We start from the raw sequence: 576716 nt of genomic DNA, 5'->3' as shown, positions 1-576716 counted from the left end.
AAGGTCACAGGGTCTGATGGCACACTGCCTAGGTTTGGATCCAACCCTCACCAATGACCAGTTGAATGACTTTCCTGGATTCTCTAGGTCTCCATTGCCACATCTGTGAAATGGGGATAACAACAAAACTTGCCTTCTAGAGTAGTTGGGAAACACAGTGGGTGCCAGGTTGCTGGCACTGCATCACATTTGCCTGATTACACTGCCCTTTCAACAGAGCCCCAGGCTAATAAAACTAACCAAAGGGATCACTTGTTTTACATGGTAGACATTTGGCACTAGGTAGAAGAAATGTTGGTTATTGGGATGAGAGAAGACAGAGAGAAGTCAGGACATTTGTTCTGCTCATGGGCAAGACAGAGCCTGGCATAAGGGGGAGTGCTAAGAACGGCAAAAATCTGGTCTACCGAACAAACACAGGGTGAGCAAACAGTTGGCAAGAGGGAAGAGATAGATAAGGGAGAAATTATGCATGATGAACCAACAGATAGTGTAATGGATGGCAGTACCAATTCTCATGCCTGATTGTCTGACATAAGCCCTGACTCCATCACATCTGAATGGTATGTGTTTGGCAGATTGTATAATGTCTTTTTGATTCAGTTTGCCCACCTATAAAATGAAAGTAAGAATATTGCTGACCACCAACCGTTATTGTGAGAATTAAGTAAGAATACAAAAATACTCAGATAAGTGTCTGGTTTGATCGCTATCATTATAATATATTGTATCCTATTGCTGCTGTGATGAGTTATCATAAACACAGTGGCTGAAAACAATACCAATTCATTCTCTTACAAGTTCTAGAAGTCAGAAGTCTGAAACCAGTCTCACTAGGCTAAAGTTAAGGTATTTCCAGGGCTGGTTTCTTCTTTAAGCTCTGAAGGGAAGGAATTGGTTTCCTTGCCTTTTCCTAGCTTCTAGTGGCCACCTGTATATCTTGGCTTGTGGCGCCTTCCTCTGCCTTCAAAATGCATCACTCCAATCTCTGCTTCCAAATTACATCACCTTCTCTTCTTCTGCTAATCTCCCACTGCACCCCTCTCATAAGGACACCATCATTCTATTTAGGGTCCATTCAGGTAATCCAAGATGATCTGTCCATTTCAAGATCTTTAACCCAATTATATCTGCAAAGGCTCGTTGCTATCTATATAAGTAACATTCACAGCTGATAGGGTTAAAATATGAACATTTTGGGGGAGGGGCATCATTCAGCTGACCATACAGATTAATAATTCTAGTGGGTGGATAACAGAGATGGGGAATCTGAGGTGCATGATAGAGGAGAAATTGGTATGTATTGAGAGTGCTGTTAATAGTTACATTCATGATCCCGGGTGTTGGGGAAGATTAAGCAAGATATTATCTGCCTGACACAGAGTCAGTTCTCAAAAACCATCAACTGTGAGTGTTATCACGGTAGTTCCTTAGTCTTCAAAATCCCACTCTGAGTAGTGTGGTAGTTGTCTTCCCAACATTATTTCATCTCTCATCTCTCTCTCACTGCATAGCCCATGATTTGAGTAGCACTGACGCCAGCTGCTTGCTGGGCTGAAAATGATCTGGATGCCAGCACTGATCCTGTCAGCTAAGATGGTCCAATCCTAGCTGAGAAAGCTGCTACATGTAGGTATCTTGACATATAAAGGAAGCCGGCCTAAAGATGAAGCCAACACAGAAGATAGGATGGGAATAAAATTGTGCAGAGGAGTGGAGCCAGACCCCTGATCAAACTATATCTGAAGTCTTACCTCTAGACTTTGTAGTTATCAAATACAATGTTTCTTTTATTATGAAGCCATTTGGAACTGGATTTTCCCTTCCTTGTCACATAAAGTATCATGGAGAAAAGTAGATATTGCCAACCTCAGTTTATAGCTGAGAAAACTGAGGCTTGGAGGGATGGGTGACTTGTCAAGCTTAGATAACTAGTACAGGACATCATGAGGCTTCAACCCAGGCCTGAGTGACTCCATAGCCAGTATAGTCTCCCCCACCAAGTACTGTGCAGTGGCAGCTTCATAATCATCTTCCTCTCTGGTTGACAGTACACTAGGGGTTGTCTGAAGGATACCAACAGGAGGTCAGATGGTCCCACCTGTGGAGGGAGCCACACAGAGGCTGAAACCATGTAGCACCAAACAAAGATCCCATCTGCAACACCTCAACCCAGCACCACAGACACAGGAGGAATGAAGGACCCCAGAGGCTGTGTTGCCTGGTATATATCTGACATGCTCCTTCCCACATTGATTCTCCTTCAATGATAATTACTTGAGAAATATTGCCCCTTGGCTCCTCATGAAAGCAATCTCAGCTGCATTTTAATTATCTCCAAACAAGATGTTGTAATAAAAGCTCAAGGGAAGTGGAAAGTAAATGGGCTATTTTTGAGTGATCTAGCAAGTGCCATGAATTGCTCTAAGCAACTGCTTCTGTTGTGTCATTTAATCACCATAACCCTGTGAGTAGTATAATAATGCTCACTGGGCTCATGGGGAAGCTGAGGCACTATAGGTTTAGGTCACTCTCCCAGCTGGTAAATGGACAAGGCAGAGTTTGTGTCCCATGCCTGGATCACTGAACACTGCATGCTATTTCCATGACATCACATGGACTCCTCTAAAAATACTGCTATGATCATTGTTTCTGGGACATTGCCTAATTCAATGACCTCAACACCATCAGGCAGGACATCCTAGCCCAGGAGATAATGAGAGAGAGGGAAAAGACCAAAGACACAATGGAGGGGAAGGAGCAAACAGTCTATGGAATGCTCGGTGAATTCACAAGGTGATCAAAAAAGCCTGCAAGTAGAAAGGTACCTTGGGAACATCTTAGGGACCAGATGCCTTGAGTGAACACCCCAAGGACAGCCATGATCTCAGATTCAGTCATTACCATGTTCCCAAAAGAGATCCAGAGGACAGACATAAAAGGATCAATGAGTCATGCTTGAAAAGGCATAGATAAGTTTTTGTCCCGCCCCACAGATACAGCCAGGCTTAGATGTCAAGGCAGGAGCTATTGCTAGGAAAAGGATGGAAAAGGCACCTGGGCTTTGAGTCCTGTCTTTGCCTCAGCAATGAGCTAGCAGCCTGTATTTGAAAACTGTTCTTTAAATCAGCTACAGAGTCACCTTCTACCCACTGACCCAAGTGAGTTATGATTTATAATACAGGAACTGAATGGAATGCTTGGTCATCTCATTGTTTGCCTGCCTCCTGGGACAGAGAATGGGCTGGCATGTTTTCAAATGTAATTTTCAAAGGTGGTATTAACTTTGAATCCAACCAGAGGGAGCGTTGCTAGGGAAAAAAAAATAATGTCAACAATCCCCAGGATATAGGGAGGAGTAGAAGGTAGAAAAAAAGTTGCAGCTAGAAAATACCTGAGGTTTACATATAAATACATAGACAACTGTTGGAATCTTAGAAAAGGTTGTGTTTTGTTTTGGTTTGGTTTGTTTTGGTTTGGTTTTGAGACAGGGTATTGCTCTGTCACCAGGCTGGAGTGCAATGATGGTCATAGATCACTGCAGCCTCAAATTCCTGGGTTCAAGGGATCCTCCGGCCTCAGCCTTCAGAGTAGCTGGGACTACAAATGCACACCACCATGCCTGGCTAATTTCTTATTATTTTTTGTAAAGACAATGCCTCGCTTTTTTGCCTAGGCTGGTCTCAAACTCCTGGGCTCAAGTGATCATCACACCTTGGCCTCCCAAAGTGGGCATGAGCCACCGCACTCAGCCTGAGGAATGAGTTTTCTTTAGTTTGGTTTAATACTGTGATTTTCTGAGAAAGAAACAATCAGAGTCAAATGCTTATTTCTCCAGTTATATTGTTCTACCTTTTGTCCTCATCATTTTTACCCATCAGCGAGGCCCTAGGTTGGTCCAGCAGGACTGACCTTTTAAGAGGCAAAGGATTTCCATTATTAAAAAGTTGAATAATAGATGTTGGCCTGGATGTGGTGAAAAAGGAATGCTTATACACTGCTAGTAGGAACATAAATTAGTACAACGTCTATGAAAAACAATATGGAGATTTTTTAAAGAACTAAAAGCAGATCTCCCATTCAATCTAGCAGTCTCACTACTGGGTATCTACCCAAAAGAAAAGAAGTGTTTATATCAAAAAGACACCTGCACACACGTTTACTGCAGCACAATTCACAATTGCAAAGACATGAAACAAACCTAAGTGCCCATCAACCAATGAGTGAATAAAGAAAATATGGTATATATGCACCATGGAATATAACTCAGCCATAAAAAAGAACAGAATAATGTCTTCTGCCGCAACTTGGATGGAGCTGGAGGCCATTATTCTAAGTGAGGCAACTCAGAAATGGAAGACCAAATAACACATGTTCTCACTTATAAGTGGGAGCTAAGCTATGGGTATGCAAAGGCATACAGAGTGGTAAAATGGACATTGGAGACTCGGAATGGGGGAGAGAAAGAGGAGGGTAAGGGATAAAAAACTACATATTGTGCACAGTGTATACTACTTGGGTGATGGGTGCACTAAAATCTCAGAATTCACCACTGTACAATTCATCCGTATAAACAAAAACCACTTGTATCCCAGAAGCTATTGAAATTTTTTAAAAAAAAAAGAGGTGAAGGATCTAAGACACAGAAAAAAATTGGCCACTGAAACATCTACAGAAGGTTTACAAGGGGTGGAAACTCTTGCTTCCTGGCAGTTCTGATTACATAATTTGTGGCATTCATTTATCCTTTCATTCATTTTGCCAAAATTTCCTGAGAACCTACTTTGGGTCAGGCATTGTACTGGGGCTGGAATGAACCTTGTAGTGTATTGTTATCATGGTTAGGTGATATGGTGGTGTTGGTGATGGTGATGGTGGTAATATAGCAATGGTGATATGATGGAGGCAGAGATGATAATGAAGGTGAGAGAACAAACAATTCAGATGCATGTGTCTATAGTAGCGGTAGCAGAGGGGTGGGGTAGTGATGGGAATAGAGGTGTTGCTACTGTTGACACTGACTGTGCTGGGCCATTGCTGGTCATCGTGGCAATGGAGCAGCAGTGGTGGGGTCGCAGTGGGGGAACATGAGTGATGGTGATTTGCTGATGGTGACGTTTGAATTGGACTTGGCTACATTTCTGTCATTTTGTCTGACCCCTTACTCACTGAGAAGGTCTCCTAATCACTTTATCTGACTAAACCAGTGTTTAAATCATGTCTTAAATGCTTATTGTGTACAAGAGATTTTCAACCCTATTATCCAACAATAGCACTGTGAGGAAGACAGAATTGTCCTCATTTTACAGATGAGGAAACTGAGGCACAGAAGGAACAGAGGAATTTCCTAAGATCTCATAGTGAGTGGCAGAGACAACACAGCAATCAGATTTCTCTGATTCTGGGTCCAGAATCACTTGTCTCCTCCAGGTGCTTTTTGATCCACAGACCTCAGGAAGTCACTGAGGAAAATGGAAGGGGATGTCTCCATTGCCTGGAGCCTGGTTAGATGGACCAAGGAAGGAATGAGCAGGACTCATGGTATTCATTGGTATTCATGTGCCGAAAGGTGCCTTTAATGAAATGACCTCAGGGCCCTTCACAATTCCCTGGACTCTCTAAGCCCATCCCCCAGGCACCATAGCCCAATTTAGTCTTGGGACAAGCTGGCTCAGCATAGGCACAGGGACAAGCTAAGTTCTACCAGGGAAAGCAAGTCTATGCAGAAGAAAGAGTACAGACTCACAGCACACAGTCTTGGGTTCAAATCCCATCCATTGTACTTCCTAGCTGTGGCCGCTAGGCAAGTTATTGACCCTTTGGGAAACAGGAGTGGTGTTAGAATTAAAGGTGATAACAAATGCAGAACACCTGGCTCATGGGTTCCGCAGTGGTCACAGAAACCAGAGGCAATGAGGCAAATCCTCAAAATGGAGACTCAGCTCAGATGCTGCTACCCATGGGAAACTGGTGTGGGAGAAGTGGGTGGGTGTATTAGTCCATTTTCATGCTGCTGATAAAGACATATCCAAGGCCGGGCAATTTACAAAAGAAAGAGGTTTATTGGACTTACAGTTCCACTTGGCTGGGGAGGCCTCACAATCATGGCAGAAGGCAAGGAGAAGCAAGTTACATCTTACATGGATGGCAGCAGGCAAAGAGAGAGCTTGTGCAGGGAAACTCCCATTTTTAAAACCATCAGATCTCATGAGACCCATTCACTGTCACTAGAACAGCACAGGAAAGACCCACACCCATGATTCAATCATCTCCCACCAGGTCCCTCCCACAGCACATGGGAATTATGGGAGCTACAAGATGAGATTTGGGTGGGTACACAGAAGCAAACCATATCAGCGGGGCCTGGAACCTCCCTGGTGTGGTCTCTTTGAGTTCTCTGAGTTAAATGCCTTGTCTCTAAATCAAGCCTCAAACCATTCATTCTTGACTCACTGTGGCAGAAAAGGAGTTGGCTTTTTGACAGTGGGTACTGTTGGTCACTGCAAAACCTGTGTTTTGGGGGTCCTTGATAAAAGTCTCCCATAGCCCAGGCCAAATACATGGACTGGTTTGCCCTGGTAGTCCCTGTGGGGCTCTACCTGGCCCCACACCATAGGAAGATGCTTTCTCTGAGTCAGGATGGGAGCTCCAATCTCCCAGGAGCAGCCAGGAACAGCATTGACTTCTTTTAAAAGCCTCATCAATAGCTACGGCCAGAAAGGGTCTCAGGAGAACCAAGGACCAACGTCAGGCAGCATGGAATGAGGTTTGGATTTACAGCCCAGCTCTGCCATTTCCTAGTGATGTGACCTTGGCATGTCACTTCTCTCTAAATTTCAGATTCATCATCCAAAAATGGCAACAACGACGCCTATTTCCTAGGATGGGTTCAAAGACAAATGGGACAATGACACACAAAAGCTTTTAGGTCCTTCAGCAAGTAATTTAAATTCCTTTCAACTATTTTGAGGTACATATCAGAAATTGATCCAGTAATCTTTTTAATGATTTTGCATTGATATTCTTCTTAGCTATTATTCCACCAGTTCTTTGGATAGTGTGAAAATACAAATAATTGGCACCAAAATGATGCCATGCTGGCTCAATAAATATAGATTTTGTGATAATTCTGTGCCTCACACTGGCCTTGGGTACTAGGAATAACCAATTTTAGTGTACATAAGAATTTTCTAGACACAATGTAGATTCCAAGGCCACACCTACTAGTGATTCAAGTCCAGTGGGTCTGGGTTAATGTCCAAATAGCTTCATTTTTTAAACTATTGTGGTTATGATACTTAACATGAGATCTACCTTCTTAAAGTTTTAAATGTACAGTACATTTTTGTTGACTATAGGTAGATAAAGAAAATGTGCTATATACTGGCCAGACATGGTGGCTCATGCCTGTAATCCCAACACTTTGGGATACTGAGGCAGGTGGATCGCTTGAACCCAGGAGTTCAAGACAAGCCTGGGAAACATGGCGAAACCTCCTCTCTACTAAAAAACACAAAAATTATCCAGGCTTGGTGGCACGTGCCTGTAATCCCAGCTACTCGAAGCTGAGGCAAGGGAATCACTTGAACCCAGGAGGCAGAGGTTGCAGCGAGCCAAGATCATGCCACTGCACTCCAGCCTGGGTGACAGAGCAAGACTCAACCTCAAAAAGAGAAAAAATATTCAACAATATGGATGAACCTTGAAAACAGTATGCTAAGTGAAATAATCCAGTCACAGAAGGACAAATACTGCATGATTCCCCTTACACGAGGTAACTTAAATAGTCAAATTCATAGAATTAGAGTAAATGGTGATTGCCAGGGGTTGGGGGAGGGGAACATGGGGAGTTGTTAATCAATGGGCATAAAGTTGTAGTCCAGCAAGAAAAAAAAAATCTGTGTTTTTAACAAGTACCTTCGACTCAATGTTTTTCAACTTTCTCCACAATATTTTTTAAAAGATTACATGGTGACCTAGTGTACACAACTAAAACAGAAGTTTTATAAAACAATCACTACCCAATAATTTGCCTTACGACCTGCAAGCCACGCAGATGTGCCTATTGTGTGCTCTTTTTAATCTGATTCACATTTTTGTAATGCTAGTTGTGACTCACTATGCTAATTTTGTGACCAAAACTACAGTTTAAAAAACACAGATTCTGGTGCAAGAGGTCTGAGACGTGCTTTGAGAAACAATGAATTCTGGATTTCAAAACATTAAAAAATAATAATAATAAAACACAGACCCTGCCTTCAAGGGCCTCCAAGGGCTCCCCACCTCGAGGTGGAGACTCACAGGAACCATGTGTGGGGAGGGTCTGTGTTGGCTGGCGAAGGGGCGCTGCCTTAACAAAGTACCAAGACTGAGTGCCTTAAACAACAGACATTATTTTCTCACAGTGCTGGAGGCCAGAAGTTCAAGACTAGGTATCAGCAGTGTTGGTTCCTTCTGGGGTCTATACTGGAAGAATCTGTTCCAGGCCTCTCTCCTTGGTTTGTAGATGGCATCTTCTCTGTCTCTTCACATCATCTTGCCTCTGTACATGTTTGTATCTAAACTCCCTCTTCTCATAAGGACGCCAATCTGTGTCCAAACTTGCTCTTCTATTCAGGACCCCAGTCAGACTGGACTAAGAAGCACTATAATGACCTCATTTATCTTAATTTCCCCTTACAGGCCCTATCTCCAAATACAGTCACATTCTGGGACCGCAGATTATGAACACAGGAACGTTTTGACACTGGAGACTGTGGAGGGAACTCAGCCCAGGGTCTGACTGGTGTCAGGCTCTGTACATGGACATTGTGGTGGAGGTAATTACCTGCAGCTCTAGGAGCACCCAGAGAACAAAGTCATTAACTCATTAGGCCAGAAGGAGACTAGGAAGACTCCACAGAGAAGGTAAGATGGGAAATGGGCTTTAAATGAAAAGATTTCATCAGGTAGAGAAGATTTTAAAATAGAAATTTTAAGTAGATGAATCTACTTAAAATGCCAGAGCTTAAAAGTATGAAACAATGAGCCACATTGAAGAGAACTAGGTGAAATAAGAGAGGAGAACAGAGAGATGGTTGGAAATGAAGGTGAAAGAACCACTGGAGACCAAATTACAAGAGGACTCCAATGTCAGTCAAAGATATTAACAGACTTGATCCTTTGAGTTGGTTTCATGAACACCTTTTTTCAGAAAATCATTGAGTCCTAGAATGAGAACCACCAGCTACAACTTCTGTTACAGATGAGAAAAATTGTGGCTTAGAAAATACAAGTGAGTTAGTGGCAGAGAACCTCACCAGCACCTGAGGGGGTCATTCCTATATGCTCTCTACATCATCACGCATGGTCCCCGGGACTGTGAAAGTACAAAGATTTATATATCCTGGAGATTAGAACAGGAGAAAAAAAAATCCCTTTTCCATCATCCTTCCAATCATAATAACATTATACTGGGTCACAAGTGAGGCCAGGAAAAATAGTTACCTTCAGTGATTTATGATCCAAGAACGGAGACCACCTACCATGCTCGGGCCTGAAGCAGATTTCACTTCAGTTTGAAAATAACATTCTGAGTGCAGCCGGCCTGCTAGCCATATGCCTGCCTGGGCCCCTGCCTCCGCATCAGGACCCGGGAGCCTCAACAGCCCTGTATTCACTTGGTCTTGCTGCTTATGAGGAACAAGATGTGCAGACTGATTGGGGAGCAGGGCATGATTTATTTTTATCTCTGTCCCTGAAAGGAAATTAGTCCCAGATCATCATGCCAGGCTGGAGGGCGGGTAGCTGAGATCTTTCCTGGGAAACTAAGGGCAGCTACCGACCCTGGAGAGGATTATATAATAGGTAGGCTAGGGAACCAACCAAGACCATCCCTCAGGTGGGAACTCTGCTTACAGATGGTGTTAATCCAATGAGTCTGGGTCTTCTAGAGAGTCACACTCAGAACTTTAGAGGACATCTTGGTCACTCCCTTTTTAAGCTTCAGTGAATCTGAGGCAAAGAGGAGTAGCTTGCCCAAAGTCATAGAAAGTTGGCAGAACCAAGTTGCTCGGTTCTCAAGCTCAGTGCTTTTTCCATGATAGTCTGTCAACTCCTTCAAGCAAGAATGAATATCAAGGGTTGGGAACCCATCCCCTTGTTACTTGAAGGGCAATGCAAGGTCCCATCTCTCCTGTACACTGTCCACCCCTATCCTCCAACTAAGCCATCCTCTCTTTTGCCTGGGATGCAGATTTTAGCTAAATTTCCGGTTTGGACAATGGGTAAATGCTAGTACTGGGTTTCCTCGATATAAATAAGGTGGCTGAATTAACATGTGAGAAACTTAGACCGTGGGAAGCCCAGCAAGTTGGAGGCTGGGGAGCCAGTGGGAACTAGAGGAGATAGAGTGGTGGTAGTAAGTAATAGCAGAAGACTGCAGGTTAGGTAAGGCTGGGGATGGTTCTTCAGAGTGGCCTTAGGGAAAGGAAGGGACCGGAAAGTGGGAGAAGAGCTGGTGCAGGTGGCATTGTCAGCCTTCAAAGTTGGTGGAGTCAGCCCCTACCTGAAGAACTTGGGGAGGACACTAGGTAAGCATGGATCTGGGAATCATGAGAGGCAGCTAGCTGGGTGGGGCAGAGGGGCCTGAGGTGCTAAGCACTCAACCTCACCATGCCCCCATTTACTCAACTATCAAAGTAGAATTCTAACAATTCCTCTGTCTTCCACCAGGCAGTTGTGGGCGGGAAGCTGGGAACTATGAGCCACAGTATTTGTTTTCCCCCAGATTTGATTCCCCAGGCTATAAGGAAACATTGCACAGGAGCGGCGGGGCAGGAAGCGTGCTTTATGAAGATTTACCCGGCAGCAGGTGTGAAATTGGCAGAAGAGACAGGAGGATGACGCTGAGAAGTGAAGGGCTTGAGGCATAAAACAGTTAACAAACTGTTGAAGCTGTCTTGGGGAGAGGTAATTAATTCTGTTCAGCTGTTAGTTGGTGTTCTGACTGTACACATTTAGAATGATGGGCTTTGACAGGCCCAATGTTGTTTTGCAGTATAAATGGTAAGATAGTCATTTCATAGAAAAATCAACACGGAATCTTTTTGCCTAATTGATCCCTAAGCTCCTGACTTTTGCCTCTGCCCCCAACACTGCTCCCCTTGAATCACGCCCCCTCCACATCCTCTCCTCACCCCTTGTTTCACTGCCCAGGCTTCTCCCTCTTAGGGCAAATACCATGAACAGGTAGTTGTTATTAGTTGACATTGTGTGGCTGAAGGCCAGTGAATAATTACATCCATCTCATCTCACCTGTCTCCCATGGCACCGACCGGAGACATCAGGCACAGGCAACCATCTCCAGAGTACATCAGCCCCTCAGGGACCTGCTCAGGTTGGCTGAATCTCTGCCTCAGTGACACATTTTGTGCTGAGCTGTGAGAATTGCTTGGGAACCAAGAGCTGCTGGCGGAAGGGCTAACTCTAAACAGCAGGAAACTTCCCATGGCAGAGGGCCCCCGCAATGGGGACCCCATGCCTTCTGAGCTGGAGATGCCTCGCTGCCTGACCACATGGCACCATGAGTCTCTAGCTCCCACCACCACCCCAAATCCTCACCCTCAGGGCTCGGGGCCAGGTGCACAGGCCTGAGAGCTGGCAGAAAGAGAGTTGTCTACAGCCAGAAGGGGATTTTCTTCACCATCCCACCCAAACGTTGTTTGGCTGCCGCTGCCTCTGAGCTTTTCAGAAATGAAAAAGAGAGATAGGGAAGTGGGAGCCCTGGTGGCCTCTGGAACCCTTCTGTTTTCTCAAGGGCATGGCAGTAGGTCCAAAATGTCCTCTGGGTCTGAAAATGAAATGCCGGCACAGAGCAGATTCCTGACGAATGTGGCCCAGATGTTTCTGAGTGATTTATTTTTGCTAATGGAAAATGGCTGAGCTAATAACCCTCAGAAACATTTCTGTAGGGAGAGTTGAAGCCTATTTTGCCTCTGTGCTTGTTTTTTGCTTGTGGTTTTCTTTTATGGAAGAAATTGGATGTAGGAAAAAGCCCAAATAACAACTCTGTCTGTAACAGCTGATGCCAAAATCCCATGTATAGATTGTGTGACCTGATTTCTACCAATTATTGACAATTCAGTGAGGCCCAAGTTCTTCTCATCAATTACCTCATTTAATCCCTATGACAAGGAGGAGACCAAGGCTCAGATCAATGACATTTCCTACCCAGCCAGAGCCACACAGCCTATGACAGCATGGCTGAGAATCGAACCCCAAGCTTTGACTCTAGATCAAAACTCTTTCCACCACTATACTCTTATAGGGAAATGACAAGGAAAATACAAGGGTTAAAAGAGACTCTGAGAGGCTGGATGCAGTGGCTCACACATGTATTCCCAGTACTTTGGGAGGCCAAGGTGGGTGGATTACTTGAGGCCAGGAGTTCGAGACCAGCCTGGCCAATATGACAAAACCCTGCCTCTACAAAAAAAAAAAAAAATTAGCCAGGCATGAGGGTGCATGCTTGTAATCCCAGCTACTCAGGAGGCTGAGGCAGCAGCAGCAGAATCACTTGAACCCTGGAGGCAGAGGTTGCAGTGAGCCGAGATCACACCACCACACTCCAGTCTAGGAGACAGAGCAAGACTGTGTCTCAAAAAAAAAAAAAGAGAGAGAGACTGTTAGCAGTCTTCTAATTGATCCATGGGCTTTTTGTCAGCACCTCAATTTTATACCCTAAACTTGGTCAGAGAGTCTAGTGAGTTTCCTTTTCTTTAAGGGAAAGGCACTGCTTTCTGGGCAGCAAGAAAAGGACTGTCTTTGATGTCCCCACTCCCCAACATCTTTTGGCAATGAGTGACTGGGCTATCTAATGCTATATTCATAGTGAAATGAAATGGCTTTGAAGCAGACAGAACCAGGTCCAAATCTAAGCTTCACCACTAACAAGCTAGGTGACTTTAAGCAAGTCAGTTATTAAAGTTCTCTGTGTTTAGTTTCCTAATTACCAGCCAGGAAGCTCTCTCTAGCTCTGTCTCTGTCGCTGTAGCTGCAGCCTATGGAAGGACTGTTGTGAAGATAGCTTCAGCATAGCCCTTAACACAGAGTCGGCTCTCTGTAAATGGTGGTATTATTAACTATTCCATAACTATGGAAATGAGTGAGCAAGTGAGCAGTGAATGTGCTTCTCCTCCTCTGTGAGACTAAGAGAGACTCCATGATTGTCAAGTTTAGCCATGAGAAAAGGCACATAACCCTTCTCCTTGGTGCATTTGCCCCAAGTGGCTACTTTGTGCTTACAGAAATTTGCAAACGACATTACAAGAGCAGCATAATGGGCTGAGAGGAAACAAGCTTGCCATGACCTTCACCTCCTCTTGCTTCCACCTATTGGGATTCCAGGACTATATGGGATTCAGCAGGACTGCCTTGTTCAGAACCTACTTCCAAGCAAGATGAGACTTAAACCATCTCTAGTGATCAATTATTGCATATCTGCCATGTGTCAGGCACTATGCTGGCATAGATAGGTAAGTCAGTAGGTAGATAGAATAGAATAGCTAGATAGATGGTAGATAGATAGATAGATAGATAGATAGATAGATAGATAGATAGATAGATAGATAGATAGACAGATAGATAGATAGATAGATAATCTCAGATCATCTTATCCTTCCATAGAGGCAGGACAGGAGGATAGTGAAAAGAGCATAAACTATGGACTCAGGTAAGATGATTTGAAATCCTGGCTCAATCCTTTTCTCTCTGTGTGATTTTGGGCAAGTTGTTCTTCTCAGAATCTCTGTAAAAGGGGGAAATTACATCTACTGAAATGAATTGTTTTTAATCAGATAAAAATCCTGCAACACACGGGACACTCTCTGGCACAGAGGAGAGTCACGGGGGAGCTGACTCTCATTTGTATTTACTCTGCAGAGTCGTTGCCATCATAGTGTACCGGTGAGAATGTTGAATTCCAGGACAGAAGGAGACTTGCCCAAAATCACAGAGTTAAGGGGCAGACATGGAAAACTGGTTCTCATGCATCCAAATCTATTTCTGTTCAAAGCTGCAAAAAATATTCACTGAGCACTTCATTAGGCCCCCATGCAATGGGAGAAGGGCTAGGCATTTCTAGGAAATCCAGGATCCCAAGAAGCTCACATCCTAGTGGGAGTAACATTTACTTGGCAAATATTCATTGTATTAGTCCATTCTCACGTTGCTATAAGGACATATCCAAGACTGGGTAATTTATAAAGAAAAAGAGGTTTAAGGGAATCACAGTTCCACATGGCTAGGGAGATTTCACAATCATGGCAGGTGAAGAAGGAGCTAAGGCACGTCTTACATGGCAGCAGGCAAGAGAACATGTGGAGGGCAACTGCCCTTTATAAAATCATCAGATCTCCTGAGACTTACTCACTATCACAAGAATAGCACAGGGGAAAAATCCACAATCATGATTCAATTACCTCCCACCAGGTCCCTCCCACAGCATGTAGGGATTATGGGAGCTACAGTTCAAGAAGAGATCTGGATGGGGAAACAGCCAAACCATATCATCTATTTCTTTACACATTCTGTATCTTTGGCAGCATGGAAGATGGTAGAAATGCAAAGGTATAACCTGTGGCTGTGTCCCACACAGCATATTGTTTTGAAGGCAGATGTACGTGTATAAAATGAAATATGTTAAGCACTCCCATGGGAGAATCCTACAGCATGGGGACTCACCAAGGAAGCAGCACTTGAGTAATTTTGAGGCACCAGGAATGGAGAGGTTAGGACTTAGTTGGAGCAGCGTTGGTCAGGGAGGGAGCAGAAGGTCCCAGGAGTGGTCTGGAGAGGAGAGACTGTGTAGTCCTTGAAGAAATGTGGAAGGTCAGTGCAGCTGGAATTGAGTATAAGAGGGAATAGCAGGCTTAGGTAAGGCTGGAGGAGGGCTGGGGCACGGAGAGCCTTGAAACATATGTTAAGAAACCTGGAGGCTTTAATGAGGCCAGTGCAAAACCTTCAAAGTATTTTAAGCAAAGGAGCAGTATGATTTACATATTAGAAGGATTACTCTGGTTACAGTCTGGAAAAAGGACTGGGGATGTGGGAGACACAGAAATAAACAATTACCATTAAGGCAGGGGATTAACAATTACCAGGAGGCAAGGGAGTATTACAAATATTGAACAATCAGTATCAAATGGACATCAACCAAATAGAATGTAAGGCTGCTGGAGAAAGTCCTCCTGCTCATCCCTACCAGTCCCAGCAAAGGGATCAAGTGGCAGGGAGGGGGCATTCATGGGAGGGGCATTGATGGTGAAGGCAGTGGCTCTTTCCCAGTTAGCATGAACTCATTTGAATATCTTAGCCACTAATAAGGCCACCCAGACGCACTTGATTGTCAATGTCAGCCAGGGTAGGAGTAAAAGCCAAGTGTTTGGAGAGCCTGGAAAAGACCCAACAGGTTTCATGCATCTCACCTGTGAGCCAGGAACCAAGGAAAGGCCTTTTCTGTGCTCATAGTGTAAATACCCTGAATCCTGAAACTCCTGGTGAAACAACTCTGACTTTGGAGAAGGATATGTCACATGGAAGAATAAGGACATGGCTGCTTTAAAAGGGATGCAGTCTCACTGCAAACTGACTCCTGGTCACAGCCGCAGCAGAAGAGCATGTCCAAAGCCACCTGCTGTGGTCGAGCAGACTTTGTCTTGGATTCGTACCCAACAACTCCCACTCTTGAGATGCTTGACATCCTTCCTGTGTCCCGACCCTGACCAGGTCCTCAGTGAACAATTTTTCTAATTCTTCCTGATTCTTCTGTTTTGGTTTTTCCTTCTCTGCAGACACCACACCTGCCCAGCTCCTTTTTAATCTCATCTGTGTCTTGCAGTTTCTTCTACTGAATCATCCAGCTGAGCACAGGCCCCTCATTCCCTGTTGGTGCCCCAGCTTTTCTGTGGGAGAAGCAGTGCTTCAGAGAGAACTCAGGTTCAAGTGCAGTGTTTGCTGCTTTGCAAACTAAGATACTCAAAACAGTGGAGAAATTCATTCATTCATTCAAGTCCTCCTGCCGGGGCAGAGTAAATGCTTGTGGGGTTCACCACTATTTCCACAACTTTAATATTCTTCCTGGAATCTACAATGCACTCAGTAATGATTCACTGAGCATCTACCGCTACATGCACGGTCTGTGCCAGGACTGCTGAGGATACAAGGATGACATGGCCCTGCCTTTACTGAACTTTAATCAATAATTATTAATTCATTCATTGATTCATTCAGTCATTCCATCATCAGGCATTTAGAACCAGCTGACTGAATGCCCACTTTGTGTCAGGCACTATGGATAAGGAGCAGTTACTAAACTCAAAACGGATCGTGGTTAAAAAGGAGAGAGGAATACAGGAACCACTACAGGGCAAGCGGTATCTCTAACTGAAAGATTGTGTCACCCATGAAAAATGAAGACGGGAAATAAAACCAAAGTTTCTAAAGCTGTTTTAGCATTAGGTATTGACTTTGGCAAGAGGATGGAGAGTGTGTGGTCCTACTTGAATGATGAGGCCCTAAACCCTATGCAAGACTTTTCCAAATCCATCTCATTTCAAAGGTTGAAGTCTAACGGGTAAAAGAAAAAAAATGCACTTGGACTGTGAGCCAGACCTTGAGTTCATATGTGAGACTCATGCTCTGTAAACAGCTTGCTTAGACCCTCGGCAGTTCACAGGCAAAGCCTTGCACAGGTTCGTTGCATCTGCTCTCTCCTTTGGCAAGATACAAAACTTAGAACAAGAGAAGCTGTTCCTTCAACACAGTCATGGCCGCACAGATGCCAGTAAGAAGCATCAGATCTCAGTAACCGTTTATGAGATTTAAGCTTCTGCATTTGTTCTTCATTCAAAAAGTATTTATTGAGTCCCTGTGTGTACCACGTACTGTGTTAAGAACTTGATGCATGGTGTGAGGTACAGTCCCTGCTGGCATGGGCTTTAGAGACAGGTGGGGTTCTCATTATATACCAGACAGTGTTCTAAATAAACCACTTACAAATGTAGAAACTGAGGCACAGAGAAATAACTAACTCACCCAAAGATACATTGCTAGTAAAGGAAGAGCTGAGATTTGAACACAGACAGTCTGGCTCCAGAGCCCACATGTGCTATTACACATCTCTAGATGAGTGAACAATATGGCAGTCTACCAAATGCCATGAGCCACATTGAACAAAACTGGGAATTAGGGAGTAACTATGGCAGGCAAGCAGGAGAGAAGGGAAACACTGAAAGTGGCTGGGGAAGGCATCGCTGAAGAGGGGACAGTTACACTGGAACATGAAGGGTTGAAGCAGTCAACCAAACCCTGAGCTGGGAAGAGCATCCTAGGGCGAGGGCCCCAAGAATGGAGGCATGCCAATCAGGGTCCAAGAGAAAGAGAGGAGTGGCATCGGAGGACCTGTAGATGGAGGCACAGCCAGATCATGGGCCTTGGAAGTGAAATGAGGGGCTTAGAGTTTGGGCAGAGGACCCATCCAAGTCTCAGAAGGGGAGGTATGCCAGGCCCTAATTTGTGTGCCCAAGGATGAGGCTAAGATGGGAACATTGAGACTGTAGAAGCACAGGCTCTGAGGCCAGGAAGACTGGATTCAGACCCTGACTCCTCTACTTTGGGAAAGTTATTTATCTCTCTAGGTGTCAGTTTCCTTCATTTATGAGAAAGAGATGATACCTCCCCTCCGTAAGATTGCATATAAGGAGAAATTAAATATGAATTGCTTAAAACAGTGCCAGCCACATAGCTAGCAGTCTGTAAATATCAGCTTTAACATCCCCATCCCCACCTCCATTTCCTGCTGAATACAGCTGACAGCAATAGTATTTTGGCACACCCTGTAATTAAAAGTAATACATGTTCAATGCAGGAAATTTGGAAAATAGAGAAAAGCACAAAAAAATTCATATTCACACCAACAAAAGAAAACCATCATTAATATTTTGCAGTTTTGTCATCTCTTTCAATGCACCTCTCATAAAGTACAAAAATGTTATCATGTTTATGTATGGCTCTATAGACTGCTCTTCTTTTTAACTCAGCAACTACTGCAGGCTGAATTCTCCAGAGGTAAACATTGAGACCGTTTTGGAGGTGTGCAAGACATTTATCTGAGATCAACACATGAGGAAGAGAGGGGGAGGAAGACAGGTAGGGCAGAGGGAGAAGTCAAACTTTAATGCAGGTGTTAAGTTACTTATATATCATATACATGCACAAATACATACATACGCACATATACATGCACACACCCATATATATGCATACATATGCATCGATCTATCTATTATATAGAGAATGAGGAGATGGAGGGAGAGAGAGAAAGTTTGATTAAGACAGGAAACATGAAATCTCTGGTTCAGAGAAGAGACCTTTTTCACTCACAGAGCATATTCACGCCAGTTCTTCACACCCCAGTCCCCACAGGATGATGCAGTAAGGGCCAGGTGCATTCAGCAGGGGTGCAACATAGGTTGCAACCCAAAAACTCATGGAATTCAGAGCTTATATAGGGTGGCTAGTACATCTGCCCATCCTCCCCTCTGAAGAGAGATTTTGAGTCTGAAATATAAATATATGTTTCTGCAGGAGAGAGGAAGGCATCTCTGGACTTATTTCCCTAAATGTGAGCAAATATCTCCAGGAAAGATAAGTCTCTAAATCTCTCTGGAGCCATACACAATCTCTAAGTTGCAAGACATGTTAGTAATTCAGTCATCTTTTAACCAAGTTTGCTCGTGTTCTTTGCTCAGAAATCCCAGGACCTATAGGATATAAAAAAAAAAAATTCATGGAGAATTGTTTTCCTGTGGAGGACTTGACATAAGCCAGGCCAACCTGGTGGGGAGCTCTGGAGCATAAATGGTGTACCAGAATGGTCTGCACCAGGTAGAAATGGCTGGGCTTTTATGCCCCTACCTCAATCACTGGATGTGTGAAAGCCAAGAAGGATGTGTCCATGGCTTGTCTCTCTCTGCAGTTGAGACAAACCCTGATGGAACTAACACTCATGGTAGCAAGTCCTTCCTTGAAGGAGGATCTGAGCAGCACATCTCCATGTGTACCACAGAAACATACTATGAATATTTTCTCACATCAGTGATTTCTAAGGTTTGCATGTGATATGGTTTGGCTGTGTCCCCACTCAAATCTCATCTTGCATTGTAACTCCCACAATTCCCACATGTCATGGGAGGGATCCAGTGGGAGGTGATTGAATCATGGGGATGGGTCTTTTTCATGCTATTCTTGTGATAGCGGACAAGTCTCATGAGATCTGATGGTTCTATATAGAGGAGTTCCCCTGCACGAGCTCTCTTTCTTTGCCTGCTGCCATCCATGTAAGCCGTGACTTGCTCCTCCTTGCCTTCTGACATGATTGTAAGGCCTCCCCAGCCACGTGGAACTGTAAGTCTATTAAACCTCTTCCTTTTGTAAATTGCCCAGTCTCAGGTATGTCTTTATCAGCAGCATGAAAACGGACTAATATACCATGGTATTTCATTGTTCTAATTATCCTAATTAGTGAATTCCCCATTATTGAGCATTAGATTGTTACTTTTTGCTGTTCTAAATAATCCTGCCACGAATTCCCTACTGTGTTATATCTTCATATCCTTCTCTAGTTTCTCCTTAGGACAAACTCCTCAAAGTGGAATTCTAGGTCAAGGTGTTTGGATATTTTTAAGGCTATTGATATGCATTACAGAACTGGCCCCCATTAAGGTTATGCAAGTTGATACTGTCTTACAGTGGTTGAGCCTGTCCGCTTCTCCTGCATCCTGTGAACCTTGATTCTCGTTACTCTTTTAAGTCATCGTTAATCAGATAGGGAAACAAATGTATTCCACTGTTGTTTTTATTTGCATTTTTATAATACCACGGATAAACCTTTTTCATGTGCTGTTTGACCATTTTGATTTCTCATCTTCTGAACTGTTTGTTTACATTCGTTCCTCATTTTTTCTGGTGGAGTATTTTTCTTTTCCTTATTGATTTGAAAGACCTCTTAAACATATCAACCCACTCTCGCTATCATATGTGTTGCCATTATTTTTCTCAATTTATAGTTTGCCTTTTCATCTTGTTTATAGTGTTTTTGACATCCATGTTTTATAGTTTATTAGAGCCAAATCAATCAATCTTTTCCATTTTTGACTCACTCCTTGTCATTATGTTTACAAAGCTTGGTTCATTTTATAATCCAGGTGCAGGATCTTAGTTCTTTTTCCTCTATTAAATTTGACTCAATTCATTTCAATTCATTGTTACAACCAGCCTAGATCTTTTAGAGTCTTGATGATGTCAGCCAGCATTTCACTTCTTCCTCCCAGCCTTGAGTCAAAAGCAAATGTGATCTGCACTCTTTGTGTGACTTCATCCAAGTCATCCATCACCCCTCATCCATTTCTCTAATGATGTTCATTCAACTTGTCTGAAATGGAGCCAAATGGAGCCTTTTGTATCACCAAGACAGCAGCCGACTGGCCCTAGGGACTGACATTAAGGAGGAAAGTCACTGCCAATGGGATGCCTGGCCTGTCTGGATCAGTGTTTTCACAGAGCCTGTCACCCTTAAAACCTTCACATTAGGGTCATAATAGTTTATTTACATTTTCTTCTCCCTTAGGTGTATCTGTCTTTTTCCCTTTTGGAATTATAAGGGAAGAAATACATAGAAATAATGATGTGTTTGATGAGGCATGGAATGGCAGTGCAAACTGCCCAGAGTCACATTTGATATTCAGTTCTTTTCCTTGGAATATTGGGCAAGACGTTAAAGATTATTTGGTCCCTACCTTCCTCTCTCACCCACCTGATGAAAAGATCCTTTTTATAGTGTGTGGGTTGACTATAGATGTCATGATGGAGACCACCTAGGAACCAGACAGTTTACTGCTTTAAAGGAAGTAAAACACTTAGAATTCAAGACATTAAGCCAAGATCACACAGTCTGAAAGTGCTGGAAACTAGATCTGAACTCACATCTATCTGCATCCAACTCCCATACCAAGTTGCCTCTGCAGCTGGGGGCAAGCCACCCCACATTCTTTGATGACCATCAGGGATGGGAACTTACTTCTGAAGATGATTCCTGGAGCACTCCAGGAAATTCTGGATGTTGGCCTAAATTTCCCTTTCTGTCTCTTCTCCCCCTTAAAAACATACAAACCTCATCTTCCCACCCTTCCTCAAGATAAGTCTTTTTAAGATTCTATTTACCCTTTCTCCTCTCCCTCTGATCTGTTGACAGGACAGAGCTAGAAGGCCCTTCATCCTCCTGCCCACTCCCATCCGATCTTGCTCTGAGTTATGCCTGTCATCCACATTGTGCACCACTGAATGCCATGCTCCAGGCGGGCTCTGATTGCAGGTGGACTCACATCTCCCAGAACAAACAGGCCAGGTTCTTTTCCTTCTATTCCAGGAAGTTATGGGAAGGGGAACAGCCTCCTTTCCTCACCTCCTACTCCCAACTTTCTGTTACTCCATCCTCAGATGGGAGAGATTGGGAGCAGATGTTTTTTTTTATTTATATTCATGCAAGCCTGGCCTTTGAACCCTGGTGGATACCAGGAGTGGTCACACAATCTCCTTTTCATGGCAAGGTTTTTTTCTTACCTGCTTGTGAAGCAAGATCCTGTCCTGGCTTGACTGTTCTTTTCTTACCTCCCAGCCTTACTCTGGAATTCCTGACTGCCTTCATCAAACATTTATGTTTGGAGATGCTGTTCTTACTTCCTGATGCTCACAGAATGAGGGAGAAACAGGCTAGCAGATAAGAAAGCTCAGAGTTTCTGATCAGGACTTCTAAGGTGGGGAACCATCCAGCATAGAACCAGTGAGGGCCTCTTCAAAAGTGGCTGGTCACATGGCTGACCTCACTGCTATTGCTGCATCTTGGAAGGAATCAGGAATGGGGACCAGGGAAGGTGGTCCCCAAATGCAAGGAAGTAGGAGTAGAGAAGAGCACATCACAGTCATTCCATGATCTGCCTCATTTCCTAGTTACTGTGTGCTATGTCTTCTCTTCCTACATGCTCATTTATCACATTTCTAACCTGGGGATAATAATATGACTTTCTTCATGGGTTTCTTGTGAGAATTAAATGATATAATGAATGTAAAGTGCTTAGGACAATAAGTGTTCCACAAATGGTGACTAATGGTATATTCACTCTAGCCCTAGATCTATTTATTTCAATTAACAAAGCACCAGGCTATGTTTGAGAAAAACGTCCTTGCTTTTTTACCTCTTGCATTGGAGCTTTCTCACACACCATGTCATCTGAGGCTCACTACAACCCTGGAGGAGGAAGCGCAGCAGACCTTATTGACCTCACACAATGAGGATACAATGAAGATTTGGATGAATGAAAGGGTGGTGCCAGAATTTGTCCATGACTCTCAATCGCCACTTTGTTTTTAATGAAGATTACTGACCGGCAACAAGGCTTGACTGAGTTGAGTCTTGCCTCCTGTCTGACAGGTCCTGCCTCCATTTTATCCTTCTTTTGTCTCCCTCAATCCCCATAGGAGGACTCAGCAACAGCTCCCTGTTTGAGGTTGAGGCTTATCCCACTGCCCGAGTTGATCATGAAAATGGCAAAAAATTTCTCCGTCCTGAATGTTGCTTCAGAGTTTTGATCTTCACCATCAATTCTGGATTCAGCCCAGACCTCACTTCTGGACTCTCATGTTGCATTAAGAACTGTAAAGTGTTATACTCTGGTTTCTCTTCATATCACATAAATCTTTTGCCTTTTACTAAAGAACTGTAAAGCGTCTGCATCTTACCCTACCTGAAATCTAATAAGTTATTCTACCACAATTCCTGGGTACTGGCAGAAGATACAAGACTCCTGGGTCAGAGGTGGACAACTTATTACTCAGCAATAGCAGTAGAGCAGTAGCCAGAATATCATCATTGGTGGTTCCCTGACTCCCATTTCCAACATGGCAATGTGTAGAGAGCCAGGTAACTCCTGCACATTCAGTGGGTTGCATTACAGGAAGGGAATCCCCAGTTTAGGTAATCCTTATCTTTTAAAGGGATTGTAAGCAAACATCCCAAATTTTGCCCTAGAGAGAGACATTGCCGGTCAACAAACAAATATGCCCTCTGCCCCAGAAGAAAACACTCTATGTTAAAGTGCTATTATACACACATGCTTGAAAAGGTAGTTGGAAACAAGAGCTCTCAGTGCCTCTGCCCGTGAGATGTGCAGAAACTTGAAAGATTTATGGATAACTGAGTCCCAGTACCTTGTTCCCCCACCTCTGGGATCTGCCTGTCTACTCTGGCCATAGATTCTGGGACAATATCAATAGCCATGGCCTTATTGGGATCATGATAGTAACACTACGAAGTCATAGGAGATTTTTGGAAGGTGCTCTGGTTTGAATATTTATCCCCTCCATACCTCCTGTTGAAATTTGATCCATAGTTTTGAAGGGGGCCTATTGGGAGGTGTTTCGGTTATAAAAGTAGATCCCTCATGAATAGATTAATGCTTCCCTTGGAGGTGGGGAGTTCTTACTCTATTAGTTCTCACTAGAGCTGTTTGTTAAAAAGAGCCTGACACCTACCCTCCGCCCCCACCAAACCCGCCACTTTTCTCTGGCTTCCTCTCTCGCCATGTGATCTTTGTATACAACAGCTCCCTTCGCCTTCCCACATGAGTGGAAGCAGCCTGTGGCCCTCACCAAACGCTGAGCAGATGCTGGCACCATGCTCCTTGTACAACCTGCAGAACCACGAGGCTAACAAACCTCTTTTCTTTATCAACTACCTAGTCTTAGGTATTCCTTTACAGCAATACAAAAAAGACTGAGACAGAGGGCTAATGTGTCTTGTGCTGCATGCTGACAATGGTTACGGGCAATGTGTGCCTGGCTTCTTGAGGAAAGATCAAGTGTGACCCAGGGTTTTGAAGCCAGAATGGGTAGGAGTATGAAGTCTGATTAGAAGAGACATTAGCATGAATTGTATAATAATGGCCAAACCCATTTATCTGACGATAGAAGTTCATGAGTCCAACACTGAAGGTTAGTTAACTTCAAGGTGTGAGCAGTTAACCAATGTGGATTCTCTTGAGGTTTGTGTCCTTTACTCGAAGAGTATGAACACAGGTGGACAAACACAGCTGGCTCAAATCCAGGAAAGTTCACATCAAACGAGCTCACCATTCCCCTCCATGGTTCGTCTAAACATTCCCTCATCCTTTCACCCAGTGGATAAAGATTTATTATAGTGCTTCCTATAAGCCAGGTTCTTAACCTTACATAATGTACAGCATGGTGCAGACTGTATAGCACTGTCACCTGACTGCACTGAAGCGACCTGGCAAAAAGTTCCCATTGCTCTTCAAGGGCTTTGCAAATACACATCCTTTTCTCTAGCAATTCCACAACCAGGGATGTATCCTAAGGAAAGAATCAGAGACAAACAAAATGGCTTTTCTGAGGAATAAATAAACTAACACAAACAAAGTGCTAAGAGCAATCTACAGCTCAATATATTTTGTTTTTTGTTGTTGTTGGTTTTGTTTCGTTTTATTTTGTTTTTGAAATGGAGTCTCACTCTATCGCTCAGGCTGGACTGCAGTGGAGCAATCTTGGCTCACTGCAACCTTCGCCTCCTGGGTTCAAGCAATTCTCCTGCCTCAGCCTCCTGAGTAGCTGGGATTACAGGCTCGCACCACCAAGCCCAGCTAATTTTTGTGTTTTTAGTAGAGACGAGGTTTCACCATGCTGGTCAGGCTGGTCTCAAACTCCTGACCTCATGATCTGCCCACCTCGGCCTCCCAAAGTGCTGGGATTATAGGCATGAGCTACCGCACCCGGCCAATATATTTTGTTTAAATGCTCAGCTCGGCTTCACTTATAAGTGAGTAGAATAAACTAAATCTTTAAATAAATCTCCAACAGTAAAGAATTCAAGTAAATTATAAAATGCACCTAAAGTGAATTTTAATGCAGGTATTAAAACCTGCATATTGTACCTAGGTTCTCCGCATGTTCAGGATGTAGAAGGCAATGAAAGACATTGAGTGCATTGGTCACTGTAACAATAAGAAAGCACTTTGTCTTAGGCAGTTTTCTGTTACTATAACAGAATGCCTGCGATGGGGTGATTTATTTTTTTAAAATGCATTTCTTACAGTTCCTGACTGTAGGAAGTCCAAGGCTTAGGGGCCACATCTGGTGAGGGCCTTCTTGCTGGTGGGAACTCTCTGCAAGCATCACATGGCAAGGGGGTTCATGAGAAAATCAAACTGGCAAACTGGCCTTTATAACAGACCCACTGTCAGGATAACTAACTTGCTCCTGTGATAACCGATTAATCCACTAACCCATTAATCCATGAATGGATTAAACCATTCATGAGGGCAGAGCCCTCATGATTGAATCACCTCTTAAAGGCCCCACCTCTTAATATTGTTAGCTTGCGGATTAAGTTTCAACACGAGTTTCAGAGGGAACAGACATAGCACATTGACAAGCTAAAGAAAATCGCAAATAGGCCAGGCACAGTGGCTCATGCCTGTAATCCCAGCACTTTGGGAGGCTGAGGTGGGCAGATTACTTGAGGTCAGGAGTTCAAGACCAGCCTGGCCAATATGGTGAAACCCCATCTCTACTAAAAACACAAAAATTAGCCTGGCATGGTGGCATGCGCCTGTAATCCCAGAACTGTGAGAGGCCAAGGCAGACAGATCGCTTGAGGTCAAGGGTTCAAGACCAGCCTGACCAACATGGTAAAACCCCATCTTTACTAAAAATACAAAAATTACCCAGGCATGGTGGCATGTGCTTGTAATCCCAGCTACTGGGGAGGCTGAGGCAGAAGAATTGTTTGAACCCAGGAGGCGGAGGTTGCAATGAGCTGAGATTGCACCACTGCACTCCAGCCTGGGTGACAGAGCTGAACTCCATCTCAAAAAAAATAAAAAATCACAAATATATAGGAATAAATTAACAAACAATATGAAGACCTTTTCACTTAAAACTACAAAATATTACTAAGAGAAATTAAAGACTTTAAAAAACAAAAACCATACCATGTTAACATACTCAAAAACTTAATTTTGTTAAGCTATAAATTCTCCCCAAGTTGATCTATAGAGTCAGGAAAATTTCAATCAAAATCTCAAAAGGCTTTTTTTGTAAATGTTAATAAGCTGATTCTAAAATATATATGGAAATGGCAAGAACCTAGAACAGCCAAGATAATCTTAAGAAGAACAAAGTTGGAAGACTTGTATTATTATATTTCAAGACTTACTATAGAGTTACAGTACTTAGGATAATGGTTAATTTTCAGTAGACAAATAAATCAACAGAAATGAATAGAGAGTCCAGGAATAGACCAACATAGATCTAATCATTTGTTTTTTGACAAAGATAGCAGTGAAAATCAAGGGGGAAAGGAAGCCTTGTTCAATAAGTGGTATTAGAACAACCTAATATGTGCACGAAAAAAAAAAGACCTTGATCTGTGTCTCACACCATAAAGAAACATTAAATCAAAATGAATCATAGACCTATATGTAAAAGCTAAACTATAAAGCTTTTTGGAGAAAACATTGTAAAAAATCTTAAACTTGAAATAGGCAAAGATGTCTTAGGCTATAAAAGTAAATAACCATAAATAAAAACGTGATAAATGAGATTTTATCACAATTAAAACTTCTATTTACTCAAAGACATTGTTAAGAAAGTAAAGAGGCAAGACACAGATTAGGAGAAAATGCTCATAATACATACATCTAGCAAAGGAGTTGTATCTAGGATATGTAAAAACTGCCGCAAATATCATAATAAAATACAAATGTCCCAATTTTTAAAATGTGCAAAGAACTTCAACAGACACTTGATGAAAGAAGATATTGGAACAGCCAGAAAACATATGAAAAGATGATTAATTTCACTGATTGTTTGAGAAATAAAAATTTAAAACCATACCCAAAAAATGCCCCCAAAATGGCTAAAATTATAAAGACTGACCATGTTGGTGAGAATGTGAAAGACTATGGAAACCCTAATACCTATGGGAGTATAAATTGGTACAACCACTTTGGAAAAATGTTTCTCAGTGTCTAATAAAGCTAAACATTCACCCTCCCAGCAAATGCTATGACCTAGCAATTCTACTCCTGAATATATATGCGAGAGTATATGTGAGTACATATGTCCACAAAAATCTTTGCATGAGAATATTCATAGCCCCTTTATTCATAGTTGCCCAAAACTAGAAACAACTCAAATATCTGTTAATAGGAGAATTGGCAATCAATTTGTGGAATATTTGTACAAGTTATTAGTTTTTTTATGAGCTCTGAATACATTCAATAACAGGATGAATCTCAAAAACATTATGTTGAGTGAAATAAGGGAGACACAAGAGTATACACTACATGTTTCCATTTAAGTGAAGTGGAGGAATAGGCAAAATTCATGTACAGTGATAGAAGCTGAAACAATACTTAAGGTGGGGGCAGCAATCAGGGAGTGGATTAACCAGAGCGGGGCATGAGGAAAGAGAAACTTCTCTGGGGTGATACAAATATTTATATCTTGATATGGTTTGTGGCCACGTGTGTGTGTGTGTATGTGCGTGTGTGTGTGTGTGTGTGTGTAAAATATGTGTCATAAATCATTGAACTGTATGCTAAAAACTTGTGCATTTTACTGTATAAGAATCATACCTCAATAAAGTACTGAAAAAAACATATTGTAGATAAGGGTATGGGGAAATTTTTGTGACATATTATTAAATACCAAAAAATGCAGCTATATGTAATAGTCCACAATGTGATTTCAATCTTGTTAAACACCCAAAGACAGACTTATCTATTATCAGTGTCTATGTAACAGGATGAAGGCTTCTCTTATCCTCTTCCAGGTATTTTTCTTCCCTTCTCCATCACCTGAGGGTTCTCTAGTAACTCATCAAGGAGACTGAATATTTTCTTAGCAGAATAATATCTCAAAGTACTGTTTTGAGAAGGGGTTTCTATAAAAGGATATGTATACATACGTGTGTATAATATATAATACACATGACATATATGTGTGCATAATATATAATAATAATGTATATTGTTTATATGTATTAGTTCATTCTCACATTGCTATAAAGGGATACCTGAGACTTGGTAATTTATAAAGAAAGAGGTTTAGTTGGTCCATGGTTCCACAGGCTGTATAGAAAGCATGGCAGCATCTGCTTCTGGGCGGCCTCAGGAACCTTACAGTCATGGCAGAGGCGAGTCTTACATAGCAAGAGCAGGAGCAAGAGAGGAGGAAAGGTGCCACACACTTTTAAGTGACCACATCTCATGAGAACTCACGATCGTGAGGACAGTACCAAAGGGTTGGTGCTAAACCATTCATGAGAAACTGCCCCCATGATCCGGTCACCTCCCAACAGGCCCCACCACCTACACGGAAATTACAATTCAACATGGGATTTGGTGGGGACACAGATCCAAACCATTTTCTCTAGATAGATAGATAGTTGTTGCAAAAGTAATTGCGGTTTTTGCCATTTAAAAATAATGGCAAAAACCATTATATTTTACTATACGAGAATTAGAATAGATGATATAGATACATATATATAATAAAGAGAATGCTTCTCTTGCAGATGCTCCACCCTCAGAAATCTGAAAGATGAAAAAACCTCTTTACACAAGGAGGGGAAGAAGGGACAAGAAAGAGTTGAAAAGACAAGGCCGGGCGCAGTGGCTCACGCCTGTAATCCCAGCACTTTGGGAGGCTGAGGTGGGCGGATCACGAGGTCAGGAGATCGGCCATCCTGGCTGACACGGTGAAACCCCATCTCTACTAAAAAATACAAAAAATTAGCCGGGCGTGGTGGCAGGCGCTTGTAGTCCCAGCTAATCGGGAGGCTGAGGCAGGAGAATGGCATGAACCCGGGAGGCAGAGCTTGCAGTGAGCCGAGATCACACCACTGCACTCCAGCCTGGGCGAAGGAGCAAGACTCCATCCCCCCCCCAAAAAAAAGACAAGACAAAGAAGAGAAAATAGAACGGAGGATAGAAGGGGAAGAGACCACAACAATAAAAGGGGGAATTGCTGGTCCCTGGTCCCTCTGCCAAGCCAGACTCTGCATGGACTACAAAATGATTCACAGAGGGAAAATAATGAATGCCTCATCTTTTGGATTCTGTGTTTGTTTCTGATCAGTTACTGGTCAAACTCTTTTAGCTGGTAATGAGCTGTCCCTGCAGGCCTTTCCAGCAAATTTAAGTTTAACTGAAGAATAAAAAATGCATGGGGAAATGTCTGGAAATCCATGGACTAGTATCTTCCTAGTTTTCTTGTACTCCTACACTCAGGAAACACCTGCACCACGTGTGCCCTCCGGGGAAGTTGCCAAACCCCAGGGTCTGCCATCAGTAACCCCAGGTTGATCCTCCTCATTCTTTACTAGCTTCCCTTTGCTAAACCCCAGGGTCCGCCATTAGTAGTTCTTGGACTTTTGGCCCATCTTTAAAAGGTGCCATCTCCTGCCCATGCCAGATGGTGCCCTGACAAGGCCGTGGGCCACCCCAAAAACCAAAGTCCCACAAAAATTGGGATTACAGGCCGGGCGCGGTGGCTCACTCCTGTAATCCCAGCACTTTGGGAGGCCGACACAGGCGGATCACGAGGTCAGGAGATCGAGACCATCCTGGCTAACACGGTGAAACCGTGTCTCTACTAAAAATACAAAAAAAGAAATTAGCCGGGCGTGGCAGCCTGCGCCTGTAGTCCCAGCTGCTGGGGAGGCTGAGGCAGGAGAATGGCGTGAACCTGGGAGGCGGAGCTTATAGTGAGCCGAGATCGCCCCACCGCACTCCAGCCTGGGCGACAGAGTGAGACTCCGTCTCAAAAAAAAAAAAAAAAAATTGGGATTACAAACTCCTTCATCTAGAGCCACATTGACAGATCAGCCCTTTTACCTACTGAAAAGCAGAAGAACAGAGGTTGATTTGCAAGGGATTATTTTCCTTTAACTGATGTACCCTCTACTCTCCCCAGACCTCTAGGTTCCAGTTGTTTAAGAGTTCCATTTAATTCCAACTTCAAATCCCATTTCTGCCAAGATGCTGCTCTCTAATTCTGACTAGTATTGACTTTCCCCCTCTCTGGCTGCCTATGGTAATTGTGAATGCATGAGTCAGAACATTCTATCTGAACTAGCACTGCTTTTCTACCAGCTTCCTCGTCACCCTGGGCAACAGTTGTAACACCAACATAGTTTATGGAGTCACTACATATTTACATTCATTAACTCACTAATCTTCAAAACAGGCCTGAACACCAGGTAGTACTACCCCATTTTGCATACGATTGAGCTGAGGTTTAAAAATGTCAGTGCCTTGCTCAAGGTTGCCCCACTACAGAGCTGGGATTTAATGCCAGTGCTCTTCCATGCTACTTATCCATCGATCACTGTGCTTACTGCATATCCTGAAAGTATTAGGTTCCATGCTTGTCTCCCACCGGGATCTCAGCATTTGAAGGGCAAGGACTGAATCTTACTCATTTTTATATCTACAAGTTCCTAAGATAATATGGGGCATTCACAAGCTATAAACAAATCTGACCTGAAATCAGTGATTTCCTAGAAGCAGTATTTCCCAATTCTCACCCAGAAGGTGTGTTGAACATATAGCTTCTCATACCCTTGGACATTCTGACTCCCGGTTCTCAAATTCACCCCAGGATTTGCAATTCAACAACAGCCCAAGGAGATCATGATCAGCGGTTCTTCTTACAGTGTAATATGCACAAAAATTGCCTGGCAAGCTTGTTAAAATGCAGTTTCTGATTGAGTAAAGTTAGGATGAGGCCTGAGACGGCATTTTGAATAGGCCTAGCTAGAATACCAAACACAACAATTGTAAAAATGAACAAAAGACTGCTTAGGAAAGGCTCACTTACCGGTCCCGGTATGAAACAGTGACATTGACACTGTAGTCTAATGTGCAGAGAGATCCAGCTGTGCGCAGATTAGGGGAAGGATCTCCCAGACAGAGGAAACAACTAGGGCAAAGACCCTAAAGAGAGGAATGAGCTTGGTGTGTTAGCAGGTGAGAAGGGAGATGTATGAGGCAAGGTTGAAAAAGAAGGCAGGGATTTGTAGCCTGGAGTATAAGGGATTTGAACACAATCGGATTTGCATTTTTAAAAGAATAGATTTAGAAGAATTAGAAGAATTAGATTCTTTTAAAAATTAGATTTAAAAGAAAAGAAAAACTATTGCAGCAGAATAAATGAAGGGAACTAGTATTGAACCACAGTGGAGTGGACGGAAGATGATTAATTTGAACTAAGGCTGGGTGAGATATCCATGTGAAGATGTCTGGGCTAGATACAGAGTAACCAGCCATTGGACATAGTCTCATTCATTCTTTATTCCAATAAATACAAAGTTCCTTCTCTGTTCCATGCACAGGACTTGGAGGTGGTAATGCAGAGGTAAACGAGACAGTCATGGTCCTCACTCTGATGGAGTTTCCATGGGAAACAAATGATTAAGCAGTCCAAGTCAGGACCATTTGATGTTAAACAATTTATTATACAAATAATGATTTCATTTCGTTTGTGGTAAATGCTACAAAGTACACAGCCTAAAAGCATGAACAAGCGACTGATCTACTCTGGAATATCAGGGAAGTGACACTTTTTGAGCAACTGTCCTTTGAACCCAGCTAGCAGGAATTAACCAGGTGAAAAGATGGGGCAGATGTTTTCAAGCAGAAGGCCCAGTATGGACAGAGGCCCAGAAATGGGATTCAGCGTGCCTTGTTTGAGCCTCTAAGAGAAGAGCAGCCCAACTTAAAGGCAGAGAAAGAGAGGGAAAGTAGAGGTGGAGGTTAAAATCTTGAGATGGATGACATTTTCCAAGGAAGCATGTCAATTGTGAAGAGGAAAAAGTCAAGCTAGAGTTAAGAGAACCCAGATATTTCAAGGTTGCCTTGCAGTTGCCAAAGCCACAGATAAGCCCCCAAAGCCAGAGATGTGGAAAATCAAGACTACAGACACTTCAGAAAACCAATAGCTTCTTAGGTACTGAATTTGCAAACCTAAGTCTACAATTGATGGAAATGTTACTATGGGATTTAAGAGTAAATTGTGGAATTTAGGAATAAATTAGTGCAATTCAACATTTCTGGAAAAAGGAGACAAATTTCTGGTGTTAATATCATACTCTTTCCTCTTGGCTATATTGCATGCCTCATAAAAATACTCTTTATGGTGTGTTTAAATCACTGGTTTTCATGCTGCGTAAAATCAGCTCATGATGGGCCATCTGAGAGTCATGGCTATACTCTCTCAGCAGGGATGGCTGCCGATAGACACTCTCAGATGAACTCTGAAGCACTCAATCCATTAGATTCAGGAGGCTACGGATGTCATTAAACTTCTCAACCTATTCACTTTCTCCTGACTGACATGTGGCAAGCTGAAAATCTGACTATTTACTCTTTAGATGGGGACAGCACTCAGGAAGGTCTAAGAATGGAGCACCGGAGTTGCTCCGGTCACCTGTATTTATCTTTCCTGAGCAGGAGATTGTTGGCTGCAGATTTGAGCTTTGGTTATTATCTGATGTCCATGAACAAGAGGAAGAACCCACATATCCCTAGAGTAGTGGTTCCCAAAGTATGATGTGAGGACCCCCAGGGGTCCTAAGACCTTTACAGGATGTCTACAATGTTATTTGCCCTTCCAACTCTGTTCACATTTGCACTGGAGGTGCAAAATTAGCAATGGGTAGAACTGCTGAAAGTTTAGCAGGAATCCAAGCAGGGAACCTCAAACTGCACTAATAATTGTTGTATTCGTCACTGCCAACAAAATCACAGTAAATGAATGATGATGATGATGATGAATTTTTAAACATTTAAAAAGAGGTTCCATTTTAGAATGTCTTTGATGAAGCTATAAAAACTCTTAATTTTATTTCCTCTTGACCCTTGAGTACACATCCATGAGATAATACGGGAAATATGTATGAAGCACTTCTGCTGCCTTGAGGTATACAATTCTGTCTCAAGGAAAAGTAATACTCATGCCATCATCTGAGTTGCAAGCTGAGTGAGATGCATTTTTCAGGGAACACCAATTTCATTTGAATGAACACCAACAGACAAATTATGATATTCAGACTTGGGTATTTGGCAGACATTTTATTGAAAATGAAGTGAGCCAGTCATTTAAAGAAAAAAACACAATATTTTTCCCATGATAAAATTCAATTTTTCAAGGAAATATTAGAATTTCAGAGAGCTTCTCAGTGTTTAATGACTCATGATCAGACTGGTGGTGGTTGTGGTGATGAATGTGATTTTTTTTGACATTGTGTAATAAAAAATGTCAACAATTAGGAGAGCTATATAACTCAGTGAGCCAATATTTTCTAAGTGACCAATGCATTCTGTTCAAAACCAAACATGGGTACAAGATCGATTCAAAGTGCAAGATAGAGTAATAGATTATGTAATGGAGCAGAATACAAAGAGCTTTTAACTGCAAAGTAGCTGAGTTTTCTGTGTGCTTTTGAGCCCTGTTAAGGATGTGGCTTTCAACTGTTAAATCCAGGCAATGCTAAATTGACTATCCCAAATTTTTTTCCCACATTCAGGGCCAAGATGGCAATTTAGGAGGGGCTAAATTTGGATCTTTGTGGCTTGTTCACAAACTCAAGAGTCACGCTCTATGATGTGATCCCAAATGGAATTCAGACTGTTTAATTATATATGAAAGATAAATCTCCCCTAAGAGGCCATTTCCTTGGCCAAAGAAACTCTGCAACAAATTCCACTGAAACAATCACGCCAGTGGTCACCTGGTACTCACCAGGATGGCTGTACCAAACATTTATGGTTAGCATCTGTTCTGATTGGTGAGAATCTATATTAGTCAGGGTTCTCTAGAAGGACAGAACTAATAGAATAGATATGGAGATATATATATATATATATATAGAGAGAGAGAGAGAGAGAGAGAGAGAGAGATAAAGGGGAGTTTATTAAGGAGTATTAAATTACACGATCACAAGGTCCCACAACAAGCCACCTGCAAGCTGAGGAGCAAGGAAGCCAATCTGGGTCCCAAAGCCAAAGAACATGGAGTCCAATGTTTGAGGGCAGGAAGCATCCAGCACAGGAGAAAGATGCAGGCTGGGAGGCTAAGCCAGTCAAGTCTTTTCATGTTCTTCTGCCTGCTTTTTATTCTGGCTGCAGTGGCAGCTGATTAGATTGTGCCCACCTAGATTAAGGGTGGGCCTGCCTTTCCCAACCCACTGACTGAAAAGTTCATCTCCTTTCACAACACCCTCATAGACACATCCAGGAACAATACTTTGCATCCTTCGATCCAATCAAATTGACACTCGGTATTAACCATCACAGAATCTGAGTCCTACAAGTTTTATTCATTCATTCAACAAATATTTACTGAGCTCCTACTATGTGCCAGGCAAGGACAGATTTGCTATGAAGCTCATCAAGTGTAACCCTCAGGGCCTCTCACCTGCACAGCTCTCGCCTGAGGATTCATATAGTCATGGTACACAAAGTATACCAAGTAAGTTATTTTACCCACAGCTAGTTGAGATCATTGTCTCTTACCTTTCAAGCCTTCCCTCATTCACACTGTCCTTCACATTGATTGATGTGGGAGTAGTTGTGGCATTTTAGAGATTTAGCTAAAGTTGAGGGATGGATTAATTTAGTATGGGTTTAGTGTGACAGATTTATGTGCATGCAGTCACTTCCATGTATGTTACATTATTGTTACCTGTGCCAGAAAGAAATAACTTTCAGAAATACAGTTACTGACCACTATACCAATGCACCTAGAGTTATGATACAATTAATGTCCAGAGCCAAAAATTGCTTATTAAAATATGGACATCTTCTATGGTGCCTGGTATAAAAGTATGGAGAAAAAAAACACAGCGCAAAAGAAAGTCAGGGAAAAACCCCTCCTTATTTTATAGCTCACAAATGGAAGAAATCTGATAGAGATCTTCCTAACTTTGACATTATCAGTAACACACGGGGAAGCTGAAAGAAACTTTCCTGAAATGTTATCAATGAAAAAGCAAATTTCAACCAACCATGCAAGAAAAAAAGATTGAATTTTCTTTACATTTTTTGTAGAAAATATTGCAAATTATTGTCTATTTATACTATTAGTTACTGAGGAATGTGTTGAAGTTTCTCACTCTGGTAGCAAATTTGTGTATTTTCTCTGTAGCTTGGTTAAATTTAACTTTATATATATATATGAAGCTATGTTATTTAGCATACACAAATTTAGAACTGTTTTATCTTACTGGAAAATTGAACCTATTTGTATTACAAAATGTCCTTTTTTATGTTTTACATGCTCTGTAGTCTTGTTTTAGACGTGACTCTTTTTAAAGATCAGATACCTGGGGTTTGTTTTTCAAAATCCATTCCAACAATCTTTTTTTTTGTAAGGAGCATTTATTCTATTGACATTTAATTAATGTGATTACTGTTATATTTAGATTTTAACTAACCATCTTACCAAATACTTTCTACTCATCCTACCTTGTTTTTATCTTTTTTGCCTCCATCAAGATTGGTTCAAAAATTTATTTGTACTCCATATCTGCATGAGAGTTACATATAAAGATATTTCAGAGGTTATTCTCGAGATTACAATATGCATCCTTGCTTTATCTAAATCTAATAAGCACTTCCAGGTCAATGCAAAGTTTTTAGAACATTTTAACATCTTTCCAACTTACATACCATTTTCGTTGTGCACAATACATGATTGTTGACTATAGCTACAATGTTGTATAGCAGATCTCTAGAGCTTATTCATCTTGCTTGACTGAAACTTTAGACCTGTTGATTAGTAACTCCCTATTTCCCATAGCCCTCCCACAAGGTTGACTATGTTTTAAATGTGTATGTTTGTGTAATTTCAATCACATACAGAAGGGGTCATTTTCCTTCTGTCTGAAGAATGCTCCACTTTTTTTTAGTGTGCATGCTAAATCCTCTCACTTTTGTTTTTCTGGAAATGACTTTATTATTGCAAGATATTTTCAATGGATACAGTAGTTTTGGTTGACAGATCAATTTTCGCCTTTTCAGCACCTTAAAGCTATCATTCCTTCGTCTCTAGGTTCCGCTGTCTCTGTGTTTCTGTTGATAAGTCAGCTTTCAGTCATTTTTGCTCCTTTGTAGGTAACAAGATCTTTTTGTCTAGTTGCTTTTAAGACTTCGTGTTTGATTTGATCTTTAGCAGTATTGCTGTAAGATTTCCAGGTGTATTTTTCTTTGTATTTATCTTGTTTAGGCTTAGCAGGGCTTCTTGACTCACAGTTTGATGTCTTTCATAAATTTTGAAATTTTGCACTTTTGTCTTCAAATATCACACCCCGTTCCCTGCTCTGATGTGGGCTCTAATTTATTATAAATTAGGCCTTTATACAGGCTCATTTGGGGCTCTTACCTTCTGATTTTTTTCACCCTTTGCTTCCCCTTGTTTCATTCAGAATATGTTCTATCTTCCGGTTTACTCTTTCTCTCTTTAGCAGTCTAATGTGCTGCTGAACCCCATTCACTGAGTTCTTAATTTTATTTGTTGAATAAAGTTTCATTCAACAAATAAAACAGGCTGGTCATGGTGGATCACACCTGTAATCCCAGCACTTTGGGAGGCCAAGGTGGGAGGATCACTAAAATCCAGGAGTTCAAGGCCAGTCTGGGCAACATGGTGAGACCCCATCCCTAGAAATTTTTTTTAAATATAAAAAAAATTAACAAATAAAACAGCTTTAGACTTTTCATTTGGTTTCCGTATGTTTTCCAGCTTTCTGCTGATATTCTTAATTATGTCTTTTATCCTCTTGAGCATAAGTGCGGCTATTTAAACATCAACTGTGGGCCTATTACCTCTATTGTTTTTTTGATATTCATTTATGTTATCTTGTCTCTTTGCATGTCTATTTGTTTTTAATTGTGTCTCACACATGGTTCTTATAAAAATGTTTGTAAAATAAATTTGAAACCTAAGGTGACTCTATCCTCCATCAGAGACTATTCATATTAGCTATTGCCAAACACCTTAAAGCACTGGTACTCCAGGATCACCTTAATCCAATTTCAGGGATCAAAATGTTTCAAAGCTGAGCATGGGTCCCTGAGAAAGACTACTTCTGGTTCATCTTTACTCGTAGGCTACTTCCACACAGGGTCCTACTCAAAGTTAACGTTGCTCACTATGCTCCTCACCCCGTGATCCTTGAGAGTCAAAAGCGCAACGCTTCTTGACTTTTCTCTTCAGAACTGACAAACTTTCCCAGAGGAAAAAGTAGCCCCATATACTGAGATCATGTGCTGGGGCCTCTGTCCCTTCCTGGGTACTGGCATGGGAAATTTGTTACCATCTGATTAGTTCTCTAGTGCCTCAAGAAGATTTTATTAAATATTTTGTCCAGCTTTTCTAGTGGTTTTTAGCAGAAGGGTTGGTTATTGGTACCTAGTATGCCATTAGGTCAAAATTATTTTTTCTAAAAAGTACATTTTCTAGGCCTGACGCAGTGTCTCATGCCTGTAATCCCAGCACTTTGGGAGGCTGATGCAGGCAGATCACGAGGTCAGGAGATCGAGACCATCCTGGGTAACATCATGGTGACACCCCATCTCTACTAATACAAAAAAATTGGCCAGGTGTGGTAGTGCACACCTGTAGTCCCAGCTACTTAGGAGGCTGAGGCAGGGGAATCACTTGAACCCAGGAGGCAGAGTTTGCAGTGAGCTGAGATCACGCCACTACACTCCAGCTTGGTGACAGAGCAAGACTCCATCTCAAGAAAAAAAAAAAAAAAGTACATTTTCTGTCATTAAAAGAGTTTTTCCAATGGAAGGGCAAATAGATACATTTGTTTCATGTACATTTTTAATTTTGTGATCTATAATTATCTTTGTATCAACACTCAGGACTATTTCTGGTACACAGTGGGGTACAAATGAATGTGGACTGCATGAGTAATGCTGTCTGAAAGGTGCCTGCCTGACACAAAAATGTTAAATCCTTTTCTTGCTTTATAAAAGTAATTTTATGTCATAATTGCTTATTTAATAGTCATAATTTCACCAGCATGGCCCTGCCACATAAAAGATAGCATTTGGCGAAATAGGGAATTTCCAAGGGAATATTCATATTCCCTTCAAATTTCCTAGCTAGGTAAATTTATAAAGCTGCTGGGTAGCTATTCAATAATTAGGGAAGGGTTTTTGTTTTTTGGGGTTTTTTTTTTTGCCTCTTTTCTCCCTTTTGTGGCAATGCCTCAATAAGAAAAGGCTAGGTATTACCTGCAGGTAATTCCCAGACTTGAGTTTATGAGAGTCATAATTATAGTCATAATTATTTGGAAGGGAAAAATTTCTCACAAAAAAAAAAAACATAAAACTGACTAAAGCAGCAACTAGAAATCACTCCTTAAGCAAGAAAGTTACCTTCCCAAACTAGAGGGTTGATTAATGCCATTAGTGCCTAATGGGTTTATGCAGACTTTGGCGTGAAGGGTTGGAAAGTGGAAGAGGAGAGCCTCCAACCCTCATCTGCTCACTCTAAGTTCAATGAATGGAACAATCTCATCTATTGCATTTATGCTACTTTTCTGAACAGTCCATCACCAAGTGCCTTGTGCTTTTGTTGAGCTATTTCCTGCATATATATTTATTTCCCCAGCTAGGCAGTAAGCTCCCCAGCAAAGGCACAAGACTTGCACTGCTTTTGTGTCCCTTCCTAACACCTAGCACTGTGCTGGATCTGTCAATCGATCCATCCTTCCATCTAACATCCATTTATCCAGTAGTCATCCCACCATCAATTAATTCAATTTTATACTATTATTAATTATTTCAATGATGTCTACTAACTGTTAGGAACCGAAGATGGAATGTTGATAAGGTATGTCCTCACCTTTGAGGAACTCTTAGTTAAGAGTAACAGGTTTCAAGTACATTTGAGCAAGTACCTTCAATATATGTGTTTCTATTTATATTATTTACCAGTATATGTTATAAGTAATTTTCACTCATTAATGACACAAAACCCTCAATCTCACCAAAATAAAATTATTAACAACATATTTTTGTTAGAGCAATATGGTCAAATATGCTTCCTTATTTTTAAGACGTTGGTTTCAGGCCAGGCTCATGGATTATGACTGTAATCCCAGAACTTTGGGAGGCCAAGTCTCAAGGATCGCTTGAGCCCAGGAGTTTGACACCAGCTAGGCAACATAGTGAGACCCTATCGCTACAAAAATATAGAAATAAGTAAATCATTTCTTAAAATAAAAAATAAAATGTTGGTTTCACTTTGTAGCATGACTACCCATATCTTTGTGAGATAAATGTTACCCTCAGCCTCCGTTCTACTGTCCTTCTGCATTGGGGGATTATATCTCAGACTCCCTTGCAATTAGAGCTCTAGATACAAACTAGTTCTGCCAATTAGATGTACCCCCATTGCTATCTGAGAAGGAAATGGTCCTGCTCTCTTTTGGCTATTTCTTCTGACAAGCAAGAATGTGAAGATGTGAGGTTTCTCTGATGTAGCATCTTAGCATCCATTCTCCCTCGTTCTGCATCTTCAGGGACAATGGCAGCAGTGGCTGTAGGGTGGCAGGAACAGTGGGCTCTTGATTCCAGCTTAGCTCCAATGGTGGCCTTAAAAGGAATGACTCCTCTTATGTTGTCTATATAGTTCCACAGTTATTCCCAGAAGTTCAGTCTAGAACCTTTTCTCTCAGCCTACTTAATAATTTTGTTAGCACCATTTACCTATCTTTAGTCCCTTTCTAATTAGAATGACTACAGAAGTTTTATTTCTGCATCAAACCCTGATTGACATACTTCTGACAAATCCCTTTTTTGCCGACGCTTGCCAAAGGTAGTTCTGTTGCTTGCAATCAAAGAATCCTTTCTATAAGTGCCTGAAGTGACATTTGCAGAAGCTAAGCTACTCCTGAGGTCAGGAGTTTGAGACCAGCCTGGCCAATATGGTGAAACCCCGTCTCTACTAAAAATACAAAAAAAATTAGCCGGGCGTGGTGGCGTGGGCCTGTATTCCCAGCTACTCAGGAGGTTGAGGCAGGAGAATCACTTGAACCTGGGAGGCAGAGGTTGCAGTAAGCCGAGATCGCGCCAGTGCACTCCAGCCTGGGTGACAGAGTGAGACTCCGTCTCAAAAAAAAAAAAAAAAAACTTGTTTAGATTCAGGAGACCTAAGTTTGGCCACTGAGAAGCATATGGCTTGGGTGTATCATTCGTATTTCTGAGCCTCAGTTTCCTCATCCACAAAGCAAGGAAAATAACACCCATCTCGCAGGATGATTGTATGGATTAAATACGTGAAAAACTAAAAATGTGTTCACTACCTAATAGGCATTAATAAGTGTTGGTTGGAACTGCACTAGTTTATTGAACACATTAGCAATTATCTAGAAAGTTTAAGTTTTTTATCTAAGAAAACTCATGAAAAAAAAAAAGCAGACTTTTAAGGTCCCATGAGGTCTACAGAAAATATGCTTAGTTGTTTTTTTTTGAGACAGCGTCTCACTCTGTGGCTCAGGCTGGAGTGCAGTGGCACAATCACAGCTCACTGCAGCCTCAACCTCCTGGGCTCAAGTGAGCCTCCCACATCAGCCCCCTGAGTGTAGCTGGAACTAGAGGTGTATACCACCACACCCAACTAAATTTCTTATTTTTTGTAGAGATGAGATCTCACTACATTTCCCAGGATGGTCTCAAACTTTTGGGCTCAAGTGATCCTCCCATCTTGGCCTCCCAAAGTGCTGCGATTTTTCTGAGATGCTATTTCACTCTTGTCGCCCAGGCTGGAGTGCAATGGCACGATCTCGGCTCACTGCAACCTCCGCCTCCCAGGTTCAAGCGATTCTCCCACCTCAGCCTCCTGAGAAGCTGGGATTACAGGTGCCCACCACCATGCTCAGCTAATTTTGTATTTTTAGTAGAGACAGGGTTTCATCACGTTAGCCAGGCTGTTCTCGAACTCCTGACCTCAGGTGATCTGCCCACCTCGGCCTCCTAAAGTGCTGGGATTACAGGCATGAGCCACTGCACCCAGCCCATGTTTTTCTTCTTATTGGTGGCAGAATTAAAAGTTGAGCAGCATCTGGATCTTTGAAGATGCTCAGGAGCCACTGAATTAACTAACCTTGCACAACATTTTTTAACCAAGATTTTGGTTGGTGTTCTGTTATTTGAAGCTGATGCCAGCTGATAACCCTGGGAAATAGAAACTAAGATGGTGGTTGATTGAGGCGCATCCTCAGGATGGACACCGGTCAGAAAGTGACACAAACAGGACTGGGCAGAAGGAATTAAAATGCAAGTTAGCTTCAAAAGAGGTCTCAGCCAACCCATGGGGAATGCTGAGGACAGGATCGACTAATTAGAGCTGACCCAAATGGAAGCTAGAGGCTGGCCCTCTAGTCTCCTCCCTTATGACTCTTGCATCCACCAGTCTTTTGGTATGAGTTGCTCCCAGGGAACAGGCATGGCCTGGAGCAAAGCAGCAATTCCTGGGCAGGAACTCAGCTGTGAACTATCAGCAGACAACATTAGCATCAACAGGAGGAATGACTGCATTGGTCCTTAAGGGAAATGAGGCAGCCCCTCAGAGCATCCACCCCACACAGAACCTCTAATTCAAGTTGCTGTGCAAACACACTCTCATGAAACACATAGATGATGATTAGACCTACCTACTATAACTAAAAATCCTAAATATGTTGAATCACGTAATGGCATTGTCATTTCTGTTCTTAGAATCTGTGAACTAGAAGGCACTTCAGGCTCATAGTATAGTGAATTCATTTACCCAACATGACAGAGCCATTCTGCGGGCCTGATAGCGCCGAATCCAGAAGTTTGCTGTTTTGACTCATAATTCATTACATGACTCCAGCTCTGCATTTATTTAGCAGACATGTCTGGCTAGCAGAATATTATGCAAATGTTATACGATCTATATGGCTACATTTATGAAGTTTAAATCATTCTGAAAAAGTACCCTCAAGAGTCTTACTTAATTGTAAAGCTTTTTGCATATACATCCATTAGCATAACTGATTAAACCATAAGTGCCTGTGTAAAATTAAATACAGTCTTCTGTTGTCCAAGTACAATCAAGCCCCTGATGACAGATAGATCAGAAATTTATGACTCAACATGTATTCAATTCCAAGGAAGATAACTGGTTCTAATAAAGGCTTCATCTGGGTAATAAGTTCATGTTCATGCACACTATAATTTCATAGTATTGTGTCTTCTGCACATGCATTATCTAATTTAATCTTCCCAGAAACTGTGACACGGGCAGGGAGCAAATTATCAGTTTCAATTTAGAGATGAAAACACGTATCAAGAGAAGTGAAGTGACTGGCTGAAAGATACACATCTTGTAAATGGTGGGGTCAGGGCAAAATGTAGGTCATTTGTCTCATAACTCAGTGCAGCAAACACACCCCACGCTAACCCCCAATGAGTCACGACCTTGTTTAATCTCTTCCCCTTAGCACCTGTGACTTGATTAGACTATACCAATGATGATGAAATGTCACTACCTTGATTAGTGCAAAGATGTTTCAACATCACTCTTGTGGTTACATTTTGTTATGCAGGACTCTGTAACTGGAGAGAGGGGCACCCTTACCGGCCTTGAAAAATCAATCCGCCATGTGTAAACAGCTTTTCCGGAGGGAGGGAGGTCCACATGGCAGGGAACTGTGGGCAGCCTCCAAAACTGGAGATTGTTTGCCTAGCCGACAACCAACGAGACATTGGGGCCCTCACCCGAATTCTGTCAACAACCTGAATGAGCTTGAAAGTGAACTCTTCCCCATTCAGGCCTCCAGATGAGAATGCAGCCAAGCAGACGCCTTCAGTGCAGCCTTGCAAGACCTGGAGCAGAGAGCCCCTGAGTTCCTACGTATAAGTGAGACATGCTCAGATTCCTGACCAACAGAAACTGATATACTAAATGCATACTGTTTCAAGCTGCCTAGTTTGTGGTAATTTGATACATAACAATAGAAAACTATTACACCTAGCATTCCTTCCAAGACAGCTCTGTCACAATCACATGTCCCTCTACCTCATCTTACTCTCTGGGCTCTATAGCCAACCTCCTGGATTAAACCTACTTCCACCATTGAGGAGCTTTGTGAACTTAGCCAGTTTTTTTTTTTAGCCTCTTTGTGCTTCAATTTCTTCAGTAAAACTGAAATAACCATAGTGCTTTCTTCATGATGTTCTGAGGATTGAATGAGATCATCTGTGGAAAAGATCTTTTCAAGTGCATGACACAAAGGGAGTCATCAGTAAATGTTGTCTATTAATATTAGTCTTTTTTTTTTTCTGAGACATGCTCTGTCTCTATCACCCAGGCTGGAGTGCAGTGGCACCATCTCCACTCACTATAACCTCTGCCTCCCAGGCTCAAGTGAGCCTCCCACCTCAGCCCCCCAAGTAGCTGGGACCACAGAAGCATACCACCACACCCAGCTAACTTTTGTATTTTTTAATTTTTTTTTGTAGAGATGGGATTTTGCCATGTTGCCTAGGCTGGCCTCAAACTCCTGAGCTCAAGCAGTCCACCAGTCTTGGCCTCCCAAAATGCTAGGGTTAGAGGTGTGAGCCACTGCACCCAGCCTTAGTATTAGTTTTGATATTGACATGAGAGTTTGTAGCTGTTCCCCAGGTATTTGTTTTCCAATTTTTCTATAGGAATAGAAGTTTTAGCTGAACATAAAACTACCCATCTAAAAACTACATTTTCCAATCTCCCTGGCATTTAGATGTAACCACAGGACCAAGTCATGGTCAATAGAAAGTTGTGTGTGCAACCTTCAGGTTATAATAATTGTTGACTCCCTGAAATAGCCATGAAAATAACCTATTAATAAAGAAAAGTTGAGTTTATTGCTTGCCACAGTAAGAGAGAATATTACCTTAACAAAATCCTTATAGAATCATGAAGTAGAAAAGGTGGTTAACAAATGTATGAGAGGGCCGGGCGCGGTGGCTCACGCCTGTAATCCCAGCACTTTGGGAGGCCGAGGCGGGCGGATCACGAGGTCAGGAGATCGAGACCATCCTGGCTAACACGGTGAAACCCCGTCTCTACTAAAAATACAAAAAATTAGCCGGGCGTGGTAGTGGGCGCATGTAGTCCCAGCTACTCGGGAGGCTGAGGCAGGAGAATGGCGTGAACCCGGGAGGTGGAGCTTGCAGTGAGCCGAGATCGCGCCACTACACTCCAGCCTGGGCGACAAAGCAAGACTCCGTCTCAAAAAAAAAAAAACAAATGTATGAGAATCAAAAGTTTGGTTTCAGGTAGGTCTTTCAGTTAGGGGAGAAGGAATTAATTGATTGGGATTGGACAAAGTTTGTGAAATAATAGGTAGGTTTGGTAGACACCATGACAGAGTGAAACACTCATGGAAACCAAGCAAACTTCAAGTCCTTTGATAAGCCTTCTTGAGCACTCCATTGTCCTAAGAAGGGGTATTTATTCTACCTAGGACTATAGGAATAGTCTGTCTTTCTGGTGAATGACTTTTGGGGAAGTTCTTGAAACCAACTATAAAGTTATTTGTAACTCCTCCTTCATATGCCAGAGTTTTCTGGAATGATAAAGCCATGTAAATGCAGACCGCCAGTAGTAAGATTACATTAAGGTAGACAGTTTGCTATGTTCTCACTTGTTAAAATAAAATAAAATAAAATAAAATAAAATAAAATAAAATAAAATAAAATAAAATAAAAACAGGCATTACCTTTTTTTCTCTTCCTTTCCCCTGCCTGGAATGCAGAGTGAGAGTTGGAGCAGCCATCTTGAATCACATAAAGTCATCTGTGCGCAGAGGATGGCAGAGACACAAGACAGAGCAACACAGTCCCCCAAATGTCAAGCTAGCCTACCAGCCCTGGGCCACCTGGCTAGACTTTTATCTCAGAGAGAAACGTGGTTACACACAGTTTAAAAATGCAAATTCAGAATTTTCTAAAAAATAGCTTTGTCATTTATTTAAGAGAGGGATTAAGAACCAGATGAAGCCAGGGACTAGTTCACCTAAATTCTTAACACATCCATTTTATGAGTTCCCATTTATACATGAGCAGGGACCAGCGTTACCATGTTCCCAGAAATTGTTTTTGGATCTTTTAGGTGAAAGTGGTCATTGTATTGACACATTGACATTTTCAAGAGGCTGATAACATACATGTAAAAGTTGAATTATCTGCAGATTTTGCAAATGAGAGGGGAAAGGTGAAAAGGCAGGCTGGGCACAGTGCCTCATGCCTGTAATCCCAGCACTTTGGAAGGCCGAGGTGGGTGGATTACCTGAGGTCAGGAGTTCAAGACCAGCCTGGCCAACATGGTGAAACCCTGTCTCTACTAAAAAATACAAAAATTAGCCAGGTGTAGTGGTGGATGCCTGTAATCTCAACTACTCAGGAGGCAGAGGCAAGAGAATTGCTTGAACCCGGGACGCAGAGGTTACAGTGAGCCAAGATCATGCCACTGCACTCCAGCCTGGGTGACAGAGCGAGACTCCATCTCGAAAAAAAGAAAAAGTAACAAAACAAAATACACATCTAGAAGAAGATGTTAAGTAGACATGTAAACAGAAAGAAAGCCACAGGATTCCTTCACAGAGCAAAGAGGAGTGTGCCATTGAAGGAGTCAAATACTAAGACTGTTGCTTGCTGCAATTTTCATTTTTAGAATATTTGCCACAAAGTTCTCTTGATTCTGGGGGCTTCAGTGCTCTCCAACTTTGGATGTTTACATCCACACATAAGTAAAGATTGTTGTGAATTCCACAGTTGATATGAGCCCAGGGGTTTTCCAGGTCATAACAGCAGTCCAAAGAAGTCATTGCTCCTGTAGCCTGCAGCAGCTTTTCCAGACTTTGTTATAAAATTTACTGTTAGCTGCACGATGCCACAGGATCCATAGATGCCCCCCCTTACTATATACTTTAAAGCTGCCATAGAGTGGTGACAACTTAGGCTTTTGGGTGATTAAGCTTAAACATCATAATTGGCTGAGGAGTCAGACTCACATTGTTTTGGTGATGGTTTTGGTATAGTTGTGGCTTGTCGTCCACCGGTCTCTGGCTTTGTAGCACAGAGCCAACTTGTAGCAGAGAGCAGGTCTTTATTCATAATTCCTTCCTGTGGACTCGATCTCCCAGCTAGAGTGACGGGGTTGGCATGGAGTCCAGTGCTGTCCTGGCATTCACACTTCAGATGAGAAGGAATGTATTTTGGACAAAGAAAATAATATGCCCTCAGGGACTGGAGCCATCACAGGCTGTCTCCTGATAGTGTCGTCTGGTCTATGGCTCCACAGTCTTTTGAACTGCAGCCCTCACATACATCATGACAATTGGAAGAACCTCAGGCCACTTGAGGCCTGCTTATTTGTTGCAGTTGGCTTCTATAACAGAGATGTGGGATGGAGCAGGCTGCCTAGATTCTTATTTGTGAACCTATTTGTGAATATTAGTATCATTTATACCATAACTTCAAGAGGAAAGCAGTCAGCCCACTTTTTAGGGGTAATTAATTACCTATTTTTTCTTCCGTTAACAAAATTCTGAAGCTCCTACCTTAGGTGATAAGCTCCTCAATGTGTAAATGTTTTTCTCCTTCTAACCCTAGGTTTTTTAAATTAATTATATGCTAAAAAAGGTGTTTTTTAAAGCTTTGAGATCTGATGGAGTTCTGCATTCTTTATATTCTTAGGACTATAAAATTCCTACAAGATATTTATATTATATCCAATTGAATTTTGGATATTTTATGTGGCTTAGTCCAACGTGCAATCGCAGTGTATAAAGTCTTTCTTATATTCCCCTTGTGTGAAAAAAAAATGCTTTCAAATACATTATTTACCAGACACATCATAATCAAACAGCCAAAACAAAGAAACAAAAAAAAAAACCTGAAAACAGCTAGTGAAAAATGACATATTACTTACATGACTACTTTTCTCCTAAGTTCTTTAACATATGTATTATAGTTAAATCGAAAATGATTGACAGGTGAGATTTTCAATGTATATACATGAAATACATATGACAATTGCAACATAAAAGGCAGAAGCGTATATGGACCTATAAGATGCACACTAGAAATGGTAAAATATAGATTCTAAGTAGACTACTGTAATCCCTAGAGTAATCACTAAAAATAAAATACACAAAGAGGTATTGTTTAGTCAGCTCAGCCTGCCATAACAAAATGGCATAACAAAATACCATAGACTGGGTGGCTTGGACAACAGAGATTTATTTCTCACAATTCTAGAGACTAGAAGTCCAAGATCAAGGGGACAGCAGGGACGATGTCTGGTGAGGGCCCTCTCTTTGGGCTGCAGAAGGCCACCTTCTCCGTTTGTCCTCACATGGCCTTTCCTTGGTACATGAGAGTGGGGAGAAAGGAAGCAAGCTTTCTAGTGTTTCTTCTTATAAAGTGTATTAGTCTGTTCTCACACTGCTATAAAGAACTACCTGAGACTGGGTAATTTATGAAGAAAAGAGGTTTAACTGACTCACAGTTCCACAGTCTGTACAAGAAGCATGGCTGGGAGGCCTCGGGAAACTTACAATCATGGCAGAAGGGGAAGGGGAAGCAAGCATGTCTTACCACGGTGGCAGGAGAGAGAGAGGGAGAGCACAAAGAGGGGAAGTGCTACACCCTTTCAAACAACCCCATCTTGTGAGAATTCTATCACAAGAACAGCAAGGGGGAAGTTGATCCCCTGATTCAACCACATCCCACCAGGCCTCTCCTTCAACACTGGGAATTACACTTTGACATGAGATTTGGGTGAGGACACAGAGCCAAACCATATCATAAGGTCACTAATTCCATCATGTAGGCATACCCTCATGCCATCATCTAAAGCTAAATACCTCCCAAAGGCCCCATCTCCAAACACCACCACATTCAGGGTTAGGACTTCAGCATATGAATTTGGGGGACACAATTCAGTCCGCAGCAGAAATAGTCAAAAACTCCATAGATAAGTCAAAATGAAATACTGAAAAATATTCAAATAATTCCAAAGAAGACAGGAAATGGAAAACAGAAAAAATAAAAACATAGGGAATAAAAAGAATCTAAATCATAAGGTGATAGCACTAAATCCAGACATATCAATTATCATATTAAGTGAAGGTATGATCCCCCCCTTACAGATAAGGAAGCACAGGCTCAGAACAGTGCTGTAACTTAACCAAGGGTGCACTGATGTAAGTAGCAGAGCCAAAGTTCCAGTCCAGCTCTGCCCAGGCCCCCAGACCCACCCTCTTCTGATGCTTTAAGCTTGTAAAGTTCTCGTCACACCCTCCAAGTAGCCAGGAGTCCCAGGCCTGCACATAGAAGGTGTTAGTACCCTCGGTCAGAAGCCAGAGAGGTAATAGCCCTGCATGCCCCAAATACCCAAATCTCTGGGATTCTGCAACACAGCTCACCTTCTGGATCTTAATTGGGAAGGGAAATAGCAGTGTTCATACCCCTAAAGGCCAGCCTTTGGAAAATGAGCGTGGAGGAATCATCAAGGAGCACATTACAGGTAAAGCAGTCCTTAGAAGCCTCAGGTTAGAGGCGAAATGCCTTCACACCGGTGGTTGAGCCTCCTCTAACATCTGTAGTGCTTGTTACAAAGATGTGTCCATGAGGTTTCAACAGAAATTCACAAATACGGTCTCTCCCAAGTACAAAGTTCTCTTTTAAGCACTCTTACCCAGATCATCCCATGCAATTCCAAAGGCTGCCCTGGGCTGTGTTTTTTTCCCCTTCAGGTTGGCAGAAGGAAAAATCCCAAGCTACTCAACAACGGCCTCTGCAAGTGCTGTGCTGTGCTTTGTCCCAAGAAGTAAGTTGCCAGGAGAAGGTGCTACACTTTAAATGACTCCCTTTCAAAGCTCTCCCTTGGCCTGGTGCAATCCAAACTGACCACTCTTGCTCTGCCTCTAGGAAACCAGAGGAAGAATCTTCTCAGCACTGGTTCCCGCTTCTCTGAACCTCCAAAGAGCAGCTTCCTGCCAATTCAGCTCGAAGTCATTACAGTAAAACTGCAGCATTCCTTTGTAATAATAGTAATAATACAAGCTACTATCTGTCAAGCATCTAGTTGCCAGGCAAAGTAGTGTTTATTATCCTTACTGTAATACTAATAATGACTAACATTTTTGAGTACTTATTTTTGCCAGCCCCTGTACTAAGTACCTTTCATGTATTATTTCACTCACTTACTACATTGAACCTACAGGGCAGGTTATATTATTCCCATTTTTCTACTGAAGGATTTAAGGCTTAAAGAGTTTAACCAATGCAACCAGGAAGGGAGAATCGGGACTGAAAACTGGTTCTGTCTCATTCCGGGATCATGCTTATTCTGGTAGCAACATCTTACACGGGGCATAAATTTAAAAGACAGCAATAGTATGTCTCATTTTGGGTTTGTCTTGTTTTGTTTTGGAGAGATGGAATCTCACTATGTTGCCCAGGCTGGTCTCGAACTCCTGGGCTCAAGCAATCCTCCCACCTTGTCCTCCCAAAGTGCTGGGATTACAAGCATGAGCCACCACACTCAGCCTATCATTTTAATATTAGTATATAACATTGTCACCAGGATCCACCGATAAAATCAGGCCAAACCACAGTGAAGAAATGCCATCTTCTAGTAATGTTAATTTCCTGGTTAACTCATCTGTGATCATATGACACTGTGCTAGACACAATTTTCATTTATCCATTCCAATATTTAGTGAGCCTCTGTTATATTAAATAGTGGGAGATAGCACAGTGAGTAAAACAAATAAGTTCCACATCTTCGCAAAAGCTTGCAATCTAGAGGAGGAAACAGACAAATAATAAATTAGAGGACAGGAGAATAATTAATAAGATAAATGAGATCACAGAGATGCACTTCACACAGCCCTGCAGAATAGAGGTGGAGGCAGGGTGCTTTCCAGAAGGAGCAGTACCGAAGGCAAGACCTAAGACTGGTTGAAAAAGAAGCCAGAAAAATCTCTGAGGAAAATATTCTTAGCAAAGAGGAAAACTCATGTGAAGGCCCAGAGGCAAGAGAGAGTATGGTGCCTTTGAGAAGCAGAAAGGAATTCCTTGAGGATAGGGTTTAACCAGGAGAGCAGAGAGAAATGAGAAGAAAAAGAAAACAGAGGCTAGATCATTCAGACTCTTATTAAAGATTTTGTACTCTATCTCATGAGCAATGCGGCATCATCAAAGACATTTTGCCAGGAAAGCACAACGTGATCAGATTTTCATCTCAGACCTCTTTGAATGCAACAGGGGATTGAGACTAGAGGCAGAGAAACCAGCCAGGAGGCTAATGCAGTAAATCAGCAAAGAGATTATGTCAGCCTGAACTAGGGTAATGTCATGGGGATTGAGAGAACTGAATTAGACCAAGAGATGTGAAGAAAAAAGGCTGGGCAGACTTAGGAACTGAAATGTGAAGGAGAGAGAAGGAAAGAGCAAAAGATGATGGGGAGGCTCTGGCTGGGAAAGCTGTGTAGGCGATTGCTAACACTGTTCACTTAGGGCAACAAGAGTAAGAGCAGGCCAGGGTCAGGATGGTAATGGTGCAGGAGATTAGTTTTAAACATGCTGGGTTGAGGTGACTGTAAGGCATCTAAGTGGGAAGACGTTGCATAGGCCAGAAACATAAGTCTGGTACTCAGAAGGAAAAACTGGACTAGAGTTATAAATCTAGAGACATTATTCGCATACAGAAAAATCATCCTTGAAAGCACGGGCATAGGTAAGCTCACCAAGAACAAGGGTGTACACTGTGAAGAGAAACAGCCATGAGGCAGAATCCCAAAAAAAAAAAAACACAAACTAAGAGTTAAGGAAAGTTCTGAGCAGGAGTATTGATCATAGTGATGGGAGGAAAAACAAGATGAATGGAGCCAAAGGCAAAAAAAGCCTTCAAGAGTGACTGGTCAACAGTAACAAAAGACAAGAGTTGAAAGCTATTCATTGAATATGGTAGCAAAGAGGTCATTGGATACAGAAAGCCATCCAGAAGAAATGAGTGTTTCCTCCTTCACTTCAAGGAAACAACAAAATTAATTATCAGAGTAAGTTTTATGCACATACCATTAGCAGAGGCAACATAGTAAGTTGAGAAGAGCAAGAGACCTTGCCTTAATCTGTTTTGTGCGGTTATAACAGAATATCTGAGAATGGGTCATGCATAAAAAACAGAAATTTATTTCTCAGAGTTCTGGAGATTGGGAAGTTCAAGATCAAGGTGCTGGCAGGTTCTGGTACTTGGTAAGGGCCAGTCTCTGCTTCCAAGATGTTACCTTAAATATTGCACCCACCAGATGGGAGGAACACCATGTCCTTTCATGGGAGGAGGGGCAGAAGAGAGGGAACCCACTCTTGCAAGCCCTTTTTATAGTGGCAGTAATCTATTCATGATGGCAGAGCTCTCGTGACCTAAACACCTCCCATTAGGCCCCACCTCCCAACATTGTTGCATTGGAGATTATGTCTCAACATGAATTTTGGAGGAAACAAAAACATTCAAACCAGGGAACCCTGCAGCCACCTGGGATGACATTCCAACTCTGCAACTCACTAGCTGTGTGGCTGTGGTCATGTCATTTCACCTCTCAAAGCCAGTGAATCTCCATCTGTTAATGGTGTTAATAATAACTGATCTCAAAATGTTGTTGTGAAAATTCAAAAATATTATGCACAAAAGATGTCTGATGAGAGATGGCCAGCACTCATCTCCTCCACAAATGACCAAACAGCATATAGATAACTACATGTCAAATAGAACTTCTAAGAGAGAACACTGGAATTCAGCAGGGAAATGACGGTATGTCTGAGGCATGGAAGGAAAAGAAAACAAGGCAGCTGGCCCAGACAGGATCAGCTCAGAGCCAGGAGAAACTCCCCATAACAGAGAAAAAGTAGAAAGAAATCCCTAGCAGTTCACATTCCCACTGCAATCCTAGACATGGGAGAGCCTCTCAGCCCTCACTGGCTCTGAGATTAGTATAGGGAGATGCCTGGAGTCCATTTAACAGCATTATTCCATAGAGGGAGTTTGCATTGGGTCCCACACACCCTCCAAGACCCAAGCAGTTGCAGCATGGTGCCATTTTGAGAGCCCAACTCCCGACAGACTACATCCTCCCCTGGAGCTTAACAACCCCTGTGTCTCCACATCCCTGTAGCCAATGACATCCCATGCTCATGGATCAAAAGAATTAATATAGTCAAAATGACCTGCTGATATCTCCCCACATCAACCAAAAAGGGCTGCAGTGTTGAACGCCAGCTGAACCCCCCAGTGTGGCCAAATCCCCCACACTCTAGTCCAAGTAATGTCCTATAGCCCAGGGAATAGGCAGTGCTGCTCACCAGGGGGGCTGTTCCCTGGGACAAAGGGAGCCAGAGTGTGTGATTCCCAGAGCCTGACAGCTACCTACCCAGGAGCACTGTCACTGATAGTAACCCAACCTCTCCAGTGTCAGGGCCACTGCACACTTGCACATGCCTTCAGGAAACCTGGTGTCTGGCCCACCTGCATGCTATTCCAGGACCTGAGGACAGGCTCTTATACCAGATGCATAGCTATCAACATAAGAACACAAGAAACATGAAAAGGCAAGAAAACAGAAACCAAAAGCATGCAGGATTAGCTATACCTATATCAGACAAAATATACGTTAAGTCAAAAAACAAAAAGAAGCAAAAAAGGTCATTACATAATGATAAAGGAATCAATGCAGCAAGAGGATATAACAATTGTAAGCATATATGCATCCAACATTGGAGCACCCAGATAAATAAAAGAAATATTATTAGAGACAGACACAGAGATAGACCCCAATAATAGCTGGGGATTTTAACACCCTACTTTCAACATTAGACAGATCGTTTAGACAGAAAATCAACAAAGAAACATCACACTTAATCTTCACTGTAGACCAAATAGACCTAACAGACATTTACAGAATGTTCACTCCAATAGCTGCAGAGTGTACATTCTTCTCATCAGCACATGAAACATTCTCCAGAAGGCCAGGCATGGTGGCTCACCCCTGTAGTCCCAGCACTTTGGGAGACCAAGTTGGGTGGATGGTGTGAGGCCAGGAGTTCGAGAGCAGCCTGGCCAACATGGTGAAACCCCACATCTACAAAAAATACAAAAATTAGCAAGGCGTGGTGGTGCACGCCTGTAATCCCAGCTACTACTCAGGAGGCTGACGCGTGAGAATCACTTGAATCCGGGAGGCGGGGATTGCGGTGAGCCAAGATTGCACCACTGCACTCCAGCCTGAGCAACAGAGTGAGACTCTGTCTCAAAAGTAAAAAAGAAAGAAAAGAAAAAGAAAAGAAAAGGAAAGGAAAAAGAAAAACATTCTCCAGATAGACCATTTGTTGGGCCACAAAACAAGCCTTAACAAATTTTTAAAAATCAAAATCACATCGAGTATCTTCTCATACCACAGTGGAATAAAACTACAAATCAATAACAAGAAGAACTTTATAAATTGTTTAAATACATGAACATTAAACAACATGTTGCTGAACAATGATTGGGTCAACGAAGAAATTAAGAAGGAAATAAAAAGTTTTTTGAAATAAATGAAAATGAAAACACAACATACCAAAACCTATGGAATACTGCAAAAGCAGTGTTAAGAGTGAAGTTCACAGCAATGAATGCCTACATCAAAAAAAGTAGAAAGATTTCAAATAAACAACCTAATGACGCACCTCAAGAAAGTAGAAAGGTGAGAGCAAACCAAACGCAAGATTAGTAGAATGAAAGAAATAATAACAATCAGAGCAGAACTAAATGAAATCGAGATTAAAAAATACAAAGAATCAAAAAAATGAAAATTTGGTTTTTGAAGAGATAAATAAAACCAATAAACTGCTAGCAGACTAACCAAGAAAAAAGAAAGAAGACCCAAATAATAAAAATAAAAAAGTGACTTTACAATGGATAGCACAGAAATACAAAGGATCATTAGAGACCATTATCAATAACTACATAAGAGAAAATTGGAAAACAGAAGACATGGAAAACTGCCTGGATACATACAAGCTACCAAGATTGAAGCAGGCAGAAATAAAAAACCTGAACAGACCAATAATGAGTAACAAGATTGAATCAATGATAAAAAGCCTCCCAACAAAGAAAAACCCAGCACCAAATGGCTTTACTATAGGTTTCTACCAAACTTTTGAAGAACTAACATTCATTCTTCTCAAACTATTTCAAAAAATGAAAGAGGAGGGAATCCTTCCTAAATCATTCTGTGAGGTCAACATTACCCTGATACCAAAATCAGACAAGGACACAACAAAAAAGAAAACTACAGACCAATATCCCTGATGAGCACAGAAACAAAAATCCTCAACAAAATACTAACAAACCAAATCCAACAGCACTTCAAATAGATAATACAACTTTGGGAGGCCAAGACAGGAAGACAGCTTGAGCCCAGGAGTTTGAGACTAGCCTGGGCAACACAGGGAGACCCCATCTCTACAAAAAATTTAAAAATAGCAAGCTGTGGTGATATATGCCTATAGTGCTAGCTACTTGGGATGCTGGGGCAGGAGGATAGGTTGAGCCTAGGAAGTTGAGGCAACATTCAGCTGAGATCATGCCACTACCCTCCAGCCTGGGTGACAGTGAGGCCCCATCTCAAAAAAAACAAAAGTAGAAAATACATCATAATAAGTGGGATTTATGCCAGGGATACAAGGATAGTTAAATTTATGCAAATCAATAAATGTGATACATCACAACAACAGAATGAAGGACAAAAACCATATGATCATTTCAATAGAGAGAAAAAGCATTTGGTAAAATTCAACATCTCTTCATGATAAAAAAAAAACTCAACAAGTTAGGCATAGAAAAAATACACCTCAACATGATAAAGGTCATATGTGACAAATCCACAGCTAACATCATACTGAATGGGGAGAAGCTGAAAGCCTTTCCTCTAAGAACCAGCACAAGACAAGGATGCCAACTTTCACCATTCATATTCGACATAGTACCAGAAGTCCTAGCCAGAACAATCAGACAAAATAAAGAAATAAACAGCATCCAAATTGGAAAGGAGGAAATAAAATTGTCCCTCTTTGCGGATGACATGATCTTATATATGGAAAAGCCTAAAGACGCCACCAAAAAGCTCTTAAAATTGATCAGTAACATTTCTATACACCAATAATAAACTAGCTGAAAAACAAGGCAAGAAAACAATCTCATTTATAATAGCTACAAAAAATAAAATATCTAGGAATAAATTTAACCAAGAAGGTAAACAACCTCTACAACAAAAACTACAAAACATGGTTAAGAGAAATTAAATGGATAGAAACAAATGGAAAGACATCCCATGCTCATGGATCAAAAGAATTAATATAGTCAAAATGACCATACCACCCAAAGCAATCTACAGATTCAATGTAATTCCTTTCAAACTACCAGTGACATTCTTCACAGAAATAGAACAATTTTTTAAATTTGTGTTGATCCACAAAAGACCCTACAAATGCCTAAGCAAAACTGAGCAAAAAAAAACAAAGCTGTAAACATCACACTACCTGACTTCAAAATGTACTACAAAGCTATCATAACCAAAACAACACGGTATTGGTTTGAAAACAAACACATAAACCAATAAAACAGAAAAGATAACCCAGAAATAAATTCACATGTTTACAACCACTTGATTTTCAACAGAAGCGTCAAGAATGTACATTGGGAACAGGACACCCTCTTCAAAAAATGGTGCTGGAAAAACTGCATATCCACATGCAGAAGAATGGAACTAGATCCCTATCCCATCATATACAAAAGTCAACTTGAAACATATTAAGGACTTAAACATAAGATCCAAAACCATAAAATACTATGAGCAGGAAACAAAAGTGAAATGCAAGACATTGGTCTAGGCAAAGATTTTATGGCTAAGACTTCAAAAGCACAGGCAATAAAAATAAAAACAGACAAATAGCTTTTATATTAAACTAAAAGCTTCTGCATAGCCAAGAAAATAATCAACAGAGTGAAGTGACAACCTGTAGAATGGGAGAAAACATCTGCAAACTATTCATCCAGCAGGGAATTAATATCCGGAGTATACAAAGAACTCAACAGCAAAGAAATAAATAATCCCATTAAAAAGTGGGCAAAGAGTATACATAGACATTTATCAAAACAAGACATACAAATGGCCAAAAGATAGATGAAAAAATGCTCAGCTTTACTAATCATCAGGAAAATACAAATCAAAACTACATATCATCTCACCCAAGTTAGAATGGCTATTATCAAAAAACGTAACAAATGCTGATGAGGATGCAGGGAAGGGGAAACACTCATACACTGCTGGGGGGGAATGTAAGTTAGTACAGCCACTATGGAAACTTACTAACAGTAAGTTGGTAAGCCAGTAGGAAAAACAATTTTCTCAAAAAAACTAAAAATAGATTTTTCACATGATCCAGCAATTCTTCTCCTGGGTCTTTATCCAGACAAAAGAAAATTAGTATATCAAAGAGATATGTGAACTCTCATGTTTATTGCAGCACTATTCACAATAGTAAAGCTATGAAATCAACCCAAGTGTCCATTAAGGGATAAATGGATAATGATAATGTAATACGTATACACAATGGAATACTATTCAGCCATAAAAAAGAACAAAATCCTGTTATTTGCAGCAATATGGGTGGAACTGGAGGTCATTATATTAAGCAAAATGAACCCGGCAAAGAAGGACAAATATCTCACGTTCTCATTTATATATGGGAGTTTAAAAAGTTAATTTCATGGCAGTAGAGAGTAGAATGATGCTTACCAGAAGCTGGGAAGGGTACAGAGGGTGGGGATAAAAAGAGGTTGGTTAATAGGTACAAACTTACAGTTAGAAGGAATACATTCTAGTGTTTGATGGTGTGCAATCATCACCAAATTCAGTTTAAGAACACTTTTTTCATGTCCGCAATAATAAACCCCATACCCTGTAGCCATCATTTTCCATCCCAGCCTTCATCCTCCCCAGCCATAGGAAACCACTAATCTACTTTGTCTCTATGGATGATTTGCCCGTCCTGGAAACTTCATTATAAATTGAATCATATTAATACAATATGTAATCTTTTGTGACACACTTGTAGCTTGTAGCAGTGTGTCATTCCTTTTTATTGCTGTATAATATTCCCCTGTATGAATGCATCACATTTTATCCATTCACCAGTTGATGGAAAACATCAATTCTTGCCTGAACTACTGCTCCCACCTTCTATTTGACTTCCCTGCATCCAGCCCACTCTACCACACATAATATGACTGCATCACTTAAAGCCCATTATGACTCCTCGTTGCTTTGGTATTTATCCAAATGCCCAACATAGCAAGAAAGTCCTTTTGTGATTTGGATCCTGATCACCTCCTAAACCTCAAGTCCCAAGTAAGTTCCCATCCTTCTGAATTTCCAATGGTTCCTCAAAGGCACCATACTCTCACATGCCTCCAAAATGTTGCATGGGCAATTTCCTCTGAAAGATGCTTGAGAACAGTCCTGTTTTTCTGTTCTACTCATTAATGCATCCCAAGCACCTAGAAGAATGTCTGGCATAAAGTAGTTGCTCAGTAAATATTTGTGCCTACAAATGGTTTCATTTCAGTGTGCAGATGGCCTCTAAAATGGCTTCCAATGATCTCCACCTCCTGCTATTCAGGCCGTTGTGTAGTCCCCCCAACTGGAGTGTGGGCTAGATTTAATGACTCACTTCTAGATTACTGAATATGAACAAAGCCATTGAATGAAAATTCCAAGATTAGGTCATAAAGACAATGGCTTCCATCTTAGGGGCCCTCTCATTTCCTTTCTCTCTCTCTCGGATCACTTATGCTAAAATACACAAGCTGCCATGTCACAAACAGCCCTGTGAAGAGGCCTACATGATACAGCAAAGAACTGAGGCCCTCAGTCCAGCAGCCAGTGAGGAATTAACACCCTCAATCCAACAACCTGTGAGGGAATCAAGCCTGCCAATGATCAGATAAGTGAACATGCAAGTCCGTCCTTCAGTGCCAATTGAGTCTTTTCTTTTTCTCGGGATAGAGTCTTATTCTGTCACAAAGCGGTATGATCTAGGCTCACTGCAACCTCTGCCTCCTGGGTTCAAGTGATTCTCCTGCCTCAGCCTCCCGAATAGCTGGGATTATGGGCACGTGCCACCACACCCAGCTAATTTTTGTATTTTTAGTAGAGACAGGGTTTTACCATGTTGGTCAGGCTGGTCTCCAACTCCTGACCTCAGGTGATCCACCTGCCTCAGCCTCCCACAGTGCTGGGATTACAGGTGTGCACCACTACGCTTGAACTGATTTTTGTATTTTTAGTAGAGATGAGGCTTCATCATGTTGGCCAGGCTGGTCTTGAACTCCTGGCCTCAAGTGATCCACCCACCTCAGCCTCCCAAAGTACTAGGATTACAGGCGTGAGCCACTGCACCCAGCCCGTACTTGAGTCTTAAGATGAGACTGAAGTCCTGTCTGACAGTTTTACTGCAATCTCAAAAGAGACCTTGAGCCAGAAAGATCCAGCAAAGCCACTCTGGATCCCTGAGCCACTGAAACTGTGAGGTAATGCCTGCTGTTTGAAGTTATGCAAAAATAAATAAATAATACAGATTTTGGTACTAAGAGTGGGGTGCCTAGGTATAAAAAACCTAGAATGTAGGAATAACCTTAAAACCAGGCAAAGAGTTTTGAACAGTGTGCTAATGAAAGTTTAAAGTACCTTGAATACAACTGTTCATAGAATTTTGGATTTTGGGGATGCTAAGGTGAGGGCTTGCAGGACAGTGAAGAAAATCTTATTGGAAACTGAAAGAAGGGGGATATTTGTTATAAAGTACCAGAAAGCTTAGCATCACTCTCACCTGCAGTTACGTGAAAAGTTAAATATCTGTCTAACGGACTGGGTAATCTAGCTAAGAATATTTCTGGCCAGGCACGGTGGCTCATGCCTGTAATCTCAGCACTGTGAGAGGCTAAGGTGGGTGGATTACCTAAGGTCAGGAGTTTGAGACCAGCCTGGCCAACATGGCAAAACCCTGTCTCTATTAAAAATACAAAAATTAGCTGGGCGTGGTGGCACACACCCATAATTTCAGCTACTCGGGAGGCTGAGGCAGGAGAATCACTTGAACCCAGGAGGCAGAGGAGACTCCATCTCAAAAAAAAAAATTATTTATTTTATTTATTTATTTTTAGACGAAGTCTCACTCTGTTGCCCAGGCTGGAGTGCAGTGGTGTGATCTCAGCTCACTGCAACCTCCGCCTCCTGGGTTCAAGCAATTCTCCTGCCTCAACCTCCCGAGTAGCTGGGACTACAGGCACGTGCCACCATGCCCAGCTAATTTTTGTATTTTTAGTAGAGACAGGGTTTCACTATGTTGTCCAGGCTGGTCTTGAACTCCTGACCTTGTGATTCGCCTGCCTTGGCCTCCCAAAGTGTTGGGATTACAGGCGTGAGCCACCATGCCCAGCACAAAAAAAAAGAATATTTCCAAGCCAAGCTTTGAAGATGCCACCAGGTTTCTTCCTGCTGCCTGCAGTCAAATGTGAGTGAGCAATCAATTGCAGAAAGAGCTGTAAATAAAAAAGAGCTAGTACCTGATGGTTTTAAAATTTCTCAGCCTCTCTAGATGGTAAGTTATGTTACAATGTAGAAATGGCTTCTCAGCAATGAAGAAATTCAGGAAAATGCTATGCTAGGAAACCATGGTGTTTGAAAGCCAAGGGTTTGAGTAAGCTTTGAGTTGACTACTGCTCCAATTGACAGCTTGACTGCAGCCTCAGGAGACAGGTTGACCCAGACACCCCCAGCATGCAGCTCCCAGATTCCTGACCCCCAGAGGCTGTGGGATAAGAAGCATTGTTTTCAGTGCTCAGTGCTCAGTTTGGGGGTAATTTGTTACACAGCAGTGAATCACAAATACATCAAGCCTCTGGATAACATGCTGTTAGCAGGGGTGGGAGGAGGGAATAAGATTACTGACCAAAGAAAGCTAAAAAAAAATCTTAGGCAAGCCAGGCACGGTGGTTCACACCTGTAATCCCGGCACTTTGGGAGGCCAAGGCAGGTGGATCATGAGGTCAGGAAGCCAAGACCATCCTGGCCAACACAGTGAAACCCTGCCTCTACTAAAAAAAAAAAAAAAAAAAAAAATACAAAAAATTAGCCAGGCATGGTAGCACACACCTGTAGTCCCAGCTACTCAGGAGACTGAAGCAGGAAAATCGCTTGAACCCGGAAGGTGGAGCGTGCAGTGAGCCAAGATCATGCCACTGCACTCCAGCCTGAGCCACAGAGCAAGACTCCGTCTCAAAAAAAAAAAAAAAAAAAAAAAAAAATCTTAGGCAAAGCTTGAGGCCATAGCCAGGAAAGTAGGTCTTCCTCCCACTAACATATTTTAAATACATCAATTCTCTTTAGGTGGCAGTTACAGAAGAGAGAGAGAAATGGTGAGATGAATGGCTTCTGCCAGCGGGACTTACTTGCTCTTTCTGCCTGAGGGATTAAGCAATGCCTTTTCCTGGCCAGTTGGAAATAAGGGCAGACACTCCTTATTTCCTGCCCTTCCCCCTACTTATTCTCTTCTAGATGAGGTGGTAAGGATTCTGGGCTCTCCCAGGCCCAGGCAATGAATTTGAAATCTCCCTCCTCCAGCCGCCTCCCTGTCTGGCTTCATACCCCATCCCCACAAAAACTACAAGCTAACCCAGTGAACCAGCTCCGGGCAAGTTCTGTAAATGGGGATTTATCAAGTCTCAAAGTCGAAGGAAAGCTCCTCTAGCCAGTCTTCTCTTCACACTACCTTGAGGACTTGATGATCATGGGTAGACTGAGTTATTTACACCTTAAACGAACCTCACACAGATGCGTGGAGAGAGACTAGGGAAGGATCAAAAGCCAAAAGCCCTCCTATGCTAAGTTGGATCCAGTCCCACTTCTCTCTTGTGACTGATATGCCAAATTCTCTTCCTCCACATCCCCTACCTTGGCCAGTGGCAAGCCCTGCCCAACTGCTTGGATGTATCCCCCACACCCCCGAGAACCAGACTGCCTCCATTTTCCAAGCAAAGACAAAAACAACTGAAGAGCAACCAGATGTTCCAGAAAATCCTCAGGATGCCTCTAGGCTTGTAGATGAATTAGAAGATGGCATAACCTGGCACAAGATGGCAGCAGAAATTCTGGGGTCAGCGAGGCAGCCCCAGACATGTCCAGTTGCTCATCCAGCCCCAGACATGCCTAGTCACTCACCCAAGAAGCTGCTGCCGATGCCTCCATTGTCCTCTTTGCTCCTAGTGTGAGTGTCTTCAGAGCTGATGGCATCCCCTCTCCAGTTGGGGAGACCAGCACACATGCTGCTTCTCAAAGGAACAGCAGCTGGACAAGCCTCTGAACCTTGCCTAGGTGGGACCAAAACCTCCTATTTGAATCTCGGAGCTCTTCTTCATTTCTGCTAGCAGCAGAGGGGAAAAGCAGAGCTATTTGTGTGGAGCAGACAGGTATGGCCAGGGAGAGGCTGGTAGTCAGGAGATGAGGGTCATCAGGGCAGGGAACATGGAGCAGAAAGAACCAGAGATTTTTCTCCCTAATCCTCATCCATCCTAGATTTCCGGAGGGCAGTTTTTGATCACATGCTGGATTCAAATACTGGTTGTGTGATTTCACCTTTGAGTTTCTTTGGGTATAAAATAAGAATGACGGTTCCTCCTTGCTGGGTTGTCACAGAACTAAATTAGACGTTGTATATGAAGTGTCTGACACAGCAGCAGGCACATGGCAGCCAATCAAAGCATAGTAGCTATTACTGGCCATTGTTGTCTATTTTTTTTGAGTGCCCGCCAGCAGGGAAAATTACAATAATCATCTATATTGGGGTAGTGTTTTATAATTTCCAACCTGTGTCACATACATTTTCTCTCTTAGTTCTCCATCAGTCCTCTGACAGAGATTTTATTACTATATTGTTTCCTCTTTTGAAGGAGAAAACTGAGAAGAAAGAAGTAGAAACAAGAGAGTCAAGAGGGAGAAATGGGAAGCGAATTTCTAATGAGTTTACACCCACTCAGAAGTGGGCCAGGGAAAGTGAGCCACACCCCCAAATAATTCAAACTGTGCGTGCCAACTTCTTTTTTCCAATCCCAGGAAAAATAAGCAACAAAACACATACTAGAATCAGAAGCTCCAGACTCACATACCAGTTATGCCTCTTACATGCTAATGTCCCCAGAACTTAGTTTCCTCACCTGCAGAATGCAGGTAACATTAATACCTTTCAGAGAGTAGTGCTCAGAAGATCCAAAAAGACACTAGAGGTGAAAGAGCTTTCTAACCAGAGAACAGTACCTATTTTTATGGAAAGGCTACCTTGAAAACTTTTCTCCAGCCTTCATTCTCATTTTGCAAACTCTCAAATCACAGATTTTTTCCTATGCTTCCCACAATATTCTGTACCTTTATGCAAGAGCTCTTATTATCTATTCACACATCAGCTTTATTATCTGTTGCCGTCTGAGCCCTCCCCATTAGACCATGAGCTCCAGCCAGGAGCTAGCATAGAGTTGATATTCAATAAATGTTTGCTGCATAAAGATATGAACATATCTCCAGTTTCTCCAATCTAACATAAGTCCGAACAGGTGAAAGGAACTCTGAGGGCAAGCTGAAAGAAGGAATCTTCTCTTTCTTGGTCCTGTCATCTCTCCTGCACTTCACTGGGTCATCAAGATTAGAACAAGAGCAGCTGGTGAGGTTTCAACATATGGAAATGACCAGGGGCAAGAAACTGGAAAGACACCATGAGATCCAATCCCAAAACCAGAGGGCAGAGTTCTGGTGCCAAAATTGGCCTTGAGGCCTTGCCCTGCTACAGGCCTGTCATCACCAAGCCAGCTTGGACAGGTGCTTGGCTGGACAGCCAGCAGTCAGAGTCATTTCAGCTGGGATGGAAATAAATCTGAGGGTAGATTGTGGCCAGACACTGGCCAAGCTTCTTATCTAGTTAATCTGAGTGTTCTGTAAGCGTGTGAAAAACATTCTCAGAGATTAAAATGGACTCTTTAAATAAATGGCTCTAGGAAAACAGGCAGGCATTTGAAAAAAATTAGAGCTCACACCATACACAAAAATAAACTCCAAATAAGTCAGAGATCTAAATGTAAAAAAAAAAAAAAGAAGAAGAAAAAGAAACCACACAAGTACCAGAATAAAAGATGGACACACGTGTCCTCATTTCATTCTCCATCAGCCCTCTGACAGAGATTTTATTACTATATCATTTCCACTTTTGAAAGAGAAAATTGAGAGGAAAGAGAGAAGTGGAGACAAGGAAGTCAAGAAAGAGGAAAGTGAAGTGAATTTCTAATGAGTTTACACCTACCCAGAAGTGGAAGGGATTTCGGCAATATCTGACAAAAGCACATATGCATTTACCCTTGGACCCACCAATCCCAGGTCTAGGAATTTACCCTAAATTACACGTCCAACACAATCAAAATACATATGCACAAAGTTATTCATTGCAGCATCATCTGCAATTGCTAAATATTGGAAACAACCTAAATGCACATATGTAAAAAATTGGTTGAGACTATAATATGTGCACACAGTGAAGTGCTATACAGCTATAAAAGAAAAAGTGGAGTGCTTTCCAGGGAATATAGTCACATGAAAAGAGCAAATTGCAAAAGATGATCTATAGTATGCCACCTTTCATGTAAGAAAGTGTAATGGTTAATTTTAGGTGTCAACTTGACTAGATTAAGGGATACCCAGATAGCTAGTAAAACATTATTTCTGAGTATGTCTGTGAGGGTGTTTGAAAAAGGTATTGGCATTTGAATCAGTGGATTGAGTAAGAAAGATCCATTTTTATCCAATGTGGGTGGATGCCATTCAATCGACTGAGGGCACTAATGGAACAAAGAGGCAGAGGAAAGGAGAATTCTCTCTCTTTCTCTCCTGGAGCTAAGAAACCCTTCTTCTCCTGCCCTTGGACATCTGAACTCCAGGTTCTCTGGCCTTCAGACTCTTGGGGCTTGTACCACGGGCTCCCAAGTTTCTCGGAACTTCAGCCTCAGACTATAGCGGGTGTCTCATAGAACTTCTCAGCCTCCATATTCTCATGAGACAGTTCCCCTAATAAATCCCCTCTCATCTATCTATCTTTACATATTCTGTTCCTCAGGAGAACCCTGACCAATATAGAAAGAGATTTTTTTTAATGTATTTGCTAACTTGAACAAAAAGAATCACCAGAAGAAATCAGAAACTAAGAAATTAGGTACAGGGGTGGGTGGGAATAGAATGGAAAGGATGGGTGAATGGGAGTAATGTAGAGGAGAAGGGAGGATGACGCTTATCTGGATGTATTTCTTTGTGTAGTTTTGACTTTCAGAATATTATGTCTTACACACTAAAGGAAAAAATAAAAACGGTCAGGGAAGAAAAAGAAAAATGGAATACAAATAGAAATAAATGAGCCTAACTAGATTTCAAATGAATAACACAACCAAACTTAGGAGAGGCAATGAAAAGAACTCGTGTAAATCTTAATCACAGTCTAACTAAATACCTCCAGGCTAAAGACAAAAAGAATTGTAAACAATTATTGAACCTCAAATCGTGAGTTTGTTTTCCACAATGGTATAGAAGAGCAATTCCAGGATATAATGTATATTCCAGAATTAAACAAGTGAGACTCAGTTTGCACACAGCCAGAAAGGAGTTTTCAATATGAAAAAGGCTTCAATGAACTCACTGGTGTTGAACTGGAATTGAAGGTATAAGTGTGAACTCATAGTTTTGAGGAAGGAGAAGAGAGAGAGGTGCGTATGTATACACATACATATATCAGCAAAAATAAAAAGTAAAAAAAGAAGGGTGGTTTGTGTGAGAATTGCTAGATTAAACCAAGTCAAATAGGTTTCCTTACTTCAGGGCTCTTCAGAATCTTTAATTTCCTAATACAAACTCTGAATCTCCAATGGGGTAAGATAGTATTCCAGTTTCCAGTTTCCAAAGTCATTTAATGGTGGAACCCTTTCCCCATCGGATATGACACAGAACTAGAGTTTACACTAGAGTTAGAAGATGGCCAGAACCAGGTTGGAAGTGCTACCACCCCTTTCTAGCTGGTGGGCTTGGGCAAGCTCCTAATATCTACAAAAAAAAAAGATTAAATAAGATCACACTCAAGTACCTTATTATATTTTTACTTTTTCTCTGTGTTCCCCAATTCCCCTTTTCTCTCCCTCCCTCCTTTCCTACAACACTCCCATCTTATACTCTCTGGGAACCAGTTCCTGGTGCAGCCGGCTTCCAAATCTAGCCCATGTTAGGGCTGTGCAGACAGTACAAATAAGCAGGCCAGCCCGTCTGAAAGCAATTAGCTTTGTGGAATGACGTGGTTTTTTCTCTCCTCCTTTTGAAACTGGTTCTGCCTGAGCTCAGCACCTGGGTGACAAGTTGAATTTAGGAAGCCCAAAGAAAAGAAAAGAAAAAGTGAAAGGCAATTAGCATGGCTTGCAGAAAATCATACCCCTCGTTCCTAATTGTCAGGCGGTGGGTACGTGGCAATGGAAGGGCAGAAAGTAGCCAGGGAAGGCAAAAGGTGGCCCCACTACAGATGCTGTTGGCCTCATGGAGTTTAGCTTAGTCCTGGCTGACGAGATCTGAGTCATGGGTTGAATAGTGAGCAGACAGCTCTGATTGGTTGGGCAACCCCAGCCACTTTTAAGTGAATTTAAAGTGAGCCAGACCCAGAGAAGCCCCATACGTTCTCTGACAGCTGGGGACATGATTGGAGAAGGGTGTTGGAGACAGGTCACCAAGATTTCTGATCATTTTTTGTACCCCAGTGGGTAATTACTCAGCCCCACCTGCAGGTTCAACCTGAAAGCTCAGTGATTCACTACATGAGGATTTAAAAAAAAAAAAAAATCACTGGCCAGTCCCCTGCAGCAAGTCAAAGAGACAGAAGCCAGATTCCACAAAGAGGCCAGGCAGAGTGGTTTAAGGGACCAAGGCCAATTCCATCCACTCTATCCCCTGGGAATCCACAGCCCTGTTTCCCAGCCCTCTTCTCTTGCTGTTCCTCATAATTGTAATAATCAGGGAGGTCGTCTGGCACAGTCTGTGTCAGGCACTATGCTAAACACTATAATGCACATATCTATTATATTATCACATTTAATCTTCACAATGACCCTGCAAAAGCGATATTCATTTACTCAAGTATTTATGTGTTAGATGTAGTCTATGTGCCAGAAACTGTGCCATTGCGCTATTGTGCTACTGGTGCTGGCAACACCATGATGAATTTACAAATAATGGAGGAATTCATTTCCCATTCTACAGATAAGGAAACAACCTCAGAGAGGCAAAGTGAGTTTTAGCCAGATTGCTCCTATATTCTTTAAGCAGTTAATTAAGGCACCACCACATGAGGGAGGCTACGTACTGAAACAGTAGAAACATTCAATAGAAAGCAGACAAGTTCTTTTCTTTCAACAAGAAATTGAACTTCTTTTCTATTGTGAGGACAGCTTCTATTATTAAACAAGCAATCACTTGTCCATTAGTTAATCATCACTTCTAATAAAATAAGACAGTCAGCAGGAGTTTTCTAAGGAAGAGTTTCACAGAGCAAATATAACCAGTTCACCTCAGCACCTAGAGGGAGCTCAGCGGATATGGGAGAAAAGATAAACTGAGGCAAAAAAGCATTACATAATTTTCCTACTTTGATTAGAATCACAAAATGCTAGAACCAGAAAGGGAACTCATCCAATCTAAAGGGCAGCCTGTGGGTACTTCCCCAGCACACACTTGCTTCTCTTGGTCAGAAACACCAATTTTCATTCAGGTAGCCACACCTCCCTCTCACAGCCTGCTTACTTTGGAGATGGTGGTACCACTCCAGCTCCAACCAGGCACCCCACTTCCTGGTCTCAGTTACAAATTCAGAGATGCTCTATTGGCCAGTGTTGTCCGGTGAGGTGCTGGCAGAGCTTTGCTGAGGCTTCTTGGAGAGAAGCATCCTTGCTCTTCTAGAGTGTACTCACTTGGGATTTGGAAGAAGTCAAGAGCCCCTTGCCTCAAAGATGAGTGCAAAGCAACCAACCTCAAAGAGACAGAGTCTTGAGCATATCATTGACCCACTGAGTCAAAACAACCTGGAAACCCATTCTTATTTTGCTTTCTAATCTCTTCAGCAAATAAATCCCTTGTGTGATTGTAAGCCTATTTCCACTGGGTTATTTACCACAGAGGAACAGCAGCCAACATAAGGCCAAATTTTTCCTCTTACAGGCAAAGAAACTGAAGCCCAGAGAGGCTCGATGACATGTTCAAAGTCACATATCCAGAAGAGGATGGAGTCAAAGTCTTTCTGGAAGTTTCCAAAAGGAAGAATAGGATCCTGGTTTGGAATTTCTCTGAAATTGGACTTCTAATTTTCTGTAGGAATGAACATTCCCAAATTGGAGCTGTCCAGCAATAAGGTGGATTGCCTTTGAAGAAGCTGAGTTCCTTGCCATAGGAAGTATTCAAGCAGAAAGGTACAAAGACTCAACAACAGAGTGCCAGAGAGGATGTCTTATGGAGATGGTTGACATAAACCTCTCTAACTGCATGGGCTAGAAGGGATCCAGGAAGCCCCCTAGTGAGTCCCTAAGAGTTCTTTTAACATGGAGATGGTTTGCAGACCTAGAGAAAGCACCACGATACATAATGTAAAAAATTACACCCCATAACACTTAGCATCTTAGCCACTTTTAAGCGTGTGGCTCAGTAATGTTAAGTCTATTCATATTGTTAGGCAATCATTCTCCAGAACTTTTTCGTCTTGCAAAATTGAAACTCTGTACACATTAAACAACAGCTCCCCATTCTCCTTTCTCCAGCCCCTAGTAACCACCATTCTTCTTTATGTCTATGAACTTGACTACTCTAGGTACTTCATATGAATGGAATATTATAACATTTGTCCTTTTGTGTCTGTCTTATTTTTCTTACAATGGGGTCTTCAAGGTTCATCCATGTTGGAACACTATGCAGCCATAAAAAACGATGAGTTCATGTCCTTTGCGGGGACATGGATGAAGCTGGAAACCATCATTCTAAGCAAACTATCACAAGGACAGAAAACCAAACACCGCATGTTCTCACTCATAGGTAGTAATTGAACAATGAGAACACATAGACACAGGGCAGGGAACATCACACATGAGGGCCTGTCAGGGGGTTAGGGGCTGGGGGAGGGATAGCATTAGGAGAAATACCTAATGTAAATGACGAGTTGATGGGTGCAGCAAACCAACATGGCACATGTATACCTACGTAACAAACCTGAACTTTGTGCACATGTACCCTAGAACTTAAAGTATAATAATAATAATAATAATAATAATAATAATAATAAAGGTTCATCCATGTTGCAGCATATGTCAGATTTTCTTTCCTTTTTAAGGCTGAATAATATTTCACAATTCCACTGTGCAGGTTGTTTCTACCTTTTGGCTATTGTAAATATTGCCCTATAAGCATAGCTGTAAAAATATCTGTTTGAGTCCCTGCTTTCACTTCTTTTAGATGTAAACCCAGGATTGGAATCTCTGGATTGTATGGTAATTCTATTTTTAATTTTTTGAGGAACCACCATACAGTTATCCATAGCAGCTGTACAGTTTTACATTCCCATCAATGGTGCACAAAGGATCCAATTTCTCTACATCCTCAGAGGAGCTGGGTTTGCCCCTTCTGAATTTGATATGAAGGCAGGACATCTGAGTGCAACTGTCCATGAGACAGTTGGAGATACTATGACTCAGGGGACAGGATGGTGCTGCAGACAAATTTGGAATTTATCCAATAAGAAATAAGAGACGCCATGAAGATAAATGAGCACAGATGAGAGTGGAGGGTGAAGAGCAGGAGTTGAGGACTAAGCCTTGGGGAATGGCTCAGTTGGGTGGCACATTAATTCACAAATGGCAGCTGCTAATTGTTTCTAAAAAAGCTCATTCCCTAAGTTAAACCTTCCCCTGCAGTCCCTGGATTTGCTTAGCAAACCCTTTTTATATTAAAATAAATACTAACTTACTCCTGATGGAGTTATTCAAAACCAAAATTAAAGATTCCAGTGATAGTTAACATCTGTAGAGGTTTTATTTCATATATTTAATCCTTATAACAACCCTGTAGGGTAGATATTATTCTCACATAGTCCTCTAGTGGGGAGGCAGAGCAAAGCACCCCTCAAGGAGAGAGACAAGCTCTCCTGACTTTACTGCTTACTCCCACCCAGGGGGCGTTAGAAGGGAAGGGTCAGATATCAGACACTGAGAATAGTGTGTCTGCTAGTTGGCAGAAACATTGTGGATTTAAAGTGTAGGCACAAAGATCAGTGGTTGCCAGGGGTTCAGCGGGAGGGAGGGAGGAATAGGTAGAGCCCTAAAAGGCAGAGATGGATATATAGCATTAACGCAATTGTCAAAACGTATAGAATGCACAGCACCAAGAATGAACCCTAATGTAAACGATGGACTTTAGCAAAAAATAATCAATATTAGCCCATCAACTGTAACAAATGTGCCACACTAATGCAAGATGTTAATAATAGGGGAAGCTCAAGGAGTGTAGTAAAGGAGTATATGAGAACTCTTGTACTTTCGGCTCAATTTTTCTATAAACCTAAAACTGCTCAAAAAAATAAAGATTACTTTTGGCCAGGCACGGTGGCTCACACCTGTAATCCCAGCACTTTGGGAGGCCGAGGCAAGCAGATCGCCTGAGGTTGGGAGTTCAAGACCAACTTGGCCAGCATGGTGAAACCCTGTCTCTACTAAAAATACAAAAATTAGTCAGGCTTGATGGCAGGCGCCTGTAATCCCAGCTACTCAGGAAGCTGAGGCAGGAGAATCGCTTGAACCCAGGAGGCAGAGGTTGCAGTGAGCTGAGATCACGCCATCGCACTCCAGCCTGGGCAGTAGAGTGAGACTCCATCTCAAAAATAATAATAAATAAAAAATAAAGACTACTTTTTAAGTGTATGCACGTAGTGTGGCCTTCTTTTGTGGTCACCCCTCTCCCATGCTGCAGGAGTGGTAAGGAGACCCGAGGGACAGGCCCCATGCTTTGCTCTGGAAACATCTTTCCCCCTTCTTCAAGGACCCCTCTTAGAGGAAGCCCTGCCATCTTGCTCTTTTCCTCTCTGCTCTACTTCCATGTGGCAGCCAGCTAGACCCCACACCCTGCCAGCTCTTCCTTTGGCATGAAGATAAGCACATTCTATGAATCTGTCCCTCTCCAGGTACATTCTGCCTAGTTCCAATAAATGGGTTCTATTAGTTTTGGATTTGAAGCCATTTGCACCTAATTACCTTAGGGGAAAATGTGTGATTCATGAACCTGAGTCACATTCACATAGCTTGGGCCTCAATCCGGCTAAACACAAAATGGTGCTTGTTTTCTTGGCTCTCGTGCTTCATGTAACTATATCCCTTGGGAGTCTCCTGGGAAGAAGGTATGGCTAAACCAAAGCAGAATTCTGATATTCTTTGTCCCCTAGCAAAATGCCAGCTAATAACAATCCAGAATTCCTTGTAACGCCTAACAATGGAACCCATTTTATAGATGAGGAAACCAAGTATTGATCGGCATGAGTGACTTGCTCAAGAACACACCTGTAAGTGGTGGGGTTGGAAACTGAAACTCAGATCTTCTGACTCTAGAATCTATATTCTCTCTATTCTTCTACCCCACCTCTCTAGAGGAATGAGGTCTTTGATATTTTAATTTTTCTTTAAGCATGCATGGTTATGCACACTCAGTTAACACTTGAGTCTTCTTAACCCAGATCCTATGGCTTTCTACCTGTGCACATCATAATCTTAATGTGGGGCAAGACCCTCGCCTCAGGACTAGCCCCTACACAAGAGTCACGCCAAGAAAACGAAGATCAGGGTAAGGACAAGGGCATTAAATCAAATACAAATACCCAAGGCTTTGTGTCCTTAAAGAAAAAGATTTTCTGTTTCTGGAGAAATAAGATGGATTCAGTCATTCAGTAAACATTTACTGAGGCTTTGGGAAACGTGAATAACACATAGTTCCTTCCTTTAAACAACAGATCACTATCTCAAGGGTGGGGTAAGTGAAGACAAATGAACAGATATTTACACATGGGGGTAATATGCAAAATATTTTATAACTGGAAAAGCATGGAAGCTAACCAATCAGAATGGATGCTTACCCATTCAGAACACATTCCAGCCATAAATTAACCACCTGGACATACCTATGTGTATTAGTCTGCTCAGGCTGCCATAACAAAATACTATCGACTAGGTGGCTTAAACAATGGACGTGTATTTTCTCACAGGCCTGGAGGGTGGAAAGTCTAAGATCAAGTTTCTGTCAGGGTTTGGTTCCTGGTTAGGGTCCTCTTCCTGGCTTGCAGGTGGCCACTTTCTTGCTATGTCCTCACATGGTGCAGAAAGAGAGCTCTGGTATCTCTTCCTCTTCTTATAGGGGCACCAGCCCTGCTAGATTAAGGCCCCACCTTTATGACATTATTTTACCCTAATTAACTCCTAAAAACCCTGTCCCCAAATATAATTCACGTTGGTGGTTAGGGCTTCAATACATGAATTTAGGGAGACACAAGTCACTCCATAGCAGCATGTGTGCCCTTATGGCAGCATAACAGTGCAATAACTGATCCAAAGGAATTAACCATTGGGTGTCTGAGAGGAGCACTTCCCTAGTGACAGCATTTTGGGTTTTTTTTTGTCTGTTTTGTGAGATAGTCTCACTCCCAGCAGGACCCTCGAGCTGGCCACTACCCTAATTTGTTCCCTCATATCTACCTGTCACTCTGATCTTACCAAACTTTTGTCATTGTATTGTCAATTAGAATAGTAGCATCAAAGATCACTGATTACAGATCATTATAACAGATATAATAATGAAAAAGTTTGAGATACTGTAGGAATTACCAAAGTGTGACACAGAGACATAAAGTAAACACGTGTTGTTGAAAAAATGGCACTGATAGACTTTCTTGAAGCAGGGCTGCCACAAACCTTCAACGTGTAAAAAAGACACAATATCTGTGAAGTACAGTAAAGTGAAGCTCAATACGATGGAAGGATGCCTGGATTTTTGTTATGGCAGCCCTGGGAAATCAACACATTAATTTTGTATGTTGTTCATTATAAGTGATTTCTTTGAACACATAGTGGACAGTATAGATTTGCTTGGAGTCCAACAGGGGCAAAAATGTTTGCCCAAAGGGAAGCTGGGTGGGGCACCAATTTGGGTAAATGCAATATGTTTAGTGCAGCAGAGAATATGCTCATTTATTTTTTATTCATTATTATAGGAGACTTTCTCAGAGGTTTCCTCTCTCAGCTTGGAGCCCCCTCCCTCTGTCTCTACAGGGGAGCTTCTTCTTTCTTTCTTGGCTATTTAACTCTCTGCTCCTTAAAATAAAGAAAATAATAATAATAATAAAACTTTCTTGAAGGCTTGCTATGATCCAGGGTCTGTGCTAGGGAAGTACAACGCCAATAACTTCTCTACCTTATTTTTCTGAATGACAGCTCATCTGTTGACAGCATGGTTTACTGAATACTTTAAGCTGACTGTTGAGACCTGCTGCTCCAAAAAACATATTCCCTTCAAAATATCACTGTTCATTGATAATGACCCAGTCACCCAAGAGCTCAGATGGATATGTACAAAGAGATTAATGTTTTCATGGCTGCTAACACAACACCCCTTCTGCAGCACATAGACCAAGGAGTAATTTTTACTTTCAAGTCTTATTATTTAAGAAATACATTTTGTAAGGCTATGTCTTCCATAGATAGTGATTCCTCTAATGGATCTGGAAAATACAAACTGAAAACCTTCTGGAAAGGACTAACTATTCTAGGTGCCATTAAGAACTGTCATAATTCAAGGGAAGAGGTCAAAAATATCAACATTGACAGAAGTTTGGAAGACATTGATTCCAACTCTCATGGACAACTTGTTCAAGACTTCAGTGGAGGAAGTAATTGCAGCTGTGATGGAAAAAGCAGGAAAACCAAATTAGAAGTGGAGCCTGAAGACGTGACTGAATTGCTGCAATCTTATAATGAAACATGAAAGAATGAAGAGTTGCTTCTTATAGATAAGCAAAAAAAGTGGTTTCTTGAGATGGAATCTACTCCTGGTGAAGACGCTGTGAACACTGTTCTAATGATAACAAAGAATTTAGCATATTACATAAACGCAGCAGTGGAAGAGTTTAAGAGAATTGACTCTAATTTTGAGAAAATTCTACTGTGGATAAATGCTGTCTAACAGCATTTCATGTGATATGGTTTGGCTGTGTCCCCACCCAAATCTCACCTTGAATTGTAGCTCCCATAATTCTCATGGGTCATGGGAGTAACTGAATCATGGGGACAGGTCTTTTCCTTGCTGTTCTCTTGATAGTGAATAAGTCTCATGAGATCTGATGGTTTTATAAATGGAAGTTCCCCTGCACAAGCTCTCTTTGCCTGCCACCATGTAAGACATCCGTTTGCTCTTTCTTCATCTTCTGCCGCGATTGTGAGGCCTCCCCAGCCACGTGGAACTGTCAGTCCATTAAACCTCTTTTCTTTATAGATTACCCAGTCTTGACTATGCCTTTATTAGCAGCATGAGGATAAACTAATACAGCATATCACAGAGAAATATCACAGGAAGAGTCATTCAATGCAGCAAACTTTATTGTTGCATTATTTTTAAAAATTGCCACATCCACCGCAGTCTTCAGCCACTACCACCCTTGTTGGTCAGCAGCCATGAACACTGAGGCAAGACTCTCCACTAGCAAAAAGGTTATGACTCACTGAAGGCTCTGATGATCAGCATTTTTAGCAATAAAATATCTTTTAATTAACATATATACTGTTTTTAGACATAATGCTATTGCACATTTAATAGACTATACCGTAGTATAAACATAACTGTTATATGCACTGGGAAACCAAAAAAATTGCATGACTCACTTTATTGCAATATTTGCTTTAATGTGGTGGTATGGCACTGAACTTGCAAGTCTTTGAGGTATGCCTATACCACAAACTGGGTGGCTTAAAATACCAAAAATTTATTCCCTCAGTTTTGAAGGCCAAAGTTCCAAAATCAAGGTGTTTTACAGGGTTAGTTCCTTCCAGAGGCTCTGAGGGAGAACCTGTCCCAGCGTCCTAGCTTCCAGGGATGGCCAGCAATCCTTGACATTCCTTGGTTTATAGGACTCTATTTATTCCTAATCCAATCAGGATAAACTCTGCCTTCACACTTTTTCCAGTCTCTGCCTTCATCTTCACATGGCTGTATTTCTATAAGGACAACAGTCATATCAGATTAGGAGCCTACCCTATACACTAGTATAGTCTCTAGCTAATTACATCTGCAATTAGTCTATTTCCAAATAAGACCAGATTCTGAGGAGCTGTGGGTTAGGAATTCAATATATCTTTTGGAGGAGACACAATTCAACCCATAACATACAATAACTTCACAAAAAAATGTCATTTAGGAGTCTTATTTAGTAAGCACAGGTTAGAACCTTTTGTTGACAGCAGCCCTGCAGGGAGCTCCCTGGCATCTGTTAGAGTGTGGCCGATACGGTCTCCTGCAGGTGAGAAAGAACACTGGGCTGTAGACATGAACTCCAAGTGAAAGAAGAACTTACTGGTGAGGAACAGAGGCCCTGCACACAGACTGCCTGAGTTTCAATCTCAGCTCTCGCCTTCTGTGTGAATTGGGCTGAGTTCACTAGTCATGCTGTGCTTCGGTTTCCTTCTGTGTCAAATGAAGATAATAATAGTACAAACCTCATATCATTGCTGTGAGGGTTAAATGAGAAAATACCCATAAAGTATGTTAAAAATTATTGGCACATAATAAATACTACATTTCTAATTAGCAATAATAATTATTATTATTTGGCATTATAGGGATCAAGATAGTAAATGAAACGTGGGGAGTGGATGGCATGGTGGGTGAGGTAGAAAAGAAGACCTAGGACAAAGCTGTAGGAACACCAAGATTTAAGGATCAGGGAAGGGAGGAGGAAGAAGAGCTGGCAAAAGAGACAGAAAAAAAAGGTAGGGAGTTTCAAAAGAAGAGAGTGCCCTAAGAGATATCTGTGCCCACATGCTCACAGCAGCATTAGTCACAATAGCCAAAAGGAAGAAGCAACTCAAGTGCCCATCAGTGAATGAGTAGATAAGCAAAATGTGGTATATACAATAGAATATTATTCAGCCTTAAAGAGGAAGGAAAAGCTAACACAATGCTATGGTATGGATGAACCTTGAGGACATGAGGCTAAATGAAATCAGATAATCACAAAAAGACAAATACCGTACGATTCCGTTTATAAATGAGGTGGACAGAGTAGTCAAATTCATACAGACTGTATTAAGCCATTCTTGCATTGCTACAAAGCAGTACCTGAGACTGGGTAATTTATAAAGAAAATAAGTTTAATTGGCTCACAGTTCTGCAGGCTGGACACGAAGCATGGGACTGCATCTGCTCGGCTTCTAGGGAGGCCTCAGGAAGCTTCCGATCATGACAGAAGGCAAGTGGGGAGCAGGCATGGCACATGGCGAAGGCAGGAGCAAGTGAGAGAAAGAGTAGCGGGGGAGGAGCCACACACTTTTAAAAAATCAGATCTCATGTGAACTCAGAGCAAGAGCCCACTTATCACCAAAAGGATGACCCAAGCCACTCATAAAAGATCCACCCCCATGATCCTATCACCTCCTACCAGGCCCCACCTCCAGCATTTGGGGATTACAATTCAATGTGAGATTTGGGCAGGAATAAATATTCAAGCTATATCAGAGACAGAAAAAAGAATGGTGGTTTGGTGGTTGCCAGGGGCTGGGAGGAGGGAGAATGGGAAGTTGTTGTTTATTAGGGACAGAGTTTCCGTTTTGCAAGATGAAAAGAGTTCTAGAGACGGATGGTGGAGATGGTTGTATAACAATGTGAATGTACTTAACACTACAGTACTATATACTTAAAAAATTGGTAGAATGGTAAATTTTATGTTATGTGTATTTTGCCACATTTAAAATTTTAAAAATAATAAAAAAAAGAATAGAGTGGTCAACAGTATTTAATTCAGCTGAGAAGTCTGGAAAGATAACCGGAAAAGGGTGGTTGGTCTTATCAACAAAGAGGTTGGTGGTCAGGCTGCAAGGGCAGCAGAGGGGCTTAGAAACCAGGCTGCCATGGGCTTTGGGGTGAGTGAGAGATAAGACAGAAAGCCAGGAGCTTGCCTACAAAGGAGGAAGAGATGTGTGCTCATAGTTAAGGGAGGATAAAGCTATTAAAAGGGCTTATCCCCTTTCTTTATTAAATTCCTTTTTAAAACTACAAAATTAAGGCATGCTTTGTAAAACACATTGGCCTGTGGAGAAAACATTTATAATCCTCCCTACTCCTCTCTACTTCAACCCAGTTACTTGTGTTAACAGCCTAGTGTGGGCTTTGCCACTGCCTTCACACTCACAGCAACATACGTCAATGTATACAGTGTGCAAAGGCTCTGAGACCAAGGTAGACAGTGTTCAAGGAAAAGCCCTGTGTCACTGAAGAACATGAGCAAAGGAGTCAGGTGGATTGGGAAGACAGAGCTGGCGCCATGTAAGACCCTGCAAGCCTGTGTGTTATTCCAAGTGTGATAAGAAATTATCGGAAGATTTGAGTACAGGAGAGATCTGGTCTGTGTTATGTTCTACGAGATTACCTGACTGCTGGATAAAGATAGCTACAGCAAGTGTCGAAATAGAAAAACTACTTGTAAGAGGTCATAGCAAAAGTCCTGGTGAGGAATGATGGTGGCTTGGCCCAAGACAACAGTGGTGGGCATGGTGAGAAGTGGATTCAAAATATCTTTTGAAGGGAAAGATAACAGAGCTTGCCCCTGGATTGAGCAAGTTACTCAGAGTAGTTTTTAAAAGTCCCTAAGCTCTTACATCTCTTAAGAGACAGACCAGTATTCAAACCTGATTCCTCTACTCAATAAGTATTTATTGGCCAGGCACAGTCGCTTGTACCTGTGGTCCCAGCACTTTGGGAGGCCAAGGCGGGTGGATCACCTAGGGTCAGGAGTTCAAGACCAGCCTGGCCAACATGGTGAAACCCCATCTCTACTAGAAATACAAAATTAGCCAGGCGTGGTGGCACATGCATGTAATCCCAGCTACTCAGGAGGCTGAGGTGGGAGAATCGCTTGAATCTGGGAGGTGGAGGTTGCAGTGAGCCAAGGTCGTGCCATTGCACTCCAGCCTGGGCGACAAGAGTGAAACTCCATCTCTAAAATAAAATAAGTATTCATTGAGCATCTGTGTTAGACCCTGGGAATGGAACAGTGAACAGCACTCCTCCCCATCATGAAGCTCATATTCTAGCCATGGAGAGCCAGTGTACCACAGCAGTTAAGAGCACGGCCCTGACAGGCAGCCATGCTGACATCCCAGCTCTTCTGCTTAGTAGCTACGTGATCTTGAGCAAGTTACTTGATCTCTTTATGCTCCATGTCCTCATCTGTAAGATGGAAACAATAGTCATCACTCCCGCCTCACTGCTTGTTACAAAAAATAGATGGATAATATTACGCTTTAAATATCCCCTCCAAAACTCATGTTGAAATCGAATTGCTAATGTAATGGTATTTAGAGGTGGGGCCTTTAAGAGATGATTAGATCATGAGGTCTTTGCTCTCATTAAGGGATTAATGCCATCATGATGGGAGTGTGTTCCTAATAAAAGGATTCAGTTCAGCCTACATTCCCTCTCTGTCTCCTGTGCTCACTTCCACCTTTCACCCATCCACCCACCTTTTCGATGTGCCTCTCCAGATGCCTGTACCATGCTCTTTGACTTCCCAGCCTCCAGAACCATGAGCTAAACAAATCTCTGTTCTTCATAAATGACCTAGTCTGTGGGCATATCTTTTATAGCAGCAGCAAACAAACTAAGACAGCTAGTACTGTACATAGAAAGTGCTTAGAACAGAGAAAATACTTTATAAATGTTACATTTTATTACTACAGAGGTCAAGCTCTTAACCATTATGCAATTAGGTCTCGGTTTCAGCATCCCATTCTGGCAATGCAAATTGACAATGAATTTTTTCCCTCATTCTGCAAAATAGAGTATGTGATATTGAGGTTTCACCCAGTGGCAATTGCCTCTGTAAATATCAGAAGTTAGAAAAATCGCCATGTATTTATCTAGGTATATATGAACAGTGCCAATCTTATGATGGTTTGATTCATAATTTTTTGACTTTATAATGGTTCAAAACTGATATACATTCTGTAAAAACCACACTTCAAATTTGGAATTTTGCTCTTTACCTGGGCTGGTGATATGTGGTACGATGCTCTCTCAAGATGATGGGCAGTAGCTATGAGCGCAGCCCCCAGTCAGCCACACAATCACAAAGGTAAACAATGAATACTCTCCAGTGCACCATGTTGCTAGATAATTTTGCCCAACTGTAGACTAATGTATGTGTTCTGAGCATGTTTAACGTAGGCCAGGCTAAGCTTTGGTGTTCAGTAGGTTACGGGTCTTAAGTGCATTTTTTTAACTTATGATATTTCAACTTACGACGGGTTTATTGGGACAATGCCATCATAAATCAAGAAGCATCTGTAAGTCCACTGAAATAAAACGGTAAGGATAGATCTCAAAATGATGACACTGTGTGGTGGGATGATGGGATTAAGGGTAATACTTGATTTCTTCTTTATGTCAAGTTCTTTGCCATAAGACTTTGTTCATGTCCTAGTCATAAGAGCAATCATAGTTATTTTTACAAAAATATCTGAGCAAAGGATCTGTAAGCCCAGAGAAAACAGAAATGCATCTATGTCCTTTCTTCTTTGCTTTCAACTCAGGACATACCCTGAGAAATGACAAAAACACCAACTATTCACCATTGTCCCAAGGCAAGATCACAAAGGAATGACTCAGAAGTGGCTTCTGACACAAGGCAGAGGGATGACTCAGAAGTGGCTTCTGACACCAGGCGGTGCCTGAGATAGGAAAGTGCATGAGAGCCAGCAGCAGCCAGCCAATTTCTGCAGAGAACCCTCCCTCTCTAAAGGAATATGGGTGGGATGGGCTGCGGGGGTGGGGCTGGGAGAGCTGACAGCGAGTTTTGACCCTGAACCACACAAGGCTGGACTAATTAGGCATGTTAATTGCCAAGAGGGAGCTCTAAACAATCAGACCCAACACATTGTGGAATTAGAGAATAGCCAGGCTTAGAAGCACTGCCCCCCACCCCAGTCCAACTCCCTCACTGTTCCACTTGCAAAAAAAATCAAAAATCCCCAGCATCAAGATTTCTTTTACTTTAGCTCCCCACAGAGTCCTGCACTGGGCCAGGAACACAGGAAATAAAGTGCTTTGACTATTTTAATCTCTATTTCTTGTGTTCCCTGCCCAGCATCTATTGCTCCTTTCCCTGGCAACAATGCCCCAGTTTCTGTCTGGGGAGCCACCACTCCCCCACTCCTGGTGGGATTGTAAGTCAAGGTGAACTTCCTTCCCTGACCAGGTGGTGGACACTGAGCTCAGGCTAAGCCAGTCAGATGCTTTTTTTCCTTGAATCAGGCCAGAGTGGATTCCCCGCCCTCCCACTCCCCATTCACCACCCCTGCTACAAGGCTTTTTATTGGTTTTTGTCACCCAAATCCCTGGACCTGAAATGATTCCTACCCTTTTAGACATCCAATTCCTCAAATTTTCTCCATTTCTGAGAGCACCCCCAATATTCTCCCAATAAAGCCCTTTTGGATTTAAGAAAGATAGAGTCCTATTTCTGTCACCTGCTCCTAAAGAATCCAAATTTGCTATTCATCATCAAGAGAAAGCATAAATAAAATCAATGAGGATACCTAACATTGATTGGAGTGTTACCATTAATAAAAATTATTTTCACATTCAGTGTCTCCTTTGGTCTTACAGCAAACCAGCAACTCAGAGAGGTTCATTGACTTGCCGAAGGCCGAAGGCCACAAAGCTGTTAAGTGTTCAAACAGATGGCGTCAAACCAGATCTTTAGCCTCAGGGACCAGAGCTCTGCAGCCTGGAGGGGACCTTCTGCAGCATCATTGCACAGAAGACATCAATCAATCAGTCTTTCAGTGGCCTTACATTTTTCTCCACTTGCAGGTTGTGGGTCACCATTTTACAAATTCCTCCGGGACAGAAAGAAACTGTCTCTCCTGCCTGTTCTTTCCCAGCCCAGGCTGTCACCGGGGATCCAAATGTCAGGCTTTATGCAAGTTCTCGATGTTGGAACCTCTCATGAAAAGTGGAGTGAACAAGAGGGAAAGTGGGCAAACCTCAGGCCTCACAGCTTTAATGCCACCAATGCATTTGGTGAGGGACCTGATCTCTCTGCTTCCAAGACAGAGTCTTGTTGCTGTCTTCTGGAGGGGAGGAACCCTGTGTCCTCACGTGGCAGAAGAGCATAAGAGAGCAAACCCACTCCTTCAAACTCGCCTTTTAGAGATGGGGTCTCACTCTGTCACCCAGGCTAGAGCAAGCATAGTGGTATGATCCTAGCTCATTGCAGCCTCAAACTCCGGGGTACAAGCCATCCTCCTGCCTCAGCTTTCTGAGTAGCTGGGACTACAAGTATGTGCCACAGTGCCCAGCTAATTTTTTAATTATTTTTTGTAGAGACAGGGTCTTGCTTTGTTGCCCAGGCTGGTCTAGAACTCCTGGGCTCAAGCAATCCTCCCCACTTAGACTCTCAAACTGCTGGGATTACACTGTGAGCTACCACTCCTGCCCTGCAAACACTTTTTATAATGAGTGTCATTAGTGCATTTATGCGGGCAGAGCTCTCATAACCTAAATGCCTCCCATTAGGCCCCACCTTTCAACATGCTTGCACTGGGGATTCAATTCCCAATACATGAATTTTTGGAGGGGACAAAAACATTTAAACCATAGCATACCTCTAATCAAAGGCCCTTCACTGTCCACACTTCTTACTGCTGTTCACAACATACATCACCAAGCAGACTGATATTCTAGCTGTAATTACAGAAAAACTGTTCCTTCAGCTTCATCATGGTGTGATATGTTTTATTTCCCCCATTTGCCCTATATTCTCATAGCCAGCGATAAAACCAAGTGGTAAATGAGTGATTCTGACCTTCCTAACCGATAAGGATCAGAAGGCTATTGAGAGAGGGCAAGAGGAGGTACCTCAGCTAAATCAAAGAAAACAAACAAAACCAAGTGTAAGAAACAATCCCACAGTGGAGAACTGTCAAGCAAACTACTTTTTTTTTTTTTTGAGACAGAGTCTTGCTCTGTCACCCAGGTTGGAGTGCAGTGGTGCCATCTCGGCTCACTCGCCTCCCGGGTTCAAGAAATTCTCCTGCCTCAGCCTCCCAAGTAGCTGGAACTACAGGCATACGCCACCACAGCCGGCTAATTTTTTGTTTGTATTTTTAGTAGAGACGGGGTTTTGCCACATTGGGCAGGCTGGTCTTGAGCTCTTGACCTCAGGTGATCCACCCGCCTCAGTCTCCCAAAGTGCTGGGATTACACACATGAGCCACCGCACCTGGCCCACAACTACCTTTGGCTTTAAAAACATGGCATTAAAGTCTGGAGGCTGTGACTGAGCCAAAGCTAAATGTTCCCCAAATCCTATTTCATTTTCCACTTCCTGAGCACAAGGGAAGACCCCAGCTACCAGCAACCTTTCCAGTTAATCTGATGCCATGTGATCCATTCAGGCCCACAGCTATGAGCACACATGATACACATCATGCTCTTTTTTAATTTGTCACAGACATCTTGGAAGCCATAGGTTGATATAGTGGCATCACAAAATGAGGCAGCCTCGATCAGGAACGACTGCAGAGAGCACAGCTGCCCCGGAGAGTCACCAGACTCTGCATGACGCAGACACCGTGGTGCTGGGTGGATTTGTTCCTGCATCGTAGGCCAGGCCCTTCCCAAACAAAACATGAATTTCCTGTTACCTCTCAGTCTATACGCAAAGGGTGTCATAAAATGTTCAAGAAGCCTCAGCTGAATGGAGCATTTAAAAATGGTGAGGTCCAATTAAGTGGGGGAAATGAGAGAACATGGAGGATATTTCATTTGTCACATATTTATGGGCTTGACCTAAGCCGCAGTTTCCTCCTCTGGAATATAGGAATAAAAATAACACCTACCTCAGGGAGCTGTGACATTTTTAAGAAAGGATTTATTTCACAAACATTTACATAGTATTTACCATTGCCAGGCACAGTTCTAGGTTTTTTTAACCAATGTTCACATGGTCAGTCCTTGTATTAGTTTCCTGGGGCTGCTGTAGCAAATTAACCACAAACTGGGTGTCTAAGACAGTGGAAGTTTATCCTCTCACAGTTCTGGAGGCCAGAAGTCTGAAATCAAGGTGTTACTGGGGCCGTGCTCTCTCCGAAGTTCCTAATGAAGAATTCTTTCTTGCCTCTTCTAGCTTCCGAGCAGGGATAGGACATTCTATTGGCTTCCAGGAATTCCTGGCATTCCTTGGCTTGTAGCCACAAGACATTATAATCATCCTACGAAGGGGGTACTAATATTATTCCCACTTTACAGATGAGAAACCTAAGAGAAAATAAGAAACTTGCCCACTGTGGGCCACTTGACTCAAGTTTTTGTCGGGACACTGTGTTGTTTCTGAGACAATACACAGGAAGTACTTTCCACAATGCCTAATAAATGTTAGGGGTTTCATGCACCAAGCTCAGCGCCAGAGACTGGACAGACAAATATAAGCAGGGAAGAATCCCTCCTTCCCCGTGGTTACTGTATTATAAAGGGAATAAGCAGGGCACAGTGGCATGTACCTGAAATCCCAGCTACTGTAGAGGCTGAGAAAGGAGGATGGCTTGAGACCAAGAGTTCGAGACCAGTCTGGGCAACACAGTGAGACCTCATCTCTAAAAACAAATACATCAATAATAGCCAGGCATGGCAGAGCATGCCTAAAGTCCCAACTACTTGGGAGGCTGAGGTGGAAAGATCATCTGAGCCCAGGAGTTCAATGCTGCAATGAGCTATGATTGTGCCACTTCACTCCCACCTGGGCAACAGAGTGAGACCCTGTCTCTTTAAAAAAAAAAAAAAAAGGAGGGGGCTGAGGCAGAAGAATCGCTTGAACCTAGGAGGCCGAGGTTGCAGTGAGCCGAGATTGCGCCACTGCACTCCAGCCTGGGCAACAGAGTGAGACTCTGTCTCAAAAAAAGAAAGAAAGAAAGAAAAAGGAAAGAAAGAAAGAAAGGAAAGAAAGAAAGAAAGAAAGAAGAAAAAAAAAAGAGGGAATAAAAAAATGTCATCATAATTCCAAGTAGAAAGTTCTAAGAGTTACAAGACAGACTAAACAAAATGCTAAGGATTTAAAGGAAGAAATTTGAAGATAATTAGAAATACCTTATAGAAAAGGAGGATTCAACCTGGATGTCTAACAGGTGATAGTAGGAGTGGATCAGGGGTCAGATAAAACCTCATGATAGAAGACAACAGCAGTATTAAGAAAAGCCATATTTATTGAGTACTTGTTATGTGTCAGGCACTATTCTAAGCACTTCTCACAAGTTACCACATTATTATTTAATTATAAGGCTTTAATCTGCTGTTGGAATGGCTGTTTCCCTTGCTAGACCATCAGCTTCTGGAGGCAACTTGTGTATTCAGCTTGTATTAGCGTGTTCTCACACTACTGTAAAGACATACCCTAGACTGGGTAATTTATAAAGGGAAGAGGTTTAATTGACTCACAGTTCTGCATGGCTGAGGAGGCCTCAGGAAACAATGATCATGGCAGAAGGCAAGAGAGAAGGAAAGGCATGTTTTACATAGCAGCAGGTGAGAGAGCATGAATGAGCGAAGCGGGAAGAGCTCCTAATAAAACCATCAGATCTCTTGAAAACTCACTATCACAAGAACAGCATGGCAGAAACTGCCCCCATGATCCAATCACCTCCCACCAGGTTCCTCCCTCAACACGTGGGGAAAATGGGGATTACAATTCAAGATGAGATTTGGATGGGGACACAGCCAAACCATATCACAGCTCTACTACTCAATTTGGCACAGAGGAGATGCTCAAGAAGGAAGGAGGCAGGGGAAAACTTCACCCTAGATCAGTGTGGAGTCACTGAAAGCTTCTGAGCAGGGCTGGGGCATTACCACAGGTATGGAAGCTGAGCACGTGACAAGGATCCTCTCCCTGCCAAAACTGACTCAGCGCTCTCTCAACTAGGCCCCAAACTTGGGCCCTTTCCTTGGCCTACTTAGTCCAGTTTTAGCAAGAATCCTGCTGGGTCAGTTTAGTGAAAATCACCTGCCTGATATCTTATCACCCTGGCCTGCCTTCAGCAAGAATCCTGTTGAATTATTATAGCAAGAGTCTCCCTAGCTTTAATATTTCCTCATAGTAATGTTCCATCCACTGACCTCTTCCACCCTGTTGACTATAAATCTCCACTTGTCCTTGTTGTATTCTGAGTTGAGCCTGATTTCTTTCCCCTACTGAAAAACCTCCACTGCAACTGTCCCTCTTGAATAAAGTCTTCTTTCCACCTTTAACAAGTGTCATGAATAGCTTTTCTCTTCAACATATGAAAACTCAGCCCAATCACTTCTGGTTTGACCATAACCAGGCCAATATTTATTTTATTATCTTGACAACTGTGAGATAACCAGGGGTGCCTTCTTGAAGTTGTCCAATCTGAGCTAAATGTAAAAAATAATAATAATAATAAATAATAAATAAATAAATACTTTAGATGATCAGCAAAACCATGTAGGAGGACTGGTCATTACTTGTTTTAAAGACTTCTAGAGATACAGGAAGCCCACGTCTAGAACCACAGAGATACAGAAATCTAATATGCCTTCTCATCACATTATTTATATTAAAACATTGGAATTAATCTAAATATTGATTACTATGAAACAAGATAAATTGATTTTGGTACCTCTATTTTATAAAATATTAGGCAGCCAATAAAAGTATAATGTAGATCTAAAAATTTTTTTAAAAGTATAACGTAGATCTATTTGTGCTTACTCAGAAAAACATTCAAGCAAGGTGCCAAAGAGTATGCTGATGGGCACAGTGGAGCTTTTGTGGAATACTTTTCAAGTGAGTCCAGTTGGTGCCAGTCTACAAAATTTTCAAACAAAAATGCATTTTTTTTTTTTTTTTCCGAGATGGAATCTCGCTCTGTTCCCCAGGCTGGAGTGCAGTGGTTGGCTCACTGCAACCTCTGCCTCCCGGGTTCAAGCAATTCTCCTGCCTCAGCCTTCTGAGTAGTTGGGACTACAGGCACATGCCACCATGCCCAGCTAATTTTTGTATTTTTAGTAGAGATGGGGTTTCACTATTTTGGCCAAACTGGTTTTGAAATACTGACCTCGTGATCTGCCTGCCTCAGCCTCCCAGAGTGCTGGGATTACAAGCGTGAGCCACTGTGCCCTGCCAAAAATGCAAATTTTTCATCAACTGACTGGTTTCATCTATTGATAATCCTTTATTAATTGCAAAATGGCAGCTAATTGTTTCACCCTTCTTTGTCTATTTGGGCTGCTATAAGGAAATACCATAAACTGGGTGGCTTACAAACAATGGAAATTTATTTCTCACGGTTCCAGAGCCTGGGAAGTCCAAGACCAAGATGCCAGCAATTTGATGTCTGACGGGGGCACCCTTTCTGGTTCATAGATGGTGCTTTCTTGTTGTGTCCTCTCATGGTGAAAAGGGCTAACTAGCTCCCCGGGGTCTCTTTTACAGAGGCATTAATCCCTCTGTATGAGGGCAGAATGCCCATGATCTCATCAGCTCACAGGTGGGGGGTGGGGGGGTGCATCACTTGCGGCTAAACACCAACTGCATCTGGAGAAGCAGCAGCGGATTAGGCTAGAAAAGTCTCAGGAGGCCAGATGATCACAGGAGAGACTGCAATTCGCATTGTCCCCCTCCACTTCCCTCCTGTGGCTCTGGTCTGAAAGCTTCTCATGCACAGTGCAGGAGGTTCTTATGCCTGCGTGTGATTTCTTTCATAGCTAGAGTTCCGGAGCTTTTGTGTTGGCTGCAACATAGAATATGGAATTTCCCTCCCAAGCAATTCTTTAACTTTGGCAACTCACTGGAGCGTGATTTTGGCACTTGTATGACGTGGCAGGAGCTCAGCTGGTGCGAGCCCAGAATACCCTGTGGCTGTCGTGCCAGCTGCTCAGCCGAGAAAGGAGCCAAGGATTCTGCCAGAATGGCCAAACCTGCCATGGTTCCTGGTGACAACATCAGTACCATGCCCGCTTTGTTTTCCCCATTTCACTTTTGGTCTTCCATTGAGAGGAGGGAGAGAGAGGGCACAGCCATGCTTTTGTTGTTTTGGGAAACAAACTGCTTTCTACCTTGAGGGCATGAAGAAGTCACTGGCTTCAGAATCAAAACTCAGCTGGACTCCAGTCAGTCCCAGATCTCCCAGACTGACTTACTATGTGACCTTGACAACCTTAGGGAGGGAGGCATTATGACCTCTCCCAAGTGCCAGTATCCTCATCTCCAAAATGGAAATGATAGTAATTTCTACCTCAGAGGGACGTTATGGGATTCAACAAGAACCTGTGTGAAGTGCCACAGTAGCATTTGGCACGTAGTAGGTGCTCAGTAACTTCCAGATCATCCTACACATGTCTTCTCTCCATACTCCTTGAAAGCAAGAGCCATGTTCAATCTTTGTTTTCTCCCATAAAGCCAAGCAGAGTACCTTGTACAAATTAGATGCTCCATAAATACTAGTTGAAGAATTAGCGAGTGAGAGAAATGTACAAGTTGAGTGAATGAATGACAGGCAGAGAAGGTGTTCTCAACACTCCCCATGGAATCCACTGACTGAAATGGTGGAACAGCAGCTTCTCATCTCCCAAATCTTCTCAGAACACAAATATGGATCCACCAGGCAGAACAACCGATGCAAGCCCCTCCCAGCTCTCTAGATGCTCTCTGGGCACTCTCTTCTTCTACACGCTCTGGAAGTCTGGACACAGCTCCCGGACCCACGACCAACCATAAAGCTCCAAGACTCTAGGTCTACAGAAAGGGACTCCCCTCCCCAAGCCTAAACAGAGGGGCACCCACCCCAGGCATGCAGAGAGGGGACAATCCCACCCCAAGCCAAAACAGAGGGGCTGAGGTACATATTACTATGATATCCATTTTGCAGATGAGGAAACTAACACCTACCCCAGGCATGCAGAGAGGACTCCGCACCCCAAGCCCTAAACAGGGGGGCACCCACCCCAGGCATGCAGAGAGGACTCCCCCATCCCAAGCCTAAACAGAGGGACACCCACCCCAGGCATGCAGAGAGGACTCCCCACCCCAAACCCTAAACACCGCAGGCATGCAGACAGGACTCCCCCACCCCAAGCCTAAACAGAGGGGCAGCCATCTCAGGCATACACAGAGGACTCCCCTACCCCACCCCAAACCCTAAACAGGGGGCACCCCCCACAGGCATACAGAGAGGACTCCTCCATCCCAAATCCTAAACAGAGGTGCACCTACCACAGACATGCAGACAGGACTTCCCCACCCCAAGTCTAAACAGAGGGGCACCCACCACAGGCATACAGAGAGGACTCCCCCACCCCAAGTCTAAACAGAGGGGCACCCACCATAAGCATACAGAGAGGATTCCCCCACCCCACCCCAAACCCTAAACAGGGGGGCACCCCCCACAGGCATACAGAGAGGACTCCCCAACCCCAAACCTTAAAAAGAGGGGAACCCACCCCAGGCATAGAGAGGACTTCCTCACTCCAGACCCTAAACAGAGGGGTACCCAGCCCAGGCATACAGAGAGATGACCTCACTAGAAGACAGACCAGAGGGAATTGCTTAAAGAAAGCCACAAACTCAGTATATTTGTGGATTTTACTCCTTAAAAAGCCCCCGAGTACCCCAGCCCACCCCATGGCCCTGCCAGTCAGAAGACTGGCACCAAGTCATTGGCAAGATGTCTAATTTTTAAATGTTTTTGTTTCCTGGTCCCCGGATATCACCTCCTTAGCCATGTCTCCTTCACCTCCCCCTCCCCTAGTTTGCACAAAAACACCATTTGTGGACTCGAGTCTCCCAACCCTGGCACTGAGCCACGCGGTGAAGTAATTGCGCAATTAGAGCTTAATTGCTGGATTTAATTTCGGGCTTTTTTTTCTTTGCATCTCAATTGTTAAAAATGCGCAGTTCCCGCCTTTGAATGTCTGATGAGTTCCCTGGGTCTGCCCTGGGAAGGGGTGTGCTTGCTGGTGGGAAGGGAGAGGCAAAGACAGCCGGCTCGGTTTTGCATCTCAAAGGGAATTTGCGAAGTCAACCTGCCCTGTAGGTGGCTGAAAGCCAGCTAGGAGGGAGAGATTAACTCTGAGATGTGGTGGCAAAGGGTTTCTCCCTCGGGGCTCAGATTTTCAGTGACCTTCAACAAATGCCATGCCCTTGCCGGGCGCGGTGGCTCACGCCTGTAATCCCAGCACTTTGGGAGGCCGAGGCGGGCGGATCACGAGGTCAGGAGCTCGAGACCATCCTGGTTAACAAGGTGAAACCCCGTCTCTACTAAAAATACAAAAAATTAGCCGGGCGTGGTTGCAGGTGCCTGTAGTCCCAGCTGCTTGGGAGGCTGAGGCAGGAGAATGGCCTGAACCCGGGAGGCGGAGCTTGCAGTGAGCCAAGATCGCGCCATTGCACTCCAGCCTGGGTGACAGAGCAAGACTCCGTCTCAAAAAAAAAAAAAAAAAAAAAAAAATGCCATGCCCGTGCTTGGCAGATGGATGGCATATCATTGCACTCACTGAGGACATGCTATGTGCAATGCACATGAAGCCAAGTTGTGCCATTGAAATCCTCAAAACAACCCTCCCACCAGAGGGCAGCTAGCTACTTTTTTCTGTACAGGAGGAAACTGGCTCAGAGAGGTTCAGCAGCTTACCCAAGGTCACACAGCCAGTTAGTGTTAGAGCCGGAATGTGAAGGCAGGAGCTAGCTTGTTTCTTTCTTTTTCTTGTGGTTTTAACAGCTTTATTGAGGTCTAATTTCTATACCATAAAATTCAACCATTGTAAGGATACAATTCTATGACTTTTATTAAATTTATAGACTTGTGCAGCTCTCACCACAATTCAGTTTTAAAACATCTCCATCACCTCAAAAAGTTCCCTTGTTAATTCCCACTTCCGATTCCAGGCCTAAACGATTACCTTTTTTTTTTTTTTTTTTTTTGAAACAGAGTCTTGCTCTGTTGCCCAGGCTGGAATACAGTGGCATGATCTCGGCTCACTGCAACCTCTGCCTCCCGGACAAGCAATTCTCGTGCCTCAACCTCCTGAGTAGCTAGGATTACAGGCATGCACCACCATGCCTGGCTAATTTTTTGTATTTTTAGTAGAGACGGGGTTTCACCATGTTGGCCAGGCTGGTCTTGAACCCCTGACGTCAGGTGATCTGCCCACCTCAGCCACCCAAAGTAGTGGATTACAGGCGTGAGCCACCGCGCCCAGTCAGCAACTACTGGTCTGCTTTCTGACACTATAAATTTGCCATTTCTGGACATTCTGTATGAGTGGAATCAATCGTACAATAAATACGTAGTCATCTTTTGCATCTAGCATCTTTCACTTAGCGTTATATATTAGGGGTTCAGCCACGTCATAGCAGGTAACAGTAGTTCATTTACTTTTAGTGCCGAATAGTATCCCATCAAAAGAATACATCACGTTTTCTTTACCCATTTTCCAGTGAATGGATATTTGAATGGTTTTCAGTTTGGGGAGGAGCCACCTTTTTCCATCCTCCTCTCCCCAAAGGGCCTAGCACAGTAGGCACTCCGGGAAAGAAAGTGCAATGAATCAATCTGAAAAATGAGAGGATGGGCTCACTTCACACTTTTCCTGCTCAAGAGCAGTGAGGTTCCTGCAACTCCCCACCCTCCACACACCCCACTCACAAAACGCCCCACATACCTCTCTGATCTGTCCATACTTCATTCATGCAGCCCTTCTCCCAGCCTCTCAATAGGTGCTGTTGCCAGCACTCTCCTTCCATGCCCTGGAAAGGCAAGACTGGCCAGCCCCACAGCCTCCAGCTGGCTCAAGGACCTGGCCCCATCCTGCCTTCAACACACACTGCTGATGGACACCTCAGGAGGCAACAGGAACTTGAGTGCCGTTGACAGCAGAAGCTCTGGGAACGGGCATTTATCTGCACACTGGGCTCAGGGTTCCTAAGGCAGGGCCTTCATGTCTTCCCCTTTCTGTATTTATGGCACAATCCTGAATGCTAGAACTTTGGGGGGTTCATTAGTTAGAATGTGCTCTTCAGGAATCATGCTTCTCGCTCGGCCTCCTTTTGCTCTTGCTCTTGTCACTTTTTGAGTGGAAACTCTCATGCCTAACCGTATTCTCTCATATCCTTCCCATGAGCCTAAATCCTTGTGTGTCTCAGCAAACAAGCACCAGCTTGAGTCTATACCAGGGGTCTGCAAACTACAGCCCACAGTCAAATCCAGCCTGCCACCTGGTTTTGAACAGCCTCTGAGCCAAACATGGTTTTTACATGTTTTAATAATTGGGGGAAAAAATCAAAAGAAAAATGGTATTTCGTGACACATGAAAAGTATATGTAATTCAAATTTTGCTATTGATAAAGTTTTTTTGGAACACAGCCGTGCTCATTCTTTTGTGTATTGTACGTGGAGTAGTCGCAACAGAGACTATATGGCCTTTAAAAGAAAAAAGATGCTAACCTCTGATCTATACCATTGTGGCTTACCTCTCAAAACAACTTTATAATAGCCCATTTTCTTTCATAACCCTCTTTTCCAACCATCTGACAGATGCCTCTATAATGGTCAGCTCCTCTTTCCTGCCGAATGGGATTCCAGCTCTAGCCCATCCATAGTCACACCCTGCCATTCAACACGGTAGGTCCTGACAGGACATAGATTGACCCTAGCCTTTGCCTCCATCCCAGCCAGCAGTAGGAAAGGCATAGAGATGGAGTGGAAGCTTTAGATTTAGACTACATGGGTATGAATCCTGGCATCTCCATTTACCACCTCCATGAGCCTCACTCAGTTCCTGCTCTGGAAATGGGGAATACAGGTTGAGTAACCTGACCCTAGAAATCCAAACTTCAAATGTTCCGATGAGCATTCCCGTTGAGCATCATGTTGGTGCTCACACAGTTTCAAATTTTGGAGAATTTCAGATTTTCAGATTAGGGATGCTGAACCAGGAAGTATAATGCAATATTTCAAGATTTAAAAAAAAAAAACCCCAAAATATGAAATGCTTCTGGTCTCAGGCATTTTGTTTGGATAAGGGACACTTAACCTGTGATAATACCCACAACATCAGGTTGATGTGAGCATTAATTGAAAGGATACAGGTAATGGGCCTGGCACAGTCCTCATCCTATAGTACATGTTCAGTAAAGGTTGAATTGTTGGCTACAGGGCTAAGCAGACAGGAACGTGATCCCTAAACGGTGAGCATTGATTCAGGAGCATTTCTCGGAGGCCAGTCTCATTTCCCCAGTTCTGTTACCTCCTTTTCCTCCCTTCTCTCTCCTGCCATCCAGTTCCTGTCTTTTCCTTAAATATTGTTAACAGCCTCACATGTGCCCTTTGCCGCCACTTAAAATGTGTTGTATCTTAATTTCTCCAACTGCAAAACGGAGATAAAGTCTTCTCCCAATCTACTTGACAGAGCTGCTGAGCAAATGAGTCAAGGGATAGGGTGCACAGAATCAGTGTGCAAAGCACAATACTCTATGCAGGTATTACTTATGATCTTTAATACCTTTGAAGCAAAGGGTATTTGGAGTGGACTGTGGGTTAAATTGTGTCCCCTTGAAAGATATGTTCAAGTTTCATTACCTGTAAAGGTGACCTTTTTTGGAAATAGGGTCTTTGCAAATGTAATCATGTTTAGATGAAGTCATACTGGATTTGGATGGGTCTTAAACCCAATGATTGGGTTTTTTGTTTGTTTGTTTTTGAAACGGAGTTTCTCTCTTATTATCCAGGCTGGAGTGCAATGGCGCAATCTCAGCTCACTGCAATGTTCACCTCCCAGGTTCAAGTGATTCTCCTGCCTCAGCCTCCCAAGTAGCTGGAATTACAGGCACGCGCCATCTCACCCAGCTAATTTTGTATTTTTAGTAGAGACAGGGTTTTACCATGTTCCTCAGGCTGGTCTCAAACTCCTGACCTCAGGCAATCCACCTACCTTAGGTTCCCAAAGTTCTGGGATTACAGGCATGAGCCACAGAGCCCAGCCAGTGTTCTCACAAGAAAGGGGAGCTTGGAAAAAACACAGAGGGAAGTGCACCATATGACAACAAAGGCGGAAACTGGAATAATGCAGCTGTAAGCTGAGTAATGCCAATAATTGCCAGGAGCCACCAGAAGCTTGAAGGGACAAGGAAGGTCCCCTAGAGCCTTCAGAAGGAGCATGGCCCTGCCAACACCTTGACTTGGAATTTCTGGCCTCCAGAACTGTGAGAGAATCAATTTCTGTCCTTTTAAGATACCCAGTTTGTGGTTGTTGGTTACAGCAGCCCTAGAAGAGTAGCACGAAGTGCAAAGTCACTCTTACCAGCCAAGCCTCGCAGAGCTCCTACAGTGGTACTCATGCTCTTTAACCTGACAAGCCACCTCTTTGACCGGTCTCCCTCTCATACCAGCCCCCAGACCTCACTCTGCCACCAGCATAGCCCGCGCATGCTTTCTTCCACTCAATATCGCGTCTGTCACCCCCTTGCTGGCATGCAAACACAAGGCAGCATGCTCCACTCTGACCTCACCACAGCAGATGCCAGGCAGCACAGTTGCTGACATCGGCGGGCATCGTGCCAACGGTTTGTGTTTGAGCAAAGGCCCTCCTTGCTGGTGACGCCTATTCAATTGCTAAGCAGAAAAAGGAAAAAAAAAAAAAAAAAACCCCGAAACGATTCAGGATGAGCTTCTGCATGGTTCTGAGGCCTCATCAAGCCCTGATGAAAATGATGAATTACTCCTGAGGTCCCCAGAGCCCAGGCTCATCTGTTATTAATAAAACCCACCCCAAAATAGAGCTCAGAGGAGAGAGACTTGCCTTTTTTATTTTTTTTAAACAGTAGAAGAAAATATCCACCCACTTCCCCTGGCCTTTAATCAGGACTCAATGCTCCCTGGGCAGTTGTCCACCCCCTGCCTGTGCTATTCTATTCCTTTCTCTGAGAATGTCCTTTCGCAGTCCCAGATTTGAAGCAGCTCCAATGCCTCTTCCCCTATGACGCCTTCCAGAATCAACTCCAGCCAGGGTGGCTTCAGGGGCCTGTGACCTGTGCAGTCACACAGGCCTCCATACTTGGAAGGACTCCAAATTAATGCTTTAATGCTCTGCTGTCACCAAATTGAAATTTGTAACCATTTTTGAAATAGCAGTGTTGAATTTTCAATTTTTATTGGGCCCCAAAAGTCACGAATCTGGTCCTGAATCCAACCTTCTCCAACCAGTCAGTCAGAGTAATCTCTTCTACCCTGGACCCTGATAGAATGCCGTTTACCTGTACATCTCTTTATCATGCACTCGAGGAACATTTATTGAGCACCAGTTAGGGTGTAAGGCCCTGTTCTAGGCAATGGCGACTTGGCAACAAACAGGACAGTTCCGACCCTAGTCTTATGGACCTAACAATCTAGTGCGAGTGAGATGCGATAAACACATTAAATACAATAAAAGCAGATTAGAAATCCCCTTACTTTCTTGAAGTAATCATCGGTTTCTACTTGTACATTTTTTTTTTTTTTTTTTGAGACACTGTCTCTGTCGCCCATGCTGGAGTGCAGTGGCACAATCTCTGCTCACTGCAACCTGCACCTCTCAGGTTCGAGTAACTCTCCCACCTCAGCCTCCCAAGGCCGGGGCTACAGGCGCGTGCCACCACGCCCAGCTAACTTTTTTATTTTTTTCGTACAGATGGGGTTTCACTGCGTTAGCCAGGCTGGTCTCCAACTCCTGACCTCAAGTGATCTGCCTGCCTCGGCCTCCCAAAGTGCTGGGATTACAGGTGTGAGCCTCCACAGCCAGCCTTGATTGTTGATTTCTATACACTTGTTGCTCCTCCAACAAACACCAAAATCCCCAAGCTGACCTGTGGGGCCTGTGCGGTCTGGCACCCACTTTCCCTGCTCCCAGCTTTACCCGGTTTTGCCCTCTCTGAATCGCTCCAGACCTCTTTCAATCTCCTATACACTTTTGTCATAGGCCTTTGCATACAGTTCCCTCTGCCTAAAATTCTCTTCACTTTATAAACTCTTGCGCATATTTCAGGTCTCAGAGCCAATATCACTGCCTCCAGGAAGCCTTGCTGAATTGCCCTGACTCCTCTACATCCTACCCCACCCTAGCACCCCAACCATCACTTCATATGTGTGTGATTAATGGATTAACGTGCACCTCCTCCATTGGACTGGGCCCTGCTGGAGCTGAGAATTCTGCTTTGCTTCCTATTTGTATTAGTTCTCACACTGCTATAAAGACATATCCGAGACTGGGTAATTTATAAAGGAAAGAGGTTTAAATTGACTCACAGTTCCACATGGCTGGGGAGGCCTCAGGAAACTTACAGTCACGGTAAAAGGTGAAGAGGCTCGTCTTACGCGGCAGCAGGCAAGAGAGAGCAAGTGTGCTTTGGGGAAAAAAAAAATCTCAAACACTTATAAAACCATCAGATCTCGTGAGAACTCACTATCACGAGAACAGCACAGGGGAAACCACTCCCATGATCTAATCACCTCCCACCAGGTCCTGCCCTTGACACATGAGGATTACAGGGATTACAATTTAAGATGAGATTTGGGTGGGGACACAAAGCCAAACCATAGCACTATTGTATCTCCAGCTCCTAACCCTGGAACATAGAAAATGCCTGATTAACAGATATTGAGCTTAGCCAGCAAGAAAGAAGACAGGCTCCTGATGAGACCAGGACTCAACCCTCAAGGCATTTGGCAATGATTGAGTAAGTGATTAAATAAAGGATTACCCATAAAGAAAAGCACCTGCCCTGCTTTCTGCATCTCCCAGATTCCTCTGAGTCCCCCTTTTCCCCAGAAGCTTTTGCTGTCTGCCAGACCCACTCAGCTGCTCTCCCCAACCCCTATGTGGAATGTGGCGAAGGTAAAGCCCACCCCAAGGCCTGCCCAAGAGCCCCAATAAGGAGCAGGTTCCTGAAAAGACTTTGGAGCCCTGAACTTCAGACATGGCTCAGCAGACATGGCAGGGAGTTCTGCAGCCTAGTACTCACTGTTGACACAGATATGCAGGCAACACACACACACAGCTCCTCCTCAGGATTCGCTTCATCTGCTTCATCCATGCCAGCATGTTCTGAGTGGAGCTATCTGTCTAAGGGTCTACTCAGGAAAGTGTGGCCCTGAGAATCTCATTAAAGCTACAAAAATGGACAACTAGAAAAGTGCCTCTAGGTGCAATTCCAATGCCTGCAAACTGTACATGATGCAAATATGCAGTATGCATGGATGCAAACCAAATGTTCCTGAAATTGAATGAAGATGGGATGGACCTGAATCTAATAAATGGGTGCACATAAGCACACATACAAATGCATATGTGTGTGCACAAGAAGCTTTCTCTATAGATACTTGCATGTGTGCTTCCCACCTGCCCGTTGCTCCACCAAAGTCGGCACGATCCTCAAGCCCTGAGTAGACAGGGGAACATGACAGTACACACGGACAACAGACAAGATTCCCAAAGGTGAATCTACTGGAGAATCAATAATAATGTAGAACCAGATGGGGTGGCATGCACCTATAATCCTAGCTACTCGAGAGGCTGAGGCCAGAGGATCGCTTGAGCCTGGGAGTTTTAGGCTGCAGTGAACTGTGATAGAGCCGCTGCATTCCAGCCTGGGTTGTTGAACAAGATCTTATCTCTAAAAAAGGGGGGAAAAAAGAATAGTGAGACTAGAGTATTGGACTCATTTTGCTCCCCATCCCCCACCCTTAAACAAATGGAACCAAGAACTGTAGAGATAGTTTTCAGCTCAATCCAAAAGCAGGATGGAGTGGATCAACTCTGGGTAGTGAGTTTGACATCCCAGGAGGTAGCCATCCCTGGGCCAGGCAAATAAAGGGATTCTTGCAGTGGACTTTCAGGATTGTGTAGGGCATTGGATTGTAAGGTCCTACAATTTTAATAAATATAATACAAATGTACCCAGCTATTTAGAAGTTGTATTAGTTAGAAAATTTTTGCAATCTATCCATCTGACAAAGGTCTAATATCCAGAGTCTATAAGGAACATAAAAAAATTAACAAGAAAAAAACAACGCCATTAAAAAGTGGGCAAAGGACATGAACAGACACTTCTCAAAGGAAGATATATATGCGGCCAACAAACATGAAAAAAAGCTCAACATCACTGATTATTAGAGAAATGCAAATCAAAACCACAATGAGATACCATCTCACTCCAGTCAGCATGGCTATTATTAAAAAGTCAAAAACAACTGATGCTGGTGAGATTGCTGGCCAGGAACATTTTTACACTGTTAGGGGAAGTGTATATTAGTTCAACCACTGTGGAAGACAGTGTAGCAAGTCCTCAAAGGCCTAGAGGCAGAAATGCCATTTGACCCCGCAATCCCATTACTGGGTATACACTCAAAGAAATACAAATCATTCTATTACAAAAATACATGCACATCTACGTTCATTGCACCATTATTCACAACAGCAAAGACATGGAATCAACCTAAATGCCCATCAGTGACAGACTGGATAAAGAAAATGTGGTACATACACACCATGGAATAGTATGCAGCCATAAAAAGGATCATGCCTTTTGCGGGGACATGGTTGGAGCTGGAAGCCATTATGCTCAGCAAACTAACACAGGAACATAAAACCAAACATCACAGGTTCTCACTTTAAGTGGGAGCTGAATGATGAGAACACATGGACACAGGGAAGGAAACAGCACACACTGGGGCCTGTTGGGGTGGGGGAAGGGAGAGCATCAGGAAGAATAGCTAATGGATGCTGGGCTTAATATAGTAGGTGATGGGATGATCTGTGCAGCAAACCACTATGGCACACGTTTACCTATGCAACAAACCTGCACATCCTGCACACATACCCCTGAACTTAAAAGTTGGAGAAAAAAATAGAAGTTCTATTAGTTCTTCTCTAATCATAGTATTGTTACACCTTAATAGTTATCATTCACAAAGACAATCTCTATGTACCAGGAACCAACACATATGCTTTACATAAGCCATCTTATCTAAATTTTGCCATCGCTCCAATGGGGTATTTTAGCCCCATTTTAAGATGAAAGACTGAGGCTTAAAGAGAATACCAATGTGGCCAGGCATGGTGGCTCACGCCTGTAATCCCAACACACTGGGAGGACAAGGTGGGCAGATCGCTTGAGTCCAAGAGTTCAACATGGCAAAACCCCATCTCTACTAAAAATACAAAAATTAGCCTGGCATGCTAATTAGCCTGCTGGCATGCAACTGTAATCACAGCTACTTGGAAGGCTGATGCAGGAGGATCACTTGAACCTGGGAGGTCAAAGCTGCAGTGAGCCGAGATCATGTCACTGCACTCCAAATTTACAAGAATAATGTGTAATTTGAGATCCTGTCTCAAAAAAAAAAAGAGAGAGAATATCAATGAGAACTCTTTTTTGATGTACATGACAGTACAACTTGTTCAAACTGCCTTAAAAGAAAGAGGGAAGTTATCGGTTTCCATAACTGAAAAGGCAAGAGGTGGGGAGAAGGCCTTCAGGCTGTGTGTGATCCAGAGGCTCATAACATGTCAGGAGGACTCGGCTCCATCTCTCCCTGCTGTCCTAAGCCTTGGCAGTCTCTCTGTACTGGCTTCATCTCCAGCTGGCTCCCCATGCCAAGCCAAAAATGGCCAAAGTTCCTGAGCATGAATCTTCACTTCCTACCGTTTTCCCAGGAAAAAGCAAATAGTTTTTGCCAGAAGCCCCAACGATGGTGTGTCTGCATCTCCTTGGACCACACTGTTAAGGATCCTGAGATGAGAAGATTTTTCTGGGTTATCTGGTGAGCCCTGAATGCCATGACAAGTGTCCTTGTAAGAGAGAGAGACAGAAGGAAACTAGACACATCCAGAAGAGGAGGAGGCAATGGGATCCTGGAGGCAGAGACTGGAGGGATGCAGCTACAAGTCAAAGAATGTCTACAGCCACCAGAAGTGGAAGATGCAGGGATAGATTCTCCCGTAGACCCTCCAGAGGCAGGGTCGCCCTGCCAACACCTTGATTTTAGCTCAAAATGCTGATTTCAGACATCTGGCCTCCAGAACTATGAGCGCATACATTTATGTTGTCTTAAGCCACCAATATTGCGGTCATTTGTTATAGCAGCAATAGGAAACTAATAAGCCATCTAATACCCACACACTCCTGGGGCTGGGCAACATACGATGCTTTCATGTCACGGTATGACCTCAGTTGAGCACATAGGTGGTGTGAATTTTCCTGGAAGCCAGTCCTACACTAGGACAGCTAGCAATAAATTTACTATATATGGAAGTTACTGTGAATCACACATAAATATAACCCACCAAACAAATAAGAATGCAAACCCAACTCATCTGACTCTCCATCAGATTCCCAGACTTCTCCCAGGCACTCCAGTACTATCGATCAAGAGAGGAGGTGCAATGGAGGCAAATCAGAGTGGAAAGAGATCGTGGCTGGGCACAATGGCTCAGGCCTGTAATCTCAGGACTTCGGGAGGCCGAGGCCGGAGGATCACTGGTGCCCAGGAGTTCAAGGCTGCAGTGAGCTATGACTGCACCATAGCATTCCAGAGTGACATCCTACCTTTAGAAAATAAAATAAAATAAAATAAATAAGACAGTAGTCTTAACTAATTGCTGTGTATTTGGAGCGAGGGAATTCCAAGAGGTTTTTTTATTTTTAAATTGTTTTATTGATAGGTAATAGACGTACATATTTTTGTAATAACTTGATACATTTGCATAATCAATGAGGGTAATCGGGATATTCATCACCTTAAATATTTATCTTTTCTTTACACCAGGAACATTCAAATTATTCTCTTCTTGCTATTTTGAAATGTACAATCTATTGACATTAACTGTAGTCACCCTACTGTCGATCAAACACCGAGAACTGCAATTTAAAGCTCTTAATCTAGCAAATTTTACAAAAATATATCAACATACAAAGTTGTTGCTGGGGCCCCTCCCAAAACTTTGCAAGGGGCTCTGCAAGCCACTTCCCACTGATGTGCTTTTGACAGGGTCACTCCAGCCGCGTACTGAAACTAGACTCAAGGGATGAGGGTAGAAACAGGAGACCCACAAGGACATCCTTTCACAAACCCAGGTAAGGCACAATGGATGCTCAGACCAGCTTGGTGGCAGGGCGGGTGGGAGAAGTGGTCTGGTCAAGTTCTGGATGTATTCTGAAAGTGGAAACAATAGGATTTCCTGGTGGATTGGATGTGGGATGTGAGACAATGAGTCAGGAGAACTGCACATTTTTTATCTGAGCAGCTGTAAGGATGATGCTGCTATGAACTGACATAAGGAAGACCCTTTTTTTTTTTTTTTTTTGAGAGAGAGTCTCACTTTGTTGGCCAGGCTGGCATGCAGTGGCGCAATCTCAGCTCACTGTAACCTCCACATCCTGGGTTCAAGCGATTCTCCTGCCTCAGCCTCCCTAGTAACTGGGATTACAGGCACATGCCACTGCCAGGCTTATTTTTGTATTTTCAGTAAAGACGGAGTTTCACGATGTTGTCCAGGCCTGTCTTGAACTCCTGACCTCAAGAAGTGATCCACGCACCTCGGGTTCCCAAAGTGCTGGGAATACAGGCGTGAGCCAGCGCGCCTGGCCAGAAAGACTTTTTTTTTTTTTTTTTTTTTTTTTTTGAGACGGAGTCTTGCTCTGCTGCTCAGGCTAGAATGCACTGGCACCATCTTGGCTCACTGCAACCTCCACCTCCTGAGTTCAAGTGATTCTCCTGCCTCAGCCTCCCGAGTAGCTGGGATTACAGGCGCCCGCCACCGCCCCTGGCTAATTTTTGAATTTTTTTAGTAGAGACGGGGTTTCCCCATCTTGGCCAGGCTGGTCTTGAACTCCTGACCTCGTGATCCATCCACCTCAGCCTCTCAAAGTGCTGGGATTACAGGCATGAGCCACCACACCTGGCCGAATACCTTTTTTTTTTTTTTTTTTTTTTTTAAGTGCTGCACTCTGTGCTAGCACCCCCTTTAACCCAGGAAATTACTCCATATTCTGAGGCCTGGGAGAGAGTCCACGAATAAAAACACTTTGAATTGTCTCTAGGTTTTTTTGTTGTGTTTGTTGTTGTTGTTGTTTGTTGTTTGGTTTTTTGCCTTTGCTCTTTTTGTTGGCCTTTTTTCTCCCTGCTTCTTCGGTTTCCCCAAGGAAACACCTGTTTCTCCCCATTCCACAGCTGATCCTCCGACTTCATACTCGACTCCTTGCCTGTGCCCTGGCGTGGCACCTGTGCAACCTTTAAGTACGGCTGGCCGCAAACCGTTCTCCTGTCTCCCTGGGGAGTGGTGCAGGGGAACTTTGGGGGAGGTTTCCTGGGGCTCAGAGTTGACATGCTAATTAAGTGGCTTGGTCCCCACCCACTGCCTCGCCCCCCTCCTTCTGTGCCTCTGACAGCCAGCTCCTCCCACAGACTGCGTGGAAAGGGAGCTGAATTCTTGAGAGCCTTAAATGCCAAAATCTGCACTCTCTCCGTGGCAGTCTGGGAGTGAGATCCTGCAGCCACATCCAGTGTGGGAGCTGTGTGTGTGTGTATGTATTTTGTGTCACTGTCAGTTTCAGGGTCTAAGCCATATTCTCCATTGAAAATCACAGCATATAATTAAGGAATCTCAGCTGGGTTCAGTGGCTCACACCTGTAATCCCAGCACTTTGGGAGGCCGAGACGGGTGGATCACCTGAGGTCAGGACTCCGAGACCAGCCTGACCAACATGGTGAAACCCAGTCTCTACTAAAAATGCAAGAATTAGCTGGGTGTGGTGGTGGGCACCTGTAATCCCAGCTACTCGGGAGGCTGAGGTAGGAGAATCGCTTGAACCCGAGAGGCAGAGGTTGCAGTGAGCTGAGATCACGCCATTGCAATCCAGCCTGGGCAACAGAGTGAGACTCTGTCTCAAAAAAAAAAAAAAAATAAATAAATAAATAAATAAATATAAAATAATTAAGGAATCTCGCTCCCTGGACCTGCTGAAAGCATCTACCTTGTTGAAGCTACTTCTGAACAGGACAATAATCGTAATCTCAAAGATGATACTACAACCTCTGCAGTAAGTACCATTGACATCATTTTACAGATGAGAAAACTCAGGTTTCTTTCTCACGTTACCAGTGGGCTCTTCCAGCTCTGGTCCCTTGCACTTGGTTATTGCCTCTACCTGGAACTCTCCTCCCCAGGCTCTTCTGCAGCTGAGTCATTCTCATCCTCTCATTCTTCATGGCTCAGCTCAAATGTCACCTCCTCTGAGAAGCTGTCCCTGACCACCCTCTACAGCACCCTCCCCACCACTCTTAGTTTTTCTCTATCAAATCACTCCATTTCATTCTCAAAACTCAAGACAATCTGTGTTGTTGTTTGTTCATTTGTCTACCTGATTAGAGCATGTCTTTCCCCACCAGAACATATGCTCCTTGAGGGCAGAGGCCTACTCTGTTTTATTCACTTCCACATCCCAGGAACTAGATTAGCGCTCAATAAATGAAGCTTTTCACTAGCTCCTTGATTGACTTTACTAGTCCAGGCATTTCGTGCCTTCCTCTGCAGTACTGTTCACTGCATTGGTGTGAATTTCGTGCCTTCCTCTGCAGCACTGTTCACTGCATTGTTGTGATTCTCATGCACACTGTAGGCCATGCTGGGAATATTTGTATGCCCCTTGGTTAAGCTGGCCCCAGGTGCCATTGAGTGCCAGGAGTTTGAGAAGCTACAAATGAACTAAATGGTCTCTGTAGAATAGGAATGAACTAGATCCCCTAGATGACAAACTGGACACATAGTGTGTCTGCAAAGGTAAACCATTATTAGGTTGGTGCAAATGTACTTGCAGTTTTTTGCCATTGAAAGTAATGACTGAAACCGCAATTACTTTTGCACCAACCTAATATTTGGAAATTAATAATGCCAAAAATTTACAAAGCAAAAAAGGAAATACCCAGCAGAGCAAATAATGTCAAGGGGAGACATCTGCTTGGGAGCTATCTGTTTCTGCTCACCACTGAATCTCAGTATTTGGCATATTGCAATGCATCTGGCCAAACTCGTTGCCTGGGACAGGAAGTGTTCTGTACATAATCAAGACAATAAATATTAGTTTAATTGATTTAAATATATGTGTGCCTACAAATATATACGTGTGTATGTATATATGGAAGTGCATTTATGCACAGATCTCTGCCAAAACATATACCTACAGGTACATGTATGACTGTGCATACACACGTAAATGCATAGTCCTCCTTTTCACCCCACATAGATGGAATTATATTATTATGCCTTGCTTTTTTCACTTGACAATAAATCTTGGTGACTTTTCATGTGAGCATAAATAGATCCTGCTCCATTTTTTAATGATAACACCATCAGCTTTTGTGTCAATATACTGTAATTTATTTAATCAGTCATCTTTGATGTCTACCTAGCTGGTAAAATGCAACATCACATACACCAGTTGTGATGATTAGTTTCATATATCAACTTGTCCAAGCTGTAGTACCCAGCTATTGAAGCAAACACAAATCTGGGTGGGGCTGTGTAGGTATTTTGCAGATGGAATTAACATCTATAATCTGTTGACTTTAAGTAAAACAAATTGCATTCAACACTGTGGGTCAGCCTTATCCAGTCAGTTGAAGACCTTAAGAGCAAAAACTGACATTCCCCAGAGAAGGGATTCTGCTTCAAAACTGCAGCGTCTGCACTTTATGCAAATAATTAGGCCAAGTATAATAAGACTAAAACCTATTTTGCAAATAAGTTGGTCCTACTATGATTTGTTTTTCATAGAAATGGAAAACTGGAGAGGAAAAACTATGTTTCAGAAAAACTAGAGTACACCTATTATTAGATTCCAGCCTTGTCCATTGTTTTTGAGCCTCTGCTGATGACCCAATATCTGATTGATTCTTGGGATCATTAACCTGGATCCCTCAAGGGTTCAGGTCAATTCTATAAGGCATTCACTCCTTATGTTAGGGCTCTCATAATCTGCTGTTGTCTTAAATGCTGTACTAAAGCTGGGATAAGAGCACCAATGTTTTTGTTATGTAGACCTTGGTGCCCTGGAATACACAGAGACAAATGCAAAACAATTTCATTCCTCTGACCCTAGAGGCAACCCGGACCAACGACATCCCTTGAAAAGAATTAGAAGAAATTAGAGTAATCCCTCAGCCTTTTCCTATCTCGGTAGCTCACACCACATGGTTGAGGTGTGTTAAAACCTGAGGGTGGGGCATTGAAACCACCTTTCCAAAATTATAACAATAAGAGAAATCTGACATAGTTGATTCCCTCTTGCTTCTAAACTCCAAGCTGTTTTTGGTCATTCCTGGGCATAAGCCAAGCTAACTTTGACAGGAACTTAATTTATAGTTTAACATTAAAGCAGAGATGATAATAGCCCTTCTCCAAACCGAATCACCTTTGTAAAAATAAGGAGAGGCCACAAGATTAAAATTATGAGAGGGGCTTGAATTCTGCTAAGATGTAGGTGTTGTTAAAAGATAACCAACCAATGTTCCAGAGGTCACAACGTTTATGACTTCCCCAGTTACTCCTGTAGATAACATCACTATTAAAGAACCTAAGATTAGCCTTTTGGAATTTTTTTTCAGAATTTTGCATTTCTCATGACCAGCTGACTCCAGCTGGACTCATGACTCAGCAGGTCTCGTGGCCCCCACCCAGAAGCTGACTCAACACACCAGGACTGCCCTCCACACCCTGTGACTTCACCCCCAACCAACCAACATTCTCTATTCCCTAGCCCCCTGCTCACTGAACTGTCCTTGAAAAACCCTAACCTCTGTGCCTTCATAGAGGCTGATTTGAGTAATAATTCCATCTCCTGTGTGGTGAGCTTCACATAAATTAAACCCTTTCTTTACTAGGAAAAAAAAAAAAAGGCTGCAGCATCAACTCCTACCTGAGTTTCCAGCCTTCTGGCTTGCCTTGCAAAAATTTCAGACTTGCCAGTCCCACAATTATATGAACCAATTCCTTAAAATAAATCTCTTTATATATGTATATAAATGCATACATACACACATATATAATGTATTCTATATGTACCTGTAAATATAGTTAATTATATAAAATATATATTTATATAATATATAAATATATAAATATAAATATAATATATAATTATATAAGTTATATATTATATAATTAATATAAATATAAAAGTTATATATTATATAATTAATATAAATATAAATATAGGTGTAAGATATATATGCACACATATTGTGATAGTTAATTTTAGGGGTCAACTTCACTGGATCGAGGGATGCCTCACTGGCTGGTGAAGCCTTGTTCTGGGTGAGTCTATGAGGGTGTGTATTAGTCTGTTCTCATGCTGCTGATAAAGACATACCCAAGACTGGGCAATTTGCAAAGGAAAAAGGTTTAATGGAGAACTCACAGTTCCATGTGGCTGGGGAAGCCTCACAATCATGGCAGAAGTCAAGGAGAAGCAAGTTACGTCGTAAGAGGATGGCAGCAGGCAAAGAGAGAGCTTGTATAGGAAAACATTTTTTAAAGTTAAAATTCTTTTAAACTGGTTTTTACAACCATCAGATCTCATGAGACTCATTCACTATCATGAGAACAGCACAGGAAACACCCTCCCCCATAATTCAATCACCTCCCACCAGGTTCCTCCCATGAGATGTGGGAATTGTGGGAGTTACAATTCAAGATGAGATTTGGGTGGAGATACAGCCAAACCATATCAGGGTGTTTCCAGAGGAGACTGATGTGGGAGTCCGTGGACTGGGAGAGGAAGACCTGCACTCACTGGGAGTGGCCAATATCCAATGGGCTGGGGACCTGGCTAGGACAAAGCAGGCAGGAGAAGGGTGATTTTCTCTCCCTCTGCTTTCTCTCTCCCTTCTAGAGCTGGATGTTTTTTCTCCTCCTGCCCTTGGACATCAGACTCCAGGTTCTTAGGCTTCTGGACTCTGGGACTCACACCAGCAGTCTCCTGGGGGCTCTCAGGCCTGACTGGGAGCTTCACTGCTGGCTTCCCTGGTTCTGAGGCTCCTAGACTCTGACTGAGCCATGCTACCACCTTTGTGCCACACTGCTGGCTTCTCTGGTTCTCCAGCTTGCAGACACCTATTGGGGTCTTTCTCCTGAACCCTGACCAGGGCACATAGGTTATATCCTACTGATTCCATTTCTGGAGAACTCCAACTGATAAGTTAGTCCTTGGACACTCCTCACATTACCGGCTCATTTCAAAGTCCCCCCATTGTTGTCAGGATGAAGCCTTCCTGGGGCACAGAGCTTCCTGATCCAGCCTTGCCTTCCCCTCCCACCTCTCTCTCCCACCTGCCCACCCCGCCTTTCCTAATGCAGCCCCACCTAAGCACTTGGCACTCACCAAACACATGGCATTTTGCTTGCCTCACTTCACAGACTTTCCTCTACGACACTTTTCCCACTAACCCCTGCTCTTCCTCCAGTCTTCTCTGGGATTTCACTTCCTTTAAGAAACCTTGCCTGGGTCAGCCATGATGGCTCACGCCTGTAATCCCAGCACTTTGGGAGGCCAAGGTGAAAAGATCACCTGATGTCAGGAGTTCGAGACCAGCCTGGCCAACATGGTGAAACCCTGTCTCTACAAAAATACAAAAATTAGCCTGGCTTGGTGGCACATGACTGTAATCCCAGCTTCTCGGGCAGCTGAGGCAGGAGAATCACTTGAACCCAGGAGGTGGAGGTTACAGTGAGCCGAGATCATGCCACTGCACTCCAGCCTGGGTGACAGAGAAAGATTCTGCAAAAACAAACAAACAAAATACCTTGCCTAGCCCTCCAAGATTGGCTTAGGTGACCTTCCCCTGAAGCCCCGAGTCCCCAGTAATTGCCACAAGAGACTTGGCACTCTGCAACAGACATTGATACGGTGATCATGGTGATCATGAAGTACTGGACCACCAGTCTAACAATAAAATCCATTTATGGGAACAACAGGACAATATGTTTGAAACCGAGACTATTTCAGAAGATTAGGGATATTTATTTGTACTCTGTGAATAATGAGGGAAATAAATGTTGTTCAACAAACATTTATTGGACACCTACAAAGTTCCAGGGGCTGAACTGTTACTGATAAAGAGACGAGCAAGACACATTCAAGTGGAAAATTTGGATAAACACCAAGCTGCTTCTTGGATGTGGACATGGGAGCCTGACTTCAGAGAAATCTGGATCATAAGCGCTAACACTTAGTGAGCACTTACTAAGTGCTGGCTCTTCTTCTAAGCATTTCAGTGCCCTAATTCATTGACGTAATCATCTCAAAAGTTCTGCGACGTGATACCTCCAATCAGTGCTCTGGAAGCAGAGCCTGAGGCAGGGATTTGGGTCCATTTGTGTTCTCAGGACCAGGGAGGAGCAAGGCAAGCATGAGGTAGGTCTCAGCTGGAGGCAGCTCCAGTCTGGTCCCACAGGGAGCTCTGGTGCATGAACCACATCGCAAATTTAGTCTCACCATAAGGCAAAGGTAAGTCTGACTTGGAGGCCCTGTTCTTCAGCCATTGGCCTCTGGCTGCCTCTGGGATTCGAAGAGGAATGGACATAACATCTTAGGTGGGGAACCCTTATTCAAACTAAGACAATTTTCTGGAGAAGGGGCAGCAACGAGCTGCCAGGAACAGCCCTCGAAGCAGCCAGAGGATGGGTACAGAGTGACCCCAGCATCTACTACAAGGAGGGACTATTATTGTCATCTTGGTGTTACCAAAGAGGAAACTGAGGCCTTGGGAGGTAAACAAATGAACCCATGCCCACAGCTGGAAGTGAAGCCACCGAGGTCTGTTGGAGCCACTGCAGGTCTCACTGGTTCCTGAAAGTCATAGGCCTTTGCCCAGAGTTTACTCTCAAAAATATAAGAGACTCAGGAGTTCTGGTCTCTGGAGGAAAGGTAGATAGAGACTAAGCCCTCATTTAAACAGATGACCATTCTGATGTTGCCAGAGGCAGAGCTGTTAAGTGAGTCTCATTGGAAAGGGGAAGGGATGAGAAGGGATGGGGCTGCAGGCTCTTCACTCACGGAATTTAAAGCCAAGCTCCAGAGCCACATCTGGGTTCTGTGAAGTCAAAAACAGCCATGCCTGGAGACTCAGTGCCCTACATTTGTTGTGGTGCCCTATGAAGGGCTCAGCCCCTGCAGCTCACCTGGCAAGGATGGCATTCACTAGGCCACCTACGGGCTGTTTGACTTTGGGCATGTTACTGCATGTCTCTGTGCCTCCATTTCCTTATCTGTAAAATGAGATAACAATAGTCCCAATCCTCTGGGGATGTAGTGAGAGTTGAATGAGTTGGCGTTGATAAAGCATTTGGAACCATGCCTGGAACATAGTAAGCATTTCATTTGTATTTGTTAAACACACACACACACACACACACACACACACAAGGATTTGTTGAATAAATGAAAGAATGAATGCAGCCTGGCAGACCTGGGTTCAAATTCCAGCACTGCGTTGTGTATATGCTATGTGGCCTAAACCCTTGATACTACAGCATAGCCTGCAGCCCAGCAGCTGCCCTGGGAGCAGAATCTCAGGCCTCAGCCCAGACCTTCTGAATCAGGATCTGCATTCCAGCAGGATTCCGGGCGAGAGGTGAGCACATCGAAGGTGGAGATGACAGCCCTCGTGCCCAGTGCTGTGGGAGAGGAAGTCCCTCACTTCCTGTCTCTGTGCTATAGGAGAGGAAGTTAGGCCCATGGATTCCTCAGGATGGACATTTCCAGGTTTGACGCGCACAATCTAAGACCACCAGAAGTGCCACCCATCACTCTGCCTTGCTCTCCCATCCTCTCAGTAGAGGGGTTTGATGGGCTTCAGGTTGCTTGGGACCAACACAGCCCTGAGCAGGTGCATGGCTTTCTCTCTGTGGGAGTCTCTTGTGCTCCATAGAGAATCAGGCCAGAGTGAGGGGAGCCAACCCTCTGAAACATGGGCCTCCTAATTGATCCTTGAGTCTTTGGTTTTGACCCCCAATCCATGGTCCATACCGACCCCAGACTCTACTTTTGAAGCAGGTCTTATTGTCAACTCTGCTCCCCATCTCCCTTCAGTGGCTCACCATTGCCCCTGGATCAAGTTCAAACCATTTATCCTGTCCCACCAGCTCCTTCCCAGCCTGACCTTAACCTAACTCTCCAGCTCTCTCCCTCCCTGACCTCGCTGAGACCTTTCTGGCTATGCTTTTTCAGGGCTATGACCCTCCGAAGGACAGGATTTGATGAGCAAGGAGGAGGAGAGGCCAGGTGTAGTGGCTCACCCCTACATTCCCATCACTTTGGGAGGCCAAGGCAGGAGGACTGCTAGAGCCTAAGAGTTCAAGAACTGCCTGGGCAACATAGTGAGACCCCATCTCTACAAAAAAAACACAACCAGGCGTGGTGGTGTGCACCTGCAATCCCAGCTACTCAGGCAGCTGAGGTGGGAGGTTCACTTGAGCCTGAGAGGTAGAGGCTGTAATGAGCCATGATCACACCACTGCACTCCACCCTGGGCAACAGAGCAAGACTCTGTCTCAAAAAAATAAATAAATAAAAGGAGGAGGGGAGGTGTCCCGGGCTGGGCAAAGCTGTACAAGGCATGAGGTTGGAATGTGGGGAAGGTGTTCAGAGCTCCACACCTTTGGTGGTGCAGTACTTACTGCTTGGAATGCCCTTCCTACTCTACCTCCAACTCACAGGCTTGGCCCAATCCTTAAGATCCAACCCTCCTACAATCACCTCTCTTAATCTATCCAGGTGGAGGTAAATGCTCCTTTCTTTGTTGGGCAGGAGCATTTGAGAATAGGTGGCAAAGGATACAAGGCAGAGCCATTTATTTATTCATTGCTCTTTCCCCAACAAGACTATTGAGGCAAAAACTATATACTCAGGTTCTAGCCTGGCCCTTCACCTGTTGTGTGTGCTCAGTAAATGTTTGCAGATGAAATGAATGAACACATAACTTGGTTTTTGTTAGAGAAGGAATGTCACCCTGCCACCCAGGCTACATTGCAATGGCGTGATCATAGCTCACTGCATCTGAATTCCTGGGCTCAAGTGGTCCTCCAACCTCAGCCTCTCAAGTAGGTGGGACTACAGGTGTGTGCCATTACACTCAGCTAACTTTTTTTTTTTTTTAAGAGACAGGGTCTCACTATATTGCTCAGCTGGTCTCAAACTCCTGGCCTCAAGTGATCCTCCCACTTCTTGTATCTCGTAATTCTGTATACCCCAGTAGATAGGGGCTGACTCAAAGAGCAATTGGAATATCTAAGAGCCCAGGGCCAAAGGATTCATATAGGCTCACATTGTTGTATTATAGAGAATGGAAAAAGAGTCCAGAGCCGTTAAGCAACGTAGACATTGTAACACAGGTTGTTCAAATGGCAGCTGGACCCCAACTCTGCTCTCAGGTTTTTCTCTTTTCTTTTCAATGTTTTAATTATATTTTTACAAAGTGACCTATACCCATGGTTTAAAAAATCAAATATTACAAAAGTATGTATAGTATTATTAAATCCTCCTTCTCTTCTCTGATACTCAGTCCCCAATTCCTTTCCTATAAGAAGTTCATTGCTATTGTTAATATGTACACACATTTACATATACTGTATATACACATTTCTACAGGCATTCTATGAGTATCTATTCACATATATGGTATTTACCTCCTCTTACACTAACAGTAGCAAACATAGAACAGAATTTTTCAAACTGTTGATTGTGATGCACTAATAGGTTATAAAGTTCACTATAGGTGTGGTCTTGTTTGTTTGTTTTGTTTTAATGAAAAAGAATGGTATGGGATGGAATGGATTAGAGTACATCCACATAAAAGATCAAGCATTGTTTCATAAAACTTGTTTCAGATTTTTTAAATCAAGCTTATTGAGATATAATTTACATATAATAAAAATTCACCCTTTTTAATAAAGTATAAAATGTGATGAGCTTTAACAAATGTATTCAGCTGTGTAACCACAGTCACAGTTGAGACACAGGACATTTGCATGACTCCAGAAAGCTCCCTGGTGCCCTTCCCCCTCATCTTCAGCCCTGGTAGCCACTGATTTGCCTCTGTCACTAGAGTTTTGCTTGTTATATTTATATAACAAGTGAAAATAGATATATTTTATATATATGGTATATAAGATACATTATATACAATCTAATAATAATATATAATTTAAAATAATATATTACATATCATATTATATATTACATAATAATGGTTATATAATATATAATTATATATTATATATTACATAATAATGGTTATATAATATATAATTATATATTATATATTATTATATATTTTTATATTTTATATGTATAAATTTATATATAAATTTTTATATATTTTATTATATATAATATATTGTACATATTATATATAATATATTATATTATTATATATTATATAATGTGTATAATATGATTGTGTATAATATAATACAATATATAATATATTATTAATAACATATATGTTATTATATATAATATAATTATATATTATTAATTATATATAATATAATTATATATTATTAATTATATATAATATAATTATATATTATTAATTATATATAACATGATTATATTATTAATTATATATAACATAATTATATATTATTAATTATATATAACAATAATTATATATTATTAATTATATATAACATAATTATATATTATTAATTACATATAATGATATATAATATAATATAGGATATATATCATATGATATATATTATAATATACTATATATATATAACAAGTTTAAAAAGTTAAAAAATAGAATATACATATATTCCATAATGGCAGGGATTTTTTTTTTTTTTTTTTTGAGACAGAGTCTCACTCTGTCACCAGGCTGGAGTACAGTGGCTCTATCTCGGCTCACTGCAACCTCTGCCTCCCCGGTTCAAGTGATTCTCCTGCCTCAGCCTCCCGAGTAGCTGGGATTGCAGGTGTGCGCCACCACGCCCAGCTAATTTTTTTGTATTTTTACTAGAGACGGAGTTTCACCATGTTGGCCAGGATGGTCTCAATCTCTTAACCTAGTGATCCACCCCCCTTGGCCTCCCAAAGTGCTGGGATTACAGGTATGAGCCTCTGCACTGGGCCCTGGCAAAGATTTTTTAATCTATTTTTTCACTTTTGTCTCTTCAGTGCCTAATTTGTGTATAACAACGTAGTAGTTACTAAATATTTGTCCAAAAAAATGAATGAATGCACCAGTTTGTGATATGAAATATAATTCTTATGGTGGGTTAGGATCAAAAAAGTTTGAAAGCTCCAGCTGTAGATGATGCCTCAGAGTTAGTATGTTTGAGAGCTTGCTCCATGTCATTATAAAGCTACCACATTGCTTTTAAAGGCTGCAGAGCATTTCAAGGTGAGAGTGAAGCATACGTTAAGTGGCCCTCTGTCGTTATGTTATCGCCAATCTTCTTTTTACTAATAATATCCTTATACATATGTCATTAAGCACATGTGTTAATGTACATGCAGGGTAAATTCTTAGAAGTGATACTGCTCGGTCAGGGGATATGTGCATTTTTGCATTTTGAGAGACATTGCCTAATGGCCCTGTGAAAGCTTACACCAGTTTATACTCCCACAATGACAGAGAATGTTGGTTTTTCTACCCTTAACAACGTGTTATCAAATGTCTTTATTTTTGCCTGTTTAATAGATAACTATGGTATCTTACAAAAACTTTGCATTTTTTAACAGTGAGTGAGCGTGAGCACCTTTAGTGTGTTTCAAGACCACTGTCATTTATCTTCCTATGAACTTAGAACTCTCTGCTCATTTCCTTTGTTTTTCTTTTGACCAGTTAGTCTTTTTTGTTATTCCTCTGTAGAGGTATTGAAAGGAATTAGGCCTTTGTATCTCACATGTTGGAAACATTTTTCTCCAACTAAGTTTGTTGCTTATCTTTTGACTTAATTTTTGGAATGCAGAAAATTTTAATTTTATGACATCGTAATATTGATTGTTAGCAATTTTCTTTTCTTATATGGATTCTAAAGTTTGTATCACGTTTAAGAAGACAAAGTTCTTCCTCCATTTGGATATTATTTAAATAAGATCTCCCATGTTTTCTTTTAATACTTTTATGGATTTTTTAAAAAAAAATTTAAATCTTTGCTCCATCTGGAACTTATTTTGGCATAAGGAATGAAGAAGAGATCTAAACTCTGTGTTAGATGGCTACCATTTGTCTAAACATATCACCATTTATTAAATAATCTCCTTTTCTCCCACTAATTTGAAATGTCCTCTTCATCACAAACTAAACTTCTCTGCATACTTGGATTTATGTCTGGCTCTCCACACTGTTTTATCTGTCTCTCTAACTATCTATTCGTGCACCATTACCAAACTACTTAATTTCTTTTAGCTTTATAATATAATATCCTCCAGGCCTAAATTACTGTTGATTTTTCAGAATTTATATGGTTATGCTCATCTGTTTCTTTTTTCATATAAACTTTAGCATATCTAATCTTTTAAAAGCCTATTTCCTAAATGAGATTATGCTATTTTTTTTTTTTTTTGAAACGGACTCTCGCTTTGTCACCCAGGCTGGAGTGCATGGCACAATCTCAGCTCACTGCAACCTCCGCCTCCTGGGTTCAAGCAATTCTCCTGCCTCAGCCTCCCAAGTAGCTGGGACTACAGGCGCACGCCACCACACCAAACTAACTTTTGTATTTTTAGTAGAGATGGGATTTCACCATGTTGGCCAGGCTGGTCTCGAACTCCTGACCTCAGATGATCCACCCACCTTGGCCTCCCAAAGTGCTGGGATTACAGGCATGAGCCACCATGCCCAGCCAGATTATCCTAAATTTAAATATTAACGTAGGGGCAATTGGCTTATGTAGCATGGAGCTTTTTCTCTTACACATTGTCTTTCCATTTTTCCTGTATTTGTGTATATTCCTCAGTAACATCTTCAAAGCTTCTTCATATACAATACATCTTACACACAACTTGATAACTATATTTATTGCCAGGTATGGGATCTGTTTGCAGCTATTGAAATACACTTTTTCCTCGTTTTATTCTTGTCTGCTTACAATGTTGGAAGATACTGATTTGTTACCCAGATGCCCTACTGCATTCTACTGTTAGCAGTGTTTTTTAATTGAATATCCTGAGTGTTGCAAGCATAGTCATATCTACATAGAATAAGTTTGCCTCACTCTCTGTAATGTTCACATCTCATTTCTTTCTCCTTTCTAACCCCATCAGCTCTGCCTCATGACCATTATCTGGTAGTGATTGTGATCATGGACACGTCACGTTCCTGACTTTAATGGGATGACTTCTGGGCTTTCATGATTTGGCACATGGTGTGTGTGTGTCCTATTATTTTCACAGCTGGCACGGGGAAAGGGAGGAAGCAAAAGGAGACAGAACAGACCGAGACAAATGAGCAAAGCAAGTGAATTCTGTGCTTACATCCCAGACAGCCTCAAACATGCATCTTCCTCCTCCCACCTTGTCTTCCAAGCTCTAGAACAGTCTCCTTTCCCAGGATCTCCCCAGGCTTTAGCTCTCTACCTTCATTCAGTCACTGGAGCTCAGATTCTAGCCCCAGCCTTGCCACTGTGCTTCTGAGCCTCAGTTTCCTCATCTGCAAAGCAAGCTAATAATAACTACTCTGGCTACTTCCTGGGATGGGTGTGAAAACTACTTCATGTAAATGACATTGCAACCATAAGAGGTTATCATTATGGAGCAAGTTTAGGCAGCTGATGGTCCTCCAGCCACACAAATTATGCTTGTAATGATAACTTGGAGCTTTCTCGCCAAGTGAAAACAGAACGAAGTTATGCACAAGGAGAGAGATGCTACAGGATCATTTTCTTTTAAACTGCATCCAGGGGTAATGCAACAGGCTCCCAGGACCTGCATGAAACTACAGTCCTGTCGTCCCGGCTCTCAGCCCCTTAAGCGAAGCCCTGCACTTCTCAGGAAAGGAAAATAAATGGTAATGGCATTTCTGACTGACGTGCCAGGGCCTTGGAGGACAGAACTGCTTTTTTGCAGGTCAGGCTGGGTGAGAAGAACCTTGACAGCCATGGGCAAACACTCACTGCAGCCAGTGTCAAGTCAGCCCGCCACTGCCAATCAGGCAGCCCAACTCTGCAACTAGATATCTGCAGGGCAAGAAACCAGGTCATAAAATCTAGGCAGTCACTTCCAATATCGAAAACCACTTTTAAAAATGCAATAACAACAAATTAGAAAAAAATTATTGGGGGGAAAAAGATGCCTACCACAATTTTGAGTGTTTAGGACACTGATCTTAAGCAAATGAATAAGGAGGTCATCAAGATCGTCAACGAATAAATGGGCAAGGACAGGAGCAATTTCCAGAAAAGACAGCCAAGAAACATACAAGGTTTTTGCCTACCCTCTTTCTACTTATTTATAGCTTCTCAGTGTTCTGCAAAGAGCACTGATATTACCTTGGCAATCAGAAAAGGATTATTTTATTAATCTAGACAGTGATTTCAAAAAAGGCCTATGGCTTCTTCCTTGCTGTTGTGTTCTACAACAAAACAGCCCCTGCTGTGTGCTTAAATATCAGAAACCTACAGCTGCTTGTCACTTAGTCACTTAGATTAGGAGCCATCCTGGGCACAGAGGGGAGGGCAGCGAGTTGGGGCACGTGAGGAAGCAGAAGATCGAAAATAATGAAGGAAAAGGACGGCAGTGATGGGCCCAGGGTATACGGTCAGATGTCTAAGGTTTGCGCACCAGCTCAGCTACTTAACAGCTATGTGACCTTAATCAACAAACTCAGGCTCGCTCAGACTCATCCCCTTGTCTGTAAACTGGGGATAATAGTTCGTACCTTTCAGGATTGTTGTGAGAAGTAACCGAGATAATGTGCAGAAAGGGATTAGAACTGTGCCTGCCACATAGTAAACATTAAATACATGTAAGATACAAGTAGCACTTTTACCATTAGTAAAGAAGGAGTGCTCTGGAGCAGTGGAAGGACCACTCCTGGATGGGAATTTAGTCCTAGTCTACGGGACTTACTGTGTGGCCCTGGGCAAGTCATGTCACTCCTGTGTCCCAGATGAACTCTGAAGTCTCTTCCGACCGGACACTCTGAGTACCGTTCTTGACCCTCCCTGCTGGCCTGCCCTTGGCTCCCAGCTAATTCTCCTAGCCACCGCCCTCACCCAGATGGGATGCAGGTGACACGATGTTCTGTGGAAATGCCACAGCACATAGCTGAGACTCTTTGCTGATGGGTCAGCCCTCGCTTCCCCAAGAAAGCTGACTTTTTGTTTGGGCCTCAGCCATTTCCATGGAGACGGGGGACACAGCAGAAGGGTTATTGAAAGTTCTTCCTCCAGGAAAGGCTCCTCCCTTCCCCAGGGAGCCCACACTCTAGTGACGCAGTTTCCTGGATCCACTGAAACCACGGGGACTTCCCATCCCAGCTGCCTCCGGGCTGTTCTGGGGAAACAGGGCCAGGCAGCCCCTTTGAGGTGACTCCCAGCCCTCTGCCCACACCCAGGCTCGGCTTTCACCCAGGCAGCTTCCATCCGGCTGCCTGCAGATTCCTTCTCTCCTACAGGTACCTGCTTGCTCTTGGGATGCAGGAGGAACTTTCCATCATTCCTGCTCTAGGAGCCAAGCCTTCTGAAGAAAGCCTGGAGCAGACTGTCCCTTCTCTTGGCAGAGTTCAGACTTGTGCCACACACAACCCCGCCACCCCCCACAAGGCAGGACTCATGCCCTGTGACTGGGCTTCCGATACTCCCACACACAACCCCATGAGTCCCTTCCAATACTCCCACACACAGCCCCACATTGAACTTCCCACTAGTGAAACACGCAACCCCGCCACCCCTCACAAGGCAGGGCTCATGCCCTGTGACTGGGCTTCCAATACTCCCACGCACAACCCCACTAGCGCCTTCCACATTCAACTTCCCACTACTGAAACACGCAACCCCACCACCCCCACAAGGCAGGGCGCATGCCCTGTAACGGGGCTTCCAATACCCCCAATACTGCATCCTGACTCAGAAGTGACGTCCACCTAAGGCGAATCCTCAAGGCAGCAGAGTCAATCTTGTTGGACGCTTTTCTTGCTTCTCCCTTTGGCACTTCTGGGCCCACCCTCAGTGCCCAGCCCCCTCCGCTGCCCAGGCCACTGCATGACCATGGGAAACGCATGGGGATTGGAATCTTCAGTCCAAATACCAATCTGTCACTTACTATTTGGGTGATGTTAGACAAGCTACTTAATCACCTGTGCATCTGTTTTTCTCATCTGTAAAATGGGAATAATAAAAACAGCCTCACAGAGTTTTATGTATTCCACAAATGCTTACTGAGCTTACTTGAGTGCCCAGTGTTATTCTAGATGCTGGAGAAGCAACAGTGAGCAAAACATACCCGAATTCTTGCAAATTAACAGAGATGAACAGAGATTTGAAAAGCACCTTGTGGCCTTCCATCCCTAGGCATGATTATTTGTATCACATCAACACTCTTTCAGAAAATAGCTATCAAAACTGGACTAAAATGCAAACCAAAAAACTAAAACCCAGTACTTTGAAAAGCACAGAACAACAGCTTTTCAACTTTAATTTTTGTTTTGTTTTGTTTTGAGATGGAGTCTCTCTCTGTCGCCCAGGCTGGAATGCAGTGGCCCGATCTCGGCTCACTACAACCTTCGCCTCCAGGGCTCAAGCGATTCTCCTGCCTCAGCCTCCTGAATAGCTGGGATCACAGGCACATGCCACCAAGCCTGGCTAATTTTTGTATTTTTAGTAGAGACGCGGTTTCACCATGTTGGTCAGGCTGGTCTTGAATTCCTGACCTTGTGATCCACCCGCCTCGGCCTCCCAAAGTGCTGGGATTACAGGTGTAAGCCACCGTGCCCGGCCTCAATTTTAATGTACTTCAGAGAACTTGTTAAAACTGTTTCCCAGCTGGGCTCAGTGGCTCATGCCTGTAATCCCAGCATATAGGGAGGCCAAGGTGGGCGGATCGCTTGAGCCCAGGAGTTTGAGACCAGCCCGAGAAACATGGCAAAACCCCAACTCTACAAAAAATACAAAAAATACCTGTATATGGTGGCTTGTGTCTGTAGTCCCAGCTACTCAGGAGGCTGAGGTGGGAGAAATCACTTGAGCCTGGGAGGCAGGCGGAGGCTGCAGTGAGCTGAGATCGTGCCACTGCACTCCAGCTTGGGAGACAGTGAGCCTTTGTCTCAAAACAAAACAAACAAAAAAAATCCTGTTTCCTGGGCTGCATCCCCAAAGCTCCTGACTCAATTGGTCAAGTTTGGGCTCATGAATTTGCATTTCTACCAACCTCACAGATGATGCCAGTGTTCTAAGGACCACTCTTTGAATTACACTGGCAGAGGAGAAACAGCAAGGTGCCCAGAACCTGAGGGGCAAAGGTGCTGGAGAGAAGGAAGTCTCTTGTGATGAGCCTGACATTCTGAACCTCTCCTGCCTTTGAGGCATCTACTGATTTGCAAGCCCCATGAAGCCAAGAGACCAACCTAAAAACAGCTACTAAGAGTTTTCACCAGTGTTGTGGCTATGGAGATAGTCAGAGTTTGAGGAGCCAAGATCCTGGAGAAAAATTAACTGCAAAGAAGCAAGCCCAACATTCTGCTCATCCTTTTCCTGGAGATATTTTTCAATTCCAACTCCTTCCTGTCCATGCCTGGTTCTGAGAGCTCTGAGAATCCACTTGCCTGGGGTGCATGTCCACCCACACACAACCTTCAAGCGCAGGGGAGTTAATGCCACATCAGGTGAAACTTTGATTAATGGAAGACAGAAGCCGCTGGATAAATTATGCCCTTAGGTAGAGTCCTGAGACACAGCCTACATGGTTTCTTGAGGGCACAGTCCTGTGATCTGAGCAAAATGTTTCACTTAGCAGTGGCAAATATGAAATGATATCCATTGGTGTTCTTTTCATAATGCTAGTAGATTTCCAGTATGCTCCACACTACAGATTTTTCCTCACTACTCTCACCATCAAAATCTACCTGTTTCTTTTCCTTTCTTTTTGTTTTGAGACAGGGTCTAGCTCTGTTGCCCAGTCTGGAGTGCAGTGGTGCCATCATAGCTCACTGTAACCTCAAACTCCTGGACTCAAGTAATCCTCCTGCCTCAGCCTCCTGAGTAGCTGGGACTATCAGAGTGCACCACCATGTCCAGCTAATTTTTTTTTTAATTGCAGATATGGGGGTCTCACTATGTTGCCCAGGTTGGTCTTGAACTCTTGGGCTTAAGCAGTCCTCCCACCTGGGCCTCCCAAAGCACTGAGATTACAGGCGTAAGCCACCACGTGCAGCTGATTTCTTAAAATAACAATAGCAAACACTTATTGAGAGCTTACTCTATTCTAATTAATGTTCTAAGTGCTTTGCACATACTAATCCATGGAATTACCTCAATTATCCTAGGAGGTAGGCACCAGCATTACCCTCATTTTATGGATGGGAAAATAAAGGAACAAAGAGGTTTAGAAATGTGCCTGAGCTGATCAGAGTTGATCTGGGATTTGAGCCTGGGTACCCTTGCTGCGGACTCTGCCTTCTTGAACACCTACACAGCTTCGCAGAGCATCACTGCCTTAAATTACTGAAGAGAATCTGTTTAGGAAGAGTTTTCACGTGTATCCTATTACCTGTACTTAAACAGTAATCCTGTAATATAAACATGAGGACACAGTGCTATCTCATTTTACAAGTGGGAAAATTGAAGCCCAGAGGTTATTAGAAAACTTCCTGATACAGTTTGGATGTTGTCCTCTCCAAATCTCATGTGGAAATGTAATCTCCAATACTGGGGGCGGGGCCTGGTGGGAGGCGATTGGATCATGGGGGCAGATTATGAAAGGTTTAGTACCATCCCCTTGATACTGTCATCACAATAGTGAGTGGGTTCTCAAGAGATCCGGTGGTTTAAAAGTGTGAGGCACCCTCCCCTCTCTTGCTCCTGCTCTGGCCATGTAATGTGCCTGCTCCCCCTTCACCTTCCGCCGTGATTGGAAGCTTCCTGAAGCCTTCCCAGAAGCCGAGCAGATGTTGGCATCATGTTTCCTGTGAAGCCTGCAGAATCATGAGTCAATTAAACCTCTTTTTCTTGTAAATTACCCAGTCTCAGGTATTCCTTTACAGCAATGCGAGAATAGATTAACACACTTCCCAGCATTTCCAAAACTAGCTAGCAGCAGAATCAGTATCAGAAATTAAGCCTTAGAGTGAATTAAAAGAAAACGTTATTACTATGTGTCAGTCACTATGCTAAAAGCTTTATATACATCATTCATTTTAAGCCTTACAGCAATCCTATGAGGTAATTATTAGTTCCCCCATATTAGAGAGGAGAAAAATAAAAATGCAGAGAGATTTGGCAAGGTCACAACTAAGAAAAAACAGAGATGACTTTATAAGTACACTTTATTAAGACATAATTCAAATACCATATAATTCACCCATTTAAAATGTGTACTTTGGCCGAGTGCAGTGGCTCATACCTGTAATATCAGCACTCTGGGAGGCCAAGGTGGGACGACTGCTTAAGCCCAGGAATTCAAGACCAGCCTGGACAATATAGTGAGACCTCGTCTCTACAAAAAGTAAGATAAAATAAATTAGCCGGGCAGGGTGGTGTGCATCTGTATTCCCAGCTACATAGGGAGCTGTGGCAGAAATATCACTTGAGCCCTGGAGACTGAGGCTGCAGTGAGCCATGATTGCACTACTGCACTCCAGCCTGAGTAACAAAGCAAGTCCCTGTCTCAAAAATAAATAAGTAAAATAAAAGGTATAGTTTGATGGTTTCTAGTATATTGACAGGGTTTTGCAACTATACCATAATTAATTTTACAACACTTTTATCATCAGACCTGGAATTTGAACCCAGATCCACCCAGCTCCAAAGCTTATGCCCTTAATCACATTTTATTACCACCAAAATCCAGGTCAGAGCGCCATCCAGGACACAACACTGTCTTTCAGAATGTAAGCCACCTTCCAAAGCCTGGGCATGTTCCCATGAGGCCCTGCCACATGCTTTGGGATGCAGAAATCCCTGAAGATGATGAGGATGGTGTGCAAACAGCACCTGAGACCCGAGGGCTGAATTGAAAGCAGAGCCAGTCCCCCACCAACCTGTGACTGATTCAGCAGACCTCAGAGACAGGGCCCAATCCAGGTGGGGCCTAGAGGTGAAGCTGAAAATAGAACTGAGGTGAAGCTGAAAATAGAGAGAACAGGTCACAATGTGAGCAGGGGCCAAGGATGGTCCAAGCGGATGGCCCTGTCTTTAAATGTTCAGTGATGAGGAGACCGTGATCACGTAGGGAGGTGGAGGGTGGATAAAATACTGATCTCACATCTTCATTCACTCATTCAATATGCACTTACTATTGAATTAGGTATTTTATTATCGTGACAGAAATACCTGCCATCAAGGAGCTCACAGTTCATGAGATAAACCAAGAACAAATTATTATAATCCATTTAGTCATTCATTCCATAAATTTATTTATTATTATTATTATTTTTTTTTTTTTTTTTTTTTTTGAGATGGAGTCTTGCTCTCTCCCAGGCTGGAGTGCTTTTTATTTGAGGAGTCTCACTCTGTCACCCAGGCTAGAGTGCAGTGGCACAATTTCAGCTCACTGCAACCTCTGCCTCCCAGGCTCAAGCAATTCCCCTGCCTCAGCCCTCCACGTAGCTGGGATTACAGGTGCACACCCCCACACTAAAAATGGAAATGTTTATATTTTTAGTAGAGACGAGGCTTCACCATGTTGGCTAGGCTAGTCTCAAACTCCTGATCTCAGATGATCCCACCCGCCTTGGTCTCCCAAAGTGCTGGGATTTACAGGCATGAACCACCATACCCGGCCCATTCCATAAATTTATACTGAATACTAATAATGTGTCAGATACTGTCCTAGGAGCTGTGGATCCAGCGATGATCAAGACTGGCATAATTGCCAGCTACCCCCAAATGCCATCCTGCACTCCTTTCACAGTAAGCCTGCATTTTCCAATCCCCAGCACTGAGGAATGGCCAATAGGAAGCAGAATGGCCAATGGTACTGGAAGTGACACGTGGCACCTCCAGATTATGACTTTAAAGGGAAGGGCCTGGCCCTTCTTCCCCCACCTCTGTCTCCTTTCCACTGCTGGCTGTGAGTATGGCAGTAAGCTGTAATGTATCAGGCAATACCCAAAGCTGAGAGACCCGAGAGAGGAGACTGCCTCCATGCTACCATGGAATCTCCATATCAGCCTTGAACTGTGCACACCTGACTATTACATGAGGGCAAGAGGAGGCTGTCTCTTGTTCAAGCCACTGGTATACCGGTTTCTGTGGTAGAAATCAACCGTGCATTCTAAAACAATAACAAACACAACTCCTCCTCCACAGGTGGGATATGGAGGCAATAAAAGAGCCTGTGCTTGGGAAGAATGAAGGAAAACAGCAGGATTAATTAGCAGGCATGAGCCAGAATCAACTTAGTTTCCAAGAAGAAATTCCTAGAGCTTTCAGCCGGGTGCCGTGACTCATGCCTGTAATCCCAGCACTTTGGGAGGCTGAGGCAGCTGGATCACCTGAGGTCAGGAGTTTGAAATCAGCCTGGCCAACATAGTGACACCCCATCTCTACTAAAAAAAAAAATACAAAAATCAGTCAGGCATGGTGGCAGGAGCCTGTAATCCCAGCTACTCAGGAGGCTGAGGCAGGAGAATTGCTTGAACCCAGGAGGCAGAGGCTGCAATGAGCCAAGATCACACCACTGACTCCAGCCTGGGTGACAGAGGGACACTCTGTCTCAAACAAAAAGCAAAGCAAAGAAAAGAAAAGAAAAGAAACACACAGAGCTTTGAAGGGAAAGGCTAGCAGTGCAGAGCATAAGCTTGTCTTGTATTTGCCATACAGGGATCCATGACTCTTCCCAGGACTCATTGGAATACTTAGGGCCCCAGAACATGGCATACATTAGGATGTGTTCAGTTGCAAGTAGCAGAAAAACTGACTAAAAGTGGCTAAAACCTGAGCATGTTTATTGTTTACTAAAGAAATCTAGAGGCAGGTTATTCCATTGTTGGTTTAGCGGTTGACATCACTGAAGACCAGTATTTCCATTCTTACACTCTACTTAGCTCACTGTTTAGTCTTAAGCATTCCAACTCATGGTGGTAAAATGGTTGCCTAAGCTCCAGCCCTCATGTTCTCATCAGGCACAAAGGCTCAAAGTGGGAGTAGAGGAGAAACTGGGAAACAAGGCTGCAGGAGAGAGGTCTCTTATTTATCCCTTTCCGGAAGTCTTCACCCAGCAAATATTTTATTAAATAGTAGTTGTTAGAACTCAGTCTGTGGGCCACTGTTATCTGTAAAAGTAGTTGAGAAACTGAAAAATTTGACTCTGAAGTCTCTTTTGACTTCAAGTAGTGGATGAGGGAGAAAGGTGTTGTTATATCATAACACTTAAGAGAATTAGAGGAGGTTATTTAAAGCTCTGTCTGGAGACCTAGTTTCTCTCTGGGGTTGTTCTGGTTCAGGTTGAGGCCTGACACCAACCAGGAATTGTAATTTAAAAGAAAAAAAAAAGTTGTTCGGGCACAGTGGCTCATGCCTGTAATCCCAGCACTTTGGATGGCTGGAGCAGGAGGATTGCTTGAGGCCAGGAGTTCAAGACCAGCCCGGGCAGCATAGCAAGACCTCGTCTCTTTTTTAAAAAAAAATAGCCGGGTATGATGGTGCACACCTGTAGTCCCAGCTACTCTGGAGGCTGAGGTAGGAGGATCGCTTGAACCCAGCAGGTCAAGACTGCAGTGAGCCACGATTGATCATGCCACTGCACACCACCCTGGGTGACAGGGGGAGATCCTGTCTGTAAAAATATTTTGGAATTTTTTTCTAAGCCAAATGTGGTCTGAGCTAAACTAGATATGAGTCCTGCACCATCTCGGCCCTAGACTTTCAAGGCTTTTCTCTTGAGGGAAAGTCAGGAGAAGGGAGGATGCCTGCAAACCTCCTGCCAGCTCCCTTCCAAGACCCTTGCCCCGGGCCTTTTCCTGCTGGACTCCTATCTGTCAGAGGCCGAAGGGGTAGTGGGTGGTTTGGACACTGGTTTGAGGGTGAGCATTTTTTCAACCCCAGGGCATAGCCCTCCTCTCAGGATGAGCCAGGCCCAGCAGGGACCTTGAGGGTCAAAATCCCCCTCTTTGGGGTGAGAGGCCCCTCTTCTCTTTAGTTAGCATGGACTTCTACATATAGCAGGGAAACTCTCTACAGTTTGCACAGGACTGGTTTCAACGTCCTCCCCATTGCAATTGAGTGCACACAGCTGCATTTTTTTAAGCTATGTTTGTGTGAGTCTGTGTGGTTGCATGTGTGTGTGTGTGTGTGTGTGTGTGTGTGTGGTGCTGGTTGTGAGGAAAGCAAGAAGTATGTGCCCAAGCCTCCCAGGAAGGAGAGGGACTCATCCTGTCCTGTGGTCTCAGGGCTGCTGGTATAAATCAATTTCATCTCTCATTGACTTGGCAGAATATTAAAAGCTCTGGGAATGCCGAACATTCCTATAAAAGAGATGTTTGCTGAGATAAAATAACTCACAGGTGACTGTCTGCACCACAGACAGGATCTCCAGGATCTAAAGAACAAATTCCTTTATGGTTATGTTTCCCAGGGTCAAAGGCCAAACTACAGTCATTTGAAGGTCTCCTTCATCTGGCCCCAGAATGGCTCCTGATACATTTCTCTAAAATGGCTTCTTTACAAGCCCCAAATGTGATTCTGCTTCTCCTTCTGCCTGGAATGAGCCCCCTCTCATCTCCGTGTGACTGACCTGCCCCTCCCCCACAAACCATACCCAGGGTTTTCTATTATGCTTGCAGTAAAATTCAAACTCCTCCCTATAGTCTCAGGGGCCCTGCACACTCTGGCTCTACCCACCTCGCCAATCTCATCTTCTTTCACTCTGCCTTCTCTGTGCTCCGGCCTCCAACGACCCATACTCCTTCCTGCCTCAGCACCTTTGCACTTGCAGTTTCCTCTGTCTCAAACTCTGTTTTCCTAAATCCTTGCAAGGTTGACCCTTATAAATCTAAGACCCCTGCTGGGTGCGGTGGCTCACGCCTGTAATCCCAGAGCTTTGGGAGGCCAAGGCAGATGGATCACCTGAGGTCAGGAGTTCGAGACCAGCCTGGCCAACATGGTGAAACCCCTGTCTCTACCAAAAATAAAAAAAATTAGGCCAGGCACAGTGGCTCATGCCTGTAATCCTAGCACTTTGGGAGGCCAAGGCAGGCGGATCACCTGAGGTCAGGAGTTCAAGACCAGCCTGGCCAACATGGTGAAACCCCATCTCTACTAAAAATACAAAAATTAGCCAGGCACAGTGGCACATGCCTGTAATCCCAGCTACTCGGGAGGCTGAGGCAGGAGAATCACTTGAACTTAGGAGGTGGAGGTTGCAATGAGCTGAGATTGCACCATTGCACTCCAGCCAGGGTGACAAGAGCAAAAGAGCAAAACTTCATCTCTAAAAAAAAAAAAAAAAAAAAAAAAGGTAAAGTAAAATAAATACAGAACCCAATATAAAGTAGCCGTATATGCCCCAGGCACAATCTCTTGATCAATCTGTCTGATTTTTTTCAAGGCTCTTATTCCAGATTTTCCTGTTCATGATTGGTTCACTTGTGTTTTTACGTCTCCCTCCCCGCTACTAGAATAGGAGCTCCATGAGAGCAGTTTCCTTTTCTGCCTTGTTCAGCATTACCTGGGTGTTTCTGGCACTTGGCAGAATTCTTGCCCCCATAGCAAACATATACTTGCTAAGTAAATGACTGAAAGCTCAGTTTAGGTGGAACCATCAAAAGATTTTGCTTAAGGCCAGGCATGGTGGCTCACGCCTGTAATCCCAGCACTTTGGGAGGCTGAGGAAGGTGGATCGCCTGAGGTCAGGCGTTCAAGACCAACCTTGCCAACATGGTGAAACCCTGTCTCTACTGAAAATAAAAAGCTAGCCGGACGTGGTGGCATACCCCTGTAACCTCAGCTACTCGGAGGCTAAGGCAGGAGAATTGTTTGAACCCGGGAGGCAGAGGTTGCAGTGAGCCGAGATCACGCCACTGCACTCCAGCCTGGTGACAGAGCAACACTTCATCTCAAAAAATAAAATAAAATAAAATAAAATAAAATAAATTAAAATATGCCAGGCGCAGTGGCTCACGGCTGTAATCCCAGCACTTTGGGAGGCCGAGGCGGGCAGATCACGAGGTCAGGAGATCGAGACCATCCTGGCTAACACGGTGAAACCCCGTCTCTACTAAAAATACAAAAAATTAGCCAGGCATGGTGGCGGGCGCCTGTAGTCCCAGCTACTCTGGAAGCTGAGGCAGGACAATAGTGTGAACCCGGGAGGCAGAGCTTGCAGTGAGCCGAGATCGCGCCACTGCACTCCAGCCTGGGCGACAGAGCAAGACTCCATCTCAGAAAAAATAAATAAATAAAATAAAATAAAGTAAGCCTTTGCTAATTCCCTGAGCTAGAAATAATCTCCTTCCTCTGAACGGCAAAGCCACACTCTCTGCCTCTCCTAAGGTCCTCAGCACTTCTGCCTGTACTGCAGTTATTTATAGTTTTTCTCTCCCCTACCAGAGCTTGGGCTCCTTGATCTAGCTCCTCACCTAATTCATCTCTGTATCTCCCATCTCCTCCCAGCTTCTAGCAAAGTGCCTTGTGCACTGTCAGCGTTCCTTCAATGCTGAATAAGTGATGTTGACTGTCCTCACAGACCCCTAAGAACCATTTGGAATTCCACAGCTATGTATACCAAGCATCATGCTCGACACTCTGTTCAAGACGACTGCGAATATATGCAAATATGATTTCCAAAGACGAATATTGCTGGGGAGATAAAATTGAGTAAACACAGGGCTTTACTGGCAGGTTGTTCTGATGATAATTTTCTCCTCATACTCAGCATAATTGGATGGCTGCATCTAGGTTGTTTTGCACCAGCCCTCTTCAAAGGAGGGTGATTAAATGCCAAGAAGATGAAAATTGAAAGCAACAATCTTATTAGGGGAATGGAAAAATGACAAATGCCACTGAGTCTCTATAAAGATTCAAGGCAGAGAGGGACTTTTTTTCAGTGCTGGTTGGACCTTGAGGGGCCGTGAGAATCCAGACTTGGTCTGTTTCCACTCTGGTACATCTCCACCGCACGCCTTAAGGTTGCATTCACAGGTCTGCCTTTTGCTATAGCATCCCCTCATACTTTGTTGGCTTATGCAGATATTACCATTGTTTCCTAGTGGAGGATGGATTTGGGGGGGATGTTTTTGTTTTACCAGGTGTTTCAAACCAAACTCCCTCTGCCATGCACTTTGCTCTGAAATCTCCATTCCCACTCCTCCTTGGTCTCCTCAGGCATGCTCCTGTTAGGCCAAATTACAATCTCCCAAACATGCCATCTTGCTTTACAACTATTTCCACCAGTGGGCTTGTTCTACTTGGGAATGCCTTCCCCGTCAGGCCACTTTCAACATCCATCCATGGGAACTCACCCATTAAGGCCAACTCCAGCCACGCCTCCTGAGAGCCGAGGCCTTCCCTGAGTTAATTATTCTCCCTGTTCGTACCTTCACTAGATCTTGTTCTTGACCTATCACAATTGTCACCTTGAATTGTCTGTGTCTATCTCCTCCCTTACCCAACTCCGAGGTCCCGAGGGCAGGGGCTGAGTCTAGTTTATCTCTATAGCCCCTGTGCCTAGCACAGTGCCTGGCACACAGCAAGTGCTCAATAAATGTTTGTAGAACACAGGATATAGAACATGAGCCAAAGTCCTTACTACCCCACAGTATGACAGAGTTGTTAAGTACATGGGCCCTACCAAGAGATTGCTTGAGTTCAAATCCTAGATCTCGACTTGCTAGATACATGATGTCGACCAAGTTACACGGATATGGTTTGGTTATTTGTCCCCTCTAAATCACTTATGTTGAAATGTAATCTCAGGAAGAGGGGCCTGGTGGGAAGTGTCTGGGCCATGGGGGTGGATTCCTTATGAATGGCGTGGTGGTCTCTTCATGGTAATGAGTGCATTCTCCCTGTGAGATCTGATTGTTTGAAAGTGTGTGGCACCTCCCCCCTCATACTCTTGATCCTGCTGTCACCATGTGACGCGCCTGTGCCTGTTTCACCTCCGCCATGAGTGGAAGTTTCCTGAGGCCCTCACCAAAAATAGATACTGGCACCATGCTTTCTGCACAGCCTGCAGAACTGTGAGCCAATTAAATCTCTTTTCTTTATAAACTACCCAGTCTCAGGTATTTCTTTATAGTGATGCAAGAATGGACTACTACATACATGAAGTCCGCTTCCTCATCCCTAAAGCAGGGATGATGACGATCATGGTAATAACAGCCACCCGACCATCACAGGGATGTTGCAGGGGTATCAACACAGCACATGTGCGGTGCTCAGACAGTGCCTGACACATGGTACACGTGGCTGTTATCGTTGCTAATGGGGTGATCGTGGGTAAATCATTTACCCATTCTCAGTCATTTCTACTTATTTCCTCAGTAACAAAGTCACAATTGCTGGGAGGCTCAAATGATACAATACAATACGTGAAACTGCTGGGAAGAAGAAAAACACTGTATGAATAAGGTGAAATCCCATGTCATGAAAATTGTGAACTGCCTCTTCCTCTCCCACTCTTTCTGCACGCCTCCCCTTCATTTGGAAATGCATGACATTATATTGCTCCCCTCAAATAAATCAGAAAACGCGGAGATATTACCCTATTTGAGTGAAAAACAAAATTATCATTTATAATTAGGCCTCGTACACTAGGCAAAGTTGTTCATCTAACCCCTTGGGTTAAGGTCAGGATTACCTGCTTTAGTATCCCATGGGGCTGGCGCAAAAGTAATTGTGATTTTTGCCATTGAAAGTAATGGCAAAACTGCAATTACTTTTGTTTTGTCTTGTTTTGTTTTGAGATGGAGTCTCATTCTGTTGCCCAGGCTGGAGTGCAGTGGCACAAACTCAGCTCACTGTAGCTTCCACCTCCCGGGTTCAAGCAACTCTCCTGCCTCAGCCTCCCGAGTAGCTGGGATTACAGGTGCCTGCCACCAAGCCGGCCTAATTTTTTTGTGTTCTTAGTAGAGATGGGGTTTCACCATGTTGGCCAGCCTGGTCTTAAACTCTTGACCTCAAGTGATCCGCCTGCCTTGGCCTCCCAAAGTGCTGGGATTATAGACATGAGCCACTTCGCCCAGCCAAAAACCACAATTACTTTGGCACAAACCTAATAATTCTCTAATCCATTCTTCATGCCTTTTGAATCATCTATTCTAGTCACCCTCTATAACAGCACATGCAAGATAGGCAGGACTAGGGATGTGTTTCCTCAACCTTTGCTCCTTCAAATAAAACTCATACAACTTTTTCCACATCTTCTTAGTGTGTTTCTTCTTTAGACTAGCTCCCTTTTAAAATTTAAATAAATTTATTTACAAAGGGAACTAGATGTAGAAAAAATGAAAAGTGCGTGCTATAAATAAAAGGAAACAAAGAAAGGACTACAATGAAAACACAACATTATTGTTGAATTCCAGCCAAATGCCATTGCTTCTGTAAGGCTCTTAGCTTCGTTCAGGAAAAAAAAGGTTAAGAAGAGACAGAAAGGTGTTTCACTTATTGACCTCAAACTGAAACTTCCTCCATATTGTTGAAAAGAAAAGGGAGTGGGGAAGCTACTATCTCACTTTATGTTTTAAGGTTAATTCCATATTAGTGCACCACAGAAAATCAGCTCATGTGTGCCATACAGGCATATTTTACTAGTAGTACACAGGTGGCCCTGTGGAAACACTGGCTGACTTACTAGAAAATCATTATTATGGACTAAATGGCTTCAGACATCAACCATAGGTAACCCAATCTGAGCACAGTCTAGACCCTTTTTCCCCGTCACTTCATACAAATCTGCCATCAGATCCTACAGATTCTGCCCCTTCGTGGCCCTTGAATCCCTCCCTCCTCTCCATCCCCAGCACCATCTTCTGAGCTCAGCTCCTCATCAATTCCCTGTGGACTGGTGCAGTATCCTTCTCTAGCATCTGTTTCCTAAGGCCTCTCACATTCTTGCTCCATCTGCCATATGCCTGCCAAAATCAAGATCCTAACAAAAGTTTGTTGAATGAATGAGCATATATCTTTAAAGACCCAAATAAGTCACCATCCAAGGCATGATTGGTATTTCTTGGAGACAAATTGGAGTGAGGATAAGGTCTGAAAGTTCAAGAAAAAAGAAATGTGGCCGGGCGCTGTGGCTCATGCCTATAATCCCAGCACTTTGGGAGACCCAGGCGGGCGGATCGCTTGAGGCCAGGAGTGTAAGACCAGCTTGGGCAATATGGCAAAACCCCTTCTCTACAAAACATACAAAAATTAGTCAGGCTTGATGGTGCATGCCTGTAGCCTCAGCTACTCACGAGGCTGAGGCAGGCAGATTGCTTGAGCTTGGCAAGTTGAAGCTGCACTGAGCCGTGATCATGCCACTGCACTCCTGCCTGGGTGACAGAGCGAGAGAAAGAGAAGAAAGAAAGAGAAAAAGAGAAAGAGAAAGACAGAGAGGAAGGAAGGGAGGGAGGGAAGGAGGTGGGGAGGAAGGAAGGAAAGAAGGGAAAGAAAGGAGTGCAGTGATTAATTAGATTAATTAAAGAGCTTTCTGGAGCTCTGGAAGACTGTGACAAAAGATAGAATACTCCTTCCCAACCAGAGAGGTTATAACCTTATCAAGCAACCACCCCTGTCTTCTCAGCCTCACTGTTCCCCCAGGGGACCCCTGCCCCAATGTCCTTTATATGTTCTGTTCTGTAGAGCTTTGAGCTGTGTCTATATCTTTTTCCCCAATAGACTGTGAGCTCCTTGAAGGTAGAGACCATACTTTGGTCAGTCTCTACGTTCCCAACGCTTAGTACATTGAGGAGATGCCAAATAAATGCTGGCTGAACTGAACTGCTAAAGTCAAATGCCTAGTAATTCCACCTCACCTGTCCCCAGTTAGCTCTCTCTGCCAAAGCCAACAGGATCCTTGTCAGCCATCCAAGGCCTGAACACAACCTTGTGTAGTTTGCAAGCAGGATAATTTGTTTCTTCTTGGGAGATCCTGTCAGCCTCTTCTTTATGGAGGTAAAAGTTTAAAAAAAAAAAAAATTCTTGGCAGAAGACAAATCCAACTGGAAAACACCTCAGAGTGTGATTAAGAAAGAGTCTTGAAGGTGGCTCTTCCAACAATCTCTTATGTACATCTCCAAAAATTCATATAATGATAACTGTGGGTCAGCAACATCTTCCCTTGCCAACAGTATAATTAAATTACCTTTGTCAGTGACTGTGGGCCCCAGGGACTGTGCTGAGGGAAAGCCATTTGTTTAATAGGAGGTTCAGCACAGGAGCCTGTCCTTTGCCGCCTCCCTCCAGGCATTTGTTTCACTACCATTTAAAGAGTATTCTGTGCTATGAGATGGATACTTTGGCAATTTCTATTTTGCAGCTGCAGGACTGAGGCTCAGATAAGTCAACCAACATGCCCAAGATCACACAATACCCATAGCCAGTGTCACTAACCATTACACACACTGTCCCTTTTTCTCCTAGACCAAGAGCCTTTTCAATTACCTATCACTCTGTTCCTGGTAAAAAGTCTGCATAACAACTCTCAGGCCACGGTCTTCAGGGGGAGGGGTGCTCTAAAAACATGTGCGTGGAAAAACACTCCTCAAATCCATGAACATATCCATGAACCTGTAGCAGAGGAGATGTAAGGATTTTCCAACCAGACACTGCACCACTGCCAAGCCAGGCTTTTAGCCACTATTATATGTAAATATTATATGATGTATGTATATATGTGAATATATAATTTATATGTATTGAATAGTATATATTTTATATAATGTCCCATATTACATGTGAATATTAATACTTTTACATACACATACATATTTCTATTTCTTTTCAGGCAGTGAATGCCACATGAACTTGGATCCCTTTCCCTTCAAGGTCCTGCTCAAATGGCACCTCCTCTGTGAAGACATCCTTGATTCCGCTAATAGCAGTGGTCAGGCTTTTAGCCTGACTAAAACCAGGGATCCTTTAGTCAGGCACTATTTTATCATTTTCAAGAATTCAATGAGGTGGGTATTATTATCCCCTTTCTATAGGTAAGCAAACTGAAACACAGAGAGGTTAAGTACTTGTCCGAAGTCACAGAAGTGGTAAGCGGAGAAGCTAGGATTTCATTCATTGAGCACATCTTTACTGAGTGCCTTCTATCTACAGGTGCTGTTCTGGTTCTTTTTTTTTTTTTTTTTTTTTTTCTTTTTTTGAGACAAAGTCTCGCTCTGTCGCCCAGGCTGGAGTGCAATAGCACGATCTCAGCTCACTGCAACTTCCGCCTCCCAGGTTCAAGCAATTCTCCTTCCTCAGCATCCCAAGTAGCTGGGATTATAGACACTCACCACCAAGTCCATCTAATTTTTTTTTTTTGGTATTTTTAGTAGAAATGGGGTTTCACTATGTTGGCCAGGCTGGTCTCCAACTCCTGACCTCGTGATCCACCCGCCTTAGCCTCCCAAAGTGCTGGGATTACAGGCATGAGCCACCACGCCCAGCCTTGCAGGTGCTGTTCTAGAGAATGGAGAAATAGCAACAAACAAGATCATCAGAAACCTTCTATATCCATGCTCTTTATATGGGTCCACATACCTGGAATGAGGATGATGACAATGATGATGACAACTAATACTGCTATTCGCTGAGTACCTACTATGCACCAGGCTTCAGTCTGCTCAACGGTAAAATGGGGTTAGTATTGTCTGTTCCATTCCATAGAGTAGGAGCATATTGTCTCATTTAATCCCCAAACATTTAATGCCCAAACTCCATGAAATAATATGATGATGCCCAGCTTACAGTTGAGCAAAGTGAAGCTGAGTAAATTTAAGTCACTTGCTTACGAGTCCATCCTCTCCTGATCCATGCACCTAGATGCTCCCCATCCTCCAGGGCCTGGCTCAAATCACACCTCACTACAAGGTCTTCCTTGGCTGTCCCCGCCTAGTCACCTCCAGCACGTTCCTTTTTCCTTTTTTTTTTTTTTTTTTTTTATGGAGTCTGGCTCTGTCGCCCAGGCTGGAGTGCAGTGGCACAATCTCGGCTCACTGCAAGCTCCACCTCCTGGGTTCATGCCATTCTCCTGCCTCAGCCTCCCAAGTAGCTGGGACTACAGGTGCCCGCCACCACGCCCGGCTAATTTTTTTGTATTTTTAGTAGACACGGGGTTTCACTGTGTTAGCCAGGATGGTCTCGATCTCCTGACCTCGTGATCCGCCCACCTCTGCCTCCCAAAGTGCTGGGATTACAGGAGTGAGCCACTGTGCCCGGCCCCTCCACATTCTTATAATGACAATCATCTGGACAATCTGGAGAGAGACATCTGAAATCAGGGAAACATAAACATGTATAAGGCAATGTCTTTGAGGCGCTGGCACAAAGTTTAGGCCATAGCTGCAGCTCCTTCTCACAAACTCCCCCACCACCACTCCCACCATTGGAATAGGCTTTAGGGTTTCAGAGCTGCAGCTCCTCTAAACCTCAGTGGCTTCTTTCTGTGAAAGACAGTATTTCCTTTATCTGGGTGGATGCACAGAGCCAAATCCAGGTGGTTTTACTATCTTGGGAAGATATTAATATCTTCACTGTGTGACACTGTCCATCACCAGAGAGGAATTGAGTGGACTCACCACTGAGAGCACCGCTTATTATAACAAACTCTGGTCTGTTCTTATCTACCCTTGAAACACCAGAGAAACAACTATTTAGGCATGGCCAGGCCAGGTTAAAGCTTCAGAAGTGCTATCCAGCCCATCCATGGGACAAAGGGACTGAGGCCACCAGGTCTTTGCACACAATGTTCCCTCTGTCTAGACTCTGAATGACATTCTTTGCAATATTTTTACCTGGTGAACTTCTATGCATCCTTCAAGACCCAAATTAAGGGTCATCTCCCCTGTGACTCTTCCTGACTGTCAGGGGCAGGGGCAGGTTCAGCCCCTCCTTCCTCTGTGTTCTCTCTGTACCTTATTCATATGCTCATTAGACATATCCCATATCATATGTAAATATTAATATTTTTACACACACATACATATTTCTATTTCTTTTTAAGTTGTGTACTCCACAAGGATTTGGATACCTTCCCCTTTAAGGCCTGGCTCAAATGGCATCTCCTCTGTGAAGACTTCCTTGATTATACCAAGAGCACATTGTTTGATTCTCCACTATGGCCTTTAAGCCTTGGTGCCTGGGTGAGTATATGAGAGAGAGAGAGAGAGAGAATGTGTGTGTATGTGTGTGCATGCACATATGTGAAATCTGGTGCTCCTTCTGGGTTATGAGCTCCTTGGAGGCATGGCCGGGTGTTTGTTTGTTTGTTTTGAGATTCGCTCTTTCACCCAGGCTAGAGTGCTGGAGTGCAGTGGCGTGATCTCAGCTCACTGCAACCTCTGCCTCCTGGGTTCAATCGATTCTCCTGCTTCAGCCTCCAGAGTAGCTGGGATTTCAGGCGGGCCCCATCACGCCCAACTAATTTTTGTATTTTTAGCAGAGACGGGGTTTCACCATGTTGGCCAGGCTGGTCTCGAACTCCTAACCTCAAGTGATCTGCCCACCTCAGCCTCCCAAAGTGCTGGAATTACAGGCAGGCATGAGCCACTGCACCCAGCCGGCATGGCTGTTTTATGATAGATTTCTATGTCCCTGCCTCCTCACCTAGATTCTAGCATACGATATATGCTCATTATTTGTACAAAGCTTATAAACCCTGAGTACCATATCCCTTGTTTTTGGGTGCAGTTGAATTGAAAGAACCACAGTCTTGCAGCCAACATAGTGAAAAAGGAATCCCATTCTTTACCTAGACATCTCCAAGAACAGGAAAGGGGGTGCGATATATAACTGACAGTGACGCTCATCCAAAATGTCTTCTCCTCTCCAGCTCTCTTACGCTCTGAAATTGCTCTGGAGCCTCTGGCTGCCAATCCTACCTCCCTTTCCCCTGCCACATCCTCAAGCACTTTCCCTCACACAGCCCCGAGAGGCCGTGTGACTGGTTCTTCCTCTTTGACTTCCCTGCCTTCTCCCTACCTCACCTCTCTATCCCCATTCTTTGTTAGGTAAATCTGCTTCTCTTTTTGGCTTTTCTTGTGGGTCCATAGTAGTTGTATATATATTTATTGGGTACATGAGATATTTTGATACAGGCATACAATATGTAATAATCACATCAGGGTAAATGGAGTACCTGTCACCTCAAGCATTTATCCTTTGTGTTACAAACAATCCAATTGCACTCTTAGTTATTTTTAAAAGTACAATAAGTTATGGTTGACAGTAGTCACTCTGTTATGCTATCAAATACTAGCTGTTTTCATTCTATCTAACAATATTTTTGTACCCATTAATCGTCCCCATTCCCCACCAAACTACACTTCCCAGCCTCTGGTAACCATCATTCTCCATGATGTTGAGAAGTTTCCATTTTTAGCTCTCTATCTGTAGGTCTCTATCTCCATGAGTTGAGATGTTTTAATTGTTAGCTCCCACAAATGAGTGAGAACAAGTGAAGTTTTTCTTTCTGTAGCTAACTTATTTCGCTTAATATAATGTCCTGCAGTTCTACCCATGTTGTTACAAATGACAGGACCTCGGCTTTTTTATGGCTGAATGGTACTCTGTTGTGCAAATGTACCACATTTTCTTTATCCCTTTGTCTGCTTTTTTTAAATTATTATTATGAAGACAGGGTCTCACTCTTTTGCACAGGCTGGAGTGCTGTGACACAATCGTGGCTCACTGCAGACTCAAATTCAAATTCCTGGGCTCAAGTAATCCTCCCTCCTCAACCTCCTGAGTAATTAGGACTACAGGTGTGCTCCACCACACCCGGCTATTTATTTTGTTTTTTACGGAGATGAGCTCTCACTATATTGCCCAGATTGGCCTCAAACTCCTGGGTTTAAGGGGTCCTCCCACCTCAGCCTCCCAAAGTACTGGGATTACAGGCATGAGCCACCATGCCTGGTCCGATTTTTCTGTTGATGGACACTTAGGGTTGCCTCCAAATCTTGGCTACTGTGAATAGTGCTGCAATAAACACAGGAGTGCAGATATCGCTTGAACTTCCTTTCTTTTGGGATATACCTAGTCTTTTCTGCCTTTGGTTTGCTTTCCACTTTAAGGAAGTGTCCTTTCTCCCTTTCCTCCCATATCTTTGGAACTCTGCCTCTCTCTACCCATTTCCCATTTTTGTGCACTTCCTCAAGTCTAGGGAAGCAGGATGACAAAGGGCAAATCCTCCCTCAGAAGGAGAGGAAAGGGCTCAACACAAGCAGGTGGCTGGCATCCACTTGCTGAGGAATCTTGTCTTAGGCTGAGCGTGGTGACTCATGTGTGTAACCCTAGTACTTTGCGAGGCCAAGGCAGGAGGATCACTTGAGCCCAGGAGTTTGAGGCTGCAGTGAGCTATGATGATGCCACTGAATTCCAACCTGGGTGACAGAGTGAGACTCTATCCCCCTAAAAAAGAAAGAAAGAAGGAAATTTTGCCCGAGCCACATGTGTTTCTTGAATGGATAGATGGATAAACGGATCCAGAGTGTCACTGTAAGTTATATCATTTATTTATTTAACACATATCCATATAACACCTACCATAAGCCAGTTATCGACACTAAGAAGCTGGCCTTAACAGGAGGAGCAAGGTGGAAATCCTAGCTGATAAGGTACACACATCAAGCTTCCCTTTTTCTGGGAAGAGGGTCCCAGTGCGTGTCCCCAACCCTAAAGCATGTGGGTTATTCTGTTTCTAAGCAAACATACCAGTGTTGAGAGCCTCCTTCTCCATTTGTTAGGTAGGAAAATGCACTCACAGAAGTCAAGCGAGTTACTCAAGATCTTTCAGCAAGAAAATGGGAGAACGTGGCCTTTGCACTTTGCCTTAGGTTTCAATGAAGAGATTGCCTTCTTTGGAAATTCGTGATGTAGTCTTTTGGCCCATTGACTGCTGAGTGCAGCTATTTTAGGGTTTGGTTTGAACAAAAGTGCAAAAATGAGTCCTAATATGAATATATACTTCATATAATAACAATGATAGGTACTATTCACTAAGCATTTACCATGAGCTAGGCGCAATGCTATACCCTCTATGATACATGATTTCAGTTAATTCTGCTGATAGTCCTACAAGATAGATATTACAGACCAGGAGACTGATACTGTGGAGAGACTAAATAACTTGCCCAATATCACAGAGACAAGTTTCAAACAGAGGCCTGAGGGATTCAAACTACTGTGCTCTCAGCCAAGATGGTCAACTCCTCTCCCTCCCGACAGAGCCCGTTTCAGCTCAGGTGGTCTCCAGAATGCTGTGAACCAGGGCGATCTTTCTGGTCTATGTTTTGCTCTTTTCTCCATCCTTTGCGCCCACGTTCTCCACCCCTAAACACACACATGCATGTGCGCGTATGCGAGCGCACACACACACACATCTGGTAAAGGCAGCAATATGGTTTGGCTCTGTGTCCCCACCCAAATCTCATCTTGAATTGTACTCCCATAATTCCCATGTGTTGTGGGAGGGATCTGGTGGGAGATAATTGAATCACGGGGGTAGATCTTCCCATACTGTTCTCATGGTAGTAAATAAGTCTCACAAGATCTGATGGTTTTACCAGGCGTTTCTACTTTTGCATCTTCCTCATTCTCTCTTTGACTGCTGCCATGCATGTAAGACGGGACTTGCTCCTCCTTGCTTCCGCCATGATTGTGAGGCTTCCCCAGCTATGTGGAACTGTAAGTCCAATTAAACCTCTTTCTTTAGTAAATTACCCACTCTCAGGTATGTCTTTATCAGCAGCATGAAAACAAACTAATACAGACAGTGACTTAGGGAGGCAGTGGTGGCAAAAGAAAAGATAATCCAGCAGGCAATAATTAGGAAGCCCCAAAACTCACATCCTGGAATGTGGACGTGGTCCGAATAGCCTCAGCACCCTGAACAGTTCCTCCTCAGCCCACATTGGTCACCAGTGTCCTGTAACACCCCTGCAGTAGGCTGCAGAGCCTGAGGAACAGCCCCGGGCCTGCCTCCCACCTCCTCACCTCCATTCTGAATGCAGCTGCTCTGCCCTAGCGGCTCCAGAGACTGCACCCACAGCCTCTCCCCGAGCTTCCACATCCCAGCCCAGCCTCTGGGTTGACACTTATTCCTTCTGAATGCTGCTTTTCAGCCAAAGCTGCGTAGAAACAGTGGGACCTCCAGGCAGGGAAGTCTCATGCACCTTGAAATGGATATTCTTTCAATATCTACTCTGCATTTATTTAAAAGAGAGGGGCAGGGTGGGTGAAGGAGGCCTGCCTGTTAGTGGCCACCCCAGCCTGTCCTCCACCATCACAGCAATTTGGCTCTGAGCTTGCCCATCAAACTTTGCAAAACCAGAGTCCCAACAACTGACCCAACTGCAGCCTCCCTGGAAGGCAGTTAGCAGCCTGAGCAGACGTTTTGAAGATCCACGTCACCAACATCCTCAGTAGCATCTTATCGAAGTATTTCTTGCAACCTTCTTGCAAGCATGCACTGTATTTTCCTTGGAAGGAGTTCTGGGAGCAAAGATTTACTCCATGCCCTCAGAACTCCAGTGTTGGCCAGCCAGTTAGGTTTTGTGTCTGCCTAGTGGCCTCTGCCTGTTCTCAGATCTCTCTAAGCTGTAAACTGGGCCTCTCAGCTAGTCCTGCCCACTTGATGCTGAGCAGAGACTTTCTCTGAGTCCACACTCAGGTGTAGGAGATACCAGATTTTGGAGAAAGGTAGTTCAAACAGCGTATTTTCGCAATGTTAACAGTTCTGTCATTGATATGCTTACCACAGTTCATGTGGCCATTCAGTGTGGCAGCACTTCTTATTGTTTACCCAAAAGCTGTTATTAAATCAGAAAACAGCTGACAATCCATGGTATCTTGAAGACATTTGTAGCCTTCATTAATGCACAGACACCACTCCACCACACACACCCAGGCAGAATGCTCTTGCTGTCTTCATCGTCTTCCCACGGCCCTTTATGTCTGCCTCTTTTATAACCCTTGTCAGGGTGCATCATCATTGTTTGTTTGCATGTGTCTCACACACTAGACCGTGCACTCCTCAAAGGCAAAGGCTCTGTCTCATTCACTTTTATACTCCAATGACTAGCACTATGTCTAGTACCTGGTAGGCACTGAATTCAATTTGGTCGAATTGGAAAGAGACCGAGTTCAGAGGTCAGGGGAGACACATCAATCCTGGAATCTAAAGGGCTTAGGGTTCTCTTTTTATTTTTCACTCATCAGTGTAGGCAGCCATGGACCTCTTCGGGAGGGCTCCACACATTTGTTGTGGAATGAGATGACCCAAACAGATGATGGATTTGTTGACCTTTCTAGGGAAACTTCAAACCCTGAGGTGATGCTACCATGAAGCGTCCTTTCTACAGTGTCTTGGAGCTCCCTGTCTGTCCCCTGCATCAAGCTCAAGGTGAAAAAATACAATAGGTGACTCATACTGAAAATTGGAAGGAACAAGATCTTGTATTGTGGAGCCCTTATTGGCAATCGTTCTATTGATTATTTAGCATCAGATTTTTCATAAGATCTTTGGGGATTTCACTCCAGCCAGATGACCTCAGGCATACTGAGATTGATGGCCTCTTGTGTGAGAAGTAAGGCTATGAGGTAACAAGGAAGAGAGGCTACAATGATGCATGAAATTGTATCTTTCCCATGGTCCCCAGTGAATCAGGCCAAGGTTGCAGCAGTTGCCATTTTGAAAAAAGGTATGACAAAATTCACCTGCCAACTTGTCCGTTTGTAGTAATTATAATATATTCACCAACACGTGTGGGTTTATATGTGCCAGGTACAGTCAGCGGCATACAGTAGTCACTCAATAAACTTTTGTGCACAGAATAAACGAATGAATGTTCTACCTACACACACAATCTCTTTTAAAATATACAACAACTCTTTGAGGTGGGCACCATTGTAATTCAGATGGAGAAACTGAGGCTTACAGAGGCAAAGTGACTGGTCAAAGCTTACCCCCTTTACCAGAACAGAAGACACATGTCCCCATCCAGTGACCAAAACCACTTCTCCTCAGCAAACCAGGGCCTTACAATGACCTGCAAGGCTCTACATAATCTGGTCTTTGCCCTAATGTCACTTTTTCATGGAAGCCTCCCCTGACTACCCTATTTTAAATTGCAATACCTCTGTACATGCCCAACTCCATGATTTATTTTTCATCATAGCAATTACTCATCACCCATAATAACACATATCTAATTTTTTTGTTTGTTTGTTGATTGTCTGCTTCTCCCGAGGAGAATGGAAACTTATGGAGCAAGAATTGTTTGTTTTGTTCACTGTTGTATTACTTAGCATCTCAAAAAATGCTTAGCCAATGAATGATTGTGGAATGAATGAAAGAACCAAGCTAAATCTTTTTTTTTTTTTTTTTTTTTTTGAGATGGTCTTGCTCTGTTGCCCAGGCTGGAGTGCAGTGGTGTGATCTCGGCTCACTGCAACCTCTGCCTCCTGGGTTCAAGCAATTCTCTGCCTCAGCCTCCTGAGTAGCTGGGATTACAGGTGCGAACCACCACACCTGGCTAATTTTTGAATTTTTAGTAGAGACGGGGTTTCATCATCTTAGCCAGGCTAGTCTTGAACTCCTGACCTTGTTATCCACCCACCTTGGCCTCCCAAAGTGCTAGGATTACAGGCGTGAGCCACTGCGCCCGGCCTGACCAGGCTAAATCTTTGGGAGCACTGCTACCTACTAATGCAGGGCTTCATTGCATACCTGGATACTTGCAAAAGTCTCTCAGTTGGTCTCCCCATTAATCAGTGGTTCCCTCCTCTTTCCCCTGGGTCAGAATGACCAGGTCAGTTTGGACTAGATTGTGAAGCAGCTTGAATGTGAAAGTTAAGAGGTATGGCTCTTACCGGCCGGGCACAGTGGCTCGCGCCTGTAATCCCAGCACTTTGGGAGGCCGAGGTGGGCGGATCACGAGGTCAGGAGATCGAGACCATCCTGGCTAACACGGTGAAACCCCGTCTCTACTGAAAATACAACAAAGTAGCCGGGCATGGTGGCGGGCGCCTGTAGTCCCAGCTACTCGGGAGGCTGAGGCAGAAGAATGGCGTGAACCCGGGAGGCGGAGCTTGCAGTGAGCCGAGATGGCGCCACTACACTCCAGCCTGGGCGACAGAGCAAGACTCTATCAAAAAGAAAAAACAAAGAGGCATGGCTCTTACCTAGGCAATGAGGACATCTTAAAGGCTTTTAAGAAGGGCCAAGTTGTTATTTCAGGCACATGACAGGCAGGAAGAGAAAAGATGGAATTGGAATTGCGCAATAATCTAGTCAGAAAGACTAATAACGAAACTGTGGAAACTGTCGAGACAGTCCTGGTTACTCTTTCACATTGTGTTGCAGGAGCTGAAGAGCCCCATGTGCGGGTGCTCCTGGGGTCACCTGAGCCCAAGGGGGGCATTGTGTAGAAAAGAAAAGGAGGCCTGAGTTTCAAAGAGTGGCTGAGCCCATAGGTTACTTTATTTGGAAATGGTACACGTTAGTTTGAAAACAGAAATCACAAATCACTGATGTATGCAAATCACATTGCAAATCACAATGAAACACAAAGAGAGCATGAACAGGAAAAAGGAGGAAGAAGAGAAGAGGGAAGAAGGAGAGAAGGGAGAAGGAAGGGGAGACTCTTACAATGAGGCAAGCATCATGTTCTCCAGAGCTGCAGTCATTTCAAGGCATCCAGGGCAGATCTGCATCCACGTTCCCTCAAACGGTTGTTGACAGGATTCAATTCCCCGGAGGCTGTTGGGATGACAGCGAGAGCCTCTGCTCCTGGCTGACCATGAAACAGCTCACAGTGGGCCAACTTGGCTTCATCAGAGCAATCAAAACCTTGGAAGTGACATCACTTCTATGTATTAGAAGCAAATCACAAAGGTCCCGCCCATGCTCAGGTGAGGGGATTAAACAAGCGTGTGCGTACAAGGAGACAGGCATCATTGAGAGTTATTGTAGAAGAGCCAGTCACATTCGGGAATAATCCCCAATAAGACACACTTAGGCTCTACTGCCCCCTCAGTTTCTCCTCCCCTAGAGAGAATACGTGACATCTGTGACTCCTGAGTCTGGGGAACAGGAACTGAGATAAGTAGGCGAGCTCCTCCTTTTTCTCTTCCTCTTTGGGATCCACTGTCCGTGGAGAGCTAGCTTTGCCTGCTACTGCCGTGCTGACAGCTTAGCAGGAAAGGCTCTGTCTCTTCTGGCAGAGGTTTCTCCTTTTCTAGAGCCACTGGGGACAAATCTGTCATTCTGGGTTCAGAATTAGGCAGCCCAGTGTGGCCAGGCACCACATGTTACAATCCAAAATAAAACCTTGCCTTTATCCAAAAGAAAGCTGGCATTTTTTATCACTATTGGCCTGACAGTTTTGGTTTTCTCAACTGGTTTAGAACTCAGGCAAGAAAGAAAGGTACACCCTGAAAGACCAATGCCATCCTTGAAGGAGTTGGCATTTGGAATACAACCGACTGAGCAGGGCTGGCTTGATGGACATGCGATTTATGTAGGGATGCATCAGCCCCAAGCTTGGTTTCATGCTGTCAGCATCTTGAAATTCACAATAATTTTTGAACAGGAAGTTGCATGTTTTCATTTTGCACAGGGACCAAATTATCTAAGCAACGCTGAACCCCAGTTTGATCCCTTTTTTGCCACTAGCCACAAGATCTCAGGCAAGTGGTCATCTTCTGTACTTTCTCACTTGCATAAAAGGGCTGCAAAGATACTGAAAACAATGTCTAATCTTAGGGTGAACAAGTCTCAACTGAGACATTATAAGGAAGATGAGCTGTCCAGTTTATAAAAGTGTACCTGAATGTCTAATTTTCAATGAATGAATTAGTCACCTCGTATGTGACCAATGTGCCCTTGCCCCAGGCAGGTCCTGACTGAAACAGCTGAACCAAGATGGCAGGAGGAAGGGACAGGAAAGCCAGTCTGATTCCAGAATCAAATCATCAGTCTGAGATTTCAGCACCAACACCACTGGCAAACAGAGGGTCAGAAGGCAAGGAAGTCTGCAGGCAAAGGCCCTCCCTGCAATTCTGTGAACAGCTCCCATAATGCACTGCTGATGGGGCCACCTGGGAACATCCAGGCTGGGATGGTACAAGAGCTCTCCAGGGGACCCAGGCTTCAGGGAATGATGTGTGAACACAGGAGAAAGAACTGGTACCCTGAATGCTCATGTTTCAACCTAAGAGGAAATGTTTGCAGACACCAGGCTATCAACTAATCACAATTTGTTGTCTGAAAAAAAAAAAAACCCCAATGTCCATGTCACATTAATACATCTCATTGAAAACTACCAGGGAGAGATGCTCTGTTTGCTACTTGCGTAATTTACTGCATTTCATGTTTAAATTGAAGTATCTAATTATACAATTATGAATCATCCTGATTCAAATAAAGTTCACCAAAATAATCTCCTTATGTAACATTATCTTCCAATATACCTGCTATCTTCATTTCATTATGTGCTTTTATTCTGCCAGTCTAAAGATCTAATTGTATTTTGTAAGTGTCCCATTAGACCAAAATAACAATTCTGCTACAATAACCATCAGGAGATAGTTGGTCCTGACTTGTATTACATTTTGAAATGTCATGCTTTTTTATGGTTGTTTTCTCAAGACAGTTTATAGCTTTTGCAATTAGGCAGCCTTGTAAAGCATGGTTTTAAATGATTTTAATGTTTCAAACCAGCTGAGCATTTCACACACCAATTTCCTTTGCCTTTTTTAACCTAATAATAATGCCTTTCCTGTATCTTGGTTCTGTACAATATACAAAGCACAATCACGTTTGTTGTTTTATTTGATCCTACTTTCCAGAGGTTACATGCTACGAAAGGGTTGAGGTCGCCAACAGAGTGGGGTTGCCAGAGACAAAGGAAAAAAATGGAAATAATTTAATATATTTTTTAAAAGCATTAAAGTGGTCTTCTTGGGAAACATCAGCCCCCGGTTTGATTTTTTCATGTTTATATTATGGCTGAGATGGCGACCATGCAGTGACATCTTCCAATTTGAAAGCATCTTTAAGCCCGCCAGCTTTTCAGGGAGCTGCTTAGATACCGGGGGAATCCTATGTGGGTGTCACGGCCAAAGGTCAGAGCTGGGGGGCTTCCAGCAGTCATTTAGTCCTCTGTTATGTGCTAGTATGCCTGTTAGGGTACTTGACTGCAAACAGCAGAGACTGACTTGGGCTAACATGAGTATAAAAAGAATTTATTGGCAGGATAGCAAGCAGGCTGCTCAGGGATGAAGAAGTAGGCTAGAAAACCTGGCTCCCACAGCACCGGGGACCAAGCTGGGAAGCTGAGAACACAGCCAAGAGCTTGTCACAGCAATAGTCTAATTAGAGTGCAGACACCAGGGCTGCCAACTCTGGACGCTACTTCGGCTACTGGGCTTTGTTTTCTTTTTAGTTGAGATATAATTTATATAGTGCTAAGGGCACAAATCTCATGTGCGCATCTCAAATACATCTATGCCTATGTAACCACCACTCTGTTCAAAATATACAACATTTCTAACACCTCAGAGGGCTTTCTTGTGCCCTCTCCCAGCTGACAAAGGATTCCCCCTAAAAGCAGTCACTTCTTTTTGAGACAGAGTCTCGCTCTGTTGCCCAGGCTGGAGTCCAGTGGCACAATCTCAAGCGATTCTGCTGTCTCAGCCTCCCAAGTCGCTGGGACTACTGGCACACACCACCACGTCCAGGTTTTTCTGACTTCTATTATTATTGATTAGTTTTACCTGTTGTTGAACTTCACATAGATAGAGCCATACAATATCTACTCTGTGTATACTCTTTTATGCCTAGGCTTTCTCTTTTGTGCCTAGGGTTTCTCTCTCTCTTTCTCTCTCTCTCTCTCTCTCTCTCTCATTATATCTGTGAGATTTGTCCATGTGGTTACTTGCAGTATTGTTCATAGTTCTTTTTTTTTTTTTTTCCGAGACAGAGTTTCACTCTTGTTGCCCAGGCTGGAGCGCAGTGGCGCGATCTCGGCTCACCACAAGCTCCGCCTCCTGGATTCAAGCGATTCTCCTGCCTCAGCCTCCTGAGTAGCTGGGATTACAGGCAAGTGCCACCATGCCTAGCTATTTTTTCCATTTTTAGTAGAAACGGGGTTTCTCCATGTTGGTCAGCCTGGTCTCGAACTCCCGACCTCAGGCGATCCGCCCACCTTGGCCTCCCGAAATGCTGGGATTACAGGAGTGAGCCACCGCACCTGGCCTCACAGTTATTATTATTATTATTATTATTATGGTGTAGTACTCTGATGTATAATTTACCAAAATGTTTTATCCATTCTCCTTTTAATGAACCTTTGAGTTATGTTTAGTTTTTGGTTGTGGTAAGTTATGCTGCTATAAAAATGCTTAGACCTGTCTTTTGGTAGACATATTCACTAATTTTTCTTAAGTATAGCAATTCCAGTAGAATTACTGGGTCATAAGGTAGGTATATGTTTTACTGTCATAGATTTTTGTTGATGGACTTTTGAATCTCTGGCAACCACTGTAGATAATATTCCCTGTCCCTGCATCTCGCTGTACATGTGAAATCCTGGGAGCACTCAATAGGTCCAGACTAAGTCTCTCGCCCCACCTAGTAGCCATGGAGCAAAGAAAGGCTAACTTTGTCGGCTTCTATAAGATGAAGGGATGCTGCCTTCCAGGAAGACTCACTCACATCTGGAATGTTGCTCCCAATCAAGGTGAGGCTCAGATATCCAGCATCAAAAAATTAGGCAAATGCCAGCTACAGCATATTAATCTTCAAGATTCTTGTTCTATTCACATATCACAATAGTCAATTATCATAGACTATTTTCCTTTGATCCACTTTTTTAAAAATTAGATTTATAGGCCGGGCGTGGTGGCTCATGCATGTAATCCCAGCACTTTGGGAGGCCGAGGCAGGCAGATCACGAGGTCAGGAGATCAAGACCAGCCTGGCTAACACAGTGAAACCCCATCTCTACTAAAAATACAAAAAATTAGCTGGGCGTGGTGGCGGGCGCCTCTAGTCCCAGCTACTTGGGAGGCTGAGGCAGGAGAATGGTGTGAACCCAGGAGGCGGGGCTTGCAGTGAGCCGAGATTTCGCCACTGCACTCCAGCCTGGGTGACGGAGCAAGACTCTGTCTCAAAAAAAAAAAAATTAGATTTATATTTACTTTATATCAGTATCATAAACAGAATCATTTGTCATAGGTAAAAGATGATTTTACAAAATGAAAATGAAACAATGATGGCGGGTCGATCACTTGAGGCCAGGAGTTCTAGACCAGCCTGGCCAACATGGCGAAATCCCGTCTCTACCAAAAATACAAAAATTACCTTGGTGTGGTGGCGCATGCCTGTAATCCCAGCTACACGGGAGGCTAAGGCATGAAAATTGCTTGAACCCCGGAGGCAGAGGTTGCAGTGGGCCAGGATCACACCACTGTACTCCAGCCTGGGTGACAGAGTGAGACCGTCTCAAAAAAAAAAAAAAACTATTTTGTCCAAGGCCCTGAACCTGAGACCTATCCTGTTTTTTAAAAAATGGAACATTAGGCTGGGCACGGTGGCTCATGCCTATAATCCCAGCACTTTGGGAGGCCGAGGCAGGTGGATTATTGAGGACAGGAGTTTGAGACCAGCCTGACCAACGTGGTGAAACCCCACCTCTACTAAAAATACAAAAAAATTAGCAGGGTGTGGTGGCGCATGCCTGTAGTTCCAGCTACTCAGGAGGCTGAAGCAGGAGAATGGAGTGAACCTGGGAGGCAGAGCTTGCAGTGAGCCGAGATTGCGCCACTGCACTCCAGCCTGGGCGAGAGAGCAAGACTCTGTCTTAAAAAAAAAAAAAAGAAAAAAAAGAAAAAAATATACAGTAAGCTATTGTTAATTAAAGTCACCCTACCGTGGTATTGCAAACAAAAACTAATTCCTTCTCTGTATGTTTGCATCCATTAACCAAACTCTCTTCATCCTTACTCCCTCATCTCAGCCTCTGTTAACCATCATTCTACTCTCTAGTTTCTTGAGATCAACTTTTGTAGCTCCCACATATGAGAGCATGGGAGATCTGTCTTTCTGCACCTGGCTTATTTTACTTAATGACTTCCAAGTCTATCCATGTTGCTGCAAATGATAGAATTTCAATTTTATGGCAGAATAATATTCCATTGTGTATATATACCACATTTTCTTTAATCATCTGTTAATGGACACTCCTGTTGATTTCATAGCTTGGCTATTGTGACTAGTACTGCAGTAAACATGGAGATGCAGGTATTCCTTTGATATACTGATTTCTTTTTCTTTGGATAAATACAAGTGGGATTGCTGGATCGTATGGTCATTCTATTTTTAGTTTTTTGAGAAACCTCTGTACTGTTTTCCATAATGGCTCTACTAATTTACATTTCCACCAACAGTGTATAAGAATTCCCTTTTCTCTGCATCCTCACCAACATTTATTATATTTTGTCTTGTCAACAGTAGCCATTCTAACTAGAGTGAGATGCTATCTCATTATGGTTTTTATTTGCGTTTCCCTGATGATCAGTGGTGTTGAGCATTTTTTCATATACCAAGTTGGCCATCTGTATGTCTTCTTTTGAGAAATGTCCACATTCAGGTCCTTTACCCACTTTTTAACAAGATTTGGATTTTTTGCTTTGTTTTGTTTTGCTGTTGAGTTGTTTGAGTTCCTTGTATATTCTAGATATTAGTTTCTTGTCAGATGAATGGCTCGCAAATATTTCCTGCCATTCTATAGGCTATCTCTTTACTCTGTTGATTATTTCCTTTGCTGTGCAGAAGTTTTAGTTTAATAAGGTCTATAGGATAGTTTTCCTAGAGGTGGTCCACATCAGTCCACAATACTCATTACCTATTGAGCCTCTACTGAGTGCTATGCTGGTTGCTGGCAATAAATAGTGAATCCCAGAAACTCCCTCTCCACTTACATGAGGTATCCTAGTGTAGTCACATTCACAGAGACACAAGGTAGAATGGTGGTTGCCAGGGGCTGGGGTGGGAGAAGGAATGGAGAGTTGTTGTTTGATCAGTACAGAGTTTCAAATTGACATGACAAAAAGGTTCTGGGCCGGATATGGTGGCTCATGCCTGTAATCCGGGCACTTTGGGAGTCCAAGGCAGGCAGATCACCTGAGGTCAGGGATGCAAGACCAGTCTGGCCAACATGGTGAAACCCCATCTTTTAAAAAAAAAATTGTACTTTATAAAAATACAAAAACAAAAAACTTGTTTTGTAAAAATACAAAAAATTTTTTTTTGTTTTGTAAAAATACAAAAAATTTTTTTTTGTTTTGTAAAGATATAAAAAATTTTTTTTTGTTTTGTAAAGATACAAAAAAATGTTTTTTGTTTTGTAAAAATACAAAAAAATGTTTTTTGTTTTGTAAAAATACAAAAATTAGCTGGACCTGGTGGCACATGCCTCTAATCCCAGCTACTCGGGAGGCTGAGGCAGAAGAACTGTCTGAGCCCCGGAGGTGGAGGTTGCAGTGATCCAAGATCTCGCCACTGCACTCAAGCCTGGGCGACAGAGCAAGACTCCATCTCAAAAAAAAAAAAAGGTTCTGGAGACAAATGTTAGTGACAGTTGCACAACAATTTTTTTTTTTTTTTTTTTTTTTTTTTTTTTTTTTTGAGACAGAGTCTCACTCTTGTTGCCCAGGCTGGAGTGCAATGGTACGATCTCAGCTCATTGCACCTCCGCCTCCTGGGTTCACGCGATTCTCCTGCCTCAGCCTCCTGAGTAGCTGGGATTATGCACAACAGTTTGAATGCCTAATGCCACTGAAATGTACACTTAAATTTTATGTTGTGTATATTTCACTGCAATTTTCAAAAACAGCAGTCTTGGTTCTGCCCCACCCCACCCTAGTTTCTCTGACCTCCCCTTACCTGCTGTGCTGTGTTTTTCTACACTGCAGACCTCATCAGACCTCATTACCTCCAATATATTAGGTTATTTGCTTTTTTTTTTTTTTTTTTTTTTTTTGAGATGGAGTCTCGCTCTGTTGCCTAGGCTGGAGTGCAGTGGTACAATCTCGGCTCACTGCAACCTCCGCCTCTGGGGTTCAAGCAATTCTCCTGCCTCAGTCTCCAGAGTAGCTGGGATTACAGGAGCACACCATCACACCCAGCTAATTTTTGTATTTTTAGTAGAGACAAGATTTTACCACATTGGCCAGGCTGGTCTTGAACTCCTGACCTCAGGTGATCTGCCCGCCTCGGCCTCCCAAAGTGCTGGGATTACAGGTGTGAGCCACTGCGCCTAGTCGCTAATTTTTATGTTTATTGTTTCCCCACCAGAATGTAGGCTCCACACGGGCAGGGATTTTTGTCTTTTTTGTTTAATTTTGTTCACTGAGGTACTCTAAGCACCAAGAACACTGCCTGTCACATAGTTGGTACTCAGTAAATATTTATTGGATCCATAAACCTGTGATGAGTACAGGAATGGATGGAACGCTTGTCACCTGCTTGCTGGGTACCATTTTTCACTTAGCAATCATTGGAGGCACCATGAAAGTCCATTCTACATGTGAGGAAACTGAGGCACAGATACGAGTAATAATTTTTCCATGATTCAAAGAAAAGCCTGGGTCAGAGACTACATACAGAGAAAATAGCAAATCTAATAGGAAAGGAAAATCAGCTTTCAATGTCAGAAAAATAAGAGATTCACCTGCTTATCTTTTTTTAGCATTTGCCCTCAAGAACAAACTTGTTCAACTTACAGTTAAGAAAAAAAATCAACTTCATGTTTTCCAGCAATATCACTGCTGGATTTTGTCAATCTTTTCCTAACTAAAACATAGTTGGTAGGTGATGGAAAGGGATAGTAAAAGATTGGGGCAAAGGGTGAGTAACAGGTTGGATGAACTTCTTGCTAGGGGTTTATCACAAAATATAATTTCTCATTCACTTAAAAAAAGTATCTTGTGGTTTCCAGATAAATATCATGAAGGCGATTCATTTTGTTAGGAAAGAATTTTTTTCTTTGATTTCCTGGGGATCACAGGAGACTGGGATTTATTCCTGGTTTTAACGTCTTAACATGATCTTTCTGTTTAAGTAACTTCTCCTGTTGGGTCTCAGGCTTATCATCTGGACAGAATGGGGTGGGAGGAGGGCACGGGAAATGTGCTAGATGACTTCCCTGGTGTCAGAGCTATGTGTGCGTGACAATCACATCTTTTGCTTAGTTTGTGTGTTAGACATCAAAAATGGCAAAGAATTCTAAAGATGTTTCTAGTCATACTTTACATACTATGTTTTGATTTGATTTGGGGGTGACTGATAAAAATAGAGGGAAGAGGAGCCCCTTGAAGCATTCCTTGTGGCCATCCCTGCAGAAAGGGGATTGTCTGGCAGCAGCAGAGACTCTGAAAGACAAAGGTGCAAACAGAACCACTGAGGGGCCTGGGACAAGGGGGTGCTAGGTTTGGAAAAGAGCTTTAGAGGCTCTAAGGGATCCATGGCAGGGATGCCGTGTTCTCGTTCTTGTGGCAGAACCCTGCAGGTACCTGGTGGGAGGGCTTCAAGGGCAGCCGACGGTCACGAAGAAGCTGGAGTAGATGAACCTTAGGGGTTTGTTTAGAACCCACAGGAGATCCCCTTGGAGATCCCCGAAATAACTGGGTCAGATCATGCAGGGAGGGAGGTGACATCCTGCTCAGGCAAGTGAGGACAACCAGCCTGTGAAATTTGAGTCATGCCTGTAAATGGGGTGACAGCCAGAGATGCTGTGTCTTCATATGCAAATTAGTTAACTTTTCAGACAAATTAATGGAAAGATATTAAAACAATGGAAATGGCTCAGTGGCTGCCCAATGTGTACTGCAATTAGAGATCTTAGACAATCTGAAGTTTCAAGTACATCGGTTTGATTTCACTTTCAGCTGACGTATAAAGCGTGTGGTTAAACAAGCAGACTTCGAGTTTATAGTCAAGTTTAAAAACATAATGGCTATCTGGATTCATTTCAAGAGTCAGCACATTGGGGTCCATGTAGTGGAAATAATAATCCTGGCCTTCTCTGCACTGGTCAGATGCCTTCCGGAGAATTTACTGACTTCTGAGGGCCGTGTTTCAAGAGGACATGAATCAACTCTCATGGGGTCAGGCAAGGGCAACTGGGTAGGGGGAAGGATCTAGAAGTCTGTTATCTGAGAAACAAGATCTGGGAGACTTGGGGAGGATCATCAGAGCTGTGTTTGAATGCTTGAATTTTTGCAGAGATGCTGTATGGGAAAGGGATGGGACTTGTCCTGCATTACTCCAGCAGGTAGGATCTGAACCATAGAGCATTATAAGTACAGGAGCCTTGGCTCTATTTAAGAAAGCATCTTCAGGATGGGCGCGGTGGCTCATGCCTATAATCCCAGCACTTTAGGAGGCTGAGGGGGGGCGGATCACCTGAGGTCAGGAGTTGGAGACCAGCCTGGCCAACATGGTGAAACCCCATCTCTACTAAAAACACACAAAAAATAGCCGGGCATGGTGGCACGCGCCTGTTATCCCAGCTACTCAGGAGGCTGAGGGAGGAGAATCGCTTGCACCTGAGAGGTAGCGGTTCCAATGAGCTGAGATCGCGCCACTGCCCTCCAGCCTGGGTGACAGAGCGAGACTTTGATTAAAAAAAAAAAAAAGGAAGGAAGGAAGGAAAGAAAGAAAGAAAAGGAAGGAAGGAAGGAAGGAAAAAGAAAAGAAACAAACAGAACTTTTATCTGGTTTCTTCTTCCAAGGAGGCTGACATGAGCTGGGGTTGAGTCCCCTGGGTCTGGCAGGGTCAATGAGCTGTGGGAAGCTGGGAACAGAGACAGCCACCGAGGCAGAGCTACACCAAGTCTGCAAGCAAGAACAGCGCCGAGACCACAACAGGACTGGAGCAGAAAATGGGAGAGGGGCCAAGCCTCAGGAGCCAGGCAGAGACGGCCAGGAGCTAGCAGCGCTGGCCTAACCTCAGCTGACTGGCACTCATCAGTGGCTCATGGAATAAGTGCAGAGCCATTATCTTAAAGAATCCAAGTTATAATCAAACTCATGAGCTGGTCTCTGGCAAAGTCATGTGTCAGGAAATATCCCAAGCCTGGAGGCATTCAATAACTGCCTGGTGGCCATCTATACTTTCAGCAGTTCAACTTTAAAAAAAAATTTAATTGTGGGAAAATACACATAACATAAAATTGACCATCCTAACTTAAAAGTTGTGGTATTAAGGACATTCATATTGTTGTACAACCATCACCACCATCCATCTCCAGAATTATTTTCATCTTGCAAAACTGAAACTCTGTACCCATTAAACAACCTTACTCCCTTTCCTCCTAGCCCCTAGCAACCACCATTCTACTTTCTATCTCTGAATTTGACTGCTCAAAGTATCTCATATAAGTGGAATCATAGATTATTTATCTTTTTCATGACTGGCTTTTTTCACTTAGCGTAATGTTCTCAAGGGTCATTTCTATTGAGGTATGCGTTAGAGTTTCCTTCCTTTTTAAGGCTGAATAATACTGCATTTTGTGTACATACCACGTTTTGTTTATCCATTCATCCCTCCATGAACACTTGGGTTCATTGGATCAATTTTGCACTGAGACCTCCAGTAAGCACTGAAGTTAATATGATGAATACGACCCTCAAGGACCTGACAATCTACTTGGAGTGGGAAAAGGGCTGGGGCGGGGAGTGGGAGTGTGGCAAATGTGTATACCAATTTTAATAATGCATTTTGAAAAACAATATGATTTTTTAAAGTCTCTACAGGATATATTGGGTTCACAATGAAGGAAGACATCAGTTCTGGGGGTAGAGCAGAGGGAGGAGTATGAGTTTTTTTTTAAGAAGGCAAGTGTCTGAGCTGATGAGATCAATAATGCTAGAAAACCTTCTTTGCAAAACTTGAATCTGACTGCCTGGCAGCCCACTGGTACCCAAAAGCTGGATCAGTTGCTGGATCTAACTCCTTGGGACAGCTTTTAAAAATATTGATCCCAAAAATTCTGATTCAGTGAATCTAGGATGGAGGACAGGAGTCTGTATTTTTTATTTTTTTTGTAGAGACAGCGTCTTGCTATGTTGCCCAGGCTGGTCTTGAACTCCTGGCCTCAAGTGACCCTCCCAACTCAGCCTCTCAAAATGCTGGGATTACAGGCCTAAGCCACTGAGCCCGGCACAAAGTCAGTATTTAAAACAGCCTATCCTGGTGATTTTGATGACAAATAGCCTTGGCAGACACTGGGGAAACATTGAAGGTTGTAAGGTGAGGTTGACATTTTAGATACACCTCTCTGACCTCACTGTGGATGGGGGCAAGGATGTGAAATTAAAAATAAACTCAAGGTAGAGAAACCAGTTCCAGCCCATTAGCGCAATATTCCACGGGCTGGAACTGCTGAAGATGGGCGTGTGTGGTGTGTTCATCTTTCCATTCATTCAGCTATGCACCTACTGTTTGTTACCTGGACTAGAGCGCCCTGAAAAATCCCTTCCATCTCTCAGATTCTATATTCTATTGATCATTTAAAAAAAAAAAAAAGCCTCAGCCAACAGAATATGGCAGAAATGAGGTTGTGAGAGTCCTGAACCTGAGGCTATAAAAGGCCTAGCAACCTCTTTTGCTTCTCTCAGAACCCTGCTGCTGTATCAACAAACCTGGTCTAATCTGCTGGAAGATTAGCAATCACAGAAAACAGTGATACACCATTTTGACTGACCTGGGGGATGTCCGTAAGTATATAAATAAACCCAGTTTAGAGCAGGTGAAAGCTACCCAGCTGATTCCATCCAAATCACCAATCCACAGAATGAACAGCTGGGTGGTTGTTTAAGCCACTTAGTTTGGGGATAGTTTGTTATTCAGCAAAAACTAACTGATACACCTCCTTTGACACTCCATTCATTCAAAAATCAGCTATGCACCTACTGTTTGTTACCTGGACTATGGCACCCTGAAAAATCCCTTCCATTTCTAAGATTCTATATTCTAATGATGCTTTTTTAAAAAGGCCTCAGCCAATAAAATATGGCAGAAAATAGGTTGGTCATTTGGCAGAAATGATAACTTCCTTTGGTTCTAGAGACTTTACACATGCTCTTAGTTCTAGACGTGTTGGTTCTTTACACATGCTGTTGCCTGTTCATGAAACGCTCTTTTTTCTTTCTTTGCCTAGTTAACTCCTAATTATCACAGCTCAGAAAAGTTTTTCCTGATCTTGATTAAATCTCTCTATTTTAGGATCCCACTGCAATTTTTACCTCTCTGGTGGCACTGCAGTAGTTACAATTTTATATTTATTTGTATGCATGATTTGGTTAAGGTCTTTCTCACCACTTAGACTATAAGCTTCATGAGCCCAGGGACAGTGTCTATTGTGTTCACCATTACATTCCAGCACCTAGTACAGTTCCTTGCACATAGTTGGTGCTCACTGAATATTTATTGAATGAAAGACAACAATATTGCCCTGGAGGAAACAGGGCTTTGGGGATTCTTCTTTAAAATAATGACCCTCACAGCAGTCCTCTCCTCCCTACTATTACAGAAATTAAAAATGGACGCGAGTCACTGTATGAGAATGTGTTTTGTAATTTTTAAAGGACTGTACATATGTTAGTTCTTGATTGTTAGTGTTGTTATTCTGAGATAGCAACAGCTGGCTTTAGGGGAATCCTTTCCCTTCCTCATTCCCCTGAAATGGCCCCAGGCAGCTTCCTAGCAGCTATGATTATGGCTGGATAAGCAATTTACATGCTGGAAGTCTTGCCTACAGTAAAAACATGGATATGTAAATATCTCTGTAGCTGCAACCTAGCAAGCAATCTTCAGGCTGGTTAATTGCAGAACTTGGTGGTAATGATACCAATGCTGAGTTCAATTAAGGACTATTTACAAAACCACCGGGGGAGTATTTTCCACTTTTTCTGAAACCGTAGGCCCAGACTAGAGGGACCTGTTATTTTACAGTATAAATCTATGGCTCAGACACACTAAAATATCCCTTAGATTTAAAGTTGGCAAATTCCATGCCTTATTTTGGCCCCTGGAGCTCAGTTTGCAGCAAGAGAGCCTGAGGGTAATTGCCAAAGACAAATACCCTGTGTGTAACCTTTCTGAGCCTCAGTTTCCTCGTCTGTAAAATGTACATATTAGTAGCTTACCTTATAGGTTTATTTTGAGATTAAATGAGATCATCAGTAGAAAGTGCCATTAGAATCATTAGAACAGTGCCAGGCATACAGTAAGTACTCAAATTTTAGTTATTGCTCATTGTCAACATCATTACTGTTATTAACACACATAGTGCCATTAGAATCATTGGAACAATGGCAGGCATACAGTAAGTACTCAACTTTTAGTTACTGTACATTGTCAACATCATTACTGTTGTTAACACACGTGGTTGTTTCCACCCTGAACTGTTACTGAAACACCAGGGTTTTGGTGTAGGTCCTGCTGCTCGCCACATAGAAAGTCAATGACTGAGATGAGTACTGTCAAGGAAGAAGGCTTCAATCAGGTGCTGCAGTGGAGGAGATGGGAGATCAGTCTCAAATTCATCTCTCTAACTGACTAAAATTAGGGGTTTATATGGGAAGGGAGAAATGTAACTATGTATGAGAAAACAGGAACTGGGGAGGAGTAAGGAAGCAATCATGATGAATGAGGGGCCTGGCATCTCATTGTCTGGATCTGGTGAGTTTCAAGGTTTAAGACCAGAAGGGTAACTTTCAAATGTTTATCAGAAGAAACTGTCTATGAGACTATTTGGTCAGTTTCAGAACAACATACCTGCTGGAAAAGCCAGCTCTGAACTTTGCTAATTCAGGAAATGACAGGGTTCTTTTTTCCAACAGCTGGTTTGTGATGATGTTTTGTAAAGCATGTAAGTTCATTCATGAGACATGAGTTGACACACTGTGTGCCTTGTACTCTGATAGATGCTGGGGATACAGAGGCAAATAAGAGAATCTCTGCCCTCAGAAACTATAGGGGAGAGACTGTGCATGGTGGTTAAGGCTTGTCAGCATTGATCCCAAGGTTCTATGGAAACACGGAGTGGGGGACTTCACCCCAAAAGGTCAGGGAGGGCTTGCTTTGGACCTCCTGGGGTTCCCAGGTGAAGAGGGTGAGGCCCTTATTAATTCCACACACAAAAAAAGCAGACCTTACTTTCTTAAGAGATTGTTGCTGTGACCCATTTATCTGACCCTTTTATCACCAAGGTCCATTATAGCTGGAAATGAAGCTTTCAGAATTAATAACCTAAGAACGGAAAGCATTTTCCCTGATATTCAGCAACTCTAGAGGAAATGCCAGAGTGTTTATCTTACAGGGCCCCTTCAGGGTGTGTTTTAGCTGAGTGGGGCTTCATTAACAGTGTAATGGGAAAGATCTCATCATATCTCACATCCTTATGACCTGGGCACGAGGAGTGACTCCAGGATTTACACTGATTGGGTATAGTACCGTGGCCAGGTTTTCAGGGAGAAAAACTGCCCTGGCATTCAGAGACCCTGGCTTTATTCTGACCACACTGCCAGCAGCATGTGCAAACCTGATCCAATCATTCAATTGGAATGGATGAGCTCAATTTGAGGATATATATGGTATTCCCAACTCAGCGGAGACTCTGCTTACCACATGCCTCTGTTTTTCCCTCTCCACTGGACCCTTCTCTTGCTCTCCCAACTGGGAGAAAAACAAAACAAACCTTCCCTGGGATCTTCCTAAGCCTCATGTTACTATTCCATCTCTCTCACCTTCATCACTCAGCTTGAAAAATAATAAATTTTTAAATGCTGATACCATAGTTCTTAAAAAAGGAAGAAAGTGGCCAGGCATGGTGGCTCATGCCTGTAATCCCAGCAGTTTGGGAGGCTGAGGTGGGTGGATCACCCAAGGTCAGGAGTTTGAGACCAGCTTGGTCAACATGGTGAAACCCCGTCTCTATTAAAAATACAAAAAAGTAGCCGGGCATGGTGGTGGGCACCTGTAATCTTAGCTACTCAGGAGGCTGAGGCAGGAGAATTGCTTGAACCTGGGAGGCGGAGGCTGCAATGAGCCAGTATCGGGCCACTGCACTCCAGCCTAGGCAACAGAGTGAGATTTCGTCTCAAAAAATAAAATAAAATAAAATAAAATAAAATAAAATAAAATAAAATAAAATAAAATAAAAAAATAAAAAATAAAACACAAAGGAAAAAATGATGAATACTTATGCTCAGGCACTTTTACATGACTAAATTCATTTAATCCTCTCAACAACTTTATGAGATGGGTACTTTTATCCCCATTTTATAGCCAGGAAACTGAGGCTTACCCCGTTGTTACGAGGTAAAATGACACTACTAGTAGGTGTTTGAGCTAAAACTCAGCCTTCTCCACTGCAGCACAGGTTCTTTTATTTTGTTTTGCTTTTGTTTTGTTTTTGTTTTTATTTTTCCTATGACGATGTAGCACAGGTTCTTAACCACCTGGCTGTGTATGTTCCATGTGCCGACCCCACTTCCCACTCTCTCCTTTCTTCCTCTCCTCAGCACCCCTGGAATGCTTTCTTCCCGCCATCAAGGATCTTTGGATGGCCCAAAGAGGAACTTCTTGTAGTAGACAGATTGGTTAGGTTTTAGGTGCCCAGATCCATTTTCCCTTTTTGAAAGCCCTTGGTTTTCCACGGAATTACCTCTCTTCCATTGGCTCTTGTCCTGTGGGGCTGGAATCAGGATCCTTGTCTTCTCCTGGCTACGGGACAAGGGAGTGACCCAGGCTGGAATTTGCCTCGTAAGCAGCAAGGCCAAGAAGGCTAGAAGAGTTTGGCATTCTGTTCAATCCATCCAAGTGAGTGCCAACAAATTCAGTCATGATAAAGAATATTTTAGTGCAATTGTTAAAAAAGAAAAATGAATGTAAAAGTTCCAAGATGAACAAAATACTAAAATTTTAAATAAAGACAGAATCAGGGCCTGGTGTGGTGGCTCACACCTGTAATCCCAGCACTTTGGGAGGCAGAGGTGGGCGGATCACCTGAGGTCAGGAGTTCGAGACCAGCCTGGCCAACATGGAGAAACCCTGTCTCTACTAAAAAAATACAAAAAAATTAGCCAGGCATGGTGGTGTGGGCCTGTAATCCTAGCTACTCGGGAGGCTGAGGCAAGAAAATCACTTGAACCCAGGAGGTGGAGGTTGCAGTGAGCCAAGATCACGCCACTGCACTCCAGCCTGGGTGACAGAGCAGGACTCTGTCTCAAATAAATAAATAAATAAATAAATAAATACAAACAGACAGAATCAGTATGACTGACTTTCCCTTTTGCCTTGGGCTCCAATATGGCTGGACATGGCACTGCCAGGGATGCCCCTAGAGAGGAAGCCATCCATGTCTTGCCTTCCAACCCTTTGTACCTCTGTCATTCTTTGTTCCAAGGTTGTTCTGGGCCTCTGCCTTTCCTCATGTGGCCCCTTTCTGTGTGAAAGGCCCTTTCGCCTACCCTACCTTGCTGAACTCACCCTCCTTCACCATCGTACTTCTCTATGTGTCAGTTTCTTTATCTATAAAATGAGCACAATAAAGAGTGCCTAATTCATAGCCTTGTAGTGAGCATTAACATGGGCACAGCACCTGACTCCAAGGTGTGCACTCAACTAACTCCAGCATCAACGTTGTTCCCATTCCACAAGAAGACAATCAGTGACCATGCTTCCCACTGCCCAAAGGTCAGGGCTGCCACTTAATGTTGGTTAGATGAAGAACTACACCTAGTTCCCTGTCTACATGGCCTCTCTTCTTCTTCCTGTCTACTTTCTCTCCAGACCATGTATAGATATCCACAGCCTCGAGTGTGCCCTCTTGTCTGTGATACATGTGTGAGGTCTGTATCTCCAGGTCCAAATTTCCAAATGTGGTCTGGATACATCACCAGTGCCTAAATACCACTAAAATACTAATAAAGATAGCCAGCAATGATTGAACACTGACCAGGCATCCTGTACTGAGCCCGATGCTTTACATGGATTTCTTCACTCAGTCCTCTCAAAAACTCCATTTTACAGATTAAAAAAAAAAAAAAAAGAAACCAAGAGAAGGCAAAAACGTCACTCAAGGTTATGAACCAGAGAAGTGGTGGAGCCAGGATTTCGAACTGGACACAAGTGCTTTTGCTAAAAAAGGTTATCAAACGGCTTACCTTTTAATCAACAATTTTCAAGTGATGTAAGGAAAAGCTGAGAGAACAGAGGTCTCAACTGGGGGCAATTTTGCTTTCCAGGGAACATTTTGCAATGCCTGGAGATGTGTTTGGTTTTCCCAACTGGAGGGTTGCTGCTGGCATCCAGTGGGTAGAAGCCGAACCTCCCCGAGGGGAGGCTGCTGCTGAACATCTTACAAAGTGCCAGAAGCCAGCTACTCTAACAAAGCGCCAGAAGCCGGCTACTCTTACAAAGCGCCAGAAGCCGGCTACAACAAGGAATCATCCGGTCCAACATACTAATATTGCCAAGAATGAGAAACCGTGCACTAGAAAAATCCAGATGACGCAAGACTGTGAGAAGCTAGTGAAGGGTGCTATCTTTTCAGATGCTAACTCCCCCACTCATCAACTGAGCAGGTCCCTCTGCCTCCCTCCTGCCCACCCCCACTCAAGCCCAGCCCCCTCCCCAGCCTAGCAAAGCCTCACATTCTTACCCACCACCTACTCCCTTCTCTGCAGAAAGCACAAACAGGAACTCATTATCTTCCTCCTCAAAACCTTCCCATCCCTCACTCTTTGTCATGGTTAAAAATACCACCCTCCTCCTCCTTACAGGTGAGCACCATTGTCCCCTCCTTGTGTGTGCCCCACCACCAGCCAACAAGCTGTGTTTGTTGAATCTCCCAAGTCTCTCCTGCTCATCCTTGCCTTCCTACTTCACTAACTTACTTGGCCCAAAATAGCTTCTCATGCTATCTCTTTTCCAGTCATTAGGCTGAAGTCACTTTTTATTCACCTACGTTTGATCGTCCAGAGCATTTTTTTTTTTTTTTTTTTTTGAGATAGGGCCTTGCTCTGTTGCTAAGGCTGGAGTGCACTGATGCAATCATGGCTCACAGCAGGCCTTGACCTCCAGGCTCAAGCGATCCTCCCACCTCAAGCGATCCTCCCACCTCAGCTTCCCAAGTTGCTGGAACTAGAAGCACATACTATCATGTCTGGCTAATTTTAAATTTTTTTGTAGAAATGGGGTCTTGCCATTTTGCCCAGGCTGGTCTCAAACTCCAGGACTCAAATGATTCCCTTGCTTTGGGTATCCCAAAGTGTTGGGATTACAGGCATGAGCCACCTTGCCTAGCCCAGAGCATGATTTTCATAAGGAATTAAACTCAGCGGTCTAAACTCAAGATACCCACCCAGCTCCTGGTCTGTGACTTCAGGATGTTCATGGTGGAACTTTAGAGTTCTGCACCTTGCCCTTCGGCCCTCTCCTTCAGCAGACAAGGTGGCCTCTTCCAGTCCGGGGTTCGTGCCCCCAACCCACTCTAGTTCCCATCTCCTCTCATCCTCAGTACCTGTTCTATCAATGAACCATCCCTTCCTCTCAACCTCACCTACCAACCCAGATGCTTGCCTGCCCACACATCTTTAAAGAAGCCTCTACCCTTACCTCCCACTTGCTAGACAGCTACATTTCTGAAAAGAGTTGTCCACGCTTACTGTCTCCCACTCAGTCCTCAACCCACCACAATCTGGCTTCCAATCCCTCCACTCCATCGAGACAGCTCTGGTAAAAGTTATCAGCCTTCTCATTGTCAAATGAAATGAACACTTGCTTTCTGGTCCTTTCTTGATGAAATTTCCTGTGACATTTGTGAGTGTTGCTCATTCCTTCCTTGTAAAAGCAATTTCTTCCCATGCCCCCTGGCTCTCCTTCTGGTTCTCTTCTTCTCATTATTCACTCTCCCGACAGCTTGAACTGGCAAGAAAGACAGTGCAGGGTGGTGAAGAGCCTGGACTCCAATGCTCCTTGATATGGTCTGGCTGTGTCCCCACCCAAATTTCATCTTGAATTCCCATCTGCATTCCCCTGCACAAACTCTCTCTCTCTTTGCCTGCTGCCATCCACGTAAGACGTGACTTGCTCCACCTTGTCTTCTGCTGTGATTGTGAGGCTTCCCCAGCTGTGTGGAACTGTAAGTCCAATTAAATGTCTTTCTTTTGTAAATTTCCCAGTCTCAAGTATGTCTTTATCAGAAGCCTGAAAATGGACTAATACACTCCTCTACTCACTAGTGTTTGGCCTTGGGCAAGTTACTCAACACTCCTGTGCCTCAGTTTCCTCAACTGTAAGATGGTGTAAGGCTTTTTAGTCTCATTGTTTTCCATGTCTGAACATGCATCATGTTCTCAGATCATGCTGAACCTGGTAGAGTTACCCACATATATTATGTGTTCATGCTCAGTCTTTGCTCAGGCACTTGGGCGTGCCCAGCCAGTATCTGAATATATGCATGAACACTACTCTGGATTGGGTTTCCCCAGAAGTATACCTTGAGACAAGGAGATGGGTGCAGTTAATTTATTTGGGATCCCAAGAACAAATAAGGAAGTGGGAAAGTAAGGCAAGGAAGGGAGAAGAGGCAAAATCAAAGAGTGACTTAATGAGGGAGTGACTGCTGGGTGCAACTGGACTCATTCCTACTGGGGAATTCCTCTGAGGAACTGCCTTGAGAGCATTTGAGAATTGATCTTCCTTAGGGAAGGGGAGGCTGACACATTCATCCACTGTTTGGTTAAGGACTGACCCAAGGCTGTCGGAAACTTCCAGGCTAGGCAAGATCCCACAGCCCTTGAGAAAGCATCCTGGTAGAGAGGAGAAAGGGGACCTGCTTTGGATAGACAGTTTCTCTGTACAGAGGGCAGCTCATTGCAGCTGCCGGTGAGCTCAGAGGTGGGCCCAGGGGACATGGAGCTGAGCACCACTAACACTCACGCTTGTTACTCTGGTTGGCAGGCCTGTGCCCCCTTATCTAGCTACATAGGTCCCATCTCCTCCTTGAAAGTTAGTTCAAGAGTACCCACTTCTTGGAAGCATTTTCCAACTTATCTCCACCCTACTCCACCCTCAATGTTCTGAATAGCCCTGGATACCCTGGACATGACTCTATAAGAGTACTTATCTCTCTGCTTACTAGATAGAGCTTTCCTGTCTTTCTTAGCAAGAATAGTTCTTTTTCATCATTGCACATGTAGGGCCCAGATTTTTTTTAGCACATTACAGGCACTTAACTGATGCCTTAAAATGAATTCAAGTTCACCTTGCTCAGGGACCCACTCAGAGCAAGTGGTCAACAAATGTGGACTCCTTTCCTCCATCTGATTTAGGAGAGCAGTCATCTAGTGAGTATACAATATGATAAATATATTCTTTAAACAGAAATGCCAAGGAAGCACAAAGGAGTCATTAACTGGGACTATACCAATGAGACTATAGTTACCTCATCAGACAGTCTTAATTACTTAGGGTTTTTTTTTTTTTTTTTTTTTTTGAGACGGAGTCTCACTCTGTCGCCCTGCCTGGGATGCAATGGCATGATCTCAGCTCACTGCAACCTCTGCCTCCCGGGTTCAAGCGATTCTCCTGCCTCAGCCTCTGGAGAAGCTGGGATTACAGGTGCCCACCACCACGCCCGGCAATTTTTTGTATTTTTAGTAGACACGGGGTTTCACCATGTTGGCCAGACTGGTCTCAAACTCCTGACCTTAGGTGATCTACCTGCTCGGCCTCCCAAAGTGCTGGGATTACAGGCGTGAGCCACCGCGCCTGGCCTACTTATAGTTTTAGTTTTCCAGAAGCACTAATAGAGCCATCTGGTGCTCCTTCCACCGCACTGGGCGTTCCCTTTTGAATCTCTCCACCAAAGAGGAAGCCACAGGGAGCTGCGGGACGGAGTGAACCACCCTACCTCAGGCAGAGGTCCCATCTGCAACTCTAGTTTGTTTGCTTCTTTCATTTATTCAACACGTGTTTATCGATGGTCTCATATGGGCCAGCACTCTTCTAAGGAAACAGGCAAAGGTACTGCTGTAATGCAGTTTACCCATGCAGTGGGGAGAGTGGGGGGCAGATAAAAAATAAGCAACCAATCATGTAGGCTACATTAAACAGTGACAAGGGCTATGAAGCAATCAAACAGGATGCGCTATGTTTGGGAGAGGTGGAGGTGGGGTGTAGGTGCCAGAGACAAGTAGATCACATGGTTGGGGAAAACCTATCTGCGGAGTTGACTTCTGGGCTGTGAGCTGCGTGCCAAGAACAGCCATACAAGGGTTCTTCCAGGCAGAGGGGATGGCAGCTACAATGGGCCTGGAGCAGGACCCTGGGACTCCTGGTGCCCAGCTCAGAGCTTGTCCTACTGCTTCTGGCCACGGAAAGAGAATTGCAGAAAAGGAACAATGCTGGGTCTAAAACTGGTATCTGTTCCTTACTTGGAGTAAACGAGCTGGTACCCAACTTTCAGTTCCCAGCAGGTTCATTTCAGGCTTCTGTTTTCGCTCATGAGCATGTTGTTCCCTCTTCAAAGTCTGATTGGGTTTCAAAGGAATCTGAAACACTTACAGCAAAACCACCAAGCTGCATCCTCCAGGTAGACACCCCCGAAATGTGGCATTTCCGTGGGAAACCACAATGAATCACTCATTGGCTGCCCGACCTCTCTGCCCAGTCAGAGACTGATTTTGGTTTTCCCAAACTTTGTAAATCCGCTCCAGACTGTTTAACAACCCCCACTCCCCACTATACCCGGACTCTCAGATTAGGAGCAAAATCCCAAATTTTGTGAGGTTTTCTGTTTCAGATTTCACCAGAAGGGGGTCTGCCACAGCCACTAACCATTTCCTCTGCAGAGAGCCGTTTCCGAATTGCTGCAAAGAAAAACAATCACCCAATGATTAGGAGGGAAATTAAGTTCTAAAGAAAGACTACTGTCTCTGACTTTGAAAGTAGACATAGATATGCACAATATACATCCCACAAATTAAAATCCTCCTTTCTCTGATGTCTTTTAATGGTAATAATAAGGACAAGCATGGCTATCATTTATTTGGGCGTTTCCAATGTGCCAGTCCCTGTCTAAACATTCAGCTCCCAGATCAAACCTATGAGGGTGGAATTAACATCCATTTCATATTTAAGGAAACTGAGGCTCAGGAAAGTTGAGCGAGTTACTCAAGGTAACATGAGTAGAAAAAAGGCCATATTCCAACCGGACACAGAGCCTGCAGCCCACACGATTACTCTCCATACTGTTCCTATACTATCCTGACTGGGAAGGTCCTGTTCCCTTGGCACTGGGCAAAAATGAAATTATAAGAGCAGAGAAGAAGTGGTGAAAGGTGGCAGCCTGGTGAAATCATTCCTTTACTGAAAATAGGGGTAACGGCCAGGACAGTGCAGGTCCATCCTCTGCAGGTGTAAGACAGGCACGTCCTTTGCCGCTGTCCCGGCCTTAGAAAGGCACCTTCCGCGTCCAGGGTTTTCTGTGGATAAATCCCACCCCTTCCACCTCAGGCGGGGAGGAGGCCGGCCGGCCGGGGCATGGGGCGGAAGGCGAAGGACGCCCGACCCCGGCCGAGGTCTGGGGCCCCGGCCAAGGTCTGGGGCCCCTCCCGCGCCCCCCTCGTGGCTGCCGGCGGGCCAAGGGTTAAGCGAGGCGGGAGCCCCCGACGCGGAGCGGCTCGGGGCCGGGAATGCTTAGTCAGGATTCCGATTTCCTGTCGAAGTGTTTGGATTTCCTGAAACCCGCGCCCTCCGCCGCCGAGCGGGATCGTGCGAGCCGCTCGCGTCGCCGCGGCCTCCTCCCCCTCGGCACATGGTCGCCCGCCCCTTCCTGCGCCGCGCTCGGCTCCCGCGCCTCGCCTGGCCTGGCCGCCGCCGCGGGCGAGCACTCTGCGCTGGGCAGCCCCGGGCCCGCGCCTCCCGCCCAGCCGGCGCTTCCCGGTCGCAGTTCGCTTTCCCACCCGAGAGCCGCGAGCGCCCGGCCGAGCCCGCGATGGAATAATGCCCAGCGGCCCGCCAGGTCCCGGTGAGTTGCGGGGCGCTCGGGCGCGCTCGGCGGGGCCGGGCGGAGTCGCCCACAGTCGCGGGCGCCCCCTGCCCAGTCTCTCGCGCGAAGAGGGGCGCCGGGACGGGGCGCGGGGCGGGCTCCCGGCTCCTCTCGCAGCGGGGTGTCGTTCTCCGCGGGGAGGGCGCCGTCCCTGGGCTGGGGCGTGTGCGGGACGCGCGGCCAGGCTCTGCGGGGCCGGGCGAGGCCGCCCGGTGGCGGGGGGGGGGGGGGGGTCTCCTCGCCTTCAGCTCGGGAGAGGGGGCCCCTGCAGTGGGGCCGGGGCCGGGGCCCGCCCTGGGGGGTTTCGCGTCCCCCTCCGGGGGAGGGCCCGGGACGACGTGCTTGGCGGCCCGGACCCCGCCGATGGGGCGCCCTCCCGGCATTGTCTCTGGTGCAGCCGAGGAAAGTTCCCCGCGGCCCCCGGCCCCTGCCCGGACCCGGCGCTGCTTGGCAGGCCCCAGGCCACTTGCCTAAAGCAAAAGAAGAGAAACGAAAGGGAAGGGGGTAGGGGGAGTCCTACTTGGAGCTTGGGGTTGGCTCCTGGGCGGACCGTGAAGTGGCTTGTGTTTTCCGCTTGTACCATTTTGGGACCTGCTGCGTTTTCTGAGAGCGACATGAAGTTTCAAAGAAAAAAGAAACTTGCCGGTGTCCGGTTTTCTGCGGTTTGATACATCCCAAGAGTTCATCTTGGGCACTTCTAAAGCAGTTTCCTTTAATAATGTGGTTTGCCAGTAGCTCAGGGAGAAGGATGGTCAACTGCAGACCATCATCGTTAACTTGACCTCAACTTTACCTGTACTCATCAGGAAAGCAAAAGAACTTTCTCTCGCATGTTTCCCCTGTCTACTCTGTTAGGTTATCTTGGCGTGATTGATTCTGGGATGACATCAGGACCTGGATTGCTGAGTAATGTTTTGGGATTGTAAAAGCTTATCAGTTTTTAGGCCAGGGTTATCTGTATTGCAACCTTCACCCCAAAGCCTTTCTGTTTTGCAATTGTAGCGCGGCCAGATAGCTTTAAGAAAATGCGGGTCTTCTGGAAACACCCAGTGAACAGTTTCGAAAGAAAAAGATCTTTGAGAACAACTGATTCACCCCCTTCTGAGAAGGCCCAGAAAGGTGACCTGACTTGCCCAAGGTCACGTGGCCAGGAGTAGTTTCCACTTCTTCAGGCTCAGTCCCATGCCCCTTCTGTGTTAGATTTTGATCTGTTAGCCATGAAACAGATTTGGAAACATGTCTTCTTTGCGTCACAACCTTCACCACTTTAGTGCCTTCTCTTCTGTCCTGTTAATGCTGCTATTTTTGAGATATGCACTTATTTCAAACTGCATATTTTGAGATAGGGAGTTAAAAAAAACAAAAATCACCTAACGCCACTAAGTGGATTTGGAGATTCAGCTACCAAATGGATTTGAAGTATAAAATGAGTGGCTTATTATACGGGGAATTACTTTCCCTATCCCATTCTTTTGTGCAAAATAGAAACTCCCAGGTCCAAAAAAGGGCAGTATCTTAGCACATAATGTACCTTCTGATGTTCTCTAGACTTGATTTTCAGCCCTCCTGTTTCTTGTGAGCTAAGCAGCCCATCTATTTTTCTCATGAGAGCTCTGAATGGCTGATTTTTCATTTTTAGTATGTGATAATGTTGGAGAGAAAGGACTTTTCGCAAGCTTGCCATTTGGTGAGGGAAATTGAAATTCTCTACACCTCCCCAGTCCTCACCAGCCACAGCGAGCCAGATTTTCAAAATCAGTGCAAGCCTGACAGGCCCAAAGATGAATGTGTGCATTCAGATTGAGCCCTCCCTTGTGAAGACTCACGTCCCAGCTGGCATCTCCATGCTGCACCTAGGTGACTGAAGTCTAGAGGAAAGAAGGGAACCCCAGTTAGCTAGGACAGTGTTGTTCCTGCCATTTCCCCACCTAGGTCTCAGCCGTATTTGGATCCTGCTGCTCGGTTCTCATTTTTCCCTGCCGTTTTTTCACCCAACCACTGCTGTATCTGGCATGGGCTCCGGAGGGTCTTTTCTAGGAGACTGCATGAGTGATCCCCACGTGAGCAATAGTAACAGTCACCCCATTTATTAAGCACTTGCTGTATGCCCTAGACATGTTACCTCCTAAGAAGTCCTAAGGAGGAGTGGAAACTTCTTGGGGAGCCTTGCCCAGAAAGGACAGCACATCTCAGATTTATCTGGAATCGAGTTTTTCTTTCATGCATCCAGTGAAACATTTGCTAAGTGGCTTCCCTGTGGGAGGTGCCAGTCGTGCAAAGATGAATAGGACCCTGTTCTCAAGGCCTTCTATTTCCAGCCTCATCTTTCAATGTCAGCCTCACAATTTCTCTTTTAATTCATCAATTGAACAACCATGTATTGAGCACCTGCGCCATGCTAAGCCCTGTGTGGAGTCCTGATGATACAGTGGTGGACGAAATAGACCTGGCACTGCCCTTCTGGAGCTTGCATTCCTCTGGAGGAGATGAGCAACAAGGAAGAAGCAGAAGAAACAACCTCTAACAGATGAGTGATTCCTTGTTATCAAGGAAACAAACCTGGGACCAAAGTAGGGGCTGGTGGCACAAAGTTGGTCCTAGTTTTGGAAGGGAAAGCCTTTCTGAGATTGGAAAATGGAGAAGGAACTGGCCAGGCAGAGAGATTGCAGGGGAGGGCCTTCCAGGCAGAGGGATGGGAATGTGCAAAGTTGACTATGCACAAAAGAGCTTGGTGTATTCCAAGGAGTGAAGGAAGGCAGGGCTAGAGTGTAAGGGAGAGGTGGGGGGAATGGCGCAAGGTGAGGTTTGAGAGGGAAGCAGGGATGAGATCACACAGCCGATTCTAAGCCATGCTGGGGAGAGTCCCTCCACCCAGTACAAAGGGAAGCTTTGGTGAGTTTAAGCTCAGCAGTGATATCTGATTGACTCTTTTTTTTTTTTTTTGACGGAGTCTAGCTCTGTTGCCCGGTCTGGAGTGCAGTGGCATGATCTCAGCTCACTGCAACCTCTGCCTCCTGGGTTCAGGTGATTCTCCTGCCTCAGCCTCCTGAGTAGCTGGGATGATAGGCACGCACCACCACACCTGGCTAATTTTTATATTTTTAGTAGAGACGGGGTTTCGCTGTGTTGATCAGGATGGTCTCAAACTCCTGACCTCAGGTGAGCGACCATGGCCAGCCTGATTGACATTTTTGAGATTGCTTTGACTGCTTTTATGAAAAGTGGATGGATCATAGGGGGCAAAGTGTAGAAGCAGGAAGACCACTTAGGAGGAAAGAGGATGGTGGCTTAGAACTGGACAGCAGCAATGGAGGTAGAGAGAAGTGGGAGGAGCCTACTTAGATCTTGGAGATAGCATTGATGAGATCTGGTGATAGATTACATTGGAATGAGGCAAGGGAAAGGACTCAAGGGTGACTCCTGGGGTTCTGGCTTGAACAGCTGGGTGTATGGTGGCGTTGTTGTGGGAGACAGGAAGACTAGGAGGATTATGCTCATGGAGAAAATCAAGTTCTGTATCAGCCATCCTAAATTTGAGATGTCTAGGAGGCATCCTGTGGAGATTTCAGGCAGGCGGGAGGCCTGGACCTCCGAGGAGACTTACAGGCTAGAGACATTATTACCAGCCTGCTGTGGAGCTGCCAGAGTGCTTGCCGGCACATGCCCTGTGTTTCATTTCCCTGAGTGTCTGCTTACGTTCTTCCCCCTGCCGGGGATGCTCTTCCTCTCTCCCAGGCTAATTGCTACTCATCTTTAAAAAGCACCTGTGTCTTTATCTCCTCGAAGATGCTTTTAACTCCCTCCCCTACTCTTAAGTCCCTGTGTTTACCTTCATTGTGTGTTCAACTGAAGTTACCTTTTTTTTTTAATATCTTACGTGAATGAAACACTTATCTGGTAAGGTGCTGGCCTTACCAGATAATAAGTGCTCACAGTAAGGGTAAATTCGACAAATGTTAGCTATTATTATTATTATTGATGGGGGTGATAGACATATAAATAAAAATTGCATTACATTAGGATAAGCATAATGATAGTGTATTAGTTTCTTATTGCTGCGGTAACAAATTACCCCAAACTTAGTGGTTTACATCATACAAGTTTACTATCTTACAGTTCTGGAGGTCAGAAGTCTAGAATGGATCTCACTGGGCTGAAATCAAGGTGTTAGCAGAGGATGTTACTCCTGGCAGCGCTGGGAAGAATTTGTTTCCTTGTCTTTTCCAGTATCAGGAGGCCACTTGCATATCTTGGCTTGTGGTTTCCTTCTTCCACCTCCAAAGCCGGCAGTGTTGGTCTTAATCCTTCTCAAGCTTCCATCTCTCTGATTCTCCCTTCTGGCATCTTCTTCCACCTTGAAGGACCCTTAAAGTGATTCCACTGGGTCGCCTGTATAATCTAGGCTACTCTCCCTATTTTAAGGTCAACAGCTTAGCAACCTTGATTCCATCTGCAACCTTCATTTTCCACTGCCGTGTAACTCGTGGAACCTAATGTATTCACAGGTCCTGGGGATTAGGATGTGGATATCTTTGCAACCTGGGAAAGAAGGGTGTTACGGGAGCTCTGGGGAGAGGTTCCTAACCCATGGGGAAGAGAAGGTCAGGGACATCTTACCGTGGCTGTAGTGATGCACTTGTGGGAGTCAGCCTCCACTGTGTCCTCACAGTCACTCCTTCGTCAGAGCTCTTCTCTGTGCCAGGCCTCCGTGAAGAGTTGGAGTTGAGGATTTATTTCACTGTTCATTCTTCAGCTGTCGGCCCGATTGTTCACTTTCAACCCAGGGACACTAATTTCTCACCCAGCCTCTTGAAAAAAATTAAATTTACCAACCCGTGCAAACCCTCTACCAGCTCCCCGCCTCGCACCCCAAGTCCTTTCCCAGGAAGGGGTGGGCAGGGTGTGGGCTGGGTCCTCTGACTTCAGAGTCTGCCCCCAGTCCATTTCCCAGCACAGCACGCATCCCTACAGTTGTTCCTTTTGTATGGCTAAAACCTTGTTCCAAAGCTGCAGCCAGGTCCCTAACCTCAGCCAGCCCTGTTCCCAGAGCAGGCCGTTGGCCCCAAGAGAGGTCAGGAGGGAGTGTGTGGTTTGATTAGGGCAGATCCATCTGAGTCCTTAGGGGAAGAAGCAACTGGAGGGCCTGGCGCACTGGTGGCCCCATCTTCTGAGAGTAAAGGAAACACACCATGATGTGCTGTGTAGCCACGTTGCTGCGAGGGGGTAATTAAGACCAGATTTCTGAAGTCTTCTCAGTTATTTAGAGAAAATGGGCTCCTGTCCCAGATCCTCCCCAGAAACAGACGGTTTCTTGAGACCTTAAGCACTTTGGAGAGGCACATGAGCTCTCTTGGCCGCCGACGAGCTGAGTTACAAAGCGACTGAGGGCGTCTGCTGCCTGGGGTCACCCTGCCAGCCCCTTCAGCTCCCATCTCTTGGAAATGCCACAAACTAAGCTTGTCTTGTAATATTTTTGGTGTTTCCTTTTCCTTCACTGCCCTAAGTCAGGAAGTGCGAAGGTGCACAGAGTTAAGAAAACAAAAGTAAGTATGTCCCTCCAGTGGCGGGATCCTGGTTGGAGCCTGGTTTGGGATAAAGAAGAGTGCCTGTCAGTACTTCCCCAGCTGTGGTGGGAGTTACGCAGAAGCCAGCCGGGGAGGATCAGCCGTGGGCAGAACAGGAAGAAGGGCGTCAAGACAGCGCCCACCCGCGGCTTCTGGGGGATGTTGACATTTCCTCTTTCAAAGCCAATCATGAATTTTTGGTCAAGGCTTCTGCCTCTGTAAAAACTCGTCCTGTGTGTAACAACACTGTTTGCCTATTTCATTGTAGTTTTCTATCTATCTAAATAATTTCCTTTTGAGTAGAAATGTAAAAAGGGTGCCCAGGCATTCCATTATAGTTGTTCTCTCCTGAGACCTTGGGGGATGCAAGATGGCTCAGTGGAATGGTCAGTGGGTGGGAAAACCAGAAGATTCTGGGGTCTACTGTAGTCACCACCTGTCCTTCTCTTTTGCACTGACCATACTGACTTAACTGAGATAATGTAAGAAAAGCAGCCAGCACAAGGGTCCTGTAGATGGTAGCCATTATTACAGCTGTCTTGCAGGGAAATGTGTTTGCTCATATAGTTCCTCACCTGTGAGCTGGGGCATCTTGAAGGGGATTGGGAACTGGGACTGTATGTTATTCCTCTTGGCCCTTTGTGCCCAGCACAGTGCCCAGCAAATGACAGGCACTGAACGAGGAGGCTGAGTCAGGTATATTGGCTTCAGCTGCTTAGCTGTGTTACCACATTTGTTGAACTTTTTTCATCATTGAGTTTTAATTTTTAATTTTTTTTTTTTTGAGATGAAATCTTGCTCTGTCACCCAGGCTGGAGCGCAGTGGTGTGATTTTGGCTCACTGCAACTGCTCTCTCCCGGGTTCAAGTGATTCTCCTGCCTCAGCCTCCTGAGTAGCTGGGATTACAGGTATGTTCCACCACGCCTGGCTAATTTTTGTATTTTGTAGAGATGGGGTTTCACCATGTTGGCCAGGCTGGTCTTGAACTCCTGACCTTAGGTAATCCGCCTGCCTCGGCCTCCCAGAGTGCTGGGATCACAGTAAGCCACCACTCCCAGCCTAATTTTTTTATATTATTATTATTTTAAGTGATAGGATCTTGCTGTGTTGCCCCAGCTGGAGTGCAGTGGCGCAAATATAGCACACTGCAGCCTCTAATCCAGGGCTCAAGTGATCTTCCTGCCTCAGCCTCCCAAATTGCTGGGATTACCAGCATGAGCCACCTTGCCTGGTTATTCATTTTTTATATTTGGATGGTCTCAAACTTCTGGCTTCAATGGCCAGGTGCACTGGCTCATGCATGTAAGCCCAACACTTTGGGAGGCCAAGGCGGGTGGATTGCTTGAGCCTCAGGAGTTTGAGACCGGCTTCGGCAACATGGTGAAACCTCATCTCTCCAAAAATAACAAAAAACAAATAACAAAAATTAGCCAGACATGGTGGTGCACTCCTGTAGTCCCAGCTACTCGGGAGGCTGACGTGGGAGGATTGTTTGAACCCAGGGAGGTCGAGGCTGCAGTGAACCAAGATTGTGCCACTGCACTCCAGCCTGGGTGGCAGAACAAGACCCTGTCTCAAAAGAAACCAAACTCCTAGTTTCAAGCGGTCCTCCTGTCTCAGTCTTCCAAAGTACTAGGATTACAGGTGAGAGTTTATAATTTTAATGACTATACATTTTACTTTTAGAAATTCTTAGTTCTCTTTCAGTTCAGCCTGCCCTTCCATCCTTGGGTCCTGTTCTTTCCCTAGGGTTTCTGTTTCGTGTTTTATATCTTCATTTTAAATATGCTAATGTTCTCTTTCACATTGCTCTAGGTTTGTTCTAGAGGAGCCAGTTCTCCCATTTGTTGTGTCTTCTGGTTGGGGGGCATAGTGGCTCATGCCCCAGGAGAGCCCCACCTATCTTGGGTAGCAGAGATGTCTCCACAGAGCAGTATTATGCTTCAGCAAAGGCCCTAAGTGTTTCCTGGGTCCTGGAAGAGTTTCTATGGGAGCTTCTGGGCCCATATTTTGACCCCAGACCAATGGTGTATGGTGGATTCCACAGTCACACCCAGAGGCTTTAAAGTCTCCACGGAAGCCTTTTTTCCTTACTCAGATCCTGCTTTCTTGCCATTTCTCTGGGCTGATGGGAGGAATAATTCAGGCCCTCATTTTAGAGATCAAATCATTTAGATTTTGATCTCTTTGAGGGTCCTGATTTTATAAAGGGGTCTCAGTTCTCCTGTAATTCTGGGAGATACCAAGTTGCAACCAGCTAGCTTAATATTCACTCTTCTTTTTCAGACCAGGAAAAGAAAGAACATTTATAAAAATGTGAAAATTGCCTTTTTGGAGAAAGAACTGAAATCTATAACAGAACATTAGTAATGAGACAATTGGATTCATATCAGCAAGCACTTACTGAGTGCGTCCTGTGCATTCACCTGCTGCAGTGCCTGCTGGAGGTGCAAGGGCAGTGGTAGGGCCCTGATCATTTCTGTAACCCCTAGTGCCTAGCACCAAGTCTAGCACAGGGAAGACAATAAACATTTCAGAAGAAAGAAAGAAAATGCACGTGCTTGAAGAAGACGCATGCTGACGCAAAAGACGTACTAAGATGCTGAAGAATATCACTGAATTGAGACTCAGACGTCCTGAATTCTAGTTTGGAATGGATACTGACTAGTTACGTGACCTCAAATAGTAGCCATTTATCCTCTTTGGACCTCAGTTCCCCACCTGCGTAAAGGGGATGGTAGCTCCTGTCCTGAGTCACCCTCCCCGCCAGCTTACAGTGCGATAATGAGTATGGAAGTGTAGGAGCCTCAGAGGGGTAAGGGGTCAGTCTTGTCTTCAAGGCCGATGGGACAGCGTGCCTTCCAGCAGCCAACGTGCCTTCTAGCAGCCATCTTGCCTTGGGAACTCCCTTCACCTCGCCCTGTAATCGCTGTGGGCACTGGGTTTTCAGGGGATGGGCTGTAAGCATTTCAGGTCTTCAAAGCTTGTTCGAGCTAAGGGGCTATTGTTCAGTGTATGGTCAGTATTTGGGCACTGGGGAGCTGACCTGCTTCCTGTCTCATGTGATATCCTTTCCCCTAGAAGTTCCCTCAGGACCTCATCAATATGGGCCGAGCCGTCTCAGAGAGCCGTTCTGGGATGGAATTTTTGCATGTCATTGAGTTTGTGATCTTTGACCCACTGTTCTTTGCGGCTCCTCCTCTGGCCAGTGGTTCTCATGACCCCTCCAGTGGGCTGTCCTTTGGCTAGGTCATTCTTTCCTGCCTAAGGTGACTTGGCGGGTGGAGGGTAGGAGCATTTGTCATGATGCTGTGGGAAAACCACTGGACTTGGAATCAATAATGATAGCTATTATGTATTGCTTGTTAATATATGTCATTACTGTTGTAAGCAGTTTTCCTCTATGAGCTCATTTAATCCTCATAATAACCCTATGAAATAGGCGCTATTTCTAACTCCCATTTTATATATGACGAACCTGAAATACGCAGAGCCTAGCTAACTTCCCTGAGGTCATATAGTTAGTAAGTGGCAAGATTTTTTTTTCTTTTTTGAGACAAGGTCTCACTCTGTCTCCCAGGCTGTAGTACAGTGGCGCTATCGCAGCTCACTGCATCCTTGCAATCCCAGGTTCAAGTAATCCTCCCAGGTTCAAGTGATCCTCCCACCTCAGCCTCCCTAATAGCTGGGGCCACAGGTGTGCGCCACCAGGCACAGTTAATTTTTGTATTTTTAGTAGAGATGGGGTTTTGCTGTGTTGCCCAAGTTGGTCTCGAACTCCTGGACTCAAGTGATCCACCTGCCTTGGCCTTCCATAGTGCTGGAATTGCAGGTGTGAGCCACCATGCTTGGCCCTTGTAATTGGCAAGATTTTAAGCAGGGCGATCTGTGTGCAATACCCATACTCTTGACCACGATACAATATTGCCTCTACAGACTTGAATTTTAATTCCACGCCTTAATTCTTCATGTGGCCTTGGAAGAGTCTGCTTTTAGCCTTTCTCTTAGCCTGCCTAAGCTTTAGTTTTCTAGTCTGTAAATTGTGAAAACTCTCACAGTTTTTTAAGGGTGTCAAATAAAGCAATATATAAGGAAAGTGGCTAAGCGAGTGCCTGGCGCGTAACTGGTACTAAACAAAAATTAGTGGGTTTCAAAATGAGATAAGAATTCTCATTTGCATGATCAGTAGGGAGAAGAAGCATGAAAGAGTGAATTCACTTTTAAGAGGTTTCGTTGCGCAAATTTTCCTGCATATCCTGCTGTATGCCAAGCACTTAGGATATGAAGATGAAAAATCAAAGTCCACCTGCTAGAATACCTTCCAGTTGAATAGAAGAGAAAGATATGTAACTGTTAATAATTTGGCACCAGTGTCACTCAACAGCATGGGAGAGTTACCAAGGAACAGTCATAGGTGTATAGGGAAGGGAGAGAGTCCTCCCAGTGGGGTAGTCAGAGAAAGCTTTGTGAAAGAGATGTCTGGGCTTTACTCTTCCAAGATAGGCAGGATTTCCCTAAGTGAGGAGAGAAGGGAAGGGTATTCAAGGCTGAGAATAGCTGGATCAAAGGCTTTGTGGTAGGAATGTGCTGGCTATTTTTGGGGAGGTCTAAGGAAAATGTGTTCAAGGAGAAAGGTGAAACTCTTAGTTAAAATAAAATGGCATTTGGGGCTTCTCTCTGAAATGCAGTCATCCCTGCTACTTCCTGTGCCTCCACTGATACAGAACTCCTGATCTAGAAAAGCAAACTATGGTGTCGTTTATAGACCTTCCCATAATAGCTGTTAGCAAGTTTCCTCTCGTAGGACAGTTACTTCCTCAGCCCTAAAATAGAATGGCAGTAGGGTGGAGATGTGGGATATTTGCAGTCTACACTCTGTTGAGCAGCATACTGCGGGGGCAAGTGAGCGACCAGGTGTAGCAGACAGTGGTTGCTTACCCAACATCTTTTCCCCTTCTCTTTTGCTGGCAGGACATTGATCTTCAGATGTCCACCCTCCAGTGGGTGAATCACTGGGTCCTGTTCCCCTTGGCAGTGATTGGGTTAGGTGTGGGCAACTGACAGAGCTCTGGCCAGTGAAATATGAAGGGAAATCGCCTGGCAGTGGGGGTGAAGAAAGATTTTTCTGCATCTTAAAAAGAGACATGTAGGAAGAAAAAGCCCCTCTTCTTTTGTGGGACGTACTGGGGTTAGCATGTGATACCTGGAACCATGGCAGCCATCTTGGGACCATGAGGGAGCCTAGCTTAGGGAGGACGTGTTGAGGGTGTCAGAGCAGAAAAATGGAAGGAATGAGACACCAAGCACCTACCTTTAGACTATTCTGATGGGAGTTTTCTGTTATTTGTAACTAAAAACACCTTAATGAATGCACAGTGGGATGAACAACTCACATGGCATCTAGAAGATTCTGGGTTCACTACACTTTCTTCATTCACCCTAGGCTTTAGCCCACCACCCTGTTTGAATTCTCTTCCAAAATGAAGAACCTTTATACTTTCACAGTCTTGCTGTTCCCATCATCCAAAATGCCCTTTCCCTACCTTCCCCATCTGCCAAAAACCCAACTTATTACTTAAAGCATGGTTCAGGTGCACCATCTCTGAAAAGCCTTTCCCAGTCTTTACTATTGTGATTATTTTCTTCTTTGAGTACCTGTAACATTTGTCGTCCTCTTCTCAACCTCCCTTCCTCCCTCTCTCCCTTCTCCCCCTTTCCCCTCCTCCCCTCCTCCTGCCTCTCTTCCCCCATCCCTCTTCCTCCTTTCCTCCTCTTCCCTCTCCCCCTCTTCCCTTTCCTCCCCCTTCCCCCTCCCCCCCTCCTTTCCTCCTCTCTCTTCCCCCACCTCATTTTCCCCCTCCTTCTCCTCCCCATTTTCCCCTTTCTCCTCCCTCTCCTTCTTTCCTCCCCTTCCCCTTCTTCCCCCTCCTCCTCCTTCCTCCTTTCCTCCTCCTCTCCCTTCCTCTCTTCCTCCTCGCCATTTTCCCCCTCCTTATCTTCCCCCTTTCCCCCCCTACTCCTCCCTTTCCTCCTTTCCTCGTCTTCTTCCTCCTTCACCTCTCCCTACTCTTCCCCTTCTGTCTCTGTCTTTCTGTCTTAAGTGCCTACCTTGTGCCAGCTGTTGTGCTGCACACTCTGCTATCCTGGAACCTCTCATATGAATGGGGGCCAGACATGTCCAGATAATTATGAGCCAGCATGTTTAGTGTGGTCCTGCAGGAACATAACATGTAATGGGCATTTAGGAAGAGGTGCCTGACTCCACCTTGCAGGGGGGGTCAGAGAAGACTTGTTACAAGGTGTAATCCTTGAGCTGAATCTTAAATAACGAATAGGAACCAGCCAGTAAAGAATGGAAGGAAGGGAAGGAAATTCTAGGTGTAGGGAGCCTCAGCAAGGATGTGAATGGTACCAATAGCACAGTATGTGCTGGGAATTACAAGTGGTTCATTATGGTTGGAACCTAACGTTTGAGGTAGGATGTGTTGAGGTCAGAGCAGGAGGCAGGAGCCATATCCTGGAGCTTGAACTTTATCTTGAAGCCACTGAGGAACCACTGAAGGCTTAAGGCAGGGGGGTGATGTGATACTTGCCTGTTGGAAAGGTGACTCTGGCTACATTGGACTGAATAGATTAGGTGGTTGATGCCAGGGTCTGGAAGCAGGAAGACCAGCTCTGATGCTCTTACAGGAGTCTGGGAGGGAAGATGGGGAGGCAGTAGGATTGGCTGGCATGGGGATCGTTTGGAGCGGGGATGGGGAAGAGAGAGAGCCATGACACTGATTTCTGGCCAGCTGGCAAGGCTGAGCCATGTCTATGTCTCAAAACATTGTCACCTCCTCAGCCTCTTGATTCTTCTAGTGTGTGCGTCCCTTAGAGTGGTCAGTTCCTGGCTTCAGTGGGAAACGATCTGAGGGAGGCGCAAGTCTATGTCCTCCCTTCTCTCCGGTCTTCTCCTCCCACAGCTGCAGCACTTTGGCTGCTCCTTAAGTGGAACAGGAAGTGGAGCTGTGACATGGTTTTCCCGAAGTCCTTGCTTTCTAGGTCTGAGCTTGAGAAGAGAGAAGACTCCCTTCATGCCTGTCACTCATTGTCTTTCTTTCTTGCTCTTCTTCCAACCCAAACCAATTCTGAATACACCTTCCCAGTGTCTGCAGTCCAGACCCTTCTGTCCATCCCACAGTTCCTGCCTCGGGTCAGTGTTCTGGGTGGTTTCTCTGGAATCATCCAGCCCTCTCCTACCTCACTGCCCCTCAGCCCATCCTCTGAGCTGCCTCAGGGAAATCTCCTTAAAACTTCAGATTGGGTCACCTTCCTGCTTAACAAGCTTCAGTCTCCATCCCCATGCCCAGGTGGTCAGGGTCAGAGGAAAGCAGCTGGACGTTTCAACTGCTCAGACCGAGGGTCAGCCCTGGCTCTCTGCTTACCCACTGAACGCCTTTAGACAAGTCACCCAGCTTGCCAAACCTTCATTTCTTCAGCTGTGAAATGGAGATAACTTGCCTTACTGAGGGATGAGTGAGTAAAAAAATACATTAAAGTGCCATCCTAACACACACGTACGTACACACACACAGGTTTTCTTTCCTCCTTGCCATTTTATTCATCTTGGTGAGTCCTTCATATCCACTTAGCAAACTGCCCATCCTGTAGTAGACCAGATGCTTAATTCATGTTTGATGAATGAATTATTCCTTTGTTCCTTTTTAGCTGAGAGTTTGACAATCTCTCTTTCGCTAAATTTGAGAAGCTTTTTTGAGTTGTCTTTGAGGTCCAGAAGGATCGGGGCCCTGGTGCTCAGGGGAGTTCATTTGGAGGAGGAAACGGAAGCTAAGACTTAGTCTCAGGCTTCCTGACTTCAAGCCGATGATCTTTCCATTGGCCACCTTGTAACTTCCTGGGCAATCAGGAGCCATCTACTGGGGCACGTTGCCCAGGCTCTGGGATGTATCATCATGAAATGAGTGGAGGCCCTCCAGGCAGCTATTATAGAGAACAACAAATTGAGGAGTTTGCATAAGCAGGGCCACATGAATTAGTCAGCGAAGTATACACGCGTTATTCTTCAAAACTTATTTTTCCCAAAGAATCTTAATGGACAGAACGTGTGTGTGTTCGGGGGGAGTGGGGGTGTTCTCCTCCTGGAACAAGTTGAAAGTTGGTTGGGGTAAGTTAAGTTCAGTAGTGATATTTTAAACTTCCAGCCTGAAGAAAGTAATAGTGTTAAGTGTTTGCAGATGGTAATCACATGGGACCTGAAACAGAGTCTACAGAGGGTAATCATACACCAGAAACAACGCTGCTTCTGTGGTATGGATGGCTGGTAAGAGTTTGGATCCTGGACTTAGGTGTGGGTCCTAACTTGGCTTTTTACTGGCTACTTGCTGACCGTAAGCAAGTTTCAAACCTCTTTGAGCCTTAGTTTTGTTACCTGTCAAATGGAAAGAATAAGACTTTTGCCTCATAGGTTTTGTCAAGAGAACTATCTAAAGTGAGACATGGAGAACAGTGAGAGTGGTGCCTGGCACATGGAACTAGGGGGAGAGGAAATGTTAGCTATCCTGATGACAGTGGTGATGAAGATGACTGTTACGGGTTGAATTGTGTCCCTTCAAAAGATATCTTGAAGTACTAACCCCCAAAACCTCAGATTGTGTTTTTATTTACAAATAAGCTCTCCACAGAGGAAACACAAATTAAAATGAAGTCATTAGGGCGGGCCTGGATCCAAAATCACTGGTGTCCTTATAAAGGAAATTAGGACCTAGATGCAGATATGCACAGAGGGAAGACACTGTCAAGGCACACAGGGAGAAGACACCCCTGTGACTGCAGTGATGCAGCTACAATTCAGGGAACATAAAGGATTTCTGGCAACCACCACAAGCCAGGAAGAGGCAAGGAAGGATTCTCTCTGAGAAGAACCGGAGAGGGTGTGGCCCTGCTGATATATTGATTTTGGAATTCTAGCCTCCTGAATTGTGAGAGAATAAATTTCTGTTCTTTTAAGCCATCCAATTTTGGTACTTTTTAATGACAGCCCTAGAAAATTAATGCAATGATAATGATGGTGGTGGTGGTGGTGGTGATGGTGATGATGATGTGATGATGATGGTGGTAATGGGGATGATAATGGTGCTGCTGATGGTGGTGATGTTGGTAGTGATGATGATGATGGTGGTAGTGATGATGATTGTGGTAGTTCTGATGGTGATGATGATGGTGGGGGGATGATGATGATGGTGGTGATGATGACAGTGGTGGTGGTGGTGATGATGATGGTGATAGTGGTGATGATGGAGTTGATGATGATGATGGTGGTGATGATGGTGGTAGTTATATGATGGTGATGATAGTGGTGCTGCTGCCACTGCTGATGGTGGTGATGGTGATGGTGATGAAGATGGTGGTGGTGATGATGGTGGTGGTGATGATGATGATGAGGATGATGGTGGTGGTGGTGATGGTGGTGTTGGTTATGGTGATGATGGTGGTGATGGTGGTGATGGTGGTGGTGGTAATGATGATGATGGTGGTGGTGATAGTGATGACAGTGGTGATGATGACAGTGGTGGTGTGAGGATGATGGTGGTGGTGGTGATGGTGGTGTTGGTTATGGTGATGATGGTGGTGATGGTGGTGGTGGTAATGATGATGATGGTGGTGGTGATGGTGATGACAGTGGTGATGATGACAGTGGTGGTGTGAGGATGATGGTGGTGGTGGTGATGGTGGTGTTGGTTATGGTGATGATGGTGGTGATGGTGGTGATGGTGGTGATGGTGGTGGTGGTGGTGGTGGTGGTGATGGTGGTGGTGGTGGTGATGGTGATGACAGTGGTGGTGATGACAGTGGTGGTGTGATGATGGTGGTGATGGTGGTGGTGATGATGATGATGGTGATGACGATGGTGATGATGGTGGTGATGATGATGATGATGGTGATGACGATGGTGATGATGGTGGTGGTGATGATGGTGATGATGGTGGTGATGATGGTGATGATAGTGGTGGTGATGATGATGGTAATGATGGTGGTGGTGATGATGATGGTGATGATGATGGTGGTGGTGATGATGATGATGGTGTTGGTGGTGATGATGGTGATGATGGTGATGGTGAATATGATGGTGATAATGATGGTGGTGATACTGATGGTGATGATGAGGATGATGGTGGTGGTGGTTATGGTGATGGTGATGATGGTGGTGGTGATGACGATGGTGATGATGGTGGTGGTGATGATGATGGTGATGATGATGGTGGTGATGGTGGTGATGGTGATGACAGTGGTGGTGATGATGATGGTGGTGGTGATGATGATGGTGAGGGTGGTGGTGGTGGTGATGGTGATGGTGATGACGGTGGTGGTGATGATGGTGGTGATGGTGGTGGTGATGATGGTCATGATGATGATGATGGTGGTGATGGTAATGATGATAGTGGTGATGATGATGGTGGTGATGATGATGATGGTGATGGTGGTGGTGATTTGGCATTTGGCCTAAAGACTGACCCAGAAGGTGGCCACATGTGTCTGACTGTAGATAGTCCTGTGGCTTTAATTTAGCGAGCACTGGCATGAATATTCCTTCCAACTTTATATTTTAGATATGCCTCCAGTGGCATTTTTTGGGAACTTCGTTGGTATTATACTAGGAGCAGGTGATTCAGAGTAAATATTCCCAGTCTAGAGAGTGAGATGGACACTGAAGAGGGACAGTTCCTCAAGAGGTGAAGTGACTTTTGATTCACTGTGTGACTGTGTTGGAAAAGGGAATCCCCAAAGTTCTCTCAGATGGTGGCCCATGAGTCACCATGTAGACAATGGTGGGACGGGTGCTTTGTGGCCAAGTGCAGAGACTTGGAGAAGGATTGGAGAAGAGGTTGATGTGGTAGGATGTGGAAGGGATGGAAGCCAGGGGCTTAAGATACAGGGGCACAGTGAGCAGAGACTAGATTGAAATTGAGAAGAAGGTAGGTCTTAATCCTGCCACCAGGAAGATGAGATTTGTGAGTTGTGCTTTAGAAACATCCCTCTGTTGGGGCTCAGCTGTACCTCCTTCACCTCCAGGTTGTGTTGGCCTCCCTGTGCATTGCATTGAGAGGATATTCAAACTGAAGGGGAGAAGCACAGATTCTGAAGGATGAAAAAGGAACAATGTGAGTTATTCCATGTCTTAGAGATAGTGTGGTATGACAGAGAGAGTGTAAACTCTGGTATCACATAGTCCTGTGTTGGAGTCCTTTGTGGAATCTGGCTCTGTCCCTTGCTTGGTGACCTTTGGCACCTTCTTTTCTCTGAGCCTCAGTTTCCTCTCCTTTCCACTTGTGCTGCCAATACCCCCTGCAGAGTATGGTGGAGATTAAATTGGGATCTTATAGGCCAAGTATGTGGCATCTGAGAGGCCCTGAATAAAAGTCAGATGTTCTACACTGAACCCTGTCCACATGTGGGATTCTCGGCAAGGGCTTATTGGTGCTTGTGAAACCTAATTAGTCAGAGGTGGGAAGAGAGAGCTGGCCTTTGGAAGGGCTTGCATTTCATAGGAGTAAACACACTGTCAATATCAAGAGGAGCTGAGTCCCTGGGAGGAAGGGGTGAGACATGGTGGCTCCTGGGAGGCCATGATAACTCTTACTGGCAGGTATAACCATGAAGTCCCCATTGCTCTCCGGTTCTTTAAAATATCAAGAAAAGCAGGTAAAGGCTTCTCAGCTCTGGATGGCTTAAAAATAGCCACTGAACAGAGTGGCCAAGCCGTTTTCCCCATGACCTGGCACCTGAAGTCCCCCTTCCCACCCACTCCTGCTCTGCCGTCTCTGCCCAGTAATGACTCCTCATGTATCCTCATCCCAGACACTCCAGCTAGGAACCTTGATATTTATTCCATGCATATTTGTTTGCATTTACATTGCATGCCGGTGGTATTCTAGGGGCAGGACAACAGTAGCAAACATGACAGAGAAAAATCCCTATCCTCATGGACTTTACATTCCAGTGGGGCAACAGATAGCAAACAAACATGAAACGGATGGTGTGTGAGATGACAAATAGTCCTTATGGAAGAAAAATCATCTGGAGAGGAGGCTGGGGCATGCTGGGGAGGGTGTGCATTGTTAAATGGGGTGTTCAAGGAAGCTCTCCCTAAGAATGTGACACTAAGCAAAGACCCAAAGGAGCTGAGGGAGTGAGCACACGGCAGTTTGGGGAGAAACGATTCCTAGGCACAGGGCCTGCCCCATGCAGAGACCCCGATAGCTGCATGCATGGCACATTAAAGGTACCTCAAGGAAGCCAGTGTGGGTGGAGTGGAGTGAGTGACAAGAAAGTTGGTGCAGGAAAAGGTTGATGGGGTGGGGATGAGGGCTCAACCTTGCTGGGCATTTTGTGGACTTTAGCTTTTGCTCTGAATGACAAAAGCAGCTCTTGGAGGGTTGTGAGTGGAAGAATATGAGCTTGGCTGACCCTTTTTTTTTTTCCTAACCAGTGTATTAGTTTATGCTCGCACTGCTATAAAGAACTACTTGAGACTGGATAATTTATAAAGAAAAGAGGTTTAATCAGCACATGGTTCTGCAGGCTGTACAGGCTTCTGCTTTTGGGGAGGCCTCAGGAAACTTACAGTTATGGTAGAAGGCGAAGGGGAAGCAGGTACATCTTACATGGCGGAGTAGGAGAAAGAGAGAGAGAGAGGAGGAAGGTGCCACACACTTTTAAACAAGCGGATCTCGGGAGAGCTTATCATGAGACAGCACTAGGGGGATGGTGCTAAACCATTAGAAACACCTTCATGATTCAATCACCTCCCACAAGGCCCCTCCTCCGACACTGGGAATTACAGTTCTACCTGAGATTTGGGTGGGGACACAGATCCAAACCATATCAAGCAGTATTTGCTGTCTGCAAATGCTTAATGCTGGTGAGAGTGGAAGCAGTGGCAGTGGTGGGGACGGCTGAACTCTGAAAGTATGGATTTCTTCTTCCTCCCTCAACTCATCCAAACCATGGCTAAGCTGGGTCAGTTCTACCTTGGCCATTGTAGGGAGATTGGGAGGACTTTGGAGATACTATACATCAAGTTTGTTAGTCTGTCAGCCGCTTTAGAACAGGAATGTTTCTTCTTTCTTAAGTGTCCTTAAAACCTAGCCCTGTGCCTGACGTAAGTGGTAGGCATTTTAAATGCTTATGATGATTAGCCTGTCATTATCTGATCCCTAAGATTGAATTTGGAGCCATCTTCAGTGCTCCCAGGATCCCCTTATGCTTAACCTTTTCAAAACATCTGTCACTCTGATCTTTCATTGTTTGTCTGTTCCGTCAGCTGGTCCATGAGCTTCGTGAGACCCATGCTGTTTTCTGTTCTTTGTGTTTTTTGAGACAGAGTCTTGCTCTGTCGCGCAGGCTGGAGTGCAGTGGTGAGATCTCGGCTCACTGCAACCTCTGCCTCACGGGTTCAAAGGATTCTCATACCTCAGCCTCCCAAACAGTTGGGACTACGGCTGTGTGACACCATGCACGGCTTATTTTTGTATTTTTATTTACATATATATATATTTTGAGATGGAGTCTCACTCTGTCACCCAGGCTGGAGTGCAGTGGCACAATCTCACCTCACTGTAACCTCTGCCTCCCAGGTTCAAGTGATTCTCCTGCCTCAGCCTCCCAAGTAGCTGGGATTACAGGTGCCTGCTACCATGCCCAGCTAATTTTTATATTTTTAGTAGAGATGGGATTTGGCCATGTTGGCCAGGCTGGTCTTGAACTCCTGATTTCAAGTGATTCGCCCACTTTGGCCTCTCAAAGTGTTGGGATTACAGGGATAAGCCATTGCGCCCGGCCTGACCCACACTGTTTGTCCACTCTTTTTTTTTTTTTTTTTTTTTTTTTTTTTTTTATTGAGACGGAATCTCGCTCTGTCACCCAGGCTGGAGTGCAGTGGTGAGATCTCGGCTCACTGCAACCTCTGCCTCCCAGGTTCAAGCGATTCTCCTGCCTCAGCCTCCCGAGTAGCTGGGACTACAGGCGCATGCCACCACGCCTGGCTAATTTTTTGTATTTTTAGTAGAGACAGGGTTTCATCGTGTTAGCCAAGATGGTCTTCATCTCCTGACCTCGTGATCCGCCCACCTTGACCTACCAAAGTGCTGGGATTACAGGCGTGAGCCACCACGCCTGGCCTGTTTTGTCCACTCTTGTAAGTGCAGTACCTGTCTCTGGGCCTGCTACCTGGTAGATGCTCAGGAAGTGCTCTTTTAAATGAATGAATGCACCTGGTCCCTTTTATCACCTGCTGAGAAGGGCAGTGTTTTCCAGCCAGTATCTCTTCCAATCCCAGCATGTCACTGGGAAGATTAAATTGTTTAAAAAAAACAAAAACAAACCCTGAGCCTTCAAGGTAGCCTCTGGGCTTATTGAAGGGAAGAGCAAAGTCAGAGAGCTGTTACTGTTTGAATCAGCGGTGCTGAAGGGCTCTTGGAAAGTGGAGTGCTCTCCGAGGCTTGTCTACACGGCAGAGGCATGTGGATAATTGCATCAGGAGAGTGGGGTCTTGGCCGCCAGACCAATAGGCTGGGGGTGGGCCAGAGTCCTCCTGGGCTGGGAGATCTGGGACAGTGTTTTCCAGAAATTCTGGTTGACTGAGTTTGCCTGTATAGACCAGAGAATGGGCAGCCGCAGTCTCATGTGAGGACATTTTGCAACTCTCCCATTTTCAAGCTCAGCTCACATTTATTGATTTTTTTTTAACCTCAAGGCCTTTTATAGTTTCTTTTGTTATCCATTTTAAATTATATTTTTGTAATAGCTTTATTGACATATAATTCACATGCCATGCAAATCACCATTTAAATTGCAGAATTCAGTGGTTTTTAATATATTCACAGAGTTGTGCAGCCATCGCTGCAGTCAATTTTAGAACATTTTCATCACCGCCCTTCAAAAAAACTCCATCCATACTCATTAGCAGTCACCCCCCATTTTCCCAATTCTCCTCCCCCAGCCCTAGATAACCTTTAAACTACTTTCTGCACAATTCCTTTTTTTCCTCCAAATGTAAACATAGTAAATGCTCATAACAGAAAATTCAGAAAGAACAAGAAAAGATAAAGAGGCAAATAATGATCATCCATAATTATCCAGCCAATGAGAGATAACCACTTTTGTCTGTCTATGCTGATATACTCACAGACACATAGTTTTTGCGAACAGTGACATCTTACACATTCTTTCCAACTTATTCCTTCATTTAATATATAGGGACTCTCCTTCCATGTTGAATAAATATAGATTTACCTGATCATTTTTGCTGGCCATGGATAGATCATAATTTATTTGACTGGTTCTTTTTTAATGGACATTTAGGTTGTTTCTAGTTTTTGCATGTACATACTTGTCCAAATACTTACTTTTGACAAATTCCCAGAGGTGGAATTTCAGGGACAAAGGGTAGGCACATTTTCAAGTGTTGTGCATATTACCAAGCCACCCTCCAGAAAGGTTTACCAATCTGTATTTCTATGAGCAATTTTGCAAGTATACATTTCTTGCCTGCCCCAGGCATTATCAATTATGTTAATTTTTGCATAACTGATGGACTAAAGATAAATGTTCTTTATTTGCATTTTTAAATTTAATGCTAAAGTTGAACATATTTCCCAGCTACGCAGGTGGCTGATGCAGAAGAATCGCTTGAACCTGGGAGCTGGAGGTGGCAGTGAGCCGAGATTGACCCACTGCACTCCAGCCTGGGTGACAGAGCGAGACTCTGTCTCAAAAAAAAAAAAAAAAAAGTATAAATATGGATTGTAATAGTTGTTGTAAACTGACCGAAACCAATTGGCGCAATTTAGTTCTATTACTTGGTACTGTGCTTATACATAGACTTGGATTCTAGACCTGACTTTGCCGTCAACTGTGACCTCAGGCTGCTTAACCTCTGAGGGCCTCAATTTCCTATTCTTTAAAGTGTTGGAGGTGAAGCAGATGGATATATGAGGTTGTTTCCGGATTTATCATTCCATGTTAAGAGTAATAGAAGGCAGCAGTGGAGGAAACTGAGGCTTCAGCCTGCTTACTGGCTTGCTCCAAGTCCCAGAATTCACAAATGACAGTGGAGATTTGAACCCAGAACTTGCTATGAACCCAGGACCAAGCCTCTTGCTCTTCCCTGGCTCCTGTCCCCTTTATGGGAAATGAACCAAGATTTGTCAAGATGATTGTTAATCTCCAGGCCTACTTCAAGGAGTGTGAATCCCCTCCAAGAGGCTGATCCATGGGAGAGAGTTTTGGGAACACAGGGAAGGAAGGGTTTAGATTATTAGATTTCTAAGGACAATGGAATCTTGACAGAGACAGCTTAGGAGAAACTGCAGAGAAGCCCGAGGCAAGGGAGAAGGCAGGAAAGTACACTGTGTAAGAGACAAGCACAGCCCAGGGAGCAGGAGCCAGGAAGCGTGGGTGATCCGAGCCTGGGAATTTACTTTTCTATCAAGGAATTAGAAAGTCAGGCCTCATCTGGAAAGGGCTAGATTAGGTTAAATCAGTGTTTCTCTGTAGTCACAGTTTATATGCTCCTGGACCCTCACCAGGTGCCTGTGATGGTCTGTCTGGCTCCAGAGTCCTCATCGGCTTCATCTCCACGCCCCCTTCTTCCCTTTCCTCCCCTTCCTCCACCTGCAGCTGTTGTTGAAGATGTGCCCATCCCCCTCAGGCCTCCACACTGTGGCTCGGGTTGGTCTCTGAAGGCCTGTAAGGTTTGTCTACATGATGAGCTCCTTATCCTGAGCTGGAGTATTCCCCTCTTCCAGGAGGCCGTTCCTGACAAGCCTGATTCTGGGTAGAATTGACCACCTTCTTGTTTGTGCCCACCCCCTCTACCTTGTACATTTCACTGTCTGTTTTGTTCATACCTCTGTCTCCCCCACTACTTTGTGGCTTTCTGAGAGAAGATATTCTTACATTATGTTTATTTCGAACTCACAGGATTTCTCACATAGTAGGTATTCAGGTGAAGCCTTTTTTGGATGAATTAATGAAACCTTCTGTAATTCAATTCAGTAGACACATATTAAGGAGACTGGGATGGTATATTAGTTAGTAATATAGTGATAATAGCTGCAATAACAAATAGTCCCCACGATGTTTATTGGCTCAAACACAAGAAATGTTTTTCCTTCTTCATGTAAAAGCCCAAAATGTGTATTTCTAGTTCGATGGGAGTCTCTCATCCATGTGGTGGCTCATAGACCTAGGCCTCTGCTACATTCTGTGGCCCTGCTGCCCCCTGGAGCTTTGTTGCTGTCAGCTTCCACTGGCAGAAGAGGGAAGGAGCCTGGAGAAAGCACACCCACTTCTTAAAAACCTTGGCCTGAAGAATGGCATGCAACATTTCTATCTCATTCCTTAGCTAGAAGTCTGACACATGGTCACACCCAGCTGCAAGGGAGTCTGGGAAATGTAGTCTAGCCATGCACCCAGGGGGAAGAGAAAACAGAGTTTTGGTGAACTAGCAGTGCTGCCACAGATGGTGAATGGGGCTCAACATCTTGTCCTCTGAGGCTTGGTTGAAGGGATGGGGAATGTTTGGCTTGGAGAAGCAAAACTCCTGATAAAGGGATATTTGTGACTAGGGCTATAATTTGCCAACCCCTAGTCTGGAGAGATCCAAAGTCCCTCCCAATTCTAGACACTGTGATTTTTTGTTGTTGTTGTTATGCACCCAGTGTATGCAGAACACTAAGACTGTTGCTGGTGGGAGGGGAGGAGAGAGGCAGAGGACAAGCAAGCTTGAAGTAATTTGCCCAAGGTCACACAGCTAGTAAGGGATGGAGCTGAGATTCGGGTCCAACAAGCTGGTGACAGAGCCTGCCTGCTTAGTGGCTACACTGTATGTTCCTCATTTGAGCCCGATACCCATTCTACCAAGTAGGTATTATTATTGCCAGTGAGGGAAGACTCATAATTTTGTGTTAAGAGGAATGAATGAAGTAACTTTTTTTTTTTTTTTTTTTGAGTTGGAGTTTTGCTCTTTTTGCCCAGGCTGGAGTGCAGTGGCGTGATCTTGGCTCACTGCAACCTCTGCCTCCCGAGTTCAAGTGATTCTCCTGCCTCAGCCTCCCAAGTAGTGGGATTACAGGTGTGCACCACTACGCCTGGCTAATTTTTGTATTTTTAGTAGAGATGGGGTTTCTCCATGTTGGCCAGGCTAGTCTCGAACTCCTGACCTCAGGTGATCCATCTGCCTCGGCCTCCCACAGTGCTGGGATTACAGGTGTGAGCCACCACATCTGGCCTCAGTACTTCATTTATATTTATGGCTGAATAATTGCATTGTATGGCTGTACCACACTTGGTTTATCCATTCCATTCCTTGGCTGATGGATTTTGGGTTGTTTCCACCTCCTGGCCATCGTGAATAGTGCTGCTATGAACATTCATTTACAAGTATTTATTTGAATGTACATTTTCACTTCTTCTAGGTATATGGCCAGGAGTGGAGGTGCTGGGTCATCTGATAACCCATGTTTTAACTTTTCCAAAGCAGCTGAACCATTTTGCACTCCCACCAGCAATGTATGAGGGTTCCAGTTTCTCTACATCCTCGCCAAGACTTGCTATTGCTATTGTGTGTGTGTGTGTGTGTGTGTGTGTGTGTGTATTTCATTATGGCCAACCTAGTGGGTGTGAGGTTTTATCTTACTGTGGTTTTGATTTGCATTTCCGTAATGACTAATACCTTTAAGCATCTTCTCACCTGCTTTTTGGTCACATAAAGGGATCTTTAAGTAGGTGTAAGCAGGTTGGCTGGGTGCGGTGGCTCACACCTGTAATCTCAGCACTTTGCGGAGCAGAGATGGGAGGAATGCTTGAGACCAGGAGTTCGAGACCAGCCTGGTAAACATAGCAAGACCCCCATCTGTATTAAAAAAAAAAAAAAAGAAGAAGAAGGTGGTGCAGGCAGGTATAGGGAAGCTCCAGGGATAGCAAAGCCCCAAGGCTCCTGTGTGTGCCTAGTTTTGAGGAGCAAGGAGGAGGAGTTATTGGAAACCGGAGACAGCGAGGGCTGTGCGAAGGAGCCCTGGCCAGAGCTGAAACTTGGATTGAGGCCAGCAGCCATTTCACAGTGACCCCTAGAGAGGGAGCCCCAGGGAAGAGATCGGATGCCTCAGCCTCCCTCTCCCTCCCTCCTGTCTTCTGCTGGGGCTCCCTGTTGCTAAAACCACCCTGTAGCAGAGGAGGAGCAAGCCCTTGCACTAGCCCCTGAGGTCAATTTGGGGTGCAGAGTCAGACGGAAAAGGGAGGACCAGTGGAGGGGGACTGGCACAGTGGCTGCGCAGCTTCCTTTTCCCATAGTTCTTTGGGTTCGTCCTTCCTATGTTGGCATCTCCCCAAGACTGGTAGTGAGATCGGCTGCAGCCGTTTTTAGCTTCACATCTTTCTTATAACATCCAAAAGAAGGGAGAAAACACCATTTCATAAACTTCTGGGCAAAAGAGAAAGGGCTTTCTCAGAAACCTCCAGCCTCATGTCTTACTGACCCCAACTGAGTTACATATTCCTTCTAAAGTAATTAGTGGCAGACGGTGGGGATGGTTTTAAGCCAGTGAGGCCCACACCTGGGACTGTGGGCACATGTCCTTCATGGGAAGGGAGATCCCAGTTGAAATCAGCAATGAGGAGTGATGCTGGGCAGAAAACCCATAGTGCCGTGTCCTTGGGGAGTCCTTGGACCATCTGTTTGACTGAAGCCTGGGTTTTTTTCTGCTCCACCACACACCGGCTGGGGTGAGACAATGCGTGCGGGACCCCGGCCTCCAGGAAGGGTCCCTGCCCTGGCTGCAGGGCCTGATGTGCCATGTTCGGCTCAGGCCTGCTGGACAGCACCATTTCCAGCTTCTGCCTTTTCCCAGGCCTCTTAGGGAGGGTCTCCTAAGCCTCTCATTCCTGTGGCCCATGTCGCTGAAGGGATGAACTGAAGCCCCTTCCACAGCAGTGATTCCAGGGATTGAGACTTCACTCCATCAGAGCCACATGGGCAGAGTTCAACTAGGAGTTTAGAGAAGGAGATCTTTTTGTAGATTTTGCCGCAAAAGAAAGAATAATTAAAAAAAAATACTCCTATTTTTTTTGGCACCTATTGTATGATTCTATCCAAATAGGCAAAGCTATATAAACAGAGGATATATTGTTATTTTTGCCGGGGGTGTGTAGAGGGTGGAACGGGGAGTGACTGCTTATGGGTTCGGGGTTTCATTTTGAGGTGATGGTTGCACAGTTCTGTGAATTATGCTAAAAACCATTGAATTGTATACTTTATTTTATTTATTTATTTATTTATTTTGAGACAGAGGTCACCCAGGCTGGAGTGCAGTGGCGCTGTCTCGGCTCACTGCAACCTCCGCCTCCTGAGTTCAAGTGATCCTCCTGCCTCAGCCTCCTGAGTAGCTGGGATTACAGGCTCATGCCACCACGACCGGCTAATTTTTGTATTTTTAGTAGAGACGAGGTTTCACCATGTTGGTCAGGCTGGTCTCAAACTCTTGACCTCATGATCCGCCCGCCTGGCCCTCCCAAAGTGCTGGGATTACAGGCGTGTGCGACCGTGCCGGGCCTGAATTGTATACTTTAAATTGTGATTAATTGTATGTGAATTATAAGTCAAGAAAGCTGTTGGAAAAAAACATTAAAGAAAGACTTATGCTCCTATTCTCTTTGTTTTATTTAAGGCTGAAGTTGATTGCTACCTTATTCTCTGATAAAAATTATGGTTTACACCATCTCCTTTCCTCTCCTCTCTCTTCTGTCCTTGTGGCCCTGGGGCAAGTTCTCCTCCCCTCCCTTGGTCTGTGGGTCTTGTGGAGCTGACCCGCTCCCCGTGTCCATCTGGGCACATAAGCAATACCTGGCTAGTCCAGTGAGTGTTCCAGCCCCTGGCCACAGAAATTAGTTCAAGGATGGATGAACAGTCAGAGTCAATCCTGAGACTTTTATTAGAACCACCAGTACAGCGAGGCTTTCCTGCAGGGATTGCTGAATTGTGTCTGGATGTAAGCCTGAAGGCCAGTGGCCCCTTTGGTGAGATCCTGCCTGAAAATGCCATCCTTCGCCTGAACAGAAGTACAGAGCCAACAGATGAAGACTAACCTCTCCCTGACCACATCCTCTGAGCCCTTGAATCTAGCCAGGCCTGAATTTCCATCCTTCCTGGACTTGTCAGTTTTGTCAGCCCATGCATTTGCCTCTCCTTTTTTTTTTTTTCCCCCTGAAGCCAGGACTTGTGGGGTTTTCTGTCTCATGAAGCATGTCTAGGTATGGGTTCTGCAAACTCGGACCCTCCAGCCTGACCCCTTTTCACGACAATCTCTGAACCGTGAGAAGGGACTGCTCTTTCCGCCCGTATCACTTGTGTCAGAGCGAGCCAAGAAAACTGCTTCCACAGAGGAAACGGGCTGACAATGGAATGTCCCGACCCAGCACATGAAGTCCTTTGGAAGGGCCCCTGGAAGGGCATCTGGGAACCGCCCAGCATCCTTTCCATGGGCCCACAGGGAACAGCCCTGCTGCTGCGGCACATAGTCCATTGCATTTCTGTATGTGTGTATGTGTGCATGCAGTTGGACTTGGGTTGTATGTCTGTCTGTATGTGTGCAGTTGTACGTGGGTGGTTTTCTGTGTGTGTGCAGTTGTATGTGGGTTGTTTTCTGTGTGTGTGCAGTTGTATGTGGGTTGTTTTCTGTGTGTGTGCAGTTGTACGTGGGTTGTATTTCTGTGTGCAGTTGTACATGGGTTTCGCTTCTGTGTGTATGTGTGCAGTTGTACATGGGTTGCACTTTTGCATGTGTGTATGTGTGTATGCAGTTATACATGGGTTGCACTTCTGCGTGTCCATATGCGTGTATGCAAATGTACACAGATGTGTGTACTGGGAGCTATGGCCTTTATTTCTTCCATTTGGCTATGGATTATCCCACTTGGGTCATAGTCATTCAAGATTTGATGTGTTTATAACAGAAGAGGGAAGGTTGCCCCATCAGCTCAGGCTGCCGTGATACCACAATGGGAAGTCTGATGTTCTTTCCCACAGTGGTTGTGGCATGTGGGCATTTTGATTTCTGTTTTACCACTGTGGCATCAGAGTCTCCGAGGAGCCAGTGGACTTTCCATTAGGTGGCAGCCTAAGCAGGTAGCTGAGCCAAATCTCCTGCTCCTTTTGGGGCACTAATGCATTCTGCCTCAGACTAATTCCTTGTAGTTCTCTGTCATTCAGGGGAAATAGGGTTCAGAAAGGTGGGAAGCCTTGATTGATTTCTAAGAGAAATCTAGTTTACAGCAGCCCCCAGAAGATGACGGTCAGGATAACCTATTTTGGAGATAGTTGCAAAGCAAGTGACTTGCAGGACATCCATGGCTCTGATTAGATGTTGTTGACTGGTCGGCAGCTGGGAACTGACTCTGATGGGAAATGACCGCGTGTGCCCAGAAAGTCTTGGCATGAGGGTGTTTGTTTAGGCATTCATTAATTAATTCATTCAACAAACATTTACTAGGCCAGGCACTGTGCTAGCTGCAGCGTCTTGTTTCCCTGAAGTTTTCTCTGGAGAGGAGGAAGAGACGGAGTGTGGGGTTGCTTTGCTTACAATGCTCTTTTGCCTGCTTGGGGATTTTTCAAGGGCCTTCCATTCTAATGGGCACCCTGAAATCAGCGGCTTGTCCTCCGGAGTTGGCGACACTAGTGGGGCGGGGAGTGGCGTCGGGCCTGTGGTGAGTCAGCTGCATCCAGGCTTAGCATCCTGTCCAGGTGTGGCCCACTGCGTCTGGGAGACAAACAGCTGTTGAAATAGAAAATATTTAAAACCTCATTAGAAAGAGAGTCTAGACTCTGGGGAAACTTCATTTTGAAAAGGAGTCTTGTGGAAATTGGCTGATTCTTCTAAGTTTACAGGCAGTAAAATTTCTAAGAAATGGATATGGATTTTCAGAAATATGTTTGAGGACTGGAACAGTGGTGTTCCCTGGTCACCGGACTTTGTCAGGGTTGGCTGAAATGTAATTTGTTGTAGGACTTCCAGTGGAAGGGCCAGTTTTAGGTCGCATGAATATTTTCCTGTAGCCTTTTTTTTTTTTTTTGAGACGGAGTTTCACTCTTGTTGCCCAGGCTGGAGTGTGATCTTGGCTCACTGCAACCTCCGTCTCCTGGGTTCAAGCGATTCTCCTGCCTAAGCCTCCCAAGTAGGTGGGATTACAGGCACCTGCCACCATGCCTGGCTAATTTTTGTATTTTTCGTAGAAATGGGGTTTCACCATGTTGGCCAGGCTGGTCTTGAACTCCTGACCTCAGGTGATCCACCAGCCTCGGCCTCCCAAAGTGCTGGGATTACAGGCTTGAGCCACCACACCTGGCTGTTTTGTTTTGTTTTGTTTTTTTAAGAGACAGGGTCTTGCTGTCTTGCTGTGTTGCCCAGACTGGAGTGCAGTGGCACAGTCATAGGTCATTGCAGCCTCAATCTCCAGGGCTCAAGTGATCCTCCTGCTTCAGCCTCCAGAGTAGCTGGGACTATAGGTGTACACCACCACACCCCACTAGTTTTTAAATTTTTTTAGAGATGAAGTCTCACTATATTGCCTAGGCTGGTCTTGAACTCCTGGCCTCAAGCTATCCTTCTGCCTCAGCCTGAATTACCCTGTACTTTAAAAGGCATCCCCAGTTTCCCATTTTGACAATGCATATAGAAGTCTTCCTGATGCTTCCCTTATTTGTTTTTATCTAATTCTGTTAATGTATTCATCAACAGATAATTTATTGAGCACCTGCTGTGCACTAGGCATTTTAAGAGTTATGGAAGTGTGCCGGGCACGGTGGCTCACGCCTGTAATCCCAGCACTTTGGGAGGCCAAGGTGGGGGGATCACCTGAGGTCAGGAGTTCGTGACTAGCCTGACCGATATGGTGAAACCCTGTCTCTACTAAAAGTACAAAAATTAGCTGGGCTGTGGTGGCGTATGCCCATAATCCTGGCTACTTAGGAGGCTGAGGCAGGAAAATTGCTTGAACCCGGGAGGTGAGGTTGCAGTGGACCAAGATCTTGCCACTGCACTCCTATCTGGGCAACAGAGGAAGACCCTGTCTCAAAAAAAAAAAAAGAGTTATAGAAGTGAACAAACAATAGTCCCACCCTCATAAATAGGACATTCTGATGTATATCAAGAAAGAAAAAATTTCATTGTTAAATAGATCATGTACTTTGGCTGATACATTTGCAATATTTTGAGGCTAGAGGGCCAAATAATTGGCCAAGAGAAGCATCAGTTATGTGTGTATTTCTGGATGGAAATCACAAGGCCTGATTCACAGCAAGCACCTGAGTTTAATATTATTAATGCCAGTTTTACAGATGAGAAAACTGAGGTTCAGAGAGGTAAGGTGGCTTGCCCAAGGCTGGTAGAGGGAAGAGCCAGGACTCTCAAACTCTTGCCCCTTAATTCTGAAACCCTGGCTTTTTCCTTCTGCTTCTCTGCACCTTTCAGGTCAAGAACCTTGTAAATGCAAATCTGCCTGTTTGTATGGGTGGTAACAAGGTTTTAGATGGAAGCACAGACTTAATGGCTTGAAACAACACACATTTATTATCTTAAAATTCTGGAAGTATCGTCCTTGTGCCTTGGACATGGCAGATGGGTCAGCAAACATTCGTCCAATGAAAGGTCTTTCTAAGACTGTGCCTTTGAACTTACTGTTCTGTCCAATCAGAATTCCCTCTTCCTACCTTTCTGTCTGGTGTCCTCCTGTTCATCCTCAAAACCAGAAGCTGCTACTATGTCCCCCATGAAGCCACTCGCTATCCAGTCCTCTGTATTATTTTCTCTACTTTATGGCAACTTCTGTTCTTGCAGGTACCAGCAATCATCGATTCACCTGTCTGCCTTACAGCAGAGGAAAATGCCCCACTTGGGTGGGCTCCTCATAGGCAACTGTTGGAGTGTTTCATAAATGAATGAATGAATGAATGAATGAATCTGGCAAAATAGAAGATGCAGTCAAATATATATTTCATATTTTTACAACATAATCGGCACTCATTAGATGTTATCTGTGGACTGACAAGTGAGGAACTGATCTCCTTTTTTTAAATTAAAAATGCAGATATATAGGGATTCCATGAGATTTCAGAGCCACAGATAGATGGTAGTGGGCTGCTGTGTGGGGTGAAACTTTATGCAGGCACAGATATGCTTTGATGGATTTTTGGGGAGGTCTGAAGGAGATGATTCAGGCTCCTCATTTTTCAAACTTACAGTCTTCTAAGGCCTGATCTGGGCTTTATCTTGATGAGATTTGAACATTTCTTAGATATACTTTATTTCCTTTGATTCTGAGATGTCTTTGATTTCAAGATGCATTATTGATATCATAGCAATGTTGGGAGAGAAAATAGTTCTGCCACATTATATTTTATTGATAGGAGACACGTCCTGTTTCAGAAATGCTAAAATGTGAAAATGTGGTCATCATAAAATGGAGGAAATAAGGTAATTACAAAGAGTGTGGTCAAGTGGGGTTGATGTTAATTGGACCTACTCCTAAGTGTTAGGAATGAGCTGGAGCGAGGCTGGTCTTGTTAGTGTGTTAAAGATCTTTTTTTAGTTCTAAAACTAGAAGGGAAATACACGCAGCAGACACCTCTCCTGAGACTGGCCCTGCTCTGAAAGGCTGGTGAGATTTAAAGGAAAGATAAGTCTTTGTAATCAGACAGACCTAGGTTCCATTTATTAGGTGTAAAAACTCTGGCAAGATACTCATCCTGTATTTGCCTCAGTTTCCTTCTCTGTAAAATCAAACAGCAATACCTGTTGCCTGGGTTTGTTATGAAGGTTAAAGAAGTTATTGCTTGTGTAGTTAGTGTCAGATACACATAATAACTATGCAATATATGCTAGCTTTGTTATTTTTAAAAATTGTGGCCGGGCACAGTGGCTCACTCCTGTAATCCTCACACTTTGGGAGGCCGAGGTGGGTGGATCACCTAAGGTCAGGAGTTCGAGACCAGCCTGGCCAACAAGTGAAACCTCATCTCTATTAAAAATACAAAAATTAGCCGGGTGTAGTGGCATGTGCCTGTAATCCCAGCTACTCAGGAGGCTGAGGCAGGAGAATCACTTGAACCCAGGACGTGGAGGTTGCAGTGAGCCAGGATCGCACCACTGCACTCTAGTCTGGGTGACAAAGCAAGACTCCATTTCAAAAAAAAAAAAAAAAAAGAAAAGAAAAGAAATTGTTATTTATTCTCCTAGACTCGTATTAGGTCATTCTTGCATTGTTACAAAGAAATATCGGAGATAGGGTAATTTATAAAGAAAAGAGGTTTAATTGGCTCATGGCTCTGCAGGCTGTACAGGAAGCATGATGCTGGCATCTGCTCGGCTTCTGGGGGGCCTCAAAAAACTTAAAATCATGGTAGAAGGTGAAGGGGGAACAGGCACGTCACATGGCCCAAGCAGGAGCAAGAGAGAGAGCAAGGCACCACACAGTTTTAAACGACACATCTCACGGAAAGTCACTCACTCACTATGGCAAGGACAGCAACAAGGGGATGGTGCTAATCATTAATGAGAAATCTACCTCCATGATCCAGTTACCTCCCACCAGGCCCCACCTCCAATACTGGGGATTATAATTCAGTATGAAATTTGCACTGGGACACAGATCCAAACTCTATCAGACCTGTTGTTATTTATTCTATTAAAATTGTTATTTATTCTGTAAGGGCGGTTGTTTCCTCTGTAAAGTGGGGTGACATTCCTAGCTGTACCTCTCACTGCTCTGGGCTGGGTGAAGACTCAGCATGATTGAAAGGGGCTATGTGGCCGATACCCATACAGGGCCTGCGTGGTACCTGGTGAGCACTGGGCAATGGGGGCTTCCTGCGAGGGAGTAAACTCCTTTCCATGCAGACCCTTTTCCATCCTGGTTCCCTTTTCTTTGGACAGGGTGGAGGCTGGGACACTGGGGTGCTGCTCCTGGAAGGTGACTTCCAGGCCTTGGTTATATTCTCTCTGTCACTGGGACAGTGGTCAGTGGACACCAAAAGGATTTCCAGCCACATAAAACATGCCAATGGTGCTGGCCTTGCTGGGAAGCTGCTGAGTCAGGCCCCTGGGCTGCAGATGTCATTCTAGTTTTGGGCTGTCATAATACTGGCAGTTGTTCATTGTACACCTGCTTTATGCTGGCATTTCTACACTTACACAACTTCCTTTTTTTCCTCCTAACAACACTCTGTTAAAAGTATCATCATCCCTGTCTTAGGGTGGTTTCCCCAAGAAGCCAGCACTGAGAAAATATTGGAGCATGCATAGTTTCTTTGGGAGGTGATCCAAGGAAACACAGGTGGAGGAATGAGGAAGGGAGACAGAGAAGAGAAGGAGCCAACGAATAGCATGTTATCAGGCAGGGAACTAGGGTTTCATTCCTCTGGGGACCTCTCAGGTTGTCAGAACCAAGGGGCAAGGAGCTGGGATATTGTTTCCTGATTTCCACTCATCCTTGTCTGAAGGCCACAGCTAGAAGCATTCATTTCCTGGCACTCCAAGCCTGTGCCTTGGTGGCTGAGAGCAAGCTCTTGGGGCAGAGTGGCAGGTGTTGCTTGCAGTAAGATGCACCTGGCCTGTAATGACCTGTGAGAGTCAAGGCATTGTGTGTGGGCATCATCATAGTCTGCAGAAATCTCCATTTTTCAGAAGAAGACACAGGGCTGGGCTCAGTGGCTCATGCCTGTAATCCCAGCAATTTGGGGGCCCAAGGCGGATGGATCACCTGAGGTCAGGAGTTCGAGACCAGCCCGGCCAACATGGCGAAACCCCGTCTCTACTCAAAATACGAAAATTAGCTGGACATGGTGGTGGGTGCCTGTAATCCCAGCTACTTGGGAGGCTGAGGCAGGAGAATTGCTTGAACCCGGGAGACGGAGGTTGCAGTGAGCGGAGATTACGTCACTGCACTCCAGCCTGGGCGACAGAGCAAGACTCTGTCTCAAAAAACAGAAAAAGAAGATGACACAGGTTCCCAGAAGTGATTTTTCATCACTCAGGATCAGCCAGAAATTAGGTGGGAGAGCCCGTGTTGGAATGTGTCTTTCTGTCCCAAGGGCTCTCCTCTTTGCTGTGCTTGGGAAATTCCCCCAGCCCTGGGCTGCAGCATGAGGGAGCAGCTGCCCAGATGGCTCTGTGCTCAGCATACTCGCTGAGAGTGAATTCAAGATTGTTTGAAATGACCTTGAAGATATGATCACACAATGGGCAGCACAACAGACCCTAGGCTCCCTTGGATTTCACATTCCACACTTGCACTTCTTCCCAGGGGAACCCTGAAGAAAACGTATGATTTGTGGTGGCCCAGACTGGGTTGAGCCTGCTCCTGCTGGCATGAGGAGTGGATTGCGTGGCTAGTGACTGAGCCTAGCCTCCCTCTGAGTATAGAATAAACTTGAGAACTCTCAAGTTTATTTCATTGTTCTCTTCTTGGGGGTCCCGAGGCTGTTTCTCTGGCATTCACTTATTCTAAGAGTCACAAAATTCTTAGGATGTAACTTTTTAAAATGCTGAGGATTTATTAATCGCTTATAGTAGGTAGGTCCTATGGTACCAGTACGTGCCCTTTTTCTTGTTGTCGGTGAGGTTTTTTGATGAAGGTCTTATTCCTTAAGCAGAGACCACGTCTATTTTGCTAACCAATACTTCCTTGATATTTAGCTTAATATTTTTTTTTCAGTATATTAGTGGATGAATAGATGCATTTTCCCAACAGATAATTCTCACTGTGGGAAGCTGTAGCCAATGGAAAATAGCATGCAGTAGGCACTTAAGAGATGTTTGGAAGGCAGGTCGTATGACATTGTGTTCACACCCAGATGATATCACTGACAACCATTCATCCTGTCTGTTTCTATACCTGTCCCTGCCCCACCAGACTGTGAGCTCTCTATGGGCAATGACCTTGTGTTACTCAACTCACCCTCCTCACTGTCAGGCCCAGTGCCTGCAATATACTCAGAGTAGGCTATAAGACATGCAGTCACAATTGTCATGAGTGTATAATCCAGCAAGACGGTGGTTCTGTTCTTTTGGGTTTTGGGTCCTTCACAGTGACCTCTTCTTTGGAGAGGAAAGACCCAAACCATCTTTGATTGTTATCATTTGAATCAACAAATGAGGCGGGCGGTTGGGGGCAGAGCCAAAGCTAAGGTCCAGCAGCCTCGGCATTGTCAGGGAGAATACCTCAGCCCTTCTTGGCTTTCTTCTTGGGGTGGGCTTCTGCAAGGTCTCCTCTGTATCTCTCTGAACCGTAGCCTATTGGATTATCCTGGGAAGATAGAGTTATCAGAAGGGCCCATCTCAAACACATGCATGCTGGCCAGGGAGAAGAGGGATTAGGAAAAATAGCAGGAGTCCAAAGTTACCTGGCCTGAGGTTACAGATGCCTAAATCAGGGCTGATCAGGGTTGGTAGGGAGGCAGGACTTGTTGCTTGCCAGCAGATATGGAAACTGAAAGACCTAGCGATTAGTACAAAATCCCCATGACCAATTCAAATGGTCTCAGCATTTACATTCAAGAATCACCACAGGAGAGGAGGTTTTTTGTTTTTTTTTTGAGACACAGTCTCACTGTGTCACCCAGGCTGGAGTGCAGTGGCGCAATCTTGGCTCACTACAACCTCTGCCTACTGGGTTCAAGCTATTTTCCTGCCCCAGCCTCCCGAGTAGCTGGGACTACAGGCGCCTGCCACCATGCCTGGCTAATTTTTGTATTTTTAGTAGAGATGGGGTTTCACCATGTTGGCCAGGCTGGTCTCGAACTCCTGACCTCAGGTAATCCACCCGCCTTGGCCTCCCAAAGTGCCGGGATTACAAGCATGAGCCACCCCATCCAGCCAGGAGAGGAGATTTGACTTACCTCTATGAACAATCAGGAAATGATACCAAATGGGGTGTGTTTGGTCATGATCCATAGTGCCTTGCTTAGCACAGCAGATAAAGTTCTGAGCTTTGAAATCGAGTTCTTTCAAGTTTGAGTTCTGAGTCTGCCACCACTAACCAGCTGTATGACTTGGGAAATGTTATGTAACTTTGGTGAGCCTCAGTTTCCTTATCTAAAATTCAGACAATCACAATTCCTTGCAAAGTTCCTTGTAGGATTTAATGAATGTGCCTAGGATGGGGTCTGATATGTAAAAGGGTTCTTCAGAGAAACAGAATTTATAGGATATATGTAAGGGGATATTTATTATAGGGAATTGGCTCACCCTTATAATAAGTGGAATTGATTATGGAGGCTGATCTGCCATCTGGAAGCTGGACAACCAGGAAAGCCAGTGGTGTAATTCATTCCTAGCCTGAAGGTCTAAAAACCAGGGGAACTGATGGTGTAAATCCCAGTCTATGTTTGAAGTTCTGAGAACCAGGAGCGCCAGTGTCCAAAAAAGAAGATGCATGTCCCAGCTCAAGCAGAGAGCAAACTCAGCGTTCCTGCTACTTTCTGTTCTATTAATATTATGCCTTCAATGGATTGGATGATGCCCACTCACGTTGGGAAGGGTACTCTTCCTTACTCAGTCTCCTGATTCAAAGGCTAATCTCTTGCAGAAACACCCTCACAGACACAACCAGAAATGCTGTTTTACCAGCTATCTGGGCATCCTTTAGCCCAGTCAAGTTGACACATAAAACAACAATAAGGGGTTGCTATGGTTATTAGCAGTGCTGTAAGAGTTCACAAGTGGATAGATCACTGGGCTGGGAAAGTTTGAGAGAGCTTCCTGGAAGAGGTGGAATTTCAACTGGGACTAGACAAGTTGGGCTTCTGATCGCTTAAGAGGAATCGTATCACAAAAATATATTTGGTCTATTTTCTTTAGGTCCCTGATTTTCTAAGTACAGCTTCCACAGAACAGGAAAGAATTACATCAGTAAATAGGAAAAGTGCTTGGTTTGATATTATGGGGAAAAAATTGTTCAAGCTGTAACCAGCTGCAGATGACTCAAGAGTTTATAACATCCTCTATAAAAGGATACAAATCCCAGCATTCGTGGAGTCACTTCTGTTGAATAAAAAACACCTATTTGAGGAATGGCAATAAAGAAGGGTTTATGTACCAAATGATTTATGTCCCCGATTCCTGCATGGCATCAGGAATTCCTGTCCTGACTGACAAACTGTAAGTCGTAGAACAGAATTTCAGTGGAAAAGCAGAAACGTGGGTGGTAACAAATCTGATGCTTGATGGTAATGAATTCTGGTTCACTTTAGCAGGCAGGTGCTTTAAATCTTTCTGTCGCTGGTGGCAGCGGGAAATGAGAGGTTGTACAGAAGACCGTGGGGGTTGACAGACATTGTTCACTCACTCCTTCGACAGATATTTATTGAGTGTCTATGTACAGATGCTGCCACTCCCCTGCTCATATCTTTGAGTGCTCCCCGGAAGGCACTGCAGACAGGGCTCATTCACACAGAGGGCTTCCTGCATCTCAGCCTGAGACTATGCCCTGGTTGTGTCTGGGCAGTGAGGGATGGAAGGTGGCAGGTAAATGCCCCAGATTCCTTTCCCTTCGGCGGGGCAATTCTGAGATGTGCTCTCCACAGTCTCTCAGAAGGTCCCTTAGTGGGATTGAGCCTGAGGTGCCCAAGCAATAACCTTGGACACGTTCCTCAATGTCTGAGTTTCAGCTTCTTCTAGGATAGGTATGGGGATTAAACGAGGCAGTAATATCACTACCACCACAACTAGCTCCCATGCATTCATCAGTTACGGGGAGCCAACCATTTTTTGCTTAGTGCTTTAATCATGTTCTCTTATTAATTCTTGCTATGACTGCATGAGGTAGGTACTTTCCTTATGGTTACTAGCTGTGCTGTAAGAGTTCAGAAATGGACAGATTGTTGCGCTGGGAAAATTGGAGAAAGCTTCCTAGAAGAGGTGGAATTTCAGCTCGGACTAGACAAGTTGGGCTTCAGATAGCTTAAGAGGAATAGCATCATAAAAATAAGTTTGGTCTATTTTCCTTTAAGTCCCTAATTTTCTAAGTACAGCTTCCACAGAACAGGAAATCCAATTTTAAAGATGAGAGAACTAGGCCAGGCACAGTGGCTCATTCCTGTAACCCCAGCACCTTGAGAGGCCGAGGCAGGTGGATCACCTGAGGTCAGGAGTTCGAGATCATCCTGGTCAATATGATGAAACCCCATCACTACTAAAAATACAAAAAATTAGCTGGGCATGGTGGCACATGCCTGTAATCCCAGCTACTTGGGAGGCTGAGGCAGGAGAATCGCTTGAACCTGGGAGACAGAGGTTGCAGTGAGCAGAGATCGCGCCACTGCACTCCAGCACTCCAGCACTCCAGCCTGGGTGACACAGCGAGACTCTGTCTCAAAAAAAAAAAAAAAGAAAGAAAAAAGAGAGAACTAAAGTATGAAAGGATAAATAACTCATCAAAGATTCATAATCTGGATTCTAACCCAGATGTGTTTGTTCTAGGGGCCAACTTTTAATAAGTCATACTGTTAGAGTACAGGATCTGGCAAGGAAGCTGTCATCATCATCGTCATCATCATCATCCAGCGCCCAGTACTGGATGTGGGTGACCCATGTTTATGGAATTTAAGAATAATGAATGAATGAATGAATATTAGTCCTTTAAGATCATGAACTTTCTTTTCTTTTGTTCTTTGCTCTGTCTTTAGGCAGCAAGAGCAGTCCCTGGCACAGGGACTGTGCCTGCTTAGAAGCAGGGTAGTTCCCTGCTTCTAAGAAAATTATGGTAATTGAAATGTATTCTTTGTTTCACCCTTAACAACAACAACAACAAAAAACCAACAGAAAGAAAAGAGTCTCAGAAATGAAATCGCCTTAGTATAGGAACAGTATTTATCTTCAGGTATTGGGATAATAATTGATTTTAATTTTATGCCTTAATAGTTTTTCTGATGAACCTAGATTACTTTCTTGACTAGAAAGAAATAATCTCTGTTTGAATAAAAAATCATTCTCAGAGCATCAGATGGGTCTCCAAGTGCCGTGGGTGAGGTACAGACATAGACGTACCTGCTAACCTACTTCGAATTAGTTCAGAGTCAAGGCAGCAGAATGTGAACTGACTTTGGTGTCACACCTCACACAGCTCTTTCACACTCCATCTCTCTGAAGGTTCACGATGGTCTAGTGACATAGGCCGGGCTGGGATTAGTGGCCTCATTTCATAAACCTGAGGGCTAAAGAGGCTCACTGACAAGGGTGAAGCTCTCCATAGGGGTGGAGTTGGGACTGGAACTTTTGATGTTAGGCCCAGTGGCCTTCCCCCCGACCCCAGCAGCCTCTCATGAAGACCGACTGAAGGAATGGGACAAGAGTGGAGGTAGGTTGGTGCATCACAGACTCATGGGACAGCATCTGCAAGACCCTTTTATGATTTATGTAGAGGAAGCCTGGCTTGGAGTTTTTTAGACCACCCGGGTCAGGATCTTAGTTCTGCCACACACTGTCTTGGACACATTATTTCATATCTTGTGAGTTATGATTTTTTCATCTATAAATCTGGCCCAGTGTCTCCCTTGCAGGATTGTTGTGTGGGTCCAATTGGCACCAAAGAGGTGGGAATTCTGCAAGAATAGCTGTCAGTGGTCATCATACATGTGCTGTCTATGTGCATGGCTTTAATGATACTCGGTGTTCATAAATTAATATTCCCATGTGAATTAGGCAGTTTTTGCTGAGTAGCAAAAACCTCAGGATTTCAGAGGCTTGTTTGACAGCAGATATGTATCTTCATGCTCAAGGATCTATGGGTTGGTTGCGGTTTGGCTGATCTAGTTGCATGGCTGGTTCATGCCGGACTCGTGGTTGATTGAGATCTGCTCCACACGTCTTTGATCTGAGTTCAGACTAAAAGGCAGCAACAGACAGTGGCTATGGAGACATATTCCTTTTGTGGTGCATCATAAGAGGGCAAGAGGAATAGACTTGGGAACAGCACACTGTCACTTCTAGCCACATTCCATTGGCTACAGCAAGTCAGTGATCCAGTCCAGAATCCAGTGAGACAGGGAAGTAAACACCATTCACTCTAGTGGGAAGTACTACAAAGTCCCATGACAAAGGGCAGAAATGTGTAGTTCACAGTCATGTTGGAAGTGAACTGGGAAGACTCATGCAGTCTACCATACTAACTCAGCTGCTCCACTTGGTTGAAGCAAGGAAAGCAAAAGAATAATAAACTGAGGAGCAGGGTGGAGAGGCATTGACTGTGTATGCAAGTAACAGATACTTATTTTTCATACGCATCTGTTTAGTAAAGTTGGGTTCTGGAGGTCAATATTATAGGAAGATCATGATCTTTGATTCTGAAGGATAGCATATGCTTATCCTTACGCCAGTACCACACTGTCCTGATTTCTTCAGCTCTGTAGGTTTCAAAGTCAGGAAATAGAAGTCCAACATTGTTCTTCATTTTCAAGATTGTTTTGGCTATCCTGAGTCCATTGCATTTCCATATGCATTTTAAGATAAGCTTGTCAGTTCCCCATCTAATTTAAATTTGTGATTCAGTGCTCAGGAAGATTCAGTTGCTATTGGCATCTAAGTTTGAAGGAAGTGGTTTGATCGTTTATCCAACAAATATTTATTAATATTGTTGTGCCGGGCATTGTAGAGTTGGTGCTGCAACATACACCAATAAACAAATCCAAACACAATCTTTGTATCCACATGGCTTACAATTGAAGAAAATTAGCAGATATTAATCAGTCTTCACTTTGAAACATAATTAAAAACAGATAAATTCCATGATCTAATCTGAAGGTGCAGAGTTTCTCTGAGAATATAGTATTTAAGGAAGTACAGGAGTTACCTAGGCACTGAAGATGAGAGAGGAAGCCTTCCAGACAGAGAGAACAGCATGGGCAAAGGACCCATGGTGGAACAACTGCAGCATGTTCCAGGATCTAAGAAAATGTCCTATGGGCCGGGCGCAGAGGCTCACACCTGTAATCCCAGCACTTTGGGAGGCCAAGGTGGGCAGATCACCTGAGGCCAGGAGTTCGAGACCAGCCTGCTGGACATGGCGAAACCCTGTCTCTACTAAAAATGCAAAAAAGTAGCTGGGCATGGTGGCGGGCACCTGTAATCCCAGCTACTTGGGAGGCTGAGGGAGGAGAATCACTTGAACCTGGGAGGCGGAGGTTGCAATGAGCCAAGATTGTGCCACTGCACTCCAGCCTGGGCGACGAGTGAAACTGTCTCACAAAAAAGAAAAAAGAAAAAGAAAATGTCTTATGGCTACAGCATTGTGCCTGGTAGACAGGATAAGGTCAGAGAGGTGAACAAGGGTCAGAACACGTTCAGTGATTTGGATTTTATTCTAAAGCACTGAGAAGCTATTGAGGGATGTTAAGCTAGTGGTGGAGAGTTGAGGGATGACACAATCAAATTTGTGTTTTCAAAATTGTATTCTTCATATCACTCAATTGTTAAGTGTCAGTCTTATTTGGATCTGGGTTTTTTAAAAAAAAACACACACACTTGTTAAAAACACCATTTTTGACATTTATGAGACTATTAGGAATTTGAACATTGTGTGAATATTTGATGATATCAAGGAATTATTGCTATCTTTTTAAGGTATGGTAGTGGTTTTACAGTGTTATTTTTTTCCAAAGACTATCTTAGAAATCCATGCGGTAATATTTATGACTGAATGATAAGATGACTGGAAATTTCCTCAAAATAATAATGCACGGGCAGGAAGGATGAGGGTTTGGATGTGGTGGGTATGATTATGGGTTAATGTGATTAGACTGGCTGGTGGGTTCAGGGGGTATATGATCCACTTCTCTGTTTTTATGTCTGTACACAATTCCCTGTAATAAAAGATTAAAAAAAACCCCGCAAAAGATTATTCTGCTTTCAGCATGGAAGACTAGATTTCAGAGGGAGAAATGGTAATGAGGGGAGATCAGTTAGGAGGCAGCTGCAGTGGCCCAGGTAAGAATGATGGAGGCTTGGTCCAGAGCTGGACCAGTGGAGGTGGGGAGAGATAAGTGGAGAGATCTTTAGGAAGTAAAGTAGACATGAATTGGGGATGGATTGGATATGGGGGTGAGGGAGATGGTGGAACCGAGATGTCTCTCGGTTTTTCGCCCTGGATGGAGATGCCACACTGAGCTAGGAATCACTGGATAAAAACCAAGGAGGTCCCTTGGCTCAATTTATTTTTATATCCCCACCTCTGTTTCCCTCTAGTCTGCAAATATTGAAGCTGTTCCCTTATGTAACATCTTTTATCCCAGACTTCCTGTGCTCTGTGCACTCAGCAATTAATTAAGCTTTGGTATGCATGAATTAATTAAAATCCTCTCCCAGGTTCAGAGGGGCTGTCCTGAAATATGTATATTCTTCTATATCTGCCTTCTTCCTGGAACTGGTTTCCTTTGCCGGGTGAACACTTTTGGTTTCTCGTGGGCACGCAGCTGCAGGTGTCTGTCTGTCTGTCTGTTGCATCCATCAGCACACTTTAATTTTATGTTTAGGAGCCTAGGTCTAGAGAAGTTAATGACTTGTAAATTGCTCTCCAACGTAGAGCTAGAAATAGAATGCCGGAAGGATTCCTGAGCATTTACTTGCACAGAGATTCAATGATGGAGGTATCAGCCCCACTGTAGGAAGCTGAAATAGTAGTTTCCTTCATATTTCTGGACAGCCACTCTGTGGTGCAAGAACATTCCTGACAAAGGTGCAGCCTCCATATGAAATCCCCCATGTTGGTCTGAGACAATGTCTTCTGCCCAGATTCACTGGATGACTCTTGTCCCCTTTTTGTCCTGCCCCCTATCCAGGTCATTTTCTGATGTGACGGCTGAGACATGAGATCTTCAGCCTCCAGGCTCTCCAGTTTTTCGTCGAGAGATTCACTATGGAATCGGTGAGTGATCTCTAGCCCATCCTGTCCAGAAAACCCGGCCTGGGAGATAGAGCGGGATTCTTCTTGGGAGTTGAAATGCAAAATTTTATCAAACACAAGCACTGGAATCTAACAGAGACTGTGGGCACGATTGTTATTGGAGAACAGATCTCTAGCATTTGTACAGGTGTAGACTGCCTACTATGTTTTCTGTCACATTATCCATTGCCTTTATTTATAAGGAAACTTGTCTGGGTGGTGGTGCCTATAGGAAGTCAAAAGTAGCAACAACAGTGACAGCATCAACACTATAAGGTGCTATAGGAGTCCACTGTGTTTTAGGTTCTTTAAAAACATTTCAGGCTGGACATGGTGGCTCACGTCTGTAATCCCAGCACTTTGGGAGGCTGAGGTGGGTGGATCATTTGAGGTCAGGAGCTCGAAACCAGCCTGACCAACATGGTGAAACCTTGTCTCTACTAAAATACAAAAATTAGCTGAGTGTGGTAGCATGTGATTGTAATCTCAGCTACTCGGGAGGTTGAGGCAGTAGAATTGCTTGAACCCAGGAGGCGAAGGTTGCAGTGAGCCAAGATTGCACCATTGCACTCCAGCCTGGGCAACAGAGTGAGACTCCTTCTCAAAAATAAAAATTAAAAGTACAATAAAATAAAATTTCATTTACTCCACCCAACAATCCTGCCAAGTAAGAATTTCTACATTCAGTTGGGCGCAGTGGCTCATGCCTGTAATCCCAGCACTTTGGGAGGCCGAGGCGGGAGGATCACCTCAGGTTAGGAGTTCGAGACCAGCCTGGCCAACGTGGTGGAACCCCATCTCTACTAAAAATACAAAAAATTAGCCGGGCGTGGTGGCAGGCGCCTGTAATCCCAGCTACTCAGGAGGCTGAGGAGGGAGAATCACTTGAACCCCGGAAGCAGAGGTTGCAGTGGGCCAAGATCCTGCTGTTGCACTCCAGCCTGGGGGTCAAGAATGAGACTTCGTCTCAGAAAAAAAAGAATTTCTACATTCATTTTATGGGTAAAGAACTTGCCCAGCTAGATGTAAGTCAATTTTCCCTTACTGCAGGACCCTTGCCTTTTTTTTTTTTTGAGACGGAGTCTGGCTCTGTTGCCCAGGCTGGAGTGCAGTGGCGCTATCTCGGCTCACTGCAAGCTCCGCCTCCCGGGTTCACGCCATTCCCCTGCCTCAGCCTCCCGAGTAGCTGGAACTACAGGCGCCTGCCATCATGCCCAGCTAATTTTTTTATATATTTTTTAGTAGAGATGGGGTTTCACCGTGTTAGCCAGGATGGTCTTGATCTCCTGACCTCATGATCTGCCTGCCTTGGCCTCCCAAAGTGCTGGGATTACAGGCGTGAGCCACCGCGCCCACCTGGCCTTTTTTTTTTTTCCTATGCCACGTTACCTCTTGGGAGAGGTAGAGAGATGATTTATTCCATTTTGCAGCTGGGAATACTGAGGCCTGGTGTAGGGACACATGATGAAGAGTCTAAGGAGTCTGGCCTCAGTGGATGAAAGTTTGTGTTAGAGGATGGTAAAAATTAGACTGGACAGGAAGAACCATGAAAAGCTAGGCCGGGAAAACTTGTAGAGTCTGAGAATCTTAAAAAGCTGGCAGACTGACTGGCACAGGGTTGACCTGTTGGGGCCAGGGTTTCTAAGAAGTCCACGTGGTGGAAAGTGTGTGGGTGCTAGAAGGGGTGGTTGAATCCTGGCCCTGGCACTGATTTGCTGTGTGATCTCACACAAGACACCAGCTTTCGGCCAGGCGCGATGGCTCACGCCTGTAATCCCAGCACTTTGGGAGGCCGAGGTGGGCGGATCACCTGAGGTTGGGAGTTCGAGACCAGCCTAAGCAACATGGAGAAACTCTGTCTGTACTAAAAAGACAAAATTAGCTGGGCATGGTGGCGCATGCCTGTAATCCCAGCTACTTGGGAGGCTGAGGCAGGAGAATCTCTTGAACCCGCGAGGCAGAGGTTGTGGCGAGCCGAGATCGCGCCATTGTACTCCAGCCTGGGCAACAAGAGCGAAACTCTGTCTCAAAAAAAAAAAAAAAAAGACACTGACTTTCTCTGTTTCTTCTGTTTTCTTATCCATGAAAAAGGGGTAATATTTATGTTTCAGATTTTTTTTGTGTAGTTTAGAAAAAATGTAAAGTGTTTTACATAAAGTAGGCACATAGGGCATTGTAATTACTTCAATTTTTAGGTTGAAAATAGTTTTTAAAGGATGATTAGATAAGCAAATGTGTCCTGAATGGGTGGATGAAGTGAGAGGCTGGAGGCAGAGAGGCCAACCTGAGAGGTTTTTGATATGATCGAGACATGATACCGCCTTCCAGGGTAAATGAAGCTTTACTTTTATTTTCAAAATTTTTCTATTATAGGATTACCCAAAGTCATGTTTATTTTGTTTTTTTCTTTTTTTAAGTCAAGAGTCCAGCACAAAATGGTATTCATTTTGCAGGTATCTTTTTAGGTGATATTAATTATAATTGCAATAACTCAGTGCATTATTAGAATTAGGTTTTGCTGACAATGACATAAAATCTAAAAGAACATTGGCTTAGAGAAGTGTCTCTCTTACCTAAAAGTTGAGGTACAAGTAACATAGATTTTCTACAGCAATCTATGAGAGACCTGGGCTTTTTCTCTAGTTTGTTTGCCATATGAACCTCTATTCCCAAGGTCACCTCACGGCCCCATTTTAGCTGCTTCTGCTCTAGCCATCACATCTAACAGCAGGAGGAAGGAACGAGACAGAGAAAGGCACGTCCCATCCTTTAAGGATGTTTCCTGGAAGTTGCACCTCCTGCTCCTACTTATATTCTACTGGCCAGAATTTAATTCTCTGGCTACATTTTGCGGCAAAGAAGGCTGGGAAGTGTAATCTTTATTCTGCAAGACTGTGTGCTTACCAAATTGAGAGTTGTTATTATAGAAGAAGAGAGCAGATATTGGGGGACAAATCTTTTCCTCCACGCTACTCATTCTTGAAAGATTGTGCTGACAGGATAGGCTCTGCAGCCAGCCTGCTGGAGTTTGCATTCTGGATCCATGGTTTCGTAGTTCTGTGACCTTGTTGAAAAGCTACTTAACTTCTCTGTGCCTCAGCTTCTTCCTGTTCTCTCCTGTTTTATAGACTTACAAGGGTTGTTTTGAGCACTAGTTGAGTTAAGGTAAAGCACTTGGAACAGTGCCTGGTACATGGTAAGTGCTATATAAGTTCTAGCTATTATGACTACTACTATTGCTAGTAGTATCTCTCTAGTACTTCTACTACTACTGCTACTGCCACTTCTGATATGACTACTGCTACTTCTGTTACCATTATTACTATTAATACTTTTACTCTTACCATGACTGCTGCTTCTACTAATATTACCACTACTGCTTCTGCTGTCACTTCTGCTGCTGCTACTACTGTTGTGACTATTTCTACTTCTCTTCTACTATTACTACTACTATACCATTATTATTTTTAAATTGTATACTCATAGCATAGTAAGTACTATTTTTCCCAATAGAAGATAAAAGTCAGAGAGGATAGTAACTTGTCAGATGCCATTCATGGTCTACCCTTCGGTGGGTAGGGGATAGCGACTTGAAGGGAGCATAAGGCAGGTTTCTGTGGTTGTGCTAATGTGCTGTTTCCTGATCTGGGTGATGTTTCATTAGTTAAAAGTTCCTTGCATGACACACTTATAACATAGATAATTTTGTGTATGTATCTTATATGTCAATAAAAACATGTCACGTAGCTGAAAAGTGGTGGAACATGAGTGAAACCTACACTCGCCTGATTCCAAAGCCTGTGCTCTTAGCTGTAACACAAGGCCAGCACCTTTAGTCCTCTGACTGATTGATTGATTCATTCGTCTAACTTGTATTGATAACTGCTTATTACTTATGTGCCAGTAACCTGGCTAGGATGCCTGGGATACAAAGGTCCATGCTGTAGACATGACCCTGCCCTCATGGGGCTTCTTATCTAGAGGAAAAGGAAAGAGGTAAATACCATTCAGATTAGCAGCCACCAGGTTAGGTTCAGTATGGGATGCCCTGGGGCCACAGGAGGGGCATGGAAGCTAACCCAGTCCCACAGGCTCATCTGCTGAAATAACACAGATGTGCTTCTCAACCAACCCCTTTGATGGGGGAAAAGTTCCCACATCAGTGGGTAAGCTGACCACAGGAGGGCTACATCAAGAAATATAAAGCAGTTCCCCCCATCCCTTGCTTAACTGGCACTAAGAAGGGCTCAGCTTTTCTTGTCTTGTTGTCACTGTCATAGTTGTGAACCTACGTGATGTTCCATGGGGTAGGCAAGTGCTCGCCCTTGTGAGTTCAGTAGAAGACAAGGGAATCGCAGGAGCAGAGACTTCACTTATGAAGACGTGTATACAGGGACCTCTTATTTAAAATAAATATACGGGCTGGGCATGGTGGCTCATGCCTGTAATCCTAGCACTTTGGGAGGCGAAGGCTGGTGGATCACCTGAGGCCAGGAGTTTGAGACCAGCCTGGCCAACATGGCGAAACCCTGTCTCTACTAAAAATACAAAAATTAGCCAGGTATGGTGGTGGGTGCCTGTAGTCCCAGCTGCTTGGGAGGCTGAGGCATGAGAATTGCTTCAACCTGGGAGGCAGAGGTTGCAGTGAGCTGAGATCGTGCCATTGCACTCCAGCCTGGGCAACAGAACTAGACTCTTTCTTAACAACAACAACAACAACAGAATTCTCACAAATATGTGAATGAATGAATGAATGAATAAAATCACAGTCCACAGCAATGCAGTTGTCATCCCTGGGAAAACTCAAGTCCAAGGGAATAAAGAACAAGACCCGTTTCCTTTATTCACCCCAAATACCATAAGGGAGACAGGAGCTCAGCACATGGAAGTGGAATTGAATGCTGAATTCTGAGCCAGCAGTAGAAATCAGTTGGCCTTATGTTCAGGTTTTTCTCCATATGTAGAAAAGAAGTGACCTAAACTTTAGACCCTCCTCAACCAAGCCCATGAGAAACCTCTGTGACTCCTCCTCCCTCTTTTGCCTTTCCAAATGTCAAGCAGACGCCCTGTCATTATCATGCCACAGGCTGTCAGCCCAAATTGAATTTCCCTGAGCCCAGCTGATGTCCCTTTTTGGCTGCAGGGCAGGGGTCAGGAATGCATGCTGCACATGGACGGGAAACGTGTCCCTGGAGCTGAACGCAGAAGGCTGACCTCTCAACTCTGCATTGCTAGCATAGTTGGAAGGGTTAGGAAGCCTTATGATTTCTGGATGTAAAAGAAAAAGAAATGTGTTTTAGAAAAACAGTATTCAAGTTCTGCTGCGAAAATCCTTTCAAAATAATTGAGTCTATTTAAAATTCAACTGGTTGTTTCACAGCATTGACTATACTTCAGTTAGATACATAAAGGAAGGAAGGTTATGGCTAAACTGAGAGATGGGAAGTGATGATGCTGGTCTTGTCTTCCTCCCTCCCTTCATTTTTCCCTCCCTGCCTTTAAAATTTATTAAGCAGCGACTGTGTGCCAGGTCCTACACTCAAGTCTGGGGAAATACATGAATAAGACTCATGGCAAAGCCTTCTTGAGCTTATCCTTCATTTGTTTTTAGAAAACGTATTCATTCTACAAATGTTTCCTGAGCATCTAATTTGCTCAAGTCTCTTAGTAGAGATAAAAAACATGGTTCCTCCTTTTACTACATGTATACTTTATTTTTTGATCACTTTTCTGACGACCTACTATGTGCCAGGGTCTGTGCAAGCTGCCAGGATACCAAGGGAAACAAAAACAGCTTCTGCTTTGATGGAGCTAAAAGACTAGAAAATGTTCCATTAGTTTCCTAGGGCTGCTGTGACAAAGTACCACAAACTTGGTGGCTTAAAACAACAGAAATATGGCCAGGCGCAGTGGCTCACACCTGTAATCCCAGCACTTTGGGAGACGGAGGCGGGCGGATTACCTAAGATCAGGAGTTCGAGATCAGCCTAGCTAACATAGTGAAACCCCATCTCTACTAAGAATACAAAATTAGCTGGGCGTAGTGGCGGATGCCTGTAATCCCAGCCACTCGGGAGGCTGAGGCAGGAGAATCACTTGAACCTGGGAAGTGGAGGTTGCAGTGAGCCGAGGTCACGTCAGTGGACTCCAGTCTGGGTGACAGAGTGAGACTCTGTCTCAAAAAAAAAGAAATGTATTGTCTCACAGTTTGGAGGCCAGAAGTTCAAGATCAACGTGTTGGCAGTGTCATGCTCCCTCTGAAACCTGTAGGGGAGAATCCTTCCTTGCCTCTTCTTAGTGTCTGGTGTCACCAGCAGTCGTTGATGTTCCTCAGCTTGCAGCCTCATCACTCCAGTTCCTGCCTGTGCTGTCCTGTGGCATTCTGCCTGTGTGCCTCTCTTCTCTCTTACAAGGACAGCAGTCATACTGGATTGTGGGACTGCCCTTCTCCCATGTGACCTCATCTTAATCACCACCTTAATTATATCTGCAAAGACCCTATTTCCAAATAAGTCCACATTCATGGATGAGGGGGTGGCTAAGATCTCCACTTCTTGCAAGAGGACGTGTCAAATGTATGTAATGATAGAAAGCGCCCACAGTACCTGGTGCATGGTGGGCCTTGTTGTTGCCTTCCCTTTCTTTCCACTTTATCTCAGCATCTAAAGGGTGAGCACCTTGAGGGCAGGAACTCTGTGTTACTCTGAGTGAGTGCTTCCAGATTTCTTGCCAGGGAAGTGAGATGGATGTTTTTCTTGTGCTGCGGCAGGGACATTCTTGTGTGGTCCCTGGTTGATGGGAAATGCTCTTTCTTGCTACTGTCCTTAGTTTTTGCTTCTTATGCTGATGGTTGATGAGGGAGTCATGGGGACAGAATACCTTGATTGGAAAGCTGGGCCTGGTGGGTAAAGTGGTTAAACCAGGCTCTTCTCCTGGTTCTGCTGTTTGCTGGTCATGTGAGCCTGGATACATTTCCTCCTCTCTCTGCCTCCAGGCATCTCATCTGTACCCCTTAGGAGTTTGTTTGTTTGTTTTGAGACAGAGTTATCAGGGAACCTGCCCCCGATAGTCACGTAGGTTCTTTTCTGTTTTCCCTAAGTGTTGGCCGGGTTGAGAAATAAAGAGACAGAGTACAAAAGAGAGAAATTTTAAAGCTGGGTGTCCGGGGGAGACATCACATGTCGGTAGGTTCCGTGATGCCCCACAAGCCACAAAACCAGCAAGTTTTTATTAGGGATTTTCAAAAGGGGAGGGAGTGTACGAATAGGGTGTGGGTCACAGAGATCACATACTTTACAAGGTAATAGAATATCACAAGGCAAATGGAGGCAGGGTGAGATCACAGGACCACAGGACCGGCACGACATTAAAATTGCTAATAAAGTTTTGGGCACCATTGTCATTGATAACATGCTTGAGAGCAACCGGTCTGACCAAAATTTATTAGGCGGGAATTTCCTGTCCTAATAAGCCTGGGAGCGCTATGGGAGACTGGGGCTTATTTCATCCCTACAGTCTCGACCATAGAAGACGGCCACACCCAAGGGGGCCATTTCAGAGACCTACCCTCAGGGGCGCATTCTCTTTCTCAGGGATGTTCCTTGCTGAGAAAAAGAATTCAGTGATATTTCTCCCATTTGCTTTTGAAAGAAGAGAAATATGGCTCTGTTCCGCCCAGCTCACTGGTGGTCAAAGTTTAAGGTTATCTCTCTTGTTCCCTGAACATTGCTGTTATCCTGTTCTTTTTTCAAGGTGCCCAGATTTCATATTGTTCAAACACACATGCTCTGCAAACAATTTGTGCAGTTAATGCAATTATCACAGGGTCCTGAGTCGACATACATCCTCCTCAGCTTATGAAAATGACGGGATTAAGAGATTAAAGTGAAGACAGGCATAGGAAATCACAAGGGTATTGATTGGGGAAGTGATAAGTGTCCATGAAATCTTCACAATTTATGTTCAGAGATTACAGTAAAGACAGGTGTAAGAAATTATAAAAGTATTAATTTGGGGATCTAATAAATGTCCATGAAATCTTCACAATTTATGTTCTTCTGCCACGGCTTCAGCTGGTCCCTCTGTTTGGGGTCCCTGACTTCCCGCAACACAGAGTCTCGCTCTGTCACCGAGTCTGGAGTGCAGTGGTGAGATCTTGGCCCACTGCAATCTCTGCCTCCTGGGTTCAAGTGATTCTCATGCCTCAGCCTCCTGAGCAGCTGGGATTACAGGTGTGTGCCACCATGCCTGGCTAATTTTTGTATTTTTAGTGGAGATGGGGTTTCACCATGTTGGTCAGGCTGTTCTTGAACTCCTGACCTCAAGTGATCTGCCTGCCTTGGCCTCCCAAAGTGCTGGAACTACAGGCATGAGCCACTGTGCTTGGCCTTCCTAGGAGTCTTTGTGAGGGCCAGGTGGGATCAAATGTTTAAAAGAGTACCAGGCCCACAGTAAATGTTTGCTGCTTGTTTGTGGGAGTATTCCAAGACTTTTAATACCTTCCAGGGAGAAGGGCTTCCCTGACCCATTCAGCACATTCCCCTCAGTAAAGACTCATGCTCACTGTTTAGCACCGTTCACCATCAGAACATTTCCTCATGATTTTCCTAAGGCAAGTTTTTCAGGAATATGGCAAACAGCCCTTGCACAATGATATCCATTGGAGCATCATTTAAAATGGTAAACCGCTACAAACAAGATAAAATCCTGCTCTACAATGAGCAGTGGGTTAACAAATTAGGGGCAGAAGGATGAAAAACAAATTAGGGTAAAATAATGCAGCCATTAAAAAGAAGATAAGTTATGAGAACGCTCATAATAAAACTGTCATGTTAAAAAACAGAAAGGTTTATTTTTGAGGAAGTGACTTAATTTCTCTGTGCCTCGGTGCCGTGGTTTGGATATTTGACGCCTCTAAACCTCATGCTGAAATGTGATCTCCAATGTTGAAGGTGGGGCCTGATGGGAAATGTTTGTGTCATGGAGGCGGATCCCTCATGAATGAGTTCTCACTCTGTTAGTTCCTGTGACAGCTGTTTGTTTAAAAGATCCTAGCCCCTCCCCCACCTCCTTCTCTCACCGTCTGATCTCTGCACATGCTGGTTCCCCTTCCCCTTCTGCCACGAGTGGAAGCAACCTGAGGCCCTCACAGAAGCAGGTGCTGGCTTCTTGTGCAACCTGCAGAACCAAGAGCCAAATAAACCTCTTTTATTAATTACCCAGCTTCAGTTATTCCATTAGAGCAGGACAAATGGACTGAGACACTCAGCTTTCTTCTCTATAAAATGGAGATGATAACAGTACTTTCCTCATACATACGATTGTTTTGAGAATTAAATGGGATAGTACCTCTAAAACACATGAACAGTACTTGGCACATATTAGGTGCTTACTAAATGCTAATTGTTATTGTTAGTTATTTATCACGTGGTCTAAACCATGTGCAGAATATTCATAGAAAAAGATTAGAATAAGTAACACAGATGAATGCACATCCCTTTTCCCTATTAGATGTCTTATTCAAAGGGACTTCCTTTTGTCTGTCAGCAAACATTGCACAGCTTCTCTGTATCAAGCACTCTGATAGTCTCTAAGGCAGCAGGTCTCCCTTTAGGAGTATGTATGAGAGTCCCTTTTGGGGGCTTTTTAAAAAACAGATGCTTAGAGATGCTGATTCAATAGATGTGTGGTGAGTCCCAGGCATCTGCAGTCTTAAAAACTATTCCACAAATGATTTTGACTCTCAAGGTTGATATATAAGTTACAGTCTTTCCCCTCAAGAAGTTTGCAAACCAGATGAGAAGATGGGACAAGCAGTGGCATGAGGCAGAACGTAAGTGCTATAGATTAGGCGCTCCCAGGTCTGGCTGCCCCTGCACAACTCTGCAAAAATAAAGATGGTCTTTGTTGTACCACTAGATGTGGAATCAGAACCCACAGGGTGAAGCCTTTCCAGGGGTTCTGGTGATCAGCCTGGTAGGGGACCATGTGTGAGGACTGTGAGTGCTTCCTGTTTGAGAGAACCCAGGGGGTCCCTCTGGCCTGGGATTGTCACAGGAGCTGTCTCTAAAGAGGTATAATATGCTCTCTAAGAATACATTATTACATTTACTATATTGGACTGAAATGACCTGTTAGATATCTATTGCCACTGACATACTCTGAGTGCCTTGAAGGCGGGAACCATGCATGCATTGGTCAGCCCTGTGATAGTGCCTCCGTGTCTCACCTTGGCATTGACCTCTCCTGTCCCCTAGTACCTGCCTAGGTGCAGCAGGATAGATTCAGAACCAAAGTTTTTCCAAAGCTATTTTCTCAAAGCCATGAGGACTGATATATTTTCTCTGGTTGGTAGTAGTGAATGCTTTTTAAAAAATCTTTATTTTAAAATATTTTAATTGTGCTGAAGTACGCATAACATAAAAATTACTATCGTTAACTATTTTTAAGAACAATTCAGTGGCATTAAGTATGTTCACATAGTTGTGCAACCATTGCCGCGAAATCCATCTCCAGAATTCTTTTCATCTTGCAAAATTGAAATTCTGTACCCATCAAATGACAAGTCCTTCTCTTCCCTCTCCCTTCCCATCCCTGGAAATAACCATTCTACTTTCTGTCTGTATGAATTTGACTACTCTAGGTATCTTTTATAAGTGGAATCATACAATATTTGTCTTTTTGTTACTGCCTTACTTAACATAATGTCCTCAAGGTTCATCCTTATTATACCATGTATCAAAATTTCCTTCATTTTTGAGGCTAAATAACATTCCATTGTATGTACATATCATATTTTGTTTATCCAATCATCCGTGGATGAATACGTGTTTGCTTCTACCTTTTGGTTGTTATGAATTATGCTGCTATGAATATGGGTATACAAATAGCTCCAGATCCTGCTTTCAATTTTGGGGGGGATATATACCCAGAAGTGGAATTGCTGGATTATACAATAATTCCATGTTTACTTTTTTGAGGAACGGCCAGGCTGTTTTCCATTTTACATTCTGTACCAGTTTACATTCCTACCAATAGTGCACAAGAGTTCCCATGTCTCCATATCGTCACCAACACTTGTTATTTTCTGTTTTTGTGATAGTAGCCATCCTAGTAGGTATGAATGCTTTTAACTGGTGAATGCCTTTAGCGAGGACATTCCATTTTCAGCTTTGTATTTCACTTAGGTTGTGTGGCCCAATTAAACAGTCTCCAAGCATTTATTTAAGCCCTAGGCACTGAGAATACAGACCTAAATAATACATGCATGGTACCTGCCTTCACGGCACTCAGAGTATGTCAGGGGAAATAGATATCTAACAGGTAATTTCAGTCCAGTATGGTAGGTGTAATCATATATTCCTAATAGCATATTATGCCTTAAATACAGTTGAAGATTCCAGGAAATCTTGACTGAGTTTGGTGCCTTGGTATAAAACACATGAGTACATCATTCAGGCAGTCTGAGATTCCTAGATTGTTTAGGCTGGAAGGGACTTGTAGACTTTCCAGTAGAACTTTCTATGAAATGGAAATGTTCTGTGTCTGCCACATGTGGCTTTTGAGCACTTAAAATGTGCTTCATACAACTGAGAAACTTATAAAGTTCATATAATTTTAGGGAATTTATGTTTAAATTGAAGTTAACTATAGGTAGTGGCTACTGTGTGAGACAGAGAGGTAAAGCGAGGTAATAGTGAGCATTCTTTCCTGGTTCTCATGCTTGAATATGCATGTGGGTCACCTGGGGAGCTGTTAAAAAGCAGATTCTCAGGCCCTCCCTTTAGTGTTTCTAATTCTTTAAGTTGTAGTAGGGTCAAGGAACCTGCATTTTAACAACCACCACAGGTGATTCTGATGCAGACGTAGTTTGAGAAATGCCAAGTCGTGTGGTTTTCAAGCTTTTGTATCCTCAGAATATTTTCTTCAAATGAAAGCTTAAAGCCTGGGCAACATAATGGGACCCTGTCTCTACGAAAAAAAAAAAAAATTTAGCTGGGCATAGTAGCACACACCTATAGTCCCAGGTAGTTGGGAGGCTGAGGTGGAAGGATTGCTTGAGCCTGGAAAGTTGAGGCTGCAGTGAGCCGTGATTGTGCCACTGCACTCCAGCCTGGGCAACAGAAGGAGACCCTGTCTCAGGAAAAAAATAAATAAATAAAAAGAAAGCTAAAGAAAGAGCTCAGTGTATAGAACAGAGAGTAGAGTTGTTCCAGCTTAGGTAGTTCTGGCTGGTACCAGAACTTTATACACGTTAGGGGATCACACTCTACCCTCTCTGGGGAAGGAACTGGGGTTTCTTGGAGTATAATTTGTACAACTCTAACCTAGCACAACCACATCACTTTATTCATCTTAAATCCTGTGAAATGCAAAATAAGATTTGGTTTTGTAATACCTATAAACATGCCAGAACCAATTACAGACCAACAGGCACCTCTGGAAATGCAGGTTGAAGCAGAAACACAATTAGTGCTTTAGTCAGCCATTTTTTCCCTTGTCCTGGACTTTAACCAGCCATCTTGGCATCACATGGCGGAACTGCAGAGTAGTGATTAAAAACAGGCTGTCTGACCTGGCAGGAAGGCAGTCTCCACCCTAGAGCTTACTGGGTGGTGCTAGGCAAGTTTCCTTATCTGCAAAATGGGTATAACAGTAGCTTCTATCTGAGACAATACATGTAAAACCCAGCACTTGGCACTAAGTATTCATTATTGTAACAACAACAGCAACAACAATAATACTAATAGCTAATGCTCACAGAGCATTTAACGTGAGCCAGGTCCTTTCTTCTAAGCACTTGCTGTTTATTAACTCATTCAATCCTTACAACAATCCTGTGAGTAGATAGTATTGTTATTTCCATTGTAAAGACAAACTAAAGCTCACAGAGGTTTGGAAAATTATTTAAGGCCACATTGCTGGTCAGTGGCAGAAGTGGAACTCGGCTGCAGGGAATCTGGCCCTGGAGCCTGCAGTTTTCACTTTTACTCCGTGTGCTATTATATTATCCCCAGGCTCTAAGGAAAGCCTGTTAAGATGATCCTTTCATCCCCTCCCCCAAGCCCTAGCTCTAAATCTCAAAGCTTTGGAATTAATCTGTAAGTCAACTCAGCTTCCGCGAAGCATCTGACCCAGTTGATCACTCCCTTCCTCTAAAAACACAGTTTTCTTTTGGCTTCTATGACACCAAGCCAGCTTGGATTTCTTCTTGTGACTCTACCCTCTCAGTCTCTCAGTTGGGCACCCCTTGCTCCAACTTACCTCTAAATATTTTTGAAGATGTCTGCATGCAAATTATACAGACATGCAAATTATATTATATGCTTGCAAATTATATCTCCAGCTGAATCTGTCCTCTGAGTTCCAGACTTGATGATCTGAAATGCCTAATTAATATCCCCATTTGGAAGTCTAGCAGGCCTCTCAAACTTAATATGTCCAACATGGATTATTCTCCTCACTCCTCCTGCAGCTCATGCTGCACCCCTGCTTACAGCCACCGCTGATCTCCAAGACCCCTGCCCATTTTACTTAGAATGAAATTCAGATTTCTTACCGTGGCCTACAAAGACTAGCATGATCTAGCCCCTGCCTACCTCTGTATCCTCCTCTGCCTCCACCCCATTTCCCCAAGAGGCTTCAGCACATTGGCCTCCGTTCTGTTCCTCACACTCAGCAAGTGCTATCCTGTCTCAGGACCCTGCTTCATGCTCTTCTTCTGCCTCCAGGGCCTTGTCCCTGTACCTCCTGTCCCCCACTCCATGGTCGTCACATCCTGAAGTCTCAGCTTAAATGCTATGTCCTCAGACAGATCTTCCTAGCCACTCTAGCCTTTATTCTCTTTGGTTGCTCCCTGTATGTTTTCTTCCTAGCAGTTGTAACAATCTGGAATTGTTTGTTCTCTTGTGTATGTCTGCCACCCCCACCAGACTATAAGCTCCTAATGGACAAGGTCGCTGATGGCTGCTCATCTGCTAAAGTTACTCCAGTGCCAGGCACAGAGTCTGGTACATAGATGTTCAGTGAATATGTATTGTTGTTGAAATAAAATCAATGGCTGCTGCTAAGTCAACCATGAGCATAAAATACCAATTCTAGGCCTGTTATTTGTAGAATCCTTTCATGGACTAGACAATTTTGATATATGTATACAAGTGGTTAAAAAATTGGTTGGGACTTGGGCTTTTTTTTTTTTTTTTCTGAGATGGAGTCTCACTCTGTCATCCAGGCTGGAGTGTAGTGGTACACTAGACAATTTTGATATATGTATACAAGTAGTTAAAAAATTGGTTGGGACCTGTGCTTTTTTTTTTTTTTTCTTTCTTGATGGAGTCTCACTCTGTCACCCAGGCTGGAGTGCAGTGGTGTAATCTTGGCTCGTTGCAACCTCCACCTCCCGGGTCCAAGTGATTCTCCTGCCTCAGCCTCCCAAGTAAGTGGGATTACAGGCGAGCGCCACCATGCTCAGCTAATTTTTGTATTTTGAGTAGGGACGAGGTTTTGCCATGTTACCCAGCCTGGTCTCAAACTCCTGATCTCAAGTGATCTGCCCACCTCGGCCTCCCCAACTGCCAGGATTACAGGTGTGAGCCACCACGTTCGCCGGACCTGGGTTTTTTAATGGGCCTTGGTCTCCATTTTCACGTTTCTTCTTCCTGGGTCATCCAGAGTGTTAGGATTTACTGAGATTCTCTTAAGAAAAACAGCAGCCTTGGATACCCAATTCATATGAAAGTAGGTTTGATTTCGGTTTAAAATGGAAACTGTGAGCTAATGCATTTTACAGATTTGAGGAGAGAACAATTTTCTCTGTTTTTAAGAAAATAAAGAACAAAACGTGGGATAACTTTTTGTGAGTCACCATAGTGCCACAAGCTCCTGAAAGGGGTTCTCTGCAAATATTTGGGGTTTGGTGCTTATAAACAACTACAAAGGTTTTCTTGAGCATTGATAACCACGGCAACAAGGACGTCACTTCCATGGTGCAAACATGCTTGCCAAGCTGAAGTGTGGAGTGACAGTTTTTGGCTGAGCCATGAACCTAAAAGTGGAGGTTTACAAAGTTACTGCAGACAGGTCATTAGCACGACTGGCTGCAGTGAGCTCCCTAAGTCTTCTTCTCTCCTGCCTTTTCATCAGCAGCGAGATAATTGACTGTTAGACTCCCGAGCCACAGACCACGGCAGAGGTGAGTCCGCTTCTAGCTGTTTCTGCAGGGTGAGGTACAGTTGTCAGAAGTTCCCAAACAATGTGAGTTTGGTAAGAGGAGACTGGAAATGGAGTTTTCACCAGTAAAGCGACGTGTGGCGATTGTGTATCTACAGGGTGGAGAACGCAGCGCTTAGCCCTGTGTCAACAGCCCTGTGAGCCAAGGCCACAGTCTGAATTTGCTGTGCCCAGCTGTGTTTTCATCAGGACAGGGTGTGGGAGCGGGGGCAGGCAGAGCTTCAAGCTATGGACTCGGCGATGGAACGTGTTACCTCCGTGGTCAGCACAGTTTTAGTTTTGGGTGATAGAAACCCAATTCAGGTTGCCTTAAGAAGGGAATGTACTGGCTTAGGTAAGAGAGGAGTCCAGGGGTAAAACCTGGCCCCAGAAATGACTGGATTCCTAGGTTTGGTCTCTCCCTTTTCTCTGCATCACCACTGAATCTCTCGCCCCCTTCCTCTCTAGTGCTTTCTCCTCCACTGGCTGTATTCTCAGGTTCTCCAAGTATGGTTTCCAGAAGCATCGGTCCTAAAGCCACCGGTTTAAAGACCCCACCAGATAGAGAGCTTTTCTTCCCAGAAGATTTTGCAAAATCTCTGGATTGATTCCCGTTGGTCTATCTTGGGTCACGTGGTCAGCCCTGTACCAGTCACTGTGGACAAGGCCATGGACTATTCTGATTGGACAGGCCCATGTCACTGGATCATTCCCAGACTTCAGGGAGAGGTTGAAAGTGAGACCCACAGGAACCAAAGGATGTGGGGGGCCTCCCCAGTGGGAATTTGAAATGCATTCACCAGAAGGAGTACTGGGTGCTCGGGAAGTAAAACCGCAAATGCCCACCCCTCTAATCAAGTAACTGGATGTAGGGAGAGTTAGTAGCTCAAGTTCGAATCAGCTTCCTTAGAGGGCTGTTGAAGAGCCTCTGTTGGGAGAGTGATGTCAGCAACATGGCAGAAGAGAAGCTCCTGACTCTCCCTCCACCCGTGGACACACCAAATAAACATCCATTCACCAATCACTTCCCTCTGAGAGAGTCAGAGACCAGTTGAGATTCCTACCCACCTGGTAACTGAGAAAACATCCCCATGTAACGGGTCGGAAAAGCTGAGACTCTCTTGGGCACGCCCCCACCTCGGGCGCTGAGCCACAAAATTGGGAAAGGAATCTCTAGCACCCAGCATCTCCCCATGGAGAGGAGGCTTTGGGCTTCACAAGGACCGCCCTAACTCTAAGGTGCCCCACGGTTGGCTCTTAATTCACCAACTCTGGGGCTGAGGGAATTAGACACACTCAAGTCTCTGTTCTGCTTTGGCTCTATTTTATTTATTTATTTATTTTAGTAGAGAGGGGGTTTCACCATGTTGGCCAGGCTGGTCTGGAACTCCTGACCTCAAGTGATCTGCCCACCTCAGCCTCCCAAAGTGCTGGGATTACAGGCATGAGCCACCACACCCGGCCTGCCTTGGCTCTTTTAAATGAACCTCAAGCGACCACCAGCCAGCAACGTGCCTTCTGCCTCTGGGATTGCTCCAGGCCATGTCTGTGTAGTAGAAGGAGGTGATGTTTCCCATTCCCCTCTTGTAGCTCCTTGTTCAAGCTCATCCTGTTAGATCAAAGACAATATTTGGACCTCAAGCCCCGGCCTCCATAGAGCCATGGTGTGTGTATGTACGTGGGACACTGTCTCGCTTTTATTTATGTTCAGTCTCTGCCTCTCTCACTAGATTATAACTTCCAGGAGGGCGGGCGTCATCTCGGCCTTGCTCACCACAATGCATAGCTTTGAGGATGTAGTGGGCAGTCAGTAAATGTTTGTTGAAAGAACAAATTACAGGACAATGGGGAGTCATTGAGGGATGTGAAGTGTGACAGGGTAACTTGCCCAACGTTCCCCAGATAATAAAAGACACTATCAGTGGATCACTTGAGGTCAGGAGTTCGAGATCAGCCTGGACAACATGGTGAAACCCCGTCTCTACTAAAAATACAAAACATTAGCCGGGCATGGTGGCGGGCGCCTATGTAATCCCAGTTACTTGGGAGGCCAAGGCACAAGAATCACTTGAACCGGCGAGGCGGAGGTTGCAATGAGCCAAGATAGCGCCATTGCACTCCAGCCTGGGAGACAAAGTGAGACTCCGTCTGAAAAAAACACACTGTCCTCCCTGAAGCCCACGCCTTCTGACTCCCAATGTCCCACTTTCTGCCCCCTGCCCAGCAGTGGGGTTCTCTGAGTAAGAAGAGGGGGAGGGTGGCACATACTAACACAGAATGGATGCTTGTATGCAGACCAGGCTGTAAATTACATAGCAATGACAGCTTTGATGTTGCATCTGAAAAGGTGTAATAACCCCTTCTAGCAGGTCTCTCTTATGGTGGAGGGGAAAGTGTTTTGTGCTTTATTTTAATCAGCGAGGCCCTTCCCTGCTGGTAACTTGAGGTCATTCCATCTCATCTCAGAAGGTCTTGTTGTCCTTGGGTTGCCATAATCTCCTTTGGTTATAAAGAGGACCTGGAGCCATGCAAGGGTGGGATGTTGACTTGCCATCTCAGTAGCACATTTAATCCTACAGGACTCTGGCTTCCCCTGTGCAAGCATTAGAATAAGAGTTCAGGTGAGTGTGACCTGCGTCACAAAGGGCAGTCTTCACCATGAACCGTAGGAAGGGCAGGTGGCCAGTTCTGGAAAGGAGCCAGGAGACCTGGGTCCTTCTTACGGCACCCAGACTGCTGGGGAGGGAGACATGGGCAAGTCCTTTCACCTCTGTGGGAGAAATGGGCTGGTGCTCTTCTGTATCAGTTAGGTATCTTTTAGTGTCAAGTGGTAGAAAAGAAAGAAAAATCCAAGGCTAGTGCTGGCTTCAGGGCTCTCCTGGATCCAGGGATGCCACTGGTGTGGTCAGGCCTCTGTCTTCTGTTGTGATACCACATACATAAACATTAAGATAAACGAACATAAACATAATAAACATTATTATCCCCCATCTAACATCTCCCTGCTGTGTGGTCTTGGACAAGCCACGAATCCCTGTGACCCTCGTTTCCTCATCTGGGAATAATATTAGATCCCACACGCCACTGCAGTGAAGATTAGACAAGGCAGTTCATGAGAGAGCTTAGCACTCTGTACCTGGTGCATGGTATGTAGTAGGTCCTCTGCACTGTGCCTGGTTCATAGTAGATCCTCTGGGCTCTGCTGTCCTCTCAGATGACCTCATTTTCAGGCAGGCTTTCTCCCCTTGATGGTCTCTACTGGTTCTGTGCTTACAGACTCCTGGCTTGTAGTCCACTCTAAAGAATTTCTTTTCAACAAAAAGTCTGGGATGTGGACATGGCACCCACGCTCACTGGCTGCAGGCATATGCTACCAGGCAGGAAGCACTCCTCCCAGGGGCTGGAGCCTGGGGAGTCCTTTGAGGGAGAAATCTGAGAAGTGAGCAGTCTGCCTGCCTTGCAGGGAGGTTTGGCAAAAAGGGAATGGGGACCAGATTGAAGGTAAGATGTCATTTCCAGGCAGAAGATCGAATAGAGCCTTGCAAGCCCTTGTTTTGAGAGAGGGGAAACCAGGAGAGAGGGAAGACCGTCAGTGTGTATTAGCAACATATACCATGCTCTTCTGTGCCTCTGTGCCTTTGCACATGCTGTTCTCTCTGCTGGGACTTCCTTATCCACCCTGCACACTCCCATGCATCCCTGAGACCCAACTCTTCAATGAAGCTTTCTCTGGCTAAAGTGAAAGCTTTACCCCTCCCCTCCCACCCCATTTCCCTATCATTAATTGCTTTTCTTTTCTTTTTTTTTGGAGACAGTCTTGCTCTGTCACCCAGGTTGAAGTGCAGTGGTGTGCAATCTTAGCTCACTGCAACCTCCACCTCCCATGTTCAAGCAATTCTCCTGCCTCAGCCTCCTGAGTAGCTGGGATTACAGGTGTGCCGCCACGCCCAGCTAATTTTTGTATTTTTAATAGAAACGAGGTTTCACCATGTTGGCCAGGCTGGTCTCAAACTCCTGGCCTCAAGTGATCCGCCCACCTCAGTTTCCCAAAGTGCTGGGATTGATTTTCCATTTTTGAACAAGCATCTATTGGGTAGTAGCACTGTGTGCTGGGGATACAAATGAGAATACACGACAGTGCCTGTGTCAGAGTTAGTTTGGTCCTTCCTCTCTGTTCTGCTTCTCCTTTATCAGAGCAGTTACTTGTTACTTATTCAACACATCTTTATTAAGCAGCTTGTATTTTTCTGAGCATTGGTCTAGAAGCTGGAGATTCGGGGACAGTGGGAGAGACAATAAAATCAATAAATAATATTAATGAACAAGGTGATATCTTTAATTTCTTTCTTTTTTTTTTTTTTTTGAGACGGAATCTCGCTCTCTCACTCATGCTGGAGTGCAGTGGCGCAGTCTCGGCTCACTGCAAGCTCCGCCTCCCGGGTTCACACCATTCTCCTGCCTCAGCCTCCCGAGTAGCTGGGACTACAGGCGCCTGCCACCACGCCCGGCTAATTTTTTATATTTTTAGTAGAAACGGGGTTTCACCGTGTTAGCCAGGATGGTCTTGATCTCCTGACCTCGTGATCTGCCCGCCTCGGCCTCCCAAAGTGCTGGGATTACAGGCTTGAGCCACCATGCTCGGCCTGAACAAGGTAATTTCTGATGGTGTGTACCTTAAGAAAATAAACACGGGTAAAGGGAGAACAAGAGATGGGGATTAGGGTGGGAGGAGAGTGGTCAGGAAGGAGGGACCCTGTGGAATAAGACCTGGAGAGTGACAAGGAACAAGCGTGCAGAGGCCTGGGTGCAGGGCATTCCAGCTGAGGGGAACAGCACGTGCAAAGGCCCTCAGGGGGGTGTGTTCCAGAAATGACAAAAAGCAGGGCTATAGTGAGAAGAGAGGACAAAGGTTTGGAAAGTGAGGTCAGGGAGATGGACAGTGGCCTGGTCATATAAGGCCTTTAGATCAAGTCATGGGAGTAGATTTTATTCTAAGTGCCTTGAGAAGCCACCGTAGTGATTCTTTTCTAGCTTGGAGGACGCATTCTCCAAGCCAGGCGTCATCCTGTCCCTTAGGTGCACAATTCTCCATTCTCTTTGGTGCTCAAACTGTGTCGTCTAATACAGTAGCCACTTCAAGTAGCTACTAAGAACTTAAAATATGGCTAGTCTGAATGGAGATGTCCTGTAAGTCTAAAATACATGTTTTCAAAGACTTTGTATGACAAACTCTGTCTCATTAATAATTTTTCTTTCAGTGCATGTTGAAATGATAGTATTTTGAATATATTGGGTTAAATGACATATGTTATTAAAATTGGGCCAGGCAAGGTGGCTCATACCTGTAATCCCAGCCCTTTGGGAGGCCAAGGTGGAGGACTGCTTGAGACCAGGAGTTTAAGACCAACCTGCGCAACATAGTGAGACCTCCTCTCTACAAAAGATATTTAAAAAGTAGCTGGGGCTGGGCGCAGTGGCTCATGCCTGTAATCCCAACACTTTGGGAGGCTGAGGCAGGTGGATCACTTGAGGTCCGGAGTTCAAGACCAGCCTGGATGACATGGCAAAATCCCATGTCTACCAAAAAAATACAAAAATTAGCCAGGTGTGGTACTGCATACCTGTAGTCCCAGCTACCTGGGAGGCTGAAGTGGGAGAGTCACTTGAACCCGGGAGGCGAGGTTTCAGTGAGCCAGGATCACGCCACTGCACTCCAGCCTGGACAAGAGAGAGAGACCCTGTCTCAATAAATAAATAAATAAAGTAGCCAGGTGTAGTGGTGCGCACCTGTACTCCCAGCTACTCAGGAATCTGAGGCGAAAGATCACTTGAGCCCAGGTGGTTGAGGCTGCAATAAGCTCACCACTGCATGTCAGCCTGCATGACACAGTGAGACCCTGTCTCTAAAAAAATTAAATTAATTTCATATGTTCCTTTTAACTTTTTTCCTGTGGCTGCTGATGATTTGAAACTCCATGCATGGGTTGCACTGGGTTATATTTCTGTTGGCCAGCACTGCCCTTCAAGCACCTTCAGCCATTGCTTTTACCTTTATGGGTTATAGTCACCTCTTGACTTGTCTGTGCTCCTCCTTGAGGACAGTGACCCCAGCTGGTTGGTGGAGTCCTCAGGCACCACATTGGTGCTCCCCCTGGGTCCCCTTGGCGCACCCTGGTTCCCTGCACCCTGCACCCTGCAAACCCTCAGGCTGCTGCTCCTGAGGGTTTCTTTGGCATGCTCAGGCTGCATGCAGGGCAGGTCAGAAGTGCTGGGAGTTCACTCCCCAGGAGCAGCCCTCAGCCAAGGAAGGAGCAGAGTTGGAGAATACACACTCCATCATCCTGCTTCTCAGGTGCACAGCTCTGAGGTGTGTTCTCTAGCATCTCCCGAAGGTCACCTTCAGTGGTAACCTGCTCTGCAATACACCCATTGTTTGCTTCTTTTGTGCCACTGTTTTATTTCCCCATTCATCTAGTTGGGATCACTTCCCAAATAAACTCCTTGTACTCAGATCCTCCTCCCAGGCTGGGCTTCTGGGGGAACCCAACCTGAGACCTGGGGTGCCCAACAGGTAGGTGCTTAGTAGGAGGAGAGGGCCTGTCTCTCCAGCACATGTCTGGTGCAGGCTGGCTGCCCACTGTCAGGGGTGGGGAGTAGGGTGAGGTGGCAGGGGGATCCTGGCCAGTCTCCTGCAGCCTCTAGACCTTGAGCCTGAGGACAAGGAGCAGTGACATGAGTGTGCCAGGCTCAGGGCGTGGTGTCTGGCTGGTCCCTAGTGCCTCTAGCTGCCACACCCAGGGGGACAGTTGAATCAGCCACTGAGTTAGTGAGGGCAGAGCCACCCTGATGAGCGCTGGCCTCTTGTGTCACTATGGCAGTAGGGCCCGGGGAGTGTCTCAGCAGGAATGGTGCAGGCAGCGTCCAGCATCTCTGGTGAAGTAGAGTGTTTCCAGGTGCAATGTCTTCTTTCTGACACCACTTCTGACTCCAAATGTTTGGGGTTTTCTCTATACCAAGCAGTTCTCCAATTTTCCTACCCGAACTACATGTTCAACAACTGAATTTAATTCTGACCCTAACTATCTGGAATTAGGGCAACCCCCACAGTTCTGTGGGCTCAGTCCCATAGAACAGCTCCCACTTCAGATGCCAGTCACAATTCCCAGAGGCTGCGTGTGTCTGACCAACCAGCTATAAATTGAGAGGTTTCCACAATTTCCTTCTCAAGTTTGATGATTGGCTAGAACTCACAGAACTCAGGAAAATACATCTACAGCCATACCACCCTGAACACGCTTGATCTCGTCAGAACTCAGGAAAATACTTACTATTACTGGTTTATTATAAAGGATACAACTCAGGGACAGCCCAATAGAAGCGATGCTAGGGCCAGGTATGGGGGAGGGGGCGGTGGTACAGTCTCCATGCCCTCTCAGGACGTGCCACCTTCCCGGAACATGGCTGTGCTCACTCACTAGAAGCTCCTTGATCTCTGTGGTTTAGGGGTTTTTATGGAGGTTTCATTACATAGGCATGATTGATTAGATCATTGATCATTGGTGATTGAGCTCTATCTTTAGTCCTTCTTCTTCCCCCAGACATCTTTTTGGCCGTCTCATTAGCGTACAGAAGACACTCTTACCACTCAGGAGATTGCAAGAGTTCCGTGCCAGAAGTCAAGGACAAAGACCAAATCTATTTTTTATGATACCACAATGATCTCATAATATTAATGAGATCAGATGAGAAAACATGTGGAAAGGCCTGTGACTGTGAGTTGCCCAGATCATGGCATGTTATATGTGTGCACATTTATTGGAAGGAAGTAGGGAGGTGACAGATCTTGCTGTCTAGAACTGCTAATATGCATTTGACAGACATCTGCAGGGCACCTACTGTGTGCTCATGCGGTGCCCAGGGCAGGCCCAACATTGCAGCCAGACTGAACCTTCTGAGCATCAAAACTGTTCGTGTCCATTGCTGTCTTAGAAACTCTCCCTCACTTTTAAAGCAACAACCAAATTCCTTGACATGACATCCAAGGTCTTCCTCGGCCACCCTTGCCTACCCCTCTGACCTCAGCTCCAATCCCTCCCTGCACGTGTTATTTGTTTTCATTGCACTGAGCTATTTGCACCACTCCACATCTATGTGCGTGTCAAGCCTCCGTGCACTTGCACCTGCTGTACTCGTGCCTGGACCATCCTTTGCCAGCCATCCTGCTAGTTAACCTCCTTCAGGAGGCAGCTCAGTGTCACCTTCACCGTGAAGTCCTTCCTGATTTCCTCTTTACCATTGCCTTGTCCCTTCTTCTGTGTTCCAGTATCTATTTCTTTTAGTGCTTCCGTCATTCATCAGTCACTTGCTTTATTAAAGGAATTGCACCATTAACTATATAGGAATCCCTGCTAATATTTGTCAGCATTGAGGCACTCTCATTTAATCCTCATGGCCACACTATTAAGTAGGCACTACTATTAACCGCATATTTCAAAAGTGCAAACTGAGGATTAAGAGGTTAACAGAGATAGTCAGTAGTAGAGCAAGGATATACAACCCAAGCAATCAGATTCCAGAGCTCTTTTACCTCACTGGGAAACAACATTATCTTTTACTGTTCTGCATTATATTGTAACTGTCTGTTTACATGGCTGTCTCCCTATATCAGTCAGGGTCCCAGGAGGAAACAGACAGCACACTGGAAATAGGGTAATCCGAAGAGAGTTTAATAAGAGAGAAGTGTGGGTAGTGGGCAGGGGGACCATAGAGATTAGTCGGGCGCCCAGATCCTCAAAGGTCTGAAGGGGTGAGAGAGAGGAGGCCTCTGGAAAGCAGGAGCCAGAGAGACTGTGTGGAGAGCACCCTGAGACACAGCTGGGAGGGCTGGAGCCTGGAGAGCAGGGGAGCACTCCCCTCCTCTGACTTTCTGCTGGCTGCATTTTACCACGTGCCTTTGCCTGAATCCAGGTAGAAGCCAGAGGGTGGAGGAGCCCTGAGATGTGTCTGGAGCAGGTCAGCAGGAGAAGGAGGGTACAGAGTGGGCCTGGCAGGCCACCTGCATACTCTGATTGACCATAGGCTCCTTGAGAGCTGGGACCCTGTATTGCTCACGTTTACACCCCGGTACTCAGCACAGAGGCCAGCAGGCAGGAGGCGCTTGGTCAGTGCGTGTCAAGTGAATAAACAACAAGGGACTGATCTTTAGTACAAAACACCCCTTCTGCAACGTCTGCTTGTCGATCACACATGGTCTCAGGAATTCTTTTTTTTTAATTTAATTTTTGGGGAACAGGTGGTGTTTGGTTACTTGAATAAGGTATTTAGTGGTGATTTGTGAGCTTTTGGTGCACCCATCACCTTGTGTGAGCAGTATACACTGAACCCAATTTGTAGTCTTTTATTCCTCACCCCCTTCCTACCCTCTCCCCCTGAGTCCCCAAAGTTCACTGTATCCTTCCTATGCCTGTGCATCCTCATAGCTTAGCTCCCACTTATGAGTGAGAACATACGATGTTTGGTTTTCCATTCCTGGGCTCAGGAATTCTAACTGATGTATGTGTGTTTGTCTGTCCATGCTATTTGTGAGGTTTGTCATGGGGAAGATGATGGCAAAATCCATCCAACTCTGAGACGATCTGATTCTTTTCTGTGGTTCTCGGAAAACTTTTCACATCTCTTGCCCCATTTCAACTTGGATGTGAAACTGGAGAGCAAGACTTTTTTTTTTTTTTTTTTTTTTTTTTTTTTGAGATGGAGTTTTGCTCTTGTTGCTGAGGCTGGAGTGCAATGGTGCGATCTCATCTCACTGCAACCTCTGCCTCCCGGCTTCAAACGATTCTCCTGCCTCAGCCTCCCAAGTATGTGGGATTACAAGCGCCTGCCACCACACCCAGCTAATTTATTTTATTTATTTATTTATTTATTTTGAGACAGAGTCTTGCTCTGTTGCCAGGCTGGAGTGCTGTGGCGCAATCTTGGCTCACTGCAACCCCTGACTCCCTGGTTCAAGCGATTCTCCTGCCTCAGCCTCCCGAGTAGCTGGGACTACAGGCATGCGCCATCATGGCCAGCTAATTTTTGTATTTTTTAGTAGAGACGGGGTTTCACCATGTTGGCCAGGCTGGTCTGGCACTCCTGACCTCATGATCCACCCACCTCGGCCTCCCAAAGTGTTGGGATTACAGGCGTGAGCCACCGCGCCAGGCCTTTTTTTTTTTTTTTTTAAGGAAGCAAGTGTAAATGCCATGCTGTTCTTGCTCCAGCTGCATACAGCCACAATTACTGAGATGACTGGGCCTTGTCCTATAGCCTTTGCCTGAATTCCTGAGATAAAGGAAAGAAAAGCAGCCTGGATGCGGATTCCACCAGGCCCTGGCTGTGTGGACCCAGCAGGATGCTCTGGCATTCAGGGTGGAGCACCCAGCCCAGCCTTGTGACCACATCTCCACGTCTTGTGGTTAGGAGGCCCTATCTGTGCTTCCAAATGGAAAGTATCAGAATAGCTCCCAACCAGAGAGAGAGGGAGAGAAACAACCTGAATTACTGTAGTATGTGCATCTGGGAGCCCACATTTCCTGGAAGCTCTAATTCCAAATTGATTATGTCTTTTTGTTGTTGTTGTTAATTTGTGTGTGGCGTGCCAATGTGTATTTATGTCTCTGAAGAGGCAGGGGTAGAGGTAAATTAACTCCCCGCCTTCCCCCCTACTCCTCAGGACATCAGATCACATGGAAATGTATGTTTTCCTGTTTATTATTCATTTCTCAGGCACATCAGCAAAGGTACGGCTGTAGACAGCTGATGTAGAAAACAGTCCTGGCTTTGAAATCATGCTTTTTAGTATTTAACCTCTCTGTGCCTCAATTTCCTTGTGCATAAGGTGGGGAACATCTTATGCCACTCACAGGATAGTGTAAGAATTAAAGGAGATTAAAAAAAAAAAAGGAGTAGAGGTTGAGTGAAGGCAGGTGGGTAGTCATGGGAACTCCCTTCTTTGCCCTCCATTTCTTGCTGGTAGGACTTCACTTGCCTAAACTTTCTATTAACACATTTCAAAGCACTTTCTAGTGAAACCAGAGGGAGGAGACCTTTATACTGGAGAGCAGTGGCACAATCATAGCTCACTGTAACCTTGAACTCCTGGGCTCAAGCAGGCCTTCAGCCTCAGCCTCTCCAATTGCTGGGATTACAAGCATGAGCCACTATGCCCAGCTCATTTTGCTTGCATTACTTTTTTTTTTTTCCTCTGCTGTTCCCCCACCCCTAACCATAGCCAGACCCCTTGGGCCTCTCTTCCCAGCAGTTCTCCAGGGTCTCACTCTCCATGGCCCATTCCTGCAGTGGCCAATAGAACATTAACCAGGGAGGGCGCATTATCCTCCTAATGCCTGGGGGATCCAAGGGTTTAGAGCCCTGCGACTAAGCACAAGACAATAATCATAAACCATCCCTGACATTGGCCTAGGTTCTTTGCTCCTGCTGATCCCCAAGTGCCCACCAGGGAAGGCAGCTGTCTTAAGTAGCCCCAGGCTGAGAGTGGCAATATGGAGCAGTTAGGAAACCGGAGCCGTAAATGTGCGAGTGGGCGAGGTGAGGCAGCCAGTGATGAGTCCAGTTAGGCTAAGATCCCAAAGCTGACTTTGCTAAGAGGCAGATTCCTGAAGGGGGCCCACAGATGATTCTTTTTGTGGAATCCTCTTTCACATGTTACCTTGGAGGTAGTCTTGGATGTCTTGTTTTTGGGGGCTCTGTGAACAGCGACACCACTATCCTTAAGGGATAAATCATTGCAGCTCTGTTATCCTCTTTGTGTGAAAAGAAGCTGGATGCACTGGGCTCCTGACCTTTTCCAGGACTAGGAGGTTGGGCACCTCCTGTGGAAGCTGCGACCATGGTACAGGTCAGGATTCAGACACACTCGCTCAGCGCAACTTTAACATCTGTGCTGCTTCCCCATCAGGAAGCAAGTGATGATGATGCCAGTTCGCTGAGCTGGGCAAAACTTGCATTTTATTAAAGTCAACAAGTATGTAAGCTTGTTAAAAAGCAATTATACGAAATAATATAGCCACCTAGACCAAAGCTTGACCCTAACTAAATGCCTCGGCCTCCCAAAGTGCTGGGATTACAGGCATGTGCCACCGCGCCCGGCCTAGTCTTGAACTTTTGGGCTCAAGCAATCCTCCTGCCTTGGACTCCCAAGGTGCTGGAATTACAGATGTAAGCCACTGGTCCCAGCCCTATCCTTTTATTTTAATTAACATCATCAGAGCAAATAATAATTTTTAATATTAGCTTCATGGAAAACAATGAAGATTCACATACATAGTAAAATCTCAGTTCTTTGGATTGAAAGAACATTTATGGGCTACATATGTTGTACTCTCACATATCTTATTTAATGTTTATAACAGCCTCTGAAGTTGCTGTCATTAGCCTCGTTTTAGAGATGAGGAAAGTATGTCTAAGTTGATTCTTTTGCCCAATGTCATGCAATCTGTAAATAGTAGGGCAAGGATTTGATTGCAGGTCTTTTGACTTCTAAGTTCTGTGCTTAGCTTGGACATGGCTGCTTTTTTTTTTTTTTTTTTTTTTTAAAGGGAGTTACACTTTCTCCAAGGCCTTTGAGCACCAAATATTTTTTAATTTTATATTATCTTTGCTGATTTGATTGGAAACTCTTATAAAGATCTGCATCCAGCATGGTATCTTGAATATAGCATCATGCCTAAAACCTTTTTTTATTACACACGTTTATCTTTTTTTTTTTTTTTTTTTGGAGGCTCCATCTCACTCTGTCACCCAGGCTGGAGTGCAGTGGCGCAATCTCGGCTCACTGCAACCTCTGCCTCCTGGGTTCAAGCGATTCTCCTGCCTCAGCCTCCCAAGTAGCTGGATTACAGGTGCATGCCACCATGCCTGGCTGTTTTTGTATTTTTTGTAGAGACAGGGTTTCACCATGTTGGCCAGGCTGGTCTCGAACTCCCAAACTCAGGTGATCCACCCTCCTTGGCCTCCCAAAGTGCTGGGATTATAGGTGTGAGCCACTGCACCTGGCCAGGTTTATTATTTTGAATATCACTTATTTGAGGTTGGGATCGGTTGAGTAGAGTGTTTTTCACTAATTACCAGGCCCATGTATTTAGAATTTATTTTTTGTTGAATGGTGTATTAGTAAATTTCTAGTTTGTGGTGGTACATTTTCCTCCCTTCCTTGTAGCCCCTTTTCACTATTCCCAGCATAACTGCTGTGTTCAGTTTGTTGAAGGTCTAAAAACTAGCTCACCAAACTTGTTAGAATATTGAGTATGGTACGACAAAACGGGAGCAAGTGAAAGCTCAGAGGGTGCACCTGTGATTAAAATCCATAGGTTTTGTATGCAAAAAAAAGCCATTCATAATGAATGTGTCTGTCTAGAGATTTACATGGGTTTTTTTTTTTTTTTTTCTGGCTCTTGTTTTCCAGAAAAGATGAGACTCTGTGTGTGTGTGTGTGTGTATTTCTGTGTGTGTGGGGGGTGTCTGTGTGTGCTTATGTCTGTGTCTGTGTGTGGGTCTGTATGTGTGTATGTGTGTGTGTCTGTGTGTATGTGTGTCTGTGTCTGTGTGTCTGTGCGTATGTGTGTATGTCTGTGTGTGTATGTCTATGTATTTGTGTATGCGTGTTTGTCTGTGTATGTGTGTCTATATGTCTGTATATGTGTCCTTGTGTCCATATGCATGAGTGTGCTCTCTCAGAAAAGGAAAGAGTGGGGTAAAAATTCCAGCCAAGGTCTGGAGAAAGGACTGTAATACATTTCAATCTGAATTCTCTCTCAGGCAACAGCCTGTAACAGAAAATAAAACCAGAATTTTTGCCCTCATAAGGAATATTTGGGTTACCAGCTCTAGCCATCCATAGTGCATACAAAATTAGATATATCAAGCTACAGAAAAAAACTGTGGAAAAATCTTTTCTTCCTGCAAATGTTTCATCCTCACTTATGTCATTGTGGCTTGAATTCTAAAGAACCCTGATGAGAAAGAAGGAAAACCAAAGAAAAGCCACTCTTTACCCAACAGTACTGTATCAACCTGCTGTTGGGGTATAGATAATACACTGGTAGGTATCACATCTATTTTATGTAAACAAATAAACTAACAGCAAACCTGGGGTTCTGTTTCAGCTGTGGCAAGCCCATTGCTGTTTGTCTCTTTGGCAGGGAACATTATTGTGGAATTTTAAATGATTGCTCTGGAGAGATTGGGCAGAACATTGATTTTAAAGCAAAGAAGTCTTTGAGCTTTATCATCTTCCTTCCTGTGTGGAATCTGCCTTGTCTCCTCTCCCTTAGCCAAATTGTGCAAGGGTTGTGTAAATAAATTTGCTTCTTCAGAAATCCATTCTGTGAGAGCCTGTTGGCTCCTCTGTGACTGTATCTCTGTGACTGTATCTCTGAAACAATTTCTGAGATGAAATTTAAGTGCTTATAAAATGTAATGCCTGTACTTGGTGAATTGAGACCAGTCTTTTCAGTGATTCTGTAATGCCACAAAATAGGCCTGTTGCATGTCTTCAGAAGAATTCAGTAGGATCCCTAAGCCTCTTAAATATACAATCCCAAACACAGAGGACTAGTTGGGAAAATGACTCTGGTAGAATGCTTCTCATTTGACCACTTCTGAGATAAGCCGTTTTCATATATTCTTAGTTGGTTCAGCATTTTCATAGGCCCATTATATAAATTAGTAGATTTCAACTCTGTACAAACAAAAACCCAAATAACGTTAGCAATTAGGTTTGTTTGTTTGTTTTCCCTCTCTGACCAGAGAAGTCTGGAGGTAGTTCAAAGCTAGTCAGTGCCTCCATGGTTATCAGGAGCCCAAGCTTTTTCTGTTTCCCTGGTTCTACTCTCTTTATCATATTGCTTTAGGATCCCAAATGGTTGCTGGAGTGTCAGCCATCACAACCACATTACAGTAGGCAGCAGGATACAATAAGAAGGGAAGGATAACAGGAGTCCTCTTCCAGCTGTGTTAGCCCTTTTTAAGGCACTTTCCCAAAACTCCTACATAGCATTTCTGCTTACATCTCACTGGCTAGATTGAGCCATACAGCCACCTTAGCTGTAAGGGAGGCTGGAAGATGAGTCTTTTAGCTAAACACATTGCTGCCCCGAATCAAACTGGGGCTCTGTTAGTGAAGAAAGGGGGACTACATAGCAGGTACATAACTGGTAGTCCTGCCACATCAGCAGAGTACCATTTGTACAGAGAGTGCGGTTTAGTGCAAAGGGCTTGAACTTTGAAATTAGATAGACTTCTGTTTAAATCTTAACTCTACCACTTACTCATTTCAGCACCCTAGGTCTAGCACTTAACCTCTCTGAGTCTCAATTTCCTATCTATTAAACATGAGGAGAATAATAGCTACTTTGTAGGGTTGCAGTGAGGGTTAAACAAAATCATAAATAAATTGCCTTGTATATAGTAGATACTAAATCATTGTCATTCTAGTTGTTATTAACAGGTAAGGTATGCCTTTGATCTTCACCACCATAGTGGTTATTTTAAAATTGAGATAATTCATATAAAATTTGCACTTTTAAGATATACAATTCAGTGGTTTTTAGTGTATTCACAAAATGATAGAACTATCACCATTGTCTATTTCCAGAACATTTTTGTCACTCCTCACAAGAAACCCTGTACCCACTGGTAGTCATTGCACATTACCACTTCCCCCACAGCCCCTGATAACCACTAATCTGCTTTCTGTCTCTATAGATTTGCCTAGTCTGGACCTTTAAGGTATCATACAGTATGTGGTCTTTTGTATCTGACTTTTGACTTAGCATAATGTTTCCAAGTTTCATCCATGTTGTAGCATGTGCCAGTACTTTATTACTCTTTATGGCTGAATAATATTCCATTGTATGGATATACCACATTTTGTTTATCCATTTGTTTGTTCATGAACGTTTGAGCTGTTTCCATTTTTTTGAATGTTAAGAATGATGCTGCTGTGAACATTGGTGTACAAGGTTTTATGTGCACATATGTTTTCATTTCTCTTGTGTATATACCTAGGAGTGTCTTAGTCAGTTCGGGCTGCTATAACAAATTACCCTAGACTGGATGGCTTACAGACAACAAATGTATTTCTCTCAGTTCTGAAAGCTGGAAGTCTGAGATCAGGGTACCAGCATGGTTGGATTCTGGTGAGGCCCTCTTCCCTTGCAGGCTGCTGACCTCTCATTGTGTCCTTATATGGCTGAAAAATAGCTAGAGAGCTGCTCTCTGTTTTTTTTTTTGTTTGTTTGTTTGTTTTTGAGATGGGGTCTTGCTCTGTCACCCCCCAGGCTGGAATGCAACGGTGTGATCTCAGCTGACTGCAACCTCCGCCTCCTGGGTTCAAGCAATTCTCCTGCCTCAGCCTCCTGAGTAGCTAGGATTATATGTGTGCGCCACCATGCTTGGCTAATTTTTTGTATTTTTAGTAGAGACGGGGTTTTGCCATGATGGCCAGGCTGGTCTTGAACTCCTGATCTCAGGTGATCTCCCCACCTCAGCCTCCCAAAGTGCTGGGATTACAGGCGTGAGCCACTGTGCCCGGCCTGGGGTCTCTTTTATAAGGCACTGTTCCCATTCATGAGGGCTCCACCCTCATGACTTAATTACCTCTCAAAAGTGTCACGTTGTAATACCATCACATTGGGTTAGGATTTCAACATGTGAATTTGGGTGGGACACATGCATTCAGTCCACAATAGTAAGCAGTTGCTGGGTCAGATGATAACACTTGGTTTAACCTTTTGAGGAGTTGCCAAATTGTCTTTCAAAGCTACTCCACCATTTTACATTCCTACCAGCAATGTGGTGGGTTCCAGTTTCTTCACATCCTTGACAATACTTGTTAATTTCCACCTTTTTTATTACAGCCATCCTAGTGGGTGCAAAGTGGCATTTCATTATGTTTTTGATTTGCATTTTCCTAATGTTTAGTGATGTTCAGCATCTTTTCATGTGCTTATTATCCACTTGTATATCTTTGGAGAAATGTCTGTTTAACCCCTTTGTCCACTTTTAAATTAGTTATTTATCTCTTTATTGTTGGGTTGCAAAAGTTTATATATTTTGAATACTAGGCCTTTATCAAATACAAGTTGAGCATTCCCAATCTGAAAATCCCAAATGTGAAATTCTCCCAAATCCAAAACTTTTTGAATGCCAACATGAGATGCTGACACTTTTGCTTTCTGATATTTAATTGTATACAAACTTTGTTTCCTGCTCAAAATCATTAAAAATATAGTATAAGATTACCTTCAGGCTATGTGTATAAGGTTTATATGTAACATAAGTGAATTCTGTGTTTAGTCTTGGGCTCCATCCCCAAGGTGCCTCATTATGTATATGCAAACATTCCAGAAATAAAAAAAAAAAAAAATCGGAAACACTTCTGGTCCCAAGCATTTCAGATAAGGAATACTCAACATGTATACGATTTGAAACTATTTTCTCCCATTCTGTTATGTGTATTATCTAATTGATTCTGTATAACAATCCTTTGACGTAAATATCATTATCCCCATTTTATGGATGAGGAAGCTGAGGCCCTAAGGCAGTGAACAGCTTGCCTAAGATAACACATCTAGTAACTGTGAAGATGGTACTGGAACCCAGGAAAAGATTAGCCAGGGCTTTTTTAGTTTTAGTAGTAGAAACCCAACTCAGACTAGCTTACACTAAAAAAGAAGTACAGTTGCTCACATTACTAGGAAGTCCAAGGGTTGGACTAACATTAGGCATGGGATAGATTTTTGTGGATCCAGTGGTTCAAATGAGGTCACCACGACTCTCCCGCATCTCTTGCCATCTTTTGGTTATGATCATTCTTAGGCCAGCTCTCTCGTGTGGCAAAGATGGTCACCAGTAGCTGAAGGCCTACTACGTCTTAGAGAGAAAAGGCATATTCCTCTGTATCCTAGCATCTATATCAGTCCTCCATGAAGGATTCTGGTTGGCCATGCTTGAGTTAAATGCCTGTTCTAGTACCCATCATTGCTGTTATCAGGATTCTGGAATACTCTGATTGGACAGCCTGGGTCCAGCCCTTTAGTTGGGAAAGTAGAGACATGACTGACAGTCTAGAAAATTACCTGGAGTCAGGGAGGAGTAGTTCCTACAAGAAGGGGATGTAGGGCAGACAGACAATGTAGTCAGTATGCTAAAAGTCTGTCTGAACTGCTGATAATTTCAAGATGTTAAAATTAGTTGGGAGTAAGTGAAAGTTAATTCTTAAACTCAAACATAGGGAGAAAAGTAGTTTATTCACACAAAACCCCCCATGATATTGAAAATAATATTCATGAAAATAATATGATATTGAAAATAAGTTCTCTGCTGTGTATGTAAATATAGCAATTTTATAAATTTGTTTGTATAATGCCTCTCAACCTCTAAGGCCAGAGCAAAAAACCTAATTTTTTAAAAACAAAAAACCAGAAAATATTAGGGAACAGAAGCTGGATGCTGTCTCAGAAGGTTTGCTAGCAATTGTAGAGACTTGTTTTTTTTTTTTTTTTCTGAATTAGAGCCCCTAGTGTGATTGGAATGCTCACACTTGAAAAAGGATGTTAACTAAATAGCATATGTTAAGAAGAAAACTCTGCAGTGGGCGGGCAGTTTTCCTGTTTCAAGTGGAGCAATGCCCTACATTTGACATCGTTATGGAAAAATCCTGTTATGATACAGCTTATTGTTATGTGGGTTCAAATACATTGCAGGTGAAATCATATTTTTGAAAAGCAACAAGAGAATACTGTGACAGATTCATGTAATATAGGGTATCTTTAACGGGGGCCCCAACCCAGACGGAAGACCTCCAGACAGTTCTTAGTGTTTTGAAGCAGAGCTGGGGACCTCTTTGTGTTTGGAGTTGGTAGTCACACTGATGTCAAAAAAGCATTTATTGAGCTATAGGATGCCATTGCCAAGGGACCTCTGAGAGTCTGTGCCCCAAGGTGCTGATTTTAACCACAAGGAAAATGAGGCCAAGGGAGGTGAAATTATTTGGCTGAGGAAAAGGAGCCGACCTCCCTGGCATTCCATGTCACAAACATCTTGGTGCAAAAGTCACAAATAGCTACCATTTATCAAATGTTTCTTTTGGAGTAGTATTTCAGAGCCTCAGTGGCTTTGAAAAGTGCTCATAAAAATAGATCTAGCTGGGCTGTGGGCAAATCAGAGAGAGAGCGTTACATCAAATTACTTTTACTTGGACTTTACATTCATCGGTCACTTTTAAAATACACCTTTATTTTCTGTTTGAATTATTTGAATATTCCATCACTTGTGCTGAAAACCAGTATCTCTGCCTACATATGAGCTCCATGATGACAGAGGTTGTCTCTGATGTTTTAAAATTTATTTTTGGCTCTTAAAGTATCTAGCGGCCGGGTGTGGTGGCTCACGCCTGTAATCCCAGCACTTTGGGAGGCCGAGGCAGGCAGATCATGAGGTCAAGAGATCGAGACCATCCTGGCCAGCATGGTGAAACCCCGTCTCTACTAAAAATACAAAAATTAGCTGGGTGTGGTGGCGCACACCTGTAGTCTCAGCTTCTCAGGAGGCTGAGGTAGGAGAATCGCTTGAACCTGGGAGGTGGAGGTTGCAGTGAGCCGGGATTGTGCCACTGCACTCCAGCCTGGGGTGACAGAGAAAGACTCTGTCTCAAAAAAAAAAAAAAAAAAAAAAGGAATCTGGCATAGTACCTGTTTAGAATGCAAATAGTGATATTAGTAGCTAACGTTTATTGATCACTTACTGTATACCAGGCACTGTGCTAAGCATTTGCACAGATTATCTCATTTCAATCTTACCACAACCTTGAGAGAGAGGGCTTATCATCATCTTCCTTTTAACAATAAAGTAATTTAAATTAAATAACTTGCCTAAGGTAACAAATCCTGTTAAATGGCAGCGCTGAGGTTGAACCCCAGGTAATCTGAATCCAGATCGCACACTCTTAGCCACTGGAAAGGTTATAAAGCTGCTTAATAACTGTTTGTGGATTAGAACTGAACTGACTGGTTCCCTCCTAATACCTCTGTACCCAGGGGAAAATGTCCCCAGAGACTCAGGAGGCAATGCTCTCATCTCTGAAAATGACCAAGGGAGGAGGAACTGTGTCAATCACAATAGTCAACTGGACTTGGGAAAAGGAGAAATTTGACCTACACTCTGCATGTGCTGGGAAGCTTCTCTGGGTAAAGGGTGGGTGGCTTAGAAAAACAGTACAACTAGGTGAGTACTGTGGGGCACAGTCCTCTTGCCCCAAATTAGGAGTGTCAGTTAAGTGATGGTGTGCCAAACTTTATACTGTTACAATTTTTAAATAGTAGGCAATTGTGCATAGGCATTCCTTGATGCTGTGATGCAAAGACAACATAATCTGTTGGAGACGGGAGTTTCTGAAGGTCTTTAATCCTATCCTTGAAATATAACTGGGAAAGGTGAAGTGGGAAACCCTTGGGAACCAGGATACTTGGCATTTGGCTCAGTTCCCACAAATCTGTCAGGGAACACTGGGCAAGTCACCTAACTGCTTGGGAATCAGTTTCCTTATCCAAAAAATGAAAAGTTTGGAAAGCATGTTATCCTTAAAATTCTCTCTGGCTCTTATGGCTTATAATGATGTAAAATAATGACAGCGACTCTAAAAACCGGGATCACTTCTGTGGATCTTACTCTCTTCTGGATCTCTCCATTTCTCCTCTCTCAATTCCTCTCATACCCTTCCCCCATAAATGTTTGCTCATTCATTCATTCAGTCTTCCTTCTGTTCAGTAAGTATCTCTTAAACACTTGGGACTTTGGGGCCATAATAGCAAATAGAAACCCTCCCTGGTCTTAGGTAGGGCACAGTCTAGTTGGATAAATACAAATATTTGGAAAATGGTACCCTGGAAAATGGTACCATTGAAAAGGGCCATAAAAGAGGAACGTTCTCATTCTTGATATAGCACAGAAGTTGGGCATCATTAAAGGTGATGAACTCAACTTAAAACAAATTCATCAAAGAAACCTGGATGTATTGTAAGTTTTTCTCATTTTTCAGGTTAATGTGACTTTATCAGAAATAAGCAAGATTTTAAATCCCTCGTTCCTATAGATCGCAAGTTTTTAGGACTCCCATAAAACACCATGATTTTTTTCTTCATTGGAGGTTGTTTTACTTGTATTAGAAATGATGTAGCTCATAAAAGGGAGCCAGTTCAATTCAAAACACATTTATGGGGGCCCACAAGGGACCCCAACTAGGCAGTGCTTTCCTAGAGAAGAAAAAGCCTACAGGGTTTGGATTCAGACTGACTGAATAGCATTTCTCCACTTATTAACTGTTAACCTTGAGCAAATTGTGCTTATCTCTGAGTTCTCTTGCAGAAAACACACTACCTCACTAGGTTACTAGGAAGATTTCAGGAGATGGTGCTTGTAAAAGGCCAAGCCTGGGGCTCCAGGAATCTTCTGTCCTTGCTTTAGTTGCTGGGGGATGTAGGTGATACAGACATGGGTAGGATTTAGTCCCTGAATGCTGCCAGGGATTGATAGTCTGGGACTTTGCGGTATAGGATACTCACTTGGAAGATACAAGGTGTTTGTTTGTTTGGCGTTTGTTTTTTGTGTTTTATTTTATTTATTTATTTTTTGAGACTGGATTGCTCTGTTGTCCAGGCTGGAGTGTCCAGGTGCAGTGGTGCAGTCATAGCTCACGGAAGCCTCAAACTCCTGAGCCCAAGTGAGAGATGAGTCAGAGCCAAGCCCTTCTGCTAACAGAGCTATTTGTTGCTGAGGAAGTTCTCAATTTCTCCTCTGAATGGTGCCAATATCCTCCAGTTGCTTAAGGCAGAGTGAGAGAAGCTGACTGTGGATACCCACATGAAGATTAATCCCACCTGGAGGAATGGGGCAAGGAGCTGCTCTCTAGACCAGTCAAGCTTGCATTTGAATTGGGCTTGTAATGAGTTCCCCAGAAGGAAAACACACGCACATATACCCCAACAGAAAAAGCATCCTGGGGCTGTGGACTCATCCATTGTCTTTGATAAGCCAACAGAGCATGGTGGCTGATCACATGGGCTATGAAATCAGATTGCTTGAGTCCTGCTCCACTACTTGACAGGTAACCTCTAAGCTTCAGGTTTCCCATGCATATAACATGGGGAATAATACAGTACCTGCTTTATATTGTTGCTGCAAGTGTTAAGTGAGGTTGCGCCTGCAATGACTCAGGATAATACAGGGCGCATAATACTAAGCACAATTATTCTTTCATAGGACTAAACAGAAATACATCCCTGAGTTCATTCAGTTGATATTTATGCTACATTTCTTCTAGGTTCCCACCATTCTGCCTCTTTTCTTCCTACTTCCATCAGAGGAACAGGGAGGTAGAACAGAGTAGTTTTTTGTCTCCAAACAAACCATGTTCTTCTCTTTACTGAGAAAACTCTAGTGGTTTTGCTTGGAGTATTTAAATTGAATTAAGTACATTTGGGACTAGAATTGGCTTTTTTTTAATTATTATTATTACCTGAAATTGCACGAGTGCAATTGGGAAGCACTCATACAAAGAACATGAAAAAAGCAGTTTACGTAGACTATGGCAACATGAGCCTAAGTGTAAAAGATGGAATCAAGTACAGCCCCCTCCCTCCATCCTGCTCCTTAAGCGCTTTCCTTTCCTCCACCACTTCATTAAGATGGTAGAAAATGAATTCATAAGTTGTCAGGTGAAATAAGGATACTTCCTTTGGTTGTCTGGGCTGGGAAAAATACTGTATCTAACAAAGTAGCCCTATACAGAATACAGTAAAGAGACCAATTTTGCAGGCAGCAGAAAAAGCATTGGATTTAGAGCCTGCCAGGCTCAGGGACATTAACTTGCAGTGAGATTTTATTGTGTCTCAGTTTCCATTATTGTAATACTTGCAACTCAGGACTGTTATATGAATGAATTCAGACATTACATATATAACCACCAGTGCAGTACCTGACTCCAGATGGAAGCTGAGAAAGTCATATTCTATACCCCAGCAGCCTTAGGTTTCTCTGGTAAATTTGGGATAAATATACTTACTTTATAAAGTTGTCATGAGGCTTAAAGAAGGATAAATGTATTCTAAATTCTATACTTAGCAAAGTGTCTGGTACGTAGCAGGTCATGGTGAATATTTTGTTTTTGCAAGAATATCAGAATTTATTTTATTTTTTATTAAAAAAAATGAGATGCAGTCTCGCCATGTTGTCCAGACTGCTCTCAAACTCCTGGGCTCAAGCAGTCCTCCCACCTCAGCCTCCCAAGTAGTTGGGATGACAGGTGTGTGTCACTGCACCCGGCAAGAATATCATAAGTTATATCTCCAGATAAGGTTTTCAAAGTTCCCATAATATCGGAAAAATAATTGTCTACTTAGGATGTCTGAGACCCTGCTAAGCACTTTATATACCTTAGCTCGTTGAATTCTCAGAACACTGAGATAGGGGTTGTCATTGCCCCCATTTTATAGATATGAAAACTGAGACTCAGAGAGGAGAAATACTTTAACAAGGTCTAGTAGCTTCTTCATGGCAGAGACGGGAGCCTATCTTTTTTATGTGAGAATCAGCCCATAATTCATGCTCCTACAAAAGAAATGCCCCATGCTATCATCCCCTAGAAGTTGTTTTGCTCAGATTATCCTTCTTTACAGGGATTATGTTGCATGAAAATAGGCTTTTATTTTATTTTAGTGAGTTGGTCTTAACTTACTTCTCATCTTGATTGGTATGCAGCCAGTTTGACTCTAGATACTATTTATTTACTTCCAAAATCCAAGCCATCACTAATGCATCTGACCTAACAAAGGATACTTTGAGAATAAGCGAGGTCTCTGAAGACTGTTTATTCCCAAATCTGAGATCCCAGACTTTGGGAATTACTGTGCAGCCTTCCCCGCTCCCTCTTTTTTCCTCCTCCTAGTGACTAATTTAGAGATATCTGAGTCGTGGAATGAAAGCAGATGTATTTATAGTCATCTTTCACAGAAAAGGGGAGTTCAAAGGAAATTCACATTGGTTGATTATTCACTATGCATCAGCCTACTTATCCATATCTTCTCATTTTATTTCACACAATAATTTGAAACATAGTTTAGAAAACAAGGTGAATAAACAAGAAAGTAGAGATTTAAGCTCAGGTCCATGTAATAAAAAGTGTGTTCCCTTCCCACTTTAGCCATTGTCGTTGTTCCATGAGGGCATCGGGAGCCTGTGATGAATGCTGTCGCTGGCTAAAACTGTGGATCAAAGCTCCTTGTGGTTTCTTGGGCCCACAGAGCACCTCTGACTCCCCACCCGCACTCCCCCACCTCTGGTTTCTAGTCAGTCATCTTGCAAATGCATCCCCCCTTGGTTATAAGACAGATGGATGAGAGTGAGGTCTGCAACTGGAAATGTAACTGAGAGCCAATTCCCTGATGGCAGGTGGGTCGTTAGCGCCATTGCTGTTCAGAAGAATAAGCCACCACTGTTCCTGCTGCCTTTTTTTCAAGGCGACAAAGTGCATCCTGCCATAATCATGGTGTTAGAAACCTCAGTCAGCAGTGCTCAGAGTAAGAGGCAGGCATGAGGAGGACAAGGGTGCTGAACAGTCTTATTATAATGACAACAACAGAGATGATGCTTGCTTTATATAAAGCCAGGTGCACACAAATATGTGTGTGTGCACATTTTTCCTGGCTTTGGGGAGGATGGTGTATATTTCGAGGCAGCTCCACACAAAGAAATCCAGCATTTACGTTTTGCCCATGTCAGTCTCTATTTGCTTTCAGATATCCAGGAATGATTTTCAGAGTATTTGAGAAAATGAGAGGTGCAGATGGTTTTCACTGAGGCATGGTTTCAAATTTAAAGAGGATTATGGCCCAGAAATGGTGAGTAGAGGTGTGAACCTTTGAAATTCTAATTGCAGACCAGTCTGAGGAGGTATATACTTACCAGAGCACAATATCTCATTGTGAGCATATTCCTTTCTTGGCCAAAGGAGATGGGGAAGGAGCAGATACATAACATAATCTTCAAATGAAACTGAAACAGCAATTGATGGCAGCAGTTTGGAGTCTTTGGTGAGTGAATTCAGTCAAGAAAGAAATCCCCAGCTGTCTACCATTGCAGTTAGCTTAGCTTGTTGTAATAATCTTTCTTCTTTGCATCTGCAGAGCTGACTGTATACACAAGTTGGCTCCTGCTGGGAGGAATCTGTGGTCATTTTGACACACTCACTCCTTTATTTTACAAAGGATAGCACTAAGGCCCAAGATGACAGCATCAGTTACTAGGAGGGAAAACTCTGGAACCCAAGGCCTCTTGGAATTGAGGCAATTAAACACTGACTTTTGGCTTTTAATAACAGCTCATGTTTATTGAGTCTTTACTATAATGCCAGATGAAGAAGATGGAAGGAACCACCACCTCAGTGGAGGTGACAGGTGCTAGACGACTACCTGGAATAGATGGGAGAACAAAATAAATGCAAGAATCCAAGTCTGAATTTGTTTCCAGCCTAGAGGAAGGAAGGCCTTCTTGGAGTGAAGCCTAAGTGCTGTGTGTTGTCAGTGCTCCATGGGGTAACTGAGTCTCAGAGAGCTTAATTAGCTCAACTAGTATGGGCCATATTTGTTCCAAGTCACAGAATTTTCCAGATGCAGAGTGACTTGGTTAGTATGTGGGGAAGGATGGTAGGATTTTCTCCTGGGTAGCTCATACTTCAAAAGACCATGTTCTGTCAACTATGGCACATGAGCAAGTGACCTCCAGGTATGGATCTTCAGCTGTCTGCTATCATCATCTGGCTGTCTCCTCTGAACTTCAAACTTGGTGTGTCCCAAACCAAGCTTTTAAAGTGCTAATGAGGACAAAATGGGTGCCTGTTTATTTATTTACTAATTTTTTAAAGAATGTGTTTTGAAGTTGACTTCTCAACTTCCCTTTGCCAGGGAAGAATATTTATTTATGGACATTCCCCTTACAAAATTTCCCTTTAATTAGCTGGAACCCTTGCTACCTGAAGCATGGCCTCTTAGAGGACATTGATGAGCATCTCGCTGGAGGCACAGTGCAGGTTCAGTACAGCCAATAGAGGGAGGTGAACATCTCACACTTTTCTAATGGCTTTCCTGTGCACAAAGCACTTTCTCTTCCATCATCAGTGAACTCAACATAACAGCCAGGTCCTGGGGTTGGTGTCCTTATCTTTTGCTTTCATGTGAGGCAGCTGAGGGCCCAAGATGCCATAGACAACAGGATTATCTGGGTGACTTACTCTTGTCATTCTTTTCTCAAGATGTCACCTTGTCAGCAAAGCCTTCTCTGCAGATTCTTTATACTATAGCGACTCCTTCACTTTCTTACTTTATATTTACCCCACTTTATGTATTTGTGAGTTGTCTAGTTCTGTCCTAGAAGGTAAGCTTCATGAGAGCAGGGGCCTTGGCATTACTCAATCTCCAGGGCACATAGTGCTTAGTAAATATTTGAGAGTTAATGAGGTGCTGTATTTTGACAGCCACTCTGCTACTTCTGTGTAGCAGGCCCAAGGCTAAGACAAGATCCCTGCTTTGGGGCACTCCCTTGTAGTCAGGTGTAAGAACCAGAGAACGGATTTGAGGCTTAACAGTGCAAGATGGCAGAAGCCCAATCCCGGGGGTGAGGGGTAGGGCGCGGTGGGTGTGTGTCGCGGAGGACAGGCTCAGCCTTCCATCCTAAGGCTATCAAAGGCTCTCCTGGCTTGAATTACAGGTACCAATCCTGTGGCCCTTCCCAAAAGCCTAGCTTTTTTTTCTTCTTCTTCTTCTTTTAAACCAAATTCATACTCAGCGAATGGTGAGAAATTAAATGGATTCTTCGGACTAAGTAGATTGAGCTAGTTTTAAAATTAGCCATCTGTCAAGGCCGAGGAGTGAGGTGGTACTTTTTCCACCGAAATTTGGCATCTGCTTAGCATCGAACACCATTTGCAGTTCGGGCAATGCCTTTTACATTCCCTGACCCTCGGCTTTCCTGCAAGTTAAAAACAAAAGTGCAAATGAAAGATTAGAAAATTATTTTTTTTTTAAAGCCCCCAAACCCTTCATTCGTCTTCACGCTGCATTGTAGCGACCTAAGCCAACTGCACAAAACCAGCCTGTAAGCGGTGAGGAGCACCCTGCAGAGAGATGGGGCGAGCGGGCAGCTGCAAGCCCGGGCCCCGGGAGGCCGCCCCTGCGCCCAGCGCTTCCTTCGCGGGGTCGGCGGCCCTCGCAGTAGAAGGCGGCTCTCCCGGGGCCTCACTTCCTGCACCCACACGCGACTAAAAAAGAACACGTACAACTTTTTTGGGCCCCCTTCTTGCAAAACGCTCGCGCAACGAGCTCACTGAAGTAACCGCTCCGGGGGCGAACCAGGGACTCGGGCTTCCGGAGCCCCCGTGCCGCGCAGCCGGGGTCGGGAGCGGCAGCTTCGGAGCCAGGCCCCAGGGGCTGTGCACCAGTGGGGGCGGGGCGGGGGCCGGGCCGGGGGCGGGGCGCGGGCGGGGAGGGACGGGGGGGCGGGGCTGGGGCGGCGCGCGTGCGCAGAGCACTTCCTTGTTTGGCCCCGTGACTGCAGCGCGAGCGCAGCCCGCCCGCCCGCCCGCCGCGGGAGTGTGAGCTCAGTCAGTCAGGCCCGCGCCGCCGCCTGTCAGCGCGTCTGAGGAGGCAGCGCCGGGCGCCCCAGCCGCCCAGCCCGCGCACGCCCCAGCGGCCGGCCGGAGCCCAGACCCCCGCGAAGACCCCGCGCGCAGCCGCGTCCCCTCCCCCGCCGCTGAGGAGCCGCCGCCGCCGGCATGAGCAGAGGGAGGCGGGTCCCGGAGAGCCCCCTGCCTCGCGCGCGGCTTGGAGTTTGAAGGGCCCCGCGCCGAGCGCCTCCAGCGCCGCCGCCGCCTGCCTTCGCCCGCCTCCTTCCCTCCCTCTCGCCGCCGCCGGGGACGGGAGCCGCGCGCCAGGCCGGGCGGCGGGTGGCGGGCTGCGCGCCGGGGTTCATGAGCCTCCGGGCGGCCCGCGGCCCCGGGAGCCTGCGCCGTGACTCACCCCCCGCCCCGCTTGTGTCTCGTCCCCCCCGGCAGGATGCCGGACCAGATCTCTGTCTCGGAGTTCATCGCCGAGACCACCGAGGACTACAACTCGCCCACCACGTCCAGCTTCACCACGCGGCTGCACAACTGCAGGAACACCGTCACGCTGCTGGAGGAGGTAGGTCGGGCCGGGACCCCCGCCGTCCACGCTCGCCGCTGCCGCCGCGCAGCTGGAGGATCTCCTCTCGGAGCTGGGAGGAAGGGGACGCGGGGGCCGGGGGCGCCACACCCCCTCAGGGAGCCGCCGGGTGAATAAGGGACTTCGGACGGGCGGCGCCTTCCCCGTCTCCTCGCCCTTTCTGGGTCCTGCGGGTTGAAAGGCCTGGGGACTGGAGGTGGGAGAGGACTGAGCGAGCTGTGGACACTCCAGGGAGGACAGAAGATGGAAGTCCTGTCCCTGGCATGCACTGTTCGGCGCTTCCACATCTTCGTGACCCTCCTGTAACCCTCGAGGTAGGTGGCGTCAGGCCACCGAGGGCCCAGAGGCGAAGTAGTGCAGCCAAGGTCACCAGCAAGGGACTAGGAGATGGGCAGTGAACGCACCCCTCAGCGGCCCGACTGGACCAGGCAGGCGTAGCTGCGGAGACGAGGGCCGGTGGAAAAATCCCAGAGGACCCAGAGAGAACTCAGGCTGGGACTGTATCCACTCCAGGAGTCCTCCCTGTTAGTCTCTGGTGCCTGAAGCCCAGATGGAAAGAGATCTGTGCACATAGGTTTCCACCCGGCTCCCCTAACCCGGAGGGTTTGGTAGGGCTTAGGGCTGCTGCGCCAGCAGGACCTGCCCGCAGGGCACTCAGAGGCTGGACAAGGAGATCGGAGGCCGGTGCAGCCTGCTTGAGCTGACCAGACACGGAGAAGGGAGGCCCGAGGCGACAGTCAGACAGCTCCTCTTATCTGGACCCTTCAGGAAAGCGTTGCTGGTGGGGGGTGGGGGGCAGGGCCAAGGCCAAATCGATTTTCTTTAGGATTTTCAGTGAATTAATGAGAGAGTGGTATGGGCAAAGAGGAACCTGAAAGCCAAGGAGCAGCAGAAGCCTCTGGGGCCACGATAAAAATAGGACATTTGCCCAGGAACTCAGCATCATCAATAAGTGCCATAAAGCATCCCTCCCCTTCAAACAAGGCAAACGTATTTCAACTGAAAATGGCACCATTGGGTAGAAGGTAGGAAGGGAGATGGTTTTCCCTGGGTGGGTTATGCTGTGGCTGGTTTAGGTGAGGTTTGGGGAGCTCTTTCTGATGTAAGCCCCCCACCCCAAGGACGGACCTCTGTAATATGGGGAAGCTTGGGCTTCTGTGGGCCAACTCATCTTGAAATGAGCTTTGATACTCATGTTTCCACACACGTAGAACTGGGATTCAGAAGTAGAGGGGTCCCAAATTTTAGGAGGAGAGAGACTTCTGTTAGTGCTGGGTCCCATCTGGCCTGCTTGGTGCTATGACTGAATGTGTCATTCCGGCATACTTCCAGAGTTCTCTCTGGAGTCAGTATTGGGTGATGGGACTGAATTGTGAAGTGAATGGAGAAATACCACCTAACTAGGTTTGTTTGAAAACCAGAGGTAAATGGATTTTTTCTTTTCTTTCTTCTTTTTTTTGTCTTTGTGAACTGCCAGTCTGTTACACTCGTCTGGGATTAAACAGAATTGCCAGGCATTGAACCCCATCATGGGTCTGTCTTTCACTTAATTGTAGTAAATTGAAACATGTTGATATAGGAGCATTTTGCATCCTCTTTCTGTACTAATTGTATATACTTCTAAGGATGTGACATTGATTAGACTGAGTGGTTATTTTCCTTCTAGATAAGTTTTTCACTGCCTCCTAATAGAGCTGCCAGTTATTTTAACGTTCTCTTCCTGCACATTTAGATAGTGTTGCTGTATTCTGTTTGTGAAGGGTGTGATAAGATTAAGTATCGGTGATGCTGTTTGTAGAGGTATGCGAGCATATTTTCCAGCAACCCTGTAGTAGAGGGTTAATGTTAAATTACATGCAGTTGCTGTTGATGTTAGTTTAAGGTTAATAAATTTAAAAGCAAATATATTTTTTTATGAGAAATACTGTTGTAAGATTAGGTAGAAAAATAGAGTTAACTATAATGCAAGTGTAGTCACTTAGGAACTTGGAACCAGGCTAGAAGTTCAGTGTCATGTTAGAGTACCTTGATGATACCCATGTTCTCAAAAATATAACAATGTTTCAGGATGGCACAATAATTTTACAATTTTTCTTCTGAACTTGAGGAAGGTATTGGCCAGGAAAACATTGTCTCCGGTCGGCATATTTTAATTCTTGAGGTTGCACTCTCTTGAGTGGTTACTTTTTGCATAGATGTGAAAAGTATGCTTTAGGTTTTTTTACTGATGGATAGCCACCATAGTTGAATTTTAATTTTTCCCCCATGCTTACATATATGGAAGTAGTGCATTATTATAAATATCTTAGGTGGGTCACAATTCAGTTCTTTAAAAATATGGGGCTTAACATTACCACACTCAATATAAGAAAAAATTTGGGGGCATACCACAAAATCTTGTTGGCATATGCTTCACAAGTGAGATATTTGGAAACTTTAAGAATGTGGCTTGTGTTATTTTGTGGTTATTCTTAGGAAGAGAACTTTTGGGTACTTTTTGGTGATATGGAAACTCCGGAATAGGAATTAATTTGGGTAACTTGGAATTCTCATTTAAAAAAAATATTTTCCTAGTTCTAGTAAGTACCTTCCTGTTGATGACCTTTTTTTGCTCTTTGGATCACTAATGCACATACATAGAGCGCAACTGAAAAACTGTTAGATCTCCAAGATTGGAGCCCCAAATTAATCCATACTCTCTCTTTTACTATGTCTCCTTGGTAGAGATTGTGGTGTGTTATGCAGATGTTGATGATTTGAGTTAAATCTCTGTGATGAGCACTCTAGGAAGTAGACCAGAAATATATGGTAAGAAAGGCTGGGCGTGGTGGGTCATACCTGTAATAATCCCAGCACTTTGGGAGGCTGAGGGAGGTGGATCACTTGAGGTCAGGAGTTTGAGACCAGCCTGGCCAAGATAGGGAAACCCCATCTCTACTAAAAAATTAGCCAGGCACGATGGCGCGTGCCTGTAGTCGCAGCTTCTTGAGAGGCTGAGGCAGGAGAATCATATGAACCCGGGAGGCCGAGGTTACAATGAGCCAAGATCGCACCACTGCACACCAGGTTAGGCGACAGAGTGAGGCTACGTCTCAAAAATGGTAAGAAGAGGCAAAGAGGAGTTTACTTCTGGTTTGCTTCTGGGCTTTACCTTTTGGGGCGAAGGGTCGCACATGGCTCTGGGGTTCACGGTTTGGCTGGCACACAATGAGTGGCTACCTTGGGGAGGCAGGAATGGATGAGCTGGTGTTCTGCCAAGGTTTCATCCTGGCGTGTGAGTGTTTTCCAAGCAAAAAGCCAGTGTTTTACTTATTCAGCAGTGAAAGCACACTGATGTGTGCCATTTTACTCTTGACCATTTTTAAGTTATGAGTAAGTGACTAGGAGAGTATAAGCGTTTTCCCTAAGTGGGAGCAGGCAGGCATTTTAGGACTGCTGTGACCCAGACAGTAGAAGGGACCCTCTATTTAAAGACTTAGAGTGGCTAATAGTTAGTACCTTTGTCAGAGAGAGAGTCCAACATGATAAATGGAAGTCTACTTGGTTATTTTATATTGGGCCACATTTTAATTTGGTGACAATGAAGGAGGCAAGTTCTGCTCATTTATTGAGCAGCTGCTCCATACCAGGCCTGCTGTCGACATATGGCATGAATGCTTACATTTACCTCTCATATGAGCTCTCTGAAAGAGGAACATTTATCGTCTCCATTTTATAGAGAAGGAAATTGAGGCCCAGAGAGATGAAATGATTTCTCTCTAAGGTCAAGTGGCTAGTAAATAAAATGGAATTTAAAAATCTCCCTCCCGGCTGGGCGCGGTGGCTCAGGCCTGTAATCCCAGCGCTTTGGGAGGCCGAGGTGGGCAGAACACGAGGCCAGGAGATTGAGACCATCCTGGCTAACACGGTGAAACCCCATCTCTACTAAAAATACAAAAAAAAATTAGCTGGGCGTGTTGTCAGGCGCCTGTAGTCCCAGCTACTTAGGAGGCTGAGGCAGGAGAATGGCGTGAACCCGGGAGACGGAGCTTGCAGTGAGCCAGGATCACGCCACTGCACTCCAGCCTGGGTGACAGAGGAAGACTCCGTCTCAAAAAAAAAAAAAAAATCTCACTCCCTTCTCCCCGTGAAACAGGCTCTCACTCTGTCACCGAGGCTGCAGTGCAGTGGTGCGATCTCAGCTCACTGCAACCTCTGCCTCCCAGGTTCAAGCGATTCTCTCACCTCTGCCTCCTGGGCAGCTGGGACTACAGGTGCACACCGCCATGCCTGGCTAATTTTTGTATTTCTAATAGAGACGCAGTTTCATCATGTTGGCCAGGCTGGTCTCAAACTCCTGACCTCAAGTGATCTGCCTGCCTTAGCCTTCCAAAGTGCTGGGATTACAGGCATGAGCCACCACGCCTGGCCCAGAGTTTAGAAATCTTAAAACAGTTGAGACATAAAATAGGTATTCTAAATGTCTACAAAAACATATTTCAGTGGCTTTATAGGGAACATAGGAGACTTTGCTGTCATTGCACCTTCAAGTTTTGGTCTGATTAAAAAGGTGCCTAAGTTCCTTGGAGGCTTAGTGTTTCTTCATGTTTATATTTCAGAGTTCTTAATAGTGATACTTAAATATACTATTTTTTCCCTGTACTTTTGAAGATTTGGATATGAGTTTTCAGATTTAAATGTGGGAACTCATTTGAGTATAATCCGTGAACAGCATTTGTTCAACACATTTTTGGGGAGGCCCTGCTATTTACAAGTCATTTTCCAAGTCCTACTGAGGTATTGGGGTTATCCAGATTGTATTATGGAGAAGCTAGTGGTCTTTAAGAAATAAAGAAATAAGGCTAAAACTCTTAACAGGGTAGAAAGGGGCAGTTCATAGGGGAGGGAAATAGTATAGAACATTCATCCTAGGAATACAAGTGAAATCACTCAAATTACCATGTAGTCAATATACAGATTGTTCATTGCCTCTTATGTGCCCAGCAGTGTGCTAGGCCCAGGGATACAATGATGAAGAGCCCTGCCCTCAAAAAATGCAGCCTAAAAGTTTTCTTATGGGAACTGGAAATCAAGTTTGGGTCTGGCATTAGAGGCTTTTCTTAATGTATTCACCTGGTGTGTTCAGTTCTTTCTGAAGATATAGAAATGTTTGATGAAATGAATGAAGATACAGAATGTAGATTCAGTATCAAGCTGTATCTCATAACAGTAACATTCCTACTACATGCAAACCCTATACATACTATTATTTAATACCTTTTTTCACCCTACTATCATCAATGGCTCCATTTTATAGATGAAGAAATTGAGGATTACAGCAGTTAAGTATTTTGTCCAGCTAGGTCGTACAGCCAGTAAGTATTCTGCCCAGGTCATACAACCAGTATCAGATTTGTGATTAATCGCATTACTGTCAAGTCCTCATGCAGGCCAGTCAGACTTCTGTGTGTGTTCCCTCACCTTCCATTTAAGTTTCAACCTTTATCTATGTCCTTTTGGGTGTCTGCCATGCTGATGATAGAGCTCATCAGTCTTTGATAAATACTGTTAGGTCCTTAAGTGATTTTCTGTGAAATCTTACGCATAGGATTTCTGTGGTCAGGGTTTGACGTCTGATCTTGTTCATCAGCTCCCCTTGCTCAAGAATGCAAGTGCATTACCTCTTAAATTTTAAAAGCTGGTAAACTTAATAGGAAGTGCTTCTTTATATTGCAGGTGCTAAACTTAAGGAGCCCATTAATTACCCCCAAGGAGATTGTAGTCTTAAAAAAAAAAAAAAAAAAAAACCTCAGGAAGGATTTAGATAAAATCAAGATTTTTACTTTTGCTTAATGTAGAGAAAGTATGTTTGGGTCTGTCTCTGACCTCTTGAAGATAATACAACAAAAGGCAAACAAACCTTCCCATAATGTTTCTCTCCCACACACAAGTCAAGGCTCTGTGCCCAGGCTTTTGACCCAGTCTGGAGGTACTTAGGATGAGGTTTTGTCTGGATGAAACCAGCAAAGGTCAGTGAGTGAATATATCTGTCTGTAGAATCAAAGGGAGAAGGAAATTGTATGTGTTGGAACTCATGCTCTTTCTAAAACAAGGCACAAGCCTGTTAGCCAGATATTCCATGCTAATGCTTTTGGTCCTTCTGATATGGTTTGGATTTTTGTCCCCTCCAAATCTCAAGTTGAAACATAGTCCCCAGTGTCGGAGGTAGGGCTTGGTGGGATGTGATTGGATCGTGGGGGCGGATGCCTCATGAATGGTTTAGCATCATCATCCCCTTGGTGATAAGTGAGTTCTTGCTCAGTTAGTTCTCTTGAGATCCAGTGTTTTAAAAGTTTGGGTCCTCCACTTTTCTCTCTCTCTCGCCCCTGCTTTCGCCATGTGATGTGCCTGCTCCCACTTCTCCTCCTGCCATGACTAAACACTCCCTGAGGCGTCCGCAGAAGCCAAGCAGATACCAGTGCCATGCTTGTACAGCCTGCAGAATTTCCTTTCTTTATAAATTACCCAGTCTCAGATATTCCTTTATAACAACACAAGAACTGCCTAACACACCTTATATATATATCTTTGGATTTTAAAAAAACATTTTTTACACCTATCATCTAATAAAAGCTTATTCTAGTAGCATTCTTATTATTGCTTTACATATGAATACATAAAGGCTCACAGACATTAAATAACTTGTCCAAGATCACACAGTGGTAAATGGTAGACTTGGGCTCTGAATGCAGAATCTGCATTGAAAACCCATTCCGTTTCTGCTGTATTTCACTGTCTTTTATGCTTCCTGTCTGCCAGTTTGTTTTGTCTTGCAAGACCCGTGAGAAAGGCATCTATTAATTATCTTTTTACCTCTATTTGGTTTCTAGTGCTAGAGAGAAAGAGTTTGGGAGAGGGAAGAAAAATGAAAAGACAGTTGCTTTTCTCTGTTCTTCTGAGACCTCTTGCTGGACCCCTCAGTAAATCTCTGCCTTTTGTGATCAAAGACAGTGCTGCAAGCAATCCTCCTTGGACTGGGCAGATGTGAAAATGACCCTGTTGCTTCCAGCTCCACCCTGGCATGCTTAGTCTGGGACGGTTGACCCAACCTGATTTGCCTATGAGCTGCCCAGAGCCCTGGCTAAAGAACCACTACTCTCAGTTGCAGTTTCTTCAGGGCTGTCTGGCTCTCTGCTTCCAGCTTCCTGGCTGTACAAGAGCCCTGAGTTTTTGCTGGGTGTTAGTTATTCAGGGAATTGCTAAGTGTCCAAGTAAAAGCGACCTTGGAGAATATCTACTCTGGCGTTTGCCAACCTGAAAGCCTGATCTCCAAAAGGCTCATGAAAGCTGTGATGGGGGTCTGTAGCCGCTTTGTGGAAAAATTAGTGGACACTGCTTTTAACTTAGTTTGGCATAACTCTCATGCCAAATGTGTTTGATTTTGGCTGAAATGCACCAGCTCAGTGGTGTAGGACTAATCATCTTCTGCTGATCAGATGCTTGGATTGCCAGTTATAAAGTGGGAAAGCAAAGTGTTACCTCATTCAGGTGATTGGCTTCCTAGAAGGGCTTTGTATCTCCACGGGAGGAACCTCATGAATGATGGGACCCACCAGATCTAGTTTAGTCCTCATTGCTTTGAGAGGTGGAGACTGAGGCCCAAAGATTAGACAGAAACCATGCAGGGATTTGAATTCAGGGCTGCCCAACCCAGGGATTTTTGCACTCTGCTGTTTAACAGGGTTGTGGGGACTGGCAATTCACAGTGTGGGAGTCCTCCCCAGTACCACTCCATGTAACTTGCTTCTAGGTGGAAAGAGTGGAGAGTAAACCTTAAGTTTGGAACTGGATCTTGCTGGCCCAGTCTGCTGTCATTAAGTCCTGGTCTCAGAAAACACACTGTGCGAGGCTGCAGTAGCTTTCCCTGATGTTAGGCTAGCAGCCTTTCATTAGAAGCCATTTGTGGTGTTGGATGTTCAAACACTACCCAGACCTTTGCCTTCATTGTCTGTTTGTCCAGGGAGCCTCAGAGAGTTGGTTTCCATATATGTAACCTAGTCATTTGGGGACTAAAACCAGATCTGGGTCTTGGCCATTCCCACATACATTACTTAAACATGAGTAAGGTTTGGGGCTAGAGATCACTTCATGTCGAAGCCTCCGTTTCCCCATTTGATAAATAAATGACATTGCTTTTTGAGTATTAAAGGAGGCAATGCATGGGAGGCACTCATCAAATGACTTTATGTGTCAGTAAAGTATGTCCCTATGGGTGTCAAGGTCTGACTACTCAGCTCTCCTGTGAGGCAGGGAAGAAGGGGAGGCGAATGAGGCTAGAAGCATCCCTTCATGGAGAGTTAGATAGACAGGACTGCTCTCTACTGAGGACCAGTGGCAACACTTGGGTTGAGGAGGGTGAAATTCTCTTGCCAAGGTTCATTGTATCCCTATTACTTCTAGCGTGTGTTGGGCAAGTTACTGAGCCTTACTGTGTCCTACTTTCCTCATGGGGATAAGTACCTACCTCTCAGTGAGTCAGTATCTGTAAAGTGCTTACAACAGTGCCTGATGTGCTAAGTGCTCTATAAATGATTGTTCTTATTATCCTTGTTGCTATTGCCCTGTATTATTGTATTATTGCATTAGACAATTGCATGTGTAACTGAGAAGATGAGACTTGGTGGACTCATTTCTGAAGGGTCAGTGATGAGGTCAGATGACAGAGAGATGAAGTCAGATGTGTATACTTCAGGGACCCGGACTGGGGAGGCACAGATGGGACTAAGGAGAGGACTAGGGCAACACCAAACACTTTGACCATTGTGGGTCATGGTCATAGCCAATTTGATCTGAAGCAGACTGTCAACTCAGTGTAACTGTATAATCAGCCCTTAGTGGGCTCTGTACTCTCTGAAGTAAGGGAACCAGTGACCAGTGCTGCCCACTTTGACCCAGGCCAGCCTGATGGGCTCTACCAGTGCAACCTCATTGCCCATGCTTCCTTGTGTCACTGCTATAATCTTTCTGCCTGCTTCTATACCCCACTTGTCGAGTCCTCTCCATTGGTGTGTGAAAGCTGCCCCTTCTGATTCTTGCTGGGGCTTTGGGGTAATGAGCTGTTTTCTCTGTTACATAATAAATGCAGGTATTTATTATGTACCTGCATAATTGACTGTGGTCATTCGTGGGGAGGTGAAACATTTATGCCTTGGCCCTGACTGGTACAGAGCATGGCAGCTAGGTTAGGTGCTTTACTGATTACAGTTTGAAGCACTGAGACCACAAGAAATTCTATTTTGGTTAGGAGGCAGGAGCCTTAAAGCAAAAGGGATCTCTCCTTGAATTTTCATTTCTGTGTGCTTCATAGCTTGTTTTCAGTGTCAGTAAAACGAGTTTTAATTATTTGTGGGCAGGAGTTAGGTCAAGATCAGGAGGCACTTGACTCTACTTGGTCTTCACAGAATCCAGGAGTTCACAGTAGGCTCTTTCCAGCCCACAGCCCTGTCTGAACGGCCCTCTGTCATGGTGCTGTTTGTGGTCAGTTATGTAAGAACTGAATTTTAATGCCAAGCTATGGTATAATTTTCCCCCAAAGAACTGGAATATGTGTCCCCTTGATAAGACAGCACCTAATTTAGCCACTCAAAAGCTGGGAAAATAAAATCAGAACCTCATATGCCAAGGAGGTAAAGCCCAAAAGACGACTGCATTTTGGCACCAACTATTATAGAAAGCAGAGTTGGCTAAGTCAATCTAGGCCACCTCTTTCCCTGCCAGATGCGTTTTAGGTGGAGGAAAATGTAAGCTCTTCTTAGCTCTATTATTAAAACAGCCTGGATACCTTGCATTTCTGTAGCATTGTACCCAAAGGCTAGGGTCAGAATGGCCTTGTCTTCAGTGCCTGGTATAGCACCCAGCACGCAGTGGGCTGTAAGTATAGTGAGGACTATGTTATTATGACGCACATTCTGTAGAACTGGAAAAGGCCTCAGAGACCATCTAGTCCAACTCCTCTTTTTATGGATGAGGAAGCTGAGGCCTAGAAACCCCAAGTGTGTTAGGCTGTTTTATTGTAAGAGGTCCCTTCCCCTTCCCCAGCAAAATGAAATACATTGGTTAAAGCAAAATGGGGACTTATTGGAAGGATTCATGGGAGATATTTTATGGAACATGAGGGGCAAGAATGAGGGTCTTCTCTTTTGGGCAAATGGTAGATGAAGGCAACTCACACCAAATTATTCCCAGCTCCAGTGCCCTACACCACATTGGTGTCTGCCTGATTCTGGGGCAAGGATATCTGGGAAGGAGGATTGGATTGGCTCCACTTGGGTCAGGAGACCACCCTTGCTCCAGTCAGCTTTGGCCAGGATGAGGGGGCTATGTGATGGGTGGGGCTAAGTCTTCCTCTTCAGCCTGGGGGTGATGGTGGTCCTCAGAGGAGAGTAGGAGGATAGGGAAGCACACCGTTTATACCCAGATCACACAGCAAAGCTGGGACTAGATTCAGTTCTTCTGGCCTCATCTTCATTTTTCATTGACATGACAGTTAAATGTAAATGATGGTACTTCACAGCTGTTGGGAGAATCAGTAGGAATATAAGGGAGGCAGATGCCTGGCACTCAGTGACGCTTGGAAAATGTTAGTTTCTCTGCCCTTCCCTCTGCAAGTGTCACCTCCCCTTGATCCTTTCTGCTCTGTACTCATTTGGGATACTTGGAAGGACTGTGGTCAGAGCACTGTGCTGCCTAGTTTTAGCTTTGGTGATGTGGTCAGGAAAAATCAACATTCCACATAGGGTATGGCCAGAAAAGAAACATCCCATTGCCACTAAATCCAAAGTGATGGCATGGTGCTCCTTGAATAATCTTTCCATAGATATCCAGGATGGATGGAAGACCAGGCAGGGCAACTTGGCTGTCTTCGGAAAATTTCTGGTTTAATTGGTTTTTCCTCAGTGTTAAATAACAGAGCCTGCTTAAAGGTCCAGTGAGGACTAATGGCTTTACTTCCATTGAACGGCTTCTTCACTGCCCAGTTACATACGAAATAAAATTGTCTTCATTGTTTTGAAATGTGGGGAGCCTTCTTTTATGTTTCATTAATCATTTTTTATGATGCCCATTTCCTTTTCCTTGTGATGTTTATTCACATTAATAGCATTTACATAAAATTAGATACTCCTTATTTCCACAAAGTACAAATCAAAATAAGCACTCACTGCTGGCCCAGCAGCTGCTGCTGCTTTAATAATAGTAATATTTTTCATAGCAAGGCAAGTGAATATACTGCCTCCCAATAAATAAACTGGTGCCAAGTCAGTGCTGTCACATCCCAAGGCTTCTGCATTTTGTGTGTAAGAGTTTGAACAAATTCAGAATCTGCGAACATTGCTGTTAAGAACCTGCTCTATGCCCGGGACTGTGCTGATTGCCCTACCCATATCGTCTCATATAATCCTCCCAACAGCCCTGTGGGGTGGGTGCTGTTTCTTCATTTCACAGATGATGAACTAGGTTTAGAAAGGATTCAACTCAATTTATGCTCTTTCTACTCAGACTCATCCTCAAGAAAAAAAATGCAGATATGCATGCAATGCTAATGAAAAAGAACAAACAGGAAATAGGCTTCTGCTGAGACATGAGATATGTAGGTTAGACTCAAAAGAACTTCCTGACAGTGTATTAAATACCAACCGGATGGCCATGGAAGTAGGATTTTTTTCCTCCTGATTTTGGGATAATTTTGTCAATGATAGGCTGGTGAGCTAAGTTGTGTTCTTATTCATGTTCATGTATGTCTTCACTTTTAGTAGATTGTAAGTATCTCAGGGACATCCCCCCTCACTTTTTAACCCTAGGTTTTTAAATTTGTTTTGTTTTTAATGTAGTTAGCATTCAGATATTTGAGTAAAATTATGAAGATTGTAGCAAAACTACATTTGATTTATAAATCTTGAAGGCAGACCTGGTAAAAAGTTTTCCAAATACGGTTAAGTCTACCTCTCTGGGCTTTATATATATGCCTACCAATTGCATAGAGCAGTTGGAAAAACCCACAGTTACTAAATTTCCTGAAGGTTGTGCTGCAGATGCTTAGCAGACCTGAATGCTAAAGCCAGATTCCTAGTCTGTCCTTTTGGTGTCTGCAACCTGCAGTCCTCTGTTGGCCTAGTAATACTAGTCACAGAGTTGGCTGTCACTTTTTGAGTACCAGCTCTGTACTGAGTACTTTTTTGTGATGTTGCCCAGGCTAGTCTTCAACTCCTGAGCTTAAGTGATTGGCCTGCCTTGGCTTTCTTGGCCTCTCAAAAGTGGTGGGTTTATAGGCATGAGCCACCTGTGCCCAGCCTGTACTGAGTACTTTACATAGGCTGTTTCAAACTCTCACATTACCCTGCTAGTACCTGAGGGAGGTGGGAATCAAATCTGGGTTTGCCTGGCTCCATAGCCCCCACCTCCCCACTGCCACCCTGCCTTGCTTTGGTATTAGTGATTTAGCTGCAAAGTGCAAGTAAACGGAAGAGAATCTGGTTAGCATTTACTTTCTTGGTGGAAACAAACACACATACAGAGACACAAACAAGACATGCATCTGCCAGTGGAAAAGGAAAGCATTTTTCCCTCCTGACTTGTTTCTTTCAAGTTGAGGGGGAGGCATTTAAATCTAGATAATTTACATCATGCATCTGGGGCAGCCAGTCACAATATGGTATGAAAGGGATTAATGAGAGAATTGGTATTTTCAAAAAGTATTGACCTCTCAGATTTTTCTTTATGGATGGTAAGTAGTGAATCATATGATTTTATGAGCAGTTGGTACCCTGAGTTTACTCTCCAGCATTTCTGCGCTCTGTTATAATATATTCTCATTTCGTCCACACAGCACTTTGTTAGGCAACAAAGCCACTATTTTCTCATTTGACAGATGAGGAAACGGGGCTCAAAAAGTTAAAAATAGTTTCTCAAAGGTCATTTGACTGAAAAAGCATGATGAGGCTTGAGTTCAGTTCTGCCAACCAGTCTCCCCCTTCACTTTGAAAGAGACAGACCTATGCTGGAGACGTTTTGTCAAGTAATTTGTAACTAAAACAATACCTTTAGGACTAAAACATACGGGTTTTATTATTGGATAATTTCATGATACTTTGCATTATTAGATTCTCCTTCCTCCCCACCCTCCCCCATACCTTTTGTAGTCTGTTTTGCGCTAGTAGCTCAGTCCTCCAAGTGGTTTTTTACTTTGGACAGTTTTTCTTTGTTGTTTTTTGTTTGTTTGTTTGTTTGTTTTTTTAAGAGACGCAATCTCGCCCTGCTGCCCAGGCTGGAATCCAGTGACATAATCATGCTCACTGCAGGTTCTATCTCCTGGGCTCAAGTGATCTCGCCTCAGCCTCCCAAAATGTTGGGATTACAGGCATGAGCAACTGTGCCCAGCCAGTTTGCTTGCTGTTAAATTTTTGCACATGCAATAGCAGAGCGACATGTAACTATCATTCAGTTTCAACAGTTGTCTGCTTTTGGCCAATCTTTTTTTCATTTCTGCCTCCTTCCCCTGATTTTTTGAAGCAATATCAGGTATTTCATTTCATCTGTAAATACTTCAGTATGTACTTCTAAAAGATAAGGACTTGAAAAAAATAAACCTGAACCATAATATGTTTTCTCATCTGAAAAAAACACTTCCTCAGTGTCATTAAATATTCAGTCGCTGTTCAAATTTCCCTGGTTGTCTCTTTAAAAAAAAATGGTTTATTTAACGGATCCGTATGAGATCTGTATGTTGAAATTCATGGACATATTTCAAATTTCTTTTAATCTGTGGATTCCTCCCTCTTTTTTTCATTGTAATTCATTTGTCAAAGAAAGTGGTGGTTTATCCCGTAGTTTCCCATAGTATGGATAGTGTTGACTGCAACCCTGCACTGTCATTTAACGTAAGCTACGGTCTATTCTTAACAGACTTTTGTTATTAATAATTTCCTCTTACTAAAGAATAAGAAGAACCTATTCCCTTTGTAGAAAATGAGGACAAGTATAAAAGAAGAAAATTTAAAAGTCATCCATAAGCCCACTAACCAGAGGTAGCCGCTACTGTCACTTCAGGTATTTTGCTCAGATAACATCTCTGTCCTGCTTATTTTCATTTAACACATCATGAACATTTCCACTTCATTAAAAAGTCTTCAATAATATTTAAAAAGGCATGTCATTGTATTAAATGATGTTTCCCTCGCTCCCTTAAGTTGCTCCCAATTGTGTGTTTTGTACAGTTGGCTTAGCAGTTTCACCAAAGGGAGGACCTGTTGTTCACCTTGGAGTGGTGAATATTTGTGTATATCTGTCATATTCTGCTCTAGTGTTGATAGATTCCTAGAGTTGGAGTTAGAGGCTCAAAGGCCAGGCATATTAATAAATTTCTTATATATTTGTCATATTGCCAGCTTGTTTCACCAGAATGGTGGTCTTTGCCTTGTTCCAGCCCTGGGCAGCCTAGGAAAGTGCTTTTCTCCACAGAGGGACAGCTTTGAGGTCTCGATTTAAGTTTTTCCAAAAGAAAAAACTGGGCTCTGAATGTGCTGTTGCCCTTGTGTGTGTTGGTGCATTATAAGTTACATCAAGCGAGTAGGAGTAGTGAAGGGAAAAAGGAGTGAGTGTGGATGTTTTCAAACTCTGCTTAGCAGACTGAAAGCCAGTGTCATCTCAGTGTTGGGGTGATGAGTAGCTCTGCCTTATCAGCCCGTATCCGCCTTAGTGGTGACTTCTCTATCTGCCCCATACAGCCTCTTGTCTGAAATTCCTGCTTACCATGGAAATAAGTTTGTTAAGGCCTCTCTCTTGGGCTCAGAAATAAATAAATAGCATTCACTATGAAAAGGGGAAATGGTTAAAGACCAGACATGGCCAGCTTCTAGCCTGCCTGTTGCCTGACCCCAGGTAGCGCCTCCATTCTTCCTTGCCTGAACATTTTAACCTCCCATGACTAAGTCACAGGACATTTCTCCAGCTGAAAACCTTTTTGGCTTAGTAAGTATCTTTCACAGACCCAACCTGTACTGCCCCTTCATTCACACATGGTTGTGAATTAGTTTGGTTGCTTCCCACTTAACACTTGGCAGAGAAGTAGGGTGGGAAGTATCTTGGAGAGAGGGGTAGAAGTTAGATGTGCCTGGAGGGGTGTAGGGTGGGGGGCAACCAGGTTCTTGGAGCAACTTGAGGGGAAGGAGAAGAGGAGGAGGAGAAGGTGCCAAAAGCAACTTTAACTTGTCGTTTCTGAGAGTTGGCATCTTTTTTAAAAGTCAAGTTATATTTCACATTTTGTCCTTGAGCTGTCCTTTGGCTAGGGAACCCCATCACTTTGTCATGTGAGTTTGTTACGTTTTGTGTTTGTAACAGCCACTTTTGTTTTTCTTAGGATGGTGCTTTCTCAGTTCCAGAAGTTTCAGAGAGGCCCTCCTCAGTGTTTGGAAATTGCTTCTGGGTATATTGGGCCTCTGCTTCCCTAGGGGGCCAAATAGCAGCTATCTGGAGCATCTTTCCCTGTGGATTTCAGCTTAGAATGGACATCTGTTAAATCAAGGTCCACTCTTGGTAGAATGTGCTGGGTTTCGTGCTGAGTACTTTACCCACGGTATTTTACAGAAGGCCTCTGTTACTGGATGTTCTGAGGAGAAAATCTGGAAAGTAAACAATATTAACTTCGTTTTACAGATGAGAAAACTGAGGGAAGGAGTGACTTGACGAGGATGTGCAGTCAGGGGAAGATGGAGTTTGTGTCTCTGAGGTCTGTGGTCTTACATGATGAGTGCCACCCTTGCCAATTTGCCTTCTTCATCCTCCTCACCCCCTAAGACTTCTTGATTGCCCTTGGGGTCTCAGGACATTCTCTTTTCCACCTCACCGTGAATGCCCTGGCTCAGGACCGACACTTTCCTTTCCAAAGTCTGCTTTCAGCTAACTCTTGGAAGGAAATCTCTCCCATGTTTCACTCAAAGGTATAAATGCCTGATGAGGCATTACAGCAACTTATGCTGAAGTTAGTTTTAGGTGTTGGTCATGGAGATCCTGTCACACATTACAGGGTAGCTGGCTGTCTCTTCCCATCTCTCGGTCCAGTGAACCCTTAGAAAACAATGCCAAGAGTCCCCTAGTTTGACTCTCGTTTCTTGCTGCTCTTTTATCTCTTATTTGTTAATAAATAATTATATAAATAAATGCTTTTCCTGCTTCTCTTTTTGGTGCCAGGACTTCCCTAAAGCCTGTTCGTGAACCATTGGTGACTGAACCTTGGTCACTTGGTACGTGTCCTTCACTGGGCTGGGCAGTCAAGTTGAAGACACGGAATTATTTAATCTTTGCACCAGCCTCATCAGGTGATGCTCTGGTTCCCATTTTATAGATTGAGGAAACAGAGACTTAAGAGGTGCCAGGCTGTTGACACATATTTTATCCTTTGATCCTCATAACAAATCTGTAATGTTAGTAATCTTTTAATTTTCAGGTAAGGGTCCTGAGGCTTGGCAGTCAGCAATTTCCTGTCCCAGGTTTTACTGCCGAAGGGAAAGAACCGAGGTTTATTCAAAGATCTGTCTGACCCTCAAGTCTCCAAGTCTCTGCCATTAACTGCTCTGCTTGCAGTTCTTACCCAAGATCCCACAGCTGATGCTTGGTTAAGTCAACTCAAGCACTTAGACACTGTGGGTGCTTCATGGGGCTTACTGAAAACAAAGTGAGTCATGGATAGGAGTTTGACATTGTAACACTTGAGCCATACATCCATTTTTGAGAACAGGGTGGCCTTCCTGGCGCCCTGCACCCATCCAGGCAAGCTGTGGGTGGTAGGTGTGTTTCACTCTGGAGCAGTCAGTTGGAAGTTTTGTGTCGACTTTACTTTCTGCTGTAATGCATCTTGTCACTAGACTTAGTGACTTAATTTGATCTGTAAGCACCCTCACAGCCACGTGGTGTTACTGTATCACATTTAATGTCGGTTAAAAAAAACTCTAAAAAACCACCCCTCCACCACTGCCCCCCAGCGACAAAAAAAAAAAAAAAAAAAAAACCTAGTATTTTATTCCCTTGAAGACTTTGGAAAGATTTTGTCATTCATCGCAATGATTGGTCAGCCTCAAGAAGCATGCAGGAGCCATCATAAGAGTCACAAGGTATTAAGCTTCCTCTTTGGAGCCTAGTAGTGTGCTAAGTTCTTTATGTAAATTTTATCCTTAAAATAGCTTTGCAGAGTTTCTCCATTTCACAGGAAGTGAATGAATGCTTAGAGAAGATCAATAAATGCCCAAATTGCACAACTGTTATATGGTGGAGCTAAGTTTCAAACCAAGTTTCTTAACTGTTCCATGTCACACTGCTTTCTTAGACGTTATAGCCTTTTTAAAAAGGAGATGTGGAATGAACATTTTTAAATTCAAAGTTTAAGTATACACACACATTTTATGCATTGGGTACAAGAGTATAAATGCCATGAATACTTACTAATTAGATATTTAATATCTGCTTCTGCCCTTTCTCCTAGAAAGGTGATAGTATGAAGGGAGACAGAGTGATTTGTTCCACACTCAACATAAATTATTGCCCAGGGTGAGTTAATTTGTGTTTATTTCTGAAGTGGCAGTGGTTGCTTCCTGAGGGTCTAACCTTGTTTGACTCTTTTGTAGGCTAAATTTCTGCAGGCCTTCTGCAGAGCCCTGTCTTCTTCCTCTCAGAGACAACCCAGGTGTTTTTCATTCCCTAGAAAGTTCCCCTTTGCCTTGTAGACACCTTTTTCACACAGATGTGTGGGATCCTTGGTAAACAGTGACTTATTTGGGGTTATTTCTCCAGCCAGTCCTTTCAGCCTTTTCTTCACGTAGAACCCACTGTGCTGAAATGTTGGTTTTAAGCCTATTGCATTATTGTTTTGAGGACAGGACTGATTTATTCATCTGTTTATCTCCAAAGCCTGTGACCCAGTAGAATGAACCCCATTTGAATGAACAAATGTACACACACGGAAGCCTTGAAGAATTTAGGCAAGGTGAGCCTGGCTCTGTGTATGGTGGAAGTGAGGATAAGGAGAGTCCAGAAGAAGTACTGTCTGTAGGACTGACCAAGAGGGAAAGGGGAGGAATTTCAGGACTTGCAGGATTTCAAGGGAAATAGTGTAATCTTAGAGTTTTAGAGCCAGAAGGAGCCTTAGAAATCATGGAGGTCGACCATCTCATTTTCCACATCATTGAGATTTCTCATCAGTCATGAGTTTACAGCCACTGCCAACTGACCTTCAGGGCACAGAACCAGACATACCTCTTTAAGTTAGTGCTTTTATTGGTTAAAACACTTCCTGATTATAGCATTGTGTTTTATGTTTTAAGTAATTGATTTTTTTGTGTTTGAGCCCTAAGATGATTTTGTCAGGAAGGAAGCTATTTTTAAACATCTACAAACCAAGCAGATAGAGCACTGCCTTCAAGTGGAGGAGACTTACCCCATGTTGAATCTTGTGATAGCTCCTTCTTCTTGCTGACTTGCGACTCTGCTTGCTATTAATATATTCCCCTCCCTGACCGCATCGATGTACTCAAGGATACTTGTAAATTTGCTGATTCTTAAAATTTTCTCTCCATAAAGTCCTAAACTGTTTGTTCACCTCTTCCACAGCATGGTCTTTAAACAGGTGTGAAAGTTTCCAGCGTCTTAAATTTGTTCTTACCAAGAATTTTTCTTTACGTTATTTTACCTTGAGGTATTGGTGAAGAAACGATAGCCCAGATAAGACACCTTGCTTAAAACCTTAGAGAGGGTGGGTGGCTACTGGTTAAGTGTTGAGTCCAGGTGAGATGACTCGTGTCTATGGCTTCTGCCGTGACAAAGACCTTTTAAAGTCTCTCCAATGAAGAGTCGCTGTATCTGTATTTAAGTTTCCTTAGGATTCCTTGAGCTTGAGGGTTCATTCCCGCTCTCTCCTCAGGTGCTGTCTTCCTGACTGCTGCACATCTTAGGTGGGGAATAAGCTGCTCATTAGTGCCCAGGTGCTTTTGTTACTCTGCCCCCATCTTGTGATTTTGATTGTCTGCCCAGCAGCCCAATTCGGGACCAACCAGTGTGCAGAAAGAGCCCAGCAACTGCTGCTCTGGGGGAAATGCCCAGGAAACAGTTCTCAGAAGGATTGTGATCCACTGAAGCAACAAGGCAGTCAGAGCAGCAGTAGGAAGTCAGAATTTCTGCTGGCTCTCTGTGTGGAGCATTGGTGTGGCAGGGGAGATGGGATTGTCCTCAGCATTCAGCTGAGGAAACCAGGCCCACAGATGTCATGTAGTTAGAAGGTGATGGAACCGGAACCACTGTTAGCCCAGTGTGTACGTTTTCCAGCACACCCCATTGCCTGCTGTTAATGAAAGAAATGGAAAAAATTCCACACAGATGCATGACTAGCTAGAGTCATTAAAGATACTGCAGAGCGTTTGCTGGGATGACTGTGGGCAGTAAAGCTATTGGGGAGTAGTCAGGATAATGTTCTTTTCTTGGAAGGAGAGTCCTGTCTTTATTTACCTGACACGTATCTTCTGTTGTTGCTGGCTGTTCTTTGTTGAATACTTCCCCTATGCAGAATACTTTAATTGTAGCAGCTAATTTTTATTGAGTATTTGCTGTATGTCAGGTAGTTAACTACATCCACTGGTGTAAACCTCATGGCCACCATTTAGGTAGGTACTGTTAAGCCTGCTGCTGCCACTTAACTGTGCAGTTTTGGGCAAGTTACTTTACTTCTCTGTTACTTAGGCATCTGCTGCCAGCATCACCTATAAATATATACCTTTTTCTGAACTGTAATATTTGTATTGTACTATTGCATGGGTCTGTTGTGAGGGTGAGGTGAACGAATGCATGTAAAGCATCACAGGCTCCTTAGGTCATCTTATCCCCCAGTGCCCAAATATGTGATCTAGGGCAAGCCACTTCACCACTCTGAGCCTGTTCTTCCTCTGTAAAATGAGTGTAATATGTATTTCAACGATTGTTGTGAAGCAAAAATGAAGTAATGGATTAGGCATCTTACACTCCACATTGGTATGTAGTAAATGCGCAGTAGAAATGGTTGCTATAATTGCCATCCCCATGGGGAACTGGCTGTCACTATTTTATATGTAGGTTCGATTTTAGGATCAAGGGAGTTTGCTACCAAGTCTGGCCATTGCCTCTGTTCTGACTTAAGAGAATGTTTTGGTGGATGGGTGAGATTTCAAGTTGAGAGGAGAGGAAAGTAAAAGACTTATAAAAATGGAAAGAAATGCATGAAAACAGATGTATTACAGAAGGTCTTTGAGAAGTTGTGGATGAGGTTTGGCTAGCCTTTAGTACTTCAATTTTCATGGGAAGGAGAGAAACCTCTTCCTTCACCCCCATCTATACATAACCAACTTTTATTTCCTGATAGGATTATGTAACAATTTTTTTCTGTTAATTATCGTGGACATGTTAGGATTTGATTATTTGGAGAGGACTAGCATGCTTAATTAGCGTTCAGAATTTACAATTTATAACAGGGCTCTCTGCAGTGTACTCATTTTTGTTACACTGGAGACTTCTAAAAAAGCAAAAAGTTGCCTTGATTATCAATGCGGAATCAAATGCAGGTGGTTGGTGGTACAGGAAATCAACCCAATTACTGATTAAGATGAGTGATAGAGTGATTTTCCTATGATCTTATTTGAAGCATGCACCACTCAATTGGAGTTAAGATGATAGTTACAAGTAAGCAGATCCTAAATCAAACTTAAATGTAATTTAACATGGAAAACATGAACATCTTTTAAAATATTTTTGAATTGATCTCACTCTTTTACCAGCCTGTGGCATTATTTTCTTGCCGTTGATGCCCAAGCCTTTCCTTATTTCCTCATACAAACTCTGGTGTGAGTCCTGACTGGGTTAGCTATTTGTGATTGTCCCTATTGTAAAGATATGGAAAGTATGGTCTGGGGTTCCCTGTGGGAAGTCCCAGGATCCTTCCAGGGGTTCTGAGAGATCAAAACTATTTTTATACTAAGGTCAAGACATTTTTTGCCCTTTTCTCTCTTATTCTTTCATAAATTTATAGTTTATGAGACTGGAGCTGTTTGGGAGAAGTAGTTTCTTGAAATGTTCTCTGGTGGTTTCATTTGGAGTTTAATATCTTTTTAGCTTTTCTGCTAGGTCTGACATCTATCTGGCTTACCGTCTTTTAGAGACAATGCAAATAGGTACTTTTTTGTCACTGTTTGGTGACTTATGTCAAAATGAAGACTGTTAAAAAGTATTTTTCCCCCTGGTTGGCTTTACCATGCTCCTCTCAGATTGTAAGAGTATGGCATCTTTTCTGAATCTCTTTGATGCATCACATGATAGATGCTGACACCATTCATCCTGCCCTAGTAGTCTTTATTTCTTTTACCCATGTAAAGTGCCTAATACCAAAACTGGTACATAGTAGACATTCATCACATATTAGTTCCTTTGGTTTATTGCCTTGTCTTTATCCAGCTTGCTTTGAATGTGTTTCTCAAACTTCAGTGTGCATACAAATCACCTGGAGAGCTTATTATGTGCTGATTCTAATTTGGTAGGTTTGGGGTGGGACCCAATAATCTGCATTTCTTTTCAATTCTCAAGTGATGCCACTGCTGCTGGTTCACTGACCACACTAGGAATAGCAAGGATGATTGATGTACATATAACCTTAAACATGCTCCTGCACACATGCCCTTTTGTAACTTTGCCTTCTTCTCCCCCACTGTGATTATTAAGTTCGAAGCAGGAATCATTGCCTTGAGTTGATTGATCACTGATTTATTCAGCAAACATTTATCTTGGGTGATATGATTGTTTTCACAGGGCTGTTTCTGAAACTTTGTTTTGCATTATCTTAATCCCAGGTGTCTATCTCTGGTAGGCTGATGAGACAGAGTTTGGAGTTGAGTAGTCTTCATTGCATGCAGCCTGGTCTTATTCTGGGGCTCTCTTTTCCTGTCTCACTTGGAAATTTCATTTCCCAGTAATCATACTTCATAACCATTAAGTTGCTTGGAGTTCACACTTTTTTCTTTTAGTGTCCTGAAACTTATTACCGTCATTTGACTGACTCAGCAGTACTATAAAAGAAATAAGTTTCCATATCATTTTTATTAACCTCTTGTTTAGATTCAAGCCTACAGAGTAGCTACTCCTGTTGTGTTCACAGGATTTTCTCCTGAGCTACATTTTCTTAACCTCAGACTATCTCTCCCTGACCAAAGAGCCCAGTAGTCCTTAGTGGGGTGGTGTGGGAGACACAGCCTCAGCAGGGCTGCTGTACTCTTGATCAACTGTTGAAAGGGAAAGTCAGGCCCAGAATCTGCCTCCCAACTCTTTTTTTCCATCTCTTTTTCCACTAGGGTGGTTGTATGCTCTTTAGGCATTGTTGATTTCTGGCTTTGAATCATGATCTCTTCATATTTCAGTATGCATGAATAATAGGACAATTTCATGCATTCATTTTGCTATTTCTGAGTAGAAGTTAGTGTGACCAACCAAGTTTGAATCTGATGGACCTGCATCTGAATCCTGGCTATGTTGCTCACTATTTGTCAGTTTACTACACCTCTCTGTGGGTCAGTTTCTCCAAGCCTTGGTTTCTCCTCTGTAAAATAGGGGTCATAAAGTGACCTTATTGAATGACAGTGAGGATTACATGAAGGAATCTATTTAAATGCTTGGCTGAGGGTCTGTTGCATGATCGGCATCCAATTAATGGTCATCCTCATGGTGATAAAGATGATCAGTGTCATCAAATGAAAATGAAAGGGAATACAGCCTGAGATAATAGTCTGGGGAAGTAAGTGCTTGTGGTAGGGAAGGAAGTAATAGGCAAAAAGTGTGCTTTAGCTCTCTGGATCCCAGTCTGAACTCTGAAGGGAGGAGAGAATAAATCAGTGATCCCTAATCCATCTCATACCCAGTGACAGAGCAGTGTGGCCAGAGAGAATTTGGGGAAGAAGAACAGGAAGCACAGGAAGGCAATGAAGACAAAGAGGGATGCTTGATATTCTGAAAGGAGGGTTGGAGGTCTGATATGTATTTGGATAATCTAAAGGGAGGGTTTATTTATGACAAAGGTACTTTGTTAGTGGGATGATGATTTTTAGTCACATTGCTGTTTTGTATTATTAAATGGAGAGCTGTTGGTATTTGAGAGAGATGCCCAATTTTTCCAGAGTCTGAAAAGAGATTTTTGTTGATGTTGTAGTATAAAAAGTACTCTGTGACATGGCACATGGCTGCCAAAAGTGTGAAAGAAACAGGAAATCACTACACACTTGAAATATAATAGATCTTTTCATTCATCTTGTGTTTTTTTTCCTCTGAATTGTTAAATAAAAGTTTATTCTGTTACATGCTACAGCTAGAAGCAAGCTTTAAGCTATCAGAATGGTTGTGAAGAATGTAGAATAATATGAAGATAACTGTATTTGTTCATGGCATAAAGTTCTTTTCAAATTTGGTTACTCATCCTGTGGTTTAAAAGTTAAAAAGAGACCATATATATTGTCTCTGAACTCTAGCTGAATCTGTGTGAAACACAAGTAGAACTTTTGGGAGGCTGTGAGGTTTGTAGAAGACTTTAATAGAAATGAATGAAGAGCTGGCGTTTTGTAATAATATTTCATCATGTGCTTTTCTTTTTCCATTACCCAAGGAACATATTTGATGTGCTTGATATTTTTGTTGTTGTTGTTACCTGAAAATCAAAGAGTACCTCTTTATATGTGTGCCTCAGCAACTTTTTGTGGTTTATAGGATAATGTCCACTTTCCTTAACAGCTGCACCTAGAGTCCTCTGCCTTCTGCTGCTGCCAGAAGGAGCAGAAGCAAACTGGAAGCCTCTTGCATTTTCACGTCTCCTTGCCTCCTCCTGTACCAGATGAACACCTACTCATCTTTCTGGACTGAGCTCAGATGTCACCTTCTGAAGAGACCCTTCCTAACTACTGCTTTTCCCTGTTCCCCAGTCCCCATTAGAAGTTGGCAGCCCAGTCCTTGCAGCTCCAGCTGCTCTGTGCACACTGTGGCCCAACACCCATGAGGCTTCACGGGGTTCCCTGATGGCTGTGAGTCTCTTCTATAATCTCAGCTTCTGGGGGATAGGCATGGTGTTCCATTCTGCATGCTGCTCATCACATAATAGGCCCTCCAGAAATACTACTGAATGAATAAATGCATCTAATAGTCTGATAATTTTATCTGTATGATTGGTGAAAATATTAATCTTCTGGTGTTGTGACTTGTATATGAACCTTTCTGTTTCATGATGGCAATATGCCCTGCCATACTTTAAAAAAATTATTATAGCCATGCCGTTTGTTTTTTGTTTTGTTTTGTTTTGTTTTTGAGACGGAGTTTCACTCTGGTTGGCCAGGCTGGAGTGCAGTGGCACGATCTTGGCTCACCACAACCTCCGCCTCCTAGGTTCAAGCTATTCTCCAGCCTCAGCCTCCCAAGTAGCTGGGATTACAGGCATGTGCCAGCATGCCTGGCTAATTTTTTTATATTTTTAGTAGAGACAGGGTTTCACCATGTTGGTCAGGCTGGTCCCGAACTCCTGACCTCAGGTGATCCATCCACCTCAGCCTCCCAAAGTGCTGGGATGACAGGCGTGAGCCACCGCGCCCAGCCAGCCATGCCTTTTTACTATAGAAATAAAGAAAAATCTCAAGTAATCCCATCAACTAAAGATGATTAGAGTTAAAACATGTTGGTGTATAATTCTTTATAAAATAGCCTTTTAAATCCAACTGATTTGGACTAGGGTTGGGGGTGCTTAGGAAATAAGGAGTAGATAATAAGGTAGTATGGAGTAGATAATTCCCCCTTGAGTTTTGAGAGCTACTTACCCAAAATAGAGCATGACACGGTTTCGCCTCCAAACAGAATTTCCATATGAAAGATTGAACCGCTTAGTGCTTGAATCACTGTGAATGTTGTTGCTGCTAGTTCTTTCTGTAATGTGAATAGAATTTCCTTAGGTAAGTTGTCAGTGTATTATTTTCCCTTTAAAAAAAAAACTTCTTTTTTAGCTGTTATAGATTTCTTAGATTTTTATATAGAAATATTTTCTAAAATTTTTTTTACAAAAATAAAATGAAAATTGTGCCTGTTGTGCTGCATGTGCTTTCAAGTTAGAATCAGTCATTGACATATTAATGGCTTCTTCCAGGTTGGAAAATTAATAAAGATTATCCTTTTACTTGAAGAAAGTGATAAGAGAAGTAGAAAGAAAATCAGGCTGAGATTAACTAAGGAAGCAGGCTTTTTATTCTACTTTCAGCCATTCAGAAGAGGGAAAAAATCCAGAGTTTCTAATAAGAAAACGAAAAGTTGTTTTGCATTCTGGAATATTTCCAAAAGCATTGCTATTGATGTTGAATTCCACTTTGGGGTTGGAGATTAGGAAATTTTTGTAAGTGTTGAAGTAAAATTAGTTGTTCTTTGTATTTTTTTATTTGACAGTGTACAAATAATGAAACTAAACTAAAGTACAATGACATAATCACAGAAATGATCATAAAAATGGTTATTTAACTTGAAGTGGGATTGAATATTCAAAAAGTGCAGGTGGTATGGATGGGCTTCTGGGTGAAATTAGGTTTTCTCTTTCAGCAGGAAAAAAGACAGAGTTTTCATTATACTCCCTTCCATTGGTGATATGATGTAGACCTGTAATGATAACAAGCACTCAACATCTTCATTGAAAAGCACCAGAAAGATGCAGAGCAGAAGCTGTAAACTTCACAAGTGCCATCAAATCGGACTGTTTCTTCATAGTTGAATGGAAAATTTCAGATGTTGGTCATGAAATGTTTACTCTGTGACCCAAAACCAAGTTAACAGGCCTCCAAGAGAGGTGCTTGCTCTTGGATTTGAAATAGTAGCCATAGTGATAACTTCTCTTCTCTGTGTAAGCCCTGTAATTTTGTGTATTCCATCATTCTCTCTGGATTTAGTGGTTCTGAGAAAGCAAACCTAGACCTTGGGCCGAGACTTCACACAGAAATATTTGGGGATCTGCTCTATGGTTCTCTGGGTTTGGGCCTCAGTTTCCCCATTTTTCAGCTTTTGTGGATTCTGATCATTCTCCCCACTTGATGTGCATTGTGTGTTTGCATGTGTGTGTGTATGTGTTTCTAGATATGTCTGTGAATTTTGGGGTGTATTTTTTAAATGCTTTGCTTGTATTTTTAATGTTGCTAATAAAATACTAGCTACATGATTTTGAGGGCTTGGCACCTCTTGACTAGGTAACAGTACTGTGCTAAACTCTTTACATGTTTATCTAATACTTTTCTCATGATAACCTGATGTGGGTGGACGTCCTATTTTTTACAAATGAGAAAACTGAGGCTCTAAAATTAAGTAACTTCCTCCACTATAATAAGGAAGGCAGGAAGTAAGGCTGGATTTCATGCCTGCCAGATTCCATAGTCTGTGGACTAAGCAACTGTGTGACTTACTTTACTTAACATTCTGGGCCCGTTTTCTTCAGCTGATGCCCAGGGAAGTGAAGTAAACTGACCAAGTTGACACAGTTAGTAAGGAATGCTCAGAGCCAGTGTTCCTTTCTCTCTCCAGACTGCTTCCATGGAATTCTTGCTCTGGGCTTGGCAGTTCCATCATGGTTCAGAAGGATGGATCTAAGAGCAAGATGACATTGTGATGTCAACTAACCTTCCAGAGAATGGTCTAAGGGGTAATAGGGCCCTACTCGCTCTTTCCGCTCGAAATAGCCATGCCCCCTTTCCTTAACTTTGGAGCCCACAACACTTAAGATTAGCTGACATTTAATATGTGTGCCTGCTAGGTTCCAGGCTCTTTTTATATCCTATCTATTCTTTATGTCCATCTGCTTGGGAAGTAATCTTATTCCCTTTTTGCAGCTGGGGGAACTGAGCATTGGAAAGGCTGGTCTGGCCAATGGACAGCTAAGGTCTTTATGATTCCAAAGCCCATTTTTGGTACACCATATCATCTGCTACTGAGAAAAAAAGGCTAGAAGTGGAAGGAGGTTTGTTTGTACTTTCAGGAGCATCCCAGAGAATCGTAGAATTGGGTTCAGTATATTCTTCATGGCTTCACATAAAATTTTCAGCTTGGGACATTTTTATAGGTTTAAGAATGATTATATGTAAAAACAGGCAAAATTTCCAGAAGGCAACAAAAGATAAATGATAGAACCCTGTCTTCTGTCCCTTTCCCCATAGAGATACCTACACACATTTAAAATGGGAAAGGAAACAATGATCCATCGTAAAGCTTACCCATAAGACAAATTGCCTTTGGCAATATAAACCTTAAATGCTCATGAAGGCCTCACATGAGTTAAGTACAGTTTAACATGATTCTGCCATTTGAGCACCTACTATGTGCCTGGTTTTTGGTAGATGACTGAGGGAAGGGTAACAGAATGAATTAGACATGCTTTCTGTCCCAAAGGTGTTCACAGGTGAATGGGGTGGTGGTTGTGGGGTGCCAGGTTAGCTGCAATACAGCATAGACCAGTCAGAGCTGTGATAATTCAGATTGCTCTGAGAGCACACATGAGGTCATGACTGGTTCCAACTGGAGAAATCTTAACAAGGTCCTTTCGGACCTAGACCTGAGGGATAGATCGGTAGAACATTCCAGGCAGAGGACACCTTTTGAGCAAAGACCCAGGGTGAGAAAATGCAAAGTGGAATGGAGGCTCCCATTAGATGGGTAGTATGGTTTCATGCTTACTCAGTTTGGTTTGATGAAGCAATCTCTCTCTCTGTCTTTGTGGGTGTGTGGTACAGTACATGTGTGTCTTTCTCTGTTAAATGCCTTTTATGTTTTGTTGGGGACGTGTGTGGGAGTGATTCATTTCCAGCTGGGTCCAGCTGTAATGAAAATGTCCTGTTTGACAAATTGAGGAGTTAGATTACAACTGTCTCTCCCTGAAAGCTATGACACTAGCTGTAACATCAAACATCCCTCCCTTTGTGGGGCAGGACAGGAGGGAAATGGTGATTCAGGGCTGCTGGATGTGTTGACTAGAAAATTATTTGAGTGAATAAGACTGTGTTGCTCCAGTTAATTAATAAACATGGCTTCTCACTGAGCCATGTGGTTTTCCTCCAAGGAGAACTTAGAATGGTGCCATCTGAGGCTGCCCTAGTAGAGAAGTGCAACACGTCATAAGTGGTCAAAACATTTTTATTGGAAGTAATGCATCTGTGTGATTTTCTGTTTAGTCCCTATTTCAGAGCTCTTTGTTTTTTCTTAAAATGTAAAATACTCTCAACTTTAGCTTGAGAATACCTGAAGTGTTTAGTTGGACATTTATTATGAGCCAGTAACATATTTGCACAGGAGATCTGGAGGAGAGCAGTATCACTTGTGGAACTCTGAGCGAGTTGTATAGCTACCCACCCATGCCACTTTCTACGTCTGTAGGACTATAGATTTGGACCAGCTGACCTCCAAGATCCTCTTAATAGCTCTTGGGAAATGGAATGAATAAATCCAAGATCCTGGATCTTTGCTCTACCCTTTGGTAATACTTAGGATGTAGCAACTGTGCAAGTTCTCACAGTCTTAAATGAAAAGAGCTAAGCCAAAGCTGAAGCTTTGTTGTATCTTCATCAAGGGAGGTTCCCACCCCATGTCTGTTCCACAACTGGATGCCATGTTTTGAGAGGAGCAACAGAGACCAGGATGGAAACAGAACTGGAAAACTTGTTTAGTTAAGTGGCTTAGTGAACTGCTGTGTCACTCAGAGATGAGGCAGCAGCAGGGGTTGAGGGCTAAGGCTGGATTTTGAACAGTTGGAGGGCTCTCATACCCTAAGTGTTAAATCCAGTGTGAGGAAGAGCCACCCACCATCTGGTCAGGAGTAAAATGAAGTGCCTCTGGGGAACAAAGGCTTCAGTGGAACCATTCCAGCAGATATCATATTCTGACCATTAGAAATTTGATTAAGGGAAGTGTTACCCTATATTTCCTGCTAGTCTAAGAGGTCTGACCTTTAACAACCATGAAAATCTATACTGAGGCCAGATGTGATGACCCATGTCTGTAATCCCAACACTTTGGGAGGCTGAGGTAGGAGGCTTGCTTGAGGCCAGAAGTTTGAGACCAACCTGAGCAACATAGGGAGACCACCATCTCTACAAAAAATAAAAATTAGTTGAGCATGGTGGCATGTGCCTGTACTCCTAGCTACTCGGGAGGCTGTGAGGTGGGAGGATTGCTTGAGCCCAGGCGTTCAAGGCTGCAGTGAGCTATGATCACACCACTGTACTCCAGTGCACTCCAACCTGTGTGACAGAGGAGACCTTGTCTCTAAAAAAAAAAAAAAAAAAAAAAGAAAGAAAAAACTCTGCTGAGCCATATCTAATTAATTGGGTTTTTACAGCTTTTTGTCTTAAAACTGCCCACATCTCTCATGGAAATAATATGGTGCAGTATTGTGTGGCCAAGGTGTTGTGTTTGTGTGGAGGGCCTACCGCAGGGGGCAGATGATCAGAACTTAACTTCTACTCAGCAAAATTTAATTACTTTATTTTTCCTCCCTCATCCTGAAATTAATACAGGTTTATTGTAACAAAAGTAGTATAAAGGTTGTCACCTGCACTTTCACTGCTTTTAAGACTATTGACTACTGTATTATTTGTCACAGTGGTTAAGAGCATAGTCTTTGGTCTCTTGGCCCTGGTTTTGAAACTCTGTTGTGGCACTACATACTAATTATGTGAACTTGCTCAAGCCTTTTTTTTTGTCCACCAGTCGTGGTCATTTCCTCATTTAGTACCAGTTTCACAGAATTGTTATGATGATAGGCGAGAAATGCATGTAGAATACTTACGACAGTGGCCACCAGAGTTCAAGTGCTCAGTAAATGTTAGACAGCTGCAGTAGTGGTGCTAGAAGTAGAAGATAATAAAACTCAGTGTGTTTTTTTTTTTTTTTTTTTTTTTTGCAAAAGTAGGATCCTGTTAAATCACCTGTCTTAAAAACTGCCATTTCCTTTTATATTGAGCATTTCTCCATGTCATTAGTCTCCCAAACCATCATTTAAAAAATAGCTTTATTGGTGCTTAATTCACGTAACATACTTCATCCATTTGAAGTATACAATGCAGTGTTTTTTAACTATATTCAGAGTTGCACAGTCAATTTTAGAATATTTTTATCATGCAAAAGGAAGTCCTGTAACTGTCAGAGTCACTCCTCATTTTCCTCCAAATCCTTTACTAATCTACTTTCTGTTTCTGTGAATTTGCTTATTCTGGACATTTCCAAGCCATGCTTTTTAATGGCTGCGCAATATTCTGTTATGTGGATATACCTTACTTTAGCAGCTATTCCACTGCTGTTGGAAATTTAATTTATTTTCATGATTATAGGAAATATTTATATTAATCTTCTTTACCCGTCTCAGTAGAGTCACCTGAGAGTCTTAATGAAGATTCTTCCATGTTACTTAATTAAGAAGTAACATAAAATCTTCACTTGTGGTCTTACATGCCTGTTCTGTGAGATGTTCCTGAAGAGCTTCAGGCTCCTGGAGCTGCTATCACACCATAACAAGGTCCCTAACACTGGAGCCAAGCTTTGGTAACACCCTACACTGAGGTCCAGTTGGAGCTGTTCAGGGAATAACAGCAGCAGCTTGCCCAACAATTTTGGTACAACAGTTCGGTGGGAGAGGAGAGTGACTTATTTGAGTGGAGCCGTTGGAAGACAGACAGGGCCATAGTATCACCAGCTGTTCACATAGTGCCACAACACTCAAATCCAAGGACAGCTCTTAGAGGAACTGGAGTGCAGGGAGAATTATTCATTACATCTGCCCAGAAAGATAGAGTGCCCTACCAACACCTTCTTTGCAAATTGAAATTCCCTTGCTCTTGGCATGTGATCATCCTGCCAACTCTGAAAACTCCCTTAGCTACTCAGATGCTGCCTCCTGGGGGCATTCATCCAGTTATTCATATCTAAATCATGGTGCTCTGATGTGGACTGACCTGGGGAGGGGAAGGAATAACCACAGTGGGTCTGGTGTGCCAGAATCTGAAAGGCTAAATTAAGATGACTTGTGAAATAAAGGGATCCTGAAGAAATAGGCCACTGATCGTCTCTGAATATATTCTATAAGGTCATTTTCAGTTCTCAGGGCTAGGAAACACAATGTGGAGAGAAGCATTAAGTTAATGCTTTACTTTTAAATGTTGGGATTCTCATAGAAGAATCCATTTCTGCTCATTTGCTGTCTGGCTGTCTTAGTGCATTCAAAGTGTAGAACACTTGAACATTTACATTTATTTGTTGTTGCTGGTGTTTTCTCTACTCTTTGTTGGCCTCCAGATGGACACACTGTTAATATTCTTTGACTAGCGTGGAGCGAGCTGTTTAAGCTTTTTTCAGGGGAAATAAAAATGAACTGCAACAGGAGTTCAGCAGTGTTGCACCAACTACCATTCCAGCACATCCAGTCTGTTCATGGTGTGTATTGAAATCTGTATTTTATTTGGGGTGGAAATTGCTTGAGGCATTTCAACTTGTTTGTGCTTAAATTGGGGATCCTATTGCAGCACTGATGTTTTATAAAAGTAGAAAAGTGTGGCCCTTACATTGCAGGCAGGTGAATTCACAGGCTTTGCAAGTAGGTGCATGAGTACTGTAATCATGATAGTAGACTTGTAAAAGCAAACTCCTGTTCTTTTGTACGTGAGCATGCTGGGACTTCTCTCATTTGTCAGTCTCCAGCAGTAAGGATATGCGCTGGGAAGTCGGCAGTGAGGCACTGCATTGAGAGTGAGGCATATCACATGCCACCTCCTCCTTAAAGCCTTCTCTGATTTCCAGCAACCCTCTACTACTTAGAACTATAGATGGTGGTTAAGGACACATGCTGTGGAGTCAAAAAGACCTAGGTTCCTAAGCCAGCTCCGCCATGGCGGTTTACTTAAATTTTCTCCATTTTCTCATTTGTGAATTGGGGATAATGATAGTACTTAAAACATCATTGTGAAGACAATAGAAAATTTCATGTCAGGTGCATAACTTACCACCGTTTCTGGCATATTTAGTACTCCCTAAAGCTTGTGATTACTGTTACTAATCATATGTTTTGTGGTCTCTTCTCGGAGCCTCGGTTTTGTCATCCACAATATAAGAACAAAAACATCTATCCCAACAGCAGTTTATAAGAAGTAGGAGAGACAGTGCTGGAAAAGCATTTAGCCCTGCCCTAACATAGTCACTTGGCATTTCAGCATGTGGTAATTAATATAGTTATAACACTTCGTTCTGTTCTATGTATGGTAACTAGTTGTTTACCTATTAGTGTCTCACTAAACTGTAAATAGAGGCTGTGCTTTCCTCTTTGTATATCCCAAAATGCCTTCCTCAACACAATAGCTGATCTTCAACTAGTCATTCAGACAGGTGTGTTTGAACTTTTAGATCACATAGTTTAAGAACAGATGGCTCTTACTTTGCTTATAGAGTGAACAAAATATGATAAGTGCTACAGATGTCTTTTTCTTAACAAGGATACTTGTGGTGTGGTTACCAAATTCACACGAGGTACACGAGGCAAGCATAGTGCAGCACTGGTCTTTTCTCACTGTGCACTGTTTGAAGTTGGCCTCAGTGCTAGAAATCTGTATTACCTGAGCAAATGTTTAGGAATTCTCTTTGCTTTTGAATACTTTGAAAGAAAGGAATTCTTTCTCCAATTTGTTCAGCTCTCCTCCTAGTTAAAAAGAAACTACCATATTTGACCCCGAGAAAGAGTTAAATGTGAACTCATCTGAGTTTTCAGAAAAGGAAAGGTTGAAAGCTCACACATTAATTATTACTGCTGCTATTCTCTTCCGCCCCCCAGAATTTGTCAGTGGAATTTTGGTCCCTAAATGTATAGGCAAGTTTGGATTAGGGTAGGACATACACCACCTCTGGAAGGGCCTGCAAGCAGGGCTGCCGGTGAGCAGCCAGGGTTCTGGGTTTTGGGGGTTCCTTGTTCTCAGTCACCTTTGCTTGGCTTTTGCAGAGCTCGGGGTTACGAGGCAGACTGTCTAGAGCCTCTCCTGCTTCTTGCACCAGATGCTCATGCACTGTGCCACTAGCTGAGGATGCAAGGGTGTGCTTTTGCTTTTCAAAAGAGGTGCTGTAAAAAATGAGTGCGTGGTTAAGATGTGGGCCATGTGAATGTTCATTACAAGAACCTTAAGTGTCTGGGTAAAACAGATGAAGTTGTAAGTACCACTGAAATTTCCCAGCCCTATTCTTGTATCCATAGACTTGGAGGCCTCATATTTTAATGGATTTTACGAATTATGCTTCCTAAATTGTTGCATAGTTATATTAGGATATAATTAATTCCCTTGAACACATCTGAGTCATCCATTGCATGTATTGTCAGTTCTTGGTTATTTGATGTCCTTATTCTAAGTACTTCCCCAAGTCAGTTTGCCTCACTGTGCCTTAATTTCCTTTTCTGTAGAGCAAAGGGGTCAGACTTAGATCATCTTTAAACCTTTTAAAAAATTACTTCTTTGCGAGTGGATACAGCTCTCCAGTTGGTTAATGATATTCAATCTTTTCATCCCTACCTGCTTCCAAGACAGCCTTAGACAGTTTCGGCCATACTCCCAGACCTGCTGTTTCCTTACCCATGATGTTTACCTTCTCATTTCATTTTGTTAAAAGAGAAGCGAGCCTAACATTTCTGGAAGCTCAGTAAAGGTTAACAGCCAACCAGCCAGAGAAGTGGGGTTGAGTCATGATGCTTCTGGCAGGACCAGGGAGGCCCTGCCAGAACCGTCCAGATCTTCCTGATTAGAAACTCACAGGCCCTTTACAGAAAGTTGGCTTCTACTGATTTGATGATTGACTCAGAGGGTTTGGGTTAGTTGGTTTCTAACAGAGCTGGCAGGGAAGGAGAGGGGTGGCCCAATACATTTTGAGCCCCTGGAGGAATAGGGTGATAACTGAGGGAGTAGTATTGTTAGGAAGCCCTGGCAGCTCTGGGAGCCATGGGGCAAGAAAGGACAATTGCTCCTGCATCTGCATCTTTTTGTTTCTGGGTATTTATTTACAGATAAGTGGTTTTTTTAAATGCCTGGTAATCTATTAGGCAGTAGGATAAAAAGATGCCCTCAAGGATGTCTCTCAAGGCTAGAGGGGAGATGCTTATTGTTTATCAAAAATCTGCTGAGTGCCTAGCATTGTGTTATGAGCCTTACATACATAGTATACCTAATTTTAATATAGTATGATAAATTCTTTGCAAGTGATGTCTGCAAAGGACTATGGGACCATAGAGGAGTGGAGGCTGCATTCTGGCTGGAAATGGGAATTAGGGGGAACAGACAGTAGAGGGAGATAGGAGGAGTCAAAACGGTTTTTCACATGAGATAGAACTCTCAGCTCTTCTGCAGATGGCATTGGAAATGTGTTCACTTTCTTATCCAACATGACAGGGGACTGGCAAGTGGAAATCTGTGCCTTGAAATTACTTATATTTGTCTGATAGAGCTAGGTCAGTTTAATGCTGCCTTTCCCTTGTCTGATAGTGTTGGTTACAGTTTTAAAGGCTTATTTGTTCTTTTCAGAAAAGTGGCTAAAGAAAGTATGTTCCCTCTTGTTTCTTTACACTGGTGTTTAAAAACATCAAGAGTTTCTGTCCCTCCTTCTCACATCCCTAAATGAGTGTCCAGTCCGTAATGTTCAGGCTTGAATAGAACGGCAGAGCAGTCCATTTGCCTCAGCATTAGGAATCTTGTCCTCCCCAGGCACATGGTGATGATCCAGAACAGAGTCTTAGTACTACCATGCCATCAACAGGAGCCGTTGCTTTTGTTTAGGAACAAGTTTCCTTCCATTTCTGTGCAGTAGTTGTCTGTAATGACTGGAGCACTGTCTTCACTCCAGCAGATGCACTGATAATTTCATTGCATTGCCCATTCTGATCTTTTTCTCATCCAGTTTGATTCCACAAATGCCTAGTGCTTCACAAAGCCTGGATAGAACTGGTCCTATGGGTGTTTTGTTAGAAAGTTCCATCCGACACATGGACTTCCTTCTCCTCAAAGCCTTCTGCGTCTCCCTGGCCTGGAAATGATCTTTTCCCACTGCCCTCCATTGCAGGTCTTTTTATATTTCTCTTTGCACTTACCACATTCTGCCATTTGTTAGTTATACGTATGTGCATCCTGTCTCTCCTACCAGGTTGTAAACTCACTTAGGTAAGGACTGTGTTCTATACATGCTTCACAATCCCTAGCATGAGGATTTGCCATAATAAGCACTAAATGAATATTTGTTGAATCGAACTGAATCCAGATAGCATTATATTGAACTGAGTCCTCATGATTAAGTACAAAGGAATTGTTAGAAGGTCAGTAATGTTTACTTCCCCTATCTGATTCCTAGTCCCCAGTTCTGTATTTAATTACTTAAGATATATGTGCCATCTGCAGCCTGAAGGATTTGGCAGCCAGTGATTCAAATACAAGGTAAAATGAGGCAGTTTGGGATAAGATCAATGTAATACCTCTCTGTAGGAGACAGCGGGGACTCAAGACACCTGATTTCAGCAGATTGCAGTAACTCCGTAATTTATTTGCATCTAAGAGAAGGAATCATGTTTAGTTACAGCATTTTCATTTTTTTTTTTTTTACCACAGATGGCATAAAATTCATCTCCAGAGAGACTTCTAACTAAACCTGAGTATGAATTTTTATCTCTCAGTTTCTTATGCAATTTTTCACTGCATAGCTACATAGCCTTCTTTTGGAAGTTGTTTTATTGACTTTTAAATTTTGCTTTTGTGTGTTTTACTTGCTGCTTCTCTTGTCTTCTCCCCAGCTGATTTTTCTTAACAAAAAATCTCTAGAGATGAAGAACTGTGGCAGCACAGTAGCATCTTCATTACATTTATGATTTGCGTTCCCAGCTCAGCACTTTGCAATGCACATTTTGCAAAGCAAGTTTAATTTGCTAGAAGTCAGATTGAGATTTAGCATCTATCTTTTTACCATCTGTTATATACCAGGTATAATGCTGGACACTTGCACACTTATTTCATTTTATCATAGAAAATTAAAAGAGAAAATTATATGATTATTAAGAGCCTTGAATCTCATACTAGGGGAATTAGTCCTCTGGGTTTTATGTGATGGTGGGATGAGATAACTGATGTTAAAAGACAAACGTGGTATCTTTCTGGCATATTAGTTTTACTCAGAGATTTTGAGTGGGAGGAGTGGAAGAACTTAGACAATTTAAGTGACTAGTAATCATTTTATATTTAAACAACCATGGAAATATAAAGGAATGCAAACTATGCACAAGTGCACAAGTGTTGGTGATAAAACAGAGTCTTTATTAGGTTTATGTAGTTAGAGTAGTAAGTGCTTTAGGATGCACCCCCTGACTTCTAAGGGATACTTTGTGGAAAAGCTAGAGATTTCCATCTAGTAAGTACATCTCTCTGCTTTTTTGTAAATGTAGAAATTGAGGTCCCAGAGTTCACATTCCTATTGACTGAGGAGGGATTTTAACTCCCAACTCACTGATTGACCCTCACATGCCTGCTGCTTCTTGCCCTTTGGAATCTTTGGTGCTGAACCAGACCCTCATGTGTAAGCCCACATGGTCAAATGGAGCTGAATTTGAAATCAGTTGTACTTGCAGAGGTGGCAGAGTACCATAAATGAGGCTATAGAGTGGGTTGTAAATGCTAGGCCTGCTTCTTTGCAGTCACCTGTCTCTGTAGCCACTGGGGCTTATTCACTATAATGCATGTTTTTTTTTGGGCAGGAGATTGACAGCCTTTTGGAAGATTTAATTAGCTGCTCTTCCAGGAAAGATAGCTTAATATGCCAAAGATTAAACTTATTGTGTCTTGGAATCACAAAATTTCAAAATTGAAAGGATCCTTAGGTTTCCTCAGCCAGCATTCTTGATTTATATATTTGGGATGAGATAAAAAGGTTTTCTCAAATTTCTGGTTGTCTCTATTTGAAGTTAGATAGGTGGCTAGCCCGTTAGTTGTTTACTTGTTTTATTGTTCCTGATGTCTTTAACCAAAGACTGGGCATGTTGCACTCTTTGGCAAAGTAAACTAGGGCAGTGGTGTTGATGTCTACTGATCTGATCAGTGGTTTGGGATAGATAATTTTACTCTTTTCCGTTGGTAAATTCTACTTTCAGAGTAGCCTGTTAGAAAGGATGAACAGCTCTGAATTTTCTCCATTTTTTAAAATGTGATACTAGAGAGGAATGATACTTCTTCCTGGTAGTGTGGAAAGCTACATCTAGGTTGGTTATAATTTTCATTTTAACTCTTCCTCCTTCATACAGCCCTAGACTTCTCAGTGTTTAAATCTAGGTGTCAGGTCTCATTCATATGTATGTATGTATTCTTTTTCTTTTTTTTTTAGACAAGATCTGACTCTGTCACCTAGGCTGGAGTGTAGTGGTGCTCGCTGCACCCTCCACCTCCCGGGCTCAAGCCATCCTCTCACCTCAGCCTACCAAGTAGCTGGGACTACAGACAAGTACCACCACACCAGCTAATTTTTGTATTTTTTATAGAGACGGGGTTTTGTCATGTCGCTCAGGCTGGTCTCAAACCCGTGAGCTCAGGCAATCCTCCCACCTCAGCCTCCCAAAGTGCTGGGATTACAGGCAACAGCCACTGTTCCTGACCCTCTATATTTCTTATGATCTTAAATCCTGGAGGCACGTGACGTATATGCTCATTGATATTCCATTTTGGCAGTGAATTTGATAGGCATGATAAGTTTGGTTTTGCATTAAAATATAGTGACTTTTCTGATTATGAAAGTAATTTCTCTTCCTTTTTTATTTAAAGAACATTATAAGTAATTTCTCATTATAAAAATATGGAAAATACAGAAAAGTACAAAGAAGATTGTGTGCTAACTTTGTGAATACTAATAGCATTAACTAGACAGGAACATGTTAAAATGTACTTTTCTATGCATTATATAGTAATAGTGAAGACTTTATATAGAACATGTAAATAATTGTATGAAGTAGTTAGTGTACAAAATAATGTCATATATGCAGCTGCATTTTCTGCCTTTTTCACCTGGGAAGTTTTTTCGTCATGTCATTAAAAACTTTTGCCCTCTGTTTTCATGACTACATAATATTGTGTTGTGTGGGTGTACCTGTCTTACTGCTTCACCTACTTTATTCATATTCCTGTTACTGATGTTGGTTTTTCCATCCCTCTGCTATTTTAATACGTGCGTTGCTCTGCTCATCTTTTTGATGATTCCCAGGAAGGGATCTCAGTAAGTAGAGTTGCTGGGTCTAGGGCTTTTGAACATTGCCCAGTTCCTCCCAGAATGCTTCCACCAGTGGATGCCAGTGTGTCCCATCTTCACGGGTAAGGTAGGCTCTGACTCCCCATTTACAGGATTTGTAAATACTTGCTCTGTTCTGTGCCACTCAGTGTTCCCATAGCCCTGCAAGAAGGGTACCACACTACCTCATTCAGGGCCTGGAGCAATCCCCACCACCCCTTGAACTGGCTGCTTTCTTCCCATTTGGTTTTTAGTCTTCATTCACTAATACCACAGTCTGTCAGGGAAGTGCCAGGAATTTTTCTCAACATACTTTTATTCCTTTTTTTATTTTATTTTATTTTTTAAAGAACAGAAATGGCTCTCTTAAAATTAGTAGCAGCTGGGGGCTGCTTCTGGCTATGTGATCCAATGCAACAGTAACATAAATGAGGGTGCCATTCTATTTCTGGCTGCAGAAGCTTCCTTGCCATCTTAGTGTTCTTCACCAAGGTGCTCAACTAGCTCCCTTGCAATTTCTTCTCCAAATAACCACAGTAATTGCTACAGAGGAAGTGAAAATTGTAAAAACGCTTCAGAAGACTGACAGTGGTGCTGATTATAGGAGTGACTGCTTTTAAGTTCTAATAAATTGTTTTAATTTTCTTATAATTTCTACTCAGATAAAGCAGACTCCTAGCTTTTAATTCTGCTTCTAATGGGTTTTCTCCCTTCCCGCTTCTCCTGAAGTAGGGCAGTGCTGCAGTGATGAGACCATCAACTGAAGGCCCCATTGCTTTGTCCTGCTGAACTTTTTTTCCATTGGCCACTCCATTTGACATTTCCACTGACAATGTCTTATTTCTGAGATGAGGGGAAATGCTTTTTTAAGTGTCTAGTCTATATTTGAAGTTAGATGAACATGGACTGAACCCCAACTCTATCACATAGTAGTTTTAAGGCCTTGGGAAAGGGACCTAACTGTAAAAGGAGGTGATAATACCACTTCACTGGCTATGAGGGGGATTAACCAGGATGGCCTGTTAAAAATGCAGAGAGCTGGCAGAGTGAACAGTAAATGTTTTAATTCGCTGTGTCATTTGCCCTTAGCTAGGCTGTTTCACCTGCCGACTCATTGTGTTGCTATGAAAATGAAAGGAGATGTTCGTGAAAATGTCTGGTATGGTATCTGGCACATAGTAGTGCTTGCCAATAGTAGTTCTCCTCCTTGTAGCTCTGTCTAACTCCATGGCACAGCTAATGCACCTCATCATAAAAACACTGGGCTGGGTATGGTGGCTAATGCCTGTAATCCCAACACTTTGGGAGGCCAAGGCAGGAGGATCACTTGAAGCCAGGAATTTGAAACCAGCCTGGGCAACATAGTGAAACCCTGTCTCTACAAAAGAATAAAAAATTAGCTGGGTATGGTGGTATGTGCCTGTAGCCCCAGCCACTTGGGGGGCTGAGGTGGGAGGATTGCTTGAGCCTGGGCGGTCAAGGCTACAATGAGCTGTGACTGCATCACTATGTTACAGTGAGACCCTCTCTCAAGAAAGAATAAAAATAAAAAACAACATCTGGTCCATGGATTCCATCAAACAAGTGCTATTCCTTTTTATCTTGTCATAAAAACTCTCTATCAGTGGATGCTTTCTGCACGTCCATTTGCTAATAGTTTCCTGTTCCTTGTTTTAGCTATTTTGGTAAAAGTGACTAATGGTGCAGCAACCATTTCTTCACCAGCCCTTCCTCAGCTCTCCTCTCCACTCCCTCCTCCTCAGGATTATAGGGTCCTTCTTGCTGCTGTATCAGGTCTCAGCTCGTTAGTTGTTTGAGGAAAGGGCCTGCCATGCCATGTTCATCACTTCAGCCACAAAGGATGGCTTTTACTCAGCAATCATGTGCTGAACATCTGCTACATTCCACTCTTAGCACTAGTGAAACAAACAGCATAGCAACAGAGCCCCAGCCCTCAAAGCTCACAGTGGAGGTAACTGGTTTCCAGGTTAAGTGCACTAAACTGTGTGGAAGGTGTTATGATAGTACCTCTACAGGTTCTGATGGAAGCATCAATGATGGATTTGGCTTTTCCATTTGGGAGAGGAGGCTATAAAAAACCTTCCTGGAGGACGTGGGCTCATTCTGATTCACAGACAGGTCCAGCCCCTTCACTTCTTACTTTGAACTACTCCATCTGGAATGATAGAAACTCATTAGCAGCTAAGTGAGTCGTAGACCCTGTTCCTACAGTTTCAACAAACCCTGATGGTGGCATTTCGGTTTATCGTAGAGATTTGTTTTCCCCTACAAGGGTCATTCTCTCTTGCCCAATTTTGGCTGAGATGGGAGGAATATCATGGCCGTTTTGGCTGTATGGTGTTACTGTATAATGATATGGGGATTGGTGAGTGAAAAATAAAATGAACCCTCACTTGCTTAGGTACCAGTTTTATGTAAGAAGAAACTCACAGCTTTTGCACATTATTTGAGATTTGCTTCTTCTGTTTAACATATTTGTGGTACTTTCCTAAAAAGTTATGTCATAGACAACTGTAGAGATTTAAAAAAAAAAAAAAAGCATGATGTGAAACTAAAAGCAAAATAGGAATGAGTCTCAAGGTGTATAATGTACCAAATGATAGTAGAGCCTGGAACGTTCAACAGCATAGCCTGTACTGACATAAGGTTAAGAAACATTGGCCTTCAAGTCACTTTAGACTCTTGTTAATGAGTTGTCGTGTTGGAGAGCCTGCACCGCATTTTGTTATTTGCCATTAGTTGATCTTTGGCCAGTATTAATTATTTATGTTGAGCTGCATATTACAGGGGGAAAATCCCAAATAAACAGAAGCTTAAATGTGATAGTTTATTTCTCTCTCCTCTAAAAGGAACTTAGACATAGGCCTGGAATGCCAGGTTTGTGGCGTCCTTTGGGATTCAGGCCTCCTTCCTTTTGATCTCACCTTCGTCAGCACATGACTTCCATCCTCAAGGTCACCTCTCAGCTTAAGATTGCTGCCATAGCTCCAGCTGTCATTTCTGAGATGGAGAATCTAAAATGGAAGGGCAAAATTGGGCTTTCCCAGCTGAGCCAGTTCTTTTCCAGAACCCATATAAATAACACTAGTATTTATTGACCACATTTGACTGTAAGAGAGGCTAGGAAATGGAAACTTGTGTTTTCAAAATATTCTGGTGAAAACCAGGATTCTAGCACTAAGGAGATGGGGAGAATGGATGTTGGGGCAGCACATCAGCAGTGTCTGTCACAAGGCCACATCAGGAATACTTGGAGTAGAAAAGAGATAAAGCTTAGTGAAGTGAGGAGGTGGAGAAGTTGATGTTTACCAATATGGATACCAAAACTGCTGAGAGTGATGTTGCAGTGGAAAGAATTGTGGATTAGATGGAAAAGTTATTGAAGTATTAGTGTCCTGGAGCTCAGTAGAGAAAGATGGTTGGCATAGCCCTCAGAAGAGGAGACTGGTATGAAGATGGCATAATAGTGGTCACAGGTAACTTGTGGATGGGAACAGACAGTAGAAAAGGGACAGCATTCTTTGAGAATAGGTCTTGAGGAAAGGGAATACCTTTTAAGCTGAAAAGACAGAAGTGCTTTTCTCTCCTAGCCATGGAATAGATGATGAGTTGGTCCTCTGCAGAGAAGGGACCCGAAGGGCACAGGCGAAGGGAGTGGCCAATGCCAGTGGGAAGATGAGCCATGAAACCAGGTAGAGGGAGTAGATAAGTGGGATTTATATCTAGGCCTAGGCTAGTAGCTGTATTACCAAGAAAAAAGGAAGCTAGCACTTGGAAGTTAGGAGAATGGGAATGATGGATGGGCAGAAGTGTTGTGAATTGGTTTGGGTGCTCAGTGTTGCTTTTTTTCTTTTGCATTTTCCAATTTCCTCTGTACGCCATACACTGTAATAGTCATTCCATTTAAAATTGCAGCTGGGTAGACCAGATGTTGCTAGGGGGCATATCTATCATTGAACTTGGGAAGCAGGGGACCCTGCTAATGGAGGCACTCCAGACACCTCATGGGAGCACAGCTGGGAAGCAACAGGTGGTCTATTTCTTGGCTCAGCCTAATTCAGAGTGGCCTCTTCTCCTTAGAGAAAGGAAGAGGAGCCTCTTCCTTATGCTCTGCTCAATGTGTAGGGTTTTTCTTCCTACTTGTTGCAATTCTGAACATTATTAGTGGATAGTCCTGGTTTTGAGACTTACCCCTGCCTTAGACCCCCTCTTCCTAGCTCTTATTTCCTGGGACCCAGTTTCATTTTTCTCTTTCTGGATCTCAACTCTCATCCCTGACAGGGCATGATCATTATGTTATATGATCTCTCTTGGTTATATACAAAGAATGTACCAGTTTGTGGAGTATTCATAGACTTTTTTTGGTTTTGTTTCTTCTTCTTTTTGTAAATCCTAGAATGATTCCCTCCCATGCCACCACCATGATTTGGGACTGCCTACTATTTTCCTTGTGAACTCTCCCTGCCCAATTGATATGTAGTATTTTTTGTTTGTTTTTACTTTTTGATATGTATTATTATTTCTGTTGCTGTAGTGTTTTGTGGTTTAATAGAGGCTCTTGTCACATTTTCTCCACTAATTGTCATAGTAAAATTGTGACGGGAGCAGACAGTAGTTGTTACTTATTTACAAATCGGTAACCGAAACTCAGAAAGGTCACCCAGCTAACTTGTGGAAGACCTGGGGTTGGAACCCACTTTTTCTCTCTCTCTCTTAAAGTTCAGAAGTTCAGAGTAAGCAAATGAATGTTAATTATTGGCCTGAACAAGATCTAATTAAAGTGGTCAGTCTGCTGTGGCTGAAGTAGTTGTCTGCACATCCCGACCATATCTAAACCAGTCTTTGATTGTTTAATGTTTAGTATCTGTGGCTTAGCTCCCTTTCGTTTGCACCAGTTAGAGCATGTAGATGCCACAGCAGTTCCATCCTGACCCTGTGAAGCACGTTTTTGCAGGTCCCCACCTTGCAGGTGCCACTGGGAAGCGCAGCATGCTGTGGTTTGGAAAGCCTGCCCAGGCATTGGTACTGAACGGGCCTGGCAATCTGTGTTTCCTAGTGTGGGTATTAACTCTGTTATCCTTGATACAGCACTTAGTATTTCTGGGCCTTCAACTCCTCATTGTGAAATTGGGGTAGAAACAGGTAGTTTTTGGACGATTTGTTACCTCTGCAAACCTCAGTTCCCTCTCATCTGTAACATGGGCATGATGATACCCACTTTGTAATGTTTCAAGATTAAATAAACTGCTGTATAAAAGGAGCTCAGTGCCATGCCTAGCAATACAGCTGGTGCTTAACAAATGTTCCACCCTTTTCTTCCTCCTCCTCATCATTTCAATATGTTTTGAGAGCATCATAAAAAGTGGTATGAAGGTTAAAAAATAAAGTCAAGGATGTCACAGTATGAAAGTTGTTGCCCCTCCAGTAGAATTAATATGTGGGGTGTAAGTGGGGGGAGCAAGCTTACCTTTTTGACCCCAAGTGAGAGCCTTGCATGATTGTTTTCTTAAAAATGGCCTTTTCTGACCAAATTGAAGGTGACGCATTCTAGACTTTCATTTATAATGTTCATTTACATGCAGTACTTCTATATTCAGATTGACTTCCTGTCACGCTGAGTGATTGGTGGGCTGCTTGCCAGCCTAGGGGTGGACTGCAGCAAATTGTGTGTGAGGGAAGCCAGGAGTCTGCAGGGCTGAGCTGAAGTGGGGAGAGGAGAAGAGCATGGGACGTGGTGTCGAGTGCAGTGGCATTGACTGCAGACAGGCTGCTGCTTTACACTGGGGGATTCATTCCCTTTCCCCCAGTAAAGACTGTTAAAATATCAGAACTGATAGTATAAAGTCATGAGTTTTTTAGTTCATGCAGAATGTGGATCATGTTTGAGATAAAAATTCATAAGATTTTTGAATATCCTGGGGCTGATGGTTTTAGGCAGTGAAGTTAATTTAATTTTATTTTTATTTTCTGTAGCTGAAACGTCTGCTTTTCTGTGAGGACATTGATTATGTGTTCCACTGCCGAAAGAAGTTTCTCATTTTCAAACTGCAGCTCCCCCAGTTGGGCAATGTAACTGTAATTTGAGAATCCCACAAGGGTAGTCTGTTACTCCGCAGATAACCCTACAGTAAATTTGCATGAAGGCATTATTTAAAACAGTTTTCTTCTCTGACCTATTATTGCACAGCAAAATAGCAGTTTCCTTTCTAAGGTAAGAGATTTGGAAGGAGGACTCAATTTATACGTGATCTCATTGAGAGTGAGGGCTGCAAAGATGAGGAAAAGAAGTGGACCTTTTAAAAGTTTTTTTTTTTTTTAAACGGTTATATTATTTTATTTTGTTGAAGGCAGAGGATATGTTTTATTTTAGGGACCCACCAGATTTGCTTAGAAATTATCTGCAGGCTTTAGGGATTTTTGCTTATCAGTATATTTCATTTGCCCCATTGTTCAGCCCATCCACCACCTCCTTCCATTTGTTCTCAGAAACTAAACTAGGAGAACATAAGCACTTGGTTATGTGAAAATGTACTTATGATTCTTCCATGAAAACCTAAAGAATTAAAAACCCAACAGTTCACTTGTGTTCTTTCATGAACAGGTATGTGCATGCTATGATTGCTTTCATTTGCCAAGTCATTTTTTAATTTAATGAGCTGTCACTCTGCTGTAATTGGATCAATTGTAGATGAGGGAACACCTTTTGGCCTTCATTTGATGTCTTTCTCATGTGCTTATTCCCTCATCTTGTTTGGTTGAGAATCACATTGGCAAAACCAAATCCAGAATGGTAGGGTATGACTAAATGGTAGAACAAGCTAAGCAACTATTTCTAGGGGGGAAAATTTCTGTGCTAGGCTTTGTTACTACAGTGGTTGAACATGGGCTTTAGAATCAGAAAGATCAGTTCAGATCCCCACATTGGAACATAAAAGTTGTGCTATCTTGATTTAATTTCCTTTAGCCTTGTTTTCCTTACCTATAAATAGAAATTATAATAGTACCCACCTGTAATGGTTGGTTCAGTGAGATAATGCCTGTGTATGCCTTGGGCCTGGAAATGTCCCTAATGCAGAGGACATTCACTATCAAAAGGGAGAGAAGGCCCCCTGGAGTTGCTACGGGTTGCAGTATTTTTTTTAAAACCAGAATTCCTAATGGGTTTTTTTTCCCCCTCCTTTTAGTGATATTGTATTTTGCTTAAGTGTGTTAGATTTAGCTCTCGTCTGGTTTGTGTTCAAGCTCCCTTTCAAAGGTGCCATCAGTGCTCAAGGCCAGGGGTTCAGCTGCAGGGATGGTGGATGGTAGCCAGCTCTTTTAGGCATGGTACTTTTTTTTTTTTTTTTTAAGACAGGGTCCTACTCTGTCACCCAGGCTGGAGGGCAGTGGCGTGATCACAGCTCACTACAGCGTCGACCTCCCAGGCTCAAGTGATTCTCCCACCTCAGTTTCTTGATAGATGGGACTACAGGAGCACACCACCACACCAAGCTAATTCTTGTATTTTTTTTTGGAGAGACTGGGTCTTGCTGTGTTATCCAGGCTGGTTTTGAACTCCTGGGCTCAAGTGATCAACATATTTACAGTGGTCGGTGTTCATTTAGAGTTTAATGAGGTGAACAAGAGTATATTTGCACCTACATGTTCTAGGCTGAATTCGGATCTCCTCATTTAGAAGGAGTACAATTAATAAATCATTATGGATCGTGTTTAAATTACTATTTTTTTTGTTAACTAGAGTTGTTTTTGTTTACTTAAAAGTAGACTTTTAACCATCTAGCTTGACATACTATTATTATTTGGCCTAAAATCTTTGCTTTCTATAATTATAAGTAACCTATATCACTTATTTTGCCTTTTTTTTTTTTTTTTTTTTGAGACGGAGTTTTGCTCTCGTTGCCCAGGCTGGAGTGCAGTGGCGCGATCTTGGTTCACTGCAACCTCCACCTCCCTGCAACCTCCGCCTCCCGGGTTCAAGCGATTCTCTTGCCTCAGCCTCCCGAGTAGCTGGGATTACAGGCATGTGCCACCATGCCCAGCTAATTTTGTATTTTTAGTAGAGACAGGGTTTCTCCATGCTGGTCAGGCTTGTCTCGAACTTCCAACCTCAGGTGATCCTCCCGCCTTGGCCTCCCAAAGTGCTGGGATTACAGGCGTGAGCCACCACACTGGACCTTATTTTGCCCTTTTTAAGTACTGGCTTAACAAGTGAAAAAGATGCATGTGCATTGAAAAAAGACTAGGAAGAGATAGAATACAATGCCAGTAGAGATTGTCTCTATGAGACAGAATAGGCTATTGTTATTTTAGATGTAAATTTCTCTACTTTTCAAAATTACCACCTATTTGGATACCTTTTCTTAGTTTTATAAAATATGGCCATTGGGGAAAACTTGAAAATTGAGCAAAATACAGAGAAGAGAATTTTAAAATGACCCATGATTCCACCACTCAGATAACTACAGATGGCATTTTGGTGCATTGCACTTGTCACTTATAGTCAGAACAGCAAATGTGCTTCATTTTCCAGGCCTGCAATTTGTTCCTTTTGCACACATTTCTGACAACCTGCCCTGGACTGCGTTCTCATAGAATGGCTGTCCTCCCCACTGTGGGAGCCCTTGCTGAGCCTAACAAATAAAGCCTCCTTCACAATAGATCTAAAGAGGAGCTTCATCAGAGAAACGCTGCCGCCTTGGTAGATACTGGCCCAGGTTGGTCTTGAGTCCCAAACTTGTACAGTGGGTTCTCAAAGTGTAACTTAAACGTTATGTTGGCATCATGTTAAGCTTGTTTATTTATAGTAAAGCTCAAATATATAGGGAAATGGAATCGTTCCTGCATTGAGCCCATTCAGAAAATTTTCTGTCAAGTTTGGGCAGAATTTAAAGACTATTTCCTTTGGCGGGCATGAAGTAGTACTGTTTAACATGCTTGCTCAATAAAGTTTTCAGACTTTTTTTTTTTTTTAACTAGAGAATATGTGATTTGGTGATTGACTCTATAAATAGTGTGACCCATTTTTAACTAGATTGCTGATGTGTTTTTCAGCAGGACTTTGTGGTTTAGTTAATGAAATCTTTTCAGGGATGATCCTCTGAGCCTTCTGTCTAGTTACTATCACTACTGCTGCTTTTATGACTTAATTGCCTTTGTGGTTTAATTCACTTCATGACACATCTATCACCATGAAGTTTAGATTCTTCACCCCTATCTTTCTCAGTATTTGCTTGATGACTCCTGGGGTCAAGGAGAGGTTGATAGGTGGTTTTATGCTGTTAAAAATAAGTGGTCTGGGCTAACTTATCACTTAGTTAAAACAGTCCTTTTAATTTTAATTAATGCGTTGAAGCTACTTCTTCCTCATAATTTTCTACTTCATAATTCTGTCGTCTGAGCCCATAACAATAGTTATTTCTATTATTTGTAGAGAATTATAAAGCTCTTTCATATTTGTTCTACCATTTAATCCCTCTATCTTTATCTCCTCCCCTCCCCTCACCCCCCTCCCCCCCCCCCAAAAAAAACTGTATTAGCCCCATTTTGTAGATGAGGAAGCTGAGACAAAGAAATCATAGGCAAGTATGCCAGGTCGGTATGGTTAATGTATGGTAGAACTGGGAATTTCTACTATAGAAACTGGACGATTGGGATATTACGATTTAGAAAAGAGCCTCTGTTTTTTTATTGTCTGCTATTACTGAAATTACCATAGTGTTAACATCATAAAAATATGTCTAAAGGCTCATGCTGAGTTCTGGATTTTGAGAGATTTTCAACTAAACCTAGGAAATTTGCTTGGTCAGTCTTTGATTTTTGTGGACATGGTTGGGAGTTCACCTGGCAGTACAGCTTGTGATTAAAAGTCCAGTTTTAGAGGAACCAAAATCTGTTCTTCCTTTAGAGCCAATCTCTGTTTGCACTGAGTTTTCTCATTTTCCCCTAGCCATGAATGAAATATCAGGAAATTCCAAATGCATCTCAATGTCAGAACTGTCTTCTTTGCGCTACCCTCTGCATAGCACTCCTCGGTGGCTGCCCTTTGCTTCTGTGGTGAGAGCCGCATGTGGTGGCGCAGCCCACAAGGCTGGTCACGCCTCTGTCTTGCCTCACTGCTTATCTTGCCTCATCTGCAGCAGCAGTTGCATACTGTGCCTCGTCTTATGATGTGTCCATTCATGTCAGCCCAGCTATCTACTTGTTCATCTCATTGATTCTGCCCATTGTTGAGGACTTAGTCTAAGTGTCATAGCACTCAAAGTCTTCTCTGATACCTTGCCACCCATCACCTCTCTGTTAGGCTGAGTTAGTTTTTCTCCTCTGTTGTTTTATAGGAAATTGTGTACCTCTGTCTTAGTACTTATTCATTCTGTTGAAATTAATTGCTCACTTGTCTCTCTGTGTCCACCATTTGACTCCCAAGACTGAATTTCGTAAAAAGGGACTATGCCCCAGAGCAAGCATTGTGCTTTTTAAAATAGTAGGCACTCCAGATATTATCAAATGGATAATCCCCCTGCCTAGCCCACTCTTTGATGGATAGGTGCTTCAGGACATGTTTGGTGAAAGAATGACGTACTGAAAATCTAAGGCTACCCTGGTCAACTCTCACCTCTTTTATTATGCATGTAAGTCATTTGTGGTGTGGAGCATCAGGCAAATTTAAAATACCAACTGGCTCTCTTTCCTTCAACTGCCCGTGATAGTTGTAGACTCTTCATTGTCATTCTTTTTTTTGAGGCGCATACCACCGTGCCCAGCTAATTTTTGTATTTTTAGTAGAGACCAGGTTTTACCATGTTGGCCAGGCTGGTCTTGAACTCATGACCTCAAATGACCCACCTGCCTCGGCCTCCCAAAGTGGTGGGATTACAGGTGTGAGCCACCATGCCTTGCCTCTTCATCATCATTCTACAGGCCCATTTCTTATTAGTTGATATGTACTGAGGGAGTTGAAATTATGTTTTATGTCTGTCAAAAATATAGATGTTGAAAAATTAAATCTATTGTTGAAAAAACTTTAAAAATGATTTCCGGATTCTCCATGTTTGGGATTCCCTTCCTGATGCTAATGTTAATTGCTTTCTTCCTTGATGCTAATGTTAATAAATTTGACTATAAACTATTGTTTTATCAAAAGATCTTAGTTACACTTACTCAATTTTTGCTTAAGATACTACAATTGTTTTAAAAAGAACATCCGTATCTTATTCTAAAGGACTGAATTATTTTTGTATACAGACATACATACAGAATAAAAAATGTACAACTTGATTTTAGTCTGTTTGATTTAAATTTTATATGTTGAGTAGTTCACCCCTGTCTGCCTGTATTCAGGTTTCTTATTTTGATCATAACATGGGGTTGGGTTATTTTCGAGTTTGGAGTTGAGAATCTTATTTTTATAATCCAGTAGGAGAAAACACTCAAGTATATTATATTTTGAATTGGACAACTGTGAAAATCTTAGCTTATAGAATTTAAGTTTGGAGTAGACTTTTGAAGTCATGACTTATAAAATTTATCACTAAGATGGATAGTTATGTGCATTTAAAATATTTCTATAATAATTGAAGGAGCTTGTGATAGCATTATAAATTCAAGAATGTTTTGCTAGGAGCAAATTGACTATGTGTTTTAAAATGTAAGCATTTCCTAAATTAATTCTATGTCAGGAAATGGAGACAACTTTTGAGGAAGGAAGCTTCTTGCTGAGGCTGTGCAAACATTATTTCTCTCAAGTGTATTTTAACACTAAAGTTAAAAATCCATTTTATATATTAGGAAAGGCAACTTAACCATAGTAGAAGGAGTAAGAAATTTGGAGCCAGAAATTCCTGATTTCAAGCTCCGCCATCACCGGTTACTCCTTTGTGACTTTGGACTAGTGTTTTGACTTTCCTCAGGCTTTTGGTTTTCTCATTGGCAAATTAGAGCGTGGGAATTGGGAAATGGAGGCGCTTATCCCTGTTACTCCTACCTCACCAAGCTGTTAGATGATCACTTGAGAGGTGGAAGGGAAACATTTAAATTGTCCAGCACTATACAGATGATGTGTATCTTTCTCTCGTAGAAAGGTGGTTACCTGTGGGGTGTTGGGGAGAAAAAAGTAAGAGAAAAATTAGAGGCAGGTGGCAGGTAAAATTTTACCACTTTGCTCTGGATTGCTAGACCCATTTGAATCACTGGAGGAGGAACAAACATCCCTAGTCTACTTGGCGTGGCTTAGACCTAAATCTGTGGGCCCCTTGCCATAGGTTGTATATATTATAGATTTACAGTTCCCATTTTGAGTCCCTCTTTATTTTTTGTCACAGGATCAGATAAAAATCTGTGACTTATAGTTAAATATTATTTCCTGAATACTTAATTATATTCACTTATTCAAGAAATATCAAATGGAGCACTTACTATTTTATAGGAATTGTTCTAGGTGTTGGGGATTACAGCAATGGAAAAAGCACAGACAGAATTCCCTTTTTCATAGAGGGTACATTATAGAGGGAGACAGATAAAGCAAAAAAATGTAAAATTAAGTTCAGGTACTGATAACTTTTATGGAGAACACAAATAGGGTGACTTGATAGAGCGAGGGTGGAAAAAACTTAGTAAGGATTGCCCAGAGGTATCTCTTTAAGGAGATTATATTTGAGCTGCATCCTGAGATGTCAGAAGGAGCCAGAATGAGAAGAGTTGGCCAGGCACAAGTGCTCCAGACTGAGGGAGCTAGTACAGACACTCAGAGCTGGGTGGAGTGAAGGAAACATGTTTCTAGTTTGTTAGGCTCTGAGGTCTCTGGCCTGAAATACTTAAATTTTTAACTGGAGGAGAAAAGCACCATAGAGATAAGACAGAGAGATGGGGAATACAAATACATGTTAAGTTACATGGTCCGAGCATTGTGGGTCTAGCTAAAGAATTTATGTGGTCCATTGGTATTTACTTAAAGTTTACCCTAAATATATGAATGAAATGGCTTCCTAGCTCCTTTCATCCTTACATCTGCTAATTTAACCTTATGCAGAGAGCTGAGTTTGTTCCGCTTGTGCCCTAAGGTTATTAACATCTGTCCCTTAGTCTCTCCAGTAAAAAGTTTGAGAGGAAACAAAGAACCGGCTCTACTTAGACCTTTGACCAATTGATCATATGGATCCTTGGGGGCTTTATGTTAATGTCAGTGGATAAGGTATTCTCTTTGCCTTTGAATTGATTTTGTGGCTTTAAAAAAACATTTATCAAAGACTAAAGGGGTTGTCAGTGTGGGGAGAGGGACATTTAAAAAGGAGCTATTAATCCAAGTGACTGGAAAGAAGTCACTTATGTGCATTTACAGTGACTTGCTAAATAGAAGTCAGGAAATATTTGAGTGAGTGAATGACTTGCTAAATGATAATACTTGTAGTGAAAGGTAACACCTTCTAAGTGCCTACTCTGCTAGATTGCCTGTAGTATCAAGGTGTTTCTATACATAATTTTCCCTGAATCTCTCTAAGAAACCCGTGAGGTTAATATTACTATCACCATTCTTTATATGAAAAATTTATGGCTTAACTAGTTAACCTTCTTGTTGAAGGTCTCATAGTTGGTGGCTTAATAAATTTGGACTGAGGACTTTATGATCCCAGAATCCTAGTTAATCATAACAAGTCATGACTTGCCCTGATGATGTTGGAACTGTAAGCAAGGGACATTGAGTGAATATTGTCTGGGGGAAGAAGTGATGAATAGGAGTAAGGAGATCTAACCTAAGAGCTTAAATAGTGATGGGAGGGCTACTGGATGTGACGTTCTTGGCACTAATCCTTAAGATACCTCTCTTAGAGCCTTGAGGGGGTGCCAGTGAAACAGCTGATAGTAAAGTCCATTTGAGTGGTCCAGTTTTGGAGTTGCTTAAGGGTCAGATCACTTTCTATTTCTGACTTAAGGCTAGTGTAACTGATCTGGTCTTTAGTTTTCTCGCTTTATAAAATGGAGATGGTTAAGTGATGGATATAAAAATGAATGAATAGGCTGGGAGTGGTAGCTCATGCCTGTAATCTCAGCACTTTGGGAGGCCGAGGGAGGAGGATCACCTGAGATCAGGAGTTCTGACCAGAACCTGACCAGCCTGGCCAACATGGTGAAACACCCCCTCTACTAAAAATACAAAAATTAGCCAGGCATGGTGGTGGGCGCCTGTAATCCCAGCTACTTAGGAGGCTGAGGCAAGAGAATCGCTTGAACCCGGGAGGCGGAGGTTGCGGTGAGCCAAAGCTTGCGGTGAGCCGAGATCGCACCACTGGACTCCAGCCTGGGCAACAGAGCAGGAGTCCGTTCCAAAAACAGTGAACGAATCTTTCATTAATTGAGTACCTACAATGTGGCAGGAATTGTCTAAGCACTATGGATAGAGCAATGAAAAAGAGACTAGGAAGTATATGCATTGAATTTATTTTTTAGTGGGGACAGGCAGTCAAGAAATAAACAGTATGTTAGGTGTCAGTAGGTGCTATGAAGACAAAAAGAGAGAAGATACAAGAGAGAATGATTGTTGGGCAGTGTGGTAGCAGGAGGGGAGACTTCATGAGCAAACTTAAGTTGTGATGGAGTTTAGCTGTGGGGGTCTGACAGCACGAAGGTCCTCAGGTAGGTTCATGCCTGACACATTCACGAAACAACAAAAGGAGGTCATGTGGCCAAGGTGTAGAGCGTGTGAGGAAGAAGAGGTTGGAAAGGTGGCAGGAGCCAGATTATGCATGGCCTGCTGACTGCTGTCAAGACTTTGGCTTTTACTCTAAATAAATAGGGAGTCTTTGGAGTTTTGTTGTTTTGGGTTTTCCATTTGTTTGTTTTGTTTTGTAACTTTGAGAAAGACAAGCAGCACTGAATTACCATATTTACACTTAAAACGGATCCCTCTGGCTGCTCTGGAAAATAGATTGTGAGAGTATGAGGTGGAAAGAGGGTGCCCAGTTAAGAGGCTGTTGAAGTAAGTAGTTTAGGTGAGATCATCATTTAGTTGGTGATGTACTTCCTGTGTAAAATTGAAAACATCACACATTTAAACAAGGTTGAAATTAAACATGAGATTGTCACATACAACTACTGTCACTGGGGTGGGCAGATGCATAGAAGACTATTGGTTGTGTAAACGTAAATTGGACAGCGTGTTTCAGGGAGTGCAGATGTGTGAAGGTTGGCTCTGAGCCTCTGCTAGACTTGACCAGGTTCATAGGTTAAAACTGTTTTTATCTTTATTCTTTCAATATATTAGTATTACAATAGCAGACTTAGAGAACAATTGAGGGGGGAAATGATGTTCGTTTTTTTAGGGTGAATGTGTCAGACTTTCAAAGATGACTCTTTAGATATTAGGTGTTCATATCTACTTAGAACTGGAACAGAAACATAAAATATACAAGGCGTTCTTTTCCGGGCAGTGTAAAAAATTAATATATAATCAGTTCTAACATAAGATCTAGGAGCCATTTCTTTTTTTAAGCCAAAAAGGCAAAAAGACTACTCCATTAATCCGTGTTTCTCAGTGGAGATGGAATGATTCAATTTGTAGTGTTTTTTTTTAAAGAGCAGTTTTAAATTTACAGAAAAATCGAGCCAAAAGTCCGGAGTTCTTATGTACCGTCTCATTTTGCTACCATTGCCACTGTGGTTTTCCCTATTGTTAACATCTTACATTAGTTAATAATTAGGTAATAACATCTTACATTAGTTAATAATAATGTATTGATACTGATTCATTAACCGTGACAAGGGTGCCACACTAATGTAAGTTCATAGTGTAGTTCACTCTATGTTGTACATTCTAGGGATTTGACACAAGTGCGATGATATGTATGCTCTGTTACTGTATCAGAGTAGTTTTAGCAGCACTAAAAATCTCCTGTGGTCCACCTAGTCATCTCTCCTTCCCTCATCCTGAACCCCTGGCAACCACTGATCTTTTTGCTGTCTACATAGTTTTGCCTTTTTCAGAATGTCATAGAGTCATAAAGTAAAGTATGTAGCCTTTTCAGATTGACTTTTTTCACTTAGCAGTATGCATTTAAGTTTCCTCCATGTCTTTTCCCAGCTTGATAGGTCATTTCTTTTTATATAATAATATAAAAATAATATTCCATTGTCCAGAAGCACTACAGTTTGTTTATCCTTTCAGGTAATGAAGGACATCTTGATTACTTCTCTGGAAACATTTTTTGGTCACCAACTAAGTGGTAGAGGGGATACTGGCAATTAGTTGATAGAGGGCAAAGATGCTACTAAACACCCTGCAGTACACAGGAGACCCCCGCAACAAAGAGTCATCCAGTTCAGAATGTCAGTAATGCTTGAGGTTGAGAAAGCCCTAGTCTAAATATATCTTAAATAGTATAAAGAAAGTATTTTAGGCATATACTTTTAGTTTTGCTGTGCTAGAATAGTTGGAGAATCTCAGCCTTACAGCAACCCCAGGAGCAAGGTGTAATACAAATTCCATTTTGTAGCTGAAGAAACAGTCTTAAGATGTTAGCATGCTTCCTGTCATTCTGCTAGTAAATGGCCAAAGCCAGGATTCAGACCTGGAGCCTCTGTCTCCAGGCTCAGCATACACAGGCACCTCCAGGTGTTTGTGGTTTTCCCTTCTGCCTTCGGTATGGATTCTTTGGTTTTTAACCAAACAAAAACCAGAATACTCTTTTTTTTCCCGTGGTGACTTAAATTTCTTGTGATTGTTTTTATTTCAGTTCTCTTGAGTACATACCAGGTCTTACAATGTTGTAGAAACAGCAAAGAAGAAGGCAACGATCTTTCCACAGGAAGAGGAACTTTCCATCTAATTGTCTTCTGGAGTTCTTATTTCTTCATAGTTTTCTCCCCTTAGAAGTGATTGCACCAGAAGATAAAGGTACATTGGTACGTGTCCTCTGGTGATTCAGCTCCTCCTAGCCCCAGAACCAAAAGCCTCTTTTCTCCAGAGAACCATTTGTTTAATGAAGCTAATGAAACTTGAGATGTCCCCATGTGCCCCTCCCCCTCAGCTGGTGTCTCTCCAGGGCTTGGCTGCCACCTTTGGCCTTCTTTCTATGGCCATTAATCTAGTGCTCCCAGCAGATGGCAGCTGATCTGGATAAAGAACTTGGTTGTTCTTTTCAGTGCCCATTAGAGGCCTGCCCTCTCTATCTGTTCTTCCTGTTTGCCATGAAGAACAGCTGGCCATGTTGGTTTAAAAGCCAGAATTTTTATTTGTTTGGAGTTTTGCCTCTTCATTTTTAGCATTTCTCTCTCATCTCTTTCTGCCTTTGAGATAGCTGTTCACAGTGCCACATTTTCTGTGTCTGTGAAAAAACGAGCCCCTTAACCTCCAGTACACAACATAGACATACTTACCCCCTTCTAAAATATTTATTCTTTTAGCAGCCCTGGCTGGTTTCCATTGTGTTTATTTAATCTTTCAAGAATTTTCTTATAAAAGACTGGACAATCAATGCCTTTTTACTGATTAAGGTGAAAAGTTGTACATGGTTTTTCAAATATTTGTGCAAATGAGAGAATGTATGAGTCTTTGCATGCGTGCAGATATTATACGTAATGTTAGACTATAGCCATAGGCAGATTATCTATTTACCTGTCTTTCTCTCCTTTTGGAATGCTAACTCTTAAAGCACAGAGAATATTAGTAGTTGAGTACTTACCAAGTAGCAGGCTCTGGGCTCTAGATTTTGGGGACACCCCTGTCATCATGGAGGTTACAGTCTTCTCATTACAACTCTGACCCAGTCATTCTACTTCTTTGAAGATTATCATGTATGCAAGCTTTACTTAGAATTGCAGAAAGAATGAGGCATCCTTACTGGTAAACATTAATGAAATCTACAAATAGATACTCTCAACAACAATGCATATGCATATCTTTTGACATGGAAAGACAGTCGTGTTGTATTAACTGGAAAACAGCATGATATAAAACAACACAGAAAGGATGATCCCATTTTATGTACCTATAAGGAAATATTGTAGGATATATTTCTGGTTACATTAGTTATTTCTGGTTGCTAGAGTTTAAGGACAATTGGGGTTTTTTGGGTAGTGAACATGTGATTTATATTTAATCGATATATAAAGAAATAGAGCAAGAAAAAAACACCACTGCCATGATTATTCAGATAGGCAGACTTTTTTCATTCATTCAACCACTATATATGGGGTGCAGCTATATGCCAAGCACAAGGCAGTGAACACAACATGCTACAGAAGTCCATGCCTTTAGAGCATTCTAGAACACAATTTACATTAAAATGCTACTAGGTAACAGAAGGAGCAGCAGTGTATGTGGATTAGCGTCACCTCAGGATTTCCATCGTTTCTCAGAACACAGTATTTTTTTTGTGGGTGGAATAAAGGAGGCTGCCATGTTCAGTGTACATAAAGAAAGCAGGAGGTTTTCTCAAAGAGCAGGCATTGGTACAACATGTCATTTAATAGTTAAGAGGTGGGGGAAGGTAGCCTAATGGGTTATGCCAGCCACTTATCTTTAGGATAGTCTGGATAAAATATAAAGTACTATTTCTTATGTCCTCTGCTTATGCTGGGTCCCCATACACCATCTGAACTAATGGACTTTTTGGCATCATCTCCTTAAATGCATCATAGGGAATGAATTTCTCCACCAAGAAGCCCCATTATGGCTTTGTCAGGCTAGGTTTTGATTTAGCGATAGCAGTATGTGCCTTCCAGACATAGGATGGCAATGAGGGAGGGCCTCTGCTGGTCCTTAAGTGCAGGGAGCCCCCTTCTTAGAGATTAATCATCATTGTGACAGATGTGCTTTTGCTGAAACTTGGTCCAGAGAGCAGCAGATAAAGATTTGGATGATGTCTCCTTCCTTCTTTCTTGGCCAAAGGAAGCCAGCCCAGTGCTGGGCTTTCAAGAATCCAGTTGTTTAGAAAGGAGGGAGGTAATAAAGCAGAAAAAGATGTTTTATTTTTAGAAATTAATGTGAAGCTTTCTGATCTCCCAATCCAGTTTAGGTTCTTTCAACTTCATTATCTGTTGAGAACTATTAGCCTAAGAAATGATGTGACTGTGGTTCTCTACCTTGGCTGTGTGTTAGAATCATGCTGGAAACTCTTAAAAATCTAGGCCACATCCTAGACAATTAAATCAGAAACTCTGGGGGAGGGGTCTAGGCAGCAGTGTTTTAAAGCTGCCAGGTGATTCCAGTGTGCTGCTAGAACTGAGAACTTCCACAATATGGTTATACCAGCTACACAAGGCAGAGAGTTTTTACCTTGAAAAAATTAAAAAACAGCAGTAGTGTAAAAATATTATCCTCTTATTAAAAGAAGAAACATGTGACAGAGTGAATTCATTTAGATGTCTTGTTTGGTTCGATTTTAAATTACCACACTTAAGGTTGAAAGCCTTATCTGTTGTTCCCCATTCTCATGGCCTGATCACTGTGAAATTCTGGGACCTTAGAAGCCTTTTGTATTGACTGCTCGCTCGCTCGCTCGCTCACTCTCTCTCTCTCTGTGTGTGTGTGTGTGTGTGTGTGTGTGTGTGTGTGTGTATTTTTCTTTTACTTCTTGTTTGGCCAAGAAACTGTATGTGTTAATAGCTTGTTTGTTTTTCATCTTTTGTTTTGGCTAAATTGCTTTTCAAGGAACTGCCTGACTCCTTGTTTAATTAACTTCCATATCCTGCATATGTGGCTCATTTCACAGTCCCTCCATCCCTTAGTGGTTTTCCAGTCCACCACGAAGATTTGTATGAAGAAAATAGCCACCTCATCTATTTATACTGTTTTATCTTGATGTTTTTCATTGTTTCTCTGAAGCACATTATTTCTGATCTTGAAATGTAATGTTTTAAAATATATTTTTATAGGAATTTATTTTTCTCCTCTGAATTGCCTTTGTTGTTATTCCTTTGGATTTTGAACTCACTTAACTCTGTGCTGGAAAGTTTCTGCTGATTTTTGTCTTCTTGATCTCTGTTTCTTTAAATTCTAAATTATTTTGCATTTTTCCTTACTGTTGAATTGCAACACTTAGTCTCTCTATCTTGTCACAATTTATGGAGAATGATAGCAGAATCTATCTCCAATAGTATAGCAACTAAACATGTATATCATCGTTTCCTAGCTGACAGCCTGCATGGAGATGCATCCTTTAAAAAGGGGATGAGGATGAGAAAGGTACTGTGCCATATAGTGTTGGGCATACAACCAAGACGGCAGTAGACACAATTTGTTAGTGATGTCCAGTTACTAGTATTGCTGAGTTTATTTGTGACCTACTTTTTTACCTTTTCTATTCCCTGTGCATACGTGTAGCACTAAAACAGTGTTCTGTTGCCAACATCTCCAAACATTAGAAACATAAGTAACTGTTTTTTTCAGTTTCCCTGGACTCCACAGAATGTAGAGTGGGCACATCTGCACAAAGCACAGGGCACAGCTTGCCCTTGAATGCTTCACAGCCTCTGTCGTTGCCACTGTTATCCGCTTGTGTACTCATCCTAGCCTCTGGGCAGACCTGCAGAGGCACAGACACACGGGCATCCAGCTTATTCCTTCCCTTTTTTCACCTCCCCATTTAGCTTGTCGTCTTTACCCACTTTCCACAGTCCTTAGGTAAGAGGCCATTCATTTCGTTAATAAGGATGTTTGTTTATTTGTGTTTCGAAAGTACATACTATGTTCCAAGCACTTTGCTAGCTGCTAGGATGCAACTGACTACAAGACAGATGTGTTTTCTGCCGCCCTAATACCTGTAATCTGGTCGGGCAGACATATGAATAAACAGGAGTTTACAGTGGAGTGTGGTCAGTGCTGTGATGGAGTTAGTGCAGAGGTCCTGGGATACCATGGCAGGGCACCCAGCCTTGTCTCCCGAGTCAAAGAAGGATGTCCAGAGGAAGTGGCACCTCAACTGAGATCAGAGGGATAGAGGTGGGAGAGAACCTGCCACTTTTGAGAAAGTAAAAGATGTATGTTATAGCTAAAGAATAATGGGGAACAAGAATGGTAATGAGCCTGGAAAGATGGGGGGCTTATCTTGGAAAGGCATGGAAAGCCTTTAGGATTTGAAGCAAAGGATTGGCATGCTCTGACTTGCTTTTTAGAAGGACCACTGTGACTGCAGTGTGGAGAATGGATTGGAGAGGGAAAGCATAAATGAAAGGTAACGGTGTTTGTAGACATGACCCAGTGAGAGCTGTTGGTGGCCTGGCCTCGAAGAGGAGATGGGATGGAGCTAGCAAAGATAGGGATTCAGGAAATATTTAACCCATGCCTTCTGTCTCAGGGCAGGAGTGATTTTCAGCCCTTGAAAATGAGGGCTTCTCCTGCCTGTCTGCCATTTGGAGTCTTCATCTATGTTGTACATCATGTTGAAAAGATGTGTATTAGCTTCCTACTAATCAAAGCATGTTTGTGGATATGGACACCATTACAGGTTTCTCATGCTTCCCTTGGCTCCCAGACACTGGGCTAAAGCGTTGGATTGGTTATGCAGTATCCATACTTGTCAACCAGCTATTTGTCATTTATTTTGCACCCTAGAGGCCAAAAATGTTAGAGCAGAATGATTCCTTAAGTTTTATCCCATCCAACACCCATGTTTAGCAATGAAGACATGGGGATTCAAAGAAGGGAAGTGATTTGCCTGGACTCCCACAGAGAATTGGGACTGGAACCCAGATGTTTCAGCTCCCAGTTATGTGATTCTTTGGGCCAGACAATGGCCTCTCTGGCCAATTTAGCTACAAGAGCATGTCACTTTGCCAGTTTTACTTTTCCCACTCCTTTTCAGCAGCAGTGAGTTAGTCTGAAATGTGGCAGTTAAATAAATCAAGGCTGATTTTGGGTGCGCCCTTCCTTTAAGGCAATGGGGCTCTCCAGAAGGAACAGTGTGAACATTGTCTTCCGGCTCTACCTCTGCTCCCCGCCACCCGCTTTGTTTTCTTTGTCTCTGACAGCAGTGGACTCAGAACCTAAATTCCCCCTTCTTAAGCCACTTGGTGAGTGGCAGGGAGCAGTAGGATTCTGAGAGGTTCTGGGGGTTTTATTGTGATGGGAGGTAGTCCTCCTGCACTTCTGTAGATTACAGGCCAGCAGGTGGAAGCCTGGGCTGTGGAATCAGATTGGGTTTGAGTCCCAGGTCTGCTTCTTGGCCACTGGGCATGCAAGGCCTTCATTTTCTCATCAGTGAAATAGGGGCAGTCATACTTAATTAGTTGACCCTTGAACAGCCACAGGTGTGAACTGTGCTGGTCCACTTATACGTGAATTTTCTTCAGCCAAACGTGGATTGAAAATGCAGTATTTGCAGGATGCAAAACCTACTTATATGGAAGGTTGACTTTCTGTACCCTCAGGTTCTGCAGGGCCGACTACGGGACTTGAGTATACACAGATTTTGATGCATGGGGGGAGACGAACTAATCTCCCACATGCAGTGGGACAAGCACAATTAGACTTCAGATTTTAAAAGATAATATATTTTTTAAAAACCAGTGCAGCGCCTGGCCCATAGTTGATGGTAACTATGCTTAAATTAGATTATTATTTGCTGTCGTTTTACTACAGTTTCCCAAACCATAGATTTAACCCCCCACACAGCTGTCCACCATCAGTTGCCCTGGTATCAGTTTTTTAATGAAATTTCAGGAGTGTAGGATTCTTTGTCTCTGCCCTTCTAATAGGTGGGAACTCTTACCTCTCTCATCCACTTAGCCCCCCAAAAATGACAGTTAAACTTGAAAGCTACCAGACTGTGAAAAAGTAAATAAGAACCCCTGGCCAGGGAGACGGCTTCAGCCTTAGATGTTTACAAGGGCCTGAAGCAGAAAAAGAGATAGAAAATATGTAAAAGCAAATTTTACCTGCTTGGAAGGTAGCTTAATTTTTTTTTTCTCTTAAACTAATCCTGTAGTCGGCCTTGTGCTCTGTAGAGCTGGATGAATGGTTAAAAAGAAAGGGGGAAAAGCCAGAAGAAATTAATTCTGTGGCACAGAGCTGTGAATTCTTCCTTGATGCAGGATCTGAGGTTGAAGGAGGTTAAATATGTGAGGGCCAGAAGGAACTATCATGTAATGAATGATAAATCTCTAGCTGCTTCTCAGCAGGGCAAAACATGGGCTTAGCAAACGGAAAAAAAAAAAAAAAAAAAAAAAAAAGGAAAGTAGCAGGTGGAGATAATTTAAATAGCACAGGGACCCCTGCTTACCAATCCCTCCACAGAGTTTTGCCCTGCAGTAAGCATGACATCAGGGTGCTTGCTGCTTCCTCCAGTGGCCCGAGCTCTGTGTGCCTTTGTTGAGGAGCTGAGGTGACTCTCGTGAACAGAGAATACCTGTCCTTCATACAGAGAAGCACCCAAATGCAAACATCTACTTTTTCTGGTGTTCAACCAGGTAAACCTCGGTTTAGCAAGAAACATCATCCCCAGAGTGGGGAGTGTCTTGTCCTTTCAGAAGCTAGTACCCTAAGCAAGACTCATAAGGAAGGTCGGGCCTCCCTGGGTCTCTGTTTCTTCTGAACAGTGATGAGCTAGGTGCAGAGAGAGTTAAAGGTCACTATGCAGCTGACAAGTGTGACCAGTTCCCAGTAAATTCCACTTGGCTGGGGTTTCAGAGGTGAGCAAGGCAGCCTTTTTACTCATTACACAAGAATGTAGACATCCCTTTAATTGGGTGGCATTTTGGGTGCTAAAAGGAAGGGGCTTTGAGAGGCAAAGATGATGGGATATCATAAATTTTTTGTTTTCTTTTTAATATAGCGCAGCTCCTAAACTTAAGATTTAACTTTGAAATGTAGCATAGCTAAGATCTGGTCCAAAAAGATTTCTGATACCTCCATGAAGCCTAGTTAGGGATTGATAGGAAAAAAAAAATCTTGTGCCACAGCTTCATGCTATTTTTAGGAACCTTTCTGAAACCAGTGGCAGCCCAAGTTAGAGCCCAGCATTAAGTCCACCTCATGCACATCATACAGTTGCAGCTTATGGTGAAAGCTTTCTGCAAAGCTTTTCTGCTCCTGGGTTAAGGCCTTCCAGCATCAGTCACATGTAATTAACAGCTACATTGTGTGCTTACTTTTTGCTAGATGTTTCATAAACATTATCTCATATAAACCTCACAATAACTAGGTATTATTATCCCGTATCCCTGTTTTACAGCTGTGGAAAGTGAAGTGAAGGATTTTTGTCATACAGCCAATAAGTGCCAGAACTGACTTGAACCTAGCTCTCTGTCTTGATTCAGGAACTACTGCTCTTTCCATTGGTGGCTCCTGGCTAATCAATGTGATAGTCTTTGAAGAAAAAAAAAAAGAGTTACTATCTTCAGAGTTTTAAACTTATCTGGGAGAGAATTTAGGACTTTTCTTTGTGAGACAGTCTGGCTCTGTTGCCTAGGCTGGAGTGCAGTGGTGTGATCATGGCTCACTGTAGCCTTGAACTTCTGAGCTCAAGTGATTCTCCTTTCTCAGCCTCCCAAGTAGCTAGGACTCCAGGTGCATGCCACCACACCTGGCTAAATTTTTAATGTTTATTCATTTATTTATTATTTTGTAGAGACTGGGTTGCGCTATATTGCCCAGGCTGGTCTTGAACTCCTGGCCTCAAGCAATCCTCCCACCTCAGCCTCCCAAAGCACTGGGATTACAGATGTGAACCACTGCTCCCAGCCTAGGACATTTTTATTATTCCTCTCTCTGTTAATCCAACAACCCTGTCCACATTCCTGTAAATTGGCTTTGTTCATCTTTTTTACTTCCAGACGTGTTAATTTTAAAAAGAAGGCATCTTACTATCTTTTTAATGGCTTCTGTTCTCTTCCAAGTTAAACCAAAGAGTCATTTGTAATTTGCCTCAGTAATTGGACTGTGACTTTAAATGGCTGCTAGAATTGGCCTTTTGTTGACTTTACTGGAGTTAAAATAATTCTCTGTTTTCATTAGCCAAGAGAAAGACTTGTGACTCTTGATGCTTTTCCTACTGCAGGAGCAAAGCAGTAACCCCAGTAAGGGAGAAGAGAACTTAGATTTGTGGTTAAGTCCGCTGTGTGTTGGACACTTAAACATACTTTAGATGTATTATCTCATTCATCTTTCTGACTGCATGAAGGTGCTATTGCTGTCCCCATTGTGTAGGTGCAGAGAGAGTTAAAGGTCACTGTGCAGCTGACATGTAGTCGATCTGGGATTCAAACCCAGGTCTGTCCAGCCCATGTTATTTCTACTGTATCACACTTCTCACCTGTATATGTTGAATGGCCAGAGTGAAGACTGGGCTTTATGGGATACAGAGGAGGTGACTGTACACCAGGGGAAATCAGTGTCACCTTTCTGACGCTCCGTGGCATTACCCTCATTCAGAACTCATTACCAAATACTTCATGTAAGTAACCTCGAAAGTCTTATGAGTACATCGAGAACTAGTTCCAAGTCACAGAACTGTTCTTGTGGTGAGAGTGGTTGAAAGGTTATAGTTCATTTTGGTTATTGGATGGAAATGCCCTCTCTCTCTGGTTGATTAACGGAGAAGACTTACTTAGTATACCAGCCATTGTTTCTTTGTATGGAACGTTGCTTGTTTTGTCCCATTTTCTCATCTGCAAAATGTGGGTATTAATACCTATTACGTAAGATTATTGTGAGAATTGAGAAGTGTGATAATGTAGGTAAAACGTTAGCAGAGTATTTGGCTCTTACATAGAGGCTCAAATTGCATTAGTGGCGGGAGGAAAGTCTGTTTTATTCATTGTTGCTCCCTCAGCAGCCAGGCCATTGCAAGGCACATGGTGCACATTCAGTAAATGTTGGTGAGTCATTGATTTCTTTTCTCCCTTTGTACTTATTTTTTACAGATATTTGAGCACCTAGCCTTGTGCTGGACAATAGGGGACATGGGGTCCGTCACACAAGAATCATTTGTAGCCTCATGAGATAGATGGTCATTTGTGAAAATAATCTAAAGAAAATGACCCATTGTTGAGTGGTAGATGGTGACCCTTGAGGCTATGGTGTGCAAAGCTGATTTGGAAATCCCTCCAGCCAGCTCTGGGGCTGATTGTGGTGGGGGTGGGGGAGTCCTTCCTTACTACTTTTGGCCCTGCTGTCAGAATTGGACCTTGTACTGTCATTCTAAGCTGGGTTGAGCCTGAGCACGTCTTGTCACCTCTGTGACTGAAGGCTGATTTAATATGTCATGAGGCGGTTTGGTTTCCAGAAGTGGTTTGCTGGGGCATGAGCAATGGATGTTGGAAGTTAGAAAAGAGCCAGAAATTAAAATGCTGCCTCAGTTGGGTGATTGAATCCAGTCTAACCTGGTGGGGCAACGACTTATTGATTTGGAAAGTCTTGGTGAATCCATTTTTTGCTACTCACACTGGGCCATGGGGACCAGCAGCATCAGTATCACCTGGGAGCATCTTCAGAATGCTGAATCTGAGCCTTCTCGTCAGACCTGCTGAATCAGAATCTGTATTTTAAAGAGATCCCCAGATATTTATGTGCAGTGTGAAAAGCAAGCTTTGGAAAAGAAAGGGCAATTCTGTAGACTTTAAGCTTAGGAACAAGAGTATTTTTCTGGAGTCATTTGAATGTCAGTCGTTAAGCAGGGCTGCCAATTAGGGCTGATTTTCTCACTGTTTAATACTTGCCAAGTATTTTGAGCAGTGGCTTCCCAGACTGAGCTGCTAACTGAATAAAGGTGGCATGATTGCCGATGAAAATAATAGTACATTCGAGTTTTCAAATGTTTTTATATAGATCCTTTTCTCTGTTCACAGAGCAGTCTTGTGAGATCATCTCATCTCTGCTTTACAGGTAATAAAACTGAAGCACAGAGAGGTTATGTGACATGCCTAGAGTCACACAGTAAAATCAGTAGCAGTTTTGAACTGAGGTCTTAAAATTCCAAGAAGTTTGGAGCTTGCTTTTTTTCCTTTTCACCATCGAAATTTTCCACATTGAGATATGAGAGAAATCCTCCATTTCTGCCGTTGCATTTGTGTAGGTGCACAACAGGGAACGTGAGACAATTATAGTAGAGAAGAATCTGGACCAGGAATGGCATTCTGCAATAATCACCTCTTGAATAAAAAACTTGGAAAGTTTCGTGGTTGTTTCTGATTCAGAGCCTGGAAGAGCAAGCCATTTCCCTCCTCCTACCCTTGGTTTACTAATCATTCACTTCCTCTTCTGTAAAGCCCAACTCAAAGGACCCCTGCTTTGTAAAGCCTTCCCTCTGGGATGGGGTTGGGGGGCAGGCAGATAATTGGTTCCTCGTTCATATTTTATTCATACTTCTGTTAACAAAGCTGATCACACCATCTTAACTGCACATCTTATCACCCACATGCGCAGACAAGGCTGTAAGATTCCTGAGGATCTAGAAAGAGTCTTCTTCACCATTGTAGCCCCATTGTCTGGCATGTGTTGGTCCTTCATACATGTTAAGTGAATGAATGCGTGTATGCATGATTCAGACTTTGTTTTTTGCCTTTCTTTTCTTTTTCCCTATAGTCTGCTTTTTATAGATTTTTAATAGCATCCAAAAGTAGGGGCAGGAAGCTAAAGGGTAGGAAATAAAACTCAAATTCTTCAGTTTTGAGTTCAGTTCTCAGTTCAGCTCCTCTCCAACAGCTTTTAGGAAAGCATTTTAAAGAAAGGGAGGCTCACTTGGGGCTTGAGGATGGTCTGGTCCCTCACAGTGAATAGACAAGCATCAGGTGCAGCTGCAGTTGTTATGGAATACATGCACGTTACCTTTCCTCAGTGTCCCCTCGTAAGCAGTAAAATGTAATAAATGGCGTTTTAGGGAGCCGAAGAGTTGTCAAGTTTCCACAGTTTGGAGAACTTTAACATACGGCATCTTGGGATCTAATGAAATAAATAATTCATGCCTGGAAATATAAGCGAGAGTGAATCTCTCTCCTTGCTATGTGAATGGGGACTTTGGTTGCCTTTTTCAAGGTATGTATGAAACATATTCATTTATTCAGTCCACTCATTTATGTCCCTTTACTTTCTCACTCACTCGTCAAACTTATCAGCCTCCTCTTCCCCTTCCTTTTCCCGTCTTCTTTTCCCTCCTCCCCTCATCTCTCTTCTCACCGAAACCCTGAGGGAGATAGGAAGGTAATAAGTATTATTGTTTTGTCAGTGTCTCCATCACACACCTTCTGTTTTTCTTTCTTGAGGCATCTCAGAGGGAAGTGGCAGGAGATGACTTTCAGCAGACCTTTCCCCTTAGTGAGGACAGTAAGTCCCAAGGACATGTGGAGGCAAAGATGAGGGGCAGATGAACAAGCAGCTGTCTGGCCTAGGTCTTACAGAATTATTTTTCCTGGAATTAATATACTTAGAATATATACTTTAGCAAGTGTCTGTTTCTGGCTCCAGCATTTTTCTTTGGGTGTCAAACCTGGTTTTATCTCTGAGATTTTTCGACACTAGGAGAATTTGACATTCACATTCTAAGAGTGTTCTGTAATGTTTCCATTTACATACCAGTTTTCTTCATTTTTTGGCTGGAGGGGTATGTGAATATATACAAGAATCTGAGCAGATTCATTTTTAGCTGCAGCAGAGGCAAGCCTCAGGGGAAAAGTCAAGATAACTGGATTCCTGAAATGGTATAACTTGGCAACTCGTCTTTTCTGTTCCTTAGCCTGTAAAGCATTATTTGGTTTTAGAAGAGGAGTAGCTCCTACTTGTGAAGGTCTTCATTGGAATGGCACATTGAATGCATGAACCCTTAAAATCCTTACTCCCTTTAACCCAAGCCACATCTCAGTGGCTTTAAAGCATATCAAAGCAAGGAGGGGAAAGTCTGTGTGATACGGTACTAAAATTGATCCTGTAGTACCAGGCGTGAGGAGAGGAAGGAGGAGTATCATCATTATCCTGTTAAGGATTTGTCATGCCTCAGAGCATCTGCAAGGAAATAGTCCACAGATAAAGTTCAGCAAGTGATTTGCAATTGGTAGAGGTGGTTTGGCATTTTGAAAAGCTTTATAAATGTGACTGCAGCCTGAGAAGAATGACCACCACTGGAATGAGGGAAGGCTGGAAGGATTTAAGGGGTTCTTTATGAAATCAGGCACACATCCCCATGTCGACTAGGCTAGACTCAGGCACCATGATAGCCCTGGTTCAGGGTCACTCCTCTTTCCAGGAAGGTTTGGATCCTATAGTTAGAAAAGAGGAATCTTGGATCTCTAGGTGAGGGTTAGAGAAAGTATTCTGGGCATCCCAAGTTAGAATTTGGTGTCTTTGCTTAACGAGTTCTGAACATTTCATGTGAGGGAATATGGGCTACTGTTGTAGGCCTTGCTGTTTCACCTGAACCATCCCTGCCCTTGAAGGACTTAAAGTTGGAAGGAATGTGAGGAGGTGGAGTAGCACAGTTATATGACATCTAATCCAAAGTAGAATATGCGAGCCTTAAAAGAAGTGCAGAGGGCTGTGAGGAGTATGAAGTGGCTGGCAAATAGATTCGGTATTATATTTCATTTATTCGTTCTGCAGATATTTATGGACCACCCTTTTATGTTGCTATTGCTGTGCTAGTATTGGAGATACAAAGATGAATATGACACCTCTCGGGCCGTTGCCAACTGTCGAGTGCCAGGAAGAGCGCTTAGATAAATGGCCATGTACAATGGGGTACGTGCAATTATAGGTCCACTGTTATTTGCTGTTCTGAATTCCAAATGTTAAGAATTTTGACATGAAATTTTGTTTCATGAGGCTTTTAGAAGCTAAACTGAAACCTACTGGATATTTAAAAACTGTGTTACCAGAATCTGATAATGGAGTTCTACACTAGTCCCTGCAGGGTATGTTGTATAACAAACAATAAGTATGCTGTAGTTTCTTTCTGAAATCTACAAAAGTATGAATTCTAAAACAGCCAGCCCCAGCTAAAGGATTGTGGATACAAGTAAGATACTTCAGGTGATTTGAGACTTTACCTGGCTGTATGGGCTACCCTGGGAATATAACCACTCTTTATAACATCCTTTCTTCGAGAATGGTATGTGCTAAGTTATAAACAGCTGACTTAGGGCCATCATTTTAAAGTATGAAGCCTTCCAGTCTTCGCCTCCCCACTCTTTTCCATTCTTAAAGTTTGGACCAGTCTGCAAGGTAGCTGCCTCCCTAAGGATTTGGGGTATTCTCTAAAATTTGAATATATGATATTCTTGTGCCCTTTGAATACGCTGTTTAAAAATAAATTTTAAAGAATATTCTCATGTAAAAGTAACACATACTTTGGAAAATACAAAACATAGGAAGAAGGAAAAAATGGCCACATTCCTACTGTGAACACATTGATGCTTTTTCTGTGCATGTTTTTGTTTAATAGTGTTAGTCTGACGCCTTCTTATTCATTATAACATACCCATTTTCCCATGTTATTTACATAGTCTTGGTAAGTATAGTTTTTTTTGTTTGTTTTTTTTGTTTTGTTTTGTTTTTTTGTTTTGAGATGGAGTCTTGCTCTGTCGCCCAGGCTGGAGTGCCGTGGCACCAACTTGGCTCACTGTAACCTATGCCTCCCGGGTTCAAGTGATTCTCCTGCCTCAGCTTCCCGAGTAGCTGGGACTACAGGCGTGTGCCACCACGCCCAGCTAATTTTTTGTATTTTTGGTAGAGACAAGGTTTCACTGTGTTAGCCAGGGTGGTCTCGGTCTCCCGACCTTGTGATCCACCTGCCTTGGCCTCCCAAAGTGCTGGGATTACAAGCATGAGCCACCGCGCCCAGCCTTGGTAAGTATAATTTTTAATGGTTATACACAGTTTCATTCTGTGAATTTATCATAATTTACTTAACCATCTCCCATCATTGGACATTGTTATTTGTCCTTCCCTCCCTTCTTTCCTTCTATAAGTAATGCTGCTGTGAACATCTTGCATTGACCAGATTACTGGGCAGATTACCTGTGCTTCCACAGTGGTTTTACCATAGTACAGATGCCATCTTCTTCCCATAGTGCCCTTGCCTAGTACATTTTAAATTCTTGGAGGACAGAGTCTCCTTCAAATTTGTCTCTGGGTCCTCTACACTGCCCTGCTTAGGGTCTTGAAGGTGATTAACACATTTGTTTAATGGATATGCAGACCAGACTTCTGAATGCCCTTTTCCCTGTTAGAGATAATGTGTAAGAGCTGGCAGTGCTCTGTAAATGCACAACTGCAGGTAGGACACTGCGCCTCCAAATGAAACATGTCCTGATAAGCATTTGCAGGGAGGTTTATATTCTCAAAGATGTCCTCTTTATTAACAGTTGTTTCAACAAGGAATTTTTTTTTTTTTTTTTAAATATCAGCTCTTGTAAAAGAATGGAATTACCCTAAGGAGTGAGTTTTGGGGACCCAGATTGAGGAATGGTGCCCTCGAAGTCAAATACTGGAACCAGAAAGGTTAGAAATAGATTAAAAGCCTCAGCTTTATCAGAAAAAAGCCACAGATGAAAAGTCTCAAGCAGCTTCCAGCATGGCTGAGGAGATAAGCTTCCGATATTTGCATTAATTAGCAGGAGCACCCAGCACTGATTGCTTGATGCGTGTAGCTGGAGCTCCTGCCCGGGGAGAAGAGTTCCACGCAGCATGGATGCAGGAGTCGGACTAGAGCACAGTTTGAAAGCGCTTTGGGATGGCCTCACCCTGCATGGGTGCTTGGTTGACTGTGCGTGGAGGTGACTAGAAAGGACAAGCCTGGGGAAGAGATAGGCTGGGGTAGGGACCTAACAGGGCAAGAGGGTATGTGTTTGAAATGTTAAGTCAGTTTACCAAACCTTCCCAGGGTCTCTGCTATATGCTAGACTGAGTGGGAAGGGCTGGGGGTATAGAGGTGACAAAACCCAAACACAGCCCTCTGAGCGTTCCCTATGTTAAAGGGCACAAATAGTTGCTATAATAATGTTCTATTAAATATGTAATTATGGCCTTTGACATAATCTGTGTCTGATAGTTTGCACCCAAACTTGTGAGATAGGGCTTACTCATTTTGCAGAGGAGAAATTCAAATGCAGAGGGTTTGAGGCATTTGCCCACAGAACTCGCCTTCCTTGGCTGTTAGGCTTTATGGGTTAGGCTTTATGTCCCCATCATCGCATTGAACTGTGTTTCCCATGGTCTGAGAAATTTAGCCTAACTAGGCCTCCCCCCAAAAATCAGTTTACTTCTCAAAGATGGATGGATGAGGGGGTCAGTGGGTGAATGGGTGGATGGATGGGTAGAACAAAGACAATATTCATAAAGGAGGGTGTGACTGATGAGTAAGTGCATGGTGCCATCATCTATACTGCATTGTCCATTTGTTCAAGCTCTTCCTAATCTGAAGTAACCTTACCTACCCTATCTTATCTTTTATTATCCCCCAACATCCATCCATCAAGCTGTCCTGTCATCCTTCTATACTTTCATCCATCTAACTATTATTTGCTTGTTCCAGGCAGTGTGCTTTGGACAGGCAATATACAAAAATGTGTAAAGTTCAGTCCTTGAACTCTTGGTGATATGTAGTCAGCTTTGTTCAATTAGAGTCAGATAATTCTGCTTAACAGTCAATTTCCCTGTGTTCCTTCTGGCCCCATTACTAAAAATGCTCTAACTGCTCCTCTCTGAGCAGTACTCTTCAAGGTCTCCCTCCTTGGCCACCAAGAAGTCTTCCCTCAAATTGTGCTCATTCCCCTTTTCGACCCCCTACGGGCCTTCTTCATCTGAATTGCTCCCTGCTATGAGGTGTTTCCTTATACCATTAGCATATCTTACCTTGTTTATAAACTGATGTCTAGATAAATGTTCCCTGTGGGTGTGAACTTTTGCTTCTCATCATTTCATAATGATAAGCACAAAGGTGTTAAAGTTGTTTGCTCATTTGTGCATTCGTTTGGGCAGTGGCACACTTTTTAAAGCTCGGTAAACATGTCGAATGCTGTGAATCTTGATCATTTTCCCCAGTCCTGGTGTGATGAGCATGAAGATGATGATGGGTAACCCTTATTGGGTACTTCCTGTGCACCAGGCACTGTTCTTAGTGCTTTACATGGTTTAACTCATTAAACCCTCACCACAACCCTCACTGTATAGAGGAAGGAACCAGAGCATACAAGTATTAAGTAAGTTGCTCAAGCAGGATTAGAAACTCAGGAATTCTGGCCTCCAGACACCCTCTGTAACTACAACTCCATCAGTACATGAAGGAGTTCTCTAGCTGCTGTGACTCCCGATTTTGTGAAGTGTTTTTATTTTATATGAAAGTAAGTGATGGACTTAAACTGTGAATGGAAGTAGAATGTCATATATGCAGTGAGATAAACATCAGTGAAATAAATGCTAGCTTTGTTTTTAGTTAATTGAGAATAACTTTGTAAGTTCATTTTGCAGCAGGTTTTTGTTATGGCCCAGTTTTCGCCAAAGCCTATTTCTAGTGTTTTATAAGAAGCAGTGCAATTACTTCAGGTGGTCCTGGTGTCTAAAACCTACTCTGCCGTTTGATACTGTGAGAACTTGAGCAGATTACTGTGCCCTGAGCCTTGTTTTCTTCATTTGGAAAATAGCAAATAATTCTGCCTGGCAAATTTGTTGTGAGGATTGAGGGAGATAACACCTGTTATTTTCTAGTACCATACCTGGCACATAGTAGGTTTTCAGTAAGTGGCTAAAAATAATAGATATATCAGAAACTTGTTAGCAGGCAGTGATTTTGTAAGTTAAGACAGGTACCAAATTATTTATGATATCTGTTCCAGTAAAGCCTTGGCTCATTATTGTGTTTTTATTTATTTTTAATCAGTATTGGAACATTGTTGGTACTCGCTCAGCAGGAACAAAACGTGATAAAGTTACATCAGAAACCAGAGGCGGAAAACTTTCCACAGTGATATGCATAAACAGATATTTCATATTTTTTACAGAAAGTCTGGCTGTTGCCTATAGAAGACAAAAACTGGTAACAGCCTTATTCTAGCTAAATTTGAATGCCAGGTTGACACTAATCATGGATGCTTTCCCAGAGCTTTCAGAAAAACAAAACCAACCTGTTGTGTTTAACTTTCCAAAGATGTCGGAGTTACAATTGGCTGAATATTTTTGAAGCTACATATATGACGACTCTCTTCATTTCAGTAATTAAAACAAATTTTTTAAAAAGATACCTCCTGAATAGATAAATATGATTATAATTATGTTTTTCCTTGGTTTTATTTAGACCATAAAATTTTTTCTAGTGAAAAGATCATTTTGTTTTGGCCGACATACATAAAATTCTCTTCATTCATGAAATTCTGTGTTCACTAGTACCTGTAGGCTGGCACCAAGTCAGTTTTGTTTTTTGGTTTTTTTTCTTTCCAACTTGGTGGTTTATGACTCCTTGAGTATTCCATTTTTATTTGTGTATGTTTCTGAAAGTTCTGCAAGGAAGGTCAACTATTTAAAGTCATTACTGGTATATCTTAATATTTATTTTACTAATACTTTTTTTTCATGCTTGCTGTAGGAAAATGAATGTGGGTTGCCAAGCCTTCCTTTTCTCTTAGGTCTGGTGTTCTCTGAAGTAATTCACTCCAAGTTTTGCTGTCAAGGAAGACTCAAATTATAAGGAACCACTAGGACCATCTTTATTAGAGACTGGCCTTTACTTTCTTAGGTCTTAAATAGGGTGTGGATGGGAGAGGTTTTCCAGTTCCTCTTTCACAGGCATTAGGACCAATCTTTGTGGGCAGCCACCCACTCATGAGTGTATGTCTCTCTGTCTCTGTCTCTCTCTCTCTCTCTCTCTCAGTATGTGTGTGTGTGTGTGTGTGTGTGTGTGTGTGTGTGTGTGTGTGTGTGTGTGTAGAGTGTAAAAGGAATGATTGGTTTTACTACCCCATGAGGAGATCCAGTATTCTTATGGGGGGAGGGAATATTAGGAAAGATGTTTTTTTCTTCTGTGCAAAGCTGTCATGCTTTGTCAGTGATTATGGAGATAAACTTAACAGCTGCATTGCTGAATTACCTCTCCCTCCCAGTGGCTGCATCCTACATCACAGTCTGCATGTGGTCTCTGTGGTTCATTGTCACTGGTTCCCAAACCAAAGGAAGCCATTGGTCTTGTTGAGTGGTGACGCTTATCTTCATAAATCCAGGCTGTACCTGGGCGCATCCCCTTTTAGTTTATTTTCAGCCCAGCCCTCATAGCTCACTTTCCCCTGCTTAAAAATTTTCATGGGTTTTCCCTCACCTTTAGAGAAAAGTTGAGTTACTACAATTTGACTCCTGTTTTTGCCTTTATGGGGGTTCATTTGAACCTCATCCTTTGTGGCTAAATTGCACTATAGTCACTTGAATCCATTTATATATACAATTTATGGTTTTGACTACTGTCTAGAATGCTTGTTTGTCCAGTTTTCATTTTCCTACTTTTATTGCTCCAATGCTTTGAGATCTTGGATCATTATTACTAAATTTTCAGGTTTTATGGATAGAATTTTGTTTTTAAAAGGCATTTGTTTTTTAGGGCCCCCAAATTTTCAAGACGCCCTACACATTCGGCTGGCCATTTTAATCCCTTCTCAGGGATGGGTTTTGTCCATTAGAACCTCTGTCCTCCGTGCCGGTGAACTGGAAATTTAAGGCAGATGTGATGATGATGAGTCTAACAAAAAGCTGTCCTCATCACATACCCAGTCCCCCACAAGGTTTTTGTGGATACAGTCAATGAAATACCCACTCTTAGGCCATCTAGATTAGTTCCTCACAGATTCTGGGGATTTCCTACATCTGATGAGTTTCTGATTGCATGTCCTGAAATGGCACCATTTTTTTAGGCCCTTACCCTTCGTTGGACATTATCATGGCTTTTCAATTTAGACATCTACTGACAGTGATTCTACTTTGCCCATCAACCAAATCTGATTTTCTATACCTGGTTTTAAGGCATCCTATTATCTGACCCTTCCTCGTGTATCCAGTCTCAACTACAACTTTCTGTTCTTATCAAGTTAGTCTTTTTCCATTCTGAAACACTGTTCCCCACACATCCCTGCCTTTGTTTGGCCTTCTTTAGCTGTCTGCATCCTGCCTTCTTTTTTTTTTTTCTGTGATGGAGTCTTGTTCTGTCACCAGGCTGGAGTGCAGTGACGTGATCTCCTCTCACTGCAGCCTCTGCCTCCTGGGTTCAAGTGATTCTCCTGCCTCAGCCTCCTGAGTAGCTGGGACTACAGGCGCGCATGCCACCATGCCCAGCTACTTTTTGTATTTTTAGTAGAGACGAGGTTTCACCATGTTGGCCAGGATGGTCTCAATCTCTTGACCTCGTGATCCACCCGCCTCAGCCTCCCAAAGTGCTGGGATTACAGGCGTGAGCCACTGTACCCAGTGTTTTTTTGGTTTTTGTTTGTTTGTTTGTTTGTTTCCTGGCATCCTGCCTTCTTTTAAGGCTAAGTCCAGATGCCATGCTCTCTACAAAGAGGGCCTTACTTTTCCAGCTGGTGTGGATATATTTTTCCTCTCTCCAACAGTAGTTACTGCAGATCTCACAACGTAGTGGCCCACTTGCCAAATCCATCCCATGAAGGTTTTGTTTGCTCCACCAAATTTGCCTAGTTGCTGTTATTTGTATTTCAGGAAATTTCACATAAATATTGGATTTCTGGCTTGTTTGAAAAACATAGACCATTTAATAATAGTGCATCTCCTTTCCCAATTGGCAAAAGCCAGCTAAAGCTATTCAATTAGTGGCTGTTTTACTTAAATGATGAAGGTTGTTGTAACTTTGCCGCAGCGATACCCACTCCTTGTTATAATAGGCCAACCTTGCTTCTCTCATTAATATTATCTTCCTGACCCCAGTAACTATTTGAGTTTATGATCCTTTGGGTTCTTGTTCATTTAGTTGTCTACCCCCACCACACTCTATTTCAAATTATTTGTGTAATTTTTATGAGAGTAGGGATAACAGCTTTCTAAAAATATATTTTCCCCAATAATGTGGATACTTTGTTGGGTAATTGCCAAATCAGTGATTGGTTTTGATATTGTGGCTTGAATGCCATGGTTGATGTACACATGCCAGAGCTGAAAGGCCTTTCAGTTTGCCAAAAGGGGATCTTATTAAGTGCTTGCAATTACATTCACACATCATGATTAATAATGAGTATCCACGTGGAGTGCAGATGGTAACAGTTGTATTGCAATTGGTGAACCTTAAGCAGTTTCAGATGAAATTTCAAAAATATTTTGATTTGTTTTTACCAATAGACTAATAATTAAGCCATTTCTAAAAGGAGGAATTAATATACAAATGCAAAAGGGATTTATAGTTTTGACTAAAACATCTGCAAGTTTGGAGTCACAATATATTTTATGTTTCTTTATTTTTTCCTATTTGGCAAAATAAGTAGAGAAATAGTGGTTTCCCAGATATAGATTATTAGATCCCTAAAACATGGTATACTTGCAGGATTTCAGACACTTCTGCTTTGACAGTGTGATTAAATCAAATTGGATTCTGATTAAAAGATACTGCAAAATGTAGAACATATATATTTGGTTGGTGCAAGAGTAATTGCGATTTTTGCCATGCCATTCCCTTTTTTTTTCTTTTTCGAGGCAGAGTCTTGCACTGTCCCCCGGACTGAAGTGTAATGGCATGATCTCGGCTCACTGCAACCTCCACCTCCCGGGTTCAAGTTATTCTCCTGCCTCAAGTCTCCCGAGTAGCTGGGCTTACAGGCACCCGCCACCTTGCCCCGCTAACTTTTTGTATTTTTAGTAGAGATGGGGTTTCACTATGTTGGCCAGGTGGGTCTCGAACTCCTGACCTCGTGATCTGCCTGCCTTGTTTTCTCGAAGTGCTGGGATTACAGGCGTGAGCCACCGCGCCCAGCCTCTATTACTTTTAAATGGCAAAAGCCACAATTACTTTTGCACCAATGTAATATAAGATGCAGAGTTTCTTAGAGGAAAATGAGTTCACATGCCATGATTGTGTATGTTGATTCCTGGGTTCCCCACGTATCATATATAGATATGTTGCAAAACAGAATAAATTAAGTTGTTTGTTTTTTTAACCCCCCCCCCCCCCCCCAAAAACTATTTTTTACACTTTGGATAAGTTTTTTAGCCTGAAAATCTGGACCAGTACTTAGTCGTAGATTTACAGTACCTAGACTTGGAGATATAAACCCCTGTTCTTAGAAGGTAGAAAGCCCTGTCATGATTAAAAAAATCAAGGACCAAGGAGGGTATTCCCTCTCTCCCAGTAGTAAGTTTTCAAATTAGTTAATAAGCATATGTCAGTCTTTATGGAAAAAATCAAGAAATGATGTCATTGACCATAGAGAGATTTGTAAAAACTTAAAAGCAATGGAGAAAGCTATAAGTGATAGGGAAACATTATTTATGTTGATCCACGGATCTCTAATACTAGTTTTATTGAGTTGTAGGTTTATTTATTTCTCCCAGCATCGTTTGTGAGGGGGATACATATCATTTCCAGTTTTACAGATAAGGTAATTGAGTTTATCTAGATGAAATAACCTTGTTCAGTGTCATACAGCCCCAGGTTATCTGACCCCAAACCTCTGCTATCTTCTACCACACAACACAGCCAACAAGTATAATGTTTTTTGAGTACGTATACATATGTACTCTAAACCTATCTGTTATTTGGAAAAATAACATGTTGGTTGTTATATGTTATTTGGAAAAAGTGAATCTGTAAACATATTTACTCACCCATTTTTAGACAGATCAGTGACTGTTAGACATATCACTGACATGGATTCTTGGTTATGGTTAAATGAAATGGTGCTATTAATGACCAAGCAGAAGAATGAACCGATAAAATTCTCATTTCCTTGTTTATTTTTAAATTTCAATAAAAACTGAAGTGTTAAATTCTAACATAGAAAATTAAATTCACTTTTGGCACTCTTCCCAGCCCCAATAACTGATTGTTCTGAATTTTAAGTAACTGGATAATTCTGACTATTTTATTACAAATTTTCACTCTCTAATAGAATCGCTGATGAGCATGTATTGCTCTCCCTCTTTTCTATTGCCTTTTGTTGATTTGGATAATGCTACAGCTCAAAGCTGGAAGAGTCCAGTAGGATTATTAAATTATATGAATCATGCTCTAAGAAAGTTCTAGTCTGGATTCTGAAAAGGCTGACATGGTTGACTGCTCTCTACTGTGGCAGACTGTGTGTCAAGGATGCCTCCCAGGAGTTGTGCTGATTTGTGAGGACTAGTTGTCAAAAGATTCCATAACCATTATCACTAGTAGACTTTATCCACAAAATGCCCAGTTTCTTGGGACATATAATCACAATTGAATATATAACACACCACTTTTAAAAACTTGTATTCTAGGCCAGAGGTCAGCTACCATTTTATCCTGCTGGATTCTCCTGAAATCCATACTCCATATGAGAAGTAAAGGTAGAAAAGGGACAGCAAGGAATATGAGCAAGCACTGGTCTGGTAAAATCATCTTTGTTCAGTTCCAGCTGGGCTACTTACTGGCCTTGTGATGTGTTTTAAAGGCCCCTTGATCCCTCTGAACCATGGTTTCCTTGTCAGCAAAATAGTCAAGAACACTACCTCTACCTGTCTCTTCTTGATGACCAAATAAAATAAGGAACATGTAAGTGCCAGTTTGAGGTATTCTTAGAACAGTACAAAGTTGCTGAATGAGACACAGACTCAGGTTTCTAACCTGGCACATAGTTGATGTTTATAAAAGTTAGTTCCCATCTCCTCTTTTTAGTTGTAGGTTTTATATTGATTATTGGTTCAAGAGAGGCAAAAGGTTGTAAATAGCTCAGGGTCGCTTTAGTTATGGACGCCCCTAACTATTTTAGTGGACCAGTTTCCTGCTTAACGCTCTATGTTCTTTCCTCCCTGCCTTCACTTCTCTTTTTTCTCCCTTCTCTGTCAACTACTACATTGCTGACTCTTTCTCATCTGTAGTATAGAAATTATACAATATTTTTACAATAGAGAAAGATCTAGAAATTATCTAGTCAAGTCTATTTGTTTTATAGATGAAGGATCTAAAGCTGAAAGAGGTTAGTTTCTTGTTTGAGATCACACAGCTGATAAGCACCCAAGCTGGAATTTGAACCCTGTGCTTGTTTCAAAAGCAAATTTATTTTCACTGCACTATACTGCTTTTATGATTTGCATTCCCCCCACTCCATTTAAAAATATGCTTAACTATCTCTGCAGAAGTGGATTTCTAACACCTGCCATTAACATCCACTGCGGTTTGTGAGCCAGTCCTCACATTCCCTCGTTGCCATATTCAAGACTCCATGTGGGACAGCCATGGATCTGGCAGAGAAGCAGATTTCGGCAGAAGGTGTGGGTGACTTCAGAACCCCTAGTGCTGGGTGTATGATTCAGACCTTACATGAGAGAAGAGTAATTTCCTGTGCCTCCCCCGTGTACTTTTAGGCTATAGCAACCACAAAGTTCAGAGGAAGGTGTAGGATTCGTTTACTTCTGTTCATTTTTTTTCCCCTCTCTGTCTCATTGTGAATCAAGGGCTTGATTTTGGAGATTTTGCTTTTACCTGCCAAGCAGAGGGACTAGGATTTGTTCTGTCCCTTGGTAGACATCGCTTTCGATACCTTATTAGGGTATCACTTTCAATAACACTTTCTACTTCAGCTTCCTCATCTGTGAAATGGGTTTGAGGGTTCCTGCCTTGCTTGTCTGTAAGGATTGTTTTGAATGAACTAATGGATGAGGAAGGGCTTTGTAAACATTCCTAACACTCTCTAATTGTGAGGGCCTTTATGAAAAAACTTAAAAGTAAGAGGTAAAAGCCATGGATTTGAATTCTGGTTCTGCCCCCAGAGTGGTTACTGGGTACGGTGAGTAGATGTTGGGTGGCCCAGAAACAACAGCTCCCCCTCTCTTCTGTTTTACCCATGCATATTTATATTTAGAAAGGATATTTAATGCATATGGGTGAAATATCCCAGGAATTAATTAGAGTTTTTTCGTCCAGTGTCTCTCGACTCTTATCGTATGTCCCAGTCTAATATTTGCACTCTTAGCTGCAAAACTTGATGATGCATCAAGGAAAAAAAGAGAAAGGCTTATTTGCATGGAAGACTTTTGCAAAGAATGTTTTCTTATTGGCATATATTGTCTTCGTGTGTTTCTAATGAAACAGAAGCCAGTGAGTCTCTGGGTAATTTCTTTGTTTCCACCCTGACGCTGTTGATGTCAGCAAAAAGTGCAGTTCATTTTTAGATAGGGTCATATTTTCTTTTTCTTTTTTTTTTTTCATTTAGCACAGGAGTGGTGGACTTAACCTGCCACACCCTTTTAATTTAATAAAATATGTCTAGATTATGGGATGTGACTACAGCTTTCTGTGGTTGGTCGTGTCCATCCTAAAGATCTGGACTCAAGACCTTGAAATGCTCATGTTACTACAATGAAAAGCGTGTGTAACACAGCAGTAAGTGTTTACATTGCTCATTCCCTTTATGCTATCTAACATCATAGAGAGTTAAAGAACTCATGGTTTGAGGGATATTGGTACTCATTTACATAACTTTTATAAGGCCCTTTGATTTTTTTTTTTTTTTCTGGTTTTCAACACACTTATTAGGTCTCTTGTCATGGCACAGGGAAATAAATCTTCAGCCTCGCTGAGAACCAGACTACTTTGGATTTCTTCCTTTCATGGCTAAGAATTTATTTGCTCCCTTGAGCTCTACCCAGATGAGGTCCTCCCGAGAGGCTCCTGCCACTCTCTACATCTCTGAACTCCACTGGCAGTCTGAAAACTGTCCTGCTACGTCCATGTGATGGGCCCACAAACGCCTACAGCCCTTCGTCAGCAGACACAATATGAGTGGCAAAGACATTTATGTAATCTGGGGACAAATTTGTAAGCTCTTTTGAGAAATCTTACAGAAATTATTTCCCAATTGGAGCTAATGGCTGCTTGCTGGTGGTGTTTCCTAAGGCATTTGAAAGCCATTTCTATATCTGTACTTCCTTTATTCCCACTCTTTAGACTTCTTGGTGCCCTGTTAGATTTAGACTATTATGACACTTATTTTTTGTTTCTGTCATGAGAACTCTGTGTCACTTTGTGCTTGTCTTTAGGAGTTTTCAATGTTTGTTTTTGCTTGCATTTTTAAAGTTGGGATTGTCTAAACATTTTTCATGTGGTAAAAATGGAATTCATATTTTGAATTTGTATTTTTTCTACTGAACTTTCTGGTTCTTTCCTCTCAACTTCATCTGCTTCATCTTTTGTTGTCTTAAATTCACTGGATTTGAAGAACTAGTATGGCTTATAGTTATTGGTGTTTTTCTCCTGTTGCCTATAGCCGTTGTCCTCATTACCAAGTGGCTGCTACAGGAAACCATCTTTTAGGTGAATGGCCAGACTGGATGGGGCAGACTGGTTCCTCTTTCTCGCTGACGCTGTTTGGCAGCTGCTTTCTCTCCAGTCTCACTCAGGTTACCGTGGCCTGTGGTCCTCAGCTAGAGCATGCATCGTAATCAACTAGGAGATTCTGATCTGGAGAGTCTGGGATGGGGGGCCCTGGGTGCCTGCATTGAAAAGCACACACATGTGATTCTGATGTGGACGGGTGAGGGTGGGGTTACGCTGTCAAAGCCGTACCTATTGTGAGTCAGCTAGGCTGCACATGGACAAGGGACCCCAGGAACTGACCTCCCTCAGCAGCAGGCAGAGTCCTTCCATCGTCTGCCATTGAGTTCACTTAGTTTTCGGTGTCTGCCAAGACCTCTCCTGGCACTGTCAGTGCACTGCTCTCCTGGTCCCTTTATTTCTGTTCCTTCATTTCTGTTGACTCACACTTTCCACCTTCTCATAGTTTAGGGTCACTCATGCTGCCATGGAGCTTTTTTGTTAGAGAGAGAGAGAGAGAGAGAGAGAGAGAGAGAGAGAGAGAGTGTGTGTGTGTGTGTGTGTGTGTGTGTGTGTGTGTGTGTGTGTGTGTGTTTGCAGTCTTGGCTCTCAGTTCACGTTTGGCCTGCAAATCCCAATCACAAATCCATTTGGTCAGAATTCGGGCTAAGTGTTTACTCCAGATTGTCTCAGCTATGGCTGAGGTACTGTCACAGAAGACCCTGGGATCAGCCTACAGGACACAAATGCCAGCTTTTTTGTCTGAGGATACCTGTCAGTAGCATAGACCATCACATGTCTTAGCAAGCTGCTTCTTCGTAGTCCATGATTGGCTACAGTAGAAGAAAAGCCTAAATTTTGAATTCATAGTTAAGAGTTACAGTCCTTGTTAGCACTTGTTTACAGTGTGATCTGGGGTAAATCATTTATCCTTTATAAAATGGAGACTAATGTAGCTTTTGTCACAGTAGCAGAATGTATATGGAATCACTTTGTGAACTTAGAGGAAATGGAAGAGATTGTTACAGCTGGAGCAGCCCAGTGCTCCCCAGCCTTTTTTTTTAAACAAATGAGGAACGCAGCTCTAGGAGTTTGCTGTGCCCAGGAACATCATAATTTATTAGCAGTAATGCCAGACCTAGAGGTCAGGCCCCCAGGGTTCTTTTTGTGACATCTTTTGTCAGGGCAAAGCATCCATTCATGGAACTGGGCTGAATCTTTCTCATACTCTTCCCTTAAAGAGGCTTGCCTTTTTGAAACTTGGTTCTTTCCTTGATCACTCTGTCATAGAATCTGTTCTTGGAGCCGCTGATGAAGTCCGGTCATTATCAGTACCTTTACTTCTGCAAAAAAATGTGACTAGTATTATCTTCTACTTGGTTGTAACGGTTTACGTTCTCCTCCAGTTCTGTTGTTCTCCGTGAGGAATGTAGTTTTTTACATGCCTTTTCCATTGGAGAGTTATAACAAAAAAGCCAAATAAATCTATCTTTTCTCTGATATGGCCTCCTTATTTGTTTTAAAAGCATTTTTATGTTTATTTGGATAATATTTAGAAAATATAATAGATTTAAACATACATAATTTTAAAAGCGTCGAAATGCTTACGTTTCTCTAATTGTGCAAGAATCTTTATATATGTAGTTTTTTTTTTTTAACTGAAGTTGCATCCTGCTAGTAAAATTTGAACGAATTGCTTTATAAGTTGATAAGGCCCCTTTAAACCCTTTTCACTTCTTAGCTCCTGTGTGCACCTCTGTTTAGAAGGTGTTTTCTCCTTCCTAGGCTAGCCAGGAGGAGAGCTTTTGTGTGCGGGCGCTGGGATGCCTCATGGGACTGGTAATTGAGAGAGGGGTATTGACCTGGGTCATCCATCTGAAAGTACGTAAGTGCTGCTGCCCAAAGCCATTATTACTGCCTTCCAGGAATCTTTGATAAGTGAATTAGTGGCTTTCTTTAGCTCTCTTTGACCTGTGGAAAGCCCAATTACAGGCTTCTTTGTTCACCCATTTGTAACTTCTTTCTGTTAGGGCCAGGAATATAACTTCATCTGAAGACTTCTCCCAGTTGTGGGTTTCAAAGCATTTGGAAGAAGAAAAGGAGCTACCATTTGTTGAGTGCCTTCGGAGTGCTCAGAGCTTTGTATATGCTCTCATTTCATTCTTGTCTAAGATCTAGAGATGGTTAGGATTATTCATTCCTGTTTCACGGATGAAGACTCTAAAAAAGTTGGAGAAGTAGCTCAAGGTCATCCAGCTACAAAATAACACAGCTCAGAGTTGAATATGGAGCTACAGTCTCAAGAGTCTATGCTTATTATGTCTCACTAAATGGTTTCTGTTCCAAGTTAAGGGTAGTGGACTATGAGGAAAAGCGAAGAGAGGTTTATCCTCCATTTCCACCCACAGGTATACAGAAATAAGAACTACAGTAGGTGTAGCTAAGAGCCAATCCAATCCTGTACTGGTGGTATTCAGTAAGGCTTTATGTGGATCAAGATTCTATGCCAGAGAACACAGATTCCTTCAGTTCACTTCAGCATACATCTGCTCTGTGCCTGGTACTCTGCTAAGGAAAAGAAGTCCGTGCTTCCAAGGAAGTGAACTTCGGTTGATCACTCGGACTTGAATGAAATATTATGTCATCCAGTATTAATTCTCAAAGATACATCCTCAACAATGAATGCGATAGTGAGAAGAGAGGCAGAGGTTGCTATGTCAAGTTGATATTGTGTGGCATAAGTATGGGGTTAAGTATCCCCTTACCTGTTTTCCATTTAGGATTTAAGATAGATTGAGTGGTCTGGTGCAAGGGTTCAGACCATAAACCACAGCTGTTTGATTCTTCAGCCTGGTTCTTTACCAGCTATTATCTCCTTTCCACCAAAGATCATAGTAACCTCCCCATTTCTGCACCTCCTCCAAAACAAAACTTCCCCGTAATGGTAAGTGAAAACTTGGACTTACTGAAAAATGCCAGCAAGGCCCAGTTGAACCTCCATCTTTCATGCCTTATTGATATGCATGCCACTTCTTCCATCTTCATAGTATCAGTCATTTGTCATCCTCTAATAATTTCAAGGCTTGCTGTCATTTTGAGTTGGTACTTCCCCAAAGGAAAGCAGTGCAGGCAGGGAGGTATACATTAGTATGAGAAGAATGAAAAATGATTATATAAGGTATTGTGAGTCATAGACTTTTACATTCTAAAGGAATTTATTGCAAACATTACCTTTTTGGAGATGGGGAAACTGAGAATCAAGATCTCAAAGCCAGTTAGTAGCTGAGCCAAGGCTAGAACTCAGGTCTCTCTACTTTTCTCGTGGACCCCAGCTCCTCCGCCCCCCTTCATCCTATGGAGGATGCTGGGACTAATGGGATTTTGAAAAAGTCTTGGGAGTAGGAAGTGATGAGCTTTTTTAATGAGAACAGGCAAGGTTTTATCTATGTGGCAGATGTTACCAGACAGGGCAGTGTTAACCCTGGCTGCCCACTGGAATCACCTGGGGAGTGTTACATGTGGGCTAATGTCTGGGTCGCACCACAGACCAGTTGAAACTACTACTTTGTTCTCCTCGAAGTGTGACCTATCTCATCAGCTCTGTCATCTTTAGGAATGACATTATAAGCCAGGTTTTCTGGAAGTGAGGTTTGTAGACAACCTCCATCAGGATGCCCAGAGATGCCCAGAGATACCCAGAGAAGCAGATACCAAAATCCTGTGAGCTCCTCCTTAATACAAGCTCCTGGGTTCAGAAGCCTGGCCGCTGTGTTTATAGCAAGTTTCCCAAGTAATTCTGATGCACAGCCAGTGTATTGGATGTGGTTTATTTTTCGTCTAGTCCACATGTCCCCCGCAGTTACTTGCTGATGCCTCCTGCTACTTTGCTTCCTTACCTTCCTCTTCTGCAGACCTTGAGTGGAAGCAGGCGTGACCCTGCCTTGGGAGGGACCGCTGAACTTCAAGGTTTTCAATTGATTTTGATGCTTTTCTCCTTCCTCAGAAAGGAAAGAGATTTAGCATATGGGCTTTCTTCATATTAGATTTAAGATAAGAAATGATAATTACAACACTAAAACTAACCTTTAAAAAAAATCTGTTGATTTGTTTGGTAAATGAGTGATAGGATTTTATCTTTCTCCATTAGATTAGCCCCTCTGTATGTTTATGGGGTACATGTGAAATTTTCTTACATGCATAGCATGTGTAATTATGAGGTCAGGGTATTTAGGGTATCCATCACCTCGAGTATTTGTCATTTCTGTGTGTTGGGAAGATTTCTAGTCCTCTCTTCAAGCTATTTTGAAATACACGATATATTGTCGTTAACTGTAGTCACCCTACTCTGCCACTGAACAGTAGAGCTTATTCCCTCTAATTGTATGTTTGTATTCGTTAACCAGCCATTCTTTATTCTCTCTCTCTCCCACCTACATACTCTTCCCAGTCTCTAGTATCTGTCATTCCACTTTCTACCTCAACATTTTTAGCTCCCACATATGAGTGAGAACATAAGATATTGTTCTTTCTATGCCTGCTTTATTTCAGTTAACATAGTGACATCCAGTTCTATCCATGTCATTGCAAATGACTTGATTTTATTGTTTGTTATGGTCAAATAGTATTCCATTGTGTATATATACTACATCTTCTTTATCCATTTATCTGTTGATGGACACATAGGTTAACTGCATATCTTTGTTATTGGGAATAGTGCTGCAATAAACATGGGGGTGCAGGTATCCCTTTTATATACTGATTTCCTTTCGTTTGGAGAAATACCCAGTAGTGGGATAGTGGAATTGCTGGATTGTATGATGAATCTATTTTAGTTTTTTGAGAGATCTCCATACTCTTTTTCACAGCGACTGTACTAATTTAGATTCCTACCAACGATGTGTAGAGTTACCTTTTTTCCACGTCCTCGCCAACATAGGGGTTTTGTTTGTTTGTTTGTTTTGGTGTTTTTAATGGCCATTCTAACTGGGATAAGATGATATGTCATTATGGTTTTAAATTGCATTTTCCTGAAGGTTAGTGATGTTGAATTTTTTTTTATATACCTGCTGGTCATTTTTATGTCTATTCATGTCCTTTGCCCATTTTTTGTTTTTGTTTTTTGAGACAGAGTCTTGCTCTGTCCCCTAGGCTGTAGTGCAGTGGTGTGATCACACCTCACTGCAGCCTGATCTCCCAAGCTCAAGCAATCCTCCTGTCTCAGCCTCCCCAGTATTGGGGACTGGAGCTTACCGCAGCCTTTTAGTGACAGTAAGTCTTTTTTTAAATTTATTTTTATTTTTTATTTCTTCATCATTCAACTTGAGACAGCAAGTCTTGCTTCCTCCCCTTCCATTATAAAACATGACTTTTTTTATTTCCATAAAGATTTTATACATTATAAAAATAACAAAATGGGAGGAAAGCTCAGAGTGGCACACAATCTTCATAAACAGGATACTAGAGAATAGAATGATAATCTAAATTTAGTGATTTTTGAAGCAGGGATGACTATGTGAAAATGTATAGTTTCATTGGGAACCATTTCCTAATGATACGAAATCCTGGTAATGAAAGCAAGTTTAGTTCAGTGGGTGATCAACCCGTCATTTATAGTTTAACATTTAGTTTCATTTAAAAAACCTTGGGGCTTGTATCATACTCCTAAAAGATGCAAAAACAAAAGACCAAGAAATAGGGAGATACAGGTTGGTAGGTGTTGGAAGCTAATTTGCAAAGTTAGCTGAATAGCCCAGGCATCTGAGCGGTACATGTAGAAATGGAAGAAATGATTTTGACTTCTTACTCTCCTTTTCCTTGAGGGTGGTAAATAATCTTCTTATCAAAACTATGTAAAAGGTATGTATAATTTCTTGGTAAAGAAAAAGAAATTCCTTGGAACTGTGTGGCCTACAAGCAGTGCAGTGTCTTAATAGCACATCAGAATAATTTGTACTTGATTTTTTTAAAAAGGGTAGAGTGAGGTTGAAGGTACGTATAGGATAAACTGCCCCTTTAACATGGCACGTGCTGAAGCATCACCCTTTCCTCTGGGTCTAAGGCACTTGTTAGTATAGCTCTTCTGGTCGAGTTCAGTTTTAGGAGCGAGCAGCCCCTCTGCTGATCGGAAGAATAAAGACTTGGGAATGAGAAGGATTTGTTGCTTGCAGGGCAAGTGAGACCAAATCAGAGCAGCCCGGCAGCAGGCTCTCCTGATCAGTGGGCCATCCTTGGGGACCAGGAGCAGCCATTCTTGTTTCAGGACGGTGTGATCCTCAGATTGCCCCCATTGTGATTTGTTTGGCCAAGTGGATTGTTCAGCACTTGTTCTGTGTGCTGGTGACTCATCTTACACTGTAGGGTGAACTACTTCTCAGGTAATACTTACAGGAAAGATTTCTGTTTCAAAAAAGGAGGATTAACTCAATTCATTAGGAAAAATTAATTTGAGCAGATGAGGGAAATGGCTTTTAAAGGTAGAGAGAAACAGTGGACTAAAATCTGTAACTCTTTTCTAAGGACTGTTTTTTCCCAGCAGCTTCTACCTGTTGGACAAAAATTACCTTCTTTAGGTACCTCTGTTTAGGATAGATTTTGTTTGTTTTTTATTAAACTGAAATATTAGAACCAAATTGCCTTCTTGCAAAGAAACATACAGGATGAAGATCTAGCCTAGTTGGTTTAGTTTTTGTGTTCTTATGCATGTTTTAGTTGAAAGACAGTTTCTGTGCACATAGAGCAAAATATGAGCAAAGTGAAAAGCTTTGAATTTATAAGTTACTTGTCTCTACACTGGTTATCCAATTAACCTTTTAAATGAGGGAAGTTATTTCTTTATACTTTTACATACAGAGCTGATTCCTTGAGATCACACAGATCAGACAGAAAGAATGTTAGAATTAGGAACCATCAGAATTACAAGGGTCTGCAGAAATATTCAAACTGCAGGTCACAATGTATATTAATGGGTAATGAAGTGAATTTAGTGTGATCTTTAGCAAAAGAAAAAGTTTCATCTTATTGGAGGGGGAAACATGGGCCCATATAGGGGAGTGACTTAGCTTGGTACTTTATTGTAAATGTTTGATAACTTTTTATTTGATTTGGTTTGATTTTTTATTTTTTGAGACAAGAGTCTCGCTCTGTCACCCAGGCTGGAGTGCAGTGGCACGATCTCAGCTCACTACAGCATCTGCCTCCCAAGTTCAAGCGATTCTTGTGCCTCAGCCTCCAGAATAGCTGGGATTACAGATGTGGGCCACCACGCCTGGCTAATTTTTCTATTTTTAGTAGAGATGAGGTTTCACCATGTTAGCCAGGCTGGTCTTGAACTCCTGACCTCAGGTGATCTAACTGCCTTCGCCTCCCAAAGTGTGGGGATAATAGGTGTGAGCCACCATGCCTGGCCTGATATTTAACTTGGAACGAATGCCTCAAAATTTTGTGATCCTGGATGCTTGGAACACACACTTAGCACGTTAATGCAGGTACCAGAGACCAGATAAGACAAAAATTAAAAGTAATTCTACCCTTGCATGAATCCAGAGGCCTGTTCATATAACCAGAGACCCTGACCTTTATGTACCTTTCAACTTTCCCAGGACAGTGCCTCATCTAATAGTGACCCCTCATCTAATAGTGACCCCCTTAGGGGTGAAAGAGACAGTCACACATAGTTATCAAAACCTAGAAAACCTAGGTTTGCTACACTAAGCTGAGATGACCACTATGTCAGTATGAAACTTGGAGAGGGACTTTGGTAGGTGGCATGTATTACTGGGAGGCAGTTTAATCTGTTGGGACATAAGTTTAACATTCTTGTTTCTTTCCTGCTGTTGACCCTGTGAGCATGTGTAGACAGCCACTTGAACTGTCACTATCTGTATTCCCAGGACATCCTGCTAACAATTTTTTTGTTTGCTTCCTTCGAGCTAGAGGTACAGTCAGGTCACAGAATGGCTATTTTACTTGGAAACTATCACAGAAATCTGCATTGGCCTTCTCTCTCTGGGTGTGTGGGTAATTCTGCAAACCTCGGATTTTACTTTCAAATTTATCCACAGCTAAACCAGACTCTGCCTTTTTCTTAAGTCTAAAGAATGCATCCTAGACAAAAGGCCAATTTCAGTTGGCCTTAATTCTCCCACTGCAGCATTCCTTTAGTTCTATGTATTTGAAATTCAGGGCCCGTTCTGGTTTCAAGTACACTTCTTTAAAAGTCTAAAACAGAAATGTATTATTGGACTGATAATGCCTTATGGAGGCCAATAATGGTTTTATGTACAAGCCACAGTACTTTTTTTGTTAGTAGTTTAAGTGCCTTTGACTGTTCCTTCTCCACCCTCCCTCCTCCTCCTTCAGATTTCACTAATCATGTTAAGTAACTTGATATTGCTCTTGTCCTGCATAATGTAAGCTAACATTGGCAAAATTGATGGGGGAATGCTTCAAGGAAAGAATTTCGTTTAACAAACAGTAGTATAATTTTGTGGAGACTGCAAATGATTCTTAAACTGGAGTGCTATCAAGGAGCCTGAATGCCTCCCCTCTAAATGTAGTATACCATGCAACAATAGAATTTTTTAAATATTTGGAGAGAAAAGATCACCTACCATCCCACTACTCTAACCCAACTATTTTTAGTTATTATTTTTTAGTTTTTGTTGCTTGTATACATTGTTTTAACAGTTACCATCTTCAAATACATGCCATGTTGAATTTTGCATTTTTTCTTTAAAATAGTACAAATATTGCTCTATAGTTACACAGTTGTGTGTGTGTGTGTGTGTGTGTGTGTGTGTTTTAAGACAGGATCTTACTCTGTCACCCAGGCTGGAGTATAATGGCATGATCTCAGCTCACTACAAACTTCTGCCTCCTGGGCTCAAGTGATTGTCCCACCTCAGTCTCCCAAGTAGCTGGGACTACAGGTGCACACTACCACACCTGGCTAATTTTTTAATATTTTTGTAGAGGCAAAGTCTTGCTGTGTTTCCCAGGCTGGTCTCGAACTCCTGGGCTCAAGTGATCTGCCTGCCTCAGCCTCCCTAAGTGCTGGGATTACAGGCATGAGCTACCGTGCCAGGCCTATACAGTCTTATTTTGAGGGCCACATAATAATATCATCATATAGAGATGTTCCTTAGTTTACTAAATCATTTCTGTGTTACTGGATCTGCAGAGATTGTGTCTGTATTTTGGCTGATACCATCAGATCTGTAATCGACTTTGAGTTATTAGCCACTTTTCTCCTAGTGACCAGTTTCCTTGGGGTGTATGGAAGTGAGATGCTTGGACAGAGGGAATGGAGCACCACCTTTATGGAACTTGTGCTGCCATGTTGCTTTGTGTAACACCACTAGCCACAAAGAAGGGTCATGGTTTTAGGAAAGACTACTTTTTTAGCTGCTCCTACCAGTTCTGGGCTGGACACTTCCTGAGTTTCTCTCTAGAGAGAGGGCCTCACCCAACATCCCCTTGTATAGACTACTTACGGGAAGATTTTCTCAAGGAGAAAATATATCAGTCACAACTAAGTTCCCTACTCTTGTGAAGGAAAATATTCTACCCAATGGGCCAAGGGTATTCCACCCTGACCACAATGCTTTTATAAGCATAGGGTAGAGGAGTTCCTTCAACACGTAATTTATTTATTAATTACAGAGTAGATTTTTATCAAGGGAGAGGGGTTCTGCTGAGATACCAGAATGGTTAAGAGCCTAGCTGTAGAGATGACTTCCAGCCCCTCCATTTACCTGCTGTGTGACTGCAGGCAAGGTGCTTAACATTCCTTATCTGTAAAATCATCATCATATTCTTATTCCCACCTCATTGGGTTTTTGGGAGGATCTAATGTGATTCTTCATCTAAAGAGCTTACTACAGTGTTTGCACAGGCTAAGTACTCAGTAAGTCTTAGCTGTCAGTATTATATCACAACATACCATTTATTCCCCTATTCTTCAAGGTCCATGAATTGCTTGACTACTATAGCTCTTGTTACTCTCATTTTCCTTGAACTTCATTAGATCTAGGAGCTGTCGCTAGGGTTAACTGTAGGCTTGAGTTGAGCAATAGATTCTTTTTTACAAGGATTTCCCCAACTGTTGGGAGTGTATGAAAAGGGGCTGTACTAGTTTTTTTGTTTTGTTTTGTTTTTGTTTTTGTTTTTGTTTTTTGTTTTGTTTTTTTGAGACGGAGTCTCACTCTGGGCTGTACTACTTCTTTGTCCTCTTAATGACTACTTTTTTTTTGAGGGGGCGGGTGGCGGCGGTACCTGTAGGTTTAGGTTAATATTAAGCTTTCTCATTCTATCTTCTATGTCTCTTATCCTCACTTATTATCCTACTTTTTCTTTCTCTGTGCTTCATTTTAAGGATAATTTCATCAGATATATCTTCCAGTTAACTAATTCCCTCATCAGCTATTTTAATGGTTCCTTTGATACATATTTTTTATATTTTAGACGTGCTTAATGTGTATTTATATCTATCGTTCATAGTGTCTTGTTCTTTTCTCATTTTTATTCTCATTTTATTTTACTATTTAGGTCTTTATTTTTACAAATAGTGTCATGTATTCAGTAACTGTATTAAATCAAATTATTGGAGAAATTAGTTCTGTTTTTTATAACTGTTGGTTCTCTCCCATGGTAGATTGCATTCTTTCATGTTTTTATATTTTTGGAAGGTAATCTTGTTATCAGGAGGGCTTTCTCTGTGGGAAATTTATATGGCTTGATTTGAGTCATTACCTTCCAGAGTGGTTTTGCATTTGATTCTCCTGGGGTGCTTCCAGCCCCAAACTGCTTATTTAATTCATTTAAAAATATTTTTTAAAAGATCCCAAACTTTCTGAAAAATGGCAAGTACATACAGTACACAGAACCCTCCCCCCTACAACCACTTATTTGAGATTAAGTCACTGATATGATTCCCCTCATCCCTGAATGTCTAGACCCCTGTTGTATACAATCACTTTGCAGCTTGAGAGTGGATTCCACTCAGGTGGAATCACTGACCAGTAGTTATGTAATCTCAGGTCAGACTCCTCCAGCCACACCTTCACTCCTACCCCCAGCTTAGAGACAAACCAGCTTTCTTGCATCTCCCTGTGCTGGTGGGTGGATTTTTCTCTTCCCTGGTTCACCTTTCATTGAGATTGTAGTCCCTCAAGAGGTCCAACTTTGGGAGGGAATCTAAGTTTCAACCCCCCACCTGTGGGTCATTTTTTGCTATCTCTACAAGAGTGTTGAAACCTAAGCTCCCTTAGGTTACCAAAACAATGGAAAAGGGCTGTGGCAAAATCACCTCACATGCTTACTGCTTACTCACTATGGATGTTAGCCATACTTTATCCAGAACTTCTATGTGCTTTATGCTGTAACGCTGGAAGTCCTTCTTTGCTTTTTTCAGGGGAGACAGTCTCACTTTCGCCCAGGCTTGAGACTTGAGTACAGTGGCGCAGTCTTGGCTCTTCAGCCTCGACCTCCCAGGCCCAGATGATATCCCCACCTCAGTCTCCTAAGTACTTGGGACCACAGGCTTGTGCCACCTCACCTGGCTACTTTTTGTTTAGCGAGACAGGGTTTCGCCATGTTGCCCAAGCTGGTCGCTGGTCTTGAACTCCTGGGCTCTAGCAGTCTGCCCACCTCAATCTTCCAAAGTGCCGGGATTACAAGTGTGAGCCGCCAAACCTGGCCTTTTTTTTTTTTTTTTTTTTTTTTTTTTTTTTTTTTTAAGACAGGGTTTCACTCTGTTACCCAGGCTGGAGTGCAGTGGCACCATCATAGCTCACTGCAGCCTTGAACTCCTAGACTCAAACAAACCTCCTGCTTCAGCCTCATGAGTAACTGGGACTGTAGGTGTGTACCACCACACCCTGTTACTTTTTTAAAAATTTTAGTTGAGATGAGGTCTTGCTATGTTACCCAGACTGGTCTCAAGCTCCTGGGCTCAAGCAATCCTCCCATCTCAGCTTCCCAAAGTGCCAGGATTACAGGGGTGAGCCACCGCACCCGGCCCATCTTTGCTTCTTTATCTTGTTTTGGGGAAAGTATGATGGGACACCCTCCCAAATCCTGATTGCTTATTTAATCATTCACTTCTAGAAACATTTATGAGCATCTCCTGTTATTCTGCCTGCTCTAGGTGCTCTGGGGAACTGAAGGGAACAAGCTCCCCCATCACAGTTCCTATTTAAAGCTGCCAGCAGCCCTTTGTTGCCATGAGAAAAGGGCCACATCCTTGGCTCAGTTCACAATATTGTTTGAAAGATCTTTTTCTTTTTTACCACTTCCTTGTACACCAGTAATTTTAGTCTTCATAGCTTCTCCTCCCATACTTTGCCTGTGTTCCTCCCCCTTTCTTAAGATGTTTTTCTTTTCCTTTGATGCTTGGGGGTCATTTACTCTTCAAAGATGGTGAAATGCCACCTTCTCCAGGACATTCTCCCTGACTCACCCAAGTAGGGCTTCTGGAACCCCTTTGCGTACATAGTGATCATCGTGTGTTGACATTGTGGTTTACTTGTGATGCACCAGCCCTGTCACCCGGCATGCTTCTAGAAGGGAAGGATTCACCCTTTCTCATGTTCGTATTCATGGGTTGAGGATGAGGAGCAAACACATTATTTATTAGCACATAGTGAAGTGAATTGAAACAAAATGAAATATGTTGTGCGTGAATATCTGGTAACATTTCAAGAATACAGTTACAGTTCCAAAAAAAGCTTAGACATTGCTTGCTAGTATTGATCAAGAAAGGAGAGACAAAGTAGGCTTCCACAGTCAGAGGTGTTGCTCGGGCCACTTTTCCTTCCAAGCGCTATTGGTATCTAAGCAGGCAGAGGAAAGGGAGGATAAGTCCTGCTAGCCAAGTCAGCTGCCTGGCACGCACGACTGCCTTTGCTGACTGAGAGGACTTGGCTGGCCTGAGAGTCATGTCCATCTGGACAGAGTGCTGGTGACCACAGGATCCTATATAGATCCCAGCAGCGTTTTCTGACAGGTCAACCATGGAAGGACCAGGTGAAATGAAACATCAGCACTTTTCTCTCTCCATTTCCAATCCTATTTAGGAGCCTCCGTTGTTTAGCTACCATTCTTGATTTGATTTGCCTTTAGGTTAAGCCCATCTCTGATGTTCTGAAATTTCATTCTCTTCTCCTTATCTGGAGGTAGCACTCAAGAAAGACGTGTGTTGTGTCTCTCTGTTGACCTCCACACCATGTCCTTTCCATCATATTTAGGAATCCTCTGCCTTTTCCAGTTGTGGTTTTTTCCTTCTCACTAGTTTTAACAGGGGCTAGAACCTAAGTTGTCAGTGTGTGCACCACAGAGGTCTGTAGCAAGAAGAATGTGTGTGAGTCATTGGCCTGTCATTATTGCCTGTGTTACTTTAGACACACTGAACTGCTCTGAACCTCGGTTTCCTCATCTGTGAAATATGCCCACTTTTCAAGGCAAATTTGTTGTAAAACAGATGTAAAGTGTCCCTCTGTGCGTAGTTGGTAGAAGGCGCTGGTAGTTGTTATTGTGGAATGCATATAGCATGGTGAATAAGCCCTAGGGTGTAGAGCAAGACATTGCTGAGCTTGATTCCCTGATCTTGCTACTTAATAGCTCTGTGGCCTGCAGAGGTTAATAATACTCAGTTCATAGGGTTTTTAGGCTTAAATAAAATAACAGAGAGAACCATTTCAGTTAGGCTCCCTAAGTGAGCAAAGGCTCATTTAAACTTACTGAAAAGTGGTGGTTGGTGGGGGATTAATTCCAGCCACCTCCTGGTGTCTCTCAAGGATGTCTTCTTTTTTGTATTTATGTTTTGTTCTCTTCACACTCATGCTGTACCCAGACTTGCCTTTGCTTGTTGTATCTTTTTTCTACACCTAGTTGTAGTTTGTGTTCCTTCAGTAAAATTTGTGCATGGCCCATCATGGTCTCTTCTCTGTCAAATTCTCTTTTCTAGTTCAAATTCCTGAGAGGGTGGGATCTGACTGGCCCAGCTCATCTTTTTTTCCTCCAGCCACATCTTGGGTTGCTGGGAAGCCTTTGGGTCATGCTACCTTCCCTGGTTCAGTTAGCTATAGCTAGGAGAAAAGTGTGGCCCTTTGGTACAGAACCTGGCCACCTGATCTCTGAATTTGGGCATTTTGAAGGTAAGTTTTGTGATCAACACACGTAATCAGACACTATATGCCAAGTCAAAGGGAGCTATTCATATTAGTAAATTCATATTCGTATTAGTAAAAATCAGGTATTTCTGGGGATGGATCTTTTTCTGTTTCCATGTTGTACAAAAGCAGAAATATTCTCAACGCAAGGGGTTAAGGGTAACTTGATTTGAGGAGTGATTTCTCTCTTGGTCCAGGGCAGATCTTTGGTTGGAATGTTGCAGACCCTGGTGCAATGAGTCAAAACTTCCACTGGTTTGCATTTTTCATTAGCGCGTCATTCAAGGAAATCCTGTCTTTAAGGTCATGGAACAGGCTTTTGTGTTTATGCTTCTGCTGAAGTAAAAAATGTGAAGCATTTAATAATGCATCTGAAAATAAACTTGTATTTGAGGTCTGCTCTCTTAGAGCTTTTGGGGGGAATTTTCAATGGAGCCTATTTTATAAATATTTTCAAAATTCTGTTATACCCTTTATCCCAACATGGATCATGGAAAGTAAGGGGTTCTTTTAGTCTAAATATTAGTTGAAGACATTTGAGGAGCTAGGAATTCCAGTTGACATTCAAAGGCTACTTTCTTCATACTTGATAATTATTTTCTACCTCAAGCATTCACTTGAGGAGAGAGTAGTGAATAAACCTTCTGTCTAACCTATCTGAAATTCCGCAGGTACCCTCTCTCTCTCTCTCTCTCTTTTTTTTTTTGAGACAGAGTCTCACTGTTGCCCAGGCTGGAGTGCAGTGGCACAATCTCGGCTCACTGCAACCTCCATCCCCTGAGTTCAAGCTATTGTCCTGCCTCAGCCTCCCAAGTAGCTGGAATTACAGGCTCCTGCCACTGTGCCCAGCTAATTTTTGTATTTTTAGTAGAGACAGGGTTTCATGATCTTGGCCAGGCTGGTCTTGAACTCCTGACCTCGTGATCCACCCACTTTGGCCTCCCAAAGTGCTGGGATTACAGGTGTGAGCCACCGCGCCCAGCCGGTACTCCCTTTTTTAATAGCACTGGAAACATGAAGACAATATATAAAATACATTTTTTTCCTCATATGCTGGTTGTTAGCAAGTGAAAAAAGTATTCATAGTTTGTATTCTCCATATATTTATAGTTTATATTGTCTAGCAGTTAACTTTTAAGTTTTATACCTGTTTACCATATTCCTTTTGTTCATTCTGTTTATTATATATATATGATATGTAGGAATTGTGAAGTAGCTTGGGGAGAGGTTCAACTGTCAGTAGTCATAGAACTAAGAACAAAAACTAACATAGGGAGGGAGGGAGATCCCTTGACTATAATCCTAACTCCTTCAGAATCTCTCCACCCCAGGTCCCTTGCCCCCCTCCACACAGGCTTCCATGTAGGCGCTCACACTATTTGCATGAACTCTCAAGATTGTATTATGTATCAGAGTTCTTACTCTCTGTTGACTATATGATTGCCTCAGGGTACTTCCACCTGAGGAGTTATCAGCCTCTAATTTAGATGGGCCAGAGTGTGTGTTAGGTATCTCTTGTATGAGATCTTCCTGGTCATCTTTACTCATAATCAAAGATGCCCTGGGTTTCCCTAACCCTACCCCAAGCCACTTGCTAACGTGTCACCCCATTCCCGTATTTTCCGAGCCTCCCACCACCCTACATCTCCCTTCTAGTCCTTTTCAAACCTACCCCCTGGAAGTAGAGTTGGAATTTATTGGGTGGTTAAGTCATCACATTAGGTGCAAGTAGCATATAGGCAGAAATGCCCTTGAAAGTTGCTTAGGAAGATTCCATGATGGAGGCTTACATATCTGGGTGCTTTTCCCTCCAGAACACTATTTATTCGTTTGAGCACCAAAGTAACCGGCTTGTGTTTAGGGGCTATGATGTCATGTGTACACATACATGGCCATACACACATATATTTAAACTGGAATCACTTTCAGAGTAGTGGGATCCTTGGAATATGAGAGAGCATGCAGGAGCTGAGGGGCCAGCAGATTCCTTAATCATCTTTCACAGTCTCACTGGCATGGCTTCCTCACAGTGGGGTCTGTGACTAGTAATTGCCCTCTCCCCACAGACCTTTTTTGAGAATATATAATTGAATAAATGTGGACTGCATCTCTGCGTAAAGTTGATTGAGGAATGAAAGACCCTGGGAGACTTTGAAATTTCCTGGAAATACAGTGTTTTATCTTGAGGGGGGGAAAAGCAAATTTGCTTTTATGCACCACAATATAGTTTATGTCTGTTTTAATATAAAACTTCTTTCTCCCAAAAATCTTCAGTGCCTGTGTTCATCCCGTGGCTGGATGTGCCCTGGTATTCCTTTGTTTATACTGTAGTGTACTGGCTGGAGAACACAAGTGGTTCGGCACATAGAGACAGACCCTGGGGATCCCTTCAGAGGCCAAATTGATCCATGCTTTTGAGGCTCATCCACCAAGTATCTGAGCTGAGGGACTTACTTGCTAGCTTGGGCCGGTGCTCCCCACAGTCTGAAATTCCAGTTACATCTCAATAGAGGGAGAAGCCACAGGAGTGGGAGCCACACCCAGATTTAGTCCTGGTGCTAACCCGTCCAAGTTATGTGAACTTAGGCAAGTCATTGAACCTCTCAGGATTTCAGGTTTTGCTTTTTTATTATTTTTAATATGGCAATTAGAATATGTTACCTCTAAGGTCTTACCAGCTCTGTTAGTCAGTAAGATGGGATGAGCTTTTGGCTGTTAAGAGAAAAGTGGCTAAAACATTGTTAGCATGGAGACTGAACTGCAGTGAGTATAAGAGAAGAGAATGGCACAGAGCTCATTTATGGTCTAGTAGCCCAACAATCAGAGTGCACAGTGATTTGATTGGAAGAGACTGTGATGGTATAGAATACACCCCTGTTGTGAATACTCTCTCAGGTTTTACTCAGATCTCTTAGTTCATTATTTTACACCTGACGTTGTAAAGATCTTATACTGTCACAGAAATAACAAGAAACATTGGGAATAACTACTGAATGGAAAGAAAAACATAGATTCTTAATGGGCTTTTTCCCGTAACTGGACAATGTATAAATGAACAACATTGTCCTTTTTTGTTCTTTTCAAAAAGAAAAGGAAGTTAACATATTCTTTATCCATTTTCCCTAAAGTTTTTGGAAGAGAGAAGAGTCACTTGGCAAGGAATTTTAAAATAATTTTCGGTGCTGCCCATGACTGATAGATAAATGCACTTAATTTGAAAGCCTTAGTATTTCTTTATCCTCATGAGAATTATCCAAAAAGGTACAGTTTGCTTGTCTTAGAACTCTTGGCCTGTATGTGTGAAGTTCATTGAATTAAGATCTAACCTTTTATACTTTCTTTCTCAAGTGAAGACATTGTAGAATTGCACACACTGTCGCCCCTTCCTGTCCATTATAAGCAACTAAAATGTTTGGAAGTCATGTGAGGCAGTGGGGCATAGCTAATTAGTCAGCTAGCATGACAAGATAATGATGGTTCATTAGGTTGGGTTTTAAAGAACAGCATTTCTAATTTATGCCAATTTTACTTGAAATTTTTGTACAGTCATAACCAGCCCACAAAGGGCACTTGTTGGATCAGAGCCCTGCTTTTTTTGTTGTTTTGTTTTGTCCATCTACAAACTTCAAAGTCAGCAGGAGAGACCTTGCATCCAGGGTGATTTCAGTGTAGTCTCACAAAAGAGGCCTGGCAAGGGTTTAAAGTGAATTTTAAGCATTTTAGCATCCACTTTGAGGTTTTCTTTTCATAGAAGGAACTCGTGAGAAATAACTTGTTATTAGTTAAAATAAAAGGGGACAGATTTAAAAGGAGTAGAAAATGGAAGATTGTTTAAAGCTTGTTGGGAGCAAATAAAGATTTTGGGGAAAATCCCAAGGGAAATTCTCTGATATTTAGAAATCCCAAAGCACAGAGGAAGAAAATTCAGCCTATCTTAGTGAGTGAGTCATCACTTTATTTTCTGAAATAGAGGCAGATTGTTATTTCTCAAATCAGCTCAGGTCATGAATTTTGTGAACCATGCTCTGTGGGGAGATTTTTTTTTTTCTTTAAAGAGTTCTCTTCTTACCCCCAGCCATCAAAAAATTAAAATACCATAAGCAAGCAAATGGACACATGCTCCTCTGGAATTTATTTTTGGAATCGATGGGGCAAGTAGGGAAAAGGCCTTCCTACCACTTGCCCCAAAATTGGGGATGAGAGGAGTAGGGAAGGCATAAGAAACGTGGGAATCGAAACAAGGACATTTCCAGTTTTGCAGGGAAGAAATCAGCAAATCAGTCAACCACCACATATGTTATCTATTTACTGTAAGAACCCAAAACCATTCCATTTGGAGTGTAAGAGATGTGTGAGAGACAGTCATAATTTCATGGAGATACAGTCTCAGAACTGATAAGTACTATTTGTTGAGCACCTACTATGTACCAAGCACTTGCTCCATCTTTGAACCTCCCATTCACCCTGTAAAATAGTGGGATGAAGATCCTCAATCCCAAAGGGAGTAGGAGACATACCCAACTCACAGAGCCCTTCCGAGGTAGAGCCTGAATGCAGACCAAGTTATCTGGGCTCTCGTCTCTGTTGTTTCCACTACACTTACACGAAACAAGTGGAAAGTAATGAAGGATACACTCAGTGTTTTAAAACATCCGTGGGACTTAAGGGTGGAGGAAGTCAAGTGAATTATCAGGGTGGTCTGTGACAGCTTCACAGCTAGAGTGTACATTTAACTTCTTCAAAAGAGGGCAAGGGTGAAGGTGGCTGTGTTAAATATGCCAGGGCAATGGGTGTAAACAGGGACTGTCCTTGACAAACCATCCTGGGTCACGTGCAGAATTCTTGGAGGAGGTAGATGCAGGGGATGGGCTGGTTGACGACTGACTTTTCTCCTCAAGCATCTAAACGTGCCCTAACATCTTCCATTATGGAGCTGGGGCCAGGTGTCAGCAAACTGGTTCAGTGGCAGCTGGAGAACCTAAAAAGGCATTGTGGGCCTCTGTAGGCCCATTGACTGTTGTTGCTGGAAAAAGGTGAGTTCAGATCAACCAAGGCCTTCTATAGGAAAAACTGATCTTTTAAATTTTTATTTTAAATATCCCAAGTTTTGAAATGTTTGTACACTAATACACAAATTTACAAAAGATATTATACAGGTCATGTAAAACACCCATGGCAAGTTGAATTTGGATTTGGGGCCCCACATTTGCAATCTCTTCTTTAACAGATTTGCTAGAATATTGTGGTTCAAGTGTATATAACTAACATGTTACATGGAGAACTAGTTCTGAGATTAGTAGGCACTTCTAAAAAATAATGGGGGGGGGGGGGGTGCTCTTGAGTCCAAATCAGTTTAGAAAATATTGTGTTAAAGAAACATTTTTTAAAAAACAGAAATGTAATGAATTTTAGTATATTAATGCTTTTTGAATTTTCGAAAGGAGATACAGCTTGGAGTATTTCCCAAATTTACCGACTATAGATCTCTTTTTTTCGCAACAGCATTAATTGGGCTAGTTGGGCACAGATTTTGAGAAATACTGATCTCCATGAATATTACTCAAATTTAAGTATTTTCTAAATATGTCAAAATTTCTAAATCCTGTTTTTTTTAACCAGACCTATAAAACAGAAGCTTATGAAGTGAAATATTCTTTATGAAGTACTGTGCCTAATACCAGATCCTCCAGAGTAGTGCTTTGTGAAACATTAGCCAAACTATGTAAATAAATGTAGTTGGATTGTGACTGGTTTTGAACTACTTGTTTGTTCTTAGTGGACCTTGTCATTGGATATTGGGGGAAGTGCTTGCTCATTTTTGAGAAGTAGAGTAATTTGGTGAATCTCTGGGTTGTGTAGATAGTAAAATGTTGCTTGACATTCTATTAAGTAGTACCATAATGACTGGATTGAATTTTTAAAGAAAGAAAAGATTTACTTGGGGGTGTATATTATAGTTACTGCTCTGGGCCCACACAGGCTCCAAAGACATACCCTCTAAATATGTGACTTTACTGTATTATCAGCGTGGACATTTGGAAAACAGTTACATTAGTTTTTATAAAATTATGGGTTATAAGAAGGTACATTGATATAGTGTGGGAAATTTTAAAAAAGGGAAGAAATGATGCTTCTTTACCACCTTTAGTACTCCAGCTCCATTTTTTAAATGTTGGGATTGGAAATGGAAACACACTTCTTAAATCATCGATATCTCTTTAATTTTACTCCCAGCAGTATATTAAATAAAACTTTCAAAGGAAATTTGTCCCCTCCCTTTATAGTATAACTCAATCCACAAAATGTAATTTAATAAAAGCTTATATATATATAAGGATATATATATATAAGGATATATATATAAGGATATATATATATAAGGATATATATATAAGGATATATATATATAAGGATATATATATAAGGATATATATATATAAGGATATATATATATAAGGATATATATATATAAGGATATATATATATAAGGATATATATATATAAGGATATATATATATAAGGATATATATATATAAGGATATATATATATAAGGATATGTATATTCAGGAAGAAGATTTTGAATTTTCTTTATCCTTCCTGACTTCAAGCTATATTTTTCTTTAAATATGTTCTAAAATTTACTACATGCTTAGCTTCTAAGTGAATACATTTTTGCCCTGGAAATTTTATCTCCAAGGCAAAAATACTAGAGGGAAGCATTCGTGTTTTAAAATATTTTGTATCTAGCCACCTAATAAGTGGGATTGAGGTAACCTATCACAGTCCCCAAGGTCAAGATTATCTCTGTATTTCTCAACTCTTGAATATTGTGCCAAATGAATGAATTCAGAGTGGTGATGGAAGTTCCCCCATCGCCCCCCACCCCCCAGATCCTCTGCAGATGTATTCCCCGTTCAAGTAAGCTTGGTATACCAGAAGTCTGAATGTATGAGCTAGGGACAGGGGAGACTGACCATTTGCTTTACAAAAATACTCATTCTCCTAAAACAAAAAACCTGAGGAAAACATCTCTGAAGTGTTAGTGTGCATCTTCAAGGAAAAAGGTTTAATTTATAGAAAACTTCATCAACTCTTGTGAACAGGAAGATTTATGTTTACGGAAATAATACCTAGTGGAACATAATGTTCATTAGTGCTTCAGGGCAAAGGTTGGTACCTCATCCCTGTCTTCCTCAAGTTAATATTGAATCGTTAGGTCCCTGGGTCTGTGAACATTCTCTCACTCTCTTCCTAATAAGACATTCTGTCTGAATTGGCCGTCCTGAGGGAGCTTTGTTTGAAAGGGTGCATGTTAAGAACCAGCTGTTCTGTGTGTGTGGGAGGGGTGGGTGTTGGGAGCAGGGGTCCATATTAGCCATTGGACCCTTTTAAGATACCTTCACTTTGAGTTAACCATATCCTAAATTGCACTCACGTGTAATTTGCAAGAGGATTAGTTAGATTTTTGTGACATTTCTGGTATGTGACCATCTTTTTAGAAGTCAAAAACTTAAGCAAGACTTTTTGTCAGTGTTGCGACTTAGGGACGTAAATTATTAGTATCTGAAAAAATACTATTAGTGTTTGCTGATAATTCATAATCATATTTTTAAACACACACAACTTAAAATTATTTTTCATAAAAGCAACTTTTTGTTATTTGACATTCATCCTGAAAATTAGGCTTTTATAATCAATACCATTAATGAAAGTGGAAAAACTGACCATTAAGCTAATTTTTGACAGGAGTGAATAGGAGACAGATGATCTATCAGAGTGATACAATGCTATGCAACTGCTGAAGTAGCCGTGCACATGCAGGAAAAAAAATATGCAAAGGTTATTTGCAGTTTAATATTAAGTGAAAAAAGCAGAATACAGGTTGCACATAAAACATTTATTAGGTACATAGAGAAAATGTACATGAACAAAGTTAGGAAGCCAACAAAAAAGAAAATAGCGTTTTAGAGTGGTAGAGTTCTGGCTAAAGTTTAAGCTTTTTCATTTTAGTTTGCTGGGTATTGTGTTCAAAACAAAAAGGAACTTGTCTTGGAGTTTTTCTTTTTGCCAGTACCAGGTGTCCTAAGTGCCTTGTGATAAGTAGGAAACAGACTTAGGGGTGAAATATATATATTTTTATTTGCTTTTAGCAATATAAATATCTTTAAGGTTATGGGAGATCTGTGAACAGAATAATTTTTAAAAACTGAATTTTGATTTGGGAGATGACTTTCGAGACATTTATTACTTATGTGGAAAGTCACTTAGTCTCTCTAGAGAGCCTTAATTTTCCCAGAAAGGGAAGATGGGGATAATATTTTGGCAGTTGGGGAAATCAGAAGCACAGTGGTAAAAATGGCAAGATATAAGGTATTATTTTGTTTTTGAATAATGGTAATGTCATTTGATGCCATCCTGTGTTCCAAGTTTAAAGTTGTTAGATTGGTTGTTGCTACTTAAGAAAAACTCATTCAGAGAGTTAGGAAGGAAAAACCAATAGCTTGAAAACCTGTGTACCATTTTAAGAGTTACTTGATGTTTGGTAACTTCTCTTTACAAATTGAAGCCTTAGATAAAAGTACTGATAAATTTTCTGCTAAAAAGTCCTTGATTTAGCACTGTTTACATAAGGGTCATAATTTACAGACTATTTGCTGAAAGGGGACCTTTTGAGTTGAATTTTATTATTTTTATTTTGTTTAATGTCTGGTGCTTTTTATCTTCTAATCTTTTAATGTATTTGTTTGCAATTTTGGGGTAAAACTTTTTTATCAGTACTTTTTCTTTGAAGTTTTAACTATAAATTTACCTTTTTAATGAATGTGTGAAGTTATACTGTGGTTCATGCCGCAGCTATCATTTATGCAAGTCTTTCTTTGAATTAGTGCCATAACAGACCACTGTATGATTACTTCTCACCGTTTGAGTTGCCCTTCTTGTTTTATACTAGTCATATTCTTGTTTTAAGTGCCGTGAATTTTAACAATGCACTTTTTACAATGCTATTTCCTGAATTTATTTATTAAATAAAAGCATCTAAAATATATTTAAAAAGAAAAACCCACTGGAATCCTTGGCAGTGGCCTTTAAACATTAGGCAGTGTTGTTGCCGTCTCTTTGTACAGACAGTAGATAGCTCCTGCGCGGCATTTTTGTCACATTTTACTCCACCTTTCCTGTAATGCTTATAAGCATGGATGGCAGTCAGTAAATACATGTTGAATTATTCTGTATGTATAGGACCAAGACGTTTTATTGTCATAGGTTTTTTTTTAGAGATGAAGTTTCACTCTTGTTGCCCAAACTGGAGTGCAGTGGTGTGAACTCAGCTCACCGAAAGCTCCACCTCCCGGGTTCAAGCGATTCTCATGGCTCAGCCTCCTGAGTAGCTGGGATTACAGGCTCCCACCGCCATGCCTGGCTAATTTTTATATTTTTAGTAGAGACGGGGTTTCACCATGTTGGCCAGGCTCGTCATTGTCATAATTTTTTACCAGAAATATTTAAGAAAAAGTAAAATCTTAAGTTCCTTAATAGCAGTGGTGCCCAAACTTTTGTACATCTCATTTGTAAAGCTTTTTGAGCGTGCATTTCGTCTTCATCTATATACGTGTACATACATACCTATTTTCTGTTCTAATGCCATATAATTATACAAAATAAAAATGGCAGACGGAAGTTACAGTATTTTTCTTCCCACACCACAGTAGACCGACTTGTATGCTGTCTTCTAGGAGATCACTAATCTAAAGAGCTTGTTCAATGGAAGGCTTTGTATCTACATCTCCCTTTTCTTTTCCTTCTATAGTAGCACCACCATTCACATAAAATTTGTTCTTGCTAACTATGTATCTGTTGGGAACTTTGGGGAAAAAAATCGAAGTGTATGCATCTGCAAATTCTAGCTAACATTTATTGAGGGTTTGCTCTCTTCCAAGTACCATTCTAAGGCACTTTATATGGATTTCTTCACTTAATCCTTATAACTCTATGAGATTAATTACTATAAATTTCCCTGTTTTATAGAGGGAGGAAACTGAGGCACAGCCGGGTTAAGTTTCTGGCCCAGGTCATGTAAGTAAGTGGAGCTAGGATTTGACCACAGGCGGTTTGGCTCTAGATTTTGTGTTCCAAACCATGTTATTTAAATTCCAGCATCTAGTTGGTAGCTATGTGATTCTCTATCTCAGACAAAAATTGTGTAACTAAGCCTGAATGACTGTGAGCCATCCATAGCATATTTTGAATCATTTAGGTCAAGACCCAGACAAATAGGTTTATTAGGACATTATAGGATCTTAGAACTGGTGGGAAGCTAAAAGGCTCAGTGGTTTCCAAACTGTTCCAATCTGTTGTCTTTTGAAGTAGGATCCTGTAAGTTCTTACTGTCCTGAAAAGATGTGACTCAGGAAACTTCTTTCCAGTCTGGGTTTTAATTCTTTTAAGGAACTCTCACTGTGTTGTAACATGGAAGTGGTGTTTTCATGAGTATTTTTTTGGTCTTTAAATACCTTGTTGTACCTATAATTATTATTTTCCCAAGAATGGGACTGAAATTGCGTCAAGATGAAAAAGCCATGGTGCTTGTGGGTGGGTGTGCTAACTCCGAACTTTAAAACTACAACAGAAATTAGAGGTTCACAAGGTAATTGCTGTGATTACAGTTTTCTTTTGGGCCCCAGACAGGAGCTCTTGAAACACAATATTCTACTAATTTTTTAAATGTACAGTTTGCAAGGCAACATGGAGATTACTGAGAGTATGTACTATTTCTGCCTTGTTTTCTATGAAAGTTAACATATTGTTGGGTCCTTTGAAATTGCTCAGGAAAAAGCAGGCATTGCATGTATTATAAGACACTGTTAAGAGGATTAAAAATATTTTAAGTACTGAATCAATCTTTTAATATTGTATAAGGAAATTATTTTAAAAGAAAAAATTTTCTTAATTACAACATAGCACAGCTGTTAAACATCTGTAGGTACCTCTCTGCACTTTACAGTTCTAGATAATTTACATTATTATAATACATGTAACTTGATGTTCTAAATTATGATATTTTATGATATCTGCACATATGTATTAGACAATAAATGATAGACCTTTGTCCATTCTAATTTGTTCCATACATAATTTTTAGTAACCATAGAGTCCTTCCTATTTCTATTTTATTTTAGTTTACCATTTTACTGTTGTTGGATTTAGGTTACTTCTAACTTTCTATAAAACGCTGCTAATGATCATTTAGAACATTTGATAATACACATCCTTTATTATTGAGGAAATGGCAACAGTAGTTTTGAAAGGAATTATCAGGACTGGATTTACTATGTCAAATGTAAGGGTGGTTTTGTGACTTGAAATATAATTTGTCTTCTGTATGGTTTGTGGCCATTTCTCCAAAGCCTCTCCATTCACCAAATTTCTTTTTTCTATTTCTTACAGCTTTGGAAGGATAAAAAATGCATTTTATTATTGTTCCATGTGGAATTTTAAACTTATCAGCGCAATTGAAATTACTTGCATATGTTTGCTATTTTCGGTTTCTTGTGTTAATGTTTTTTGTCCCTCTGTTCTTCTGGGTCTTTATAGCAGCAACATAAGAATTCTACATCCTAAGTATGTATTAGAGATGTCAACTTCGATATGTCTAATGCATGATTTTTGTTGTATTTTTCCCTCTTAGTTCTTTTGTCTTGGTTTTGTTTGTTCTATAAAAATTGATTACAATTATTTATCTTTTTCCTGATAGTATCTGTTGTTGACATCAGAAAATTGTCAGACCTCTTTAGCTGATGTACATAGTATATTTCTTGAGGCCTTTGTTCAGTTTTTTAAAATTAATTTATTATTTATGTATTTATTTATTTATTTTAAGACAGAGTCTCACTCTATCACCCAGGCTGGAGAGCAGTGGCTCTACCTCATCTCACTTCAACCTCCTCCCCGCAGGTTCAAGCACTTCTCCTGCCTCAGCCTCCCGACTAGCTGGGATTACAAGTGCCCATCACCACATCGGGCTAATTTTTGTATTTTTAGTAGAGATGCGGTTTCGCTATGTTGGCCAGGCTGGTCTTGAACTCCTGACCTCAAGTGATCCATCTACCTCAGCCTCCCAGAGAGCTGAGATTATAGGCGTGAGCCATCACGCCTGGCCCATTTTTAAAAATTTAGTGTTCTATATTGGTGTTCCAAAAAACATTGTTCTGCAGGTGTGCAAAAATAAAAACAAAACTAGGTATTCTGATTGTAATTAGTTATTTAATTATTTACTTTATCTTTGTTGGGAATTGTTGGAGTATAGAGTTAAACATGTTTCTTTAAAACATTCCAGTCTTTGATAGCCTGACGTGCATTCAGTATCTCCAGGAAAAAGATATCGTTAGAATGTAGTATTTTCCAAATTTACCATTTTACAAATGGTAAACAAATTAATTGTTTTCTCCAGAATACTTTCCAGCATCTCTCAGAAACAGTTTTCTACAAATCACAGGGTAGGAACTGCTGGTTTAATTCATTTGGATTTTTTTTTAACTCCGTCAGTTTTTTTTATGAGAAGCAATTCTTCAGTTTTAGTAATCATCTTTATGCAAATGTATAGCCCAGGCTTCTTGGTCTCCTCTGCCAAATTAGGTCTTTCTCTCCTTATTAAAAAATAAAACAAAACAAAACCCACAATGACCAGATCTGTGGTTGGCAGCTGTGAGGTTTGTTTTGATGAATAAACAATTGGGTCTAAACTCATAATTGAAGTGGAGAAGTCACCAATGGCTTACCACTTGTATTCCCTTCAAACTTCTGTTCTCAGAAACCAGGAACATGAAGCAACTATAGTAAGCTTAGCATGCGCCATACTTGGACATGACAAAAAGTAGAATAAAACATGTTTTTTAGTTGGAGAAGCAGTCAGACATGGCAGAAAGCACAGACTTTGGAATTAAGCTTTCCAGGGTTAAAATCCTGATTTTTCCGTTTACTAGTTTTTTGGCCCTGGATCCCTACTTTCTGACTTAATTTCTTCATCTCCAGAAAGGCATTATTAATGCATGTCTTCTTAGATTGATGAAGTCTTTGAATACTAAATTCAAGGTAGACTTTTCAGAATATTTCTTGGAGGTCAGAGGATGCAAAATAGGGACACCGAAATGGCTGGAATTAGAATCTGAGCCTGACACTATGGCCTATCTTTTTAATTGCATGGAAATCTTGAATATCAGATACTTTCCCAAATATATTTCCATGTTGATGCTATTTGTGTTACTTTTTTTTAAATTAAAATTTCTTTCATTTAAAAGGAAATCTAGCATGCTAAGAGAGAAGAATAATGTTCCTAGGATTTGAAAATACTTGATTTTCAGAAATCAGAGCCAGAAGAGTCTGCAGATTGGTGTAGTCTTGCACATTTGCAGGTCAGGAAGCTGAGAACCAGAGACATCTGAGGGGCAGTCAAATTTAGATGGTAGGTTCCAGTTTCTGTACACTGGGCACATCTAGATCTCCTACACCCTGGGGTGCAGGGCCAGCAAGATGGCTCTACAACTGGGAGGAAATAATATATAAATAAACACATACATATATGTGTCTGGTATCTTAAAAGATTAATAACTGTTCTTTGTCAAGATAAAAATGTGAGGAAAATGTCATTATAACCTGGCAGGTGCTCTCATAGCACTAGTGAATGAAGAGAGATTATTTCTTAATTGGGGAAGGGGGGCAGTGAAACTTTCTTATTGGGTGATAAAACCCAATCTTAAAGGTTGAACAAGAGTTTTTAAAATTGTTAAGAAGATGATGGAGAAAATGGTGAGAGGCAGAAGTATTGTTCAGAAAAGAGAAAATTTTAGCTACTAGAATTAGCATCTCCAGAGTCATAAAGGCCAGAAAGGAGCCTGGCATGTTTGGACATCATGAACTTGGAGAACCAGGAATATAAAGTGGACAGTCACAGTGACAAGGGTGGGTTGGCTGCAAAGGGGAGTCTGTGAAAGTAGATTGAGGTGAGGCAGAGAAGGGCTTTATGAGCCATGGTTGGGGGTTCCACTTGATTCTGTTTTAAAGTCAGAGAGTGGCATGACTAGACATATTTAGAAACACTCTGCAATGGTGCGGAAGATGGATGGGTGGAGGATGAACTGCTAGAGGCTGTGGAAGTACCTGGCTGGGGCATGATTAAGTCCTAAAGTAAGACAGGAGCCCTTGGAATGGGTTTCAGTAATGCTGCAGAATAACCTGACATAGAGGCACACACTTGTAGTCCCAGCTGCTCTGGAAGCTGAGGCAGGAGGATCCCTTGAGCCCAGGGGTTTGAATCTAGCCTGTTAACATAGTGAGACCCCTGTTTCTAAAAATAGAAAGCAACAAAAAAGAAATGCTGCTGAGATTGAATTGGCAGAATTTTGTGGCCTCTTGGGAAGAGGGTTAAACAAGAGGAATGTGACTTTGGTGTCCAGGTGAACATCTTTGTGCCATCACTGTGGTACTAAATAGACATGGAGGAGGAAGAGAAGATTTGGAGGAAGCCTTGAGTTTGGGGTGTGGTCCCAGAGGAGGAAGTGGATTGAACCACAACAGAAATACTTCAGATAAGTGTTGTGATGTAATACCCAGCTTGTCTCCTCCCTTTCCAGTCTTGCCCCTTTACCTTCCATTTCCACCACAACAGCCAGAGTCATTTTTCTCAAGGTCAGAGCTAATCACGTCTTTGTTCTAAAACCCTAGAGGCTCCATCTTGGCCAAACTACGGCCTCCAGAATACAATCCAGTCTCCTTACCATGGCCCTTTCCTCCCTGTGTGATGGGTCCCAGTGTATCTCTTCATCCCTCCTGTGGCCACTTGTTTCAGGCATCTGATCTCCCTGATGCTTCTTAACAACAAGGGCCTGTTTTCTCAGAATGTTGGCATGCATGTGGTTGTTCTCTGTCTACTCCACCTTGAAGAAGAGAACATTCTTGTCTTCACCAGGTATCCCCACACCTAGAACAGACTTGATGCCTGGAGGTACAGGTGTTTGTAGATGTAGGAGCCGTATCTGCCTGTTCATTCCGCACTCCCCCCTCCAACCCCCCCGGCACCCGCCACATTCCTCAGCACAGACTGAATGCTTGAGTGACCTCTCAATGGGCCAGAGTTAGGATTAGAAATACCAGGTAGATAAACTATTCCTCTTTGATAAGTAAGCTCCTATTTTCTTTCCTGATCCCACAGATAGGCCCACTAATTCTTTTCAAGGATTTTTCTACCAATCAGTCACTCTCAGTGGTGTTTTTCAGTAAGTCACCAGTATTTTAAAGGGCACCTGGAAGCTTTCACAAGCCTGTGCATCTCCACGTGGTGTTGTGGTTGGTTATTTATATTAAGCCTATTTTCTGTATGCAGGTACACATGCCAGCGATCAGTTTTAGTGAAAATGATGCTCATTGTCAAGACTAGTTCTCAATTTGTGAAGTCCACAAAAGCTGTAGTTCCCAGGGTGTGCCTGAAGCTAAGTGGAAAGCCCCTCTGTGGTTTTAACTGACACTTACTATGCTGAGCAAAGTATTTAGCAGATAGACCTATGTGAAATGGCTGATGTGCAGCTCAAGTCTGACCTGCTTGGGTGGCACAACCCCAGTGACCTGCAAGTTGACTCCTTCCCACTTTGCTTTTTATCTCAACTACTCTTTAGCTGTTTTACATAGAGCCTCCTGGAATGGGAAGAAAAAGGTCTTTGAAACTGATTGTCTAGTGGCCTGATGACTGAATCCTTGTTGTTGTTTTTTTTTTAAGGGTCCTCCATCTTTTGAACCCGATTGTGTCAGGTTGAAGGGTTGGAGAGCAACATGGTTATGAATATAGACCTTGAGATCAGGAAGACCTGCTTTGGAATCCTGGCTCTCTTATTAGCTGCATATCTTAGGGCCATCCTGGCTCTCTTATTAGCTGCATATCTTAGGGCCATTCTGATGTTCAATTTTCTTATCTGTAAAACATAGGTAATAGAAACCTTCTTATAAGTTACTGTGATGATTATATAAGATGATATAAGATTAATGGCAATGTCACATTGTCATTTTATCATCATCAATACTGGGGAGAAAAGAGACAAGAATGAACCAAAATCAGACTCTGAGGACCATTGGGGAAAGGAGGAAAAGAGGCAAACACATGTCTGTGCCAGGTATTATATGAGAAAGGCGTTAACAGTACCTTTAGTATCAGAGAGAGTGACTAACTTGACCAGGGTCACACAGTCAGTGTGTGGTAGCCAAGCAGGAAGTGACACAGGTCTCTATGACCTCAAAGCTTGTGTTTGTAGCCGTGGCTTTACACCTCTCAAGATGGTAGCTTGCTGCGTGATAGGCTATGTTTCTTCCAAGAGGCAAAGGTTGGACCTCTTAACAAATGGTAGTTGATTTCTGGAACATTAATGGTCACTTAGAACTGTGGGTACTCGTAGTAACTTAGTGCCAGATGGTGTGGGACCATCAAGGATTCTACTGATTAGGTGCAGAGAATGAGCATCCCAGAGAAAAGCAAAACTTAGCTTAGCCCTCAGAGGTGGGTTGAGTTTTCTTTACAGAATGTATGGAATGGCTGTACTTGTTTAGGATGACAGGTTTGATTTTAAGGGTTGTATTAGTTTGTTTTCACACTGGTATAAAGAACTACCTGATATTGGGTAATTTATAAAGAAAAGACGTTTAATTGACTCACAGTTCCACATGGCTGGGGAAGCCTCAGGAAACTTACTGTCATGGCAGAAGGCAAAGACGAAGCAAGCACCTTCTTCACAAGGCCGCTGGAGAGAGAGAGAGTGGAAGCACCGTACTTTTTAACCATCAGATCTTGTGAGAACTCACTCACTATTATGATAACAAAATGGGGGAAACCACCCCCATGATCCAGTCGCCTCCCACCAGGCCCCTTCCCTGACATGTGGGGATTACAGTTCAACATGAGATATGAGTGGGGACACAGAGCCAAACCATATCAAGGGTTTTGAAGGGGATCTGTTTTCCTTTCTCTGTACACATTGCTGAATTCTGCTATTGGTACAAAAGGCAGAGTGGTTTAATGAAAAGGTTGTTGTTATGATAGAAGGCCCATACTTCACTCATCTCCTTTCACTCATCTAGTCTCTCTCGGAGTCTGCTTTTCCCATGGGGGGGCGAAGGGGAGGGAGGTAGGCAGGCCCTTCACCGCAAATGGCTTCCTTTTGCCCGTGTTACATGTAGGACTTTGTAAGACTTCCTTTACAACTCGCAGTGATTAATTGAGAAGAGTGTGCTTCATCCAGGTCCTAAGCCCTCATAAATGATTATAAAATGATTTCATTATTGATACATGATGTGACTGACTTTTGAAAGGCAAGATGAGGCTTGGGAACCACTGTAACCTCCAAGAGTCCCGGGGCGATTAGAAAGTGAATATTTTTACGTGTGCTACCCAAACAAAAAATATGTGTTGCAATATTTACCTTAGTTAAGATGGTGCTTCCTTTAAGTGATTGTAATAAACACTAAGGCGTTAAAACAAATAGTACATGAGAAATAAAGCAGCAGCATTATTGAGTTCCAGTTTTCTTCTGTACAGCTTTAATTCTTGATGCTTTTAATATAGAGGCAGATTTATTTGACAGATATTTATTGAGCCCTACTCTGGGCCTAACATAGGCCCTGCCCTCAAAACGTATACACACCTAACAGATAATTTATGCCTACGTAGGAGAGCAGACTTTTGCGAGCTAGTTTTATGCAGTACCTTTTCTTTGGCTTGGGAAGTTGATAGCTTGGTGGTGTTTTCTTGCATGGACTAAATCCTTAGAATTGTTTAGGAGATATTGGTCGAAGGTGGTATGTTAAATTTTTGCCAAGGATCTGAACTGTGAAGTAACTTGTCAAGTGGGGCCCAAACCTTTCAAAGTTTAGGATTTACAGATCTTTCCTGTTCTTTGGTCAAATTCCAGCTGAGAACCATGCAGCCATTAAGCTGTAGGCACCGTAGAAGACGTTAAATGTTTCTGATAGAAATTTTATAAGCACAGGAGAATCTTAAGGATACTTTTTATAGTCTAAAACAGCACAGATAAACATCTTAAAACCTTTATTTGCAGATAACATACCAACTTTCAATTTTGGGGCTGTGTTATGCAAATCAAATTTTATTTTAGGTTGGTCATTTCCCCTTCATGGCAGCCTCATTCAACTCATATTAATCTTGAAACTAACATGATAACATCTTTACCTCTTCCTTTCATATAAGCTGCTGCTGCCAGGTCCCTCTTCCTCTGTTGGCAAGTATTCTGCACTGCTGCTTCCTGGTTGAACCCCACTAACTGTGGGTGTTGTTACACAGGATGATTCTTAGCACTCCACACCTCAACTCCTCAAATTGCTGTAATTGGAGTTCCTATTTCTGTTCTGCTTCTCTCTGCCTCAACTTGTCTTTCCTGTCTGCACCCTTACTCCCATTCCTTCCTGGCTTGTTCCAAGAGGAGTGTCAGATAGAATGCCATGGGCGTCTTCTCCTCCAGGATTGCAGGGGTTAAAGATGGAGATGACCTAGGACAGCACCTGGCCCACAGGGGACACTCTTAGTTAGCTCCCTTCTTCTCTGCTTAATTACTTTCCAACCTTCTTTTTGTTATCCCTGGAACCCCGTGAAACTTAACTTTGCTCTTCCAAAGGTGTGCCATACAGACTATGTTTCACATACAGGCTATGTTTCACTTGCTTCTGTATCTTTATAGCCTAACCCCTAGCCATTGCTTAGTAAATGTTTGCTGGGTGGATGAGTGCATAGAAAGATAATTCTAGTGAGGGGAAATGATGAGACGTATTTTCAGACTAGTTAGGTTTTAATTTCATTTGTGGCCACTCCACTTACCCTTTCAGATGAGGAGATAGAGCTGCTTTGGAAGGGTTTATTGTACCCACATGGTCATTTTGGATTCTTGCACAGTCTCCAGGAATGGGCATTCTTGTTTTAATTTCAAGTAATCAGGAGATTCCGGGACCATCTGTTCACTAGTATAGGAGAGGGCAAGGCAACAAGGAGTTCATATTCACATAGTACTCAGGCCAGTTTAACTGAAACCACCAACAGGTCCTCAAATGTCAGACACAGACATAAGAGAGATATTCATTCTTTCACCTTCCATTTGTTTGCTTGTTCATTCAGTCAGCTTCCACTGAGTGCTCTAATAGGTCTGATACCATGCTACCTGTTGGGGCCTTTTAGTCTGGATCTGAAGATTACAATAGGGTGATCTATACACCCTTGATTCGGCCCTCCAGCCAGATCAGTGACTAACACAAGTCTTTAAAATGAATTTAATAGATCATCATCACCTGTGAAAAGAAGGGAAAGTAAAAAAAGTAATAGATATTTACTGCACATCTCCTATTGTTTTCAGTGCTGGTGACATTGCCATGAACAGGGTAGTACCACCTTCTTTGAGAGATTACATTCTATTGGGACAGATCATAAACGCAGGAGCATAACAATAAGATCATTTCAGAGAGTGTTAGTTCTTCCTAGGCAGTAAGAGAGGGTAACAAATGGACAGTGACTGGGAGTTGGACCATCAGAATGTCCTTGTGAGATGGCATTTGACCTGAATGGCAGAAAAAAAGAGAGAAGGTACAAGCTAGGCCTGTTTAGATTTAGGCGAAGAGAGTTTTAAGAAAAAGATTTCAGGATAGAGGTCAGCAATTCTAAAAGCTTTAAGGCAGGACTAGCGCATTGGGGTTAGAAAGAGTGTAGGTGTGGCTGGAACATAATGAGTAGTGGAGGGTGTGGGAACAGAGGGGAGAGGGCAGAAGGCTGGGTCACGTAGGGCCTTGCAGGCAGTAGCGAGGACTTAGTTTTATTGGAAGAACAGTGAATTCTTTCATCTTTCCTTTCTTCCTCCAAAGAGAGAGAGAGTGTGTATGTGTTCATTCCTTTCATTCATGTCAGTGAATCCTTACAAAGCATCTTCTATGTGAAGAAATAAACATGAATATTATCCTGGTATTATTCTTACAGAGTTTTTAGTTGATGGAGTACAGGGAGAGACGCAGGTACTTAAACATCTAAAAAATAAGGTAGAGTGGAATGATGTGAGAAGTATGGATAAAGCAAGCCCCAGGTTAGCAATAATGAATGTTTTATGAACAACTTACTTTATCAATCTTATCAGAAGCCTTACCAGGCTTCCCATTTCTTCTAGCAAAGGGTTTTGCTGCTGCTGCTTTGCTGTGGCAAGAAGTGAGGAGGCCTGCAGCTGGTTAAGGAGAGGTAGATGCACAATTTGGTTTTCACACTTAGGCTGGTGCCTGTTGAAGCGTCTAGCACACTGAGTGGATGAATAAGTGCCTAAATGATGTAAAAACCCGTTTGATGATCATCAGAAAAAATCTCAGAGAAATTGGTTCCAGGATCCCCACAGATACCAAAATCTATGCACATGCAAGTCCCACAGTTGGCCTGTGGAACCCACAGGTATGGAAGGTCAACAGCACACATTTGTGTGGTTTGCCTATATCTTTCCCCTTTTTGAGGAGGAGACAGTGACAATTCTTCATTGTCAATTCTTCTTCTGGCACCTTTATCCACAACTCTACTCATGATCACATTGGACAGTGTGAATGAATGCATAGAAAGAGCTTATGCCTTCACATTATGATTATTCACGTATATGTTCTAGCATATGGAGATTTACAATGGGTAAATAATTTACTGATTTGGCTGTGAGGCTGCATGAGAACTTATGTCACTTTTTCATCCTCTTATGCAAGTGTTAATTAGGCATCCCTAAACACATTGCTCTTCAATCCTCACTCCTCCCATCAAGGTAGCATGATTGCCCAACAAGCTCAAGGCTGAAGTAATCAGAGTCTAAACCAAAATTAGGCCAAAGTAGCATTCCCTTGCTTCCCCTATTAAAGGAATAACACATATAAGAACATTTGCCTTGTGGCGATTATGGGACAAATGCATCCATTAAAAAGCATTTTTTAAATGACCTCTCTGAATATACTATAAAGCAATACAATGGAAGCCCTTTTTTTTTTCCAAGTGAGTAAAAAAAAAAAAAAAAAGTTTTTTTTTTTTTTTTTTTTAAGGAAATCACTTTGGTATAGGAGTATTTGTTTCAGGGGTGTTTTGCTGTCACTGCTCCAAGTGTTTCACTGGCAACTGCCTTCTGAGGTGAGAGTAATGATAGCTGGTCATTTTTGAGCACCTGCTCCATTCAAGACTTTGTGCTAGCCACTTCTAGGCACATTAATGTATTGAATGCTCAGAGCACTCCTAGATGGTAGGTATAATTCCCTGCTACCTTGGCATATCTCTAGGAAGTTCTATGCTAATATTTTATTGTTATGTACTATTTCCTGCCTCTGTAAACATATTAATAAAATTTAGCTCCAAAGAGTTGTGGTTATTGTCTAAAATCTAATCTACCCAAAATAAAAGCAATTTTCCCACTTGAGTATATAGAAAGTGCCATAGATTTAGAAAGTAATTCTAAAATAGAAAGTCTTAATGAATAGTGGCAACAGTATTGCCATTGCTCAGTTAGCATAAATATATTTCAATAAAATATTTTTAAAGAAAGTTCACAGAATAACTATTTGAAGGCAATGTCCTGTTAAGACATTATTCTCATGACTGTATAGTCATATCTCTTCTACATATATGGCTATACATATTAGATATGTATACCTTTAAACTTTATTCAAAACCATTAGGGGAAGAATTACAGAGGACCATGTTTTCTGAATCTAGAACTATTTTATCAACCATTTTCAAAGCAAGTCTTATGTTGCCTACTTCTCTGTTTTGTGGAGATGATTATACTGATGAGTTTATGTATTCAGTCATTTGTCGCTTCATTTCATAAGCATTTTTGAGCATCTACTGTGTGCTAGACACTAGGACTAGGAACTCAGCCATGAACAGGTTATACAAGCCCCTGCTTTCATAGAACTTCCATTCTTCTAGTAGAGAGAAAAATACAATAAAAGCAAACAAATCATGAACAGGATCATTTCAGGATGTGGTAACACTATGGAAAAACTGGCATGACGTGCATTTGAGAGTAACCCTTGGGTGGGCCGAGGGTATACACTGCTGTAGGGTATCCTTAGAAGGCTTTTGTGGGGAAAGGACTTTTAATCCGAGGCTTGTGTAAGAAGAAAGAGCCAGTCATCCAGAGAGCTTTGGGGAAGAGTTCTAGGCAGAGCAATCAACTAGTTCAAATGCCCTGAGCAGGCATGGTCAGATTCATACGCGTCTCTGAGAACATCTGCTCTTACACTCTGCTGTGACTGAGGGATACCACTCGGCCTGGAGGGGTATGCTACCCTCCTTGTCCTCAAAGTCTCAAGGACTTTTCTGTCCTTATGGTCTGGTTTGTATAATTTTTCTACATCCTTCTGGCTGTCAGCTCTCATGTAGTGCCTCTGTCAGTATGGCTTCCTAGCAGCCTCTCTCTGATTTGCAGCAGCCTGCATCTTCTCTGGGCCTAGATTCAAATGACAAAACTTGTTAGGACTATGTGTGAAATAAAAGTAAAAAGTCTTCGTATCAAGGTTGGAAGTGCTCTCCTAGACTACCATCCCTGATCCTTAGTTATATAATGTTAAAGAGAATGTAATAATGCCGTATGGCACAACTTTACATTCTCCTGTATTCATTTATTTGTTAATTCATTCTTTCCCCCTCACCCCACTCTTTTGAGTTGTCCAACTGCGGACACATACTTAGAAATGCCCGCACACGTTTTATCATACTTCTAATGATTTGGGAAAGATAATCTTATAGCCTATATTATCTACCATTTTTCTCTTAGCCCTTATTTAATTTTACATATATGACATTTCAGAGGATGTCACTGCAGTTGTTGTTTGGCATTTATGGGAATAAAACTTTGTAGCACACTTAGACTTGTATTATTTCTAGAGGGAGCCTTGTTTGATTGAAGGACAGTATCCCCTGGCTCTCTAAAACATGAGGCTCTTAAAAGTGCCTTTTATTTAGCTTATTTTTGCCAGTGGCCAAACACTGAAGCTTAAAAAAAAAAGAAGTGTCACCTAGACTTAACTGACTGTAGCTGTCAAATGAGGATGCTTTCAATAAACTTTAAAAGTAAGTAGATGAACTTTACACCCTACCAGTTCATAGGCAAGTTGGTAAACATTGAACAGAAATTCTGAGACTGTACCCGCTCCCCCCCACAAAAGGAAGTAGGTAGATGGTCTCAAAAAATGTTATGGCTGAAATCTTTCACATTCATTTGCTCATTTGGAGTTAACTGTAAAGTCCACTTAGTAATTTCTGTTAGACTACAGCCATCCTTTTTTAGTCATTATTCCCCCAAAGATAACCGATAGGTTATTTTCCTCCAGAAGCAGATCTTTGTTTCTTTCTTGAAAATAATTAAGAAATGTTAAGATTCAGGGGAAACTTGGACTTGCCTTCCACAACAGATTAGATGGCATGGTTGAAAAAGCATAGGCTGGCTCTTCTCTTACTTAGTATGTGACACTTGGCAAGCTAACTAATTTCTCTAAGGCCCAAGGTTTTTCATCAGGGAGAAAGGGCAATCATAAGTATGGAAAAAAATTAATGACTATTTTTAGCATTTTAAAACAATGACATCACAAAAACAGTTCATCTAAGAATAAACCCATTGGATTCAGTCTTTTAAGTAAATGCTTATTTGCATCATGTTCTTTCCCTCCTGCTCTTAGCAATCTAAATGTCTTATATATTTTTAAAACTCAGGTTTATCTCAAAACTGGTGTATAGTCGTCACCTCCCCCATATGATGAGACTGTTTTTAGTTTCAGCCTATCGCGGATATCATTAGAATGCAGAATTAGGTAGTGGTTAGAAGATAAGGCTCTGTGTTGTCAAAGACCTGGGTTCAAATTCCAGCTCAGCCACCCTGGACAAGTTAACCTTTCTAAGCCAAGCCTCTGTTTCCTCATCCATAAAATGGATATAATAAGAATATTTATTTCATAGGACTTTTGTGAGAATTAAGTGAGATAATCTCTGTAAACCTCTTAGCATGCTTTTCTGGTTTATACCAAGTTATTTGTTAAATACTAGTTATCTTCCCTCTTTCCTCTACAATGCAAATCTTAAATCTTTTCAGTAATACAAAATTTATCTCTTCCCTGAAATGTCTCATAAAACATTCCCTTAAGCATGACATGCAGCATGACAGGTATGTGAGATGACTTGAGATCCTAAGCAGAGGAGCATTTTGTATAGGTAGAGGTACATTGTAATTTTCAAAGTATCTTCTATCAATGGTAAGTGATCCTGGTTTTTCATTTATTGTAACTCTTTACAATACAGTTATTTAAATTTTTTAAAAAAGATACAAGAGTATTTAAAGGAAGATATTGAACAGAAGTACAGGTAGGCAGTGGATGTGATAAGATATGGAGTTAGAATGTAGGCGATGGGTATGGTGGAAATCGTGTTAGACTTGCAGTCTGGAAACCCTGTTTTTTGTCTCAGCATCCCAGTAAAGAAAGCATACACTTTGGGATTTGGTAGATATAAGTGTAGAATGTGACATTAGCATTTTCTGGCTCTGTGACCTTGGGAAAGTTACTTAACCTTTCTCACCTTCCCTTTCTATAAATATTTATTGAAGGTCTACTACATTTCCTTATCTGAAAAATGAAGATGATCCTTAACAGGTTTCTGTAAAGATGCAATGCAAAGAGATAAAATATTTGAAAGTATATATATCTTATATAATTGATGTGTTTTATAAATATAATAAGTTTTATACCTGATGTCTAGTAAGTGCTCAGTAAATGTTAGTTCTAGTGTTACTTAGGACCTGTGGTTGCAAGTGACAGAATTCCAAGCTCAACTGGCTTGGGACAGAAGGAATTTGTTGTCTCGTGTACTCAGACCGTAGGAAGGTTAACAGTGACATATGCCTTGGGAACAGCTGGAAGCAAAAACTCAGATGCCAGAGGAGTGTCTCTACCTCTTTTCTCTGTTACTGTGTCTCTGTTAATGTCATTTTGTCTGGTCAGATTTTTCCTCACATCAAGAAACAGAACCACTGGCAGTCTTAAGCTGATGTGACCAGAAAGCGACTGAGCATTGTGGTCCTTGTTTCCAAGCCCAGAAATCCGAGGAATGACGTTGAGTCCAGTATGAGTCTGGTGCTCGCCTGGCCAGACACTGGGGTCTAGAGAACAAGAGGTGAAGGAAAGTGGTAGGAAAGACCATTTTCCATAAGGGGAATTGTAGGTGCCTGCTACCATTGCATTTATCCCTTTCGGCTTCTTCAGGGAAGTACTTAGCCTCTGTAGGCTTCAGTTTTCTGGTCTGAAGTTCCGAGGTTTAGATGATGTAATGGATGTGAGTGTACATTTAATGTTTTAAATTTTTATTTTTGCAGTTTATTACTGTTATTGCTCATGCCTTCCAAATCTTGACATATCATCTAGGGGTTCCCAAGTAGACCAGAGGCCCTTGAAGTAGCAGAAAGGGGCCTAAAATTGTTTTAACAAGTTAGTCCAGTGTGCCAAGTATATTGACTATGCCCCATTTTAAACTTGTTTTTGGAGTGTGATACACGTACAGAAAGGAGTACATAGCCTAAACGCACAATTTGCTGAATTTTAACAAACTAAACAGAATGGTATATCCTGTACCTGGATTAAGAATCAACAACAATAGACTCCTAGAAGCCCCCCCGCTTATACCACAGGTAGATTAATGTGTTGATTCATCATCCAAGAAATCATTTAAAAGCATTACCAGTATCATGATGGCATTTTCCAACCTGTTTTTTTAAATTAAAAGATTGCCAAAATTCAACTGCCATATGTCATAACTAATTTTTTTTTTTTAACACTAAAAGAAATCGCAAAACTTAAAAGCACTGTGAAAAGCTCTTCAGGTCATTCCTACTCATTATACCCCTTGAAGTGTTTTTCTGGCTAAAATTACCATTTAGGTGATAAAATGTGTCCTGTTGCCTGGGTATTGTGCCATTCATGTCTATGCTTGCCTTTTCTCCTTACCAGATTGTAAATGCATGAAAGAATCCAAGCCTTAAGATTTCTTCAGTGTCTTGTATTGTCTTTCTTGTGCATAGCTTAGCGTGATAATTGACTGACTAAAATGCTATCCATTTCACACACTGAGCTTTGTGGAATGACTGCACTTCTCCTGAAAATATAACTACTCAGATCCCAGGGACTTCCAGTCTGATATGATTCATTGTTAATGAATATGTCAGTTTGCTGTTGCTTTGGTACTCAGGAAAACAAATGCAATTACAAATGAATTTTTCTTATTATTATTTTTTTAATTCACCAAATCTTCTAATATCTTTTCCCCCTTTTTTCTCTTTTAGGCTCTAGACCAAGATAGAACAGCCCTTCAGAAAGTGAAGAAGTCTGTAAAAGCAATATATAATTCTGGTCAAGGTAAGCACTTAATAAAAATGAGGTAACATGAATTATAAATAATGTCTACAGAGTGTTGTTAGTTATTTAAAAGTTGTTAAGTTTATAGGAAACTTGACACAAATGGAAAAGTAAGTAGGTAAAAGAAATTTCTCTTTTTTTCTCTTATCTCGACTGTCAGCCCAAACCTATTAGTGTTTCCAAAACAGAAAGAAGAAAAGCATTAGTCACAGTGGATTTTACTGTACACTTAAGTGCTTAATAGAGTTATGAGTAAATTTGTCACAAGTAACATGAGATAGATAAAATCTCTGTGTGAATTTGGTCAACCTGTAACTCAGTGGCTTCAGTTAAACACATCAGAATCTTTTCCCTTCTTCAGTGTACCTGTACACATTTGAAAATCAATATTGGCGATGGTTGTGGAAAAAGTTAGAGAGGAGGGGGCAAAATTAAATTCAGACCTCAACAGACCTGTGAACTATCATCTTTTCTTTTGTTGGAAGGTGTGCCAGATAACCTGTGTAACTAAATGTTTTAACTGTCTAGTGACTTTGTCACCTTGGAGGCAAAAGTATGTCATCAGTGAATAAGAGGAAACAAACTAAATTAAAAAAAAAAATGAGTAACCACAAAAAATGGTAGGCTCCAGCACTGTAGAAGAGAAGCTTGGAAACATAAAATGGATTTCAGAGTTTCTCACTCACATCTTTTGTTACTATTGCAGTACCAGCTCACCTACCAATAGGTTACTTCTCTAGGAAATCAGTGGTCTGTAACTTAACAGAAAACCTGGAAGGGAAGGCAGCAGACTATAACAGAAAGAGCGCAGGCCGTAAAGTTGGACAGATGTGGGCTTTTGTCCTTGCTAATCCACTTCTTATTAGCAAGGTGACCTTGAGCTGGTTATTTCTCCTTCTTGAGCCTCCATTTTTCTTCTGTAACGTGAGGATAGTGGTATTAAAAAAAGTTGTTGAAGGGATTTAATGATCTCATATCTGTAAAGGGTCTGCCAGGTTATGGGAGTTCAGTAAATGCATGTTCCTCTTAATTTTATCATCATGAAATTATTGAGCTGAATGGAACCTGAACAAGCCAAAACCCTCAGGTACTTTATGGCCTTCCCGTCTCATCAGAGCTGGGAATCACTAGCCAAATGAAACTGGAAACCTAATATTCTCTTGTTTTTTAAACCCCCCTAGGCCTTGAGACATTCTGTAATATTAATTGTTAACACATTTTGCACCCTGGTGCCTTCATTTTGCTCTCTAATTTCTTTATATCCAGTAAAACACTAACTTCTCATTAAGGTAGATAACTAATAGTCATGTAGTTATGACCAAATGTTGTTTTAGGTCTTGGCCTAAGTTATATACCTAATTTATAACTCCTGCCCTTTCACTTTTATTTCAATGAACTCCCACACTGTGGTAGGCACTTATGTTTGATACTAGCTCTTTGGGGAGGTGAGTGAAATAAATAACTAGGAGATGCCACAAAGCGGGCTTCTAAGGTGCTGATATTGTTGTTTCTTGATGTTAGTGGTGGTTACATGGTAAAGTTCACTTTTTGATAATTCATCAGGTGCTGAACTGAGGATTTATGTACTTTTCTGTAGGTATGTATATTATATACCAATAAAAATATATTTAAAGTATTATATACAAGGAGGTTCACTGAAGCCTTGATTGTGATTTGGAAGAGCAGAAAATAAAAGGGATTTATTAAATAAACCATAGTATACATACAATAGACTACTACACACCCCTTTGAAAAAGAGAGAAACTCAAGTAGTCTAGGTCTGAGTTTGAATCCTAGCTTTGTTATACTTGTTCAAGTCAAGTATATTATTTAACTTCCAGGAGTCTTAAATTTCCTTACCATAAATTTAAAAAATAATATCTAATGTGCAGGGGATTGTATGGACAAAAGGAGAGACCATCTAAGGCCCCTAATACACTGCCTGCCACATAGTAGGTGCTTAACAAATGGTAGATGGGGGAAAAGGACAGCTAGATGAATTCTTGAGTGCCTTCTCTATTTTAATTCAGTGATTCCACATATAACATTTGACCAGCCTGATTTTATAAAGAGCTTAATGAGAACCATTGTTTGTCTCAGGAAGAATGGTCAGTTCTCTGTAATGTGATGATGGTTTGTACCTGAGGCTGTATGCTTGTGAGCTGCAAAAGGGAGACCCTTGCTTTACAGCCATGAGGTGCTGCTGTATTTACCGTGCTGAGGGCTCCCTCCATGTGACTCTTTTCCAAATGTTCCCCCTCAAGATGCATTTCATCCCTTGGCCACAATGACCACATCGCTCAGCAGCTCATACAAAGGCTCCTCTACTGGGGGATATGCTTCTTCCTGTTCTTTAAAGGATTTCCTTGATCACAGCTGCCATGGGTATGACAGAAGGGAGAGATTGTTCCTGTATGGATGTAAAGAGGTGAGAGTTCAAGGGCTGTATGCAGAGTTTGGGTGCAGCCTCCTCCAGTAGACTGCACCCTCTTTGTGGATGGGGGTGGCACAGCTTATTGAACATTGAATCTCTCCAGTCTGGATTAGGGGTTCTGTGTGCCCTCCTCCTAGGTTTGTACTATTAGAGTAGCCTCTGGTGAGATATGGTTTTAAATTTTAAATGAATTAAGATAAAATTTAAAATTCAGTTCCTCAGTTTTAGCCACATTTCAAGAACTTAACAGCCATATATGACTAGTGGGTGCCATATTGGATAGTGCAGAAATAGAAACTTCTCCATCATCACAGGAAGTCCTGTTAGACTGATACTGTAGGAGAACATGTATCCGATTGTATTGCAATTACTAACCATCTCTTTTGGAGTAGATAATGATTCTTACCTTTGTTGATTAGGATCACCTGAAGAACTCTTAAAAACAAAAACAGGAATCTCTCAGACCCTTACCCTAGAATTGTTCCAGAGTAGAGCCTAGCTATTGAGATTAAAAAAACATTATTCCCCAGCTGATTCTAACTTGCAGCTAAAATTAAGAACTGTTGCACTGGCCTATGAGTTTTTCGATAAAACTAGTACTATGTTTTTCGTTTTTGTAGTTTATGCATTTGTCAATGTAATTTATTAGTTTGTTTGAAAAGATATTTATTGAGCACCTATTATATTCTCCTGTTCTGGGTGTTAGGTGTTTGGCACATCAAAGTCTCTACCTTCATGAATTTTACAATCCAGTAGGGGAGAGATAAATGTTAATCAGATCATCAAACTGGGAAGTATTTATAACTAGAAACTAGGAAGCGCTATAAAAGAAAGCTTACAAAGTGCAAAGGGTGAAATAGGAAGTAGGATCTGAGGTAGCGTGAGGAAGGTGCTAAGGGAGTACCACTTGGAGGAAATGATATTCATTTTGTATTTATACTGTACTAGGCTAAGCCAAACAAGCCAGTAAGGTAAGTACCATTGTTCTCATTTTATAGATGATGAAACTGAAGCTTAGAGAGACAGAATAACTTGTTCAGGGTACCATACCTAGCAAATAATGGAAAGAGAGCCCAGCTGACCCCAGCTTTGCTCTTTACAGGTACTCTGTATTTGTCTTCTACCTAACACATGGTAGGGGCTCAACAAGGGTTGAATGAATCGCTACATGTTGGCTGGATGTGTTACTACCTGGGAAGCTCTCTGAGACCAGCTATTAATATTCACTAATCATGAATATTCATGAATGGATCCATCAAATGGAAACTCCCAGCATTGTAATCTGTGGGATGACTTTGGTGTTTCCCAGATGAGACCACCAATAGTAGTTTCCATGGTCATGTCTCAGAAATATAGGAACAAACTCAGATCCCTCCGGGTTCCTCACAGACTATTGAGGCCTGATAGGGTTTCTGCAGTCACGAACAAGTATAGTATAGCTGGGTTTGTGGGCAGCACTATGACATTTAATTCTTTAAAAATGACTAAATGAGTAAAACAGTGGTGTTGCATAGCTTTCCATGATACATGCTCAGTGGAATCCAAGCTGTTCCCCTCCAAGGGCTTTTGGCCTCATCCAGAGAAACCACAAGAAGCTGAACCGTGCTATCTGTTTCCCAATGCGTTTTCATAATTTTCTTGTTTTCTCACAATGCTTAAGTGATACAAAACCCATGTGATATTTTTTAAACATTTAAAAAGGATTTCTATATTTCTGGTTGGAGATTACCAATCACTCAACTTCCCAAAGTGATTTGAAAAATGGCTAAACATTGTGAAGCTTCTTACTCTTAAAATGTATTATTTTTACACATAAACTTTTATCAGTACTAGTAAACATTATAAAAATGAGGGTTTTTTGGTTTTTTTTTTTTTAAACAAATTGTCTCCATGCAAGCCCTTTGGTTTCAAGATTGTTCTAGGAATTTGTGTCTCACTTTTCCTTGTTGTGTATGAGGACATTTTAAAAAACAAAACAAAACTCAATTCTGTGAACTACTTAGACCAATGGAAAATTCTCCAAGCCATTCAGTTTTCCTGTGTTGTTCTCTAAGTTTTGAAGTTTTAACATTATTAATCTGTGAAACACATTGTCGTTTAGGAAGTCTGCCTTAGTGGTCCCTCTCCCTTTCCCCTTTTCTCCCTCCTTCGCCCTTTTGCTAATATATGATTAAAATGACTAGTAGTTTCTTGGGCACTGTGGAGGTTTTAATTTATTGTAATTCTTGGGCAATTTTCTTTACAAAGATAGAGCCTAATCCCCCTTCCCCTTGAATGTACACCAGAGTTACTAACTCCCTTCTAATGAATAGAATGTAGTAGAGGTGATGCCATGTGATTTCCAAGGCCAGTCCATAGACAAGATAGCTTCAGCCTGGTCCTTCTGTTCTTTTTCTGATCATTTTCTTTGGAGGAAGCCAGCTACCATATTGAGGATACTCAAGCAGTCCTATGGAGAACTACCGCTCACTTACCAGCCATGCAAGTGAGGTGTAGAAGCAAATCTAATCCCAGTCAAACTTTCAGGTGACTGCAGCCCTGGCAGACATCTTGATCTTGATCTTTGTGAGAGACCCTGGGTCAGTACAGTAGGAGTGGGGCTGACATTCCCTTGGAAGCATGGGCATGTGAATGCACATAAGTCAGGTGTGGCTTGAGAAAAGAGCTTACTGCTTGCTTCTCAGTATTGTTTAAAAAACACAGTGAGACATACTGCACTTTTAGAAATGGAAGCATGTGGGTCATAATAAGCATGGGTATACTGAGTTGGCTATTCTACCAAATGAATTAGGTTGAAAACGTTAATCTTTTTGAGCAGATACATTCTCACACAACACAGGTACAGGTATACACTTCTTTCTGGGAATAGGAACTCAGGATATTCCTGCTACTAGGTCTTTTTCTGTGTTAAAGTGTTGGCTTTTTTTTTCTTTGCTCAAATTAAATGAACATATTATTATATGGCTGGTTCCTTAGAATTTATGCCAGGATATATTCAGAATAAATGTTAGCTTATTGGTAACACATGGTGCCCCTTAGAATCTATAACATTGTTGGTCTGAAAGTTGAAGCTTGTAAATCCTTTAATATTTCTGGGCAAGAAAAAAATGACAGTGGTATATAATTTTATTACCAGCATATGATGTGGAAGTCATATTTTCAAAACACAGCTAAATTGTTATAAACAGTTTTGTAGCTTTTTCATTACAAGGAAGACAGCCATTGATTTTCTCATTTCCTTACATTTTTGTCTCCCATTCCTTTTCAGTTAGAATTAAGTAGTAGATAGTTTTATAAGACAGTGTTTGTGTTTTTTAAGGCAAAAAATGTGTGGTGTTCTCTCCAGTTTTTCATTTTGTTAAATTATCTATTTTAAGAAAAAGCTCATAGTGCACAAGGAAATCTAGGATTTTAAAGGTAAAGTACTAAATTTATCAGTGGATAGGAAGCAAATGTTTTTGTAACCAAACAACTTCATTTGAGCTATCTTTTAGTTAAGTATTTCCTCAAACTTGAAGGTATAGTGTGAATTCAGTTGTAACTAGAGTTGGTAATTAGGTTCGGTGTCTTACCATGGTGTCATGTAATGCTTATTTTAATCCTGCGGTTTTCAGTGGGGAGAAAAGTTTTCCTAACAGGCATATGTAAGAGATATAATAGATTAGAATAAAATGTCACAAGGTGTACAAAAGCAGCTTGTCTCTAGGAAATTTTACCTTTTTTTGCTGTTTTTCAAGTTTGTGGATAACCAGATTTTTTTAAAAATCTTTTTGAATTACAGTAAATTGATTAGTAAAAATAATAACAATTCTTAAGCTCTCAAAAGGCTTTAGATAGAAATACTGGGATTGAGCAAAATCTAAACAGATTTCTTTGGGCCTTCAAGGCATTTTGCATTCTTGTGGGTCCACCTCCTTGGGAGGTGAAAACAAATTAAAATAATGAGTTCCTTCATTATTTTAATAATGAAGGGTCAAGGAAGGGGTTTTTTTCCCCAAAAGGGAATATACTTACCCAGGAGAGCATTACTCCTTAAATTATGTGGGGATAAACTAGAGGGATTCAAAAGAATGCTGTTTAAAAATCAGTGTCTCTTTCCCGAATAATATTAAAACCCGAGGCTTCTTAGGAAGTTTCAATTTTTGGATCCTAGTTATTGGCTCACATATTCTTTTACTTGAAATTAGAAGCTATTCACTGTGTGTATGAGCCTGCGTATGCACTTCCTCCGTTTTGCTGGTTGTAGAATGAGTGCTCTCATTTTACTTAAAATGAGTTAATTTTTTAATGATGTGTGTTTCTTCTATCTTTGGGGAATGTACATCATGATAAATTAAGTAGTTTTAAATAAATTTGTGAGTACTCATCCCACGACCGCTAGTTTGGGGTTGGTGTTTGTTTGTTTGTTTGTTTTGGAGACAGGATCTCACTGTGTTGCCCAGGCTGGAGAGCAGTAATGCAATCTCACTCACGGCATCCTTGACCTCCCAGGCTCAGGTGATCCTCCCTCCTCAGCCTCCCAGGTAGCAGCTGGGACCACAGTTGCATGCCACCATGCCCAGCTAATTTTTGTTTTGTGTGTGGGAGGGAGGTGGTGTTTGCTAGAGATGGGGCTTCACCATGTTGCCCAGGCTGGTCTTGAACTCCTGGGCCCAAGCCATCCACCCACCTCTGCCTACTAAAGCGTTGGGATTTACAGGCGTGAGCCAGCACGCCCAGCCTATTTTGGGGTTTTTTAAAGCCTTAGGATGAACAACAAATTTGCTCTGTTAAAGGTGAATATAAAAATGTATTTCTCTGCTTTAATGATTTATTTTGGTAAAAATAAATATAGCTGCCATTTGTTGAATACCTACTCTGTGCCAGGTAGAGTCCATTGTGCTTTTCAGTCTTCAATTAGTTATTTTCACTGTTTACATAAAGATTCAGATTAATGACTTAAGGACCACCTTTGAGCCTTAAACAGACCCTTCTTGACAACTACAGTCAAAAGATTCTATGGCTTTACCTATATCTTGCTGCCTCTTATTTCAAATTGCATTTTCCTCATTCTTAAATGGTTTATGTCTCATCAAAGTAGGATTGTATTTTCCTGTATAAAGCTGTTGCACTTAAACCGTAGCAAATAATCTGCCCTCTGAAAACAACCATGCCATGACAACCTCTAACAAGCAGTCATATGTGTGTGTTTAGTTTTATTTCTAGTTCACATGTCAATGTGAATTTTTAAGTGTATTTTTATGACTGGAGAGGTTTCTCCAATTAAGCGTTTAGCAAGAAAGAATAATTATTTACTGATTCTGTGATGCCCCATTTGGGTATGCAAGTCAAGCAGATTGTTGCTGATTCTGAACTGGTTTTCATTGATAATCAGTGCCATAAGACAGAACATTTAGAGGTTGATAAAGGATGACTTTGCTCGGCCAGTTTGTCTGTTGCATTCACTGACAACAGAAGGATATTCTCAGATCTTCCATGTCTTGGGTAATTGATCAAACATGTACTTGTTTCATTGTGGAGAGCTGTATGGGTGCTGGGGGGACTGGAACACCCCGTGCTGATTTTTCTCACTGGTGTTTTCTGGTTTCTTTCCCCATTGTGAAAGTGCAGTGATATTAATGTGTTTACTATAGAAAATTCAGATGAGCTAAAAGAAAAAAGAATAATAGCCACTGGTCTTTTTAAAGGTTTTTTCCCATTGTTTATATATTTTTCAAGTTAAAGGTTTTTTTGTGTTTTTGTTTGTTTGTTTGTTTTTTTCATTATTTATATTCTTTTTCTTTTTTTTTTAAGACAGGGTCTCACTCTGTTGCCCAGGCTGGAGTGCGATGGCATGATCTTGGCTCACTTCAGCCTTGCCGTCCTGGACTCAGGTGGTCCTCCCACCTCAGCCTTCTGAGTAGCTAGGACCACAGGCACTTGCTACCATGCCTGGCTAATTTTTGTGGTTTTTGTAGGGACGTGGTTCTGCCGTGTTTCCCAGGCTGGTCTTGACCACCTGGGCTCAAGCTATTCACCCACCTTCGCTTCCCAAAGCGCTGATTACCAGCATAAGCCACTGCTCCTGGCACATTGTGTATATTCTGAATCACAAACACTTTTGGAGCACCCAGCACATCTGTGTTCTCTGTGGCCCTCATTATCTTACTTGTCCACATTTGAGGGTGATGCCTTTTCCCAGAGTTCTGAAGTGGAGAAGCCTAGTTGAGGTCATGTTTTGGGGGGTGTTCTATGCCACCTGTACAGTGAGGAGCTGGGATGCTCCTAGGTAGAGAGCTGGGATGTGATCTCTACTCTGACAGGAAGTAACTGAGTATTTCTTAACAAGTCCTTCATTTCTCAGGACCTTGGTTTTTCTACCAGTGAAACAGAGATGATTTTTTTTCTTGTCTGTTTATGAAATGAGATGAGGATACTTTTGTAGCCTCTAAAATGCACTGTTTATACCCAAAGGGGAGTTGATAGTGTCTAACAATACCGCATTTCCCTAGCAACTGATCCAAAGAGACCTGCCCCTTTTGATCTCACATGTGCTGTTGCCCTTCCCTCAGACTCGCCAACTGTGCACCCAGAAAGGGCAAGAAGCTTTGTCTTCAGATACAGCTAACATTTCTTCTAATTCTGAACATTTTGGGGTCATAGACCCCTTAGTAAGCCTCAGAACGACAACACACGTTATCTGAACTTAAAACAAAAAATCTTACAAAGCAGAATATTTCAGTCAATTTCAGGGGTTTTTGGAACCCCTGACATTGAGATCGGAACCATTGATTTATATAAACAATATGTTATCTATACTATATACTGTGTTATATGTAGTATAATATATATAATAATTTATAATTGATTAAATAAACATATAAGCATTGATTGGAAATGCTTTGAAATGTTTTACTGACACGGATTGATGATTAAAAATAGTTTGGAGAGTCCAGGTGCAGTGTGGCTCATGCCTGTAGTTCCAGCACTTTGGGAGGCCAAGGGAGGGCGAATCACTTGAGCCCAGGAATTCGAGACCAGCCTGGGCAACATGGCAAAACCCCATCTCTGTAAAAAATACAAAAAAAAAAAATTAGCTGGGCATGGTGGCATGCACCTGTGGTTCCAGCTACTCAGGAGGCTGAGGTGGGAGAATTGCCAGAACCAGTGAGGTCAAGCGTGCAGTGAGCTGTAATTGCGCCATTGCGCTCCAACCTGGGCAACAGAGTGAGATCCTGTCTCAAAAAAAAAACCACAAAAAAATAGTTTGCAGAGCACTAGTTCAGAGGGTAGCTGCTCAGGCTGAGTCCTATCGTAGGCTACCACCTCATTAGCAGAACAAGAACCCAATGAGGTTTTATTATCTTGATTTTACATATAATTTATAAGCCAAGAAGCTAAAACTCAGAAGGACTTAAAGGTGGTACCCAAGGCCATAATTCTAAACACTAAATAACCTTTGTATCCCATTGTAGGTGCTTGATGAAAGTTTGTGAATTAGTAGTTAAATATGGGGTCCTATTTTTAAACACCTATTTATTTAGAAGGGTTGACTCCATTGGGTAGTCATACTGTGGAGGCTGAAGTAGGGGAGGAATTGGTTGTGTCTTTGCTACCTATTTTAGGGCCACATCTCAAAGCATTGCAATTACCTACAGAGCCATCAGTAAACCAAAGTGTATTGTGTATTTCTTCTGGCAGGTAGGAAGGCTGTATGATGAAGCCAGAAGAGAGAACATTTCTGCTTCTGCTAGAGGAGAGTGATATTCAGGTGCTGTTTAAATGCTGAGTAATAGCCCTGTGGAACTCTTTGAGTATCTTTTCTTGGGGCTCTGTTATTTAATGGATTTGTCAGTGCTGCAGAAATGAGAATATGCATGCTGAGTTTCCAGATAACACCCCAGAGGCTGGGGCCAGACTCTTGCTGAGGCTTGGTTAGGACTTTGAAAGAACAACTCCAAAGTCAAAATGACCTTGAGAAATTATAGAAATGAATCATCCAAAGTGGCATGGAGGAAAGCAGTTTTAAAAAATGTCCACAGGGCTTTCTGCCTCCAAGGATTTTGTCTTTAATCTTAACAATAGACTAATACAGTTAGTGGTGGGAAAATGTAAGGAAACTGAGGCTCAGGGAAGTGAAATAATTTGCTCATAATCAGCAGTTGTTTCCAAATTAGTGTTATAGATAAGAAAACAAAGAGTTTAGACCCAAAATCCAGCCCTCATTCCCCAATAATATGGTGTCTGTAAAGTTAAAACAAATTATTTTCCGGGTCACTGGACAGGTGGCACTAAGTTTTTGGATTGGTGGCAAAAAGGATCTGAGCCACTATCTGATGATGAACAGGAACAGAGGGCAGTGCTTTTAAAACGTTAATCACAGCACTTTGGGAGGCTGAGGCAAGAGAATTGCCTGAGGGCTGGATTTTGAGACTAGCCTGGGCAGCATAGTAGGGCCCCATCTCTTAAAAAAAAGAAAGCCAAGCATGGTAGTGCATGCATATAGTCCCAGCTACTAGGGAGAGGCTGAAGTGGGAATATCACTTGAGCCAGGAGATCGAGGCTACAGCAAGCTATGACCATGCTGCGGCATTACAGCCTGGGCAACAGAGCAAGACCCTGTCTCAAAACAAAACAAAATCTTAATCTACCTAGCTCTAGATTGAAGGTGGTAAGCTCTGGAGCAACCAAAGGCTCCATATTAGTTTCTGTGTATCTCAGCCCACCTAAGCAAACACTGACTTCCTTATTGCTGAGTACTTTATGGTGCCTGTATGGTATGCTGCTACCTCTTGCCTTGAATGTCCACACCCCAAGTCTACTTGTTAAACAACTATTCATTTTTCAAGTTTCTGCTCAATTATCTTCTTATGAAACCTCTAACCCACTCCTTCCAAGTGTTGTCTGTGTGTTCTTTTTTTTTTATCAAATATTAAACAGTTGCCTTCTATAGGCCATCTGAAATAGCAGTATGTTTTCATACAGAAGAAAGAAAAAAAAGTTAGAACTCCTCCTCATGCCATATAGATAATTTCATTGCAGATGTATTACGTATTTAAATATTGAAGTGAATAAAACTTTAAAAATTTAATAACTTACTTTAACAAACCCTTTCCTGTGCTATATAAACAAATACATTGTTTTGGGTTAAAGATTAAGGGTTTTTAAAAATACTAAATATTAGAAGGCTTAGGAACATAAGGCAGGAAACCCAAAAAAGTCTTTTGCATACAGATTGATATATATGACTACGTGACATTTTTAAATTTCTCCATGGCAAAGGACACCATTAACAAGTTACAAGACAAGTGGAAGAAATATTTGCAACACATATTATAAAAGTTTCTATCCCTTGTACAAGACATTCTTACAAACTGATAGGAAAAATACCAGCATTGGAAAACAGGGCTAAATATGTAAACAGGCAGAAAAGGAAATGTTAATGGACAATAAAATGCAAAAAGATAGGCTTACTATAGTCAGTTTTTTATACACATGTGGCCAGAATTAAAAAAGAACAGTAACATCTATGTGCTGATATGGTTGAAGAGAATTAGCCCCTTTTATATGTGCATTGCTGTTGGGAATGTGAATTGCTTTAACCAGCTTCTCTGGAAAGAATGTGGCAATATTAACTAAAATTTGAAATGTACACACTATCCGCCAGCAGTCCTGCTTTTGTGAAGATATTTTTCCAGAGATAAAGTAACAGCGTGTAAGAGCTTGTGTATAAGAGTATTTATTGCAGCATTGTGTTTTGATGGCAAAAGCTGCAGAAAACCTAGTATCCTTTCAGCAGGGGGATTTATTATGGAACATATCCCAGTTAAAATAATTAGATTTACTTATATTAAATTTCATGATTTTTATTCCATAGGAAAAAAGCAAGCCATGGTGGTCGTATGTAATATCCCATTTATTTTTTTTAAAAGGGAGAAAGGGGTGAAAACACCTATATTTGTGTGTCTGTATGTGTGTGTATATTTTTTTTAATCCTAAGGTTTCACTGAGATACACTCCAGATTATTAACTTTGCTTATCTTAAGGAGGTGGGATTGGAAAAGGGGGAAGGAAATTATAATTTTATCTTTATATTTCTCTGTAATAGCATATGAATTACTTATATAATTTTAAAAACAAATAGAATTAAATATTTTATAAGTGTGATTAGTGCTACAAAGTATGCATAGGATAATATAAAAAGAATTTGTCACTTCCCCTTTTATGGCAGTGCTATGATTTATGTCACATATTACATGGCTTTATTATTACATTATAGCTCACTGTATTTTATATGGCTGGCACATGGCTGCTGGTAAGTATTTTTTGAAAGAAGGAAAAAGACTTGTTCTAGGAGAATCCACTACATGCAGTGAGCATTTTACTGAGCATTCACTATGTGCCAGGCTCAGCACTGGGAACTGGGCATATAACAAAGTATGTAAAGCTGGGACCCCCACCTTGGCAAGAGGCTAAGAAGAGTGAATAACAGGATGCTTGGTAGGTTACACTTACATTGAAAGAGTCAGGGTGAATCCTGAAATTGTGATGGAACTTACAGACAGGAGAACTTTGGATAGGTTTTATGACTGGAGTGTAATAATGCATGTATCCCAGCTATCCTCTGGAAGATTTTTCTTCGTTCATGAAGATAAGATGATAAACACATGTTTATCATGTGTTCCTCTGGACTCTTGACACAGAAGGAGAACTTGCATAAAGACCTTGGAAGAGAGGCTAGGCTCCCAGGAAAGAGTATGGGAAATTAAGGAAGTGAGACTCTGGAGTGTGGGATGGTACTTAGCATTTTATAAACACCCACTGTATACCAGATACTAGATGAGGCACTTCATAGTCTTTCTCATCTATTTCCCTTAATAACCCCATCAAGTAGGTATTATTACGGCTAAGAAGACAAGAGTCTGAGATGATGTATAAATTGCCCTAGATCACAGTTTATAAACAGAAAACCTGGAATTTGATCCACAGTCATCTTATATATCCTGGAATCCTCCAAAAAATACCATGTTTAAATTAGCATCCATTAGCATCAGAACTTCAGCTCTGAATTTTGGAGTAAATGAAATTAATAGAAGTAAAGGTATTTTTAGACTCATTCCATGTACCTTATAGGCATTGTCCCATTTCACGTATGAAGTTGAGGCCCAGATAAGTTAAGTGCCATTTCCAAGGTTATATATGCCCAGTTAGAACCAGAGTGGGGATTCAGACCCAAGTCTCTGTGTCACTGAGGCCTGTGTTCTGTGTGATCTTTCACCAAATGATGTCTAGGTTGTGCTTGGTTGTGGTTTGGAATGCTCCTCAGGATGGATTTATGAGAGAGTTCTCAAGGCCTTATTATACTCATTAAGTAGAAATAATCCTTTGTGGTTTTATAATTTTTTTGTATTTTTCCAAAAGAGCTTTTATATTAATTATGACACCTTTACCTCTTAGTGGCCAATAAGCAGGGCAGATGTTATTAGACCTGTTTTATATATGAAGAAATTAAGGCCCCTAGGAGCTTCAGTCTCCTGACATGGTAGAGTCTGGAGCTAAGACCTGGATTTTCAGGTTTCTCAATCACTTGGCATCTGGCTAAAGTTAAAAGACTTCTAGAGGCTCCTGCACTTAACCAAGTACACTAGTTAGGAGCACAGGCTTTGGGGTCAGTGCCTGTCACTACTGCTTCTTAGCTGTATGACACTGAGCAACTTGCTTAACTACTCTAAACCAGTTTCTAAGTTGTGAACATTGAACGAGATAATGCAGGAGAAATACTTAGCACAGTTCTTGGCACATTAATCAAAAATTGTGATTGCAAATTATTATTATTATTACTTTGTCAATATTATTACAGGACAGGAAGTCTTGTCTTATTCACCTTTTTGTTCCTGGTATTTGTCATCAAGTCTTTCACATAGTGGATTCTGAATAGATATTGTGGCACACAATATTCTAGTATCCACGATAGTCTTTCCTGAGTGTGTCAGTGGAGAAGGATAGGATTTGGAATCAAATGAAGTGGGATCTAATCCTTTCTTCACCACTGAGTTTCATTTTTCTTATCTATAAAGCAACTGCCTTGAGGGAGTATCGCATGAGTTTCAGGATATTCACTGTGATTGAATCCCTCTACTTAGTCAGTGCTTAATAAGTAGCAGCCATAATTAGAGTCGCTGAGAATCAAAGGTTAGGTTGGCAGGCAGTCCAGTCCAGAGGTTTTGTGAATATTGCCCAGTTTGGTAAGGTATGACACATAGTGTCAGTTAGATAAACCCCTCAGGGAGAGACCTATTTAATAATTGCTGTGGTTCTGGAAGTTTTGAGGAAGGCCTCATTGGATGAATATACAAAGTATGTTTAAAGAATATTGAATTTTAATGTATTCCTAAGGTATTTGTTATTGCCAATGCCTAGGGATATAAACTCTTCAGCGTTGTCTGAAGCTTCTGCTTCCTGTCCACGGGGTAAAAGGCTGGCTCCAATGCAGTGGCCAAGGATGGATAGTTGGTATGGTTGTCATCATTGTGTCATTGCCATTATAAATATTTATTGAGCTCATCGTGTACGAGGCACTTGGCATGCAGTATCTTGCTTAAATTTAATAACATCTCTGTGAGGTAAATGCCATTATAATTTCCATTTTCCAGATGGGGAGGATGAGGTTTAGAAAGATAAAGCTGCTTGACCAAGGTGCCACACAGACAGTAAATGATAGACTTGAGATTTGAACCTAGGCCTGTCCTACTTTAGGATATGGAGTATAGAGGAGGGTACCCTGTAAGGTTCAGTGGCTGACATCTGCAAATTAAATGGACAAAAGACAAATTAACAGGAGAAAAGGCTTATTTAGTATGGACATAAGGGGCCTCACGGAAAAGAAATGAAAAACCCCAAAGAAGTAGCTAGGCTTAGGAGCTTATATACCATTTTAGCAAAGGGCAGAAAATTGTGGAGAAGTGACAAGACAGAGAAAAGGAGGCTTCTAGGAATTATAGGGCAGTAAATTATAGGGAAGATAAATATAAGGGGGAAACAAATAGATGATAGGGATTATTTTAACAAGGTTTATTTATGCAGATTCATCTTGGTACTGACATTTCATCTCTTGTGACAACGGTTTTTCTCCTCCTCCTAGAAAGGAGGTAGGGGAAACACTTTCACAAAGGGAGATTTATGCCTTGCTTTTAGGCAGAAAATGTTCTTCCTTTCCTTTACTTCCATCCTCCTCTCCCTTCTTCCTTCCTTCTCTTTCTTTCTTTTCTTTCCTTTCTTCCTCTTTTCTTTGTTCAAGGTCTCACTCTGTCACCCAGGCTGGAGTGTAGCGGCACTATCACCACTCACTGCAGCCTCAACTTCCCAGGCTCCAGCAAGCCTCCTGCCTCAACCTCACAGGTAGCTGGGACCACAGGCTCATACCACAGTGCCCGGCTAATTTTCGTATTTTTGGTAGAGACCGGTGATATGGTCTGGCTCTGTGTTCCCACCCAAATCTCATCTTGAATTGTAATCTGAATTGTAATCCCCACATGTTGGGGGAGGGACCTCATAGGAAGTTATTGAATCATGGGGGTGGTTCCCCCATGCTGTTCTCATCATAGTGACTGAGTTCTCACAAGATCTGATGGTTTTGTGGGGAGTTTTTCCTTCCTTCACTCTGCACTTCACTCATACTTCTCCTTGCCGTTACCATGTGAAGAAGGATGTGTTTGCTTCCCCTTCCACCATGACTGTAAGTTTCCTGAGGCCCTCCTCAGCCATGCTGAACTGAGTCAATTAAACCTCTTTTTTAAATAAATTACCCAGCCTCAGGTATGTCTTTTATTAGCAGTGTGAGAATGGACTAATACAGTGGGGTTTTACCATGTTGCCCACGCTGGTCTCAAACTCCTAGGCTCAAGCCATCTGCCCACCTCAGCCTCCCAAAGTACTGGGATTACAGGTATGAACCACTGCACCCAGCCACCTTGCTGTTTCTTAATTGCTTTAAGCTCAAAATAATTGTTATGCCGAAGTGGCTTGTTTTGGGGTGGCATATTCTAATTTAAATTTCCTTATTTATGAGTTGTATGATCAAGGGTAAGTGTTTATATCTACACAGTGAGGATGGTAATAGTACTTATCTCATGAACTGTTAGTAAGAGTGAATGAAGTAATGTACTGTATGTAAAGTGCTTAATACAATAACATATAGTCAATACCCAACAAACTAGCTATTGTAACGATTATTACTGGAATAGTAATACTAGAGTAGTAAATCAGTGATTAGTTTATATTAGTCATTTCCCCCACAGAAATGCTGGCAGTTGAAATCCTGATGAAGTGGCCTTTTCTGGTCTAGTTTTTAAAACTAGACCAGATTTCATTCTCGTATTATTTCATTCTTGTTTGAACTGAAAGGATTCACCTAGCTGTTAGAATTATCTTGCAGGCCAGGCGTGGTGGCTTACACCTGTAAATCCTAGCACTTTGGGTGGCCAATGTGGGAGGAACACATGAGCCCAGGAGTTGGAGACGAGCCTGGGCAACATGGCAAGACCCCATCTCTACAAAAAATTAAAAATTAGCTGGTCATGATGGCATGTGCCTGTAGTCCCAGCTACTTCAGAGGCTGAGTTGGGAGGATTACCTGAGCCCAGTAGGTTGAGGCTGCAGTGAGCCATGTTCATGCCACTGCACTCCACGCAGGTCTACAATAGCAAGACCTTGTCTCAACATCAGCAACAAAACAATTATCTTGCCTTCTGCAACAATGTCGTGGATGCCAGAAGTTTCTTAGGAATATTGGGAAAGAATGTGTCTTCTTAACGGATGGATCACATTTCTCTGTTCTTTTCTTTTATCCAGTCTTCTTTTCTCACCTACTTACCCTAACTCCCACTGTACTATGTGCCCAAAAGTCTTCTAGCACTCGCATGTAGTAAAGGTCTTAAAACAGAGCTGCATCCTGCTCTCTGAAACCTCTTGAAGTGAGTGGACCATTTTCTGCCTTATCAGTCCGTCTCCTTCAGAAACACTCATTCCTGTGGCAGTGCCCCACCACCGCAGCCTTCTTTCCCTCCTCTTCCCTATACCTCTGAACTGACATTCCCCTTAGATGGCTTACTGTACTCTGCAGTGTGTTCCTCCCTTCTGCCGTTGCCCTTGCTATTTCCTCCACCAGAATCATGGTTCTTTGCTGTCTCACTCTCTGTGCCTGTTGAAAGTCTGCTGGGTAAACCGTTAATTTTGTGCACAGGTGTGTGTGTGTAGGGGACATGTGTGTGATCTTTCTAGTATTGACTTTGCTAACTTTATAATACAGTATGTTAAAAAAATAAGACATGTGAGACCTGTGTTTTTATTCTGTTTGATATTACAGACATCGCTCTGTATTGTAAGTAGTCATGGATATATAGCGGTAACAGTAGCTGACATTTTGGGGCACATGTCACATGCCAGACACTATTTTAAGCACCTTACATTTAATTTTCTATCATTCTATTTTCATAGGATTATGATTATTATTGTTATTATTACCTCAAGATATATCTTACTAAACTGTTATATTTTTATGCTAGGAAATTATATATATACACATATATATATGTGAGACATATATATGCCAGTATATACACACATACATACATACATATGCATATATATATATGGAAAGAGACTACATGGTTATTCAGCTGTGGAATTAGCAAAACATACAGGACCCATGACCTAGCCTATACTTATCTAGTCTTCTGCCTCACTCACGTCACATTTCATGTTTCATCTACCTAATAAGCATAATTCTTCCCTTGCAGAACTAGTGAGGGTGAAATACGAGATTGTAGAAAGCATAAGCATTTGGGTCACAGAAGGTTCTCAGCTTCTCCCAACAGCTTCTTCCTATGGCCCGTCTCTACCTTAGCCTTTAGCCAATTCCATCTTATTCTTTAATGAGTCTGTCATCACAGATAGATGGAGAGCTTCTTGTAATTCTTTCTAACCTCTGCATGAAATTTCAATTCAGGATAATGGCTGTGTCTAGGGAGGGAAGGAAGGAGATCAGAATTGGGTAGAGGGACAGGAGTAGGGGAATAGGGAATCATTCTTTAATATTTTATTTATTAAGCTGCGTGGCGCATACATGGATATTCGATTAACAAATTATATTTTTCACTTGAAATATTTGATAGTCTCAAGAAAACAGCCTATATACCTATTTTTACTACTGAGGTGCTTCCCTTGGGAGCAGGTAAAATGAACGCACAGCTGAATTCTTTTTTCATAGGTCTTCAAGATCAGAAAAGGATATAAGATGAGGTAGGAGTCTTGGTGGTAAGGTGGGACCTCTTTGGCCTCAGACAGAAGGTATCAGGAGTAGCTCCAGCACATGAGGGAGATGAAACCTGTATGTCTTCTCAGTTGAGCTCGTGTGGACTTTCTTTTCTGTTTTTCTGAGCCGCTCCTCTGAGTGAACTTGGATAGTAACCAGAGCTGCATTTTTTGATATCTCAGCCTGAGATGCTGACAGCCACTGCAGGCACCATGAATTTTTAATGTGGTGGTGATTAGAAGGCTGGCTAGGGCCTCGTTTCGTTTCACTGGACTGCTGTGACACTTGTTTCCTTCATGGTATTTAGACTTCCTGGGTTATTTCCCAATCCAGACTCATGTTCTGTTTCATGAGTGCCCATTGCACCCATGCACTTATTGAGTTGTGTTTGAAAGCAGAATTTAAAAATTTGATCTCAGTTATTGAACATCCTAGGCTATTTCAGAAAGGGATGCTTCTTAAATTCCTGAAAAGGAATTCAATAAATCCAGGTCAACAAATATTAACCAAGTCGCAGCTTTGAAAGTCCAGCTCACTGAAAGAACTACAGCAGTGTCCATTGGGTAGGGATGCAGAAGTGAACCATAGGTAATCCCTGCCTCTTGCGGTCTGGTGGTAGGAAAAGATGTGTGTGTGTATGTGTGTGTGTGTGTGTGTGTGTGTGTGTACATATATACACACATATATACATATATACACATATAATATATATACATATATACACATATAGGATGTGGTAGAAAATACTGCAGTAGAGGTACAGAGAATTGTGGGCAAGGAAGGATTGTTTCCAACTAAAGGAAGACTTTATAAAGAAAAGTAATTTATTGTAAAGCCTTTAAAAATATGACAGACAAAAACAAAAAAAAGATATGACTTTGATAAATATCTATTTATTCATTTATTCATTCTGTAAATACTATGCATCTACTGTGGGCCTCCCTACAAATTCATGCTTCTCTGTGCACCACAACAGAGGAGGGAGATGGAGAGTTGAGTACAGGCATCTGAAATGCTTCCAAGAGAACGTGGTATGCATCACTTCCACTCACATGGCCTTGGATGGTGCATGCCATATTTCCTGCCTTACTTTGAGAGTATGGGGAAATGCAGTACTCCTTTCCATAACCCTGCAAGGATTGGGAACTTGGATATCCATGGCAAGTGGTAATGTCTGCCACAAGAGTCACAAGATCTGATGCACAGTATAACAGTGTTGCATTGGATGCTGTGTTGATACCAGACTGCTGGGAGGCAAAAGTAGCAACAGAGAGACCATTTCAGAAGCAGAGTGTATTTGCCATTGCCACAGATAGGGGACTGTGAGAAAAAGAATGGGAAGAAGATCAAGAGTTTGGTTTTAGACATGTTAAGATTCAACATAGTTAGTGGAGATACTGAATAGGCAGTTGAATATATGTCTGTATTACAGAGGGTGGGTTTTTCTGGGCTGGGGATATCAATTTAGGAGTTATCAGCTGATAGAAAGTATTTAAAGCCGTAAGACTGAGATCCCAAGAGAGTAAGCAAAAATAGAGAAGAAAGGTCCAAGACTGAGGGCCCTCAACATGATGAGGTCAGAGAGATGAAGAACCAGCAAAGACAATGGAGAGGACCAGTTGTGAGGCAAGAGGACACTCAAGAAAGTATGATATCCTGGAAGCCAGACAAAGAACATGTTTCAAGGCAGTGGGGGTTATTGTTTATGCAGTATTTGCTCTATTGAGAAATTTTTATATACTTTATGTCAGCTCATCAGTACCACAATTCTGTAAGTTAGATATTGGACTCATTTTATGGATTGGAAAACAAAACCTCAGGGAGGAGAAATTTTCACAAATTAATGTTTCTCATGTGCACCTAATTCATCTGATCCAATTCTGAACATTTTGCAGCAAGAGCTGGACTGTGAAAAGCATTTTACAAATACTATTCCTCAGACCTGGAACTTAGACAAAATTAAAGGAAATGAAGATTAGTTGCAGGGAAAGAAACCTGTTAGGACACGTGAATTTTTCTTTTGCAATCCAAGATTGTTTTTCCAAGGAGAGTTTTCTACTTTTTCAGGTAATCATAGTTTCTTTCTTCCTTTTCCCTTTCCTTTCCTTTTTCCTTTTCTTTTTCCTTTCCTTTCCTTTCCTTTTTCTTTTCCTTTCCCCTTTCCCCTTTCCTTTCTTTCTTTTTTTTTGGAGATAGGGTCTCATTCTATCACTCAGGCTGGGTGCAGTGGCACAAGCACAGCTCACTGTAGCCTCGACTTCCCAGTCTCCAGCAGTCCTCCTGCCTCAGCCTCCCAAGTAGCTGAGACCACAGGTGCATGCCACAATACCCAGCTAATTGTTTGTTGTTGTTGTTGTTGTTGTTGTTGTTGTTGTTGTTTTGAGACAGAGTCTCACTCTGTTGCCCAGGCTGGAGTGCAGTGACACGGTCTCGGCTCACTGCAAGCTCCGCCTCCTGGGTTCACACCATTCTCCTGCCTCCGCCTCCCGAGTAGCCGGGATTACAGGCACCCGCTACTACGCCTGGCTAACTTTTTTGTATTTTTAGTAGAGATGGGGTTTCACTGTGTTAGTCAGGATGGTCTCGATCTCCTGACCTCGTGATCGGCCCGCCTTGGCCTCCCAAAGTGCTGGGATTATAGGCGTGAGCCACCGCTCCCGGCCCTACACCCAGCTAATTGTTAATTTTTTGTAGAGACGGGGTCTTGCCATGTTGCCCAGGCTGGTCTTGGACTCCTGGGCTCAAGCGACCTGCCTACATTAGCCTCCCAAAGTTCTAGGATTACAGGTGTGAGCCACCTACCCAGTCAATCATAGTTTCTTAATTGCTTGAAAATGTGATGTAATTTGACCCCTCAGCCTATGAGGAATTAGTGGATTAACTGGACTATAAATGAGCTAAATTCTATGAAAGAAAAAGGGAAAGGTGAGGTGCGGTGGCTCACACCTGTAATCCCAGCACTTTTGGAGGCCGAGGTGGGCGGATCACAAGGTCAGGAGTTTGAGACCAGCCTCACCAACTTGGTGAAACCCTGTCTGTACTAAAAATACAAAAAATTAGCTGGGCATGGTGGCATGCATCTTTAATCCCAGCTACTCAAGAGGCTGAGGCAGGAGAATCACTTGATCCTGGGAGGCGGAGGGTGCAGTGAGCCGAGATTGTGCCATTGCACTCCAGCCTGGGAGACAGAGTGAGACTCCGTCTCAAAAAAAAAGAAAAAAAGATAAAAGGGAAAATCTTCCTTAGTAGAGTGAGTTAGAATATTTAGTGTACTCCTAACCTAACCTTTGGGACGTGTGCAATAAATAATTGATACAGTTTATGCTTCCATTTTGAGAATTCGTAGTGATCGGTGTTCAAAATAACTTTTCATTGTGGCAAATAATAGTTCAGACTCCTTTATTCTTCTTTTTTGTTTTTAGATCATGTACAAAATGAAGAAAACTATGCACAAGTTCTTGATAAGTTTGGGAGTAATTTTTTAAGTCGAGACAACCCCGACCTTGGCACCGCGTTTGTCAAGTTTTCTACTCTTACAAAGGAACTGTCCACACTGCTGAAAAATCTGGTAAGACATTTCATATGTGAGTAAAAAGAATTACAGCCTTTCCAAAATATTACATCATATAGAGAACATTTCAATAATCCTTCCCCCTCAATCCTTGGTCCTAGGGGTGAGAAAGAAAAAACAAAAAGCTTTTTAGTCCTAGGTAACTTCCACACCTCAACTAAAAAGCTTTTTAGTCGCCTAGGATTTGCTTAAAGAAAATCCCATTGTGAAATTCCTGGAATTTGTACCTTTGGCCCAGCTGATAGAGTAGATTTATCGAAGCCGAGAGAGAAACTGCTTAACCTGAATTCTCTTCCACATCTCTACCATTGATTTTTTTTTTTGAAGATAACCTTTAGGCCGGGCGCGGTGGCTCACGCCTGTAATCCCAGCACTTTGGGAGGCCGAGGCGGGCGGATCATGAGGTCAGGAGATCGAGACCATCCTGGCTAACACAGTGAAACCCCATCTCTACTAAAAATACAAAAAATTCTCGGGGCGTGGTGGCGGGCGCCTGTAGTCCCAGCTACTCCGGAGCCTGAGGCAGGAGAATGGCGTGAGCCCGGGAGGCGGAGCTTGCAGTGAGCGGAGAGTGCGCCACTGCACTCCAGCCTGGGGGACAGAGCGAGACTCCCGTCTCAAAAAAAAAAAAAAAAAAAAAGATAACCTTTAGCAACTTTTGCTTTTTAATTGGCTAAAAGAATAATGATGATTTCTGTGTCGAACATACATTGGAAATACACATTGAAAGTATTATATCTCACTTGTGTGAAGGTGATCATGCATTTTGGTTTCTGATATATAAATAATGAACCTCCCTCAACTCCCCACATCCTTTTAACCCCCAACCAAGAAAAGGATTTTGAGATTTAAGGAATCTCTGGTTTCCAAAGTAAATGACAAGAAGAATCCCTAATGATCTGAGACACTAGAGGTGCTGGCCCCAGGAGGCAGACCCAGGGATGGGGGTGGTGGAGGAAACTATTTGCCAGGCAGTCGTGTGTGGGCATCCCCATGTTGTGCTGCAACCCCCTCCCCAGCCCTCACACCATGTGCACACTTAGAAAGGTTCTGGGTAACACCACCTGGACGGATCATTTGGATTTTGTTGGTTTTGGGGGATGAAATTATTTCTCTAAGAGCCACCCAGTGAAATAATTTAATCCTCCTAAGTCCCCAGAGAAAGGAGTACAATGAGGTTGAAAGGTGCCAAAGGAAAACTATTTATATCATGCTTTTCCAAGTTAGCCCTGCCCTGGAGAAGAGGAGCTGTTCCCTCTTCTCTCCCAGTCTCTTGGTATTGTGCTTTTACCTCCTTTAAGGATCCAGAACTCATGCTCAAGATGTCCTTAACCTAGGTCAGTTATTCATGTATCACATAGGCTTCTGTGGCCTTAGGTGATAATTTGTCATAATCCATTAGATACAAAAGGTTAGTTTACAGATGAAGATAACCTGTTTGAAAAATGAAAACTACCTTTCTACACTCCATTAACCTATTTGGCCAATTACAATATTCTTTTTCTCTGTCACAATAAATAAACGTGTGTATGTGTCTGTCTTCCTGACAGTTTTTCTAATTGGCGATGTATGCCATTGAATTAATCTTACACAGCAAATAAGCAAATCTGAAAGAAAATAAATATCGAACATAGAATTATTTATTATTTTCAAAAACTTTGGAAAGGATACTTTTGAACTTTGGCTCTAATGTTTCTGTGCTTTTGGATTTAACAAATCCATGTTTTTGTAAATCTTAGATTATATAAACCTCATTTATTCAGAAGAGCACCCTCGGTTTTCCTTCACTCTGAGCATTGCCTGCACTTTCACTGGAGGCCTTGCTCAAAGTGTGGTGTGATAGAAAGAGAGGAAGCAAAACAAGACTGACAGTTCACTTTGGTAATAGCTGGTAAAGGACTTGCTTGGGCAGGAAGATCTGTTTTCTTTGAGATGGGTGTTTTCGCATTGATGTCTTGCTTTAGTTTTCAAGGACCAAATGTATTTGGCTTCAAAGTCAAGAGTCATCACCTCCAAGGTTCCTGGACCAATCTCATCTCTACGGTTTGCTACGCTGCAGGTTCCTTTCAACTGTGTGTATATGTGCCATACACACAGCTCAGTGGCCATTCAGGCCAACATTCATCATCTTCGTTTGCTCACCTAATACATTTGTTTATCTCCATACAAAACCATCTGAGATTTATTGAATGTTTTTGATGAACCTGGCAGTTTGGTGGGTGCGTTATGTAGATTATTTCATTGAAGACATTACAACAATCCTGTGGTTACTGTACCTTTAATCCAGATGAGGAAACTGAGGCAAATTGAGATATATAACTTGTTCATTTACCCTATTAGTATGTGTTACAGACTTGAACCCAAACATTCTGTCTCTGAACCCATTGCCTTTGCTCTTCTACAATATCCTGCCTCTGTCACCTCATGCTCTGGTTGTGCTGTTTCCCTCAGCAGAAGTACTGATGAAGCTACTCCCATATACATACCTCAAGCTACAGCCCTTTTTCCACACCCACTCCCCTTTAAGGAGTAGAAGTCTAAGAAAAATCTAAAGGAAATTGCTGGAAAACCTAATTCATTTGGTAAAGAAAAACAAATTTTGCCTTTGAAAGTGGTGGTGGCATTCCTGGTGAGGGAGCCAAGTAGAAGAATCAGTTTCTACTGTAGTTTGGTTACTAAGAAAACATTATTCTGATTGAATAAAAGGCAGTCCCAGGAGTTTACACAACTTGACAACAGCCAGCAACTTTCTGCTTCCCTTTTTATGCTTTTCCTGGAAAGGGAAGAGCAAACTAGACAGATTGATAGGGCTACACCTTGGATTAGAGGGCTCCCAGAAAGCCAACTCACCCCGAGGGGGTCAGGGTTCTGGATCTTCGTGCAGCACCTGCAGCCCCCAGCTGAGCAGCACTCAACACCCTCCTGGGGCTCAGGAGTACCCCCGTGGGAACCCATACTTCTCAGAAGATTCCCAAAAATCCTGTTCTCTTAGGCTAGTGAAGGCCAGAAACGTTAAGCAAACTGATACAGTAGAAATTAAAGAGAAGGTGTTTTGGTACTTTATAGACTTTGTAAATTGTATTCCCAGTTCAACCAGCAAGTACCAAAAGTCTGTTATGTTCGAAGGTCTATGCTAAATACTAAAAAATGTCATTTTCTAATTAAGTATTGCCTTTGAAGAGTATTTTAATAGTTTATACTAAATCATTACTTACTTTTATGGAGAAAAAGGAAAGGATAGATTTGCGGGCCAGGTCTCATACTAGCTTTCAGCTTTTGACTAACTCTAGATGAGAAAAACATTTGTTATTTGTTCGATGTAAGAAATCACTATTGCAGGTGTATTGTGTCTATCAGTTTCTGGGGCAGTGGTCTTAAAAAATATCAGTGCACTAAATGATGGTAACTATCTCAACCATCATTGAGATGCTTGGGGTTTTTTTCCTTTTTCTGAACTGTCTGTGATTATAGAAAGTATGATCAAGTGAGATGTTATGTGAAAACTCCCAAGGGCTACCTACAAAGATGTTGGCATTAACAGTGCATAGGGCTGAGGCTGTTTTTAATTAACCATACGTCTGAGGACTGCGAAAAGGATTGCAGTTATAGCTGATTACTCTGTGAGCCCATACCACAGTTGATGCACCAAGTCAGTTTTAAAGTAACTTGCTTTTCTTACTCCCCCCTCCTCCAAATTATAGAAAATTGTTCCTATAAAAAGTTTTTCTACCTCGTAACATAGGATTCGAGAGGCTATGAAGCATAGGTGGTTGGAGGATCATGGGTTTTGGTCCCAATCACACCTGGAATCCTAGTTTCCGTCTCACCAGCTTTATAGCCTTTGGCAATTCACTCAACTTTTCTAATGCTAGTTTCGTTGTCTCTAAAAATAAATAAGAGTGACTGTTTCTTGGTAGTGGCAGGGTTTCATTGAGGTCAGAGAAGCAAGTCACTAAGCATAATACCTGACAAAAAATTTGTTTCACAAATACAAACCTTAATTGTTATTTACATCTTCTCATTTTATTTTTAAGGTAACTCAGTGTAAAGACAGCTATCAGTCATAGCCCATTTTAGAGATAGATGCACCAAATCTTCAAAAAATATATACCTGCAAAATGGTGCAATTAGGGATTGAGCTCAAGCCCTGTGGCTACAGATTATGCCTTGTTTCAGTGATGCTGCCCCATGAATTACATTGCCTTGATGGATTATGTGGATGGTAAAGGCCCACCTGACACAATGACCAGGGCCTGTCCTGGTGATAATTAAACTAATGTGTGTGTTTAGCGTGCAAGGTACTTTCTTGGTTATTTTTGTCCTTTGATTTCTCTCATTGGTGAGTTATAGCATATTGGAAAGAGTGAGAGTGTTAGATGGTAGTTCTCAAACTTTTTGGTTTTAGGACCTCAGTCTTAAAAATGACTAAGGACACTATGTGGTTTCTATTTATGTGGACTACTTCTATTCATATTTACTGTCTTAGAAATTAAAACTGAGACGTTTTTCATGTGTATTATGTATTTTAAAATAATAAACCCACTTTAAAAATCTATTTTTATGGAAAAATAACTATTTTCTCAAACCAAAAAACATTAGAAGGGTGGCATTGTTTAACATTTTTGTAAATCCCTTTAAAGCCAACTTAATAGACGGTAGCTATATTTTCATGTCTACTTCTGTATTCATTTTGTTGCAGTTTATTGTTTTAGTTGAGGTAGATGGAAAATAAGGCCTCATACAGGTCTGTATTGGGAAAAGAGAAGAGTATTTTAAGAGCCATTTCAGGTAATCTTTGATACTACATAAAAACTTCATAAGTAGTCCTTCCTTAGATGTTATTAACGGTGTGAATCTGAAACCATGCAAATGAACATTATTTGGAAACTGTCAGCTCATGGTGGCAAATTCAAGTTTTCCAAAATTTTAGCTTCCACTGAAAGCTCTGTTTTTATCATTAGCAATAAATGCTATCAGTTGTTTACCTCGAGGTGATAAGCTCACTTCATTCATTTTCAAGAAAATGTTTGGCAAATACTGGAGTCTGAATAACCATAGTTTGCTAGTCTTTCTTTCAAAAAAAAAAGGTGTTCCACTAAAAAAAAAAAAGCCAGTTAGTTCAACTTGCAACTCAAAAAATTACATAAGTGCTTTTCCTCAAAACAACCATCATTTTTTGGTATGCCTAAAAAGGGCTTTATGCATACTTCCTATTTCATCAAACACAACATTGAAAAGATGCATTTGAGGGTCAAGATGTGATAAAAATCCATTTTTACTTTTTCATTATGGGCATTCTTAAATGAAAATAGCCTTTCTTTTTTTTTTTTTTTTTACTGTAAGAGCAAGACCATGAAGAATACAGTAACTTTAGTTTGTAGTAGTGCTTTGATTTATGCTTAAGACAACAGCTGTTTTACTCACTGTTGCTTTTACACTGTCAGTGCAAATGTCAACACAGTGAAAGATTCAGATAACCTCTTAGTATTATTGTGAAAATAGTTTGGACCTTGGGAACCTCTAGGGGCCTAGGCGCCATACTTTGAGAACCACTGGTGTCAGAAATTGAAGGCTTTGTTATGATTCCAACCCTACCATTAAGTAGGTTAATGTTGCCTAACTTACAGACGTAAATTTCCTCACTAGTAGAATGGGGAAAGTACTTTTTCTGCATACTTTATTGGTTGTGTAGGGATCAAATCATACCATTCATGTGAAAAATATTGTAACCTGCAAAGTCCTTTGTACACACTGGATTATTATAGTATTAATAGGCTACATTAATATTAGTATTACTATGGTATTAATAGCCACTATAGGGGACTTTGTATTATAAAAAGAACACATGCCTACGGGGGAATTGCAATTTCTCTTTCATGTTCCCCCTAATCAAAGATAACTATAATTGACATTTGGAGTTTATCTTTCTAGTCCTTTTGTCTGTACCTCTTTTTTTTTAGGGGGATGGCAAATAGATGAAATGACATGTTCTAAGCAATTTTGAATTTGCTAGATTTCATGTAGTACTGGAACTAGAGCAGACACACTTTCCCAAGTTGAGTCAAGTCATAGATTCAGAAGTTCAAAAGAATATGACTTATCCGAGAGCCCCATGTAATGAATTCTTCATCATTGGCAGATCAGCCTTCATCCTCATTGCAGCCTCATCCCCTTCTAGTTGTGAGAGCCAATGCAGTGACATCTGCGGAATGGCAATCCAACTACTGGGGCAGGAAGATGATAGAAGATGACCCAAGTACGTGCAAGATCTTTTGTCTTTTACATCCATGTTCTTTATACCCCTGTAAGCTTTTATTGTCTTAAAGTGAAAAAAAAAAAAGTTCCCTAAACGAGTGACTTTAAATAAGATAACCTTGCCATCTGTGTATTTTTATGACTAAAGTCAAAGTCATCCAAAATTACAAAGATGGAGAGCCGATCAGTAGTTACCAGCGGTTAGGAAAGGGAGCAGCAGTGTAACCTGAGGGAGTTCCTTTGTATTGATGGAACAGTTTGATAACTTGGTGGTGGTGATCGTTGTAGTTATCTATACATGTGACAAAATGCCATAGAACTATACACAAAGACATACCAAAACAATGAATGCATGCAAAAATGGGGGGAATTCTAGTAAAGTCTGTGGCCTAGTTGTCTTGCACCAGTGTCTGTTTTTTCATTTTGATAATGTACTGTTTAACATATATAAGATGTTACTATTGGGGGAAGCTGGTTGATGGGTACAAGGGACCTCTCTACTAGTTTTACAATTTTTTGGTGAGTCTGTAATTTTTTCAAAATAAGTTTAAATAAAAGTATAACCTATCAAATTATTATCAAGGAGAGAAAGTAGGGGAAAGTGTTTAGTATACATTGTTACATAAAAATTTCAGCATAAAAGAAATGTGCAGAACACAAATCAAACTCACTTCCTGATACTCTTTGAGCCAACTGATCTGCAGTCCTCAGTCCTGCTTCCTTCGCACTTTAATAGGTTTTCTAATTTCTTCCTCTAATTGAAGTCCTATATGTGGTCGCTATTCCACAAAAGTAGGAATGATTAGCTATTTCCTCCCAGAAGTGAGTCTGGTTGTCATGATTGAATATATCTAGGGAATGCTGCCTCTTAGTGGTGAGAAGCCAGAGAAATGTGGACAAGATCTATTCTCTTGCTGTTGTTTTTACTATATTTGTGGCATACTTACAAGTGCATGGGTTTTCATTTTTAATGAGGCCTGTATAAAAATACTCAGCATCTTACTTGTGTGGGCTTGTTGAGTTCTTTGAGTCTTGGTTTCTTCATTTTTGTAAAAAGGGTTTAGTAATCCCTCCTTGTGTTCATTTATGATTCATTCTGTTACTTATTAGGGTTCTACATAAGCACTGTGGGTAGGCTGTAGGGATGCAGCAGTAAGAAGAACACAGACAAGGGCCGTATCCTCTTGGAGTTTACATTCTGGTGGCATTTTTAGAAATAATTTATGTGAAATACCTATGAAAGCATTCAGTTCGTAGCATGTGCTTAACAGATAGTGACATTTTTTAAAACATTTTTTAAATATTTATTTAGTTGCCTTGCAATCTCTCTAAACTTATCTTTCCTCTCATTAAAGATGCCTTCCTAATCAAAGCCAACTCCAGACATAACAAACGATTTGTTGTTCATGGAATATATACTATTTCACGCTTCCATGCCTTTATAGATTCCATTCCTTCACTTTGAGTGCCCCTTAGTAGTTAGTGTATTAATAATAAAGACTTTCTTTGCAATGCAGCTTTCTTGTTTAAAAAAAGAAAAAGGAAGCAGAATGCTCTTGAGTTTTAGCTGTTTCTAAGTGGTTTTGTTATATGTTTGATTAAATGTATAGTACTGAAAAATTATGTTCAACCTTTTTTTTTTAACTATGAAAAGGAAACCAATAAAATCATTACTTGCTAAGCAATGCTGGGTCTGCTCTACTCCCGGCATCAGGCATCATTCCTGTGATCCTAGCAAAGAAGTTAAGGAGTCAACAGAGAATTGCATCCATTTAATACCAAAACCACAAAATGGGTCAGGAAAGGAATAACTGGTGGATTGAAATAGATTCTCAATGGACAGAGGAAAACCATTTAAATGCCATACCCTTTGAAAGTCCCAAGGCAGCAATGGTTTTAGAAAATGTATATAAATTATTTTTTAAATAGTGGGAGTCACCCGGAAGTATTCTAGGTCAGCCAGGACTCGCCATGCATCTGGTTTCTTCTCTCCGGAGGCCTTTGGACAATTCTATAGCTTGCATAAGAGCTTGAGTCTCATTAAACAGTTGGAGGGCAGTTATTGCTTCAGAGCTGTTGAAGCAAAGCAAAGATTTCTCCATCTGCATAGCATTTCCTGTTTGCAATCTCTGACTGTAGGGTATTGTGGTTTGTGTTAAAGTTTTTTTTATTTTTATTTTTCTTCTTTTCTTTCCCCTCAAATAAGAATATCTGATAATGTACAGGTTGGATCTAGATTTGTAGCCAGCAGATTATTTCTTAAGTTCTTCTTTGAAATGTTAAAAAGTTTGGAGAGCATGGATGTGCCTAATGGTAAAATTGATAGCTTCTGGGTGCCCTGAACTATATAATGCATTTTTGAAACCTTATCTTTTAAAAAAATGGTCATCAATCATTGGCAGTTTTCAGCGTTTGATCTACCAGGTATCCCCTTATTTCCTGACATGCCTCACTGCCTCACTACCAATTAATACTGTGGGACATTTTGTGAAATGTGATCTATCCATGTGGGTTGGTGGGTGGGTAAGAGGGAAAGGTTTATTTTTACCTCCTTCTATTTAAAAAATCATACATATTTATTATAAAAATTTGAGACATATGGAAAATTTTAAAATAAAAATTATAATTCTAGCTTCTGTTAATATTTAAGAGTAGTATTTGAAACAATTTTATGTATTTGTACACAGAGATACTGCTGATTTGCATAGATATCTGCAGGTATAGATATATATCTCATTCAGGTCCAAAATCCTTGGGGTTAGATTTGTTTCAAAATTCAGAGTTTTACCGATTTCAGAAGGGTGACAGGGTGTACATGCCTTATATTATGCAGCACACCCCCTAGTGACTTCTTGGGAAGATGCTTATAATTAAACACAGTTTTGTGTCTGCAGTGAAACTTGAATATTCACATGAAGTCTGATATATAAAGACTATTAGGTACCCCACCTCAAGTCTAGTCAAGAGATTACCAACCAAATGGAGTCAGAACAGGTTTTGCTATTAAGTGAGTTTAAGCTAAAAAAAAAAAAAAAAAAAAAAAAGCAGCCGTGTATTTTATATATATATATGCAAATTTGCTTTAACAGGCTGCTTACTGTTTCATGTATATCTGGACCATAACTGATTATTTGAATTTTCTGTTTGTCAATACAGGTATACCTTATCTTAAATACATCCAGTAAACAGGTATCCTAGTGTATATATACCTCAGGCTGAATTTGAATATGGTTTTTCTTTCGTTTTTTTTTTTTTTTTCTTATAAGGATTCACATTCAGTGTTTCAAAGTAGGATTTCAAATAATACATTTTAGGATTGCATTTTCAGCTTGTGGCTTTTGCATGTTGTTCATAGCACTTGTCTAAAGGGTGTATGCACACGATATGTGTACGTGATTGTCTAGTATTATTTCACTTACATTTGGTATAGAGTTTTGGTTCTATGTGAGAGGAAGGAAGAAGGAAAAGGGAGAGTGGGGAAGGGAGAAGAAAAACCATCGCTTATTGGAGCAAAGTTTCATTGACCATAAGAAAAGATTGAACTTTAAGAATGATTGGTACTGGAATGCTTTATGCTGTCTCTAACATTTTGCTAATCAATATCTCTTTGATAAAAGAGCTGGTCTCACCCTCACAGCCTTAAGGCAGGTGAAGTTTTCATTATTTTTATTTTTATGGTTAACTTTTGCTATACAAGTAATTCTGATAACAAGAGCTTGTCTTTATACTGTGGTGACTGTATGCCAGGCACTGGCACTTTGAGTACTTTACATGTTTTATTGGTTAAGATAGGCTAGGATATACTGCAGTAATACATGAACCCCCAAATCTCCATGGCTTAACATGGTTTATTTTCTTCTCATGTGACATGTCTACTGAAGGGATCTGTTCTGCTTAGCAACAGCAACTCAGAGACTTAGACACATGGAAGCTCCCCCTTCTCTACAGGGGAAGAGAGAGACTAGAGAAGCGTATACATACTTTTCACAGCTTTCCTAGGTGTTGTAGTTCATTGGTTTGAACTGTGATCTTGGCCCCACCTACCTAGCTGCAGGAGACCTGGAAATGGGAGGGAGCAGGAGCTGCAGGAGACCTGGAAAGGGGAGTATTTGGGGAGCATTATCCTCTGCCTCATCTGTATGTAGCCTCATTTACTCCTCACAGCAGCCCTACCAGGTAGTAACCATAGTTACCCTTATTTAAGAGCTCACAAAACTGAGTCACAGAGCATTAAGTAGATCTCATTCAGCATTCAAACCCAGGTGGTCTGCTCTAGGGCATCGGTCCCCAACCTTTTTGGCACCAGGGACCGGTTTTGTGGATGACAGTTTTTCCACATACAAGGGGGTAGCCGGGAGGATGGTTTCGGGATGATTTGAGCACATTACATTTATCATTAGATTCTCATAAGTAGCGTGCAACCTAGATCCCTTGCATATGCAGTTCACAGCAGGGTTCCCTCTCCTATGAGAATCTGATGCTGCCCTTGATCTAACAGGAGGCAGAACTCAGCTTCGCTCAATAGCCCGCCACTCACTCCTGCTGTGTGGCCTGGTTCCTAACAGGCCACAGACCTGTACCAGTTCGTGGCCTGGGGACTGGGGACCCGTGCTCTAGAGTATGCTGTACCTCCTCGCAAAAGATATGGACATCCTGTTTTGGACATAATGTAAAATTTACTTTTAAATTAATTTAAGTTAAAAGTTGTATTGATTTAAAAAACAGCAATTAAAACATAGACAATAATGTTACAAAGATAAGGCAAACACTGATTGGAGAGAATTAACAGCCTTCTGTCTGCATGATCTTTGTCCCAGAAGCCTCCAGAGCTCTTTCTTTAGGCCCAGATCTAGAAGTACACTGCAAACAGCAAATGCAAGTCTTTTTCTCTTTTCCTTTCTTAACAGAAAATTCTGTCAAACTCTGCCCCACATTCACTTCTTCCACTTCTTTCCACTCCACATTCCCTTCCACTATTCCTTGATTTCCCATTTTCCATCCCAGGCATAACCTTTTATCTGGATCTCCCACTCTTCCTAGCCGATTCAGATTAAATGTTCTGTCTTGAGCTGACTTTGGATTCCTCTGCACAATGTTGCCTGAGTCTCTCCTCACCTCCACATACCATGGCCCTCAGACAAGGCCACCACTCCAGATCTGGACTGTTGGGAGGTCCTACAGCCCAGCCTGGTGCTTTTTCAGGGCTGATGTTAGCCAGCACCGGGAAACGGGTTAGTGAGGGGAGCATGGCTGGACTTCAGGCTTCCCTTGTACAAGCCAGGTGGGTGCTTTGAACCATGTACACCCTGCACAGCCATACACAGTGGCCATACTGTGTCCAGTGCATCTGGCGTCTTCTTGCCTGGGAGCAAGAGTATAAAGAAACTTGTCCAATGCAGTGCTTTCTAATTTATTTGAGCACGGACTTTGTTGTTGTATAAGAAACATTGACTTTTCATGGAACCATTTCAGAAAATGCTGATTTAGATGTTTTGCTGGACCAGGTGATCCATTTCATTTGTTGTTGTGTGTGTTTTTTTTTAATTCAAATTCACTTCTGCCCTCCAACAATTTATTTCTAATTTATATTTCGGTATGTAATTTCTCATTGTTTTTAAGCTGGTTGCCACTTCCCCTTTTCTTTTCATTTTAGATTATACCGTATGGTAACCCCTTAGGGTTAAACATGAAGAAATGGCCCGCTGATGCAGTCTTGAACTAGTATCTGACTACATCTTTCAGTAAAAATGAGTGGATCTTTTCATTGACATATTGCCACAGATATGTTAAGCAACTGAAAATTCAGAAAATTGGCAGAAATAGCTTGACTTTGAAGTCGGATATAATTGAGTTATATATCTGCTCCACCACCTCCCAAGCTAGGTCACCTGAGGCAGATTCATTCATTCACTCATTCATTCCTCTAGAAAGCAAGAGTATCTAAGAAGGCTTTACAGAGGAGGTACCCTTTATTTGAGCCATAAATTATCAAGAGATAGTCATGAAATGCTGTTCTCTTAAGCTAGCAGAGACTGTTTTCATAAGTAGAAACATTAAATAATATTAAGCAATGGTTGATATACTTGATAAAGGGTGAGGTGAAAGTCTATACTTTAGTAGTAAGAAAGAAACTTCCTATGAAGTGTGTTCTTATCTCTGCCAGCAGTTAACAAGTGCCCACTCTGTTCCAGAATCTGTGCTAAGACTGTCATTTTCTATGTGAGAGATTGCTTATACATAATATTTTAATAGTTTACCCTAAAGCACTACTTAATCTTACAAGGAAAGATGGACAAAGGTATAGGACCAGACTTTTAAAACATTGTGCTTTTGGTTTCCCACAAGTGGGGTTTCCTGGCAGCAGTTGGCATCACAAATGTAATATCTAAGAAGATTCCTTTTCTGCAAGGGAAGCTTTGAAATATATCAAACAACTGCCTATCACAGTTACCATTTAGGTGGATTCTTTGACTTCTGAAAAATTTAATGAGGATTAAGTGAAATAAGTCTTAAAACATGAAGATGTAGACCAAGCAGACAGGGCAGGGCTTTCCAAGCAAAGGGAGCAGAGATGACTTTGACCTCCTGTCAGTAAAATGAAGACAATAATGTCTACTATGAGACATTACTGTGTCACCCTAGTACGTGGTAAGCCCTGTGTGCTTGCATATGTTTGTTGAATTTTTAAAATTGTGTTAAGAAGGTGCGTCCTGAGTAAAAGATATTGCAAAACATTTATCATAATCTGTGATAAAGATGTTGAGTGAAAGCAAGGAAAATATGATTCGATGTTACAGTGTGGTTTTATTCTAGGGAAAAAGAACAAATTGTAGATGCCATGCGTGGAAATGAAATTAAAGGTCTGAAAGTTGATCATGAACTAACTGATTATCATTTTAAGTACAACAAAGAAATCCTTAGGATAGGGATATCTTTCTCAAACCAAGGCCTAGCCATATAGCACACCCCCTCCTTTTACTTTCTCCTTTGTCTTGGTTTTATAAATCCTAGCTACTTGCCCTTTCCATATAATTATCGTCAAATGAAATCAGATGCTGCAGATAATGCACAGGGAAATGGTACTTTCATTTTCACTTGATGTAGGAGATGATGTTAAATCTAACCCACTATTTACTAAATTGAATTAGATAAAATATAATTGCATTATTTTAAGTTAAGGAATTCTCATATTCCCTGGTACTCTTAGACCTACCCATTTTTCTTTCTAGCATTTCCAGTAAAATGTACTTTATGCATAAATTCAGTCTTGTCAGTCCTGAATGCCTTTAGCACGTGGTGTAATTTGTTTTGCATTTTTCCTTGGGCCTTTCCCAGATCTTCCAGAGCAGTACCTCTGTTCTTCATTGTAATTATGCCTTAGACCATAGGCAAGTGATTTCTGCTCTCTGGCTGTAAGTCTTTCCTTCTCTAAAGGAACTTTGGTTTTTCTTCCACTTGGACAGCCTTTAGTCTAAGGCAGTGGTTCTCACACTTGATCTTGCATCCGTTTCACCTTGAGAGCTTGTTAAAACTTAGGTTGCTGGGACCCACTCTTGGAGTTTCTGATTAATTAGGTCTGGGATTTCATAACCAACACGTTTCCAGGTGATATTGACACTACTGATTTGAGGACCACACTTTTGAGAACCACTAGGAAGGATTGTCATTCTGGACAGAGATCCAGAATTTCCTAGTGTTACAGAGAAGCTGCAACTGTTTTTCTTTCCAGATTCACTTTTATATTAATTGTTTTTACTTTTATACATGACATCTGATTTACATCTTTATTACTGAATAAAGAACAAGTTGAATGAGAAATAGGCTACTGGTTAATTATATCACCCTCTTGTGATTTTGCGTCATGTTTCTTTTTAATAACTTTGTACGTACAAAAATAATACCACTTCATTGTTGAAAACTCAGAAAATGTAGGGAGAAAAAGACTAAAATAAAAATCAACAGTAATCTTATCTGTTATGGAGTGTGTGTGTGTGTGTTTGTGTGTACACCCTCTGTCTTTCTAAACTTTTTGCTGTTTAAACATCTTTTTTCTCGTATTTTTAAAGTCATATAATTTTTTTAACATTGGGTTCATACTGCAGTGCTATTTTATACTGTGGTTTTCCACCGATAACATTTTGAAAATGTTTTCCTGTTTTGTAAAATACTGCAGCCTAAGAACCTTTGCTTAGTTGGAAGCCATACAACCTCTTAAATCAAGGCTTGTTTGGGCAGGGTTTGGAGAAAGGATCCTCTCCCCCATTACCCCTGGCAGTCTCCGAAGAGGGGTCTGCAGAACCCAGAGGCACTTCCCACCAAGAGGCACATTCTAAAAACTGTATAGAATGCCCATCTTATATTTGCACTATAATTTATTTACCCAACTTCCTGTTTTGAATATTTCTGTTGTTTCCGTTTACCACTGTCCAAAATGTAATAGTTTGAAATCTCTACACATCTCATGATTATATATTATTTAGTTACTGATTGTCATTACTCCATTAATTCAGTTTGTAATGCTTTTGCTTCTCCTCCTTCCTTATCATTTAAGAGTCAAGAAGTGGGGGAAAACTGCCAGTAGCCCAAGGCCCTAGTAGGTCATAGTTGGTGCCTTGCTCTGATCAAATTAAGATGCTCACTTTGTTGAAATATTTCAGACTTTTTCAAAAGGTTGTGTTTATACTGTGCCAGAAGTTTCATAGTGAACATTGTGGATGGACTGTACTAAAAAATTGAGAATTGTTATAAGAATTATGAATGGACTTTTCTAACTCTCCGGCTTTACCACAGAACTGTTTGTTTGTTTTTGTTACTTTGTTGAGGTGGGGACCAGGGCTGCCCTGTCTCTGAGGCAGTTTGAGCATCTCCCTATAGTTCTCACCCATTCGAGGTGGAATTTTTTCTTTTTTCTGCTTTATTCAGTTGTATCTCAGTAGCTCATTTTAAGCTGTAAGAGTGTTACAACTGGAAGGTACCTTAGAGGTCTTTTTAGAGACCTCACACTTCATTGATGCCAGAAACAAAAAGTGACCTGCCTAAACATCCACAGCTGGTTGGAGACAGGTTCAAGTCTAGAACAGGTCTCCTGACCTTCATTCTTTCTTCTCTTCTTGCCAGACAAAGCCTAACAGCTGCAGGATGGGAGGGGTACCCTTGGTTTGTCACTCCCAACCATATCCTGGGAGCAGTTCTAACTCTTCTGTCTCTCTCCTGAATCTTGCCCCTTCCCCCATTCTGGTGCTGAGCACTCCAGGAAGGCCAAAACTGGTTCAGGTTCTATAACACTTGATGTTTCAGAGCAGCTCTCCTGATTTGGAGAGGAATTCATTTATCTATTTACTTAATCAGTAAGCATTTTTATTTAGTGTATAGAACAAGTCGACACTTTGCTGTAGGAGTTTGATGTAGCTCAATGGTGGGCAAAGCAGTCATAGCCTCTGCCTCCAAGAAGCTTTGCTCTAGACAGTAAAGGAACACACGGATAATTGTAAAGTGCAGTACTCTGTGAAAGTGAGCCTATTCTGCCACTGGTCCAGAGTAACAGGAGGTTAGGGAGAAGGGACTTATTTATTATTTAGAATGGTCAAGGCCTCACTGAGAAAGTGACATGGAGACAGAGGAAGAGTGTTCCAGACAGAGTAAAGCACGTGCAAAGCGGGAGAGATCTCTGTGGGTTGAGAAGCCAAAAGGAGTTGTAGTGCAGTGAGAATGGGTAGAGGGACTCAAAACAGGTTGGCAGGGCCAGACCTAAATTGGGAGCTTGGATATGAGTGTAGTTCAGTGGGAAGCCAATGATGGGTTTTAAGCAGGAGAGTGATATAATCTGGTAATCACTTTAAAAGATCACTGTAACAGCAGCGCACAGAGGAAATGAGAGTGGCCTTTGGAGTCAGTAAAAACCTTAATTAATAACCTGATCATCTGCTTTACTCACTGTTTGACCTTGGACGAGTTACTTAACCTCTCTAAGCCTGTTTCCTCGTTAACCTAGTGAGACTAAGACCCATCTTACAGAGGTGTTGTGAGCAATATCTTTAGATAATATATGTTAGATACAGTACCCTCTGTCATTTAAATAAAATTCACGCTGTTCTGCCTAGATTAGAACACAGTATAATGGGCTACATTATCTTACAGTTTATGGAGACTGCCTTGCAGACGAGGCAGGGAGGCAGGAACTGTGAGATGGAGAGAATGTGGTGCAATAAAAAGGAAATTTTGGAGCTCCCCATCCCAGCCTTAAAAGTACCTGAAATGCTATCTCATTATCATTTTTTCACCACTACTGCTGAGCTTTTCAAGTGTAAAGAATCTTATGATTCAACATGAGGAAACCCTGTCTCTACTAAAAATACAAAAATCAGCCGGGTGTGGTGGCAGGTGCCTGTAGTCCCAGCTACTCAGCAGGCTGAAACAGGAGAATCGCTTGAACCCAGGAGGCAGAGGTTGCAGTGAGCAAGGCTGCACTCCAGCCTGGATGACAGAGTAAGACTCTGTCTCAAAAAAAAAAAAAAAAATCTTATGAAAATAAACCTAGTTACATTTGATTAAGGGGTATTATGTAGTTGTTGTGCCAAACCCCTAGCCTCAGTAGGGAAGGCACCAGGTTCAAGAGGCCGAAGAAAAGACCCAGAGCCAGCAAATGAGACATGGGGTGTATTAGGGGCTTACATACAGGGGAGAGAGTCCAGTGGCAGCAGGCTGGACAAGAAAACTTCACCCACTAGTGAACAGCACGTAGCTTATATAGGATTTTCACTTAACACTCCCCTTAATGACTTCCATCTGGCAACCTTCATGGAACCCAAAACCCAGGGCCTCAATCTTCTGTATGGCCCGTGTTCCACAGTTCGGGCCGGGGACTTGGACGTTTCTCATAGACAAGGAACGAATTTCTGTGATTACTACTCCTGGGATTCCCTAACTCAGAACACACATTCAGGTGCATCTGCCACAGGGTCATTCTAAGGGTGTGCTTAAGTTACTGCTATCAGGGCACTTGCCCTACAGTAGTGTCAGGCATTTTGCCTGTATTTGCATCCACTACGTCTCAGCTAACTGCGTGTGTTTGGCCAAGTTATTTAGTAATACCTTGTAGGGTTACCAGGAGCAGCTAATGAGACTGTGTGTAAAACGAGTCACCTCTGTGGCCTGGAATGAAGTGGAGCTTCATTGGTGTCAGTTCTTTTCTTTTTTCTTTTGAGACAGTCTGTTCTGTCTCAAAAGGTCTCATTCTGTTGCCCAGGCTGGAGCGCAATGGCACGATCTCAGCTCACTGCAGCCTCAACCTCCTGGGCTCAGGCAATCCTCCCACCTCAGCCTTCTGAGCAGCTGAGGTTTAGGCATGCACTACCAAGCCCAGCTAATGTTTGTATTTTTTTGTAGAGATGAGGGTTTCACCATGTCGCCTAGGCGGGTCTTGAACTCCTGAACTCAAGCAATCCACCTGCCTCAGCCTCCCAAAGTGCTGGAATTACAGATGTGCCGCTGCACCTGGCCCGTTGGTGTCAGTTCTGTCTCGATCCACTGACACTGGCATGGGCTAGTTCAGGAAGGTGCTGGGACACCAGCAAGGTTAAACAGTTTTCCCAGTTCACGCAGGCCAGGAGTGATGAGTGGCCACATGCCTCTGGGATTCTTTGCTCTGTATCACAGTACCTTGGAAAGCAGCCTAATGACGAGGCATCAGTTTTATTTTTATTTAGTTTTATTTTTTGACCTGCCACTTCAGGAGGCACGAGTTTTAGATAGCTTCAAGGTATTATAACTCTGTAGGGCATGAAGGAGTTAATATACTAGACAGAATACCCAATTTATACCAGGGAATCGCAGACTTAACTACTGGGAGCTGGCTCATTATTTTAATTGGATTTTCCAATGTGTTGAGCAAGTCAGCAGATTTGCATTAGCCTTACTTTCAGAGAAACTGTTTCAGTTCTGGAGAGAGAGAGAGAACCAATGGGCAGTGGAGAGGGAATGTCAAGATTAATGCAAGATGACAAAGCAAGCAAATTATGTCCTTATTAATTAATACAGTCTTGTGTGCATGTAGGTGTCCTGGAAGTACCATTTGTAGAGCTGTGCTCTGCTCTTCTGTCAGAGGCAAGAAAAAACGAGGCCCTGCTGACTGATTGTCTTTCTGCCGGTTGGCTGCTCCAGCAGGACAGGGTGGCTTGTTGGGGTGAGCCCTCCCTTAAGGGCACTCCACCTGCAGGCCCATAGAGGGGCTTGGAGCTGAATTGGGCAGTATTCAGGCAAGCCAGAAATGATAGTACAGTGTGACCTACAACTTTTTTTTTTTTTTTTTTTTTTTTTTTTTTTTTTTTTTTTGAGATGGAGTTTCACTCTTGTCACCCAGGCTGGAGCACAGTGGCGTGATCTCAGCTCATTGCATCCTCCACCTCCCAGGTTCAAGTGATTCTCCTGCTTCAGCCTCCTGAGTAGCTGGGATTACAGGCGCCTGCCAACACACCTGGCTAATTTTTGTATTTTTAGTAGAGATGGGGTTTCACCACATTGGCTAGGCTGGTCTCGAACTCCTGACCTTAGGTGATCCGCCTGCCTCGGCCTTCCAGCGTGCTCGGATTACAGGCGTGAGCCACTGTGCCCGACCTACAACTGCTTCTTGATTCCTTCTTTGGGATCTGATCAGTTAGTAAACAAAATAGATACAGGGCCTCCCCTTAAGAAGCAAACCTTCTAGTGAAGAAAGATGATAAATCAGTAAACAATAAGTGAGATCATTTCTTTTAGTGGTAAAGCATAAAGACATTTTAAAAATCAGAGCAGAAGATGTATGTTTATATATACAGAGGGAAAACTGTTTATGAAGTCATCTCCAGTGACTGGGATAACAGGGGCTATTTGTATACTGCTGGCAGTGTTGAAGCAATTGTAAGGAATAAACGGCTATTTTTGTCAAGTTTAATATTAATTACAGTTACTTGCTTCTTTAAGCCCCTTTTGCATAATGAAAGGTAGACCTCGGCCTTCCTCTGTTTGATTTACTCCAAATTTCTGGTTAGGCTTGATGTATGTACTAGCAGGGGGAATACCTCTTCTTTGAGGAAAGAAATTTAGAAGCAATTTGTGTGGAAAGAAAAATATTTACCATACCTAAATATCATTCTGGAATTTTTTTTTTAAGAGACAGGGTCACACTCTGTCACTCAGGCAGTGGCAGGATCATAGCTCACTGTAATCTTGCAGTCCTTGCCTCAGCCTCCTGAGTAGCTGAAACTACAGGCATGCACCATCATGCCCAGCTCATCTTTTTTTTTTTTTTTTTTTTTTTTCTAAAGAGATGGTGGGGTCTTGCTATACTCCCCAGGCTGTTCTTGAACTCATGGGCTCAAGCAGTTCTCACACCTTGGCCCCCCCAAGTGCTTGGATTACAGGCATGAGCCACCATTCCTCGTCCTGAAATGATTTTAAATGTGTTGTTTGCTTAATAAAATGAAAAAAATGCACTTTCAAAAACATACCTTTCAACTTCTTATAGACTTGAATCATGTAAAGAACTTATGTTAATTCAACTTAATGAATAAAGGAAAGGAAATGATTTGGAAGTTGAGTAAATGGAGATAGAGTAATCAATAGAATTTTAGTAAAATCAATGGGAAATAATTATATAATGGATTTGAAAAGCTTTTTTAAAAATTTATTGAAGATAATGAAGGTCATACAGGAAGTTTACTGATACTGTTATTGTATTATATCGGCTGTATTGTAAGTGCCTTGGAGATGACTGTTACACATCAGTTTGCAACACTCTTGCTCAGGTCATATAAAGGAGGGGCCCCCAACCCCTGCTGACTCATTGTCTTTGTTAGGAACCTTGCCGCATAGCAGGAGGTGAGCGGTGGGTGAGCAAGCATTACCTCCTGAGCTCCACCTCCTGTCACATCAGCGGTGACATTAGATTCTCAAAGCAGCGCAAACGCTGTTGTGAACTGTGAATGTGAGAGACCTAGGTTGCACACTCTTTATGAGAATCTAATGCCTGGTGATCTGAGGTGGAAGAGTTTCATCCTGAAAACAGCTCCCCCAACCCCTGCCATCTGTAGAAAAACTGTCTTCCACAAAACCAGCCTCTGGTGCCAAAAAGGTTGGGGACTGCTAATATAAAGGATTCCTGAAAGAACTATAAAAGTGAAAACACAGGAAATTTATAGAATCCCATGACTGTGAAGTCATATACTCCATCTCTGTGGCACAATAATCACGTAAAATAACTGAGAGAATAGGTTTTCCCTTCTTTGAGATCTCCAAGAAGGGATTTTTTTTTTTTTTTGCTCCCCCCAGTGAATATTTCCTAAAATTTCCTCCTCTTGAGATTGGTTTGCTTTCTCTTTAACCTTTCTTTGTGCCTTTATAATGACACAGGTAATTACTATTCACTTGTCACTTAAAATTTTCGTTGCTGGTTTTTTTAATTAACCTACGTTTTCCTGGGAAGTTAGTTGGAAAGACTTTGTAAATTTAAATTTTTTTTTCCTGTAGCCTTTTCATTGACTAGTCACTGGGAACATTCTGAATTCATAATACATGTTTTGCATTCATGATTTCTTATCAGCCCTCAAGAATGTGTGTAGATAACCACGGAGAAATTCTTACTTCTTGGGGTTTTCTATCTTCCCCTCATGCCTAACCACAATGATGACATTAAAAAGTTACTATGTGTGGCGGAGCATGGTTGCTCACGCCTGTAATCCCAGCACTTTGGGAGGCAGAGGCGGGCAGATCACATGAGGCCAGGAGTTGGAAACCAGCCTGACCAACAAGGGAAGACCCCATATCTGCTTTTTAAAAAAAAGGATTTACTGTTTGTGTTTGGTGTGTGGTCAGTACATGATTTGAGGCGCTTTTTGTTTGGAACAACCTGCACATTCAGTACTAACCACAGAGTTTCATAATTCTTTAATTGTTATTTTATAATACAGCCTTTCAGATCAAGGTACTAATAACATTAATGTATTTTTTTTAATTTGCTGCTTCATTTCACAAAGGATTTGAGGCGTTGATGCAAACCGTAATTTGGAACAAAGAGTTGAAAAGGGGTTATTTATAATCACTGTCTTTTCATATTTTGTTTTAAATTTTTGACTTTTTAAATAAACAATGTATTACATATTACAATTTTTTTAAAATGCAAAAATCTCCTCTCCCACCCTATTTCTTTGCCCAGTTTCCAACCCTGGAGGAAATTGGTATCAACAGATTTCTGTGTATTATTTCAGAAATAATTAAAGCAGAGAGTTTTTTTGTTTTTTGTGTGTTTTTTTTTAGATGGAGTCTGGCTCTGTCACCCAGGCCAGAGTGCAATGGCACAATCTTGGCTCACTGAAACCTCCACCTCCCAGGTTCAGGCGATTCTCCTGTCTCAGCCTCCCAAGTAGCTGGGATTATAGATGTGTGCCACCATGCCTGGCTAATTTTTGTATTTTTAGTAGAGGCAGGGTTTCACCTTGTTGGCCAGGCTGGTCTCAAACTCCTGACCTCAAGTGATTCGCCCGCCTCGGCCTCCCAAAATGCTGGGATTAGAGGTGTGAGCCTGGCCTTTTTTCCTCCTTGTTATGCAAATTCTTGCATACCATAAGTAATGTTTTATACCTTGCTTTTATCACATAAATATTTATCTTGGAGATATTCTCAAAGTGAAGCATAAAGAGCTTTCTCGTTTTTTTGGCTGTTGTTTAGAAACTCTAATTTATTTAGCCAGTGCCCTATTGATAGGCATGTAACTTTCCATCAGTTATAGATAGCCCTGTAGAGAAGAACTTTGTACACAAATGATTCTGTATTTCATTTCTTCTGCAAGTATTTTTTGAGCACCCTCTCTGTGCTAGGCAGTGTTCTGGGAATATAGCAGTGAGCATATTGACCCCTCTCTCAAACTGGCAACCAGGCTGGGGAGACAGCAACAAATAGGGAAACAAACATATATACAAAGGGGTAGGGATGGTAAGTGCTTTGAAGAAAAATAAGGTAAGGATCTCCGTGAACAGAGGAAAGGTAGGCAATGGCTTGGCTAGTGAAGGCGGGTCAGGCCCCCCTACCTTACTTACCCACCATCCATCCAAACTTCTAAGGCCCATAGGATAGGAGGATGCTAGGGAATTGTACTCCAAGAATGAAATTGAGGACTCAGAGCAAATTATTTCAGCTATCTATGTAGAATAGAGGGTGAGTCCTATTAATCTTCATTTTTTCAGTCTCAGACCCGGTTAGTGTTGCTCAACCTTTTTTTTCCTCATTATGATCCAAAGCCTTCCTCCTTTTCCCCAAGAGCCTTTTTAGACATAGTCCCCCATCGCTCCCCTCCGTGAAATTTTAATACAGCTAATAGACATAGTTGATATCAGTTATATACTGTGGCCCTTTGGAGGGCCACAGACAGTTATAACAGCTAAGATTTTTTGTTTTTTAATTTTTTGCCCCACTCCCCAAGAACCAGTGTCTTAGAGCCTCACAGAATGTAGACTCTCAGACTATAGCTCTCTGGCATGCCAGCCAGTCTGTTGGTGTGTGATTGTTGGCAAAATCACAGACAGAATTGTCTTGGTAGAAATCCCTTTGTCTTTGAAATAAGAAAGAAGTGATTGTTTCTTAGATGTGTGTCACCAGAGAAGCCCTCTGGTGACACACATTGGGAAACCTTCCGGTGTGTAAAATTAGTTGTTGTTCAGGGAGAGTAAAGAGGTAGCATGACTGAGAATTTCAAGAAGCCTAAGATGAAAACAACAGGAAAGGGTTAGGAAGAAGTTAAGAGCAAAAAGGGGAAAACCTGTTCCCCACCTCTCTCTGCTCCCTCATTATCTTATCCATATTTAGCATGCCATAGCATTTAAAAAATAAACATGTTTTCAACACTTCATAGGTATCAGGGAGTAAGCTAGCACTTTTTACACATATTAATTCATTCCATCCTCACAACAGCTGCTTGCAATAGGTTATAATATTCTACTTTACAGATGTGGTTAAGAGGGTCATGCACAAAGCCCTTTCAAGTCAGCGTTGGTCCTTCTCACACCACTCTCTCCCTCTGCCACTAACACATAATACATAATAGCATAATGTAGTAGAGTTGGCTGTGTAGTGACTGCCTCTGTTCCTAGAATATGAGCTCTCCACAGGTAGGAACAGTGTTTATTCATCTTTGCCTATCAAGCTTGTAGTGTAGTGTGTGGCACAGAGTAGATATCTTATTAATGATGGATGGATGGACAGACTGACAGTTGAATACACTTATGTGTGAGTAAAATCATTTCTTGAGTGAGGGGACCCACAAACCTTTCCATCTATAATCTGCTCCTGCAGGTCTCTGCAGTCTTGGGTTCCACACTACTAAAACTTGATTTTACCAAGATTACTTGGGGTCTCCTTGAAGACAAGTAGGTAAAAACTCTTCTCAGTCCTTGTTTTGGTTACTCCTTTCACACCTGACTCTGCCTCCCTTGGTTCCCTCCTGCCATTCTTCTCTGCAGCTGGGTAGCATCTCCATCTCCATTTCCTTCTCCTTTGTAGATTCCTCTTTGTACCATCTTAAAATCAAGGAGACTCAGGCCACTGCCGCAGAGCAGTGGGAAAAAAAAAAAAAAAAACTATTTCCCAGTTATAGATTGCACTTCCTAAATATCTCATCTTTTTAATGGAATCTAGGCATTAAGGATATAGCTGTGAACAGAAAAGTCAAAGTCCCTGTCCCCATCGAGGTTATGTACTAGTGAGGGAGACAGAATACACAAACTGGAGGCATCACATTACTTGACTTCAAATTATACTACTAAGCTGTAGTAATCAAACCAGCATGATGCTGGCATAAAAACAGATGCATAGGCCAGGTGCGGTGGCTCACGTCTGTAATCACAGCACTTTGGGAGGCCAAGGAGGGTGGATCACAAGGTCAGGAGTTTGAGACCAGCATGACTAATATGGTGAAACCCCATCTGTACTAAAAATACAAAAATTGGCCGGACGTAATGATGCATGCCTGTGATCCCAGCTATTCAGGAGGCTGAGACAGGAGAATCACTTGAACCTAAGAGGTGGAGATTGCAGTGAGCAGAGATCATGCCACTGCACTCCAGCCTGGCCGACAGAGTGAGACTCTGTCTCAAAAAATAAAAATAAAAATAAAAATAAATGCATAAATCAGTGGAACCAAATAGAGAACCCAGAGATAAATTCACATGCTCACAGTCAACTTATTTTTGACAAAGGCACCAAGAACATACATTGGGGAAAGAATATCCTTTTCAATAAATGGTGCTGGGAAAATTGGATATCCATATTTAGAAGAATAAAACTAGACCCTATCTCTCACCATATACAAAAATCAAATCCAAATGGATTAAAGACTTAAATCTAAGACCTGAAACTGTGAACCTACCAGAAGAAAACTTTGGGGGAAACTCTCCAGCACGTTGCTCTCAGCAAAGATGAGATGTCTTGAGAAAGACCTCAAAAGCACAGACAACCAAAGCAAAAATGAGCAAACGCAAGTGGGATCATATGAAGTTAAAAAGCTTCTGCACCACAAAGGAAACAATCAACAAAGTGAAGAGACAACCCACAGAATAGGAGAAAATATTTGCAAATTACCCATCTGACAAGGGACTAATAACCAGAATATATAAGGATCTCAAATAACTCATAGGAAAAAAAATCCAGTTTTAAAATGGGCAAAAGATCTGAATATATATTTCTCAAAAGAAGACCTACAAATGGCCCGCAGGTTTATTAAAAAATGCTCAACATCACTAATCATCAGAGGAATGCGAATCAAAACTTCAGTGAAATATCATCTCACGCCAGCTAAAATGGCTTTTATAAAAAAACAGTAATGGATGCTAGCAAGGATGCAGAGAAAGGGGAACTCTCATAACGCTGTTGGTGGTAATATAAATTAGTACAACCACTATGGAGAATGGTATAGAGGCTCCTCAGAAAACTAAAAAGAGAACTACCATAAGATCCAGGAATCCCAGTGCTGGGTATATACCTAAAAGAAAAGAAATCAGTGTATCAACAAGATAACCCGTACTCTCATGTTCATCAGAGCACTATTCACAGTAGCCAAGATACGGAATCAACCTAAGTGTCCATCAACAGTTGAGTAGATAAAGAAAATACAGTATATATACACAATGGAATATTATTCAGCCATAAAAAACAAAGTCATGCCCCTTGCCACAAAATGGATCTAACATTATGTTAGGTGAAATAAGCCAAGTACAGAAAGACAAGTATTGCATGTTCTGTCTCATGTGGGAGCTAAAAAAGGAAATTGATCTCATAGAGATAGAGAATAGAATGATGGTTACCAGAGGCTGGGAAGGATAGTGGGGAGGAGGGAATAAAGAGGGATTGGTTATTAGGTACAAAAATACAGTTAGATAGAAGTAACACAGTCTAGTGTTAGGTAGCACAGCAGAGTGACTGTAGTTAATGATTTTTATTATATATTTCAAAATAACTAGAGTGGAATTGAAATGTTCTAGCACAAAGAAATGATAAATGCTTGAGGTGATGGAAACCCCAATTCCCTGATTCGATCATTATACATTGTACGCTTGTATCAAATTTCACATGTACTTCATAAATACAACTATTATGTATCCATAAAAACTAAAAATTAAAAGATAAATCTGAGCCAAAAAAAATCCAAACACAGTAATTTCAAATAATGATACATGCTTTAAAAAAATGTGAAAAGGAAATGAGAAAAGCCCTCCTTACTCTGACAGAAGCAGTTGAAGAAAATTCACCGTAAGAGCTACAATTTTGGCAGAGGTGTTAATGGAAGTGCTAAAATGATTTGAGGAATTATTTGTACACATATACATGTACTGTAGTATAGTGTTTAAGAACACAAGCTCTGGAGCTACACCACCTAAATTCAATTTTCTTTTCTTTTTTTTTTTTTTTTTTTTTTTTTGAGATAGTCTCTCACTCAGGCTGGAATGCAGTGGTGATCTCGGCTCACTGCAACCTCCGCCACCCAGGTTTAAATGATTCTCCTGCCTCAGCCTCCCAGGTAGCTGGAACTACAGTTGTACACCACCATACCTGGCTAAGTTTTGTATTTTTAGCAGAGACGGTGTCTCCCCATGTTGGCCAGGCTGGTCTCGAACTCCTGACCTCCAGTGATCCGCCTGCCTCAGCCTCCCAAAGTGCTGGGATTACAGGCGTAAGCCACCATGCCCAGCCTACACTGCCTAAATTCAAATCTTAGCTCCTCACTCACATGCTTTATGGTTCTGCACAAATGACTCCACCTCTGTTCCCTCAGCTGCAAAGTAGTGATAATTGTGTCGCCTAACCTACAGAGGTGTCATGTAGGTTCAATGAAATAATGCATGGAAAGCCCTTCAACAGAGCCTGGTGTGTGGAAAATGCTCAGTCAATAGTAGCTGGTTTTATTGTTCATGTGGACTTTATTTGTTAACCATCTCCCATCTTCCCTTTGCTTTTTCAGCTCCAGGGTCTGAGCCACAATGTGATCTTCACCTTGGATTCTTTGTTAAAAGGAGACCTAAAGGGAGTCAAAGGAGTAAGTGTTCAGAAATTTGATTTTCACTTTAACTTGAAAGGATTAATTTTTTTTTCCTCTTTCAAGATCATAGTAGTACTTGTATTTGAAAGACTCTTTGAACATTTTCAGTGTTAAAAATGCTCTTGGAAAATGATCATTGGAAAAAATGTGCCTCTTCACATAATGGTATTGACAGAGGAACGAGATTAGGCACTTTCAAGAAGATTGGGAAGGTCCTCCATGGGTGGGGGAGAGAAGCTAAGCCCGAGTCGTGGCCCCCACAGTGTGACCACTGGGGACCCAGCCCTTGTGAACCTTGGGCTCCTGCTTCATCAGCATGACCAGGGCGCTTACCCTTCTTTCCTCTCTCAGGCTTCTTGTGTATATAACACATGGTTTGATGTTGGCCAGGCACAGTGGTCATGCCTATAATCTGAGCACTTTGGGAGACCATGGTGGCGGGTAAATCGCTTGAGCCCAGGAGTTCAAGACCAGCCTGGGCAACATAATAAGACCCCCATGTCTACAGAAGAAGTACAAGAATTAGCCAGGGGTGGTGGTGAGTGCCTGTAGTTCTAGCTAATCAGGAAGCTGAGGTGGGAAGATCGATTGAGCCTGGGAGTTCAAGGCTACAGTGAGCTGTGATTGTCGCACTGCTCTCCATTCTAGGCAACAGAGTGAGACCCTGTCAAAAAAAAAAAAAAAAAAAATGGTGTAACGTGCGTAAAGTGAAGTTCCCAGTGTCCTATAAAGGAAACAATTCTTGCTAAGATGTCATTTCAAAACTATTTATTAATTTTCAGCAAAAGTAGATGCAATTTTAATTTCATTTTCTCGTTTCTAAGGATCTCAAGAAGCCATTTGACAAAGCCTGGAAAGATTATGAGACAAAGTTGTAAGTGGTTTTTTGTTTAGAGTTTTTGTTTGTTTTTTAATATTGTTGTGAATTTTGAACAACAAAAAAAAAACTTAACTGGAAAAAGGACAGAGCCCTTAACTAATAACTTCTCAACAAAAACCTGTTTAGTATATCCTCTAGCATATCCTTATTAGGGCTAAGAGGTTGGGTACACTGACCTAAAGTGGTTGCATGTCCTGTGCTATTTGTCTGAAGGGAGAGGTACTTTTACTATCAGTTGTTCTGGCATTTATGGCTGCTAGTACTATCAAGTTATAGGGCTATGACTCTCATTATAGATAGCATGTAATTATGGACCATTTATGTTTCTGTATAGTATAAAAATTGGGAAATAATAAAAGTAACAGCTAATACTGTGACATCTTGGTGCCTGCCAGGACCTGCACTAAGTGTTTTTTGCATGTATGACCTCTTCACAGGAAACTATCTGTACAGCTTTACTCTCTGTTTATATACATCAGGGAAACTGAAACCTGGAGAGGCTAAGGGGCTCATGAAAGGCTAGAAAGCTAGTTACGTGTCCAGCTAGCATTCACTCCAGGTCTCTCTGACCACAGAGCCTCAGCATAGCATGGGCACTGAAGTCAGACCACCAACCTCGTGGAGTTCTTGTTAGGGATTAGGGCAATAAGCACTTTGCAGGGTGCTCGGCCCATCTTGATACTGTGTGTATCATACCACATTCCTTTATTATTATTACCCTGAGACATTTGTAACACCAAGCAGTAGGGTGGGGTGGGAGGAGATATGTATTTTTAAAGCTTTTAATAAAAGTCTTGGACAACTATAAACATAAGAGAATAAAACATTTCTGTAGGCAGCAATAGCAGCAGGATAAAAACAAGCAAAAGAAAAACAAATTCAGGATTTAAAAAAGTAGTTGTTCCCAAACTACTTTTGTAATTAGGTGAAAAGTGCGTTGTTAGGGACTTGCTGTCTTAAGAATATATCCGTACATTGACAGTTCTAAATGCAGCAGAGAACAAAAACGTTCTTAAAATGGTCAACTGATAAATGAATGCTGTGGGCTATGAGTCTTTCTGTATGAAAAGTGGGTCATGAGTACTCAACTTGTAAGAGAAGTACTGCCGCTGCCCAGAGACAACAGTGCATGAACTTGGAATGGAATAGAATTAAGTACTTAGAAAATGGAAGGACAAAGGGGGAAGAAAAAAACCTTGTTCTACACTTGTAGAATACATCTTCTTTGTAGGATATAGGAACAATGAAACATGATATAATATGTGCTTTGTCAACTGAAGTACTACCAATATTAGGTAGTACAACTTTATTTATATTTTTTAAATCTCTGTTGGCTGAAGACCTAGAAGTATCTGGTGCTTAGTATTATAAATGACTTAGAATATAAAGCATTCTAAGATGGTACAGGTGCTCTTCCTTGTACTTCTCACTCAACATATGAACTTGTCTGGCTTTTCTCTTTTTTTCTTTGAGGCGGAGTTTCACTCTTGTTGCCCAGGCTAGAGTTCAGTGGCGCAATCTCGTCTCACTGCAGCCTCTGCCTCCTGGGTTCAAGCGATTCTCCTGCCTCAGCCTCCCGAGTAATTGGGATTACAGGCGCCTGCCACCAACACCCAGCTAATTTTTTGTATTTTTAGTAGAGACGGGGTTTCGCCATTTTGGCCAGGCTGGCCTCTAACTCCTGGCCTCAGGTGATCCACCTGCCTCAGCCAAAGTGCTGGGATTACAGGCGTGAGCCACCATGCCCGGCCTGGCTGTTCATTTTTCTGTATTGTCCTCTACAATCTAAATTTGGTGAAGACCACAACCACATTATTCTTATATATGGTGTTATTCTACCAGTGCCTAATGACTCATAGTTTATGTACTATTTCATTGAAGAAATAAAAGAATTATTCAGACCTGGAAATGTATAACAGGAATAGCAAGTTGAGTGCCTCCTGAATTTAATACCTTATGAAGGCAGGTTTTGTTTGTTTGCTTAGTAAATCCCTGTCAACAGTTTTCCTAAGGTAGACTTCTTTGTCACTAAAGTATAGTGGTGCAGGAAAGAAGGAAAACAAGCATTTGTCTCTTTGATGTACTGGGACTTAGGCTGTTATAAGTTAGAGAAAACAAAATGACTCCACACAAAAAAGTTCATTTATTAGTTTTGATAATGGAGAAGGCTGGACGTTTTCTATGGTCTTCCATTTGGAACTCTGGAGGCAGTGACGTTTGTAATGATTTAGATCACAGACTTAGAAATCATTACCAGTTTTGTGACCTTGAGCCAAAATACTTAATTTTGATGATCCTTACTTGTAAAATAATATAAAAATTACCTACTTCTCAGGGTTTTTGTGAGGACGAGATAAGGTAGTGTGTTGAAGCAGTTGTCACAGTGTTTAGCATAGGGAAGTCACACAATAAATAGTTTCTACTAAGTTTTTTAAGAATCAAATTTCATTTGGTCAAAGTGATAAATGTACGTAAACTAAAACATCAGATAGTGCTTTTACTAGTTAAGACTTACTCTGTCAGCATGTAATGGAAACCCCAAATAACAGTGGCTTCAACATTGTTAAAGTTTATCATAGAACAGAGCATTCTAGGATGGACCAGGTACCCTTTGTAGCACTTCTCACTTATCTGTATTGTCCTCCACAATCTAAACTCAGTGATTTTATGTCATACCTAATGGTACAGGGTTCTTTACAAATCATGACAGGGAAAATATTAAGTAGGCAACACATGTGCTTCTAATGGAAACACAGTGGCCTTCTGCCTGCCCCTCTTGATCCTGTTAGTCCCTCCCCTTTTTCCAACTCTTTTACCTGCTTCCTGACTTATCTACACGTTCCTCAGTATTCTCTTGCTCTTTCTAGCTTTAGCTGTGATGTATTGCTGTGGTAGACGAGGATTACATTCCCTTGCATAGACACCCCATCACTTTCGCACCCTTGTTCATCCATTGTGGTTAATAGAACAATTTTTATTAAACTAGTTTCAGTGTTTACATTTTTATAGGTATAAGCATTCATTGCTAATCTGAATGGTAGAATAGGATTGAATTTCTGTTCTTAGAGTACAGTTGTTTGCTTTTTCTTAATGACATAATGGCCTCATTTCTTCATTTGCTTAGTTCTGTGTGAATCTTCTGTGAATTCTTATCTGCTCTAGCAGATGTCAGACACCTGTCAATAATATTTCTGTTTATAAAGTACATTATGTATTTTATTAGCATGATTATATATCTATTAGTATTAAATTGTGTCAGCTTCTTCTTTCCTGGAGACATCCCTTTGCAGAGCTCTTTAGATCAGCAGTACAGCTGCCATCCTGGGATGGCCGTTTGACTCTCTTTAGTTTTAAATCTAATTCCTCTTGACTAGTATGGTTCCATATTTTGGTGGCCCATTACCTCCAGTAGTTTTCAGAGAACAGCTGTAAAGGAGGCAAAGAGTTGAGGTTTTGTGTTTCCAGAATTATCTTCATTCTGCCACCACAAAAAGTGATAGTTATAAATCACTTTTATAAAAGTGGTAAATCAGTATAAAATACTGATTTTATAATAATTTTCAGGCACGGTGGCTCATGCCTGTGGTCCCAGCACTTTGGGAAACCAAGGTGGGCAAATCGCTTGAGGTCAAAAGTTTGAGACCAGCCTGACCAATGTGGCAAAACCTTGTCTCTACTAAAAAATACAAAAATTAGCTGGGCGTGGTGGCGGGTTCCTGTAGTCCCAGCTACTCAGGAGGCTGAGGCAGGAGAATCGCTTGAACCCAGGAGGCAGAGGTTGTAGTGAGCCGAGATCGGACCACTGCACTCCAGCCTGGGCAAGAAAGCGAGACTTTGTCTCAAAAATAATAACAATAATAATAATAATTTTATCTCAAAATGTTGAAGGCATTGTTCCATTGTTTTCTACTTTCCAGTATTGCTAATAAAAAAAAATCTGATACCTTTCTGATTCCCATTTATTTGTATGTGATATGTGGTTGTTGTTTGTTGCATATATTTTTGGTTAGAGAATGTAAGGTCTTGTCTCTGTAAAAGGTTTTACGAAGAGTCTTCAAGTGCCACGGTATGTGCATTCTGTTTGCAATCTTTCTGTTTACAAGTTTTAGTTCATCACTCCTGGAAACTTCTTGTAATTCTTCCTGTTTTTTCTTTTATTCCTCTTTCGGGAATTTTCATTATATAATATTTGACTTCCTAGACAGTTCTTACAATTTTCTTCTCTTTTCTGTTCTGTTTGTATTATATTTTAGGTTATTTTTTCAGTGTTTTTTCCCCACTGTTTCAGTTAGCTTTTTTATTTTGGCTGTCATTTTAAATTTCTAAGAGCTCTTTTGCTCAATTGGGGTTTTTTTTTTTTTTTTTTTTGCCTTTTTATAGTTTCTATTTCTCGTTTCATAGATGGCAATATTTTAGCTGAAGATTTAATGACATTTTGTAAAATGTTTTATCTGCTTCCTTAGTGCCTCTGGTTCCTTCCCAACCCTCCCCCTTTTGTTATTAATACTTTCACTCTCACTTTCATTTTGGAGACTTATAATCTTTGGGTGCATTCATATTTCAGAGCAAGGTACCCAAAGACTAAAAGCTTATATGCATCATTAGAGATCTGCTTTCTCCAAGAAAGCAGAAAGCCTTCTTTTTAGGTTTCAAGTTTTAGGATGTGAAGGCAGCTCTTTTATTAGGGGTTTTCCAAATGTCAGTGTCTGAGGTTTGTCTCAGAACCTTGCAGTTCTTTCACGCTCCTGCTTAGTAATCACATATGGTGGCATTTTGGAAGCTATGTAAGTGAGGGAGACAGAGAACCGTATAGTTTGAGGTGTTCTCCTTTCCTCTTCAGCCTTGCTCTTCCAAATATTTATTGAATTCCATCATCCTTTTTTGTCTTCAATTCTTGTCTTTGGGAGATTATCTGTTCTTATGCCTTTACTCTCATTTTAGTGGGATCACTGGAGGAAAAAGAAATAAAGACATGTATGTTTAAGTCACCATGGTAAATTGAAAGGCTTATTATTAAGTTATGCCTGTCCCTCCATATTTCTTCTCTTCCCACCCACATCAGTGGAGAAAGAGCTGAGATTTATTCTTTCTGTTAAAATCCGTGTTATGCCTCTTCGACTGCCAAGGTGGCATGATGAAAGAGTTTCTTAAATATAATAGCATTAGGGTATTAGAGTCAATCCCGACTGGGTTTATAAGTAGATTTTTCATTGGCTTGATCGGTGGATTTTCCACTATGTCTGTGTATAGGTAAGTAAGGATGTTGGCTTTCTTCAGGGTTGGTTTCCCCTACCACCACCATAACTTAAAGAAGACTTGACGGGTAAATCAGTTAGTCTTTGCATTCACAGCTAGAAATTACAGGTTGTTTCTGAAATTAGAAGTCCATTTTCAGGTTAATGATTTTTGGAAAGCAGGCTATAATCTTTGGTATTATTACCAGAGTATCATCTATCAGAGCCGAGCACTAGCGTCAGCTACTATATGTTTAATGTGGGCCTTTCTTCTTTATCACCTCGTTTCCCCTGGCCCCCTCCCCACACACTGAAGAACATTGTCATAGGATTCCAAATTAGGATTTCTTCTGAATTTTGTACGTTCCAGTGACAAGTGGTTGACTGATTAAAATGTATTCTTGGAATGTGGAAATAGCTCAAGTTTAGAGGAATGTTGGAAATTACCTTTGACTAAATTTTGTGCATACCCACAAAGACCCATTATATACTTTAATTATTTGAAATAATTGAAGTCTTGCAAGCTGTCGATATTCAAGGAAAGCCTCATGTCTCCAACTTTCTGATTCTTTTTTTATTATAAAGTGCTTTACCCAATAGTAGGTAAACTATCAAAATTTCTTCATGCCTACCAAAATTTAAGAGAATGTATATGAATCTGTCATGTGTAAGATCAAAGGAAAAATGTAAGAGGTTTCCCATATGAAAATCCATACAGTGTGTGTGTTCTGTTTGAATGTAGGCTTTTACTTCTGATTGATTCTACCAACTTAAGAATTCTTGCCTTTTAACTTTAGGAATTAATAATCAGTGGCTTTTGTTAACGGGAAGACATGAGTGTGGTTTGTTTTTAGTAGACTTCCTTCTTGAGCAGAAGATACAGAGAGTTCCCATATGCTCCCTCCCCCCACACATGCACAGCCTCCCCCGTTATCACTGACCCCCACCAGAGTGGTACAATTGATACAACTGATGAACCTACATAGACACATCGTCACCCCAAATCCATAGTTTGTATTAGGGTCTGCTGTTGGTATTGTACATGAGTGTATTTTTTTTTTTAAATAATGACATTGGCTTTAATTACAGTACAAAAATTGAGAAAGAGAAAAGAGAGCACGCAAAACAACATGGGATGATCCGCACAGAGATAACAGGAGCTGAGATTGCGGAAGAAATGGAGAAGGAAAGGCGCCTCTTTCAGCTCCAAATGTGTGAAGTAAGAATGGACTTTTCCATCATTTGCCTAGAATTATAACAATTGTGATCTTTTCCTGCTAGTCAGCAGTCTTTATGCTTAAAGGCAGACTGTGTTTGATTATTAGAGAGGAAACTGTTTCTTAAGGATTCTAATCTCCATTTTTCTCCAAGCCTTTTGGGAACCTGCCATTGCACTGTTGTCTCATATTTTGAGCCTTGGCCCTATGGGGCTGTTTAAGCCAAAACAGGATTCTTTGGTGAGAACCTTAATGTTGCTTGTGAGTGGTTGTGGGAGGAAAACATTGGTGAGAGGTAACACTGGTGAATATTAAGTTTTATTGGTGTATGTTTAGAGCATGTTTTTTTAACCATATGTCCAGTTTGAATGAAAATTCAAATGAAATTGTCATTAAGAAAGTCGATTTCACGAAAAATGCAACAAAAAGCATGCTGCCTTAAACTTAGAGCAGTGGTTCTCAAACTGAATTCCAATTGAACATGAACACTTCTTGACCTAGAAACCAACCTGTTCTGCCACGGCTGTTGAGTAAGAGTTTCTTTTGCAGTTTTCAGAAAATATTAAAGTGGGGAACTTTGTCAAATTTTTTTCCTCCCCTAGATTTTTTTCTCCTTTCCTTTTCCTTCTTCCTCTCTTTCTCTCTCTATTCCCTCCTTCTCTTTCTCTTTCCCCCTTCCCCTTCCCCTCCCTCCCTCCCTTCCTCCCTTCCCTCCCTCTCTCTCTTTCTTTCTTTCTCTCTCTCACCTCTCTCTCTCTCATTCTCTTTCTCTTTCTCTCTTTCTTTTTTTTCATAACCCTTTGGCTCCTTGAGTTTGTGTGCTCATGAACCTTTTCACAGAATAAAACAAGTGAGCAAACAGTGTCAATAGAAAATCTTGACCAGTACACAGTACAAGTACACTACTGTGTTTAGTTACCTGAATAAATTAGTGGGTTATTCTTACTTTTATTCTTTAATTTTTGAGTAGTAAAAATTCTTTCTGATTCACCTCTTTTTCCTAAAGTTTCAATATCTTATGGTATATTCTTTGATGAGAATGCTATTCTACGTACTTTCTGCAAAAAACAATCAATCTTTCCAGTTTTTGACCACATAAACTATACGTTTGAGATCCACTGCACCAAGGGGAAATAATAATTCTAGAATGTTTTGCTGTGTTTTATTTCTGCTTGTCGAGTAAACTAATCATAAAATAATTTATAAAATGCTAACACTCTAGTCAATTTGTTTTGAACACTTTGTGACTGCGAAATCAGCATTCTCTAAACTGTCTAAAGGACACCAAGGCTTGGTAACTTGTGCAGATTCAGGGGTGATGTTCAGCCACGTGAACCCATGGCTGAAGAGCCCCATCTGGAATTAATCAACGCAAAACCCTGTTTTATTTTCACAGTATCTTATTAAAGTTAATGAAATCAAGACCAAAAAGGGTGTGGATCTGCTGCAGAATCTTATAAAGTATTACCATGCACAGTGCAAGTGAGTAGAATATTACAAGCATTGTTATTAGCCCAATTACTGCCCCCTGTACTTCATTGTTTGTCTTAATCCTCTTCATATCTTTTCTTCATCTCGTGACTAAATAAAGTGATATAATGACCTTTTTCAGCTAAATGGATAAGAAATAGTGTCTTCCATCTTCAGTGTTTTATACAAATCAGTAGCTCAAATTAGGGCTTAAAAATATTGTCTTCCTTACAAGAAGACAAATACTTACAAATACTTCTTCCTAAATTTAATCGCCTGTGGAGCTCTTATTACAGATGCATGATCCCCTGTCACTGAAGAGTCCTTTCTGATGACCCCCTACCCTGACTCTCTTACTTGGCATTTTGCCTTTTTTTTTTTTTCCTTTGAGACGGAGTCTCACTCTGTTGCCTGGCTGGAGTGCAGTGGTGCAGTCTCGGCTCACTCTAATCTCCGCCTCCTGGGTTCAGGCAATTCTTCTGCCTCAGCCTCCCCAGTAGTTGGGCTGACAGGCGCACGCCACCACACCCAGTTAATTTTTTTTTTGTATTATTAGTAGAGACGGGGTCTCACCATGTTGGCCAGGATGGCCTTGATCTCCTGACCTCGCGATCCACCTGCCTTGGCCTATTATTGCACCATTTGCACCATGTATTTCCACCTGGAGTCTTCAGTTTTGTTTTGTTTCATCTAAATTAAGTTAATTTAAATAGTTTGGGCATTAAGAATACTTTGCATTTGTACATGGATTCCTATATAATTTGTGTTATATTTTGAGAAATACCGTTGTTCTACACTGGCACCATTTTTGTTTGCCTGTATTGCAGGGCTATTTTTTTATTATGTTTGTGATTCTGTGGTGCCACATTTGCTTGTTTACTTATTGGGTTAACTTTCATGGGTTTTCTGGTAGAGTCTGTGTGTGAAAATGTGCCAGCTACACATGGAGACTCTACCAGAAAAGTAAAGTCTGTATTAGTAAAGTCTGTATTCGCTGATGGAAGTTATACCGAAAATAATGCAAGGACCTTCCAGAAGTGGAATGGACAGCTCTCATAAGCAAAATAATGTAAAGGTCGTTTAGACTAGATAAAATACTCTCAAAAAAGTTAAATTCATAATTTCCTTTGATCTTTCTTATTCTTTTCAATAGTTATATTTAGAAAGATACCTGTATTCAATTAAAACATTTAAGGAGGTCAGCATTAATATTATGGCAAAAGCACAAAGCTTGGGTTAGACAAATTAGATGAGTCGACATTTTGGCTCTGCAGCTAGTTAACTGTATTCTTAATCAGGTACTTCACTAAACCTCAGTATACTCACTCGTCAAGTTGGGTTACGATTCTGTAGCAACCACCTTAGGGTTTTTGTAAGGCTGTAAAAAGTGAAAAAGAATGCATGTGGAGTGCTTAGCCCAGTGCCTGTGACCTTGTATGTGTTGACAGCTGTGATGATTCTAAGTGGCATTTAAAATTATTTATTTATAGATTTTATTGTCTAGGATATTTCTCTTAAGGAAAACCTTTTTGATGATCAAATTGTTGTTTACATAAATTTGATGATGTTAACTTTTTTTCAAAGTAAATTCTACCTTATATAAGTGTCTTTCAAAAATAAAAATAATATATTGAAGTAGAAACAGTTTTCACCTTCTTAAGATTAAGTTTGTTTATTGAAGACCTGGATTAACTAACTTACTTTTGGCTTTGTAGTGTGGTTGGGCAGTTACGAAACTTTGGCCTGTGTTGTAATGGTCCCTGATTTTAGTATTGGGTGGAATTTTTTATCTTTCATCAAATTTAGTTTTCCTGGAAACATTTAATTCCTTTGAAAGTTTTAAAGAAATAAGTGAATCTCTCAGTCTCCTGAATTCTGCAGTACTTTGGCAGCAAAACTGATTTCACCTGACTTTAGAAATCTATTTTCACGTTAAATTCTCTAAGTTTATAAAGAAGAGTTTGGCCTACACAAACAAGAGTTTTTCAAAATAGAAGATGCTTTGTAAAGTATACATATATTAGCCTTCGCTAGTAATGGTGATTCTAACTTGTATAGCTAATGCATCCTCCCTTTATTCTCTTATTCTTTGCTTTCTCCCTTTCCACAAATATGTATTAGTCTTTTACCAAAGATCAGCTACTGTGCCCAGTTCTGGGACAGAGATAAAGCAAGGCTTTTCCGCTCAGGAGTTAATTGTCCAGGTATAGGAAGTAAGTCAGATCCATTATTAATCATAATGGGGCTGGACAGTGACAGGTACCATGGAGCATCAAGAGGAAGAGAGACGACTGGGCGCGGTGGCTCACGCCTGTAATGCCCACACTTTGGGAGGCTGAGGCAGGTGGATTATTAGATTACAGTAGTTCAACACCAGCCTGACCAACATGGCAAAACCCTGTTTCTACTAAAAGTACAAAATTAGCCAGGTGTGGTTGCGCATACCTGTAATCCCAGCTACTTGGGAGGCTGAGGCAGGAGAATCACTTGAATCCAGGAGGCGGAGGTTGCAGTGAGCCGAGATCATGCCATTGCACTCCAGCCTGGACAACAAGAGCAAAACTCTGTCTCAAAAGAAAAAAAAAAAACAGGAAGAGAGACATCTGACCAGGAGGACTGAGGAGAAGGTATTAGCACCTTGAAGGAAGTGGTGGGACTTGTCATTGAACTTGGAGGATAGCTAGGATTTTGTTACCAGATTGCAATCTGGTAGAAGAATGTCCCCTAGGTCAGAGAAAGATCATCAGAAGAAAACCCTACACAGTAAAAACCTTGTAGGGAGAGAGATGTTCTGAGACATCAAGTAGTAGAACCATGTTATAAGGGGAGTCAACTAAAAGTTACTCCATGGTTGAACCCCAAGAACTCTATCATAGCAAGAAGCCAGAGTAGTTTCCTTTATTCTTTTCTACTTCTGTCAGTTCCTCAAAACTCTTAATAGGCATATTGTATGGACCTGTTAAGCATTCTCTACTTAGGCGTTTTTTTGTTTTGTTTTGTTTTTAAGATTTATTCTTCTCAGTACTTACTTCAGTTCCCAAAGTGATTTTCAGTACAAAGTCAGCTGGTATTCAACAGTGAATTTGCCTAGGTAGTAATAGTCACGACACTTCAGTGTGGATGAAGCTACTACACTGGAGAAATAAATAAAGGGAACAGAAAAGAAGGGCTTTTAACTGTTTCCAACTCATTTCAGCTCACTTACTAATTACTGCTCAATTTCAGACATGAACATTGTCGGGAACATGCTGCTTTCCAAACAGACATATCCTCCAGTTCACCTGCTCCTTTTACCTCCTCACAAGTGTCATTATGACCTGCAGAGTTAACAGCATTTATAAACATTGCTTTATTATCTGTCATTTTACAGATAATAAGAATAATAGCTAACATTTACCGAGAGCTTATTTTCTGGGATGAATTATATAGGCCCTGCCTCTAAGTTCCTTACATGTGTTTTCTCATTTAATATTCCCAACACTCAAGAAATTGTAGCTCAGAAAGGATCAGTATTTTGCTCAAAGTCATGTTCATTCATTTAATAAACGCTTAGTAAATGTGTCAAAGCAGACAAAGTAAGCACAGGAAACCAAATAAAAATATAAATTGGACTCCAAAATTAAAAACTTTTGTTCATGGAAGTATATTATCAAGAAAGTAAAAGACAACCCACAGAATAGGAGAAAATATTTACAAAATATTTTTCTGATAAGAGTCTGATATCCAGAATATATAAAAAAAACTCAACAACAGTCCAGGTGTGCTGGCTCACACCTATAATCCTAGCACTTTAGGAGGCCGATGCAGGAGGATCACTTGAGCCCAGGAGTTCGAGACCAGCCTGGGCAACACAGGGAGACCCTGTCTCTACAAAAAATAAAAATAAAAAATTACCCAGGTGTGGTGGCACACGCCTATGTTCCCAGCTACTTGGGAGGCCAAGGTGGGAGGATCGCTTGAGCCCGGGAGATCAAAGCTGCAGTGAGCCATAATGACTCACTCCAGCCTAGGCAACAAAGCAAGACTCTGTATATTAAAAAAATTGTACACACACACACACACACAAATGGCCAGAAAAACACGTGAAAAGGTGCTCAACATCATTAGTCAGTGTTAAGTACAAATCAAAACCTCAATGAAATAGCACTTCACACCCACTGGGATTGTTGTAATTAAAACAAAAAAAGTCTTGGTGAGGATGTGGGAAGATTGCAACCTATGCATTGCCAGTAGGAATGTAAATGGTGCAACTTCTTTGGAAAACAGTTTGGGAATTTCTCAGAAAGTTAAGCATAGAATTATTTAAATAAAATGTGTACGTGAATATTTATAACAGCGTTATTTACAATAAACAAAATACGGAAACACCCAGATATCCATCAGTTGATAAAAGGTTAAACAAAATGTGGTATATCAAAATGGAACATTGTTCAGCCACAATGCTGAATGTGAATGAAATATTGATACATGTTACATATGGGTGAACATTTAAAACATTAATGCTAAGTGAAAGAAGCCAGACACAAAAGATGGCATATGTTCACTAACTCAGCAGCTCTCTAAACCCCGTCGTTTAGAGGATTTTATAGAGGTTTTATTACATAGGCATGATTGATTAAATCATTGGCTGTTGGTTATTGGCCCAATCTCCAGCCCCTCTGCCCTCCCCAGAGGTGGGAGGAGGGGTGGGGCTGAAAGTTCTGAACCTAGTTGCATGGTTCGTTCTGTAACGAGACTAAAAAGAGATTCCATGAATTGTGTATAATAGTGCAGTGACTGGTACAGAGTAAATACTCAGTTACATGTTAGCTGCCATTACTGTTACTGTTACTGATTTTTGAAGATCTTGTTATGTTACAGTAATTTATAGAGGAAGTGGCTAAGAGATAAATGAGACATCCTCGAGGTAATTTTCCCTTCTATTTGGAAGATTTATGTGTTAAGTGTAGTGATAGGTAGTCAGAACTCACACATGTGCTTCACTTTCCAGCTAACAACACTTTTATCTGTAGTAGCTCATCTGATGCTCCTTGAAACTAGAAAATGTCCACTTTGGAGATGAGCATTCTGTTATTCAGACAGGGTGAATAACTGCCCAAGGTTACCACGTATAGTAAGGTTTAGAGCCAAAATATAAAATATGATATGGTTTTGACTCCTAAGCCTTTTTTTTTTTTTTTTTTTTGGAGACAGAGTCTTGCCACTCTGTCACCCAGGTGGGAGTACAGTGGCATGATTTCTTCTCACTGCACCCTCCACCTACTGGGTTCAAACATCAAGCAGTCCTCCTGCCTCAGCCTCCCAAGTAGCTGGGACTACAGGCGCATGCTGCCACGCCAAGCTAATTTTTTTTCTTTTTTTTTTTTTTAGTAGAGACGGGGTTTTACCTTGTTGCCCAGGCTGGTCTCGAACTCCTGAGCTCAGGCAATCTACCCATCTCGGCCTCCCAAAGTGTTAGGATTACAGGCGTGAGCCACCACACCCAGCCTTTTTATTTTTTTTTTTTCTTTTTGAGTCAGAGTCTCACTCTGTCACCCAGCCTGGAGTGCAGTGGTACAATCCTAGCTCACTGCAGCTTCAACCTCCTGGGTTCAAGCGATCCACCCACCTCAGTCTCCCAAGTAGCAGGGACTACAGGCATGTACCACCACGACCGGCTAATGTTTGTATTTTTTTTTGTAGAGACAGGGCTTCACCATGTTGTCCAGGCTGGTCTCAAACTCCTGGGCTCAAGCAGTCGTCCTGCCTTGGCCCCCCAAAGTGCTGGTATTACGGGCATGAGCCATGTGTGCAGTAGCCCTTGCATGTCCACTGAACTAGGACCAGCTAAAACAGAGAGAAGAGAGAAAGGAGGAACAGAGAAGCCACTGCCCTCTGTGAAATGTTTTGGCAGGTCGTGGTGGCTCTCTGTCTACCCTGTCCACAGCTGGAACTGTGACCCTCAAGGAGAAGAGAATGAAGCTCAGAGGGACAGTGCAGATGACAGCATGTCACCCTTTGCTTTTTATGGTGTCACTGATACATTGCTAATGACTGCCATGGTTATTTTATTCTTCTACAACTCGTCTTCCTTTCCTGCTCCTATTTCTTACCAAAACTAGAACTTGGCCCTCCCTGAAATTACTTTCTGCAAGGGGCTTGCCTCCAAATTGTTCATCCCAGAGAAAATGTTGACTCTTTAATTTTGTTTTAACTGATTAATACGTGATATCCTTAAGAAAAAAATGAGAAACTGAAGTTAAGGAAGAATGAAAAAAACCCTGTAATCTCCTCACTTAGATGATTACTAGATTCATGTATCTGGTTTGTTTTGTTTACAAAAATGGGATTATGCTACAGATGAAAGCAATTATTACATTGATTTTTCTTAGAATCTGGGTATGTAACAGTCTGAATAATTGAAGCAGAAGGAAAGTAAATTTGTTTGGAGTCTTCAGCCTTGTAATTGGCAGGAATTTTCATTTTTATCAATGCCATTTCAAACTAAAACAGTTCCGTCTTTCTCCCTAAAATTTATAATGTGTTCTTCAGTATTTCTTTTGTGCTGTTCAAATATTTGCTTATTCTTTTTCTAGAGTGTTGTCCAGTAGAACTTTCTGCTATGGTGGAAATGTTCATACTCTTTACCATCTACATGGTACCCATTGGCCACACGTGGCTACCGAGCACTTGAAATATGGCTTATGAGACTTCAGGAACAGAATTTTTCCTTTAATTTTTAATAGCCACATGTGACTAGTGGCTACCATATTGGAAAACACAGATGTAGAGCATTCTCATTGAAACTAACCTTTAAAAAAAAAATTGGGAAGAGATTTAATTAGTGTTCTCTTATTTTTAAAAAATGTTTATTTCAGTAGTTTCTGGAGTACAGGTGGTTTTTGGTTACATGGATAAGTTATTTAGTGGTGATTTCTGGGATCTTGGTGTACCTGTCACCCGAGCAAAACTCACATTTTTTTAAAGCATAAAGATTAAATTCCTTTTATGTTAAAAGTGAAAATGAAATACCTTTTCAAAAATATCTACAAAGAATCTGTATCCCTCTGCAAAGGAAACAGTTCCTTATATGATAAAGTTATGCAGCTCCGGGGAAGAGAATGATTTCTTGAGCACATGCTAACTGCCCCATACTTTGCTGGGTGGTTTCACATGTCCTATCTGTATTATTTGCCCATTTACACATGAGCAAACTGAGGCCAAGAGAAGTTAAATGACTTGCCAGAACACAGATTCTTGGTCATAATCATCTGACCCCAAAGCCATTGCTTCTTCTGTTGTAAGAAGTCCTGACAACATCCATCTTAAATTTAAATGCTCTACCTTCAAAACTTTTCTCCAGAAATCACTTAAGTGCAGTATCAGAGACCAAAACAGATTTTGCTATGATTAACTTTGTACCCATACTTTTAACTCCTGGGCATATATCCCTTCCTTGATGTAGAGGATGCTGGTTTCAGGTTAACACTTATAGATGGCCTGCTCTGTGCAGAACATTGCCAACCTCTCCAGGTCTGGCACTTAGACCTGGGCCCACATGCTCAATGAAGCCGCTGCTTTGACTATCAGGTCTAGAGAATACTGCTTATGGGGTAGCAGCCGAGCTGAGTCTTGATAAAAGAGAGTTTGGCAGGCAGGTTGATAGGGTTTGGCTCCATGTCCCCACCCAAATCTCACCTTGAATTGTAATTTCCATAATCCCCACATGTCAAGGGCAGGACCAGGTGGAGTTAATTGAGTCATGGGGGCAGTTTCCCCCATGCTGTCCTCTTGATAATGAGTGAGTCTCACGGGATCTGATGGTTTTTTAAGTGTCTGGCATTTCTCCTGCTGGCATTATTCTCTCTCCTGCCGCCCTGTGAAGAGGTGCCTTCTACCATGGTTGTAAGTTTCCTGAGGTCTCCCTAGCCATGTGGAACTGTGAGTCAATTAAACCTCTTTTCTTTATAAATTACTCCATCTTGGGTATTCCTTCATAGCAACATGGGAACGTACTACTACACAGGTATAGAGGGGAAGGGCATTCCAGGCAGAGGGAATAGCATATGCAAAGGCTGAAGTGGGGAAGGATGGATTGAAAAAGAACAGGCAACTAGAAATAATGTAGCATGGCTAGACCTTGGAGTTTTTAAGGGAAAATGGTAAGAGATAAAACAGAAGTATTCAAGGGTCAGAACATAAACTTTTAAAATTCTATACTGAGAAGTTTTACTTGCATCGCTATAGGCAGTGCCGAAAACCCAAATGCTAGAAAATAAGGGTTTAGGCCAGGCGCGGTGGCTCACACCTTTAATCTCAGCACTTCGGGAGACCAAGGAGAGCAGATTACTTGAGTCCAGGAGTTGGAGACCAGCCCAAGCAATGTGGCAAAACCTTATCTTTACAAAAATAAAAATTAGCCAGGCATGGTGGGGTGCCTCTGTAGTCCCGGCTACTCAGAAGGCTGAGATGGGAGGATCACTTGAGCCCAGGAAGTCGAGGCTTCATTGAGCCACTGCACTCCAGTGTGGGTGACAGAGTGAGACCCTGCCGAGAGAGAGAGAGAGAGAGAGAGAGAGAGAGAGATGAGGCTTTACATGTGTTCATGTATTTTTCAGTTAAATGGTTAACCAAAAGGCCATTTTTTCCTCTCATCCCTGTTGCTGAAAAACTTTCTAAAGGTAGTATTTTTCTTCTTTATTTCAATAAGGTTTCTTTGCCAAAGATGTCAGCCTTAAAAAAGTTGGAACTTGTAGGATTTCAGTAATCACTCTGAAGGCCACTTCTAATAGTCTGTGTTATTGCCACTGAACACTGAATATACATATTAAGCTTAAAATATGTCTCTTAAGATATGCCTTAAGCTGGGCGCAGTGGCTCACACCTGTAATCCCAGCATTTTGGGAGGCCGAGGTGGGCAGATCACTTGAGGTCAGGAGTTCAAGACGAGCCTGATCAACTTGGTGAAACCCTGTCTCTACTGAAAATACAAAAATTAGGCTGGTGTGGTGGCAGGCACCTGTAGTCCCAGCTCCCCGGGAGGCAGAGGTTTCAGTGAGCTGAGATCACGCTGCTGCACTCCAGCCTGGGCAACGAAGAGAGACTCCATCTCAAAAAAAAAAAAGATATTCCTTAAAATGTCTTGATATTGCTTCATTCAGTCTGCTTTGTGTTGGGCCCACTGTGATAGGGAGATGAGACAGTCATGCTCAAGGTCCTCATTGTTTGTAGGGAGACAGCAAAACAGATAGTGTTTTGAGAAATAGTCTGCTGTAGGGACATGGTTAGAGAAGCTTCCAATAGGGCAGAGAAAATTCTAAACACGTTTTCTGAGGCATATTGTGTATTTTTCTAAACTGATATCAGAGACTGGGTTCCTGAGTGGAAGTGTGCCACCTGAGACAAGAAATCTTCACTTGCTGGTAAAGAGCGTGGATCAGAATCTGGCAGACCTGGATCTGAATTCCACCAGCTCTGCTGCTTACTAGCTGCAACTTGACCAAGTTTTATACATACTCTGTACCTCAGTTTTACAAATGGAGATGAGATTGAAGTGCTTTAGTTCATTAGAGTTGTGTACATGAAATCACTTGTGTAAAGTGTTCAGTGCAGTACTGGGCATGTGCTAAATGCTCCACAGATATTAATTCTTGTTATTTTTCAGGTGAAGTCATGCAACCATGTGTTGTAGGATAAAGCTTTCCAAACCCGTTGGTATTATTGCTTTGAATTCTTGTGTTTCAAATATATGTTGGAACACAGGGATCTTTGAGGAACTGAATGAATTTTGACTTTTCTCCTGCCTTTATCTGTAGTTCCATCATATTTCTCCTTATAGTGTCCAGATCAACCTCATGATATTCCACTGGTTAATGTGTCCTTCTCTCTCCTTCGAATTCAAATATGGTTTAACTGGGAAGAACTGTTCTATGTATAGATGCATATGTACATTATGAAATCACTGTTTTGGGACTGCAACTGTAATTTCCAGTGTCCTTGTGATATCTTCTATCAAATGTCAACTGACAGCCATAATTTATTTGTTGGTACATCTTTATAAAATGCCATAATTAGTTTTATAACTGTCTTGTATAGATAAATCCATAGAGAATGAGTATATATATACAGATAAGTGTATTTTCAGATTTTGTAGGTTATTATAGTTCCTTTTTTTATTTCCACATAAGGAAACAAATATTCTTTTTTTTTATATACTGGTGGTAAATCTCTGATTTTTTTAATTGTAGTTTCTTTCAAGATGGCTTGAAAACAGCTGATAAGTTGAAACAGTACATTGAAAAACTGGCTGCTGATTTATATAATGTAAGTTCTTTATAAAATACATGCAGTTTAAGTTGCTTTCATGGATAAGTTTCAGTAAATTTGAAATCTGTATTAGAAAGGTGTTAAAAGCAGAAAAGATTAAATGATATGTCTGTACAAACCTAGGACAGATAACCCTTCAGTTTAAGTCAGAGAAGTCATCGATGGCCAAATGCTCCAGAGTCCTTCTGGGGCCATAAGAGGAGCAGGGAGGGGAGTATACAGCCATCAGTTCCAGATGGCTCTGCATTTACGATTCAGTTAGCATCACATTTGAGTGTTCCTTGGTCAGCAGTTGCAGAAAGAATGCATGATTGTGGAAGGATAAAAATTGACTCTGAATAGGCAGGTTTATGGAGTTTTTTGGGGTTTTTGTTTGTTTCTGTTTTTGTTTTTGTTTTTGTTTTTGTTTTTCAGAGTCTCACTCTGTCGCCCAGGCTGGAGTACAGTGGCACGATCTCGGCTCACTGCAATGTCCTCCGCCTTCTGGGCTCAAGCAATTCTCGTGCCTCAGCCTTTTGGTACAGATGGGGTTTCACTGTGTTGCCCAGACTAGTCTTGAACTCCTGAGCTCAAGTGATCCCCCGCCTTGGCCTCCCAAAGTGCTGGGATTACAAGCGTGAGCCACCACGCCTTTCATTTATAAGGGTTTTTGTTTTGTTTTTTTTTTTTTTGCATGTTTTATATTATCTCTCTTTTTTTAGTGTCTAGGTCTAAATGTATATATTAGAAATGGTAAAGTTGTTGCCCATAAATCATTTGGGGGTAAATAAAAGCGTATATATTATGAGTATGAGTAAATATCCTCAAATAAACTTTTATAATTACAAAGAATGCCTTTTATATAACTTTAAAAATGCATAGCTATGTATTTTTTCTGATTTTCTTTTAGTAGTTAACATGGTTCAGGTTACAGTTAAGTCCCAAGTGGTTAAAAAAAGCAGCACTGATCCCTTGTCCCCATTTCATGCTGTGTAAACTTTGATGTATGCATTGGCCTATTAGACTCCTGGTCATTCTTAGGATTCTCTCCTGGACCATTTAATCACATTATGGTATTTTCATTACCACCCTTTGAAAAACCAGAAGCAAATAATCTCAATGATATTTCTCAAGCTGTTTGGAATAGTACTTCAGAGTTAACTATCTAGCTTAGATAGGTTATTTAATAAGAATGCATGTTGCATTATTCACTAATTTCAAAACCCACTGCTGCTTTTATAAGATGAGAAATATCATATCAAAAATGAGACAGTGTAAAGGACTTTTAATAAGAAAACCAACTATATAATAGAATTTTGATGAGTGGTATTTTTGGATAAATTAAACTCTGCCTGTGAAAGTGTAAATGGTAAGTAATAGAAGTAATTTTTTTTCATAGATAAAACAGACCCAGGATGAAGAAAAGAAACAGCTAACTGCACTCCGAGACTTAATAAAATCCTCTCTTCAACTTGATCAGAAAGAAGTAAGTGGTTTACATGTTTACAACAGGGCTAACAGTGTAGGTAAGGCTGCTTGTAATACCCTTTGTGTTTACTGATCTGCAAGACAGGCACAGTGATATATAATATGCAGGTATGTACCTACCATAAGCCCCATGTAGAAACTGTATTTTAGTTCCTTTTCCTTGCTTATAGGAAAGATGTTCTGGGTATCCAATTCCATGACTCTGGATTTTTTTTTTCTTTTTTCTTTACTTTTTTGAGACAGGGTCTCACTCTGTCACCCAAGCTAGAGTGCGGCGGCAGGCACAGTTATGGCTCATCGCAGCCTTGACCTCAACCATTCCACCTCAGCCTCCCGGGTAGCTGGGACTACAGGCACATGCCACCATGCCTGGATAATTTTTGTATTTTTTTGTAGAGATGGAGTTTGACCATGTTGCCCTGGCTGGTCTTGAACTGCTGGACTCAAGCAATTCTCCCACCTCGGCCTCCCAAAATTCTGGGATCACAGACATGAGCCACTGTGCCCAGCCCCATGACTATAGATTTTCAATCCTAGTTTTGAAGACATGCACTTCAGGAGCATATGCTGAAACATAGTACATTCTACAACTTTCCTCTTTAGACCACTTCTGTCTTTCTGGGCAGCCAAAACAGGCATGTCTCATTTGCCAGGGAAATATTTTGATGCAGAATCCTACAGAAGCTTTGCCCCACAATTAGGAAATTTGAGGTGAGTTGGTCCTTGGATATTGAAAGAGTATAGAATGCATGGTAGAGGCTGGATGAATGCAGTACAGATCCTTAGTTATAAATGTCATTTGTTCAAACATTTCATTAACACCTGCTGTGTGCCAGGCACAGTTCTAGGTACTAAGCTTTAGTCCCTTCCATCTAGTAGCTCATTATCTAGTCAGCCATATGAACAATCCATCATGCCTAAAGTGGTATGGATACTATTAGAGATACATTGGAAGATGACTGCAGCCAGACAGAAACCTAAAAGACCCAGAGATGGAAAACTCCCCAGCATATTCAGGGGGCTGCAGACATTTTGGGGCAGGATGGGTGGAGGAGTCAGAAATGCAGTTTCTGAGGTAAAAACTCAGACCTGACTACGGAGGACCTTGGGTGTTGTACTAAGGGACGTAGACTTCATGATAAGGATAAATTAAATAGTAAGCACCATTTGTTTTCTGGGAGAAATTAAAAACGTGCCTGTTTTTGTTATGAAATTATGGGTTAAATTTAAGAGCAGTGGCTCATGCCTGTAATCCAAACATTTTGGGAGGCCAAGGTGGGAGGATCACTTGAGCCCAGGAGTTTGAGACCAGCCTAGGCAACAAAGTAAGACCCTGTGTCTACAAAAAATTTTGAAAAATTAGCCACGCATGGTGGCATGTGCCTGTAGTCCCAGCTACTAGGGAAGCTGAGGAGGAAGAATCCCTTGAGCCCAGGAAGTGGAGGCTGTAGTAAGCTGTATTTGTGTCACTGTACTCCAGCCTGGACAATGGAGGAAGACCCTGCCTCAAACAAACAAACAAACAAAAAAATTAAGAGCAATATTTAATAATAATAACATGAAATATAGCATTTTTATAGTCAGTTTTTAAATACTATCACACAACAATAGCAAGTTCTCTTATTTTAATTTCTAAAATTTCTGAAAGGGGTTTATGAGTCTAAAACAAAACAACTCCCATAAAACATGGGAAGCCCTGCACTAGTGACACTAATCTTTTAAAGCAACCCTGAAGGTTTTCTTTATTGAGTGAATATAAGCCTCTATTTTTCTGGTTCTCCAAATCCAGGTATATGCACTGGGGATTGGTCAAGTGAGAGAAGTCTATAGCACTGTAACACTAGGCATCTGCTAACCTGTGGAGTAGGCAGAGTGGCCAGGAACATCTGTGTACACTAAGGCAGTTTCTGCATCCATGTCATTCAGTCTCAGGCAGTGACTGCACCTGTGGTTTGAGGCCTCTGACTGTGATTTACAAGAATTTCCAAGTATTAGACCCCCAGTAGACTTCAGACTGAAGCACAGATATGCCATGCATGCCCTTTGAAGGTGCTTATTACTGACATATAAATCCTAGGAGAAATGTGGTCTCTGAATGATTTCTCAGTGTAAGAGCATTAAAAAGACCCAGGTAGAAGGGAGTACGGGGTGGTAGATTTCAGTCTTGGGAGAATATTGTGAGGTTTTTTGGGGTTTTTTTGTTTATTGTTGTTTTACTTACTGTTTGTACTTAACCACTCCCTACCTTTGTTTTGTCACACAGTATTACCTCTTTCCTACATATGGAAGCTTTCTTGAAAAATAAAGAGGAGGACTGTTACAACCCCTTTTTGTTTTGCATGGAGACTTAAGTATTCTGGTCATGCTAGCTAAAGAACAAAGTTGCATATAAGCCAAAGGAATGTGTACATGATGAAATGCACATGACTTGATTTAACCCCACCCCAGATTAATAAATGATGAGTTTTCATTAGTACCTTGCATCACAGAGTTTTACAAGTAATACATTGATCTTTCACAACATGCCTGTTCCTTTCTCATGCTGTTTATCATCACTCATTGCAGAATATGTTTAGAAGATAGTGATTTTTCATGACTGAGATTAAATGTGAGAGGAGACCATCCACAGAGAGTTCTGACCATGGTACTATTTGAAAAGAATGTCAAGTAATCTTAAAGATTAACTGAGGAATCAAAAGCACACAACAAATCATTTAGCCTACTCACCCCCACCGGGTTCTAACTTGGCTCCATTAAAGGAAGTTCCAAGAATTTTAGTTGTAAATAGGACCCCTGGAATTTCAGTAAACTCATTTTTTTTATTAAGTTTTTATTGTCTTAGCAAATAAATGTTCTATGAAATTATATTAAGCTTTTGTAATAGCTTAATCTACAAAAGAACTATTTGCTATATAACTGTTTTTAGAGTTGGAAGTAGGTTTTTGTTTTGGTTTTTTTGAGACGGAGTCTCTGTCACCCAGACTGGAGTGCAGTGGTACAAATCTCGCTCACTGCAGCCTCTGCCTCCCAGGTTCAAGTGATTCTCGTGCCTCAGCCTCCCGAGTAGCTGGGATTACAGGCATGCACCACCAAGCCTGGCTAATTTTTACGTTTTTAGTAGAGACCGGGGTTTCACCATGTTGGCCAGGCTGGTCTCGAACTCCTCAAGTGACCTCAAGTGATCTGCCCGCCTCAGGCTCCCAAAGTGCTGGGATTACAGGCATGAGCTACTGCGCCTGGCCTGAAAGTATTTTAAATGGTGATAAGTCATATTTAGGATATACAGAATTATTCCAAAAATTACACCTGTTTTGTTTGAATTCACTTGTGGACTCTTTTAAAACCCCATCACATTATCGTTTGCAGGTTTGACAGATTCTTTGTTTCTGTTTTACTCATGTCACAGTATCTGTCCTGTAGCCTGGTCCCAGAAAACTATTCAAATATTAGAAAAATGAAACAGAAGGAATCTTTTGCCCACTCCATTGATACCTTGCATTATAAATTTTAGGCTTCTGTAGTAGAGGTTTAGTTTTAAATTGGATACCAGAAACATTTATAGCCCCATTAAATCAATGAATGTATAATTGCTTGCACTTTTAAAAGATTTGAGACTCTACCTCTTAATAATACATTTTATACATTAATAAGGTTTTCAAATAAGAAAGTGATTTGTCTATACTAATAGAGAATAGGAAATTTAAAAGATTTTAAGTTCATTGTTTATGTTTTATGTTTTTGCCCAAATGAGTTTTTCTGTTTCCTGAATACATAGTTAATTTCCGTTACACTATCAAAGGCTTCAGAACCTATTTCATTCCTTCAGTTTGTCAGTTTTTAAATTGTTGTTAATGTTAATAAATGTCCAGTATCTACTTTCTCAGGAAAGAAAATCCTCTTTGCATTTGTCTAGAGTGCCCTGCTTAGCAAGCTGAATGGCCATCATTTCTCAAAGAGCACAAGTAATAATTGGTGTGACTTTATTAAGCCATGAAACTCATTCATAGTTAATTTAGGATTGTTGATACTAAACTTCTGAAACATACTGCTTCCTTCCTGCTCAGTTTAATGAGGTCAAACCCTGAAGTTTAGCCACTTTATTCATCTTTAAAAGCATATTAGTTTGATGTAAAGCAAGCACATTCACTCCGAGGAGTTTGTTATTCAGAATTTAAGGTTTACTTAAGCTAGTAATAAATATATAAGGAACGTCTTAATGATACATTTACAGAATATAATCGTTTTTAGAAGTTGTTAGTGTCTGAATCCTTGTTTAAAAGAAGCATTTTTATTTTTTAAACTTAGTGTTTTATTTTAAAGGTTAGCAAAGGTTAAGATTAGAGATACATAGTTGCTTGTTTTTGATTGAGTGCCTAGTAGTGAGACATCCATTTTTGTTTTTGTTTTTGTTTTCCTGCCACATGTGGGAGCCATTCTCTGATAGAGGAAAGGCGTGAAAGGCTTGGGAGATATCTCATTGTCACAGGCCTTTGCCAAATCCAATATAATACATGTGGCAGTGTTAGGCCCATTTGAAAACTTAACAAATGTGCCAAAAAGAAAACTACCACGAGAGATACATAGTTTTAAAGCATTTGGACAGACCTAGGAATTATGTGGGCAGATGAAGAGAAGTCTAGTTCCGTAACAAGGGTTCCAAGGAAGAGGGTTATGAGTGAGCACCAGTATACAGGGAAATTTTAGATTTTGGTTTTTTTTTTGTTTTTTTTTTTTGAGACGGAGTCTCCCTCTGTCACCCAGGCTGGAGTGCAGTGGCGCAATCTCGGTTCACTGCAAGCCCTGCCTCCTGGGTTCACGCCATTCTTCTGCCTCAGCCTCCTGAGTAGCTGGGACTACAGGCGCCCGCCACCACGCCCGGCTAATTTTTTGTATTTTTAGTAGAGACGGGGTTTCACCGTGTTAGACAGGATAGTCTCGATCTCCTGACCTCATGATCCACCCACCTCAGCCTCCCAAAGTGCTGGGATTACAGGCGTGAGCCACTGCGCCTGGCCATGTTTTTAATGTTTCCGGAAGATACAGATAGGGCAGAGATCCCTGACTCCAAATTCATAATTGAGTAATTTTCATGTGATTTTGTTGGATTAAAGCAGAAAGCCCTGTGGATTTCTTTAATCCCTGCCTGTTGTTTTGTCTCATGCCTCAGTTCCCTGCAACCCAATCCATTTTTCTTCGTTAGGATTATGAACACACTGCTGCCTCTCTTGAAAAACAACAACAAAACAAAAACCTGTTACTACTGTTGTTACTAGGGACTGTTGCTGGAGGTATTGGTAGGGGAAGGCTGCTCTTCTTGCTTGTCTGCTATTTAGTACAGTCCCTCAGTCCTACCTCCATTTAGAAAGTGTGAAAACATCTATTAGGGAGGACTTAGTGAACCACATTACTATAGAATTCAAGGCTATAGGCCCTGATTAAAAGTGAACATTTAGGTCGAGCATGGTGCTCACACCTGTAATCCCAGCACCTCGGAAGGCCAAAGTAGGAGAATTGCTTGTGTCCAGGAGTTCAAGACCAGCCTGGGCAACACAGTGAAACCCCATCCCTACAAAAAAGCAAAAATTAGCCTGACATGGTAGCACACACCTGTAGTCCCAGCTACTCAGAAGGCTGAGGCGAGAGACTCATTTCAGCTTGGGAGGTTCAGGCCGCAGTGAGCTGTGATCACACTATTGCATTCAGCCTGGGCAACAAAGCAAGACCCTGTCTCAAAAATAAATATATACATATGTATTTTTTAAAAGGAAATATTTAGGGAGAATTTTGCAAGAAAATCCTAGATTCAAGTCCATGCCTCATCTCTCCCAAATGATTAATATTGTCCAATTAAATTTTTCATATGGAGGGAATCTGGCCAGTTATAAACAGAGAAATTATTCAAATAGAAAATAACTCAAGTTTGTAACCTCTTTAATGTGAGTCAGCTTGCCTGGTTAAGTGTGCAGTAAGCTCCCAGTTACCTACACAAGAGAGCAGGACAGTGATATGGTGAGAGTGTGAGCATCCATGTCAAAGCCAGGGCTTATGTTGTATACTCAGGGTCCTTAATACCTGGCTTTTAGGAGGTATTCAGGACATGCTTTTGAACACAGAATCTATGATTTTCCTTTGATTGTTACTTATATTAATTTTGCATCACTGAACATACATTACTTGGCCCAAAAGGATCCTGAGTGTCAGAAAGAAGCCATCCTGGCCTTAAAGGTATTTCGTACACAAGTCAGTAAATAGCCAGTGGTTGGTTCAGCTTACCTCGACACTGTCACATTTCAGCTGTTGTTTATGAACTGGATATATTTAAGTTCTTTTCCCTTGGGGAAAAATAAAAAAAAAGTCCTGCTACAATTTGTGGCTATTCCTAGATTTTCTGAATAAATCATTTTGGGTTTCACTGAGGTATTGATTCCCTATACATACACAGTTGAGGTTTGTCAAACATTTTATCTTCCTAAAATGTGTGTGTGCCTCACATTCTTCTATTTAGCCGTGTTTCTGTTCTCACGCCATATGACCTAAATAAAACCTGATAAATACAGACATTTGATTGTCCTGTCACCCAAAGTTTATCCTGAATCTAGAGGTGTATGTGTTTTCTGGTATTATCTTTACAGTGATATTTTCTGTGTACATCATATAAAATGCTTAAATTATGGATAACATTTTCAATGAAATTAACTATATTTTCAAATGTTCTGCCTTTTTTCTCTGTTTCTTTTGCCCTTCCTGATCGAAGTCTAGGAGAGTAAGTCAATACTTTTTATAAGAATATATTGTCCTACTTGTATGTCTAAAGACCATGTTCTCATTCTGCAGTTCAACGTTGTTGATTTTATTTCTTACATTTTCGTAATGTAATGGCTGTTTCTAGTCATGTAGTCCTTAGAAACTATGGTTAAGTATCAGTGGAATGCTAATAATAAATCAACCTTTTTTGCATCTATGTTGTTGGTTTGGCCCTTGTCACCCTCCACGACATCATACACTTTTCACTGCTGTAGAATTGTCTTAATTTAAAAAATGTGGTTATAGGTATATTTTACAGAGCACTAATTACGAAATGAGAGACATAATAATTGTTAAAACCTCGCTTAGAAGGTTCCCCTTTTATTTGGGGGCATATTGGCAGAAGGTGTAAAGGGAGAAAGGTACAGCCTAAGGGAAGAACATGTTTGGGTTGCATGGACTTTATTTTCTGGTCCACTTCATTTTTTCCAGTCCCTCCTGTGTTTGCCTCTGCCGCTAGTGTAAACTGGATTCAGTCTTACAGTAGTCTCTCTACCAGTGCATTGTGCTTGTTTGAATTCAGTTCAGAGTAGAGTTGGGTTTTGAACTAGAAATCAGAGATCCAGACCCCAGCTCTGCCTCGGACTTGCTTTGTGACTCTGGCAAGTGTTTAGCTGCCCTGTTTCCTCCTCTAAAATAAAGGCAAGGACCTGGCAGCTCTTAAAGTTCCATAATTCCCTTAGACCCAGACCAGTGCCAAAGGCTCAATGGCAGAATAGAATCAAAGATGTGAGAATTGTCTCTAGTTTTTGTTTAATCTGTAGTTTTTCTTTCCTAGGATTCTCAGAGCCGGCAAGGAGGATACAGCATGCATCAGCTCCAGGGCAATAAGGAATATGGCAGTGAAAAGAAGGGGTACCTGCTAAAGAAAAGTGACGGGTATGTATGAGCCCAGTCCAGTGTCTCAGTGTGTGATTAACCTAGAAAATGTTTCCAGTCTCTCATATAGGGAAACACACTTAAAATTTTATAATACACTAGCTGCAGACCTTTAGCACACTGGTTTTCTTCAAGTAAATCTGAGATTTGACCAGCTCTCTTTAGAAGAAACAGTAATTGCTCTGTGGTCCCTAAATGGCACTTCTGTCTTGTAACGTGCAATTATAGGAAGGCAGCTACTGAGTAGCACATGCAGCAGGCAAGTGCTGACCTCATACCCACCCACCTCTCCGCTTTTTTTTTTTTTTTTTCCTGGGTTCACGCCATTCTCCTGCCTCAGCCTCCCGAGTAGCTGGGACTGCAGGCGCCTGCCACCACGCCTGGCTAATTTTTTGTATTTTTACTAGAGACGAGATTTCACCATGTTAGCCAGGTTGGTCTCGATCTTCTGACCTCGTGATCTGCCCACCTCAGCCTCCCAAAGTGCTGGGATTATAGGTGTGAGCCACCGTGCCCGGCCCCTCTACCCTTTTATTCACTGCAGTTTTCTCTGCCTGGTTGCTCACCAGGCCACCCAACCTTGGGTGTCACCCTTGACTCCTCTTTTGCCTCTTGTATTATAGCCAGTCTGGCAAAACTCTTCCATTTCTAACTCTGAAAGTAACATACTCTTGCCGTCCCCTCAGCCCCTGCTCTAGGGTGAGCTGCTGCTGTCTCTCCTGGAGTTTTCAGCGGCCTCCTAACTGGTCTCTTTGTATCACTCATTCTTCTTTTTCTGCAGTTCACCTTCACGCAGCAGTTAGAGTGGTCTTTTAAAAATCATAAAGCACAGCCGGGCACGGTGGCTCACGCCTGTAATCCCAGCACTTTGGGAGGCCGAGGCGGGCGGATCACGAGGTCAGGAGATCGAGACCATCCTGGCTAACACAGTGAAACCCCGTCTCTACTAAAAATACAAAAAATTAGCCAGGCATGGTGGCAGGCACCTGTGGTCCCAGCTACTCGGGAGGCTGAGGCAGGAGAATGGTGCGAACCCTGGAGGCGGAGCTTGCAGTGAGCTGAGATCGCACCACTGCACTCCAGCCTGGGCAACAATGCAAGACAGAAAAAAAAATCATAAAGCATATGATGTCATTCGCCTGCTTAAAATACTCCAGCGGCTTCCCTTTGCATATAGCATCTCAACCCTGCCTTCCTGTCCCACCTCATCTTGTTCCATTTTCTCCCCTGATCCTGCCACATGAGGCTTCTTTTCTATTGCTTAAACAAATGATTCTGCTTCACAGTAAGTGCATAAGTAGAATCTTCATTATTCCCTTTAATAATTGTCTTTTTGGAGGGAGGGGACAGGACCTTGCTCTGTCTTCCAGGCTGGAGTACGGTGGCACCATCACAGCTCACTACAACCTCCCAACTCCTGGGCACAAGCGATTCTACCACCTCAGCCTCCTGAGTAGCTGGGACTATAGGCACATGCCACCATGCCTGGATAATTTTTTTTTTTTTTTTAAATATAGGCAGGGTCCCTCTTTGTTGCCCAGGCTGGTCTTGAACTCCTGGCCTCAAGAAATTCTCCCACCTTGGTCCCCCAAAGTATTGGGATTACGGGCATGACTCACTGTGCCTGGCCTATTGTCATTGTTTTTTTAAAAGAAAGCTCCTTGTTTTCTGATTACTTGTGGATACGTACTCCTTGGCTTAATCTGAGACATGTACATTTTTTATTGTAATTTGTTTGTTAAAATTATAAATATTTCTCTTCTAAATTTCTGGGGTCATTGACTGTTTTGCTTATTATTCTACTCATGCATTCAACAAAGATATTTTGAGTCCTGCTGTATGTCTAGGACTCACTCTTCTAGGCCCTGAGAATACAGCATTGAACAAAAGAAAATCTGGCCCTGATAGAGCTGACATTCTAAAGAAGGAAAGAGACAAAAAGTACTCAATATATGGTAGATCAGATGGTAATTAGTGCTACGGAGAAAGATCAAGCAAGAGATGCAGGTGGTGTGGGGGATGGGAGTGGTTCTTGCTATTATACAGGTGATTAGGGAAGACTTTATCGATTTGATGTTTGAGCAAAGGAAGTGAGAGAAATCTACGCAGATACCTGGGAGAAGAGGAAGTAGTCAGGAGCATGCATCTCATGGTGACAAATACTTGAGAGTTCAATGTAGCTAGAGTAGTGAGCAAGCCAGGAGGTCATAGGAGATAAGGTCAGAGGGACAGGGAACCACTCCATGAGGTGGGGAATCATTAGAGGGTTTTGAGCACAAGAGTGACATAATCCAACATGTTTTGGAAGCTTCTCTGACTACCAAGCAAAGCAGAGTCATGGAGGGTGAAAGCACAGAAACAAGGAGACCAGTTAGAGGGAGGGCTGCATCAGAAACCTAGATGGGAGCTGATGATGAGGCCAGGGGAACTGCAGAAGAGAGGGTAAGAAGTGGTCAGTTGTGGATAATGGAGGCAGGGGCAGCAGGACTTGCTGATATGGGGTGTAGAGAAAGAAAATCACCCATCGCCCAGCATCTGGCTTATTGTAGAATCAGTTGGCTTAATCCTGCTGTGAAAGTAAAAGGAGAAAAGAAATCCCAACTAACAATTCACAGATTTAAACTGGGCTCTAGAATAGTGACCAAATGCTAGTCCAAACTGCATGAGATCAAGTGTACATAAATTGTAAATTCCATAGCTTGCTGAAAAGCCTTAGGCTCAGCTCCTTGTTCTTCCCTGACCATCTGTGGTACAGACATCTCTTGGAAATGTGACCTGTTCTGTCATCAAACGAAAAGTTAATATTGTGTTCCATTATGAGCAACAGTGTACTATTACATATCTATTGAAGCAAAAGTATAAAAGTCATTTTTTAACACTACTCTCCCGAAATCACAATGATCTTCTTGAAATTAGAATTGCCTAATTCTAAGTGAAGCGGTTAAAATCCGTATATCCAAGGAAGATCAACAGTTTTTCGTAAGTGTTGCGTAGTTCAAACCCTAAAGTGTTCAAGTAAATTATCTTGAGAGCACCTGTGTATGCCTGCCACACACCCAGGTGCCTGCTCACTCATCTCATTTGACATCTTTTACAGAGGGATTAAATAATTTGACTAAGATCATACGGACAGTAAGTATAAACACTCAAATTTGAACCTGGGTCTTCTGACTTAATGCCAGGGTATCTCCCCTTTGTTTTTCAAAGGGGCCACTGCTGCTGTTATCACTCTAAGGATATGCAAGGCATAAACTGGCACAAATTCACCCCCTTGACTTCTTCGTTCTTTTGTTCTTTTCCTTCATGTACTCATTCCACACACGTAGATGAAATACTCTAGTGTATGAGGCAGCCTGCTAGATGCTGGAGGTAAAACATAAATGAGATATGGTCCTCACCCTCACTTTGACTGCAGTCTGTTGGAAAGAGATACAGACAGAGCTGTTGATCATAGAGTTGGAAAGGAGGTTGGAAGTCAGGTAGTTCCACCTCCTAATAATTGCACAGATAACAAAGATGAGCACTAATAACCTGGAGTTGCTTGTGACTTCTGTGGAAGAGTAAAAAATTGAAATGCTTATACATGAAAACAGACTCATTCGCAAACAATGACCACTGATATGTCCTGTGATTTTTCTCTGAAGTATTATTTGCGTTAGTAATTTTTGACCCTAGCTTTGGAATGCTCTTTATTACTTAAAGGATTATAAAAATAATTTTTTAGAACTTTATGGACCAGAGGCAATTATTGAGAGACAAAGGAGCAATTGCTTTATTATATTTTCTCATTATATGTACAAAGATGGGCATTACTGTCTTTGTAATACAGAAAAGGAAAATGAGTCTCCAAGAGGTCAAATAACATGAGCAAAGTCACATAGCCAGAGATCGCGCTGGGATCAAAGCTCAAGTGATCTGGCATCAAAGTTGGAATTATCTATTTATACGAGACCATTTTCTAATAGAATTTTCTTTTCTGGAATTGTAAGATTCTAGCATGGCATAATCAGTAATTGTGTGTGGCACTCTCTGTGAGCACCAGATGCCAAGAGTCTTTGGTATGTCCATTCAGGAGCTATGCAGACTGGAGCATTGTAAAGCTTTCAGTACAGAGGGTGGGGGAGATCACAGCAATTCAGTCTAGTCCATAGAAGTCTTGGGAATAGAAGCTATCAAAATGTTCACAAAGATCAGGTGCTGGCTGGGCGCAGTGGCTCATGCCTGTAATCCCAACACTTTAGGAGGCCGAGGCCGGCAGATCACGTGAGCCCACCAGCCTGGGCGACATGGCAAAACCCTATCTCTACAAAAATTAGCCAGGCGTAGTGGCACATGTTTGTAGGCCCAGCTACTCAGGAGGCCGAGGTGGGAGTATTGCTTGAGCCTGGGAGGTCAAGACTGCAGTGAGCCATGATCGCACCACTGCACTCTAGCCCGGGTTACAAAGTGACACCCTGTCTCTCTCGCACACAAAAGATCAGGCAATACTGCTCTCAACTGTGCCGGGAGATATCTCAAGATTGTTCCCTCTCCTCTGGTGATCTGAAAGTGCCTCAGTCACAATCTCTGTCAACCCAGAATAATGCTTCTGTGTTACTTTCCTTGGCTTTATTAGCAGCACAAGAGAAGGGGTGTGTGCGCATGTGTGTGTGTGTATTGTGTTTCCATAATATACATGTGTAAGTAAAACTAATGAGTAAAGACTTAATAAAATGGATAAACTGAGGCTTTAAACTATTCCTGAAGGTTGAATAGTTTGATTGGTGGATTGAGTGTTTGATATTTAGGATGACACTGGTTTTGGCTTAGTGTATACAGGGATGCCTCACCTATGTTAGCAGGCTCTTGTGAGAGTAAGATGGATGCAAAACTACTTGCAGAGTTAGTCACATTAACCAAATGTGGCTCTGATTAGTTGAGAGATGCCACCTCTAATCAGACATTTCCCTAGTCAGTACTTCTAGAAGAAAGTATGTGATTTAGCTCTTATTTGAGGATGGTTTATCAATTAGTAGTTAAATTACCTCCTCAGCAAGGCTAGCATTTTGAATACAGTATGTTCAATTTGCATTTGGTTAGATGGTGTCAGATTCTTACTTCCTTCTGTGAAGCATGCTTTAGAACAAACTGTGCTTCTAGTAATTAAATACACAATATTATTTGTGTTTAGAGATGGTTTTAAATTTGTGTTGTGGCAGCTTTCTTAGAAGACTAATTTAAGAAGGAAAAGAAAAACACGAGATGATACTGTTTTAAATGCCTCGGAAAGCTACAGTGGTCTCCTGATGTCATTTGTTTCCACAGCAACAGAAGGCCTTCAAAACTTACTTCCAGCCTAGGGAATCACTGTTCCCTGCCCATTTCTTCTTATCTGATGGAAGTAGTTAGTCTCAACTAGTGCATTTGCATCTACCTGCACACACGCAGATCTACCACACATGCAGTCTTGTCTGTGCCTGGAGCTTCACACACACAAAACTCTTCCAAGTTTTAATTCGTTCTCTTTGGCTTTTTTTATCCTTCAATATCATCAAATCACATTTTTCAAAATGTCTATCACTTGTTACTAACTATTTGTGAATGATTTGGTCACCATTTACTTCCCTTTGTGAATCATGAACAGTTTTTTCTCGGGGCTCTGAGGCACCATTCTGTCTCTGGAAGACCCCTAAAGGGGTGGTGTATGAGTTACCAAAAATGATGATGCATTCTTGAGCCCTGGCTAAGCTTGTCCTGTACATCCCGAGGCAGTTCACCCCTCGCTCCTTGCATGGCAGACTTCTTGAGTTACTTTCTTAATTTTAATTTTTATTTTTTGTAGATAGGGGATTTCCCTATGTTGTCCAGGCTGGTCTTGAACTCCTGGGCTGAAGCAGTCCTCCCACCTCAGCCTCTCAGAGTGCTGGGATTACGGGCATGAGCCACCGTGCCCAACCACTTTCTTAATTTTTAAAAATCAATTATTGATAACAAAAGTAATCAATTGAACATTCTTATGAAAGACGCACAGATATGGTTGAAAACTACTTAATTAACACCACCCCCAACAGGTTTGGGTCCCCTTCCTAGAGAGGAGTTATTATATCACTGTAGTACCTGTCATTCATTTATTGAGTCTCCTGCTGTTAGATTATTATTGTTTCTATTTCCTATTTTTACTGTCCAAAGCAGTGCCACGGCCAGTCACAGTGGCTCACACCTGTAATTTCAGCATTCTGGGAGGGCGAGGCGGGCAGATAGCTTGAGCCCAGGAGTTTGAGACCATTCTGGGCAACATGGCAAAACCTTGTCTACAAAAAATGTAAAAATTAGCCAGGCATGGTGGGGTGTGCCTGTGGTCCCAGCTACTCTGGAGGTTGAGGTGGGAGGATCATATGAGTCTGGGAGGTCAAGTCTGCAGTGAGCCATGATTATGCCACTGTACTCTAGCCTGGATGTCAGAGCAAGACCCTGTCTCAAAATATATATATATATATTTAAAAAGCAGTGCTGGCCAGGCGCTGTGGCTCACACCTGTAATCTCAGCACTTTGGGAGGCCAAGGCTGGTGGATCATGAGGTCAGGAGTTCAAGACCAGCCTGGCCAAGATGGTGAAGCCCCATTTCTACTAAAAATAAAAAAATTAGCCGGGCTCAGTGGCAGGAGCCTGTAATCCCAGCTGCTCGGGAGGCTGAGGCAGGAGAACCCGGGAGATGGAGGTGGCAGTGAGTCGAGATCATGCCACTGCACCACTCTATTTTGGGCAACAGAGCAAGACTCCATCTCAAAAAAAAAATTAAAAAGCAGTGCTGTAATGAGCATCCTTGTACATGGCTACTTGTGTGAATTACCTTCCACCTGGGATAATAAAAGGCAACCAGGATTTTTTTTGTGGGGGGTTGGATTTTTTGGTTTGGGGAAGTTATTTTGTAATTATTATTATGTATCATACTGTATCGTCGCATGTCCCAGAGTGAATCAGATACTATATCTAGTTGTGTTTGACTTCCTCCTTAGGATCCGGAAAGTATGGCAGAGGAGGAAGTGTTCTGTCAAGAATGGGATTCTGACCATCTCACATGCCACAGTAAGTATGTTTCTTAATTTACCCTGCCCATTGTTATGTTTTCTGGCCTCATGGGCCAGAAAGCAAACACGATTATGTACTCAGCAGTAAAAATTGGCGTAAATATATTTATGCATTTGGGTCAGATCATTTTAGATATTCCTTTACCAAAAAAAAAAAAAAAAAAGTTTTATCTTGTCCTGTGGTGGTCTGCACCATTCTTTGGCATCACTAGAAACTTGTTTCTTTGCTCTCTCAAAATGAATACGGTATTTTGATTTCGTAATCTTATCTTTTGGGAAATATTGATTGTTCTGAAAAACCTAGGTTTTTGAATTATAAAGATGACAGGCTGTTCTTTGCATGTAAAAATAATGTAGGAAACATAAGAGTAGATGTAAAAACCTTGGTGGTAGTCAAAGAAGTGCACAGTAAGTTTTGCCCTTTTTAAACCAACAGAAAACTCTTTTCAGTTCTTAAAGATGCAGAGATTGTAGTGGAAAATGTACCAAGCAGGAATGGAAATGGCAAAGTATATGCCAAGACTTTTTTAATGTGCTTGCTGTTTAACCCAGTAATCTCAGTTTGGATTTTAAAAACTCATTAAATTACAGTATCCTGTGCCAAGTGATGTCCTTGGGGCACTGCTCAGTGAATTGCCAGCAGAATAGTAGAAATGAGAGATGAGCATTTATTATGTTGGCAATTTTGTATGACTTACAGCGGACTTTAGATATCTATCAGGGAGGAAAGGAAGTACCACTTACTTTCATAAACTTTATTTCAGTTAATCCTACCAACAACCCATGTGGTATAATAACCTTCATTTTACAGATGAAGAAACTGAAACACAAAGAACAGCTGTAACTTGGCTAGTTACTCACAGAATTGGAAGTTCAAACTCGGCTGTCTGTCTGACATTAGTCCTTGTGGCCTTTCTCTCTCTTCCTGCAGAATACATCATCTTACTAGTCCTGTTCTTCTTTCTGTCTTCAGCCTCTCACACAGAACTTGACATACAGAAGGCTCTTAGTATACACTTGTGGCCCAGTCCTTTGTGGTAAATGACTGCACACATCTTAAAGATTGTTGTCCTTTATGGAACTTGAGCAGTTGCATTGTGTCTGTCCCTTGCCCCTCGCAGCACACTTTTCAGTGATTCTTCGGAGGAATTCCTCAGAGGTCTGCAATTTCCCTCAAACAGCCTAGCTGAGATTTTTAGCTGTCATGCCAGTTGTGTCCAGCTACCCATCTGATACCAGAAATCCTGTCTACAGACTTGGATCTGTTTGTAATTATGATTGAGGCTGTCTAACAGTTATTCATTTCTTCAGCAATCTTTTTTTTTTTTTTTGAGACTGAGTCTCGCTCTTTCACCCAGGCTGGAGTGCAGTGGCGCGGTCTTGGCTCGCTGTAACCTCCATCTCCCAGGTTCAAGTGATTCTCCTGCCTCAGCCTCTTGAGTAGCTGGGACTACAGGCACCCACCACCACACCTGGCTAATTTTTGTATTTTTAGTAGAGACAGGGTTTCATCATATTGGCCAGGCTGGTCTCAAACTCCTGACCTTGTGATCTGCCCGCTTTGGCCTCCGAAAGTGCTGGGATTACAGGCTTGAGCCTCCACACCTGGCCCTTCTTCAGCAATCTTTTGTTAAGCTTCCATTCTGCCATGTTCTGGCATAGGCATCAAAGATGCATGAATGAAAAATTAGATAATTTTTATTTTCTTATGTTTAATTCCATACACAGTCACCTGCGTATGCCAGAGTGAACATTTCTGATCCTTTGACTATATAGATGGTGAGTTTTTAGTCAGTTACCATGTTTTTGTTTTGTTTTGTTTCATTTTGTTTTGTTTGAGACAGGGTCTGGCTCTGTCGCCCAGGCTGGAATGCAGTAGCACGATCTTGGCTTACTGCAACCTCTGCATCCTGGGCCCAAGCCATCCTCCCATCTCAGCCTCCTAAGTAGCTGGGAATGCAGGCACACTTCACCACACCCAGCTAATTTTGGTATTTTTTTGTAGAGGTAGGGGTTTCGCTATGTTGCCCAGCTGATCTCAAACTCCTGAGCTTAAGTGATCCACCCGCGTCGGCCTCCCAAAGCGCTGGGATTACAGGCATGAGCCACCACACCTGGCCAGCGTTACCATGCGTACCCTAACTCTCTTTGCCTTCTGCTGCAGAGCCCTCCCCTTGGATTTGTGAGGCTGTAACAGTCCTCACTAGGCATTTTGAGAAGTTATATGATGGTTTTATCATATTGTATCTATTTGCTTTTCTTAGGAATCTGCTGTGGAAGGCAGTGCAGAGTGATGGGAGATCATATAGTTGATGAAGTGAATCAGTGGCACTGCTTAGTGGTTATATGACCTTGGGCAATTTGCTAAAAATAAAATAAGTTCCCTTCCCCCTCCTGATTTTATTCCTGCCAGAACACATTGTTGTGGCCAAAACAACTGTTTATATGCATTCTTAAGGCTTGAATTAACAAGTCTCATCACATCACCCACATTGTTTAGTGGCTAAGATAATGGACTGTGGCATCTGTCTGATGTGAGTCTGAATGCCAACTTTGCCATTTACTTTGTGACCTTGAGAAAAGTATTTAACACATAAAGATTATATGAGGATTCAGTGAGATAACATGCCATGTGTGGCCATTCTGTTAATACTTATTGCTGCTGTTACCGTTAGTTTATTGGGTGTTGCTGACAATACTGAAATCTGTTGACAAGCAAACCCTCCTGCTACAAACATCAGCACTCTCCTGCCCCCAGAGCAGCCTGGAGGGAAATGGCTTACTCTCCTAACTTCTGATTTCCTCCTGCTGATTTGTGCTATTCTGTTCCCCACTTTTCACTGGCTTTGGCCCAGACCTTTTTTGCTGCCAGTTACATCACTCATAATCACATTGCTGCTCCCACAGAAAGGTCTCTAGCCAGTTTTAGCTGGCTTTTCCTGACTTTGCAAACACCATTGATTAGAATTAGATTGAAAATCAAGGCCAGCAGTTTTCTGAGAAAAACAAAAGGGCTTCTTTGAAAAAGTGGGGAGAAGAGCTTTTGTTGTCAGAAAACTTGAGGTGTTTGGGACACATGGAAATTCTTTGGTTTGAAGGCCCTCATCAGTGTCACCTTTGCAAATTGTTCTTATCAAAGTGATTCAGGAGAAGGCCAAGTATGCATTTAGATTAATGGTGCAGGGTTTGTTGGCTTGGCCACTCAAGCAAGGTCTGCACCAGAGGTGATTCATCTCCCCAGCTTACTATTCTAAGGAGAAATACATTTCTGTGTACACCTGAAAAATTGATAGCCCATCCTTAGAAGATTTCATTCATAAATTCTTTGCTTTTCATGTATCTGTTAAGACAAAAAAAATTTTTTTACCAACTATTCAAAGTAATGCAGAACTGTGGGAACCAAATTCAGTGTGAATCTCTGAATTTGCTATAACAGTAGTAATATTGATGATAGCAGCTTCCAACTATGGACCATCTAGTATGTTCTAAACACAGTATAAGATGCTTTCATTTCAAAATACCAGTTCCAACAAATCTTTAGCAAACATTTCAGTTAGCCTCAGGCCAGGCGCAGTGGCTCATGCCTGTAATCTGCTCATGCCTCATTTTGGGAGGCTGAGACAGGCGGATCACTTGAGCCCAGGAGTTCAAGACCAGCCTGGGCAACATGGAGAAACCCTATCTCTACAAAAAAAAAAAAATGCAAAAATTAGCTGGGCATGGTGGTGCACACCTGTATTCCCAGCTATTTGGAAGGCTGTGAAGTGGGAGGATCGCTTGAACCTGGGAGGCAGAGGCTGCAGTGAGCCAAGATTGCGCCACTGCACCCCAGCCTGGGCGACAGAGCCAGGCCCTGTCTCAAGAAAAAAAAGTTTTAGTGAGCCTCAAAACTCAAGTATAAAGCTTATATGAAGCGACTAAACTATTATAATTTCTATAGTTTTGAATTGTTTGTTTTTTCTAACTAAAAGTATTATAGTATAAATAAATATCATAAAACAAATTACAACAGAAAGTATAAGAATTATAGTTGACATATTTATTGTAGTAATCTTGAAAAATCAATTTCAAAAGTATAAGCAGCTATGTTCTTCAAAAACCCTGCTCTGTGAATTAACCAGTGTCACATTCTGTTTAAATAATGGGTTGTAAAAAGAAAGAGAACTGCCATTTATGCAGCACTTAGAATGCACCCTGCACTTCATCTTCAAGATGGCCCTACAAGATAGGTATCACTACCTTCATTTCTCACCATGCTGGAAATTCCTAGGAGGTAGGGACCACATCTTACTCATCTTTGAATTTTCAGTACCTAACACGTTGCCTGACATGTACTTTTAGTGCTCAGTGAATACTTTTCTAATGAGACTGCATTTTATAGATGAAGCTCAGAGAGGTTAAATCCCATGCTCAGGGTCATGAAGTTTGTAAATAGCTGGACCAGTTTTCCAGCCTTAAAGCCTGTACTCTTTCTACTGTATCATAGGGGTTTTTTTCCTCAGCTGCCAGATTGTTGTTAGGTCTTTGAAAGTTTCATGAATAACAGTTCTTTGCAGTGGAACTGCTTACCTTGGCCTTACCTTGATACTCCTTAAATTAGTCAGGGGTCTTAGGGTAGAGAAGGCTGTAAGGGATTCCGGGAAGGGAGGAGAAGGAGGAGTACTTGTCATAAAGATAATGCAAGTGTTCTAAGAATTTATATTTGAATCTGAAACTGCCTAAATAATACATTACATCTTTCAGATGTCTTCAGATGCCCTTATGATTAACACTTACAGCGATTATTAAATTTATTGTCACTTTTTTCTCAATCAACCAACACCAACGGTATTTTTAATAGCACACAGAAGTTCATTAAGGTCTGGTGTTTTACTCAAAAGGGTTGGAAATCCAGCTGGCCTCTTTAGAGGTTCCACCTCTTAGGTGGATAATGTGTGTGTGTCCATCTGCTTGATGGGCTGATCATTTTGAACAGGGGGAGAGTCAGACCACATCCTTTTGAGTCCATCTGCAGTAAATGCCCATTCAGGATCTTATTGTATGTGCCTTTTATTAAGCTACTTAACTTGTACTAATCTGTGAAACAGAATAACAGTACCTGTCTTCCATGTTACGAGAATTAAATAAGATGATGCATTTAAAGCTTTGCAGAGCCTGGACCGCAATAAGCGTTCCTTAAACTTAATAGCTGTTATCATCTCCATGAGCTGAAGTAGGATCACAGCATCTGGAACCCTGGAGCCAGACTGCCTAGACTTGAATTTCAACCCTGACACTGAATCTCTAGTGAGGATTTTCCATCTAAATAAAATGGGGCTATTAATGAGGCCTAATTCATAAGTGATTGTAAAGATTAAATGAGTTTATTGATTATAAATAATTAGAACAGAACGTAGGGCAGAATTAGTGCTCAATAAATGTCAGCTATTATTATTACTACTTCTCTAATGTACAACTATCCCCATTTTAAACTGTGGTTTATTGGAATTCTTTTTTTTTTTTTTTTTTTTTTTTTTTTTTTGAGACTGCATTTCCCTTTGGAGTGCAGTGGCACCATCTTGGCTCCCTGGGCTCAAGCAATTCTCATGTCACAGCCTCCTGAGTAGCTGGGACTACAGGCTTGCGCCACCGCAGCCAGCTAATTTTTAGTATTTTTAGTAGAGACGGGGTTTCGCCATGTTGGCCAGGCTGGTCTCAAATTCATGACTTCAAGTGATCCGCCCACCTCGGCTTCCCAAAGTTCTGGGATTACAGACGTGAGCTGCCGCACCTGGCCGTTGGAATTCTTTTGTATTGCTATTTTCATTACTACTCAGTGTACTTTACAGAGCCCATTTGGGGTACTTCTTCTCTCATAGAAATTTAATTTCTGCCTGTTAGGGATTAACAGCAGCTCTGTCACCTTCCATGGCATTTCACTAAAGCAAGAATTGGATGTGTGTCTTCTCCCTTTCCTTTGGATCTTTGGATCTAAGGTCTGTTGTTTTCTTGCCCTATCCAGAGCGCTGAAGATAACATTCAGCTTCCAGGGCTTTAAAAGAAGCACTGAAAGCACATACAGGAAACAGGAAGAGACCTGCAAAATGGATTGCTCTCTTCTTTGCTATTAATGTATTCAGTAACCTTGTTTCTGTTACTGGCCTTCGGAGCTCTCCTTGGCTGTCCTCTGATTCCACGTCTTTACTCTCATTGTCACTGAAAAGAGAGAATGAGAATATTTTTCTTCGCTCCAACAGATTAGAAAGCAGCACTGTCAGTTGTTAGAGGGCAAACTTTGGAGCCAGTTAAACCCAGGCTCACAAATTTAGAAAGTGTGACCGTTTGGTTAGAGTATGTGCTGTTGGTCCTTAGCATATACAAAGGTCTTAGCATATATGAAGGTATATGCTAAGGGGTAAAAAGGTTTTTTTTACTTTTACTAAGGGGTAAAAAGGCTTTTTTAAAGTCCTGATTTACAAATTTGAAGGTATAAAACCAAGGAACCTGCGGTTTGACATCAGCTGTGATGTTACCTCCTGCCCACATTCCTAATATAAGAAATAATAGATTTCTTAAAAATGTTTTAGGCCGGGTGCATTGGCTCTCACCTGTAAACCCAGCACTTTGGGAGTCTGAGGCTTAAGTCCAGGACTTCGAGACCAGCCTGGGCTACGTGGCAAAACCCCATCTCTAAAAAAAAAAAAAACACAAAACTTAGCCAGGTATGGTGGCATATGCCTGTTGTACCAGCTCCTTGGGAGGCTCAGGCAGGAGGATCACTGAGGCCCATGTGGCAGAGGTTGCAATGAGCCAAGATAGCACCACCGTACCCCACCCTGGGTGACAGTGAGACCCCATCTCAAAAAAAAAAAAAAAAAAAAAAGTTTTACTTTGACCTAATGTTCTGTTGTTAACAGCTGTGACCTTAAGGCTGAGTTAACCTTTTGGTGCCTTATTTTCCACATCTCTCAAATAGTAATAATAGTGGTACTTAGTTGTAGGGTGGTTATGAGAATTAAGTGAGCAAGTATATGTAAAACACATGGCATGGAGCCCAGCATGAGTAAATGCTGTGTTCTCATCAACATAATGATGCCCTTGCTTTAAAGACTGCCCTTTCTGTGTGAGGCTAATAAAAGCCTCAAACACATTTTGTCTCAGCCATTCACGAGGTCATGAGTTCAAGAACAGCCTGGCCAACATGGTGAAACCCCGTCTCTACTAAAAATACAGAAAAGTAGCCAGGTGTGGTGGCGCGTGCCTGTAATCCCAGCTACTCGGGAGGCTGAGGCAGGAGAATCGCTTGAACCCAGGAGGCAGAGGTTGCAGTAAGCCAAGATCACACCACTGTACTCCAGTCTGGGTAACAGAGCGAGACTCTGTCTAAAAAAAAAGAAAAAAACATATGCCATAGCTCAGATGTTTTACTATCAAATTAATGCATTTTATACAAATATTCCAAGTCTGAAGGTTTTAGTTTTATGTACCCTTGTTGGATAGCATGACATAAAGTGGCTACTGAAATTAATAGGAAATGTGAATTTAAAAATTCTTCCGGTATTGGCCCAAACTCTATATACTATCAAATAGTAGGTACTTAATACATATTTGCAGAAATGCCTGCATGGATGACTATCTAGCACATTCATTGGATGCAGTAACATCAGCGCCACGTCTTAGCAGGAGCCCCAGTAAGCTCTTTTTTTCTATTTGCATTGTAGCGTTGATTGTTTAATGTTGATTTGAGTGGAACATCCTCTCAAAAGTAAGGTAACCGATTCCTTGCTGCAATAAAAAACATTTTCTTGGAGATCTCCATTTTCAAATATTTCTTTCTCACATATACATACATTCTGCCAACTGGAAATGAGTCCCTTTATTAAAATGATTGGGAGATACAGTGATAAATGTTTGACAAAAAAATTAATAAAATGGTTGGGAGGGTTAAGGGAATTCAGCCATCTACTGTAGAATGAATTACTTCAGTTAGATAATCGCTACTTATCTTTTTCCCTGTCTGAGGGATCACACAGGGGATGTGAGAGCTTTAGTTGTGGCCACAGAGTAATAAGTTTGGAGTTTGGAACGTGCATCTGGAGGGAAAATGAGGGAACTGGCCATTTAAGGGCAGTAAGAACCAGAAAAGGCAAAACAGTAAAGCTATATTTTGACTGACTTTGTAAGTTTTCCAAGGGCTTGGCTTGACAGGGAAACAGTGTGATAAGTGAGAAGAGATTTGTTCAGAATTCAGCTTTGCCTTTTACTTTTTGTAAAACATAGGTTAGTTTACTTCACCTTCCTGATCCTTGGTTACCTCATTTATGAAATGGGTTTGGGAACAGTACCTAACTCATAGAGTCATTGCAAAAATTAAATAATAGAATTCATATAATGCATCTGGCAGTTTAGGTACTCAGTTTTTTTAAAAATTGTTACCTTTTATCTGTTTGGAAGGCCAAAAGCCAATAGTCTTGATTGCTAAAATTCTGGCGATAAGATCTCTCTGCAGTGGTAAGTGTTCAGCATGTACCTTAATTTCTTACCACGGTTGTAGTTATTGATAGTATGCCAAAAATATATGTCCCTGTAGGGCACAGTAGGTGTCTAAAAAAATATTTATTGAATGAAAACTTTGAAATGACCATAATGGTCTGAGCAGCTCTGTTTTCAGACACTAGCATAGGAAGTGAAGAGAGCTTTGTCATTTTATTTTTACCTCTTTCCACGTGTCAGCCTCATCCTGGCTGGGTCAGGCCTATTTTCCAAGTAATTAATGTTCACTTCTTGTTTGTAAAGCAGAGCAATTCAGTAAGATGATGGGAGGAAATAATTCCATTTCTGGGTACTAATTCCAGTAGCAGCTGTTTTCTGCTAACTGAGAAATATGCCTGTGCTAACAACTTTACACTTCCAGCAAAAACACTGGAACCATGGTGCACACTAAGCTGTCTAAAGACAAATGTGCGGTGTTTATTTTCTTTTAGGAAACACAGAAACATTAATTGGGATTGACTCATTCTGTTTCTGCATGCATTTCTACTTACTTATTTGATGATTTTCCTAGCTAAACAGCCACTTTCTGTTATGTCAGAGGGATATCTTCATCACTTCTCTTCGTGAAATGTACCCAGAGCTTCCCTGATTGAAACATTTTCAAAAATCAAAAACTTGAATAGGTTTGCCTTTGTCTGAGGGTGTGTAGGAGAGGGGTGTGTAAAATGAAGACATCTGTGTATATTGTTAATTGGGAAAAACAGTTTACAAAATAGTATATACAAGTTGAACCAACATATGTCAAAAAAAAAAAACAGACATCTCACACACACATCTTGGTAAAATTAAGGTATTAACGGTGATTATTGCTGCATGTGAAAGTGAGATTCTAACAACTAATGTTTGGTTTCTTCTTTGTACTATCTCTGTCTCCTTTTCTTCTATGAATGTGTTTTATTTTAATGAGAAGTAAAACCTATAAAAGGACAAGCCTCAGTTTGAAGGAACAGAGTTGTAGAATCGTCAGTTTTGAAAAGTGTCATAACTATATTTAGAGAAGCTCTTGTAGCTTTTGAAAGAGATGCTGCTCAAGAGAGCCTTCAGGAACAATGTGTTCCTCCATTCACCATTCAAATTTCTGCACTGAATAATTCACATACTAGGTAATGGTTACTTGTGGAATGATGCATTGAAAGTCTCCTTTTCTAGCTGTCTTAAGCCTCTGGCCACCAGCACCACTACCGTACATAGCTCTAATTCAGGCCCTCCTCATTTCATTGCTCATCTTTCTTACTCTCTCAGCCTCTCTCTGCCTCCTCTACCTTTCCCACCAACCGCCCCCCCACCACCCCACCGTGAAATAGAGATCTAACTGGCCACTCTGCTTTCTCCAGTAGATTGCCAGAGTCATGGATAGGAATGTGAGTTTCTTAGTATCATATGCAGAGTCTCCCTTCCTGTGTGCTCAGTGTCACCTCCTGCAGCTTGTCCCCTCCTATGCCCCAGGCCTTTGGACCTGCTTATCACACTTCCCAGTTTGTCCGTATTCCCTCCTCCAAGTCCTCTCTGAAGGTTGAGGCTGCCTGTGTGGAACCTTGCCTACATCTTTGGTGCACACCCTTGAGCTCAGGTCCCTGGGCTGCCTGGGCCCCCGTACGTAATCAAGTCTGTTTCCACAGATGTTTAATGGCATGGACCATGTGTTTTTCAGATGTGCTTGGAATGTGGTAGAGGCTTAATAAATATATGATGAATGAGTAAGTAGGAATTTCAAAGTGGCTTCTAAAATTTCTCTTTTCCCCAATTATGAAAGTAAGTACTTAGAGGAGAGTCAGATGACCCGAGAAGGTATTAAAATAGAAATTAATCTTTGGAGCTTTTGCTTCATTGACCTCTAACCCTTACTGTAATCAGGAGGAAATGTTCTTGTGTGCTGGGCATCCAGCTGTTATTCTCCAAGCTATATCAGATTACTTTCTTTCCAGGCTGGGCTGCAGAGTGACCGCAGAAGAGAAGGAGTGGGGGCTCTGACCCATCCAAACCATTTTCTTACCGGGAGAGCTTAGGAATGTTACTTAACCTTTCTCTGCCTTCATTTTTTCACTTAGTAAAAGAAACTGAAGACTTCCCTCCCAGGTAGTACATGAGATAGTATATGACATAAGATGCCTGGAATGTAGTCATTAATTTAGTAAATATTTATTGAGGGCTGGGCACGGTGGTACATGGCTATAATCTCAGCACTTTGAGAGGCTGAGGCAGGAGGATCACTTGAGGCCGGGAGTTTAAGATCCGCCTGGGCAACAAAGCAAGATCCCATCTCTACAAAAATTTAAAAAATTAGTCAAGCATGGTGAGGCATGCCTGTAGTCCCAGCTACTTGGGAGGCTGAGGCAGGAGGGTGCCTTGAGCCCAGGAGTTCAAGGCTGCAGTGAGCCATGATTGCACCACTGCATTCCAGCCTGGGCAACAGTGAAATCCTGTCTCTAAAAGATACATATTTTTAAAATTAGCCTCATGTGGTGGCGTGCGCATATAGTATATAGTGCCAGTTACTAGGAAGACTAAGGTAGGACAATCACTTCAGCCTGGGAGGTCAAGGCTGCCATGAGCCATGATCTTGCTAGTACCTGATGTGTGCCAAGCACATTTTAATGAGAAAAATGTGTGTGTCCTTAGTGAGAAGGAAGACAGGAAGCAAATAAGGAGTGTTAAGAGCCAGAAAGAAAATACAGCAGGGTGTACAAAAATGGAACATCATAGGGAGGTGGTCAGGCCAGGTACCGCCCCCTCTGAGGAGGTGCTGATTGATGAGAGTACTGCAGGGAGTGAGCAGGGAGCTCTCCGAGGGCCTGCAGGAGTGTGTGAGCAGCAGGAGGGACCAGTGCCCCTCCTCAGCCAAAGGAACAACTCAGAGTGACAGGAGCTGAGTGCGAGAAGGGGCCTGCGGTTGGTGCCTGGAGGTCATGGCACAGATGTGTGTTTATTCTGAGCAGGATGGGAATCAACAGCAAGGACTCAATAGATACATAGACGTTTCCAGAGTTTCTCTTCTGTTTTGTTTTCTTTTTTCTCTCCTGTACTTAAACAATATGAAAGCATTTCCTAAACTGTTCCACTGTGGTGTAGCCCAGAGTAAATCATTTAGTTTTACTTTAATTTTAGTCTGCTGAAATCCCAGGAAAGATTATACAGTCTCCAATCAATATACCTATAAATTAGTACTAAATGTCAAGAAAGTGCTTTGAAATTTTGGAAAGTTACACAAACATCTGAAGTTACAATTATTACTGTAGTGATTTCTGTGCTTCAAATGCCTTGGTTTTTGGGCTTCTTTGGAACATAACACTCCCCTCTGGTATTCATGGGCTCACCCCTGGGTATGTCAGCTGCTTAGACAGTCAAAACTTATGCGTACTTGGCTCCTCAAAGTCACATCTGGGATGATGGCCATTTGTCAAGTGCCTCACTGGCAGCTCAGTTTGGAGAAGAGCACTATGTGTAGGCAAGATGTGCCTGTGTCAAATGCGGTTCATGTTAATGTAGCAAAAGTCAGTCTAGTAGATTTGGCAAACTTCTAAGAGAATAAGCATCATACGTCATCACCACTGAAGTTGTGGGTCAATCATGGAATGACTTAAACCATATAAATTCCTTATCAGCAAAATACTTTGAAATAGTCCGTGCTTAGAAATGAGAGGTGAGGAGGATGGGAGGAGGGAAAGGAGCAGAAAAGGTAACTATTGGGTACTTGGCCTAATACCTGGATGATAAAATAATACATACAACAAACCCCTGTGACACATGTTTACCTACATAATAAACATTCACATGTACCCCCAAACCTAAAATTTTTTTTTTTTTTAAAAAAAAAGAAAGGAAGAATGAGAGCTGAGACTTGAGGCCAGCATGGTGCCTCACGCCTGTAATTCCACCTGAGGCTGACAGATCACTTGAGCTCAGGAGTTTAAGAGCAGCCTAGGCAACATGGAGAGACTGTCTCCACTAAAAATACCAAAAAAAAAATAATAATAACCAGGTGTGATGGTGTGCGTCCATAGTCCATAGTCCCAGCTACTTGGGAGGCTGAGGTGGGAGGATCGCTTGAGCCTAGGAGGTTGAGACTGCAGTGATCTATGATCACCCCAGTGCACTCTAGCCTGGCCGACAAAGCGAGACCCTATCTCAAAAAAAAAACAAAAAGGAGAAAGAAAAAGAAAGAAATGAGAGGTAAATAGTGCTGTTTAACTTGCCTGAATGCAGTTAATACTCAGCTGAGTGTATGGTTTTTTTTGTTTGTTTGTTTGTTTTAAGATTTGTATCTACTCTTGGTTGTATCTGTTGGTAAGATTGTTCAGAAACACCAGAGAAATCTAGATTTTGGGAGAATTAAAAAATAAAGTTAACTTTCTGTCACATTCAAATGTGAATAGTATCTAAAAATTACTAAATTTTTCTTTTTGTTTTTTTTTTGTTTTTTTGTTTGTTTGTTTTTGTTTTTTTGAGATGGAGTCTTGCTCTGTCACCCTGTTGCCCAGGCTGGAGTGCAATGGCGTGACTTTGGCTTACAGCAGCCTCCACCTGTCAGGCTCAAGTGATTCTCCTGCCTTAGCCCCCTGAGTAGCTGGGATTACAGGCATGCGCCATCATGCTTAGCTAAGTTTTGTATTTTCAGTAGAGACGACAGGGTTTCGCCAGGTTGGCCAGGCTGGTCTTGAACCCCAGGCCTCAGGTGATCCGCCTGCCTCAGCCTCCCAAAGTGCTGGGATTACAGGCGTGAGCCACCACGCCTGGTCAGCTTAAAAACTATTAAATTTTTCAAAGGCAGTCCTTCTCTACTTAAGAAAGCTGAAACCTCTTATTATGCATAATCAACTTAAGCTTGGGAAGTTCTTCCTTATTTCTGGCCCAAATCTTCTGCAATTGGAGTGTATTTCTTTTCATCTGAGCTAATGGAAAACAGCTGCCCAACCTTCCCAATAACAACCTTCATATACTTGAAGATGGTCATTAAGTCACCCCCTAGCTTTCCCTCCTCTGTACTAAGTAATGCCTCTAACTCATCTTCAGAGTTTCCATTTTCCACCCTTTCAATCATCTCTTCATCTCCCCAAGCTTTTCTGCATCCTTCTTTAAATGTGGTTTCCAAATTGGAACATAATATCATAGCAAGAGTTGTTCTCACCATTAACTGGGTCACTGCCTTTTCAGGTGGTCACATGCCATTGTCATTTATATGAGAAAGTCAGCAATTTTATCAACATCCAAAAAGATGAGATGTAGAACTAACAGTTCTTTTTACAGTGAGCTAAGCCTGCTTCGTGGCTACAGATTCTGATTTTGGAGTCTGAGGCCTTTAGCAACCCAAACACTTCAGCTGTTTTCTTTTTTTTTTTTTTTTTTGAGACGGAGTTTCACTCTTGTTGCCCAGGCTGGAGTGCAGTGGCGAGATCTCAGCTCAGTGCAACCTCCACCTCCCAAGTTCAAGCGATTCTCCTGCCTCAGCCTCCCAAGTAGCTGGGATTACAGGCACCCGACACCACGCCCGGCTAATTTTGTATTTTTAGTAGAGACAGGGTTTCTCCATGTTGGTCAGGCGGGTCTCGAACTCCCGACCTCAGATGATCCACCCACCTCAGCCTTTCAAAGTGCTGGGATTACAGGCATGAGCCACCTCGTCTGGCTCTTCAGCTGTTTTCTAAGAAAAACTTGCAGGCCCACAAGCTCCTGCCTCCCCTTCTAGGTTTGGTGACAAGTTCTGGAGTACAGGAATCTTCCCAAGCACTGTTTCCTCTTTGGCAAAATTCTCTTGTACTTGACTTCTGGTTCCATTTCTAAACCAAAGGTACATGCAATGAACGTGGAATCCCCTGGGGTCTCTCACTTCCTCCCCCAAAGCAGTTTGCTTTGGAATAGACAGATATGGGACAAAGGGCATTGTTTTCTATGTCTAATCTCATTGAAATCATAGAGGGAGAAAGATCTTGAAAAATGGTCCAGAGAGCACAGGAAGATAAATAGAAATTGTTTAATGCCTATTATTTAGAAGGAGAGGTGGCAGTGTGTCATTGAAGGAGTCTTGATTGTATGCCATCTCTGTTGTTTCAGGCTTACTGATGTGACTTGTCTCTAACTCCCTCCCCCTCTCTTTTCCCTGTAAATTTTAATTCCTCAGCTGGAGATGCACCTGGTACTAGGATTTTCAGACCCACAGCTCTCAATCGAAACAGCGATATAGGTCCAATTAAAGAGTTTCATTGCTTATTTCTCCAGGCTTCTCGTGTTCGAGCACAGCCCAGCCCAGGCACTCAAACATTTCATTCCTTGGTCAGCTTCTGCAGGAAGGAGGGATCCTAGTATCAGCCATTGTCCAGCATGTGACCTTGAACGTGGGCAGGCAGGAGAGTGTTTTGACCAGTGTGAATACGTGGTGAGACTTCCTAAGTTAGCGTGACTATCTAGATACTATAGGGTCTGTTTTATATGTGTGACCAAGAGATTTGCTGATAAGTTATATGAAATCCTTATCAAATTTTCTCTCTCCCCAGATATTGGGGTTCATTAAGCATTGCCTCACAGGTAGTAATTGTCATTGTACTTCTGAGAGAAGTAATGTAAATTTTGCATCACAACCAAAATTTATTGAATCCATGGATACCTGGGAGATCAATTTGGGGATGATTGATTACCGGGGTCATTTTGAATGAATAAATGAAATATAGCTCAGCTACGTTTCATAGTAAGATACAGCATTAAAAGTGCCAACTGTTGGTGCTTAGTTATGGGTAGGTTCCAGAAAGGTGCATTTCCATGGACCATGCCCACTGTTCATTGGAAGTGAGGTGGATTTTTTTTTATTCTCTTCTGAAAAATCACCAGGATACTTATGCACAGTTTAAAGACATTTAGTAGGACACCTAATTTTTTTTTCCATCTTTAATGAGATTCAGAATTCAAGTGAGATAAATAAAACTTTACTAAACTTACCAGCTTATATTTGAGGGCAGAAACCTACAGATCTGTTGTCTTCTTGCAGCAAACTTGGAACAATGCTCAGACGTCTGTTTCTTCATTGCTGAAAATGTATTTTTGTACCACTGAGCAGGCCTTATGAACAGCATACCTGCCCTGCAGGGCACTGAACCTGCAGACAAGAGAGTGGAGCTGCATGTAACTTCTCCAATTTCTCTTTTTTTCCAGTCTAACAGGCAACCAGCTAAGTTGAACCTTCTCACCTGCCAAGTAAAACCTAATGCCGAAGACAAAAAATCTTTTGACCTGATATCACGTGAGTCCTTTTTCTCCCTCTGAGTTGGTTATTGTGGCTTCTGACACCTGCACATTTCCATTCTCCAGGTCAGCAGCTTTTCCAAGCAGGGCTCCTCACAGTTGGCATTGGAATAGTTTCTTGTTATTCCTGCATGTGCTGCTCTAGCAAGATGCCCCAGGTCTCTTAATTTCCACTGAGCCCACCTGCAGTTGACAAGGCATAGCAGTGTCAGATCTGACCAGCAATAGAATAGAATCTAGGATTTGTACATTGAACTAGACCAATGCTTGACTGTGAATACACAGCTTTATCCCCTTGGAGAGATGTTTCTTAGTATATTCCCGTTTCTGTCTTAGATCTACTGAATTATAGTTGTTGGTATGAGGCCCAGACATAGTTTAAAAAAAAAAAAAAAGCCACTAGGTGATTGTAATGTGCACCTGTGGTTAAGAAGCACGGATGTAGACTTGGGAATGCAGATGTGCCACTGTATCTGTACAACGAATTTACCCAGGGTTATATCCCTGCAAAATCTAGCTCTTAAAGGAAAAATCATTTCCTTGCTACCAAGCAGAACTGCCTTCAGCCTCCATGAATTGATGGCACTGCACCCTGTCACTCTTCTACTTCATGGTTCAGAGTTTGCTTTTCTCTTGTGATGAGAGAGCGTAATGAGCTACCCACCCCACAGCCTGTTATAGCCTGTGCCCTCATAGTGTGTAAAGAGTTGGGGGGAGATGTTCCTTTAGGCTGGCTACCTGTGCTTGTACTGATTCCCATGGGTGTGCTTACCGACCCACACTGTAGCTGAGAGGACTCCTCTTTGTAAAGAGAGGATGACCGTGCCAGTGAAGTGACTCTCGTGAATATCCTGAAATCCTGCAACACTAATCTGAAGTATCCTTCCTTCTCTATCACAGCCCAGCAAGGCAGACCCACAGCCAAAGTGGATGATCTATGTATAGAAGCACAGAAATATTTTCTTGCCCTTCGAAACCCTTCTGATGCAGTTGTGTGAATAGTCCTGACCCAAAAGATAGAGTCAGTCATGAGGCTCTTTAGGGGTAGTCGAAACTGTATTCTGCAGCATCTGTATGAAGTTTAGATTCCCTGTGATTTTCATGACCAAGAGATTTATTGAGTTATTGATGAGAAAGAAATAGGAAAATTTGGAATTATTTTATGACTTCAAAAAGCCAAAAACCCCTAGTTATGAGAGTCTGTAGGTTATTAATAATAGTTGGCAGTTATAGAGCATCTGTTACATGCCAGGTGCCTTATATACATTAGTGCTAATCCTCATGAAAGCCCTATCAGTGTTCCATTTTACAGAAGAAAAAACTGAGACTCCAAGAGGTTCAGTGACCTACAGAAGGTCACACAGCAATAAAGCAGAGATTCAACCAAAGCTCTCAGGCTCTGCCACCCATGGCATGTTGTTTTTTGTTTTGTTTTGTTTTGTTTTGTTTTGTTTCCTGAGGCAGGGTCTCACTGTCACCCAGGCTGCAGTGCAGTGGTTCAGTCGCAGCTCACTGCAGCCTCAACCTCCTGGGCTCAAGTGATCCTCCTGCTTCACCCTCCCAAGTAGCTGGGACCACAGGTGCATGCCACCACATATGGCTAATTTTTAATTTTTTTGTAGAGGCAGGGTCTCTGTATGTTGCTGAAGCTGGTCTCGAACTCCTAGGCTTAAGCAGTCCTCCTACCTCAACCTCCCAAAGTGTTAGGATTATAGCCATGAGCTGTAATATTAAGTATGGTGTGTTCTTTGACATACACATTGTCTCTCTCTCCAAGGGAGATGAAGGGTGTGATTGCCTAGCCTAGAGTGGTCACACAGGAAGTGCTCAGGATATGTTAGTTTGACCTGAATATATTGAGGAAGAGCTTCCCTCATGTACACCCAGCCCAAAGTATCCAAGTTAGGTCACTCCTTCCCACTCCTTCCCTTACATGGATAGCAGAGATTGAGCCTTTCTTCCTGCAACCTGATTCAGCCAGAGAGCAGTCCCAACATCTGGGGCATAGTATGTCTAGTGTTGGGGATGTTGGGGCTACCCCATGGTTAAGTCTCAGAACAAATGGGGAACAGTAAATGAATCATTTCTGAAAAGGAGATTTTAAAAAAAAAAAAAACACAGTAACAATTGAATTGAAAATGAAACAGAAAATACTGAATTAGCTGGCACTCTCCAGTTTGTCATGGAAATCCATTTGGATCAAATAGGACCTTCCCCTCTCCTCACTGTTTATTCAAAAGCAGTGCCAGATGTATGCATGGTATTTGTGGTTATTTTATTGTATTCTTGTTGCACTTAAGAAGAATAATCTTGACAGAATGAATCATGTAGCTGTTTTATTGCCGTGTGACCTTGTGTAAGTCACTGAACCTCTTGGAGCCTCAGTTTTTTTTTCTGTAAAATGAGAAACAGATAGAGCTTTTGTGAAGATTAGCAATAATATACACAAGGCACCTGGTACATAATGGTGTAAAACTAAAATAATATTAAAATTCTACTTTTACTGGTTTTCTTCCCAGGAACTTAAATCTGTGTTGTACCTGAAAGTACCCTGCTTTCTAAGGTTTCACTTATTTTTCTTTTTTTTTTATTTTAGATAATAGAACATATCACTTTCAGGCGGAAGATGAGCAGGATTATGTAGCGTAAGTAGTTGTGAAATAAAGGTGCGATGCCTTGGATTGAAAAAGCGCCTCTCTGTTTACAATATACATCAACATTTTCTTTTCATTTGTAAGAACCTCGCCTGGTGGCTCCATGCTTCTTTCCCGCCTGTGGGCCGTCACATGTTGCTCTTCTCTCTGTCTGTGGTTCTCCCTCTTGTCTACTCAATAAGCTCTGGTACCTCCTGCAAGATTCTGCTCAAGCCTCACCCTCTCTGGGGTTATAGCTCACTACTCTTTGCCCGCGGCCTCTTCATAACCTTCTGTGATCCTGTGGTGCATGTCTGCAGCCCTTTAGAGACCAAGAGCTTTTCGAGGGCAAGGACCGTGCCTTATGCATCTTTTAATCACATCCCTTGCCCTCAGGAGGGGCCTTTGCTCAGTTTTTGGTGGCCAAACATATCAGCCAGCCTACCTGGGCACTTGACCATTATCGTAAGAGCAGCAGGTGAGCCAGGCCCTGAAGGAAGGAAACTGGCATGTGCCTTTCACTGAGGTGAACAGAGTCAATAAAAGGGAGCGTGATATAGTGGAAAGGAACAGGTTGGTATCACATACTCCTGGGTTGGAGTTTTGCACTCACCTGACCAGGTATGCAACCTTAGATAGTCCCTAGCCCCTTTTTTAAAACGCTAGCCCTGGTCCTGAGCTGTCTTTATTCCCTCTTCTTTCCTGTAGCCTGTCTAGACTGAAAAAGGCAGTGTGTGACTATTATAAATCTCAGCTACTTGGGAGAGGGATGTTTTTGTTAAAATGGGCAATTATTGTTCACTTTTTTTTTTTATTTCTAATGAGTACTTGGGGTAATTTGGACCGAGTTTTATAAACTGTCAAACTTCCTGTCCCATCAGTGGCACAGAATACATGCTATGTTTCTCTCTAATTTCTGGAGAGCCACAGAATTCTGCTCATACCCTTTTTGCCTTACACTCACTTCTTTTCTCTCTCCCACTCGCTTACTTTTATTATTGCTCACGCACACAGTCTTCTCTGGGGAATTTTACTCTTTTCCCATTTCAAAGGAGAAATGATAAAGGATCAGAAAGAGAAGAGAACATGGGTAGAAAAGATACAGAGGTGGAAGGAACAGGGTGGGGAAAGAAAACTGAGAGAGAAGGTAGAAAAAGGAAAAGGATGAGAAAGGTCTAATTAGCTATTCATTATTTGAATATTTAATGAATGCCAGCTGTATGCCAAGACTATGCAAAGCCTTGAGAATACAACATTAAATTAGATGGAGCCCCTGCCCTGAAGGAACTGCATCGCTACTGCAGGAGGCTGTCGGTACGACGTGGTGCAGGTGCTAAGTGTAAGGACAGAGGAGGCCATGTGCTGGAGGAATAGACTCGGGGCACACACCCTCATGGTTTCCTGGGGTTGTTGCTCAGAGATGACTTCCAAGAGGAAGGTAAGGCAGAGCTGGCTCATGAACGTAGGGGAAGGTTGTAAATACTCTATGCTCCAGGCAGGAGGCTCTCATGGCACAGAAACAGGAGGATGGAATAGGAAGGAAGTGATTGATGACTTGGTGTTATGGGTATAGAGTTGGTAGACTGAAAGGTGACTAGAAGTCAATGAGGAGGAAGTCAGAGGCCTGGCCCTCCACCCACAGGTTCAGAGAGGTACTATTTATAATAAAAATGGGTAATAGTTATTGAGATGTTACGTGCTAAATGCACTTCATGTCTTATTAATCCTCACAACCCCAGAAAGTAGGGACTTTTGTCCCTAGTTTGCAAATGAGGAAACAGAGGCACAATGTGCCCATGGTAACAGTCCTAGTAAGCTAGGATTTGAACCCAGATAGAATTCCACAGTCACCTTGGAATATTGTTTCTCCTTCTCCGATTTCATTCTCTCCTCCTCATTTCCCTTTCTCAAAACCCTAAGTGAAACACAGGTGAGTAATTTGGGTGAGGCAGGGAACACAACCACTTTCTGTTTGTTCCCTTATGACTCAAACTCGGGCCTTCAGTATTTTATTTACTCTTAGAACTTACAGGTAATTCAGTCCCAGTTTTGTTAAGAGATTGGTTTCCTGCCCATGAGACTTAACATTTTTCAGTAAAAGAATTACATGGCCCATCCTGAAGTTGCGCATTTTGCACTTTGCAGTTTTGTTTTGTTTCTGAGACAAGGTCTCACTCTGTCACACATGTTGGAGTGCAGTGGCGTGATTATAGCTCACTTGCAGCCTCAGTCCTCAGTCTCCCAGGCTCAGGTGATCATCCTGTCGCAGCCTTGCAAGTAGCTAGTGCTATAAGCACGCATCACCACGCCCAGCTAATTTTCGTTTCTTTTTTTTTTTTTTTTTTTTTTTCAGTAGCCATGAGGTCTTGCTGTTGTTACCCAGGCTGGCCTCAAACTCCTGAGCTCAAGCCATCCTCCCACCTCGACCCCAGAAAGTGCTGGGATTACAGGCGTGAGCTATAGTGCCCAGCCTGCATTCTCTCTGGGTGCTGGTGGTGAGAGGGGAACTTTGTTTTGAGTGCTGTAGGAGGTAATGGCAGTCCACAAAGAAAGCACATGCCTCAGAGGGAAGCCTTAGTTCTTCACTTACCTCCAGGTTACATAGAGGCAGTTTCACTGCATCATTGAGTTTATTTTTCATATGAAAGTGTTCGATGAAATTGAATGAAAAAATTTCTTCTCACTGAGGAAAGTTCACAAAGAGCAGATGCATGTTAGACTCATTTGGCTTGTTGTCCAGGCTCTGCTGGCTAGTGGCTTTTTTTTTTTTTTTTTTTTTTTCCCAGAGTCTCGCTCTGTCGCCCAGGCTGGAGTGCAGTGGCACGATCTCGGCTCACTACAACCTGTGCCTCCCGAGTTCAAGCAATTCTGCTGCCTCTGCCTCGCGAGTACCTGGAACTACAGGCGCATGCCACCACGCCTGGCTAATTTTTTTGTATTTTTAGTAGAGATGGGGTTTCACCGTGTTAGCCAGGATGGTCTCGATCTCCTGACCTCGTGATTTGCCCGCCTTGGCCTCCCAAAGTGCTGGGCTTACAGGCGTGAGCGTGGCTTTTTTTTTTTAAATGAGATCTATGTTGCCCAGGCTGGACTAGAACTCCTAGGCTAGAGCGATCTTCCCGCTTCAGCCTCCCCAGTAGCTGGGACTACATACATGCACTATGGTAGTTAGTGGCTTTTTAACCTTAGGCAGATCATCTGGCTTTAGTCTTCTCATCAGTAAGATGGGATTATATACCTCGATTGCAGGATTTTGAGAGGAAAGCTATGTAAAGCCCTTAGCACAGTGCCAAGTTATTTTTTATCTTATAAAACTCAAAGCGACTTTTAAAGTATTAAAATACAATTATGCATTCTTTATGCTTTTGAGTATGCTTGTTACTTGAAAATAATTTAAAAGTTAATGTCACAAATGATCACTGTGAGTCTTGGTCCTTTTGAAATATAGCCATTTCATTCCACCAAATTTGAATTATTTTCTCTAGAAAATTATCCATTAAATATACTTTTTCTGATTATCATGACAAACTTCTTTATTTATTTGTCATGAGCTCCTGAGTAAAGAGGCAAATGGAAGGAACTCTGAAAAAGTGAGTCAACAAAAGTGTTTTCTTATCCCCATCTGGTCTGACAGAATCCAGGCTAGAACCTTAGGCAAGTCATATAACTTCAGTTTCCTCATCTATAAAGTATTATAAACCCTAACTTAGAGGCATGTGAGAAGATTCTAAAGGTTGAGTATCCCTTATTTGAAATGCTTGGGACCACAACTTTTTTGGATTTCAAATTTGGGGTGTTCAATCTATATGTTAAAAATTGTAAGTATTTGGTACATAGTAGATACTGGCCAATATTAGCCAAATGCTAGAATGCCTGAGGAAAGCAAAATAGAGGCTTTGCAGTCAAGTGAAAAATCCAGTAACATCAGTGCCGCTGATAAAATGCAGTAATCAGTCTTGTTGAACCCAGGTTCTTGATGTGTTTTTAACAAAACAATTTCTAGTTTCTAATTTCAGACTGATATAAAAAATACTGTTTTAATCTTCTAAAAGGTATAAAATCCCCCCATTCCTTCTGCATATGAATTCCTAGACTGTTGGTTTTGAAATGTTCAGTTTTCTGCATCACAGTAGAAGTTAAGCTGTGTATATGCGTTTCTCCCAACATACTGAAGGTGAGCGCCACCTAGAGTCAAAGGTGTGACTTGCATTGTTCACATACTCCAAAAACATAATTTGGTTTTTAATTCTTATGCTGTCACTATTGCTTATTCAAAGTCTTTTGTATAGTGCTTTGTTTCATATCCATTTCATTCAACGATATACAAAAAAATGAGAGACTCAGTTCTGAACCTCTGTATTGTCTGTTGAGAATACACATTAGCTGTCTATATAGTAACAAAAAATTAACACTGGTTTGGAAATGTTTTTTATTTTCTTTTTAGAAAATAAATTTGGCTTTTTTCTCATTCATGAAAGTAATACAAGTTCATTATAGTTTTGAAAAATTATAGAAAGGCACAAAGTCGGGCAATTCCTCTATCAGTTGTTTTCTATAGAAAATCACTCAGAGACAACCACTATTGACATATTTGTGAAATTCCTTTTAGCCTTTATTACATACATATATTTAAATTTGGGATTATATCATTATATTAGCCCGTTCTCACACTGCTATAAGGAAATACCCTAGACTGGGTAATTTATAAAGGAAAGAAGTTTAATTGACTCACAGTTCCACATGGCTGGGGAGACCTCAGGAGACTTACAATTATGGTGGAAGGGCAGCAAACATGTCTTTCTTCACATGGCAGCAGGAGAGAGAAGTGTGTGGAGCAAAGAGGGAAGAGCCCCTTATAAAACCATCAGATCTCAACTCACTCACTATCATGAGAACAGCATGGGGGAAACCGCCACGTTGATCCAATCACCTCCCACACGGGTCTCTCCCCAGACACGTGGGGATTATGGGGATTACAATTCAAGATGAGATTTGGGTGAGGACACAAATCCAAACCATATCAATCATATAATAGGTTTTTTTGTTGTTGATTTCACAAAACACTATATTATGAGCATTTATCCAATGTCACCCAAAAATTATTTGAAAATGTACACTTTAATGCCTGCTTAACTGTTCTACTTTGTGGTTATTTCAGGCCTTGTTAACCAACTCTCTCTTGTTGGGTTTCTAGGTTATTTTAGTAGCAAAGGGTTATTTTGTTTGGGACATATGGTAGTCATACTGTATATAAGTAAATCTGCAGTCTTCATTTAATATTATAAATGTCATCATGTTTCCATGGTAATATGCCTTTTTCATAAGTATAAATTTTTATGGCTGCTAATGAAATATCCCTTCATTTTCACTGTTAAGTGTCCCCACTGACATGGACTTGCAGAAAATACATACCTTTTGCTAAACTCCTTTTCCTGGCCCCTCTCCATTTCTCATCATTTCTTTCTCATCCTTGCATTGGATGGGTCCCTCATTGAGTCCTCTCCATTCCAACATTCCCTTTATTCAGTATGCCCACACGGAAATGCAGTCTCCTTGTATATTCGTTCAAGTCCTCAGTTATATTGATTTTTTACTTTTCTCATCTGCTCCTCTCCTCTCTCTCATTTTCCCCTATGTGTCATTTTCCATTCTTTAACTCTCACCTTCCTTCAAGTTTGATTTCTTTGTTTTTCCTCACTTTATTGCTATTTTGGAAGGGGCTTCTCTTTTGGAATTACTTGACAAAAGTAGATTTTTTTTTGCAGTGGCAAAAAAAAAATGGCCATGCTCTTATAAAGGCTTTTTTCCTCTTATGTTTTTACCAACAGATGGATATCAGTATTGACAAATAGCAAAGAAGAGGCCCTAACCATGGCCTTCCGTGGAGAGCAGAGTGCGGGAGAGAACAGCCTGGAAGACCTGACAAAAGCCATTATTGAGGATGTCCAGCGGCTCCCAGGGAATGACATTTGCTGCGATTGTGGCTCATCAGGTTTTTGTCCCCATATTTGAACGAGCTTTTACAACATCCTTTCTCTTCCTGTAGAATATAAAACGATCTAGTTATTGAAAAACCTTAACCCCTATGGACACACTCATACACACACAAAACACGTATTCCCAACGTGATTTTTCCTACCGCTGAGCTGCTTTTACCTATGCTGTTTTCTCTACCTGGAAAGCCCCCTCTTGCTCTCCTAGGTGTCGCTGCCAAAATACTACCTTTCCTATAAGGTCCAGGTATATAAGCACCATGGACATTATGGAGAGAGTAGGGGGCATGGAGTCCACTTTTTGTATCACTGTCCACCACTCCCAGCCTGGACAATCTCACACTGAGTCCCTTTAGTATTCTGATTCGTAGTTTCCTTATCCTAAAAAATGGGTCAGTAAACCTCTTGCTATGGCACGGTGGCTCACGCCTGTAATCCCAGCACTTTGGGAGGCTGAGGCGGGCAGATCACTTGAGGTCAGGAGTTCGAGACCAGCCTGGCCAACATGGTGAAATCCCATCTCTATTAAAAATACAAAAACTAGCTGGGCGAGGTGGCGGGCACCTGTAATCCCAGCTACTTGGGAGGATAAGGCAGAAGAATCATTTGAACCCAGGAGGCAGAGGTTGCAGTGAGGTGAGATTGCACCATTGCACTCTAGCCTGGGCGACAGAGTGAGACTGTCTCAAAAAAGAGAAAAAAGAAATGGTGCATGTGAAATCAACTGACATGTGGTACATGATTTTCCTTCCTTCCTACTCAGCCACACCTTCCCTCACCTCTATATCACATTGAAGTCGCCTTCTCCCAAACTTTTATTTTCAAATAGCACTATATTACCAGTGTATTGGCAACAGCTAACACTGAGTGTTCCCACTGTACTGAGAATCATGCTAGGTGTTTTGCTTATCTCAGTGAATCCTTGCAGAACCTCTGTGAGCAAGATCCCAATATTCTCATTTTACAGATGAGGAAACTGGGACTCAGAGAGGTTGAATGACTTGCATAAGGTCACACAGCTAGTAGGATTCAGAACAAGGATGCAAACCTGGTATTCTTAAGCACTGTGATATACTTTTTTTGCTGTTTTACTTGTGAAACTGGATTTTCTACACAAGAAGCCATAAGCACCTCAGAGAGAAGTCTCAGATTTTCTGCCATTATTGTGTACATGTATGATAGTGACACACATAGTGTCAGGAAATGGCAAGCAGGTAGTAAAATCTCAAGCATTGACCAGTCAGGAAGAAGCTTGACCCAGAGAGAGAAACCTGAAGTTTTGGCTAACATGGAAGTAATAGTTCCCATTGTTCTAGGGCCATTGGAGGTTGTAGAAAAAAGGCCTTAGGTCACTGAAAGAAACATTTGGTGTTCAATATTTACAGCTGTCTTATTGCTAAGAAGCGCTCATGGGGAGGCCATGACCAAGAACTGTTGAGGTTAATATTAGTTGCAACTTGGAGGTTAATGATGGCTATAGAATCCACTCCCCTGTGAGCAGTACTTAATAGACCTTCAGTCCATCACTGTCAGAGGTGATAGTGGCAGTGAGGGAACATCTCTCACAGGCCTAGAGGTGTTGCATAGGGTCTCTTAAGGAAAGCCTTTCTCACTTTTTCATGAGGATAAAGTGCTTAATTTTGTTTTCAGTTCAGTATCAAAGGGAAACTTTTATGGTAGCCCCTAGGCTAAACCTCAAGAGTCCATTTCTTCCATTTAAGTCTTTCCTTCATAGTTCTTAACAATTTGTACTACTATTGTTCTAGCTTCCTCTGTAATTGGCACACTAAAATTAGATGTCTTTTTTGTTTCATTGTCTTCAACATTCTTCCACAGAACCCACCTGGCTTTCAACCAACTTGGGTATTTTGACCTGTATAGAATGTTCTGGCATCCATAGGGAAATGGGGGTTCATATTTCTCGCATTCAGTCTTTGGAACTAGACAAATTAGGAACTTCTGAACTCTTGGTAAGTAGTGACCTGTACTTGGGAAGAATGATATTATTGTCATGAGTAATTTTAATATATTGTTTTGGATTTTTTTTGTATGTCTGCTGAGTACAAAGAATTATAATTCCTGAATTTTGTGAGTTTGCGTAGACGTTTAAAATGTAACTTTTGTGGTGTGTAATGCTGACTTTCTATTTCCTGTTTGAAGAAAGGATGAATCATACATGTCTATAAGTAGCTCAGTGAAATTGGCTCTTTTCTTTTGGGATGGTCTTCTTCAAAACTACATTTTTCTTTATGAATTAGTTTTCATATAACTCGTGGAAATAGCAGTTAAACTCAAATGTTCACATTACCTCATGGCTTCTGTTGTAAATAATGACTAAAGAGTTTATCTCAGTTTTTTTTTTATTATTTCTAAGTTTGTAAAAGTACACATGAATTACAAGTGGCTTGTTAACTATTGTCATAAAACCAGCTACTCTCGAACCCATGACTTCTTTAGGTAGTAAAGGAAGAAATTGTGAGAAGTTGTGGTGCTTAGCTTCTTAATCCAAAAAAGGGGTTATTTACACTTAAACTTGTTTTCCTTCAACCTCTGCCCTTCCCATCATGAGTCACCCAGATTTGGAGTTGTCATCAGGTCCAAATTGCTCCCCGAGATATACCAAAATACAGAAGGGGAGCCTGCTTGGCATCCCCCAAGTAGGATGCCTACTGGACAAATGCCCTATTTTGCATAATTTTAACACCTGGTGCACTGTGAGAGAGTCTTTGTACTAAGAGTGAAATTTTTAAAATAAAGTATGACTTCTCAGACAGGAGGCTCACCCTTGAGCAGAACCTGAGTGAACCTGGGCTCAAAAAAAAGCTGAAAGTCTAGCTTATCATTAGCCTTAACCAAAAAGGGCAGTTAGTGACCCAGCCAGCACCCCTGGTCATCTGAGCGTTCACTAAGCAATCGTGATCTGTCTTATGTTCTATGCACAATACAAGACATTCCTTCTAATTTAGAATGTAGGAAGTTACCATGCTGATACTCGGCTCCCTAGTTCACTTCAGGATTGTAGAGAAAAGACACAGACCTATTACCTGTAACACATTCTTTAGTGCAGAAATGATGTCCCTCATCTCCTTGACCTGTATTAATGAAACCCAGTTTGACAACAAGAAAGAGGAAAGTCCAAATCCTAAACGTTTGCCATGCAATAAACCCAAGATTTTTTCCCTCAAAGACATGGTTGCATGTATGTTTCTTAAACTTTGCATCCCAAAATTACATAAAATGATTAGAGGCCCTTCAGAACAAATTTTCTTAGAATGCTCTTGAACCCAGAAGCAAAATGGTTCCTGGGTCCTCTGCTGCCTGCAGCATCCTAATCTGTATCCAGATATAAAGTAATCCTATGTCCTTTTCTGTCCTGGGAGTAAATTTGTTCAATATAAAAAGGAAACATGATGGTGGTTGAAAAGCTATTGCTGTTTATTAAAAGTTTAACCTAAACTCACATATGGAGCCTGCTGTCTGTAATCTCATGTAGTTTATATGTGTGTAGGACCAGATTCTGTTCTAGCATTTATCACATATTTGTAGACATGATTGATTTCCTTGTCAATGGCCCCACTAGACTATGAGCATCTATGGAAAGGGAACATAGTTTACCCATCTCTGTATTTCCAGCACTTAGTTTGGTGCTTGGCACGTAGTAGATGCTCAGTAAATATTTGTTGACCAGATGGACGGTGGTTTGTATTCTAAGTCAAATGAGGGAAAATACATATTCATAAATCTCAAAAGCAAATAATAGGAGACTTTTAACTAGTAGCAAAGAGTTTGCTATATTGTGGTTTGTTTGTTTTTTCTGTTACAGCTGGCCAAGAATGTAGGAAACAATAGTTTTAATGATATTATGGAAGCAAATTTACCCAGCCCCTCACCAAAACCCACCCCTTCAAGTGATATGTAAGTATTTCTGATATATTGAACTTTTTAAAACCATTCTATAATTGTTTTTCTACCCTTCCAAAAAACTTCTTTTTTTTTTTTTGGCTGGGTGCAGTGGCTCACGCCTGTAATCCCAGCACTTTGGGAGGCTGAGGCAAACGGATCACGAGGTCAGGAGATCAAGACCATCCTGGCTAACACAGTGAAACCCGTCTCTATTAAAAATTTTAAAAAAATTAGCCGGGCGTGATGGCAGGCACTTTGTAGTCCCAGCTACTCGGGAGGCTGAGGCAGGAGAATGGCATGAACCTGGGAGGCGGAGCTTGCAGTGAACCAAGGTCGCACCCCTGCACTCCAGCCTGGGCAACAGTGCGAGACCCCATCTCAAAAATAAAAAAAAGTCTTTAGTTTTTTACAGTGTTTGTTTGTTTATTTGTTTTCCAGAGCAAACCCCATTGTCAGGGGAAAGCAGAACAAAGAAAAGTATTTAGAAATGTATTTCTGGGATGCACAGATTCTTTTCACCCTCACCTTCCCCTAGGTTGTTGCAGCTGAGCACCTGCTCTGTGAAGCACAGATTGTCATGGGGGCAGTTCTCTCAAAAACATGGCATATTGTGATGAGTAAGAGACATTCAAAGACAATGGGAGATTCCTGTTAGCCTGGCAAAAATCCAAATGCTTAAAAACCCACTCAGCAAGACTGTGGGGAAACTGACATTCTGTCTCATAATATTGCCAGTCGGAGTACGAAATGGTACACTATGAAAAACAAATTAACCATATTTACCAAAATTATAAATGTACTTACCCTTTGACTCAGCAGTCCCACTCCTGGGAATTTATTCCTATTCTGTAATGCAAAAAGATTAGGAACAAAACAAGTATCCATCTGTAGGCATCCGATGAAATACTCTATGGTAGAGCCACACAACAGAACACTATGCAGATGGAAAAAAAAAAGCACAAATTACACTGAAAAGGCTATTCAAAAGTTAATTTGATCGTAAAACTACCATGAACAAATAAGACCTAAGTTTTACTTTACCAGCTTGATAACAGCAAGTGCTCAGGCACATACACAGTGCACTCTTGTCCACACCAGCATTTTTTAAATGTTTGCATGACCCAAACCTTGAAGGCACAGCTGCCAGATGAATGTCCTAACAACATGGATGTTTATGTCCTGTTTCTCATGTGGGAAGCAGCATCAGCGCCACCTGGTCAGCTTTGTGCCTCATCTAGTCATTTGGCCTCTGTAAGACTTTCGCCTTCAAAATGTCTGTGATTCTCCAATATCTCTAATGTAGTGGTTAGGGTCATAGATTTTGAAGCCAGACTGCTGGAGTTCATATCATAGCTCTGCCACTTCCTAAACTGTGTGACCTTGGACAAGTAACTTTAATTGTCTGTGCCTTAGTTTCCTCATCCAGAACATATATCTACCTCATAGGGTTGTGGTGACAATTAAGGGGCTTGAATAAAAAGTGCTTGGAGCAGCATTTGGTCTATAGTTAGCGCTGTATAAGTATCTGTTATTATTATTATTGGTCTGTAGTAAGTGCTGTATAAGTATTTACTACTACTACTATTATTACTTCCTTGTTTGGCCAGTGACCCAGAAGCATAAAGTGAACCTCTTATAACATGCAGTTTGATCACTCATTTAGTTGTTGATCAAATCCTTATGAGGCAGCTTCCCTACTTCAGCCAGTCTTGTAGGTGCTGAAGATACAGTAGCAAACAAGACAGAGTTTCTGTCCTGCTTACATTCTGAGGAGATGAAAACACAGGGAATTAAAAAGTCAGTCATACAATTACACATTGTATTAGGTGTTATGAAGAAATTAGAACAACAGGAGGTGTTGAAGTGTGTGGGGAATGGGGAGGGGGTATTTTTTTCAAGTTGAAGGTGGGGAAAATGCAGAATTGAGGGGCATGAAGGCCCCCTCCCTGGGGGAAGCAGCCAGGCAGCTGGAACAGTCATGTGGGTGCCCCAAGGGGCAGTAAGGCATATTTGAGCTATGTCATGAGGGAAGATGTGGCGGGAGAGAACTGAGCAAGAGGGAGATGCAGGGGGATGCTGGGCAAGATGGAGATGGAGCCCGATCCTGTAGGTCATGGACTGCCTGGGGATTTGATTGTAAGTGTGATTGAGAGGTTTTAAACAGGAGTGGCGTGATCTGAGTTATTTTCTAAATTGATCATATGTTCTTTTTTTTTTTTTTGGAGATGGAATTTCACTCTCATTGCCTAGGCTGGAGTGCAGTAATGTGATCTTGGCTCACTGCAACCTCCACCTCCCGGGTTCAAGTGATTCGCCTGTCGCAGCCTCCTGAGTAGCTGGGATTACAGGCATGGCGCCACTATGCCCGACTAGTTTTTTGTATTTTTAGTAGAGGAGTTTTCTCCATGTTGATCAGGCGGGTCTCAAACTCCCGACCTCAGGTGATTCACCCACCTCGGCCTCCCAGTGTGCTGGGATTACAGGCATGAGCCACTGCACCCAGCCTCTTAAACTGATCATATGATATTGGTTCTCAACCAAGGGTGACTTTGCCCCCAGAGGATACTTGGCAATGTCTGGAGATACTCAGTTGTCATGACTTGGACAGGTGCTACTGTCACCCAGTGGGTAGAGGTCAGGGATGGTGCTAAACATCCTACAATGCATAGGACAGCTGTCAAGAGAAAAGAATGTACCCAGCCCCAAATGTCAGTAGGGCTGAGGTTGAGAAACCCAGCTGTAGCTGACGTGTGAAGGACAGACTTGCGGGGAGTGTGGCGGGGCCTGGGTGCCTATGAAAACAGACAGAGGAGAAGCTGTTAGAATAGATCCACTGAGCGCTGAAGGTAAACTGGACAAAGGTGGTAGCAATGAAGATAATGAAATGTGGTTGACTTCCCAATATATTTTGAAGGGAGAGCCAACAGGATTTGCAGATCAGTTTTAATATGAGATGTTTAAGACTCAGTCAAGATGACACCCAAAGTTTTACATCTAGGTAAATAGATAGTAGCATTAACAAAAACGGAGCAGATAAAGAGAGGACTGGGTTTAAGGGGACAGAGGAGAAAAGTTGTCTTTATCAGCCATAGGACTAGAATTCTAGTGTCCAGATTTCCAGACAAATCTATTTTCCACTCTCCCTATTACTCCAGTGTCAGAAAACGGTAAATTGCCAGGGGACCATGGGCTGAGTGCCCATAAAAAGTTGAAGGCATTGTGCCTAGTAAGAAGCCAGATACTTCCTGTGGCCACAGAATTAGAGACCTAAGGGTAGAGGTGATTTTCAAGGTGATCATGTGATACCTGAGCACCCTCTGCATCATTGCTTCCAAATAATTGCGTGGCATCTGCGTGATATTTCCAGTGACAGGAAGCCACCTGCAGACATTCCTGAAACGCAGATGAATGCATGGAAACAGTAATCTAAGATCTACCTCCCCGCAACTTTGCATCTTTAAGCCTAGTTCTGGCCTCCCGGATAATAATGGGAAGGAAGCTTTCAAATGAACCCCTAACCTGTGCATCCCTCTTTGTTCCTTACCCATAATCTTGCTTCCTTGGAAGGCAGCTATGATTACTAATATTTTACAGGTAAGGAAACTGAGATTCAGTGAGAACTTGATTTACCCAGGGTCACATCGTTAGCACGTGGTCTCAGACTTGAATCGAGTGATTTAATTTTTAAGTCTGCTGCTCCATCCATCAACACAGTAGCTGCCTTTCACACTTTATATAAGACACATGCAGCAGAGGCCTCAGAAGCCAGGCTTGGGCCATTCTTTTGGTTACTGGAAGTCCTGTAATTCATCAGGCTCTTGCCATCCTAAAAGGACTTTGACCTAAGCATAAGGGACACCCGTGAGCATAAGATTTTGGTTACTTAGTAGAATCAGTTGGTCTTTTCTCAACTGCACAGGGTTGAGAAAAGACCAGAGGCTGTGTGCCGTCATCAACCAGCCCAACTGTTTTTACTGCCAACCCAGAATGAAAGAAAAAGGTACCAGCACAGTGTTAAACTGTGTTGCCTGACTGTGGGCTGTTGGAAACAGTAGCAGCTTCCACAGGTGGAATGCATATTTTTGAGCAAGAAAGTTTATGTCCTTTGTGTTAGAGCCCTCTCAGAAGGAAGAAAACACTTCTTAGGCACTGTACATCCTTTAATTCAAAATATACCAATGTCTTATCCCCATTTTCAGATTTAAAAAAAAAAAAAAACTGAAGCTCATGACAATTAAGCAGTTTACTATGGTCACACAGCTGGGGTGCTGTAAAACTAAAAGATTTAATCCAAAGTTCATTTACTGTCTTTATTAATTAGCTCATGTAACTGGGAAATCCAAGGGGTGGATTCAGGTACAGCTGGATCCAGGCTGTCAGACAGCATCACATGGACCCTAGCTCTCTTTCCTTGACTCCTACCTCTCCTTTCCTCTGAGCTGACTTCCATTTTAGTCTTTCCCCAGAGGTGGCCAAGGCGACCATTGGGCCACTTAGGTCATTTACTCACCCCTGTGGCTGGGAGGTGAGCTCAGTCCCACTAGAAACACTTGAACTGAAGTAAAGAAGGCAATTCCTCAAGAAAAGGAAAAAGTACTACACCCTTTCAGACTTTGGGCATGTTATCCATGTGGTCTCCTGCTCCCATACTGAACCTGTGCAGGAAAGACAGCTCATCTTCACCCGTTTGGAGCTCAATGCCTGGCCTGGGGGAGTTGCTTCAGTGACAGCCTTTCTGAGCCTTAGTTTCCTCACCTATAAAATAGAGAGTTATGGCCGGGTACAGGCCGGCTCACACCTGTAATCCCAACTCTTTGGAAGGCCAAGGCAGGAGAATTGCTTGAGCTCAGGAGTTCAAGACCAGCCTGGGCAACATAGCGAGACCCGATCCTTTTAAAAATTTTACAAAATAAATAAAAAATAGAGAGTTATATCAAGACGACTAAAATCCTTTCCGTGAAGCTCTGAAAACTTTTAATTGGTCTTTCAGAATGTGTTTAACTTCTTAAATTTTTTAATTTCTTCATATGCTTATATATCAGAGTTTGAAGTATTTATAAATAGTTGATTTCTCATGCTGTTGGTCAAGGTGAAAAAGAAATCTGTGATTTATGTGCCCGTTTACTTTGTAACTATATCTATTACTTGTATATATTAGTAAACATATATTATTTTCTTTATTCTGTCTCTGTTGGAGTAATTTGGTCTAAAACCTGGTTTATTTGAATGGTGAAAAGAAGCGTATCTTAATTAAAATAACTTCTCAAAGAGAAATGTTTGTCAGAAAAATGTAAACCTTTCCTAGCACTTGGAAAATAAAAATTCTTTATTTTGTTCTGTTTTAGGACTGTACGAAAAGAATATATCACTGCAAAGTATGTAGATCATAGGTTTTCAAGGAAGACCTGTTCAACTTCATCAGCTAAACTAAATGAATTGCTTGAGGCCATCAAATCCAGGGATTTACTTGCACTAATTCAAGTCTATGCAGAGGGGGTAGAGCTAATGGAACCACTGCTGGAACCTGGGCAGGTAAGGCCTCACTAAAATCATAGGATAAAAAGTAATGCGGAAAATCAGTTTAAAAGGTGACTTATTTTAACATAATACCATATAATGAGATTCTTATACGTTGGGTGGCCATGTCTAAATCGAGAGAATATGAGAGTGAAAAGGTGTGCTCCTTATAATTACTTGGGGGCAACTGATACATATGAAGCCTCCCTTGGCAGAGCATATTATTGACTTACTTATACTTTTCCTTCCCTTTTTAGGAGCTTGGGGAGACAGCCCTTCACCTTGCCGTCCGAACTGCAGATCAGACATCTCTCCATTTGGTTGACTTCCTTGTACAAAACTGGTATCGTTTTTGTTTTCTCTGTTGAATTACCTGAATATGCCTTATAAATTAACACAAACCAGTCCTATCAGTGGCCTAGATCGGGAATTGGCAAGCTGTTTCTGTGTCATGCTAGATATAAAAATTATTTTTGGCTTTGCAGGCATGAAGTTTCTCTGTCAGAGCTATTCACTTCTGCCATGGTAGTGTGAAAGCAGCCACAGACAATGTGTAAACAAGCAAGTGTGGCTGTATTCCAATGAAACTTTATTATTTTATTTATAAAAACAGACAGTGAACCAGATATGGCCTACAGGCTGTAGTTTGCCATCCCTTGGCCTTTATAAATGTAAAATTATGTCTGTATCCAAAAATCTGCTGCACAGATTGGACACATTTGCTAACCGTTAGGAGAGGTTAAAAGAGAGAAGACTTAACAGCACGGGTCAACCATATTTGTGAGTTTTCGTTGTTCCTAAATTTAATATAAGACAGCAGCAATGTGTGTGGCTGGATCAATAGCTCATTCAAGTTTGGAATATACTGATGGAAGTATAAGAGTGAATATAGGAAGTTTGGACTTGCTGGATTCTTTATTCTTTATCTGTTCTGTAAGCAACAGATGATGAGGAGGAACTAGAGCTCATCTAAAGAAGAAGATCAAAATAGTGAGGGGATTTGAACCCATATGGGAAAAATGGTACATAGACACAAGCCAAATTGTATAAAAGTCCAGGTTTCTTCCTCAGAGATAATATAGCACAGTGGCTCAAAACATTGGCTCCAGAGATAGATTATCTGTGTTCAGATATCCCTGCTTCACCATCCTTATCTTGAAAATCTTGAAAGCAAGCACTTCAGCCTCTCTGCGCTTCAGGGTTTTTTATCTGTAAAAGCGGTTATTATTAGTATTTACCCCATCATATAGTTGTAAAGATTCAGTGAACTAATACATGTAAATGTTAAGAAACAGTGTCTGTCCCATAGGACCTGGCACTCTAAATAAATGCTGCCTGTTATCACTGTATTGCTTATAAATCTAGGTTAGAAACATCATAATTTTCTCTATTATAATAATTAGGTCTCAAATTTGACTCAGTTATCAGCACAGAAATAAGTGGCTAATCTATAGTTTTAAGTTATAAAGTAAGTCATTTTTTTCTAATCATCATCTAATTTTTCAGTGGGAACCTGGATAAGCAGACGGCCCTGGGAAACACAGTTCTACACTACTGTAGTATGTACAGTAAACCTGAGTGTTTGAAGCTTTTGCTCAGGAGCAAGCCCACTGTGGATATAGGTAAGAGTGTGTCTAGTGTCTTCATGACTGTAGTAAGCGTGTGTTGCATGGTACGTTGTAATTTGATTATTGTTCCTTGCCTTCTTAAGGTGTTTCCTAGATAATTATGCAAATTAATTTTTTTCCTATTTCAGTTAACCAGGCTGGAGAAACTGCCCTAGACATAGCAAAGAGACTAAAAGCTACCCAGTGTGAAGATCTGGTAAGCAAAAATGGACGTGGGAGATTTATTAGACATTGGCTGCCTTAAAAGTGTCATTCTGAGAAGCTAGAATTGAATATTAAAAATGCAGATTCATTTTTTTTTTAACACTGGCTAAAGAAAATCAGATGAGCAGTGTGCTACATTAGAAAAAGTGGTAAAATGATAAATTTGTCATCCACATGTTTTTGGAATGCAGTTAAAGGAGGTGAAAGGCATTACACAAGTATTATTACCAGATCGACTTGTGGATTGAAGTCATGCTTTTTATTTCCCAGACCATTAGACTTTCTCTGCAGCTTAACAATAAAGAATTATTTGAGAAGCTGCTCCAAAAATTGGGCAAGTAAAGCTCAGAGAGTAGTGGTCTTCAAAATGTTAACACACTGTTCTCCCAGCCCCTCGCCTTCCTGTGCACATTCACCTTTTTTGACCCTACTAGTTCTTGCTTAGCAAGTCAGGGCCTTCACATTAGTGTGATTCTCTTGAGTTTCCGCTAAGTGCCAGGTTCCAGGCCCACCAGTTGGGCCTTTTTATTCTTAAAAGAATCCTTTGAGACAATTATCCCTGCTCCCATTTTATGAATGAGAAAATAGGGCCACAGATTGGACTGGGACCTTAAAAGCCTACGTCTTAAACTTCAAAGACTCGTTTTGCCTTTCAGCCAGGAATTTGCGAGTTTGAGGCCCATTTAATAAGAAGAAAGCTTTTAGTTTTGGAGACAAGTCATCAAAATAAAGAAGGCTCTGCCTGCAATTGTTTGCATTTCTTCTTGAGCCTGTCACATAGCAATGCAGCTTGTCTAAGCACAGTGTTGCCTATAGTACACCTACAGATGATTCATTGAAAACTAGGAATAAGGTGGGATTTGCTCAGTGTTTGTATAATATTGGGATGTTTCAGCATTTAAATTAAAATGGTGCACATTTGCTGTTCCTTCCATTTAGCTTTCCCAGGCTAAATCTGGAAAGTTCAATCCACACGTCCACGTAGAATATGAGTGGAATCTTCGACAGGAGGAGATAGATGAGAGCGATGATGATCTGGATGACAAAGTGAGTGTAAATTATGTCCTCGAATTCTCAACAACTACCCCAACTTTTCTACTCTGTGTAGACAAGATCCATTTTTGGTGAGATTGATTGTTTGTGGTTTTATGATCCAATGTATCAGGGCCATTTATGTTGTTCAGTCCTTATTGGGCCCCATTTAACAGCTATATTAAGGTTGTCCAGAGAAACAGAGCCAACAGGATAGGGAGAGAGACAGAGAAATTTTTTTTAAGGAATTGGCTCACATGATTGAAGGAGCTGTCAAGTTCAAAATGCACAGGGCAGGCCAGCAGGCTGGAAATCCCAGCAGGAGTTAATGTTGCAGTCTTCAGGCTAAAGACAGTCTGGAGGCAGCATTCCTTCCCCTTTGGGGGACCTCAGTCTTTTTAAGGCCTTTCTTTGGCTGATTAGGTGAGGCACACCCACATCATGAAGGGTAGTTCCCTTGACTCGAAATCTACTCATTTAAATGGTAATTGCATCTAAAAAATTCCTTTACAGCAACATCTAGACTAGTATTTGACCAAACACCAGGACACATAGCCTGCTGACACATAAAATTAACCATGAAGCTAGGCATGGTGGCTCATGCCTATAATCCCAGCGCTTTGGGAGGCCAAGGCAGAGCTATCGCTTGAGACCAGGAATTCGAGACCAACCTAAGCAAAATGGTGAGACCCTGTCTCTACAAAGTAAATGGATCAATCAATAAAACGTGGTGGTGCTATTTGACAAGCTGAGGCAGGAGGATTGCTTGAGCCCAGGAGTTTGAGGCTGCAGTGAGCTATGATCGTACTACTGCACTCTGACCTGAATGACAGAGCAAGACCCTGTATCTTAAAAAAAAAAAAATTAACCTTCAAAACAAGTAATTAGTAAGTAAATAACAGTTGTTATTTATTGAACATAATCATGCACTGTATAATAACATTTCAGTCCACAACACACTGCATACTCAATGGGGATCCATGTAAGATTAAAATGGAGCTGAAAAATAGCCATCACTTAGTGATGCCATAGATGTCATAATACCGTAGTGCAACACATTCCTCAAATGGTTGTGGGATGCTGGTATAAACCAACCTACTGCACTGAGTTGTATAAAAATGTACAGTAATGTCCTAGGCCTTCACTCACACCCAGAGCAGCTTCCAGTCCTTCCAGCTCCATTTATGGAAAGTGTTCTACATAGATGTATCATTTTTTAATCTTATATAACATGTTTTTATTTTACCTCTTCTATGTTTAGATACACAAGTAATTACCATTGTGTTACAGTTGTTTACAATGTTTATTATAGTAGCATGCTGTACAGGTTTGTAGCCTGGGAGCAATAGGCTATACCATATAGCCTAGGTGTGTAGCAGGCTCTCCCATCTAGGTTTGTGTAAGTATACTCTATGATGTTCGCACAAGAATGAAATCACCTAACACATTTCTCAGAATGTATGCCTGTCATTAAGGAATGATGTTCATTAAATATGGATTAGACAGATTTAAGCACTTACGTTATCTCAGATCATCTTTATTGAAAGTCCGTAACTGAGTGCTGTGGCTCACACCTGTAATCCCAGCACTTTGGGAGGGTGAGACGGATGGATTCCTTGAGCCCAGAAGCTTGAGACCAGCCTGGGCAACATGGCGAAACCCTCTCTCTACAAAAAATAAAAAAATTAGCTGGCCGTGGTGGTGTGCGCCTGTGGTCCCAGCTGCTCAGGAGGCAGAGGTGGGAGAATCACCTGAGCCCAGGAACTCAAGGCTGTGATGAGCCAAGATTGTCCCATTGCACTCCAGCCTGGGTGTGGGTGTCTGAGTGAGACCCTGTCTCAGAGAAAAAAAAAAAAAAAGTACATAAGGGACATTGTTATCCCCATTTTACAGAAGAGAAAACTTACAAAGAGAATTTAGCAACTTGTCTAAAGTCTCCCAGCTAGTAAAGACAGTTTGGAGGATTAAAGCCAGTTCTCACTGAGTTTTCCTTATAAGCAGTTAACTACCTCTGAAAGTTCATTCATGCATTAATTGATTGCCTATGTATTGGACATTTCCTGTATCACAGGCAGGATGTAAGGAATGGCCAAAGAGGTCCTCAAGCCTTAACAACTTTAAGAGGAAATAAATTATAATTCAATGTGATAATCATTATAAGAGTATGGAAAAAATCCTGAGAGCTATTCAGAGGACCAAGCAGCTGCCTCAGTCGGCCTTCTCAAGGACATTGGAGATGGGTTTCTAAGGATAGGTAGAAGCTTGCCAGGGAAAGAAGTGGGGTGGAATGCATCATTCCAGAACACCGTGTGCCAAGGGAAGGAGTCATGGTAGAGTCTGGATGTCGGAGGAATGGAGAGAAGCACTGTGTGTGAGACGCATTCACCTGGCTTGGTGGGGAGAGGCAGGCAGCTGCCTTGTAGAGTCAGGCAAACCAGACCAGGATGGCTTTGTGGGCCAGGTTTGGCCTTTGGGTTTTTGTGCAAGCAGTCAGAAGCCCACAGAGGTTTATTGTCTAAAGAGCAAGGTTTCCCACCAGCTCTGGCTGCAGTGTGGTGAATGGACTGGAGGAAGGAAACTGGAGAAGGGGCCATTCTGGAGGCTAGAGCTGCAGTGGGAGCTGGTGAGCACCTGTACTAGGAGGGGCTTCGAGGGGTATTTCCAAGGTGAGTGCAGGGACCAGGGACTCCAGGTGACACTGAGGTTTCTAACTTGGGCAGTTGAGTGGATCCTAATGCCATCACCACAAGCGCAAATACCAGAGACACCTCATGGGCCATTGGTTTGGAACACAAGTCATTGGGGTTGTATTTACAGATCTGTAAGTAATTATTGTGTAGCGGGCAGTGGGTGTGAATCCGTTTACTTTGCAGGGGGATATAAAATGAGAAAAGAGGCAAAGAAAGAACTTCAACGTTAAAGGGTTGAGCAGGGAAGAAAACTTAATGTAGCAAATTAGAAATAGGTGGAAATACTATTCAAATGTTGCTGAAAAAGTCCTGCATTCTGAAGGTGTTTGCTTATTAAAAGTTAAATCTACCTGTGACCTTACTGTGCTTCTGACACTGCTGCTGATCCTAACCAGTGTTTCACTAGTGTGATTATTCATAGTGGTGAACGATATGAAAGTGTGGTATCTAGATCCTTCCCTTGTACTGTGTCAGCATCATGAGGCTCATTGTGGCTGACCTCATAAAGCTCAGAGAGCCACAGGAACCCAGATTCTCACCTGAGCCCACCCTGCGGAGGCCCTCTGTACACATGAAGGGTGGTCCTTGATTATTATCTCACCTTCTTATTTCATCTGCCAGCCAAGCCCTATCAAGAAAGAGCGCTCACCCAGACCTCAGAGCTTCTGCCACTCCTCCAGCATCTCCCCCCAGGACAAGCTGGCACTGCCAGGATTCAGCACTCCAAGGGACAAACAGCGGCTCTCCTACGGAGCCTTCACCAACCAGATCTTCGTTTCCACAAGCACAGACTCGCCCACATCACCAACCACGGAGGCTCCCCCTCTGCCTCCTAGGAACGCCGGGAAAGGTATGGGCTTTGAGAAGGGCTTGTGACTCCGTCCTCGAAGGGCTTGTGACTCCATCCTCAGAGCTGATAGTCTAGCCAGCTTTGAGGTAAGAATTGCAAGGTACATTTGAGTGGCGTGGATCGTGTTGTCAGGAGCAGCTTGAAATAGGGACCATGCCGTTTGCCAGGTACCAAGAGCAGGACAGGCAGTGCTGTGGGCTCTCTTTGTGCATTATTTGTGTTAACCTTACAACAATCCTGTGAAGTATGTGCTTTTGTGCCCATTTTACAGAAGAGGAAACTAAGGCTCAGTGAGATACACTGACCAGCCCAAGGTCACACCACTGGTAAGAGGTAAAGTTGAGATTCAATCTGAGGTCCACGTGGCTCCAGAACCTGTACTTTTTATAATGTGGAGTGGAGTTTCAGTTCTCTGGAAAGTTACTTTTCTCTACATTAAAATGCCACTCTCTTGAAGATGCTAGTAATAATAGTGGTAGTTAATAGTTATGGAGCACTTGCCTTATGAGAGGCTCTACGCCTAGTACTTCTTTTGTAATCATCTCAAAATGAGGTAGGTGCTATTATGCAGTTACTGGCATCATGTAAATTAGGGGATTTGTTCAGAGATACTGAGTAATTGGCCTCTAGTTCTCAGCCTGGGATTCTAACCCAAGTTCTGTGTGACCAAAGCTCATTCTCTTGTACTCTCTAATAAGGATCATTTTTCCAGAGACAGTACTTGGAGAGGAATTTTTTTTTTCCCTTGAGACAGGCCTTTCTCAGTCGCCTCCATCTCCGGGGCTCAAGTGATCCTGATCCTCCCACTTCAGCCTTCCAAGTAGCTGGAACCACAGGTGTGTGGCACCATGCCCAGCTTTTTTTTTTTTTTTTTTTTTTTTGGTAGAGATGAGGTCTTGCTGTGTTGCCCAGGCTGGTCTTGAATTCCTGTACTCAACTGATCCTCCCACCTTGACCCCTCAAGGTGCTGGGACTACAGGCTTGAGCCACTGCGCCCAGACGAGGAATCCCACTCATAGGAGGGTTGTTGTGCTGTGAGTTGTCAAATGTCTCACAGGGCTGGCGCCTCAGGCTACCATTAAAGTGTTGCCTCAGCCAGTAGGGATAATTGAGAGGTACCCAGAGCTATAGCTTCAAGTTTGGTCTTTGCCAGTGAATCCAAATGCAGGGTTCTCCCTGTGTGCTCAGCTCGTGCTCCCACAGGTTTCATGGCTTCTCGCTACACAATGCCATGCCTATTTGAATCACACTAGGGCTATTTTCTGGGAAATGTGAGCTTTATTCAAAACAGTGTTTTTTCAGAGCTTATTCTCTATTGAAATAGTGTTATAAATGGGAGCTGTGTTCTTAGAGAGACCCCAAATGGCCTCATAGATCATAAAGTAATAGAGAAAAGTTAAAATAACGCTTTGGCATGAACAGCTATCCTCAAAGATAACCAGTGGCCACACAGTAATAGTGCATGTAAGCCAAAGGTCTAACCCACCAGTGTTTTCTTACCATTCCATACATTGTACTAAAATGTATGTTTTTGAATCACTCACGTATCAAGCTGCAGGTCTGTAGTGTAAGAATGCTGTGTTGCTGCTTCCCTGTGGGTAATGGCATTCCCCATCAGGGTAGCAGTCTGACAGAGAGCAGAGATTCTCTTTCTGCACCCTACAGAGGACTGTGAGAAGCCTCCAGACTGAATACAATAATGGAAAAAGTGACTGAAAGGTTTCACATCTCCTGAGTGTGGTTACCAACATAGCAGTGGGGACCTATCTAGACAGGCACAGCCTATGCCTGTTCAGAGAGCCTCTAGGTCATTGAGAGTCCTGAAAATGGTTTATAGGAGAAAATGACACCAGAGTCCTGGGGGCCAAGAGACCCCCTCATTTCCCTCCACCCCCTTCTGTAATTTTATCTCAAGGGGGACAACAGAAACCCATAATATATACTGTCTGACTTTGTGCCAAGCATATCTCTCATGCCTTGAATAAATTCTAACTAGCTCTTTACCAAAGACCCAGAAGACAAAGACTAAATTTATTTAGTGTTCCAGCTGCTGAAACAAGTGTTTGAGACTTGGCCACAGCAACCGTGGTCATCTAAGGATACAGTACTTTCCCCACTTCCCCCAAAAAAAGCCCATAATTGAAAATAGAAATCCTCCCTACAAAAACCAAGAGTGTTCTTCATGGCTGTTCACAGCAGGACATCAAATTCAGAGATTTGGCCTGTCTGCTGGTGAGACATAGGGAGTACAGCCTTCTCATGACTTTTATAAAGGATTTGAGGTGTGCGATATCCCATAGCTAGCTCAGCTCACATGCGCTTACATTTGGAAAACTGATAATGTTTAGAATGGAGCTCTTAGAAGACATTGTTAAAGATCAGCTGATACTCTGTGTGCAGAGATAATTCTTCTCTGTTTTTTTGACCCCTATGTTTTTTTTCATTTCCTTCTGTTGAGCTGATAGAACCATTTGCATGAAAACAAGGATGCCTTGGATCTCTCATTTGAGTTCCTTGTTCTCCATGACAAATAAAGCAGAGGTCTCTATTTGCAGCAGAAGTCATTTCCTCAACTGAATTTAGGGGTCTGAAGGACCCCTAAATTAAGTCTTCCAGTGAGACAGAAACAGACACTTGAGATAAAGTCCTCACAAAAGCGAAGAGGAGAAAGAATTATTCTGAATCTAGCTGAGAATATTTTCAAGAAACTCCAGCTGCCTCATCGAAATTCAAGGAAGCTTGACCTAAATTACCGTCAAGCAAAGCCCCCTTGTGCTTACAAGTGAGCAGTGCCCCAGAGTCTCAGAGGAGCTCAGTAGCTCAGAATCCCAAAATCACTATCCTCAAGCCCCATACCGAAACACTTCGCTGCCTAACCCCTCTTCAGATGTGGGGTCCCGAGAGACTAAATCAAAGCTATAAAATTAATTTGTGTGTGGTAGTTTCTCGTTTGTGATCAGTAGCTTCCCCCTGCCCCCACCCCACTTCTACTGTACGTTTATTAACACTGGTTCTTGGACCGGGTGCGGTGGCTCACGCCTATAATCCCAACACTTTGGGAGGCCAAGGTGGGCGGATCACCTGAGGTCGGGAGTTCGAGACCACCCTGACCAACATGGAGAAACCCCGTCTCTACTAAAAATACAAAATGAGCCAGGCGTGGTGGCGCCTGCCTGTAATCCCAGCTACTTGGGAGGCTGAGGCAGGAGAATCGCTTGAACCTGGGAGGCGGAGGTTGTGGTGAGCCGAGATTGTGCCATTGCACTCCACCCTGGGCAACAAGAGTGAAACTCCATCTCAAAAAAAAAAAAAAAAAAAAAAAACTGGTTTTTGAGGCTTGCCAAGATTAGTTTCTTTTTAACCTTTGATTAAGGTTAATTAAAATAATATCACAGAACCTAGGTTTATTTACTTTTTAGAAATGGAGGCTTGCACTGTTGCTGAGGCTGGAGTACGGTGGTATAATCATAGCTCACTGCACCCTTGAATTTCTGAGCTTGAGCAATCCTACTGTCTTTTTGAGACAACATCTCACTCTGTTGCCCAGGCCTAGAGTGCAGTGGCACAATCTCTGCTCACTGCAACCTCCGCCTCCCTGTTTCAAGTGATTCTGTCACTTCAGCCTCCTGAGTAGCTGGGATTACAGGCGCCCGCCACCATGCCCAGCTAATTTTTGTATTTTTAGTAGGGACAGGGTTTCACCACATTGGCCAGGCTGGTCACGAACTCCTGACCTCAGGTAATCCACCTGCCTCGGCCTCCCAAAGTGCCAAGATTACAGGCGTGAGCCACCACACCTGGCCAAGCCTATTAAATTAACAAATGCTCTGGATAATGAGACCGGGCACTTGGTAGGCATCTTAACTCAACGATAGGATGTGTTAAGTAAAAGAATGATAATTCCAATCTCAAGAACCTTCTTTAACATGCTTAAAAGAACTAACCTTTTAAGCGTTTAGAAAGGTGAACACCTGATATGCTAATTACAGTTCATTCCCATCTATTCCTGAAGCCAGGCCTCTAGAATCAGGCATTATATAGCCCTTCTCAATAGCATGTGAATACCTGTAAGTATTAATTCTGCATTTCATACACATTTGCTATAATGTAGACTTCCTACCTTAGAGAGGCTCTGGCTTGGAACTAATAAACTAGCAGATAACCTGCACGAAAGTAGCGTGCTGCGTGGCATACTGAGAGCGTCAATAGATGCTTGTTGTTGAAGGGTTGATGCCACAGAGAAAATTGAACCAGATGCTACCCTTGCCAACAGGTAAGTGAAGAGACTACTCTCATTAATCAAAGTATATGCAGTAGTTTGAGAGTAACAAACTAAGGCAGATCAGTCTGTGTCAAGCCAGACCATGGCTGCCTAGACAGCTGTGAACTCCTGAGAAGCCTTTCAAGCATCACCTTCTCCTCTTCCAAGAAGCCTTCTTTTCTGTGCCACACAAAAGAGACTATGGTGGTCGGGCATGGTGTCTCATGCCTGTAATCCCAGCACTGTGGGAGGCCAAGGCAGGCAGATCACCTGAGGTCAGGAGTTCGAGACCAGCCTGGCCAATATGGTGAAACCCTATCTGTACTAAAAATACACAGAATTAACCAGGCTTGGTGGCCCGTGCCTGTAATCCCAGCTACTCAGGATTCTGAGGCAGGAGAATTGCTTGAACCCAGGAGGCAGAGGTTGCAGTGAGCCAAGATGGCACCACTGCACTTCAGCCTGGGCGACAGAATGAGACTCTATCTCAAAAATACATACATACATTTTTTTAAAAAAAAAAAAAAAAAAGAGAGAGACTATGGGCCGGGCATGGTGGCTCACACCTGTAATCCCAGCACTTTGGGAGGCCGAGGCGGGCGGATCATGAGGTCAGGAGATCGAGACCATCCTGGCTAACGTGGTAAAACCCTGTCTCTACTAAAAATACAAACAAAAATTAGCCGGGTGTGGTGGAGGATGCCTGTAGTCCCAGCTACTTGGGAGGCTGAGGCAGGAGAATGGCGTGAACCCGGGAAGCAGAGCTTGCAGTGAGCCGAGATTGTGCCACTTCTCTCCAACCTGGGCCACAGGGTGAGACTCCGTCTCAAAAAAAAAAAAAAGAAGAAGAGAGAGACTATAGTTCTTCCTCATAAGGCCCAATCCTGCCCCGTACTTGTCTCATCCTAACATTGAGCCAATCTTGCTGATTTTCAGAGTCCTCAACTGAAAAATAAGGAGTAAGTGTCTACCTTGCTTAGAGAGCATGAAATAATGTCTATGAAATGACTGGCACGTAGTGAGCATTCAGTAAATACAAGTTTGTTCAATCCTCCTGCATGTTTTCAGTTTAACAAACATTCTGGGCACTGGAAATGTAAAGAAGAAGGAAGAAGTACCTCCCACTCTCAGGGCTCCAGGGAAAGAGGACACAGTAGAATGTGCCCCTGGGGCCAGTAGGGAGTATTCCTGGAGGAGCAGGAAAGAGAAGTGCTGTTCACAGCTTCAGAGAGAGGATTAGGGAAGTCTTCAATGCACTCTTCCAGTTAGGAGCAGAACTCCTCAAGGATAAGGGCTGTGAATGAGCTGCCTTTGCATCCCTGGCACAGAGGAGGTCAGTACTCGTCAAATGCATAAACAACAGCAGAAAGAATCAGTGAAAGCATGTCCCAGAAATAGGTGGCCAGGATAAGGAGGGGACATTTATAAAACTAAACCAGATGTCCACAGGTGTGATAGTTGACTTGCTGAAAATCTAATAAATGCAGCAGTTGTGCCCAGACACAGCTGTGTATGCATTTTAGACATTTCTCCAACTTTCCTTGGAGATCTGTGGCAGTAGATAGGAAGAAGAGTAGAAAGGGTGAAGACTTGCTCGGTATATGACAGCTCCTGCCACCATGAAAGTACACTACTGCATGATTCAGACTCGCATGGGAAATATTTTCCTATCAGTGGCATTATTCATATATTGATGACTTTACAGTTTCCTGCGGTTTTTTATCTCATGGGAAGACAGTCATTAGAGTAGCTTGATATTAAAGCTTCTCATAGGCTGTCACCCTTGATTCGTGTTTTGTTTTAGGGTGTTTTTTTCGTTTGGGTTTGGTTTGCATTTGGGTTTTTGGCCTTTTTAAATCCTTTCCCCCTGTCCTTTGTAAGGCATTGCACGTGAATCACCTAGTGCTGGCCCAGAGTATCATCTGTGATTTTTGCCCTGAATAGTGACCTTGACTGAGGCTCTCTAGCTAAGTCACCTGACTGCCAGGGTGTGGAAAGGGAAGCAGAGGAAATCCTTGTTGTGCCTCTGGCATTCAGGGGTGGATGAGTAATTGTTAAAGAATCAGCCCTAAGTCTCTTGAATCCTGGTACTTTCTTCTTAATTATCAGTGTCGTAGAAGGAGGTGGAAGGACAGATGGATAGCTAATGCTGTTTCCTGTGTGGAAGTCAGTTGACACAGCAGTGTGGCACATATCATGCCCGGACACCAGCCTGTCCTGTAATCCTGGCCAGCCCTGCTGACTTACACTAGTGTCCCAGCACACTCTACTCCACCATGCCTGTTTCTCCATCTGAATGTGGAGATAACAGCTCCTCCGTTCTACACTGAGTCCTTCTTTGTATAAATATACGGTTAATTACTTTTTAAAGTAATTAACTTAAGCTTTCCACTCTTTTAAGCTTTATACTATGAAAACCATTAGATCAGTTAGGAGGAATAAGTTCAAGAGATCTGTTGTACAACCTGGTGCCTGTAGTTAATAATGTACTGTATTCTTGAAAATTGCTAAGAGAGTAGATTTTAAATGTTCTCGCTACAAAGAAAAAGATGCATACGTGAAGTAATGCATCTGTTAATTAGCTCAATTTAGCTATTTCACAATGTACAGTTATCCCATGCCAAAACTCCAGGAATGCTCAAGTGCCTTATATAAAATGGTGCAGTATTTGCATATAACCTACACACATTCTCCTGTGTACTTTAAATCACCTCTAGATTACTTGTTATACCTACTACAATGTAAATGCTATGTAAATGGTTGCTATACTATATTGTTTGTTTGTTGTTATTGTTGTTGGATTGTTATTTTTTATTGTGAGTTTCTTTTTTCTGAATATGTTTAATCCAGGGTTGGTTGAACCTGCAGATGCAGAACTCCCAGATACAAAGGTCCAACTGTATACATATTTCAAAACAATATGTTATACATAATAAATATATATGTTATCAATTAAAAATAAATTTAAAAAAGAAAACTATTAGAAAGTGATCAAATCTTCATGTATATTGTCCCAAGTTGGATAGATATAACTTTTGTCATTACCCTTCCTATGTGGCAGCTTAGAATGTGTAAATTATGTTTCTAAAGACAACTTTTTCAGAAACTGTCAAGATAATTTTTAAGCCATCTTCTAGGTCTTTTTTTTTCTTTGAAACTTCAGTTATACTTTTATTTGGTCTCCCATTGTAAGAGACTTTTGGTTTTTCTGTGTGTAACTAAAAACCAGATATACAAGTATATTGAAAAAACATCCTCTTGACTTACACCATGAATTATCTTTATAGTCATTGTTTGAAATGCTTGTTTCCCGGTGCCATAAAGAAATAGCCCTTGAACATAAATTTAATTTTTTCAGCAAGGCCGTTTTTATACTTTCTGTAGAAAGGGTACACTCGCCAGCAGTTTTGCCACGAGAGTACACTGAACAAATGAGACAGGATCATTTATAACCTGACGTGTCCATCCTGTTGCTGTGTCCAGTTTCCACTGGCTATTTTGTATTTGTCCTGATAGGCTAGTAACTTAGAACTTTTTAAAAGAGTTGCAAAGGCAGAGAACAAAGGACGGAGGAAGTAACTTGTGGAATGCTGAGAAAGGTAAAAACACCTTCAAATAAGGAAGAGGAACAGGCCATGACCTAATGCTTGCTTGAACCAGTATAAGCATGCCAGGGCAAAGATTCAGGCTAAATTGTGGGAACTAAGAACATAAAGTACATTGATTTCTTTATTACGGCTAGCAGAGATTTAAAAATGTTAGCACAGGTCTTTGAATAAATTTTACTTCTAAGAGAAGTTACTATTTATTCCTAATTAGATGGGGAGGAAAGTCTTTGAAGAGGAACCTCTACTGTACTTTTTCAGTTGTGTACTGAGTACCCAGAGTGTGCCGGGCCCTGGCAGGAGAGCTGTGGAGACAGTACAGATCATGCCCTATGGATGCACACAGTCTGGAAAGGAAGAGAAATTGTAGCTGTAATGTATGATAGAGAATATCTAGTGCCATTAAGCCCTGGAAGCTCAGAGATAAGAGTAGGTATTCCAGGGAAGAGGGGATGGATTAGAGAAGGATTCTGGATGAAGTTACATTTGAACTGACCCTTAAAAAAATGAAGATGTAACCAAAACCTGTGGGATACAGTAAAAACAATACTAAAAAGGAAGTTCATAGCAATAAATGCCTACATAGAAAAAGAAAAACATCACTAGGTGCAGTGGCTTACGCCTGTGATCCCAGCACTTTGGGAGGCCGAGGCAGGTGGATCACCTGAGGGAGGTCAGGAATTCAAGACCAGCCTGGCCAACATGGTGAAACCCCATCTCTACTAAAAATACAAAAATTAGCTGGGCGTGGTGGCACATGCCTATAATTCCAGCTACTTGGGAGGCTGAGGCAGAAAATCACTTGAACCCGGGAGGCAGAGGTTGTAGTGAGCCAAGATCGCGTCACTGCACTCCAGCCTGGGTGACAAGAGCGAAACTCCATCTCAAAAAAAAATAAAAAAATAAAAATGTCAAATAACCTAATGGTGCACCTCAAGGAACTAGAAAAGCAAGGACAAACCAAATCCAAAATTAGTAAAAGGAAAGAAAAAAGATCAGAGCAGAAATATATAAAGTTGCAACTGAAAAGACAATACAGAAAAGCAGCAAGTGTTGTGTTTTTTTGAAAAGGTGAAAAAAATTGACAAGCCTTTAGCTAGACAAGAAAAAAAGGGAGAAGACCCAAATAAATAAGATTAGAAATGAAAAAGGAGGCTGATACCACAAAAATACAAAGGTCATTGTGGGAGACTATTATAAATAATGATAGACCAGCAAATTAGGAAACCTAGAGGAAATGGACAAATTCCTGGAAACAACCACCAAGATTGAACCAAGAAGAAATAGAAAACCTGAGCAGATTAATAATAAGTAACAACATTGAATCAGTAATAAAAAGCCTCCCAACAAAGAAAACTCCAGGACCAGATGGCTTTATTACTTGAATCCTGCCAAATCTTTAAAAAACAACTAGGCTGGATGTGGTGGCTCGTGCCTGTAATCCCAATGCTTTGGGAGGCCAAGTCAGGAGGCTCACTTGAGGCCAGAAGTTTGAGACCAGTCTGGGCAACATGGTGAGACCCTGTCTCTACAAAAAATATAAATAAAAAATTACTTGGGCATGGTGGTACCTACCTGTGGTGCTGACTATGTAGAAGGCTGAAGCAAGATGATCACTTGAGCCCAGGAGGTCAAAGCTGCAGTGAGTCAAGATCACACCACTGCACTCCAGCCTGGGTGACAGAGCAAGACCCTGTCTCAGTCAATCAATAAATAGTAAAGAAAAACTAGCACCAATTCTTAAACTGTTCCAAAAAAATTGAAGACAAAGGAATTTTTCCTAACTCTTCCAATGAGGCCAGCATTGCCCTAATACCAAAACCAGACAAGGACACAACAAAAAAAGAAAACTACCAGCCAATATTCTTGTTGAACATAGATGCAAAAAATCCTAACCAAATACTAACAAACTGAATCCAACAACACATCAAAAGATAATAAACCATGATGAAGTGTGATTTATCCCAGGGATGCAAGGATGTTTCAACATACGCTAATCAGTAAATGAGACACACCACATCAACAGAATGAAGGACAAAAGCCATATGATGACCTAAATGGATGCAGAAAAAGCATTTGATAAAATTCAACATCCGTTCATAATAAAAACCTTCAATAAATTAAGTATAGAAGGAACATATCTCAAAATAATAAAGGCCATATGTGACAAACTCACATCTAAATCATCCTGAATGGGGGAAAGCTGAAAGCTTTTTCTCTAAGAACTGGAAGAAGACAAGGATGCCTGCTTTGACCACTCCTGCTCAGATAGTACTGGAAGTAGTCCTAGCCAGAGCAGTCAGGCAAGAGAATGCAATAAAGGGCATCCAAACTGGAAAAGAGGAAGTTAAATTGTTGCTCTTTTCAGATGACATGATCTTCTATATAGAAAAACCTAAAGACGTCACCAAAAAACACATTTAGAACTGATGAATAAATTCATAAAGTGACAGGATACAAAATCAACATACAAAAATCAGTAGTGTTTCTATACACCAGTAACAAACTAGCTTAAAAAAATCAAGAAAAAGCCAGGTGTGATGCCTCATGCCTGTAATCCCAGCACTTTAGGAGGATGAGGTGGGTGCATTGCTTGAGCTTAGGAGTTTGAGGCCAGCCTGGGCAACATGGTGAAACCCTATCTCTGCAAAAAAAAAAAAAAAAAAAACCAGGTGTGGTAGCACATGCCTGTAGTCCCCAGCTAGTAGGGAGGCTGAGGTGAAAAGATCGCTTGAGCATAGGAGGCTGCAGTGAGCTGTGATTACGCTACTGCACTCCAGCCTGGGTGACAGAGAAAGACCCTGTCTCAGAAAAAAAAGAAAAATTGAGAAAGCAATCCCTTTTACGATAGCTACCCCCCAAAAAACTAAAAAACCCAGGAATAAATCTAACCAAGGAGGTGAAAGAGCTCTGCAATGAAAACTTATAAAACAGTGATAAAAGAAATTGAAGGGGACAATTAAAAATGGAAAGACATCACATGCTCATGATTGGAAGAATTAATGTAGTTAAAATGATCATACTACCGAGAGCAATCTACAGATTCGATGCAATCTCTTTCAAAATACTAATGACATTCCTCATAGAAACAGAAAAAAGCAATCCTAAAATTCATATGGAAACACAAAAGACTTCAAATAGCCAAAGTAATACTAAGCCAAAAGAAAAAAGCTGGAGTCATTACACTACTTGACTTCAAAATATACTACAAAGCTATAGTAACCAGAACAGCTTTGTATTGGTGTAAAAACAAACCCACAGACCAGTGGAACAGAACATAGAACCCAGAAATAAATCCACATATTTATAGCCAACTGATTTTTGATAAGGGTGCAAAGAACATACATTGGGGAAAGGATCCTTCTTTAATTTGCTGAGAAAGCTGGGTATTTCTCAACTCAAGATGAATTAAAGACTTAATACCTGAAACTATAAAACTACTAGAAGAGAGCATAAGGGAAACACTTCAGGACATTAGTCTGGGCAAAAATTGTATGTGTAGCACATCAAAAGCACAGGCAACAAAAAAATAGACAAAGCAGACGATACCAAACTAAAAAGCTTCTGCCCAGCAAAAGAAACAATCAGAGCAAAGAGACAACCTGTTGAATGCAGAAACTATCTGCAAACTATTCATCTTACAAGGGATTTGTATATCCGGAATATACAAGGAACTCAATTCAGCAGCAAAATAATAATGATAATGTGATTTTAAAATGGTCAAAGGATCTGAACAGACATTTCTCAAAAGAAGAAGTAGAGGCCGGGTGTGGTGGTTCATGCCTGTAATCCCAGCACGTTGGGAGGCCGAGGTGGGTAGATTGCCTGAGGTCAGGGCTTCGAGACCAGCCTGGCCAACATGGTGAAACCCCATCTCTACTAAAAATACAAAATTAGCTGGGTGTGGTAGCATACACCTGTAATCCCAGCTACTCAGGAGGCTGAGGCAGGAGAATCACCCGAACCTGGGAGGCGGAGGTTGCAATGAGCCGAGATCACACCATTGCACTCCAGCCTGGGCAACAAGAGTGAAACTCCGTCTCAAAAAAAAAAAAAAGAAAGAAAGAAAAGACGACATATAAATGGCTAATAAGTGTATGAATGAAAAAATGCTCAACATCACTATTCATGAGAGAAATGTAAATCAAAACCACAATGAGATATTATCTATTTCCAGTTAAAATGGCTATCATCAAAAACACAAGAAATAACAAATCCTGATGAGGATGCAGAGAAAGGGGAACTCTTATATAACGTTGGTTGGAATGTAAATTAGTACAGGTACTAATGAAAAACAGTATGGAGGTTTCTCACAAAACTGAAAATAGCACTGTCATACCACTAAGCAATTCTACTACTGGGTATTTATCCAGTGCAAAGGAAATCAGTATATTAAAGGGATACCTGCACCCCATGTTTACTGCAGTGCTATTTACAGTAGCCAAGATATGGAATCAGTCTAAATGTCCATCAGCAGGTGAATGGATGAAGAAAATGTGGTGTATATATACATATGGAATATTATTCCCATAAAAATGAATGAAATCCTATAGGCTGGGCACAATGACTCACATCTGTAATCCCAGCACTTTGGGAGGCCGAGGCGGGTGGATCACCTGAGGTCAGGTTGCAGTGAGCTGAGATCATGCCACTGCACTCCAGCCTGGACGACAGAGCAAGACTCTGTCTCAAAAAAAAAAAAAAAGAATGAAATCCTTTCATGTGCTGCAACATGTATGACCCTGAAGGACATTATTTTAAGTGAAATAAGCCAGGCACAGAAAGATAAATACTGCATGTTCTCACTCATGTGGGAGCTAAAACAAAACAAAAAAAGCTCAAGCCTGGACAACATAGCAAAACCCCATCTCCACAAAAAGTTTTTCTTAAAAAATTAGCTGGGCCTGGTCGGGCGCAGTGGCTCACACCTGTAATCCCAGCACTTTGGGAGGCCACGATGGGCAGATCACGAGGTCAGGAGATAGAGACCATCCTGGCTTACATGGTGAAACCCCGTCTCTACTAAAAATACAAAAAAAATTAGCCATGCGTGGTGGCAGGCACCTGTAGTCCCAGCTACTCGGGAGGCTGAGGCAGGAGAATGGCGTGAACCTGGGAGGTGGAGCTTGCAGTGAGCCGAGATCTCGCCACTGCACTCCAGCCTGGGCAACAGAGCGAGACTCAGTCCACCAAAAAAAAAAAATTAGGCCTGGTGGTGTACACGTATAGTCCCAGCTACTGGGCAGACTGAGGTAGGAGGATCACTTCTAGAGCCCCGGAAGTTGAGGCTGCAGTGAACTGTGATCATACTGCAGCATTCCAGCCTGGGCAACAGAGTGAGACTGTCTCAAAAAAAAAAAAAAAAAAAAAGCTTATATTAGTAGACAGTATTGAGCTCATATTAGTAGAGAGTATAAGAGAGGTTATTAGAGTTCTGGGAAGGGGTTGAGCGGAGGATGAGGCTGATTAATGGATACAAAATAACAGCTACATGGGAAGGATAAGTTCCTGTGTTCTGTAACACTATAGAGTGACTGGTTAACAGTAATTTGGTGTATATTTTCAAAATCTACAAGCGAGGATTTTGAATGTTCACAACACAAAGAAATGATAAATCTTTGAGATGATGGATATTAGCTACCCTGATTTGATCATTACACATTGTACACATGTATTGAAATATCACTATGTATCCTATAAATATGTACAATTGTGTCAACTAAAAATTTTTTAGGCCTGCATCGTGGCTCACACCTGTAATCCCAGCACTTTGGGAGGCTGAGGCGGGTGGATCATGAGATCAGGGGTTTGAGCCCAGCCTAGGTGGCCAACATGGTGAAACCTTGTCTCTACTAAAAAAATACAAAAATTAGCCAGGCGTGGTGGCAGGCACCTGTAATCCCAGCTACTTCGGAGGCTGAGACAGGAGAATCGCTTGAACCCGGGAGGTGGACATTGCAGTGAGCTAAGATCTTGCCACTGCACTCCAGCCTGGGCAACAAAGAGCAAAACTTCGTCTCAAAAAAGTGTTTAAAGATGAGAATGTGGAAGTGAAGTGATAACTCGGTTATGTCCCTGAAAGTTCTAGCCGGAAAGGATGTGATGCCATTTAGAGGAAGGGAAGCAAGCTGTTGTCAAGGCTGAGAGTCTGGCCTTGAGTCAGACAGAATGGGGTTCTGCCTGGACGTAGCTGCTCATTCGCTGTGACTTGCCAAGTTCCTAAACCCTCTGAGCCTTGGGTCTTTTTATCCTTCAAATGGATAATGTGACAATAATGATAATATTTTACAAGATAAATTTTAAATACTGTGTTTTAGCTCAAGCACATAATACTCAGTAAATGGCAGCTCCAGAAAATGCAAGAAGAGGAGGAAGAGATTTGAAAAGCATGCTGATTATGATTTTAGGAATTAATTTTCATTTTTTGAGGTATATTTGTATATATTTAGGTATAAGTGAATGAATTTCCAGGACATTTTTTCTGGGCTAAGTGGAGAGATTGCCTTGTTGAGTACTGTTTGGGGAGATATTCTCAAACCACCTTCATAGTTTAAGAATATATCGATTTCCCATAAGGGAGCTTCAGTGAGAAGAGAATGTCAGTTCCTGGGAGAGTCTCAGGAGATCGCCGCCACCTTTTGAGAGACTAAATTGTTGGGCCCAGGAATGTGGGACAAGAGCTTTGGCCTGAAAACTGCCCGTGGGCCTGCCAGGGTGAGCATAGTCACTTCTGCAATACACTGCCTGGGTGCACTTCCTGAGCCCTGGCTGTATGCCGGGCACACTTCTGACATAGACCTCAGACAGAGGCATCCCCGAGGCTAAGGACGTTGAGGTGCTCTGGCAGCACATCAGGTAGGTTCAGCGGCAACCACTTGAGTTGAAGGCACAGCAGAATGTCCAAATGGAGTGACCAAGAGGCTATTGGAGATGTGGGAAGGGACCCAGGCATAGCCAGGGTCAGGGATGGGGATGCTGTCTGTGCAGGGAGGGCCGTTAACAAGGGACGACGGTGAAGAACAGATCAGAAGACACATTTAGAACCCCTGGAGAACAGGGCAGGTGAGGAGAGAAGCCACAGAGCAGAGTGCCTTGAGGACAGGCCTGTGTCCAGAGCACAGCACCTGATACCCAAAAGAGAACCCAGAAGTGCCTCGAGAATGAAGGGTGGTGAGAACAGACACCAGTGGGTGTCCACAATACAGTTTTCAAGGACTTTTTTTTTTTTTTTGGAGACTAACTGTGGCTCTGTCTCCTAGGCTGGAGTGCAGTGGCATGATCTCGGCTCACTGCAACCTCCACCTCCCGGGTTCAAGCGATTCTCCTGCCTCAGCCTCCCAAGTAGCTGGGATTACAGGTGTGTGCCACCATGCCCAGCTAATTTTGTATTTTTTGGTGGAGACAGGGTTTCATTATGTTGGCCAGGCTGGTCTCAAGCTCCTGGCCTCAAGTGATCCTCACGCCTCGGCCTCCCAAAGTGCTGGGATTACAGATGTGAGCCACCATGCCCGGCCTCAAGGACTTTTTCTGATCATGGATTATTTAAAAATAAATATGTGGCTTGCCTTCTCACCCTGCAGAACACTAGTCCTGTCATCCATCTCTGTTTAAGGGCAGGGAATGCTTTCTCGTGGAAAACACATGCTCCTAGATGATTCAGCTTCTTTGAATGTGACAGCTGGTGCTAAACTAACATGTAAACCCTCAGGAAGAATGAGGTGTACTCTACCTCCTCTTAGAAGATCTTCTAATTATTTAACCTCAGATTTATTCATAGAAGCTTTGGAAGGCTAGACCCATGTTTTTAAGAAGATATAGACGTTATTTCACATGGTAGCCAATATTAGTGGCAAGTGAGGTTTGGGGCACTTTCTTGTTACTTCCACAGGCCTCTGGCAGAGTTCAGGAGAGAAAATTGCCTCTTAGTCACCTCTGCATCTCTGTCACCACTCACTAATCTTGCCTCCCCACCCTTTTTTGTGTTGCGTTTGATGCTGTGTTCCATTTTATTTTGTTTCAGCTTTCTTTATCTTACCAGAATTGCTTTTTTCCTGACTGAACCAGTACTCAGATTTATTTTGCATAAAAGATCCCTTTTAATGCTGTGGGACTGGTTACTAATTTTGGAAGTCTTCTGAGCTCTTTAAATCTTCAAACATTTTTTTAAGTCTGCATTTCTGGGGTCTTATATATAGTATTTTTCAACCTTATTTTGCGTCATGTCTTGCCAGCCAAGATTTTGTAGCATCTTCCTTTCTGTAGCTTCTACTACAAGACAATAGATAGGTCTGTCTGTGTGTTTGTTTTTCAAGTGTAAGATTATAAACTTGAATATCCCTTTTCACACTTAACACTGTTCCCTCCTGCTAATTCTCCCCACTTGTTTCTGATCAGTCAACCTAAGTGAAATGTATTGGCCTCCTTAAGAATTACTGGCCTGGCCGGGCACTGTGACTCACGCCTGTAATCCCAGTACTTTGGGAGTCTGAGGTGGGTGGATCACCTGAGGTCAGGAGTTCAAGACCAGCCTGGCCAACATGGTGAAACCCCATCTCTACTAAAAATACAAAACTTAGCCGGGTGTGGTGGCGTGCACCTGTAGTCCCAGCTACTCAGGAGGCTGAGACAGGAGAATCCCTTGAATCTGGGAGGCAGAAGTTGCAGTGAGCCGAGATTACACCACTGCACTCCAACCTGGGTGACAGAGTAAAGCTCTGCCTCAAAAAAAAAGAAAGACAAAAGAATCACTGGCCTTAGGCCAGGCATGGTGGCTCACGCCTGTAATCCAAGCACTTTGAAAGACTGAAGCAGGTGAATCACTTGAGGTCGGGAGTTCAAGACCTGCCTGGCCAACATGGCAAAACCCCGTCTCTACTAAAAATACAAAAATTAGCCAGACGTGGTGGCACACATCTGTAGTCCCAGCTACTTGGGAGGCTGAGGCAGGAGAATCACTTGAACCCAGGAGGGGGAGGTCACGGTGGGCCAAGATCACGCCACTGCACTCCAGCCTGGGCAACAGAGTGAAACTCCGTCTCAAAAAAAAAAAAAAAAAAATCACTGGCCTAAAAAGATAGAAGTAGTGGTTGAGTCTTCTAGTTATTCAGTAAATATTTACTCTACACGAAACCAGAGAAAAGCCTGGCCCTAATAGAACTCTCCCAGTCTTACGGGAGAGTCAGGTAACAAGTAAGTAAACAAAGACTTAATTAGAGATTATAATCAGCAATATGAAGGAAGTCAGAAGTATATAACGGCATGGGACGCACAATTCCTTAATTTTTGAAATGATTCAGGAGGTTGGATTTTGCATGGTTTATGGTTACAGGATGCCTCTTTGGTGTACAATCTCTCCTAGAGTCTCATACACATATAATGCAGCGTTGCTCAGAGACATGGCTCCATTAGCATTTTGTCTTTGACAATTTTTGTTTCCTAGCAGGGAACTGCATCTGCATCAGAAAGTCCCTAGATGGCGATAAAGATGAAATTGCTAGAGAACCTCACCATTGTCTATTATCTATTATCCATTTATTTCCAAAAGGAAAGTTACACTTCCTGATACTGAGCATTTGTTGTTGTTTTCCTCATATGCCAAGCGCAGGAAATGCTGCTCTGGCTTTCAGGAACCAGCAGCATCATTTGATGGAGTGAGTGCCTCACCAGTCCTGGACACCTGCCTTATCCCAGCTCTGCCCCTCATGGCTTGTGACTTTAATCATGCCTCTGAGTTCTCGGCTGCAAAATGGGGACAATACTACCTGACCCACATACTTCACAGAGTTAGTATGAAAATGAAGAGGTACAACTATTCATATCCATAAACATTTTTTTTTTTTTTTAATTTAGGCTAGGCGTGGTGACTCACGCCTATAATTCTAGCACTTTGGGAGGGTCGCTTCAGCTCAGGAGTTCAAGGCCAGCCTGGACAACAGAGTGAGACTCTGTCTCTACTAAAAATTTAAAAATTTTTAAAAATTAGGCAGATGTTATGATACATGCCTGTAGTCCCAGCTACTCAGGAGGCTAAGGAGGGAAGATTGTTTGAGCCCAGGAGATCAGGGCTGCAGTGAGCTGTGATCTTGCCACTGCACTCCACGCAGGATGACAAAGCAAGACCTTGTCTCAAAAAAAAATTTTTTTAACGATAAACCTAGGGAAAAAGTCGAGGAATAGCATATATAAACACATTTTGAAAACTACAAAGCATTATACAGATGCAAGGCCATAATAACAATCTCTGTATTGTTACGAAAATAAAATAGTTTCTGAAAGCTGCTGTGACTGATACCCTAATTAAGTGTTGATTTGGGGTAAGCATCAGGCTTCCATTGTGTAATAGAATTACGCAATGGGACAAAGATGTAAATTATATAGCCTGGCAATTTAAACCTAAAGCAGATGATAATTTTACTGAGATTAACAGTATTTACTTTCAGAACTAGCCTATCTTAGAGAAATAATGGTTTAAGTCAATATTGGTAGGGACTAGTAATTGACAGTGGGAAATAGGAAAGCTTACTTTATACCAAGGAAAGAGGCCAGCAGTAATTAGACTTTTTTTTTAATATGAAGAGTGTATAAAGCTCTTTTGGAGCCCTTCTGGATTACTAGGTATCTACTAATCTGTGTTAAACATTCAGTGTGGCAGTGTTCTTAGCTTTCTTTTTTTTTTTTTTTTTTTTTTTTTTGAGACGGAGTCTCGCTGTGACAGGCAGGCAGGAATGCAGTGGCATGATCTCAGCTCATTGCAACCTCCACTTCCTGGGTTCAAGCGATTCTCCAGCCTCAGCCTCCCGAGCAGCTGGGACTACAGGCGTGCACCGCCACACCTGGCTAATTTTTGTATTTTTAGTAGAGACGGAGTTTCACCATGTTGGCCAGGCTGGTCTTGAACTCCTGACCTCAAGTGATCTGCCCACCTCGGCCTCTCAAAGTGCTGGAGTTACAGGCGAGAGCCACCGTGCCTGGTCCAAGCTTTTTTTTCTTAATGTTTACAGAAGCAGTTTGCCATGAACACAGTTAAACCATATACCTTAAATAAAGCAATAGTAGTGAAAGTGCCCAGCATGGAATACCTGGCACACACCAGCCACTTCAATGTCACTTTGAATAAACAAAACTAAGATCAAATACACTACTCCCTTAACAGCTTTTAAAAACGAACCCCATTTTTGTGTGTATGTGGAATATTGCTATCATTCCTGCTGTCTTGTCTTTAGCTCTGGAGAAAGTTGAGTCTTTTTTTTAGTCTATAAAAATCAGTGTCTATATAAATGTTGTTCAGGCTTCCAATATAACAGATGGTTTGGTTTCTAGAGCAAAGGGTTTTTGGATTTCTCTTTTTTGTAGGTAATGCTTTACATCCAGTTCTTTCTTCATTATTTAGAAAAGCCTTAATTTTTTTTTTTTTTTAAGAAAAGTGTCAGGCAGTTTGCTGACTAGAAGAAAAAGTTGTAGAAAGAAAAATTCTATTATATGAATCATTTCATGTTTCAGCTTGTGGCCCAGTGAAGGCTTAGCCTGTACCCTGTTCTTTCTCTGTTGATTTTGCTGGTAGTGGTGTGTGATTTCTCCTTCAGTAGGTTCTGTGATGGTTATAAGGAGTTATTGTTTTAAGATGTGTGTGTGTGTTTGTTTTTCCCGTTGTACCTAAATGACCTAAACTCAGTAGCATTCTGTGTTGACTGGCATTTTGTTCCTAAAAGCACACACTCTTCTTACCTTTGTTGTAAATTTTTCTCTGTTGCCTAGGCTGGAGCGCAGTGGCATAATCATAGCTCAATGTATCCTCGAACTCCTAACTTCAAGTGATCCTCCTACCTCAGTCTTCCAAGTAGCTGAGACTACAAGCACACACCACCACACCTGGCTAATTTTTTAAATTTTTGTAGAGATGGAGTCTTGCTGTGTTACCCAGGCTGGTCTCAAACTCTTGACCTCAAGCAATCCTCGCACCTCAGCTTTCTACAGTGCAGGGGATTACAGGCATGAGCCATTGCACCTGGCCAATTTTATTTTTTTTTAACCAAATTTTTGAAACCCTACTTGTGAGTTATTAGATTGATGGAGTTAGCCATATCCAGCCTTTTGCTTTTGTCTCTGTGTATCATACCACATTCTGATGTGTGGAAGTGATTTCATACTGGCTGTTTTGTATCTGTGAGACTGGGATTAATCTTCCTGCCCCCATTCAATTTCCTTTCTAGGTCCAACTGGCCCACCTTCAACACTCCCTCTAAGCACCCAGACCTCTAGTGGCAGCTCCACCCTATCCAAGAAGAGGCCTCCTCCCCCACCACCCGGACACAAGAGAACCCTATCCGACCCTCCCAGCCCACTACCTCATGGGCCCCCAAACAAAGGCGCAGTTCCTTGGGGTAAGTTATCCTAAAGTCAGGGCCAAAGCTGCTGGGGCCAGGCAGCGTGTGGGGCTCCACTGGGCGGTGGCCTGTTAGCACATTGTGTGCCAAAATGCACACACATGCTGGGTGCTGACTCGGGTATATATGACATGATTCTACCTGTCTCTTAAGGGAAAGGAACATTTTGAAAAATATTTAGGCCATTAAAAACTAAAAGGTGCTGAGCACTTCCTAAATCTTACTCAATTATAATAGCAACTCTGTGAGGTAGGTATTATTAGTCTCGTTTATATATAAGGAAACAGAGGCTCAGAAAAGCAAAGTAATCCATTTTCCTCACAACAGCCAGAATGGTTTTCTTATAAAATGTAAATCAGTTCGTGGTCACTTTTCTCCTTAACACCCTTTTGAGATTTCCTTTTGAGCTTCAGATAAATGCAAGCTCCCTATATCAAGGCCCACAGGGCCCTGCATGATCGGGCTCTTATCTCCTAGACCCTCTCCTGCCACTGTATCTTCAGGGCTGGCCTTCTTTCACTTCTTGGATACACCATCCTCTGCCTCCTGAGGGCCCTCCCACTCCCTGGAACTCTGTCATGCTTTTTGAACAGCTGCTTCCCTTTCATCCTTGAGTTCTCAGCCGGCATGTCTATCTCCCCCGCCCTCCAACGCAGCTTCCTCCCTACCTGTTTTCCCCCAAACACCTTATCACAGAATGTAAGCCGCCCCACTAAAATGTAAGCTCCATGAGAGCCAGAACCTTGTCTTGGTCTTGTTCTCACCAGTGTTTACTGGAACCGTGCCTGGCATATAGTGAATATTCAGTAATCACTTGAGAATGAATAAATTTGCCCAGAGTCAGCTTGTTAATCACTTCAGTGACATTGACTGCACATGACAAATTCCCATCTACAAGGGACATAATTCCCATCTTTACTACTAGCCTGCTAGCGACTTAGGAGTCACCCCATCACGAAACAGGGTCTTGGCCCATGACAGACACTCACAGAAACTTTGCTGAATAAATTTGTTAGTTTGTGTGTCTCACCTCTTCCTGCTGTGGAGTTTCATTGTGGCTTTCTTCATATTTTTTGTGTTTCGAGTTTTGGGGGAAAGTTAATATTGTCCCGTTGCTGATTGTCACCTGTTCACCATCTGGCCCAGACACCCCGGGTTATGTGTGTGCAAGCATGTGTGTGCATTTAGCCGTTCATTCTCTGACTCTGTTTGCTTACTTGAGGCACTTACTATGCCTCTTGCTTGGGCCTTCTCAGTCCATATGCTCATGGAGTTCATGGTGTAATGCAGGACACACGTGGGTAAATCATTAGAGCACATGTTCTTTACTATCAGGATAGACATGTTGTCTAAACACTAGAAATGCCAGAAAACTGAATGTCAGACTTTAGAGGAAAGCCAGGGAAGGTTTAGAGAGGAGGAGACATTGGAGTTTGGTGTTAATGAATTAGTTCCCACAAGCCAGGCAAGAACAATTGAGGTGTGCTAGCACATATGTACATAAAGACTAAGGATGTCCGTGACATTTTCAGAGGCTGCTGTGTAAGGCCTTCAGGATCCCCAGATTTCATCAAAAAGGCCTTTCCCCCAAATAACATTCCATGAAAGTCACAAGTTTCACATCAGCGTTTCATATCACAAATTAACCTCCTTTCCAAATTTCTCTAAGTTTTAATCCTCTTGTTTAAGTGGCTTTATTTCTTAAGGTTTGAAGTGCCTTTATTCACATTGTATAGACTCGAACATTCCTCAAATAAATTTACCAAATTTCTGCTTTCTGGCTTGAAAATCATCACTTTTTTAGATTTTCACATCACTCAAGAGCAAGACTAGCAGCTGGCCGTTTTTCCCCCCATTGTTGATGGGTCAGGGAGCATTTTTTATTAAACAAAATTTACTTTAAAAGAGTGCGTGACAGTGAGCTGGGAGCCTTATAACCTTTTCCAGATGAGGACGCTGTTCTGTCTGTCAGTTTCTCACCAGCTAAGAGCCTCTCACCTACAACCAGCCTTGAAGGACAAAAATCATCATCTGTCCTCAGCCACAGTGACAGTTCGCCACGTGGCATGGACTTTTGATTGTTGAAATCAAAATTTTAAATTTAAAAAACAATTTAAATTTTTTTTTAGTTTTGATTTTAGAAAGCATATGTTGGTGTACATGCATGTATGTGAGATATACTGTCTACAGACACAGGTCAGTAATGGGCATGTATGTGTGGGTGCATTCATACACGGCTGGACTTCTCCTTAGAAAGGTTATAGTTGCTCTGCTCCTAGTGCTTGAGGTCTGTGTTGTATTATTACTGCTTGGTTTTATCCCTTCCCGCCTCCTGCTGACATTGTATTGTAGAAGCCAAAGGCAAGGCCCAGACAGGTCATCAGCAAGGCACTTAGGGGATCAACCTCCTAGGCAACCTTCCTCTCTGATGCCTGCAGCTTTCGTCTGTGGACGCACCTTTCCAACGCTCTTATGTTCCCCTAAACCTCCCATCTCTCCTCAGCCCATGAGGATCAGGGCCTTTGAACTGTGAGAGATCAGGACTGGGAGGTAGACACCAGGCATGAGCAGGTAGTAAAAGAACAGCCCCTTAGCTCTCACCAGGCCTTACCTCTCCACCCCCAAAGCTGAACATGTCTGCCATCTTGAGGTACACCACATTCCCCAAAGTTCTATTTTTTTCTCTCAGATCTGAGCCTTTGCTTACAGTATGCCCTCAACCTAGAATCTTCTTCCCTCTACTTCTTTATGTTAATGTTCAGTCATCTTTCAAGATCTGCTCTTCTGGGATCTACTTAAAAGGCCTTTTACAGTCCAGTAAAACTCCCCACTCCCCACCCTTTTGTCCCCACTGGTGTAGTGGGTATCACAGTGGCTGTTTCCTTGCCTGTCTTTCCTAGTACTCCTTCTGAGGGCATGTGCTGCTTCTCTCAGCAGAACAAAGTGCTCTAAGGTGAACTCAAGTGTCATACTGTCTGGATTCTCATTCCATCTCTACTACTCAATAGCCTTGTGATTTTCAGCAAGTGTCTTTGAAATGTTCAGTGCCAAAGCTTCTCCAACTATAATATGGGGCTAGTAATAGTGTCTGTATTGCATATGGAGTTATGAAGATTAAATGAGAAGAGCACATAAAAAACAACCAAAACCATAGGCAGCACCCAATAAATAATAGCTACTGTTACCATTATTCTCAGCCTAGCATTTTGCTGGATAGCTAGAGATGGGAGAAACCTGCATTAGTTTCCTGAGGCTCCTGTAACACATACCGCAAACTGGATGTTGTAAAATGACAAATTTATTCTTTCAGTATTAGAAGCTAGAGGTCCAAAATCCAGCAGGGTTTTGCTCCCTCCAGAGGCCCTGTGGGAATAATCTGTTTCTTGCCTCTCTCAGCTTCTGGTGACTCTAGGTGATCCGTGGAGTGGCGCACCCTCTGCCTTCATGGTCATCTCCCCACTGCCGCCGCCTCTCTGTGTTCTCAGAACTGCCTTTGCCTCTCTCTCATAAGTGTACGTGTGATTGTATATAGGACCCACGTGAATTTTCTGTGATAATCTTGTCTCGGGAGGCCAAAGTGGGCGGATCACTTGAGGTCTGGAGTTCAAGACCAGTCTGACCAACATGGAGAAACCCCATCTCTACTAAAAATACAAAATTAGCTGGGCGTGGTGGCGCATGCCTGTAATCCCAGCTACTCAGGAGGCTAAGACAGGAGAATCGCTTGAATTCGGGAGGCGGAGGTTGTGGTGAGCCGAGATTGCACCATTGCACCCCAGCCTGTGCAACAAGAGCGAAACTCTGTCTCAAAAAAAATAAAGATAATCTCCTTGTCTCAAGATCTTTAACTTAATTATATTTACAAAAACCCTTTTTCCTAGTCAGGTCACATTTACAAATTCCAGGGATCAGGACTCGATAACTTTGGGTGGCCATTTTTCAGCCTACCACAGCTTGTCCTCTGACCCCCAAAGAGTCACATCCAACCCACATGCAAAATATGTTCACCCAGCCCAGCAACCTCAAAAGTCTCAAACCCCTGTCTTGGCCATTGTTTTTTCTAGTCTTCAGAGAAGATGTGAGCTGTCATGTACCTGCCAGATGTACTCCTCTCCCCACTGTGCCTAGGATTTCCTCCTCCAGATTCCCAGGGGAGATTTGGGGGTAATAGTTGTTGTCAGCAGCTCTCTATTTTTTAGATCAATGGGTTCACGCTGATCGCTTGCCTAACATTAAATATGGAATCAAACTTGTAAAGTAGGCAAGACTCGAGGCCTCCTGTCTCAATCTGTTTTAGGCCACCTGTTCACACCACCACTCTGTTGTACCCACCAGTCTCACTAGCCATCCATACAGCAGCACTGGCATCACTCCCATGACCCCTCCCTGCAGCACAGCAGCCTCTTTCCTCAGCCAGGTGGAGGTTTCCACCTGTCAAGTTCTCTTTTTTTATTTCGAAACAGACTCACTCTGTTGCCCAGGCTGGAATGCAGTGGTGCAGTCCCAGCTCACTGCAGCCTCCACCTCATGGGTTCAAGCAATTCTCCTGCCTCAGTCTCCCAAATAGCTGGGATTGCAGGCACCCGCCACCATGTCCAGCTGATTTTTGTATTTTTAATAGAGACGGGGTTTCATGTTGGCCAGGCTGGTCTCAAACTCCTGACCTCAAGTGATCCACCCATCTTGGCCTCTCAAAGTGCTGGGATTATAGTCATGAGCCACTGAACTTGGCCCACCTGTCAAGTCTGAAGCCTATACCCTTCTTTGGTTCCCCGACATTTGTGTTTCTGGTCTCAGGGGCACCTCTGACATTCAGCTCCTTTGCAGAGTAGCCATGGCTGACAGGTCTTGGCTCTGCTGATGATCACACTTTCTATGCTGATGATTAGCCCCGCCCAGTCCCCCATGCTGACCTTTAAGAAGGAGGTAGAAGGTGGTTTAAGAAGGAAGTAGATCTTGCCTTTGGCCTTGGAAGATGAGTGGAATAGGCAGGAGGAAATAAGCAAGGCAGCTGATGTTGAGTGTTTTGTGAGAACGAGGGCCAGAGATTATAACCTTTAATGCATCTACTTCACAGAAGGCCACACTTCCTTCATTACAAAGAGTCTGTCTTTCCCCCTCTCAAATTCCATTTCATGCCTTCATAAACTCCTTTTTCTTTGTTTTTGAGACAGGGTCTTATTCTGTCACCCAGGCTGGAGTGCAGTGGCGTGATCATAGCTCACTGCAGCCTCCACCTCACAGGCTCAAGCTATCTTCCCACCTCAGTCTCCTGAGTAGCTGGGACTACAGGTGTGCACCACCATGCCCAGCTAATTTTTGTATTTTTTGTGGAGACGGGGTTTCACCATATTGCCCAGGCTGGTCTCAAACTCCTGAGTTATGTGATCCACCTGCCTTGGCCTCCCAAAGTGCTGGAGACTACCAGCATGAGCCACCACACCCAACCCATAAATTCTTAATACAGGTTTATGGCTTGTAAGATAAAAGAAAATGACAATTCATTATTTTAGAATCTTCAGATAAAAAACTACATACGTAATATTTTATAAGGCCATCACTTGTAAGTGCCTCACAGAGTGCTGGGCATTGTGTTGAGCACTTCGCATGTGTTAACGTACCTCATTCTTAACCATAGTTACACAGAGAGAAAATGCTATTATCTCAACTTCGGGGTGCAGAAAGGTTAAGTGATTTACACTGTTTCTCACAGCTAGTACGTGGGGGCCAGGATTCACCTGCAGCCTGTGTGGCTGAGAGCCAGCCCTCCTCACCCTCTCCACGCACCACTCTGTGCTCGCAAAATGCAGGCCCACTGGCCATTTCTCCTCACAGCAGTGGTTTCTGTGCCCATGAAGCTGAAGTGTGGAGAAGGCGATCAAGTTAGCATGGTTCTCCTGGCAAGCAGCACAAGCTCTGCTGGCTGTGCCTCCTTATCCATCTGCAGCATGGCACCCTGGTATGCAGCTCCCACGCTGCCCAGGCTGGGAGGGCCACCCCAGGCTTTTTCCCTGCCAGAACCACAACATCCACAGTGCCCAAAATAGCCCCAGCATTACATTACTGAAGTCCTGCTTCTGTAATGAATCCAGCCATCTGTCTCAGGAGACTTCTAAGGCAGGCTTTTGATAGCAAAACAAATAGTCCTGTGGACAGATTTGGGTTTTGTAAGGAATTTATGATTTTTGAAGTTGCATTTCATTGAACCTCTTTCTTCTTTTTTTTTTTTTTTTTTTTTTTTTTAAAGACAACGTCTTGTTCTGTCGCTTAGGCTGGAGTACAGTGGCACAGTCATGGCTCATTGTAGCCTCAACCTCCCAGGCCCAAGTGATCCTCCCATCTCAGCCTCCCAAGTAACTTGGGACTCGGGGTGCGTCACACCACAGCCAGCTGATTTTTTAATTTTTGTAGAGACAAGGTCTTACTATGTTGCCCAGGCTGGTCTCGAACTCCTGGGCTCAAGTGATCCTCCTGCCTTGACCTCCCAAAGTGCTGGGATTACAGGCGTGAGCCTCTTCACCCGGTCCTCCTCTTTTTTTAATAACCTACTTTATAACAGACTAACACATATTTTAACACAATTTAAATAATAAGAAATGAGGACAAAGGGAGAATAAAGGTAGCAAAGTAAGGTGAATTCCAGGAGTGTGATTTCTCCACAAAATGAGTAACAAAAAGTCACATACAGTGTCTGGAAGTGGGCCACGGATTTGACCCTAAGATTCTTACAGGCAAGAGCAAAGAGAGAAATACAACTAATTGTTAGGTTCATGGTAGCCTTAAGACTAACACTATTCTAACACTCTTGAATTAATACCTGAAAACAATTTCCCCGCTCCCCTGGCCCTCCATCCTTTGGCATTTAGAGAAGTGTCTGCAGTGCACGTGGGAAACCATAACATGCACTGAAAGAACTTTCCAGAAGCCCAGGTTCTGATCCAGGTTCTACCAATCCCTGACAAAGTGACCTCTGGGAATCACTTACATTCCTCATCTTTGGTCACTGGGAGTTAGAATTGTACTTTTATTTAATATAGAGCAAATAATGGATGAAAAACTATACCAAAAATTGGTTTACTGCTTATATTTCAGGCCTGGGACTTCCAGGTAAAAAAGCTCCATAGATGAAATGTCTGAGACATGCATATTTACTTCTTTTCTTTTCTTTTCCTTTGTTTTTTTGGTTTTTCTTGTTGTTTGTTTGTTTTATTACATATCTACTTATTGGAAGTGGGACTGTCATTGTCCCAGTTACTGATGAGGAAATTAGGCACAGAGAAGTCAAATGACTTGCTTAAGATCTCAAATCCAGGAACTGCAGAACTGAGATTTGAACCCATTTCCAACTCCAAGGCCTGTATAGTAATTCACTATTCCAGAATACTCCTGTAGCAACCAGGCCATTCGCTGCTGAGCCAATGCCCCCTCTCTTTCCACAAACTCTTCTCCTGTAGCTTCGAAGCTATGGTAGGTGACCAGGAGTCTTGGCCGCGCTTCTTCCATTGCCTGCCCAGGATGTATCTCCAACTTTCTCTTACACACATCTGTATGATACACTAAGACCTTTTTCCAAATTGCACAGAGAGAGAAAAAGGGATTGAGTTGCTTCCATATTTTTGCTGCTCATTGTCCTCTTTTCAGTACTGTTTTATTTTCAGAATTTTTTCTAGCCACACTTTTCTTCTCAAGCACAGCAGGTAGCCTTTGCATAGCTATGAGAGTGACAGGATTCTTGTCAACCAGACCATAGACGCCTACCCAGCCAGGTGTAAGAAGGTCCGCTGTGGGCAGAGAAGTTGATGAGCCAGCACGGTCAGTCCTGTCTTTCGCTAGCAGGGACTATTGACTGCTCTGTGCCAGACATTTTGTTAAAAAGTGGTGTTATCGGCCTGGCGCAGTGGCTCACGCCTGTAATCCCAGCACTTTGAGAGACCGAGGCAGGTGGATCACTCGAGGTCAGGAGTTCAAGACCAGCCTGGCCAACATGGCGAAACCCCATCTCCACTAAAAATACAAAAATTAGCCAGACATGGTGGCGCATGCCTGTAATCCTAGCTACTTGGGAGGCTGAGGCAGGAGAATCAGTGAACCTAGGAGGCAGAGGTTGCAGTGAGCCAAGATGATGCCGTTGTAATCCAGCCTGGGCAACAAGAGCAAAACTCCATCTCAGAAAAAATAAAAATAAAAATAATGGTGTTACCAAGACATAGAAGGTGGGGTCCATTCTTTGAAGTGACCACTCATTGAGTAAATTAGCATCATTTCTGTTTCATGCCATTGAAGAGCTGTGAATAATATTACCCTTGTGTCAGGCTTCCTGTGGTCTAGCACTGTGTCCCGTACTTCATAGTTTATTTCCTTTAATACTCATGCCCATCTAGGATAGTAGGTACCATGGTTGTTCCCAGTTTATATATGACAGAATTGAGGCTTAGCAGAATAAGAAGTCACCCAAACTCATACCCACTGGTCAGCAGTACAGCTAGAATTCAAAGCCACACTTGTCTAGGTCCAAAATCTGCACCCCTAATTAACCACTCCTGGTAAGAAGCTGGTTATAAGGGGTGGTCAAGTCAGCTATGGAAGAATTCTCAGAAAGTGACTCTAAAGGTGTTCTTTGAAGGTTGTGTAGGAATTCACCAAAACTGGAAGGAGACAGGCCTTCCTTGCAGGGGAAAGGAACGTAAGGGGCAAAGTTACAGAGACATAAAAACTCACACCATCTTTGGAAAAAGGAGTCTCATTTTGAGAAGCCAAAGAGTAAGGTTAAATGAGAACTCTGGACATTTGGGCCTGTGGGTATTGGGCAGCAGCCCCTGACATGATGACTTGTCTGTGTGACAGCAGAATGAATGACCACAGCAGAGCCAGAGGGCCTTTGCAGCCCTGTTGGTCTCAAATTTACTCATGTATAGCACATGCAACCTGCATTAATAATCACTTCTTTGGAATGTTTTCTACCTGGAAAGGGAATTAGTGGATGCAACAGTTCATTCCCCAAACATAAAATTTTCCTTGACATTTTGATTGTTATAACTCATTTAAGTGGGAAAGTATAAGATTTGATATCTAGCCCTGAAGACTCATCATTGAGCACAGTGCTAGAAAGAAATGCCTACCAGGCCAGGTGCAGTGGCTCACACCTGTAATCCCAGCACTTTGGGAGGTCAAGACAGGAGGATCACTTGAGGCCAAGTATTTGAGACCAGCCTGGGAAATACAGTGAGACCTTGTCTCTACCAAAAAAAAAAAAAAAAAAAAAAAATTAGTAATGAGACCTTGTCTCTACAAAAAAAATAAAAATTAAAATTAACCAGGCATGGTGGAGCATGCATGTAGTCCTAGCTACTTGGGAGGCTGACGCGGGAGGATCATTTGAGCCCAGGAGTTTAAGGCTGCAGTGAGCTATGATTATGCCACTGCACTCCCACCTGGGCGACAGAGCAAGAACTTGTCTCTTAAAAAAAAAAAAAAAAAGAAAAAGGCCACGTGTGGTGGCTCACACCTATAATCCTAACACTTTGGAAGGCCAAGGTGGGAGGATCAGTTGGTCTCAGGAGTCCAAGACCAGCCTGGGCAACTTAGACCCCATCTTGAAAAAATAAATAAATAAAAAATAAGAAAAAAAATAAATGCCTACCTTGAAGAACATCACAGCTCTGAGGATTTTATGAGTTACCAAAGAAGTCCTTAAATATTAAGTTATATGGGCTCATGAACATATACTGATGGTTAGTTTAATTAAAATTAAATAAAACTAAATTTGAAAGCCTTTGGTTCTTCTAGTAATGCCAGTTTATCTCATTTGTTCTTGTATCAATATCATAGAATTACAGAACATTCTGTCCAGGAGGTGAGCACCCTGCCAGCCTCTCCCTCTTCAGTAGGTGCAGTCAGACCAGGAGGTGATAGGTGCTAGAGTGTGGTGATTCACAGTACAGACCCTGGAAGAGGGCTGCTGGCTTTCCATCCCAGCTTTGACCCTTACCAGTGACCTGACCTTGGGCAATTGACTTTACTTCTCTGTGTGCTTCTTCATATATAAAATGAGGGGTGATTATATTATTTATCTCATAAGCATAATTACTATGAGTGTGTAGCACAGTATGTTGCTCACAGTAAGTGCTCAGTAAACGGTCATTGCTGTTAATAATGTTACTATCGGGGCGTCTTGATGGGTAATGAAGAGCACATTGATTTGTGGTCAGGACTCCCAGGTACACCATTTCCCCACGGGACCTTGCAGCCATTTATTCATTTAGTCTCATTTCCTTATCTTATGATGCCAGTCTCATGCTGTGAGGAAGGAAGGCTGGATGAATATAAAAGCATGTGGGCAATCGGTGGTGCTATTGAGCAGATGTGCAGTGTAGTGAGGATCAGTTAGTTTTTTTTCAGCCCTGCCCTGTTCATCTGCCCTCCTGGTGCTCAGCCTCCTCACCCAGCCCATTCCCAGTGCCACCTAGGCAGTATTATAGTCTTCTAGGTAGAGGAGGAGAGGAGGCTGCTGAAAGAAGAGAACAAGAGTTTCCAGAGCAGTCATAGGAAGAAAGGACAAGGAAATGAACCAGAGCCCCAGAGACAGGGTGCCCATGCAGGGTCCCGGGGAATCCTCCTGGGTGCCTGCAGCTTGGGGCTCCACAACTGCCCTGCACTCTGCCCACCACAAAATGGATCATAGAAGAGCCCTCATTTATTGTCTTGTGACCCTCTCCTGGACATAGCACACTTACCTCCACCTGTGTGCCTCTGGTTTTGCTGCTCACCCACTAGAAAGTTCTTCACCTGTCCAGGTGCTGTGTCTTCCCCAGACAGTATTCCCTACTCCCTCTCCCCTACTCCTGCCAGCAGTCAGAGTTTAGAAACTATTCTCCTCAATTGACAGCAACTGATGTTCATCTCATTACACATTATTAGTGTATTTCCTATGTCTTAAGTCTCACAGGCCAGAGCATAAGCTCTGTGAGAGCAGTGAAGTTTTATTTGTTTTTGTGCCTTCTGCTTCACATTTATGCCTTGCTCATAGTAGATGCTTAATAAATGTTAATACTTGGCCGGGTATGGTGGCTTATGCCTGTAATCCCAGCACTTTGGGAGGCCGAGGCAGGTGGATCACCTGAGGCCAGGAATTTTAGACCAGCCTGGCTAACATGGTGAAACCCCGTTTCTACTAAAAATACAAAAATTAGCTGGGCGTGGTGGTGTATGCCTGTAGTCCCAGCTACTCAGGAGGCTGAGGCAGGAGAATCACTTGAACCCGGGAGGCCGATGCTGCAGTGAGCTGAGATTGCACCACTACACTCCAGTCTAGGCAACAGAGTGAGACTCCATCTCAAAAAAAAAAAAAAAGGTTAATATTTGAATGAATGCCCTTGTAGTCCCAGCTACTTGGGATGCTGGACAGGAGGAACACTTGAACTCTGGAGTTCAAGGCTACAGTGAGCCATGATTGCACCACTGCACTCTAGCCTGGGTGACAGAGTGAGACTCTGTCTCAAAAAAAAAAAAAAAAAAAAAAAGAGAGAATGAATGACGAGTCAGTAAGTGCCTGAGGGCCTGGGCCAACAGATGACCACTTATCCACCACCCTGCTAATGGTGTTCACATGCACATTCCACTTGTGAGTTGTGTGTTTCTTCTGAGTTTGGATACTAGGGGGTAGTCTCCTAGCATGGGGACCTCTTGGTGAACTTGAAATTTATTCTTCTTTCTCTACCCTCAAACTAAGGACAAGATCCTGAGCCAGTGGGAACATCACCAAGTTTCTATGCTCTTTGAGGCCTTGCCACAGAGCAGCTGCTCACCTCTTTGATACACTCCTTTACCAGAAATAAAAAACCGCAAAGCCCAAAACAGTGCTCAGTTTTGTTTTGGTCTTATGCCAGAAATGCATACCGTTTTGGCTTGGGTCTTTTAAATGCCATTCTGGAACTTGAGCAATGCCTGTCTATAGGCCAAACCCATATATTCTCATTGCATTTCCCCATCTAAAGACACACCTTTTCACCTTCGGTTTTCCTTGTAGGTAACGATGGGGGTCCATCCTCTTCAAGTAAGACTACAAACAAGTTTGAGGGACTATCCCAGCAGTCAAGGTAAGCCATCTCAGCGCTTCATTTCCCCTGTTGGATCCATTGATGCAATGGACAGAATTCTAGAAATGAGTTTTCATGAATTTCCCAGCGCTGCTCAAAGCTGTGGTCAGCCAAGTGGGGCTGGCCACAACAAGAAACCAGACGTTCACTCTTGGTTTGCATGCACATCTTGTGGCTGGACTGGGCACAGGTCTGCAGACCGTTCTCTGAGCAGCACCACTGTCTACCCAGTTCACAGACAGGAGCTAACCTCACTTTCCGGTGGTCGCAGGGTTGTGCAGTGGTCTTGAACAAAATTCCTGTCAGAATGAGTTTTTATTTTTGATATTTTAATCAAGTAACTTTGTTACTTTCCCACTTGACTCCTTTTGCAGATTTGGAAATGAAAAGATAATCCTTAGGGAAATCTGATTGCCTAGAGATTTTCAAACATAAAAATAGCACTCTTTCAAGTTCTGTTTCTAATATTTTTTTTTTAGGCTAGGCTGACAGCAGTGTTCTTTTCTTCCCTTTTTTCACTGAAATTGTATACTTGAGGAGATCTCTTACGGGCAATTTTTATCCAGCCTTACCCTAAAGTGTTTTCTCTGGAGGTGCCATCCAAGGAAAGGATAGAGAGCCACTTCCAGACCCAAACTTCAGGGAAAAAGAGTCAGCTCTTTTCCAGAGTTTCTGAAAGATGAGAAAACAAAATCTCTCTTTTTTTGAGATAGGGCCTTTCTCTGTCACCCAGACTGGAGTGCAGTGGTATGAGCACAGCTCACTGTAGCCTCAGCCTCCTGGGCTCAAGATATGGTCCTGCCTCAGCCTCCCGAGTAGCTGGAACCAGAGGCATGCATCACTGTACTCAGCTGATTTTTTAATTTTTTTTGTAGAGACGAGGCCTCAGCATGTTGCCCAAGCTGGTCTTGAACTTCTGGGCTCAAGCAATCCTCCTGCTTCAGCCTCCCAAAGTGCTAGGATTACAAATGTGAGCCACCATATCCAGCCTTTTTTTTAATACCACTATCTTATGTACTCTTTATAACCCTGTGAGATAGGCCCAATTACTATTATCCTCAGTTTTGCAGGTGAGGAGAGTGAGGCCCAGAGTGGTTAGGTGGTGGGTGCAGATGTCAGAGCCAGCTCTCCAGCCTGCTTGTTCTCCCAACTCCACATTCCACACCCCTTCCTTGCCCTTGTGCCCTGCCTTTCATTCCTCACTCACCTTCCTTCAACCCTAATTTGGGGGACCCTGTAAAACTAAAGTTCTGGTGTTCTTTTTCCAGAGTGAGGAGAATATCTGACACTCCAAAAGCACTCATAAAAGGTTTTTAAAGGCTGGACACAGTGGCTCACCTGTAATCCCAGCACTTTGGGAGGCCAAGGTGTGAGGATTACTTGAGCCCCGAAGTTTGAGGCCAGCCTGGGCAACATAGCAAGACCTTGTTTCCTAAAAATAAAAAAAATCAGCCGGGTATGGTGGTACATGCCTGTAGTCTCAGCTATACGGGAGGCTGAGGCAAGAGGACCGCCTGAGCCCAGGAAATTGAGGCTGCATTGAGTCATGATCGCACCTCTGCACTCCATCCGGGGCGACAGCAAGACACTGTCTCAAAAAAAAAGTTTTGGCCGGGCACAGTGGCTCTCGCCACTTTGGGAGAACCAATCCCAGCACTTTGGGAGGCCAAGGCAGGTGGATCACTTGAGGTCAGGAGTTCAAGACCAGCCTGGCCAACATGGTGAAACCCCGTCTGTATGAAAAATACAAAAATTAGCTGGGCATAGTGGGGTGCGCCTGTAGTCCCAGCTACTCAGGAGGCTGAGGCAGGAGAATCACTTGAACCTGGGAAGTGGAGGTTGCAGTGAACCGAGATCACGCCACTGCACTCCAGCCTAGGTGACAGAGCGAGACTTTGTCTCAAAAAAAAAAAAAAAGTTTTTAAACAAAATCAAGCTGATTGTGAACTAGAGCCTTTGGCAACTCATTAAGTTTGTTTGTTTGCTTTTGAGATGGAGTCTCTTTCAAGAGAAGCAAAGCCCTCTCATGTTTACTGTTTCTTGTTTAGTGGTGGCTTTATCTCAGCAATATTCCCCCGTTGCCCAGAGACAGGAGGATTTCAAGTGAGCTGAGGAAAGAGCAGTGAAGACCAAGGATGGCCAAGAGCCAGGACAGAAAGGAGCACACACCTTTCATCTTCTCTCTTTGACTACTTTTTGTTTTGTTGGTTGGTTTGGCTTTTTCTTTTCTTTTAAATGCAGTTAGCTGAGGCACAAGAATCGCTTGATCCCGGGAAGCAGAGGTTGCAGTGAGCTGAGATCGTGCCACTGCACTCCAGCCTGGTGACAGAGCAAGACTGTGTCTCAAAAAAAAAAAAAAAAAAAAAAGAAGCAGCAGCAGCAACCAACTCTTAGGACATCAGGGGACAGAAATGGAGAGATGAGATAATAAAGGGGTTCTTGGCAGATGGGGCTCAGGCACTTGGCTACTGCTGCTTCTCAGGCATGCAGGCCTCCTGGTGTCCTCTGAGAATCGCCAAAACCTCTTGTTAAAGAAAAATAGTGGCTTCCACCTAATGTAGACCACTGATGGCACTGGGGTTTCAGTTGCAGAGGTTAATGTTTGATGATTCAGACAATGTGGTATGGACCTGTATTCCAGGGACTTGGGCCTTTGTCACCCTCGTTTACCTGTCCTCCAAAAGGAAAGCAAGGCCTAGGAGAGCCTGGAGGCCTGAGAACCAAGCTCTTTGCTATAGTGGAGGAAGTGAGGGCTCTGGAGGCCCAGGGGAGCTAGGGCCGAATTTCCACTTCTACCTCTGACCCACGTGAGACCTTCTGCCAGCCGCCAACACCCCCATTCCCTTCCATTTCCTTGTCTGGAAACACAGAGCTGCTTTGTGGGATCATGTGGGAAGAGTTACTTCTGTGCACTACATTGGGGTCACCACTTAGAGTGTGCCAGGTGCCTTCATAAATGCTTTGAAGTGGAGGAGTTGGGCCTTATCATTAAGAGGGACTTTTTTTTCATCCTTTTACTGTGCCTCCTCAGCCAGGCAAACTGAAATATGGAAAATAGACTAATCTTTTGTTAAAGACATTTTGAGGCTGGGCACAGTGGCTCATGCCTGTAATCCCAGCACTTTGGAAGGCCGAGGTGGGTGGATCCACAAGCTCAGGAGTACAAGACCAGCTTGGCCAAGATGGTGAAACCCCGTTTCTACTAAAAATACAAAAATTAGCCAGGCGTGGTGGTGGGCACCTATAATCCCAGCTACTCAGGAGGCTGAGGCAGGGAATTGCTTGAACCCAGGAGGCCGAGGTTGCAGTGAGCCGAGATCGCGCCACTACACTCCAGCCTGGGCAACAGAGGGAGACTCCATCTCAAAAAAAAAAGGAAATTTTGAAAGCATTCTTTAGATGATTATGTAAATACCTTTGATTTGATTTCCTTGAATAATATTTTGCTATTGATATTCTAGCACTTTTAGATCCTAAATGATTCTTATTTGTTGATTAGCACCAGTTCTGCAAAGACTGCCCTTGGCCCAAGAGTTCTTCCTAAACTACCTCAGAAAGGTAAGATCTATCATTTTTACATTTACGTGTAAAAAAGTGTCACTACCCCCTCCAAGGGGCCCAAGGTTTTTATCTCCCTTGTTCATTGATCCATCCCAAATGCCTAGAGCAGCACCTGGCATGTAGTGGATGCCTAGTAAATCCACATTAAATGACGAAAGGTATTTATAAACTCAAATTTGGTGATTAGCAAAACACCATACTTTTCCAGAATACATAATAATTTTGTAGACATTACATTATTATAATCCCCAGGTACCATTCTTTCTCCCCTTATAAACATAATCAGAGAGACTTGGGAACCAACACCAGCTCTACCACTTAGTAGCTGTGTGGCCTTGGGCAGGTGACGTAGTAGCTTCACTAAACCTGAGATTCCTCATCTGTAAAATGGGGAAAATAATACTTACTTTGTGAGGTTTTGTAAGGACAAAATGAAGTCATGTTTCAGAAAGTCCCTAGCAAGTGGGTGGCAAAGGAATCCTTCCCTAGGATGGCATCTGTCGTGCAGAGTAGAGATACCCATGCTCTGCAAAGTACAAGAAAGCAGTGTCTATAAATACTGTTTTTTTGCCAAGCTAAGACACTCAGCTCTTTGACTGAGTCTTCTTTAATGCTGACAAGGTTTTCATTTGTGAAACCAAAATTTCAGTCTTCTTATTACAACACAAGTGATAGTTCTGCCTTTTTTGTTGTTGTTGTTGTTACCATACCTTACCTTTAAAGCTGCAAAGTACCTTTAGGAGCGTCTAGATCATTCCATCCTTCTATAAGCCTGCAAGGCCAGCAGGGCCCACCTTGGATACAGACGGAAGCTCCGAGGAGCTCAGGGCCTGCTCCTTGGATTTTCAGTGCCAGCAGCAAGATTTGTGACCCCAGTCTAGTGCTCTGTTGCCTAGTTTGAGCAGAAGTCAAACTGGGGGTTAGTATTGGGAAGCTGAAATTCACCACTCTCTAGAGTTCTTCAGTGAAGTAACACACTTTGAAGAGCACTGACTGGTCAGGCCAGGCTCCTGTGTAGTAAGATGAGGGGACTCCCAAATGACTGCTGATTCACTTTCCGTAGAACAGATGCAAGACTTCCCCTGGGTTTGCTAAGTCTTTATCTAGGGTTGGTTTTTGTTGTCTTTTATTTTTAAACTCTGCCCAACGAGCTGTTTTGATCTCAGAGGAGTTTGAAACAAGTTTCCCAGGCATGTATCCCCATTTACAGTGTGCCCAGATTCCGTCCTAGATCGCTCACATATCACCCCTACCTCTCCAGCCTGCTTTCTCTAGCAGCAGACCCCAGCACTTCTCAGTGCCCATGGGGCTTTACCGCAACTGCCGCCAGCTCTTCCCTGCACCCATCCCCTCCGTGCCCTCCCTTCCCTCGCAGCATGGCGTCAGCCCATCACCAAAGTCACTCCGTGATGTGCTCCCTCAGCTCCTGCCCCTCCTGTGCTGGGTTCTGCCACTCAACTGACTTCTGAGAGGCACAGTCAGTGTGGCAGTCTGGCTCTCCCTATAACTGCTGACCTCACATGGTCATCTGGGGCTGCCCAGCAGTCCCAGCACCGCGACCTTTCAGCCCACTCCCCTACACTGTCTCTCCTCTCCTTAGGAGCACCTTGTTTCTGTTCCTCATTGAGTCAGCACAGGAGTCCACCCCTACTACCACCTGCCTGGCATGGTGGCCGTGGTCCTAAGGTAGACCTTGTACCCTCCCACCCCCTCGGGGACAGACTCCAGCAGGTGTCCCTCCGTCTTTTGCATTGCTGTTTCCTTCCATCTGATCTGCCCTATCAGGGCAGGCCTACTGTCAATACCCATGAAGACCTGTGTCCCTCCCACCACCACCCCCTTGCTCTACTCCCGTTCTCTCTCTGTCTCTCTGTGTGTGTGTGTGTGTGTGTGTGTGTGTGTGTGTGTGTGTTTACTGTTTGGAATTTTCCGTAATAAACATATACAGAAATACAAAAAAAGACACAGAATAGTATCCTGCAGCCTCCTCCACCACACCCACATACTTATCACCCATTCCAGCACTTAACAGTTTATACCTGATCTTCTTTCATCTAGTTCCCTACCCAGCCACTCTCAGTAATTCTGTAGCGAATCCCAGCCAATTTCATACATACGCAATTCTATTACTACATCAAAAAATTCATCATGTCTAAAAAATCAAAAATTTCTTAATATCATCAAATACCCACTGTTAACATATCCAGCTGTCTCACAACTGCCCCCTTTTTTTTTTTAAGAACTTGTTTGTTTGAATAAGGATTAAAATAAAGTCCACACAATAGAGTTGATTGATTTGTCTCTAAGTGTCTTAGGCTAAAGTTTCCCCTGCATCTCTCTCTTTTTATTTGTTGAAGAAACTGTGTTATTCGTTCTATAGATTTCTCCAGTCTAGATTCCATCCCCTCGTGTTTGTTCATCTAACGTGTTCCCCTGCCTGTCATATTTCCTATTAATTGGAAGTTGATTCCAGAAACCTGATCAGATAGATTGAGGCTTTGGCAAAACCACTTCATAGGTGGTAGTGTGTTCTATCACGAGGTGTACACCATCGCATTGTCTCTGTGTGTGAAGTTCACAGCTGTTAATGCTCAGAGCCAAGATTGATCCATCCATCCTCTCTTTCCATCCCTCTGCAAGCCGATGGGCCAGCAGTTAAGCTTCAGCCCTGTCTTCGTTGGCCGTCTGCAGCTCTTGGCACAGTCACTGTTTCTCTCCTGCCTGGAACACTATGCACTTGGGTTCTGGACACTACCTGTCCACTCTCGCTGCACTGTCAGTTCCTTCCCGACCCCCTTAACTGCTTTCTCGTCTCCTCCGCCTCTGCATGTTGAGCACCACAGGCCGTGGTCATGGACTGCTTCTGTTTTGCGTCTTCCCTTACTCCTTAACTCATCCAAACAGTCCCACAGCTTTACACCCATCTGGAAAGCTCCACATTTGTTTTTTTTTTTTTTTTTTTTTTTTTTTTTTTGAGACGGAGTTTCACTCTTGTTGCCCAGGCTGGAGTGCAATGGTGCGATCTCAGCTCACCGCAACCTCCGCCTCCCAGGTTCAAGCGATTCTCCTGCCTCAGCCTCCCGAGTAGCTGGGATTACAGGCATGTACCACCACGCCCATCAAATTTTGTATTTTTAGTAGAGACAAGGGTTCCTCCATGTTGGTCAGGCTGGTCTCGAACTCCTGACCTCAGGTGATCCCCCCGCCTCAGCCTCCCAATGTGGAAAGCTCCACATTTCTATCTCCTACCGAAGTATTCGTCCATAATCCGAATTCACCAACAACAGCCTATTTCACATCGCCAGTTGATGGCTGTGGGGGATAATTCTCTTAACTGTGTTTTTCCTCTGCTCTCACATCACAACAATCATCAACACAGAAGAAGATTTCTGTGACAAACGTGTGGGGATTTTTCCCCACGCACCAAGCAGCAGACACCAGCTGGGTGTCCTCAAATTCAGTTCCGACACTGTCTACCTGAAGATAGTGCCAGTCCCACCGAGTGAGAGCTCAGTCCCCAAAACTGCCCCCCCACCCCGCGCACGCACGCACACACACACACACACACACACACATATCAGTTGCAAGTCCAGGCCTTCAGAACTTCTGACTGACTGGCTACAAGGTGGGATTCCTACAGCTCCCTCTTTGGATTCATTTAATTTGCTGTAGCAGCTCACAGAACTCAGGGAAACACATTTACCAGTTTATCATAAAGGATACTGCAAAGGATACAGATAAAGAAATGTGTAGAGTGAAGTATGGGGGAAGGGGTGCTATATTAGTCCGTTTTCACGCCGCTGATAAAGACATACCTGAGACTGGGTAATTTATAAAGAAAAAGAAGTTTAATGGACTCACAGTTCCATGTGGCAGGGGAGGCCTTGCAATCATGGCAGAAGGCGAAAGGCACGTCTTACATGGCAGCAGGCAAGAGAAAAATGAGAGCCAAGCAAAAGGGGAAACCCCTTATAAAACCATCAGATTTCATGAGACTTATTCATTACCATGAGAACAGTATGGGGGGAACTGCCCCCATGATTCAATTATCTCCCATCAGGTCCCTCCCACAACATGTGGAAATTATGGGGGCTACAATTCAAGGTGAAATTTGGGTGGGGACACAGCCAAGCTATATCAGGTGCAGAGCTTCCAAGCCCTTTCTGGAAACTCCAGGAGCCTCCACATGTGCAGCTCTCCAGAAGTTCACTGAACCGTGTCCTCTTGGCTTTTTATGAAAGCTTCATGATGTCAGCATTCCTTCCCCCAGGGTATAGGGTAGGACCCTCTCATGGAAGGTGTTTTAAGACCCACAATCGGAATAGAGTCCTGCCTTGGGGTAGGTAATAAGAGGGCAAGAGAAGGTCAGAGGCCTGCCTCAGAGGCCTGACACACCTAACATAATAACAGAAGACTATAACAAGGGTTATAAGCCAGCAACTGTGGACGAAAACTAATACATATCATAGCACCACAGCCTACTCCCTGGTTTTCTACTGTGGATCCTTTATATCAAAAAACATATATATACACAATCATTAATAATTAGTCCAGTCCATCATAGTGTATGAATGTCTCCCAGGATGATGAGGGCACTCAGGTTTGCAGGTTTCCTCTCAATATTGTCAGGTTCCACAAGCAGGAGTGGTCTGGGTAAATACACAGCTTTACCCTCTCAGGCATGCGGAATCATTGAGCTAAGAGGCAGTGTCATCTCTTGCCCTGAGACTCTTTTGAGTTGTCTCATTTGCCCATTTATTTGTTTACTCTCAGCTACTATTTCTCCTTCTCTCCATTAATCTCCAAACTTTTTTGAAGGGACATTAGAATCACCACTGTGCTGGTCTAGATTACAAGCAGCAATACAAGTCTAGCAAGTAGCTCCTCCTCAGTCCACTCCCATTCAGATAGGGTGAGGCTACATAGATGCAGAACTAATGAGCTATTTTTACCACCAGCCATATTCACTGTTAGCCCCAATTTTGTTAGAAGGGGTGAAGGCACATCTCACCCCCATGATGCCCTCAGGAATTTTGACATAATATTTAAAAACATGGTTACAGTTTTTTACTTAGCATTCCTGCTAAAAATTTTTTGAAGTGTTGGGCGCAGTGGCTCATACCTATAATCTAAGCTCTGTGGAAGGATGGGAGGATGGATTGAAGTCAGGAGTTAGAGACCAACCTAGGCAATACAGTGAGACCCCATAGCTAAAAAACAAAAAATCATCTTTGCTGTCCCAGCAACTCCTGTCCTAGGATCACTGCATCGGGTAGGGGAGAAAAAATACTTTTTTTTCTTAGATGATTTAGGGAAACTCTGCTTCTCTCTTTCTCTCTCTCTCTCTCTCGCTCTCTCTCTCTCTCTCTCTCTCCTCTCTCTCTCTCTCTCCCCCTCTCTCTCCCCCTCTTTCCCCCTCTCTCTCCCTCTCTCCCCTCAAGGAGTATCTCCTCCTTGAGTTCCTCAGGTAGCATGATCCTCTATAAACCATTTCCATTTTATTGTGGAACTCTTCTAGGCACTGCCTTCCCCATTAGAATGTTCTTGGACATCACCTGAGACAGCATGGGTATTTCAGATGTCATAGGGGGTAACTTCAACTAACATTTCATAGCAAGGTCCCTTAAGTGGAAATTCTCTATTCCAAAGTCCCAGTAGTTGTTGCTGGGAGGTGCTTAAAACACTTTTGCCATAAGCCCCAGGAACTGCTCCACGGGGGGTTATCAAGTGGAGAGTTTGTCCCTGCCAGCACTCTAGCTTCTACTCTGCACTCTGCAGGTTTGGGCATGTCCAATTAATATTTCTTGGAGAGCAGATTTACATGCCTTCTGTTTTATAGTACCAGGTAGGGGAAACATTCTCCAGTGTGATACTGTGTTCATTACCATGATACAATCAAATAAAAGAGATGCAGTCGGCCGGGCACGGTGGCTCACGCCTGTAATCCCAGCACTTTGAGAGGCCAAGGTGGGCAGATCAGGAAGTCAGGAGATCGAGACCATCCTGGCTAACACGGTGAAACCCCGTCTCTACTAAAAAATAGAAAAAATTAGCCGGGCGTGGTGGCGGGCGCCTGTAGTCCCAGCTACTCAGGAGGCTGAGGCAGGAGAATGGCGTGAACCCGGGAGGCGGAGCTTGCAGTGAGCCGAGATTGCACCACTGCACTCCAGCCTGGGCGACAGAGTGAGACTCCGTCTCAAAAACAAAAAAAAAAGAGATGCAGTCAATTCACATGAAGTGTGTTCAAATATACCAACTTTCATCATCCTATCAGCCCTTACATTTTTATATTCTAGTTTCAGGAACTTCTTCACCCCCAGACCATTTTACTCTCTCTTGCGCAAAACGCTTTGGGTCTTCTGCCAAGGGTTGAGCCAAAGGACCCTGCACCTTTTGTCAATCTTTATTTTGATTAGTCTGCCTCATTTTTGCCCCAGGCAATTTCATATCATATGTTTCATTGTAATCTCTACCTTGCAACTTTTAAAATTTCTTCAAACTGCAAGAAATACAGTAAACTGGGTTAGGGCCCTTTAATGTTGGGAGAGCGGAGGGGTTTGGTCCACCCAAGCTTCGATAATGTTGTATTAAGATCTTTGTTGTGCTCACTTCGGCAGCACATATACTAAAATTGGAACCATACAGAGAAGATTAGCATGGCCCCTGCTCATGAATGACACGTTATTTTTTAACAACAGCAAAAAAAGACCTTTGTTTTGGTAAGCGCAGTGGCTCACGCCTGTAATCCCAGCACTTTGGGAGGCCAAGGCGAGTGGATTGTTTGAGCTCAGGAGTTTGAGACCAGCCTGGGCAGCATGGCAGAACCCTGTCTCTACATAAAATACACAAAATTAGCCAGGCGTGGTGCCACATGCCTGTAGTCCCAGCTACTCAGGAGGCCGAAGTGGGAGGATTGCATGAGCCTGGGAGGCAGAGATTGCAATGAGCTAAGATCACGCCACTGCACTCCAGCCTGGGTGACAGAGCAAGACCCTGCCTCAAAAAACAAAGACCTTTGTTTTAACTGTATCAATTTCCATTTTATTCATTCCATTTCTTAATAACCATCTAAAGATTTCTACCCTGCTGGGATGAGTCCCATGACTCTCCCCTTTCTTTTTCTTCTTAGTTTTATCCTATCAGTGTTTTCTTCACCTTATTTGTTAATAACCATTTTAAAATTTCCACCTTCCTGGGAGGAGTCCTTTGGCTCTCACTTTTGCCTTTCCCTGTTCTCTTGTTAATTAACCTAGTATTTTTGTTAGCATCTATAAGACCCATGAAGGGAAGCTGAGACAGCAAATTTAATAAGGCTTCTTGAACTGTTCATTTCTGTAGGAGTAATATCACATGGGGTGCCCATGTAGAAGGGGCCCTCTTAACCACACATTTACCATGACTTGGGTAACAGGCATGTTCAGCGTGTGAATAGCCCTGTCATCATAAAGCCAGTCCCACATGCATACAGAGCATATCAGCTACTGCATCTGGGGTGTCCCACTTGACATTTGTAGGTAGAGTTGGACAGTCCCCCTTCTCAGGGTGAACAGACCTTACAGTGGCTTTTATCTGTTCCACCAAGCTGGCAGTTACCGCAGGAATAGCCTCCTGTGTGTCTGGATCATATATACCCATATGCAGTTGTTCAATAGTGAGCTGTGGGTCCCATCAATCCAAACATGTACTTTACTCTGTAGTGTTTAAAACTAAAGATACTGCCCCTAAATTAGTCACTCTTACAGTGGGTTTTAGTAAAGGTTCCTCAGGAAGCTGATGATACTGATCTACAGAATGAAACAGTTCTTTCGCACTATACCCTCTAGTTTCCATAGTTACTTAGTTTTGCCCCTCCTTCACATTGACTACCTTCTTGGTAACCACAAGTCTCAGAGGTACTTTCTGTTGTCCCTGCATAATTTTCTCCTTTGTGGGTAACTTTAAGGCTAGTGGACTAAGCTCAGGCAGACCCACATCTGAGCTTAGTCCAGCCTCAAGTCCTGACCCAGCACCCTCTTTTATTTTAGCCATTATAGACAACAATAACCAAGGGATTAAATATTTAACTTTTTTCTTAGTTTGCGTTTCTTTATGCATCCAGTGCCCCAACTCCTGGGGAGTTGGATCCATCTCTGAATTCCACTGGTAACTTTTACCTTTAGTAACTGATCTCAGCACAGCTGTGGCTTCATACCCTGGGTGACCACATGGCCACATAGGAATCCAAAGATTCCTGATCCCCCACCCTTTTATCCTTTCTCTTCTCAAACCACATGTTTCTGTGAGTCAGAGCTGTTCCAACAAATCCTGCTTCACTGATACCAAATGTGTGGTGTACGGCTCCCAGCAGACTGATTTTTATGTCGCTATTAATATAAACCTTGATGATCAGATGCTTAGAAAGATCTTTGGGTATAAAGGACAAAATGTAATGGCAGCATACACAACATGCCGCAGTGTGCTATGTACACTTTTATCACCGTTCCTTTTGTGGATGAAAAGCTATTAAGCAGAGTACAGGAAAACACTGGGTTCTTAATGGGATTAAAGCAGTGAGGCTGGGCACGGTGTCTCACACCTGTAATCCAAGCACTTTGGGAGGCCCAAGCTGGAGGATCACCTGAGTCCAGAAGTTTGAGACCAGCCTGGGCAACATGATGAGATGAGACCTTGTCTCTACAGAAATTTGAAAAATTAGCAGAGTGTGGTGGTGCGCACCTGTGGTCCCAGCTATACAGGAAGTTGAGGCCGGAGGATCTCTTGGACCCAAGAGGTCGAGGTAGTAGTGAGCCATGTTTGCACCACTGCACTCCAGCCTAGGTGACAGAGTGAGACCCTGTCAATCAATCAATCAATAAAATAGTGGGCATCACATAGTGGATCTGAGTTCCTTTAGGGAATGGTCCCACCCTGAGACAAGGAAAGCTGTAGGAGGCCTTGTGGCACACTCACACTAAACTACATGTAGATGTGACCACCACTCATCTAACTCTAGTATGGGTCACCCAACATTTCTGGGTGCAAAACATATATCCTAACTGTACTCAGGCCTTTACTACACACTGCAGCAACATGCATGTTGGATGAAACAACACTGGCCCACCAGACAGGAAAGGGCCTTATAGGAGATAGGTGCAGGTCTGGGTATCCTGGGATAAGTTGAGTTTGCTTTCAATGAGCAGCAGAATTCAGAGGAAAATGCAGATTAGAGGGAGTTCTCTTCCAGGAGGAAGGCAAAAGGATGGGAGTCAGCTTGGAAACATAAGGAGGCTTTGGCAGAGTGAGCCAGGCCGACTCAATAAACAGTGCTGAAGAGAATGCTAAGATGCAGCTTTGGGAAAGGGCCTGTACCCAGACCCAACAGGGCCTCTTCACAATTTTAATACAAATAGGGGCTGAAATGGGGGGCAGTGGCCCTCAGTCTTGGCTGCTGAGGCTCAGGGCACACCTGTGGGACTCTTACAGCCCTCTGAATTTACCGAAGTTCTCTGAGGGCACTTGCAGTTTACATCAATGTGCTATGACTGCCCGTGCCTTTAGGTTAGGGCAAAGTAAAACATGTTCTGCAGTGTAGTTGGTAGGTATAGGAACTATTCTAAACACCCATCAAATTAATGAATGAATGAAAGAAAGAAAAAGAAACAAGGAAGGAAGGAGAGAGAGAGAAGAAAGAAAGAAAAAAAGAAAGAATGAGAAAGAAAAGAAAGGGAAGGAAAGGAAGAAAGAAATAGGCCAGGTATTGTGGCTCAAGCCTTTAATCCTAACACTTTGGGAGGCTGAAGCGGGAGGATCACTTGAGCCCAGGAGTTCAAGACCAGCCTGGGCAATGAAGTGAGACCCTGTCTCTATTTAATTAGTAAAATTAACACCACCCATGTACTGCCTGCAGGAGGCAGGAGGGCTGTGCTATAACTAATAGCACCCAGTGGAAACCAGTCTCAGTACAAGCCTGTGAGATGAGACAGGGTGATTGGCTCTGCCCCTAATTAATTTCAAATCCAGAAATGACTGAGTCATGGCCATTGTAACAACACCTGTCCTTAATAACATTTGGTATATGGGCAAAGGGAGATTTTATTGGGAAGGCAAAGGAAATACCTCTGTCATTCTTACTAATCTGTAATGAAGCTAAATTGTACCACGATTGTATCACAATATGGTGTAATACTGGGGGCGTTGGTAAGGTTCAGCTTCCTCATGTAAATAAGCCTTATGATAATACTGATATGATCAGATGTATTGGGAGGTTGAGTTGAAGCTCCCTCAGGATGGAATGCCTGTGGAAAATGGCCCAAGAAGGAACTGGATCTAGCTAACCATCAGCTGATCTCTGTGTGAAACAGCTCTGCACAAGTTTATCCTAAGGTCCAATAGCAGTAGACCAAGGCAGGAAAGAACAATGAGGCTAGTACACGATTATGAAAGTGTATGACTTCACAGGACAAATTAGTTATTTCTTTAAATCCATCCCTACCCACACTGGCTTCTCCAGATTTTAGGTGGCGGCATTGCTGTAACCGTTTTATAAATGCTACAACAAATGTTCTGATAGATACATTTGTTTTGGTATAAGGGATCTGTGATTGAAAACCAAGGAATGGCCTATGGAGCTATAGATATATATGTATTGGTATCCGTCCACAGTTCCTGGTTCATGGTGTCCACATCCCTTGTTACAGTCTGGTTGTAATGCTGGATGTGTTAGGCCTCAGGAAACAGAATCTCTCCTGCCCTCCTTATGTACCCCAAGGCAGGACTCTAATCTTTTCCCATCTTGTGGGTTTGAGATACTACCCTATACCCTGGGGGAAGGAATGCTGACGTCATGAAGCTGCCATTAAAAACCCTAAGAGGACTGGGTTCAGGGAGCTCCTAGAAAGCTAAACCCTTGGAGGCCAACAGGAAAGTGAAGAAGAACTCGCTCACGTGCCGGGAGGGCGGCACACCCCCAACTCCTCAGGTTCAGAAGCTCCTGTGCTCAGGACCCTTCCAGACCTTGCCCTGTGTGTCTGTTCATCTGGCTGTTTATCCTTTAAAATATCCTTCTTAGAGCCAGGAGCTGTGGCCCTGAGAAGGCTCAGACCTGTAATCCCAGCACTTAGGGAGGCTAAGGTGGGTAGATCACTTGAGCCCAGGAGTGGAGACCAGCCGGGTAACATAATGAGACCTTGTGTCTACAGATAATAATAAAAACAAAAATAGCTGGGCATGGTGACACAGGCCTGTAGTCCTAGCTGCTTGGGAAGCTGAGGTGGGAGGATAGCTTGAGCCTGGGAGACCGAGACTGCAGTGAGCTGTGATTCTTCCACACACACACACACACACACACACATTCTTAGTAAACTGATAAACTTACGTAAGTGTTTCTTTGAGTTCTGTGAAGCACTCTAGCAAATCAGTCAAACCCAGAGGGGATTGTTGGAACCCCAGTTGAAGCCAACTGGTCAGAAATTCCAGAGGCCTGGGCTTGCGACTGGACAGGAAGGTGGGAACATTCTGGGGGACTGAGCCTCAAGCTGTGGGATCTGACGCTGTCTCCAGGTAGATGGTGTCAGAATTGGATTGGAAGACACCTGGCTGGTATCCGCTGCTTGGTGGTGGGGTGAGACCCCCACACATTTGGTCACAGAAGTTTTCTTCTGTGTTGATGATTGTTGTGGTGTGAGAGTAGAGGGAAAAGCACGGTTAGAGGAGCAAGTTTTCCCCACACAGTGTCTGACAGGCTTCTCTACTTAAAACTGGAATACGGACTCCGACTCCACTCCAGACTGTTCCTTCCTCAGTGTCCCCGTCTGTTAAAGGCAGTGTCATTCTTCCAGGTGTTCAGGCCTTAAAGCCTGAGAGAGGTGCTTAGCTTTTCCGTTTCTCTCACACACCACATCCTGTGCTTGTACAAATACTGTTTCTTCCCCCTTCCACATCTATTTAAAACCCAGTCACTTCTCATCATCTCCACCGTTGTCAGCTAGGATCAAATGAGCATCATCTCTTGTCTGGACAGTTGGAGCCTCCTACCCTGTCTGCCTGGAGCCTTCTAACCTGGTCCTGCAGTCTGTTCTCAGCAGAACACTGGAGCCTTCCACATTCAATCATGTCACTCCTCTGTCCTGAACCATCTGGTGGTTCTTCTCGCAACCCCCACCAGATATCAGCATGGCTGGTGTCCAAGCCTCCTGCACATTTTTGACGCACTCTTGCCATATCAGAGTGGCCTTCCCTGACCACACCCTCCTTGGTGGTCACTCTCCTCCTCCCCACCCAGCCAGCACTCTTTTCTCCCTTCCCCTGCTTACCTGCCCTCACCCTCTGGTAACTCCATGTTTACTTGTCACCCTGTTGTGGAATGTGAGCTCCCAGCAGGCAGGGCCCTAGTTCTTTCCATCTGCTGTGTCCCAAGTGCCTGAAACGGTGCTGGGCACGGCACATGCCCAGCAAATAGGGGTGGAATAGTAACCCTTTTCCTGTAAGTCTGAACTATCCTTGGGCTAGGAATCGACCATCTCTTCTTACTCACTTTGTGATGTGGGAGGCTCCACGGCCTCTCTCGGTATCTTGGAAGATGGGGATGATGGTGATATCCACATCGCGGGGCTCTTAGGAAGATGAAGCTACGTCATGCAGCAGGTCTCAAGAAGGCCAATCTCCTCTCTTTCCCTGCCCTGTGGTCCCATCTCTCTCCTGCCCAGAGTTGAGTCACCTGGGCCAGTGTACCCTGAGGCCCTGGCCAGCCTTGCCTCTTCCCCTCAAGGGTCTCAGACTGGTGCCAACAGTCACATTGTCACACCAAAGCCAGGAGTGCGGAGAGAGGATGTGGAACAGGGTCTAGATACCTGAAGCTGGGGACAGCATGGCCCTGCACATCTCTACTAAAAAATTAAAAATTAGCTGAGTGTGGTGGTACATACCTGTGGTCCTAGCTACTCAGGAGGCTGAGACAGGAAGATCATTTGGAGCCTGGGAGGTCAAGGTTGCAGTGAGCCCTGATTGCACCACTGCACTCCAGCCTCAGTAACTGAGGGAGACCCTGTCTCAATAGAACTAAAAAGAAAAATAAAATAAAAACTACCTGAAGTCTTACCACCCAAGATAACTGATGAGTTAGTGTATATCTTTCATCTTTTTTTCTCTGCTCTTCTTTAAAGTTTCTGTTTAAGCTAATATTTTTCACATAATAAAAACATTTTTCATGCTATTAATTATACAACAGTATAATTTTTATTGGCTACATATCATTGTTTTTTGTTGGTTTATTGAGACAGAGTCTCACTCTGTCACCCAGGCTGGAGTGCAATGGCACCGTCATAGTTCACTGCAGCCTTGGACCCTGGGCTCAAGCAATCCTCCAGTCTCAGTCTCCCGAGTAGCTAGGACTGCAGGCATGTACCACCACACCTGGCTAATTTTTATGTATTGTCCATACAATCCCCTGCATTCAGATGGGTGGCATTTTTTTCGTTATAAGCAGTACTGTGCCAAACACTCTAGCACAGACATCTCAGTGTATGACTTTGATCACTGTTTTAGGATAAATTCCTAGAATTGAAGCTGCAGGTGAAGAAGCTGGGGTATTTTGAAGGTTTTCCATGCCTGGCACTTACAGTTTCTCTTGCCCCATCAGTGTGACTCACAGCCAAGACCTTTCTAGCCCCACCACCTCAGGGATTCCCCCTAGCTTTTTCCCTCTTGACTGCCTGGCTCAGATTGTTTCTTAGCCAATTTCAGACTTCCAAGAGAGGAACGAGATTCATGTAAATTAACTTTTAGAGCCAAGCCACCTCAGCAGAAGCTTAGGGACCAGCCTGTGAGCAGGGTGCCCCTTGATTTTGACTTTTTTAAGAGATATGACTAGACAGGTCATGAGCAGAAACAGCCCTAGTACAGCCTGTGACATTTACAACATGAGGTTTATCTGTTTCTTCTCCTTCTTTAAGAATCTCTTTCTGAATACATTATATTTTTAGGATCAAATTCCTAATGTGAGTCACTCAGTGTGCCTTAGTCAGCTGTTTCCTCCCTGAGTGCAGGCTATGTCCTTGGCCCTTGTGCCAGGAGCCAAAGTTACAAAAATGAGTAAAACAGGAATGTAATACTGTAATAGGGCCTTAAAGAACCCTAACAGTGATGGTAGTACTACTGCATAATGCTTACAGCCTGCCAGGGCTTATCAGTAAATTCTTTGCATATATTAACCCATGTAATCTGCATGCCAACCCCTTGAAGTAGGGTTTTAAGAGATAAGTAAATTGCAGCATAGAGAGGTTGTGTAATTTGCCCAAATTCACACAGCTAGTAAGTGGTGGAGCTAAAATTGGAGACATGTCCATAGTTTTCTAAGTACCAAGAGCTGTACAAAGAGCTATGGAAATGGGTCAACAAATTGATACATTTCCTAAGCTGTGCATACTGTGCAGCCATTACACAGAATAAAAAAGAACTGATTTGGAGCTCTCCTAAACATAGTAAGTGGGAGAAAAGCAAAGTTTCAGACAATGTATGTATCCCTTGTATGGTTTTTAAAAGACATAGCACACGCATGTGTATCACCAAAATGTAACAGAGGTTAACCCGAGACAGGGGCACAGAGTAGAAGAAGCCTTTTGCTGCCTCGCTTATATACTGCATGAGTCATGTAAAATGGGGAGAAATAATAATAAATTATGATACAGCTATAGAATGGAATAGAATGCACCATTCAAAATTAGATACAACTAGTAAATAATTTTTAATAACATGACAAATACTGTTGCTAAAATGGTATTACATAAAAGCAAGTAAAAGTTATATCTATAGAAAATATATAGGAAAATTAAAAGGAACTATATAAAAGAATTTTGAATGGCTACATTTAGGTGTTAGGCTTAAGAACTCTGTACTTTGCGATTCTCTGCAATCTGTTTCTTTTTTTTTTTTTAATTCTGGATGAATGTAGACATCCTGTTCTTATATAATTGAAGCATAAAATCATGAATTGTAACACTTTCCAGGCTTTCAAACTTTGTCTTTGTAAAACTGCCTGGGTGGGCCTGGCCCCTGAGTTCATCCATTTCAAGTGCTCACTGTAGGTCAGTTCCCTTCATGATGATGGTGCGTCTTTTAGGTGACTGACAGGAAAGCAGCCCTTCCCACCAATGACCTCCTTGTTTTTGATTGCTTCCACAGTGGCACTAAGGAAAACAGATCATCTCTCCCTAGACAAAGCCAACATCCCGCCCGAAATCTTTCAGAAATCATCACAGTTGGCAGAGTTGCCACAAAAGCCACCACCTGGAGACCTGCCCCCAAAGCCCACAGAACTGGCCCCCAAACCCCAAATTGGAGATTTGCCGCCTAAGCCAGGAGAACTGCCCCCCAAACCACAGCTGGGGGACCTGCCACCCAAACCCCAACTCTCAGACTTACCTCCCAAACCACAGATGAAGGACCTGCCCCCCAAACCACAGCTGGGAGACCTGCTAGCAAAATCCCAGACTGGAGATGTCTCACCCAAGGCTCAGCAACCCTCTGAGGTCACACCGAAGTCACACCCATTGGATCTATCCCCAAACGTGCAGTCCAGAGACGCCATCCAAAAGCAAGCATCTGAAGACTCCAATGACCTCACGCCTACTCTGCCAGAGACGCCCGTACCACTGCCCAGAAAAATCAATACGGTGGGTGGGACCAATGTTCAGGCCCTTAGGAACCCTATTCTGCACTTTGCAAGTTGGTGGGAGGGCAAGTGCTCCAACTTACACAAGAAAAAGTGAGAGCTTGCTCACCTGACCCTTATGTGCTCTGGTTCAAGCATGATGGTGGATTGGAGCCTGTGGGTTACAAACTCAGGCTTTAGGCTCCAGCAGACAGGCTTCAAGACCTGGCTTCAGTGCCTGACATAACTGCACAACCTTGGCAAGTTACTTTCTCTGAGCCTTACTTTCTTCACATACAAAAAGGAGGTAATACAATATTTGAGCTCACAGATGATTAAATACAGTGACAAATGAGCAGCACTTGGCTGGCACCTAGACCACTCAGCAAGTAGTCACTCTTACCTAGGAACCTTGAGGATGAAACTTTTCCTTTCCGGAGGGTCACGAGAAACCAGTTTCCCTCTCGGGGTTCTGGGTATTCTGGGTATTTTCTCTTTTTTTTTTTTTTTTTTTTTTTTTTTGAGAAGGGCTCACTCTGTCGCCCAGGCTGGAGTGCAGTGGTGCGATCACAGCTCACTGCAGCCTCAGTCTCCTAGGCTCAGGTGATCCTCTTACCTCAGCCTCCTGAGTAGCTGGGACCACAGGTACATATCACTACGCCTGCCTTTTTTTTTAATATTTTTGGTAGAGATGGGGTTTTGCCATGTTGCCCAGGCTGGTCTTGAACTCATGGGCTCAAGCACTCCTCCCATCTTGGCCTCTCAAAGTGCTGGGATTACAGGCGTGAGCCACTGCGCCTGGCTCCCTGAGTATCTGCTAAGTCAGACTTTCTCGCTGCATCTTCCTAAAGGAATTGGAGATAAAGCTCTCGATATAATAGAATAGCATAGAATTTTGTAGAAATCTCATATTCTGTCATTTTCATGAAATGTTTCCTACTCTATATCCAGAAGTTCTCCCATTGCACATGGCAGCTCTACCCGCCTCACATTCTGTTATAAAATGTTACAGTACCCAGCACTTTGGGAAGAGGCGAGTGGATCGCTTGAGGCCAGGAGTTCAGGGCTGCTGTGATCACACCACTACACTCCGGCCTGGGTAACAGAGCAAGACCCTGTCTCAAAAAAATTAAAATGTGGCTGGGTGCAGTGGCTCACATCTGTAATTTCAGCACTTTGGGAGGCCAAAGTGCGAGGTTCCCTTGAGCCCAGGATTCATGACCAGCCTGGGCAACATACAGAGTACCCATCTCTATAAAAAATAAAAATTAATTAGCTGGGCATGGTGGTACATGCCTGCGATCCCAGCTACTTGGGAGGCTAAGGCAGGAAGATTGCTTGAGCCCTGGAGATCGAGGCTGCAGTGAGCGTAATCATGCCACTGCACTCTAGCCTGGGCAACAGAGTGAAACCCCGTCTCAAAAAAAAAAAAAATTTAAATGTTGCAGTAAAAGTGTGTCATATCAATACTTAAATTAAGAAAAATAAAACCCATCTTCCTGTAGGTTGGAGGCTGCCGTGTCTGATGGTGGATACTTCTGCTATTCAGAAGGGAACTCTCCCATGACTCCCAAGCACCACTGATGCAAAATTCTCATTTCACGCTACACACTATATAGTTTTATTATGTCATTTAATCTCTGTGTTATAAATTAACACACTGCAGGCCTCTCAGTTGCTCACACAGTCACTGCCACAGTTCTGCCAGGCTTCTCCAACCCACCCGCACGGGCCCGGAAGGGAGCTCGGAAAGCAGCTGGAACTATCAGGGTGATTAAAGGAGAAACCAGGGGATAGAGAGGAAGAGGCACTCCACCCAAAACATTTAAAGAAACAGCTTGCTTTTTTTAAAATTGCCAATTAGCCAGGTGCAAAACAAAAACCCATCATTTAGAAGGTGATACCTCTATTTTCACTTTTCTATTTGCAAAAAACTGGAAGTTCAACAAATAAATGCTCAAATCAAAACTAATCAAAAATTAAAACTGTTTTAGGAACTGCATAGACTTCTCCGAGCCCCAGGCCGATCCTGCTGTGTTTAACCAGCATGTACTGACTTGCTGTTTTGCATGAGGGGACTGACAAATTTGTTTATGCTGCACATTCATTATGCAGAAGCTGCACATTTTGCTTTACGTCATGTTTCCTAAAAACATTTTTAGACTCTGCTGTCATTCTGCAAGCTGATGTGGGTTGGGCGGGGCGTACAGAGTGCTTGATGGTTTTTGGTGAAGCTCAATTTTGATCCCTACCCATAGTGTTTGCTTTCTGGTGAAAATAACTTGATGATGCCCAATCACCAATGCAGGGCCACCCTGATGATGGGGGGAGAGGAAGGGCCTGTAGTTAAGAGTACACAGTATGCTGGGCGCCTGACAGACACTCTTCTTCCCGCCCTTCAGGGGTGAGGAAATCAAGGCTCAGCGAGGTTAAGTTACTGGCCAAGGTCAACCATTTTACAAAGAACCGCTGCTCTTTTTTTCCATTCAGTCCATTCTTTCAATTAAAACCCAGTTTCTTTCTTTAAGGGGAAAAATAAAGTGAGGCGAGTGAAGACCATTTATGACTGCCAGGCAGACAATGATGATGAGCTCACATTCATCGAGGGAGAAGTGATTATCGTCACAGGGGAAGAGGACCAGGAGTGGTGGGTACGTACGAATATCCATCCACTTCATCCGTACATTCATACAGCATGCCTGGGCAGGCACCACATTGGAGCCTACAGACAGTGCAGTAAAAGAGGGCTCTTGAGCACAAGGACCCTGTCAGCTGCATCACTCACCCAACAGCCATTGCATTTGGTGTCTTTTCTGTGTCACACACTATTACATGCTAGAAAAACAGCCATGGAGCTGGCCGGGCACAGTGGCTCACGCCTGTAATCCCAGCACTTTGGGAGGCCAAGGCGGATGGATCACGAGGTCGGGAGTTCGAGACCAGCCTGGCCAGCATGGTGAAACCCCGTGTCTACTAAAAATACAAAAAGTTAGCTGGGCATGGTGGCATGCACCTGTAGTCCCAGCTACTCGGGAGGCCAAGGCAGGAGAATCGCTTGAACCCGGGAGGCACAGGTTGCAGTGAGATGAGATCACACCACTACACTCCAGCCTGGGCAACAGAGCGAGACTCCGTCTGAAAAAAAGGAAAAACAGCCATGGGGCTTTGAAGACAGGTCAAGAGAATTAACATTTGTATGTACTTTACCCATGGTATCATGTAACCTTGCGAGTTGTAGGCATTTTCTGATTTTTCATATAAATACTAAAGCGGAAGAAAGTTGAGCATGTTGCCTGTGGTCCCTCAGCCAGTAAGCAGGCTAAGTCAAGATTCCAGATCGGCCCTGACCCCAGAGCCTATGTGCTTTGCTCACCATTCCACACTGTCCCCAGGCTGGGAATCAGAATGCCCGAGTTCCTGCTCAGGCTGAGCAGCTGACAAGTCCTCAGACTCAATTCTTAATCCAGTCTGCAGTTCTTTCTTTGTCAAATAGGCCAAGACACCTTCTCCACGGAATTTTAGGAAAAGATTAAATGAAAATATCTATGAAAACTCCTTTTACATTAAAACCTGCAGCTCAGGCATCAGGAGGGAAAGACATCAGCATCCTCATAGGCCCTGCTAGGTACCCAGGCTATGAGTGACCTGCGAGGGCAGTCCACACATCTATTGATTTTCAGGTTGCCAGGGAGTAAGTCTCCTGATGGGAACTGCCAGGCCAAGGTACAGTGAATAAGCCATCTCTTCTGCTCTCCTTGTTGATCATTTCCTGACATCAGGGTGAAAATTCCCCTTCCTTGGCAGCCTGAGCCCTGTCCTGCCAAGAGGGACTCAGTTCTGTCTGCCAGGAAGGGATCTGAGGCTCGCAGTTGAGCCAGCAGTACCTAAGAATACCCAGAAATACATATGTATATACATGTGTGCACACACACATAGGCATGGGCACACATTCACCTTTGACTTTTCTTCCTTCAGGCCTAGACAGTGACCTCAGATTCTTAATCACAGCTGTAGGGATTTTGTTTGGACTCAACTGGGGCAATTTTGCCCTCCAGGGACATTTACAATATCTGGAAATATTGATTGTCAGGACCTAGGAAGGGGGTTGCTACCAACAACTAGTAGATGGAAGTTTAGTGGCCAGGGATGCCACTAAACATCCTCCAGTACTCAGGGAGCCCCCACAAGCAAGGATGCCAGTAGCACCATGGTTGAGAAACTGGACTAAAGGGATCAGCCTGGGGAGGCCCAGGGGGTACCTCCAGCCTCTGTCAGCAGAGTGGGGCCAGCCCCTGGCATGAAGCCTGTCAGAGAGTCCACTTCATCTCATGACAAGGAGGTGGGCTCTGAAGCCCCCCCACGTGAATCAGTTACTAGCTCTATGGGCCTTGGATAAAAAAAGCATGTCCCTTCTGTAAGCCTCACTTTCCTCTGAAAAATAGGACATGATTAATCGTTTCTCACAAGGATGTTGAGGAACTCACTTTGTAATCTGTTAATATTATTATAATCAAGCAGTGATCATGTTCTTTGCTAAGCAACTGATGACTACAGCAGAGATACCTGCGGGGAATGGGAAGCTGTCATTGGTGTCCCTAGCATCATTCCTAGGGGACATTGTGTGTGCCACCATTACGTGCCTCACCAGATGTAAAGATGGTGCCACACACACATCCTAACTGTGATGTGAAATTCACAAAGACCTCACACATGCATGATGCCAACTAAGACCACACGCGGTGGGTGGGCAAGCCTTCAGGAGAGCTGGGCAGGCCTGGTTGACTCTGTTCCACTCTTAAAACCACCTTCCTCTCTATCGATTTGGCATTGGAAGCCAATATGCACAATTTTGTTTTTTCTATTGAAGGCCCATTACATGATTCTCTTTAGTGCAATCAATACTAATCTAATTGAGGTAATTAGAAAAGTTTTACAGAACTGGCTTACAGGCCAATGCAGCAGACAATAAAATTGCCATTCGCCACCATCAGTCTCAAACTTTCACAGTATTCTTCCTCCACGGTAACCAGAAAACAAGTGATAGTACATAGCAGCCTTTTTTTTTTTTTTTTTTTAACTGGATAGAACAACACTTTACTCACATAGAGAAGAGACAGAACAAGATTAGCTTCGATTTGAGTATGGTACCCCGCAGTGGGTCTTGCCAGGCAGCTGACATAGCATAATGGTCTGTATGCATCCTACCTGGGCTGTGGGCAAAGAAACCCCTTCCTTCCCAACTAGGAATAGGTAATAGTACTGGGATTGGCCAGGTGCCATAGCAGCCTTTTCATTTGCTTTTTTTTTTTTTCCTTTTTTAAATGTATCACACAAGCCTGGAGAGAAGGGATTTTCTTTAGCCCCACTTAACAGAGAAAAGGCTTAGCAAGGTTTGTGTGAGGTCACCCAGCTGTAAAGGCAGCCAGGTGCCCTGGTTCAGAGCAAGGACTCTAGAGCCCCACACCTGTGGGAGAGCATGTCACCTCTCTGGGCCACTGTCCCTTCATCTGTAAAATGAAGATTGTAAACTGTATAAGAAATATCCACCTCGGGGTTGCTGTGTGGGTACAGCAAGATCCATGTAGAATGCTGAGCATATTGGAAGTTCTGTCGTTTGCTCTTTCCTTATGTAGTTTATGACCGTTAAGTTCTCTGTAGTTCTCTAAAGGGTGGGAAGAAGGGTAAGGCTGGGATTCCACCGCCAGGTCTGTGGGCAGACTAGGCTGGGCTCTTACCCACTGGGCTTGTCGTGGGGCCACTGCCTGCTGCCTCCATCCTGACCACTCTCTTTTCTCCCTGCAGATTGGCCACATCGAAGGACAGCCTGAAAGGAAGGGGGTCTTTCCAGTGTCCTTTGTTCATATCCTGTCTGACTAGCAAAACGCAGAACCTTAAGATTGTCCACATCCTTCATGCAAGACTGCTGCCTCCATGTAACCCTGGGCACAGTGTGTATATAGCTGCTGTTACAGAGTAAGAAACTCATGGAAGGGCCACCTCAGGAGGGGGATATAATGTGTGTTGTAAATATCCTGTGGTTTTCTGCCTTCACCAGTATGAGGGTAGCCTCGGACCCGGCGCGCCTTACTGGTTTGCCAAAGCCATCCTTGGCATCTAGCACTTACATCTCTCTATGCTGTTTTACAAGCAAACAAACAAAAATAGGAGTATAGGAACTGTTGGCTTTGCAAATAGAAGTGGTCTCCAGCAACCGTTGAAAGGCATAGAATTGACTGTTCCTAACAATGCAGTATTCTCAATTGTGTTACTGAAAATGCAACATTAGCAAAGAGGTGGGTTCTGTTTTCCAGGTGAAACTTTTAGCTCCATGACAGACCAGCCTGTAGTTATCTGTGTACGCAGTTTACAGCTACAAAAACCTACTTTGGTATTTATTACAGAAAAGTGCTCAGTTAAATGTAAGTGTTATTCCTTCAGCAAAATATTCACTGACCCAAAACTCTTTATGGCATTTTACAATGCACACAGCCTCATGCAAGTTTAGACAAGTGGATTTATACTGTCTTATGAGTGCCCGCCCCTGATATATTACCTCATTATGCAAAAATAACATATCTTTCATGACTATTTTGACAAAAGTTTAAAACACATATGAAGTTCAAATTTCAGGAACCAAGGACTGCCAGAAAATATTAGCCTCTACATTATGCATGCATTTAGAAGCTTACCTGAAATCTGCCTTTTATAAAGGAATAGTATGGATAAGTGGAATTGTACATTTTTTAAACTTGATTGCCATTAAAGCAGAAATTATAAGGTTGCAACAATATTTGTTTCTAATCATTGGCTTTCTCAAGAGTATGGATTGACATATTGTGTTATGAATGCACATCCCTCAGATGTGTTGAAGCATCCATTGCATCCATTTTTTATTATTTTCTTAGTTTTGTTCTTGGACAAATTTAAACTTTTAAAAGATTATTCAAGATGAATTTAAAAGTCAACCCTTCACACAGTTTCCCTACTGTATGTAGAGTCCAGGTGCTGAAACCAAGTGTTTCTTTTCCCATGCTCTTTGTTAAACCCCAATTATAGATAATTTTTCCAGTCTTAAGCTCTGTCCACCTTCAAGTCAATTCATAACCAAGTTTTTGAACGCTGCTATGAATTGCACTGTGAAAAGCACTCTTCCCTCTCAGTTTTCTTTTCATCCCAGCCATGTTTATCAGATCCTTAAGAACATTGTATTTCAGTCTTTTACATCAGTCTGAATTTTGGAAAAGAATGCAATAGTTGTACTCCACAGTCAGTGGAACTGTTCCCTGAGTCCGAGGCTCATGTGTCATTCTGGCACTACATTTGCTTAAATTGCTGTTTTGGCAACAGCACAGAAAACTAATATTTTTAAGCAGAGAGTCTTGGCAATGAGTGAGAGATGTTAATTTCACAGAAGCACAACTCCCAACCCAGCCCTTAGGAAAAGCCCTCTTCCATCGTTACAGTGCTCAGTGAATATTAATTTAGTTCTGCTTAAGTGGTTGCTATACAAACTTTGAATAGCCACCTAATAAATAAACCTTGCATGACAAACCTGCAAAATATTTTATCAGCTGTTATTGGAAAGTGATTTTAAGCAATTGCTTCCTCAGTGTCAGGGCACATGTGAATTTCCACACCAAACAGAGTATGAGGAACCAGTTGACATGCTGGGTTGTGACTGGCAGCTTTAGCAGCCTCGGTACTGAAGCCACACCAGTGTCAGGATGGAAGTCTGCATCTGAGGTTGCTCAGTGTCCCGGTCATTCATTTACACATTTTAACTTGCATTAAAGAGCTATTCTTTTTTGTGGCCTAGACTCTTTTCACTGATCTCAAAATAAACTGGTTTTTTTCAAAAAAAAAAAAAAAAAAAAAAACACAAAAGCTGCATGTCTAAAATTACATGGAGTTAGTGTCTATTCTTTTTCCCCTTTTGCAGCAACTTACACAGCATTTTTAGCACCTTTTTTTTCTAGTTTTTTTGTTCGGTTTTGTTTTCCATCAGGAATTTGAGTTCTCTCTAACCCAGCTTACTGTGGGACATAGGAAAACTCAGTAGAAATACCTTTGGTGATCTTGTTGAGTTTAAGTCTGATCTTGATCTTAAACTCAGTAAGCCACTATCTGCAATTTTGTACATTATATAGTATTTTGAACATATGGAACCTTATGAAAAAAAAATAGCAAATTAGTTATTTTTCCCCCAGAGGGGAAAGTTACGTTCTGCAAATAGTGTGTGTCTTATTTTACTGTTGAACAGCAATTGCTATTTATTTTTTTATTGCCTAGAACTTCAACATGTTGTATAGGAATCCTGTAGTGCCACTAGTTAAATGCCGAACTCTCATCTGGATGTTACCATCAAACATCAGTACACTTGTCATTTCACATGTGTTTAATGTGACAGTTTTTCAGTACTGTATGTGTTAATTTCTACTTTTTTTAATATTTAAAATTGCTTTTAAATAAACATATTCTCAGTTGATCCCAAACTTCTGAAATCAGGCCATTTTGTGAGTTGTTCACTACCCTGCTGACAGGAGAGAATCAAGGCTTCCTCTGGCTGTGCTTTCGGGTATATAGATGACACAGGTCACTCCAACCCTTGTCAGAGATCACTCTGGATACATAAAAATATGTGGCACTTGCCCCGGCTTACAAACTGTGGGCCTTCGGCCCCTTTCTATCCTCCACCTTCCGCATTCCACCTCCACCACGTCCACTTGTGCGCCCGTTGATGTGAACAGGGCAGGAAGAAGGTGGAGGGGCATGAGGCTTACATGTTGTCGTGTGGACAGCACTTCTGTCACGTAGCTGTCACGGCTAGTGCTGCCACGCCGTGGAGCAGACCTGGCCCAGGCACTCTGCCTGCATTAACCCCCTGAATCCTTAGCAAGCCCAGGAGAAGCGTGAACCCCTCAGCTTTACAGAGCTTACAAATGAGGCTCAGAGGCATTCATTCACACACAGGAGACGTGTGGCTTGTAAATCACTAAGGTGGGAGTGCACACAGGTGGTTCTGGCTCCAAGGCCATCCTCGGGATTCCCACTGCCTGGAAGACACTCTCCTTTATGGAGAACCACAGCGGCGGAAAGCAGGCCAAGACTGCGGCATGGAGGATCCCGAAGTGCTGGTCTCGGCATTCCTTCTGTCGTCTTTCATGGAAGTTGGTAGACATGGCTGGGCACGGTGGCTCACGCCTGTGTTCCCAGCACTTTGGGAGCCTGAGGCGGGTGGATCACCTGAGGTCAGGAGTTTGGGACCAGCCTGGCCAACATGGTGAAACCCTGTCTCTACTAAAAATACAAAAAATTAGCTGGGTGTGGTGGCTTACACCTGTGATTCCCAGCTACTCGGGAGGTTGAGGTGGGAGAATTGCTTGAACCCGGGAGGCAGAGGTTGCAGTGAGCGAAGATCACGCCACTGCACTCCATTCTGGATGACAGAGCAAGACTCTGTCAAAAAAAAAAAAGTTGGTAGACATAATGTGCCTGTTCATAGTCCAAGACAAACCCTTTAAACACTGTGCTACCGGGGAAAATGGGCTTGGGCATGGAAGCCAGCGACTTTCTATCGGGATATTTCTGGGAAAAGCTAACATAGTGACCTGGATAATCCAGGGAGAGACGAAGCCAGCTTTTTATCTGATGACAAAATGTTCTTTCACATCGGTTGTATGTGGTTTTAAGCCTGGAACAGTATCTGTTTGGAACTGACGTCCCCTTTCACCACCCCCTGACTCTGTTGAAAGCAGCCCCTCCCTTATCCACCAGCCCCCGACAGCCCAGCCTCCAAGGTGAGGCCAGGAGCTGGAGGCTTACCCCTGTCTCTCCACCTCAGGTCCTTTGAGGGCTTACTGTGCTTGGGCCCATGTTTCCTTTACCTGCGTTTAGTCTTTGGCAGGGCGCGTGACACCGTTAGGCACATTACCACAGTTGAGTGATGGGCAGCCGTGTGGACCCAGGTCCTTGTGGCCCCAGCCACAGCCCCCTACTCTCCACACCCTTGTTCTTCTCCCTTCCCCTAACCTTGTGCCCACTTTTCATATGTGTTTTTTTCTTTTTTTGTTTTTTTCTTTTTTGTAGACATGGTCTTACTTTGTTGCCCAGTCTGGCCTGGAACTCCTGGGCTCACATCATCTTCCCACCTGAGCCTCCCAAAGTGCTGGGATTACAGGAATGAGCCACCATGCCCAGCCTAGCCCCCCATTGGATACTGTTTCAGGCTTGAATGTGTGTGTGTGTGTGGCAGGGGTGCAGTGGTGGTGGGGATGATCATTACTGAGATCATTTAACCTATTCTCCTCTGCCCCCCATGTGTTCCCCTCTGCCCCCCCATGTGTTCTCCTTTGCCCCCCATGTGTTCTCCTCTGCCCTCCATGTATTCCCCTCTGCCCCCCATGTGTTCCCCTCTGCCCTCCATGTGTTCCCCTCTGCCCCCATGTGTTCTCCTCTGCCCCCCATGTGTTCCCCTCTGCCCTCCATGTGTTCCCCTTTGCCCCCCATGTATTCCCCTCTGCCCCCCATGTATTCCCCTCTGCCCCCCATGTATTCCCCTCTGCCCCCATGTGTTCTCCTCTGCCCCCCATGTGTTCCCCTCTGCCCCCCATGTATTCCCCTCTGCCCCCCATATGTTCCCCTCTGCCCTCCATGTGTTCCCCTCTGCCCCCCATGTGTTCCCCTCTGCCCCCCATGTGTTCTCTGCCCCCCCATGTGTTCTCCTCTGCCCCCCATGTGTTCTCCTCTGCCCCCCATGTATTCCCCTCTGCCCCCATGTGTTCTCCTCTGCCCCCCATGTATTCCCCTCTGCCCCCCATATGTTCCCCTCTGCCCTCCATGTGTTCCCCTCTGCCCCCCATGTGTTCTCTGCCCCCCCATGTGTTCTCCTCTGCCCCCCATGTGTTCTCCTCTGCCCCCCATGTGTTCTCCTCTGCCCCCCATGTATTCCCCTCTGCCCCCCATGTATTCCCCTCTGCCCCCATGTGTTCTCCTCTGCCCCCCATGTGTTCCCCTCTGCCCCCCATGTATTCCCCTCTGCCCCCCATGTATTCCCCTCTGCCCCCCATGTATTCCCCTCTGCCCCCCATATGTTCCCCTCTGCCCCCCATATGTTCCCCTCTGCCCTCCATGTGTTTCCCTCTGCCCCCATGTGTTCCCCTCTGCCCCCCATGTGTTCTCCTCTGCCCCCATGTGTTCTCCTCTGCCCCCCGTGTTCTCCTCTGCCCCCATGTGTTCTCCTCTGTCCCCCATGTGTTCTCCTCTACCCCCCATGTGCTCTCTTCTGCCCCCCATGTGTTCTCCTCTGCGCCCCATGTATTCTCTGCCCCCCATGTATTCTCCTCTGCGCCCCCCCAATGTGTTCTCCTCTGCCCCCCCATGTGTTCTCCTCTGCCCCCCCATGTGTTCTCCTCTGCCCCCCATGTATTCTCCTCTGCCCCCCATGTGTTCTCCGACCCCATGGAAATCTTTGATTCTCCCCATTATACAGTCTGTGGGTAATTTGGAGTGAATGGGCTCACATCTCTAGCAGGGGTGTCTGAGCATGTGTCCCTCCCACAGAGGCCTGGCCTCTCCAGCCAGCTGCCTGGGATGGAGGTGAAGTCCACTAAATTAGGTCACCTTACTCTTACACACCTGAGGCTCGCATAGTCCACAAGCATTCCATTTTTGTCTAGACAGTGCCAGGCCTTTGGTTGCAAAGACAGCCCCATATTCTGTCCCTGAGAAGCGGAGAAACACAGGTAAGTAATGATGACTGTAGAGTTCACCTGGCAGGGAGCTGCCTGAAGAAAGGAGCGTTGCTCATCCTAGGAGCCTGCACAGATTGAGCTCCTGCAAAGCTGCTGGGATGGGGTGGCATCCCTGCAACAGATGGAGCAGACAGGAGAAGGAAACGGCAGACTGAAGGCAGGCAGGACCAGCCCCAAAGTCCCTGTGCTGTGCTGAGGAGCACTCTGTGCAGGCGGATCCGTGGACCACCAGCAGCTCATCATACTGAGGCCTCCACGGGGGCTGAGCACCAGGCCAAGTGCTTGAGCAGCACGATTGCAGTTCTCTCAGCAGTACTGAGAGGCAGGGACTGTTACTTTCCCCGTTCACAGATTAGGAGACTGATGCTCAGAGCAGCAGAGTCGTGGCGTGCCAAAAAGTCAAGTCACTCATGAAGGGTGGAGGCAAGAATTTTGAGCCCTGACATCAGGGTTCAGCCATGGAGCTCCTGGCCACAACCCTCTGCTGCCTCTTGGCTGCTGCTGGTCAAAGCTGGCATGTCCCGGCCCTCTACCATTAGGTCAGCACCAGGGAGGGGTGAACCATGAAGTGCAATGAAGTTCCGGATTCGGAAATTAAGGCATTTGCCAGAGGGTCTCACAGCGAGCATTTCTCATAACATATCATGGACAGCCACTGTGCACTTGGGAGCTAGAGGTGGAGCTGGCACACAGGGTGACTTGGTGCACGTACAATGTGAGTGACTGAGAAGAAAGCAGAGTGTGCATGTCTGTGTGTGAGCACAGCAGCCCGTACACAAACACTTGAGCTCCTGAACACCGGAATTAAAGCTCAGATAAACAGCTGTTTTGCAAAATCTTACCACACAGCAAACCCTGGTCTGAAGCTCAGGAGGCCAAAACTTTCACCTTCTGCAAAACCGCCAGGGGAGAAGGCTTATTTGGGTTCACTCTTCAACAGAACTTCAAACTATAGCTCTGAGAAAATATGAGGGCACAAGATGGCAAATGTGTCACATGCACACTGGCCTAAAATATATTAGGGCCAGGTTTTCACATTTTGGCAGCAACACCTGAGGTCCCCAGTGCCGGCAGATTCCAAGTCTCAGGAAGGGCTTGAGAATCTGCATTTAGCCAGCGTCCCTGGGTGGGGTACTCAGGTCGCTCCTGGGCCATCTTGAATCACCTTGAGACTCTGGAACAGACACCACAAGGGAGGATTACCTGGAATCCATACAGGGGCCCCTTCTAATAGTGGAGAGAACCCTGATCCTGGGCTCGGTACTTAGAGAACTACAGCTCTTTTTCCTGCTATGTTAAGATGCAGTGAAAAGAACACAGAAGCCAGATAAAGTGGCTCACGCCTGTAATCCCAGCACTTTGGGAAGCTGAGGCGGAAGGATCACTTGACCCCAGCATTCGAGACCAGCCTAGGCAACATGGTGAGACCTCATCTCTATGGAAAACTTAAAATTAGCCGACGTTCTGGTGCACACCTGTGATCCCAGCTACTCAGGAGGCTGAAGTGGGAGGATTGCTTGAGCCTAGGAAGTCAAGGCTGCAGTGAGCCATGATCGCACCACTGCACACCAGCCTGGGCAACAGAGCAAGATCCTGTCTCAAAAAAAGAAAAGGACACGCAAGTTGGAGTTTGACAGGCCTAGTTGACCTTCTGCTTTGGTCACTTACCAGCAAATGTGCGCAACATTTATTGAGACGCCCACGTGTGAACAGCCATCTCTAACCTCAGGCACATGGACTGAGCTCTGAGCCTCAAGTTCCATTAGATGTGACACAGCTTGGGAGTCTGGGCTGGAAGGTGGAACAGTGCTCAGTGACCCGCCCAATGCTGTGTGACCATCTCTATAAAGCCAGACACACACTGTCCATGCGTAGCCACTGGCTTCTCCGTGCAGTGTGAACTGGATGCAGGGCCTGGGACTTTCATCACCTGCAGCACAGCTTCTGTTCATCCCTAAGGGTGGCAGCTTGGTAGCCTGGCTGGGCCAGCCACAGCCATTTGTTACCTGGGTCCAGAGGGATAGGATCAGGGGAGGGTAAGAGTCTGGACTTTGAAATCAGAAAACAATGTGCTGAGCCTTAACCTCTTCAAGCCTCAGCATTTTTCCTTTGCCCAAATGGGATAATGGTAGTCTTAGTATCATAGAATTGGTGTGATAAAGGACATCACTGATGTGACGGTGCATGTAACATGCTTGTCCTAGTGCCTAACACAAAGTAGCACAGAATACTAATCCTCAGCACTCACCACTTCAAAAATGATGAGAACTTGCACACTGACCACCATGTGCAAAATAAAAAGAATAATAAAATGACTAGAACTTTGAAAACTCCTCACCTTCCCCGGTGACAAGTGATAAATTAGAGACATAAACCTCCTCCATGCTTGACCTGCAGTTGGTGATCACAAGAGTATTTCTTGAACGAGTGAGCACATGAAACCTGTCAAAAATAACGAGCAGAGCGCCCACTGTTGAAAGGGGCGGAGCCCGGGTAGTCACATTAGCTGCTCTCCTTTCAAAAGCATGGGCAGCACCCGCCCCCAACCGAGGGCCAAAGCCGGGGAGCCTCTGAGCCACAGTGGCTCTACCCACTTACGCTGCATATTGCTGACTCCCACCCGGGAAACAGGCTGCTTGACAATGGACCTCTTTCTATGGTGCATTAAGCCGCTGAACAAAGATTCACAAGAATACATTGTCTGAATGTGCAAGCCTGGTTCCTGCTCAGCTGGAAGCACTTAGAAACGTCAGACACCGAGACTACCCCGGCTGGCTCCACCTCCGGTTACCAGCTACTTCCCTATCTGAAGGTCCTTTTATGGCTCTGCCACCCTAAGTGAGCTCTGAAGATGGAGGAACAGCGGTGCCTCCAGGGTTACCCGCCAACTAGTCCCAGTGGCCTGGGGTTTACTTTCCCACGCAAAACCCAGGCCCAGTCTGGTCTGCCCCAGAGTGGAAGATGCCAGGGTGGTGACCCTGCTTGCTTGCAAGGAAAGGGAAGTTAAGGGCGTGGGACAGGAGGCAGAGAACAGGAATAGAGTCAAAGTGAAGTCGGCTACATATCTACTCAAGCTGGACATACTCGTGTTCTGTGACCCATAGATTCTTGAGTGGAAATGTGACATACATTGGCCAAAGACATGCACTAGAATGTCCGTAGCAGTCCTGTTTGCAACAGTAAAACCTGCAGGTTACCCAAATATCCACCCACAGTGAAATATATAAATACATATAAATTGGGGACTATTCACACAATGTATTCAGTAATGAGAATGAGCACTCTATAACCACATGCAGTGACCTGGATGAATTTCGTAACATTGTGTGCAAGAAGCCAGACTCAACAGAATTCACTCTTTGATTCCACTTAACGTGGAAAAATAAGCAATCTGTGCAATTACAAGTCAGAACAGACCGGGCGCAGTAGCTCACACCTGTAATCCCAGCACTTTGGGGAGGCCGAGGCGGGTGGATCACCTGAGGTTAGGAGTTCGAGACCAGCCTGGCCAACATGGTGAAACCCCGTCTCTACCAAAAATACAAAAAATTAGCTGGGCATGGTGGCAGGCGCCTGTAATCCCAGCTACTGGGGAGACTGAGGCAGGAGAATTGCTTGAACCCAGGAGGCGGAGGTTGCAGTGAGCTGAAGTTGCACCAATGCATAAGAGTAAAACTCCATCTTAAAAAAAAAAAAAAAAAAAAAGTTGTTACCTTTGGGTAACCACTAGAAGAGGACGCTGGAGGAAGGGTTTGGGGGTGAAGACACTGTTATCTTTCTTTGGGTGCTGGTCACAAAGGTCGGTTCAGTCTGTGAAAATTCATCAAGCCATTCATTTCTAATACATGCGCTTTTCTCTATGCGTGTTATCCCCACAGATAAGCTGGTAAATGTTTAACTCGCAAAAAAAAAAAAATTTGTTTTAATTAAAAAGCCCTTAATTGTAGCATTTGTCAATCCCTGTGGTGTAAATATTTCTACCATGGTTGATTACATGCTACCAATGTGGTGTCAATTCTGAGTTCGGCAAAGAGACATATGATTGGTTCTTGCAAGCTCAGTTGAGCCAGCTCCAGGAGAACATTGGTTATACTTCAACAAAGAGATCTTTTGAAAAGTAAAGTCTTCTAAAATGAGAGGTGAAACTGAATGCTGAATGGGGTAAGTTCCTTCTTGCTTGGTACCCTACTAGCACACCCATCACCTACTTCCCCACCTCCCTTTACTCTTCAAAAAAAAAAAAAAAACTTACCTTTATTGAGATAGAATTCATATATCATACATTTACTCATTTGAAGTGTACCTTTTGTTTGTTTATTTTTGAGACAGGGTCTCTCTCTCTCCCAGGCTGGAGTACAGTGGCATGATCACTGCTCACTGCAGCCTCAACCTCCTAGGCTCCAATGATCCTCCCACCTCAGCCTCCCCAGTAGCTGGGATTATAGGCATGCACCACCACACGAGGCTAATTTTTAAATTTTTTGTAGATACGGGGTCTCATTATGTTGCCCATGCTGGTCTCAAACTCCTGGGCTCAAGGGATCCTCCCACCTCAGCCTCCAAAAGTGCTGGGATTACAGGCGTGAGTCACCACACCAGGCCTAAAGTGTACATTTTAATGGTTTTTGGTATATTTGCAGAATTGTGCAATCATCACCATAATTTTCGAACATTTTCATCACCCCAAAAATAAGACCCCTACCCATCTCACTCCCCATCTTCCCCAACCCCTGACAACCACTAATCTCCTTCCTGTTTCTGTAGATTCGTCTCTTTCGGACGTTTCATAGAAATGGAATCATATGATAGGTGGGCCTCTGTGACCAGCTTCTTTCACTTACCGTGTTTTCGAGGTTTTTCCATGTTGTAGCATATATCAATATTTCATTTCTTTTTTTTTCTCCCTCAAATTATGGGACAGTATTTCATTTCTTTTTAGTACCAAATAGTATTTCATTGTATGCATATACTACATTTTGTTTTTCCGTTGATGGATATTTGGGTTGTTTCCACCTTTTTTGACTATTATGAATAATGCTGCTATGAAGTTTGTGTACATATTTTTTGTATGGATGTTGGTTTTCATTCCTTTTTTTTTTGCAATGGAGTCTCACTCTGTCGCTCAGGCTGGAGTGCAGTGGCGCAGTCTCAGCTCACTGCAACCTCTGCCTCCCGGGTTCAGGCGATTCTCCTGCCTCAGCCTCCCAAGTAGCTGGGATTACAGGCGTGCACCACCACACCCAGCTAATTTTTGTATTTTTAGTAGAGATGGGGTTCGCCATGTTGACCAGGCTGGTCTCAAACTCCTGACCTCAGGTGATCTGCCTGCCTGGGCCTCTCCAAGTGCTGGGATTACAGGTGTGAGTCACTGCGCCCTGCTGGTTTTCATTTCTTATATATACATTTTAGGAGTGGAATTGCTGGGTTATAGATAATTCTATGTGTAACCTTCTGAGGAACTGCCAGACTGTTTTCCAAAGTGGTGACACCATTTTCCCAGCACTTTGGGTAGCTTCCCAAGAAGAGAAATCCCTCCCAAAGTGCTGGGATTACAGGCATGAGCCACTGCACCTGACCCAGAGCATTCTTAATGGCTTATAACTGCTTTTTTTCTTTTCACTTTTTTGATCATAACTGGTCAATGATCATATGCTTTTAGTAGAGGAAGCCTGAAACTGCTCTCTCAGGGCAATGGAGAGGGAGAAAGGGCAAAATATCACTGCTTTTGCTTTTATTATTACTAAAGCAGAGACAAGCAGAAATTATTCTCAGCCTGTCGGGCCAGTAAGAAGTTTGCCATCAGCCGAAAGCAAGAGAAAGTGTCGTTTATTTGTCTCCTGTCTAGGGGAAACAGCCTTTTGGCCCTAGTAAGGGGTTTCAGTCTCCCCCACAGCATCGCATCTGCCACCCCCGAGCCTGATGGGGAGTGCTGCCTGGACAGATGTGCCGGGAGCCTTTGGGCCTAGTCTGTTCCTGGTTCTGCCACTCTGATGATACCCACAGCCATGCTTTGCTTCCAAAGTCAGGTGGCACAGTGGCCTGGGGGAGAAGAAAGGGCCAGGCCGATGTTAGGTTCTAGAACAGTGGGTCTGGCACAAGGCCCAAGGGTGAACTGTGGGTTTAAAAATAAAAATGAAACTGGTCTAGAAGTTCCTCATTATTTCCCCTCAGGCCCTAACAGTAAAGTCACTCCCTTCCATGAGTCAGGCTGAGAAATGCTGGTACTGTGATAACACATCACCTCTACTCAGAGAATCCTCCCTGCGAGGCAGGATTCCTGGGGCTCAGACACACCCCGGCTGGCGAGGTGTCTGCTCCTCCTTGTTCCCCTGATGCCCCAGAGGAGCCAAGGCCAAGAGGAGCCAAGCCCAGAGCAGGTACCCTGATGCTACCCTTCCGCCTCTGCCAAGCAGACCCATTGGTCCCTGCCAAATCTCTGAGTCTTTGCTTTTCCCATTACTTAACCTGTGGGTCTCAAACTTGAGTGCTAACAATGCAAACCCTGCACCCCGCTCTCAGAGACTCTGAGTCAGCAGGTTGGGTGGAGCTGGCAGAGGCCCAGGATTCTGTCTTTGCAGATTCCCCCAGGTGATTCTGACGTCGGTGGTCACAGACTGTCCTTTGAAAAATAGCATTTGCACATTTTGATTTTTTTTCTTAAAGCAATATGTGGATATTAAAGCAAAAAAAAAAAAAAAAAGGAGGGCTTAGATGGAAATGGGCTGGATCCTGGCCTGGCCTCTACCACTGAGTCCTGCGAGGCCATCAGGCCATGCTTTTCTCACTTGCTTTAGCCTTTCCCTCATCCCTGAGGCACCTCCTGCACAAGCCACTCTCCTTGTTCCCTCCACACTCCATCAGCACTTTGTGTAACCTCCGGCAAGTTGTGGGGCTCAGGCCATGACCAGATGTTGAGCTTGCTAGGCATGGCCTGTGTCTGCCCATCTCATGCTCTCTGCAGTGATATGCACAGCAGCTCCTCAACATCTTTAAAACCTGACCCCATGGCTGGGCGCGGTGGCTCACACCTGCAATCCCAGCACTTTGGGAGGCCGAGGTGGGCAGATCACTTAGGAGTTTGAGAGCAGCCTGGCCAACATGGTGAAACCCCATCTCTACTAAAAATACACAGATTAGCCGGGTGTGGTGGCACACGCCTGTAATCCTAGCTACTCAGGAGGCTGAGGCAGGAGAATCGAGAATCACTTGAACCTGGGAGGCGGAGGTTGCTGTGAGTTGGGACTGCGCCATTGCACTCCAGCCTGGGCGACAGTGAAACTCCTCAAAAAAAAAAAAAATAGATAAACAAATTAAAAACTTGACCCCATCCTACCAAAAATACACTGAGAGAAGAGGTGAGAACCACAGAAGCCATTCTCTTGCCTTCTGGCCTAGGAGAGGACATTCAAAAACAACTGATACCTCATCCAATTGGTATTGCTATCAATATAATCCTATTTGTGCCTGCACCCAATTAGGAGGGGAAGAAGGAATGAGGAGGGGCAGCCCTGCAGGACAGCAATGGCAGGAGACAAACTGGAACCTGACTGCTGAGATCACCCACCCCCAGGACTGCTGAACCAAGATGCGGGGATGTGGCCCAGGCTGTGGCCCTTGCTGGGTGCCTGTAGCCAACTTGATGACCTTGAGCAAGCCTTTTTCCCTCTAAGTTTTGAGTTTCTTCATCTGGAAAACAGAGATTACATAGTTCTGCCTAGATCCTGGCACTGTTGGGAGCATGTGTGTTGTGTGCATGTACATGCATAGATGTTCTTACGTGTGTGTGTGCACTTGTGCATATATATATATGTATGTAAGCTTTTTATTTATTTATTTATTTATTTTGAGACGCAGTCTTGCTCTGTCTCCCAGGCTGGAGTGCAGTGGCGCAATCTTGGCTCCCTGCAAGCTCTGCCACCCGGGTTCACGCCATTCTCCTGCCTCAGCCTCCCAAGTAGCTGGGACTACAAGGTGCCCATCACCACGCCAGCTAATTTTTTGTATTTTTAGTAGAGATGGGGTTTCACCGTGTTAGCCAGGATGGTCTCGATCTCCTGACCTCATGATCTGCCTACCTCGGCCTCCCAAAATGCTAGGATTACAGGCGTGAGCCACCGTGCCCAGACCACTTTTTTTTTTTTTTAAGATGGAGTCTCCCTCTTGTCGCCCAGGGTGGAGTGCAATGGCGCGATCTCGGCTCACTGCAACATCTGCCTCAAGGGTTCAAGCAATTATCTTGCCTCAGCCTCCAGAGTAGCTGGGATTACAGGTGCCCGCCACCACACCCAGCTAATTTTTGTACTTTTAGTAGAGACAGGGTTTCACCATGTTGGCCAGGCTGGTCTCAAACTCCCGACCTCAGGTGATCCGCCCACCTCAGCCTCCCAAAGTGCCAGGATTACAGACATGAACCACCACGCCCGGCCTGTGTGTAAGCTTTGAACATGGTAAATCACTATTCTATTAACGAGCTGATTCCTCTTCCCTGACCTTCTGGAAAGTGTATGTCTCTCGTTGCTTTCCTGGCTGCTCGGCTGTATGTAATGCAGCCCTGCAGGAAGGTCGGGAGCTAAGGGGCTTTCTTCTCCACTCCAACGAACCCGTTAACTCCCCTCTGATGCCCTGGGAATGCTGGGTCAGGGTTTCAGGTCACAGTGCTCCCCCATGATGCAGAAAGATACTCATCCTGGCACCTTCCTAGGGCTTGTCTGACTGACAGCTTCAGGCGCCTGCTAAAGATGAGGGCTGCAGAAGGATCTGCTGGTCCAGGGAGACCAGAGGTGGCCGCAGCCACTGAGAACACGCACTCAGAAGTAGCCCTCCCTGACCTTGGGGGTCTCTGGGTCCAGAGAGCTCGAGTGACCTGCCCAAGTGTTTGTTAAATGCTATTTTCCAGGCATTCTTCTAAACATTTCAAATACCTTAATGTGTGTAAATCACAAAGCAGCTGTATTAAATAGGTTCTATTAGCATCTCCACTTTACAGATGAGGTCTCAGGGGCTTAGAGGGTGTCATTTCCTACAACAAATTACTGCGAACTTAGTCGTTTAGAATAACACAGATTTATTCTCTTCCTCTTCTGGAGGTCAGAAGTCTAAAACCAAGGTGTTGGAAGGACTGTGTTCCTTCTGGAGGCTCCAGGGGAGAACTTCCTTCCCTGGCTTTTCCATTTTCTAGAGGCTTCCTGCATTCCTTGACTTGTGGCACCTTTCCTCTATCTTCAAAACGTTTCACTCCAACCTCTGGCTGCGTGGTTTCCTCTCCTTTTTCTGACTTTGACCCTTTCGTTCCCCTTCATAAGGATCCCTGTGATTACATTGGGTCCACCCAGGTAATTCATGATAATCTCCCCATTTGAAGATCCCTCACTTTCCCAAAGTCACACAGCTAGAGCGTATGTCTCGGGCAAGTGTTGCCCAGGTGGCTTGCTCCCTCAAACCCCTTGTGACTACAAGCTTGTGCGCTGTGAGCTCCCTCCTGGTCTCACACCCCACAGCTGTCTCAGGCCTGCAGCAGGCAGGCGAGGCTGGCTCCTGGCTCTGCCCTTGGCCGGTTTCCCTACCCCACACTCACCAGCCAGGCGCAGGGGCAGCCCAGCCAGCTGACTGCCTGCAGCAAGAATGGATGAGAAGGCAGGCCCAGGTGGCCCCAGGTAGCCCCCAGGAATCACAGCCTTGCCCTCACCACCAGCTCTGGTTCTCTAACCGACTTAGGCTTGGAGCAACCTGTCCTTATACCTGGGGGCCCATCTTTATAGTAGACTGATAGCCATTTCTCCTCTGGGAGCCATTTTTTCTTTCTTTTTCAGAGACAGAGTCTCGTTCTGTTGCCCAGACTGGAGTGCAGTGGCATGGTCATAGTTTCCTGCAGCCTCGAACTCCTAGGCTCAAGTGATCCTCCTGCTTCAGCCTCATGAATAGCTGGGTCTATAGGTTCACCACCACGTCCAGCTAATTGTTTAATTTTTTTTTTTTTTTTTTTTTGAGACAGAGTCTTGCTCTGTGCCCAGGCTAGAGTGCAGTGACGTGATCTCAGCTCACTGCAACCTCTGCCTCCCAGGTTCAAGCAACTATCCTGCCTCAGCCTCCCAAGTAGCTGGGACTACAGGTGCACACCACCACACCCAGCTAATTTTGGTCTTTTTAGTAGAGATGGGGTTTCACCATGTTGGCCAGGCTAGTCTCAAACTCCTGACCTCAAGTGATCTGCCCGCCACCACCTCCCAAAGTGCTGGGATTACAGGCATGAGCCACTACACCTGGCCCCCATTTTTTTCTTTTAACTGTGTATATACTATGTGCCAGGTTCCATTCACAGAAAATAATCAACACAACACTGCCTATGTGGAGACTCAGAGTCAAGTCAGCAAAATAAATGCATATAGGCTGGGCACCGTGGCTCATACCTATAATCCCAGCATTTTGGGAGGCCAAGGAAGGAGGATCACTTGGGGCCAGGAATTGGAGACCAGGTTGTGCAACATAGTGAGACCTCGTCTCAAGAAAAAACAAACAGAAAAAACAACAACAAAAAAAATGCACACAATACTTAAGCAGTTTTCCAGGCAACAGACAATCTAAATTATAATAATATTTTTGGCAATACATAAGAAGCACAAAACTTATTAATACACTGACCAAAATTTTAATTCTTGGGAAATTTCCTAAGAAAAATAAAACATTTATTTTATGCAGTTATTTTAAAAATATATGTGAGTAGTTAATTTTGATAGAGCCACCCAATAAAATAATATGTAACCACAAAAACAGAACCACAGAACATGCAAACATGCTGAACACGTGATGTTTCAGAGCAGAATCCAACATCCACCAACAGGAAACTGATTTGCAAAAGTCAGGTGACTCTTGACAATGGAACACTAACAGCCGGCAAAAAGAAAGAGATGGAAATTCTCGATGTGTCAAACAGTAACATACCTGTTTTTCATATGGAAAAAAGTTCTGAAAGGATTTGAGTGCCCTGGTTCTGAGGTCAGACTTTTTATGTACTCTCAGTATAACCATTTTAGAAAGCAGATAGTAATATTTAATAAATTTGAAGCTGCACATAGCTACCCATTACTCAGCTAATCCATCCTTGAGTACATAAAAATTCTGTCCTACACGTGCAAAAGGAGACATGGGAAATATTCTTGCAAAAGTACTGTTTAAATTAGCAAAAATATCAGCCTGACCAACATGGCAAAACCCTGTCTCTATTTTAAAAATACAGAAATTAGCCGGGCGTGGTGACACGTGCCTGTGATTCCAGCTACTTGGGCGGCTGACACACAAGACGCACTTGTACCCAGAGGGCGGAGGTTGCAATGAGTCAAGATCACGCCACTGCACTCCAGCCTGGACAACAGAGCAAGAATGTCTCAAAATAAATAAATAAATAAATAAGCAAAATACTGGAGTAATGAAAGTGTCATCCATGGAAGAATGAGCAAAACAATTGTGTTACATTTCAGTGGTGAGATACTACACAGCTTTGATTAATTCTTGGAACGAATTAACCAGCTTTTCAGGTTACATTACATGCTACATGCTGTTCTAGTACCTAAAAAATAATCTTTGCTCTCACAGAGCTGTCTGTCTTATGGAGGAACGTAGGTAATAAGACTTGGATAGGTAGGAAGACTCGGTGGTTCACAGTGTTCATGAGTGGCATGAATCACTAAATGAATACACCAGGACTACATGTAACAATATGAATGAATAGTGCTGAGTAACAATATGAATGAATAGTGCTGAGTGAAAAAGAAAGTTACAGAAGGATTCATACCAAATGAAACCATTTCTCTGACTTTTTAAGATCTGCAAATTTTTTTTTTAAGAGTTTCACTCTTGTTGCCCAGGCTAGAGTGCAATGGCACAATCTCAGCTCACTGCAACCTCCACCTCCCAGGTTCAAGTGATTCTCCTGCCTCAGCCTCCCCAGGTAGCTGGGACTACAGGCATGCACCACCATGCCCGGCTAATTTTTTTGTATTTAGTAGAGACAGGGTTTCAAAATGTTGGTCAGGCTGGTGTCGAACTCCTGACCTCAGGTGATCTGCCCGCCTCGGCCTCCCAAAGTGCTGAGATTACAGGTGAGAGCCACCGCGAGCAGCCAAGATCTGCAAATTTTTACATACCATTTATGGAAACATTGGGATGATTAACCCCAAACTCAGGAGACTGGTTATCTCAGAGGAGGGAGGGAGAGCCGTGGGTACCAGGGGACACAGGGCTTCCCTCACCAAATAAATAAAACAAAGAAAAAGATCTGATGCGAACACGGCTAAATGTTAAGATCTGGAGAGAGTATGTGGGGAAGGTAGACTGGACTTGGCCATCTATGGACAGGAGGCGCCAGGGAGGAGAGAGCCTTCCAGGAGGGAGGGGCTGTCTGAACTGACCCTGTTCTCTACATCATTGTGACCAAATGTTCAGCACTTTAAAGAAAAACCAGGCCGGGCGCGGTGGTTCACGCCTGTAATCCCAGCACTTTGGGAGGCCGAGGCAGGTGGATCACCTGAGGCCAGAAGTTTGAGACCAACCTGGTCAACATGGCGAAACCCCGTCTCTACTAAAAATACAAAAATTAGCCTGGCGTGGTAGTGGGCACCTGTAATCCCAGCTACTGAAGAGACTGAGGCAGGAGAATCACTTGAACCTGGGAGGCAAAGGTTGCCGTGAGCCGAGATCATGCCACTGCACTCCAGCCTGGGTGACACAGCGAGACTCCGTCTCAAAAAATAATAATAAAGAAATGAAAATCCAAAATGGTTTTGTTTCCCTGGACATAAGCTATCGACCTGATGGCCTCCTTTCTGTCCTCCAGACCAGGCCCAACCTTACCTCGGTTCATTTGTTCATTTTTGTCTTTGGTGTCCCCACTTCTTGTGAAATTTCGGCCAGAGACTGGTAAGAAAGTATCTGGGTGAGGTGCAGTGGCTCACATCTATAATCCCAGCATTTTGGGAGGCCAAGGCAGGAGGATCATTTGAGCCCAGGAGTTAGAGATCAGCCTGGGCAATATGGCAAGACCCCTGTCTATACAAAAAAACCTTTTTTTAAAGAAAAAAGAAAAATAATAATAATTTAAAAAAGTATCTGGATCTCACCTTTGAAACACAGGCTGCTCCCTTCTGTGTGCAAATGGCAGCAGCCCTGGAGCTGAGGAGGGTCTCCTGTTGTCTGAGTTCTTTCAGGGCGCATTTCCAGAGCCCCTGCTGGGTGGCTGTTCTGGTACTTGGTATCACACAGAGAATTCAAAGTCCAGGTTTTCCTGGCACTCAACGTTCAAAGGGAGAAAACAAAATATATACAAGTAAAATGAAGAGAATAGCCGATAATAAGTGTCACAGAGAAATCAAACAAGAAAACTCGATAGTGACTGGTGTCACTTGGTAGTGCCAAAGTAATTTAGAGGTTTCTTATTTTTTTCTCAAAAATGTTTAAAATAAACTTTCTCAATTAAAAAAATCTGTTTTAGCCTTATGATCCTCTTTTTCTTAAAAAAGAGGGGTATTCAAGTTAAAACAGTGCCATCTTTCCCAACTGTTATTTGGAAAGAATCGCTTTACTCTTTCTGTCCCTCTCAAATACCTTTGACGTGCCAAGAATGTGGCTTTTACGAGCTGATTCTCCTGATGATAATGTCTGTTCTATCACTGTTCTTGCCACAAAGAGTTCACAACAACTATTGTCGGAAGAAAAGCCAGCTCTTTCTCTCATCAGTCAGGCCGCTTATCCAGAGATCCACTTATTTAAGCTGAAAAACAAAAATATCAAGGTGAGGGCCGGGCGCGGTGGCTCACGTCTGTAATCCCAGCACTTTGGGAGGCCAGGGTGGGTGGATCATGAGGCCAGGAGACTGAGACCATCCTAGCTAACATGGTGAAACCCTGTCTCTACTAAAATTACAAAAAAATTAGCTGGGCATGGTGGCAGGCGCCTGTAGTCCCAGCTACTCAGGAGGCTGAGGCAGGAGAATGGGGTGAACCTGGGAGACAGAGCTTGCAGTGAGCCGAGATCGCGCCACTGCACTCCAGCCTGGGTGACAGAGCGAGACTCCGTCTAAAAATATATATATAAAAATATATATCTATATCAAGGGGGACTGTGAAGACTGTATGATTTATCTCACTCTTTCTTTTTTATTGTAACTGTTTTTCTTTTTCTTTTTTTTTTTTTTTTTTGAGACAGAGCCTCACTCTGTCGCCCAGGCTGAAGTGCAGTGGCGCGATCTTGCCTGACTGCAACCTCCGCCTCCTGACTTCAAGCGATTCTGGTGCCTCAGCATCCCGAGTAGCTGGGATTACAAGTGCGCACCACCACACCTGGCTAATTTTTGTATTTTTAGTAGAGGTGGGGTTTTGCCATGTTGGCCAGGTTGGTCTTGAACTCCTAACCTCAGGTGATCCACCTGACTCGGCCTCCCAAAGTGCTGGGATTACAAGCCTGAGCCACCACACCCGGCCTGTTTTTCCTTTTCATGATAAACTTCATGGGAAGTATCATTGCTCCTTCTTTCCAGAAACGTTTTATGAGCACCGATCTGTGAAGTGTCGGTTCTCTGATGTGCGGTTATGGGAGGCGCCCTCCTGTGCTCCAGAGGCCTGGCCGTCAGGCACCAACAGCCATGCTGGGCGTCATACAATGGCACAAGTTGAAAGACAGGCTTCACTGGAGGCATTCACGGCAGAACAGAGACTCCTTCCAGCAGGGAATTGGGGGCCATTCGTGGCATTGGTGGCATTAAGGCGGCTTTGAAGGAAGGGATTTCCAGATGAGGAGCAGAGGCTGGGAGTAGCCTTTATTCTCTCTCAGGCATCACCACCCTTGCTGTCTGCTGTCCCGTGTTTGAAAATAGTGGTTTCATTTATTTTCCAGTTTTTGAGGCTGGAGGATAAATTCAGTCCTTGTTACCACATCTTGAATTGAAGTCTCCCCAAGTGTGTTTTTACTGGGGAGACAGTCTCTTCCTCCTGGCAATCCCCACTATCACGTTCATGTGGTCACCCAGCATCAACCTAAATAGCAAACAGAGAGGCTCTGCAAAAGAGAAGATGTTTATTTGGGAATGGACCATTGCAGTGGGAATACATGGGCCATTGTAAACTACGTGCCTGTTCAGGGAGGTAAAGAAAGACAAAGGTTTTTAAATGAAAAATGAAGAGGTTTATATGATTGTTTTAAGATGATTATCCTTGGCTACAAAGATCAATAACAAGAGTGACGCCAGTCTGAGATTGGACAGGCAGTTGCTGGGCAGATGTCCTTGCAGAAAAATTGTTTGTGTAAGGATGTGATGGGCTTCGTGCAAGGCTGTGGTTTTAGTAGAGTCTTTTTTTTTTTTGAGACAGAGTTTCGCTCTTGTTGCCCAGGCTGGTGTGCAATGGCGCGATCTCAGCTCACCACAACATCCACCTCCCGGGTTCAAGCGGTTCTCCTGCCTCAGCCTCCCAAGTAGCTGGGATTACAGGCATGCGCCACCACGCCCAGCTAATTTTGTATTTTTAGTAGAGACGGGGTTTCTCCATGTTGGTCAGGCTGGTCTTGAACTCCCAACCTCAGGTGATCCGCCCGCCTCGGCCTCCCAAAGTGCTGGGATTACAGGTATGAGCCAAGGCGCCCAGCCGAGTCTGTTTCATTATCAGGCATACAAGCCTGAGAACCTGATCTTCATGGCCTTCTCCTCCTCTGTCAGAGTTTTCTTAATTTTTTTTTCTTTTTGAGATAAGATCTTGCTCTGTCACACAGGCTGGAGTGCAGTGATGCAATCATAGCTCTCTGCAGCCTCAACATCCCAGGCTCAGATGATCCTCCCACCTCAGCCTTCCAAGCAGCTGGGAGTACAGGCACACACCTCCATGCCTGGCTAATTTTTTGTATTTTTTGTATTTTTCTTTTTTTCTTGCTGGATTTTTAAATTTATTAAATAATATATTTTCTTCTCTTGTTCTGGTTTCCTTTTCCATTCTTAAATGTGACATAAATATTTAAAGTATTTCTGTTTCTTTTTTTTGTTGTTGTTACATTTTCTTTTTTTCTTTTTTTTTTTATTATACTTTAAGTTTTAGGGTACATGTGCACATTGTGCAGGTTAGTTACATATGTATACACGTGCCATGCTGGTGCGCTGAACCCACTAACTCGTCATCTAGCATTAGGTA

At 42.7% G+C, this 576716-nt stretch overlaps 1 protein-coding gene and 2 non-coding genes across 8 annotated transcripts; 2 read left to right on the top strand and 1 right to left on the bottom strand.

Moving 5' to 3' along the window:
- The first annotated feature begins 164881 nt into the window (after positions 1–164881).
- On the top strand, positions 164882–557292 carry ASAP1 (ArfGAP with SH3 domain, ankyrin repeat and PH domain 1). Of its 6 annotated transcripts, none has more exons than XM_019032530.4 (30): positions 164882–165169; positions 207636–207721; positions 251109–251235; positions 372554–372626; positions 394774–394919; positions 421657–421731; positions 422559–422608; positions 428938–429067; positions 430462–430547; positions 440762–440837; positions 442219–442305; positions 449890–449990; positions 456987–457056; positions 472731–472818; positions 475417–475465; positions 481282–481445; positions 483283–483416; positions 485270–485361; positions 490695–490881; positions 491124–491209; positions 492373–492488; positions 492623–492690; positions 493638–493745; positions 497042–497270; positions 517346–517516; positions 529545–529614; positions 533114–533172; positions 548332–548822; positions 551329–551451; positions 554603–557292. In XM_019032530.4, the coding sequence occupies exons 2-30, from the start codon at positions 207663–207665 to the stop codon at positions 554675–554677; spliced, it is 3390 nt and encodes a 1129-aa protein (XP_018888075.1). In that variant the 5' UTR covers positions 164882–165169; positions 207636–207662; the 3' UTR covers positions 554678–557292. The 6 variants fall into 6 exon arrangements, with proteins under 6 accessions (XP_018888075.1, XP_018888078.1, XP_055205205.1 ...); XM_019032531.4 differs by lacking the exon at positions 164882–165169 and adding an exon at positions 247801–247902 and having other exon boundaries at positions 207631–207721; XM_019032533.4 differs by lacking the exon at positions 517346–517516 and having other exon boundaries at positions 164977–165169.
- LOC115935702 (small nucleolar RNA SNORA12) lies at positions 446727–446882 on the bottom strand. Its single transcript, XR_004071321.1, has one exon. It is a non-coding gene; the product is annotated as a small nucleolar RNA SNORA12 (small nucleolar RNA).
- On the top strand, positions 539777–539888 carry LOC115935640 (U6 spliceosomal RNA). Its single transcript, XR_004071266.1, has one exon. It is a non-coding gene; the product is annotated as a U6 spliceosomal RNA (small nuclear RNA).
- Positions 557293–576716: the final 19424 nt, after the last annotated feature.

This window comes from Gorilla gorilla, chromosome 7 (genome assembly GCF_029281585.2).
Source record: "Gorilla gorilla gorilla isolate KB3781 chromosome 7, NHGRI_mGorGor1-v2.1_pri, whole genome shotgun sequence".
Lineage (NCBI taxonomy): Eukaryota > Metazoa > Chordata > Mammalia > Primates > Hominidae > Gorilla > Gorilla gorilla.
The sequence above is the reverse complement of the archived record's forward strand: the minus strand, read 5'-3'. Positions and strand labels throughout refer to the sequence as shown.

Excerpts from the sequence above, each read along its gene's own strand:
- ASAP1 (XM_019032530.4), top strand. The coding sequence starts at position 207,663 with ATGAGATCTTCAGCCTCCAGGCTCTCCAGTTTTTCGTCGAGAGATTCA. Across the intron at positions 457,057-472,730 it reads TGACCATCTCACATGCCACA|TCTAACAGGCAACCAGCTAA; the intron begins GTAAGTATGTTT and ends CTTTTTTTCCAG. Across the intron at positions 493,746-497,041 it reads ATGATGATCTGGATGACAAA|CCAAGCCCTATCAAGAAAGA; the intron begins GTGAGTGTAAAT and ends TTCATCTGCCAG.